We start from the raw sequence: 576,716 nt of genomic DNA, 5'->3' as shown, positions 1-576,716 counted from the left end.
AAACGGTGTAAATTGAACCGTTGTAAAACGAGGGCCACCTGTATTCATTTTTTTTTAAACTTTAACATTCATTTTCGTTAAAATGAAAGTAAATATTTCAAAGCTACAGGTGAAAATTTCACCCATAGCTACAATACTTACCTTAGTGTGCTCTGGAGAGAGCGCTAAACCTGATCCTCTTCTTGCCAGAGCCCGGCCGCGCTAACAGCGGCTTAATGTTCTCGGTTCTCAGGACCTGCACTTACTTTTAGCGCAGCTGGGGCTCTGGCAAAAACAGGATCGGGTTAGTGCATTTTCTAGAGCACATTAAGGTAAGTATTAACCCCTTATAAAACAACAAAGTAAACAAATGAATACTGACAGTTTAGTCAGTATTTTTAAATTTTGCAGATCTCTACTGCTTATCCACAAACATATAAACTTGTGTATGTGTATATACAGTATATGTATGTATGTGTATATATATATATATATATACCTGTGTATATATATATATTAGGGCTGCACGTTTAATCGCATATGCGATTTAAAACCGCGATTAATCACCGTGATTTAAAAACCGCAAGAGTATGCATGTTTTAGCCCCGCCCCCTTTGACATCACCTATGACGTACAGGAGGGCTGGCTGTAACTGTTCATTGTGCGCAGGCTTCTGTAGGGAAAGTAGGAGGAGGGGGTGGGGGGAGTAGAGAGGCTGTTCAGGAGTTGCACTATGGAGGAATTTGCCAGTTTGCCTCAGCTCTGATTCCAGCACTCACAGCTGCCTACACAGGTAAAATATAGCCTGTTTACATAGAAAAAATGAATCCTCTTCTTTTAAATAAAGTATTTATTGACGCAAACAGTTCAGAAAGTGCACCACGGAAAATAGCTCAGGCAATGAAGTACAAGTGCACATTTACTGCCTGATCTATTTTCTATGGTGCACTTTCTGAAATGGTTTTTAAACACTTCAATAAGACTTTCTTTTAAAGAAGAGGCTTTGTTTTTGAAAGATATAATTTTTTTCTGATGTTTGGGAAGTTGTGGGCTCTCTTTTAATCCTCTGTGCCACTTTGTGGGAGTATATGCATAAAATAAAGGCAGCCCAAGCACGTACAGAGATACTGTGCTCTGAGTGTCAAGTCTACTATGTAATTACAGCACTGGCAGCTAATTTTATTTAAACTATTTTGTGGTTTGAATTTTTATGCTCCCAGAGTGTATTGGACATTGAAAAACATGTACAGTAAGATTCTGTAGGGTTAAATACATTTTTTAATGAAAAATTAAGGTGTTATAGTCATTTATAAGAAAATCACGATTAAATCGCAATTGATTTTTTTTTTTGCCTATTATTGCCCAGCCCTAATATATATTTTGTAAAGTGCTTCTTTGAAGAGTTTAAATAAAGCTGTTTGTATTTTTTTCATACATTTGTTTCTTGTCATATTTACATTTCAAATGGTGTGCGGGATCAAATAATGTTATTATATTTTCTATAGATTGTGGTGTCTATGTTTCCCAGCACCCATGATTATTAATAAAATGTTTTCTTTATAATAACCATTTGGAGGTGCCACTCTCATATAAATATTTATATGTTGTTTTAGCAATGGTATAATGACCATATATAATTATTTCTCAGTCTCGTTATTAGAATACAACCAGAAAACACAGAATATTGATATACAGTATTAAAACCAGAAAAAAAAATCAGAAAAACAGCTTCTATAGGCTAAAGTGGTAGGTATTTAGTGTGACCTTTTCTTACACTTCAGTAATAGCAGGAACCTGGCTCTCGTAAACCTAAATGGAATGGAAGCCTAATAATAGTGGTCGACAAATCTGTTCAAAATTTAGGAGCCAGTTAGAATATTTCGGAGCCAGACAGTGGTATTTGTATATAAATATATAGAAAATCACACAAAAAGTTAGGAGCCAGGGGAAAAATGCTAGGAGCCAGTGGCTCCCTGGCTCCTAGGTTTGTCGACCTTAATTAATGTCATTGCTAACACCTGTATTTGTCCTACTATTTCATGTCAAAATGACTGCTGTGAAATGGTCTATTACACCAGTTTTGTGCAAGACATGCTTGAGCATTACATACACATTTAGTATGAGTTAAATTTATTGGAAGCTTGCTAATTAGACCAACTTTCAATTACATCATTCCTTTCAAAATGCCAAAGATCATAGAATCAGCAAGTCCACTCTTAAAGGGAAATCAGCAAACAAAATGGATACATACTCAAGATGTGGGATTCACATCTGATAAGAAGTTTCTCAGAGTTTCTTTTTTATGAGACCGGAAGAAGTCTAGCATTGGGATGCCAAGTTGACCCTTCTACAGTCCAAATAAGCTTGTTCAGGAATGGTCTTTGTGGAGGGGTAGCCGCCATTTTTCTGGAAGGGGAACAGAGTGAAAATTAGATATGCTAAAGCTCACAAAGTTTGGAATGAAGATCAGTGGAAAAGAGTATTATAGAGTGACAAATCCAAGTTTGACATTTTTGGGTCCAATCTTCGACAATATGTGAGAAGAAGAGTTGGAGATAGATGGAAGAATGAGTGCTTGCGACTTTCAGTGAAACATGGTGGAGGGTCTGTCCTGGTTTGGGGTGCATTTCTGCCAGTGTTGTTTGTGATATTGTCCAAATTGATGGGCTTATGAATGCTGAAAAGTACCGTCAGGTTTTAATTCAACATGCCATTCCTTCTGGAAAGCACCTGATTGGGAATGGATTTATTTTTCAGCATGATAACAATCCCAATCACACTGTTAATGCAGTGAAATCATATTTGGAGAGAAAAACAATTGATAAAACACTGACAGTTATCGAATGGCCACAACAGAGTGCAGACCTGCATATTATAAAGGCAGTATTTGATCACCTGGACAGAGAAATAAATAAAAAACAACCTAAATCTAAAGAACTCAGGGAAGTGCTGAAAGAAGCCTGTTATAATATACCAAGAAGATTACTTCAGAAAACTTCAGGACAGTCTCCCCAAGAGAGTTCAAGATTTGTTTACTGCCAAGTGAGGTCACACTAAATACTGACTTTTGCCTGAAGAAGCCATTTTGTTCTGAAAATTGTGTTGTTTTTTTATATTTTGTGTACATATTTCCTGTATTTTCTGTTTGTATCTTAATGAGACCGAAAAATAAATATGGATGTTTATTAAAACTTTGCTAAAACAACAAATCTAATGGTGGCCTAAGACTTTTGCACAGTACTGTATATATACAAATACATAAAGGACAAACTCTCTCTGGGTTTCTTCAATAAAGTGCTTACATTGCACATGTAGCACTTGTGAAGTTTGGGGAACTCACCCATTCTTCATCCACAGTGCAAATGGTATTGAAACACATATATAATGCACATGCCCATCCCCCAATTAGAAAAGTCCACCAATGATCATTGTAAAATTAACAATGAATATGTAAATATCATAATGACAATAATGGTTGCCATTTTCATAATTTAATAAATACTGTATGGCAGTGATTTTTAACCTTTTTTTGCCGTGGCACACTTTTTTACATTAAAAAATCCTGTGGCACACCACCATCCTAAAATTTTTAAAAAATCACACATTGTAGCCTAATACAGCATATATATATATATACATACACACAAACACACATATACTGTATGTATTGTGCTGTTATGCCATGCCTCCTACAAACTACCCCGGCACTGGGAGTAAAAAACAAGCAAAATTTAAAAAATGTCACACTGTTGTCAGTCTGCCATGGCACACCTGAGGACCTCTCATGGCACACTAGTGTGCCACGGCACACTGGTTGAAAAACACTGCTGTATGGCAACCTATATCATCCATACTGTAATAGATGAAAAGTGAATAATATAAATAAGGAAAGTTTATAATGGTGCTGTAATCCATGCAAAATTAATATTATGGGCCCAAACATAATCTTTATGCTAATCACATTTTTCACAAGGAATAACATGAGATTATTTTCTCCAAATACAAGGAATAGAAAGATCCAATCAGTACCTAGAACAGACAGCTGTCTCCTAGTACTGCTATGCTTAATGGTTCAGTAATGAAATATTAACTATTATCACACATAACTTCTGTTCTTCAGCTCAAATATCAAACTGTGTGTCATACACAATGTACTGTACATTAGCAGAATCCCATAGAACCTAAGATGTAGATTTTTTTTTTTAAAACAACTAAATAATCAATGAAGTAAGTCACCTGATATTAATATTTCAAAACTGAACCATTAAAGGGACACTGAACCCAAATCTTTTCTTTTGTGATTCAGATAGAGCATGCAATTTTAAGCAACTTTCTAATTTACTCCTATTATCAAATTTTATTCATTCTCTTGGTATGTTTATTTGAAAAGCAAGAATGTAAGTTTAGATGCCGGCCCATTTTTGGTGAACAAACTGGGTTGTCCTTGCTAATTGGACAGCACCAATAAAAAAGTGCTGTCCATGGTCCTGAACCAAAGGTTTGCTCGTTCCTTAGCTTAGATGCCTTCTTTTTAAAATAAAGATAGCAAGAGAATGAAGAAAAATTGATAATAGGAGTCAATTAGAAAGTTGCTTAAAACTGCATGTTCTATCTGAATCACGAAAGAAAAAATTTGGGTTCAGTGTCCCTTTAAGTGTAGCAGTATTAGAAGAGAGTTGTTTGTTCAATGTACTGATTGGATCTTTAAATATTTCAAAGACATTCTCAGTAGTGATTTTGCATCAGAGTTTTGTGGTAGTTGTAGTCCCAGATATCTATACTATAATTGCGTTTTTAATGTCCGTCGCCGTCGGCAGTTGCGCACGCATCCTCAAAGGAATGTTGGCAGCGAGAGGCAGCCAACAGAATGCTGGCTGTGCGTGCAGCCAAAATAATTCACTGCATCGCTGCATCCAGGTGGATTCCAAAAATGGCAAGGGTGGTGAAAGAATCCTCCGCGGATTCTTTCACCACCCTTGCCATTTTTGGAATCCACCGGGTTGCAGCAAAGGCAAAAGGAGCATTAAAAAAAAAAAAAACTGCCCGCAATAAGTATGAAAAAAACACAGAACCGTACGCAATAAGTATTAAAAAAAAAAATACCACCCGCAATAATTATTAAAAAAAAACCAACCTAACCGCCCATACGAAGTATTAAGAAAACCCCCCAACTACCTAATAAAATTATTAACCCCTAAATCTGCAAACCCCAACATTGCAAACTACCTAATACATCTATTAACCCCTAAACCGCCAACCCCCACAACGCATTAAACCTAATTTACCTATTAACTCCTACACCGCCCAACCTCCACAACGCAAAAAACTAATTTAATGACTAAGCCCCCTAACCTAACACCCCCTAAATTAACCCCTTAATTACAATAAAAATAAACTATATTACAATAAAAAAAATTTAAAAAATTACATTAAATTAATTTAATTACAAAAAATAAAAAAGGCTAACATTACAAAAAATAACAAACACATTATCCAAAATAAAAAATTAAAGTCCCCCCAAAATAAAAACACCCCACCCAATCTAATGCTAAACTACAAATAGCCCTTAAAGGGCTTTTTGTAGGGCATTCCCCTAAGTTAAACAGCTCTTTTACATTAAAAATAAACAAAGTCCCCCTAACAGTAAACCCCCCCAAAAAAACCTAACGCTAATAAACCTAATCTACCCATTGCCCTGAAAAGGGCATTTGTATGGGCATTGCCCTTAAAAGGGCATTTAGCTCTTTTTCACTGCCCTTAAAAGGGCATTCAGCTCTTTTTCCAAGTGCCCAAAAAAACCTGTTATAAATTAAAAAAAACAAACAAAAAACTAACACTAAAGCCCCAAATAGGTACTCACGGTTGCTGAAGAAGGTCTTCTTCCAGGCGGATCCATCATCTTCATCCACAGCGAAGGCGGCACGGAGCGGAGTTGTGGAGCGGTGTATCCAGAAGTGGCGATCCTCGTCGGCAGTCATCGGCTGTGGTGGCGCTCCTCAACGGCGGCAGTGGCACTCCTCGGCAAAGGCATGGATGTTCCTCTTCATGCAATCGTCCGCCGCACACTGAAGAAAGAATTCAAGGTACCCCATATTTATTGGGGTACCTTGAATACTATTGGCTGAAATTTTCAAAATCACCCAATAGGATGCGAGCTACTGAAATCTTATTGGCTGATTTGAACAGTCAATAGGATTTTAGTAGCTCTAATCCTATTGGCTGTTTTGAAAAATTCAGCCAGTAGGAATGCAAGGCACCCCAAATTGATTGCAGTACCTTGCATTCTTTCTTCAGTATACCACGGACGATCGGATGAAGAGGACCCTCCATGTCGCTGAGGACCGCTGCCGCCGAGGATCGCCACATCTGGGAAGACTGCTCCGGATCTCTGCTCCGCGCTTCCTTTGCTGTGGATGAAGATGATGGACCCGTCTGGAAGAAGACCTTCTCTGCCGTACTTCTGAAACCGTGAGTACTAATTTGGGGCTTTAGTGTTAGGCTTTTTTTTTTTTTTTAAATGTTTTAATTTTTTAACTTAGTGTTTTTTGGGCACTTTAAAAAAGAGCTGAATGTCCTTTTAAGGGCAGTAAAAAAAAAGAGCTAAATGCCCTCTTAAGGGCAATGCCAATACAAATGCACTTTTCAGGGCAATGGGTAGTTTATTTTCTTTTATTTTGGGGGGTTTGGTGGGTGGGGGTTTTACTGTTAGGGGGGGACTTTGTTTATTTTTAATGTAAAAGAGCTGTTTAACTTAGGGGAATGCCCTACAAAGAGCCCTTTTAAGGGCTATTGGTAGTTTAGCATTAGATTAGAGCGTGTTTTTATTTGGGGTGGGGGCTTTTTTATTTTCATTATTAGGTTGATTTTTTTTATTTTGGATAATGTGTTTATTTTTTTCTGTATTTCTATTTATTTTTTTTTGTAGCTTGGGGGGTTGTATTTACAACATATAGACTTCCCTCTGGGCAGGCTTACCAACTAATATATAAATAAAGTGAAATTTAGACACACACACAGACACTACACACTAGAGATGTGCATTCATTTCATCACACGTGTAAGTTCGGAACGAAAATCAGATATTTGTTTTGTTTTGTTTTAATGAAACGATAATTCTAATAAAAATAGAACACACAGGTGGCACACAAAATAGGGCAACAACACCTTTTATTGAGCAACGTTTCATGGCTCCTGCCTTTTATCAAGCTAACAAACAAAGAAACATATCAAACCTTTATAGATATATCCTGTACACGTAACTAATCACATAGGATCCCCCTAAGAGATATACCACACCTGTAACTAAAAGAAAGAATTTTGTCACTTCATATAATGTTATGAGTAAAAAAAAATATCAAGAAAAATTGGCCTTTATTGAAGTAAGCTTGCCCTGATATAGAAGAATTTCAAACCATCCCTAGAGCAGCTTACCGTAGGGATAACACCTTAGGTAGAAGACTGGTTAGGGCGAATGGTACTTTTCCCTGTTTGGGATATGGTCAGTGTAGCAATGTCATTAAAGGGGATAGCATTTCTCATCCTTATACTGGTGAAAATTTTTTGATTAAAGAATATTACGCATGCAATTCTACGCATGTTGTCTATGCGTTAAAGTGCCCATGTGGGCTATTATATGTAGGCGAGACGACCCAAAAGGTCAAAGACCACATATGCCAACATAAGTCCACTATTAGAAATGAGAAAACAGCTAACATCCCTGTGCCAGCACACTTTTTAGAGAAATGCCAACAAATTAACCAACTTAGATTTATGGTAATAGATCAAGCCCCCAGATGCACTAGAGGGGGTGATAGGGCCAAAGATTTACTTTGTAGAGAGGCCAGGTGGATTTGGAAACTAGATACCATGCACCCCAAAGGTCTTAACATGGAATATGATCTGCTTCCTTTTATTTGATGACTATGTTAGGCCCCAGTTACCCCCAGCTACATTAAACTAACTTTCAATAAGTATGATATACATAAGATGTGCTTAACATTTAATTGTTTAGTATATAAAGTGACTTGCTGCGCTTGTTTTTAATCAGGTGAGTTTTTGACATTAGGAGTGTAGGGGTTAATAATGTGTGGTAATTGTGCATATGAGGTCTTGTGTGACCCTTTTTTCTGTCTGACCCCTCCCATCATTATGTGATTGGTTACCTGTAAAGGAAATACCTATAAAGGTTTGATATGTTTCTTTGTTTGTTAGCTTAATAAAGGGGCAGGAACCCCCATACGTTGCTCAATAAAAGGTGCTGTTGCCCTATTTTGTGTGCCACCTGTGTGTTCTCTTTGCAGTTTATGTTAGGACCCTGGAAAGGGAGGTCCTCCAGGTGTGAACCTAGACTTACCTGTTACAATCTATATGGGACATTCTCCAAAGGAGTGTGCTGGTCCTGCTATCTTTCGAAAATTCTAAAGAATGCAACAATGAACTTTAAAGAAAAAAAAAATACTGACAAAATTCATCAGTATTCATTTGTTTCCTTAAAGGGATACTAAACACAATTTTTTCTTTAATGATTCTGATAGAGCGTGCAATTGTAAGCAACTTTCTAATTTACTCCTAGTATCAATTTTTCTTGGTTCTCTTGCTATCTTTATTTAAAAAGCAGGAATTTTAAGCTTAGGAATAAATTAGAAACCTGGGTTATGCTATCCAGGGTGCTGAACCTAAAATAGGCCGGCTCCTAAGCTTTACATTCCTGCTTTTTAAATAAAGATAGCAAGAGAACGAAGAAAATTTGTTAATAGGAGTAAAGTAGAAAGTTGCTTAAAATTGCTTGCACTATCTGAGTCATTAAAGAAAAAATTGGGTTTAGTATCTCTTTAAAAAATGTCTTATTTACCTTCAGCATGCTGGAGAGCCCCGCTAACCCGTTCCTCTTCTTCACAGAGCCCCAGCCATGCTAACAGGAGGCTTAGCGCAGCGGCTCGCAGGGTTTGCACTAATGGACCTGTAGCTTTTAAACATTTACATTTGTTTTATTGGAAACAAATAGAAATGTTTAACAAATATTCAGTATTCGTTTAGTTTAAATAACTAATAGTTGAGGAAACATATTTCCACAAATAATTTGTATGAAACAAATTTTTGGCGACTGCACAAGTCTACTACACACACCTCACTGTACACATTGTACTCTGGCAGTAAATCATAAGGGCTGTCAGTTTTGCACCTTGTCTCTAGAGGACATTAAATAGCATTACAAACACTTCACTGCAGACTCTGTTGTTTTGAGTTATAGCTTAAGCAGTTAAAAATAACACATCACTATAGAACAAATATTCTAGCCACAGGTGAGTATGCTCATATTAAAATTATTTTTCCCCCCAAAATGGATAGTATTAAACAATCCCCATGGGACACATTAGAAGTCTTTGGTACAGCTGCTGCATTTATATACCCTCTGATCACAGTTTCCTACCATTTTTTCCATTAATTATATTTTCCATAAAACCAAATCCTGATATATGATCTTGAAATCATGATGTAATTCTTTATTTAAGGTTGTTGAAAAACATGAAATTGTTACAAATAACATGTAGTTTATGTTAAATGTGACTTGTATATACTGTTTGTTGTTCATTATGTATACCACACGCACAAATAAATACTGCAGAATAATGGGATTAAAATGATAAATCATATATATAACAAAAACTCTGCAATATACTTGTATTATTTATTTGTCCCCTTTTCCTGTAATTCCATTCTGAAATTGCAAGCTTTTCAGTTCCTGTTAGAAATGGAAGTGCAGAACACTGTTATATTCCACACAGCCATTGACCACAGCAGAGAAGGTAACCTAAGTTACAACATGGCAGCTCCCAGTGTTTTATAGACACTAAAACTTAACACTTATTTTTTCAATATTTAAACAGCTAATGAAACTTTTAAAAATACATCTACATGTTTTTCTCAGACTAATCTTTTCTTTGAATGTATCATTCTATCTAGCATTTGTTTAGTGTTTAAAGGGACACTGAACCCATTTTTTTCTTTCGTGATTCAGATAGAGCATGCAATTTTTTTTATTTTTTTTTATTGCAAAAAGTTCAGGTAAACAACATGCAGTCAATGACATAAAGAAAATTCAGCGCTGTTCAAATTGCAGTTATAACAGAAAAAAACAAAAGAGCACTATTGCAAATGAGTGTGACTTTTTGTGACATAGTTATACCATGATAAGCACTTTTCTAAGACACACAATACCCTAGGTTACAAAAATAAATTATACTATAGGCTATAGAACATCCATAATGTGTCGATACTGCAACTTTCTCGTTATCTGTCCCCTGAACTTCCATATTTTTCCCCTTTTATATATATATTTTTTCCCCTTGATCCTTTTATTTGTATCCACTAAGCGGAACATGAAAAATAAAACAAGAAAAAACTTCAACGTTCAACCAACCTTCGACCAACTATATATTTTCTATCGTGCCTCACAACCTATTGAGAATCAAGGAATCCCACTAAGGAAGACAAAACAAAACAAAAAATATAATAATAATAAAAAAAAAGGGGGGGAGAGAAAAAAGAAAAGGAGTAGAGAAGCAATGGGCATAATAGCTTTGATTTTTACCACAGTCCCAGCAACACTAACTCTGAGTTCCTAAAAGGAAAAATCATTTAGTCAATTTCAGGAGGTGGAAGAATTTTGATAAAAACTGACCATTTTTTTTAAAAACTGCCGAATATCGGATTCATCATTGATATTTGTGTCTATCTGTTCTAGGATTTTTTCTTTCATGATTCAGATAGAGCATGCAATTTTAAGCAACTTTCTAATTTACTCCTATTAGCAAATGTTCTTCATTCTCTTGGTATCTTTATTTGAAAAGCAAGAATGTAAGTTTAGATGCCAGACCATTTTTGGTGAACAACCTGGGTTGTTCTCGCTGATTAGTGGATAAATTCACCCACCAATAAACAAGGGCTGTCCAGAGTTCTGAACCAAAAAATAGCTTAAATGCCTTCTTTTTCAAATAAAGATACCAAGAGAATGAAGAAAAATTGATAATAGGAGTAAATTAGAAAGTTGCTTAAAATTGCATGCTCTATCTGATTCACGAAAGAAAAAATTGGGTTCAGTGTCCCTTTAATATCCCTTTAGTAACTGTGTCCTTGTCAATGTAATCACCAGCACAGTGAGCATGCGCTGATGAGTGAGGGAAAAAAAGGCCTAGTCGTTTTTAGTTTATTTGAACCCTGATGTAATGGCTGTCATCAATATTATAAACATATTTAATGGTAAAAAGAAGATTGCTAATCATAGGTTCAGAATACTGCTGTACACTTGGTGGCTAGGGCTACATGCAGCCAATGATGGCTTTCCATACGGCATTCATCTCTTCCTTCAGAACAGGAAACCAATCTGTATAACAATCTAACGGCTAGATTTAGAGTTCTGCGGCCAAAGGGGTGCGTTAGCTATGCGTGCTTTTTTCCCCCCGCACCTTTTAAATACCGCTGGTATTTAGAGTTCTCAGAAGGGCTGCGTTAGGCTCCAAAAAGGGAGCGTAGAGCATAATTTACCACCACTGCAACTCTAAATACCAGCGGTGCTTACGGACGCGGCCAGCTTAAAAAACGTGCTCGTGCACGATTCCCCCATAGGAAACAATGGGGCCGTTTGAGCTGAAAAAACCTAACACCTGCAAAAAAGCAGCGTTCAGCTCCTAACGCAGACCCATTGTTTCCTATGGGGAAACACTTCCTAAGTCTGCACCTAACACCCTAACATGTACCCCGAGTCTAAACACCCCTAACCTTACACTTATTAACCCCTAATCTGCCGCCCCCGCTATCGCTGACCCCTGCATTATACTATTAACCCCTAATCTGCTGCTCCGTACACCGCCGCAACCTACATTATCCCTATGAACCCCTAATCTGCTGCCCCTAACCCCCGCCGACCCCTACATAATATTTATTAACCCCTAATCTGCCCCCCCCAACGTCGCCACTACCTACCTACAAGTATTAACCCCTAATCTGCCGACCGGACCTCACCGCTACTCTAATAAATATATTAACCCCTAAAGCTAAGTCTAACCCTAACCCTAACACCCCCCTAAGTTAAATATAATTTTTATCTAACAAAATAAAATAAATCTTATTAAATAAATTAATCCTATTTAAAGCTAAATACTTACCTGTAAAATAAACCCTAATATAGCTACAATATAAATAATAATTATATTGTAGCTATTTTAGGATTAATATTTATTTTACAGGCAACTTTGTATTTATTTTAACCAGGTACAATAGCTATTAAATAGTTATTTAATAGCTACCTAGTTAAAATAATTACAAAAGTACCTGTAAAATAAATCCTAACCTAAGTTACAATTAAACCTAACACTACACTATCAATAAATTAATTAAATAAACTACCTACAATTATCTACAATTAAACCTAACACTACACTATCAATAAATAAATTAAATACAAATACCTACAAATAAATACAAATAAATACACTAACTAAAGTACAAAAAATAAAAAAGAACTAAGTTACAAAAAATAAAAAAAGAACTAAGTTACAAAAAATAAAAAAATAGTTTACAAACATTATAAAAATATTACAACAATTTTAAGCTAATTACACCTACTCTAAGCCCCCTAATAAAATAACAAAGCCCCCCCAAAATAAAAAAATGCCCTACCCTATTCTAAAATAAAAATTGAAAAGCTCTTTTACCTTACCAGCCCTTAAAAGGGCCTTTTGCGGGGCATGCCCCAAAGAATTCTGCTCTTTTGCCTGTAAAAAAAACATACAATACCCCCCCCAACATTACAACCCACCACCCACATAGCCCTAATCTAACCCAAACCCCCCTTAAATAAACCTAACACTAAGCCCCTGAAGATCTTCCTACCTTGTCTTCACCACGCCGGGTATCACCGATCCGTCCAGAAGAGGGTCCGAAGTCTTCCTCCTATCTGGGGCTGAAGAGGTCCATCATCCGGCTGAAGTCTTCCTCCTATCCGGGGCTGAAGAGGTCCATCATCCGGCTGAAGTCTTTATCCAAGCGGGGGCTGAAGAGGTCCATCATCCGGCTGAAGTCTTTATCCAAGCGGGGGCTGAAGAGGTCCATCATCCGGCTGAAGTCTTCTATCAAGCGGCATCTTCAATCTTCTTTCTTCCGGATCCATCTTCATCCCGCCGACGCGGAACATCCATCCTGGCCGACGACTTCCCGACGAATGACGGTTCCTTTAAGGGACGTCATCCAAGATGGCGTCCCTCGAATTCCGATTGGCTGATAGGATTCTATCAGCCAATCGGAATTAAGGTAGGAAAATTCTGATTGGCTGATGGAATCAGCCAATCAGATTCAAGTTCAATCCGATTGGCTGATACAATCAGCCAATCAGATTGAGCTCGCATTCTATTGGCTGATCGGATTTAGGTTAGGATTTATTTTACAGGTACTTTTGTAATTATTTTAACTAGGTAGTTATTAAATAGTCATTAACTATTTAATAGCTATTGTACCTGGTTAAAATAAATACAAAGTTGCCTGTAAAATAAATATTAATCCTAAAATAGCTACAATATAATTATTATTTATATTGTAGCTATATTAGGGTTTATTTTACAGGTAAGTATTTAGCTTTAAATAGGATTAATTTATTTAATAAGATTTATTTTATTTCGTTAGATAAAGTTTATATTTAACTTAGGGGGGTGTTAGGGTTAGGGTTAGACTTAGCTTTAGGGGTTAATACATTTATTAGAGTAGCGGTGAGGTCCGGTCGGCAGACTAGGGGTTAATAATTGTAGGTAAGGTAGCGGCGACGTTGGGGGGGCAGATTAGGGGTTAATAAATATTATGTAGGGGTCGGCGGTGTTAGGGGCAGCAGATTAGGGGTACATAGGGATAATGTAGGTTGCGGCGGTGTGCGGTCGGCAGATTAGGGGTTAAAAAAAATTATTAGAGTGGGGGGGCCTCAGTTTAGGGGTACATAGGTAGTTTATGGGTGTTAGTGTACTTTAGAGCACAATAGTTAAGAACTTTATGAACCGACGTTAGCCCAGAAAGCTCTTAACTCCTGGCTTTTCTCTGCGGCTGGAGTCTTGTCGTTAGATTTCTAACGCTCACTTTAGCCAAGACTCTAAATACCAGCGTTAGAAAGATCCCGTTGAAAAGATAGGCTACGCAATTGGCGTAGGGGGATCTGCGGTATGGAAAAATCGCGTCTGGAAAGTGAGCGTTAGACCCTTTCCTGACTGACTCTAAATACCAGCGGGCGGCCAAAACCAGCGTTAGGAGCCCCTAAGGCTGGTTTTGATGGCTAACGCAGAACTCTAAATCTAGGCGTAAGATAAAGTTAAAAACTACAGATGGACCTTTTAAAGTTTTTGGGGTCAAATATATGTGGCCTTTTAAATGCTACTGCTTTACAAATAATGGTATTTATTCAATAAAGTATATACATAGGTTTTTATTATCATGTATAAAAGATATTACTGCACTGATAGCTAGGTCATAGTGATTAGAATCTCAATCAGTGTTTTCATGTCTAGTCCTTAGGGCACATCTGCTAATTATTTCACCTGTGCTCTGGTTACAATCTGGCCTGTTGGTGTGCCCTGGAGTTGGAAAACACTGATCTAGATCAACATAATATATGAATAATTGTATCTCTCACACACACCTAAAGTCTGTAATTTACGCACAAGCTCTGCATTATCTTCCTGCTGTTTTACAGCACAGTTTAAAGGATTTGTTTAAAGAATACATATAAAACATGTATCTGTCAATGCAATAATTTCCAAGCTTTAATTACCTCCATCATTCCCTATATATAATCTCTCCATAGTATAAAAGAACACAAAACCACACACATATATACGTTTCCCACCACACAGTGCCAGTGATATCAATCAGGAGACTGAATATAACAATTTGCAGAATTTGATGTTTTCTTACAGCAATTAGTGTTTGTAATAAGCCCTTTATCTGTGATCTGCATTCCCCTCTTTGTGACTGGGAATTCTTCTCAACATACAAGCAAATTTGCAGAAGAGATGTAAAAGTGATTACAATTACTGCTGTTTTTTTGTTTGTTTTTTGGCAAACTGCCACGTGTTCTATGTGCAGGATTACAAGTATAAGGAAACCTTATGCACCAGTCTTGTTATATATTCTTAGTCATTGTACTCATTGTCATAAAAATGCTGGTACTTAGTACATTGTAACAATAATTATATTAGTACAGGTGGCCCTCGGTTTACAACGGTTCAAATTGTGCCGTTTCAGAATAACAACCTTTTTTTCAGTCATGTGACTGCTATTAAAAAGCATTGAGAAGCCGTGTATTGATTAAAATAGCCAGTAGGTGGAGCTGTCCGCTTGTGTTCCAGCAAAGATATGCAAACCAAGCACACAAGCAGGCTGAAATTAATCAGTGTAGCTAGCTAGACCTGAGCTATCGAGCAGCTTTCAAAGGAACAAGATTTTCCTGTCTATAAATAAGTCCATATTGGAATGCTTAGAAAGAACTGTTTGCAAAAAAATACAAGTAAAGTCTGTGTTGTGTGATTTTTTTATTAAGTTTATCTTGCTGTTTTAGCAATGTTTTTGTTCATTTAACTTAGTTTAATTATATATTCTGTGTTGTGTGATTATTTAATTAGGATTATAATGCTGTTTAGCATTTAAAGTCTTCATTTCAAAGCTTTAAAAATAATGTATTAGGTGTAACTTATGACAATTTTGAGAGGGGCCTGGAACCTAACTCCCTTACTTCCCATTGACTTACATTATAAACTGGGTTTCAATTTACAACGGTTTCGATTTACAACCATTCCTTCTGGAACCTAACCCCGGCGTAAACTGAGGGCTACCTGTACCTACATATTTCTTACCATTTGTTACAGGCATTGAGCAATAGGATCTACCTGTAAGACTGTTTTTTTAGAATTCAGTAATAGTCGTCATTGAAGCACCACATAGAACATGCTGCTTAGATGTGGTAATATAAAAATGAGTAAAATTTGATATAAAATGTGTTTTTATGTCATGATAACCGCACATGCATAACGTTACTTTTAGGCCATCAAAGAGACATGTTAAATGTGTTTATGTTCAAACTCTATGTATATAATTTTTACTAACATCTGTTTTAAATTATGGACAGAATTAGAATTGAAGATCAGGTTAAGTAAAATAACGTAAAAATACAAACTGCCTTGAGAGGAACCTGTGATTTTCAGGTGCTGTAAGGCGCTCTGTACCTGCATTATTTGAACACAGTCATTATATATGCAATTTTCTATTTTATAATGACATCACTTTGAGAAGGATACTCTTAGTGCATCACAGAAGCAGGTAATAAGTAACAACTACAAATCTAAGATATTTGTTTATACACACAACTCATGCACAGGAATCAGTTTGTATTATCTAGTTCTAGTTGTTCCTTCTAATTATTGCACTTATCTGACACTTAAAAGGGCCTCTAGTGTCTGCATATGTGTCAGTACCCAAAAAGCATAACATTTTGAAATGAAAACATCTTCTTCAAGGTAAAAGTATGTTTTATGTAGTTAAGTCCATACCGCTTTTTTATTTTTAAATAGACATCTAGACTATAAGGTTGAAACATTGGCATTTGATAAATTAATTAACTTTTACTTTGTGTTTAAAGCTTTCAACAGAGTTAAACCCATTGGCAAAGTTGCACTCCTACAACACCCTCCATTCTGCTAGATACAGACAGTGATTGGAGGATACGCACATATGCTTCCTCATTTGCTCACTAATTGTATCCTCACATGGCACATGAGCACGATTTAATTATATATGTAACCCATTTGCAGGGAATTGTTTAAAATGTTCTATAGAAATCGAGTATTTCATTTTTACGCAGAAACATACCTTTAAGTATATATTGATATTTACAGTGAGATAGAGGTTGGAGACTTTCTGCAATTTTCTCATTGAGATTTGTCCTTTTTTTTTTTTTTCAGCATCTTCAAATCCTAATGTTATTCGGATAAAGTCTTTGCTTGACATTCCAAGTAAAGTAGAGGATTATTATGTGAGAGGATATGTTGCTACTGCAGTACATCCAGTTATTCTGTCTACTAGTCGCAGAAGGCACTTACCCATTAGTTACTTGTATCGAGTAGTTCTACATCGACTTAAATTAAGGTGAGTTATCAGTGCAAAACTTATTTTGTTAATGAGATAAAGATGTTTATTAGACCAGTAACAATTTTGTTTTGTTTATGTTACACTGTTTAAAGTCATATAATGTATACAATAAAGTTATTTATTTCCAAATGTTCTTACAGAAAATGACTACTAGGCTGCATTAGACATGATAACTGAGATATTATTATTATTATTATTATCAGGTATTTGTAGAGCGCCAACAGATTCCGCAGCTCTAATGTTGGTTAATGAAGCAAATTCATTATGTCAGAAGCTAACAGTATTATTTCAAAAGATTATTATTTTAAACTTTACGTGTTTTAAAATCAGGTCCAGAATCGAATCAATATTTTAGATGGACCTTAATGATCACTTCTAATGAAGATGCGCTGTAATTTACTTTTTAATCTAGCCGTGCCATTCTAATACCCCGCGCTCCGGGGCGCCCACTTAAACATATTTTTTGTCAGGTGACAGTTTGAACTGTTCTCCAATTGAAGCTGTAGCCATACAACACTTTTTTTTGTTGCTAGGGTGCCGATTGGAGAATAGTTCAAACCATTAGCTCACAAAAAAAAAGTTTTTTTCTAGTGGGTGGCTGAATGCACAGGGATTAGAATGGCACGGCTAGATTAAAAAGTAAGTTACAGCGCATCTTCATTAGAAGTGATCAATTAAAATTCATCTAAAATATCCCTTAGATTCAGGACCTGATTTTTAAGCATGCAAAATTTACCATCAATTTAATGGCTCGATTTATCATCCCGTGGCGGACAAGGGCAGACATATTTGCCCTTGTCCGTCTGACTTCTCCTCTGGCAGGCAGCAAGTGCTAGTGTGCAACCCCACGCCCTGCCCGTGCACAGCCAATAACATGCAGGCTGGAGCTGTCAATCTCTCTGGTCTGAAGAGATCGAATTGGTGGAGACCAGGGCAGGGAAGCAGCGGTCTGATGACTGCTGCTTGATAAATCCTGACTGTAGGTTCGCTTATGCAAACCTTCATTTAAAGGGGAGAGAAGGGCTTGATAAATCGAACCCTATGTGTAGATTATCTTTGAAATACAATTTGAAAAAGTGAACAGAGACAGTTGCCTTTGTAATTTAAATTATTCATGTTAAAAGTAAATTATTTTGTTCATGCATTCAGTTTTTCTGCCTCATCCTTTCCATTGAGATAAGTAATATTAATACCAATGGGAAACCCAATCTGATTACATACACTTTCATTTTGGGTAGAACTTCTTGTTAAATCTTTTTTTATTAAGCAGTAATTTATAACACATTGTTTTCCTCATTTATCCTAGAAATTTAAAATGGTATTTGCATGGGCAGAGATACAGTTTTTTAAATAGCACAAATGTATTGTAATGTAACTTACTGTAAATCACTGTAATATTTCCTTGTCATGTTCATTGTTTCAGATAGTTTTAGAATGTTATGTTCTTATACCATTTGCCAAAATAGGGTGGTTGAAATGTACTGCAGAATTAGATTTTTAAAAGTTGTGAATTATTTCATCATTACATTTGAAATATTACTGATCTTAATTGCAGTTTGGAGTTAAGATTAGACATTAGGGTTAAGGAATCAGATTAGGGTTAGAGGCTAAGGTTAAACCTGGCTCCAATTCACTTGTGACATTTTAAACACTGTGAGATGATTTTGTGGTATTTCAGACTCCCTTTGCTAGCATTTCACCCTTGCTATAAATAAAGCATAGTTGCTCTCAGATGGCCTACTAGACTCTACTGTAAATAGATCTGTCCCAAGAAAGAAAAAGTCTTTAAAATCTCTACATTATTTCCTGAAAATGAATTTTTATTGTTTTAATGTTTATTATAAATATAAATGTATAATGTTACGTAAATATATGTTTTACATAATAAATAAATTATTAGAGATCTCCAACTTATGCTCACTCTTTCACACTTAAAGGGACACTGAACCCAAATTTTTTTTCTTGTGTGATTCAGATAGAGCATGCAATTTTAAGCAACTTTCTAATTTACTCCTATTATCAAGTTTTCTTCGTTCTCTTTCTATCTTTATTTGAAAAAGAAGGAATCTAAGCTTTTTTATGGTTCAGACCTCTGGACAGCACATTTTTATTGGTGGATGAATTTATCCACCAATCAGCAAGGACAACCCAGATTGTTCACCAAAAATGGGCCGGCATCTAAACTTACATTCTTGCTTTTCAAATAAAGATACCAAGAGAATCAAGAAAATTTGATAATAGGAGTAAATTAGAAAGTTGCTAAAAATGTCATGCTCTATCTGAATCACGAAATAAATTTTTTAGGTTCAGTGTCCCTTTAAGTGAATAGATTCCCCAGAAATACATAATAACTGAAAATAAATTCCCTTTGTGAATAAAAAAAAATCTTTCTAACGAATATAAAGCACTATTTTAAATGTTAATTCTTTTGTTTAATAATTAATATTTGTAAAATAAATTCGATTTGATTAATGCTTGTTGCCATGGTACAATTATCTTTTGATTACTGTTTTAAAATATTGATGTAATTCATTTATAAGTTACATAGAAAATGGATTTTGACATTGGATAAGAGTCAGAAGACTGATTTAGTCTGTTCATATTTACATTTGAAATGTACTCTTAAAGGCGCAATGTTCTAATGCAAGTAACTGATAAGAAATCACTGTATTCAAAATAGTTACAGGAACACCCTTTCAAATTTGCTGGCATCTTTCTCTTTACAACAAACACTGAGAGGTTGATAACTCCAGCTGGCTATTGTTTACATAGCTTTTCTGTCACCAATACTGCAGTATTAAAATTTTTAGTATAGGCAGTGATTTCAACAGGCAAATATAGCAATTCCAAATAATAAAATAAACGTAAATAAGCTATTTAGAAACAATAAAGTGTCCCTGTTTTTAATTGAATTTTTAAAAACCAGGCACTTTATCTTTAAAATTTACATTCACTTTAATATACACAAATGCTTTTATCATATCAAGTCTATCATATTAAAATGTGTTAAGACTTATGTGTTTCCTGAATCATGGCAATGTCGGGGGCGTGTCTACCCAACTGTGCTATTATTTGCTTGCGTTTTATTGGGGAAGAAATTCCCCCGACATTCCATGACAGGATATTCAACTATGTACCCATTTAAAGATACTCTGTATACTTAAATGACACATAGAGAGATGGAGCAACAGAAAAAAAACAAACAAAAAAAACACTGCACATAACATAAAACAAGAACTCAAGTAACAAAAAAGTACAAATTTTATTAACCCTATTTTCCATAAGGGTGCACCTTGGTTCCTTAAAAAAAATGATTTAAATAGCGGCCAGCAATTCCTGCGCTTCTTGGACATTATTTAATATGTTAATTTTTCCCTTAACATCCACTCATAGTTTGGCTGGATATAACATTCTAACTTTACAGCCTTTTTCGGTGAATTGAGAAAAATAGTGGGACATACTTTTCCTTTTTTTTTTGAGTTTCGTTAGAGAAATCTTGGAACATCAGTATTTTATGATTATTTATAGTTAATGTACCAAGTTCCCTATAGAGTTTAAACATTTCTATCTTGTCTTGATAATTCAGGACTCTAAATATGAGTGTTCTGTTAAACCCTGTATCCTCCGGTTTAGATCAAATAGTGCTAACCCTATGAGCTCTCTCTATTTTTAATGGAAGATTTTCCTCAGGTATACCAAGAGCTTGTGGTAGTCATAGTGAGGTAAATTTCATATTTTCTGGAAGGCCTACAATACGTACATTCGAGTCTAGTATTGATTGACTGAATATATCTTCCCTGTTCCTGGATTAAATTTTTCTGGGTACTAACCTGATCCTCCAGTTCCAAAATTCTGCTCTCTGCTTCCGTCACCCTTATCGCAAAATTGCCTAATTTTGTTGGATAATATGGATACTTCAGAGGTGATAGAACCCAGCTCTTTCTTAATTGCATCCAATTTGGGAGTGAAAATAGCAGAGAGCTGAAACATAAGGTGGGAGGAATCCGTGATCTGAGGCTGAATTTCAGAGGAGGATTCAATACTAAGATTGGCACTCTTGGGTTTCCTATCCTTAACTTTAGCCGGCATTACGGGTGAATATGTTTTCACCTGTGACATAAATTTATCCATACGCTTATACTTGTGTGGTAGCTTCTGAGTATCAGCTACCAGTTAAATTTTTTAAAGTTTAATAAGTGATAAATCCACTAAATAAATTAAATTAGAGGCTTAATCGGCCGTGACCACACAAAATTGTGTACAAAAAAAGATGTGTTTGATCGTCATATAATTACCTTAACCCACAGTTTCAAATTTCTATACAGCTCAAGTTGTCATATCTGTAGTTTATACGAACAGTAATAGCTTTTTAGAAAGATAAACCAACATGCAGCATGACATTTTTCAGGGAACCATTATGACTTTTGTAATTTATGACACTGCTCACATCTTAATTCTTCACAGATTGCATCATAATATGCCCCATTCAGGGTATAACCGAAGATTTACACAAAATTCTGCAGACACTAAATATGTTACACAACCAGGATACAATTTTTACTCCCAAACGCTATTTGCGCTGTATTTCAGACTTTTAAGTCTGCTCACTACTGTTTCCTTGTAAGATTACTATTCAGCATATACCAAGATGTACCCAATACATGAGATTTCTCAATAGATGCTGTATTTGCTTATAAAAAAATAGAGATTCCAAATCCGTGGGAGTGATCTGTAATCCATTGATCCCAGCTGACCGGAGGGGATATCTCTTTAAGGGGAATCAATCCCCGTATATATGTCCTAGTCCCTTAGCCAGGATTCAGCTTATATTCCAACGCTCTTTTTGCCTTGTAGTTGAAGCTTTTAAATCTGCTCACTGCCACTTCTTTATAAAATTACTGCTCAACATATACCAAGATGTATCCGTTAAAGAAATCTCCAACTATAGCTATGTGCAGATATAGCGAACAAATATTCCATCTACCATACAGGTATGAGATTGGCCACATCAAATCCAATGAGATGAATCTTTTAGCCGGATTTACCCAGATATATGATAGCCAATCAGACAAAGTTCAGTTAATACTCCAAAGCAGCTCTATTTCAAATTGTTTAGGTCAGCTCATAGCCAATCTCTTATGATGTTACTACTCAGCATATACCAGGATGTACCCAAAACAGAGATTCCTAGCAAGTGCTATTTATGTAGATAGCAGACAGATACTGCAGATATAATGATGATTATGAATTATTTACAATTAACAATGGAGGAGCCACATATATAAATCATAGTAAATCAGCCAATATCCGATTTTTACTCCAGCTACTCACTGCAGCTTTATTATGGGGTTAATACCCAAGATATAAAGCCACTTGTAACCAAACAGAAAATTATAATTCACCAAGGGGAGAGGGGGGGGGGGGGGCTAGGCCTTAGGTACCGTACTCCTGCAACCAAGGGGACAGCGTGTTACCTCTGTAAGGGCCCTGGGTTGAGCTTTAGAGAAACAAATGACTGATCAGGGGGCACCTTTTAGTTGTAGTCAAAGCAGTCTTCAACTCCCTGAGCCCATCGTCGGCTTTGACTTATCCTCCCAGTATACACAGACAAATCAGCTCTTACCGTCCTCTGCCCCTCTAGGTATACAACAGTTTCTTCACCCCTCTCCTCTCCCCTACCTCTTCACTCTGGCGTGCACCACTACGCCTGGAAAGGCTTTCAGTCGACTTCCTCCAGTGAGCTACCATTAGCTCCGTGCCTCCAGCTCACGGGGGTCTCCCTGTGCCACAAGGCAGTCGGTTAGGGGAATGCTGGTATCCGTGCAGTATCCTCCCTGCACATGCAAGCAACAACACCTGCTACTTGCTCCACCCCAAACGGAAGATTGATTTTCAGCAAAAACTAAAACATTGCCATGATTCAGGAAACGCATCTTAAGGAGAGTGAATTAAGCAAGTTAAAGACTCAAAGGGTTGAGGAAGTATTGGCCACACCTTCCACTAAAAGGAGCTGTGGTGTTGCAATTTTAATACACAAAAAATTAGAATATCAAGTATTAAAAGTGGAGCGTGATCCGAATAGTAGGTATATATTTGTTCACTTAACAATTGGTGGTACACAATATATGATAGGTAATATATATGGGCCAAATGTGTTTTCTCCACAGTTCTGGGACACAATTAAAAGTAATTTATACTCAATTGCTAGTGAAAGATTAATTCTTGCTGGCGATTTCAACATGACACTACCTAAGTTAGACCGATCCTCAACTAAAGAGAAGGTTAAGAATGAAAAAATTGCCCAGTATTTTAAAAAAATTTGTACGGCCTTAAAACTTAACGATATCTGGAGAATTAAAAACCCAGAAAGCTATGAATACACATGTGTGTCCAAGACCCATCGTTCATTCTCCAGAATTGATTATATTCTTGTTTCAGAGCAGCTCATTTTATTAGATTCAGAACCCAAAAGTCATGATATATTGGTCTTGAATCACGCAATAATTTCCATCAAATTTCAATTGATAAAAGCTGAAAAGCATGTAAATAATTTTTTCACATTTCCACATTTTATGTTAGAGAATACTAAATTGAATACTTGGTTGTCCGGTCAATGGAAAGATTTCCATCATAATAACAGAGGGTATTATGATAAAATTGAAGTTTATTGGGAAACGGCAAAAGCAGTTTTGAGGGCAAAGATACGATATAGATTGGAGAACTCTAAGTTTAACTGGGATAAATACTGCCACGCTAGAACCGAAAGGGAGTTATTTTTAAAGCAAAAGTGTTTAGAGGAAGATAAGAAAAATCAACAATAGATATAAGGGGTATATATTGGTTGTTCAGCTAAATATTTAGCAAAAATAACTAAGAATAGGAAGAGTAAAAACTATATAGCAGAATGAAGCCTCCCGACTGTCACACGTTTTTGCATGGGCCGACAAGGGCGAACCACAGAGGTAGAAAGATGCAGAAGCGTCTGACCTCCCTGCGGGCATATGCCTGGCGGATCTTCCCTGCATTCCAGTATACCGTTTGGATCAATTGATGATCCACAACAGTATTGTCAGAGAGAACCTGAAAGCTTGGCATTCCCTTCGACATCTTTCGGAAATATCGCCGCACCCATCTCCATTACACTCTATTCCTAGCCTACTAGTTACACTTCCAGACATGCACACTACACATTGTGAAAAGTGGGGCCTACAACAAGTTTCGCAACTTTACCCTGCTGACACATTACTTCCTCCACGCGGAGTGGATTTGATAACACAGAACCCACCTCTGTGGCTTACATTTGAATATTCTAGACTACACAATTTTCTTATATCCTGGGACTTCCCTAAAGCAGACCTCCGACCTCTGACCACCTGGGAAAAAATGTGGAATCTTCAGACAAAGATCCCCAAAACCCTATCCCACCATTATACTATGAGCCAAACATCCACCAACAATGACAGGATATGGCAACTTAAGGCCTGGGAATTTGACTTAGCTAGACCCATTGCTGACAAAGACTTACATAGAGCTGTAACACTGATGAAAAAAACTCTTCATTGTGCAAACACCATTGAATCGTATATGAAAATACTCTTTTGGTGGTATTATATACCTGTTCGTCTATCTCAGATGTTTCAGATACTGTCTCCCCTTTGCTGGCGCAACTGTGGTGAAAGAGGTTCAGATTTCCATATTTGGTGGAGCTGCCCTGTATTGGGATCCTGCTGGGAAGAAGTTTTCCATATATGTGAAGAGGTGGGAATGACTATACCACGTAGGCCAGAGATAGCCCTGTTCCACTTCTTCCCAACTAAATTTCCCGTTATATACAATCTAAATTGGCCATTTTCTTTTTTGCTGCTATGAAACTTACCATAGCACTTGCATGGAAACAATCATTGCCCCCTGACATCTCTAATGTCATAGCAACCATACAGGTTTTTGCCACAATGGAAATAAGTTTTTACCCTAATCTGAACAAAGAGGATCTGTACTGGGCTATATGGGAACCCTGGTTTCACTACAATGAGACCTCCAAAACGAATCAGCCTTGCCACTCCTAATTTCATACTCTACAAATTAGATGTGGGGCTGGATATCTGGAAAAACCCACATGTCTAACTACCTGCTAAGCCCTACTCCCTCCCCTATCCAGATCTGATCCCCTCCTCCCCCTTCCCTTCCCGCTCCTTACCACGTCCTGCCCCGCCTGGATATGCCACATGAAGTTTGTACTTCTTATCAGCATCACAGTATACATTCATATATCAATTCAGCTCTGACTTAATACCTAAAATTGGTTCATACTAAAGGACTTAGAATAACTGTTTGATGTTTTGTTACAATATTTTATATTCTCTAGCTTGGAACAACAAACTGAACACTAATCTACTTTTCATGTTTACTTGAATTCTAGTACGTTGCTGTTAAAATATTGGAGACTACTATTCCATTTCTTAAAATGTTGTCAAATTTATACTATTTCAATAAAAGATATTAAAAAAAAAACAAAAAAATATATAGCAGCAATTAAGGAAGGGGGTTATAGATATACTGATAACGAAAATATCAGGGAGGTATTTTTTAAATTTTATCAGAATTTATATAAAAAAGTTGATGAAGATCTATCTAATAGAACTAACTTCTGGTCTAAAATTTTACCTCCCAAGGTTTCAGAAAATGATCTTGAATTGATCAATAAACCATTCTCATTAGATGAGATATGTGAGGCTATCGGTGAATCTAAACTGAATAAGGCGGCGGGCCCAGATTGGCTCCCGGCAGAGTTTTATAAAATTTTAGTAGAAGATATTAAGTATACACTTACTAAACTCTTTAATTTTTATTATAGTACTGATATGCCAATATCAAGCTACTTTTCCGCAGCTAATATTACTCTTATTCATAAAAAAGACAAGGATGCCGAAGAGCCAGCTTCCTATTGGCCGATCTCTGTTTTAAACACTGATTATAAAATCCTCACAGCTATTTTAGCGAACAGGTTAAACAAATTTCTGTATAAAATAATACATCCTGATCAAACGGGTTTCATACAGGGAAGGAATATGTCTTTAAACTTGCGTAAAGTGGAAGTCATTTTGGATTATTTTTGGAATACAATCCCTCAACAATTACCTAAAACATTGAATAAAAAGAAGATGTTTGACACAGATCTGGCTCTGCGGTTATTAGATGCAGAGAAAGCTTTTGACTCCATTTCTTGGATTCACCTGCTAGATTCTTTATCCCAGTTTGGATTCATTGGTAATTTTGTAGGTTTTATTCGGAAACTATATACAAATCCCTATTCCTATCTATTGATTAATGGTAACCCCTCAGCTAGAATTTTATTAGGTTGTGGGACTCGTCAAGGATGTTCCCTTTCCCTGTTATTGTTCAATATATCTATAGAATCCCTCGCTATATGGCTTCGGTCTGAATTAATAGGGCTGAAATTTGGTACTGAGAGGATTAAAATGTTATTGTATGCTGACGATTTACTGGTTTTCTTGGGAAACTCTAAAAAATCTATACCTTTATTATTAGACATGCTCACTATCTTCAGCTCGATTTCAGGCTATAAGATCAATCTGGGAAAAAGTGAATTGATGTGGATCATGAAGAAGCCAGATAGCTATTTACATCATCCTTTTAAAACAACAGATTACATAAAATATTTGGGGATACAACTTCATAAGAATCCGAAATTTTGGTATGAGATTAATTTTCTGCAGGTTTTTAGTAAATATATCTCAGATCTTAAAAACTGGATGGATCTTCCAATTTCTTTGTCAGCCAGAATCACCTTGATTAAAACAATTATATTTCCACAAATTCTGTATTTGTTACAGAATTTACCACTTTTTATTTTTAAACAGCAGATAAATAAATTCTACTCAATTTGTTCACAATTTTTATGAAAAAAGCAAAAAGCCTGCATATCAATAGCAAAACTTACTAAAAAAAAAAGAGAATGCTGGGCTGGTGTTTCCAGATATTAAACTGTACAATTCTGTAACGTTAGCCAGGACTGCCATGGACTGGCTAACGAATCTTAATAAATTCACCTTTTTTCAACTTGAAACAGAAATAATCTCACCATTTTCTCTCAAGGTGATTTTGCATTGTTCAATAGGGAATCTCCCTAGTATTCTAACAAATTTAATAACTTTTAAGAATGTTATCATTGCATGGCAGAGGATTTGCTTCGATCTGGGAATAGATTTTAAATGCTCTTCCCTTCTTCCAATATGTGGGAACCAAGAATTTATACCAGGAATCCAACAAGCAGTTTTTAAATCATGGTCCCAAAAGGGGTTGATATACCTGCATCAATTGTTCTCTTCTACTGGACATTTACTATCCTTTAATAACCTTATTCGCAGGTTCCAAATATCTAGGAATGACTTGTTCGCATATTTTCAGATACGTCATTTTATTAATTCTACAGGTTGGAAAATTGAGCTACTGTGTCGATGGTCCGAGATCAATCCATCCATTATGAAATTTTCTGTAGGCAAATGTTTTATATCATTAAAATTATTTACAAATAATGATTTTTACTGTTCTAAATGCCATTTAGATAAAGTAGATACTTCACCTAGTTTTACTAGTTTTATAAGTATCCTTCTACAACATATTACGTTTGAGATTCAGAATATTAATTTATTAAATGATAATAAGACTCAGGAATTTTTGGATAAATGGTTACCATTGATCAGAGCTCAAACATTGGTGATTCAAAAACAGTTATTATCTCCATTATTCAACACCAAACCATTTATATCAGCTGCCAAAACTGGGCTGTTTCCTCTTTCCTAGATACCAGCTTCATCAGTAACATAATAATTTGAAGACTGTGTTAAAGCGAGTAATGTTATAGAGGGATGGAGTGATTTATTTATTATTTATGGTTATGTTGTTTCTTTTTTGTTTGTTTGTTTGTTGTCTATTTTATGTTTCTGGGGAATAAAAGAAAAAATTGTATGGTTCACAGGCATGATAGTACCAAAAGATATTGGGATAATATATACAGGAATTGCCCTGTACTTGTGTTGGAAACTTTGAAATCAGGGTAACCTTTCAAATTGAGATTAATTCTTGGAAGACATGTGGGTTACTCTTATTTTTCGGTGGTTTATGTATTTACTTATTGTTTCTGTATTAACATATCATAATTTGTCATCTGTTTTATGGACATGAAATGTATGTAATTTTCACTCTTATGTCTTGTGAACTGGTTTAATAAAAGAATTAAAAAAAAAAAAAGACTTATGAGTGTACACACAAAACAAATGCAAAAATCAGTATATTAACCATTTAAGTAAAATATGCAAATATAAATTGCAGAGCCATATTGGCAACAATATTAAAGTTAGAATTTTCCTGATACTATATTATCTGATAAATACTTAACCTTATATTTTTAGTACGTTAGAATATCTATATTCACTTGATAAAATATGAAAAATATTTTGAATGTTATTTCTGTAAAATATTATGCTACATCTGTTGATAGACAAGTTTTCAGGAAATTATTGCTTTTTACAAATAGCTAATATATAATTATGGGTTTCATTTGAAATAAATGTTCACGTTTGACATACCATTAATAAATTAATGGTTTTGAAAGATGTCTTGTTTTTACTGGAGCCTTATACAATACTTATATTGTGTTTCTCTTTTTTTATTAAAGAAGGCATAAAAATTACTTTTTTAAATTGCTGATGCTTTCATCTGACGCATTCACAAAGACGTCTTTATTTTTTTCATCCACCAGTCAAAAGCATACAACATCCACAGGACAAAGACACTCTAGGCTCGTATTTGAGGACTGGACGTCAATGTGTGAAACACTGACAAGTGATGGAATGAAAACTTTGCTAGAAAAGGTATTGCCCCTTTTTTCACACAGTCCTTTTGCATATATTGTCTGCTTACAGAATATTAATTGTGTTTCAGATTTATTTTCAAATTGTTAGTGTTATCTCAGATTAATGCTGAGTGTTGAAGATATGTTATTAATTTATTAAACCTCCCAATATTTTCTGAATGATTAATACATTTTATATTTCTGTATTTTAAAGGAACATTTAACAATAAAAAACAAATAGCAAAATATACATAAAATAAACAAAACATTTTGTATATGAAAGAGCGATATTTTAACAAGATAAAATATGTTTTTTTTTGCGTGAAAGAAAGGGAATGATGGAAATCTCTCTTTGTATACAACTTTGCCATGAAATAGACTGCTTACTTGTTAATAAGAACAGCTACATTTAGGGGCGTCTCCTACAGTTTTATTGGTTAAAAGTGACATTTCTTTTAAGTATAAAAAAATATTTTTGTCACAGAGATTTATTTTTCAAAAAACAAAACCTGTAGTTTGAAATGTCCTCTTTCTCTTTAACAAATAATAATAATAGAAAGGAACCTTAAATGTCTCTTTAAATAAAAAAAATAGAACATGTCTGCTAACTGCACGGAAGTACAAAATGCATATGTGACACATGCTCAAAAAACACATTTGTTTATATTTTCTAAATACCCACTATGCAGCTGACTTTTTGAAGACAATTTAGTTGGGAACAGTTGGCTCAAACACCGAGTGTGTTTCAACTGGACTGTTTTCAAAATGGAAACTGACATTTGCAGAGTTTTTAAAGGCCAGAATTTGACCAACTTACAAAGAAGCTCCATAAAATTGCTTTCTGATTTGCTGGAAGTTTTTTCATGTTCGAAACCGACGACTTAGTTAAAAATGATTTCAGGCAGTACAAAGTTGTTTGAAAAAACCTTAATAGACTTTGTATTTATTTAAAAAAATCAAAACTAAAATCATTTTATAGAAAATAAATTCTAGAATAGAATTTTGTCATTTTAAAACTATAGTCAGTATACATTATTTAAATTAGTTATATATTTTAAAAAAAATGAGTGTGGTGTATTTGTATTTTAATACTTTTATTTATATATGTAAATTGTCTTATATATTCTTTATTGTGGTAGCTGATAACATTCCTGCTTCCTGCAGTTGCAGCCTCTAGGCATGTGCAGTTGCGCGCTGCCAAGATTTAAAGGGGCCATGTCCTAATTATAGGAACTCCCACCTGGAGGACTCAGGTGTAGGAGTTCCTATAAAAGCTCACCCAGCCCATCACTCTGGGCTGAGTTACTGCCTTATCCACCTTGCTCACCAAAGCATACTTACCTAATTATTGTGTATGCTCACCTTTCTCCTGAGACCTAAGCATACTTACCTGATACCTGTGTATGCTCATCTTGCTCCAGAGACTGAAGCATACTTACCTGATACCGGTGTATGCTCGCCTTGCTCCTGAGATTAAAGCGTACTTACCTGATACCTGTGTATGCTCATCTTGCTCCTGGGGCCAAAGCATACTAACCTAATACCTGTGTATGCTAACCTTGCTCCTGAGACCAAGCTGATGTCTGTGTATGCTCCAAGAGACTAAGCATACTTACCTTGCACCTTTGTATGCTCACCTTGCTCCAGAGACCATGCATACTTACCTTGTACCTGTGTATGCTCACCTTGCTCCAGACACCACGCATACTTGCCTTATACCTGTGTATGCTCACCTTGTTCCTGAAGCTGTACCTATCTGGTATCCCGTCTCACCAACAGTACCCACTAGGTATCCTGTGCCTCTTGAAAAATCTGCGTCTACGATACCAGTGACAGCTCTCCTCAAACCAGCTGTACCTGCTGTACCTATCTAGTATCTTATGACAATCTCAATCCTGTGCCTGATGAAAAACCTGTTTCTAATAACCACTCAAGAGGTTTGGAAAACAGCACACTTATCCTTAGGCTTGTGGGGCACGGAATAATGGACCTGCCACGTCCAAAGATACAATTCAAGCAACAAAGGGTATTTCAGCCTCCAAGATTTAAAAAGAACCTTTATTTTCTTACATGGGGTCCTCAGAAATAGAAATACAACATTTCAAGCCTGCTATAGGCTCTGAAATAGAAATACAACGTTTCAAGCCTGCTATAGGATCTTAATCATGTACATGATTAAGAGCCTATAGCAGGCTTGAAACGTTGTATTTCTATTTCTGAGGACCCCATGTAAGAAAATAAAGGTTCTTTTTAAATCTTGGAGGCTGGAATACCCTTTGTTACGAGAAACCTGTTTCTACCGTACCAGTGACAGCCTTCTCCAAATCAGCTGCACCTATCAGGTATTCTGTGTCAACCTCACCCTTTACTGTTCAATTCAAGAATTCGTGTCTATTGGACTCATTTACTGCAATCTACTTAACATATTCTGAACCTTTTATTGGACTTTCTTCTGTTATGTGTGATCAGTCCACGGGTCATCATTACTTCTGGGATATTATCTGCTCCCCTACAGGAAGTGCAAGAGGATTCACCCAGCAGAGTTGCTATATAGCTCCTCCCCTCTACGTCACCTCCAGTCATTCTCTTGCACCCAAAGACTAGATAGGAGGTGTGAGAGGACTATGGTGATTATACTTAGTTTTTATAACTTCAATCAAAAGTTTGTTATTTTACAATAGCACCGGAGCGTGTTATTACTTCTCTGGCAGAGTTTGAAGAAGAATCTACCAGAGTTTTTCTTATGATTTTAACCGGAGTAGTTAAGATCATATTGCTGTTTCTCGGCCATCTGAGGGAGGTAAAAGCTTCAGATCAGGGGACAGCGGGCAGTTGAATCTGCATTGAGGTATGTAGCAGTTTTTATTTTCTGAATGGAATTGATGAGAAAATCCTGCCATACCGTTATAATGACATGTATGTATACTCTACACTTCAGTATTCTGGGGATGGTATTTCACCGGAATTACTCTGTAAAAGTACATTAAACCTTTTAATAGGTATTTAATTCATGTTAAACGTTTTTGCTGGAATGTAGAATCGTTTGCATTTCTGAGGTACTGAGTGAATAAATATTTGGGCATTATTTTTCCACTTGGCAGTTTGCTTGTTTTGATTATGACAGTTTCGTTTCTCTCTCACTGCTGTGTGTGAGGGGGAGGGGCCGTTTTTGGCGCTCTTTGCTACGCATCAAAAATTTCCAGTCAGTTACTCTTGTATTTTCTGCATGATCCGGTTCATCTCTAACAGAACTCAGGGGTCTTCAAACTTCTTTGAAGGGAGGTAGATTCTCTCAGCAGAGCTGTGAGACTTATGTAGTGACTGTGTTTTAAAAATTGCTCTGTGATTTTTATGTTTAAAATTTAATTAGTGCTACTTTACTAATGGGAACAAACCTTTGCTAACAAGTTGTGTTGTTTTTAAAGAGTGATGCTATAACTGTTTTTCAGTTCATTATTTCAACTGTCATTTAATCGTTTAGTGCTTCTTTGAGGCACAGTACGTTTTTGTTAAATAAGATTGTAACCAAGTTGCATGTTTATTGCTAGTGTGTTAAACATGTCTGATTCAGAGGAAGATACCTGTGTCATTTGTTCCAATGCCAAGGTGGAGCCCAATAGAAATTTATGTACTAACTGTATTGATGCTACTTTAAATAAAAGCCAATCTGTACAAATTGAACAAATTTCACCAAACAGCGAGGGGAGAGTTATGCCGTCTAACTCGCCTCACGTGTCAGTACCGGCGTCTCCCGCCCGGGAGGTGCGTGATATTATGGCGCCTAGTACATCTGGGCAGCCATTACAAATAACATTACAAGATATGGCTACTGTTATGACTGAAGTTTTGGCTAAGTTACCAGAACTAAGAGGCAAGCGTGATCACTCTGGGGTGAGAACAGAGTGCGCTGATAATTCTAGGGCCATGTCTGATACTGCGTCACAGCTTGCAGAGCATGAGGACGGAGAGCTTCATTCTGTAGGTGACGGTTCTGATCCAAGCAGATTGGATTCAGATATTTCAAATTTTAAATTTAAATTGGAAAACCTCCGTGTATTACTAGGGGAGGTCTTAGCGGCTCTTAACGATTGTAACACTGTTGCAATACCAGAGAAAATGTGTAGGTTGGATAAATACTTTGCGGTACCGGCGAGTACTGACGTTTTTCCTATACCTAAGAGATTAACTGAAATTGTTACTAAGGAGTGGGATAGACCCGGTGTGCCGTTCTCACCCCCTCCAATATTTAGAAAGATGTTTCCAATAGACGTCACCACACGGGACTTATGGCAAACGGTCCCTAAGGTGGAGGGAGCAGTTTCTACTTTAGCTAAGCGCACCACTATCCCGGTGGAGGATAGCTGTGCTTTTTCAGATCCTATGGATAAAAAATTAGAGGGTTACCTTAAGAAAATGTTTGTTCAACAAGGTTTTATATTGCAACCCCTTGCATGCATCGCGCCGATTACGGCTGCGGCAGCATTTTGGATTGAGTCTCTGGAAGAGAACCTTAGTTCCGCTACGCTGGACGACATTACGGACAGGCTTAGAGTCCTTAAACTAGCTAATTCATTCATTTCGGAGGCCGTAGTACATTTAACCAAACTTACGGCTAAGAATTCAGGATTCGCCATTCAGGCACGTAGGGCGCTGTGGCTAAAATCCTGGTCGGCTGATGTAACTTCTAAGTCCAAATTACTTAATATACCTTTCAAGGGGCAAACTTTATTTGGGCCCGGTTTGAAAGAAATTATCGCTGACATTACAGGAGGTAAGGGCCACGCTCTACCTCAAGACAAAGCCAAAGCTAAGGCTAGACAGTCTAATTTTCGTCCCTTTCGGAATTTCAAAGCAGGTGCAGCATCAACTTCCACTGCACCAAAACAGGAAGGAGCTGTTGCTCGTTACAGACAAGGCTGGAAACCTAACCAGTCCTGGAATAAGGGCAAGCAGGCCAGAAAACCTGCTGCTGCCCCTAAGACAGCATGAACCGAGGGCCCCCGATCCGGGACCGGATCTAGTGGGGGGCAGACTCTCTCTCTTCGCCCAGGCTTGGGCAAGAGATGTCCAGGATCCCTGGGCGCTAGAGATCATATCTCAGGGATACCTTCTAGACTTCAAATTATCTCCCCCAAGAGGGAGATTTCATCTGTCAAGGTTGTCAACAAACCAAATAAAGAAAGACGCGTTTCTACGCTGTGTACAAGATCTATTATTAATGGGAGTGATCCATCCGGTTCCGCGGTCGGAACAAGGACTAGGGTTTTACTCAAACCTGTTTGTGGTTCCCAAAAAAGAGGGAACTTTCAGGCCAATCTTGGATTTAAAGATCCTAAACAAATTCCTAAGAGTTCCATCGTTCAAAATGGAAACTATTCGGACAATCTTACCCATGATCCAAAAGGGTCAGTACATGACCACAGTGGATTTAAAGGATGCTTACCTTCACATACCGATTCACAAAGATCATTACCGGTATCTAAGGTTTGCCTTCTTAGACAGGCATTACCAGTTTGTAGCCCTTCCATTCGGATTGGCTACGGCTCCAAGAATCTTCACAAAGGTTCTGGGTGCCCTTCTAGCGGTTCTGAGACCGCGAGGAATTTCGGTAGCTCCGTACCTAGACGACATTCTGATACAAGCTTCAAGCTTTCAAACTGTCAAGTCTCATACAGAGTTAGTTCTGGCATTTCTAAGGTCGCATGGATGGAAAGTGAACGAAAAGAAGAGTTCTCTCTTGCCTCTCACAAGAGTTCCATTCTTGGGGACTCTTATAGATTCTGTAGAAATGAAAATTTATCTGACAGAAGACAGATTAACAAAGCTTCTATATACATGCCGTGTCCTTCATTCCATTCAACTCCCGTCAGTAGCTCAATGCATGGAGGTGATCGGCTTAATGGTAGCAGCAATGGACATAGTACCCTTTGCACGCCTACATCTCAGACCGCTGCAATTGTGCATGCTGAGTCAGTGGAATGGGGATTACTCAGATTTGTCCCCCACTCTGAATCTGGATCAAGAGACCAGAAACTCTCTTCTATGGTGGCTTTCTCGGCCACATCTGTCCAGGGGGATGCCGTTCAGCAGGCCGGACTGGACAATTGTAACAACAGACGCCAGCCTTCTAGGTTGGGGCGCTGTCTGGAATTCTCTGAAGGCTCAGGGACAATGGAGTCAGGAGGAAAGTCTCCTGCCAATAAACATTCTGGAATTGAGAGCAGTTCTCAATGCCCTTCTAGCTTGGCCCCAGTTAAAGACTCGGGGGTTCATCAGGTTTCAGTAGGACAACATCACGACTGTAGCTTACATCAACCATCAGGGAGGGACAAGAAGCTCCCTAGCAATGATAGAAGTATCAAAGATAATTCGCTGGGCAGAGTCTCACTCTTGCCATCTGTCAGCAATCCACATCCCGGGAGTGGAGAACTGGGAGGCGGATTTCTTGAGTCGCCAGACTCTTCATCCAGGGGAGTGGGAACTTCATCCGGAGGTCTTTGCCCAAATACTTCGACGTTGGGGCAAACCAGAGATAGATCTCATGGCGTCTCGCCAGAACGCCAAACTTCCTCGCTACGGATCCAGATCCAGGGATCCGGGAGCGGTTCTGATAGATGCTTTGACAGCACCTTGGAACTTCAGGATGGCTTATGTGTTTCCACCCTTCCCGCTGCTTCCTCGATTGATTGCCAAAATCAAACAGGAGAGAGCATCAGTGATTCTAATAGCGCCTGCATGGCCGCGCAGGACTTGGTATGCAGATCTAGTGGACATGTCATCCTGTCCGCCTTGGTCTCTACCTCTAAGACAGGACCTTCTGATTCAGGGTCCATTCAAACATCAAAGTCTAACTTCTCTGAAGCTGACTGCTTGGAAATTGAACGCTTGATTTTATCAAAATGTGGTTTTTCTGAGTCGGTTATTGATACCCTGATACAGGCTAGGAAGCCTGTTACCAGAAAGATTTACCATAAAATATGGCGTAAATACCTATACTGGTGTGAATCCAAAGATTACTCCTGGAGTAAGGTTAGGATTCCTAGGATATTGTCTTTTCTACAAGAAGGTTTAGAAAAGGGTTTATCGGCTAGCTCATTAAAGGGACAGATCTCAGCTCTGTCCATCTTGTTACACAGGCGTCTGTCAGAAAATTCAGACATCCAGGCCTTTTGTCAGGCTTTAGCTAGGATCAAGCCTGTGTTTAAAACTGTTGCTCCGCCATGGAGTTTAAACTTAGTTCTTAACGTTTTACAGGGTGTTCCGTTTGAACCCCTTCATTCCATTGATATAAAATTGTTATCTTGGAAAGTTCTATTTTTAATGGCTATTTCCTCGGCTCGAAGAGTCTCTGAGTTATCAGCCCTACATTGTGATTCTCCTTATCTGATCTTTCACTCAGACAAGGTAGTTCTGCGTACTAAACCTGGGTTCTTACCTAAGGTTGTCTCTAACAGGAATATCAATCAAGAGATTGTTGTTCCATCCTTGTGTCCAAATCCTTCTTCAAAGAAGGAACGTCTTCTACACAATCTGGATGTAGTTCGTGCCCTCAAGTTCTACTTGCAGGCAACTAAAGATTTTCGCCAAACTTCTTCCCTGTTTGTCGTTTATTCTGGACAGAGGAGAGGTCAAAAAGCTTCTGCTATCTCTCTCTCTTTTTGGCTTCGTAGCATAATACGTTTAGCCTATGAGACTGCTGGACAGCAGCCTCCTGAAAGAATTACAGCTCATTCCACTAGAGCTGTGGCTTCCACTTGGGCCTTTAAGAATGAGGCCTCTGTTGAACAGATTTGCAAGGCTGCAACTTGGTCTTCGCTTCATACTTTTTCCAAATTTTACAAATTTGACACTTTTGCTTCTTCGGAGGCTATTTTTGGGAGAAAGGTTCTTCAGGCAGTGGTTCCTTCTGTATAATGAGCCTGCCTATCCCTCCCGTCATCCGTGTACTTTTGCTTTGGTATTGGTATCCCAGAAGTAATGATGACCCGTGGACTGATCACACATAACAGAAGAAAACATAATTTATGCTTACCTGATAAATTCATTTCTTCTGTTGTGTGATCAGTCCACGGCCCGCCCTGTTTTTTAAGGCAGGTACATATTTTTAAATTATAATTCAGTCACCACTACACCCTTGGCTTCTCCTTTCTCGTTGGTCTTTGGTCGAATGACTGGAGGTGACGTAGAGGGGAGGAGCTATATAGCAACTCTGCTGGGTGAATCCTCTTGCACTTCCTGTAGGGGAGCAGATAATATCCCAGAAGTAATGATGACCCGTGGACTGATCACACAACAGAAGAAATGAATTTATCAGGTAAGCATAAATTATGTTTTTTTGCATAAGGCCTACGTTCAAACTTGCTGTTTCTGTGATCTTCAAGTTGAACTACCAGCTGTTCTTTTTCTTATCAATCAGTAAAGCTTTCAAAAGTCTTTCATTGTTCTATGTATCTGTTCTTACATTCCGAGTTCTACACACCCTAACCTCCTCACAGACATTGATAAACTGTGAAAAACTGTAAAAATGCACTGAGATAAGAGGCGGCACATTTGATGATAAAAGTAAATTGGAAAGTTGTTTAAAATTGCATTCCCTTTCTCTTAACATGAATGATTAATTTTGACTAGACTGTTCCTTTGGTTTGACATGCAAATGCTTTAATTATAATGCAAATTATAGGAGCATTAAATCCAAAAATATTTAAACTAACAGGAAACATTATTCCCTTACTTTTTAATTGCCCAGTGTGGTCAATTTTAGTTTAACCTTAAACAGCCCCTGAAAAATGTGATATGTGCTTGATAATCCCTGTAAAGCAAGAATAGAGTGTATCGCAAGTACATTTATCTAAATTTCTATCTATATTTCTTTCTTTCTTGTATATAGCTAAATTTATTTAATGCTATTATTTTGCAATATTTTTGCATTATATATTGTTTTACAATTTAGATTAATGAAAGATCAAAAAGGGGAATGAAGTTTGTTGGATTAGTGACAAGGCCTTCCTATCAGTCTACAACTTGCAATGGCACAAATACTGCAACTGATACAAAAGGATTGGAACAAGAGAACAGTAAGTTCCCTGCTGCTTTGGCAAAGCAGTCAACAATGCTAACATTCCAGCACTGTCCACACAACAACATGCTTAGGAACAAAGGTGTTTGTTTATATTATGGCACTTTTAAAAATCCAATTATTTTGGCCACAATTTCAAGTTAAAGGGATACTAACCTCTCTTTTTTTCTTTCATGATTCAGATAGAGCATGCCATTTTAAGCAACTTTCTAATTTACTCCTATTATCAATTTTTCTTTGTTCTCATGTTATCTTGATTTGAAAAAGCAGTAATAAAAGGTTAGGAGCCGGCCCATTTTTTAGTTCAGCACCTTGGTAGAGCTGCTGATTGGTTTGCTACATTTAGCCACAAATCAGCAAGTGCTACCCATGTGCTGAACAAAAAAATGGTCTGGCTCTAAAGCTTACAGTACTGCTTTTTCAAATCAAGATAGCATGAGAACAAAGAAAAATTGACAATAGGAGTAAATTAGAAAGGTGCTTAAAATCTCATACTCTATCTGAATCATGAAAGAAAAAAAATTGGGTTTAGTATCCCTTTAAGGCTATAAATCAATACGTTTGTATGTTACTTGACCCCCTCCCACATCTCCTTATCTATTCTAAAGCTTACTATTACCCTCTCTCCTCACTAACTCATTTTCACCTCAACAATAATTTCTCATCTTCACACACAATCTTCATTTTAATTTCTGCACCATTAAATACTGTCTTCTCCTCCTCATTGTCTCTAATAACCTCCCCATATCCACAACATCACTGTGTCTGAAAAATCACAATCACCCACACATTAGCGTTACATTTTCTTACCTCACACACATTCAGCCTCACTTTCATTACACATCACATTGCCTCTCTTTCAGATGTTTGTATCTCATCATACTACTCAATCATCAGAACTTCACTTTGCCTCCAAACTCCCCTCAGCACCTGGTTTCACATCTCTGTTAGTATCTTGTCAATTCAATGATCATCTCAACACCATAATGTCACTCTGTCTTTGTTTGTACCACCTAGAAATGTAACACCTGAAAAGTGTAACTGTCTGTGTACACCAGTTGTGCCCAAAACGTAGACAAGGATCTACCAGTAGATCTCTATAGTTCTGACCAATATATTAATAGATTCTTGTGGGATTTTCCAGTGGGATTATGAGAAGTGTGTAAATATATTTTGCAGAAGTATATTCTGACCCAATAAAAACATGTGTTTTGCATGAGTAAGTTATGATTCAGCATATGAATATTATAAATGCAAAAGTTCAGATTTCTTTATGTTAAACACATACACATCTTAACGGAAGAGTAAATCCTACCTCATTATAATTTGTGTTTCCTATGCCCTTTGTATTATAACTCCTTCACACTTCCTAATATCCTTAACACCTGATATCCTCTACTAGTATAACATCACCTTAAGGGAAGTTAAACTCAAAACGTGGTTTTACATAAATTAACTTATTAATAATGGAAAGAAACTTTACTGCATTTATATTATATTATATTTGTTGTATAAAACACTTTTCTTTTGCTGTAGAAAGTAAAATTCCATAACCTTAGAATGCTACCTGAATCAGCTAAAACTACACAGTGATTGCTTAGAGCAGTGAACAAACTCATTTAGAGCTAGCATTAATTGGCCACAATCAAGGGATATTAGATAAACTTTCCACCAGGGTTTTCAAGTAGTTTGTTGGCACAACGTTATAATTACTGTCTGCTCTGAAATTCTGCAGATTATGAAAGAATTCCATTGCAGCAGATCCGTTTACCTAACATTAAATTCAACTGTTGCACTGGTTTTACATTGATTATGAATGTGCTTCTGAATATGAGGATAATCACTTCTGTCTTCTTGGTTATTCACGTATGTAAAAATGGGGGAAAGGTGACACATTCTCACAGTTGTTTACAGGTGACATACCCAGAAGATAGAGTTTGTGCTATTATATGGATTTTGACTTGCTTATTTTTATTTTTTCCTGCAGTTTCTACTGTTCATCCCTGCTCATGTCCAGCATCAGTTAACACATTGACTAGAAGTCGATTAAAGACGGATGATGTTGGTTCACAGCCAATGTGGGGTCCTTCTGCATTACATGGGTTGCCGGGAGGTGGGTTGAGGCCTTGTGCTGATGAATCTAAAAACTGTTCTGAAGGGACTCTGAGTGGTCATTCCTCTGAAAGTGGAATAGACGAAGAAATTCATTTGGACAGTGAACCCATTAGAGATCATGTTTTCCATTCAAGCAGAGAGAGCAGTTTGCGCAAATCAAGAAAAAACCAAGGTAAAATATAGCATCTGTTTTATTTAAATATTACTGTAGTCGACTGCACTCAGAAACTATACGTATGTTTGTATATCCACTGGAAAAGCTACAGTATATCAATATGAGGATGACTGTCTAGGGTTTGTGGAATTCGATACACCCAATTGTGGCCTAAACCCTCAGTGGGGGTGAGTGAGGATTCTTGTTAGTTGTTCTTTCCCCTGTTTCTTTTTAACTCAGGATCTCTTTTGCCCAGGTTATTTTTCATCTAAGTTTATAGTGCCTATAGGTTCAAAAGCCATAGAGGGTTTTTTGTTTTGTTTGTTTTGAGAGGAAAGAAGCATGATAATGAGCTAAGAAAGAGATGATGGGTAGACAAGCAAACAGGTGTGTGTACCAGAGTACCAATCGCAAAGCACAATATAGACTTAGTGTTAGAGGAGAATAAAAAACTCATAGGGAGCAAAGATGTCCACTGGAAAGATACATAAGGAAAGAGGAGATTTTAAATTGGGGGATTGGGAGAAAGATAAAAATTCAAATTCAGAAAAACTAGAGAAAAGGGGGTAAAGAGAAAGATAATGTGAGAGCAAGAGAAATGGTCACGGAAATAGTAGAGTTAGGTGTGGGAAACTGAAAGGTGGGAAGAAATAAGGAGCAATGAGAGACATAAGAACATAAGGTAGGTCTTTTTGTATTGAAAAATTCCTAAGTGAAAGACAAAGTACAGATGTCTAATGAAAGATCTAAGCAATAGAGATTGCAGGTTATTGACTATATGTTTCAGTTTATGGGGTAGATTTATTATATGGCGGGCGGACATAATTCTGACTCTGTTGTTCGCCCAATATCGCTAAATGCTTGGATAATGCCGCCCCCTGCTCATTTGCGTCCAATCGGCCGCTAGCAGAGGTGTCAATTATCCCGATCTTACGGCCGCTGCTTCTTAACTTAAAGGGACATAATACTCATATGCTAAATCACTTGAAACTGATGCAGTATAACTGTAAAAAGCTGACAGGAAAATATCACCTGAGCATCTCTATGTAAAAAAGGAAGACATTTTACCTCACAATTTCCTCAGCTCAACAGAGTAAGTTCTGTGTAAAAAGTTATACTTCACCTGCTCCCAGCTGCAGGTAAAAATAAAAAAAAAAATGAAGAAATGAAAAGCAGCCAATCAGCATCAGCAGTGCTGAGGTTATTAACTCTTACTGTGATCTCATGAGATTTGACTTAACTCTCATGAGATTTCATAGTAAGCTTCCTTTACCTGATTGGTGAAATAATATGAGAGTTCACGAGGCTCATCCTTTCAGCTGTCCCAGGACAGACACACTAAAATGCTGCTTAGAAATCCTTTACAATGGGAGGTGGCTACTGAGGAACTTTTGAGGTAAAATATCTTTCTTTTTTACATAGAGATGTTCAGGAGATATTTTCCAGTCAGCTTTTTACAGCTATGCTGCATAACTTTCAAGTGTTTAAACATTTGGGTATTATGGCCCTTTAAGTTTCTGGCGATCCGGAAACATCGGGGGTAGATTGCAGCATCCGCTGCTTGTTAGATCTACCCCTATGCCTTTATCAGAATGTTTTGTTTTAGTAAAAAATGTGCTGAACCAGTTTTATTGTACTATAGATAACTGGCCAGAGAAGGAAGGTTACTTTTCAGATGAATTTCTTTATTAGTCTGCTTAGTGTTATTAAAGGAAATAGATGCATTTCTTACTTGTCTGTTGTATGTTTTTAATCACAGACTAGTGGAAGTTATGTGTGGTCAGTGTTTAAAGGCCTCCCATCTTCATTTGCTAGGGACAGTCCGTCTTAATGGCAAATCCTCCTTACTATAACATTGGCCCATTTTAAGTGCAGTCAAATTTTAGTTTAAAGAAACAGTCTACTTCCGAATTTTTATTGTTTAAAAAGATCCCTTCATTACCCAGTTTTGTATATTCAACACAGTTATAGTAATATACTTTTTACCTCTGTGATTACGTTGCATCAAAGCCTCTGCAAACTGCCCCATTATCTCAGTTCTTTTGACAGACTTGCATTTTAGCCAATCAGTGCCCTCTTATGAGTAACTCCACAGGCGTGAGCACAATGTTATCTTTATGGAACATATCAACTAAGCTGTGAAACTGTAATGCTTTGAGATCAGAGGCTGGTTAGAAATTGGCATATGAGCCTACCTAGGATTTTTTTTTTTTTTTAAGTATTGTGATCAACCCCCATATAAACAACACTTGGGCTATTAAAAAGTCTGATGATTTTTTATTTTCTGAGAATTTACCCTTTAATATTAAAGGAGGAAAAAAATATTTTACAGTCAGTAAGGAGCAAAGTCTCTAAAAACTAAATACAAAAAAACTACTTAATATTTAAAATACAAAAGTATACAGTTCCAAAGGTTTAATTTTCTGCCTCATATAAAAAAGAGCCTCACAGGCCTATTTGTAATATGTATACAGAAATAATTTTATGACAGGCTGTCACTTTAATTAGTAATGCAAGTTTGAATTTAGATCATTTTTATTTTATATTGAGCTGTCTGCTTGTTTTAAAATTATTTTTATTTTATGGAATTACAAGGTCTTCTGAAGCCATATAATGCACCTGATGGTCAAATCTGACTCACAGGATTTACCTTCAATTCTATTCTCAACCAATTTATGTGAATCTCAGGAGACAGCCACGTTGAAGAGCCACCTGGACATTTAGTAGCCAGGCAAGGGTATTTGTATTCAGATGTAGGTAGAATAGTCAAAAAAAAGTTAGGCGGTATGAATAATAAAAAGATAAGCCCTAGGCAATTTTCTCACATTTTATTTTATATAAATGTATAGTAATGTAAATATAGAGAGCTGTGGCATCCTGATGAGAGACATGTATGACAAGTATCTTTGTCCTGTGTTAATGTGACTGAAGTGCTTCTGAAGTTTCTAATCTCTCCATTTGTCTAGTTAGAGACAGCACCCTGCTATTGTGATTTACCACAGTGTAGGATTCCAGGCATCTCACGCCCTTTCTCTTAGAGGCCTGAATAGAAATGAAAATATTATTAATTTCTGAAATATTCTTTGATCCTATCTTACAGCAGACTATGTTGCTCAATTATACTGTTGATCATTCACACTGCTTTTGTTATTTGAAATGTCAGTCTATTCTGTCTGAGGAGACCACTCTAATGTTCTATAAGCCATCTCACATGAGTTGACAATACAATGTTTTGCGATATTGACTTATCTTCTAGGTTCTTTTTATGCTTATGTCGCTAATGAGAGATCTTAAGGATGTATCTCTTGATTTCAATGTATTCTTTGTTGGTACATGGCTGTGTTTGTATGTGCATGAGGCTATAAAAGATTATAAATAGTTCATTAGTTTGGTACTTAAAGTGAATGTCAAGTTAAAGAGATTACCTAAAGTGAAACGATAGCAGTTAAAAAATGAATGAGAGTTTAATTCATGAAATCGTTAGTATATACTTATCTTCAGAGATATTTCACTATAAACTCTATACGGAAAATAGCTGAAGCTCCGGTCGCCATTTTCAGCATTTGATAAACAGATGACTCATCTGCAATCAACTAATCGTTGTTCCCCCCCCCCCCCCCCCCCCGGGGCATTCAGCAACAACGATTAGTTGATTGCAGATGAGTCATCTGTCAATCAAATGCTGAAAATGGCGACCGGAGCTTTAGCTATTATCTGTATAGCGTTTATAGTAAAATATCTTTGAAGATAAGTATATACTAGCAATTTCATGAATGAAACTCATTCATTTTTTAACTGCTATCATTTCACTTTAGGTAATCACTTTAAATTGACATTCACTTTAAAGTGATATTGTAGTCTTTCTAAAAGAGGGCATTTTGAAATTATTTCTCTTTTTTTTTTTTTTTTTTTTTATAAAGATTCATGTTACTGCTTAAATAAAAAAACTTTTAGTTGCGGCAGGTGCCCTTATCAGCCAAGTGAGGATTAGTTGGAAGTACACAAGCAATACTAGTTTCAACTTTAAATTTAAAGGAATAGTCTAGCGAAAAGTCAACTTTCATGATTCAGATAGAGCATGCAATTTTAAGCAACTTTCTAAATTACTCATGTTATCAATTTTTCTTCATTCTGTTGGTATCTTTATTTGAAAAAGCAAGAATGTAAGCATAGAAACCGGCCCATTTTTGGTTTAGCACCTGGGTAGCACTTTCTGATTGGTGTCTAAATGGAGCCACAAATCAGCAAGCACTACACAGGTGCTGAACCAAAAATGGGCCGGCTCCTAAGCTTATATTCAAATAAAGATACCAAGAGAATGAAGAAAATTTGATAATAGGAGTAAATTAGAAAGTTGCTGTTACGGTTGCCTCCAGGCTGGCTGGAAGTTGGACCGTAGAAAAGGATGCTCCTAGCGCTCCCCAAAAGAGCAGCAGCACCGTAGACACTCTAACTGCTGCGTAGCCACCATAAGTAACGCAGACACTACGAACCACCGCTGCTGGGCTGGTATCTCGCCGTCTGCTCTGCGCCCTGGACCTACGACCAGGCTCCAGTAGGTGAACCCAGGAACAAGAGCTCTTACAGGAGCTCAGTAGCTAAGGGAGTATATAGAGCATAGCAATCCCTGTAGTGATTATAGCTGGCCCCTACAAACATGAGTCAAAGCTGCAAGTTAGAGGGACAGAATAGGTCTGATGTGCTGGACACACAGCCTGCTTTTTTTGAGGTTACATGCAAACAGGACACTCTCAGGGGGAGGCATAAAATCCCCCATCACACATTTGATATTAGATAGAGAGACACTCCCTTTGACAGGCCACAACATTACTTCAGCAGATAACAAGTTACACACAATAAAACAATGCAGTCCACCTTATCACTAGCAGTCTGATTAGACAATGGTAAGGTTTATCACTAAACCTAATTAGAGCTGATCCCAGCAAACTTGTATTTAGAATTGAACAAAATTAACTCTTAATGGCACACAATGAAACTGAACCAAGTGGGAGAAAGCCAGGGACAAGTCATTTCACAGGTCTGGGGACATAGTCTTAAAGGGGCATTGTTCACCAAAGTCACAATATGTCCCCAGACGGTTCTTAAAGGGCCATACACACCCAATAAAAGTTAATATACTCTCAGGGGCACAATCTGCCAGGGGCCATAGTCATGAGGAAGGAGGCTGGCAAATAGGCTTCTCCAAAATCCAGGGAAGCAGGGCAATTTTCCATTTAAAGGGCCAGTTACAAATAGCAGTTTGTAACATATCTCCCCTTTTGGAGGGAGACTAACCAGGCACCTGACCTTCTGTCGGTCAGTGCCTAAGTTAGTCTCGTAACCCACCCACAAATAAACATTAGCAGCAAAGTAGCCACCCCACAATAAGTAGTACTGGCCTGTAGGTTCCAGGTTGTAGGATGAAAGTGTAGCATCCTCGGCCTTCCTGGCGCAGCTGGGCAAATAGCTGGTGGTACTTGGGGGGCAGAGGCCAGCGGCACTCTGCCCTGGTGCCAGCGCTTCTGCTGGGGTGAGGGGTTTGCAGGCCAGTCCTGTAACAAGGGGGTCTGTAGGGCAGAGGCCAGCAGCGCTCTGTCCTGATGCCAGCTCTTCTGCTGGGGTGAGGGGTTTGCAGGCCAGCCCTGTAACAAGGGGGTCTGTAGGGCAGAGGCCAGCTGCGCTCTGTCCTAATGCCAGCTCTTCTGCTGGGGGCATTTGGGCATAGTCCTGCCCGGTGGCAAAGGGAACGTGGGGGTCAGTGGGGGTTAACATCTCCACTGTTAACCCTGGGCCCAAGTTAGGAGTTAGCTGGAGAATGGAGACTGGGCTCCCAATCCACTGCATCTCACTCTGCTGATGGGGGACAGGAGCAACTGTCTCTGCCCCCTGTGCTGTAAGTGCAGAGACCACGGTCCCATCTGCACGGTTGTGGGGCTTACTGTCTCCCCCTGGTGCGTTAAGCTGCCGCTGGGGAGAGGGGGTAACAAGCTCCTCTCCCATACATACTTCCAGCCGCTGGGGAATGGAGTCTGGGCTCACAATTCCCTGCATATTCCTCTGCTGCTGGGGGACAGGACCAACTGTCTCTGCCCCCTGTAACTCAGCCTGCTGCTGGGGAATGGAGTCTGGGCTCCCAATTCCCTGCAATTCACTCTGCTGCTGGGGGACAGGACCAACTGTCTCTGCCCCCTGTAACTCAGCCTGCCGCTGGGTAATGGAGTCTGGGCTCCCAATTCCCTGCATATTCCTCTGCTGCTGGGGGACAGGACCATATCGGACTAGTCGCCTCTTTACCTCTGGAACGAAATCAGCGCCCTCATAGCGACGGATCAGGTTGAGGTGCTCTTCACAGGGTTCTGACCAGTGTCTTGTCAGCTCCATGCTGCTGTAGGTAGGGATGCTGCGCAGTGGCAAACGTTGCCCTCAATAACTCTCCTACGATACCAGTGCTGTTGGGGTGCTGCTCCTTGCGCTATCCCACCGCTGCCGCCAAATGTTACGGTTGCCTCCAGGCTGGCTGGAAGTTGGACCGTAGAAAAGGATGTTCCCAGCGCTCCCCAAAAGAGCAGCAGCACCGTAGACACTCTAACTGCTGTGTAGCCACCATAAGTAATGCAGACTCTACGAACCACCGCTGCTGGGCTGGTATCTCGCCGTCTGCTCTGCGCCCTGGACCTACGACCAGGCTCCAGTAGGTGAACCCAGGAACAAGAGCTCTTACAGGAGCTCAGTAGCTAAGGGAGTATATAGAGCATAGCAATCCCTGTAGTGATTATAGCTGGCCCCTACAAACATGAGTCAAAGCTGCAAGTTAGAGGGACAGAATAGGTCTGATGTGCTGGACACACAGCCTGCTTTTTTTGAGGTTACATGCAAACAGGACACTCTCAGGGGGAGGCATAAAATCCCCCATCACACATTTGATATTAGATAGAGAGACACTCCCTTTGACAGGCCACAACATTACTTCAGCAGATAACAAGTTACACACAATAAAACAATGCAGTCCACCTTATCACTAGCAGTCTGATTAGACAATGGTAAGGTTTATCACTAAACCTAATTAGAGCTGATCCCAGCAAACTTGTATTTAGAATTGAACAAAATTAACTCTTAATGGCACACAATGAAACTGAACCAAGTGGGAGAAAGCCAGGGACAAGTCATTTCACAGGTCTGGGGACATAGTCTTAAAGGGGCATTGTTCACCAAAGTCACAATATGTCCCCAGACGGTTCTTAAAGGGCCATACACACCCAATAAAAGTTAATATACTCTCAGGGGCACAATCTTCCAGGGGCCATAGTCATGAGGAAGGAGGCTGGCAAATAGGCTTCTCCAAAATCCAGGAAAGCAGGGCAATTTTCCATTTAAAGGGCCAGTTACAAATAGCAGTTTGTAACAGTTGCTTAAAATTGCATGCTCTATCTGAATCATGAAAGTTGAATTTTGACTATACTATTGCTTTAAACAGATTTTTCTTCATGGGATATATAGGTCAAATTTGAAATGTGCATGAAGGATTTTGATTTTGAATAGAAGCATTTTTTGCTGTATATTTTCATTAGCAAAAATGCTTCACGTTAACATTAATACAGTTTCAACAGCATATGCACATGTTATGTACAGTGGGGGAAAAAAGTATTTAGTCAGCCATCAGTTGTGCAAGTTCTCCCACTTAAGAAGATGAGAGAGGCCTGTAATTTTCATCATAGGTATACCTCAACTATGAGAGACAAAATGTGGAAACAAATTCATACAATCACATTGTCTGATTTGGAAAGAATTTATTTGCAAATTATGGTGTAAAATAAGTATTTGGTCAATATCAAAAGTTCAACTCAATACTTTGCTATATATCCTTTGTTGGCAATGACAGAGGTCAAACATTTTCTGTAAGTTTTCACAAGGTTGTCACACACTGTTGCTGGTATGTTGGCCCATTCCTGCATGCAGATCTCCTCTAGAGCAGTGATGTTTTGAGGCTGTCACTGGGCAACACGGACTTTCAACTTCCTCCAAAGGTTTTCTATAGGGTTGAGATCTGGAGACTGGCTAGGCCACTCCAGAACCTTGAAATGCTTCTTACGAAGCCACTCCTTCGTTGCCCGGGCGGTGTGTTTGGGATCATTGTCATGCTGAAAGACCAGCCACATTTCATCTTCAATGCCCTTGCTGATGGAAGGAGGTTTGCAATCAAAATCTCACGATACATGGCCCCATTCATTCTTTCATGTACATGGATCAGTCGTCCTGTTCCCTTTGCTGAGAAACAGCCCCAAAGCATGATGTTGCCACCCCCATGCTTCACAGTAGGTATGGTGTTCTCTCTCCTCCAAACACGACAAGTTGTGTTTCTACCAAACAGTTCTACTTTGGTTTCATCTGACCATATGATATTCTCCCAATCCACTTCTGGATCATCCAAATGCTCTCTATCATACTTCAGACGGGCCCGGACATGTACTGACTTAAGCAGGGGGACATGTCTGGCACTGCAGGATCTGAGTCCCTGGCAGCGTAGTGTGTTACTGATGGTAGCCTTTGTTATGTTGCTCCAGCTTTCTGCAGGTCATTCACTAGGTCCCCCCATGTGGTTCTGGGATGTTTGCTCACCGTTCTTGTGATCATTTTGACCCCACGGGGTGAGATCTTGCGTGGAGCCCCAGATCAAGGGAGATTATCAGTGGTCTTGTATGTCTTCCATTTTCTAATTATTGCTCCCACAGTTGATTTCTTCACACCAAGCTGCTTGCCTATTGCAGATTCAGTCTTCCCAGCCTGGTGCAGGTCTACAATTTTGTTTCTGGTGTCCTTCGAGTGGAGGACAGAGGAGCCTTTTAAAGAAGAAGATACAGGTCTGTGAGAGACAGAAATCTTGCTTGTTTGTAGGTGACCAAATACTTATTTTCCACCATAATTTGCAAATAAATTATTTCCAAATCAGACAATGTGATTGTCTGGATTTGTTTCCACATTTTGTCTCTCATAGTTGAGGTATACCTATGATGAAAATTACAGGCTTCTCTCATCTTCTTAAGTGGGAGAACTTGCACAATTGGTGGCTGACTAAATACTTTTTTCCCCACTGTATGTCTAGATGATCAGGAATAAAACACCATGCCTGCTCAGAGAGCTTGAGGTGTTGTGTATTGTGTCAGTGAAGACTTCACTTGTGTCATACAAGTCACTGCTGACTCTGAGAAGGTGTGGTGTATGAATGCTAGGGCACTGACAGAATATGTGCTTATGCTACTGAAAAATACTAGTAACTTCTTACTAGAAGCATTGTTTACTAAAGGAAGTCAATTGCAAAAATGCTTCTATTTAGAACTGAAATGAACCCATGTACATTACGTTTACAGGCCTCTGGTTAATTTTTAAAATGTCACCCAATTGCCCCCAAAATAAAATGTTAGGTCTCCTTTTTAAAATAAAAAAAATGTAGCATTTTAAACTGCACTAAGCAGTTTTTAGGGGTTAAATGAAATACATTTTTATTGAAATATTATTTGTACATAAAAAGAGACAAGAAATTATTTGAAACATTGCAGCATAATGACAGCCATTTCAACACGTCAACTAGTAACAAGCATTTTCTATATATTCTAAAGAGATTCTGAAACATAAGTATTTGTATAACCCTGTAACAGATTTATATTGTTCAAGAACTCTATTATTGACAATAACAGTGAAACTTATCTGACATCATGCCTTGGTGATCTGAAAGGGGTTGGGGCAGAGCCTCATCCCTTCACATTCAAATAAAGTGTGAAGGTCTTGGCTTAGAGAGGAATAAAGAAAGAAAATTAAAGAAACGGAAATAAAGAGGTAAGAAGAAGTGTAGGAGAAAAAAATGCCTTCTGACCAAGACACACCTTGCAAGGTTTCCTGTATCTTTTAAAATGTACTTGGTAGCTGATCGACGTCTGGATACATAGAATATCATTGTAGTGATGAATTAAGTGTCTGTTTGTTCTAAACTATATAGAATCATATGTGATCCAATAAAACCAGATCTTATAAAAAGCTTCCTGATTGTCTTATATTATTGCTGCTTGTGCTGACATGTTGTAAAAGTGCCTGATCTTACGTAGGATTTCGTCCCAGGAGGGAGCACCATCTTTCCAGTGTCGGGCTATACATATACGTGTAGCTGTGCATAAAATCTTGATAAATTGATTGATGAATTTGTTAAACTGCCGTAGGCATTCATTTAGTAGTGCTTGGCTCATGGTCAGTTGAATGGGGCTGTCTAGGAAAAAAAAGTGATAATTTATTCCAATTTAACGTAGAGTGAGAACAGTCCCGCCACATGTGACTGTATGTGCCCTCAAGTTCACAACCTCTGTAACATAGTTTGGACCCCTGTCTAGTGGTATGAGAAGTAATAATTGGGGTGAGATACCATCTAAAGTTTAGAAAAAATAAGTCCAGAAAGCTGCCACTTACTATAAATAAAAAGTCCTACTTTATTAAGGATCCAAATCCATTACACATATTAAAACTCAGTTCCACATCCAAGAAATGTATTGTATTGGGCTGCCACTCATATGTACATTGAATATCAGGAATGCAAGAATTAAGATTCCCCACAAAGCCTTTGGCTTCGTGTTCAGAATTTTTTTTTTTTTAATTTAAACTATTTCTGTATTTTCATTTGTGTCATTCATGATAGTCAAATACTTATGCAGCTTAAATGGTTAACTTTTGTTCTCTTGCAAGCGAGGGAAGGGGAAGGGTGTGTTATGTTTTAACCAATGGGGAACATTTTACCTTTGTAAATAAGTGTGACACCTGTATGAATTTATGTCTATGATTATGGCTATACCTTGCCGAAACATGTAAGACTTATTCGTCTCTCCCCCTACCTTTGATGTTACCTCCATACGTTTTTAATGGATTTGGATCCTTAATAAAGTTTGGACTTTTTATTTATATTAAGTGGCAGCTTTCTGGACTTATTTTTTCTATTTGTCGAGAAGGGTAAGGAGCCCTTCTGTCTAACAGTGCCCTGCAGCCGTGAGTTGTTGTATGCGCCCTGGGGGAAGTAACGATGTGGAGGATGGTAATGTAGCGAGGAGCACTGTTTACAGCTGACGTCGGACTACGTCATCAGGAAGTGCCGGTGCATTGAGTCGTGCAGCCTCGAGGAGTTAGAAGGCACAGAACGCCAAACTGGCTTACCAGTCGTATTGGAGTAATCCTGTTATAATTACTTGGGACAGGACCGGCTGGATGCTGCTGTTTCCCCGTCGACCGGGTGCGTCTACATTCTTGTAAGTAGTGAGTTCCATTTTTTGCCAGCGTTAAGATACAGCACCATTGTCGCTACGATACCCTCCACAATTTGAGATTTTACCCCCCAGGGTTTGTTTATCATATATGTATACAACTTTGTCTCTATACCCGGCACCATCATTTGTTTACTGGAGAACTCTGTACGCTTGTACTTTTTCATTGTGGAACCATCTAAAGTTTGTTTTAAGGCAATTCTTCATCATGTCAGCACTTAATAGGCCTCTGCATGCATTGTATAAAATGTTATTCCAGTTGGGAATATCAATTTCTATGTTTAAGTCAGCTTCCCATTTAAGACGTAGGCTTGTTTTAGTGCTTTGCATTGAGGACTGGATCATTTGGTATAGTTGTATGATAGTTTTTCTAGGTCTGGATGAGGAGCTGCAGATGTTTTCTAGGGTGGTAAAAGGGTAGCCTTTCGATGAAAGTAGGTAGTCACGTATGGTAGAGGATAGCTGTAAATATAAAAACCAGGGTTTTTTCCCTGTTTTGTTTGCCATGTGCTGCTGGCAGCCATTTTACTCACCTCTCTTGCTGACTCTGGTGCATACTGTGTAATGCTGCCCATTTCCTGTACTTCCTTTTATGGCCAGACTAGTGTACATCATTCGTGTGAGACAGGATGCAGTCTCAGAATTGTGATGTCATCACTTATTATTTAAAGGGCCTCTGTTCAGTATGCTTTGCCCTTGCGTTGTCTCAGACCTGTTTGTGAGAGCTCCTGTGTATTACCTGGCTGTCTGACGTTCCTCCTGGTTCCTGATCCCTGGCTTGTTCCTGACTCTGCTGTTCTCCTTGTTCCTGATTCCGGCTCGTCTGACTACTCGCTTTGGCTCCTGACTCGGCTCGTCTGACTACCAGCTCTGGTTTTGATTCCTGGCTTGTTATTTGACTTGTGGACTTTTTATTATTTTTTGCTATTAATAAAGGTGTGATTATTTTTGCACTTCTCGTCTCACTCTGATTCCTGGCACCCTGACACCAGTGCAATTTGATAGAAATTAATTTATCCTGTAGCTGTGTGTATGTCATTATTTTACCTTTATCTACTAAATCTGCAATCCTGTATAGGCCTCTATTTTCCCATTTCTTTATAGTTGGAATCTATTAATTTCAGAGGAGTCTTGAGCGATCTGCTAGGGAGTAGTTTGAGGGATGAGGTGAGTGTAGACCAAGATTTAAGCATATAGTCTGTAATTAGAAATGTATTGAGTTTTTTACCTTGAGCTCGCTTTGGATCCCACAAAGCTAACTCTTGGGGTTGTAAGTCATTTATATCTGACTCTAGTACGGTCCATCTAATCTCATCTTCCATTTTATTAAGACGGGTAGTTTGGGCTAGCCTAGCTGCTTGAAAGTAATGTCTAAGATTTGGTGCTCCCATACCTAATAATTTCCTATGCCTTGTGAATATAGATGTAGGGAGTCTGGCTTTTTTTGGTGCCTCTTATAAAGCTATTTATGCAAGTTTGGAGATTGTCAAAATCACAGTTTGAAATGCCTATTGGTAGGGTCTGAAATAAATATAAAATCCTTGGTAGCACTGTCATTTTAATCGCAGATAGACGTCAGTACTCTCTAGTGCTTTGTCTTAAACCATTTCTGAGTGCTTTTTGACTTGTGCTTTGGGTCATTGTCCTGCTGTAAGACCCATGACCTCTGAAGGAGACAGAACTTTCTAACACTGGGCCCTACATTGTACCACAGAATTATTTACAAGTCTTCAGATTTCATAATGCTATGCACACAGTCAAGACATCCAGTGCCTGAAGCAGCAAAGCAACCCCAAAACATCAGTGAACCTTCACCATGTTTGACTGTAGGGACTGTATTCTTTTCTTTAAAAGCCTCATTTCTTTTTCTGAAAGCAGTAGAATGATGGGATTTACCAAAAAGCTGTAATTTTGTTTCATCTGTCCACAGCACATCCTCCCCAAAAGGATTTTGGCTTCCTCAAGTAAGTTTTGGCAAACTCCAATCTGGCTTTTTTATGTTTCTGGGTCAGCAGTTTGGTCCTCCTGGGTCTCCTACCATAGCGTCCCTTTTCATTCAGATGGCGATGTATAGTGGGAGCTAACATGTTTGTACCCTGCGTCTGAAGGTTAACTTGAATTTGTCTGGAAGTTGATTGAGATTCATTATCCACCATTCAAACAATCCTTCGTTGCAATCTTTGATCAATTTTTCTCTTTCGTCCACGTCCAGGGAGATTAGCTTCAGTGCCATGGGCTGTAAACTTCTTGACAATGTTGTGCACAGTGGACACAGGAACATTAAGATCTCTGCAGATGGACTTGTAACCTTGAGATTGTCCATGCTTTTCCACAATTTTTGTTCTCAAATCATCAGACAATTCTTTGCTACTCTTTCTCTTCTCCATGCTCAGTTTGGGACACAGAGACACACAGCAGAAAGGTTGAGTGAATTTTTCTTAATTTTAACTGGTTGCCGGTGTGGTTTCTATATTGTCAGCACCTGTTAATTGATACAGGTGAGTTTAATTACAAATTACAGGAGCATCACAAACTTGGAATGCAATTATTTCTTACAATTTTTAGAAGGTGCCAATAATTTTGTCCAGTCCATTTATATTTTTGCGTGGAATGTGTCAGATTTGGCTTTTATTTCTCCACTTTTTTGTGTCATACCGATACAAAAAAAAATAAACATGAGAATGCCTAAACATTTGTAATTGTAACAATTTTCTGGGCGAAGTGGTGCATTATCTGACAGAAATGCAGGGTGCCAATATTTTTGGCCATGACTGTATATGTATATGCTTATATACATATATTTTTATGCGTTCATATGTTTATATACACATATAAACACATATATATGTATATATTCAAATACATATATATTTATATTTGCTGCCCATCGCTACATGGCTTACCCCTTTGCTGTACTAGGTTCTCATTCTGTGTCTCACAACATGAGAACGAGGCTCCCATTGGAGCCTATTGAAGCGCGATCTCATGAGCGCAAAGTTACACTTGTGCTGGTATTACTAAGTTGAGCGCAAATATCGCTTTCACTGAATCGATATTTTGTGCTCAATTATCTTAACTAGAGCTCACTCATCAGCTAAATATTTTACCTGTGCTCCAGTTAAGATATAATGAATATCTGGCTTGTTAAGGGTCCTGAGGAGTGGAGTTGATAAACATTGCTTAAAAGGGACAGTGAACTGTGATTTTTTTTTTCTCCCTTGTAGGGCCAGATTACAAGTGGGGCAGTAGCACTTGCATTACAAGCTGAAAGTAAACTATCTTCACTCGCCCAAGGCGCGTAAATAGTCAAACTTAGAATTTCACGTGTGCGATACCGTATTTAACCATAGAAGTCAATGGAGCAAATAAAAGTGAAAAAAAACTAACACTCTACTCGTGCGAAACACGATCGCATATTCTCAATTGCGCTAACCCGACATGAAAATATGAATATTTCACATTTCAATGTTCTTTACATAGAAGAATATGTTCTATGTATGCATAAATACATATTTCTATGTATTCTATGTGCAAAACATTGGAATTTCAAAACTTTACAGTAAATACACATAAAACTTTATATAAAATGAATATTGCATAACTATGCTTTTAAATGTTTTCATCTACTTAACTGCAAAGGGCTCCAATGCACAAATGTCTTTAAGGGTGTGCATATATATTTATGTGTTCATATGCATATATATGTCTGTAAATACACACATATAAACACCTATGTACACACACACACACACACACACACACACACACACACACATATATATATATATATATATATATATATATATATATATATATATATATATATATATATATATATATACTGTACATATATATATATAAATATATATATGTATATACTTACATACATACATATACATCTTTAGACATGTATATGTATGTATCTATATGTTAAAGCCTGCCTTTTTTCCCAACACCTGAGATCTCATATCTTTGAGCTCTTATAACTTTTTTGTGCAATATTTTAAAAAAATATTTTTTATTAGATGGTTTAAGTGTACTTTATAATGTATTTTAGATCCCTTTTGTAACACTTCTTTGTTTTCCGAAACAATTAACAGAATCACATATTTTATATCCAAAAACAAACCTAAAGGAGCAATTTCCTATACATTTAAAACTCTGCAGCTGGAATAACAAGTTATTGGAAACACAGTGGGCAAGATTACAAGTTTGAGCGCAAAATATTGTTTTCGCCAAAGCGATATTTGCGCTCCACTGAGTAATACCAGCACACGCTAATAAAAGCATGCTTCCATAGGCTCCAATAGGAGCCTCATTGTCATGCTGTGAGACACGGCATGAGATGCTAGCGCAGCGAAGGGGGTAATTCGCACAGCGATAGCAGCAAATTGTAAATATATATGTATATGACTATATATACAGTATCTCACAAAAGTAAGTACACCCCTCACATTTTTGTAAATATTTTATTATATCTTTTCATATGACAACACTGAAGAAATGACACTTTGCTACAATGTAAAGTAGTCCGTGTACAGCCTGTATAACAGTGTAAATTTGCTGTCCCCTCAAAATAACTCAACACACAGCCATTAATGTCTAAACCGTTGTCAACAAAAGTGAGTACATTCCTAAGTGGAAATGTCCAAATTGGGCCTAATTAGCCATTATGAGTTATTTTGAGGGGACAGCAAATCTACACTGTTATACAGACTGTACACTCACTACTTTACATTGTAGCAAAGTGTAATTTCTTCAGTGTTGTCACATGAAAAGCTATAATAAAATATTTACAAAAATATGAGGGGTGTACTTACTTTTGTGAGATACTGTATATATATATATATTCATGTGTTAATATATGTATATACACATATTAACACACAGTTCCCATAGACCGCAATGAAAACACCCCACACCCGCCAACTTTAGCCCCTCATAACTGCTTATTGTAGTTATTTTATTATAAAATAAAGATGCTACTATCAGTATTTCTCTTGCAAGGTGTATCCAGTCCACGGATTCATCCTTTATTTGTGGGATATTCTCATTCCCTACAGGAAGTAGCAAAGAGAGCACACAGCAAAGCTGTCCATATAGCTCCCCCTCTAGCTCCACCCCCCAGTCATTCTCTTTGCTGGCTCTAAGCACTAGGGTCTCTCTCGGGAGTGTAAAGTGAATGTGGTGTTAGAATTGTAGTTTTATTATCTTCAATCAAAAGTTTGTTATTTTAAATGGTACCAGTTTGTACTATTTACTCTCTAGCAGAAAAGTGATGAAGATTTCTGCTGAGAGGAAAAGGATTTTAGCATGTTGTAACTAAAATCCACTGCTGTTCCCACACAGGACTGAGGAGTACCAGAAAACTTCAGTTGGGGGGAACAGTTTGCATCGTGATCTGCAATAAGGTATGTTCAGTCAATTATTTCTAGACAAGACTGAGATAATGCTAGAAAACTGACAAGATCCCCATGTGGGGAGGGTAAGCTATGTTCACAGACTTAGTAAGGAATTGAATGCTTACATAATAGGGCTAATATACTGGTTGATACTTATTCAGGGCAATCAATTGTTTGGCTAAGGAAAAATCGTTTTGCAAGACACTTTGAAAGCCCTTTTGGGTTTTTTTCTGGGGTTATTACCACATGGCTGTTTTTTAGTCACTTAGGAGTGATTTACTAGGCCTCAGAAGCTATATTCCCCCAAATCTGATCCCTAAGGGAAGGTAGGGCCACAGCAAGGCTGTGGCAAGGTGCTGTAGTGATTTAACCAGGTGTTGGCTTTAGGCTGCTCCGGTTTGGGCATTAAGGGGTTAATCGTTTTGAAACTTGGGGTGCAATCTTATTAAGGCTTTAGCTACATACTGTGAAAATTTCAGAAAGATTGGTGCATTTTTCACCGTTTTGTAAAATTGTGTGCTCTTTTTATCTCTTAAAGGCACAGTAACGTTTTTTTCAAATTGTGTTTTTTATTTGATTAAAGTGATTCCAAGCCTGTTTGTGTACTCTACTAGTCTGTTAAACATGTTGACACTAAGGAAAATCCTTGTTCAATGTGTTTAGAAGCCATGGTGGAACCCCCTCTCAGAATGTGTCCCACTTATACTGATATGTCTATACACTTTAAAGATCATATTGTTGCACTTAAGAATGTGGCCCAAGATGATTCTCAGACTGAAGGTAACGAGGGTAGCCCGTCTGCCTCTCCCCAAGTGTCACAACCAGTTACGCCCGCGCAAGCAACGCCTAGTACCTCTAGTGCGTCTAACCCATTTACATTACAAGACTTAGCGGCAGTCATGGATAATTCTCTTACAGCCTTCTTATCTAAACTGCCCGTGTTACCTGCAAAGCGTGATAGCTCCGTTTTAAGAACAGATTATGAGCATTCTGACGCTTTGGTAGCCGTATCCGATATACCCTCACAACGCTCTGAAGTGGGAGCGAGGGATTTGATGTCTGAGGGAGAAATCTCTGATTCAGGAAGGGTTCCTCCCCAGACAGATTCAGATGCATTGACTTTTAAATTTAAACTAGAACACCTCCGTGTTTTACTTAGGGAGGTATTAGCTACTCTGGATGACTGTGACCCTTTGGTGATCCCAGAGAAATTGTGTAAAATGGACAAGTACCTAGAGGTCCCTGTTTACACGGATGCGTTTCAGGACCCTAAGAGGATTGCGGATATCGTTACTAGGGAGTGGGATAGGGCAGTGTCCCTTTTGTCCCCCCTCCTGTTTTTAAGAAAATGTTCCCCATATCTGACCCCATGCGGGACTCGTGGCAGACGGTCCCTTAAGGTGGAGGGGGCTGTTTCTACACTAGCTAAACGCACAACCATACCAATTGAAGACAGTTGTGCTTTTAAAGACCCTATGGATAAAAAATTAGAGGGTTTACTTAAGAAAATTTTTGTTCAACAAGGTTTTCTTCTCCAACCTATTGCCTGCATTATTCCTGTAACTACTGCAGTTGCTTTCTGGTTTGAGGCGCTGGAAGACTCGCTCCAGACGGAGACCTCATATGAGGAAATTATGGATAGAATTAAGGCTCTAAAGCTAGCTAATTCTTTTATCACTGACGCCGCTTTCCAAATAGCTAAGTTAGCTGCGAAAAATTCAGGTTTCGCCATTTTGGCGCGCAGGGCGCTATGGCTAAAGTCCTGGTCGGCCGATGTGTCGTCTAAATCCAAGCTTTTGAATATTTCTTTCAAAGGGAAGACCCTATTCGGTCCTGAATTGAAAGAGATTATTTCAGATATCACCGGGGGAAAAGGCCATGCTCTCCCTCAGGACAAAGCCTTTAAAACAAAGAACAAAGCTAATTTTCGTTCCTTTCGCAATTTCAGGAACGGCCCCACTTCATCCTCTCCGGCTGCAAAGCAAGAGGGTAACGCTTCACAGCCCAAGGCAAACTGGAAACCTTACCAGGGCTGGAATAAGGGTAAACAGGCCAAAAAGCCTGCAGCTGCCACCAAGACAGCATGAAGGGGTAGCCCCCGATCCGGGACCGGATCTAGTAAGGGGCAGACTCTCTCTCTTCGCTCAGGCCTGGGCAAGAGATGTACACAATCCTTGGGCATTAGAGATTGTAGCCCAGGGATACCTTCTAGAATTCAAGGACTCTCCTCCAAGGGGAAGGTTCCACATTTCTCGTCTGTCTACAGATCAGACAAAGAAAGAGGCGTTTTTACGCTGTGTAGAAGATCTACATACAATGGGAGTGATCCACCCAGTTCCAATTGCAGAACAAGGACTGGGGTTTTACTCAAACCTATTTGTGGTTCCCATAAAAGAAGGAACTTTCAGACCAATCCTGGATCTCAAAATTCTAAACAAATTCCTCAGAGTCCCATCATTCAAGATGGAGACCATTCGGACAATCTTACCAATGATCCAGGAGGGTCAATATATGACTACCGTGGATCTAAAGGATGCGTATCTGCACATTCCTATCCACAAAGATCATCACCAGTTTCTCAGGTTCGCCTTTCTGGACAAACATTTTCAGTTTGTGGCTCTTCCTTTCGGGTTGGCCATTGCTCCCAGAATTTTCTCAAAGGTGCTAGGGTCCCTCCTGGCGGTTCTAAGACCGCGGGGCATAGCAGTGGTGCCTTACCTAGACGACATCTTAATTCGGGTGTCAACTTTCCAAAGAACCAAGTCTCACACGGAGATTGTATTGGCCTTTCTGAGGTCTCACGGGTGGAAGGTGAACATCAAAAAGAGTTCTTTCTCCCCCCTCACAAGAGTTCCATTTCTAGGAACCCTGATAGACTTGGTAGAAATGAAAATATTTCTGACGGCGGTCAGAAAGCTAAAACTCTTAACTACTTGCCGAGCTCTTTATTCCATTCCTCAGCCATCTGTGGCTCAGTGCATGGAGACAATCTGACTAATGGTTGCGGCAATGGACATAGTCCCTTTTGCTCGGATACACCTCAGACCACTGCAACTATGCATGCTCAAACAGTGGAATGGGGATTATGCAGATTTTGTCTCCTCAAATTCAGTTGGACCAGGAGACCAGAGATCCTCTTCTCTGGTGGTTGTCTCAGGATCACCTGTCTCAAGGAATATGTTTCCGCAGGCCAGAGTGGATCATTGTAACGACCGACGCCAGTCTGTTAGGCTGGGGTGCGGTCTGGGACTCCCTGAAAGCTCAGGGCTTATAGTCTCGGGAAGAAACTCTTCTCCCGATAAACATTCTGGAACTGAGGGCGATATTCAATGCTCTTCAGGCATGGCCTCAACTAGCGGCGGCCAAATTCATCAGATTTCAGTCAGACAACATCACGACTGTAGCTTACGTCAATCATCAGGGGGGAACAAAGAGTTCCCTAGCGATGACGGAAGTAACCAAAATAATCAGGTGGGCGGAGGATCACTCCTGCCATCTCTCAGCAATTCACATCCCAGGAGTAGACAACTGGGATGCGGATTTTCTAAGTCATCAGACTTTTCACCCGGGGGAGTGGGAACCAGGACTTGGTATGCAGACCTAGTGGACATGTCATCTGTCCCACCATGGTCACTGCCAATGAGGCAGGATCTTCTAATACAGGGTCCGTTCAAGCATCCAAATTTAGTTTCTCTACGTCTGACTGCTTGGAGATTGAACGCTTAATTCTATCAAAGCGTGGGTTCTCTGAGTCAGTTATAGATACTCTGATTCAGGCTAGAAAGCCTGTCACCAGGAAAATCTACCATAAGATATGGCGGAAATATCTTTGTTGGTGTGAATCCAAGGGTTACTCATGGAGTAAGATTAGGATTCCCAGGATATTGTCCTTTCTCCAAGATGGACTGGAGAAAGGATTGTCAGCTAGTTCCTTAAAAGGACAAATATCTACTTTGTCTATCCTGTTACACAAGCGTCTGGCAGAGGTACCAGACGTTCAAGCGTTTGCTCAGGCTTTAGTCAGAATCAAGCCTGTCTATAAACCTGTGGCTCCGCCATGGAGTTTGAATCTAGTTCTTTCAGTTCTTCAAGGGGTTCCGTTTGAACCTTTACATTCCATAGACATTAAGTTGTTATTTTGGAAAGTTTGTTTTTGATAGATATCTCTTCTGCTCGAAGAGTTTCAGAATTATCTGCCTTACAGTGTGATTCACCTTACCTGGTGTTCCAAGCAGATAAGGTAGTTTTGCGTACCAAGCCTGGTTTTCTTCCTTAAGTTGTTTCTAACAAGAATATTAACCAGGAAATAGTTGTTCCTTCTCTGTATCCTAATCCATTTTCGAAGAAGGAACGTCTATTACACAATCTTGATGTAGTTCGTGCTTTAAAGTTCTATTTACAAGCAACTAAGGATTTCAGACAAACATCTTCCTTGTTTGGTATCTATTCTGGTAAGAGGAAAGGTCAGAAAGCGACTGCTACCTCTCTTTCCTTTTGGCTGAAAAGCTTCATCCGTTTGGCCTATGAGACTGCTGGCCAGCAGCCTCCTGAAAGAATTACTGCTCATTCTACCAGAGCAGTGGCTTCCACATGGGCTTTCAAAAATGAGGCTTCTGTTGAACAGATTTGTAAGGTAGCGACTTGGTCTTCACTGCATACTTTTGCCAAATTTTACAAATTCGATACTTTTCTTCTTCGGAGGCTATTTTTGGGAGAAAGGTTTTGCAAGCAGTGGTGCCTTCCGTTTAAGGTACCTGTCTTGTTCCCTCCCTTCATCCGTGTCCTAAAGCTTTGGTATTGGTATCCCACAAGTAAAGGATGAATCCGTGGACTGGATACACCTTGCAAGAGAAAACAGAATTTATGCTTACCTGATAAATTACTTTCTCTTGTGGTGTATCCAGTCCACGGCCGCCCTGGCATTTAAGTCAGGTAAAAAAATGTTTTGTTTAAACTACAGTCACCACTGCACCCTATGGTTTCTCCTTTTTCTTCCTAACCTTTGGCCGAATGACTGGGGGGTGGAGCTAGAGGGGGAGCTATATGGACAGCTTTGCTGTGTGCTCTCTTTGCTACTTCCTGTAGGGAATGAGAATATCCCACAAGTAAAGGATGAATCCGTGGACTGGATACACCGCAAGAGAAAGTAATTTATCAGGTAAGCATAAATTCTGTTTTTTTTTTTATTAAAAACATTATACTTTATTTTGGTGGCATCTAGTGGACACTTCTAAAATTAACCAGAGATCTGATCTCTGGTTAATTTTCTAAACGCTAATTACTACCTCGAGCTTGCGGTAGCAATAACCAGCCACTTGTAATGGCTGGTTATTTATCGTGCAATAATTTAGCACTCCACTTGAAATCTAGCCCAATAAGGGTAAACCAGTTTTACAGTAAATTTTCCCTTTCAGCGTACTGGATGGGTTATTTGTTTGAGCACAATGGCTATGTCACATATCTAAAATGCGATTTGTTCCTTTTACTGTGCTGTACGTGTAGCATGCTCATAAAGTGATATCCTTTTGTATAGCATTGTATAGAATTACATTTGTATTGTATATAATTACTCATGTAAAGCTATGTGTTTATATCTTTTTGTTTTTACATAGACAATCTTTATTTTTTATTTCATCTTCTACAGGTAGAGCGTTGTATGCAGCATTTAATGTTTCTGAGCATGATCCAGTTAGTTGCAAATATCATGATGACAGCTTGTCAATGAAAGTCACCAGAAAAGGAACAACTATATTTTCCCTGGAAGCAGACTGGCTTGAACTGACAACCATTCATTATAAACAAGGATTCAATTTAATTGATTCTTTTATATGTTGGGAAACATTTAAAGGTAAGAGCTTGGTACCAATTAGTAGCGTCCATTTCATATAGAATTTTGCCAATGACACAAATAAATTGCTTACAATCACTGAGTCAATTTGCTGTAATCTGGAAGATGTCTGTCATGGGAATCAAACTGTCCCTCAGCTGTATTATATTAACAAACCAATATTCTACAATGTGTAACACTTCTAAAACTTGCCTAAAAGGTGTAGGAACTGGAAAGCTGTTACAGAATATACTTCAGGTTTATGGAAAATGCTAAGGGAAGTTCTAGTGTGATGCATTTATTACTTACTTTGAGACATTTTATAGTGCAGTTAAAGGGACAGTAAGGTAAAAATTAAATGCGTATGACATTTTAAATTTTTTTTCAGTTTACTTCTACTGTCATATTTGCTTAGTTCTCTTCATATCCTTTGTGAAAGAGTATTCCTAGGTGAACTCAGGAGCTTGTACATGTCTAAAGCCATCTGGCAGCAGTGTTTGCAACATAGTTTATTGCAGTGTTATATAATGTTTCAAATACAGCTGCCATAGACATGTGCACGCTCACAAGCTCCTATCAGCCTACCTAGGTTTATGCTTCAACAAAAGATACAAAAGAACAAAGCAAATTTGATTATAACAGTAAATTGGAAGTTGTTTAAAATTACATGGCCTATCTAAATCATGAATTCTTTAATTTTAACTTTACTGTACCTTTAAATGAAAATGTATTTAAAGGGACACTGAACCCAAACATTTTCTTTCATGATTCAGATAGAGCATGACATTTTAAACAACTTTCAAATGTACTCCTATTATCAATTTTTCTTTGTTCTCTTACTATCTTTATTTTAAAAGCAGTAATGTAAATCTTAGCAGCCAGCCCATTTTAGGTTCAGCACCATGGATAGCGCTTGCTTAACACTTGCTTATTGGAGGCTGACATTTACCCACCAATAAGCAAGCATAACCCAGGTTCTCAAGCAAAAATGGGCCGGCTCCTATGTATCACATTCCTGCTTTTTAAATAAAGATAGCAAGAGAACAAATAAAAATTGATAATAGGAGTAAATAAGAAAGTTGCTTAAAATTGCTTGTTCTATCTGAATCATGCAAGAAAAAAAATTGGGTTTAGCGTCCCTTTAAGGGATGTTGTGCTGAAAAAATATTATCCATATGGATGAGCAGCATGTAAACTTGTTGAGGTTTTTGTTTACTTGTGTTAAATTTATACGTTAAATAATTCAGCATTGAATAAAAAGCATAACCAAACATTGTACAATTTAAAATGTCCTCTTTTACGAAAAAGAAAATCCCTCAAAATGTACTGGAATGTGCTTTTTTTTTAAAGGGATATGACAGTTCAAATTAAACTTTCATGGTTAAAACAGAACATGCAATTTTGGAAGATTTTTAGTTTACTCCTGTTATATTTACTTTGTTCTCTTGACACCCTGTGTTTAAAAGCATACCTTAATAGGTTCAGGAGCAGAAATGCACTACTAGGATTGGTGGCTACACACATATGCCCCTTATCATTGGCTTATCAGATGTGTTCAGCTAGCTCCCAGTAATGCATTGCTGCTCAGAAACTGATTTTAACTATATCTTTAATCCCTTTGCTGGGATTAAACACATACTCAATGCAACAAAAGTGAATATAGAAAACCTATGATCACTGAAACAAAATTGAGTACACCTGTAATTTCTGATTATCCTAATTGCATGAACATGGTTATAAAATGACCAGTGAACACCAGAACTTTCTAAATTTTGGACCTATGGACTGTATCTTGGCTCCTTGTGTTAAAGAATTGCCAGAGCAACTGAAAAATCTGATTCATGCTGCAACTCTGTAAAGTTTCACAATTAGGAGCTATAGAACGAGCCATAGTACCACTAATCAGAGCTGCATTGGTCGTCCGATAGTGCAAAGAACATTGAATAACATCAACCTCTATGGACAGAGACTAAGGCACAAACTGCAAGATTAAACTTTGCTACAGAACATGAAAAGAAGCCTGATGTATATAGGGAACACATTATTTGGTCAGATGAGACTTAGATAAAATGTCAGCTCAGATGGGGTTCAGCATGTTTGGTGTGAACCTGGTCTGGATTACCACAGTGAATGCCTAGTCCCAACAGTGAAGCACGGAGGTGGGAGTGTGATGATATGGGGCTGCATGAGGGCAAAATGTGTTGGGGAGATGACATTTATAGCTGGCACCATGACTGCCTGTGTATATACCAAAATACTGTCTGACAAGATGACTCCCAGTCTCCAGAAGCTTTGCAGAAGAGGAATATTCCAGCATAATAATGATCCAAAGCACAAAAGAGTTTCTAAAGAAGAAAAAAGTGAAAACTATGACCAGGCCAAGTAAGTCGCCGGACTTGAATCCAATAGAACACCTTTTGGGTTATTTTAAAGACAAAAAGGTAAAGCAACACAACCGCCCCAGCAAAAGAGAAGCTGAAAATGTCTCTGAACAATGTCAGAACATCTCTCCAGAAGTGTGTATAACACCGGTATCCTCCATGCCGAGGAGGATAGAGTCGGGCATTAAAAATAAAGGTGGGCAAACGAAGCATTGAAAAAATAAAAGATTCAAATCCCAGTAATGAAATGTGTACTGAGTTTTGTTGCATTTAGTAGTTATATGTGAACAATAATACAATAATAAAGTGCTTTAAAACATTAGAGAATGTTTGCACTTTTATGTCCCTTTAATATTTTTGCGTGATCTACTCGTGTTCTTGCAAACATTGTTTGACCCATCTTGTGTCTTACTGTGGCGTCTTGGATACCTCAACTATTAAGATCTGTAAACTGCTGTCCTGTGGTCTAACTAGTCATACTGCGTTGTAAAACTAAGAGAGTGAAACTGTAGACTGCTTGTGTTAAAAATGTATTGTTTGATTACTTGCGCTTTAACCTGAAATGTTTATCAAATATTATAATGCTTAAACTTGCTTTGTAACATTTATAAATGAAAAAAAATGCAAGATCAGGCTTGCTCTGCACAGTTTACATTTTGAAATCCAGTGCTTTGTCTCAAAGTAAAAAAATAAATAAAAGGGACATGAAACGCAAAATCTTTCTTTCATGGATGAGATAAAGCAAACAATTTTTTTTTTAATTTCTTTATTTACAATCAACAATGTATACAATATTCCAACATAATTTAGAGCCACACAAAGGGCATGATAATGAAATACATAACACATGTGATAAACTAATTCTTTTAACACAAAAATTAGATTTCTGTTCAGATTTAGGTGTACATTGTTGAGATTTTATATTTAACAATAAAAGAAAAAAGAAAGAAAAGGAAAAAGGAGAAAAAGAAAGAAAAAAAAATAGAGCGAGACAAGGCTATACAACACAAAACAAGACAAAACAAAACAGAACAAGACAGAAACAAAAAAAAAAAAAAGGGGGATAAAGGGAAAAGGGAGTTAATTTACCATATCCCCAGCAACACCAGGTCGGAATCCCGAAAAGGGTATATTAGATATTCAATTTCATTTGGCGGGAGTGCTTTTATAAACATTGACCATTTAAGAAAGAACCTGGTAACTTCATAGTTATTATCTGTATTAGTATCAATTTGCTCAAGAAGACATTGCTTCTTTAGGCAATTTTTAATTTCTGGTATGCTAGGAACTGTTCGTAATTTCCATTTTCTCCAACATAGGTGTGTCCGGTCCACGGTGTCATCCTTACTTGTGGGATATTCTCTTCCCCAACAGGAAATGGCAAAGAGCCCAGCAAAGCTGGTCACATGATCCCTCCTAGGCTCCGCCTACCCCAGTCATTCTCTTTGCCGTTGTATAGGCAACATCTCCACGGAGATGGCTTAGAGTTTTTTAGTGTTTAACTGTAGTTTTTTATTATTCAATCAAGAGTTTGTTATTTTGAAATAGTGCTGGTATGTACTATTTACTCAGAAACAGAAAAGAGATGAAGATTTCTGTTTGTATGAGGAAAATGATTTTAGCAACCGTAACTAAAATCCATGGCTGTTCCACACAGGACTGTTGAGAGCAATTAACTTCAGTTGGGGGAACAGTGTGCAGTCTCTTGCTGCTTGAGGTATGACACATTCTAACAAGACGATGTAATGCTGGAAGCTGTCATTTTCCCTATGGGATCCGGTAAGCCATATTTATTACGATCGTAAATAAGGGCTTTACAAGGGCTTATTTAGACTGTAGACTTTACTGGGCTAAATCGATTCATTATTAGCACATATTTAGCCTTGAGGAATCATTTTATCTGGGTATTTTGATATAATAATATCGGCAGGCACTGTATTAGACACCTTATTTCTTAGGGGCTTTCCCAAAGCATAAGCAGAGTCTCATTTTCGCGCCGGTGTGGCGCACTTGTTTTTGAGAGGCATGGCATGCAGTCGCATGTGAGAGGAGCTCTGATACTTAGAAAAGACTTTCTGAAGGCGTCATTTGGTATCGTATTCCCCTTTGGGCTTGGTTGGGTCTCAGCAAAGCAGATACCAGGGACTGTAAAGGGGTTAAAGCTTATAACGGCTCCGGTTCCGTTATTTTAAGGGTTAAAGCTTCCAAATTTGGTGTGCAATATTTTTAAAGCTTTAAGACACTGTGGTGAAAATTTTGTGATTTTTGAACAATTCCTTCATGTTTTTTCGCAATTGCAGTAACAAAGTGTGTTCAGTTTAAAATTTAAAGTGACAGTAACGGTTTTATTTTAAAACGTTTTTTGTACTTTCTTATCAAGTTTATGCCTGTTTAACATGTCTGAACTACCAGATAGACTGTGTTCTGAATGTGGGGAAGCCAGAATTCCTATTCATTTAAATAAATGTGATTTATGTGATAATGACAATGATGCCCAAGATGATTCCTCAAGTGAGGGGAGTAAGCATGGTACTGCATCATTCCCTCCTTCGTCTACACGAGTCTTGCCCACTCAGGAGGCCCCTAGTACATCTAGCGCGCCAATACTCCTTACTATGCAACAATTAACGGCTGTAATGGATAATTCTGTCAAAAACATTTTAGCCAAAATGAACCCTTGTCAGCGTAAGCGTGGCTGCTCTGTTTTAGTTACTGAAGAGCATGACGACGCTGATATTAATATCTCTGAAGGGCCCCTAATCCAGTTTGAGGGGGCCAGGGAGGTTTTGTCTGAGGGAGAAATTACTGATTCAGGGAACATTTCTCATCAGGCTGAATCTGATGTGATTACATTTAAATTTAAGTTGGAACATCTCCGCATTTTGCTTAAGGAGGTATTATCCACTCTGGATGATTGTGAAAAGTTGGTCATTCCAGAGAAACTATGTAAAATGGACAAGTTCCTAGAGGTGCCGGGGCTCCCAGAAGCTTTTCCTATACCCAAGCGGGTGGCGGACATTGTTAATAAAGAATGGGAAAGGCCCGGTATTCCTTTCGTCCCTCCCCCCATATTTAAAAAATTGTTTCCTATGGTCGACCCCAGAAAGGACTTATGGCAGTCAGTCCCCAAGGTCGAGGGAGCGGTTTCTACTTTAAACAAACGCACCACTATACCCATAGAGGATAGTTGTGCTTTCAAAGATCCTATGGATAAAAAATTAGAAGGTTTGCTTAAAAAGATGTTTGTTCAGCAGGGTTACCTTCTACAACCCATTTCATGCATTGTCCCTGTCACTACAGCTGCATATTTCTGGTTTGATGAACTGATTAAGGTGCTCGATAGTGATTCTCCTCCTTACGAGGAGATTATGGACAGAATCAATGCTCTCAAATTGGCTAATTCTTTCACTCTAGACGCCACTTTGCAAGTGGCTAGGTTAGCGGCTAAGAATTCTGGGTTTGCTATTGTGGCGCGCAGAGCGCTTTGGTTGAAATCTTGGTCGGCTGATGCGTCTTCCAAGAACAAGTTACTAAACATTCCTTTCAAGGGGAAAACGCTGTTTGGCCCTGACTTGAAAGAGATTATCTCTGATATCACTGGGGGTAAGGGCCACGCCCTTCCTCAGGATAGGCCTTTCAAGGCAAAAAATAGACCTAATTTTCGTCCCTTTCGTAAAAACGGACCAGCCCAAAGTGCTACGTCCTCTAAGCAAGAGGGTAATACTTCTCAAGCCAAGCCAGCTTGGAGACCAATGCAAGGCTGGAACAAGGGAAAGCAGGCCAAGAAACCTGTCACTGCTACCAAGACAGCATGAAATATTGGCCCCCGATCCGGGACCGGATCTGGTGGGGGGCAGACTCTCTCTCTTCGCTCAGGCTTGGGCAAGAGATGTTCTGGATCCTTGGGCGCTAGAAATAGTCTCCCAGGGTTATCTTCTGGAATTCAAGGGACTTCCCCCAAGGGGGAGGTTCCACAGGTCTCAGTTGTCTTCAGACCACATAAAAAGACAGGCGTTCTTACATTGTGTAGAAGACCTGTTAAAAATGGGAGTGATTCATCCTGTTCCATTAAGAGAACAAGGGATGGGGTTCTACTCCAATCTGTTCATAGTTCCCAAAAAAGAGGGAACGTTCAGACCAATCTTAGATCTCAAGATCTTAAACAAATTTCTCAAGGTCCCATCGTTCAAGATGGAAACCATTCGAACTATCCTTCCTTCCATCCAGGAAGGTCAATTCATGACCACGGTGGATTTAAAGGATGCGTATCTACATATTCCTATCCACAAGGAACATCATCGGTTCCTAAGGTTTGCATTCCTGGACAAACATTACCAGTTTGTGGCGCTTCCTTTCGGATTAGCCACTGCTCCAAGGATTTTCACAAAGGTACTAGGGTCCCTTCTAGCGGTACTAAGACCAAGGGGCATTGCAGTAGTACCTTACCTGGACGACATTCTGATTCAAGCGTCGTCCCTCCCTCGAGCAAAGGCTCACACGGACATCGTCCTGGCCTTTCTCAGATCTCACGGCTGGAAAGTGAACGTGGAAAAGAGTTCTCTATCCCCGTCAACAAGGGTTCCCTTCTTGGGAACAATTATAGACTCCTCAGAAATGAGGATTTTTCTAACAGAGGCCAGAAAGACAAAGCTTCAGGACTCTTGTCGGATACTTCATTCCGTTCCTCTTCCTTCCGTAGCTCAGTGCATGGAAGTGATCGGGTTGATGGTAGCGGCAATGGACATAGTTCCTTTTGCGCGCATTCATCTAAGACCATTACAACTGTGCATGCTCAGTCAGTGGAATGGGGACTATACAGACTTGTCTCCAAAGATACAAGTAAATCAGAGGACCAGAGACTCACTCCGTTGGTGGCTGTCCCTGGACAACCTGTCACGAGGGATGACATTCCGCAGACCAGAGTGGGTCATTGTCACGACCGACGCCAGTCTGATGGGCTGGGGCGCGGTCTGGGGATCCCTGAAAGCTCAGGGTCTTTGGTCTCGGGAAGAATCTCTTCTACCGATAAATATTCTGGAACTGAGAGCGATATTCAATGCTCTCAAGGCTTGGCCTCAGCTAGCGAGGACCAAGTTCATTCGGTTTCAATCAGACAACATGACGACTGTTGCGTACATCAACCATCAGGGGGGAACAAGGAGTTCCCTAGCGATGGAAGAAGTGACCAAGATTATTCTATGGGCGGAGTCTCACTCCTGCCACCTGTCTGCTATCCACATCCCGGGAGTGGAAAATTGGGAAGCGGATTTTCTGAGTCGTCAGACATTGCATCCGGGGGAGTGGGAACTCCATCCGGAAATCTTTGCCCAAGTCACTCAACTATGGGGCATTCCAGACATGGATCTGATGGCCTCTCGTCAGAACTTCAAAGTTCCTTGCTACGGGTCCAGATCCAGGGATCCCAAGGCGGCTCTAGTGGATGCACTAGTAGCACCTTGGACCTTCAAACTAGCTTATGTGTTCCCGCCGTTTCCTCTCATCCCCAGGCTGGTAGCCAGGATCAATCAGGAGAGGGCGTCGGTGATCTTGATAGCTCCTGCGTGGCCACGCAGGACTTGGTATGCAGATCTGGTGAATATGTCATCGGCTCCACCTTGGAAGCTACCTTTGAGACGAGACCTTCTAGTTCAGGGTCCGTTCGAACATCCGAATCTGGTTTCACTCCAGCTGACTGCTTGGAGATTGAACGCTTGATTTTATCGAAGCGAGGTTTCTCAGATTCTGTTATCGATACTCTTGTTCAGGCCAGAAAGCCTGTAACTAGAAAGATTTACCACAAAATTTGGAAAAAATATATCTGTTGGTGTGAATCTAAAGGATTCCCTTGGGACAAGGTTAAGATTCCTAGGATTCTATCCTTCCTTCAAGAAGGATTGGAAAAGGGATTATCGGCAAGTTCCCTGAAGGGACAGATTTCTGCCTTGTCGGTGTTACTTCACAAGAAACTGGCAGCTGTGCCAGATGTTCAAGCCTTTGTTCAGGCTCTGGTTAGAATCAAGCCTGTTTACAAACCTTTGACTCCTCCTTGGAGTCTCAATTTAGTTCTTTCAGTGCTTCAGGGGGTTCCGTTTGAACCCTTACATTCCGTTGATATTAAGTTATTATCTTGGAAAGTTTTGTTTTTAGTTGCAATTTCTTCTGCTAGAAGAGTTTCAGAATTATCTGCTCTGCAGTGTTCTCCTCCTTATCTGGTGTTCCATGCAGATAAGGTGGTTTTACGTACTAAACCTGGTTTTCTTCCAAAAGTTGTTTCTAACAAAAACATTAACCAGGAGATTATCGTACCTTCTCTGTGTCCGAAACCAGTTTCCAAGAAGGAACGCTTGTTGCACAATTTGGATGTTGTTCGCGCTCTAAAATTCTATTTAGATGCTACAAAGGATTTTAGACAAACATCTTCCTTGTTTGTTGTTTATTCAGGTAAAAGGAGAGGTCAAAAAGCAACCTCTACCTCTCTCTCTTTTTGGATTAAAAGCATCATCAGATTGGCTTACGAGACTGCCGGACGGCAGCCTCCCGAAAGAATCACAGCTCATTCCACTAGGGCTGTGGCTTCCACATGGGCCTTCAAGAACGAGGCTTCTGTTGATCAGATATGTAGGGCAGCGACTTGGTCTTCACTGCACACTTTTACCAAATTTTACAAGTTTGATACTTTTGCTTCTTCTGAGGCTATTTTTGGGAGAAAGGTTTTGCAAGCCGTGGTGCCTTCCATTTAGGTGACCTGATTTGCTCCCTCCCTTCATCCGTGTCCTAAAGCTTTGGTATTGGTTCCCACAAGTAAGGATGACGCCGTGGACCGGACACACCTATGTTGGAGAAAACAGAATTTATGTTTACCTGATAAATTTCTTTCTCCAACGGTGTGTCCGGTCCACGGCCCGCCCTGGTTTTTTAATCAGGTCTGATAATTTATTTTCTTTAACTACAGTCACCACGGTACCATATGGTTTCTCCTATGCTATTATTCCTCCTTAACGTCGGTCGAATGACTGGGGTAGGCGGAGCCTAGGAGGGATCATGTGACCAGCTTTGCTGGGCTCTTTGCCATTTCCTGTTGGGGAAGAGAATATCCCACAAGTAAGGATGACGCCGTGGACCGGACACACCGTTGGAGAAAGAAATTTATCAGGTAAACATAAATTCTGTTTTTTAAAAATGAGATATCTAGCGGCCAGTATAGTCAAATTAGTAATTTTATTGTTACTTTGCTTACTCTCCAAAAAAAGGAAAACCATATCTACTGCAGATATTGTCAGAGAGGGGTTATTCAGTATTTTGTGAAGCCAAAATTGGACTTTCAGCCAGATGTTTCTAACTTTTGGACAGGTCCATGTCATGTGCAGAAGGTTTGCGGAAGGAAAAGAACATTTAGGACAACTAGCAAAATTAACATTTCCACATTTAAACCCTTTTTCTGGAGTGAAATATGACATGTGAATTACTTTCAAATGGGACTCCCTCCAGGTTGAGGAAAGAGTTGTTTGCATAACAACTTGAATTGAAGAATATAATAATTTGGGATCTAGTTCTTGCATTAATAGTGCAGCCCACTTGATACACAGCTTATCCAGGTTCAATGTTCCCCGGTCTGAGACTAGGGCATTATACCCTGGAGTAATTGACATGCATCCATTTTTAACTAATACCAACCAGTTTTCGATATTTCCCAATGACCAATTCCAGTCGTCAGTTTTTGAGCGTAATGTCTCGCTTGAAGATAAGCAAAGAAATTTCTTTGCAGGAGATTAAATTTATGCCTAAGGGAATCAAATGTTTTAACACATTGTCTTTCCAAGTCTATTATTTGTATTACATTAGCAAGACCCTCATGCTTCCATTTTGAAAAGAGTACTGAATTTAGACCTGCTGGGAATTGAGGATTCCCCAGAAGTGGAAGATATCTTGAGACTCGGTATTCTATAACTAGCCTGTTACACATCTTTTTCCATGCCAAAATTGGATTATATATGGATCTCAGTTTCTTTAATGCAAGAGGTATAAAACCAACATTAGCGTGAATAAGTGCAACAAGAGAAACAGGATTTGTTATATTTTTTTCAAGATTGTTATTAGTAATGTAATCTTTTGAAAATATCCAATCTGTTACTATGCGAGCCAGAGAGACATAATTATAGGCCTTAAGATCAGGTAAAGCTAGACCCCCATATTTAATGGGGAGATAGAGCTTCTGCAGGGAAATTCTAGACCTCTTGTTTTGCCATATAAATGACCGCAAGGCTGAGTCAAAGGATGTCAGATCTTTTTTCCTAAGAATTACAGGAGTATTTTGAAGAATGTAGAGTATTTTTGGAAGTAAAATCATCTTGTAAGCAGCTATTCGTCCCGAAAGGGACAGCGGTAAATTATGCCAGTTTTTAAAAGTATCTTTAATTTTATTTATAATTGGTGTAATATTTAGGGAGTACCATTTATCAGGGTTCGGAGATATCATAATTCCTAGATATCTAAATGAATCCTGGACTATGGAAAAAGGTATATTTATGCATGATTCCTTAGTCTGTTTAATCCAGAGAAATTCTGATTTTGTGACATTCACCTTGTATCCGGAAAAAGATCCAAATTGTTGTAAAATTAGAAGAAGTCTGGGTATATTTGTTTTGGTGTTAGTCATATAGATCAGAATGTCATCTGCATAAAGTGCAATTTTTGATTCGTGGCTGCCTATTTTAATTCCCTCTAATTGCTGTCTTATTGATATGGCAAGCGGTTCGATAGCAATATCAAAAAGGAGGGGGGACAGGGGGCAACCTTGCCGAGTCCCTCGCCGCAGGAGAATATCCTGTGAGAGAGACCCGTTAACTATCATCCTTGTAGATGCTTTACGGCACAGATTTGTGACAAACGTAAAAAAAATTCCCTTTCAGCCCAAATTGCTCTAGTGAAGATAGAAGGTGGTCGTGCTGAACCGAGTCAAAAGCCTTCTCGGCATCTATGGCTAGAATTGCCTGATCCATGTTAGACCCCTCCCCTAGTGAATCTGAGCCATCATTTGTTCTAAGATAATCAATAATAAGCATGAGTTCTCTGATTTTAGCAGACGAATTCCTATTCTTTATAAACCCAGCTTGATCAGAGTTGATAATAAGAGGTAGAACTAATTGCAGCCGTTGGGCTAATATGGAAGTTAAAAGTTTGTAATCTGAATTCATGAGAGCAATAGGTCTATAAGATTCCTTTAATACTGGGTCTTTCCCTTTTTGTAGAAGCAACGTCGTGTAGGATGCTGAAATTTTTGCCGTAGGCTCATTTCCCTGCACATATATGTAATTAAATAGAGCAGTTACATAGGGTGTTATACTTTGTGAAGTTATTTTGTAAAATTCGTTGGGGAGTGCATCTGGACCAGGAGATTTATTAGAGGGTAAATTTTTAATTGTGTTGGCCACTTCTAAGTTAGTTATAGGAGAATACTGTTCTTGTGCATCCGAAGGTATTAAGGGATGCAAAATCTTTTTCCAAAAATCATCTCTTTGTGTGATATTCGGAGGTTCAGAGTTATATAAATCAGTATAATAGTTAAAAAAGGTTCTGGTAAGGTCTTCAGAAGACCTAACTTTTTGACCATTAACATTTAATGCGTCTATCATCTGAGAGCCCTTTTCCTGTTTAAGAAGTTTTGCCAGCAGTTTACCTGATTTATTCCCATGCCTATGTAATTTTGCAGAAAATCTGATATCCTTTTGTGTTGATTTAAACAACAGCAATGAGTCCCTTTCTCCTAACGCTGCGATATACTTAGCCCAGTTTAGCTGTGTGCTTTCGATTAAATAAGAATTATACGCATTTGTCACTGCACGTAAAAGCTCATTCTCCTTTTTTTTAAGTTTTTTGCTTCGTGTGATGGTGTATGCCAGAATTTCTCCCCTTAAGACCGCTTTTGCGGTTTCCCAAAATAAGTCAGGGCGATTCAGAGCTTCCGAGTTAAATGTCATGTATTCCCTGAATTTTATTTCCAACCAATTTTTGAACTTAACGTCTGATGCCAGGTATGTAGGAAAAAAAATATGATTATTCCTTAAATGGGAGGCGTCTATTTGAAACTCAAGGGAAATAGGAGCATGATCTGAAATGACTATAGGTGAAATTTGAGCAAAAACTTTCCGTTTACATAAACGTTCATCCAGTAAAAGTAAGTCAATTCATGAAAGCGATTTATGTGCTTTTGACATACATGTGTAATCATGTGTATCGGGGTGTTGTAATCTCCAAATGTCATGGATTTTGAGATTATTGAACATTCTTAAAAACAATTTTGCCTCTAGTTTGTCTCTTTTGGTCTTTTGAGTGGCTGAATTTTGCCGCATTCTATCTAGGGGATATTGTGGGGCCATATTGAAGTCACCACCCATTATTAAGAAACCCTCTGCACATTCCATGAGCCTGGCTTGTAATCTTTCCCAAAATAACAGATTAAAAATATTCGGAGCATATACATTACATATGGTGTAAAGGGTATTGGCAATTTTAACCTTTTTTTTTATTATTTTTTATTAAGTTTTTCAATACACACAACACAAAAATACCTAAATGACAAAAACCAAAACAAGAAAACCCCTATAACATACATTTCTCCAACATAGGTGTGTCCGGTCCACGGCGTCATCCTTACTTGTGGGATATTCTCTTCCCCAACAGGAAATGGCAAAGAGCCCAGCAAAGCTGGTCACATGATCCCTCCTAGGCTCCGCCTACCCCAGTCATTCTCTTTGCCGTTGTACAGGCAACATCTCCACGGAGATGGCTTAGAGTTTTTTAGTGTTTAACTGTAGTTTTTATTATTCAATCAAGAGTTTGTTATTTTGAAATAGTGCTGGTATGTACTATTTACTCAGAAACAGAAAAGAGATGAAGATTTCTGTTTGTATGAGGAAAATGATTTTAGCAACCGTCACTAAAATCCATGGCTGTTCCACACAGGACTGTTGAGAGCAATTAACTTCAGTTGGGGGAACAGTGAGCAGTCTCTTGCTGCTTGAGGTATGACACATTCTAACAAGACGATGTAATGCTGGAAGCTGTCATTTTCCCTCTGGGATCCGGTAAGCCATGTTTATTACGATTGTAAATAAGGGCTTCAAAAAGGGCTTATTAAGACTGTAGACTTTTTTTGGGCTAAATCGATTGATTATTAACACATATTTAGCCTTGAGGAATCATTTTATCTGGGTATTTTGATATAATAATATCGGCAGGCACTGTTTTAGACACCTTATTCTTTAGGGGCTTTCCCAAAGCATAGGCAGAGCCTCATTTTCGCGCCGGTGTTGCGCACTTGTTTTTGAGAGGCATGGCATGCAGTCGCATGTGAGAGGAGCTCTGATACTTAGAAAAGACTTTCTGAAGGCGTCATTTGGTATCGTATTCCCCTTGGGGCTTGGTTGGGTCTCAGCAAAGCAGATACCAGGGACTGTAAAGGGGTTAAAGTTCAAAACGGCTCCGGTTCCGTTATTTTAAGGGTTAAAGCTTCCAAATTTGGTGTGCAATACTTTTAAGGCTTTAAGACACTGTGGTGAAAATTTGGTGAATTTTGAACAATTCCTTCATGTTTTTTCGCATTTGCAGTAAAAAAGGGTGTTCAGTTTAAAATTTAAAGTGACAGTAACGGTTTTATTTTAAAACGTTTTTTGTACTTTGTTATCAAGTTTATGCCTGTTTAACATGTCTGAACTACCAGATAGACTGTGTTCTGAATGTGGGGAAGCCAGAATTCCTATTCATTTAAATAAATGTGATTTATGTGACAATGACAATGATGCCCAAGATGATTCCTCAAGTGAGGGGAGTAAGCATGGTACTGCATCATTCCCTCCTTCGTCTACACGAGTCTTGCCCACTCAGGAGGCCCCTAGTACATCTAGCGCGCCAATACTCCTTACTATGCAACAATTAACGGCTGTAATGGATAATTCTGTCAAAAACATTTTAGCCAAAATGAACACTTATCAGCGTAAGCGCGACTGCTCTGTTTTAGATACTGAAGAGCATGACGACGCTGATATTAATATTTCTGAAGGGCCTCTAACTCAGTCTGATGGGGCCAGGGAGGTTTTGTCTGAGGGAGAAATTACTGATTCAGGGAACATTTCTCAACAAGCTGAACCTGATGTGATTGCATTTAAATTTAAGTTGGAACATCTCCGCATTCTGCTTAAGGAGGTATTATCCACTCTGGATGATTGTGACAAGTTGGTCATCCCAGAGAAAATATGTAAAATGGACAAGTTCCTAGAGGTGCCGGGGCTCCCAGAAGCTTTTCCTATACCCAAGCGGGTGGCGGACATTGTTAATAAAGAATGGGAAAGGCCCGGTATTCCTTTCGTCCCTCCCCCCATATTTAAAAAATTGTTTCCTATGGTCGACCCCAGAAAGGACTTATGGCAGACAGTCCCCAAGGTCGAGGGAGCGGTTTCCACTTTAAACAAACGCACCACTATACCCATAGAGGATAGTTGTGCTTTCAAAGATCCTATGGATAAAAAATTAGAAGGTTTGCTTAAAAAGATGTTTGTTCAGCAGGGTTACCTTCTACAACCAATTTCATGCATTGTCCCTGTCGCTACAGCCGCATGTTTCTGGTTCGATGAGCTGATAAAGGCGGTCGACAGTGATTCTCCTCCTTATGAGGAGATTATGGACAGAATCAATGCTCTCAAATTGGCTAATTCTTTCACCCTAGACGCCACTTTGCAATTGGCTAGGTTAGCGGCTAAGAATTCTGGGTTTGCTATTGTGGCGCGCAGAGCGCTTTGGTTGAAATCTTGGTCGGCTGATGCGTCTTCCAAGAACAAGCTACTTAACATTCCTTTCAAGGGGAAAACGCTGTTTGGCCCTGACTTGAAAGAGATTATCTCGGATATCACTGGGGGTAAGGGCCACGCCCTTCCTCAGGATCGGCCTTTCAAGGCAAAAAATAAACCTAATTTTCGTCCCTTTCGTAGAAACGGACCAGCCCAAGGTGCTACGTCCTCTAAGCAAGAGGGTAATACTTCTCAAGCCAAGCCAGCTTGGAGACCAATGCAAGGCTGGAACAAGGGAAAGCAGGCCAAGAAACCTGCCACTGCTACCAAGACAGCATGAAATGTTGGCCCCCGATCCGGGACCGGATCTGGTGGGGGGCAGACTCTCTCTCTTCGCTCAGGCTTGGGCAAGAGATGTTCTGGATCCTTGGGCGCTAGAGATAGTCTCCCAAGGTTATCTTCTGGAATTCAAGGGACTTCCCCCAAGGGGGAGGTTCCACAGGTCTCAGTTGTCTTCAGACCACATAAAAAGACAGGCATTCTTACATTGTGTAGAAGACCTGTTAAAAATGGGAGTGATTCATCCCGTTCCATTAAGAGAACAAGGGATGGGGTTCTACTCCAATCTGTTTATAGTTCCCAAAAAAGAGGGAACGTTCAGACCAATCTTAGATCTCAAGATCCTAAACAAGTTTCTCAAGGTTCCATCGTTCAAGATGGAAACCATTCGAACTATTCTTCCTTCCATCCAGGAAGGTCAATTCATGACCACGGTGGATTTAAAGGATGCGTATCTACATATTCCTATCCACAAGGAACATCATCGGTTCCTGAGGTTCGCATTCCTGGACAAACATTACCAGTTCGTGGCGCTTCCTTTCGGATTAGCCACTGCTCCAAGGATTTTCACAAAGGTACTAGGGTCCCTTCTAGCTGTGCTAAGACCAAGGGGCATTGCTGTAGTACCTTACTTGGACGACATTCTGATTCAAGCGTCGTCCCTTCCTCAAGCAAAGGCTCACACGGACATTGTCCTGGCCTTTCTCAGATCTCACGGATGGAAAGTGAACGTGGAAAAGAGTTCTCTATCTCCGTCAACAAGGGTTCCCTTCTTGGGAACAATAATAGACTCCTTAGAAATGAGGATTTTTCTGACAGAGGCCAGAAAAACAAAACTTCTAGACTCTTGTCGGATACTTCATTCCGTTCCTCTTCCTTCCATAGCTCAGTGCATGGAAGTGATCGGGTTGATGGTAGCGGCAATGGACATAGTTCCTTTTGCACGCATTCATCTAAGACCATTACAACTGTGCATGCTCAGTCAGTGGAATGGGGACTATACAGACTTGTCTCCGAAGATACAAGTAAATCAGAAGACCAGAGACTCACTCCGTTGGTGGCTGTCCCTGGACAACCTGTCACGAGGGATGACATTCCGCAGACCAGAGTGGGTCATTGTCACGACCGACGCCAGTCTGATGGGCTGGGGCGCGGTCTGGGGATCCCTGAAAGCTCAGGGTCTTTGGTCTCGGGTAGAATCTCTTCTACCGATAAATATTCTGGAACTGAGAGCGATATTCAATGCTCTCAAGGCTTGGCCTCAGCTAGCGAGGGCCAAGTTCATACGGTTTCAATCAGACAACATGACAACTGTTGCGTACATCAACCATCAGGGGGGAACAAGGAGTTCCCTGGCGATGGAAGAAGTGACCAAAATCATTCTATGGGCGGAGTCTCACTCCTGCCACCTGTCTGCTATCCACATCCCAGGAGTGGAAAATTGGGAAGCGGATTTTCTGAGTCGTCAGACATTGCATCCGGGGGAGTGGGAACTCCATCCGGAAATCTTTGCCCAAGTCACTCAGCTGTGGGGCATTCCAGACATGGATCTGATGGCCTCTCGTCAGAACTTCAAAGTTCCTTGCTACGGGTCCAGATCCAGGGATCCCAAGGCGGCTCTAGTGAATGCACTAGTAGCACCTTGGACCTTCAAACTAGCTTATGTGTTCCCGCCGTTTCCTCTCATCCCCAGGCTGGTAGCCAGGATCAATCAGGAGAGGGCGTCAGTGATTTTGATAGCTCCTGCGTGGCCACGCAGGACTTGGTATGCAGATCTGGTGAATATGTCATCGGCTCCTCCTTGGAAGCTACCTTTGAGACGAGACCTTCTTGTTCAGGGTCCGTTCGAACATCCGAATCTGGTTTCACTCCAGCTGACTGCTTGGAGATTGAACGCTTGATCTTATCGAAGCGAGGGTTCTCAGATTCTGTTATCGATACTCTTGTTCAGGCCAGAAAGCCTGTAACTAGAAAGATTTACCACAAAATTTGGAAAAAATATATCTGTTGGTGTGAATCTAAAGGATTCCCTTGGGACAAGGTTAAGATTCCTAGGATTCTATCCTTCCTTCAAGAAGGATTGGAAAAAGGATTATCTGCAAGTTCCCTGAAGGGACAGATTTCTGCCTTGTCTGTGTTACTTCACAAAAAGCTGGCCGCTGTGCCAGATGTTCAAGCCTTTGTTCAGGCTCTGGTTAGAATTAAGCCTGTTTACAAACCTTTGACTCCTCCTTGGAGTCTCAATTTAGTTCTTTCAGTTCTTCAGGGGGTTCCGTTTGAACCCTTGCATTCCGTTGATATTAAGTTATTATCTTGGAAAGTTTTGTTTTTAGTTGCAATTTCTTCTGCTAGAAGAGTTTCAGAATTATCTGCTCTGCAGTGTTCTCCTCCTTATCTGGTGTTCCATGCAGATAAGGTGGTTTTACGTACTAAACCTGGTTTTCTTCCAAAAGTTGTTTCTAACAAAAACATTAACCAGGAGATTATCGTACCTTCTCTATGTCCGAAACCAGTTTCAAAGAAGGAACGTTTGTTGCACAATTTGGATGTTGTTCGCGCTCTAAAATTCTATTTAGATGCTACAAAGGATTTTAGACAAACATCTTCCTTGTTTGTTGTTTATTCCGGTAAACGGAGAGGTCAAAAAGCAACTTCTACCTCTCTCTCTTTTTGGATTAAAAGCATCATCAGATTGGCTTACGAGACTGCCGGACGGCAGCCTCCCGAAAGAATCACAGCTCATTCCACTAGGGCTGTGGCTTCCACATGGGCCTTCAAGAACGAGGCTTCTGTTGATCAGATATGTAGGGCAGCGACTTGGTCTTCACTGCACACTTTTACCAAATTTTACAAGTTTGATACTTTTGCTTCTTCTGAGGCTATTTTTGGGAGAAAGGTTTTGCAAGCCGTGGTGCCTTCCATTTAGGTGACCTGATTTGCTCCCTCCCTTCATCCGTGTCCTAAAGCTTTGGTATTGGTTCCCACAAGTAAGGATGACGCCGTGGACCGGACACACCTATGTTGGAGAAAACAGAATTTATGTTTACCTGATAAATTACTTTCTCCAACGGTGTGTCCGGTCCACGGCCCGCCCTGGTTTTTTTAATCAGGTCTGATAATTTATTTTCTTTAACTACAGTCACCACGGTACCATATGGTTTCTCCTATGCAAATATTCCTCCTTAACGTCGGTCGAATGACTGGGGAAGGCGGAGCCTAGGAGGGATCATGTGACCAGCTTTGCTGGGCTCTTTGCCATTTCCTGTTGGGGAATAGAATATCCCACAAGTAAGGATGACGCCGTGGACCGGACACACCGTTGGAGAAAGTAATTTATCAGGTAAACATAAATTCTGTTTTCCCAATAGTTGATAAGAAAACCGTATTTACTTAGAATTCTATCTCACTGTCTTTATTCGACTTTCTGTCGAAATTATCTATACTCTGATAATTCGTAGGGGAAAAAAAAAAAAAAAAGAGAAATTCCTACTCGCCTCCTCTCTCCCGCCCCTCAGCCACCGTCAAACCTCTAACATCGTCACGCCAAACGCTAGGAAAATTACCAGCCAATATTTGTAATTGGACATATACCGTATCCTTAAATGGTCTGACCAGCCTAATTTGAGTCTCTACAGGGAATGATAAGATAAATATTTTCCATTGCTTGAAAAATTCAGCTAATCGTGTGTCTGTCGGATTATGTAGGTTTATCTGCTCATGAATAAACTGAATAAACAGAGCATTCTTAAGTTCTTTCAGGTTAGGGGAAGTTTTAGCTTTCCATGCTCTCAATAACATGTTACGTCCCAGCAATATGATCCTATTAATTAATTTAATATTTTGGGGAATTATTATCTGGGATTGTACCAGGAAAAATACATCTATCGCTTGTATATGATACACTAATTTAAGAGTTGAGCGCATCCAATATGCTACTTTCAGCCAAAATTGTGAAATTTTAGGGCAAGCCCAAAAACAATGCAAAAGATCTGCCTTGGCAGAGGAACATTTAGGACATACGTTCCTTATCTTATACCACCTTGACAACCTCTCGGGGGTCAGATAAGACATAAAAACTATCTTGACCTGTGTTTCCTTCCATGAGATCAAAACCCAGCTTTTTTCCAAGATTTTAAATACATTTATTATAGTTTGACTATTTACTTCCGGCAAAACTTTGCTCCATTTAGCTACAATATAATCCCTCTGCTCATTAGAGGGTTTGTAATTAAGATGTGAATAAAACGGGGCTATTGAGTATATTCCCATTTTAAAGTTGTTAATTTGTGGTTGCCATAACAGGGTCCAATCACTTCCATGTTTTGGTTAAGCTCATGTATAAAGTGCCTTAACTGCAGATACGCATAAAATTCTTTATTCAAGAAGCCGAATTGCTGTCTTAACTCAGTGAACGATAAAAGTGTTGAATCTGGTTTTAATAATTGCTCCACATAAATCAGACCTCTAGAAAACCATTCTCTAAAGACTACTGAGGAAAGCCCTGGGGCAAAATTTGGATTTCCTGTAATAGGTAGATATTTAGAAACATATGGGGAATTATCTAAGGACCCGCAAAATTCTTGCCAAGCAGATATAATATTTCTGAATGTTAAAAGCGCAAAAAGTGAGGAGGGTAAATCGGTCATTGGACAGTGAAGAATAGCATCCAGCCGAAATGGTTTCACTAACGCAGATTCCCAGGAAACTGCAGAAACCTGATCTTGTTCAGTTAGCCAGTCGACTGCAACTTTTACCCTAGTTGCTAAACTATAATAATGCAAATTTGGCAAGGACAACCCGGCCGCATCTTTATTACATGTTAACCGCCTAACCGAAATGCGACTTCTAGCACCCTTCCAGAGTAGTTTTGCACAAGCTTTATTAAATTTCATTATATCTGACTTCTTAATCGGGATATTTTGCATAAGGTAAAATATTTTCGGAAAGAGAATGTTTTTAATAAGAGTCGCTCTAGCCGACAAGGAAATAGGTAAATTTTTCCACCCTTCTACCCTATGCAAACATTCCTGAAAAAGTTTACTGAAATTAAGTTTATACCAGTCCTCCGGATTTACACTTAGTTTAATACCGAGATACATAATTTGAGATGTTTCACAAAACGGATGCGTAATATCTTGTCTTTTCTTATTGATCCATAGTAGTTCTGATTTAGCCAGATTGATTTTATACCCTGAGATTGCACTAAAAAGTTCCGTGGACTCTAATAGCAGGGCGAGACTACGGGAAATATTACTCATACACAGCACTATATCATCTGCGTATAGTAATATTACAGTTTTTTGCTCTCCTATACAAATCCCATCTAATTGTTGACGGAGCAAAGTCGCAAATGGTTCTAAGGATAAATTGAATAACAGTGGCGATAACGGGCAGCCCTGTCGGGTGCCCCGCTGCAATAATATATGTTGAGAAATCTCACCGTTGATTAATAAAAACGAAGTTGGAGAGGTATATATTATTTGTGTAAATTCCAATTTCTTCTGTTAAGTGTGATCAGTCCACGGGTCATCATTACTTCTGGGATATTACTCCTCCCCAACAGGAAGTGCAAGAGGATTCACCCAGCAGAGCTGCATATAGCTCCTCCCCTCTACGTCACTCCCAGTCATTCTCTTGCACCCAACGACTAGATAGGATGTGTGAGAGGACTATGGTGATTATACTTAGTTTTATATCTTCAATCAAAAGTTTGTTATTTTAAAATAGCACCGGAGTGTGTTATTATCTCTCTGGCAGAGTTTGAAGAAGAATCTACCAGAGTTTTTGTTATGATTTTAGCCGGAGTAGTTAAGATCATATTGCTGTTTCTCGGCCATCTGAGGAGAGGTAAACTTCAGATCAGGGGACAGCGGGCAGATGAATCTACATAGAGGTATGTAGCAGTTTTTATTTTCTGACAATGGAATTGATGAGAAAATCCTGCCATACCGATATAATGTCATGTATGTATACTTTACACTTCAGTATTCTGGGGAATGGTACTTCACTAGAATTACACTGTAAGAAATACATAAAGCTGTTTAATAACTAGAGATTATGTTTAACGTTTTTGCTGGAATGTAAAATCGTTTTCATTTACTGAGGTACTGAGTGAATAAATGTTTGGGCACTATTTTTCCACTTGGCAGTTGCTTAATCTGTTTTCTGACAGTTTCTGTTCTCCCTCACTGCTGTGTGTGAGGGGGAGGGGCCGTTTTTTTGGCGCTTTTTCTACACATCAAATATTTCAGTCAGCAACTCATTGTATTCCCTGCATGATCCGGTTCATCTCTACAGAGCTCAGGGGTCTTCAAAACTTATTTTGAGGGAGGTAATTTCTCTCAGCAGAGCTGTGAGAATTATAGTTTGACTGAGATAAAAAACGTTTATTCTGTAATTTGTTTCCTGCTTTCAGAATTTGTTATCTTTGCTAATGGGATTAAACCTTTGCTAAAGTTGTGTTATTTACAAGGATTGAGGCTATAACTGTTTCAATTTATTAATTTTCAACTGTCATAGATCTTCTGTGCTTCTTAAAGGCACAGTACGTTTTAATATTATTCTAATTGAATTGTATTTCCAAGTTACAAGTTTATTTGCTAGTGTGTTAAACATGTCTGATTCAGAGGATGATACCTGTGTCATTTGTTGCAATGCCAAAGTGGAGCCCAATAGAAATTTATGTACTAACTGTATTGATGCTACTTTAAATAAAAGTCAATCTGTACAAATTGAACAAATTTCACCAAACAACGAGGGGAGAGTTATGCCGACTAACTCGCCTCACGTGTCAGTACCTACATCTCCCGCTCAGAGGGAGGTGCGTGATATTGTAGCGCCGAGTACATCTGGGCGGCCATTACAAATCACATTACAGGATATGGCTACTGTTATGACTGAGGTTTTGGCTAAATTACCAGAGCTAAGAGGTAAGCGTGATCACTCTGGGGTGAGAACAGAGTGCGCTGATAATATTAGGGCCATGTCAGACACTGCGTCACAGGTGGCAGAACATGAGGACGGAGAGCTTCATTCTGTGGGTGACGGTTCTGATCCAAACAGACTGGATTCAGATATTTCAAATTTTAAATTTAAACTGGAAAACCTCCGTGTATTACTAGGGGAGGTGTTAGCGGCTCTGAATGATTGTAACACAGTTGCAATACCAGAGAAAATGTGTAGGTTGGATAAATATTTTGCGGTACCGACGAGTACTGAGGTTTTTCCTATACCTAAGAGACTTACTGAAATTGTTACTAAGGAGTGGGATAGACCCGGTGTGCCGTTCTCACCCCCTCCGATATTTAGAAAAATGTTTCCAATAGACGCCACCACAAGGGACTTATGGCAAACGGTCCCTAAGGTGGAGGGAGCAGTTTCTACCTTAGCTAAGCGTACCACTATCCCGGTGGAGGATAGCTGTGCTTTTTCAGATCCAATGGATAAAAAATTAGAGGGTTACCTTAAGAAAATGTTTGTTCAACAAGGTTTTATATTGCAACCCCTTGCATGCATTGCGCCGATCACAGCTGCAGCGGCATTCTGGATTGAGTCTCTGGAAGAGAACATTGGTTCAGCTACTCTGGACGACATTACGGACAGGCTTAGAGTCCTTAAACTAGCTAATTCATTCATTTCGGAGGCCGTAGTACATCTTACTAAACTTACGGCGAAGAATTCAGGATTCGCCATTCAAGCACGCAGGGCGCTGTGGCTAAAATCCTGGTCAGCTGATGTTACTTCTAAGTCTAAATTGCTTAATATACCTTTCAAAGGGCAGACCTTATTCGGGCCCGGGTTGAAAGAGATTATCGCTGACATTACAGGAGGTAAAGGCCATGCCCTGCCTCAGGACAAAGCCAAAGCCAAGACTAGACAGTCTAATTTTCGTTCCTTTCGTAATTTCAAAGCAGGAGCAGCATCAACTTCCTCTGCACCAAAACAGGAAGGAGCTGTTGCTCGCTACAGACAAGGCTGGAAACCTAACCAGTCCTGGAACAAGGGCAAGCAGACTAGGAAACCTGCTGCTGCCCCTAAAACAGCATGAATTGAGGGCCCCCGATCCGGGATCGGATCTAGTGGGGGGCAGACTTTCTCTCTTCGCCCAGGCTTGGGCAAGAGATGTTCAGGATCCCTGGGCGCTAGAGATAATATCTCAGGGATACCTTCTGGACTTCAAATACTCTCCTCCAAGAGAGAGATTTCATCTGTCAAGATTGTCAACAATCCAGACAAAGAAAGAGGCGTTTCTACGCTGCGTACAAGAGCTCTTGTTAATGGGAGTAATCCATCCAGTTCCACGATCGGAACAGGGACAGGGGTTTTACTCAAATCTGTTTGTGGTTCCCAAAAAAGAGGGAACTTTCAGACCAATCCTGGACTTAAAGATCCTAAACAAATTCCTAAGAGTTCCATCGTTCAAGATGGAGACTATTCGGACAATTTTACCTATGATCCAAGAGGGTCAGTACATGACCACTGTAGATTTAAAAGATGCTTACCTTCACATACCGATTCACAAAGATCATTATCGGTACCTAAGGTTTGCCTTCCTAGACAGGCATTACCAGTTTGTGGCTCTTCCATTCGGATTGGCTACAGCTCCAAGAATCTTCACAAAGGTTCTGGGTGCTCTTCTGGCGGTACTAAGACCGCGGGGAATCTCGGTAGCTCCATACCTAGACGACATTCTGATACAAGCTTCAAGCTTTCAAACTGCCAAGTCTCATACAGAGTTAGTGCTGGCATTTCTAAGGTCACATGGATGGAAGGTGAACGAAAAGAAAAGTTCACTCGTTCCACTCACAAGAGTTCCCTTCCTGGGGACTCTTATAGATTCTGTAGAAATGAAGATTTACCTGACAGAGGACAGGCTAACAAGACTTCAAAGTGCTTGCCGCACCCTTCATTCCATTCAACACCCGTCAGTGGCTCAATGCATGGAGGTAATCGGCTTAATGGTAGCGGCAATGGACATAGTACCCTTTGCACGCTTACACCTCAGACCACTGCAACTGTGCATGCTAAGTCAGTGGAATGGGGATTACTCAGACTTATCCCCTTCTCTGAATCTGGATCAAGAGACCAGAAATTCTCTTCTATGGTGGCTTTCTCGGCCACATCTGTCCAGGGGGATGCCATTCAGCAGACCAGACTGGACAATTGTAACAACAGACGCCAGCCTTCTAGGTTGGGGTGCCGTCTGGAATTCTCTGAAGGCTCAGGGACAATGGAGTCAGGAGGAGAGTCTCCTGCCAATAAACATTCTGGAATTGAGAGCAGTTCTCAATGCCCTCCTGGCTTGGCCCCAGTTGACAACTCGGGGGTTCATCAGGTTTCAGTCGGACAACATCACGACTGTAGCTTACATCAACCATCAGGGAGGGACAATAAGCTCCCTAGCTATGATGGAAGTATCAAAGATAATTCGCTGGGCAGAGTCTCACTCTTGCCACCTGTCAGCAATCCACATCCCGGGAGTGGAGAACTGGGAGGCGGATTTCTTAAGTCGTCAGACTTTTCATCCGGGGGAGTGGGAACTTCATCCGGAGGTCTTTGCCCAAATACTTCGACGTTGGGGCAAACCAGAGATAGATCTCATGGCGTCTCGACAGAACGCCAAGCTTCCTCGTTACGGGTCCAGATCCAGGGATCCAGGAGCAGTCCTGATAGATGCTCTGACAGCACCTTGGGACTTCAGGATGGCTTACGTGTTTCCACCCTTCCCGTTACTTCCTCGATTGATTGCCAGAATCAAACAAGAGAGAGCATCAGTGATTCTAATAGCACCTGCGTGGCCACGCAGGACTTGGTATGCAGACCTGGTGGACTTGTCATCCTGTCCACCTTGGTCTCTACCTCTGAAACAGGACCTTCTGATACAGGGTCCCTTCAAACATCAAAATCTAACTTCTCTGAAGCTGACTGCTTGGAAATTGAACGCTTGATTTTATCAAGACGTGGGTTTTCTGAGTCAGTTATTGATACCTTAATACAGGCTAGGAAACCTGTTACCAGAAAGATTTACCATAAGATATGGCGTAAATACCTATATTGGTGTGAATCCAAAGGTTACTCTTGGAGTAAGGTTAGGATTCCTAGGATATTGTCTTTTCTACAAGAAGGTTTAGGAAAGGGTTTATCTGCTAGTTCATTAAAGGGACAGATCTCAGCTCTGTCCATTCTGTTACACAAACGTCTGTCAGAAGTTCCTGACGTCCAGGCTTTTTGTCAGGCTTTGGCCAGGATTAAGCCTGTGTTTAAAACTGTTGCTCCACCATGGAGTTTAAACCTTGTTCTTAATGTTTTACAGGGCGTTCTGTTTGAACCCCTTCATTCCATTGATATAAAGTTGTTATCTTGGAAAGTTCTATTTTTAATGGCTATTTCCTCGGCTCGAAGAGTCTCTGAATTATCAGCCTTACATTGTGATTCTCCTTATTTGATTTTTCATTCGGATAAGGTAGTCCTGCGTACTAAACCTGGGTTCTTACCTAAGGTAGTTACTAACAGGAATATCAATCAAGAGATTGTTGTTCCTTCTTTATGCCCAAATCCTTCTTCAAAGAAGGAACGTCTACTGCACAACCTGGATGTAGTCCGTGCTCTAAAATTTTACTTACAGGCAACTACGGAATTTCGACAAACGTCTTCTCTGTTTGTCATTTACTCTGGGCAGAGGAGAGGTCAAAAAGCTTCCGCTACCTCTCTTTCTTTTTGGCTTCGTAGCATAATTCGTTTAGCTTATGAGACTGCTGGACAGCAGCCTCCTGAAAGAATTACAGCTCATTCTACTAGAGCTGTGGCTTCCACTTGGGCCTTCAAGAATGAGGCCTCTGTTGAACAGATTTGCAAGGCTGCAACTTGGTCTTCGCTTCATACTTTTTCCAAATTTTACAAATTTGACACTTTTGCTTAATCGGAGGCTATTTTTGGGAGAAAGGTTCTTCAGGCAGTGGTTCCTTCTGTATAAAGAGCCTGCCTATCCCTCCCGTCATCCGTGTACTTTTGCTTTGGTATTGGTATCCCAGAAGTAATGATGACCCGTGGACTGATCACACTTAACAGAAGAAAACATAATTTATGCTTACCTGATAAATTCCTTTCTTCTGTAGTGTGATCAGTCCACGGCCCGCCCTGTTTTTAAGGCAGGTAAATATTTTTTAATTTATACTCCAGTCACCACTTCACCCTTGGCTTTTCCTTTCTCGTTGGTCCTTGGTCGAATGACTGGGAGTGACGTAGAGGGGAGGAGCTATATGCAGCTCTGCTGGGTGAATCCTCTTGCACTTCCTGTTGGGGAGGAGTAATATCCCAGAAGTAATGATGACCCGTGGACTGATCACACTACAGAAGAAAGGAATTTATCAGGTAAGCATAAATTATGTTATATGACCGGTCAGACCAAATTGTTCTAAAGAATAGAATAGATGTTTCCACGAAATGCGATCGAACGCTTTCTCCGCGTCGACTGTTAATAGCGCTAGGTCCGGTATATCTTCCTGTCTAGATGTTTTAAATTTGTTCCAGAAAAAGTCAAGCAGTGTCATAACCTTACGGATATTTTTTGTGGGATTTCTCCCTGTCATAAAACCCGCCTGATTTTCGTGAATTATCTTACCTAGGTGGGGCTTTAATCTATTAGCTATAATCGAGGTCAAAATCTTATAATCGGTATTTAAGACAGATATAGGCCTATAGGATTCTGGCAATTCTAAATCTTTATTTTTTTTGGAATCAACGAAATTACCGCAGCCGCGAAATATGGGGAACATTTATTATTTTTAACAAAATAATAATTAAATAGATTCATAAGTGTTGCAGAAACATGCGTCTGAAGTATCTTATAAAATTCCGCAGGAAGACAATCCGGCCCTGCTGCTTTAATTGATTTTGCTGCTTTAATTGCAGAATGAATCTCTTGTTCCGAGATGGGTTTGTTGATATCTGCCAAAGTTTCTAAAGAAATTTTAGGGATCTTAATCTGATCCCAGAATTGTCTCTGTTTTTCTATATCATATACTTCAGCTTTATACAAATCGCTAAAGAAACGATGGAAAGTTTTAATAATGTCTGCGTTTTTAGTGTATCTCCCTAACCTATCTTTTATGACCGTCACCGCATTGCGGTTAGTTGATTTAGTAAGTTTAGCCAAGAACTTGGCAGATCTCCCTGCGAAACCACCATAAAGCGCCTTTTGCTTTTGCATTTCTATCACTGTTTTTTGGTGAATAAGAATGTCTCGCGCTGTCTTAGCGTCCATATATTTACGCCATTTCTCATCAGAATGCTCTCTTAGATAGGCCGAGAATGCATTTTCCACCCTGTTATTTGCCTGTGTCTCTAGTTGTGTACTTTTCCTTTTGCGCTTACATAAATATGCCTTAATTTTACCTCTGATTACGTCTTTCGCCGCTTCCCAATAAACCTCCGGTTTATCTGTATACGATTTATTAAAGGACTCATATTCTTGCCATTGATTAATCAGCCAGTTCTGAAATTTATTATCATTCAGTAAATATTTAGGGAAGAAAATACCATTAGTTAAGTTTATTCGTTTACACGCTGTATTAAGTGATAATGTAATAACCGCATGATCTGAGATTATTATATTGCAAATGTCTGCTTCCCAGTCAAATCCAGACATACTATCAGAAACTAAAAAGAAATCTAACCTTGATAGAGAGTGATAACCTTTGGATAAACAAGTAAAAGCTCTTATATCTGGGTTTTGAGCACGCCAGATATCTGCCAGCCCCAGTTGGGAGCAAAATTTCTGCAGAATACGCGTCTTCCTATCGCGTGAAAAGATATATGCCTTATTGTCTCTATCCAGGATAGGATCTGCCACAAGATTAAAATCGCCCGCAACTATGAGATGTTGCCCGATAAATTTATGTAAGAGGACTAACATTTTATCCCAGAATATTTTATCTACTTTGTTGGGCCCATAAATGTTACATAGTATATACCGAATTTTATTGATAATGATTTCTACAATTAAATAGCGCCCTTCCTGATCTCTCATAATCGATTCTACCTTGTATTCTAAGTTCTTATTAAAGAGTATAGCAACACCTCTTTTACATGATTTAAATGGGGCCGCTATAACCTCTCCTACCCAATTGGTCTGGAGTTTCAAGGATTCTGAATCTTTTAAATGAGTCTCTTGAAGAAAGGCGATATTTGGTTTTACTTTTGCCAGATGTTTAATTATTGCTTTTCTTTTTATTGGAGAGTTTATGCCCCCGACATTCCACAATACTAAGTTAAGAGTATCTGACATATCCCCGAAGGAAAGATTCCATTAGTCGCCCTGCTTGTACTATATCTCCGAAGGAGAGAACATTTAAACACCCCGTCTCTAAAGAACCCTGAAGGAAAGATTCCCAAAGTCCCTGCTTCTAGTATATCTCAGAAAGCACGGTTCCATTGGATTCCCTATTTCTAGCTTAACCCCGGGGAGAAAAATTAATTTGGTCGCCCCCTGCAAGTACAACTCAAAAAAATAGAAAAAGACCTGGATACCAGGCGGACGGCCAAAAGAGAGGGCGGATGCATGCGTGGGGAGAGAGAAAGAGCGAGAAGAGGAAAAGAAATTTTTTTTTTTTTTATCCAAGATTTAAAAAAATACTTTGCACAAAAATAAAACATACAATTAAACCATTAAACATATAACTCCATTCTGTAAATTTTTACTAACAGTGCTGTACTGACTCTTTTTGATTCTTTTTTAATAGACCCTGTTCATTGAATATCCATTTTTTTACATAGAGCTACAGCTTCCGCACTATTATTCGCTATATACAAAGATCCCTCTTTATTAATTATAAGTTTAGCAGGATACACCAGTCTAACACTACAATCTGCTTTTGTAAATTTGTCAAAAAATTGAGCCATCTCCTTTCTCTTTGCCCTAGTTTCGGCAGAGAAATCCTGAAAAATCCAAATTCTATGTGTATTAATATTAAGGGAATTCAGTTTCCTGTAGTGAGCCAAAAATAAAAGCTTATCTTGATAATTCACAAATTTAAAGATTATAGGCCTTGGTTTGGAACTATCACTATTTTCTCTGAAGGGCCCAATTCTATGGGCTCTCTCGATCAAAAATGGCGTGGGAGGAGGGGGAAGCAAGAGTGCCTGAGGGAGGGTGACCGACACAAACTTTAATAAATCTTGATACTCATTTGATTCGGGTACGCCAATCACTCTCAAGTTATTACGCCTCGACCTATCCTCTAGGTCCTCTACCCGGCTCTGTAGTTGGGTGATGGTTTTCTCTTGGGTGTTAGATGTAGCAGAAATAACGTTCACTCTATCCTCCAAGTCCGACACCCTTGTCTCCACCTCCTCCATTCTAACTGTAAATTGTCTGATCTCCTCAGTAAGGTTGGTTATCTCTGTTTTAATTTCTTGCTTAACTGTCTCTAAATGGGGGGCCATTATTTTCGCCATTTCTGCTGCAAATTCTGACATATCGTTGCAGGAAAAATTCATCAAACCTCCTTCATGGGAAGTGTCCTGGGAGGTTTCTGTATGTTTAGTATTACCTCTCCTGTCTTTTTGTTTGGGCGGCATTATAGGTGAAGAACCCTTCTGGTGGGAGATTTATCTCTCCATTCACCCCAGTGCAGGTGTGATATCTTAGCTACTAAAAAAAAAAAAAGACTCTAGTGAGTATATGTGTGTGTTACTTTCTGATGGCCCAGCACGGGCGTTTAAAAGGTGAGAAAAAAAAAACAAAAAAACCCAGGGAAAAGTGAGATGTATGTGAGGGGGGGAGAAATTTTTTTTTTTTTATTATAAAGAAGTAGTGTAACAAAAAATTAATCAAGTGATAAGACACCTAAAAAATGCTGACCAATGGCCTTTTCCTTTTTCCTTCTGCTTCCTCCTCTTTCTACTTTTAAGCACTAGCAGCCAAACAGAGGCCCCTTGAAAAATCTTAGAATATCCCAAAACCTTTTAACTCACTGATCTTATGCATCTATCATGCAGTATCTGCATTGACCCTTAGGTATGAAATTACTCTAAAATGACTCTGGTTCCTGCCTGTAAATATATTGGTATTTCCCTTCTGTCTATATTTCAATATCCAGATCTTATTATAATTCAAATCTACTGCTGCGCTTACTGCGTGATTATCGTTTTTATCCCTGCACACCTATGATACATTCAATCTAATTCCCATATATGGTGTTTCAGGGGGAAAAAAAAAAATATCAAACTAGCTTTTATGCATAGAATAACATACACATCAGTCTAGTAAAGGTGTCTACTTTTGACCCTCTGCATTTATATATCGCTATGAGTGGCAGTCCATTTGCAGAAAGTCCTCAAATACCGTTATTCCTAATGCAAGGGTTTTGAAACAAATGTCTCTATTAGAATAGCAGCAATACACCAAAGCGCATCTAATACTCTGCAGAATAAATTAGCAGCGAGACATCGTCCTGGTTCTGGGATTCCTCAAACTAAATCTCTGATGAGATACCCTCTAGACCACATTCTTTTTTAACCATAGGGAATTTTAAATGAAATTGGCTGCTTATGAGAGTTTCCACACTGCCTTCCTCTTATCACGATAGACAGCAGCCACTCATATAGACGAACTGCTACAATACTCTCGGAAAGAGCTTTCTATTCTCCCAACAGTACCTACTGAACAGTGCTTCTGAGTCTCACAATGTAATATTCCCAGCGCTATTGGTGCTGTATCCAGTAGATTCTTCTTCTCGCCCTTTTCCTTACCTTCCCTTATATAGAGGGCTCCGTATTGGGACAGGTACTTAACCTATGTTTGTTACCCTTTGTTGTGATCCAATTCTATTATTGTTAGGGGTCAAATTAAGATTGAATATTATCAGGAACACTTCTCATTTCACCCAGGTCATGTATTACTGCACCCTCATAGGACCATCACTCATATTTCCTCTTTGGATCAGATTTTTAGGAGAAATTATTTCCTGAATATCTGCTGTAGTGCAGTAATTCCCCTGTGCTGGGTCGAGTGCCAATATATCTCAGGGGGAACTCTAATGTCTGTAGTGTTTGCAGATATCTGCGTGTACCCCTTTAAAATAATGTCCAGTAATATCTTCAAAGTAACATACAAGGTACCTATACGCTGTATCTATTCTTCAGCCACACTCACACCTCAATATCTCTACTCACGCTTTGCTGAGATTCCATAGGGCCGCAGAAGTTATCGGCGTCCTGTACTGCTTCCCCACGCTGCAGCTGTAAAGTCCGATGAATGGTCCAGCCACAGTGACGGTGACGTGCCCGGCTAATTGCCTCCCCTCCAGTGCGGGATTGGTTCAGACACCGTACCAGGACAGTGTTTCTACGGTCCGCTCACGGGGGGGGGGGTTTCTTTCTCAAGTGCTATGGGTAATCCAGCCGCACCTCTGACCCACCACTCTCCGCTGACTGATCAAAGTTGAGGACGCGGGGGCCGAAGGACTCACCTGTCCTATCCCCCGCCGACACTCTCAGCGTTCCTAAATGAATACCTCAGATAGCGGGGAGCCGGGCTACGTCAGGTATGTTCAAAACAGGGTCAGTTTTACTTGATTTTCCGTTTGTAGCAAACAGGACACCTTACTCCCAGCGGCCACAATACAGGTAAACCAGTCCGTTGTAATACTAGAGACTCTCAGGATTAGGTCAGTTGGAGAAATAGCGTGAGGATATAGTAGATAGGTATATCGCTTGTTTACAGGTGTGAGGTGAGCCGGTGTGGTATGGAGCGCTTCAGCGACTAAGCAAATGTCTTGCCTTTTTAGACTTCCCACCGGTGTCCGTGGAACATCTACCGGCCCAGAGCGAGTGGTATCTGGGCAAGGTAGTCTGCGGTGGGGTGGAGATTTTTCACTATCCCATAAACAGGGATCTCGAAGCACACGGCTGCTACCTGGCGCAACCTGTTGGCTCCGCCTCCAGACGGAAGTCCGGCAATTTTAACCTTTAGTATAAAATATCTCCCTTCCTGGTCTCATTCAGTGCCTATCGTTTCATATTTGAGTTTCTTTCCCATCAGAATGGCCACCCCACCCTTACGTTTCACACTAGGTGAAAAAAAAACTTCTTTTACCCAGGAAGACTTTAACTTGAGAACTTTTTCGGCTCTCAAATGCGTCTCTTGTAACAATGCAATAGACGTGTTCTCTTTCTTCAAATATGATATTATCGTTTTTCTTTTAATGGGGGATGTAAGGCCGCCAATGTTCCAAGATATAATTTTAAATCCAGTTGCCGTACTAATTATTTACACGTAGAGAAGGGAGAGGAGGAGAAGGAAAAAAAACACACAAAAAAAAAAAAAAACATAGAAGAAAGAGAAGAAAAGAAAAAAACATAATAAGAGGTTGAGAGTTTTGCCACACAAACTCTCAACCAACTCAGACTGCAGGGGTTCAGCCATCATTAAAACGAGAAAAGGGAATAAAGGGAATTTAATGCATAGAGAGGAAAAAACAAAAAGAAACATATGCATCTTTAGTTGATACCTATATCAGCATATCTCTACCTATTTTCTGACTGGTATTTGCATAAAATTTTCCTGCTGCTGTAGCTGTGTCAAAAAAATGAATATCATCATCGCATACCACTCTAAGCCTTGCTGGATGTAAAATAGTAGCCCTCAACCCATGCTGTATAAACTTTGTGCACCATGGGGCTAATTCCCTTCTTTTCGTTGCAGTATCTACTGCATAATCCTGAAATATAAAAATTTGTGTGCCCCCCAGAAAAACAGGTTGATGCTTTCGATAAAGTTGGAGGAAAGTTAGTTTATCCTGATTAGGGCTGCAACTAACGATTATTTTCATAATCGATTAATCGGCCGATTATTTTTTCGATTAATCGACTAATCGGATAAAAAGAGAATCAATAATAGTTTTCTGTGTTTTAAATTAAAATTCACATAATGAGTGTTACAAATATAAACTTCAGACTAAAACTTTACATTAACACAACTGTTTCTTCAATTTTTAAGAAGCAGAGCACAGTTTTATAATTATACAAAACAAAATCACAAACTGTTTGAAAAGTGGTAGAACTAGAAAGAGTTAGACTATCACTGTTAATAACATTCTGTTATTCACTCTTTCAGAAACTTTGCATTGAAAAGCAAAAATCTCAACATGTGCACATGCTTCTGGCTAAGGCTGGTTCTCTGTTTGCAGCTATATTTCCTGCAGCAGAGAAAAGGCTGTTGAGGTGTATAAGTAGGGTTTTGCCAATTTCACCAAAGTGGGATATTTATCTTTGTTAGCTCTTCACCAATGCTAAGTGTTTTCTACCTTGGCAAGGGACCTCTCAATAAAGTAACCCTTGACTTCATTCTAACATAAAAATATCTTGAATATCTATATGCAATGGTAAATCACTAGCTATAAGGTAGGGGGAAATATCTAGTCCGCTCTAAAAATAACGAATATATACTTATAAAGGTTGAATCTGGTACCTATCACAATTTATTAAAAATATAAAAAAACAATAAAAAACTAAATCAAAAGCGCTAAGGACTGTATATCAATAACAGGACAAAGCCTTACACATTTATTTATACAGTACATATAATCAGCAATAGCAAGCGATATGCTAATAATTGTGCAAACAGATAATAGTGCACATCAATTTAAATAACTCCCATCAATCTAGGGGCAAGGTGTAAACAACAAGCTTGGCACTATATCATAAAAAGCATAGTTCCAAATCACCAAATAACAATCCAAATGATGACTATTATATCTGGGTTGCACATAAGCCAGGGGTAGTTGTAAACCTATACTGTCTTGAAAAAGTGAAAAGTAGACGTCTGTAGACGTCCTTTAGGCTAAGGACATAACCATAAAACACAATACCAAGTGCAGGAGTTCATTGGAGTGAAGCAGCTGGTGTTGTGCACAGACCAACTAATTGCAAACCAACTAATCGATTAATCGATTATGAGATTCGTTGACAACTATTTTCATAATCGATTATTATCGATTATGACGATTAGTTGTTGCAGCTCTAATCCTGATAATTCAGGAATTTAACTATGATGGGTTTTGGTTTGGTTTTATTCAAAGCTACCGGGCCCAATCTATGGGCACGCTCTATAATTATATTTGGATAGTTTTCAGGAAACTGTAAAATTTGTGGTAATGTATTTTTAAAAAATTTAGTCAGGTTCTCAAACTGTGTTTCTTCTGGAATACCTATTATTCTTAGGTTATTCCTTCTAGCACGATTTTCTAGATCCTCAACTTTATTTTGCAGTTTAAGAATATTTGAGGTAGCTAACTCAAGCTTGCTATTCTGAGTGGTAGTGAAGTCCTCTAGATCAGAAACTCTCTGTTCTAATTCAGAGAGTCTATTAGCAAATTGTTTAATTTCTGATGCGAGAAGTGCAATGTCTTGTTTTATCTCATTTTTTAAGGCATCTAGTTTAGGTGCAAGAGCTTCTGAAATGTTGCTAACTAAGGTTTGCATGTCATTGTGATCCTGTGTGATTAATGTGTTACACAGGGGTGTCTGTACCTCTGCAAGTGCCTCATTAGAGATTTTGTTTTTTTTGTCCCTCTGCCTTGCTGCCATGACTGGAGGTGAAGATTTGTTGTGTGCGTGAAGAAATTTATCCATAAACTATAGTGAGAGTGAAAGAAGGAAAAAAGGAAAATATTGTGAGTGCAGCAAGGGAAGGAGTGCGTGAAGTGAAGGAAAAGTGAGAGGGAGGACAAAAAAAAAGGGGAAGGGGGGGAAGGGAGAAAAATCTCCTGGTGAAAAGGGGGAAAAAAAAAAAGTGAGTTTATTAATTTATTGATAGGCAGTCATGGAGTGAAGCAGAAAGGGACCTTTATCAGTGTAAACTATGGCCTTGTGCTGCTTTTAATATAGGAGGTTTTAGTGAAGACTTATTTTGTATGTTTTTTCCACTTATCAATTAAGCAGCTTAATTGAAGATTTATTCAGCAGATGCCCTAAGCACTACCAGTTCCACATTCTAACTCAAAACATTATTCATGTCAGTTTTTACATTTCCTTATATTAACAAAACTTTACTGGAGTTGTTATAATATATCTAGACAAACTTCTCCAGAGAAGGTAATTCTAAACTGGATTAGCTACCTTAAAGGGACACTCAATCAAAAATAAACTTTCATTATTCAGATAGAACATGCCATTTTAAACAACTTTCCAATTTACTTCCATTAACTAAATGTGCACAGTCTTTATATATTTAAACTGTTTGAGTCACCAGCTCCTACTGAGCATGTGCAAGAATAAGTGTGTATGCATTTGTGAATGGCTGATGGCTGTCACATGGTATGTGTATGCATTTGTGAATGGCTGATGGCTGTCACATGGTACACAGGGGGAGTGGAAAAAGACATAACTTTGAAAATTGTCAGAAAAAAATTCAACTACTCATTTGTAGTTTAGACTAAGTGCTATTGCATTGTCTAGTTATCTTGCATTTGTTGATTATGCAAATATACTGTGTTGACTGGTCCTTTAAATTACAATTAAGCCCTTACATGTTTTGTATTTGTTTAGGCAGTTTATTCAAGGAGCTGAAGGGCTGCATTCTCCAGACCTTGGTCAATAAGCACTTGTGATTTTATTTATTTGGTATCTATAATATTGGTGCTAAGAGACTAGCTTTTACCAAGTAAATCATTAAAGAAACCAGTTAATAATATTTTGCACTAACACATGATACTTTACATATTACTATCATGCGCACAGTAACATTTATAAGAAAATAAAAAGAGCAAGAAAAATAAACAGCAAGGACAAAAAAAAAACAAAAAACCCAGTGTCCAGCAATCTTTGCATTTAAGGATATGCAGTTCAATTTGCTTGCATTTTGTCCCAGTATAACAGCTTTTTACTCGCCTCCTTGATGAGACAAAATAGGAAAAAAGCAACAGCCAGGCAAAAATTCCCAGATATTTAATGTATCACTGTGTTAAATTTTATTTGTAGCAAGTTCACATTTGCTGGCGCGACAGAAACTGCAGCTAGTGTTTCAGTTAATTTGTTGCAGAACGACTCATATACTTTACCGTCCTTAGCTGCAGCTGTGACCTGTGAGAGACCTCCTGGGAGACAAGCCCCCCTCACGCAGCACCGGTGGGAGGGGGGACACTTGTGCACAAACAATACCCTGCTGCTCTGCAATTTTTGCAACTTTGGCCAAAGGCGGAGAAGCAGGAAAAGGCAACAGACCAGAGCCGGACAGATTACCCCGCAGCAATTTCTGACCCGGGTCCCTCACGCAGCACCGGTGGGAGGGAACTCCAGGACGAGGGAAACAACACTCCCAGATCTGCGCTACCTCTCGTATCTCCGCGATACCAAGATGGGCCACACAACCTGCGGCAGGAACCAGGAGAAGGGCGAACCAACCGGGGGAACAACGAGCAGGTCCCTGCTCCAGGGCAGGACCGCTTACAGGAAACAGCGCCGGTCCCTCTTCCGCCTCTCAGCCCAGCGTCGCGCAGGTTTAATGAATCTTTTCCCGTGGCTGTAATATGTCCGCTAAGCCTAGCGGTAGGGAAAGAGTTTCCGTCCTCCGTTAAGCCCCACACTCAGTATACCAGGACAATGAGCAGTGAAAGCGTCTTATGGGGAAATCTCTGGGAAAGGTATATACACAGCGTGTATACTGGTTGCAGTTTGAAGTTTGGGTGCTTTCCCCCTTGCTGCGAGTAATGTTGTAGAGGTAAAAAAAATGGTGACCCTGTAGTTGCTGCTATGCAGCTTAGTGCATTGGCAAGGCACTTTTGAATTCCGTTAGCGATGGTAAGGGCTATGCAGGCTACCCTAAGTCTGAGGGTTGAAGCGCTGTATCTCGCCAAACAAGCTTGCAGTGGAGCAAGGAATCAGAGCAGGTGTAACACCTGACCATACACCTGGGCTCCTCCTCCGGAAATCAGTTAAAGCAAACAATTTTAAACAACTTTCCAATTTACTCCTATTATCTAATTTGCTTTATTGTCTTGGTATCTTTTGTTGAAAAGCATATCTAGGTGGGCTCAGAAGAAGCAATGCACTACTGGGAGCTAGCTGCTCATTGATGACTGCACATATGTACCTTTTGTCATTGGCTCACCAGATGTGATCAGCTAGCTCCCAGTAGTGCATTGCTGCTCCTTCAACAGAACATGTTTTTTTTTGTTTCATATCCCTTTAAGTCAGAAATGTTTATCACCAGTTGCATATTATCTTATGTGTTTATAAACTGTTTTGCAGTAAAAAAAAAATCTTCCCTCCTAGTAACAGCTGTAGGTTTCCAAGCAAATGCTGTGTTGCTGAAGAGTCTTATGTAATAAGTTTTTGTGTCAAGTACATTTTTGTTAATATTTATTTAAGCTGCTTCAAAAAAGGAGATGCCAGAAGATTCTTTGTGTGTTTTTCTAACAAGCACACAATTATAAAAAATATAATCACACACTAAAAAGAAACAATGTAAACACAACACAATAGTGTTTTCTCAAGCTACCCTTTGAAATCAAGAACCCTTTGAAATCAAATTTCAGTAATCTATAACTTGTGCTTTTTAATCCTCAAAGTTAATGCTATGGGCCTGTTTTTCAAAAGGTCACTTCTAACAAATCTTGCAACTGTTGTATTCCTGAAAGAAAATATAATTTAACAAATGAAACAAAATATAGACCTAATACACAATAATGTCTTCCCTAGACAGGGGTGATAACTAAATCCACCGTATTATATGCAGTCATGTAAAAGGAAGAGAATTACACAAGGGAGTTCAAGGAAAGATTAGTGTATTGATCAATGAACTTGTGCAGTATGTTCTACAGTAAATATTATTACTTTTAGCCCATTCTGCTGTAGACGTTCCCTGTGATTTAAAGAAACATAATTTAATATTCAAAAGGAACTTTATCTTTGCTGATCTGTCCTAGTTGATTGTTTTCTAAATTTAGTTCAGACTTTTAAATCTTAACGGGACATAAAATCCCCATTTTTTTTATTTCATGATTCAGATAGAGTATATTCTCTATCAACGCATTACTGGTTGCTAGCTGAACACATTGGGGGAGCCAATGACAACAGACATATTTGTGCAGCCACTAATAAGAAGCTAGTTCCTAGTAGTGTATAGCTGCCCGGAGCCTAACAAGGTATTCTTTAAAACATAGGATACCAAAAGAACAAAGCAAGTTATATAATAGAAAGAAATTGGAACGTTGTTTAAAATGTCATGCTCTGTCTGAACGATAAAAATGTAGTTATGACTTTATTGTCCGTTTAAGGTGAAAAACTGATTGCTAATACCTGGCTTACACTTGCATATTTAACATTAACCACATAGGTTTACACAGTTCATTATAAAAAGTGAACACAAAATAAACTGCAGATTGAAAAATTGTGGTTCCACTGGTGCTTAACAGGAAGGCATATTTAAGTAGGTTTGAGTGATGTAATCTTAAAGGGGTTTTAATGATTCCATTAGAAGCACTTTCAGAAAAAATACTATGCAAATGTATTGCCATGTTAGTGATTGCTTTTCTTGTTCATGTTTCACTAACAGAAAAGTAATATCTACTAAAATATAGACACAAGCAAGTTAAATCGCAGTGAAAACATTTCAGTTTGATTTCTAATTGATGCAAATTGAGCCTTTATATTAGCCCCAGGTGTTCTCCAGTTACTTTCTCTCTCCTATGTGACAATTTGTATCCCAGAGAGCTTAATTATTTTCTATAAAAAGGCATCTCTCTGGGATTTCCAGGTTCTTCCCTTGTTCTTAGAAAATTTGGTGACTTCAGCCCTTGTGATGTCTGCTTGATAATCTCTCTCCAAACTAGAGAATGTTTGATTATCTGGCCCACAGAAAGTAATTAAGTTCTCTAGGAAACTGAAGCCGGCCTTTTTAAATTTGTAATTTGTAAAAGTTACACAAAAATATACAAAGTATGATCCTAATTTGTTAAAGTTGCACAGAATCTGTGACTGCATAATCAGAATTTGTAAAATCACAATCCTAAATACACTGCTGTATACAAAATAAAATATAAAATGGAAAGTGCAAATGTAATAAAATGTAATCTTAAGTGTAAAGTAATATAGAATACAAAGCACAAAGTGTAAATGCAGCAGAACTGTCTTGTCATGCAGTGCTATATTGCACTGAGCTTGTCTCTCTTTCACATACAGAAATGCAGGGAACACCCCTTGAAGAAATAAAGCGAAATCTGCCTTTTGATAATTTTACTAGGGATCTCGCAGTGCTGGAGGATCATTTTATATCATTTCACATGAGCAGAGAGCTTTCAATAATCAGGCCTTTAGAAATATGTAATACATCCAGCATTTTTTGTTTTAATGACATTAAATTAATACCTGCCTATCCCTATTATATATCTGTGATTTGAAATGCAAACAACTTCTTTAAAATTACCAGTGAGACAAGATTTAAATTTAAAAGATAATGAGATTGAAACCAAGTCTTAAGCATTATTTGCAATAATATAAATATTGTACATATGTATTTTGCACTCTTAGTAATACAAAACAGATCATTGTATATCACACCAATTGTTATTTTTTTAGTAAAGTTTTATTTTCTTCTTTTTTGTGAGAATTATTATAATCGCGTTCATTTACTGTAAATGTGTATAAGTCTATAAAGCACATACTAAAACATAATTAAAGAATACAGCACTCTCTTGTTTTCTGTATATGGAAAAAGAAATCCCAGTAGGTTTTATGACATTTGAAATTCTTACTTACTTTCCAGAGAACTGAGGTAAATTTATTTTGAGGTAAATATTTTTCCATGTAAAATAATTAAAGAGGTTTTCAATGCCTAATATTAACCTTAGAAACAAGGATAATGACAAAATAGCATCGCCCAAAACTTCCTTCCTGCTAAATATCCTCCCAAGGAAATCTTCATTAAGAAAATTTCCAATGATATATATATATAGTTTTAATACAAGTGAGAAACATTGTACTATGTATTTATTATGCATTTTGTCAATGACATTTCATTCTATATATATATATATAAAATAGTAGATATTTTATAATAAAAGGACGCGCACTTCTTTGTGTTCACAGGCGATCAGTCACCCAAGTCTTTGGAAGGATTATTCATTTATGAAGAAGAAGGATCTCGAGCACCAGGATCAAGGAGGAGAGGAAATGATTCAATAATAGTGGAACAATGGACTGTATTTGAGGTGAGATTGTATTTTGCTGTATCTTTAAAACAGTACTGACCATTATACATTATTTGTCCCTATAAGTTTTTTTTAGATATAAAAATATACTGTAACTTGTTTGATCAATTAAGTAAAGTGGTTTGATGAAAGCAATAATGTAAAAAAGTAACAAAAATAAATTGTGAAAATATCAGAGCTAGACATATTGTAAACAATACATATGTAATGCACACACATACAAACATGTTAAAACATATAACCTATTGTTATTATTATTATTATTATTAATACTATTATTATCATGCATGGATATAGCTAAAAAAATGTTATTTTAAAGTTTTGTTTTAAGCTAAAAAGAAATGCATGTTTGTGCACAATTCATCCATTGTGTCATAATGCTTATTGGCTGATAATGGCAACTCACACAACCACACTGGGGACAGTGACACATGCTACCTAAGTGAAAAGTGAAATAATTTTAATTGATCAGATCATTGATTTTACACCAAAAGTATTCATTCCTGAAGAAAAATATACAACTCATACTTAATTTCCCTTAGTTATCACTCCCCATACCAGAACATAATCCTTTTCTATCCCAGCATAATTCTATCATATTACATGTCCAATCAATATACTATATCTGATATCCACAAAGCAATTTCTTCCAGCTATCTTTGTACCAATGTCTTAAAACACCAAATTACACCATTCTCGTAATCTCCATATATCTCCCAATCTTTACCCCTAGAAAATGTTTTCATAACTTTAACCGTAACATAATATTTTTATTAGAGGAGAAGATACAAACAATACGTTAGTAGGTATACTTGTGACAGACCTATTACAAATACTTTTTCAGGCTACTGTGCATTTAATGTATAACAAAAACTTGCCAACAAGGAGAGAATCTGCACAAAATCTTTGGGGGCTTTTTCTGAGCAATATTTTAAAATGAAAGTCACTTTCCATTACATCCAAAACCCTGTATAGCGAGATAAACAGCTCTCAAACTAAAATTTGCATTTCTAAAATTCTTTGAGTTATCTCACAATACTCAAAAGACTCCTTAGATAATCTCTCTACACCAGAGAGCTTTGGATAATCAGGCCCTTAGTCATGTTTTTTGAGGTTATTGACTGCTTAGAGAATATCAGCTTCATGTGAGACCTGGCTGCACATGGTCGTATAGATGTTCACAAGTGTATAAGGTACATACGTTGCTCACCTCTCTCTCCTCCTCTCTATTTCTCTCTCTCTCTCTCTTTTTTATATATACAGTATAAATATATATATATATATATATATATATATATATATATATATATATATATATATAAAATGATAATGGTCCTCAGTTCTCTATAACATATGGGATATATTTCCCACCACTAGGAGGTGGTCAAGAACCTATACAAGAGCTTTAAAACCCTCCAACCTCGTAGGAGATGTTTGAGAATAGAGGTTGTTCCAGCTTCTTGCTTATGGATTATACAGACCTATCTGAGACCCACAGTCCCTAAGGAGTATCATTTACAAAGAAGACAGAAAATACTTTTCACTGCAGCTGAATGATACAGGGATACAGGAATACCCCGTTATGTGCACAGCATTTCCCTAACGGGACTTCAGCCATAACTACCCTCAGGCATCGTGGGGACTCATCCCTAGCTTTCCCCCTGTGGGACTCTGGTATTTCCTACTGCAATACTCTACGGTACACGATACCTGCACTGGATGGGCTCTCTACTGGATACTGCTGCAGCTGCATTGACATAGATGACATGCCTAGTAAGCCAGTGGAGGGGTGCTGCATAAGGTAAGTGCCTTTACACAGCACAGGCAGAGCCCAGAGGCTATTTGTAGATACTCGACACAGGTACAGCATAGCCAGGGGACTTAACCTGCACCCCTCATGACACTATTTCTTTCTCCATATCATGTCCCTAACAGTTCTACTAGCATAGGGAACATTGGTAAACCTCAGACCCTTTTTAACCCTCTGTCAGCTTTTAGATTCATTTTTTGAGCACTTTACAAAATTATGGGTATGGCCTTTTAAGAGAACCGGCAATAGCTTCATGCATGATACAGTTCTATAGTACAGACTCCGGTTAGGCTGGGAAACATATTTTACCAGGGCTTATAGGATTATTAAGCTTGGTAAACTTTATTTTACTTTTAAACATTCAAAAGTGTTTTTTTTTATTATTGCCAAATCGCTGGCTTTACTTCCGGCAGTAGCCCCGTCCCCTTTTTGGTCCCTGTTTTTTTTCTCAGCTATCTGGAGCCTCTGTGACTAGATTTCACCTGCAACAGTTGGGGCTTGATCTTTAACAGATTATAACCTGATTTTTAGTGCTTGCCAGCTCCAGGAAGGGGGCGAGTACCTTTAAAGGAGCTGCCAGGGGGGTGCTTTAGGGCTTCGCTTATTTCTTGGGGCTTGTTAAACATACTACATTGGGGGATAGTACAAGTGTCTGAAGGAGTATTATAGTGTAGAGTGCTTTCTACCAGGTTTTCTCTGTATTGTTTATTATATAATGTGTTTTAGAATACTGTTATATAAGTACAAATATGGAACAAACTGTTTCTGTCCCCCTTGATATTTATTTAGAGGAGTCAGTTTCTGATATCCCTCTGGCTACATATTTTTGTTTATATTGCAAATCTCCAGTATGACAGGTCACTCAAATCTGTAAGAATTGTATACCTCACATTTTGCATACACATCAACCGCAAAAGTCTAATGTTTAACATAGGCAGAACTCCTGTCTCTGTGGATGCAAGACATTACATGTCCTTTGCTATTAGTGTACACAATCTATAGTATATACCCCTCTAGGTATATACCTTTCATTCATGGTACTCTGCACATTTATTTCCTATTGGAGTTAGCAGGAACAGTGGAGAGCGTTTAGAGGTAAGATCTATTGGTATCTCTTTTATACCTATGTTATTTTGTAATTTGTATGCACAAACGTTCTTTCATGCAGATACTGAACATTGATCATGACTATTTTCGCTATATTTAGAGATCCTTTAGAGATAAGATCTATTGGTATCTCTTTCTACCTATGTTATGTGTAATTTATACACAATAAGGTTCTTTCATGAAGATACTGGATATTGGTCATGAATATTTTCACTATTTGTAGAGATCCATTAGAGATAAGATCCATTATTTCTTTTATTCCATTGTATGAGTGATTTATATCTATGCACATACATTTATCGTGCAATAACTGAGCATTAGACATGTGCAACGCTAAAAATTTAATTTAGTTTTCATTAGTTAAATAAATCATTTTGTTTTGGCAAATTAGTTTAGTTAAGTTTAAAAAAAAAAATTGTTTTGTTTATGTTAAGTTAAATCGTTTTTTCGGATCCATTCTTTATTCATATCATATGAATAAAGAATGGATCCGAAAAAACGATTTAACTTAACATAAACAAAACAATTTTTTTTTTAAACTTAATTAAACTAATTTGCCAAAACAAAATTTATCTGCACCATTAGGGGTGCTTCACCAAATGTGAGTGTGCTATATCACATATTCTTCTTCACCTATACATACAATACTAGGTAATGTGGTGCTTCTGTCTTCTTATATTGTTTACAGGTTTAGTTAGTGTCAGCGATGTTGGGGAACTGCGGTTTAGGGGTTAATAGGTTTAGTTAGTGTTGGTGATGTTTGGGAACAGTGGTTTAGGGGTTAATAGGTTTATTTAGTGTTTTAGTTAGTGTCGGCGATGTCGGGGAATTGCGGTTTAGGGGTTAATAGGTTTAGTTAGTGTCAGCGATGTTGGGGAACTGCAGTTTAGGGGTCAATAGGTTTAGTTAGTGTCGCCGATGTTGGGGAACGGCGGTTTAGGGGTTAATAGGTTTATTTAGTGTCGGCGATGTGGGGGCGGAAGTTTAGGGATTAATAGGTTTAGGTAGTGTTGGCGATGTTGGGGTTGACTGTTTAGGGGTTAACAGCTTTAGTGTCGGCAATGTGGGTGGCGCTGTGGTTTTAGATAATTTTGTTTCGGCAATCGCTGGCATATTAGTTATGTTAAGTTTAATCGTTTTTTCGGACCCTTTCGTTTTTTTGGATCCATTCTTTATTCATATGCATTATTCTATTCTAAACTTCAGACTAGAATAATGCATATGAATTCATGCATATGAATAAAGAATGGATCCAAAAAAACGAAAGGGTCTGAAAAAACGATTAAATTTAACATAACTAATATGCCAGCGATTGCCGAAACAAAATTATCTAAAACCACAGCGCCACCCACATTGCCGACACTAAAGCTGTTAACCCCTAAACAGTCAACCCCAACATCGCCAACACTACCTAAACCTATTAACCCCTAAACCTCCGCCCCCACATCGCCGACACTAAATAAACCTATTAACCCCTAAACCGCCGTTCCCCAACATCGGCGACACTAACTAAACCTATTGACCCCTAAACCACAGTTCCCCGACATCGCTGACACTAACTAAACCTATTAACCCCTAAACCGCAATTCCCCGACATCGCCGACACTAACTAAAACACTAAATAAACCTATTAACCCCTAAACCACTGTTCCCAAACATCACCAACACTAACTAAACCTATTAACCCCTAAACCGCAGTTCCCCAACATCGCCAACACTAACTAAACCTGTAAACAATATAAGAAGACAGAAGCACCACATTACCTAGTATTGTATGTATAGGTGAAGAAGAAGAATATGTGATATAGCACACTCACATTTGGTGAAGCACCCCTAATGGTGCAGATAAAGCAGGCTGGACTCAAACAGTCATCCAGCAGACTGACCTCCGGTGTTTATACAGCTGTCTGTAGAAAGTATAAAGAAGCAGACCAGACAAAAGCGCCAATATGGCCTAGTATTGCATAATAAGTAAGAGATGGTATCAAATAAGATTTCACTCACATTTGGTGGAGCACCTCTATTGGTGCATTGGGAGCAGGCTGGAATCAAACAGTCACCCAGCAGACTGACCTCCAGTAAGCAGGATACTCCAAAGGATCAGGATGCGAATAGTCCAGAGAATGGTGGTATATTAAATTAATAAATGAAAACCCCCACCCCCCAAACCCACAAAATAAAAATAAACCTAATCTACCCATTGCCCCGAAAAGGGCATTTGTATGGGCATTGCCCTTTAAAGGGCATTCAGCTCTTTTTCAGCCCATTAAAAATAAAAAAATGCCTAATCTAAAAAAAAAACAAAAAAACCCACAAAGAAAAAAAATCCCATTACAAAAAATAACAAACAAAATTATCCAAAATAATAAAAATGATTCATTTTCTAATACCCCGTTTAAAACAAAAAACAAAAAAAAAAAGCCTAATCTATAATAAACTACCAATAGCCCTTAAAAAGGCTTTTTGTAGGCCATTGCCCTAAAGTTAACATTTTTTTTGCTAAAAAATTTACAACAAACACCCCCTAACATTAAAACCCCTACCCCCTCAAACCCACAAAATAAAAAAAAAATAACCAAAAAAAACCTAATCTACCTATTGCCCTGAAAAGGGCATTTTTATGGGCATTGCCCTTAAAAGGGCATTCATCTCTTTTACTGCCCTTAAAAGGGCATTCAGCTCTTTTTCGGCCCATTAAAATAAAAAAGCCCTAATCTAAAAAAAAAAAAACACCCCAAAAAAAAAATCTAACACTAACCCCAAAATCGGTACTCACAGTTGCTGAAGTCCGGCAAAAGATCCTCATTTCAGTGGTGAAGCATTTTCATCCAGGCGGCTCCATCTTCATCCATCGCGGGACCGGCATATTCTTCATCCCTGCGGAGGCGGAGCGGTCGATGTGCAGTAGAGGCGGAGGTCTAGGCGGTGGTCCTTCTGTCCGATGTGGAGGTCCTCTTCATGCGATTGTCCACTGCCCATTGAGGATTCAATGCAAGGTACACCTTTTATATTGGGGTACCGTTGCATTCCTATTGGCTGAAAATTTTAAATCAGCCAATAGGAATTAGAGGTGCTTTAATCCTATTGGCTGATTTGAACAGCTAATAGGATTTAAGAAGCACTCATTCCTATTGGCTGAGAGCTGCTTAAATCTAATTAGCCAATGGATTTAAGCAACTCTCATTCATATTGGCTGATTTTAATTTTTCAGCCAGTAGGAATGCAACAATACCCCAATATAAAAGGGGTACCTTGCATTGAATCCTCAGTGTGCGCCTGGACCTCCGCCTCCACACATCCACCAACCGCTCCACCTCCGCTGGTATGAAGACAGAAGATGCCGGCACCGCGATGGATACAGATGGAGCTGCCTGGATGAAGATGCTTCGCCGCTAGGATGAAGATCTTTCACCGGACTTCAACCGTGAGTATTGATTTTGGGGTTAGTGTTAGGTATTTTTTTGGGGGTGTTTTTTTTTTTAGATTAGGGCTTTTTTTATTTTAATGGGCCGAAAAAGAGCTGAATGCCCATACAAATGCCATTTTCAGGGCAATGGGTAGATTAGGTATTTTTTAGTTAGTTTTTTATTTTTATTTTGTGGGTTTGGGGGGGTTTGTAATGTTAGGGGGTGTTTGTTTTTACTTGTTTGCAAAAGAGCTGTTAACTTTAGGGCAATGCCCTACAAAAGTCGCTTTTAAGGGCCCTTGATAGTTTATTGTAGATTAGTTTTGTAATGGTAGTTTTTTTATTTTTTGTAATTTTATTGTTTATTATTTTTTGTAATTGTAATTGTAGTTTTAATTTTTTAGTAATCTTAGGTTTTTTTATTTTTAGTAATGTTAGGTTTTGTTAGTTTAATATTTTATTTTTATTTCACAGGTAAGTTTGTATTTATTTTAACTAGGTAGTTAGTAAATAGTTATATTGTAGCTAGCTTAGGTTTTATTTTTATTTCACCAGTAAGTTTGTATTTATTTCAAATAGGTAGTTAGTTAATAATTGTAACTTTAATTTAGTTCTATTTTAATTATGTTAAAGTTAGGGGGTGTTAGGTTTAGGGGTTAATAGTTAAATTTAGGTTGTTGCGATGTGGGGGCTGGCGGTTTAAGAGCTTTCAGGTTTAGTTAGTGTTGGCATTGTTTGTGAACGGTGGTTTAGGGGTTAATAGGTTTAGTTAGTGTTGGCGATGTTTGGGAACGGTGGTTTAGGGGTAAATATGTTTATTTAGTGTTTTAGTTAGTGTCGGCGATGTCGGGGAACTGCGGTTTAGGGGTTAATAGGTTTAGTTAGTGTTGCCGATGTTTGGGAACGGCGGTTTAGGGGTTAATAGGTTTAGTTAGTGTTGCCGATGTTTGGGAATGGCGGTTTAGGGGTTAATAGGTTTAGTTAGTGTCGGTGATGTTGGGTAACTGCGGTTTAGGGGTTAATAGGTTTAGTTAGTGTCGGCTATGTTGGGGAACTGCAGTTTAGGGGTTAATAGATTTAGTTAGTGTTGGCGATGTCGGAGAACTGCGCTTTAGATTAGAACAATGAAAAATTCTGAATATGAATAAAGAATGGATCCGAAAATTTGGAAACGGAATTATTAATTTTAGGAATTTTTCGGGATTTTGTTTTGAATGTTTTCATTTACTATGCACTTTGTATATTTACTTTGTGAGTATGCACAGTCTCTGCTTACTCTGGACATGGATTTACAAGTATCTAATGTGTATCTGTTGCTCTGTGTGCTACTCCTAAGGGCTAGATTTATTAAGCCCCTACGGCAGCAAGTTCTCTCAAGAACTTGCTCGCCGTCATTGGCGAAATTCAATCTCCTCGGTCTAGTCAGACCGAGGAGATTGACAGCTCCTGCCAGCTCGTGATTGGCTGTGCGCGGGCAGGGGGGGGGATTGCACGCGAGCGCAAAATTACGCTCGTGTGCAATGCCGAATGCCTGCGGGTATTTTCGCCCCGCCACAGGCGAGCTGAGGCGTACAGGGGCACGTATACGCGCCCCTGTACTCCTCAGCTTTAATAAATCTAGCCCTTAGTCAGGAACACCACATAACAGTCTAACTATATAGCCAGGAACACCACATAACAGTCTACCAAATACTTAAGTAGGTACATCTGATGGTTATGTTATTTTTAAACTTTGTATAAACGTATGTATAAGTTTCTACATTTCAGGTTCTACCCTGAAAATAGTTCGGATACCTGGACTGATTTTCTTATCCTTCAAGAGATTGAGTGTTTTTTGTATTTTTTGAGGCAGAGTCTCTCTGACCAGAAGTCCTATATAAATGTTGTCTATGATCTTTAAGATCGCAACATTTAAAAAAGGATTTGGAGGATAGGGGCATATTTAATCCTAGTACCTAGGTAATCTCACGGTGAAGAGCTTTTCCCCCCCATCTGTTTATCCAAGGAATTTAAATTCCTACTCTGGATTTCATATCCCTAAACATATTGGGGACTGAGTGCCTGCACTATTTTTGCAGGTGGAATTAAGTTCCCCTTAGGCAGAAAACAGAAACGCTTCATTAAACACTGCAGCTGCTGGTTGGAGGAGCTGGAGGCGAGCACAGTCTGGTTAGAGGGATAGTGAGATCCTCTAGTAATGGGCAGTAACACTTCCTACAATACACTAAATTCAAGCCTATCAGTCCTGCTGTGTGGTCATACCGCACACATTTATGAGTGGCTTGCTCTGGGGTTATATAATTCCCCTCAGCAGAAATAGGACTATTGCACCTTAAGTGGGTGAGACTCTGTGTCAAAGGAGGAGTCTGGAGTTGCTGTCAGACATGGAAGTCTCAACAAGCCCTGGAAAGGAAGGAAAGGGGAGAAAGGAGGGAGTGAGAAACTGAAGCTAAGCTGGCTATGGACCATGTGAGTTAAAAACAAAGTATGGGCACCCTGGATCTTGACATTAAACAACAGGTGTTCATGTGTGTCTAGTTTAGTTATTTTAAAGTTGTTTTAAAAAAGGTGTTTAACAAAAGAAAAAAAAGTTATCATCAAGCAGGGAATAGTCATGTCCTTTCAGCTTCCTGCATTCTCTCTGATTGTAATTTACTTTAGTTCTTTCAGAGATAGCTGGGATAAGGTATACAAAGGAAATACAAGTGTTCACACAAAGAAAAATAGTTCTTGCAATTAAAGGTGTTTGTGAAACATATTGTAGGATAAGCCCAATTACTTTATTTTATGCACCAATAGTATGTGCTGTCTGATTATCTATGTTGGTGTTTGTATCTCTATCAATTTATGGTCAGCAGGACAGATTATCTGCAGAATGCTGACCTGTGCAAAAGAATGTATTTGCTGCAGATTCAACCTTACTAGTTTCATCCCGATGTGAAAGGTGAACTGTTTTGTTTTCAATGTTACTGTGCCCTCATGCCTCCTGCTTCCACTGCCAGTGTTCCTTGCTTCACATTTACTTGGTATACATGTTAATAGTAAAAGTAAATGGTGCTTGGGGCCATAATGTTACTTTAAATCACATTATCATTGTTTCTTAGTGCAGAGTGAGTGCACACACAAACCTTATCAAGATCATGATGACAGATGTTTACATTACAGAGCCTTACACAGTCAGGGAGTAAAATCTTCTAAAATTTTACCAAGGCTCTTAGCTTTTTGGATTATTCAACATCATCTATATACAAATGTCCCTTCATGTGTTCTAAAAAGTGTGTGTCTGCCTTCTCAGTATTCAGTATCTGTTGAATCCTAAATAAAAAAATAAAAATTTACCCCGCCAAGTAAACATGTTACCATGGGTGTCCATTCAGCTCTTCTTTGGTTTTAATTTGCTTTCATTAACCAGAGTGTATAGATTATATACATATAAATACAGTGTGTGTGTATCAGCATACCTCCCAACATTTCAAAATTCAAAAGAGGGACACCCCCCCCCCCCGCAAAAAAAAATGAAATGTGGTGGGCGGGGCTTAAAAAAATCATAAGACCAAAGTAATGAAAATAAAATTCTAAATAAAGTCATATATTTTAATACACTTAGGCAGCAAATCAAACACAAGCTCAAACCACTGGTATGGCTATGTGAGCTATGTATTTAATTAGCCTTTGCAAAGACATTGCTAAATATTTTTTATCTTAATTGGACATTTAATAATAAATTCTTTAAAACTGCTCTCGGCATTCCCCATTAATATTCTAGATTCTGGCCTTTAAAGTCAGCAAAAATGCACAGTAGCACACTACATAGTATACACTTATACATGCAGATACACACACACACACTACATAGCATACACTTATACATGCAGATACACACACACTACATAGCATACACTTATACATGCAGATACACACACACACTACATAGCATACACTTATACATGCAGATACACACACGCTACATAGCATAAACTTATACATGCAGATACACACACACTACATAGCATACACTTATACATGCAGATACACACACGCTACATAGCATACACTTACACATGCAGATACACACACACACACTACATAGCATACACTTATACATGCAGATACACACACACTACATAGCATAAACTTATACATGCAAATACATACACACTACATAGCATAAACTTACACATGCAGATACACTTATACATGCAGATACACAGACACTACATAGTATACACTTATACATGCAGACACACACACACTACATAGCATACACTTATACATGCAGATACACACTTATACATGCAGATACACATACACACACTACATAGCTTACATTTATACATGCAGACACACACACACTACATAGCATAAACTTATACATACAGATACACACACACAGTTATGGATACAGATAGACACACACACTACATCATATATGGGTATCTGTAATTCATTGTATGGGGTCCTGGGGTTGGCAAGCACATTAACTGGCAGTCTGCGGCTGCCACTGTTCGTTACACTGTTCGTTACCCTGGTATTAGCACTGCTCATTGTATAAAACTGAAGGCATGCTAGTATTATCACCAGGGGTTAGATATCATCATTACCAGAGGTAGGTTAGAGAGGTCACCATTACCCGTGGTCAGAGTGTATATAGCCTCCTTACTCCTGCTTAACCCACACACCATTCCTTTTCCACAGGGAATATAACAGGTTTCTAACCCTGTGAGAGCAAAGCCAGCTGCTTCTGAGTATGGGCCCAATAGAATTTAAAAAAAAAAAAATGTTTTTTTTTTTTTTTGTTTGTTTTTAAATGCCTGGGGCAAATCGGGACAGATGGCTAGCAACTCGGGACAGAGGGACAGACCCCTAAAATCTGGACTGTCCCGCGAAAATCGGGACAGTTGGGGGGTATGCATCAGGGATGGGTGAATGTTTTGCAACATTCGAAAAATGAAACGAATTTTAACACATTCGTTCGTTTCTTACTAATTTCAAATGTTTGTACAACATTCTAACATTCTTTTTAATGTAATAGTATTTATAATGCTTTATTTAAATGTAATATTTGTTTAATTTTTTTCTAATAATTTGATTCGAATTATGCAATATTCCAATTCGAAAAATTAGAATCTATATACTTGTAATAGTATTTATAATGCTCTCTTTAAATGTAATATTCAGATTATGCAATATTTGAAATAGAAGCATTCAAATTGATATATTTGTATTGATTATGTATCAATTTATCAAAATTATCTTCCATATGAACTACTGAACTTCTGAATAGTATTTGTTAAATCGAATGTTACATTTTAAATTTCGAATGTGAATATTCGATCCAATTATGAACATTCGAAAACAATAGTAACATTCGAAAACTAGAAATAACATTTGATCACTGAATTTTAATGGATTTTCACTCTTATCAACATTTGATTTTACAAAATGAATGTCCACAGGACTATTTGTTCTACCAGACAAATTACACTTTCAGCATATTCGCCCATCCCTAGTGTGTATGTATATAAGTGTGTGTGTATAAAACAATATTAATTTTGAATGGGGTGGAAGTCTTAGTGAGTTACAACACTTTTTTTTGTAGGACTTAACTCCTGATTGTGGGGTTTTGAAAGATTTCTTTGGAACAGATTTTCAAAGCTGCAACATGTCTTATCGGCGTACTTTTCCTTCAGGCCGCAGTGTCGGCTAAATAAGAACTGCCAGAAAAATTGTCCACCTCTTCCCCTCACATAGACCATTGGTTTGGGTATTAGTCCCATATGTTATGGAGGAATTTGGACCATCACTATTTTCATTTTATGAAAGAAAACAAAATTTATGCTTACCTGATAATTTATTTTCTTTCGGAATGATAATGGTTCACTGTCCCCACCTGTTTAGATTTGGGTGACAGTTCTAATGACCCCTCTACAGACCCTCATTTGCCTTTCCTTTCTATTCTCTACTCAGATATGGATGTGAAACTAGAGAGTCATGGGAGGTGGGAGGGTTTTAAAGCTCTTGTATGGTTTCTTGACCTTAGTGGCAGGAAATGTATCCCATATGTTATGGAGGACTGCTGTCCATCATCATCCTTTTATCAGGTAAGCATACATTGTGTTATATATATAGACAGCATATATGGTGCATTTAAAGGGTGCTTGACCTGGCTAAAATTTAAGCCAATATTGAAGGGACATGAAACCCAACATTGTTATTTCACGATTCAGACAGAGCATGCAGTTTTAAACAACCTTCTATCTTACTTCTATCCTCAAATTGTCTTCTTTATCTTTGTGTATTTTGTTTACAGGGAAGTAGCTCAGGAGCGTGCATGTATCTGGAGCATTATATGGCTGCAGTTCTGCTAGATTGTTATCCATATGTAAGAGCACTAGGTGGCAGCACTATTTCCTGCCATGTAGTGCTTCAGACACCTACCTAGGTATCTCTTCAACAAAGAATATCATGGGAATTAAGCAAACTTGATAATAGAAGTAAATTTGAAACTATTTTAATACTGTACTTTCTGTCTGAATTTGTCCAACACAAGTGTAATTTTGATTACATTTATAAATAACAGAAAATATATGCCTAGATTTATAGTTTTGTCGGTAAAGACCCGCGTAGCTAACGCTGCTTTTTTTTCCAGCGCACCCTTAAGACAAAGCTGGTATTTAGAGTTCTCTGAAGGGCTGCGTTAGGCTCCAAAAAGGGAGCGTAGAGCATAATTTACCGCCACTTCAACCCTCAATACCAGCGTTGCTTACGGTAGCGGCTAGTTGGAAAAACGTGCTCGTGCACGATTCCCCCATAGGAAACAATGGGGCAGTTTGGGCAGAAAAAAAACCTAACACCTGCAAAAAAGCAGCGTTAAGCTCCTAACGCAGCCCCATTGTTTCCTATGGGGAAACAGTTTCTAAGTCTGCATCTAACACCCTAACATGTCTAAACACCCCTAACCTTACACTTATTAACCCCTAATCTGCCGCCCCCGCTATCGCTGACACCTGCATTACACAATTAACCCCTAATCTGCCGCTCCGGACACCGCCGTAACCTACATTATACCTATGTACCCCTAATCTGCTGCTGCCAACATCGCCGACACCTACATAATATTTATTAACCCCTAATCTGCCCCCCCAACGTCGCCGCTACCTTACCTACACTTATTAACCCCTAATCTGCCGACCGGACCTCGCCGCTACTCTAATAAAATTATTAACCCCTAAACCGCCGCACTCCCGCCTCACAAACCCTATAATAAATAGTATTAACCTCTAATCTGCCCTCCCTAACATCGCCGCCACCTAACTAAAAGTATTAACCCCTAATCTGCCGACCGGATCTCGCCGCTACTATAATAAATGCATTAACCCCTAAAGCTAAGTCTAACCCTAACACCCCCCTAAATTAAATATAATTTTAATCTAACGAAATAAATTAAATATTACTAACTAAAGTATTCCTATTTAAAACTAAATACTTACCTGTAAAATAAACCCTAATATAGCTACAATATAATGAATAATTACATTGTAGCTATTTTAGGATTTATATTTATTTTACAGGCAACTTTGTATTTATTTTAACTAGGTACAATAGCTATTAAATAGTTATTTACTATTTAATAGCTACCTAGTTAAAATAATTACCAAATTATCTGTAAAATAAATCCTAACCTAAGTTACAATTAAACCTAACACTACACTATCAATAAATAAATTAACTACAAGTACCTACAATTACCTACAATTAAATAAACTAAACTAAATTACCAACAAAAAAAACACTAAATTACAAAAAATAAAAAAAGATTACAAGAATTTTAAGCTAATTACACCTACTCTAAGCCCCCTAATAAAATAACAAAGCCCCCCAAAATAAAAAAAATTCCCTACCCTAATCTAAATTAAAAAAGTTAGCACTATTACCTTACCAGCCCTTAAAAGGGCTTTTTGCGGGGCATGCCCCAAAGAAATCAGCACTTTTGCCTGTAAAAAAAAACAACACAATACCACCCCCCAACATTACAACCCACCACCCACATACCCCTACTCTAACCCAAACCCCCCTTAAATAAACCTAACACTACCCCCCTGAAGATCTCCCTACCTTGAGTCGTCCTCACCTAACCGGGCTGATGTCTTCATCCGATGGACCAGAAGAGGACATCCAGACCGGCAGAAGTCTTCATCCTATCCGGGCAGAAGAGGACATCCGGACCGGCAGACATCTTCATCCAAGCGGCATCTTCTATCTTCATCCATCCGACGAGGAGCAGCTCCATCTTCAAGACCTACGGCGCGGAACATCCTTCCTGCACGACGACTAGACGACGAATGAAGGTTCCTTTAAGTGACGTCATCCAAGATGGCGTCCCTCGAATTCCGATTGGCTGATAGGATTCTAATTGTAGGTACTTGTAGTTAATTTATTTAATTTATTTATTGATAGTGTAGTGTTAGGTTTAATTGTAACTTAGGTTAGGATTTATTTTACAGGTAATTTGGTAATTATTTTAACTAGGTAGCTATTAAATAGTAAATAACTATTTATTAGCTATTGTACCTAGTTAAAATAAATACAAAGTTGCCTGTAAAATAAATATAAATTCTAAAATAGCTACAATATAATTATTCGTTATATTGTAGCTATATTAAGGTTTATTTTACAGGTAAGTATTTAGCTTTAAATAGGAATACTTTAGTTAATTAGAGTTAAAATTTAAAATTATATTTAACTTAGGGTGGTGTTAGGGTTAGGGTTAGACTTAGCTTTAGGGGTTAATACATTTATTAGAGTAGCGGTGAGCTCCGGTTGGCAGAATAGGGGTTAATAAGTGTAGGTAGGTCGCGGCGACGTTGGGGGGGGGGCAGATTAAGGGTTAATAAATATTATGTAGGTGTCGGCGATGTTAGGGGCAGCATATTAGGGGTTCATAGGGATAATGTAGGTGGCGGCGATGTGCGGTCGGCAGATTAGGGGTTAACATTTTTTATTAGAGTGGCGGTGATGTGGGGGGGCCTCGGTTTAGGGGTATATAGGTAGTTTATCGGTGTTAGTGTACTTTAGAGCACAGTAGTTAAGAGCTTTATAAACCGGTGTTAGCCCATAAAGCTCTTAACTACTGACTTTTTTCTGCGGCTGGAGTCATGTCGGTAGAGGGTGTACTGCTCACTTCAGCCAAGACTCTAAATACCAGCGTTAGGAAGATCCCATTGAAAAGATAGGATACGCAATTGGTGTAAGGGGATCTGCGGTATGGAAAAGTCGCGGCTTGGAAGTGAGCGTTAGACCCTTTCCTGGCTGACTCTAAATACCAGCGGGCGGCCAAAAGCAGCGTTAGGAGCCCTTAACGCTGCTTTTGACGGCTAACGCCAAACTCTAAATCTAGGCGATAATAATGCCACCCACTTGGCAACATTTTCTGTGGAGAACACTGTAGATTACACTCTTGAGAACAACCAGGGTGCATAGCATGCAAGAATAAATAACAAAAGTGAAGTCTAGGGGGTCGATTTATGAAGCAGTGAATGCGACTTCGGACCCACTCCGCTTCAGTTCCGCCTGAAGCGGAAGTTAAGAAGCAGTGGCCCTAGCGGATAGCAATCAGCCCGTTCGAATACGATCGGGTTGATTGACACCCCCGCTAGTGGCCGATTGGCTGCAAATCTGCAGGGGGCGGTATTGCACCAGCAATTCACAAGAACTGCTGGTGCAATGATAAATGCCGACAGCATATGCTGTCGGCATTTATCGATGTGCAGTGGACATGATTCGCTATAGCAGATCATGTCTGTCCGCACCATGATAAATTTACCCCTAGCACTAAGTGGTTTGAAATAACAAATAAATGTTTTTATTTATAAAATTAGTGATGTGCAAAAATTTAACTTTCAATATTTGTTATGCAAATATAGATATTAGTGAGTTGCTAATTTTTTCTGGTGCAATAATTGGCTGAATGCCATTTCCAGCATTATTTTAACTAACAAATGCCACATTTTTGCACATCACTCATTTATTTATTTACACAGCACATAGAATAACCAGCCCTCTATAAATGCACACAGCTAGGCTAAAAACACAACATGAAGAGTTTGTTACAGCATTAGGCCAAATGGTGATGAGCCCAGAAACCACTCTAAGTTTATTGTTACCCAGATCCTAACCTACAGCCACACTCTAGCTCTTAACCAATCAAACGGAGATACAAACAAGGGTAACACAGACCATTTATAACTTTCCTAGACACTTAAGGCTGTGACACAGCAGTGTGTCACAGCCTTTACAAAACACAGAGATGAACTGCACTCTCAGAATAGACTGGGTACAGATACCACTTATAAAACGTGTAGCTCTGTTTGCTCACCTACACTCGCAGACAGCTGTGATTACCACCCGTGACCTGGATTTGCACAGATTGTGCTACACTTTCACAAGAGCCATATGCTGCTTGTGGTCGCCATCTTTTACATTCATTAGCTCACAAATGTGCATATCTATATATTATTTTACTACTATTATTTTATGTTTTGTGGAGTACATTTGAAGCTTATCTACATATGTATAATTAAGTAAGGTTCGTTTACTTTAGTCTTTCTTCTCTTTGTTGTCTTATTGTTGTTAGTGGTTTCAATTCAATTTGCTTGTTCCACTTTTATGTCTACATCAGAAACTGCCTGTGGCAAGAGGTCTGTAACAGAGTTATGTTACTTAACATCTGTGTCATTAAATTTTCAGATCAGAGACAAAGCCTAAAGGCCTTAGTTGTAATAAGTAACTGAGATCTTCCTACAAGATAGGGCAAAAGCAGATTGATTTGAGGTCTGTTTATCGGAGCAATCAGTTTTAAGAAGGAAAAAAACACTTCTGCACAAATTTAATTTAAAAACAATAAACAGTAATATTGTTGCTACCTAAACATATCAGTTCTATTGCCCTGCTGTAAAAAGCTTCTCACACACATGAAACTCTTTGTAAACTTTATCTTCTCAACTGGATTCACAATGACAAATTTGTATTGGACTTTGTATTTAGCCAGAAGTAATGTTAATTTTTGGGACTACAGGGAGTGCAGAATTATTAGGCAAGTTGTATTTTTGAGGATTAATTTTATTATTGAACAACAACCATGTTCTCGATGAACCCAAAAAACTCATTAATATCAAAGCTGAATAGTTTTGGAAGTAGTTTTTAGTTTGCTTTTAGTTAAAGCTATTTTAGGGGGATATCTGTGTGTGCAGGTGACTATTACTGTGCATAATTATTAGGCAACTTAACAAAAAACAAATATATACCCATTTCAATTATTTATTTTTACCAGTGAAACCAATATAACATCTCAACATTCACAAATATACATTTCTGACATTCAAAAACAAAACAAAAACAAATCAGTGACCAATATAGCCACCTTTCTTTGCAAGGACACTCAAAAGCCTGCCATCCATGGATTCTGTCAGTGTTTTGATCTGTTCACCATCAACATTGTATGCAGCAGCAACCACAGCCTCCCAGACACTGTTCAGAGAGGTGTACTGTTTTCCCTCCTTGTAAATCTCACATTTGATGATGGACCACAGGTTCTCAATGGGGTTCAGATCAGGTGAACAAGGAGGCCATGTCATTAGATTTTCTTCTTTTATACCCTTTCTTGCCAGCCACGCTGTGGAGTACTTGGACGCGTGTGATGGAGCATTGTCCTGCATGAAAATCATGTTTTTCTTGAAGGATGCAGACTTCTTCCTGTACCACTGCTTGAAGAAGGTGCCTTCCAGAAACTGGCAGTAGGACTGGGAGTTGAGCTTGACTCCATCCTCAACCCGAAAAGGCCCCACAAGCTCATCTTTGATGATACCAGCCCAAACCAGTACTCCACCTCCACCTTGCTGGCGTCTGAGTCGGACTGGAGCTCTCTGCCCTTTACCAATCCAGCCACGGGCCCATCCATCTGGCCCATCAAGACTCACTCTCATTTCATCAGTCCATAAAACCTTAGAAAAATCAGTCTTGAGATATTTCTTGGCCCAGTCTTGACGTTTCAGCTTGTGTGTCTTGTTCAGTGGTGGTCGTCTTTCAGCCTTTCTTACCTTGGCCATGTCTCTGAGTATTGCACACCTTGTGCTTTTGGGCACTCCAGTGATGTTGCAGCTCTGAAATATGGCCAAACTGGTGGCAAGTGGCATCTTGGCAGCTGCACGCTTGACTTTTCTCAGTTCATGGGCAGTTATTTTGCGCCTTGGTTTTTCCACACGCTTCTTGCGACCCTGTTGACTATTTTGAATGAAACGCTTGATTGTTCGATGATCACGCTTCAGAAGCTTTGCAATTTTAAGAGTGCTGCATCCCTCTGCAAGATATCTCACTATTTTTGACTTTTCTGAGCCTGTCAAGTCCTTCTTTTGACCCATTTTGCCAAAGGAAAGGAAGTTGCCTAATAATTATGCACACCTGATATAGGGTGTTGATGTCATTAGACCACACCCCTTCTCATTACAGAGATGCACATCACCTAATATGCTTAATTGGTAGTAGGCTTTCGAGCCTATACAGCTTGGAGTAAGACAACATGCATAAAGAGGATGATGTGGTCAAAATACTCATTTACCTAATAATTCTGCACTCCCTGTAAATCTGACTTAGCTATACAGTATATTTAAACATTTTCCTTTTTGCATTATGTCAGTGAGACAAACATTTTAGTCTATTTAAAGGAGCACAGTAGTTATATTTCTATTTGTTTCATCTGTTAGTTAAAGTTTAAATTGTATTATATATATTTTTTTAAATTCATGTCCTTGTCCCCAATTAAACAAAAGTTTTTTGTTTTGTGTGTGTGTAAAGCTTGTAGAGGTGTGTCCCCCTGCGCCTATATAATTGTGAGACTCCTCTTTATCAGCCAGTGAACAGAAGTAGGAAGTGAACAGCGGAAAGAGCTTTATTAATTTGAATTCACATTTACACTTACAATTTCTGCATGTTTAAATTCCGTCCTTTATAATGGATGATAGACAAAATGTTTTTGTATAATATCTCTGTCAGATAGACTAGTCCCATACATGTTCCAAAAATCCTGTGTTTCTTTCTCTTGTTATGTGATATAAGCCTATGTTTTAATAGTAGAGTACCGTCCTTACTTCTGTCTCAGATTGATTGCAAGGCAAAATGCATGTTTACTAAACCATAAATAAATGCTAGACATAATGATGTATTCAAAGCAAATAATAGCCTGAAAATAGTATGCAGCTATATTTTTTATATGTCTGGGATGGCCAACTGGCGGCATATGGGCCACATGTGGCCCTCTGCACTAGTTTTTGCAGCCTCAGTGGAAAAGTAGAACTGAGAATGTGTGCTATAGTTTTTTTTATGGTCCCATGTATAAGCAGAGCTAAGAATATGAGCTTTGGTGACTTATGATTGCTGATCAAACTCTACTGGGAGAACAACAGATACAGGGTACCCTGCAACTCTACCTAAATCTAATCCTGTGACACTGGACTTTTTTAGGAAATATATTATTTGTGTGTTTTATAGCCAGAAATATATATGCGTCCCTTAAGGTTTCTAAAATATTGATCTGACCCCGATGTGTTAGGAAGTTGGTCCTCACTGATGTATGTGAATTAACCAAGGTGAGGGGAGCTTATGGTGTGGGTTAAGAAAGTTGTGTCAGAGTGTTTTTCACTATGTGTATTATCACAGTAGAAAAGAAAATATAAGTAATGAAGCTTATATATAGATAGTATTTATTTAAAACACTTAAAACAAGTTAGAATTGTAAGTATAGAGCTCTAATACTTTAAAACATTAAAAACAATATACAATTAATATAAGGACAACATTGGAGAATTATGAACAGTCTTTTTGATTTGTTTTCAATTAGTTCATATAGTCTGATCAATTAATTTGATTGAATTCGTTTTTTGTTTAGAAAGTTTTTTATATGAATGTTTTACTTTTACTCACGTTTTTGTCTTGGATAAAAAACTTTTAAATGGCCTTTAATATATGTCCAGGATAGGCCGTTGCGGAGACAAAAAATAAATAGATGACAGTCTTATGTTTAAGACGCTCTTTATCTTAAAAGGTCAAAAATTGCAACTTATGAAAAGAAAAGAAAAATTGTAACGATGTTTCAAATTTTTGCAAGTCTTTTAAGAGGCAATTGGTGTTTCTATATTGGATATATCTGGAGAAATCGATGTGCTTAAGGTTTCTTTGCCAATTCCACTTGTAGATGTGGTGTTTGATATTTGATAAAAGGAAGGACTCGTTGGTCTCCGAGACTTTTTACCCTGTTTTTGGTAGATTTGATGTATAGGGTTTGCAGGAGTCTCTAGGAGGCTTGTAGTGTTTGTTGATATTTGGGTCTTTGGTTAAAATCGTGATCGTTGGTCTCTGAGACTGTTTACCCTATTGATATGGTGAATTTGATGTTCAGGGTTTGCTGGAGTCTCTAAGAGGCTTGTGGTATTTCTGGATGTTTTTATCTTGGATCTCAGTTTCAGATACAGGTAAATTTACTTTGAGGTTCTGAGAACCGGGACAATTTTATCTGTCCGTAGAGGTTCTCTGTAGTGAATTGCTTCTTTTTTGCGTTTGTCAGCGTTCAAACGTTAGTTATGATGAATCCGCTTGTAAGTTCAACATCCCACAGTGTGGGCATATAGCATCAAAAGAGGGTGCACACTCAGGAGGGCAAATCTACGCGTTTCGGCGGGTGCCTTTATCAAGAAAAACGCCTTTATCAAGAAAAACGCTGACAAACGCAAAAAAGAAGCAATTCACTACAGAGAACCTCTACGGACAGATAAAATTGTCCCGGTTCTCAGAACCTCAAAGTAAATTTACCTGTATCTGAAACTGAGATCCAAGATAAAAACATCCAGAAATACCACAAGCCTCTTAGAGACTCCAGCAAACCCTGAACATCAAATTCACCATATCAATAGGGTAAACAGTCTCAGAGACCAACGATCACGATTTTAACCAAAGACCCAAATATCAACAAACACTACAAGCCTCCTAGAGACTCCTGCAAACCCTATACATCAAATCTACCAAAAACAGGGTAAAAAGTCTCGGAGACCAACGAGTCCTTCCTTTTATCAAATATCAAACACCACATCTACAAGTGGAATTGGCAAAGAAACCTTAAGCACATCGATTTCTCCAGATATATCCAATATAGAAACACCAATTGCCTCTTAAAAGACTTGCAAAAATTTGAAACATCGTTACAATTTTTCTTTTCTTTTCATAAGTTGCAATTTTTGACCTTTTAAGATAAAGAGCGTCTTAAACATAAGACTGTCATCTATTTATTTTTTGTCTCCGCAACGGCCTATCCTGGACATATATTAAAGGCCATTTAAAAGTTTTTTATCCAAGACAAAAACGTGAGTAAAAGTAAAACATTCATATAAAAAACTTTCTAAACAAAAAACGAATTCAATCAAATTAATTGATCAGACTATATGAACTAATTGAAAACAAATCAAAAAGACTGTTCATAATTCTCCAATGTTGTCCTTATATTAATTGTATATTGTTTTTAATGTTTTAAAGTATTAGAGCTCTATACTTACAATTCTAACTTGTTTTAAGTGTTTTAAATAAATACTATCTATATATAAGCTTCATTACTTATATTTTCTTTTCTACTGTGATAATACACATAGTGAAAAACACTCTGACACAACTTTCTTAACCCACACCATAAGCTCCCCTCACCTTGGTTAATTCACTTTTCATTTATTAGACAGACGTTTGAAGGAACAACTGTCAATTATTGTAGGGTACAGAGCGAGGTTACAAAAACTATTTCTTTAGATAAAAATTATTTATCTCTAAATATATACACACTAGGTGCACTCACTCTATACTTGTTCCTCCAAAACCATCCTCACTGATGTATGAAATAAAGGGACATGAAACTCAAAATGAAGGGCCAGATTACAAATGGAGCGCAAAATTGTGCTTTTGCAAGCGCAATATTTTAGCTCCACTCGTAATACCAGCGCACGCATTTGTGCGCTAGTATTTGAAGTGGCCTGCAATAGAGCGTGCTTCCATAGGGAGCCTTATTCTCATGCTGTGTAAAGGCACTTTTCAGTGCCACCCCATACCCGCCAACTTTAGCCCCCCAAAATTGCCTGGTGCAGTTATTTTATTTAAAAAAATGCTACAATTTTTTAGTTTTTTAATAAAATACACACCACTGTATTTTGGGTGCATTTCGGGCACATTTATAAAATCTGAAAAAAAAAAAGATCTGATCTCTGGTTAATTTTATAAGCACTATTTGCTACAGCTAGCTCGTGGTAGCAATAACCAGCCACTTGTAATAGCTGATTATTTATTGCGCGCCTGCAAATGTGCAAATGGGAAGAATTGCCCATTTGCGGGCACACGATAAATTAGCGATCCACTTGTAATTTAGCCCTAAACATTTGCGATTCATGTAGAGTTGTTTTTAAGACCATTTTAAATTAATTCCTATTATCACAATTACTTTATTCTCTTGGTGTCCTTTGTTGAAAAGCATATCCTCAGCAGCGACAATGAACTACTGGTACCTAGCTGTTGATTAGTGGATACATACATTTGTTTCTTGTCATCAGCTCACCAGATATGTTTAGCTAGCTCTCAGTAGTGCATTGCGCCTCTAGCCCTAACTTCAATTATAAGTGTGATCTCTTTGCACGCATTATATAATATGCAATAGTACAATAATAACATGTTCTAACATATCAGATCATTTTCTTTTTGCACTTATGTTGAAGCTATAAGTGTAAAGGTTTACTTTCTATAAAGTAATGGGCTCCTGCCATGTTGAAACCATAGAAAAACCTTTATATGAGGTGTAACAATGTCAGAAAATAAACTTTGCAATTTCAACCAGTCATTACATGGAAGCAAAACTAACTGCCAATGCCTTACTCAGATTCAGCATTTTTTAAACTAGTCTTTTTATTGAAGTTTGAAATTAAAAAATTACAGATATTCTGAAAGTTGCAAAAATAACTCTGTTACATACTGTTAAAGATCAGTAAACAATTACAGTTGTCTTTCATGAAACTAAAACTTGACGTTGACAAACATAAATATTCATACAAAGTATATGTTATGGTCTATAAGATGGCAAAACCTTATACAGCTTATTAGGGGAAATAGGGGACCACTTTTGGATGCCATGGGCAAGATTACATATGCAGCGTCGCCTGCAAAAGCCGGTGACGCCGGTTTTTACACGGTTTTGGTATCACATATACAAGCGCCGCATATAAATTCGACGTGTATATTTCACCCGTCGCCCGCAATTTTTACTCCCATAAGCTAACATAGAACTGCGTTGCAAATTGGTATCACATTTTCAGCGCAAGGACTTATGCAGTGAAAATGGAGACATTTTACTCAATTTTTACCTCGCCACACATAGGCAGGCGCAGCAAGCCCCCCACAAAAAAACAACCCCTAATCTAATGCTAAACTACCAATAGTCCTTAAAAGGGCCTTTAGTAGGGCATTGCCCTAAGTTAAACAGCTCTTTTACCTTAAAAAAATACTATGTCCCCCTCTAACAGTAGAAACCCTCCCAAAATAAGAAAAACCTAACACTAAAAAAATCCTAAACTACCCATTGCCCCTTAAGGGGCATTTGTATGGACATTGCCCTTAAAAGGGCATTCAGCTCTTTTACTGCCCTTAAAAGGGCATTCAGCTCTTCTTCAAAGGCCCATTAAATCCCTAATCTAAAAAAAAAAAACCCAGATAGGTACTCATGGTTCCTGAAGTCTGGCGATTAAGTCTTCTTCCAAGCGGCGATATCTTCTACCTTCTTCCAGGAACAAACCGGCGCTGAGCGGAGCGCAGAACTGAAGACTGGTGACCGTGGAACTGAAGACCGGCGATGGCGGAACTGAAGACTGGCGACCGCAGAGCCATGGAGCGTGGAAATCCTCTTCGTATGATCACCGCCACACACTGAGGATTGAATTCAAGGTATGCATTTAAATATTGGGTACCTTGCATTCCTATTGGCTTATTTGAGTCTTCAAATTTAAATCAGCCAATAGGATGAGAGCTACTGATATCCTATTGGCTGATTTGAACAGTCAATAGGAATCTGCATACTGATTTTTCTCATTTTAGGAGATATTAGCATCTATGGTGACACAGCAATTAACAAGGACAGGTGTCCGTTATTAGGAGAGTCCACAGTCTTAGTTAGATGTTCTCACTCTGCATCCAAGTGCACACAAAGCTGCTCAAAGTGACCAGTTAAGAGATGCCGTACTGCCTCCAAAAAAGAAATCAACCTCAAAAGTCAGAACTCCCCTTGTTTATCAGAAGTTTATATTTTTATACAGTTCCAAATGTCTATTAATTGCCATGTCATAGTGTTGCTCTCTATCAAATTTAATGACAAATGTATACCTCTCAGTGAGAGGGAGAGTGAGGCTCAGGGTAAACTAGGATTTTCCACCTCACTGAGACCTGTGCCACTTTGGTAGAATATAAGTCCCTGCCTCAGACTCTTCTCTGTTATTAGGGCTCCCAACGTAGAAAGGATTATATCAATCTGTTCAGTTCACACTCTTGAAGACAATAGCTACCTTCAGTATCATAGATGATACTTTGGGACTTTAATTTGATTTCTGGAGCCCGTATAGGAGTCAGAAATGATGTGGCTGGTAAGATGCCTACCACCAGATAAACTTTTGAATTTCCAGCAAGCTAGTAGTTAAAGGAACATTACAATACAGTAGAATTGCATAATTAAATGGGCAGTCTACTTTTTTATATATATATATATATATATACAGGGAGTGCAGAATTATTAGGCAAGTTGTATTTTTGAGGATTAATTTTATTATTGAACAACAACCATGTTCTCAATGAACCCAAAAAACTAATATCAAAGCTGAATATTTTTGGAAGTAGTTTTTAGTTTGTTTTTAGTTTTAGCTATTTTAGGGGGATATCTGTGTGTGCAGGTTACTATTACTGTGCATAATTATTAGGCAACTTAACAAAAAACAAATATATACCCATTTCAATTATTTATTTTTACCAGTGAAACCAATATAACATCTCAACATTCACAAATATACATTTCTGACATTCAAAAACAGAACAAAAACAAATCAGTGACCAATATAGCCACCTTTCTTTGCAAGGACACTCAAAAGCATGCCATCCATGGATTCTGTCAGTGTTTTGATCTGTTCACCATCAACATTGCATGCAGCAGCAACCACAGCCTCCCAGACACTGTTCAGAGAGGTGTACTGTTTTCCCTCCTTGTAAATCTCACATTTGATGATGGACCACAGGTTCTCAATGGGGTTCAGATCAGGTGAACAAAGAGGCCATGTCATTAGATTTTCTTCTTTTATACCCTTTCTTGCCAGCCACGCTGTGGAGTACTTGGACGCGTGTGATGGAGCATTGTCCTGCATGAAAATTATGTTTTTCTTGAAGGATGCAGACTTCTTCCTGTACCACTGCTTGAAGAAGGTGTCTTCCAGAAACTGGCAGTAGGACTGGGAGTTGAGCTTGACTCCATCCTCAACCCGAAAAGGCCCCACAAGCTCATCTTTGATGATACCAGCCCAAACCAATACTCCACCTCCACCTTGCTGGCGTCTGAGTCGGACTGGAGCTCTCTGCCCTTTACCAATCCAGCCACGGGCCCATCCATCTGGCCCATCAAGACTCACTCTCATTTCATCAGTCCATAAAACCTTAGAAAAATCAGTCTTGAGATATTTCTTGGCCCAGTCTTGATGTTTCAGCTTGTGTGTCTTGTTCAGTGGTGGTCGTCTTTCAGCCTTTCTTACCTTGGCCATGTCTCTGAGTATTGCACACCTTGTGCTTTTGGGCACTCCAGTGATGTTGCAGCTCTGAAATATGGCCAAACTGGTGGCAAGTGGCATCTTGGCAGCTGCACGCTTGACTTTTCTCAGTTCATGGGCAGTTATTTTGTGCCTTGGTTTTTCCACACGCTTGAATGAAACGCTTGATTGTTCGATGATCACGCTTCAGAAGCTTTGCAATTTTAAGAGTGCTGCATCCCTCTGCAAGATATCTCACTATTTTTGACTTTTCTGAGCCTGTCAAGTCCTTCTTTTGACCCATTTTGCCAAAGGAAAGGAAGTTGCCTAATAATTATGCACACCTGATATAGGGTGTTGATGTCATTAGACCACACCCCTTCTCATTACAGAGATGCACATCACCTAATATGCTTAATTGGTAGTAGGCTTTCGAGCCTATACAGCTTGGAGTAAGACAACATGCATAAAGAGGATGATGTGGTCAAAATACTCATTTGCCTAATAATTCTGCACTCCCTGTATATATATATATATATATATATATATATATATATATATATATATATATATATATATATATATATATATATATATATGTTTAAATAGATAGATAACGCCTTTACTACCCATTCTCCAACTTTCCACAACCAACATTGTGTTATTTTGATATACTTTATAACATCTAAACCTCTACATTTCTGCTTTTTTTTCTAAGCCCCTGCGCCTCTTATCTAAGTGCATTTTATTAGCTTTTCACAGCCATTGCTAGTTCATGTGTGCCAGATAGATAACATCATTTATGTAAGAACTTACCTGATAAATTCATTTCTTTCATAGTGGCAATAGTCCATGAGCTAGTGACATATGGGATATACATTCCTACCTGGAGGGGACAGAGTTTCCCAAACCTCGAAATGCCTATAAATACACCTCCCAGCTCATTAATACTTCAGTTTAACGTATAGCCAAGAAGTGAGGTGTAAAAAAAAGAGTAAAAAGCATACAAAAAAGAGGAACTGGACAAAATAATGTACTTTATACAAAAAATCATAACCACAAAAAATAGGGAGGGTCTCATGGACTCTTGCCAATATGAAAGAAATTAATTTATCAGGTAACCTTGGTGCCAAGGTTAACAGGAAATGACACAATTCGCGTCATAACAGGCGTGACTTTGCAGCAAAAAAATGTGCGTCAACAAAGACGGAAGAAATGACGTGACCCGCGTCACAACAAATGCAACCTCCGCGGCAAAAAAAAATTGCTCCAAGAATGACGCAATAAATAGAAGTATTTTGCGCCATCGCGAGCCTAATTTGCCCACGAAAATTTGAAAAACAAAACCAAAGTTACAACTAGCTGAAACCTCAGGTAAGTAAAAAATATACTAAATTCCTCCCAAACATAATTTTGAAACTGTTAGACTGCAAAGGGAAATAAACATAGACCTGACTCATGGCAAATATATGCAATATATATTTAAAACTTTAAAAATATAAAGTGCCAAACATAGCTGAGAGTGTCTTAAAAAAGATATATACTTACTTGAAGACACCCATCCACATATAGCAGATAGCCAAACCAGTACTGAGACATATCAGCAGAGGTAATGGTAGATGAGTATAATGTCAATCTGTAAAGGAAGGTGGCAGATGAATCCCCACGACCGAATTTACAGAGAGCCTTAGAATAGATTTCCCATAGGTGAAAACATGGCATCATCAGGCAATACTCCCTTTACATCCCTCAGGCAAACACTGTACTTTGAGAGGAGCTGGGCTTCAAAATGCTTAGAAGCGCCTTTCACAGAAGAAATCAAGCATGACTTGCTTCACCATCCTCCAATGAAGGCAAAGTTTGTAAAACTGAAGTATGAGTGAGGTGGGAGGTGTATTTATAGGCATTTTTAGGTTTGGGAAACTTTGCCCCCTCCAGGTAGGAATGTATATCTCATACATCACTAGCTCATGGACTCTTACCACTTACATAAAAGAAAACATTGTGTTCATTCTCGTGGAGTTATGCAGGAGCCAGCACTAATTTGCTAAAATGCACGTTTGTAAAAAGCACTGAGATAAGGGGCCAGTCTGCAGAGGCTTAGATACAAGGCAATCACAGGGGTAAAAAGTGTATTAATATAACTGTGTTGGATATGCCAAACCGGGGAATGGATAATACATGGTTTATCTATCTTTTTAAACAATAAACATTTTCAAGTAGACTGTCCTTTTAACAAGTGCATAATAAAAAGACAATGCAATAAAACTTACTCAGAATTTCAAATAAGCAGTAGATTGTTTTCTGACAAATTAATTTTTCCTCATTTACTTGCCCCTGTATCATGTGACAGCCATCAGCCAATCACATGCTAGTATACACATGCACTGTGAACTTTTGTACATGCTCAGTAGAAGCTTGTGCCTCTGCACGTGTGAATATAAAAAGAATGTGCAAAGTTTGATAATGGAAGCAAATTGAAAAGTCTCTTAAAACTGCATACTCTATCTGAATCATGAAAGTTTAATTTTGACTTTAGTGTCCCTTTAATTTGGGTATTCCTTTGCCTTTAAATTTTTGAATAATTAGTTTTTAGTTATGTATGATAAACAAAAAATGTTTTTATCCTATAGAGCCAAATAAGTAAAGATTTTTGTAGCATGAATTTCTCTATACCTACGCCAATGCTTCTGCCATTAGAGCTGTGAAATCTTATGTAAGTTTACAGAAATTCATTATGAGCTCTATTAAATGTAGAAGAAAAATGTGACCATGTATGCACTGAGAATTTAACCTTTGCCAGTCAGTATTGAGGTCATTTAGTTAATAGTTTGTAACTTTTCATGCGGTATATTAATAGCAGTTTTGCTTTTCATAATAATGACGCATAATAAAATAGACACCTCATCAATCACAGACACAGCTGAAATATGTTCACAAAGATGCTCTTTATGCTGAAATTCTTCCAAAGAGATTTGGTTTACTCTTAAACCATGCATTTAAGGGACAGTCTACACCAGAATTTGTATTGTTTAAAAAGATTGATAATCCCTTTATTACCCATTCCCCAGTTTTGCGTAACCAAAACGGTTATATTAATACACAAATTACCTCTGTGGTTACCTTGTATCTAAGCCTCTTCAGACTGCCCCCCTATCTTGGTGCTTTTGACAGACATGCAGTTTAGCCAATCAGTGCAGACTCCCAAATAACTCCACGGGAGTAAGCACAATGTTATCTATATGACACACATGAACTAGTACTGTTTAACTGTGAAAAACTTTCAAAATGCTCTGAGCTAAAAGGCGGGTTTCAACAGTTTAGAAATCAGTTTGAGCCTAGCTAAGTTTAGTTTTTAAAAAACACCACCAAGGGAACAAAGCAAAATTGGAAAGTTGTTTAAAATTGCATGCCCTATCTGAATCATGAAAGTTTAATTTTGACTAGTCTGTCTAAAAAAACAATAATAATTTCACATTTATGAACCATATAAGATATCTGAGCCAGTCACCCAGTCAATGACACCTCAAAACTATAAATAATCCAGTACTATGGGGCATAAACAACCAATCCTATATAATAAAAGGCCAAGTGTGTTTGTCCGAAGCTGTCATGCACAGTAGAGACTGCGCGCGAGGACAAACACACCTGGCCTTAAAGTCTCTACCTGAAAAGCCGTGCGGGCGAATGTGGGCGTGGCCGGGCATGAACGGCGTGACAGGGGGCATGGCTGGGCGTGGTTGTGCGCAAGAGGGATAGAGGGGAGAGAAATAGAAAGAGAAGGGGAGAGAGATAGAAAGAGAGGGGGAGAGAACAAAATAGATGGGAAAGAGCAAGAGAGGGGGGAGAGAGAGCAAAATAGAGGGGAAAGAGCAAAAGAGATGGGAATGAGCAAAATAGAGGGAAGAGAGAGAGAGGGGGAGAGAGAAAATAAGAGGGGGAAAAAGAGAGAGCAAAAGAGAGGGGGAGAAAGAGCAAAAGAGAGGGATGGAGAGAGAGAGCAAAAGAGAGGTGGGAGAGAGTGCAAAGAGAGGGGAGAGAGAGAGCGCAAAAGAGAGGGGGGAGAGAGAGAGCGCAAAAGAGAGGGGGGAGAGAGAGCGCAAAAGAGAGGGGGGAGATAGAGCGCAAAAGAGAGGGGGAGAGAGGGCGCAAAAGAGAGGGGGAGAGAGAGAGTGCAAAAGAGAGGGGAGAGAGAGAGAGCAAAAGAGAGGGGGGAGAGAGAGAGCGCAAAAGAGAGGGGAGAGAGAGAGAGTGCAAAAGAAAGGGGGGAGAGAGCAAAAGAGAGGGGGAAAGAGCAAAAGAGAGGGGGGAGACAGGGAGCAAAAAGTGAGGGGAAAGAGCAAAAGAGAGGGGAGAGAAAGCAAAAGAGAGGTGGGAGAGAGTGCAAAAGAGAGGGGGAGAGAGAGCGCAAAAGAGAGGGGGAGAGAGAGCGCAAAAAAGGGGGGAGATTGAGAGCAAAAGAGAGGGGGAGAGAGAGAGCACAAAAGAGAGGGGGAGAGAGAGAGCGCAAAAGAGAGGGGGAGAGAGCGCAAAAGAGAGGGTGAGAGAGAGAGCGCAAAATAGAGGGGGGAGAGAGTGCGAGAGAGAGAGAGAGCAAAAGAGAGGGGGGAGAGAGAGCACAAAAGAAAGGGGGAGAGAGCAAAAGAGAGGGGGAGAGAAAGCAAAAGAGAGGGAGGAGAGAGGGTTCAAAAAGTGAGGGGAAAGAGCAAAAGAGAGGGGAGAGAGAGCAAAAGAGAGGCGGAGATTGCACAAAAGAGGGGGGGGAGAGAGAGCAAGGGGTGGGACCGCTGTACTGCAAAAATGGCCCGTGTGAACGGGCTTTAGGACTAGTATTTTATAATTCAGTTAAAATTTGATTTTCAAACCATATTACTGTAGTAAGCATAGTAACCCCACAGAGTATGTGCCAGGATAGGCTGTGCATGCATGCAGAGTTCTGCAGTATTATGGCAGGTTTAGGTACTTTCAAAGTTGTCACTGAAGCAGAACATTAACGTGTTATGATTCAGATAGAGCATGCAGTTTTAAGAGACTTTCCAATTTACTTCCATTATTTTGCAAAGTCTTTTTATATGCACAGTTTCTGAGGCACCTACTGAGCATGTGCACAAGTTTACGGTATATACCTATACTAGTCTGTGATTGGCTGATGGCTGGCACATGATACAGGTGCTGGCAAATGGGGAAAAAATAAACTTGTCAGGAAAAAAAATCTACTGCTCATTTGAAATTCAAAGTAAGCATTACTGTGTTGTCTTTTTATTATGCACTTGTTAATTATGCAATTTATATTGTATTTAATAGCCCTAAAAACATTTTTACATATGAAAGTAGATTCCAAAAATGCTTCTAATTGAATTTGACTACAAACTTTTGTGTCCCCTTAAATAAATATGATCTACATTATAAATCAATCAAATACATTTAAAAAAGGAAGCAGGTCGTATTGTCTGGGTCTTAAGAATAAATAATAGCTGTAATAGCAACATATTTATAGCAGATTGGTTCATTTTATAAGTTGTAATTAGCTTTGTGAACAATAGAAATGTGTGGCTTTGGTTTGCTTGTATCCTCTTTGCAGCTGAATAAACTTAAATTCATTCACATTAGCATACATTTTGTGGTTTGTACTTATTATTTCCCCTATTTACAAACTGTTATGTACAAGTATCAACAAAATATGAATCTGATGCTTTTGGGTTAAATGTTTCATGGTATTTGGGTTAAATTAATCCTAGGAGTGACTGTGCTTCTAGTGTTTGAGCAAATTATTTTAAAACAGCTGTCATGATGGATAGAAATAGTGATACTCCCTTCTGAGTATTGTATTAACAGCAGCTGTTAGTATTATTTTATTTTTATTTTTTTGGCCAGTGGTACTGAAGACATATGTCCCTGCTTACAGTTCATTGGTTTTGCTGAGCATATGCTGTTGTGAAACTATACTGACCAGATATTGAGATCTATAGTTACAGTAAGGAGGTTATTCTATTAAAATAGTAAATATTACACCACTGATTATCAATATTAATCACCTTTAATTATTATAACTAACTTCTAGAAAAACATTTTTTTATGTAGCGATCTTAAAAAATAAATAAAAAAATAATTTTTGTATACAATGGTTCTGAGATAGTTTCTTACTACCCGACCCAACATTGAACTAGATTACAAGTGGCACACTAATGTTAGCGTTCGCGTAATACAAGTTGAAAGTAAACGTGACCACACAAGCGCAAACTCATTTTGCACTCGTCTTGTTAGCACAACGGAAGTCATCACATAAAGGCTTAGGGGTAAAAAATGTTTTAAACCAAACAGAATATAAATACATTAAAATAAAGTATGACACTCAAATATACAGTATGTAATAAAAATATTCATAGAAGTATTACTTAAAAATAATTATAAGGGTTAAAAGGTATATGGTACATGACAATGTATTTGAATGGAAAAGGCTATATTGTATATATAGAAACATATACATGTCTAAATATGTGTATGTATGTGTATATATACATATGTATATATGTGTATAAAAACATATATACATATGTACTGTATATATACTTTGAAACCCTTTCCAATCAAATACCTTAAACATGAAAAATCATTTTTATTCAATATCAATATTTAATATTGTGTTTTACTGTTTATGTACTGTAAATATTTAACATTCCAATATTCTTCACATGGGGGAAATGTTCTTTATAATTTCTCCAACATAGGTGTGTCCGGTCCACGGCGTCATCCTTACTTGTGGGATATTCTCTTCCCCAACAGGAAATGGCAAAGAGCCCAGCAAAGCTGGTCACATGATCCCTCCTAGGCTCCGCCTACCCCAGTCATTCTCTTTGCCGTTGTACAGGCAACATCTCCACGGAGATGGCTTAGAGTTTTTTAGTGTTTAACTGTAGTTTTTATTATTCAATCAAGAGTTTGTTATTTTGAAATAGTGCTGGTATGTACTATTTACTCAGAAACAGAAAAGAGATGAAGATTTCTGTTTGTATGAGGAAAATGATTTTAGCAACCGTCACTAAAATCCATGGCTGTTCCACACAGGACTGTTGAGAGCAATTAACTTCAGTTGGGGGAACAGTGAGCAGTCTCTTGCTGCTTGAGGTATGACACATTCTAACAAGACGATGTAATGCTGGAAGCTGTCATTTTCCCTCTGGGATCCGGTAAGCCATGTTTATTACGATTGTAAATAAGGGCTTCAAAAAGGGCTTATTAAGACTGTAGACTTTTTTTGGGCTAAATCGATTGATTATTAACACATATTTAGCCTTGAGGAATCATTTTATCTGGGTATTTTGATATAATAATATCGGCAGGCACTGTTTTAGACATCTTATTCTTTAGGGGCTTTCCCAAAGCATAGGCAGAGCCTCATTTTCGCGCCGGTGTTGCGCACTTGTTTTTGAGAGGCATGGCATGCAGTCGCATGTGAGAGGAGCTCTGATACTTAGAAAAGACTTTCTGAAGGCGTCATTTGGTATCGTATTCCCCTTGGGGCTTGGTTGGGTCTCAGCAAAGCAGATACCAGGGACTGTAAAGGGGTTAAAGTTCAAAACGGCTCCGGTTCCGTTATTTTAAGGGTTAAAGCTTCCAAATTTGGTGTGCAATACTTTTAAGGCTTTAAGACACTGTGGTGAAAATTTGGTAAATTTTGAACAATTCCTTCATGTTTTTTCGCATTTGCAGTAATAAAGTGTGTTCAGTTTAAAATTTAAAGTGACAGTAACGGTTTTATTTTAAAACGTTTTTTGTACTTGTTATCAAGTTTATGCCTGTTTAACATGTCTGAACTACCAGATAGACTGTGTTCTGAATGTGGGGAAGCCAGAATTCCTATTCATTTAAATAAATGTGATTTATGTGACAATGACAATGATGCCCAAGATGATTCCTCAAGTGAGGGGAGTAAGCATGGTACTGCATCATTCCCTCCTTCGTCTACACGAGTCTTGCCCACTCAGGAGGCCCCTAGTACATCTAGCGCGCCAATACTCCTTACTATGCAACAATTAACGGCTGTAATGGATAATTCTGTCAAAAACATTTTAGCCAAAATGAACACTTATCAGCGTAAGCGCGACTGCTCTGTTTTAGATACTGAAGAGCATGACGACGCTGATATTAATATTTCTGAAGGGCCCCTAACTCAGTCTGATGGGGCCAGGGAGGTTTTGTCTGAGGGAGAAATTACTGATTCAGGGAACATTTCTCAACAAGCTGAACCTGATGTGATTGCATTTAAATTTAAGTTGGAACATCTCCGCATTCTGCTTAAGGAGGTATTATCCACTCTGGATGATTGTGACAAGTTGGTCATCCCAGAGAAACTATGTAAAATGGACAAGTTCCTAGAGGTGCCGGGGCTCCCAGAAGCTTTTCCTATACCCAAGCGGGTGGCGGACATTGTTAATAAAGAATGGGAAAGGCCCGGTATTCCTTTCGTCCCTCCCCCCATATTTAAAAAATTGTTTCCTATGGTCGACCCCAGAAAGGACTTATGGCAGTCAGTCCCCAAGGTCGAGGGAGCGGTTTCCACTTTAAACAAACGCACCACTATACCCATAGAGGATAGTTGTGCTTTCAAAGATCCTATGGATAAAAAATTAGAAGGTTTGCTTAAAAAGATGTTTGTTCAGCAGGGTTACCTTCTACAACCAATTTCATGCATTGTCCCTGTCGCTACAGCCGCATGTTTCTGGTTCGATGAGCTGATAAAGGCGGTCGACAGTGATTCTCCTCCTTATGAGGAGATTAAGGACAGAATCAATGCTCTCAAATTGGCTAATTCTTTCACCCTAGACGCCACTTTGCAATTGGCTAGGTTAGCGGCTAAGAATTCTGGGTTTGCTATTGTGGCGCGCAGAGCGCTTTGGTTGAAATCTTGGTCGGCTGATGCGTCTTCCAAGAACAAGCTACTTAACATTCCTTTCAAGGGGAAAACGCTGTTTGGCCCTGACTTGAAAGAGATTATCTCGGATATCACTGGGGGTAAGGGCCACGCCCTTCCTCAGGATCGGCCTTTCAAGGCAAAAAATAAACCTAATTTTCGTCCCTTTCGTAGAAACGGACCAGCCCAAAGTGCTACGTCCTCTAAGCAAGAGGGTAATACTTCTCAAGCCAAGCCAGCTTGGAGACCAATGCAAGGCTGGAACAAGGGAAAGCAGGCCAAGAAACCTGCCACTGCTACCAAGACAGCATGAAATGTTGGCCCCCGATCCGGGACCGGATCTGGTGGGGGGCAGACTCTCTCTCTTCGCTCAGGCTTGGGCAAGAGATGTTCTGGATCCTTGGGCGCTAGAAATAGTCTCCCAAGGTTATCTTCTGGAATTCAAGGGGCTTCCCCCAAGGGGGAGGTTCCACAGGTCTCAGTTGTCTTCAGACCACATAAAAAGACAGGCATTCTTACATTGTGTAGAAGACCTGTTAAAAATGGGAGTGATTCATCCTGTTCCATTAAGAGAACAAGGGATGGGGTTCTACTCCAATCTGTTCATAGTTCCCAAAAAAGAGGGAACGTTCAGACCAATCTTAGATCTCAAGATCTTAAACAAGTTTCTCAAGGTTCCATCGTTCAAGATGGAAACCATTCGAACTATTCTTCCTTCCATCCAGGAAGGTCAATTCATGACCACGGTGGATTTAAAGGATGCGTATCTACATATTCCTATCCACAAGGAACATCATCGGTTCCTAAGGTTCGCATTCCTGGACAAGCATTACCAGTTCGTGGCGCTTCCTTTCGGATTAGCCACTGCTCCAAGGATTTTCACAAAGGTACTAGGGTCCCTTCTAGCTGTGCTAAGACCAAGGGGCATTGCTGTAGTACCTTATTTGGACGACATTCTGATTCAAGCGTCGTCCCTTCCTCAAGCAAAGGCTCACACGGACATAGTCCTGGCCTTTCTCAGATCTCACGGATGGAAAGTGAACGTGGAAAAGAGTTCTCTATCTCCGTCAACAAGGGTTCCCTTCTTGGGAACAATAATAGACTCCTTAGAAATGAGGATATTTCTGACAGAGGCCAGAAAAACAAAGCTTCTAGACTCTTGTCGGATACTTCATTCCGTTCCTCTTCCTTCCATAGCTCAGTGCATGGAAGTGATCGGGTTGATGGTAGCGGCAATGGACATAGTTCCTTTTGCGCGCATTCATCTAAGACCATTACAACTGTGCATGCTCAGTCAGTGGAATGGGGATTATACAGACTTGTCTCCGAAGATACAAGTAAATCAGAGGACCAGAGACTCACTCCGTTGGTGGCTGTCCCTGGACAACCTGTCACAAGGGATGACATTCCGCAGACCAGAGTGGGTCATTGTCACGACCGACGCCAGTCTGATGGGCTGGGGCGCGGTCTGGGGATCCCTGAAAGCTCAGGGTCTTTGGTCTCGGGAAGAATCTCTTCTACCGATAAATATTCTGGAACTGAGAGCGATATTCAATGCTCTCAAGGCTTGGCCTCAGCTAGCGAGGGCCAAGTTCATACGGTTTCAATCAGACAACATGACAACTGTTGCGTACATCAACCATCAGGGGGGAACAAGGAGTTCCCTAGCGATGGAAGAAGTGACCAAAATCATTCTATGGGCGGAGTCTCACTCCTGCCACCTGTCCGCTATCCACATCCCAGGAGTGGAAAATTGGGAAGCGGATTTTCTGAGTCGTCAGACATTGCATCCGGGGGAGTGGGAACTCCATCCGGAAATCTTTGCCCAAGTCACTCAGCTGTGGGGCATTCCAGACATGGATCTGATGGCCTCTCGTCAGAACTTCAAAGTTCCTTGCTACGGGTCCAGATCCAGGGATCCCAAGGCGGCTCTAGTGGATGCACTAGTAGCACCTTGGACCTTCAAACTAGCTTATGTGTTCCCGCCGTTTCCTCTCATCCCCAGGCTGGTAGCCAGGATCAATCAGGAGAGGGCGTCGGTGATCTTGATAGCTCCTGCGTGGCCACGCAGGACTTGGTATGCAGATCTGGTGAATATGTCATCGGCTCCACCTTGGAAGCTACCTTTGAGACGAGACCTTCTTGTTCAGGGTCCGTTCGAACATCCGAACCTGGTTTCACTCCAGCTGACTGCTTGGAGATTGAACGCTTGATCTTATCGAAGCGAGGGTTCTCAGATTCTGTTATCGATACTCTTGTTCAGGCCAGAAAGCCTGTAACTAGAAAGATTTACCACAAAATTTGGAAAAAATATATCTGTTGGTGTGAATCTAAAGGATTCCCTTGGGACAAGGTTAAGATTCCTAAGATTCTATCCTTCCTTCAAGAAGGATTGGAAAAAGGATTATCTGCAAGTTCCCTGAAGGGACAGATTTCTGCCTTGTCTGTGTTACTTCACAAAAAGCTGGCAGCTGTGCCAGATGTTCAAGCCTTTGTTCAGGCTCTGGTTAGAATTAAGCCTGTTTACAAACCTTTGACTCCTCCTTGGAGTCTCAATTTAGTTCTTTCAGTTCTTCAGGGGGTTCCGTTTGAACCCTTACATTCCGTTGATATTAAGTTATTATCTTGGAAAGTTTTGTTTTTAGTTGCAATTTCTTCTGCTAGAAGAGTTTCAGAATTATCTGCTCTGCAGTGTTCTCCTCCTTATCTGGTGTTCCATGCAGATAAGGTGGTTTTACGTACTAAACCTGGTTTTCTTCCAAAAGTTGTTTCTAACAAAAACATTAACCAGGAGATTATCGTACCTTCTCTGTGTCCGAAACCAGTTTCAAAGAAGGAACGTTTGTTGCACAATTTGGATGTTGTTCGCGCTCTAAAATTCTATTTAGAAGCTACAAAGGATTTTAGACAAACATCTTCCTTGTTTGTTGTTTATTCCGGTAAAAGGAGAGGTCAAAAAGCAACTTCTACCCCTCTCTCTTTTTGGATTAAAAGCATCATCAGATTGGCTTACGAGACTGCCGGACGGCAGCCTCCCGAAAGAATCACAGCTCATTCCACTAGGGCTGTGGCTTCCACATGGGCCTTCAAGAACGAGGCTTCTGTTGATCAGATATGTAGGGCAGCGACTTGGTCTTCACTGCACACTTTTACCAAATTTTACAAGTTTGATACTTTTGCTTCTTCTGAGGCTATTTTTGGGAGAAAGGTTTTGCAAACCGTGGTGCCTTCCATTTAGGTGACCTGATTTGCTCCCTCCCTTCATCCGTGTCCTAAAGCTTTGGTATTGGTTCCCACAAGTAAGGATGACGCCGTGGACCGGACACACCTATGTTGGAGAAAACATAATTTATGTTTACCTGATAAATTACTTTCTCCAACGGTGTGTCCGGTCCACGGCCCGCCCTGGTTTTTTTAATCAGGTCTGATAATTTATTTTCTTTAACTACAGTCACCATGGTACCATATGGTTTCTCCTATGCAAATATTCCTCCTTAACGTCGGTCGAATGACTGGGGTAGGCGGAGCCTAGGAGGGATCATGTGACCAGCTTTGCTGGGCTCTTTGCCATTTCCTGTTGGGGAAGAGAATATCCCACAAGTAAGGATGACGCCGTGGACCGGACACACCGTTGGAGAAAGTAATTTATCAGGTAAACATAAATTCTGTTTTTTTTATATGTATTCCTATATATATATATATATATATATATATATCTGTATACAGGGAGTGCAGAATTATTAGGCAAGTTGTATTTTTGAGGATTAATTTTATTATTGAACAACAACCATGTTCTCAATGAACCCAAAAAACTCATTAATATCAAAACTGAATAGTTTTGGAAGTAGTTTTTAGTTTGTTTTTAGTTATAGCTATTTTAGGGGGATATCTGTGTGTGCAGGTGACTATTACTGTGCATAATTATTAGGCAACTTAACAAAAAACAAATATATACCCATTTCAATTATTTATTTTTACCAGTGAAACCAATATAACATCTCAACATTCACAAATATACATTTCTGACATTCAAAAACAAAACAAAAACAAATCAGTGACCAATATAGCCACCTTTCTTTGCAAGGACACTCAAAAGCCTGCCATCCATGGATTCTGTCAGTGTTTTGATCTGTTCACCATCAACATTGCGTGCAGCAGCAACCACAGCCTCCCAGACACTGTTCAGAGAGGTGTACTGTTTTCCCTCCTTGTAAATCTCACATTTGATGATGGACCACAGGTTCTCAATGGGGTTCAGATCAGGTGAACAAGGAGGCCATGTCATTAGATTTTCTTCTTTTATACCCTTTCTTGCCAGCCACGCTGTGGAGTACTTGGACGCGTGTGATGGAGCATTGTCCTGCATGAAAATCATGTTTTTCTTGAAGGATGCAGACTTCTTCCTGTACCACTGCTTGAAGAAGGTGTCTTCCAGAAAATGGCAGTAGGACTGGGAGTTGAGCGTGACTCCATCCTCAACCCGAAAAGGCCCCACAAGCTCATCTTTGATGATACCAGCCCAAACCAGTACTCCACCTCCACCTTGCTGGCGTCTGAGTCGGACTGGAGCTCTCTGCCCTTTACCAATCCAGCCACGGGCCCATCCATCTGGCCCATCAAGACTCACTAATTGGTAGTAGGCTTTCGAGCCTATACAGCTTGGAGTAAGACAACATGCATAAAGAGGATGATGTGGTCAAAATACTCATTTGCCTAATAATTTTGCACTCCTGTATACCTATACCTATATATATTAACACACTCAAAAGCCTGCCATCCATGGATTCTGTCAGTGTTTTGATCTGTTCACCATCAACATTGCGTGCAGCAGCAACCACAGCCTCCCAGACACTGTTCAGAGAGGTGTACTGTTTTCCCTCCTTGTAAATCTCACATTTGATGATGGACCACAGGTTCTCAATGGGGTTCAGATCAGGTGAACAAGGAGGCCATGTCATTAGATTTTCTTCTTTTATACCCTTTCTTGCCAGCCACGCTGTGGAGTACTTGGACGCGTGTGATGGAGCATTGTCCTGCATGAAAATCATGTTTTTCTTGAAGGATGCAGACTTTTTCCTGTACCACTGCTTGAAGAAGGTGTCTTCCAGAAACTGGCAGTAGGACTGGGAGTTGAGCTTGACTCCATCCTCAACCCGAAAAGGCCCCAAAAGCTCATCTTTGATGATACCAGCCCAAACCAGTACTCCACCTCCACTTTGCTGGCGTCTGAGTCGGACTGGAGCTCTCTGCCCTTTACCAATCCAGCCACGGGCCCATCCATCTGGCCCATCAAGACTCACTCTCATTTCATCAGTCCATAAAACCTTAGAAAAATCAGTCTTGAGATATTTCTTGGCCCAGTCTTGACGTTTCAGCTTGTGTGTCTTGTTCAGTGGTGGTCGTCTTTCAGCCTTTCTTACCTTGGCCATGTCTCTGAGTATTGCAAACCTTGTGCTTTTGGGCACTCCAGTGATGTTGCAGCTCTGAAATATGGCCAAACTGGTGGCAAGTGGCATCTTGGCAGCTGCACGCTTGACTTTTCTCAGTTCATGGGCAGTTATTTTGCGCCTTGGTTTTTCCACACGCTTCTTGCGACCCTGTTGACTATTTTGAATGAAACGCTTGATTGTTCGATGATCACGCTTCAGAAGCTTTGCAATTTTAAGAGTGCTGCATCCCTCTGCAAGATATCTCACTATTTTTTACTTTTCTGAGCCTGTCAAGTCCTTCTTTTGACCCATTTTGCCAAAGGAAAGGAAGTTGTCTAATAATTATGCACACCTGATATAGGGTGTTGATGTCATTAGACCACACCCCTTCTCATTACAGAGATGCACATCACCTAATATGCTTAATTGGTAGTAGGCTTTCAAGCCTATACAGCTTGGAGTAAGACAACATGCATAAAGAGGATGATGTGGTCAAAATACTCATTTGCCTAATAATTTTGCACTCCCTGTATACCTATACCTATATATATTAACACACACACATAGAGATATAGAGTATATATATATATATATATATATATATATATTTATTTATTTATTTATTTACAACGTTTGTACGAGCTGATAATGGATATAGTGGCTATAGTCAAGGACCCACAGTACTCCAATGCTGACATGGGTACCAAGGTGCACATAGATTTAGAGAATAATATATATAAAAAAAAGAAAAGCATTTAGTAAACCTTATCCAGCAACCCCATATTAAGCCTTAATAAAAAAGATAAAAAGAACTACTAGAATCTCAAAAACACACACAACCACGGATGCTTGATGAGCAATAATAAACATAAATTTATTAAAATTGTGAACAATGTGCAAAAAGAAAAATAGCTAAAAAAAGAAAAATGATACAATTAATGGTCTGAGGTATATAGCATATGCAAATCATTCATTACCCAAAAGCATATACAGGGATCCCCGTTAGTATAGTCATACAGCAAGGACACTAAAAAATATATATAGCTATAGGGTATTCCCAAAATTTAGTCCTTGAATCTGGACAGTTGCTGCTATTTGTGAATGCAAAAACCAAACTGTCTGGGCCCTCCTGATTATCACCTTCACCACCTATGTGGTAAAACAGATATTGTTCAAGCGGGCTCCGGTCCAAACACAATTAGGGGCATAAAGATTATCACTCAACCCTGCGCTTCATACCAGACCACTCACTCCGGCAGTTTAGCAGGCCGTAAGTACACCAATGGGATAACTTATACAGTCCAACAGGGTAATGACACTAACACTCCTCATACAGCGTCCTCCTCTGTGTCAGACAGGCAAAAAAAACACACTCCGCTTCTCACTCAGCCTCTCCTTAGTGTTATCTGTATACAGGCATACGGCTTATACGGCAGTACCAGGAGTATTTATTTACATCACTTTTTTTGGAGTGGGACATTCCTCATATATTATAGGCATAGATATATATTTTACAAAAAATATAAAGATCCTATAAAAATACAAAATTGATTAGAGTCTTATTATTATTATTATTAGTACATATGAATCCCCAAAAAAGAGCTGAAAAGCATGGCAAGGAAGGAACATGTTCAGTAAGTCTTATGCATTTCTGAGATATTGAAAACCAACACAGTTATATTAATATACTTTTTACCTCTGTGATTTCCTTGTTTTTAAGCATCTTCTGGCAGCCCCCTGATCACATGACTATTTTTTATCTATTGACTTGCATTTAGTAATGTGTTGTGCTAAATCTTAAATAACTCCCCGGGCGTGGTCACAGTGTTATCTATACGGCCCACATGAACTATCGGGGGCCTATCTATCAAGCTCCGGATGGAGCTTGAGGGTTGTGTTTCTGGTGAGCCTGCAGGCTCGCCAGAAACAGCAGTTATGGAGCAGTGGTCTAAAGACTGCTGCTCCATAACCCTGTCCGCATGCTCTGAGCAGGCGGGCACACATCGCCGAAAATCAACCTGATCGAGTATGATCAGGTTGATTGACATCTCCCTGCTGGCGGCCGCAAATCTGCAGGGGGCGGCTTTGCACCAGCAGCTCACAAGAGCTGCTGGTGCAATGCTGAATACGGAGAGCGTATTGCTCTCCGCATTCAGCGAGGTCTGGCGAACCTGATCTGCACTGTCGGATCAGGTCCGCCAGAACTTTGATAAATATCCCCCTTAGTCTCTTGTTGTGAAAAGCAATTAAAAAAACATGTGACAAGAGGCGGCCTTCAAGGGCTTAGAAATTAGCATATAAGTCTACCTAGGTTTAGTTCAACTAAGAATGCCAAGATAACAAAGCAAATTTGATGATAAAAGTAAATTGAAAAGTTTATTAAAATGACAAGTCCTATCTGAATAATGAAAGTTTAATTTTGACTAGACTGTCCCTTTAAGGTAGTTTAGCACTGATTCAACTTAATTACTATTGTAAAGAATGCTTCTCCTATCATGAGTGTTGATGCAAACCTGATAATCCACCTTTTACAAACATGTGACTTCTAAGAATCTTAGGGGGGAGGGTGAAGTAAACAAAAGTTTACATAAATTGCCTAAAAGTATTAATCAAAACCTCCCTGGGAGGAAGTGAAACAAGCACAATTTTTAAATGTATTTTACAGAAAAAGGCAGCAAAATAAATGAATGTACTGTATATGGCAATAATGTTTCACTTGCAATAATGAAACATTATATACGTTGTTGAAATGTCTACTTAAAACGTCCTTTAAATTATAAAAAAAAAGAATACTAAATGTAAATTGCTAAGTTGTTTTACAGCTCCTGATTAAAGTGAAGGTCAATTTGGATTAATTAGTGCCTGCTTTTTAGTAAACCTATTAAAAAAAGGGCACTTTAATTCATCAAAATTGACATTTCACTTCTTTTCTTCAAAAACGTACCTTTTACTCCTGAATGCCGCTCCAGCGATTCCCCCGGCCATCAGAAGTCTCTTCTTACGTCAGAAATGATGAATCTGGCTTCCTCCAATCACGGCTTTCCCCCCGGGAGGATCATGGCTTGATGCAACACCATGATTGGAGGAAGCCGGATTCATCATTTTGGACCTGCGAAGAGGACTTGCAACGGGCGGAGGAAGCGCTGTAGTGGCTGACAGGATTAAAAGGTAAGTTTTTGAAGAAAAGGAGTGAAATTTCAATTTTGATGCATTAAAGTGCCCTTGTTTTGAATAGGTTTATTAAAAACCGGGCACTAATTCATCCAAATTGACCTTCACTTTAAACATTTTATATAAAAATGTCAAAGTGTTTATGTCCCATTGACTAAACCAGACACAGAGGAGCATTTTGACAAGTGCACTATTTTAAAAGTAAGTCGATGAACTCAAAACTAGAAATGAATTCCAGAAACATTCAGATCAATGAGACATTATTTTCTGACATATTATTAGTGGCTTATGAACAACTGTCACTATATAACTAAAAACAGCGCAGTCCATTCAGTAGCCACCCCCTTCAAAAATCCCACAAATCCTTCTATGTCAGTGGATGCAATATCCATAACCGCAGTTCTTTTTATTTTTAATATTTTCTCAAACAAATAACACGGGTATTTTTTATATCTAGACTGGATTGCCTGCTACTGTATTTTTAGTCCTGGTGTTTGTGTTTTTCCACTTTGTCTTTTATTCTGAAGGAAATAATAAAGAAAATGTATTTTATATATAATCCAGCAGTAGCCTCCAGTTGTTCCTGCTACACCACTTAAGTCTGTAATTTCCACAGGAAGCAGCTGTCTCTGCAATGTGATACCCGATACAAAATCCAAGCATGAAGCCCAAGTTCCTTTTACTCTTATGAAGCCAACTATTCTTTGTTAGCCTTTTATTTAACCTGTTTTACTATCAATATGGGAGCTTTTAAATTATTATATATAGACTTTTTTCTTAAGTTTATCAACTTAATTAAAACTGTTGATGTTCGAAAAATAGGTAATGTAGCCTGATTTGAGACCATAAAGACCATAAACATGTCATGATGAATATAAAGTAATATTAAAAATATATTCTAATCATGTTGTCATATCACAGTAGGCAATAGAAGCTAACTAGTTAAACCTTCAATCCAAATTTACCAGTCTGTAAAACAGAGCTACCATCTGAAAATAATAAAAAAAAAATGTATCCCCCCACCAAACAATGTTTATTTAGCTGCCCAAGTGGTAAGACACATCCCCTAGGTCTGTCCAAATTAGCAATATTAGTATGATGTTGGCCTGTACAGTTATCAGTTAATATAGATTTATATAACTAAGTTAACTCTTAGGTATCTTAAATTGCCCTGAATTGCTTTAAAATATAGTTAGTAATTTTTATTCCTGCAAAAACAAAAGTTTGGTGGAAATGTGGTCCCGGATTATCCAGAGAATGTAGAATGTGTAAAAACCATTTACACCAGACTCTCTGCAGTTTTTGGGAGGGGTCTTCCCTTGCTTCTGCCTTAGAGGCGCAGTAAACATAAATAATTTCACACTGTTATTAAAGGGTCGTAATAATAAAAAATGACATGCATGTAATTTTAAGACTTTCGGGCCCCTCACTTGTGTGCTTAACCCCCAAGCAGCATGGGAACCGCGGGCATAACTCAAATGTTCAACTAGCTCTGCTGATTGGATCAGCAGTGCTCTGTGGATCCCAAGCAGCACTTCGACTGTGTGTTTAACCCCTTTGCAGGGGTTAAACACAAAGTAGTGTAGGGTTGATACTTAAATAAAATAGAATATGTCATTTTTTCGACTATTATGGCCCTTTAAGTTACAAGTTCATGTGCTGCATAACCCATCTCCTCTCACTGACCAATCAGGTTTTCTTTCACTGGAGTGGGCACAAATTTTGGCTAATGGAACAATCAGTATGGCCACTGCTGGTATAAAGAGTTTGTGGTTTCAGGGGTCTCATTGAAATATGGCACACTTGGTGGTCATGTAAACATGTAACATATACGGCACCTATAAACTGATTACAGTGTGAAATAATTTGTGTTTAATGTCTTTTTAAATCCAGAACCTAGGTCGGTATAATCCAGTGATCTTTCTCTTGTAGACTACATCGTTACTACACTTCACAACAATGTACTTTTACTAACAATTGCTAATCTAGTTGTACAGTATTCCACTATAGATTAAACACGTTTGCTATAATTCCAAGAAAAAGAGGACTTCCTCTGTGGCTGTCATTACATCAAATCAAACACCACTGCATTTCTTTACCACTTTGCTATAGAGAGGGATGAGCAGGGGCGAAACTACAGGTGGTGCAGAGGTCGCAATTGCGACTGGGCCCCCAAGGGTGGGGGCCCAGCTTTAAAAATAAATAAAAATACAGGGGTTAGTGTTTCTGTTTTACCCATTGGTGTTTATGTGTGTATTTGTGTGTGCGTATGTGTGTATGTATGTGACTGTGTGTGTATTTATACATGTATGTGTGTATGTTTGTGGAACCAGCAAATTACAGACCTTGTTACTACAGCATGGGGGGGGGGGCGGGGGGTGAACAGTGTCAGTCTATACAGTACAACTATATACAGTACGGGGGGGGGTCTGGACCATGTCACAGACTACTGTGGTCACTGTATAAAGTACTGGGGCGGGTAGGGTCAGGCCAGCCATCTCACCGGCAGATTACAGACTGTGTCACTGACTCACTATATACAGTACTGGTGGGTTAAACAGTGTCTCTATATACAGTAATAGGGGTCAGACCATCTCACAGACTGTGGGCACAGGGTACCTCCTTTTGCATACATGTAATCTGATTCACATTTTTTTTCTGTCTTTTAATTATATATATAAAAAATGATATATATCAAATTCACTTTTTTTGAGGGGGGGGTGGCGGGGTGGGGGGGGGGTGGCGGGGTGGGGGGGACCCTTCTTAAATTCTTGCACCTGGGCCCTGTAGTTTCTAGTTACGCCTCTGGGGATGAGCACACATTGCTTTATAGTGAAGAGGATAACACTGCCTGGGTCCTAGTGCCCATCACTAACTCCATCAGCATCAGTTTGTTTGCGAGGAAAAATTACTTTAATGTATAATTATGTGTCTTATTGTGTGCTGTAATTCACAGGAGATGTTAGTCATTGCAAAAGAGTTTGTAAAAAAAACAAACAACATAAACACATATAAAAAAAAAAAAGTTATATTAATAATAAACTGTTGCAACCTATTTTTGTATTACAATGCCATATGTTGGTGCTGTTTTATATTTTTTGAGTTGATGGTTATATACATTGATAAGTTAGATAGAGCATGCAGTTTATTATGAAGTTGTGGCCAGTGTTTTTATATGCACTTTTTCTTAGGGAACCAGCTACTACTGAACATGTCCAAGGGTTCACAGTGTATATGTATCTGTGTCTGTGATTGGCTTATGGCTGTCACATGATACATGGTATTTTATATAGCTTACATGGCATGAATATTAGGCTGATGAAACAAAAATCAGGTGGGATTTAATTATAATTAGCAAATGATTACCACAACTACCTTTAGCAGGAGTACTGTGGAGTAATGTGTTAATAAAACTGATTAATTTATAGCCTGTCATTACAATATGTTATTTTTATCTGCATCCAGCAAATTGGCCCAGCATATTTCACAAACCAAAGACATTTCCTTGGAAACCTCAGATCCTTCATTTTCCCATACATGTTTTAAGCCAGGATACTTTAAATACATCTCAGTGCAAGTGGATAGCAGGCAGCTGTAATTTTAGAACAGTAAATACACATTATGATTTTGTGACGGATTTGTAGCTCTGTTTTCTTCATTTTAACCAGAAAACACAAATTGTTTATTTTTTTTAGACTTTACTATTTATAAAGTTGAAACAATAAGTATCAAAAGTAATTTTTGAATGAAATCTGAATAGTTTATGTGTTTGTATTTTACATACTGTTGTGCATTTTTTTATTTCTCTATCTGATTATTGTTATTTTTTTAATTATTAAGGGAACGGAAATAAAAACTGATTATGGCCCGCTGCTGCATACCCTGGCTGAATTTGGATGGCTTCTTACGTGTGTCATACCTACTCCGATAATTAGACAAAACAGGTTAAACCACTTTTTTCTACCTGGCTTTATGTAACTGTATTACAGAGAAATTAAAAATGAATATGTATTAGTGGTCTATCTTTTGTATTAGAGTAACAGCCACACAACAAAGTATGTATTTAAATTGACAAAAAAACAAACACTATATTGCTGATTTTTTTTTATTTTTAAATAAATGTGAAATTACATAATTGACAAGTTTTAGAAACATGATATTGAGTACATGTTAATTTCAGTATTTCCTAAAGAACATTTTATAAGCTGTGTGTAAAATACTCCAGGGATTTCAATTCAGTTGCAATTATTTTTCACAGGGCCAGTAACTAACTGTCTAATGCAAATGTAACTAAACCCCTATAATCACAGCTTGCCATTCTGCAGTGGTATTACAACCACAATTTCTTGCAGCCTGTTGTTATGCCTTTGGAAATGCCATTTGTATTTAGGTTTTTGTAAAGGCACCACATTAGCTGGAGCCTGGAGGACATGTATAAAGTCAGTGGAGGACATGTATAAAGTCAGTGGTGGACATGTATAAAGTCAGTGGTGGACATGTATAAAGTCAGCGCAGAACTGTTGGAGGAAGTTATCATCTCTCCAGGAACACCTGATTTAACCAGAAGAAGCTGAAGGGGACCTCACTGAAAACTGGAGTAAAATTAATTAAATTCTTTGATGGGGACCCTTGGGTTTCTGCTTGGTCTTTGGTTGCTAAGGCGACCCTACATGATAGTGGAACCTTTTATTTTGCAAGAGGAGGTGCAGTGGTGTTAGGTCAATTGTGATGTGTTGTTTAGAGGTTTAGTTAATAGTTACAGTTTTTTAGGGACGAATTGCATGGTGTGGGGCACAGGAACAGTTACTGTTAGCCCAGAGGTTAATCTAGAACACTGGTTTTCAAACCTGTCCTCAGGCCTCCCCAACAGGTCAGGTTCAGATATCTTCAAAATGTGGCCTGGTAGGGTTTGAAAACCAGTGGTCTAGAAGATTAGAGGATCCCACAATATAAATGATTATATGAAGGAAGGAAAAAAACAGACCACTTTGCCCAGCACACAGACTATATTAGAGTAATTTAAAGGGATATGAAACATAAACATTTTCTTTTGTGATTCAGACAGATCACATACTTTTAAACAATCTTCCCAGTTTACTTCTATTATAAAAATTGCTTTGTTCCAAGGTATTCTTTGTTAAAGAGATACCTAGGTAAGTCTGGAGCACTACATGCCAGTAAATAGTGCTGAAATCTAGTGCTCTTGCAGATGGATAACATTTTTGCAAAACTGCTGCAATATTAATATAGTGCTCCAGACTCCTGAGCTTTTGTCCCTACTTTTCAACAAAAGATACCAAGAGAACAAAGAAAATTTGACAATAGAAGTAAATTAGAAAGTTGATTAAAACTGTATGCTCTATCTGAATCATGAAAGAAAATGTTTGGGTCTCATGTCCCTTTAAATAGTCAACAGACACATTATCTCACAATTGTACATAGCACCACAATCCTCGACAAGTGTAGAAAAATCGTCAATCATGCTCAAATGGGAGGCTGATACAGGTGTTGTATTGGATCTACAGGAGTGGCATGACCTATTTTACTCATCCTGCAGGGGTTTCATTAATGCAAATTTAAGGGAAAATAGCTTTAAAACCATATTCCGGTGGTACCTAACCCCAATAAAAGCGTCCCACTTTACAGAAGCAAAAAACAGAAATTGCTATAGAGGATGCAATACATTAGGAACACACATGTGGTGGGAGTGCCACGAAGTCGCTCAGATTTGGTCGACCCTATCCATCTACCTTAGTACACTATTAAACGAGCAAATCACACTGACTATATCCCATGGACTTTTAAACACACCCATCTCGAACTTCCATAACCACATCAATACTTTTATTAGAATACTCTGCACAGACACAAGAATATGCATTGCCAGACATTGGAAGGAAGGGACACCATCATGGCAAGAGATATTAGATAGGTTCAGATTAACTCATAAACTCCACGAAACCGCAGCATTAATCCTAGGGACAAGAGAGACATATCATAAGATTTGGTTTTACTGGTTAATGCGGAATGATCAACGATCACTATCATGGTCTAACACAGAAAGATACAGAGTCAAACTTTCCAAACAGGTAGAAATTTACAGTGAATAAACATGGATATGCCTTAGGAAATGTCAGCTATACTCCTCCTCCTTACCGATATTGTTAATAAAAGCTATACTCATTAACAGTGACACGCATAATCAGCTCTCAAAGTGACCGACAATTGTTCTTTCTTTTTTTTTTTTTCTTTTTTTTTTTTCAATTGTTAATACTGTTTAATTTGTTGACACGTTAATTGTTTAGTGAGTTATATAAAACAAAAAGAGGATTAAATAAACTAGCGCTTAAGAGTTAATATCCCTTGCCTTATTCTCCTACTATCTACTTCCCAGATAGAAAGGTGTATAAAGTAAAAAAGTTATGGAGATTAGGCGCTGCAAAAGGGATAAAGGTGTGTATGGAAGTCGTTAGCTAAATATGTAGAAAAAAAACTAGACCTTTGACAGGATAAGTGGAAAATTCTTCTACAATTTATTTTCAAAATAAAAACATGATAATACTAAGATAAAATAAATCACAATCCCTAAGTGTTGCAACACTATATCGATCAATTCATAAAATTTCTAAAATTCAGATATACATTTGTTTCATACACCAATAAAAAGGTTTATCTGCTCTCTAGTTTTCTATACTTTGTTCAAAGATAGAATGTATTCTTTTACTTCAACACAATTAATAATATTTGTCACTATTCGATATTTTATATCTATATTTCATCAACTTTAAAATTACAAATATGTAGCAAAAACTAACAAATAGTTAAAACAATTTAAATGCAAGACTGATTATAAATTATGGTTTCACAGTTACCCCTTCGTATCCTCAGTGAGCTTAATTTGTGAAAATGGAATGTTCCAAACAGTGTTTAGGGGTGATTTTCTTACCCTCCCTTGTGAGCTGTTATTACTCACGGCTTCCCGGCGGTTCCTATGTGTCCTCAGTTTGACTCTCAGGCAAGGGGTTCCGGTAGGTGATTTCCCTTTGTGTTACCTTGTCACTGGTCCTTGTAGAAGTGCTCTGAATACAGCACCAAACTTTACACAATCCCTTTGTTTCTGTAACTTGCGAAAGATAGCTTTTCTGTTTGTAGTTTCTCATTCTCCTGCACTTAAGTACTTCTGTACGCAGGAAAAAAGCAGGCTTTTCTTTCTTGGTGTTCACAGAGATATCAACATGTTTCGCCAGCAACACTGGCTTTATCGAGATCTTGATAAAGCCCTCAGTGATTTACCTTCAATTACACTTACAAGTGCTTTGATTAACTTTTTATTTAAAATAGTTTTTATTGAAAGAATTTTTACAAAATACATAAAAAAGAAAAGAAAAGTTATCTTTATCATTACGTACTCATCCTTTCTGAGATACAGGTATTCAAATCATATAAAAAATCAGTGCTCCTATGTGCATACCTAATTGTAGATCCAAAGCCCGTAGTTGGGAAATGAGTAATAATTTGATCTTAACAGAAAAAAGTGAAACTTCAAAAGAGTAACGATAAATAAACCAACTGCTCTCCCCTTCTCATGCAGAGCAGTGTCTCAATTTGTAAATAGTACAATACCTGAAAAGTAGAGATGCCTCTTCTTACGGCGCACCCCCGACAACCCAACATCGGCTCATGTTAAATTTGGACTGTAGATGTTTGTTCCTGCTTACCTATCCAGTAGAACCATACCTTTTGTAATGTTTCCCTATTGTTTAGAATTCCTGCTGCTTCTTCATACATAGTGTATGTGAAATGTATTTTATTATATATCTCCAGCCATGTTGGAGCTCCTATCTTCCAGTATTTCGCTATACAGATTCTGGTAACTGTGCAGAGAATTCTAATGAAAGTATTTAGGTGCCTATGGTAACTTTCTATGGGTTCATGCAGTAATGCCTGCTGTATGTTGAGAGTAAACTCCTCGTCTATCAGCTGACCTATAAATGCCGATAGCCTCCTCCACACCTCCTGCAACCACCCCACAATCCCACCACATGTGTTTATATGTGCCTCTCTGTCCACAGCCCCTGTAACACAGGCTGCTTCCCTGGGGACTAATGTGTGCGGACCTAACTGGGGTTAGGTACCATCTAAAGGCTGTTTTCAGTGTGTTTTCCTTTAAGTCGACGCTTAGTAGGCCCTTGTCTCCCGATTGGAATATCAGTTCCCACTCCTGTTTATCTTTTACTAGGTCCAATTCTCGTTCCCATGCTAGCATTATGTGTGTTTTTGACGCGGTTCGGGGGGATTGAATTGCTCTATATAGTCTGGATATTTAGTGTTTGGGTCTATGTGGGCTCATGCTGGAGACTTCTAATGTTGTGGCCACCTTACCTGGTGCCTTTTTGAGAAATTCTTGAAGAGAGGATTGTAATTGTAAATATATAAACCAGTGTAGCTTCGAAGGTGCAATCTTCTCTTGTAGTTGAGAAAAGGGTAACATCATACCCTTCTCTAAGAAGTCTGCCACTCTATAAAGGCCTTTGTTTTCCCATTTCTTAAGATGTTTATGTGTGTCCCCCTGTAAGAGGTATCTAATTGGCATCAGCAAGGAGTTTTTAGGAATTATGTCCTCTCTTTTCCTTATTTTTGACCATAGGCTTAGGTCTTTTGTGTGCGTTTCTGAGCAGTGGTCCTCAGTCTTACTCTGTTGTATGTTCCACAAAATGGAATCTGGGTATCCCCTCCCCTCTAAATGGCTTCACCCTCCCTCTTCAGTATCATAGCGTCTTGTGTTGTCCTAGCTGCTCTATAATAGTCCATCAAATTGGGGCCTCCGATCCCTCCTATTGATCTATGTCTATGTACTAAGTACTTAGAAATCCTTGCTAATTTTGTCCCTCTAATGAAGGCTGAGATATCTGTCTGAAGCTTTTCTATATCTGCAGTGACAATCTTTATTGGTAGTGCCCTAAATAAATACAGTTATCGGGGTAAAATGGTCATTTTAATTGCCGCCAGTCTTCCCAGCCAAGAGAAGTTGTAGTTTTGCCATTTTGCGATATCTTGTCTGATTCTTTAGAATAAAGGTGGGTAATTGTATTTGTATAGGTGTTGTATCTGTTGTGGAAGATTAATCCCCAAGTATTTAAGTGTATGCTTGACCCATCTAAAGTCAAAGTTTAGCTCTAATAATTTCTGAGTCTGATGGGGGATGGCAATGGGGAGAACCTCACATTTATCTGAGTTAATTTTGTAGCCTGAGATGCTCGAGAAAGATGCCAACACCTCATATAGATTGGGTAATGATATGAGAGGTTTTGTGATTGTTAATAAAATATCATCTGCGAATAGGGCCAATTTGTATTCTGACTGTGCTATCTTAACTCCCTCTATGTCTGGGTGTGTTCTTATTCTCGCTGCCAATGGTTCAATGCAGAGTGCAAATAATAAGGGTGACAGTGGGCACCCCTGCCTCGTGCCATTAAGTATGGGGAAGGTTGCCGACCTATAGCCCCCCGCCGTCACCTGAGCTTGGGGCCGCAAGTAGATTGCTCGAATAGCTGTCATAAAGGCACCCTCAAACCCCATCCTCTGTAAAACCTTGGTCATGTACTCCCAGTCAATTCTGTCGAACGCCTTCTCCGCATCTAGTGATAATAGCAGAGAAGGCGTCCCCTGTCTTTCTAAGTGGTAAATAATATTAGTAATTCGGCGTATGTTATCTGGGGCTTCCCTATCCTTGATAAATCCCACCTGGTCCAGGTGAACCAAACCAGGGAGGATCTCCTTCAGTCGATTTGCTAATACTTTAGTAAAAAGTTTCAAGTCTTGATTTATCAATGAGATTGGGCGGTAGTTTTTACATCGTTTATGGTCTCTATCGGGTTTAGGGATCACCACTATTTTGGCTAGCTGCAGCTCACACGGAATAGAATTCCCCTCTAGGATGTGGTTGCAGAATTTGGTCATATGTGGGATTAAGGTGTCACGAAACAATTTATAGTATTCACCCGAAAAACTGTCTGGGCTTGCTGCCTTACCAGGTTTAAGGCCTTTTACTGCTTTCACCACCTCCAGGGTAGTGATTGGGGCATTAAGACTATCAATTTGATCTTTAGTAAGTACTTTCAGTGGGCAACTATCAAGGAATTCCTCCGTACGTTTTTCTGTCTCTAAACTATGGGAAACTTTTTGGCCGTCATACAGTTTGCTGTAGAAAGTAGCGAATGTGTCCACTATGGTTTGTGGGTCAGATGTCAGGGTCCCTTGTTCTGTTTCTATCTGAGGGATAAAGGAGGCCTTGCCTCTCTCCCTAATTTTGTGTGCCATATATTTATCAGGCTTGTTAGCATAGATGAAATAGTGAGCTTTCAATTTTTGAATTGCTCTTGCAGCATGAGAGTTTAATATTTTTGCTAACATGGTTTTCTTAGTTTGAAGAGTCTGTAATATCGATCCCCTCCCTGTTAGTTTGTGTTGTCTCTCTAATTTTTCTATCTCTCCCTGCAACTGGTCTAATAAGTGTCTATTTTGACGATTTAACTTGGCTTTCTCTTGTAAAAGCTGACCTCTGATTACCACTTTATGTGCTGCCCATGTGTTTATAGGGTTGGTTGTAGTATGCACATTTATCCCCCAGTACTCCCTCAGTGACTCCTATTGTGTCTTTGTGGGTCTTTCATAAGGAATGGATCGAAAGTCCATGACCTTTGTCTTTTAATATCTTGTATCCCACTCAACTCTAGTGATAGAATCGAGTGGTCTGACCACACACATGCGTGTATGGATGAACTCTGCAGCAACGGGTTGAGAGCTTGACTAACGTAAATGTAATCCAGCCGCGTGTAGGTTTTATGTGCCGTGGAATAAAACGTGGTGTCGTTCGTCACCCCATATAGCGTGTGCCATGAGTCAATCATGGAATGTGATGCTAGAGACTCTTGTATCGATTTCCTCCTGCTAGTATAATTTTAGTTTGGGACCATTGAGTTAGGAGAAGGGAAATGCCTCTAAAAAAATCATGCTTATTTTCATTGGGGGCATAAATATTACATAAGATAACTTCAGTGTCCAGCATCCGCCCTCTAACTATTAGGTATCGACCCTCCGGATCCGCTAAAGTGCTTTCCATCATGAATTTAATGGCGGAATGTATAAGGATTGAAACTCCCCTTTTTTCGTATCTGCTGTAGCATGATAGTGTGTGCTGAAATGTTTTGCCCAATATTTTGGAACGTTAGTTTTAAGGAAATGTGTCTCCTGAAGGAACAGGATATTGGCATTTGGACGTGTGTATTGGGACATAGCTACCCTCCTTTTGGTAACAGTGTTGAGTCCTCTGACATTATGTGAGACTACGTGTATGCTAGTAGGCATAATTATGTTCTCTATCTCCTATCCTCGCTCTGAGCGTGTGATGTGTGTCAGTTGTTACCTTCAGATGAAAGGTCGTATCTGATGTATTGCCATCCTTTGAAGCCTGGGTTCTACAGGGGTGTGCCACCGAGACATCTCTGAAAAGAAAAAAAAGAACAACATTTGGGGGGGGGAGAACATGTCCCACTAGTGGGAACCAAACCAAAACTTGATCCCCATCTTTGGGGGTGAACCTTTGAAAAAAATAACTGGTTAACTTTTGCATTGTCCCTGTTAATCCCTTTATTAGAGGGAGGGCTGGGAGGGCCCATCTAGACATATCAACATTATCCTAGTATAAGAAAAGGAAAACACTAGAAAGTATTAGACATATATCAATCATGTAAACAAGACAGTAATGTAAACTTAAGCCTTGCCTATGATATTCAGGCTACATGTTTGAGTGACAATCAACCTATTACTCTAAACTGTCACTAATGGAGTATACAAAGCCTGAGTCACTCTGTTTCATCATTTTCTTCCTCAAAGATGCCTCAGCTTTGAAGACCAGTACACACGGATTATAACCTCAGCTTTCCAGAGGTTTAAAAAGAATGTTGTAATTAAAGTTCTTTATCTCTGGGTTCCCTTGTCTTCATCCTCTTGTGTTTTGCTTTGTGCCACTTTGATTGGTCCACTGTACGTGTGGATGTCGGCCTAGGTGCCAAAGTTGTTTCTCTCTCAGGTAGTGGAGGGGTCTCTAAACCCAATGCCTCACATACTTCGGGGATATCTTCTGGTTCCTTAATAGTTATAACTTGAGTGTCTTTTGTTATAATTAATGCGAAGGGAAAACCCCATCTATATTGTATCTGATTTTTCCTCAGCAGAGAGGTAAGGGGACGCAGAGCACCACGCCTCTGCAGGGTCCTAAGGCTCAGGTCCTGATAAAATTGGATCACATTGCCTTGGAACTTGAAGGTGGGTTGTTTCCTAGCCGCCTGGAGGATCTTTTCTTTGTCTGGAAACAAAGTCATTTTAATCACAATATCTATTGGTGGGAGGCCCGCTTTTCTCCAACATAGGTGTGTCCGGTCCACGGCGTCATCCTTACTTGTGGGATATTCTCTTCCCCAACAGGAAATGGCAAAGAGTCCCAGCAAAGCTGGTCACATGATCCCTCCTAGGCTCCGCCTACCCCAGTCATTCTCTTTGCTGTTGCACAGGCAACATCTCCACGGAGATGGTTAAGAGTTTTTTGGTGTTTAAATGTAGTTTTTATTCTTCAATCAAGTGTTTGTTATTTTAAAATAGTGCTGGTATGTACTATTTACTCTGAAACAGAAAAGAGATGAAGATTTCTGTTTGTAAGAGGAAGATGATTTTAGCAGACGTTACTAAAATCGATTGCTGTTTCCACACAGGACTGTTGAGATGAAGTAACTTCAGTTGGGGGAAACAGTTGGCAGACTTTTCTGCTTGAGGTATGACTGGCCATATTTCTAACAAGACTATGTAATGCTGGAAGGCTGTCATTTCCCCTTATGGGGACCGGTAAGCCATTTTCTTAGATTAAGTAAAAGAATAAAGGGCTTCATAAGGGCTTAAAAAACTGGTAGACATTTTTCTGGGCTAAAACGATTACTTTGCTAAGCATAATTTGCAGATTCTAACTCTTAATAGTTATTATAATCTTGGGGATTGTTTAGAAAAACGGCAGGCACTGTATTGGACACCTTTTTCAGATGGGGGCCTTTTCTAGTTATAGACAGAGCCTCATTTTCGCGCCACTAATGCGCAGTTGTTTTTGGAGAGCAAGGCATGCAGATGCATGTGTGAGGATCTAAGAACCACTGAAAAAGCTTATAGAAGGCGTCATTTGGTATCGTATTCCCCTCTGGGCTTGGTTGGGTCTCAGCAAAGCAGATAGCTGGGACTGTATAGGGGTTAAATGTAAAAACGGCTCCGGTTCCGTTAATTTAAGGGTTAAAGCTTTGAAATTTGGTGTGCAATACTTTTAAGACTTTAAGACACTGTGGTGAAATTTTGGTGAATTTTGAACAATTCCTTCATACTTTTTCACATATTCAGTAATAAAGTGTGTTCAGTTTGAAATTTAAAGTGACAGTAACGGTTTTATTTTAAAACGTTTTTGTGCTTTGTTGACAAGTTTAAGCCTGTTTAACATGTCTGTACCATCAGATAAGCTATGTTCTATATGTATGAAAACCAAGGTTTCTCCCCATTTAAATTTATGTGATAATTGTGCCATAGTGTCCAAACAAAGTAGGGACAATGATGCCACAGATAATGATATTGCCCAAGATGATTCCTCAAATGAGGGGAGTAAGCATGATACTACATCATCCCCTTCTGTGTCTACACCAGTTTTGCCCACACAAGAGGCCCCTAGTACATCTAGTGCGCCAATTCTTATTACCATGCAACAATTAACGGCTGTAATGGATAACTCTATAGCAAACATTTTATCCAAAATGCCTACTTATCAGAGAAAGCGCGATTGCTCTGTTTTAAACACTGAAGAGCAAGAGGACGCTGATGATAACTGTTCTGACATACCCTCACACCAATCTGAAGGGGCCAGGAGGGAGGTTTTGTCTGAGGGAGAAATTTCAGATTCAGGAAAAATTTCTCAACAGGCTGAACACGATGTTGTAACATTTAAATTTAAATTAGAACATCTCCGCGCACTGCTTAAGGAGGTATTATCTACTCTGGATGATTGTGACAATTTGGTCATTCCAGAGAAATTATGTAAGATGGACAAGTTCCTAGAGGTTCCGGTGCCCCCCGACGCCTTTCCTATACCCAAGCGGGTGGCGGACATAGTAAATAAGGAGTGGGAAAGGCCCGGCATACCTTTTGTTCCCCCCCCTATATTTAAGAAATTATTTCCTATAGTCGACCCCAGAAAGGACTTATGGCAGACAGTCCCCAAGGTCGAGGGGGCGGTTTCTACTCTAAACAAACGCACTACTATTCCTATCGAAGATAGTTGTGCTTTCAAAGATCCTATGGATAAAAAATTAGAGGGTTTGCTAAAAAAGATGTTTGTTCAGCAAGGTTACCTTCTACAACCAATTTCATGCATTGTTCCTGTCACTACGGCAGCGTGTTTCTGGTTCGAGGAACTAGAAAAGTCGCTCAATAAAGATTAGCGGCGAAAAATTCAGGGTTTGCTATCGTGGCGCGCAGAGCGCTTTGGCTAAAGTCTTGGTCAGCAGATGTGTCTTCCAAGACAAAATTGCTTAACATCCCTTTCAAGGGTAAAACACTATTTGGGCCTGATTTGAAAGAGATTATTTCAGACATCACCGGGGGAAGGGGCCACGCCCTCCCTCAGGATAGGTCTTTTAAGGCTAAAAATAAGCCTAATTTTCGTCCCTTTCGCAGAAACGGACCAGCCTCTAACTCTACATCCTCTAAGCAAGAGGGTAATACTTCACAACCCAAACCAGCCTGGAGACCGATGCAAGGCTGGAACAAGGGTAAGCAGGCCAAGAAGCCTACCACTGCTACCAAAACAGCATGAAGGGATGGCCCCCGATCCGGGACCGGATCTGGTGGGGGGTAGACTTTCTCTCTTTGCTCAGGCTTGGGCAAGAGATGTTCAGGATCCTTGGGCGCTAGAAATAGTTTCTCAAGGTTATCTCCTGGAATTCAAGGAACTACCCCCAAGGGGAAGGTTCCACAGGTCTCAATTATCTTCAAACCAAATAAAAAGACAGGCATTCTTACATTGTGTAGAAGACCTGTTAAAGATGGGAGTGATTCATCCAGTTCCAATAAGAGAACAAGGGATGGGTTTTTATTCCAACCTGTTCATAGTTCCCAAAAAAGAGGAAACATTCAGACCAATTTTAGATCTCAAGATCCTAAACAAATTTCTCAGGGTTCCATCGTTCAAAATGGAAACCATTCGAACGATTCTTCCCACCATCCAGGAAGGTCAATTTATGACCACCGTGGATTTAAAGGATGCGTACCTACATATTCCTATCCACAAGGAACATCATCAGTTCCTAAGGTTCGCTTTTCTGGACAAGCATTACCAGTTTGTGGCACTTCCATTCAGATTAGCCACTGCTCCGAGAATTTTCACAAAGGTACTAGGGTCCCTTCTAGCGGTTCTAAGACCAAGGGGCATTGCAGTAGTACCTTACTTGGACGACATCCTGATTCAAGCGTCGTCTCTGTCAAAAGCAAAGGCTCATACGGACATCGTCCTAGCCTTTCTCAGATCTCACGGATGGAAGGTGAACAAAGAAAAGAGTTCTCTGTCCCCGTCAACAAGAGTTCCCTTCTTGGGAACGATAATAGATTCCTTAGAAATGAGGATTTTTCTGACAGAGGTCAGAAAATCAAAGATTCTAAGCTCTTGTCAAGTACTTCATTCTGTTCTTCGTCCTTCCATAGCGCAGTGCATGGAAGTAATAGGATTGATGGTTGCTGCAATGGACATAGTTCCTTTTGCACGAATTCATCTAAGACCATTACAACTGTGCATGCTCAGTCAGTGGAATGGGGATTATACAGACTTGTCTCTGACGATTCAAGTAGATCAAAAGACCAGAGATTCACTCCGTTGGGGGCTGACCCTGGACAATCTGTCACAGGGAATGAGCTTCCGCAGACCAGAGTGGGTCATTGTCACGACCGACGCCAGCCTGGTGGGCTGGGGCGCGGTCTGGGAACCCCTGAAAGCTCAGGGTCTATGGTCTCGGGAAGAATCTCTTCTCCCGATAAACATTCTGGAATTGAGAGCGATATTCAATGCTCTCAAAGCTTGGCCTCAACTAGCAAAGGCCAAATTCATAAGGTTTCAATCAGACAACATGACGACTGTTGCATATATCAATCATCAGGGGGGAACAAGGAGTTCCCTGGCGATGGAAGAAGTGACCAAAATAATTCATTGGGCGGAGGATCACTCCTGCCACTTGTCTGCAATCCACATCCCAGGAGTGGAAAATTGGGAAGCGGATTTTCTGAGTCGTCAGACATTCCATCCGGGGGAGTGGGAACTCCATCCGGAAATCTTTGCCCAAATAACTCAATTATGGGGCATTCCAGACATGGATCTGATGGCGTCTCGTCAGAACTTCAAGGTTCCTTGCTACGGGTCCAGATCCAGGGATCCCAAGGCGACTCTAGTGGATGCACTAGTAGCGCCTTGGACCTTCAACCTAGCTTATGTGTTCCCACCATTTCCTCTCATTCCCAGGCTGGTAGCCAGGATCAATCAGGAGAGGGCTTCGGTAATCTTGATAGCTCCTGCGTGGCCACGCAGGACTTGGTATGCAGACCTGGTGAATATGTCATCGGCTCCACCATGGAAGCTACCTTTGAGACAGGACCTTCTTGTTCAAGGTCCATTCGAACATCCGAATCTGGCTTCCCTCCAACTGACGGCTTGGAGATTGAACGCTTAATTTTATCAAAGCATGGGTTTTCAGATTCTGTAATAGATACTCTGATTCAGGCTAGAAAGCCTGTAACTAGAAAAATTTACCATAAAATATGGAAAAAATATATCTATTGGTGTGAATCTAAAGGATTCCCTTGGAACAAGATAAAAATTCCTAAGATTCTTTCCTTTCTACAAGAAGGTTTGGAGAAAGGATTATCTGCAAGTTCTCTGAAGGGACAGATCTCTGCTTTATCTGTTTTACTTCACAAAAGACTGGCAGCTGTGCCAGATGTTCAAGCATTTGTTCAGGCTCTGGTTAGGATCAAGCCTGTTTACAGACCTTTGACTCCTCCCTGGAGTCTAAATTTAGTTCTTTCAGTTCTTCAAGGGGTTCCGTTTGAACCCTTACATTCCGTAGATATTAAGTTATTATCTTGGAAAGTTTTGTTTTTGGTTGCAATTTCTTCTGCTAGAAGAGTTTCAGAGTTATCTGCTCTGCAGTGTTCTCCGCCCTATCTGGTGTTCCATGCAGATAAGGTGGTTTTGCGTACTAAGCCTGGTTTTCTTCCGAAAGTTGTTTCCAACAAAAATATTAACCAGGAGATAGTTGTACCTTCTTTGTGTCCGAATCCAGTTTCAAAAAAGGAACGTTTGTTACACAATTTGGACGTAGTCCGTGCTCTAAAATTCTATTTAGAGGCTACTAAAGATTTCAGACAAACATCTTCCTTGTTTGTGGTTTATTCTGGTAAAAGGAGAGGTCAAAAAGCGACTTCTACCTCTCTTTCCTTTTGGCTTAAAAGCATTATCCGATTGGCTTATGAGACTGCCGGACGGCAGCCTCCTGAAAGAATCACAGCTCACTCTACTAGGGCTGTGGCTTCCACATGGGCCTTCAAGAACGAGGCTTCTGTTGATCAGATATGTAAGGCAGCAACTTGGTCTTCACTGCACACTTTTGCCAAATTTTACAAATTTGATACTTTTGCTTCTTCGGAGGCTATTTTTGGGAGAAAGGTTTTGCAAACTGTGGTGCCTTCCGTTTAGGTGACCTGATTTGCTCCCTCCCTTCATCCGTGTCCTAAAGCTTTGGTATTGGTTCCCACAAGTAAGGATGACGCCGTGGACCGGACACACCTATGTTGGAGAAAACAGAATTTATGCTTACCTGATAAATTACTTTCTCCAACGGTGTGTCCGGTCCACGGCCCGCCCTGGTTTTTTTAATCAGGTCTGATGAATTATTTTTTCTAACTACAGTCACCACGGTATCATATGGTTTCTCCTATGCATATTTCCTCCTGTCCGTCGGTCGAATGACTGGGGTAGGCGGAGCCTAGGAGGGATCATGTGACCAGCTTTGCTGGGACTCTTTGCCATTTCCTGTTGGGGAAGAGAATATCCCACAAGTAAGGATGACGCCGTGGACCGGACACACCGTTGGAGAAAGTAATTTATCAGGTAAGCATAAATTCTGTTTTTGTTTGGCTTTTAGCACTCTATGTGCCCTCTCTATATGGAAGATATAATCTGAGGGTGAGCTTGTGATCTGAGTGAAAAGCTGTGTTAGGTAAGCTGGTAGCTCCCCACCTGTGATCTCCTCTGGAACTCCCTTCAGCCTGAGATTGTTCCTCCTGCTCCTGTTCTCCAGGTCGTCTAATTTGTCCTGAAAATCTAGAAATTGTTGTTGTTGAGTTGAGACCACTTGTGACATTTCATCCACATTCTCCACCATGGCATCCTTCTGGTCCTCGAGTGTGTCTATCCTGTTCCCCATATCTGTAAGATCAGATTTAATCTCTGCTAAGCTATTGGTAACCGATGAATGAATGGAATCAATTTTCTCCCAAAGCTTCTCAAAGTTGTCAGCAATGTCTTTCTTGGAGACCAAAGTCTGCAGGTCAGCCTTAGTTAGTGGGGTATTATTCTCTATTTGTGGGATGGAGTCAAGGTCCGAATCCTCTTCCGCCTCCATGTCTTTATTGGATTTGGTAGGTTGGGAGGACTTAAAGAAGGAGGACACCGTGGGAGGTTTAGTGATTGACTCATCTCCCTTCATTACTCTCCTAGAAGACATTTTGTTGTGAAAGGGCGTGTATTGTACCTTTGTATTGTATGGTTAAGCCCCACCTGTGAGAGATCTTAGTATGTTAGTCTTTTGGACCTTTACATGTGGCGTTGATGTAGTATTTCGGAAGGCAAGTGGATACTATTATCCCATAGACCCGGCGGGTTTAACCTTTGCCGTGTTTTATTTTGCTAGACGGACTCCTCCCTGAAGCCCTGTCATGCAGACTACATGTCAGTACTTATAGGTCGGAGGTGTGAATTAAATGTTGCTTTACAGTTGCTTTTATTTGCGAGACTGAGGTGTCAAGTGAGCAAAGTCTTTAAACAATATTACTCCCGGTATCCCTCCTTCTGCTGCAAAAAGGCCTAGCTCTCTACAGATACCCTTCTCCCCAGGGCAGTTGTCCTCACAGGACGATCACGGGAAATGGTATAGGGGATATGACCTGTCACCCCTAGGGGTTGGCAGGAAAAGGAAGGGGAGAAGGTATTGAATATATTCTCTTCTGTGGGGTTTGGGCAATATTTAGCCTTACCGCCGATCCCAACTGTATGTTTGGTTCGCTAGACTCTATATCCCTGCTATGCGGAGGAGGAACCAGATGTAGTTCTTATTCAGATCTCTCTTCCTTAGCTGCTCAAACCTTATGTGAGGGAGATATACTCTTTAATTCACTTTCAGTTAGGTGTGTGGGGCATTAGGAGCTTGGGTTGGAAGCAGGAAAAAACTTTATTAAGCAAGAGGCTCCCCCAAAATATTCTTATTGGTAGATCCTATGTCAGTAGAACAAGGGGTACTGCCCGCGACACCAGGCCTGCAAGAATTGTGAGAAACTTGGCTGCAGTTAATCCTCCGTCCCAGTAATCCCCCTGTCCTTAACTCTGTGCTATTATTATATCCAGAGGGGGTATGTGGAAGATCAGTGTCTGGGAGGCAAGCAGGGGTCGCCTCTGATCTCTATTGCAGTGTTATTAGTCAGCTGGCAAGGCTCTGAGTGAGGTCTGTGATGCTGCTGTGTTAGTCTCCTCTAGGTTCTCCTCGTACCCTCACCCAGTTTCCCTGCACCAGGAATCCACCAAAACCCCTCAACTTGCACCCAGGGGGCCCTCTTCTGATATTGGGTTTGAGGAGTCCAGAATTTACAGCCCAAAACTGCCCAGCTACTTATCCGTTTCGTTAACTGTGCCCTCTGAGATTTATAGATTGCCCCCTCCTCTCTCCCATTCAACAGGCTTTGCGGTGTGAGATGCAGAGGCCTGTCTCTTTCAATCCCCTCTCTCCCCCACAGAGTCTCTGAGAGTCTTTATTGCAGTATGGCCTAGTCGGGAGGTAGATTAACAGTTGTTAAGGCCCTTACTGTATAAGGGATGCGCCCAGATGTGCGTGAGACCAGGGAGTCTAGTTACATGTAGGAGGGCAATAGGGGCGTGTGAGCTGGAGTAGCGCTTTACCTGTGAGCAACTGAGAAGCGGGTGTGTTGGGATTGTCCTTCCGTGTCCACCTCTCATGTACTCCTTTGGCCCTGCAGAAATACAGTCTGGGGTATGGCGGCTAAGATGGCGGATGTTCATGCCAATACTGAGCCGGTGGAGATAGGCTCGGCTGTTGGTCCCCCTCAAGTACCACTGCTCCGCCAGGCTCTCGGCACCTATATCTCTTGCAGGCTGTGAGTATCCAGGTGCCCGTATCCCTCTGCTGTATACACTGATTCCCCAAAGGTCAGCCGTCCCACTGCTTGCTGTATATACTTCTTCTGGGGTGTGTTTGTGGGCTAGGAGTCCCCGAGGATCAGTTCTTTAGGCTACCGGAATGGATCTCCGACCCTCTGGGGGGCAACAGGCTAGCACCCCCCGCGAGGAGGTTTACCGGTCGGTCACCGTCAGATGCGGTCCCAGATCAGCAGGCCCGGTACTTGTCAGCTCCGTGCAGGGGTAATTAAATGTTCCAATCCACAGAATTATTAGATCTGCTGTGTGAGCTGGACCCAAGGCTAGGGTATTTCAGTGTTCTGGCAACCAGAAATTAGAATTTTTAAAGTAGTCTATGGAATTAGCCAGGAGCTCTCTCAAAACACAACTTTGGCGGTTAACTCCGCCCCCCTTGATTAACTTTTTAGATACGCAAAATTACAACCAATATAAGTAAACAGCCATTGTGGGGACATCATTTATAATCAGTCTTGCATTTAAATTGTTTTACCTATTTGTTAGTTTTTGCTACATATTTGTAATTTTAAAGTTGATGAAATATAGATATAAAATATCGAATAGTGACAAATATTATTAATTGTGTTGAAGTAAAAGAATACATTCTATCTTTGAACAAAGTATAGAAAACTAAAGAGCAGATAAACCTTTTTATTGGTGTATGAAACAAATGTATATCTGAATTTTAGAAATTTTATGAATTGATCGATATAGTGTTGCAACACTTAGGGATTGTGATTTATTTTATCTTGGTATTATCATGTTTTTATTTTGAAAATAAATTGAAGAAGAATTTTCCACCTATCCTGTCAAAGGTCTAGTTTTTTCTATATATTTAGCTAACAACTTCCATACACACCTTTATTCCTTTTGCAGTTTAAGCGCCTAATCTCCATAACTTTTTCACACCATCCTATATTATAAAAGGCCAAGTGTGTTTGTCTGAAGCCGTCATGCGCAGTAGAGACAAACACACTTGGCCTTAGATTGACCTTGCACACGCCGTAGTTTAAGCAGCCAGCGCACAGTAGAGAATAGAGCTTTGCACGCGCTTAAGCAGCCAGCGCACAGCAGAGAATAGAGCTTCGCACGCGCACCCACCCAACCTCGCACGCGCACCTCTGCAAATGAAACAGCAGCGCAAGGAACACATACCGGAATGTGTATGTTCATTATTATATTATGTGATGTTATTTTAATAAAACTATTTTAACATAAATAGTCAACAGATATATGAGGAATTGAGCTAAGTATGTTAATACAAAAACACCCCTCATAAAGCTGTATACAAAGATCTGCATAAAGGGCTTCATCAAGCTCATGTTGCTACACCAGGTTTCACCTTGCAATTTAAAGTTCCTTGTGATGCCTCTGGGTAAAATAATAACTCTCCTTATGTCACATATATTTAAAGACAGCATTATGTAATAATCTTTATACTGTATAAAATTCTTATACTTCTCAAATTTATTATTGCTATGGATGGCAGGGTTTAATATTACATTTTTTAATCCTATTAGACCCAATATGATTTTACAAAGAATGCAAGCAGCATATACACATATGCAATGTCCCCAACATCGTTCATTTACTCTAACAAAACCGTGATTTGATTATACACTATTGTTTGCATATGTAGTAACAAAATGTATGTAATTCAAAAACAGACAGAGCTACAAATAAGTATCCAATAGTGTATTTATTTATGTTAAAAAAATCACAATAAAAAAATAAAAAAAGAGATAAAATATTGTACATGGGATAACAAATATACAAAACATAAATAGTGTTAATTTCACAAAACATCTATAACTAATACATATGCCCACTCTAGATACTTAGAAGTAATCTCTTCACACTCCTGTTTAATCTTGCCAGTCTAAAGGGTTTTGGAGAGATTATGTCTGTGCCCGATGTTGTTAGCATTGTCACAATAGCGCTGTGTTATAAAGGGATCCATATCGGGATCAGGATTACCGGTTAAAAGGTTATAAAGGGATGAAATCAGTGTTAGAAGGCAGTCTAGTCTCACCAAGAGGCGTTTTCTTGAACTTCACTGTTGGAGGTTGTGGTCCTCTGACATAGGCGGAATGTTAAAGGCATAAATGATACCTTTAGATTGTATTGAATGACAATACAATTTATGTATCAGAACTGAAACTTAACCTCTTTGTTACAATACAATAGTGAAACTAGTATATGAATAATAAACCTATATAAGCTGGGGGATGGTGTGTATAATGTACATGTGTATATCGTTTGTTATATGTTTTATACTGTAAACTACTAAATTATGTATTTAAAGTAAGTTTATTATTTAAATAAAATGTTTTTAACTTTTAGTGTGTTCTTTCATTCTTCTTCTATGGGCTACTAATATCCTATACATAAAATCTTCTTCCTAAAAATAAAAGAACACGCCCAAAGTTAAAAACACATTTATTAAAATAAGATCTTACTTTAAATACATAATATAGTATTGTATAGTAAGATACAGACATATAACACCCTACATACATATGCACAATATACCTACACCCCCAGCTCCTATAGGTATAATATTAAGGTTTGTATGTGTTCTTTATTAACAATGGTTATCGCGTACATAGCGATTATATAGGAGTTCCAATGGAGTTACCTGTATTTTAATGGGGAAACATCACTGGGAGTATCTAATGTTGTAAAGAATATTACCATCTTAGGTGCACCTTTTCACACATAACTGTCTCATGACCTTTTCAATATCGAGATTAGCAATTGACAGAAATCCACTGCCTGCAGAATGAAACTTAATTTACATATCTATTAATTGAACTTTTACAAAACAGAAAACATTTTTATATTCAGTGAACGCACATTCTATACTGCATAAACGCGTTTTGAAAACATTCCCCTTCACACTGTGAGTTCCACATTCACTGGCGATGTTGGAAAATTGTTGAACAGACATTGATCCCTATTGTTTTCTATGGAAGGCAAATCACCACTTGTCCAAACAGCAAAAGTCAGCCCACTTTTTTTTTATAACATTTCACTTGGCGGGTACTTAGTGAGACTGACGATACTGACATGAGCATTTCTTGCAGATCTGAGAATCCTTTGAACTTTAGACCCAAAGTCTTTAGACAGAGCAATTATTCTTATTTTAGATTGTGTTGTGAAACTAATAATCATTTTGCTTTGTATATTTAATAGCCCACATACAATAGTCATTGTATATGTTTTATTGTATTATTAAACCTGAATAAATACATTATCAGTTACTAATTTGTAGCGCTGTCTGTTTTTAATTAACTTTTTATACTTACCTAGATTAATTTCTTCAGTCACTACTTTGGTTTTAAAGATGGCAAATTAAAACTCCAGTTACACTCTTTTTGTAATAACATCTTAAATGATTGTATATTATTTAATAGTTTGCCAGACTGTCTGCTTTTATTGAAACATAACAATGGGATGGGGATAAAGTCATAATTGTGACTGAGATCCGTGCCTCAGTCAGGTGCTTTTATATGGTATATAAATAATAGGTTACGTAAAACCTTGTATCCATCAAGTCAATATTCTGTATGAATTGTTATTAATGTGAAGATTAAAATTAATTAAATTTAGAATACCATGTTTTAGTAAAAAAAAATAATTTTTACACGGACCTGCATTAATTGTGTTAATCTAATCAAATTATAATAAAATTATTTTAAACCAAATAATATCACCTATAATATCACCATTTTTCTTTTATTATATATAGTGAAGGAAATTTGACTACAAAACAAATTATATTTCTTCAAAGACCAGCAATTTCATATTCAACTCTACCAGTATCTGAGGTAAGTGATCATAATTTTTCACTCTCACTTGAAGGCCAAATATGGAGTCTTTCCTTCTGCAGTGTTCCACATCCCTTTTTATTTACACATGGTTTTCTTACTTGCAGTGTTTTAACCGCTTCAATGCTAAGCCATATTGCATTCCTATGCTAGAGCTGTTTTTTTTAGATGTTTGGCACTCATAAACCATGCCTTTTCTTTCAGTAGACCAAGGATTTTTTATAAAATAACTGTAGCTTGCATAAATACCAAAACATGGGAAAGAACCGCCGTATGAAATACATAAAAAAAATATTTTTTAAATTGTACCTAATAAATAGTGGCACAAGAGTAATTATTTCCTACAGTTTTTAAACACATTTTATGGTGTAACATTTAGTATCAGTTTACCTTGCTAAATCAGCAAAATGTAGGATTCTATACATACAGGTAGAAAACCCTATAGCCAAACTGCTTGGGACTGGAAAAGGTTTGGATTTTGAAATAGTTTGGATTTTATTTGCATCTGTAAAAGGGGACAGTTTCGAGAGGGGATGGGACCAAATGTAAACAACAATATCTTATGTTATTTAGGTAATATTTACATGTCATAATACAGCTCATTTATGTAACCTAAAGATAGTTTTATATCATTTTAAGTAGTTTTGTATAGTAGTTTTTTTTGTGTTAAGAATTTTTTGTGTTAAGAATCTTTTTTGCAATCAGAAGCAATATTTTGCTAGTATTATGCCCCATAGTTATTGTATTTTATTGTTCACAAATATCTGTGATTAATATATACACATTCACAGGCTGCTACAATCTTATTCATATATATTCTCTCCAGACCGTCCTATACAGTTGAACAATTATTCTAGGATTTTTTTGGATCTATCTGTTTTTATCATTACTAATGTTTTTATGTTGTTTAACTCCCAATACCACCTTTTCCTTTGAGGGGTGATGTCGATCAGTTAACCGGATCTGGTGCCTGATTGGCTGTTCCCTCCTTAAAGGTAAGAGCTAGATTGTGAGTGAATCATCCTATGATTAAGCGCCGATAGGGGTCAGGATTGCCATTATCCTAGACCCCTTTATGTACTTTGCATATCCAATGCGACTTTTAACTTTGTTTCATTAAAGATTTCATTTTTTACCCCATCGAGTGCTCAGGTTTCCTGTTTTTCTATTGTATAGATAGTACCTGAGAAAGATAGTGCAGAACTGTAATCAGAAAGGCAATAAATATTTAAATAAATATAGACCATTATTTGCATTTTAGATCACAAAAAAACAAACTAAAGGCAGAGAAGATTGTGACTTACTAGCCGGGAAAAGTAGAAATTTTTAATCATTTTACTTTTTAAAAAAAATATTAATTATAAAGATTAGATTTCAGAATAAGTTTGGATTTTGGAATTCCAGATTTGTGGATTTATACCTGTATATTGTTTAATAATATTAGTATAGAATCCTACATTTTGGTGTTTTAGCAAAGTAATCTGATGCTAAATGTGGCAGCATAACGTGTGTTTGAACACTTTAGGAAATAATTACTGTGGTGCTGCTATTTATCATGTTAATTAAAAATCAGACGATAGAATTATTATTATGTCACTATGCACCATCTTGTAATTTACTAAGAAAAGGAGTAGATGTAAAATGTTTAACCATCCAAATATTTGTTACATTTTGCTCCTGTGCTGTCCAAACTCTGACAAATTAGCACAAATATTAAACAAAAACCACCAAAAATAAATTAGTTGTACCACAAATGTTCCCAAAATATCTTTTTTTTTTCCTTTTCTTTTTTACATTCACCCAGTTCCCCATTTATTTTGATTCCTGTAATTTTTTTATTAGTTCAGAATAATATAGATGAGCCCTAACATCAACACAACAAAATGAGGCTAGCTGCTGCTAACAGGTGACGATCACTTGATAGCTATGAAACTGCTTATGTGAACTGTGGGACATCACAGGAGGTTGATAGACTCATTTCAGAGTTGCAAGTGACCCATCATTTAAATTGTAATTAAATCAAAGTGAGAGAGGCTTTATAATAGCCCTCATCACTAGAAATTACTTGTTTTTCAGTGGGGCAGGTTCATTTTAGGGGGAAAGTGACCCTTCATTTAAAAGGTCAGTGTCAGTTTCTGCTCTGGGCCAGCAGTGTTCTGCAGCTTCCTAGCAGCACTTCTGCTATGTGTTTAACCCCTTTAAACACATAAAGGTGCAGGGTCGCTAGTCTTAAAATGAACAAATCATGTAATTTTTTGAACATAATATATTCCTGGCGACTAAAATAAGCTTACCCTGTACTTCTGAGAAAATGTACTTTGCCCAGGGAGTTTAGAGATTTGCAGCACAAAAAAACTGGATTCCAAAATATTTTCTGTATGAATGGCTTTCCAATTAGACTTTCTAGGGTTGTTTTAGGAGGTTTTTGAAAGTGATATAAATTCAAAGTAAATGTTATTGTATTGTCTTATTATTATGCATTTGTTAATTATGAGATTCTAATGGCCCTTTAACGTTGTACTGACAACTGCTGGCACTCAAAGAGTTCCTGCAAAAGGTGGATAACTTGCTATGAAAGAGTTTTTTTTCCATTTGAAACTAACGGTTTTTAAAGTCTTATCCATTTAAATAATCAAGAAACGACTTTTTTCTAATTGTTTTCAAAGACTACATACTGCGTTAATTTGTCAGATAATTAGCAATAAGACCCTTACCAGTCATTTCACATTATTGTTCTCTTTAATTATTTTTCAAAACCTTTTATCTCTTGAAAAACAATATCCACATTTTTTTTTTACTTTTTAAAGGGACATTAAACACTTTTTGATGGTAATATAATATGATAAATCTTATATATCTAACTTTGCAATATACTTTTATTATTTATTTTATCCTCTTTTCCTGTAATTCCATTCTGAAATTATGAGATTTTCAGCTCCTGTTAGAAATGAAAGTGCAGACCACTGTTATATTCTACACAGCCATTAGCTGCACACTCTAGTGACCTATTTATAACTGTCCATAATTGGCAACAGCAAAGAAGAAAACCTAAGTTACAACATGGCAGCTCCCATTTTGTCAATATTTAAACAGCTAATGAAGCTTTAAAAAATACATCTACATGTTATCCTCATGCTAATATTTTCTTTGAATGCATCATATCTAGTATTTATTTAGTGTTTAATGTCCGTTTAACAAATGCATTCATTTCCATATTAGCATCAATATGATAAAACTGTGAACCAGTTACACATTAAAACTAACAAACATATTTACAAATCTAATATTTACATTTGAATGTTTTTGTGATGACAATTAACTGTTAACTTGATCTTATAATATTTTTATTATATTTTGGCACAAAATGATAGGAAATGGTTAAAGGAACACTGAACCCAAATTTTTTCTTTCGCGATTCAGATAGAGCATGCAATTTTAAGCAACTCTCTCATTTACTCCTATTATCAATTTTTCTTCGTTCTCTTGCTATCTTTATTTAAAAAAAAAGGCTTCTAAGCTTCTTTTTTTGGTTCAGATCTCTGGGCAGCACTTTTTTATTAGTGGATGAATTTATCCACCAATCAGCAAGAACAACCCAGGTTGTTCACCAAAAATGGGCGGGCATCTAAACTTACATTCTTGCATTTCAAATAAAGATACCAAGAGAATGAAGAAAATTTGATAATAGGAGTAAAGTAGAAAGTTGCTTAAAATGTCATGCTCTATCTGAATCATGAAAGAAAAATTTGGGTTCAGTGTCCCTTTAACTCCATATGTGTCATGAATTCAGCTTGTTAGGAGACTCCTAACAGCCACACATAAGGCAATCATCAGCAATAATGAATCCGTTTTTGAATGAAGTTCTCCCTTCTTATTTTGTTGCTTATTTTTGGCTTTTGTGCTAATCTAGGAAAATGCTTATTATACATAGGCTTTTGTGTGTTTACCTAATCTAAGTGAAGGAAATCCAGATGTTTCAGATTTCTCCATGACATAAGTCAGGCAGGCTAACAAATTAAAAAAATAGTGATTTGCATGGATTGAAGCGTCGTCATTGATAAAGCTGAAAATTGCTGACTGGGGGCGCGATCCGATATCGATCGCAGTTTGCGGCGCAAGCGAGGGAATCGGCGTCGCCCGCAGTTTCAGCTCGCAACTCGAGCCATCCCATATAGGTCGCCGTCAGATGCTAACGTGCCGTAAGTCTCACAAACCAGCGATGTCCAGAAATCTGCGTAAGTACAAATTTCTGGCGTCGCCAGTGACTTGCGCCACGTTAGAATCTGCCGGCGCCTATAAAACCTGACTAAAGTTTAAAACACCCGCACTGTCTAACACGCCTCCCTAACATAGCCCGCACTGTCTAACACGCCTCCCTAACATAGCCCGCACTGTCTAACACGCCTCCCTAACATAGCCCGCACTGTCTAACCCTCTATCCGCTATCCCCCCTCACTAGCCTAACAATAAAAATGCTATTAACCCCTAAACCGCCGCTCCCGTACCCCGCCGCAACCTAATAAAGTTATTAACCCCTAAACCGCCGCTCCCGTACCCCGCCGCCAGCTATATTATATCTATAACCCCCTAAAGTGAGCTCCTAACACCGCCGCCATCTATATTAAAATGATTAACCTCTAATGTAAGCCCCTTACACCGCCGCCATCTCTATTAAAATGATTAACCCCTAATTTAATCTACCTACCCCGCCGCCAGCTATATTATCTATATTAACCCTAAGTATATTATAGTTAATATAGTTATTACATTATATATATTAACTATATTAACCCTAATTATATTAGGGTTAATATAGTTAATATAGTTACTATAGTATTTATATTAACTATATTAACTCTATCTAACCCTAACTAAATTTATATTTAAATCTAAATACTTACCTATAAAATAAACCCTAAGATAGCTACAATATAATTAATAATTACATTGTAGCTATGTTAGGGTTAATATTTATTTTACAGGTAAATTGTTAATTATTTTAACTAGGTATAATAGATATTAAATAGTTATTAACTATTTAATATCTACCTATTTAAAATAATTACCCAATTACCTGTAAAATAAATCCTAACCTAAGTTACAAATACACCTACACTATCAATAAATTTAATAAACTACTAACATCTATCTAAAAATACAATTAAATTAACTAAACTAAATTACAAAAAAAAAACCACTAAATTACAAAAAATAAAAAAAAGATTACAAGATATTTAAGCTAATTACACCTATTCTAAGCCCCCTAATAAAATAATAAACCCCCAAAATAAAAAAAATTCCCTGCCCTATTCTAAATTCAACAAATTTCAAAGCTCTTTACCTTACCAGCCCTTAAAAGGGCCTTTTGTGGGGCATGCCCCAAAGAATTCAGCTCTTTTGTATACAAGAAATACAATACCCCCCCCCCCCATTACAACCCACCACCCACATACCCCTATTCTAAACCCACCCAAACCCCCCTTAAAAAAGCCTAACACTACCCCCCTGAAGATCTCCCTACCTTGTCTTCACCACACCGGGCCGAACTCCTGATCCGATCCGGGCGATGTCATCCTCCAAGCGGCAAAGAAGAATTCTTCCTCCGGCGACGTCTTCCTCCAAGCGGCAGCTGTTCCGATCAGCCAATAGAATGCGAGCTCAATCTGATTGGCTGATTGGATCAGCCAATCGGATTGAACTTGAATCTGATTGGCTGATTCAATCAGCCAATCAGATTTTTTTAACTTAATTCCGATTGGCTGATAGAATCCTATCAGCCAATCGGAATTCGGCGGACGCCATCTTGGATGACGTCATTTAAAGGTACCTCATTCCAAGTTTAGCAGTCGGCCGGGATGGATGCTCCGCGGCGGCGGAGCGAAGAAAGAAGATTGAAGATGCCGCCGGAAGAATGAAGACTTTGCTGCCGCTTGGAGGAAGACGTCGCCGGAGGAAGAATTCTTCTTTGCCGCTTGGAGGATGACATCGCCGGAGGAAGAATTCTTCTTTGCCGCTTGGAGGACGACATCGCCCGGATCGGATCAGGAGTTCGGCCCGGTGTGGTGAAGACAAGGTAGGGAGATCTTCAGGGGGGTAGTTTTAGGCTTTTTTAAGGGGGGTTTGGGTGGGTTTAGAATAGGGGTATGTGGGTGGTGGGTTGTAATGGGGGGGGGGGATTGTATTTGTTGAATGCAAAAGAGCTGAATTCTTTGGGGCATGCCCCACAAAAGGCCCTTTTAAGGGCTGGTAAGGTAAAGAGCTTTGAAATTTGTTTAATTTAGAATAGGGCAGGGAATTTTTTTTATTTTGGGGGTTTATTATTTTATTAGGGGGCTTAGAATAGGTGTAATTAGCTTAAAAATCTTGTAATCTTTTTTTTATTTTTTGTAATTTAGTGTTTGTTTTTTTTTGTAATTTAGTTTAGTTAATTTAATTGTATTTTTAGATAGATGTTTGTAGTTTATTTAATTTATTGATAGTGTAGGTGTATTTATAACTTAGGTTAGGATTTATTTTACAGGTAATTGGGTAATTATTTTAACTAGGTAGATATTAAATAGTTAATAACTATTTAATATCTATTATACCTAGTTAAAATAATTAACTATTTACCTGTAAAATAAATATTAACCCTAACATAGCTACAATGTAATTATTAATTATATTGTAGCTATCTTAGGGTTTATTTTATAGGTAAGTATTTAGATTTAAATAGGAATATTTTAGTTTATAAATTAATTAGATTAATTTAATATAAATATAGTTAGGGGTGTTAGTGTTAGATAGAGTTAATATAGTTAATATAAATACTATAGTAACTATATTAACCCTAATATAATTAGGGTTAATATAGTTAATATATATAATGTAATAACTATATTAACTATAATATACTTAGGGTTAATATAGATAATATAGCTGGCGGCGGGGTAGGTAGATTAAATTAGGGGTTAATCATTTTAATAGAGATGGCGGCGGTGTAAGGGGCTTACATTAGGGGTTAATAATATTAATATAGCTGGCGGCGGTATAGGGGGATTAGATTAGGGGTTAATAATTTTTATATAGGTGGCGGCGGTGTAAGGGGTCAGATTAGGGGATAGATAAGGTAGATGGCGGCGGTTTTAGAGGCTCACAGTAGGGGGTTAGTTTATGTAGATGGCGGCGGGGTCCGGGAGCGGCGGTTTAGGGGGTAATAACTTTATTAGGGATTTCGGGGGGGGGGGGGGATCGCGGTTGACAGGGAGATAGACATTGCGCATGCGTTAGGTGTTAGGTTTATTTTAGCAGATCGCGGTTGACAGGGAGATAGACATTGCGCATGCGTTAGGTGTTAGGTTTATTTTCTAGTTAGTTTAGGGAGTTACGGGGCTCCAATAGTCAGCGTAAGGCTTCTTACGGCTGCTTTTTGTGGCGAGGTGAAAATGGAGTAAGTTTTCTCCATTTTCGCCACGTAAGTCCTTACGCTGCATATTGGATACCAAACTGCGCGGGTTTGGTATACCTGCCTATGGCCCAAAAAACTGCGGGCGACGGCAGAAATATACGCGCGTAACTTCTAGCTTACGCCGTATATAGGATACCAAATCCGCGCAATTATTGGCGTCGCCGGCTTTTGCGGGCGACGATTTTTATCGGATCGACCCCTTGATTGGAATTGAAACCTTAGCGTGGGCTTGTTTGTGTTTATCCTGAGCGAGAAAAAAACTCTTTCCTCCTGATAGCTTTTAATAATAGATTCCTAATTACAGCCAAAAAGTATCCTGAAATATAATATACATATGGTTAAATCCTACAGTCTCTGAGAGTAGGGAATAGCAGTTACAGTCAAAATGTTGGTGCATGGGCCTGGAATTTGAGTTAGCTATTTATTTATTTATTTTTTAAGACATTTTGCACTCTTCATTTTAATATCTATTTAATATTCTTTACTTTAAGTTACCCAAATAAAATTATACTCTTAAATAGGTATAAGAAAAACATATTTTTTTGCTTGCAGAAATACCTAAAAATGGAAGAAAACCATCACAAAGTTATTTGTGTCATTTTCAGTAGTATAGATAGTAAATTGTGCACAACTCCTTGTTATTGGAGAAGGATCTGGCTGCAGACTGGAGCTCCACTCTAGACAGGAAACATGTGACCTCCACACAAAGGTTTTTTTCTTTGCTTTTTTTTTTTTTTAAATCAACTTTAATTTAACAAACAACCTATAGGCAATCATTCTGAAAACTAAACATTTTGCAGCTTTCTTGCTCTTAATGTTCACTCACAGTGGTTTATGCTGCTTGTCATTTATAAGGTAACCGCTGTGAGTGAACATTAAAGTGAAGGTAAAGTTCGCTCTATTCCATTATCTAATTAAACTTGTTCCCCTAAATGATAATAAAATCAGTTCCTGTTTCACCTGAATGCTAGTATGTCTAGTTATTTGGGTGGGCTCCTGCTAAAATCACTTTCCTGGGCTACATAGCAGCCTGTTCCAGGCAGAGGAAAGACACTCTGGCAGAGCTACCTAGTCTGGGTAGACGGAGTCTGCCACAGGGTGGGACCCTGAGTACTGGTGCTGTCGGGCATCAGGGGTGGCTACAGGCTGTGGTCACTTGCCAGCTATATAGCTGCAGTCAGCAGGGAGGAAGCAGGACCCCTTTGGCAGAGCTACCCAGGCAGGGTAGCCGGGGTATCTGTCACATAGGCTGGCAGCGGTGGATCTGCTTCTTCCACATAATTCCTGCTGACAGAGGAGAAGGGCCTGGTAACTATGGAAGTCGAATTTCTAAGGAGAGTACAAGAGGCGCTGGCACAGCTGGATGGTCCTATTTACCAACAGAACGTGCTGGAACAGAGTGATCTGATCCGCCGGGACCTCTGGTGGGAAACTCTTCAACAGGAGTGGGACAATGGGAAGGTCCTCCCCACGAATGACACAAGGTTCTGGGTTTGGCGGACCAAATGAGTGCCTTTCCTGGGAAAACAGCAAAGGAAGGAATAGCTATCTGTCCTACACAGACTGGTCCAGCAAGAGATGTGGGTGGAGGATGGCTATCGGGCCCTCCAGTGGCTCGCTATGCTAGTGCAGCCATGGCTGGAGGATAACTCCCCCACAGAGAGCTTTGGCGGCCCTGGATTACTGTTTGCAAAAAGGACAGAGGACCCACAGTTTGGGAGCGAGATGGACCAGGGTCTGGAGGATATCTCTGGGCTCCAAGAGGAACTGCTGGATCTGTTGGAGGAAACCTGTCTGCTAGACGATCTGGATTTTATAATTGACCAGGAAGAGGCACTGGTCAAAGAATACAAGAGGCTGCTAGATCTCGTTGAGCAGCGTGCCAAGGGTATACAGATCTGGGGTGCAGCCCTCTGGGATTCATGGAACTCGACCATGGAGGAGGGGCAACCAAGAAAAAGGAAACCAGGGCTGCTGGATCTTGATCAGCAGTCTGGCTTCGAGCTTATGGTCTTGGACCAGGGGGCCACCCTAGCAGAAGCGATGGCAACAGGGCAGAGAGCCACCAGGCCTCTGCCCAGCCCCTGCAGCAGCTCTGGTAAACCAGGGAGAGGAGGTAGTCGTCCTTCCTCCCCTTACACAAAACCCCTAGAAGGGAGAAACGGATGCTGATAACTCTCCCCAGCAGCAGAACCCCTTCCCGGGAGAGGAGACAGTTGTTCTCTCTCCCCAGCGGCAGAGCCAGGAGCTGGGAGAGGAGACAGTCGGTCTCTCTCCCCAGCTGTAGAGCCATCTCCTGGGAGCGGAGGTAGTCGTCCTCCCTCCCCTTACACAGAACCCCTTCCTGGGAGAGGAGACAGTCGGTCTCTCTCCCCAGTGGCAGAGCCGGGAGAGGAGACAGTCGTTCTCTCTCCCCAACGGCAGAGCCATCCCCTGTGAGCGGAGGTAGTCGTCCTACCTCCCCTTACACAGAACCCCTTACAGGGAGAAACGGATACCGATAACTATCTCCAGCAGCAGAACCCGTTCCCGGGAGAGAAGACAGTCACTCTCTCTCCCCAGCGGCAGAGCCAAGTACAAGGAGAGGAGACAACCAGTCTCTCTCCACAGCGGCAGAGCCACCCCAGGGAGGTAGTTGTCCTCCCACCCCTTACACAGAACCCTTTCCTGGGAGAGGAGACAGTCGTTCTCTCTCCACAGCGGCAGAGCCAGGAGAGGAAACAGTCGGTCTCTCCCCCCCAGCGGCAGAGCCATCCCCTGTGAGAGGAGACAGTCGGTCTCTCTCCCTAGCGGCAGAGCCAGGTACAGGGAGAGGAGACAATCGGTCTCTCTCCCCAGCGGTAGAGCCATTCCCTGGGAGTGGAGGTAGTCGTCCTCCCTCCCCTTACACAGAAGCCCTTGCAGGGAGAGACGGATGTCGATTACTCTCCCCAGCAGCAGAACCCCTTCCCGGGGGAGGAGACAGTCGGTCTCCCTCCCCAGCAGCAGAGCAGTTTCCCATGGAGCGGAGGTTGCAGACCTCCCTCCCCAGCGATAGATCTTCTTCTCGGGAGAAGAGACAGATGGTCTCTCCCCTCAGTAGCTTGGCAGAGTCTCTACCCTTTTCTCGTTCCGGAGTATTTCTCACAGGGAGGTACCCGCTCATGCAGTTGGTGCCACAAGTTTGGGCACCCGAGTTTTGCCTGCCCCACCAAGGAGCAACTTCCACCTACAGCCGGAAAACCGGCAATGACTTTGTTGAATACCCCCCCTGAATTTGGTGCCACCAGTTTGGGCACCCAAGTCTTGCCTGCCCCACCAAGGAGCAACCTCAACCCACAGTCTGGGGTGGGGATACAGCCGGGAAACCAGCACTGGCTTTGTTTGTGGGTGGGTCAGCCGGTACTAAACAGAGTGTCACAGAGAGAGGCGGTGCGGCCATGGAACTTAAGGACACTGGAACTTGTGGGACAGCAATTGTTTGGGAGCCGGCCTTAGCAAACTTGTTTCGGACATTGCATTATGTGACTATCCCTATGCCCAGGGCGCAGGGTATAAACGCCAGCAGGAACCCCCCAGGATGCCCCAAGCTCAGGAGAGATGGGATAACCTCTCCCAGCAACCGAGAAGTGGAGGGCCACCGTCGAACAGCCCTAGGCCAACCCGTTAAGGGTCTAGCCGGGTCTGCCGAACTGGAGGGGGGAGATGTCATGGATACCGGGCTGCAAGGGTTAAACCCCTACCACCTACAACCTCACCCCTGTATTTATTAGTGGTTTTGGGCTCCTCAGAGCAACCACAATCTCTGGGAGCTTTTTGCTTGTTTTTGTTAAAAGAAGAGCTGGTCTATGACCGGGAAAACCCTCCTAGGCTGGCCGGGCTCCTGGAACTCACGGTCGGCCACAGGACAGCAGGACACCTGCTAACTTTACCCCTGGTCACTCCAGCTCCCCTCTTTTGGGGATTGGTAGCCCCTAGGGAGGACAAGAGCTGGGGGAATTATCAGAGGGGAGCTCCTTTGGGAACCAGGGGTTTTGGACACCCCTAACCCCATAACTTTAACGGACTGTAACTCCGGTCCCCAGTAACGAATCATGCTGATTTTTGGACTGTGGCATCTGGGGACCGAGGGCAGCTCCACCGGGATCACCCCAAAACCGCCACTCTGTGTCCTGGGATTGTGGCCGCTATGGAGGTGCCGGTCCGTCTGGAGGGGCGGGAATGGTGGGAAAATTGTGGGATTGTCCTTTGTCTTATCAAGATGAGATGTGTGTATAAAAGGAGTGTGTGTTTTCAATAAAATCAGTTCCTGATTCACCCTGAATGCTAGTATGTCTAGTTATTTGGGTGGGCTAAAATCAGTTTCCTGGGCTACATAGCAGCCTGTTCCAAGTAGAGAAAGGACCCTCTGGAAGAGCTACCTAGTCTGGGTAGCCGGAGTCTGCCACAGGGTGGGACCCTGAGTACTGGTGCTGTCGGGCATCAGGGGTGGCTACAGGCTGTGGTCACTTGCCAGCTACATAGCTGCAGTCAGCAATGAGGAAGCAGGACCCCATTGGCAGAGCTACACAGTCGGAGTAGCCGGGGTATCCGTCACAATCACCACATATGCATTGCTGAGAGTAGTCGACGCTATGCGCATGCACAGTTCATTGGATCCTTGTGAACGCGCTTTGGAGACACTGTGAGTAATCTGGACATGGTTATACTTTATTTGTGCACTCTCTGTGATTAATATGCAGGTAATTCTGGTCATTTCTTAGTCACTGCAAGCCGTACCTTTTTCACAATAATTGTAAGCAGCTGCCTACCAAGAGATAGTCTGATAAGCCCCACCCTTCACCCAACTTTGTGGGTAGCACCAAATCATAGTCAGTAGTTTATTAGGGATCTTTTTCTATCTCGGGGGACATCTTACAATGGGTCTCTGACAGTGTTGGAATCTGCTTAATTTGCTTAATTTTGCAAATTTAAAGCCTCAACGATTATTGTCTTATTTTGAAATAGACAATTGTAGTGTGTTTAATCCAGATGCTCCAATATTTTAATATTTGACAGTAAAAGTTGCTTTACTTTTTTGGCTCCCTTTCTGCGGATCTACCTATGTGTTTAAGTGTGTGCCAAATAGTGGTTTTCTTTTTCTTTGTGATTACACTGTATACCAACCACTAGGGCACCCCCGCACTCCCCTTAGGAATATGAGTGTATACGTTATAGATGGAACCATAATTTGATGAAAAAGGCAGTTCTATACCTATCTTATTGACAGCACTTCATATATTTTACCTTTTCTGAATAAGTATCTGGTATTTTAAAAGGGTTAAAATCATTTGGGCCATTAATTTCTGCGTGGATACATACATACCGTAATGCACTACATAGGATAAACATGTTTTCAACCTGGCCCAATGGTTTCTATGGCAAAAAAAAACTATTGCCAACCTTGCCACTTCGTATATTTGACCTTTTCTACATAAATAACTGGTATTTCAAATGGCTTCAAATCCTTTGGGCCACTCTTTACTGTGTGGATATATCCCGGGAGTGAGCCCCTTCATAGGATAAATATGTTCTCAGCCTGGCCCAACGCTTTTTGTAGCAAACAAACTGGTGCTTTGGACCACTCACTTCTTTGTGGATATATACAGGCCTTGAACCTCTCCATAGAATAAACATGTTCTCACCCTGGCCCAACGCTTTTTGATTCAAACAAACTGGTGACAAACTTGCCACCTCATATATTTTACCTTTTTCTAAAAAGGAATCAGATATTTTAAAGGGTTAAAATCCTTTGGACCCTCATTATTGTGTGGATATATACAAGGAGTGAGCCCCTTCATTTACAAGGAGTGAGCCCCTTCATAGGATAAACATGTTTTCAGCCTGGCCCAAAGCTTTTTGTAGTAAACAAACTTGTGCCAACGTTGTCATCTCATACATTTTACCTTTTCTGGTATTTTGAAAGGGTAAAAATACTTTGGGCCACTCATTTCTGTGTGGATATATACAGAACGTGAGCCCCATCATAGGAGAGACATGTTCTCAGCCTGGCCCAACGCTTAAGGTTGCCACCCTCTATTTATGGCAAATAAACTGGTGCCAGCCTTGCCACTTTATATATTTTAAAATGGTTAAAATCCTTTGGGCCACTGATTTCTGTGTGGTTATATATGGGGCGTGAGCCCCTTTGTACAATCCATGTGTTTTTAGACTGTCCCAAAGATTTATATGGCAAAGAAACCCTTTCAAAATAGCAGTAACTTATTTAGAAAAGGTAAAATATGTGATTTGACAAGGTCGGCACCAGTTTGTTTTTCATAAAAAGTGTTGGGCCAGGCTGAGAACACGTCTGTGCTATAAAGGGGCTCATGCCCTGTATATATCCACACAGAAATGAGTGGCCCACATGATTTTAACCCTTTTAAAATACCACTTATTCAGAAAGGGTAAAATATATGAAATGGCAAGGCTGTCACTAATTTGTTTGCCATAAAGAACGTTGGGGCAGGCTGACATAGGGTTGCCACCTCAGCCATGTTTTCTGGACACTTATGAGTTACACATGCTGCAGGACGTGCAAGGAGGAACATGAATAGTGCTGCCCAGGATTATTATTTGTGTGCTGATCAGCAGCACAATGCATGTTTCCCTCTGCACACCCTGCAGCATGTGTAACTCTTAAGTGTCCAGGAAAACATGGCCGAGGTGGCAAACCTAGGCTGACAACATGTCTGTCCTATAAAGGGTTCATGCCGTGTATATTACGCACATAAATGAGTGGCCCAAAGGATTTTAACCCTTTCAAATGACAGTTACTTATTTAGAAAAGGTAAAATATATGAGATGGCAAGTTTGGCACAAGTTTGTTTGCTATGAAAATCATTGGGCCAGGCTGGCTAAAGACATCCTATGAAGGGCTTCACGCTGTGTATGTATCCACACAAAAATGAGTGGCCCAAAGGATTTTAACCCTTTTAAAATACCAGTTACTTATTCAGAAAAGGTAAAATGTATGAAGTGGCAAGGATGGCACCAGATTGTTTGCCTTAAAAAGCATTGGGTCAGACTTAAAATATGTCTATTCTATAAATGGGGTTAAAGCCCTGTATATATCTACACAGAAATGAGTGACCCAAATCATTTTAACCCTTTTAAAATACCAATTACTTATTCAGAAAAGGTAAAATATATGAAGTGACAAGGTTGGCACCAATTTGTTTGCCATAAAGAGCGTTGGACAAGGCTGATAACATGTCTGTCCCATGAAGTGGCTCACGCCCTGTATATATCCACACGTAAATGAGTGGTGCAAAGGATTTTAACCCTTTTATAATATCAGTTACTTATTAAAAACAATCAAAATTATGCCCTGTTTGCCATCTGTTTATTGCAATATAAGATTTTTTATTTTTTTTGCAGAATAAGACGCTGACTGAATAAGAATCCAACTTCAGCCTTGTACATTTTGCAGCTTTCTTGTTCTTAATGTTCACTCACAGTGGTTACCTTATAAATGACAAGCGGCATAAACCACTGTGAGTGAACATTAAGTACAAGAAAGCTGCAAAATGTTTAGTTTTCAGTATGATTGTCTATAGGTTGTTTGTTAGATTAAAGTTGATTAAAAAAAAAAACTTTTAGTGGAGGTCACATGTTTCCTGTCTGCAGCTAGACTCCTTTGTATTATTGTAAGGGACGGTGTTCTAAAATAAGTTGTATACCATAGGAATGTGTGCACCACGTCACTTCTGGTGACGTGTAATCAGCTGTTGGAGCGGTGTGGCGCTCACTGCGCATGCGCAAGAGGCCCAACCGCCTCCAAACAGCTGTTTAAGGCGACTTATTTGAGAACAACGGGTCGAGGAATTTGCTCACCTCCATTAAATTTCCAAATACAAAAGCCCCATCAGCACCCCCTGTAACCCCCATAAGCACCCCTTGTGTAACTTACATAAGCCCCATCAGCACCCCCTGTAAACCCCATTAGCACAACCCCCCCCCCCCCCCCCGGGCATGGCAAGTCGGCGGTATGGGCTGGAACAATTTGAAAAATGAATGGAGGTGGGAAAATCAAATAGACTACGGAATGATCAGATAATCCATAGTAATAAAATGTTACTGCAATATCTGATTGGTCCGTGTGTCAGTGAAGTCAGTGGCTGTACAACCAATAGGGTCCAGTGTGCCGCTAGTGCCTTGTTTGATGAGTGAAGTGTAGGGCCGTGTGCGCATGCGCAGCATGGCCCATAGAATTCCTCGACCCATTGTTCTCAAAGAAGTCGTCTTAAACAGCTGTTTGGAGGAGGTTGGGCCTCTTGCGCATGCACATTGAGCGCCACACACCTCCAGCAGCTGATTCACGTTACCGGAAGTGACCTAGGTTGCACATTCCTATGCGGTATACAACTTCGTTTAGAGCACCGGTGTCCTGTCAGAATAAGCTACCCATCATAAAAAGTTACCCTTTTGACGTCAGCGCATTCCAAATCTGTAACATAAATATGTTTGGAATGCTGTGGCCTCAGACAGCTCATGCAGAGTTATAGGGTATTTTTTTCAGACGGTGGACAAATTCCACAAGCTGTGACTGTTTTCTTACCCGCATGCGCAGCTGCAGAGCAAGCTTTTTCTAAAGGATATTATTTGGTACACGATGAGTGCGCATGCGAAGGGAGCTAAACTGGGGTTTAATTAAATAATACCCAATGTGGATTATAATTGTTGACATGCCAATACTTATATATCAATACATACTCAGATTGTATATGTATTGATATATACATATTGGTATGTCAAAAATTAAAATTGACAAAAGCTGAATCCTTTTGTTTCAGTGGGGAGAAAAGGAGACGCTATTTTGTGGGACTTTGTATGTAATTCTCTAAGAGTGACTATAGTGTTAAAGAACATTTGTTATTAAAACAAATAGTAAATTAAAGCGATGTTCATGGCAATTTAACTTACAATCTTGCGGCATAGCTTGTGTCCTTGTGAGCCCACACAAACATTTTACTCTTTTCATTTGTAACTGATATTTCATGGAGATTCTTTAACTCTAAAGCAAACGTGTTGAGCCATTTTAAACGGGTAGATTGTGCAACTAAAAAACAAAACAATATATATATAGAAAATAATCTTTTTTTACTTCTGTTATGAAATGTATTTTGTTTTCTTGGTATCCTTTGTTAGAACTTTCTTTTTATGAGAGCATACCTTGTTTGACTCAGGAGCAGTATATGGCAGCAATGTTTACAAGAATATATAATATTGTTACAAACTTTGCTGCCATATAGTGCTTAAAGTAAAGGTAAAGTTTTCATGCTTTGAATAGCTAAATGCATTCATTAATAGCACATTAAGATGGTCGCTAAGTTTATCTTTATTTCATTTATGAATTTCGATATTTATAATATATAGTAATCTTCCTACCGTTTCCATCCAAACACCTCCCCACCTCTACTCATGTGTTATCTCAAATGTTACGTATAGAGCAGTCCCACCCGCTCTATACACTTCTCCCAAGCGCGTGCACGACCATCCAAACTATTGCGCATGTGCGAAATGCCGATGTCAACAATTCCTGCGCATGCGATACTATTCAATCTAAATCATCAATGCGCTTGCGATAGTGTTTGTCCCATGTAGAGCGTTGTTATTCTCAGTTTCGGCAAAGGTCCGTATGGAAATAAGTGACGTAATTTGTTGAGTCAAAACAATACCTCTTACGCCTGCGCGAAACGGGAGCGCATCTTGTAGTCCTAAACGGAGGTTAAGACAGCAGCGCATGCGCATTTAAAATATGAGGCCGGTGACGTAGATCGACGGCCACCTAATGGACAGATTTTCAATTGGTCCTTTTGAGAATGTGATCAAGTAATAAAAAAAATTGGCAAATAGAATTGAATTTGAGTTTGTGAGACAGGTAACTTAAGCTTCACTTTAAGACACATACACGTTCCTGATCCTACCTAGGTCTGCACTAATGGAAAGTTAAAAAAAATATACCAAGAAAGCAAAGTCAATTTGGCAGTAGATGTAAGATTTTACTTTTTTTTTCTAAATTGTATGTTCTATCTGAATAACAAAATGTAAATACTGACTTTCATGTCCTTTTAAGCCTTCTACTTAATGCAATATAATATAAATGATTCAGATTTGATTTGTATATATTCAGTGTAAAGCATGTAAAGGGGCATGAAAAATGTATCTTGGGATTCAGACAGAGCATAGAATATAAAAAAAATCCAATTTACATCTATTATCAAATTTGCTTTGTTCCTATAGTATTCTTTGTTGAAGAGATACCTAGGTAGGTGCATGGAACACTACATGGCAGAATAACATTCTTGCAAAACGGGGGCCATATAGTGCTCCAAATACGTGCACGCTCCTGAGCTTATGTGTCTGCTTTTCAATAAAAGATACCAAGAGAACGAAAAAGATTTAATAATGGAAGTAAATTAGATAGTTGTTTAAAAATGAATGCTGTGTAAATCATGAAATAATTGGTCTTCATGTCCCTTTAATTCCCCATATAAGTAGAAGGTAAACAAAACTAGGGATTTTTTGTAAATTTTGAATGTAATGTTTTGTGTTTCAGAAAAAAATGATGAAGCAAGTAGACTATGACGAGAAAAAGAAAGGCTCTATTAGAAGCAGTGGACAACACACAGCGCCTGTTCCCAAGACATCTGATATGGGCCAGTCCTCAGATGAATTCTACTCGTCAGCCTCCAAACCAAGCTGGGCTAAAGATGGCCACCAGCAGTTTGGTAGTTTCTCTGGTTTCAGCAGTGGGGATCACATGCTAAGGGAATTAGACGACAGTCAGTTTGATCAGGAAGATGGAGTCACTCAGGTTACTTGTATGTGATCTAAATGGTGCTGCGCTCCCTGCTAACCATTCTGAACTGCATTTATTGTATAGGATTATGAAATTCCTTTACTAATGACTTAAAATAATGTTTTTATATATTAATTTATGTGAGCTGTACACTAGATAGAAGGACATTGTAAAACTTGTAGATTTGACCATTTAAACAATGAAATGACCTATTTTGGGTGGTATAAATTAATTTGCATTTCCCCACGTACTCTGCAAATAATTTGCACAACAGATTGCCTTTTTTTTTTACACTAATGTCAGGTCTTAATATTTGTTTGTGATAATGGTTTAATAGGTGGTTCTATTATAGTGTCATGATCTTGTTATTTCAATGCCAAAATTTCGATTGCCTAGCCATTAATGCCTTATTTTATACAGACCCTGTTGCTCTTCTATGTAGATACTACCTTGTGCGTGTATATATTCCTGTGCATATAGCCACCGCACTTACTATACATCATTGTTTTATAGGTCACAAAATCAAATATAGCTAATGCAAATATGAAAAACTGTCACCTTAAATAGGTTGCAGCAGAAGATGCATAAGGAGCTACTATCAAATTCTAGATTTAGACTTGAATTATTGTTCTTTACATTTATTTTAATCAAATAATTACCCTTAAAATATTAATTCATTAGTGTAGCCAGTCTTTTATTTAAAAAATAAGCACCGTAACTTTTTTCAAAACTCTATTTCAGTATTAATGTAAAATGTACTAGAATTCCTTTTTTTAAGTTAAGCATCCTTTACAATCCGGCTTTTCTTCTGTTATGTGTGATCAGTCCACGGGTCATCATTACTTCTGGGATATTATCTGCTCCCCTACAGGAAGTGCAAGAGGATTCACCCAGCAGAGTTGCTATATAGCTCCTCCCCTCTACGTCACCTCCAGTCATTCTCTTGCACCCAAAGACTAGATAGGAGGTGTGAGAGGACTATGGTGATTATACTTAGTTTTTAGAACTTCAATCAAAAGTTTGTTATTTTACAATAGCACCGGAGCGTGTTATTACCTCTCTGGCAGAGTTTGAAGAAGAATCTACCAGAGTTTTTCTTATGATTTTAACCGGAGTAGTTAAGATCATATTGCTGTTTCTCGGCCATCTGAGGGAGGTAAAAGGCTTCAGATCAGGGGACAGTGGGCAGTTGAATCTGCATTGAGGTATGTCGCAGTTGTTATTTTCTGAATGGAATTGATGAAAAAATCCTGCCATACCGTTATAATGAACATGTATGTATACTCTACACTTTAGTATTCTGGGGATGGTATTTCACCGGAATTACTCTGTAAAAGTACATTAAACCTTTTATTAGGTATTTTTCATGTTAAACGTTTTTGCTGGAATGTAGAATCGTTTGCATTAATGAGGTACTGAGTGAATAAGTATTTGGGCATTATTTTCCACTTGGCAGTTTGCTTGTGTTAATTATGACAGTTTCGTTTCCCTCTCACTGCTGTGTGTGAGAGGGAGGGGCCGTTTTTGGCGCTCTTTGCTACGCATCAAAAATTTCCAGTCAGTTTTTCTGCATGATCCGGTTCATCTCTAACAGAACTCAGGGGTCTTCAAACTTCTTTGAAGGGAGGTAGATTCTCTCAGCAGAGCTGTGAGACTTATATAGTGACTGTGATTTAAAACGTTGTTTAAAATTTAATTTACTAATGGGAACAAACCTTTGCTAAAAAGTTGTGTTGTTTGTTAAGAGTGATGCTATAACTGTTTTTCAGTTCATTATTTCAACTGTCATTTAATCGTTTAGTGCTTCTTGAGGCACAGTACGTTTTTATTAAATAAAATTGTAACCGAGTTGCATGTTTATTGCTAGTGTGTTAAACATGTCTGATTCAGAGGAAGATACCTGTGTCATTTGTTCCAATGCCAAGGTGGAGCCCAATAGAAATTTATGTACTAACTGTATTGATGCTACTTTAAATAAAAGCCAATCTGTACAAATTGAACAAATTTCACCAAACAGCGAGGGGAGAGTTATGCCGACTAACTCGCCTCACGTGTCAGTACCTGCATCTCCCGCCCGGGAGGTGCGTGATATTATGGCGCCTAGTACATCTGGGCAGCCATTACAGATAACATTACAAGATATGGCTACTGTTATGACTGAAGTTTTGGCTAAATTACCAGAACTAAGAGGCAAGCGTGATCACTCTGGGGTGAGAACAGAGTGCGCTGATAATTCTAGGGCCATGTCTGATACTGCGTCACAGCTTGCAGAGCATGAGGACGGAGAGCTTCATTCTGTAGGTGACGGTTCTGATCCAAACAGATTGGATTCAGATATTTCAAATTTTAAATTTAAATTGGAAAACCTCCGTGTATTACTAGGGGAGGTCTTAGCAGCTCTCAACGATTGTAACGCTGTTGCAATACCAGAGAAAATGTGTAGGTTGGATAAATACTTTGCGGTACCGGCGAGTACTGACGTTTTTCCTATACCTAAGAGATTAACTGAAATTGTTACTAAGGAGTGGGATAGACCCGGTGTGCCGTTCTCACCCCCTCCAATATTTAGAAAGATGTTTCCAATAGACGCCACCACACGGGACTTATGGCAAACGGTCCCTAAGGTGGAGGGAGCAGTTTCTACTTTAGCTAAGCGTACCACTATCCCGGTGGAGGATAGCTGTGCTTTTTCAGATCCTATGGATAAAAAATTAGAGGGTTACCTTAAGAAAATGTTTATTCAACAAGGTTTTATATTACAACCCCTTGCATGCATCGCGCCGATCACGGCTGCGGCAGCATTTTGGATTGAGTCTCTGGAAGAGAACCTTAGTTCAGCTACGCTGGACGACATTACGGACAGGCTTAGAGTCCTTAAACTAGCTAATTCATTCATTTCGGAGGCCGTAGTACATTTAACCAAACTTACGGCTAAGAATTCAGGATTCGCCATTCAGGCACGCAGAGCGCTGTGGCTAAAATCCTGGTCGGCTGATGTAACTTCTAAGTCCAAATTACTTAGTATACCTTTCAAGGGGCAAACTTTATTTGGGCCCGGTTTGAAAGAAATTATTGCTGACATTACAGGAGGTAAGGGCCACGCTCTACCTCAAGACAAAGCCAAAGCTAAGGCTAGACAGTCTAATTTTCGTCCCTTTCGGAATTTCAAAGCAGGAGCAGCGCCAACTTCCACTGCACCAAAACAGGGAGGAGCTGTTGCTCGTTACAGACAAGGCTGGAAGCCTAATCAGTCCTGGAACAAGGGCAAGCAGGCCAGTAAACCTGCTGCTGTCCCAAAGACAGCATGAACCGAGGGCCCCCGATCCGGGACCGGATCTAGTGGGGGGCAGACTCTCTCTCTTCGCCCAGGCTTGGGCAAGAGATGTCCAGGATCCCTGGGCGCTAGAGATCATATCTCAGGGATACCTTCTAGACTTCAAATCCTCTCCCCCAAGAGGGAGATTTCATCTGTCAAGGTTGTCAACAAACCAAATAAAGAAAGACGCGTTTCTACGCTGTGTACAAGATCTATTATTAATGGGAGTGATCCATCCGGTTCCGCGGTCGGAACAAGGACAAGGGTTTTACTCAAACCTGTTTGTGGTTCCCAAAAAAGAGGGAACTTTCAGGCCAATCTTGGATTTAAAGATCCTAAACAAATTCCTAAGAGTTCCATCGTTCAAAATGGAAACTATTCGGACAATCTTACCCATGATCCAAGAGGGTCAGTACATGACCACAGTGGATTTAAAGGATGCTTACCTTCACATACCGATTCACAAAGATCATTACCGGTATCTAAGGTTTGCCTTCTTAAACAGGCATTACCAGTTTGTAGCCCTTCCATTCGGATTGGCTACGGCTCCAAGAATCTTTACAAAGGTTCTGGGTGCCTTTCTGGCGGTACTAAGACCGCGAGGAATTTCGGTAGCTCCGTACCTAGACGACATTCTGATACAAGCTTCAAGCTTTCAAACTGCCAAGTCTCATACAGAGTTAGTTCTGGCATTTCTAAGGTCGCACGGATGGAAAGTGAACGAAAAGAAGAGTTCTCTCTTTCCTCTCACAAGAGTTCCATTCTTGGGGACTCTTATAGATTCTGTAGAAATGAAGATTTATCTGACAGAAGACAGATTAACAAAGCTTCTAAATGCATGCCGTGTCCTTCATTCCATTCAACTCCCGTCAGTAGCTCAATGCATGGAGGTGATCGGCTTAATGGTAGCAGCAATGGACATAGTTCCCTTTGCACGCCTACATCTCAGACCGCTGCAATTGTGCATGCTGAGTCAGTGGAATGGGGATTACTCAGATTTGTCCCCCACTCTGAATCTGGATCAAGAGACCAGAAACTCTCTTCTATGGTGGCTTTCTCGGCCACATCTGTCCAGGGGGATACCGTTCAGCAGGCCGGACTGGACAATTGTAACAACAGACGCCAGCCTTCTAGGTTGGGGCGCTGTCTGGAATTCTCTGAAGGCTCAGGGACAATGGAGTCAGGAGGAAAGTCTCCTGCCAATAAACATTCTGGAATTGAGAGCAGTTCTCAATGCCCTTCTAGCTTGGCCCCAGTTAAAGACTCGGGGGTTCATCAGGTTTCAGTCGGACAACATCACGACTGTAGCTTACATCAACCATCAAGGAGGGACAAGAAGCTCCCTAGCAATGATAGAAGTATCAAAGATAATTCGCTGGGCAGAGTCTCACTCTTGCCATCTGTCAGCAATCCACATCCCGGGAGTGGAGAACTGGGAGGCGGATTTCTTGAGTCGCCAGACTCTTCATCCGGGGGAGTGGGAACTTCATCCGGAGGTCTTTGCCCAAATACTTCAACGTTGGGGCAAACCAGAGATAGATCTCATGGCGTCTCGCCAGAACGCCAAACTTCCTCGCTACGGATCCAGATCCAGGGATCCGGGAGCGGTTCTGATAGATGCTTTGACAGCACCTTGGAACTTCAGGATGGCTTATGTGTTTCCACCCTTCCCGCTGCTTCCTCGATTGATTGCCAAAATCAAACAGGAGAAAGCATCAGTGATTCTAATAGCGCCTGCATGGCCGCGCAGGACTTGGTATGCAGATCTAGTGGACATGTCATCCTGTCCGCCTTGGTCTCTACCTCTAAGACAGGACCTTCTGATTCAGGGTCCATTCAAACATCAAAGTCTAACTTCTCTGAAGCTGACTGCTTGGAAATTGAACGCTTGATTTTATCAAAACGTGGTTTTTCTGAGTCGGTTATTGATACCCTGATACAGGCTAGGAAGCCTGTTACCAGAAAGATTTACCATAAAATATGGCGTAAATACCTATACTGGTGTGAATCCAAAGATTACTCCTGGAGTAAGGTTAGGATTCCTAGGATATTGTCTTTTCTACAAGAAGGTTTAGAAAAGGGTTTATCGGCTAGCTCATTAAAGGGACAGATTTCAGCTCTGTCCATCTTGTTTCACAGGCGTCTGTCAGAAAATTCAGACATCCAAGCCTTTTGTCAGGCTTTAACTAGGATCAAGCCTGTGTTTAAAACTGTTGCTCCGCCATGGAGTTTAAACTTAGTTCTTAACGTTTTACAGGGTGTTCCGTTTGAACCCCTTCATTCCATTGATATAAAATTGTTATCTTGGAAAGTTCTATTTTTAATGGCTATTTCCTCGGCTCGAAGAGTCTCTGAGTTATCAGCCCTACATTGTGATTCTCCTTATCTGATCTTTCACTCAGACAAGGTAGTTCTGCGTACTAAACCTGGGTTCTTACCTAAGGTAGTCACTAACAGGAATATCAATCAAGAGATTGTTGTTCCATCCTTGTGTCCAAATCCTTCTTCAAAGAAGGAACGTCTTCTACACAATCTGGATGTAGTTCGTGCCCTCAAGTTCTACTTGCAGGCAACTAAAGATTTTCGCCAAACTTCTTCCCTGTTTGTCGTTTATTCTGGACAGAGGAGAGGTCAAAAAGCTTCTGCTACCTCTCTCTCTTTTTGGCTTCGTAGCTTAATACGTTTAGCCTATGAGACTGCTGGACAGCAGCCTCCTGAAAGAATTACAGCTCATTCCACTAGAGCTGTGGCTTCCACTTGGGCCTTTAAGAATGAGGCCTCTGTTGAACAGATTTGCAAGGCTGCAACTTGGTCTTCGCTTCATACTTTTTCCAAATTTTACAAATTTGACACTTTTGCTTCTTCGGAGGCTATTTTTGGGAGAAAGGTTCTTCAGGCAGTGGTTCCTTCTGTATAATGAGCCTGCCTATCCCTCCCGTCATCCGTGTACTTTTGCTTTGGTATTGGTATCCCAGAAGTAATGATGACCCGTGGACTGATCACACATAACAGAAGAAAACATAATTTATGCTTACCTGATAAATTCCTTTCTTCTGTTGTGTGATCAGTCCACGGCCCGCCCTGTTTTTAAGGCAGGTGCATATTTTTTAAATTATAATTCAGTCACCACTACACCCTTGGTTTCTCCTTTCTCGTTGGTCTTTGGTCGAATGACTGGAGGTGACGTAGAGGGGAGGAGCTATATAGCAACTCTGCTGGGTGAATCCTCTTGCACTTCCTGTAGGGGAGCAGATAATATCCCAGAAGTAATGATGACCCGTGGACTGATCACACAACAGAAGAAAGGAATTTATCAGGTAAGCATAAATTATGTTTTTTTTTATATATAAACTGCACCACCTGTTTTCTTCAGTATATAAGATTATCATCTTAAAACAGTTGTTGACTTTATAGATCCGCTTTAAGTATTATAATAATGTGTGGTTTATTAAAAGACATTGTAGGCTTGGAAAATGTATATGTTTTGTTCTTAAAGGAGCAGTAAAGTCAAAATTAAACAACTTTACAATTTACTTCTATTATGAAATTTGTGTTGTTCTCTTAGTATCCTTTGTTGAAGAAGCAGCAATGCAATACTGGGGGCTAGAAGGTGATTTGTCACTGCACATATATGACATGGGCATAGTACCAGATGTGTTCAGCTAGATCCCAGTAGTGCATTGCTGCTCTTGCTTGCCAATAAAGAATACCAAGAGAATGAAGCAAATTTGATAATAGGATTAAATTGGAAAATTGTTTAAAATTACAGGCCCTATCTGAACCATGGAAATTTAATTTTTAATCTACTGTGCCTTTAATTATATAATAATTTTGCTTATATTTTGTGTATTACTTTTTTCATAAAACAGTGTTTTTAAAAGAGCTATCCATACTTTGTAAATGTATTTTCATACTTAGTGCCTGAACAGTATTCTTATAATATTCTTATGTTTTGTTTTTTTGTATAAAATATTATGGGAAGAAAGCTGCACATTTTCATATCTAAAATAACAGCATTGTTTACTTAGCAAATGATGCTGAAATAAACAGAAACATGAAAAATATTGACTGTCTTTAAATTCAGTGTTTTGGGTCCTCTCTTTTCATTTGCTTGGCAGTCCAGTGATTTATTTTGGAATCCTTATATACAGTGGCATAATTGTTAATAATTTGGAGGGGTTGTTTTCCTTTAGCAGTTTTTTTTTTTAGCAGATTACAGGGAACCAGTATTTATAAACAGGCATCTTATCCTCACATTTACAGAATTCTGCTATCATACCTAGTTATTTTCTTCACCAATATTAGACTATTTAAGGATACATTAACCAAGCAAATGAATTCTGTAGGAAGCATGCTCTTGAAGCTGTTTATTATCTTAAAGGGACATACATGTGCAGAAAGATAATGCTGTAATGTGTTAGTGCATTTTATAATTGCACTATTGCTGTATGTAACTATGTGATTGACTCCTGCAAAGGACTTCAGAACAGCAATGTATTACTAGGAGCTAACTAAAAACATCTGGTGAGGCAAAACAAAGAGGAAAAAGTATGTAGCCACCAATCACCAGCTAGCTCACAGTAGTCTACTGCTGCCTGGATATGCTTTTCTACAAAAGATACCAAATGAACAAAGTACATTTGATAATGGAAATAAATTAAAAAGTGTCTCAAAATTGCATGCACTGTCTGACTTGTGAAATCTTAAAATTAAAATGCATATCCCGTTAAGGAGTGTGAATAGCTTACACATGCAAAATAACATAATTTATGTAAGAACTTACCTGATAAATTCATTTCTTTCATATTAGCAAGAGTCCATGAGCTAGTGACGTATGGGATATACATTCCTACCAGGAGGGGCAAAGTTTCCCAAACCTCAAAATGCCTATAAATACACCCCTCACCACACCCACAATTCAGTTTAACGAATAGCCAAGAAGTGGGGTGATAAGAAAAAAGTGCGAAAGCATATAAAATAAGGAATTTGAATAATTGTGCTTTATACAAAAAAATCATAACCACCACAAAAAAGGGCGGGCCTCATGGACTCTTGCTAATATGAAAGAAATGAATTTATCAGGTAAGTTCTTACATAAATTATGTTTTCTTTCATGTAATTAGCAAGAGTCCATGAGCTAGTGACGTATGGGATAATGATTACCCAAGATGTGGATCTTTCCACGCAAGAGTCACTAGAGAGGGAGGGATAAAATAAAGACAGCCAATTCCTGCTGAAAATAATCCACACCCAAAATAAAGTTTAATGAAAAACATAAACAGAAGATTCAAACTGAAACTGCTGCCTGAAGTACTTTTCTACCAAAAACTGCTTCAGAAGAAGAAAATACATCAAAATGGTAGAATTTAGTAAAAGTATGCAAAGTGGACCAAGTTGCTGCTTTGCAAATCTGATCAATCGAAGCTTCATTCCTAAACGCCCAGGAAGTAGAAACTGACCTAGTAGAATGAGCTGTAATCCTTTGAGGCGGAGTTTTACCCGACTCGACATAGGCATGATGAATTAAAGATTTCAACCAAGATGCCAAAGAAATGGCAGAAGCTTTCTGGCCTTTTCTAGAACCGGAAAAGATAACAAATAGACTAGAAGTCTTTCGGAAAGACTTAGTAGCTTCAACATAATATTTCAAAGCTCTAACAACATCCAAAGAATGCAACGATTTCTCCTTAGAATTCTTAGGATTAGGACATAATGAAGGAACCACAATTTCTCTACTAATGTTGTTGGAATTCACAACTTTAGGTAAAAATTCAAAAGAAGTTTGCAACACCGCCTTATCCTGATGAAAAATCAGAAAAGGAGACTCACAAGAAAGAGCAGATAATTCAGAGACTCTTCTGGCAGAAGAGATCGCCAAAAGGAACAAAACTTTCCAAAAAAGTAATTTAATGTCCAATGAATGCATAGGTTCAAACGGAGGAGCTTGAAGAGCCCCCAGAACCAAATTCAAACTCCAAGGAGGAGAAATTGACTTAATGACAGGTTTTATACGAACCAAAGCTTGTACAAAACAATGAATATCAGGAAGATTAGCAATCTTTCTGTGAAAAAGAACAGAAAGAGCAGAGATTTGTCCTTTCAAAGAACTTGCGGATAAACCTTTATCTAAACCATCCTGAAGAAACTGTAAAATTCTCGGAATTCTAAAAGAATGCCAAGAAAAATTATGAGAAAGACACCAAGAAATATAAGTCTTCCAGACTCTATAATATATCTCTCTGGATACAGATTTACGAGCCTGTAACATAGTATTAATCACAGAGTCAGAGAAACCTCTTTGACCAAGAATCAAGCGTTCAATCTCCATACCTTTAAATTTAAGGATTTGAGATCCTGATGGAAAAAAGGACCTTGCGACAGAAGGTCTGGTCTTAGCGGAAGAGTCCACGGATGGCAAGAGGCCATCCGGACAAGATCCGCATACCAAAACCTGTGAGGCCATGCCGGAGCTACCAGCAGAACAAACGAGCATTCCTTCAGAATCTTGGAGATTACTCTTGGAAGAAGAACTAGAGGTGGAAAGATATAGGCAGGATGATACTTCCAAGGAAGTGATAATGCATCCACTGCTTCCGCTTGAGGATCCCGGGATCTGGACAGATACCTGGGAAGTTTCTTGTTTAGATGAGACGCCATCAGATCTATTTCTGGAAGCTCCCACATTTGAACAATCTGAAGAAATACCTCTGGGTGAAGAGACCATTCGCCCGGATGCAACGTTTGGCGACTGAGATAATCCGCTTCCCAATTGTCTATACCTGGGATATGAACCGCAGAGATTAGACAGGAGCTGGATTCCGCCCAAACCAAAATTCAAGATACTTCTTTCATAGCCAGAGGACTGTGAGTCCCTCCTTGATGATTGATGTATGCCACAGTTGTGACATTGTCTGTCTGAAAACAAATGAACGATTCTCTCTTCAGAAGAGGCCAAGACTGAAGAGCTCTGAAAATTGCACGGAGTTCCAAAATATTGATCGGTAATCTCACTTCCTGAGATTCCCAAACTCCTTGTGCCGTCAGAGATCCCCACACAGCTCCCCAACCTGTGAGACTTGCATCTGTTGAAATTACAGTCCAGGTCGGAAGCACAAAAGAAGCCCCCTGAATTAAACGATGGTGATCTGTCCACCACGTTAGAGAGTGTCATACAATCGGTTTTAAAGATATTAATTGAGATATCTTTGTGTAATCCCTGCACCATTGATTCAGCATACAGAGCTGAAGAGGTCGCATGTGAAAACGAGCAAAGGGGATCGCGTCCGATGCAGCAGTCATAAGACCTAGAATTTCCATGCATAAGGCTACCGAAGGGAATGATTGTGACTGAAGGTTTCGACAAGCTGAAATCAATTTTAGACGTCTCTTGTCTGTCAAAGACAGAGTCATGGACACTGAATCTATCTGGAAACCCAGAAAGGTTACCCTTGTCTGAGGAATCAATGAACTTTTTGGTGAATTGATCCTCCAACCATGATCTTGAAGAAACAACACAAGTCGATTCGTATGAGATTCTGCTAAATGTAAAGACTGAGCAAGTACCAAGATATCGTCCAAATAAGGAAATACCACAATACCCTGTTCTCTGATTACAGACAGAAGGGCACCGAGAACCTTTGTAAAAATTCTTGGAGCTGTAGCTAGGCCAAACGGCAGAGCCACAAACTGATAATGCTTGTCCAGAAAAGAGAATCTCAGGAACTGATAATGATCTGGATGAATCGGAATATGCAGATATGCATCCTGTAAATCTATTGTGGACATATAATGCCCTTGCTGAACAAAAGGCAAGATAGTCCTTACAGTTACCATTTTGAACGTTGGTATCCTTACATAATGATTCAATATTTTTAGATCCAGAACTGGTCTGAAGGAATTCTCCTTCTTTGGTACAATGAAGAGATTTGAATAAAACCCCATCCCCTGTTCCAGAACTGGAACTGGCATAATTACTCCAGCCAACTCTAGATCTGAAACACAATTCAGAAATGCTTGAGCTTTCACTGGATTTACTGGGACACGGGAAAGAAAAAATCTCTTTGCAGGAGGTCTCATCTTGAAACCAATTCTGTACCCTTCTGAAACAATGTTCTGAATCCAAAGATTGTGAACAGAATTGATCCAAATTTCTTTGAAAAAACGTAACCTGCCCCCTACCAGCTGAGCTGGAATGAGGGCCGCACCTTCATGTGGACTTAGAAGCTGGCTTTGCTTTTCTAGAAGGCTTGGATTTATTCCAGACTGGAGATGGTTTCCAAACTGAAACTGCTCCTGAGGATGAAGGATCAGGCTTTTGTTCTTTGTTAAAACGAAAGGAACGAAAACGATTATTAGCCCTGTTTTCACCCTTAGATTTTTTATCCTGTGGTAAAAAAGTTCCTTTCCCACCAGTAACAGTTGAGATAATAGAATCCAACTGAGAACCAAATAATTTGTTACCCTGGAAAGAAATGGAAAGTAGAGTTGATTTAGAAGCCATATCAGCATTCCAAGTTTTAAGCCATAAAGCTATTCTAGCTAAAATAGCTAGAGACATAAACCTGACATCAACTCTGATAATATCAAAAATGGCATCACAGATAAAATTATTAGCATGTTGAAGAAGAATAATAATATTATGAGAATCATGATCTGTTACTTGTTGCGCTAAAGTTTCCAACCAAAAAGTTGAAGCTGCAGCAACATCAGCCAATGATATAGCAGGTCTAAGAAGATTACCTGAACACAGATAAGCTTTTCTTAGAAAGGATTCAATTTTCCTATCTAAAGGATCCTTAAACGACGTACCATCTGACGTAGGAATAGTAGTACGTTTAGCAAGGGTAGAAATAGCCCCATCAACTCTAGGGATTTTGTCCCAAAATTCTAATCTGTCAGACGGCACAGGATATAATTGCTTAAAACGTTTAGAAGGAGTAAATGAATTACCCAATTTATCCCATTCTCTGGAAATTACTTCAGAAATAGCACTAGGAACAGGAAAAACTTCTGGAATAACCACAGGAGATTTAAAGACCTTATCTAAACGTTTAGAATTAGTATCAAGAGGACCAGAATCCTCAATTTCTAAAGCAATTAGTACTTCTTTAAGTAAAGAACGAATAAATTCCATTTTAAATAAATATGAAGATTTATCAGCATCAATCTCTGAGACAGAATCCTCTGAACCAGAAGAGTCATCAGAATCAGAATGATGATGTTCATTTAAAAATTCATCTGTATAAAGAGAAGTTTTAAAAGATTTTTTATGTTTACTAGAAGGAGGAATAACAGACATAGCCTTCTTGATGGATTCAAAAACAAAATCTCTTATGTTATCAGGAACATTCTGAACCTTAGATGTTGATGGAACTGCAACAGGTAATGGTACATTACTAAAGGAAATATTATCTGCATTAACAAGTTTGTCATGACAATTAATACAAACAACAGCTGGAGGAATAGCTACCAAAAGTTTACAGCAGATACACTTAGCTTTGGTAGTTCCAGCACCAGGCAGCGATTTTCCTGAAGTATCTTCTGACTCAGATGCAACGTGAGACATCTTGCAATATGTAAGAGAAAAAACAACATATAAAGCAAAATTGATCAAATTCCTTAAATTACAGTTTCAGGAATGGGAAAAAATGCCAATGAACAAGCTTCTAGCAACCAGAAGCAAAGAAAAAATGAGACTTAAATAATGTGGAGACAAAAGCGACGCCCATATTTTTTAACGCCAAATAAGACGCCCACATTATTTGGCGCCTAAATGCTTTTTGGCGCCAAAAATGATGCCACATCCGGAACGCCGACATCTTTGGCGCAAAAGAAAGTCAAAAATGACGCAACTTCCGGCGACACGTATGACGCCGGAAACAGAAAAGATTTTTTGCGCCAAAAAAGTCCGCGCCAAGAATGACGCAATAAAATGAAGCATTTTCAGCCCCCGCGAGCCTAACAGCCCACAGGGAAAAAAAGTCAAATTTTTAAGGTAAGAAAAAATAATTGATTCAAGTGCATTATCCCAAATATGAAACTGACTGTCTGAAAATAAGGAATGTTGAACATTCTGAGTCAAGGCAAATAAATGTTTGAATACATATATTTAGAACTTTATAAACAAAGTGCCCAACCATAGCTTAGAGTGTCACAGAAAATAAGACTTACTTACCCCAGGACACTCATCTACATGTTTGTAGAAAGCCAAACCAGTACTGAAACGAAAATCAGCAGAGGTAATGGTATATATATAAGAGTATATCGTCGATCTGAAAAGGGAGGTAAGAGATGAATCTCTACGACCGATAACAGAGAACCTATGAAATAGACCCCGTAGAAGGAGATCACTGCATTCAAAATAGGCAATACTCTCCTCACATCCCTCTGACATTCACTGCACGCTGAGAGGAAAACCGGGCTCCAACCTGCTGCGGAGCGCATATCAACGTAGAATCTAGCACAAACTTACTTCACCACCTCCATAGGAGGCAAAGTTTGTAAAACTGATTTGTGGGTGTGGTGAGGGGTGTATTTATAGGCATTTTGAGGTTTGGGAAACTTTGCCCCTCCTAGTAGGAATGTATATCCCATACGTCACTAGCTCATGGACTCTTGCTAATTACATGAAAGAAAATTTATATTATCCCAAGATCTCAGCGTGGAAAACATTTTAACAAAGAATACCAGGGACAACAGTTCTGCAATTGTAGGCTAAATTTAAAAAAAAAAATATATATATAATAGGAATGCAGGTGTAAAAATATCAAACAGCGAAAGTTAGCTACTTGCATGCCTCTCTAATAATATAGAGTACCTTAATGATCTGATGTGTTAAATCTGTTTGTTTTTTTTCATGCAGAAACCCTAATCAATTGTCTTCAGTCCCTAAAACTAGTGCCTGAGGGACACACTAGCCATTGGCGGTCCCTGGGGGAGTGGGGATTTATATGAGAAAAACAAAACTAAAGAGAAAATTATGAGCAGCACTAACCAACACCCTTGACATATTGCTTGTGGAAAAATATGTTATCATCTTCATTTTATTAGAACCACTTGTGCAGGCAGATTAAATAGCAAATGTTAGATACAGTTTATGTTTATAGTTATTGCCTATTTGGTTATCTCACATACATTGTATTCGATTTTTTAGTTTAAAGAATAGTTTAAGGATCCAGGGGCGCGATACGATATACGGCGCAGGTTTCGGCGCAAGCGTGGAAACCTGGGCCGCCTGTAATTTCACCTTGCACATCGGGCTATCACATATATGGTGCCGACAGTTGCTAAAGTGCCGTAAGTCGGACAAACTAGCGATGTCCAGAAATAAGCGTAAGTACAAATTTCTGGAGTCGCCAGTGACTTACGGCACTTTAGAAACTGCCGCCGCCTAAAAAAAGTAACTAAAATATTAAATCTCCCGTTACTGTCTAACACGCCTCCCAAAAATAGCCCGACACGTATACCCCTCTATCCGCAATCCCCCCTCTCACTCCTAACAATAAATGTATTAACCCCTAGACTGACAACCCCCCACAACGCAATAAGCCTAATTATTAACCCCTAAACCGCCATAGCCCACACCGCAATAAACCTATCCTAGCCGCCGCCACCTATATTAACTATATTAACCCCTAATCTGAGCCCCCTACACTGCCGCCACCTATATTAACTATATGAACCCCTAATCTGAGCCCCCTACACCGCCGCCACCTATATTAACTATATTATCCCCTAAACCTAAGTCTAACCCTAACACCCCCTAACTTAATTATTATTTAAATAAATCTAAATAATATTAATATTATTAACTAAATTATTCCTATTTAAAACTAAATACATACCTATAAAATAAACCCTAAGATAGCTACAATATAATTAATAATTACATTGTAGCTATTTTAGGGTTTATATTTATTTTACAGAATTTTTTTAAAAAAAGCCCCCCAAAATAATAAAATTTCCCTACCCTAAACTAAATTACAAGTAGCCCTTAAAAGGGCCTTTTGCGTGGCATTGCCCCAAAGTAATAAGCTCTATTACCAGCCCTTAAAAGGGCCTTTTGCAGGGCATTGCCCCAAAGTAATCAGCTCTTTTACCTGTAAAAAAAAGAACAACCCCCCATTACAACCCACCACCCACACACCCCTACTCTAAAACTCACCCGATCCCCCCTTAAAAAAACCTAAGTCTAACACCCAAGTGCTCCTTACCTGTCCTGAAGACCGGCGGAGAAGGTCCTGTTCCAGGCGGTGAAGTCTTCTTCCAAGCGGCGACCTCTTCTTCTTCCAGGAACCAGCCGGCGCGGAGCGGAGGAGTTGAAGACCGTCCACTCTGGAACTGAAGATGGGCGACGCTGGAACTGAAGACCGCGGAGCCATGGAGCGTGGAGAATCCTCTTCATACGATCTCCGCCATACACTGAATAGGAATTCAAGGTACGCGATTATAAATGGCGTCCCTTGAATTCCTATTGGCTGATTTGAGCCTTCAAATTCAAATCAGCCAATCGGATGAGAGCTACTGCAATTCTATTGGCTGATTTGAATAGCCAATAGAATAAGAGCTACTGACATTCTATTGGCCGGTCTTCAGGACAGGTAAGGAGCACTTGGATGTTAGACTTAGGTTTTTTAAGGGGGGATCGAGTGGGTTTTAGAGTAGGGGTGTGTGGGTGGTGGGTTGTAATGGGGGGTTTGTTCTTTTTTTTACAGGTAAAAGAGCTAATTACTTTGGGGCAATGCCCTGCAAAAGGCCCTTTTAAGGGCTGTTAATAGAGCTGATTACTTTTGGGCAATGCCCCGCTAAAGGCCCTTTTAAGGGCTATTTGTAATTTAGTTTAGGGTAGGGAAATTTTATTATTTTGGGGGGCTTTTTTATTTTATTAGGGGGCTTAGATTAGGTGTAATTAGATTAAAATTCTTGTAATATTTTTTTATTTTTTGTAATTTAGTGTTTGTTTTTTGTAATATAGTTTAGTTTATTTAATTGTATTTTAGTTTAGATAATTGTAATTTATTTAATTAATTTATTGATAGTGTAGTGTTAGGTGTAATGGTAACTTAGGTTAGGATTTATTTTACAGGTAATTTTGTAATTATTTTAACTAGGTAGCTATTAAATAGTTATTAACTATTTAATAGCTATTGTACCTAGTTAAAATAAATACAAAGTTACCTGTAAAATAAATATAAACCCTAAAATAGCTACAATGTAATTATTAATTATATTGTAGCTATCTTAGGGTTTATTTTATAGCTAAGTATTTAGTTTTAAATAGGAATAATTTAATTAATCATATTAATATTATTTAGATTTATTTAAATAATAATTAAGTTAGGGGGTGTTAGGGTTAGACTTAGGTTTAGGGGTAATATAGTTAATATAGGTGGCGGTGGTGTAGGGGGCTCAGATTAGAGGTTCATATAGTTATTATAGGTGGCGGCGGTGTAGGGGGCTCAGATTAGGGGTTAATATAGTTAATATAGGTGGCGGCAGTGTAGGGGGCTCAGATTAGGGGTTCAAATAGTTAATATAGGTGGCGGCGGTGTAGGGGGCTCAGATTAGGAGTTAATATAGTTAATATAGGTGGCGGTGGTGTAGGGGGCTCAGATTAGGGGGTAATACATTTAATGTAGGTGACGACGGGGTCCGGGAGCGGCGGTTTAGGGGTTAAACACTTTATTAGGTATTGCGGTGGGGGATTGCGGTTGACAGGTAGATAGACATTGCGCATGCGTTAGTTGTTAGGTTTTATTGTGCAGGCATTTTAGGGAGTTACGGGGCTCCAATACTCAGCGTAAGGCTTGCTACGCCTGCATTTTGTGGCAAGGTGAAAATGGAGTAAGATTTCTCCATTTTCGCCACGAAAGTCCTTAAGCTGTATATTGGATACCAAACTGCGTTGGTTTTGTATGTTAGCCTATGGGTAGAAAAACTACGGGCGAAGGCAGAAATATACGAGCATAACTTCTATGTTACGCCGTATATGTGATACCAAACCCGCACAAATTTTGGCATCGCCGGCTTCTGCGGGCGACGCTGCATATCGGATGGGGCCCCAGGTTTCTTACTTATATAGAATATACTGCATTATTTTTTATTGTAAAATTTGTTCAGCTTGTATCCTTTTATATTGTTTAGCTTTGGGGGCACTGGAAGATAGCACATTTCCTGAAGAATTAATAAAGAACTAAACCAAATATATAAATGAAATAAAATATTACTGAATAAACCAGTACAGGCTAGCAAGATAAAATATAAACTGTGGTCACTAGATGGCGCTGTATCATGTTTACATATTCTCTATACAGTAACGGCTTTTATTCAGATTTAAAGGGATACTGAACCTATTTTTTTCTCTCTCATGATTCAGATAAAGCGTGCAATTTTAAGTAACTTTCTAATTTACTTCTATTATCAATTGTTCTTCATTCTCTTGCTATCTTTCTTTGAAAAAGAAGGCATCTAAGCTAAGGAGCCAGCAAATGTTTGGTTCAGGACAATGGACAGCACTTGTTTATTGGTGCTGTCCAATCAGCAAGGACAACCCAGGTTGTTCACCAAAAATGGGCCCGGCATTTAAACTTACATTCTTGCTTTTCAAATAAACATACCAAGAGAATGAAGAAAATTTGATAATAGGAGTAAATTAGAAAGTTGCTTAAAATTGCATGCTCTATCTGAATCACTAAAGAAAAAATTTGGGTTCAGTGTCCCTTTAATTTTAACCCTAAATCTATGAGACCTCATGGATGAGAGAAACCGGTGCAGGCCTTTATCTGCTTTGGTGTCTGGAGCAGAGCACCAGCTAAACTTACTTCACTCCTATCAGGTAGAAACTGAACTAACAATCAGGGATTCAGACTTTCTGGAGGGGTGTCTATGAACATGCTCATTGCTTATATACATAATGCACTAATGAAATTTGTACTACCATTTAGGTGCAGAAATGTTTTTCTTTATTGAATTCTTCATGTATCTACATGAAACCTTATCCTTTCAAGTATGATTAGCATACTGGGGCCTATCTATCACGCTCTGTATGGAGCTTGAGGACCCATGTTTCTGGCGTGCCTTCAGGCTCGCCAGAAACACCCGTTATGAAGCAGCGGTCTAAAGACAGCAGCGGCGTTGCACCAGCAGTTCACAAGAGCTGCTGGTGCAATGCTGAATGCGGAGAGCGTATCATGTCCGACAGGCCTTTCATAAATAGGCCCCACTGCCTTAAATAGGCAGTAAACACCCTGAGATATTTATATAAACTGTTTATTTATGCCTAATGAAATAACTTTGAAGTATATTTTCATTATTTATTTTGCCCCCTTTTAATGTAATTTAGCTCATTTAAGCAATTTCGAATTCCCAGAACTTAAAGGGACATAATACTCATATGTTGAATCACTTGAAAGTGATGCAGCATAACTGTAAAAAACTGACAAGGAAATATCACCTGACCATCTCTATGTAAAAAAGGAAGATATTTTACCTCAAATTTGCTGTGTAAACAGTTATACTGCATCTAGTGTCCAGCTGCAAGTTGGAAAACAAAACACAAAACAATAGACAATCAGCATCAACAGTGCTGAGGTTATGCTTTGCCTTTGCTGTGATCTCATGATATTTCACTGAAATCTTAGGAGATTTCATAGTACTTACTTAAACTGAATATGAAAATAACATGACTGTGCCTGCACACGACAGATGCACACTCCCTAGCTTGACCTGGGACAAGCATCCTGACTGGCTGCTTAAAGTCTCTTTACAGTGGGGTGTGAATACTTAGGAAATTTGAGGTAAAATATCTTTCTTTTTTACATAGAGATGTCAGCTTTTTACAGCTATGCTGCATCAATTTTTAAGTGCTTCAACATTTGGGTATCATGTCCCTTTAAACTGCACCCTGGTGTCTTTTCAAGGCTAACTCTGGGGGAATAAAAAAGAAAAAGTTTGGACTGCGCTGTCAAGTATTTGCAAGAGTGGGGGGTATGGGTTGCTGCTGCTTCCTTGCTTTGATTATGACCGAGTAGGAGGGGTCCCAAGTAGGGTTGCCACCCATCCCTTAAAATACAGAACACTTATAAGTTACACATGCTGCAGGGTGTGCAGGGATGAATATGAATAGTGCTGTCCAAAACACAATACATGTTTATCCCTGCACACCCTGCAGCATGTGTAACTCATAAGTGTCCAGGAAAACATGGCTGAGGTGGCAACCCTAATTGTGTCTCTGGACATCACATGACTAGTGTTGATGAACAGGACAATACATGTTCCTCCCTACAAAACCTACAGCATGTGTAACTCATAAGTGTCCAGGAAAACATGGCCGAGGTGGCAACCCTAGTCCCAAGTGAGCTGGACCTGAGGAAGCAGCAGTCACAAAAGTATAAATAAGGCTGCATGTCCCTTCATGTGTGTTTGTGTGTGTGAGTCTGTGTCTCCCCCTTGTATGAATCTCTGTGTGTGTGTGTGTGCCTCCTGCGTGTGTGTCCCCATGTATGCTTCCCTGTGTGTGTGCCTTGTGTGTGTGTGTGTGCTTGTCTATGTCTCCCCCCTTGTATGTGTGTGCGTGTGTTTCTGTGTATGTGTGTGTGTACTTGTGTGTGTGTGTGCCCCCTGCATGTTTGTCCCCCCCCTTGTATGCATCCCTGTTTGTGTGTCCCTGTTTGTGTGTGAGTCTAAGTATGTGTCCTTGTGTTCACTCGTATGTGTTTCTCTGTGTGTATCTCTGTGTGTCCTTGTATGCATCCCTGTGTTTCAATGTCCCTATTTGTGTGTGTATCCCAGTGTGTGTGTCCTTGTGTGCCAAAAAGCACAAAACATACATTTTGCAATGTAGACTAAGTCCTAAACATTTCGGGAGGCAAAATCTGGAGAGCGCTTCAATGCAGTCTCTACATAGAGTATATCAAATATTCAGCAGCAGAGTGTATGCAATCTCCTTGCCCGTGTGTGTATTGCTACTGAGTTGTCTGTGTGTGTGTGTGTCTATAAATTGCGTATGTCTGAACTGTGTGTCCAGCCTCTGCTGCCATATGAAGTGTATGTACAGCCTCTTCAAAGTTATAGAAGATCTCAGCTTGCTGCCAACTGAAGAATAAACTTCTCTTATTAGGTAAGAGAATACATTTATAGTATTTAAGTGTACAAGTATATACAAGTGGTGTTTTATTCTTAATGTAAATGTATAATAGAACCATATAATGGCATATTACTACAATATTATGTTTGCACTGCCCCCTAACTCCCCCTGAACTCCTATAACTATGTCAAACCTAAGCTACACTCCTCCTGCTCCACCTCGCTACCTCCCGCCGACCACCTACACCTATGTCACAGCTAACCTACAATCCCCCTGCACAGCCCAGCTAACTCCCCCTGACCCCCAACACCTACGTCATGCCTAACCTACACTCCCCTGGGAACACCCAGCTTAGTCCCTAATACTGCCTACACTTGCATCGTGTCTAACCTACACTCCCCTGGAACGCCCAGCTAACTGCCTACTGTCAAAAAAATAACTCACTATAAAAAACTATAATATAAATAATAAACGTCCTTATTATAACTATGAAGCTATGTCGCTAAAGTTATCATCAATGTTTAAATAATGTGTCACAGAGCAGCGACTAAAATGCCGGTGGCCGACCGCCAGAGGACCAGCAAAGCCTCTCCGGCCTTTCCGGGCTCCTGGAACTCAGCACTGGACTGGAATTGAGCCCTGGTCTGCCGCTTCTTAAAAGGGGTGTCGAACGAGTTGGGTGCAAGGGATCAAGTCGGTCTTTTAGTATGTTGTCGGTAATTTGATGAAGCACCTAGGGATACTACTTGTTTGGGGGAGCTACCTTCTGGAAGAATGGGGGACACTTCAAATCCAGTCCCCCATTCCTCCAAGAAGGTAGTACCCCCAAAAAAGTGGACACAGCTGAAAACAGGGTGTCTTGCTAAGTGGGGAGTATAATGCGTTTTCGTATGGGAAGGAGATGCATACAGTTAAATTTGTAATTTAAAAATCATAAAAAACTAATAATTGAACCATTCACGTAAAAATGTGCAGGAAAAAATTGTATTGTTAAGGTGTATCAAAAATTGTAACAAAATTGTTTACCAAAAATAGCATTTGATCAAAAAATTTTAAATTTGTATGTAAATAACACAGGAATAAATCGTATTAGATATGCGTAAATCGTAATTTAAGTACACTGAATGTGCATAAAACACATAGAAGATCATACTTATAAGTACAGAATGCAAAGCGTAATTGTTTTTGTGAAAAATTGGTTAAATATGGGAGTTCCAGGTTCGTAGATGAAATTGTCTCACAAAACCCAGCGTAATTCTGTAAAGATTTTTGCATTGAAGATCTCACAGTTTTGTTTTGCGAATAAGAAGGTGACAAGCTTTATTCAATATACTCACCCTAATAGAAAACACAAGCATACAAAAATAGAAGCGATTGTCAGATGCAGAAAGCAGTGTAAGCTGATTTATATTTGCTGCAGGATTCAATTTTTAAAGCGCCCCCCCTCCCTTCTTACTGCAGTTGTTTTGTTTTGTTTGCAACCAAGTGGGGCACATCACCTCTACTTGCTCAGAAAAAAATGAAATGGGCACAATCAGCTGGAGAAAGTCATCTCTCAGAAATACCAGCTTCTGTGTTTGTCACATGGTCAGATGCAAACAACAATGAGAATCTACAACCAGTCACTGTGGGACACAAGGTAACACTGGGACTCAGGGCTGGTGAACTCTAAGGATATTATCCCTTGCAGGACTGTAGCAGTTAAGGGATTTGTAGGAGTGCAACTTGCAGTGCCTATAGCACTTATATCCCTTTATTGGGGAGCAGGAAGAGGACTGAGAAATGTGGGGGTATTTGACAATTATTCCTAATGATGTATTACTGGGTACTGATTTGAGCAGGTTGTTATCACTGTATGTGTCTGACAATGATACTTGTGACCTGGTGACATTAGATATGGGCCCTGATGTGCGAAGGGCTGTGTGTAGAAAAGCTCAGAGACATGCTGACCAAGAGGGAGGACAGAGTGCATGCGTGCAAGTGCTATGCCTGTTTTGGGGGTCTCTGTGCTGCAATGCGAGATTGTGAGAGGACTGTCTGGCTGGTAGAGAAGACCAAATGACAGTAAGAATCAGTTGGTGCCAGGACCAGCGGGGTCTGTAGAGCAGAGTCAATATGTACAGAGTGAGACTGACTGGGAGGAGAAGCAGATGGATGGTGTCTGTCTGTGCTTGAACCAGTGGATCTGCAGAACAGAGCAAAAATATAAGGGGAGAGAATGACTGGGAAAAAGGGCAGCTGGACGATGTGTGCCAGAACAAGTGGAGTCTCCTGTAGAAGGTGTAAACAGACAGGATAACTGGGAGAAATGGTAGAAGGAAGATATTTGCCTGTCTGAACCAGAGCCAGAAGGATGTGAAGTGGCAGATTGACTGTGAGAGAGGGCAGAGGGAAAGTGCAGACCAATCTGTGCCAGAAGCAGCAGTGCCCCAGTGCCGAGCATGTATGGGGGAGTAGGGTACAAGATACTCCTTTTGGGACCCCCAGAGGGATTTTGAAAGATTATGGGTGATAGAGACTCCAGTAACCTCAGCTGTAACCTATAAGCATACTGCACAGAATGGGGGGACAGGGACTGACTCAGATAGAAAATTTAAAGGGGAGAAAAACAGAGAAGTGTATTCACACAGCACCACAGTCCCATCCAGCACATAAACTGATGTTAGTGCAGGGTCAGAGTTCTCAGCAGATAGAGCTCACATTAGAGGAGGGGATGTTGCTAGGCAATCCTCTACCAACTACAAGAAGAAGCAAGTGTGCAGGGAATCTATTCAGGTGGAGGGACAAGATTCCTATCTAGGTGATCTACAGCTAGTAGCACACAAAAGGTTTAAAGATTGTAAAAGAAAACTGTACATCCCAGAAGCACCTGTACATTTCAGAGACAAGATGCAGGACTTATTAGGGGAGGTACCTGCAAAACTTAGAGCTGCCAACAAAAGCAGTTGCAAGATTCTACTGCCAGAGAGAGGGGTATGAGACAGGGCAGAGAGTCCTGACACTAACGCCCATGAGACAGAACGAGCTACAGGCTCCATGGGAGGGACCCTTCAACATCTTAAAACAACTGGGCCAAGCGGATTTGGTGTCATTTTTAAATGGAGGTTATCATTATGGCAAAACCTAATGCCTAGGGCCTAGAGACTTCCTTATTAGAGAAAAATATGTATTTTTATTTTTTAAATTTTGCTTGTTCTTTCCCCCCTAAGACACCCACCGTTTGAAAAAGCAGGCCATTTCAAATAGTGGAATCTGTGAAAGAAATCACAAAGAGAGAGGGCGCCTCCTAGTGCAACTCTGTGGGAATAGTTGTAATCACAGATCAGGTAGATAGTATAATACTCACAAAATGAGCAGCACCCATGTGCTAATTGATGCAGGCTGGGGAATTACAGTGACCCAGCTACACTGATCCTGCGACAGGATCCTGCGACAGGATCCAGGTAATCCAGGGAACAAGAAAGGCTCAAGCTTCCACAGCGTAGTTAAAAAAGTGATTTATTAAAAGTTTTTAAACATTTGTTGTTATTATTTTGGTTTGGATGTATTGTATACATCCTTACTTTTAATAAATCACTTTTTTAACTACATGGGTGCTGCTCATTTTGTGAGTATTATACTATCTACCTGATCTGTGATTACAACTATTCCCACAGAATTGCACTAGGAGACGCCCTCTCTGTGATTTCTTTAACAGATTCCAGTTTCTTCACCCTTCTTCACGAGAGGAGCTGCCCATCATATAGGAGGACATATTCAGACGAACCTCCACAACAGATGTACTTTTTTTGGAATTCATTCACACTGGACTTATACTTATTAGACCTCCATATTTGGACTCAGCTAAGTTTACCAATATAATGTAATGTTTAATTAATATATAACTACTGTATGCTTATTGTATATCATAAATCAATATATTATATTGCTTTACCAACTAACTTTTGACTGGGGTATTGTACACTGGTCCATATACTTTTTACTTCATATACTAATCCTAATTCATATTAGGAATTTGATTTGATTTCCATCTAACTACTGGTTTATTTATTTGTTAGTTGGGATCATACCAGTTTTGATATGTCTTATTAGTTGACTAAAGGCCTTTTTTGATACACTTAGACATTGGCAGTCTTATAGCGCCCCCTAGGGTTGCACACTCAGGTGTTAGCAACAGTTTGGATTCATTTCAAATAGTGGGTCTTATGCATTTCTAGGGCTTAATTGAGGATTGAGGGATTTGAATACTTAACCCCCATCCAGCTCCCTTCAGACGATTCACTTTAAGTGCCCAATAAGGGGGTGCTGCAATTAGGTCTAAAAGCACCCCTCAAAGTGATGACATGTGGCCATTTTGAGACCATTACATCTGTCACAGGTTTTCCATAGCACTAGTACATGATTCAGATAGATCATGTTATTTTAAACATCTTTCCAATTAACTTCTATAACATTTTCTTATCCTTTGCTGAAAAGCATACCTAGGTAGGCTCAAGAGCAGCAATGCACTACTGGTAACTAGATGCTGATTCATGGCTGTGCATATATGCACCTCTTGGCATTGGCATTATGTGTTCAGCTAGTTCCCTGTAGTGCATTCTGCTTGGTGATTGCTGGCTAATGGATGACAAAAAGATGTGTTTCTGCAAATTGCTGATTTTCCTGTCTTCTTCCATCAGTGACAGGTATTAAACATAAAAAACAGCAGCCTGCTTCTCTGAAAGAACTTGCTGTATTCTGTATATGAGCTATAAAAGTCCAAAACCTTTATTGTCAACAGCGACTTATCTGCTAAGTAAAGGCCTTGTAAGAATTAGTTATCTAAGCGATATGAAACGCATTTTTTGTATTCAATCATTCCTCAAGCCAATGTAAACATATAGGATGCTTAAATACCTTCTAATTTTTGTATTCAGTTGTTTTGCCGCAATCTGCTTTATAAAGCCTTGCGATTTCCAAACCCATTTGTATGGTCCAATCATGTTTTGCAACCTGGGTTCTATGTTTTAATTCATTCCTTGGGAGGGCGCACAAACCAACAAATGTGCTATTCAATTGCAATTTTTTTAGTCCTAATCCATAGATCACGGTCAAAACGCTTATAGGTACAGAGTGAAATCGCAGCCTCTGCAGCGACATAGAAGACAGAGCAGAATTGACAATTTGTAAGTATTTTATGAACTCCCCTAGATTATTATTATTATACTTTATTTATGAAGCGCCAACATATTCCACAGCGCTGTCCCTGGATACAATTCATTTAAATAAAACAATATAAGACTTGTAAGAGACAGGACACAATTTACAAACACATACAGGAGGAATTGAGGGCCCTATTCCCGTGGGAACTTACAATCTAGAAGTGTGGGAGGTGAGGACTGCAAGATTGAGAAATATGTTAATGCAGAGTTAGATGAGGAAAATGCTAGATAAGTTAAATTAATTTATTATTGAGTTGGGTGGTAGGCTTTCCTGAACAGAAAAGTCTTCAGAGAGCATTTAAAGGAAGAAAGATTAGGGCAAAGCCTGACAGCGCGAGGGAGAGTGTTCCAGAGGGTAGGTGCTGCATGACAGAAGTCCTGCAGTCTAGCATGAGAGGAGGTGATAAGTCGCGGATGCAAGGAGCAGGTCATTGTTGGATCTTAGTGGGCGGGCTGGAGTATACTTGTTTAATAGAGAGGATAGGTAGAGGGAAGTGGCGTTGGTGAGAGCTTTGTATGTAAGGGTGATAAGTTTTAATTTAATTCTGTTGTAAATGGGGAGCCAATGAAGGGACTCGCAGAGAGGTGCAGCCAATGAAGGGACTCGCAGAGAGGCGCAGCCAATGAAGGGACTCGCAGAGAGGCGCAGCAGATAAATGAGCTTTATTAAATGAATTATACTACCACTAAATATACATTAGTTTAAATGTGCATGCGAGTGGGAGCGTAAAGAGCACTCAATACGTACATTTTGAGCATTTTGAGTTTGGCTAATATTAAACGAACAAACACAACCACTTTATGAGCTGTGTCAAGGCTGAAAATAAAATATATGTTTTTATGATTAAAGCAGCTTTCTTTGCAAGGTTAAGTAAGCATAAAGTACAGAATATTAGTTAAACTTTAAAATTATATATTAAATATGTGGTCATTTTTTATAATCCTTTAATGTTTTAGACTTTGTTCCATGTTCTTTTACATTATTTCTCTAAACACCAGAATTGGTTGTAGGGAAAAAACATTTTCTTGGAAAGAATAACAGCATAATCCATAAAGCTGAAATGAACTTCTACATTTTGGTAGAGGGGAAAATTCAAATATTTTGTCAAGAACATATCACTGACTTTCAGACATTAAATTCCATTTTATAAATTTCTTAATTAGCAACTGAAATGTTAATTCTGTCAGCTCTTCAAAATTATTAAGTAATTTGGAAAGTCTGTAAATATATACAATGCACACAGGAAGAGTTTATCATCAGCCACAGGATCATGACAGAGGGCACAAAAATTAAAAAGGTACATTAAGTTAGAGAATGAACTAAGTAACATATTAGTAACAAGATCAAGGCTTGAGAAATTCGAAATCAAGAAACCAACACTTTTTATTAGCATGCTTGAATATATTAAGAGCATTTTATTATTTCACTATAGTGTTCACAGAACTGTGTTTTACTCCCACAAAGGGGTTGAACGCAGGTTAAAGTCAACTCCAGACAGGGCATGCGCTACTGGTTCCAGTTGAACATGGGGCTGGTGAGCCAGCCAATCAATGACCGCATACTGTATGTGAATAGCCACCGATCACTGATTGTGTTTAATTCTTTTTTCTTTAAATTTTCTTAGGTTTTTCAATCATATACATACAAACATTTGGTTGTATCATCAACCTTCCACTTGGTTACAAATCTTAGTGTAAACACATCGTTTACATACATGAATGGCATTAATTCATCCGATTGTCTACCATTTGTAAGGAGTCCTTGCGAAGCAAGATGAGGTCCATACAGGAATTCTTTCTGCTCTCTTTTGTCCACACACAGTATCCGTACTCCAAGGTCCGGTGTCCAGGCGTGCAAGTGCAAAATAAGAAATCAAAGACGCCAACTGATTGTGCCTGTGATGTTAATCTGGATGGTGCACTTGTAGTAGCATCAGGAGAAACTGTGGGAACCCAGCCTGAACAGCTCCAGTGTAAGTAAGACGAAACACCTTGTTGTCTGGGCTTTTTCTCTTTTGTCATTTGGACTCTCTTTGTATTCCAGCGATCCCTGGCATCTGTTACCTGTGGAAGTCAGATAACGAAATTATCCCTTCTCTTCAGCCACATTTCCAGATCATTTGTGGTTTTTGTTCACGCTCTAGGATACTACACTTTGCAGTGTTTTATGTTTGTTCACTCTGTGTGACAAACTATGTGCTAATATATTTTTTAATTTTGTGATACTATTTTTAGTTACAAATTGTAACTGTTACACAAATTACACTGTATGAGATTGTTTTTATTTATGTTTTATTAAATGTTATCTTATACCTTCATTTATTTTCTGATCTGTCTAGCAGTCACTGATTAGGCTACTTCGGCTAGCGCAAACAATATGTTTCTCTCTGTTCTCAGAGAGTATCTGTATTGATTTGTCTTTTTGGGGAGTTTGGGGAATCTCCCCTTTTTACTTGCTTTGCCTTCTGGTGACTATTTACAGCACAAGTGTCTATTCCCTGTAGTGTTCTTTTTTATAGTCAATATTATACCTTATTGACCTATAATAGTTTGTATGATATCAAACCAAGGATATTGTGGTGTAATAGAGGCCTCTTTTCTTGGACAATTAGAGGTGATAGTTGAAGGTTGGTATATCATAAACAGAAACATTTAACCAAACAATAAGAAAATGTATGCTTACCTGATAAATGTATTTCTTTTTTGACACAATGAGTCCACGGATCATCTAATTACTATTGGGGAATATCACTCCTGCCCAGCAGGAGGCGGCAAAGAGCACCACAGCAAAGCTGTTAAATATCACCTCCCTTCCCTCCCAACCCAGTCATACCAAACCAGACCAAAGTAAAGGAGAGAAAGGAAGTAACAAGGTGCAGAGGTGTCTGAAGTTTATAATAACCAACAACCTGTCTATTAAAAACAGGGCGGCCGTGGACTCATCATGTCAAAAAAGAAATAAATTTATCAGGTAAGCATAAATTTTCTTTTCTTTTTAATGACACGATGAGTCCACGGATCATCTAATTACTATTGGGAATCAATACCCAAGCTAGAGTACACAGATGATACGGGAGGGACAAGACAGGGAACCTAAACTGAAGGCAGCACTGCTTAAAGAACCTTTCTCCCAAAAGCGGCCTCAGCCGAGGCAAAATTTGTAGAACTTTGAAAAAGTGTGAAGAGAGGACCAAGTAGCAGCCTTGCAAATCTGTTCCACAGAAGCTTCATTCTTGAATGCCCATGAGGAAGCAACACCCCTCGTGGAATGAGCCGTAACTCTCTCTGGAGGCTGCTGTCCAGCAGTCTCATATGCAAAATGTATGATACTCTTCAGCCAAAAAGAGAAGTAGCTGTAGCTTTCTATCCCTTACATTTTCCTGAGAAAACCATAAACAAGGCAGATGACTGACGAAAATCCTTAGTCACCTGCAGGTAAAACTTTAAGGCATGAACCACGTCCAAATTGTGTAGAAGCCGTTCCTTCTGAGAGGAAGGATTAGGACACAAGGAAGGAACAACAATCTCCTGATTAATGTTCTGATCAGAAACTACTTTAGGAAGAAATCCTAATTTAGTACGTAAAACTACCTTATCTGAATGAAAAATAAGGTAAGGGGACTCATACTGCAATGCCGAGAGCTCTGACACTCTGCGAGCAGAAGAAATAGCAACAAGAAATAAAACTTTCCAAGATAACAACTTAATACCTAAGGAATGCATAGGCTCAAACGGAAGAACTAAATTAAGACTCCATGGAGGAGTAACTGGCTTGAACACAGGCCTGATCCTGACCAAGGCCTGACAAAATGATTGTACATCTGGAACATCTGCCAGACGTTTGTGTAACAAAATATATAAGGCAGAAATTTGACCCTTTAGGGAACTTGTCGATAATCCTTTCTCCAAACCCTCTTGGAGAAAAGACAAAATTCAAGGAATCCTAACTCTACTCCAGGAGTAGTCCTTGGATTAACACCAATAGAGATATTTATGCCATATCTTATGGTAAATCTTTCTAGTTACAGGTTTACGAGCCTGAATCATGGTCTCTATGACCGAGTCTGAAAAGCCCCGCTTGGATAAAATTAAGCGTTCAATCTCCAAGCAGTCAGCTTCAGAGAAACTAAATTTGGGTGAAGGAAGGGCCCTTGAATTAGAAGGTCCTTCCTCAACGGAAGTCTCCACGGTGGCAGAGATGACATGTCCACCAGATCTGCATACCAAATCCTGCGAGGCCAAGCCGGTGCAATGAGGATCACCGAGGCCCTCTCCTGCTTGACTCAAGCAATGGACCAGAGGAAGAAGAGCAAATGGAGGAAATAGGTATGCTAGACTGAAGGTCCAAGGTACCGCTAGGGTGTCTATCAGTACCGCCTGAGGGTCCCTGGACCTCGACCCGTACCTCGGAAGCTTGGCATTCTGCCGAAATGCCATGAGATCTAATTCCAGCTGACCCCACTTGAGAATCAGGCTGGAAAACACTTCCGGATGGAGTTCCCACTCCCCCGGATGAAAAGTCTGCCTGCTCAGGAAGTCAGCCTCCCAGTTGTCCACCCCTGGGATGTGGATCGCCGACAGACAGCAAGAGTGGGCCTCCGCCCACTGAATTATTTTGGTTACCTCTGTAATCGCTAAGGAACTCCTTGTTCCTCTCTGATGATTGATGTAAGTCACTGAAGTTAAGTTGTCTGACTGGAACCTGATAAACTGGACCGAGGCTAATTGAGGCCAGGCCAGAAGAGCATTGAAGATCGCTCTCAGCTCCAAAATGTTTATAGGTAGAACAGACTCTGACTGAGTCCAAACTCCCTGAGCCTTTAGGGAACCCCAGAATGCTCCCCATCCTAGAAGGCTGGCGTCTGTTGTCACAATCACCCAAGATGGTCTGTGAAAGCAGGTCCCCTGGGAGAGATGATCCAGAGACGACCACCATTGCAGAGAATCTCTTGTCTCCTGCTCCAGTAGTATTCGAGAAGACAAGTCCGCATAATCTTCGTTCTATTGCCTGAGCATGTTTAACTGCAGAGGTCTGAGGTGGAACCGAGCAAAAGGGATGATGTCCATTGCTGCCACCATCAGCCCGATTACCTCCATGCACTGAGCCACTGATGGCCGAGGAGTGGACTGTAGAACTAGACAAGAATTGAAAATCTTTGATTTCCTGACTTCTGTCAGAAAAATCTTAATTGATAGGGAATCTATTATGGTTCCTAAGAAAGTTACCCTTGTATTTGGAACTAAGGAGCTCTTTTCCAAATTTACCTTTCAACCGTGAGATCGCAGGAAGGATAACAACATTTCCGTGTGGGATCTTGCTTGTTGTAAGGATGGCACCTGGACCAGGATGTCGTCCAGATAGGGCGCCACTGCAATGCCCCGTAACCAAAGCACCGCCAACAGCGATCCCAGAACCATTGAGAAAATTCTGGGAGCTGTGGCAAGACCGAAAGGGAAGAGCCACAAATTGGAAGTGTTTGTCTAGAAAGGCAAACCTCAGAAACTTGTGAATGGGAACATGCAGGTCCTTTAAATCCACTGTTGTCATAAATTGACCCTCTTGGACCAAAGGAAGAATGGAACGAATAGTTTCCATGTTGAAGGACGGTACTCTGAGGAATTTGTTTAGACTCTTGAGATCTAAAATTGGTCTGAAGGTTCCCTCTTTTTTGGGAACCACAAACAGATTGGAATAAAATCCCAGACCCTGTTCCTGTATTGGAACAGGAACTATCATTCCCAGGTCGGAGAGGTCTCTTACACAGTGTAAGAACGCCTCTCTTTTTGTCTGGTCTACAGATAATCTTGAAAGCAGAAACCTGCCTCTGGGAGGAAAGCTCTTGAACTCTAGTTTGTATCCCTGGGACACTATGTCTACTGCCCAGGGATCCGGAACATCTCAAACCCAAGCCTGAGAGAAGAAGGAAAGTCTGCCCCCTACAAGATCCGGTCCCGGATCAGGGGCATTCCCTTCATGCTGTCTTTGATTCAATAGCAGGCTTCTTGGATTGTTTCCCCTTATTCCAAGACTGATTGGCTCTCCATGACGGTATAGACTGTTCCTGCTTGGAAGCAGAAGAGAAAGAATTTCCCTTGAAATTTCGAAAGGAACGATAATTACTCTGACGTCCCTTTTGTTTGTTTCTCTTATTCTGCGGTAGAAGATGACCCTTACCTCCCGTAATATCAGAGATTATTTCTATCAAGCCCGGTTCAAACAAGGTCTTCCCTTTGTAAGGAATCGCTAAAAGCTTAGACTTAGAGGATACATCCGCAGACCAAGGTTTTAACCATAAGGCTCTGCGAGTTAGAACAGAGAAACCTGAAATCTTTGCTCCCAGTTTGATAACTTGAAAGGAAGCATCTGTAATAAAGGAATTAGCCAATTTAAGAGCTTTTATCCTATCCTTGATCGCATCCAGGGGAGTGTCTGTCCTAATAGCATCAGACAACGCAACAAACCAATATGCTGCCGCACTTGTGACCCCTCTAATTTTTGTCCATAGGATCTTTTAAAAGCACAACTATCCTCTATGGGTATAGTAGTTCTCTTAGCCAGAGTGGAAACTGCTCCTTCCACCTTTGGGACTGTTTGCCAAGCCTCCTTGAAAGAGTCGGCTATGGGGAACATCTTTTTAAATATAGGAGATGGAGAAAAAGGGATACCCGGTCTCTCCCACTCCTTAGTAATGATCTCAGAAGCTCGGTCTGGTACCGGAAAAACATCTATCGAGGAAGGGACCTCAAAATTTTTGTTAAGCTTATTGGATTTCTTAGGATTAATAACGAACGTGGAGTTGTTGTCATCCAATGTAGCTAAAACATCCTTAAGTAGCAGACAGAGGTGTTCTAGTTTAAACCTGAAGGATACCACTTCAGTATCAGTAAGAGGAATTACACTGTCAGAATCTGAAATTTCACCTTCAGATGCTACTACGGTATCCCCCTCCTCAGGCTTCTGGGAGGGGGCATCTGCAATAGCAATAACTGCGTCAGAAACCTCGCTTACTGAATGTCTGGTTTTCCTCTTACGCTTTTTCTGCAACATAGGGAAAGCAGACAACGCATCTGAAACTGCAGAAGACATGAGAGAAAGTAACCCCAGCTGGAGCTATAGAGGACGCTGCGGCATATATTAAGCATTGTCATTGGATTCCTGAACAGCATCCTCTTTGGAAAATTTTGGCTCAGAAAAAAGTCTATCCCTATAGTTTAAAGTTCTCTCAATGCATGAGGAACAGAAAGGAATTGGTGGTTCCACATTGGCATCAAAACATAAAGAACAAGTGACACTTTGTAAGGCCTCTTGGTCCATACTGACTCACAATGAAACAATTTTTTATAAAAGGTAAAAAATATTTTAATAAAATAAGCATACAAAAAAAGTTACCTCCCTTTAAATTTTAAACGGTAACTTTTTTCCTTTAAATTATTTATTAAAGCTAGACAGGATAGAAGGCTTAACTAACACTGCAGAGCACCTCAACACCTCAGCAATACTTTGCTGAGGTGCCTACCTGTCCGCTGAACCCTCTGAGCAGGAGCCGTTCCCACACTGTCAGATCCGGAACTCGCAGCAGCAGAAGTCTCTGTCTAAACGCGCATATGAATAATGAGATGCGTATTAGAAAGAGACCAGCAGAAGAACTTCACCCTCCGTTGTCGGAAGTGAAGGGAAAAAAGGCGCGCAACACAATTGACGCCTCCTCTTGTCCCACCCATCGTGGGCGTAGCCAATGCAAAGATCTCCCGGTCTGCATACTTAAGTAAATGCCGGGAGATATAATCACCGCCAAAAGAATTACCTGCCCCAGTGCCTGCGACTCTGCTGTCCCCAAAGTGTATCCTGATAACAAGGAGAATTTATGTGTTACAATATAAAGTGTCCATTTTTTTAATAAAGGCTTCCTTATATGTCCCTCCTATAAAGTAATGTGCCCAACTTTTTTTGAGCTTCGTTGTCCCAGAAAATCAAAGTCAGCACTTACCTCATATACTGCCTGACAGCAAGGCAGATCCCAGGTTTTAGAGGTCCTCTCCCTCACATGGACCTGTGACAAAAAGAAAGGACTGAGTAAGATTTCTCAGTTTTTCAGAGTTAGGGCAGCATCAGTATGGGAGGCACAGTGAGAAATATGTCCCACCAGTTCCCATTGCTCTAAAGCCACCAGTGCTCTACTGAAGAGACTGATATGGACTACGGCTACACCCCAGGACAAAGCAGCACAATCTTGTACTACCTTAAAAATAATAAACTCTTGATTGAAGAATCTTTTCTAACACCTAATTTACCACCTCCTTGCTCTTAACGTAGGCAAAGAGAATGACTGGATTGGGAGGGAAGGGAGGTGATATTTAACAGCTTTGCTGTGGTGCTCTTTGCCGCCTCCTGCTGGGCAGGAGTGATATTCCCCAATAGAAATTAGATGATCCGTGGACTCATTGTGTCATTAAAAAGAAAACTGTATAACAAAACGGTTTAAAACCAGTAACTTGCTCAATGTTTATCATTATTTTTTTACATAATAGTTGATATGGTCGAAATATTATAGCAAACTTATGTCATGGGTTCTCTCAGTATGTAAATAAACCAGTTCTCTTAACAAGTTTGGATTTTTGGGCTATATTATTCAAGGTAAAGTTGTGAGGTATTTTCTTAATCTTATAAATGTTTACCCTCATCTACCCTTGTATGCTTCCCAATAGAATATAAGATCATAATATAAAAGCAGTCGGTTGGTTTTGAGAAAATAATATCTTTCTAACATTATGATAGTTTGGACCCTTTCCCTCCAAGAAGTTAATGAAGGGGGCTCAGTTGATTTCCAGTGCAAAGCTATTAATTGTTTAGCAACATTAAATAAAATCTGGGCTAGACTTTTCCTTATTGCACATTTCAAATCATTAAATACATAAAATAGACACATTTTTGGTGTCAAGGAAAGATTGCTAGATAGTATGGTATTTATTTCTTTTAGTATCATCTTTCAAAATTCTTATATTTTGTAACATGACCACCATATATGACCCATATTCCCTTTTTCCAAATTACACCTCCAACATCTGTCAGAAGACCTCGGGAACATGTGTTTTAGCCTTTGTGGTGTGAGATACGATCGTAGCATAATTTTATATTAATTATTATTAATTATTAATTGTGTAGAGTGAGCTGAATGAGCTATGTTATGGAAAATAATTGACCAGTCTTTTGATGAGTATTGTTCCCCCAATTCTCTTTCCCAAGCCTTGACATAACCATGAGGTTTAGGGGATGTGGCATCCAGTAATATTTTGTATAATAAGGAAATGATTCCCTTTTGTGGGAGTTCAGTGCTACACATTTTTCCAAGTTGGTAAGAGGTCTGATTAGATTTGATCTTTCTTTATGGGTGTTAATATAGTGGTTAACCTGATGATATTTTAACCAGGGTTCCATGAACCCTTGCCCCAGATGTTCTATCTTTGCTTTAGGTTTCATTTTATTTGAATTCAATAAGGAGTATACCGGTATGACTCTATCGATATTACTTTCTTTATCATGTACGTATGACAAGCCTATTTGAAAATCTGGATTTGATAATATGGGAGTCAGTGGAGAGAACCTACTGGATATCCCCTTGGTGTTGTTATTAATTTCCAGTCTGTAAATGTGTTTGTTAGAGTATGTAACCCTGCACATGATGTTGTGTGCAATATGTTAGGAGTTGAACATGTACCCCCTAGTTGTTGATGCCCTGAAATGTCATGTTCTATTTGTATCCATTGCTTTCGATTGATATTATTATATCTACACCATTTTATTATTCTTTGTAAAGAGATTGCTTTCTTATAAAGCATGAGATTTGGGACTCCTAAATCTTAGATGCATACATAGTTGGTCTGCTTATTCTTGGAGGTTTATCTTTACATATAAAATTATTTATAACTTTTTGTAGTTTGTGTATATACGTTTCAATATGGGGAGAGGGAGTGTTTAAAGCACATTTAATATTTTAGGAAATACTATCATTTTAGTGGTATGTATCCTGCCTACCCACAATGTATTTTCGGAATACCACGATGATGTTAGCTTTGTGATGTCTGCTGTGAGCTTTGCATAATTTACTGTTCGAGTGGTTTCAACTTTAGTGGTTATGTTTATTCCTAAATATTTGATAAAGTTAATTTGAGTAGTAAAGTCACATTGAATCCTAATATCATTAGTCTCTTTGAGTGAAACGTTAATAGGGAGTAGATCGGATTTATTCATATTTACTAGGAAATTTGAGACCCTACCATAATCCTGAAGCTCAGTATGTACCGCCGAAAGAGAATCTAGAGGGGATGTTATAGTCATAAGGATATCATCTGCAAACATGGATAACTTATATACGTTATTATTGATCATTATTCCTTTAATAGAGTTATGACGTCTTATCTTGGCAGCGAATACTTTGAGTGACAAGATAAACAATAAGGGGGATAGGGGACAGCCTTGTCTAGTGCCTTTTTCACATTTCAAATTATTCTGATAAGGTGCCATTGATGCGTATTTGTGCTGTGGGAAATGAGTATAGTGCCATCACTCGTTTATAAATGAAGGTGGGAAATTAAATGTGTTCAATATGGATTCTAGGAAGGGCTAATCTAGTCTATCAAATGCTTTTTCTGCGTCTGTGGATATTAAAATTGTTGGGATATTATTTTTGATATGTAATCTAAAAAGTTTAAAATGTTTACTGTGTTGTCCCTATCTCTTCTTGGAAAAAAACCTACTTGATCAGGGGAAATTAGTTATGGTAGCAACTTGTTAAGACTGGTGGCAAAAATTTTAGCAAAAAATTTTAGGTCTAGATTTAAAAAGGAAATAGGTCTGAAATTTGCAGGTTGGTTGCCCTTTTTCCCTGGTTTAGGTAAAACTGTGATAAAAGCTTGAAGCATGGTGTCTGGGAAGCAACCTGTGTTGTCGATCTGATGAAAAGCTTTCAACATATGTGGTACTAGATGATGTTGGTGGGACTTATAATAAAGATCTGAAAACCCATCTGGGCCTGGTGCTTTATCCATTTTGAATGTTTTAATAGCTTCTATAATCTCAGATTCTCTAATTAGTGAGTTTAGTATCTCGCTATCCTCTTCTGACATTTGTGGTAGATGCACTTCTTCTAGGTAGAGCCTAAACTCTGTTAGATTATAAGTTATATAGAGAATGGTAGTAGTTTTTAAAAGTTTCAGCTATCTGTTTTGTGTCCTTTGCTTTTTTGTCGTCTGGTTTATATAGATATGTGGGTATATTCTTCCCTTTGAGCCTTGTTTAATTGCTTTAGCTTTTATCAATGTCCCCCTAATCTAGCTTTTGTGACCCTTCCAAACTGTGGTAGGTGAGATGTCATCTTGAGTGTTATTTCCAAAGTATTACCTCAAGTCTTTTTCTACTGTTTTCTTAACCTATGGGTCTCGCAGAAGGGTGTCATCTAATCTCCAACTGAATTCTTTAAAGAGAGCGGATGGCCATTGAATTCTACTTTTCATCATTGAGTGATCTGACCAGGCTGTGTGCAAAATGGTTTCGTCTACTACATGGGATAAAGTAATGTGATCTACTAAAATATGGTCTAGTCTGGAATATGTTTTATTTGGAGCAGAAAAGAAAGTATAATCTCTTTTATCCAGGTTAGATATTCTCCATGGATCGTGCAGTCCAAATGTTCTAATAAAATTCCAAATTACTTTTAGAGTGTTTTTAGATACATAAACATTTGCGTTAGAGCTATCTAATTTGGGATTTATCGGTATGTTAAAGTCACTGATGACCATTAACTGGCCTAATTGAATGTCTTGGATTAGAGGAATGATTGATTTAAAGAAAGTAGCTTGTCTCTGGTTTGTAACGTATATATTCACTATTGTGGTTGGTTTGTTATATAAAAGGACACTTATTGCTAAAAATCTACCCTCTCTGTCTCTTATTTGGTTTGTCAGAGTGAAAGGGATTGATTTATGAACTAAAATACTTACACCATACATTTTGAAAATGTTGTGCATAGGAACTGTGTATATATCTAAGAATAGAGCCTATTTGGGTTTCCTGGAGACACACTATATCTCCTTGTTTTTGTATAATGTCTATAAAAGATAGATATTTTATTAGGGCTGTTAAATCCTTCAACATTTTGAGAAATTAAATGTAGCAACGTTTCTGTCATCTTGGTATTTTATCTTGAGATAATATATATAGAAATTTGATTATGAGAAACCTAAACCTTTTGTATGAAGGACTGAGAGTAACCCTTGTATTTAACCATCTTAAAGTTACTGTTGATACTAACATAAAATAAACGAAAATAACAATGAAAACATAAATTAACTGTATGAGAATTAACAAGGGGAAAATGGCTAATAGGAATTCCAAGTGGAACTCTACCAGCCCAAGAAATAGCTGTTCAAATAAACATATGCCTTATACATTTCAATTAACAGATAGCAATAAGGTAAGGGTATTACATTCGCTGCATATTTAAAAGTTTAACTCAAGTATTTAGGTTAACAAACATGAAAGGATACAAGAGAAAGTCAACTCTGATATTTGACCTGTCATCCTGTCGGTGTCTGAGAGTTTTCAGAAGAATGAAGCTGTCTTTTGCGTTGAACCATTTGCCATTCTTTACGTTGAGGTGGTGCAGGTTGACTTGTACCTGGAACATGTCCAATGCTCTTTACTGTTTCTGAACTGAGGAGAGGGATTTGCAGTTTTCAGCAGCAATCTGCCATTTCCGCTGTGGTTGTACATGTTGCTCTTCTGTTCTTCCTTATCACAATCAGTTGAAAAGGGTGATTCCATCAATACTTGATGTTCATGGATCTGAGGTGTGATGTTAAGGTGTGATGTTAAGGGTGACAATTCCTTTCTCCTCTGTAGTGTTGTGGCCGATAAATCAGCATACAGTTGAAGGCTGATACCATCTTTATGAATAGGGTTCTTCTCTCTTGCTCCCTTCATTATTTGCTCTTTCACCTGGTAGTTAGGGATTTTGACAATTACATCTCTTGGAGGTGCTCCCTCTGGTGATGTGTCTGCTTGGTTTCGTAGGTTTGAAAAAATAGATTGTAAATACATAGGTAAATTTGCAGCTTGCACTGCTTCTGGGATACCTCTTATTCTGATATGTCTTCTAGACCTGTTTTCAAGGTCTTCTATTTTATCTTCCAATTGTTGAATAGCTCTGTCTTGTTACTCCATGTGGTATTTTAATGTAGCAGTATCAGTATTGTATAAGCTCCACTCCTCTTCTAGCTTTTCAACTCTGTTTCCAATCTCTGATGGGTTGTTTTTTTTAAATCTGAAATTTTGTTCTTTATGCATTGTTTCACTTGCGTGATAAGTGAGGTAAAGTCCTGTTTTGAGGGTATAGATGATAATATAGATTTTGGCACACAAATCATTAATTGTTCCCCATCTAAATTTAAAGAAGTGTGTTTCAATCTAGGAGAAGTTGAAGGGGTACCAGCTAGGGTTTGTGGATTCATCGCTTTAAAATAGTTATCCACTGATGGAGTTGAAGATCCTCCATTTTTATTTTGTTTCTCCCTCTGAGGAAGTTTTCTTGAAGACATGCTTTACCTGGAAAAAGAACCAGTGTGTGCTGGGTGTTGATGATACCTTATTTTTTATCTTGTGTGCTATTATAGCTTTTCCTTCTGTGTTAAATAGTAAATGTGATATTTCAAGATTTAATAATGCTCAATTGAGGAGCTTATAAAATATTGCTGCTGTTTGATGCTTTGTTGGTCGTTGTTTCTGAGTGTGCTAGTTACCTCATTGTTTTATATAGTCTTGTTGTAGTGTTTAATAGCCTACAGACATTAGGGCTCTATATGAGATGAGCTCTTATTTATGATATTGGAATGAAACTTTTCTGTTTCTCCTTTTACTGCATTTCTTGTCAACGTATATTTTTGTAGTTGCTGTGTCAAAGCGGTCCACATACTTTTCTCTCGCTGACAGATGCGATCATAAAGGTAAAATGTCAACAACCACATGTGAAGCTGCTGCAGACGGATCGCAACTTGCAATCACTGCATTTTCAGAGCGATAATGGTGATCTTCTCTGACCGGGTTTACAAACTACACCAAGGAGCTGAGCGGTCAATCCCACTGTTATGCTCTGTATAGAAGATTGCTTGCCTCCATGTTTTATCTGATCTGGAAAGATAAGCCACGGTCTCCTGGTGCGTAGAGGGCTTTGTTGCGGCAGTGAAAGCGGATTGTTTATGTCCCTGGATCTTTGCGTGTACTAGTTTACCTTTTGTCCGTTTGAGATTTATGGCAATCGGAACTTAAGGAGCTATTTTGAAGGCTGTAGCTACGGAGATCACTTAAAGTGCGGACATCTCTCCTGAGTGCCAGCTCCTCCCCCTCCACTCGTTATGTTTAATTCTAGAGTGGAAGTACCATGCTGCTCCAGATCTGATTTTTGTGAAAGAAAAAGTGAAATTATAAAATACTATAGCACATTATTTTAAAGGGACATGATACTCAAATGTTGAAGCACTTGAAAATGATGCTGTAAAAAGCTGACTAAAAATATCGCCTGAACATCTCTATGTAAAAAATAAGTATTCAGACCCCACTGTAAAGATGATAGTCCCAGGACTTGCAAGGGAGTGTACATCTGGAATGTGCAGTCAGTCATGCTATTTTACTATTCAGTTTAAGGAAATATACTATGAAATTTCACAAGATTTTAGTGAAATCTAATGAGATCAAAACAAAGCATGACCTCAGCATTGCTGATTGGCTATTTTTTCTCTTATCAAGTTGCAGCTGGATAGCAACTGAAGTATAGCTGTTCACAGAGCACTTACTTTGGTGAGCTGAAGAAATTTTAATGTAAAATATCTTCCCTTTTTACATAGAGAGCTCAGGTGATATTTTCATGTCAGCTTTTTACAGTTATATGCTAAATCACCTAAAAGTGATGCAGCATGAGTATTATGTCACTTTAAGCCTATTGTAGACCTATATATTCTATATGCTTATCCCCAAAACTCTGGGAGTTGTAGATTGATTTTAAAATCAGACATAAATGTATTTTGTTGAACTCCATAGAGTTAGTATAGCCGTTTTGAACATATTAAATGGAGGATTACATAGCCATTGACGTTTAAAAACGAACCGATTATCAATTCTATACCAATATAACAAGATTATCCTACTAATAATTCTGCATGATGTTTTATTTCTAACTGTCTGATTCACCCTATAGACAGAGCTATAAATATAAAACATTTTCCAATATACTTCCATTATCAAAAACATGTAAATGCTTTTTATATGCACACTTTATGAGGCTGAGACGTGCAAAGGTGCATAGAATATTAGTATATGCATTTTATGATTGGCTTATGGCTGTCGTATGATACAGGGGGTGGGAAAATTGTCCCAACTTTAAAATTTAACAGAAAACATTGCTCATTTCAAATTCAAAGTAAGTGCTATTGCATTGTCTTTTTATTGTGTATCGGTCAATTATTCAATTCAACTGTATTAAGTGGTCCTATAATTGTCAGTGACACACAAGACTGTATTGCCTAGAATTAGTAATGATTCCAAATTGACCCATGTATATTATTTTAATAGCATCAGCAAACTGATAACATAAAATATGCTTACCTGATAATTTCATTTCCATTGTGGGGAGGAGAGTCCACTGCTTCATTCATCACTTGTGGTAATTAAGAACCTGGCCACCAGGAGGAGGCAAAGACACCCCAGCCAAAGGCTTCAATACCTCCCCCACTTCCCTCATCCCCCAGTCATTCTGCCAAGGGAACAAGGAACAGTAGTAGAAATATCAGGGTATAAATAGTGCCAGAAGAACAAAAATAAATTTAGGTCCGCCCACCGAACGGGCGGGTGCAGTGGATTCTCCTCTCCACGATGGAACTGAAATTATCAGGTAAGCATAAAAACATAATTTATGCTTACCTGATAAATTTATTTCTCTTGTAGTGTGTTCAGTCCACGGGTCATCCATTACTTATGGGATATATTCTCCTTCCCAACAGGAAGTTGCAAGAGGATCACCCAAGCAGAGCTGCTATAGAGCTCCTCCCCTCACATGTCATATCCAGTCATTCGACCGAAACAAGACGAGAAAGGAGAAACTATAAGGTGCAGTGGTGACTGGAGTTATAATTTTAAAATTTAGAACCTGCCTGAAAAAGACAGGGCGGGCCGTGGACTGAACACACTACAAGAGAAATAAATTTATCAGGTAAGCATAAATTATGTTTTCTCTTGTTAAGTGTGTTCAGTCCACGGGTCATCCATTACTTATGGGATACCAATACCAAAGCTAAGTACACGGATGATGGGAGGGACAAGGCAGGAACATTAAACAGAAGGAACCACTGCCTGTAGAACCTTTCTCCCAAAACCAGCCTCCGAAGAAGCGAAAGTGTCAAATTTGTAAAATTTGGAAAAAGTATGAAGTGAAGACCAAGTTGCAGCCTTGCAAATCTGTTCAACAGAGGCCTCATTCTTAAAGGCCCAGGTGGAAGCCACAGCTCTGGTGGAATGAGCTGTAATTCTTTCAGGAGGCTGCTGTCCAGCATAGGCTAAACGTATTATGCTACGAAGCCAAAAAGAGAGAGAGGTAGCCGAAGCCTTTTGACCTCTCCTCTGTCCAGAGTAAACGACAAACAGAGAAGAAGTTTGTCTAAAATCTTTAGTTGCCTGTAAGTAGAACTTCAGAGCACGGACCACGTCTAGATTATGCAAAAGACGTTCCTTCTTTGAAGAAGGATTAGGACATAATGATGGAACAACAATCTCTTGATTGATATTCCTGTTAGAAACAACCTTAGGTAAGAACCCAGGTTTAGTACGCAGAACTACCTTGTCTGAATGAAAGATCAGATAAGGAGAATCACAATGTAAGGCAGATAACTCAGAGACTCTTCGAGCCGAGGAAATAGCCATCAAAAACAAAACTTTCCAAGATAAAAGCTTAATATCAATGGAATGAAGGGGTTCAAACGGAACACCCTGAAGAACTTTAAGAACCAAGTTTAAGCTCCACGGAGGAGCAACAGCTTTAAACACAGGCTTAATTCTAGCCAAAGCCTGACAAAAGGCCTGGACGTCTGGATGCTCTGCCAGACGTTTGTGTAAAAGAATAGACAGAGCTGAAATCTGTCCCTTTAGCGAACTAGCGGATAAACCCTTTTCTAAACCCTCTTGTAGAAAAGCTAATATCCTAGGAATCCTAACCTTACTCCATGAGTAACTCTTGGATTCGCACCAATATAAATATTTACGCCATATCTTATGGTAAATTTTTCTTATCACAGGTTTCCGAGCCTGTATTAATGTATCAATAACCGAATCCGAAAACCCACGCTTTGATAGAATCAAGCGTTCAATTTCCAGGCAGTCAGCCTCAGAGAAATTAGGTTTGGATGGTTGAAAGGACCCTGAATTAGAAGGTCCTGCCTCAGAGGAAGAGACCATGGTGGACAGGACGACATGTCCACTAGGTCTGCATACCAGGTCCTGCGTGGCCACGCAGGCGCTATCAAAATTACCGATGCCCTCTCCTGTTTGATCCTGGCAATCAGTCGAGGTAGCAATGGAAATGGTGGAAACACATAAGCTATGTTGAAAACCCAAGGGGCTGCTAATGCATCTACCAGCACCGCTCCCGGGTCCCTGGACCTGGATCCGTAACAAGGAAGCTTCGCGTTCTGGCGAGATGCCATGAGATCCAGATCCGGTTTGCCCCAACGACGAATCAGTTGAGCAAATACCTCCGGATGAAGTTCCCACTCTCCCGGATGAAAAGTCTGGCGACTTAGGAAATCCGCCTCCCAGTTCTCTACGCCTGGGATGTGAATCGCTGACAGGTGGCAAGAGTGAGACTCTGCCCAGCGAATTATCTTCGAGACTTCCAGCATCGCTAGGGAACTCCTGGTTCCCCCTTGATGATTGATGTAAGCCACAGTCGTGATATTGTCAGACTGAAATCTGATGAACCTCAGCTTTGCTAACTGAGGCCAAGCTAGAAAAGCATTGAATATTGCTCTTAATTCTAGAATGTTTATTGGGAGGAGTTTCTCCTCCTGAGTCCACGATCCCTGAGCCTTCAGGGAATTCCAGACTGCTCCCCAGCCTAGAAGGCTGGCATCCGTTGTTACAATCGTCCAATCTGGCCTGCGAAAGGTCATTCCTTTGGACAGATGAACCGGTGACAACCACCAGAGAAGCGAATCTCTGGTCTCCTGGTCCAGATTTAGCAAAGGGGACAGATCTGAGTAATCCCCGTTCCATTGACTGAGCATGCATAGTTGCAGCGGTCTGAGATGCAGAATCTTTGATAACCTGGACTCCGTCAGGTAAATCTTCATCCCTACAGAATCTATAAGAGTCCCTAGAAAAGGAACCCTTGTGAGTGGTAACAGAGAACTCTTTTCCACGTTCACTTTCCACCCATGCGACCTCAGAAATGCTAGAACTATCTCTGTATGAGACTTTGCATTCTGTACACTTGACGCTTGTATCAGAATGTCGTCTAGGTACGGAGCCACCGATATGCCTCGTGGTCTTAGTACCGCCAGAAGGGAGCCCAGAACCTTCGTAAAATTTCTCGGGGCCGTGGCTAACCCGAAGGGAAGAGCCACAAACTGGTAATGCCTGTCTAGAAAGGCAAATCTCAGGTACCGATAATGATCTTTGTGAATCGGTATATGAAGGTAAGCATCCTTTAAGTCCACCGTGGTCATATATTGACCCTCTTGGATCATGGGTAGGATGGTTCGAATGGTTTCCATCTTGAACGATGGAACCCTTAGGAATTTGTTTAAGATTTTTAAGTCTAAGATTGGTCTGAAGGTTCCCTCTTTCTTGGGAACCACAAACAGATTTGAATAAAACCCTTGCCCCTGTTCCGTTCGCGGAACTGGGTGGATCACTCCCATCACTAAGAGGTCTTGTACACATTGTAGAAATGCCTCTTTCTTTACTAGGTTTGTTGATAACCTTGACAGATGAAACCTCCCTTGTGGAGGAGAAGTTTTGAAATCCAGAAGGTATCCCTGAGATATAATCTCCAACGTCCAGGGATCCTGTACATCTCTTGCCCAGGCCTGGGCGAAGAGAGAAAGTCTGCCCCCCACTAGATCCGTCTCCGGAGAGGGGGCCCTGTCTTCATGCTGTCTTAGGGGCGGAAGTAGGCTTTCTGGCCTGCTTGCCCTTGTTCCATGACTGGTTGCCTTCCCAACCTTGTCTGTAACGAGCAGTAGTTCCTTCCTGTTTTGGAGCGGAGGAAGTCGATGCTGCTCCTGCCTTGAAGTTACGAAAGGCACGAAAATTAGACTGTTTGGCCTTTGGTTTGGCCCTGTCCTGAGGAAGGGCGTGGCCCTTACCTCCCGTAATGTCAGCAATAATTTCCTTCAAGCCGGGCCCGAATAAGGCCTGCCCTTTGAAAGGAATGTTAAGTAGTTTAGACTTGGAAGTTACATCCGCTGACCAGGATTTAAGCCAGAGCGCTCTGCGCGCCTGTATGGCGAATCCGGAATTTTTAGCCATAAGTTTGGTTAGATGTACTACGGCATCTGAAACAAACACATTAGCTTGCTTAAGGGTTCTAACTTTGCTCAAGGCCTCATCTAACGGCTCTGTGCGAATCGCCTCTTCCAGAGACTCAAACCAGAATGCCGCTGCAGCCGTGACAGGCGCAATGCATGCAAGAGGCTGCAATATAAAACCTTGTTGAACAAACATTTTCTTAAGATAACCCTCTAATTTCTTATCCATTGGATCTGAGAAAGCACAGCTATCCTCCACCAGGATAGTGGTACGCTTGGCTAACGTAGAAACTGCTCCCTCCACCTTAGGGACCGTCTGCCATAAGTCTCGTGTGGTGGCGTCTATAGGGAACATTTTTCTAAATATCGGGGGAGGGGAAAAAGGCACACCGGGTCTATCCCACTCCTTACTTATAATTTCTGTAAGTCTTTTTGGTATAGGAAAAACGTCAGTACACACCGGTACCGCATAGTATCTATCCAATCTACACAATTTCTCTGGAATTGCCACCGTGTCGCAATCATTCAGAGCCGCTAATACCTCCCCTAGTAACACACGGAGGTTCTCAAGCTTAAATTTAAAATTCGAAATTTCTGAATCCGGTCTCCCCGGATCAGAACCGTCACCGACAGAATGAAGTTCACCGTCCTCATGTTCTGCAAATTGTGACGCAGTATCAGACATGGCTCTCGTGTCATCAGCGCGCTCTGTCCTTAACCCAGAGCTATCGCGTTTGCCCCTTAATTCGGGCATATTATATAATACTTCTTTCATAACAGTAGCCATATCATGTAAAGTGATTTGTAAGGGCCTAGATGTACTAGGTGTTTCAATCCTACGCATCTCCCGAGCGGGAGACGCAGGTACTGACACGTGAGGAGAGCTAGGCGGCATAACTTCCCCCTCGTTGTCTGGTGATAGCTTCTATATCGGTACAAATTGACTTTTATTCAAAGCAATATCAATACAATTGGTACACATCGTTCTATCGGGCTCCACATTGGCTTTTGAACATGATGAACAAACAGTTTCCTCTGAATCAGACATGTTTAAAACAGACTTAGTAATGAAACTAACAAGCTTGGAAATCACTTCAATAAGTTTACAAGCAATATAAAAAACGCTGCATCGCTTCAAAAAACATAATTTATGTAAGAACTTACCTGATAAATTCATTTCTTTCATATTAACAAGAGTCCATGAGCTAGTGACGTATGGGATATACATTCCTACCAGGAGGGGCAAAGTTTCCCAAACCTTAAAATGCCTATAAATACACCCCTCACCACACCCACAAATCAGTTTAACGAATAGCCAAGAAGTGGGGTGATAAGAAAAAAAGTGCGAAGCATATAAAATAAGGAATTGGAATAATTGTGCTTTATACAAAAAAATCATAACCACCACAAAAAAGGGTGGGCCTCATGGACTCTTGTTAATATGAAAGAAATGAATTTATCAGGTAAGTTCTTACATAAATTATGTTTTCTTTCATGTAATTAACAAGAGTCCATGAGCTAGTGACGTATGGGATAATGACTACCCAAGATGTGGATCTTTCCACACAAGAGTCACTAGAGAGGGAGGGATAAAATAAAGACAGCCAATTCCTGCTGAAAATAATCCACACCCAAAATAAAGTTTAACAAAAAACATAAGCAGAAGATTCAAACTGAAACCGCTGCCTGAAGAACTTTTCTACCAAAAACTGCTTCAGAAGAAGAAAATACATCAAAATGGTAGAATTTAGTAAAAGTATGCAAAGAGGACCAAGTTGCTGCTTTGCAGATCTGGTCAACCGAAGCTTCATTCCTAAACGCCCAGGAAGTAGAAACTGACCTAGTAGAATGAGCTGTAATTCTTTGAGGCGGAATTTTACCCGACTCAACATAGGCAAGATGAATTAAAGATTTCAACCAAGATGCCAAAGAAATGGCAGAAGCTTTCTGGCCTTTCCTAGAACCGGAAAAGATAACAAATAGACTAGAAGTCTTACGGAAAGATTTCGTAGCTTCAACATAATATTTCAAAGCTCTAACAACATCCAAAGAATGCAATGATTTCTCCTTAGAATTCTTAGGATTAGGACATAATGAAGGAACCACAATTTCTCTACTAATGTTGTTGGAATTCACAACTTTAGGTAAAAATTCAAAAGAAGTTCGCAACACCGCCTTATCCTGATGAAAAATCAGAAAAGGAGACTCACACGAAAGAGCAGATAATTCAGAAACTCTTCTAGCAGAAGAGATGGCCAAAAGGAACAAAACTTTCCAAGAAAGTAATTTAATGTCCAATGAATGCATAGGTTCAAACGGAGGAGCTTGAAGAGCTCCCAAAACCAAATTCAAACTCCATGGAGGAGAAATTGACTTAATGACAGGTTTTATACGAACCAAAGCTTGTACAAAACAATGAATATCAGGAAGAATAGCAATCTTTCTGTGAAAAAGAACAGAAAGAGCGGAGATTTGTCCTTTCAAAGAACTCGCGGACAAACCCTTATCTAAACCATCCTGAAGAAACTGTAAAATTCTCGGTATTCTAAAAGAATGCCAAGAAAAATGATGAGAAAGACACCAAGAAATATAAGTCTTCCAGACTCTATAATATATCTCTCGAGATACAGATTTACGAGCCTGTAACATAGTATTAATCACGGAGTCAGAGAAACCTCTATGACCAAGAATCAAGCGTTCAATCTCCATACCTTTAAATTTAAGGATTTCAGATCCGGATGGAAAAAAGGACCTTGAGACAGAAGGTCTGGTCTTAACGGAAGAGTCCATGGTTGGCAAGATGCCATCCGGACAAGATCCGCATACCAAAACCTGTGAGGCCATGCCGGAGCTATTAGCAGAACAAACGAGCATTCCCTCAGAATCTTGGAGATTACTCTTGGAAGAAGAACTAGAGGCGGAAAGATATAGGCAGGATGATACTTCCAAGGAAGTGATAATGCATCCACTGCCTCCGCCTGAGGATCCCGGGATCTGGACAGATACCTGGGAAGTTTCTTGTTTAGATGAGAGGCCATCAGATCTATCTCTGGGAGCCCCCACATTTGAACAATCTGAAGAAATACCTCTGGGTGAAGAGACCATTCGCCCGGATGCAACGTTTGGCGACTGAGATAATCCGCTTCCCAATTGTCTACACCTGGGATATGAACCGCAGAGATTAGACAGGAGCTGGATTCCGCCCAAACCAAAATTCGAGATACTTCTTTCATAGCCAGAGGACTGTGAGTCCCTCCTTGATGATTGATGTATGCCACAGTTGTGACATTGTCTGTCTGAAAACAAATGAACGATTCTCTCTTCAGAAGAGGCCAAAACTGAAGAGCTCTGAAAACTGCACGGAGTTCCAAGATATTGATCGGTAATCTCACCTCCTGAGATTCCCAAACTCCTTGTGCCGTCAGAGATCCCCACACAGCTCCCCAACCTGTGAGACTTGCATCTGTTGAAATTACAGTCCAGGTCGGAAGAACAAAAGAAGCCCCCTGAATTAAACGATGGTGATCTGTCCACCACGTCAGAGAGTGCCGAACAATCGGTTTTAAAGATATTAATTGATATATCTTCGTGTAACCCCTGCACCATTGGTTCAGCATACAGAGCTGAAAAGGTCGCATGTGAAAACGAGCAAAGGGGATCGCGTCCGATGCAGCAGTCATAAGACCTAGAATTTCCATGCATAAGGCTACCGAAGGGAATGATTGAGACTGAAGGTTTCGACAGGCTGTAATCAATTTTAGACGTCTCTTGTCTGTTAAAGACAAAGTCATGGACACTGAATCTATCTGGAAACCCAGAAAGGTTACCCTTGTTTGAGGAATCAAAGAACTTTTTGGTAAATTGATCCTCCAACCATGATCTTGAAGAAACAACACAAGTCGATTCGTATGAGACTCTGCTAAATGTAAAGACGGAGCAAGTACCAAGATATCGTCCAAATAAGGAAATACCACAATACCCTGTTCTCTGATTACAGACAGAAGGGCACCGAGAATCTTTGTGAAAATTCTTGGAGCTGTAGCAAGGCCAAACGGTAGAGCCACAAATTGGTAATGCTTGTCTAGAAAAGAGAATCTCAGGAACTGATAATGATCTGGATGAATCGGAATATGCAGATATGCATCCTGTAAATCTATTGTGGACATATAATTCCCTTGCTGAACAAAAGGCAATATAGTCCTTACAGTTACCATCTTGAACGTTGGTATCCTTACATAACGATTCAATAATTTTAGATCCAGAACTGGTCTGAAGGAATTCTCCTTCTTTGGTACAATGAAGAGATTTGAATAAAACCCCATCCCCTGTTCCGGAACTGGAACTGGCATAATTACTCCAGCCAACTCTAGATCTGAAACACAATTCAGAAATGCTTGAGCTTTCACTGGATTTACTGGGACATGGGAAAGAAAAAATCTCTTTGCAGGAGGTCTCATCTTGAAACCAATTCTGTACCCTTCTGAAACAATGTTCTGAATCCAAAGATTGTGAACAGAACTGATCCAAATTTCTTTGAAAAAACGTAACCTGCCCCCTACCAGCTGAACTGGAATGAGGGCCGTACCTTCATGTGAACTTAGAAGCAGGCTTTGCCTTTCTAGCAGGCTTGGATTTATTCCAGACTGGGGATGGTTTCCAAACTGAAACTGCTCCTGAGGACGAAGGATCAGGCTTTTGTTCTTTGTTGAAACGAAAGGAACGAAAACGATTGTTAGCCCTGTTTTTACCTTTAGACTTTTTATCCTGTGGTAAAAAAGTTCCTTTCCCACCAGTAACAGTTGAAATAATAGAATCCAACTGAGAACCAAATAATTTGTTTCCCTGGAAAGAAATGGAAAGTAGAGTTGATTTAGAAGCCATATCAGCATTCCAAGTCTTAAGCCATAAAGCTCTTCTGGCTAAGATAGCCAGAGACATAAATCTAACATCAACTCTAATAATATCAAAAATGGCATCACAGATGAAATTATTAGCATGCTGGAGAAGAATAATAATATCATGAGAATCACGATTTGTTACTTGTTGCGCTAGAGTTTCCAACCAAAAAGTTGAAGCTGCAGCAACATCAGCCAATGATATAGCAGGTCTAAGAAGATTACCTGAACATAGATAAGCTTTTCTTAGAAAAGATTCAATTTTTCTATCTAAAGGATCCTTAAACGAGGTACCATCTGATGTAGGAATGGTAGTACGTTTAGCAAGGGTAGAAATAGCCCCATCAACTTTAGGGATTTTGTCCCAAAATTCTAATCTGTCAGGCGGAACAGGATATAATTGCTTAAAACGTTTAGAAGGAGTAAATGAATTACCCAATCTATCCCATTCCTTAGCAATTACTGCAGAAATAGCATTAGGAACAGGAAAGACTTCTGGAATAACCGCAGGAGCTTTAAAAACCTTATCCAAACGTATAGAATTAGTATCAAGAGGACTAGAATCCTCTATTTCTAAAGCAATTAGTACTTCTTTAAGTAAAGAGCGAATAAATTCCATCTTAAATAAATATGAAGATTTATCAGCATCAATCTCTGAGACAGAATCCTCTGAACCAGAAGAGTCCAAAGAATCAGAATGATGGTGTTCATTTAAAAATTCATCTGTAGAGAGAGAAGATTTAAAAGACTTTTTACGTTTACTAGAAGGAGAAATAACAGACAAAGCCTTCTTTATGGATTCAGAAACAAAATCTCTTATGTTATCAGGAACATTCTGCACCTTAGATGTTGAGGGAACTGCAACAGGCAATGGTACATCACTAAAGGAAATATTATCTGCATTAACAAGTTTGTCATGACATTTAATACAAACAACAGCTGGAGGAATAGCTACCAAAAGTTTACAGCAGATACACTTAGCTTTGGTAGATCCAGCAGGCAGAGGTTTTCCTGTAGTATCTTCTGGCTCAGATGCAACGTGAGACATCTTGCAATATGTAAGAGAAAAAACAACATATAAAGCAAAATAGATCAAATTCCTTATAAGACAGTTTCAGGAATGGGAAAAAAATGCCAAACATCAAGCTTCTAGCAACCAGAAGCAAATGAAAAATGAGACTGAAATAATGTGGAGACAAAAGCGACGCCCATATTTTTTGGCGCCAAATAAGACGCCCACATTATTTGGCGCCTAAATGCTTTTGGCGCCAAAAATGACGCCACATCCGGAACGCCGACATTTTTGGCGCAAAATAACGTCAAAAAAATGACGCAACTTCCGGCGACACGTATGACGCCGGAAACGGAAATTAATTTTTGCGCCAAAAAAGTCCGCGCCAAGAATGACGCAATAAAATGAAGCATTTTCAGCCCCCGCGAGCCTAACAGCCCACAGGGAAAAAAGTCAAATTTTTGAGGTAAGAAAAATATGATAATTAAAGCATAATCCCAAATATGAAACTGACTGTCTGGAAATAAGGAAAGTTGAACATTCTGAGTCAAGGCAAATAAATGTTTGAATACATATATTTAGAACTTTATAAATAAAGTGCCCAACCATAGCTTAGAGTGTCACAGAAAATAAGACTTACTTACCCCAGGACACTCATCTACATGTTTGTAGAAAGCCAAACCAGTACTGAAACGAGAATCAGTAGAGGAAATGGTAAATATAAGAGTATATCGTCGATCTGAAAAGGGAGGTAAGAGATGAATCTCTACGACCGATAACAGAGAACCTTATGAAATAGACCCCGTAGAAGGAGATCACTGCATTCAATAGGCAATACTCTCCTCACATCCCTCTGACATTCACTGCACGCTGAGAGGAAAACCGGGCTCCAACTTGCTGCGGAGCGCATATCAACGTAGAATCTAGCACAAACTTACTTCACCACCTCCCTTGGAGGCAAAGTTTGTAAAACTGATTTGTGGGTGTGGTGAGGGGTGTATTTATAGGCATTTTAAGGTTTGGGAAACTTTGCCCCTCCTGGTAGGAATGTATATCCCATACGTCACTAGCTCATGGACTCTTGTTAATTACATGAAAGAAATACAGATATAATTAAACAATTCTTAACAAGAAGTGTATTATTAGCAAAGGATCGCACCCATTAGCAAAAGGATGATTAACCCCTCAATACCCAAAACGTATAAAACAGATATCAATTAAGATTTAACGCTTTTAATCACAGTCAGCACACTGTCACAGATCTGCTGTGACTGATTACCTCCCTCACAAATGAAATTTGCAGACCCCTGAGCTCTCTAGAGACGTCCTGGATCAAGGAGGAAGAAGCAGAAAGACTGTGCAATAATTTTAACTGCGCAACAAGGCGCTAAAACAAGGGCCCTCCCACTCCAATCACAACAGTGGGAGCCCTGATATAACGGTTTCCATGCAGAAAAATATGTTAGCCATGTGGAATAAAATCATGCCCAAAGCGATTTATCACCAAAGTACCTCACAAAAACGAATAACATGCCAGTAAACGTTTTATTAAAAACAACATTTGTCAATGTCATGCAAAGCTATCACTAAGCCTGCTACCAGTCGCTACCACTGCAGAGAAGGCTTAAGTATTATTTCAGTGTTAACAGTATTTTCTCAGTCAAATTCTAGTCCCTAGAATATAACTCGACTGCGCATATATTTATCAGCCTGATACCAGTTGCTACTACTGCATTTAAGGCTGTACTTACATCATACGGTAACAGCAGTATTTTCTTAGTCAATTCCATTCCCAGAAAATAAAGTACTGCACATACCTCATTTGCGGAGGACCCCGCATGCTATTCTCAGTTTCTGAAGTTACCCCACTCCTCAGAATGTCGAGAACAGCCAGTGGGTCTTAGTTACGCCTGCTAAGATCATAGATAAAGAACGCAGGCAGTTTCTTCTTCCAAATACTGCCTGCGATAGAAAAACAGCACACTCCGGTGCCATTTAAAATAACAAACTTTTGATTGAAGGTTAAGTAAAAACTCCAGCTCCTCTCGCGACCTCCTTCATTGTTGAGGGTTGCAAGAGAATGACTGGATATGACATGTGAGGGGAGGAGCTATATAGCAGCTCTGCTTGGGTGATCCTCTTGCAACTTCCTGTTGGGAAGGAGAATATATCCCATAAGTAATGGATGACCCGTGGACTGAACACACTTAACAAGAGAAATTATGTTTTCCATCTAAAGGGGAGTCCACTGCTTCATTCATCACTTGTAGGAACAAATACCCAAGCTCTAGAGGACACCAAATGAAGTAAACAGGAGGGTAAAGGAGGCGGACCCTATACTGAGGGCACCACAGCCTGCAGAACCTGTCTCCCAAAAGCTGTTTCCGCCGAAGCAAAAACGTCAAATTTATAAAATTTTGCAAAAGTATTTAAGGATGACCAGGTGGCTGCCTTACAAATCTGCTCCATAGAAGCATCATTCTTAAAGGCCCAAGAAGAGACCACAGCTCTAGTCGAGTGAGCCATAATCCTCTGTGGAGGATTGTGTCCCGCTGTCTCATAAGCCAGACGGATGATACTCCTCAACCAAAAAGATAGAGAAGTTGCCGAGGCCCTCTGCCCCCTACGCCTTCCAGAGTACACAACAAATAAAGACGTCTGTCTGAACTCCGTGGCTTGAAGATAAAATTTCAGAGCCCGAACCACATCCAGATAATGAAGTAAGCTTACCTTTGAAGAGGAAGGGTTAGGACACAAGGAAGGAACGACTATTTCCTGGTTAATGTTACGACTCAACACTAACTTGGGAAGGAAACCCAAACCGGTTCACAGAACGGCTTTGTCAGAATGAAAAACTCAGAGATTCTACGCGCCGATGCAATAGCCAATAACAACAGGCCCTTCCATGAGAGAATCTTAATGTCCAGTGAATGCATAGGGTCAAACTGAGCCCTCTGCAAAACCTTAAGCACCAAATTTAAGCTCCAGAGAGGAGCCGGATTCCTGAAGAAAGGTCTAATCCTAACCAGAGCCTGAACAAAGGACTGAATGTCAGGAATCTCTGCAAGCTTCTTATGCAACAGTACCGATAAAGCCGAGATCTGTCCCCTTAGGGAACTGGCGGCAAGACCCTTATCCAGACCATCCTGGAGAAAGGCCAAAATCCTGGATACCTTGACCTTGTGCCATGGGTATCCTCGTTCCTCACACCAGGACAAGTAGGTCCTCCACACCTTGTGGTGTGCGTCTAGTGAACGGCTTCCTGGCCTGGACGAGAGTGTTAATCACTTTCCAAAAAAACTCTTTTGGCCAAGACTAGACGTTCAATCTCCACGCAGTCAGCTTCAGAGAATCAAGGTTTTGATGTAGAAAAGGACCTTGAACTAGCAGAGCCTTGCGACAAGGTAACTTCCATAGCGTATATGACGACATTGCCACAAGATCCGCAAACCACGTCCTCCGTGGCCACGACGGAGCAATCAGAATAGCCGAAGCTTGCTCCTGCTTGATGCGGGCCACTACTCGAGGTAGAAGAGGCAACAGTGGAAATATGTAGATTAGGTTGAAGTCCCAGGGTACAGCCAAGGCGTCTATCAGTTCCTCCTGGGGATCCCTGGATCGCAACCCATATCTGGGCAGCTTGCAATTGAGTCTGGACGCCATGAGATCTATTTCCGGCGTCCCCCATCTGCTGCAGATCTCTGCAAACATCTCGGGGTGGAGAGACCATTCCCCTGGATGAAATGTCTGTCTGCTCAGTAAATCTGCTTCCCAGTTGTCCACACCCGGAATGTGGATCGCTGAGAGAGAAAAATTTTGAGTTTCTGACCAATCCAGAATCCGAAATACTTCCCTCATTGCTAGGGAGATTCTTGTCCCCCCCTGGTGGCTTATGTAAGCCACCAAGGTAATGTTGTCCGATTGGAATCTGATGAATTGGGACAACCCCAGAGGGGGCCAAGCCTTCAGAGCGTTGAATATCGCTCGAAGTTCCAGAATATTTATAGGTAGACTCAATTCCATCTGCCTTGTGCCTTTCTGGCACCCCAACCGGCTCCCATCCTGATAGACTCGCATCCATGGTTACAATCTCCCAGGATTGTCTCAGGAAGTAGGTCCCCTGAGACAACTGGCCCGGTCGGGTCCACCAAGACAGGGACTCCCTCCCCGGTCTGTCCAGAGATATCTGTTGGTACAAATCTGAATGATCGCCGTTCCATTGTCTCAACATGCACAGCTGAAGAGGTCTGAGATGGAACCTGGCGAAAGGGATGACATCTATGCTGGATACCATGAGCCCGATTACCTCCATACACTTGGCCACAGATGCCCTGGAGGATGTCTGCAGGGCTAGACAGTTGGACGCAAGCTTGCAACGTATCTGGTCTGTCAGAAATATCTTCATTGCAGAAGAATCTAGTATCGTACCCAGGAACTCCACCCTGTTGCTGGGGACCAATGAACTCTTTCCTTCATTATTTTCCACCCGTGGGACCGAAGTAGGAGAGCTCTCGAATGATGCTCTGCCAGACTGTAGGATGGAGCCACTGCAATCCCTCTGGCTCTCGCTACTGCGAGAAGAGCTCCCAGAATCTCTCTAAAGACTCTTGGGGCCGTCGCCAGACCAAACGGAAGGGCCACAAACTGGAAGTGCCGGTCCAGGAAGGCGAACCTTAGAAACTTGAAGTGCTCCTTGTGGATTGGAACATGAAGGAAAGCATCCTTTAGGTCTATGGTCGTCATGAATTGTCCCTCATGAACCAGGGGCAAAATTGACCTGACCATCTTCATCTTGAACGATGGAACTGACAGAAACCTGTTTAGAGCCTTTAAGTCCAGTATTGGACGAAACGTGCCCTCCTTCTTTGGGACCACAAAAAGGTTTGAATAATACTCCAGACCTCTCTCTGCCGGAGGGACTGAGACAATTACTCAGAGAGATCCTTCACACACCCCAGGAAAGCATCTCTCTTTTCTGGTCTTGAAGAGATATTTGACAGAAGGAACCTGCCTCTGGGCAGACACTATTTGAAACCTATCCTGTACCCCTGGGCGACGACCTCCAGGACCCAAGGGTCTCTAACGTCCCCCCTCCAGGCCTTCGCAAAAACAGATAGTCTACCCCCTACCTGGTCCAAGGACGGGTCGGGGGCCGCCCCTTCATGCCGACTGACTCGGCAGGCTTCTTGTTCTGCTTGGACTTATTCCAAGAGTTTGCTGGCTTCCAAGATCTCTTGGACTGCTCGGATTTTGCGGAAGACTGTGTTGGCGCTGACTTGTCCGCACGAAAGGGGCGAAAAGTAGATCCCTTAGGTTTGGCTTTCTTATCCTGTGGTAAGAAGGCACCCTTACCACCCATGACTGTAGATTTAATAGAATCCTATGACCCGGACTACAAGAAACAACTTTCATCGCCTCCGAACACAGGTTGAGAAAGAGGAAGTTACTGAGGCCACATCCGGTCACATGGAGTGCCATGCAGGACTGCCACTGCACTGAGCAAGAGACGCGCCAAAAAAGCACGCCTCAATCTCTCTCTAATTGTTCCACACTGACAGAGCCTCATCTCACACAAGTGCAGCAAAAAATAAACATTCTATATATTAAAAAAAACCTGTTCCATAATCCCCTTCCGAGGGTATTACCCTAGATTCTATACAGAAAAAAGTCATACTGTGGTCCTGTCTTCTTGCGTTATCACATATATATATATATTTTGAAACAATCTTACCAGAATCAACGCTGTGGAACAGGAACATGGAAGGTTAGTAGCGTTGCTCCTGACATGGACTTGAGAGAATAAAAGCAGGCAGCGAAACTTGTCAACGCTGATAGCTTAAGGAGCTGTTAATATGAGTCGGGATGGTTTCGCAGAAGAACTCCCCCTGCATCTCCGGACTCTTAACTTTCACCCATGCTCTCACTGAGAGGCTGACAGGACTACTTAAAACTCCAGTCCCATTGCGAAGAGTACTACCCTCCATAAGAGACTACTCCGAATCTTCTGACACTTCTCTGCCAACCGCCTGTGACGAAAGGCAAAGAATGACTGGGGGATGAGGGAAGTGGGGGAGGTATTTAAAACCCTATTTTTTTTTCATTCATGGCTTAGATAGAACATAACATTTTAAACAACTTTATAATTTACTTCTTTTATCATATTTTCTTTGTTTTCTTGTTATCTTTATTTGAAAAGCAGAAATGTAAGCTCAAGAGTGTGCACGTGTCTGCATCACTATATAGCAGCAGTTTTGCATCAATGTTATACATTAGAAGGAGCACTAGATGGCAGCACTATTTCCTGTCCTGTAGTGCTTCAGGCACAAGCATGCTACCTACCTAGGTATCTCTTTAACAAAGAATAACATGAGAATTAAAAAATTTTGATAATAGAAGTAAATTGGAAACTTTTTAAAAATTGTATTCTCTATCTGAATAATGAGAGAATTTTTTTGGGTTTAATGTCCTTTAAGCCTTTGGCTGGGGTGTGTCTGCCTCCTCCTGGTGGCCAGGTTCTTAATTCCCACAAGTGATGAATGAAGCAGTGGACTCTTCTCCCCTTTAGATGGAAATTTAGTTTAGTATCACACCAATTTGATGAGGTTCATCCTTAACCTTCTTGATGCAGATTCTCTTAAATTTTTCTAATTAAAGTGAAGGTAAACTGATATATGAAAGCTGTTTTTTAAAAAACAAAATTTATGCTTACCTGATAAATTCCTTTCTCCTGTAGTGTGGTCAGTCCACGGGTCATCATTACTTCTGGGATATTATCTCCTCCCCTACAGGAAGTGCAAGAGGATTCACCCAGCAGAGCTGCTATATAGCTCCTCCCCTCTACGTCACCTCCAGTCATTCGACCAAAGGACCAACGAGAAAGGAGAAGCCCAAGGGTGTAGTGGTGACTGGAGTATAATCCAAAAAAATCTTTAGCCTGCCATAAAAAACAGGGCGGGCCGTGGACTGACCACACTACAGGAGAAAGGAATTTATCAGGTAAGCATAAATTTTGTTTTCTCCTGTTAAGTGTGGTCAGTCCACGGGTCATCATTACTTCTGGGATACCAATACCAAAGCAAAAGTACACGGATGACGGGAGGGACAGGCAGGCTCTTTATACGGAGGGAACCACTGCCTGAAGAACCTTTCTCCCAAAAACAGCCTCCGAAGAAGCAAAAGTGTCAAATTTGGAAAATTTGGAAAAAGTATGAAGAGAAGACCAAGTTGCAGCCTTGCAAATCTGTTCAACAGAAGCCTCATTCTTAAAGGCCCAAGTGGAAGCCACAGCTCTAGTAGAATGAGCTGTAATTCTTTCAGGAGGCTGCTGTCCAGCAGTCTCATAGGCTAATCGTATTATGCTACGAAGCCAAAACGAGAGAGAGGTAGCCGAAGCTTTTTGACCTCTCCTCTGGCCAGAATAAACGACAAACAGGGAAGACGTTTGCCGAAACTCCTTAGTTGCCTGTAGATAAAATTTCAGGGCACGGACTACATCTAGATTGTGTAGCAGACGTTCCTTCTTCGAGGAAGGATTAGGACACAAGGATGGAACAACAATCTCTTGATTGATATTCCTGTTAGTGCCCACCTTAGGTAGGAACCCAGGTTTAGTACGCAGAACTACCTTGTCTGAATGAAAAATCAGATAAGGAGAATAACAGTGTAAGGCAGATAACTCAGAGACTCTTCGAGCTGAGGAAATAGCCATTAAAAACAGAACTTTCCAAGATAACAACTTGATATCAATGGAATGAAGGGGTTCAAACGGAACACCCTGTAAAACATTAAGAACTAAGTTCAAACTCCATGGTGGAGCAACAGTTTTAAACACAGGCTTGATCCTAGCTAAAGCCTGACAAAAAGCTTGAACGTCCGGAACTTCTGACAGACGTTTGTGCAAAAGAATGGACAGAGCTGAAATCTGTCCCTTTAAAGAACTAGCGGATAACCCCTTTTCTAAACCTTCTTGTAGAAAAGACAATATCCTTGGAATCCTAACCTTACTCCATGAGTAACTCTTGGATTCGCACCAATATAAGTATTTACGCCATATTTTATGGTAAATCCTTCTGGTAACAGGCTTCCTAGCCTGTATTAAGGTATCAATAACTGGCTCAGAAAACCCACGTTTTGATAAAAACATAATTTATGCTTACCTGATAAATTCCTTTCTTCTGTAGTGTGATCAGTCCACGGGTCATCATTACTTCTGGGATATTACTCCTCCCCAACAGGAAGTGCAAGAGGATTCACCCAGCAGAGCTGCATATAGCTCCTCCCCTCTACGTCACTCCCAGTCATTCGACCAAGGACCAATGAGAAAGGAAAAGCCAAGGGTGAAGTGGTGACTGGAGTATAAATTAAAAAATATTTACCTGCCTTAAAAACAGGGCGGGCCGTGGACTGATCACACTACAGAAGAAAGGAATTTATCAGGTAAGCATAAATTATGTTTTCTTCTGTTAAGTGTGATCAGTCCACGGGTCATCATTACTTCTGGGATACCAATACCAAAGCAAAAGTACACGGATGACGGGAGGGATAGGCAGGCTCTTTATACAGAAGGAACCACTGCCTGAAGAACCTTTCTCCCAAAAATAGCCTCCGATGAAGCAAAAGTGTCAAATTTGTAAAATTTGGAAAAAGTATGAAGCGAAGACCAAGTTGCAGCCTTGCAAATCTGTTCAACAGAGGCCTCATTCTTGAAGGCCCAAGTGGAAGCCACAGCTCTAGTAGAATGAGCTGTAATTCTTTCAGGAGGCTGCTGTCCAGCAGTCTCATAAGCTAAACGAATTATGCTACGAAGCCAAAAAGAAAGAGAGGTAGCGGAAGCTTTTTGACCTCTCCTCTGCCCAGAGTAAATGACAAACAGAGAAGACGTTTGTCGAAATTCCTTAGTTGCCTGTAAGTAAAATTTTAGAGCACGGACTACATCCAGGTTGTGCAGTAGACGTTCCTTCTTTGAAGAAGGATTTGGGCATAAAGAAGGAACAACAATCTCTTGATTGATATTCCTGTTAGTAACTACCTTAGGTAAGAACCCAGGTTTAGTACGCAGGACTACCTTATCCGAATGAAAAATCAAATAAGGAGAATCACAATGTAAGGCTGATAATTCAGAGACTCTTCGAGCCGAGGAAATAGCCATTAAAAATAGAACTTTCCAAGATAACAACTTTATATCAATGGAATGAAGGGGTTCAAACGGAACGCCCTGTAAAACATTAAGAACAAGGTTTAAACTCCATGGTGGAGCAACAGTTTTAAACACAGGCTTAATCCTGGCCAAAGCCTGACAAAAAGCCTGGACGTCAGGAACTTCTGACAGACGTTTGTGTAACAGAATGGACAGAGCTGAGATCTGTCCCTTTAAAGAACTAGCAGATAAACCCTTTTCTAAACCTTCTTGTAGAAAAGACAATATCCTAGGAATCCTAACCTTACTCCAAGAGTAACCTTTGGATTCACACCAATATAGGTATTTACGCCATATCTTATGGTAAATCTTTCTGGTAACAGGTTTCCTAGCCTGTATTAAGGTATCAATAACTGACTCAGAAAACCCACGTCTTGATAAAATCAAGCGTTCAATTTCCAAGCAGTCAGCTTCAGAGAAGTTAGATTTTGATGTTTGAAGGGACCCTGTATCAGAAGGTCCTGTTTCAGAGGTAGAGACCAAGGTGGACAGGATGACATGTCCACCAGGTCTGCATACCAAGTCCTGCGTGGCCACGCAGGTGCTATTAGAATCACTGATGCTTTCTATTGTTTGATTCTGGCAATCAATCGAGGAAGCAACGGGAAGGGTGGAAACACGTAAGCCATCCTGAAGTCCCAAGGTGCTGTCAGAGCATCTATCAGGACTGCTCCTGGATCCCTGGATCTGGACCCGTAACGAGGAAGCTTGGCGTTCTGTCGAGACGCCATGAGATCTATCTCTGGTTTGCCCCAACGTCGAAGTATTTGGGCAAAGACCTCCGGATGAAGTTCCCACTCCCCCGGATGAAAAGTCTGACGACTTAAGAAATCCGCCTCCCAGTTCTCCACTCCCGGGATGTGGATTGCTGACAGGTGGCAAGAGTGAGACTCTGCCCAGCGAATTATCTTTGATACTTCCATCATAGCTAGGGAGCTTCTTGTCCCTCCCTGATGGTTGATGTAAGCTACAGTCGTGATGTTGTCCGACTGAAACCTGATGAACCCCCGAGTTGTCAACTGGGGCCAAGCCAGGAGGGCATTGAGAACTGCTCTCAATTCCAGAATGTTTATTGGCAGGAGACTCTCCTCCTGACTCCATTGTCCCTGAGCCTTCAGAGAATTCCAGACGGCACCCCAACCTAGAAGGCTGGCGTCTGTTGTTACAATTGTCCAGTCTGGTCTGCTGAATGGCATCCCCCTGGACAGATGTGGCCGAGAAAGCCACCATAGAAGAGAATTTCTGGTCTCTTGATCCAGATTCAGAGAAGGGGATAAGTCTGAGTAATCCTCATTCCACTGACTTAGCATGCACAGTTGCAGTGGTCTGAGGTGTAAGCGTGCAAAGGGTACTATGTCCATTGCCGCTACCATTAAGTCGATTACCTCCATGCATTGAGCCACTGACGGGTGTTGAATGGAATGAAGGGTGCGGCAAGCACTTTGAAGTCTTGTTAGCCTGTCCTCTGTCAGGTAAATCTTCATTTCTACAGAATCTATAAGAGTCCCCAGGAAGGGAACTCTTGTGAGTGGAACGAGTGAACTTTTCTTTTCGTTCACCTTCCATCCATGTGACCTTAGAAATGCCAGCACTAACTCTGTATGAGACTTGGCAGTTTGAAAACTTGAAGCTTGTATCAGAATGTCGTCTAGGTATGGAGCTACCGAGATTCCCCGCGGTCTTAGTACCGCCAGAAGAGCACCCAGAACCTTTGTGAAGATTCTTGGAGCTGTAGCCAATCCGAATGAAAGAGCCACAAACTGGTAATGCCTGTCTAGGAAGGCAAACCTTAGGTACCGATAATGATCTTTGTGAATCGGTATGTGAAGGTGATCTACAGTGGTCATGTACTGACCTTCTTGGATCATAGGTAAAATTGTCCGAATAGTCTCCATCTTGAACGATGGAACTCTTAGGAATTTGTTTAGGATCTTTAAGTCCAGGATTGGTCTGAAAGTTCCCTCTTTTTTGGGAACCACAAACAGATTTGAGTAAAACCCCTGTCCCTGTTCTGATCGTGGAACTGGATGGATTACTCCCATTAACAAGAGCTCTTGTACGCAGCGTAGAAACGCCTCTTTCTTTGTCTGGATTGTTGACAATCTTGACAGATGAAATCTCTCTCTTGGAGGAGAGTATTTGAAGTCCAGAAGGTATCCCTGAGATATTATCTCTAGCGCCCAGGGATCCTGAACATCTCTTGCCCAAGCCTGGGCGAAGAGAGAAAGTCTGCCCCCCACTAGATCCGATCCCGGATCGGGGGCCCTCAATTCATGCTGTTTTAGGGGCAGCAGCAGGTTTCCTAGTCTGCTTGCCCTTGTTCCAGGACTGGTTAGGTTTCCAGCCTTGTCTGTAGCGAGCAACAGCTCCTTCCTGTTTTGGTGCAGAGGAAGTTGATGCTGCTCCTGCTTTGAAATTACGAAAGGAACGAAAATTAGACTGTCTAGTCTTGGCTTTGGCTTTGTCCTGAGGCAGGGCATGGCCTTTACCTCCTGTAATGTCAGCGATAATCTCTTTCAACCCGGGCCCGAATAAGGTCTGCCCTTTGAAAGGTATATTAAGCAATTTAGACTTAGAAGTAACATCAGCTGACCAGGATTTTAGCCACAGCGCCCTGCGTGCCTGAATGGCGAATCCTGAATTCTTCGCCGTAAGTTTAGTAAGATGTACTACGGCCTCCGAAATGAATGAATTAGCTAGTTTAAGGACTCTAAGCCTGTCCGTAATGTCGTCCAGAGTAGCTGAACCAATGTTCTCTTCCAGAGACTCAATCCAGAATGCCGCTGCAGCCGTGATCGGCGCAATGCATGCAAGGGGTTGCAATATAAAACCTTGTTGAACAAACATTTTCTTAAGGTAACCCTCTAACTTTTTATCCATTGGATCTGAAAAAGCACAGCTATCCTCCACCGGGATAGTGGTACGCTTAGCTAAGGTAGAAACTGCTCCCTCCACCTTAGGGACCGTTTGCCATAAGTCCCTTGTGGTGGCGTCTATTGGAAACATTTTTCTAAATATCGGAGGGGGTGAGAACGGCACACCGGGTCTATCCCACTCCTTAGTAACAATTTCAGTAAGTCTCTTAGGTATAGGAAAAACCTCAGTACTCGTCGGTACCGCAAAATATTTATCCAACCTACACATTTTCTCTGGTATTGCAACTGTGTTACAATCATTCAGAGTCGCTAACACCTCCCCTAGTAATACACGGAGGTTTTCCAGTTTAAATTTAAAATTTGAAATATCTGAATCCAGTCTGTTTGGATCAGAACCGTCACCCACAGAATGAAGTTCTCCGTCCTCATGTTCTGCCACCTGTGACGCAGTGTCTGACATGGCCCTAATATTATCAGCGCACTCTGTTCTCACCCCAGAGTGATCACGCTTACCTCTTAGTTCTGGTAATTTAGCCAAAACCTCAGTCATAACAGTAGCCATATCCTGTAATGTGATTTGTAATGGCCGCCCAGATGTACTCGGCGCTACAATATCACGCACCTCCCTCTGAGCGGGAGATGTAGGTACTGACACGTGAGGCGAGTTAGTCGGCATAACTCTCCCCTCGTTGTTTGGTGAAATTTGTTCAATTTGTACAGATTGATTTTTATTTAAAGTAGCATCAATACAGTTAGTACATAAATTTCTATTGGGCTCCACTTTGGCATTGCAACAAATGACACAGGTATCATCCTCTGAATCAGACATGTTTAACACACTAGCAAATAAACTTGCAACTTGGAAATACAATTCAATTAGAATAATATTAAAACGTACTGTGCCTTTAAGAAGCACAGCAGATCTATGACAGTTGAAAATTAATAAATTGAAACAGTTATAGCCTCAATCCTTGTAAACAACACAACTTTAGCAAAGGTTTAATCCCATTAGCAAAGATAACAAATTCTGAAAGCAGGAAACAAATTACAGAATAAACGTTTTTTATCTCAGTCAAACTATAATTCTCACAGCTCTGCTGAGAGAAATTACCTCCCTCAAAATAAGTTTTGAAGACCCCTGAGCTCTGTAGAGATGAACCGGATCATGCAGGGAATACAATGAGTTGCTGACTGAAATATTTGATGCAGTAAAAGCGCCAAAAAAACGGCCCCTCCCCCTCACACACAGCAGTGAGGGAGAACAGAAACTGTCAGAAAACAGACTAAGCAACTGCCAAGTGGAAAAATAGTGCCCAAACATTTATTCACTCAGTACCTCAGCAAATGAAAACGATTTTACATTCCAGCAAAAACGTTAAACATAATCTCTAGTTATTAAACAGCTTTATGTATTTCTTACAGTGTAATTCTAGTGAAGAACCATTCCCCAGAATACTGAAGTGAAAAGTATACATACATGACATTATATCGGTATGGCAGGATTTTCTCATCAATTCCATTGTCAGAAAATAAAAACTGCTACATACCTCTATGCAGATTCATCTGCCCGCTGTCCCCTGATCTGAAGTTTACCTCTCCTCAGATGGCCGAGAAACAGCAATATGATCTTAACTACTCCGGCTAAAATCATAACAAAAACTCTGGTAGATTCTTCTTCAAACTCTGCCAGAGAGATAATAACACACTCCGGTGCTATTTTAAAATAACAAACTTTTGATTGAAGATATAAAACTAAGTATAATCACCATAGTCCTCTCACACATCCTATCTAGTCGTTGGGTGCAAGAGAATGACTGGAAGTGACGTAGAGGGGAGGAGCTATATGCAGCTCTGCTGGGTGAATCCTCTTGCACTTCCTGTTGGGGAGGAGTAATATCCCAGAAGTAATGATGACCCGTGGACTGATCACACTTAACAGAAGAAATCAAGCGTTCAATTTCCAAGCAGTCAGCTTCAGAGAAGTTAGATTTTGATGTTTGAATGGACCCTGAATCAGAAGGTCCTGTTTCAGAGGTAGAGACCAAGGCGGACAGGATGACATGTCCACTAGATCTGCATACCAAGTCCTGCGTGGCCATGCAGGTGCTATTAGAATCACTGATGCTCTCTCCTGCTTGATTCTGGCAATCAATCGAGGAAGCATCGGGAAGGGTGGAAACACATAAGCCATCCCGAAGGTCCAAGGTGCTGTCAAAGCATCTATCATAACCGCTCCCGGATCCCTGGATCTGGACCCGTAGCGAGGAAGCTTGGCGTTCTGACGAGACGCCATGAGATCTATCTCTGGTTTGCCCCAACGTCGAAGTATCTGGGCAAAGACCTCCAGATGAAGTTCCCACTCCCCCGGATGAAAAGTCTGACGACTTAAGAAATCCGCCTCCCAGTTCTCCACTCCCGGGATGTGGATTGCAGACAGATGGCAAGAGTGAGACTCTGCCCAGCGAATTATCTTCGATACTTCCATCATTGCTAGGGAGCTTCTTGTCCCTCCCTGATGGTTGATGTAAGCTACAGTCGTGATGTTGTCCGACTGAAACCTGATGAACCCCCGAGTTGTTAACTGGGGCCAAGCCAGAAGGGCATTGAGAACTGCTCTCAATTCCAGAATGTTTATTGGAAGGAGACTCTCCTCCTGATTCCATAGTCCCTGAGCCTTCAGAGAATTCCAGACAGCGCCCCAACCTAGTAGGCTGGCGTCTGTTGTTACAATTGACCAGTCTGGCCTGCTGAATGGCATCCCCCTGGACAGGTGTGGCCGATAAAGCCACCATAGAAGAGAGTTTCTGGTCTCTTGATTCAGATTCAGAGTGGGGGACAAATCTGAGTAATCCCCATTCCACTGACTTAGCATGCACAATTGCAGCGGTCTGAGATGTAGGCGTGCAAAAGGTACTACGTCCATTGCCGCTACCATTAAGCCGATCACCTCCATGCATTGAGCTACTGACGGGTGTTGAATGGAATGAAGGACCCGGCATGCATTTTGAAGCTTTGTTAACCTGTCTTCTGTCAGGTAAATCTTCATTTCTACAGAATCTATCAGAGTCCCCAAGAAGGGAACTCTTGTGAGTGGAAAGAGAGAACTCTTCTTTTCGTTCACCTTCCATCCATGCGACCTTAGAAATGACAGTACTAACTCTGTATGAGACTTGGCAGTTTGAAAGCTTGAAGCTTGTATCAGAATGTCGTCTAGGTACGGAGCTACCGAAATTCCTCGCGGTCTTAGTACCGCCAGAAGAGTACCCAGAACCTTTGTGAAGATTCTTGGAGCCGTAGCCAGTCCGAATGGAAGAGCTACAAACTGGTAATGCCTGTCTAGAAAGGCAAACCTTAGATACCGGTAATGATCTCTGTGAATCGGTATGTGAAGGTAAGCATCCTTTAAATCCACTGTGGTCATGTACTGACCCTCTTGGATCATGGGCAGAATTGTTCGAATCGTTTCCATCTTGAACGATGGAACTCTTAGGAATTTGTTTAGGATCTTTAAATCCAAGATTGGCCTGAAAGTTCCCTCTTTTTTGGGAACTACAAACAGATTTGAGTAAAACCCTTGTCCTTGTTCCGACCGCGGAACTGGATGGATCACTCCCATTAATAAAAGATCTTGTACGCAGCGTAGGAACGCTGCTTTCTTTATTTGGTTTGTTGATAACCTTGACAGATGAAATCTCCCTCTTGGGGGAGAGGATTTGAAGTCCAGAAGGTATCCCTGAGATATGATCTCTAACGCCCAGGGATCCTGAACATCTCTTGCCCAAGCCTGGGCGAAGAGAGAAAGTCTGCCCCCTACTAGATCCGGTCCCGGATCGGGGGCCCTCGATTCATGCTGTCTTAGGGGCAGCAGCAGGTTTCCTGGCCTGCTTGCCCTTATTCCAGGACTGGTTAGGTTTCCAGCCTTGTCTGTAGCGAGCAACAGCTCCTTCCTGTTTTGGTGCAGAGGAGGTTGATGCTGTTCCTGCTTTGAAATTACGAAAGGAACGAAAATTAGACTGTCTAGCCCTAGGTTTGGCTTTGTCCTGAGGCAGAGCATGGCCTTTACCTCCTGTAATGTCAGCGATAATCTCCTTCAACCCGGGCCCGAACAAGGTTTGCCCTTTGAAGGGTATATTAAGCAATTTAGATTTGGAAGTAACATCAGCTGACCAGGATTTTAGCCACAGTGCTCTGCGTGCCTGAATGGCAAATCCGGAATTCTTAGCCGTAAGTTTAGTTAAATGTACTACGGCATCTGAAATAAATGAGTTAGCTAACTTAAGGGTTCTAAGTTTGTCTGTAATCTCATCTAGTGTAGATGATTGAAGTGTCTCTTCCAGAGACTCAAACCAAAATGCTGCTGCAGCCGTGACAGGCGCAATACATGCAAGAGGTTGCAATATAAAACCTTGTTGAACAAACATTTTCTTAAGGTAACCCTCTAATTTTTTATCCATTGGATCAGAAAAGGCACAGCTATCCTCCACCGGGATAGTGGTACGCTTAGCTAAAGTAGAAACTGCTCCCTCCACCTTAGGGACCGTTTGCCATAAGTCCCGTGTGGTGGCGTCTATTGGAAACATTTTTCTAAATATCGGAGGGGGTGAGAACGGTACACCGGGCCTATCCCACTCCTTAGTAACAATTTCAGTAAGTCTCTTAGGTATAGGAAAAACATCAGTACTCGCCGGTACCGCAAAATATTTATCCAACCTACACATTTTCTCTGGTATTGCAACTGTGTTACAATCATTCAGAGCCGCTAACACCTCCCCTAGTAATACACGGAGGTTTTCCAGCTTAAATTTAAAGTTTGAAATATCTGAATCCAATCTATTTGGATCAGAACCGTCACCCACAGAATGAAGTTCTCCGTCCTCATGTTCTGCCGCCTGTGACGCAGTGTCTGACATGGCCCTAATATTATCAGCGCACTCTGTTCTCACCCCAGAGTGATCACGCTTGCCTCTAAGTTCAGTCATAACAGTAGCCATATCCTGTAATGTGATTTGAAATGGCCGCCCAGATGTACTCGGCGCTACAATATCACGCACCTCCCGAGCGGGAGATGTAGGTACTGACACGTGAGGCGAGTTAGTCGGCATAACTCTCCCCTCGTTGTCTGGTGAAATATGTTCAATTTGTACAGATTGACTCTTATTTAAAGTAGCATCAATACAGTTAGTACATAAATTTCTATTGGGCTCCACTTTGGCATTAGCACATATAGCACATGTATCTTCCTCTGAATCAGACATGTTTAACACACTAGCAATTAACTAGCAACTTGGAAATGCTTTTTAAGTAATTTACAATAATATGAAAACGAACTGTGCTTATAAGAAGCACAGAAAAAATTATGACAGTTGAAAATAACTAAGTTATAGCATCAAATCTTTGTAAGAAATAAACAATTTTAGCAAAGGATTGTTCCCATTAGCAAGGATAACTAACCCTGGCAGCAGAAAAAATACACAAAAAAACGTTTTTTATCACAGTAAACTACACTCTTCACAGCTCTGCTGTGATGATTACCTCCCTCAAACAAGGCTTTGGAGATCCCTGAGTTCTGTAAGATGAACCGGATCATGCAGGAAGAAAATGAACCTCTGACTGAGATTTTTTGATGCGTAGTAAAAGCGCCAAAAATGGCCCCTCCCCCTCACACATAACAGTGAGAGAGATCAGGGAACTGCTTTAAATTAAACAAAACTATTGCCAAGTGGAGAAAATAGTGCCCAAAACATTTTTTCACCCAGTACCTCAGAGAAATAAACGTTTTTACATGCCAGCAAAAAAACGTTTAACCTCAATAAATTAATTGTTATTTAAAACCTATTGCAAGTCCCTGCAAATTAGGTTAAGTCTATGCATACAGTATAATCCAGTGAAGTACCATCCCCCAGAATACTGAAGTGTAAAATATATATACATGACAGCCTGATACCAGCTACATCTACTGCATTTAAGGCTGAGTTTACATTATAACGGTATGGCAGGATTTTCTCATCAATTCCATGTCAGAAAATAACAAACTGCTACATACCTCTTTGCAGATTAATCTGCCCGCTGTCCCCTGATCTGAAGTTTACCTCTCCTCAGATGGCCGAGAAACAGCAATATGATCTTAACTACTCCGGCTAAAATCATAGAAAAAAACTCAGGTAGATTCTTCTTCAAATTCTACCAGAGAATGAATAACACACTCCGGTGCTATTATAAAATAACAAACTTTTGATTGAAGGTAATAAACTAATTAAATCACCACAGTCCTCTCACACATCCTATCTATTCGTTGGGTGCAAGAGAATGACTGGAGGTGACGTAGAGGGGAGGAGCTATATAGCAGCTCTGCTGGGTGAATCCTCTTGCACTTCCTGTAGGGGAGGAGATAATATCCCAGAAGTAATGATGACCCGTGGACTGACCACACTTAACAGGAGAAAATACTATTAAAAACAGGGGCACTTTCATTCATCAAAGTTTACAAAGCAGCAGTTTTGATCCTTTCTTTTTTGCACAGCCAGAGCAGCTTCCCCCACACAGAGATCCTCTATTCACACGTCATCAATGACTAATCCAGCTTCCTCCAATCACGGCTTTCCCCCCAGGGTAGTCATTGCCTGAGGCCATGCCGTGATAGGAGGAAGCAAAATTAGTCATTGATGACGTGTGAAGAGAGGATCTCCGGGTGTGGGAAGCTGCTCTGGCTGTGAAAAGAACAAAGGTAAGTTTTTAATCAAAACAGCTGCCTTTTAAACTTTAATGAAGTGCCCCTGTTTTTAATAGTATTTTTAAAAAACGGGCTTTCATTCATCAAAGTTTACCTTCACTTTAAATTAGAAACTGGTATATCAGTATCCAAAATTTCACTTTCAGAATCAGAAGGGACATGAAACCCAAAATGTTCTTTTGAGAATTCAGAAAGAACTTGCAACTTTAAACAGCTTTCCAATTTACTTCTATTATCTAATTTGCTTTATTAAAAAAAATACCTAAGTAGGATCATTAGCAGCATGATTGATTCATTGAATAAACTTCCACAATAGGTGGCAATGAAAAACACTGTGGGGAACTTTAAGAAGGCCTGGGATAATCATAAGGCTATGTTACGAACTAGATACATTTATACTTTTAGGAAATATTAAGAAGATTTGTTGTTTTCATGAAGATTTGTTGTTTTCATGTAGATTTGTGCTTCTTATCATTGGCTCTCCTGATGTTTTCTGATAACTCCCAGTAGTGCATTGATGGTCCTTCAACAAAGCATACTAAGAGAATGAAGCAAATTTGATAATAGAAGTAAATTGGAAAGTTGTTTAAATGCTCTACATGAATCATGTGTTTCATGTCCCTTTAAGCATGTCAAATAATAGAGGTTATTTAGCCAAATCATGCAATAACAGGCTGTGGAATCTGCAAAATGTATTCCAAAGATCTGTCCTATATATCAAATAAAGAGATTTATATTGTCCCAAGTAACACACAACTCTTGGTTTTTTTTTTTTTAACTGTTTACACATTCTTGGTTCAGGACTACAAAACATAGGAATAAGGACAATACTATCAGTTTTTAAGGCTCAGACATCATGGGTACCCAGTGCTTGGGATGGCATATCCACCTAGTCATGGTGAACAGTAGTTCTTGGGCTTACAAAGGAAATATGAAAACAGAGCCAATCAGAAGCCCTATATATTTTGTCAAGTATGGGAAAAGGGCACCATCTTGTTTTTAAGAAGAATAGGATTTTGTTTTGTCAATGCTATGATTGATAGAAAACTGAATGACTAGGAATGTTGTAAACTCTAAGGGGAGACACCTTTAAAGTATATCACCCTAGAAGTATTAGCTAGGTGAGCCAAAATTATATATTTAAATTTAGAGTAAGAGCATGTGTGTGTAAAAAAAGTATATAAAATAATTGTGCTGTAATGCATCTGTACAATCAAACTATGTGACTCAAATCTTCATCAAGCAGTGGAAAACGAAAGGTGACATCTCTTTAGACTCACAAGCTATGTTCCATTATCTTTCACAGAAGAGAGATAATTCTATAATAAAATCCAGCTAAGGGTTAAAAAGGTTAAATAAAAGCAATAAAAACCTTAAAGGTAGTGGTAAAGTAGGTAATATGCTTTATTAAATGGCATGACAGTAGGTTCATAGCTAATTCAGGTTGGTAACTTTTAAATAGTTAAAAGAAAAATAATGCTCAGAATACGAATGTATTTACAGACTGGAGCTACTTGAGGTGAGGTAAATTGTCTTCCAGTTGGAAGGGGTCTAATAGCAGGATTTCCCAAACTCCAATTTTCAAGAAGCCCTAACAGTTGGCATTTTAAAATGTTCCCTTCTTGAGCTGTTAAGCAGCTCAGTCATTGCGATTGTCTCACCAGTGCTCACTTAGGGAAAGCCTTAAAATAACGTCTGTTGGTGGGACTTGAATAATGGAGTTGAAAAGCCCTGACTTGTAGCATATCACAATGTTTCTGACATGACCCACACACTCATCCACCCGAGTGGTAAGTAACTATTCTAGATTTAAAAATACTTTTGCATATACCAACATTTCACCGCTTAATTTACTGACAAGCCTATAACAGCAAAATTCAGTTTTATATATTTTCACAGCAAAAAAATAATCTTGAAAATGCTTTACAGTGAGACGTCCTGCATTCTCTTAGGATATCAATGCATTTTTATTAATAAACTGTCTATGAAAGTTTGTGATGTGTTTCCTGAAGTTTTGTTTTTCTTCTTCTTAAAGTAAGCACTACTGCTTCAAGATTGTGTAGCATAAAACATACATAACTGGAACCAATTTTATTAACAGGCATTATAAACAAATGATACTAAATATCCAAAATATCTTAAAAACCATGAGAGCCACATTGATGAATATACAGCACATGAATAACTTAAAAAGTATTCCCCAATTTAAAAGGCAATGCATGTAGTATACAAAAATTATACTAAACAAAAGAAGCTATAATAAGGATACATGATTGAAGTGTCTAAAATGATATATACAGTACTTAATTGTTAATAGGTTCCTCAATATAGCTGAGTTTCTCTGTCACTATTGTGAATCATGCTTCACTCTCTCCGGCAACTGAATTCTGAACCTCTTCTTCCAAAATTGGTACAATTAAATTATCCTTGGACATCAAGTTATACTTCATCACAAATTTAGTAAACCGATGACACAAGAAGGTTTCATTCTGCAAGATGAAAAGAAAACACAATGATTTGACAATATAAAAAAAACTAAGACCAGTTTTTCAAAAGAATTCATATAACACTATCAAACTATTATCAAACAGATTCTCCAGTGTCTTACAGATTTTTCTTAAAAATTATTTTTTTAATCCAATCTTTATTGCGGTCACCTCAGTACACAGGGCAAAGCAACCATGATTAAACAGACAATGTAAGAACACAATTCATAAGACTGTTTGCTCAAAACTGACAGCCATATTCGGCACTAGTATATATACTTTACTGTCACATTCCTGAAATAGATAGAAACCAGAAAGTCTTCTTCAGGTTGTTTCCCTTCTAATATACATAAACTGCTTCCTCCGTTGTTAGTTCATGTATAACAAAACAAGAACATATTTGTGAGATTCTGAGACACAAATCAAGCAATATGAGGACACACAGTGTGTGGAGTGTAGGGGTTATGTCCCATGTTGCTTTAGAAAATTATTAATTTTTTTTTAATTGCTCCACTTTGTTATTTTTATTATAAAGTATAAAGTTCCAAAAGCAGATAAAGGGTTCCCTAGTCAACTGGGACGTGAAACAATCATATTTGTATGTTGTAATATTCACTTAGGAATATTTCATTATACAGAGAACTATAAATTACCACTGCTACCTAGAGGAGAAAGACTGCCTTTTCAAGTATGTGTGGTAAAACATTATGCATCAGAGCTGGTACCGGAAAGGGAGGAGCTACGCCGGGTGCGCAGGCTCAGCGTTTGCAGCAGGGAGAACGCTACATCCCACGTGTGTTTGAGGCTTTAGGCTGGAATTTCAGCTATACTGCCAGGCAGAGCCCAGTGAGATCGGGCGTACACTCCAGTCACAAAGACGCATAGCTGCTGGACCAAGTCGTCAGGGTCCTAGCTGAGAGACATCAGGCATGTAAGTAGGAAGGCACAACACACGCAGTTGAGACACAGGTAGTGCCGGGACGTTCACCAGCCGCTCCCAAAAACCCTGTCAGAGGTAGCTAAGGAGTGAAGTATAGCTCGTATACAGGCTCAGTACTGCAAGCTGACAGGGTAGGAGCGCTTACGGCAACAGCATCAAAGCAGAGACCAGGTGGGTGATACAATACACATAGCTGAGGCACATCTCTCATCAGGACATACATCAGCTGCTCCCATAATCCTTGTCACAGCCAGCTAAATAGGGAGTACAGCACGTTCGCAGGTTTAGTACAGCAACCTGACAGGGTAGGAGCGCCTACAGCAACACCATTGCAGTAAATGAGGCTTTGAGGACACCCGGCAGAGGTCAGAAAAAGAGCAAAAAGACCATATAAGATAAGTAGCATTATTGAAGTGCCATTGATCCGACTTAATTCTCCTGAAGGGCAACCGGCCTCTAGATACACAGTGCCCTTAGTTGGTAGAGTGGGTCGGATAGCTGAGGTTACTGTTGGACAAAACTCAGCACACTGGGATTTGGAGCCATAAGTTTTATGGTGTGCTGCTCCTATCCTGAGTTACTTAAATGGACAGTAGCTGCATATATTCAACAAATGATACCAAGAGAATAAAACAGAATAGATAATAGAAGTAAATTAGAAAGTTGTTTAAAATTGTATTCTCTTTCTGAATCATGAGGGGTTTCATGTCCCTTTAAGGAAAAGGAAAGTTCTACAGACTTTACCTGTTATACCAATTGATCTATGCTGGCAGCCAGTGTTGACTATTGTCCAAAGAGGCACTTGATAAATGACTGGGACTAGTTTTTGGATACATCCTAAAGTTAGTTTTTTTAGAAATACTGCTGAGTTCTAATAACGTGGTAAGATTGCCGTACAAGAATATTTTCTCTCTGCTTTTGTTCTGCCTTTTTAAAGGGGGTAACTGAAGAAAAGAGATTAACAAGCAGAGTTTTGGGACTGTCCCTCAGTAGTCTCTAATTGGTTATCGCCCACAGGTGGCATTACACAAAGTCAGAGAAAAGGGAGATGCAACATCTGGGTGAATATCAAGCCATTTGATACGACACCCCTGTGTCTTTTGTGGTGGAATTTAGTAAATCTTGCTAGATATAATAGTATTCAGCAAACTATTATCTTTGGCATCCATTTGGGAGAGCAGAAAGTTGGAAAAGGAAAGTGTTTAGAAAGGGGCTTGCACCTAACAGGGACTGGCTGCTTACGCCGGGAGATAACCTGGCTGAACTACAATATGCACTTATAAAGCTAGGCGCAAAAACTGCTAATTGTATTGATTTTCTGCTTGGTGAGCTACTAGAATTACTGGTTATCCTAATATTGAAATTTGATAAATTGATGCAACTGATATTTGATAATGTGATATATGTGCAATATTACATTCTGTGAAGGGTTGGTGGATCAGGTATAATAGGCCACCGCAAAGTTTAGGGGATATCTGAGATATATCCAATCAGACAGGACCCTGCTGGTATATAGACAGGATAAGCAAGTTTTTGATGATTTAAAATGCGCGAGTTTGCCTATTATACATGCGACATATCATAAGGTTATTGCTGGGAGATTTGTGTATACGTAAAAATTATGATGATGATTAAGTAACAATGCTTGACTGATCGTTATATCTCCTACCAATTCTGCTGTGGGGGCAGGGGAGCGATAGGGATCACTAGATTGTGGTTTTCACAGATATTCACTTTTTTTTTTTTGTTCACTTGATAATTAAGTTTGCTCCCAGTTATGGAAACCAGAAGTATTTTCAGAAATCTGAGAAGGTTAATCACAATTTGTTTTTATTTGACTAATTAGGGCCTTAGTCATGATAAGGGGGGGGGGGGGAGTCCACTATAAGTTTGAGTTGTTATTTTGTTAATAAAAAATAAAAGAATAAGGAATAGAGGGGAAAAAGAAGAAAGTTTAAGTCACTTAGAAAATCCCTTAAGAGGTCTGCAAGTATAGGAAGTTACATATAAAGTAACAAAATTCTAATTTTTTCATTTGTTGCTTTTTCTCCTTATGGAGAAATACACTTTTAGCACAAAAAACAAATCTCCAGGGATGGCCCCCAAACAGAGGGGGGAAAAAAAAGTAAAGCCAACGCAGAACTCTCATCAGATAACATCTCTGAAACAGAGCAAACAATATCAATGGTAGATAAGTGCTGGTGAAACAGATAACAGAGATGATGGCACCACAGTTTGATAAGATTTCTCTCAACTCTCTGCAGAAGTAAGACAGTTCGCTGCAAGGCTGGTAGAAGTAGAAGATAGAGTATCTGAGAGTATCTGACTTAGAGGAGAGAACCAATGCTCAAGAGCAAGCAGTGCAAAATCATGACCAAGATTAAAACACTACAGAATAGAATAGATGGAAGACAGAGCTAGAAGGAACAACATCAGAGTAGTAGGCCTTCCTGAATAAGTGGAATACCAGGATCTATTACATTTTGCTGCCAGTAAATTACCTGAGATCCTAGGGATGCAAGTGAACAATATCCCAGTTGAAAGAGGTCATAGAATTGGTCAGAGCAGGGAACAGGGCCCGGGTAATAATAGGAAAAGAACGGTGATAATAAAAAACCTGAATTTTCATGATAAAGTTAATTTACTCTGACACTATAGGAAAAAAAGTAAATTTATGCTTACCTGATAAATTGATTTCTTCTATGATACGACGAGTCCACGGATTCATCCTTTACTTGTGGGATATTATCCTCCTGCTAACAGGAAGTGGCAAAGAGCACCACAGCAGAGCTAGCTCCTCCCTTGACTTCACCCCCCAGTCATTCGACCGAAGGTACAGGAAGAAAAAGAAGAAACTAAAAGGTGCAGAGGTGACTGAAGTTTTAAATCAAAAAAATATAATCTGTCTTAAATTGACAGGGCGGGCCGTGGACTCGTCGTATCATAGAAGAAATCAATTTATCAGGTAAGCATAAATTTACTTTTCTTCTCTAAGATACGACGAGTCCACGGATTCATCCTTTACTTGTGGGATACAATACCAAAGCTACAGGACACGGATGAACAGGAGGGACAAGACAGATGCCTAAACAGAAGGCACCACTGCTTGAAGAACTTTTCTCCCAAAAATAGCCTCCGAAGAAGCAAAACTATCAAATTTGTAAAATTTGTAAAAGGTATGAAGTGAAGACCAAGTCGCAGCCTTACAAATCTGTTCAACAGAAGCGTCATTTTTAAAAGCCCATGTGGAGGCCACCGGACTAGTAGAGTGAGCTGTAATTCTTTCAGGAGGCTGCTGTCCAGCAGTCTCGTATGCCAAACGGATGATGCTTTTCAGCCAAAAAGAAAGAGAGGTAGCCGTAGCTTTTTGACCTCTACGTTTTCCAGAATAGACAACAAACAGAGAAGATGTTTGACGGAAATCTTTGGTCGCTTGCAAGTAAAACTTCAAAGCACGAACCACGTCCAAGTTGTGCAACAAACACTCCTTCTTAGAGGAAGGATTAGGGCACAGGGAAGGAACAATTTCCTGATTAATATTCTTATTAGTAACAACCTTAGGAAGGAATCCAGGTTTGGTACGCAAAACCACCTTATGAGAATGGAAAACAAGATAAGGCGAGTCGCATTGCAATGCAGATAGTTCAGAAACTCTTCGAGCTGAAGAGATAGCAACTAAAAACAGAACTTTCCAAGATAGAAGCTTAATATCTATGGAATGCATAGGTTCAAACAGAACCCCTTGAAGAACTTTAAGAACTAAATTCAAACTCCATGGCGGAGCAACAGGTTTAAACACAGGCTTAATTCTAACCAAAGCCTGACAAAACGACTGAACGTCTTGAACATCTGACAGACGCTTGTGCAGTAGAATTGACAAAGCAGATATCTGTCCCTTTAAGGAACTAGCTGATAACCCTTTCTCCAATCCTTCTTGGAGAAAGGACAAAATCATAGGAATCCTGATCTTACTCCGTGAGTAGTCTTTGGATTCACACCAATAAAGATATTTACGCCATATCTCATGGTAAATTTTCCTAGTGACAGGCTTTCGAGCCTGAATCAAGGTATCTATGACTGACTCAGAGAATCCCCGCTTAGATAAAATCAAGCGTTCAATCCCCAGGCAGTCAGCCACAGAGAAACTAGATTTGGATGCTGGAACGGACCTTGAATGAGAAGGTCATGTCTCAGTGGCAGTGTCCAAGGTGGTAGAGATGACATTTCCACCAGGTCTGCATACCAAGTCCTGCGTGGCCATGCAGGTGCTATCAAAATCACTGAAGCCCTCTCCTGTTTGATTCTGGCAAGGAAGGAGAGGAAATGGTGGGAACACATAAGCCAGGTTGAACGACCAAGGTACTGCTAGAGCATCTATCAGTACTGCTTGGGGATCCCTTGATCTGGACCGGTAACAAGGAAGTTTGGCATTCTGACGAGATGCCATCAGATCCAATTCTGGTGTGCCCCATTGATGAATCAATTGTGCAAACACCTCCGGATGGAGCTCCCACTCCCCCGGATGAAAAGTCTGCCGACTTAGAAAATCCGCTTCCCAGTTCTCCACTCCTGGGATTTAGATTGCTGATAGATGGCAAGAGTGAGTCTCTGCCCATCGAATTATTTTGGAAACCTCTATCATCGCTAGAGAACTCTTTATTCCCCCCGATGATTGATATATGCTACAGTCGTGATATTGTCCGACTGGAATCTTATGAATCTGGCCGAAGCCAGCTGAGGCCACGCCTGAAGCACGTTGAATATCACTCTCAGTTCTAGAATATTTATTGGAAGGAGAGCCTCCTCCTGAGTCCACACACCCTGTGCTTTCAGGGAATTCAAGACTGCACCCCAGCCCAATAGGCTGGCGTCCGTCGTCACTATGACCCATGCTAGCCTGCGGAAACACATTCCCTGGGACGGATGATCCTGTGACAACCACCAAAGAAGAGAGTCTCTGGTCTCTTGATCCAGATTTATCTGAGGAGATAAATTTGCATAATCCCTATTCCACTGTCTGAGCATGCATAGTTGCAGTGGTCTGAGATGCAAGCGAGCAAAACGGAACTATGCCCATTGCCGCTACCATTAGTCCAATTACCTCCATACACTGAGCCACTGACGGCCGAGGAATGGAATGAAGTCCTCGGCAGGTGGTTAAGATCTTTGATTTTCTGACCTCCGTCAGAAAATTTTTCATGTTTACCGAATCTATCAGAGTTCCCAGGAATGGAACTCTAGTGAGAGGGATAAGTGAACTCTTCTTTACGTTCATCTCCCACCCGTGAGATCTTAGAAAAGCCAACACGATGTCCGTGTGAGATTTGGCTAGTTGGTAAGTTGACGCCTGAATTAAGATATCGTCCAGATAAGGCGCCACTGCTATGCCCCGCGGCCTTAGAACCGCCAAAAGGGACCCTAGCACTTTTGTGAAAATTCTGGGAGCTGTGGCCAACCCGAAGGGAAGTCACAAACTGGTAATGCTTGTCCAGGAAGGCAAACCTGAGGAACTGGTGATTATTTTTGTGGATAGGAATGTGAAGATAAGCATCCTTCAAATCCACGGTGGTCATATTTTGACCCTCCTGGATCATTGGTAAAATAGTCTGAATGGTCTCCATCTTGAAGGATGGGACTCTGAGAAATTTGTTTAGGATCTTGAGATCTAAAATCGGTCTGAAGGTTCCCTCTTTTTTGGGAACCACAAACAGATTGGAGTAAAACCCCTGACCCTGTTCTGCTTTTGGAACTGGGCAGATTACCCCCCTAGTATATAGGTCTTCTACACAGCGTAAGAATGCCTCTTTTTTTTGTCTGGTTTACAGACAACCGTGAAAGATGAAATCTAGCCCCTTTGGAGGAGAATCTTTGAAGTCTAGAAGATACCCCTGGGTCACGATTTCTAAAGCCCAGGAGTCCTGAACGTCTCTTGCCCAAGCCTGAGCAAAGAGAGAAAGTCCCCTACTAGATCCGGTCCCGCATCGGGGGCTGCCCCTTCATGCTGTCTTGGTGGCAGCAGCGGGCTTCTTGGCCTGTTTACCCTTATTCCAGGTCTGGTTAGGTCTCCAGACTGACTTGGATTGAGCAAAATTCCCCTCCTGCTTTGCGGCAGGGGAGGAGGTAGGGGGACCACCTTTGAAGTTTCGAAAGAACGAAACTTATTTTGTTTGGTTCTCATCTTATTTGTCTTATCCTGAGGAAGGGCATGGCCTTTTCCTCCAGTGATGTCGGAAATGATCTCTTTCAGTTCAGGCCCGAATAGGGTCTTACCCTTGAAAGGAATAGCTAAAAGTTTAGATTTTGATGACACATCAGCAGACCAGGAGTTAAGCCATAACGCTCTACGTGCTAAAATGGCAAAACCTGAATTCTTTGCCGCTAATTTAGCCAGTTGAAAAGCTGCATCTGTAATGAAAGAATTAGCTAGCTTGAGAGCCCTAATTCTATCCAGAATATCATCTAATGGGGTCTCAACCTTAAGAGCCTCCTCTAGAGCCTCGAACCACAAAGCAGCTGCAGTAGTTACAGGAACAATGCACGCTATAGGTTGCAGAAGAAAACCCAGATGAATAAATATTTTCTTTAGAAGACTCTCTAATTTTTTATCCATAGGATCTTTGAAAGCACAACTGTCCTCAATAGGTATAGTTGTACGCTTAGCCAGGGTAGAAATCGCTCCCTCCAACTTAGGGACCGTCTGCCACGAATCCCGAATGGTGTCAGATATGGGAAACATTTTCTTAAAAGTAGGAGGGGGAGAGAACAGAATACCTGGTCTATCCCACTCCTTAGTAACAATGTCCGAAATCCTCTTAGGGACCGGAAAAACATTAGTGTAAGCAGGAACCTCTAGATATCTATCCATTTTACACAATTTCTCTGGTGGAATTACAATATGGTCACAATCATCCAGAGTCGCTAAAACCTCCCTGAGCAACAAGCGGAGGTGTTCTAGCTTAAACTTAAAAGCCGTCATATCTGAGTCTGTTTGAGGGAACATCTTTCCTGAATCAGAAAGCTCTCACTCAGACAGCAATTCCCTCACCCCCAACTCAGAACATTGTGAGGGTACATCGGAGATGGCTAATAAAGCGTCAGAGGGCTCAGCATTTACTCTCACACCGGACCTACTGCGTTTCCCCTGCAACCCAGGCAGTTTAGATAAAACCTCTGTGAGGGTAGTAGACATAACTGCGGCAATATCTTGCAGGGTGAAAGAATTAGACGCACTAGTACTTGGCGTCGCTTGTGCGGGCGTTAAAGGTTGTGACACTTGGGGAGAATTAGATGGCATAACCTGATTCTCTTCTGACTGAGAATCATCCTGCGACATACTTTTATCAGCTAAATTATGTTCTTTGCAATTTAAGGCCCTTTCAGTGCATGAGGGACACATTTTAAGTGGGGGTTCCACAATGGCTTCTAAACACATGGAACATTGGCTTTCCTCAATGTCAGACATGTTAAACAGGCTAGTAATGACCACAAACAGGCTTGAAAACACTTTATTTAGTGAAAAAATAACAATCTGGTACAGCGCCTTTAAGAGAAAAAAAAAAGCATACAATTTTTCCAAAACTGCTTTAAAACAATCAAATCGTTCCAATTTTATGATAGAAGCATCCCAACTATGCAAGGAAAGGCACACTTAACCCTTACTAGAAAAAACGGATAATTAGAAAATGTTTTTATATCAATAAAAAACACCCCCTGCACCGCTCCTACCTGCCCTCAGGGGTCTGTAAAACCGGGTTAAACCTTCGATTTGGCCCAATACAGCTCACAAAGGCCCACCGGAGTTGGAACTTGCCCGATAAAAACAACTGCGCAACTGAGGCGGGAAAAAAGGCCCCGCCTATCTCACTCAATGTCTCTCAGCCCTAATGAACCGCACCAGAGCGGTCTAAAAACTAGCCATGTGGGTTCATAAACCCAAAAAGAAAGCCATGTGTACTAACAATAAGCATGAAAAACTTCTCACATAAAAACGTTATCAGCACTCCCAGTTGTGTAAACGTTTGCCCACAAACATTCAAACCTCAGTGTCAACCATTTTTTCTTAGCCCATATATGCAAGCTCAGTAATACCCCTCTATATATTTGAGGATTACTGCTTACCCTTTCCCTCATGGGGATATTGTCAGCCAATTCTGAAATACCACAGTCTCTCCAGAAAAAAGATGACTGAACATACCTCACTGCTTATAGCATGAAAAACGTTCCTCACACTGAAGTTTCTTAAGTACTCCTCAGCCATTCTGTGGGAACTGCTCTGGATCTTAGAGACAACTTCTAAGATCATCAGCCTCCAGGCAGAAGTCTTCATCCATCTGCTGCCTGAGGGAAAATAGTACACACCGGTACCATTTAAAATGAAAAAAACTCTTGCTTGAAGAAAATAAAAACTAACATTATATCACCTCTCACTTTACCCTTCCTAGTACTTAGAGTAGGCAAAGAGAATGACTGGAGGGTGGAGTCAAGGGAGGAGCTATATAGACAGCTCTGCTGTGGTGCTCTTTGCCACTTCTTGTTAGCAGGAGGATAATATCCCACAAGAAAAAGGATGAATCCGTGGACTCGTCGTATCTTATAGAAGAAAAAAAGATTTCTCCATAGATAACTCAAATAAAAGGCGAGAAATGGCATAATTTTGCACACAACTAATTCAGAGGTGTATACAGGCAACTCTTTTGTATCCAGCCAGATTGAGAATATATCATAATTCTGAAGTTATCCTATTGGATACAACTCAGGAAGCAGAGCAATTTATAGACCGCTTAAAACTAGGAAGTGCAGTCTGGTAAGGCTAGAAAGATGGTCGGTTTCTATTAAGAGGAAAGCCTCTTTAACTTTATTTGTTTTAAATAATAAATATCTATCTTTCTCTTTTGGAGCGGATATTGCTGTTGATGGAATTTGTTTTAAAATATTAGAAAATTTGGCAACGGACAAACGCAGATTTTTATGTGTTTTTCTACTGTGCTAATGGTGACGCTCTGGTCAATACCATCTACTATATTTTTTAAAACATGGGTTAAGTTGAAAATGGAAAACTTTCACCTCCCCCATTAAAAGAAAAAGTTATTAATTATCTGCAAAATTATCAACCAGATATTGTTTTTATCCTGGAGACTCATTTATATTGCCAAGAAATAAATAAATTAAAAAATAAATGGGTTGGGGAAGTGGTAGCAACACCATGTAACAGCAGAAATAAAGGGAGTTGCTTGTTTAACAAAAAGTTAGATTATAAAAACTTAAATTATGCTTACCAGATTATTTTCTTTCCTTCTGTACAGGAAGAGTCGACAGCTACATTCATTACTTTTGGGAATACAGAACCTAACCACCAGGAGGCAAATACACCCCAGCCAAAGGCTTAAATACCTCCCCCCACTTCCCTCATCCCCCAGTCATTCTGCTGAGGGAACAAGGAACAATAGGAGAAATATCAGGGTGAAAAAGAAGCCAGAAAAAAAAAAACACATTAAAATTTAGGGCCGCCCATGGGAGAACACGTCACTGCTCTCGAACTGAGCCACAAACCTCTGAGGGGGCTAGTGTCCTGCTGTCTCCGAGGTCAAGCGAAGAACACTCCTCAACGAACAATAAGGAAGTCAACCAAGTCTCCCAAAACCTTGCACTTCCCAGATATGAATATACACAGATAAAACTGTCTATTCCATGTAGTCTGAAAGGAACATCAAGGCAAAATTCGTAGAAAAAGGAAGAACCCTTCCCAATATGACAATAAAAGTAACAATCTTAGAGAGAAGCACCTAACAAACTTGAAGAGAGCCTGCTTATAAAAGGAACCCCATACGGAGTACGGATTGTCATGTTGCAATAGAGACTATGTCACGTAGATAATATTCTACAGACGTTACAGATCAATGAAGAGAATTTTTAAAGACCACCTCCTGCACAGGTACAAAAGGATACCCAATGCAACCCCCTAAAAATAAATCTAAACTCCAAGAGGAAACAGTAGACTGAACTCAACTGCCTGACCGCAGTCAGCGCCTTAGCAAAAGGAACTGAATGCCTGAAAGTTCAATGAACCTCTGGGACAGGAGAACAACAACATATCTAAAATCTGCTTGCGAGCCCACATGCCAGGGCAAGGAACTACAGCTGATTGCAACCTGAAACCTTACGCCTTATAGGCAGCTAAGCTAACCATCAGGCTATTACAGCTGGCCGCCCCTTCGTGAACTAGCTAGGAAAACCCTTGTCCCGGACAACCTGGAGTAGATCAAAGAAGAACCCCTGGAAATCAAACAGAGTCCAGATGAACTAGCTCCTCCCGACAAAAACATGGGGGGGTCCACCACCCTAGGATAGATGACGAGACTAGCTACTGAAGGAAAGGACTGAAACCTTTCAGAACACACCTACTCACGGCGAAGACCAAGCGATGTCTCGCAATCTGGCCGAGCAGAAAAAAACGATCTCATGACGCCAAAGGGTCCTTGACCCTGCAGATCTCTGCAACAAGTAACACCCATAGTGACGAAAACCCCTAAACAGAGATACTAAATCGCGGGCACAACCAGAGCAATCAGACTTACTGACGCCTGCTCCAGAAGGATCGAGGCATCCTCAAAAAAGAGGGATATGGCCGAAAAAGAAGGTTAAAATAAACCTCCCAAGCACAAAGATCCAATAGTTCTGCCTAAGGATCCCAGACCACGAGCCCCTAAGGGGAAAACTTGGGACAGGTACGGACGCCCTGAGAAATTCGATCAGCTACCTCATTCAGATACACATTCGAAACCCTTCAGGTATCCAGATCAAAGGAATGAGTGTAGTGGTAACATCCATTACTGAAAAGCACACCCAAAAAGCGGATAGCTGACAATGAATCGTAGTGGGCCTAAAGTCGAGACCCTCCCATCTACGCCAGATGAACTCTGTCTCAGAAAGAGATCCACGCACTGAGAAGACCCAACTGGTACGAACCCAGAAGACCAGATCCTCAAAGCAGAATGTCCATCTGAAGAACCCCAGGAATAATCGGGAGGAAACTCCTGAGCCACAGACCTCCAGAAGACACCGTCTCCCCACTGACAGGAAAGTGACAAAGTCAAAACCACCCGGGAGAGCTTAAAAAAAAAATTCCTCAGGACAGGGAGATCTGGACCGAATACTAGAGATCAATGCCCCCAACTGGAAGCCCATGAAAGTCTGTTAAGACAGATTCAACAACAATGCCATGCCGAAGTCTTGGTCTGGGCTAAACAAATCACCCTCCCACAGCGCCAATGAAGGCCTAAAGGAAAACTGCAGGGCATAAACCGATAAACTCAAGCTTCGAAAAGGTCTCAAGGAAAAGTCTTCCTGTCTGAAAGATCAAACAGAATCCAAGGATCCACTCTGGAGCCTACACGAGAAACTCAGATCTAAATCCAACTCCAAGGATGAAAAAGACAAGAGAAATTCCCTAAAATCACCTAGCAGATGATAGTAAGAAAACCAGAATCGCCAGACTCGGGAACAACTGTAAACTCTGGAAGCAGGATACTATACAATAAACCCCAGATCGCAATAAAAAAAAACATAGGATCAGCAACGAGGTATACTGAAAGATAAGGTCCCCAAGTACCGGATTTACTCAAAAGGATGAGACAGGAAAGATATCCTTCTTCCTGAACAAAGATAGAGAGAACCGTATATTCTCCCTCAAAAGGGAAATCTAAGAAGCTCTGCTTAATGGACATCTAACCCAAGTAGGACGAGAAAACCCTTTATTGGACCAAGCACCAACAGTGGGTAAAAACTTGGGTTCGGTGTCCCTTTAAGGAGCTGTTAATGAGTCTGGATGGTTTTTCATTAAGACTCTCCCTGCATCTACAGAATCTAACTCCAGTCCCATCTCGAAGGGCCGATACCCTTCCTAAGGAACTACTCACTAATCTTCTGACACTTCTCCTGCAACCTCTTGTGACGAAAGGCAAAGAATGACTGGGGGATGAGGGAAGTGGGGGAGGTATTTAAGCCTTTAAAGGAACTATATTAGATTTAGTACATACAAACAGTGATATAGTATCTTTAATATTTAGGCAAAGGTACTGTGCAACCATAGTAAAACAAAAGTCTTAGACTTTAGAACAACTTATTTTTCTTACATGGGCAGATACCTAGATGAATCTCTAAAAGAGATGGCACATATTACAGGAGTTCAAGAACAGTGGGAATATTTTAAAAATGCTATTCTAGATGCAACTAAACACTGTATTAGGCTTGTTTGCAAAAGTAAAAGAAAACCAATATGGTTTTCAAGAGAAGTAGCACATGCAGTAAAGACAAAAAAAAAGACAGTCTATAAATAAATTCAAACTCACTGGCTCAGAAGAGGATAAGAAAAATGGAGAACCCAGCAAAAAATGACAAAGCAGTTAATCAGGAAGGCTAAAGCTGATGCAGAAGAGAAAATAGCACAATCTGTAAAAAACAGAATTTATGTTTACCTGATAAATTACTTTCTCCAACGGTGTGTCCGGTCCACGGCGTCATCCTTACTTGTGGGATATTCTCTTCCCCAACAGGAAATGGCAAAGAGCCCAGCAAAGCTGGTCACATGATCCCTCCTAGGCTCCGCCTACCCCAGTCATTCGACCGACGTTAAGGAGGAATATTTGCATAGGAGAAACCATATGGTACCGTGGTGACTGTAGTTAAAGAAAATAAATTATCAGACCTGATTAAAAAAACCAGGGCGGGCCGTGGACCGGACACACCGTTGGAGAAAGTAATTTATCAGGTAAACATAAATTCTGTTTTCTCCAACATAGGTGTGTCCGGTCCACAGCGTCATCCTTACTTGTGGGAACCAATACCAAAGCTTTAGGACACGGATGAAGGGATGGGAGCAAATCAGGTCACCTAAATGGAAGGCACCACGGTTTGCAAAACCTTTCTCCCAAAAATAGCCTCAGAAGAAGCAAAAGTATCAAACTTGTAAAATTTGGTAAAAGTGTGCAGTGAAGACCAAGTCGCTGCCCTACATATCTGATCAACAGAAGCCTCGTTCTTGAAGGCCCATGTGGAAGCCACAGCCCTAGTGGAATGAGCTGTGATTCTTTCGGGAGGCTGCCGTCCGGCAGTCTCGTAAGCCAATCTGATGATGCTTTTAATCCAAAAAGAGAGAGAGGTAGAAGTTGCTTTTTGACCTCTCCTTTTACCGGAATAAACAACAAACAAGGAAGATGTTTGTCTAAAATCCTTTGTAGCATCTAAATAGAATTTTAGAGCGCGAACAACATCCAAATTGTGCAACAAACGTTCCTTCTTTGAAACTGGTTTCGGACACAGAGAAGGTACGATAATCTCCTGGTTAATGTTTTTGTTAGAAACAACTTTTGGAAGAAACCCAGGTTTAGTACGTAAAACCACCTTATCTGCATGGAACACCAGATAAGGAGGAGAACACTGCAGAGCAGATAATTCTGAAACTCTTCTAGCAGAAGAAATTGCAACTAAAAACAAAACTTTCCAAGATAATAACTTAATATCAACGGAATGTAAGGGTTCAAACGGAACCCCCTGAAGAACTGAAAGAACTAAATTGAGACTCCAAGGAGGAGTCAAAGGTTTGTAAACAGGCTTAATTCTAACCAGAGCCTGAACAAAGGCTTGAACATCTGGCACAGCTGCCAGCTTTTTGTGAAGTAACACAGACAAGGCAGAAATCTGTCCCTTCAGGGAACTTGCAGATAATCCTTTTTCCAATCCTTCTTGAAGGAAGGATAGAATCTTAGGAATCTTAACCTTGTCCCAAGGGAATCCTTTAGATTCACACCAACAGATATATTTTTTCCAAATTTTGTGGTAAATCTTTCTAGTTACAGGCTTTCTGGCCTGAACAAGAGTATCGATAACAGAATCTGAGAACCCTCGCTTCGATAAGATCAAGCGTTCAATCTCCAAGCAGTCAGCTGGAGTGAAACCAGGTTCGGATGTTCGAACGGACCCTGAACAAGAAGGTCTCGTCTCAAAGGTAGCTTCCAAGGTGGAGCCGATGACATATTCACCAGATCTGCATACCAAGTCCTGCGTGGCCACGCAGGAGCTATCAAGATCACCGACGCCCTCTCCTGATTGATCCTGGCTACCAGCCTGGGGGATGAGAGGAAACGGCGGGAACACATAAGCTAGTTTGAAGGTCCAAGGTGCTACTAGTGCATCCACTAGAGCCGCCTTGGGATCCCTGGATCTGGACCCGTAGCAAGGAACTTTGAAGTTCTGACGAGAGGCCATCAGATCCATGTCTGGAATGCCCCACAGCTGAGTGACTTGGGCAAAGATTTCCGGATGGAGTTCCCACTCCCCCGGATGCAATGTCTGACGACTCAGAAAATCCGCTTCCCAATTTTCCACTCCTGGGATGTGGATAGCGGACAGGTGGCAGGAGTGAGACTCCGCCCATAGAATGATTTTGGTCACTTCTTCCATCGCTAGGGAACTCCTTGTTCCCCCCTGATGGTTGATGTACGCAACAGTTGTCATGTTGTCTGATTGAAACCGTATGAACTTGGCCCTCGCTAGCTGAGGCCAAGCCTTGAGAGCATTGAATATCGCTCTCAGTTCCAGAATATTTATCGGTAGAAGAGATTCTTCCCGAGACCAAAGACCCTGAGCTTTCAGGGATCCCCAGACCGCGCCCCAGCCCATCAGAATGGCGTCGGTCGTGACAATGACCCACTCTGGTCTGCGGAATGTCATCCCTTGTGACAGGTTGTCCAGGGACAGCCACCAACGGAGTGAGTCTCTGGTCCTCTGATTTACTTGTATCTTCGGAGACAAGTCTGTATAATCCCCATTCCACTGACTGAGCATGCACAGTTGTAATGGTCTTAGATGAATGCGCGCAAAAGGAACTATGTCCATTGCCGCTACCATCAACCCGATCACTTCCATGCACTGAGCTATGGAAGGAAGAGGAACGGAATGAAGTATCCGACAAGAGTCTAGAAGCTTTGTTTTTCTGGCCTCTGTCAGAAATATCCTCATTTCTAAGGAGTCTATTATTGTTCCCAAGAAGGGAACCCTTGTTGACGGAGATAGAGAACTCTTTTCCACGTTCACTTTCCATCCGTGAGATCTGAGAAAGGCCAGGACTATGTCCGTGTGAGCCTTTGCTAGAGGAAGGGACGACGCTTGAATCAGAATGTCGTCCAAGTAAGGTACTACAGCAATGCCCCTTGGTCTTAGCACAGCTAGAAGGGACCCTAGTACCTTTGTGAAAATCCTTGGAGCAGTGGCTAATCCGAAAGGAAGCGCCACAAACTGGTAATGCTTGTCCAGGAATGCGAACCTTAGGAACCGATGATGTTCCTTGTGGATAGGAATATGTAGATACGCATCCTTTAAATCCACCGTGGTCATGAATTGACCTTCCTGGATGGAAGGAAGAATAGTTCGAATGGTTTCCATCTTGAACGATGGAACCTTGAGAAACTTGTTTAAGATCTTGAGATCTAAGATTGGTCTGAACGTTCCCTCTTTTTTGGGAACTATGAACAGATTGGAGTAGAACCCCATCCCTTGTTCTCTTAATGGAACAGGATGAATCACTCCCATTTTTAACAGGTCTTCTACACAATGTAAGAATGCCTGTCTTTTTATGTGGTCTGACGACAACTGAGACCTGTGGAACCTCCCCCTTGGGGGAAGCCCCTTGAATTCCAGAAGATAACCTTGGGAGACTATTTCTAGCGCCCAAGGATCCAGAACATCTCTTGCCCAAGCCTGAGCGAAGAGAGAGAGTCTGCCCCCCACCAGATCCGGTCCCGGATCGGGGGCCAACATTTCATGCTGTCTTGGTAGCAGTGGCAGGTTTCTTGGCCTGCTTTCCCTTGTTCCAGCCTTGCATTGGTCTCCAAGCTGGCTTGGCTTGAGAAGTATTACCCTCTTGCTTAGAGGACGTAGCACTTTGGGCTGGTCCGTTTCTACGAAAGGGACGAAAATTAGGTTTATTTTTTGCCTTGAAAGGCCGATCCTGAGGAAGGGCGTGGCCCTTACCCCCAGTGATATCAGAGATAATCTCTTTCAAGTCAGGGCCAAACAGCGTTTTCCCCTTGAAAGGAATGTTAAGTAGCTTGTTCTTGGAAGACGCATCAGCCGACCAAGATTTCAACCAAAGCGCTCTGCGCGCCACAATAGCAAACCCAGAATTCTTAGCCGCTAACCTAGCCAATTGCAAAGTGGCGTCTAGGGTAAAAGAATTAGCCAATTTGAGAGCATTGATTCTGTCCATAATCTCCTCATAAGGAGGAGAATCACTATCGACCGCCTTTATCAGCTCATCGAACCAGAAACATGCGGCTGTAGCGACAGGGACAACGCATGAAATTGGTTGTAGAAGGTAACCCTGCTGAACAAACATCTTTTTAAGCAAACCTTCTAATTTTTTATCCATAGGATCTTTGAAAGCACAACTATCCTCTATGGGTATAGTGGTGCGTTTGTTTAAAGTGGAAACCGCTCCCTCGACCTTGGGGACTGTCTGCCATAAGTCCTTTCTGGGGTCGACCATAGGAAACAATTTTTTAAATATGGGGGGAGGGACGAAAGGAATACCAGGCCTTTCCCATTCTTTATTAACAATGTCCGCCACCCGCTTGGGTATAGGAAAAGCTTCTGGGAGCCCCGGCACCTCTAGGAACTTGTCCATTTTACATAGTTTCTCTGGGATGACCAACTTGTCACAATCATCCAGAGCGGATAATACCTCCTTAAGCAGAATGCGGAGATGTTCCAACTTAAATTTAAATGTAATCACATCAGGTTCAGCTTGTTGAGAAATGTTCCCTGAATCAGTAATTTCTCCCTCAGACAAAACCTCCCTGGCCCCATCAGACTGGGTTAGGGGCCCTTCAGAAACATTATTATCAGCGTCGTCATGCTCTTCAGTATCTAAAACAGAGCAGTCGCGCTTACGCTGATAAGTGTTCATTTTGGCTAAAATGTTTTTGACAGAATTATCCATTACAGCCGTTAATTGTTGCATAGTAAGGAGTATTGGCGCGCTAGATGTACTAGGGGCCTCCTGAGTGGGCAAGACTCGTGTAGACGAAGGAGGGAATGATGCAGTACCATGCTTACTCCCCTCACTTGAGGAATCATCTTGGGCATCATTGTCATTGTCACATAAATCACATTTATTTAAATGAATAGGAATTCTGGCTTCCCCACATTCAGAACACAGTCTATCTGGTAGTTCAGACATGTTAAACAGGCATAAACTTGATAACAAAGTACAAAAAACGTTTTAAAATAAAACCGTTACTGTCACTTTAAATTTTAAACTGAACACACTTTATTACTGCAATTGCGAAAAAACATGAAGGAATTGTTCAAAATTCACCAAATTTTCACCACAGTGTCTTAAAGCCTTAAAAGTATTGCACACCAAATTTGGAAGCTTTAACCCTTAAAATAACGGAACCGGAGCCGTTTTGAACTTTAACCCCTTTACAGTCCCTGGTATCTGCTTTGCTGAGACCCAACCAAGCCCAAAGGGGAATACGATACCAAATGACGCCTTCAGAAAGTCTTTTCTAAGTATCAGAGCTCCTCTCACATGCGACTGCATGCCATGCCTCTCAAAAACAAGTGCGCAACACCGGCGCGAAAATGAGCTCTGCCTATGCTTTGGGAAAGCCCCTAAAGAATAAGGTGTCTAAAACAGTGCCTGCCGATATTATTATATCAAAATACCCAAATAAAATGATTCCTCAAGGCTAAATATGTGTTAATAATGAAACGATTTAGCCCAGAAAAAGTCTACAGTCTTAATAAGCCCTTGTGAAGCCCTTATTTACGATCGTAATAAACATGGCTTACCGGATCCCATAGGGAAAATGACAGCTTCCAGCATTACATCGTCTTGTTAGAATGTGTCATACCTCAAGCAGCAAGAGACTGCTCACTGTTCCCCCAACTGAAGTTAATTGCTCTCAACAGTCCTGTGTGGAACAGCCATGGATTTTAGTGACGGTTGCTAAAATCATTTTCCTCATACAAACAGAAATCTTCATCTCTTTTCTGTTTCTGAGTAAATAGTACATACCAGCACTATTTCAAAATAACAAACTCTTGATTGAATAATAAAAACTACAGTTAAACACTAAAAAACTCTAAGCCATCTCCGTGGAGATGTTGCCTGTACAACGGCAAAGAGAATGACTGGGGTAGGCGGAGCCTAGGAGGGATCATGTGACCAGCTTTGCTGGGCTCTTTGCCATTTCCTGTTGGGGAAGAGAATATCCCACAAGTAAGGATGACGCCGTGGACCGGACACACCTATGTTGGAGAAAACGGTGACAAAACCTTCTTTAGATATATCAGTGAAAAGACAAAAACTAACAGAGGGATAGTTAGACTCAAAAATGATGATAGAGTAGTGGAAGAAGATAAATAGCGAACTGTTTAAATTATTACTTTTGTTCAGTCTTTACAACAGATGGTAAAGATAGTGAGATTCTATTAAAGGGACAGTCAACCCAAAAATTACTTTAACTTATTTAGATTAGTTAAATAAAGATCTTTACAGTAAACTGTAGCCAAAATTTTCATCTAAATAAACTTTGGCAGAAAATACACTTACTGATCTCATCTGGCCTTTTTGAAATGGCCGCCTGACCCCTCCTCCTCTGACGTCTCCCAAAAGCTTGCACTAACAGGATCCTTTCCTTCTCGTCCCTGCGTGCTCCTGCAATTTCAGCTCTCTAGCAGCTGTTCATACCCGGTACTCACTGCCTCTCATCCATGCTGTGCGCTGTGTGTTACAGAGAATGAGAGGCATTGAGTGCCGGGCAGGCGGCGATGTGATGGTCTGTGCCCCTGTTTTACACTTGTAACTATAATCTTCCTCTTGGGGGAGGATATTAAATTCAATGTCCAAAATGTAATAGAAGAATCTCAACTGCTGAATATATGACCTTTTAATACTATCTATGACACTTAATCCTTGTCTGAATATTCTTATATTTCAATGTTATAGTGAGTCTTTTAATTTACTAATATCTTCAGCTGCATACGAATAGCATTAGAATATTCACACTGGACATTAGAGTGCACTTGAGTATGTGTAGCTGTATTACTCAAGAGGTAAAGCTGTTACATTTAGGAAGAACTTACCCGGCCTCTGAGAATAGAAGTATAAAGGATATACAAATAATAGATACATTTAGTAATCAGCACTTTGTATCCCGGTCTGCTTTTAAGACATACTACCACTGTTTAAGCTTTTAGATGGCAGAGACCAGTAGTATGCTAAGACAGCCTTACGGTTCTTAATAACTGAATTAGAAAGCTTACTCGCAAGATGGCGCTTCTAAAGTAGCGGCTCTCCAGATAGTATGGAAGGTTGAATCCGGTGCGGCGTGCCTGCCGTAAATGCTATAAAAAGGTAACATCTGCATTATGCTCCCCGTCACACAAGTACACTGTTAGTCTTCACCTTCGATACCAGGAAAGAAAGAAGATTTAGCTCAGTCAGATTTTGTGTATAATATAACTTTAATTAAACAAATATGATACATATCTTAATACACTGAGGAAGCAGGTTATGGATTATAGAAGCACTGATACTGCCGGTGTGACAATAGGACTAAGCAGTGTGTGGTACATGCAAGAAACAGTCACATTACAGGTGTATTACTTTAACATTTCACAACCTATGTTTCTACTCTGAATTTGGTGCACATTATTCTCACCATGTCCCCGTCACTACAGCTTTTGTCACTAAATCCAGAGTAGAAACATAAGTTGTGAAATGTTAAAGTAACTCAAGGCTCTTTATTTACTCTAAGACGTTACTCACTTCTCTTCACCAGGACTTTTTCTTACTTTTGTGGAGCTTCCCCCGCATTTCTCAATGACTTTATTGTTACCCTCTATTTAGTGAGTTCTCTCCTTTTTGAAACAGGGTGTTCCCCCTTTATAGGGTACTCCCCATACCAATGAAGCATTGTAATTCTTGTGGAAGCATTATTTGCTTTTGCGGCAGACTCTTTTGTAATCTTTCAGAGTTACCTAAATCCTTGATCCTGTTTATGTATTTCCTTATTACAGATTTATGCTTTTTATTTTTTTATTATTCTTTTGCTGTATTCTTATTTTTAAGGAATATCTCCTCTTTATTTCACATTATGGGGGCTCACTTCTTTATGTTAGAGCCTCTCTCCTCATTTCAGGAAGTCTCTTCTCATTCTGGGGGGCTCTCTCCTCCCCTGTAACATGCAGGACGTGTTTTCATTGCTGTCTGTGCTGCCTCAGTATCAGCGAGCGGGGGCTGAGGGGGGGCAGACCCATTAACAAGTAATACAGAACCACATAAAAATGTGATTAGAGCTTGGAAAAGGAGCGCAGTGGGTTCCTGGCTAACACAATGAGATTCCTGGCAAGTGAGGCATGGACTCTCCTCGATGGCATCCACTATCTTGCACATTTACTTCCAATTAACTTACTGAGGCAGCACAGACAGCAATGAAAACACGTCCTGCATGTTACAGGGGAGGAGAGAGCCCCCAGAATGAGAAGAGACTTCTTGAAATGAGGAGAGAGGCTCTAACAAAGAAGTGAGCCCCCATAATGTGAAATAAAGAGGAGATATTCCTTAAAAATAAGAATACAGCAAAAGAATAATAAAAAAATAAAAAACATAAATCTGTAATAAGGAAATACATAGACAGGATCAAGGATTTAGGTAACTCTGAAAGATTACAAGTCTGCCGCAAAAGCAAATAATGCTTCCACAAAAATTACAATGCTTCATTGGTATGGGGAGTACCCTATAAAGGGGAACACCCTGTTTCAAACAGGAGAGAACTCACTAAATAAAGAGGGTAACAATAAAGTCATTGAGGAATGCGGGGGAAGCTCCACAAAAGTAAGAAAAATTCCTGGTGAAGAGAAGTGAGTAACGTCTTAGAGTAAATAAAGAGCCTCGAGTTACTTTAACATTTCACAACCTATGTTTCTACTCTTGATTTAGTGACAAAAGCTGTAGTGACGGGAACATGGTGAGAATAATGTGCACCAAATCCAAAGTAGAAACATAGGTTGTGAAATGTTAAAGTAATACACCTGTAATGTGACTGTTTCTTGCACGTACCACACACTGCTTAGTCCTATTGTCACACCGGCAGTATCAGTGCTTCTATAATCCATAACCTGCTTCCTCAGTGTATTAAGATATGTATCATATTTGTTTAATTAAAGTTATATTATACACAAAATCTGACTGAGCTAAATCCTCTTTCTTTCCTGGTATCGGAGGTGAAGACTAACAGTGTCTTTGTGTGACGGGGAACATAATGCAGATGTTACATTTTATAGCCCATAGCATTTACGGCAGGCACGCCGCACCGAATTCAACCTTCCATACTATCTGGAGAGCCGCTACTTTAGAAGTTCCATCTTGCGAGTAAGCTTTCTAATTCAGTTATTAAGAACCGTAAGGCTGTCTTAGCATACTACTGGTCTCTGCCATCTAAAAGCTTAAACAGTGGTAGTATGTCTTAAAAGCAGACTGGGATACAAAGTGCTGATTACTAAATGTATCTATTATTTGTATATCCTTTATACTTATGTTCTCAGAGGCCGGTAAGTTCTTCCTAAATGTAACAACTTTACCTCTTTAGTAATACAGCTACACATACTCAAGTGCACTCTAATGTCCAGTGTGAATATTCTAATGCTATTCGTATGCAGCTGAAGATATTAGTAAATTAAAAGACTCACTATAACATTGAAATATAAGAATATTCAGACAAGGATTAAGTGTCATAGATAGTATTAAAAGGTCATATATTAAGCAGTTGAGATTCTTCTATTACATTTTGGACATTGAATTTAATATCCTCCCCAAGAGGAAGATTATAGTTACAAGTGTAAAACAGGGGCACAGACCATCACATCGCCGCCTGCCCGGCACTCACTGCCTCTCATTCTCTGTAACACACAGCGAACAGCATGGATGAGAGGCAGTGAGTGCCTGGTATGAACAGCTGCTAGAGAGCTGAAATTGCAGGAGGCGCGCAGGGACGAGAAGGAAAGGATCCTGTTAGTGCAAGCTTTTGGGAGACGTCAGAGGAGGAGGGGTCAGGCGGCCATTTCAAAAGGCCAGGATGAGATCAGTAAGTGTATTTTCTGCCAAAGTTTATTTAGATGAAAATTTGGCTACAGTTTACTGTAAAGATCTTTATTTAACTAATCTAAATAAGTTAAAGTAATTTTTGGGTTGACTGTCCCTTTAAGGGATGTTACTGTAAATAATAATGTGTGTAGTACTTTTCTTTTTACAGAGGAAGAGGTTTCAAGGGCTTTATCAAAAATAAAAGTAAATAAGTCAGTGGGTCCAGATAATATTCATCCAAAGGTTCTAAGAGAACTTCGATCCGTAATAGCTACTCCATTAACTGATTTATTTAATCAGTCACTTCTAATAGGAGTTGTTCCAAAAGACTGGAAAATTACCAATGTAGTCCCTCTTCATAAAAAGGGTAGTAGGGAAGATTCTGCTAACTATAGGCCAGTCAGTTTGACCTCAATTGCAGGGATATTAATAGAAACTCTTTTTAAGGAAAGATTAGTATCTTTCCTTCAGACAAACAACTTAGAAGACAAAGGACAGCATGGTTTCACTGCTGGAAGATCATGTCAGACTAATCTGATTTCTTTTGACCATGTAATTAAATAATAGACCAGGGAGGAGCCATAGATGTTGCATATCTAGACTTTAGCAAAGCATTTGACACCGTCCCACACAAACTTATTCACAAAATGTATTGCCTTGGAATAGATGCTAAAATTGTTAAGTGGGTAGAATGCTGGCTTAAAGATAGACAGAGACTTTTGATTAATGGAGTACATTCAAATGAGGCATCAGTTACTAGTGGTGTTCCCCAAGGGTCAGTTCTTGGGCCTGTTCTTTTTAACATGTTCATAAGTGATGTTGGAAGTGGGCTAAAGGGGAAGGTTTGCTTGTTTGCTGCTGATATAAAATTTTTTAACAGGATATATGACCCAGGAGGGGTTGATCAAATGAACTGTGATATTAAAAAAAAAAAACTAGAGGACTGGTTAAATAAATGGGATCTGAAATATTATTTAATATTATTACCAAGAGCAAAATTATGCATATAGGATCCAAAAACCCAAAGGCCAATTATAGTCTCAATGGTACATTACTGACTGTAACTAAAGAAGAAAGGGACTTGGGAATTATTATTTCAGAATTTGGTACACAATGCAGCAGTGCAGCCAGTAAGTCCAGTTGAATACTTGGTTGCATTGGTAGAACTATTAGTAGCAGAAATTGCAAAGTTCTTATACCCACTTTACAGATCATTAGTTTAGACCAAATCTGGAATACTGTGTACAGTTCTGGAGCCATATCTTCAGAAAGATATAAATAAACTAGAAGCTGTCCAAAGGAGGGCTACTAAAATGGTACATGGTCTGAGAGCTTCCGGAGGAGGAGCACAGGTGTGTGTTCAGGTGCTGCACCTGTCCTGATCTCTCCTACCTACAAGCTGTTGGTGTGGAACCACGCCTAAAACCCTCTAGTTTAGGGTGGCTTGTATTGCTGAATATCACCGCTGCTGGAAACTCCATAGTGCCCTGACATTGCACTAAATAGCTGCAGGTAGCAGCCCTGAAAAAGGACCTCTCATTACAGCAAAACTAACACCCGTTAAAAAAAAAAAAAATGCTTGCTGTCACACAACCCCCTTATTAACCCGGGGTAACCCAAGAAGAAGTGCTCAGTTAAACCAACAGGCAAGCCAAATCCCCGATCACTGCCGAATAAATTGAAACGGAGGACGGAGCTGAGAGGCGCTGCACTTATCATAAGCTGTGTGGTCTCTGAGAACTTACCGCTCTCCTGAGTGCAGCTTTACTGAATACCTAGGAGTTGGAGCTGGAGTTACCTGTGCATCGTACCGGCACTGTGGCTAGTCCAGTGGGTGTGGATGGTGTAGCCCGCTGTTTTTCTTTTCTGCATTTCTGCGCTGAAGTGGCATTCCCCCTCCCACCGGTGCTGCGTGAGGGGGGGCCACTGCTGGAGGAGACGGGTCGATCCCTGGTGCAGGGCTGGTTCCGGGAAGGATAACGTGGAGCTGTTGGAGCGGTAATTGTGGATGCCTTCCCTCCCGCCTCTGCCTTCTTTCTTCTGCCTCTTGCCAAGGTGTTGAGACTCAGGAGTATTGTTGATGTCGGCCGATAGAGTGATTGTGGCAGCATATGAGTCACACCCTTGAGAGTAGCTGACCGGCTTTTCTGAAAAAGTCGCAGGAGACGAGGATATTGGTTTCTGTGTAGCACAGCCTGCTGATTTGTTTCCCGGCAATTGTTGTCCCCTTGACCTGGAAGACGCTCCCCTTCCCACCGATGCTGCGTGAGGGGGGGCTGAGGCTGATGACCGCTGGTTATCCCCTGCTCAAATCTTGGGCTAATGGTTCTGGGTAACGTAGAACTCCTGGGATAAAACTTGCAGTTTTGTTTTCCTTTTCAGCCGCCTCTACCCTGGAATGACTTGGCTCAGTATTGGACCCTTATTATTTATTCTTTTTTTCCCTTTGCTGGGGTTTGCACATAATCTATAAGCGATGACAGCCGGCCTGACCTTGTTAGAAATAACGGCTATTTGTTTGCAAGCACTGTATAACATCTAAACTTGTTAGATCTGTTCTCTTTAGCTGCTACTTACGATAAGTTAAAACTTAGAACATCTTAGTTTCTAAATGGCATATATTTTTTCTTGAAAGTACATGTTGTTAACTTATAGCAGCAAAATGTAAAATATTGTATTATCTTATTTCCTGAACCATTTAGTTTGTTACTAATCGACTGGGGGTGTTCGCTTGTTTCTCTCTCAGACCCACAGCAAGTGTATTTTGACACCGGACTACTCTATGTAGCTCTGTTTAAGTTTTGAAGTCACATCCAGCGGTGTTAAAATATACTATGAGTATTGGCCTCAAAGAAGTAAATTATATTTAGCTTAGAGGTGTGTTTGACCCTGATATAAATAACGGCCATTGGCCTATAAGTGCATTATAATACCTAATTTGCTAGGTTTCTCTTCCTTAAATTTGTATTTTTGATAACTTAAAATTTAGAACCCCCTAGTTTCTAACTGGAATATATTTCTCCTGGAAATGGTATGTTGTTAATTTGCAGCAGCAAAATGTGAACACTGTATTATCATATTTCTTGAACCATTCAGAATGTTACTAATTGACTGGGGGGTTTCTTTTGTTTTTTTCTCAGACCCACAGCAAACGAATTATAATATTGGATTACCTTATATAGTTTTGCTCAACTTTTAAAGTTACATCAAGTTCTGTTAAAACATATCACGAGTACTGGTCTCATAGCAGTGAATTATACTTAGTTTAAAGGTGTGCTAATAGCCTACAAGTAATCTGGTGTGCCAGATACACACAGGCGAAATAATCTGAGTACCAATTAGTTTAAAAGTACCTTAAAAGCTGATTTCTTCCTAAAAATTACAAAACATTGATCTGATGGCCCTAGGACTGGAGACTTGAGTTGTTAAACACTGTTTTTTCTGTTCTCAATTGAAAATTTAAAACGGTTATATTAATTACTATTGAGGGCTTTCTTAAAGTTTGTGGGCTCCACAGCAGGACCCCTTCTCTGTGATATGATATATCTTATCTTGTCACCAGCATGACTGAACCTGACTCCCTTAGTTCACGGTTAATTTTTCTTTTTTCTCTCTCCTTTTAGAGGAGAAGATAACATTAAACATACACAAAAGTCTGCACTTTTTTTTTTTCCACATATCCCCTCACACCTCTCTCCCTTCCTCAGTAGATTAGTTTGTCTTTTTTTCTGCTCCCTATCACAATCCACTCCCATTATTTTATGGATAAATTTCTACACACACAATCTCGCACATCACCTTCAGCTCATGTCGGCCAGACAGAGGGATAAAAAACATAAAACCTAATATAGAGCCTGTGGGTGAGCCACAAATGGTAACCCAAGAATCGTCAAATTTACCTGATTCTGCTGATACACAGTCCCTAGTCTTAAATATCTCTGCTGCTCTTTGCACCCCAAGTTTGATTCACTTAGAATAGAAATCAAACAAGATATTGCGCAGCTAGCTGCAGAAGTCAAACAATTCTCGGAAACATTCTCTGAAGTTGAACAGAGAGTCTCTGATTTAGAAGATCTCACTCTAGCTCAAAATAGTAAACTAGAAGCCACTTCCTCAGCCCTTGCTAAATTGCAAAATAAAGTAGAAGACTTGGAAAATCGCGCTAGGCGCAATAACTTGAAAGTAGTGGGGGTACCTGAGGGGAAGCAGTTTGAGGATTTAAATAAATTCATAACACAAATATTACCAGCATTGTTGAACATACCTCAAACGCAGCCAGTTATAGAAAGGGTGCATAGGATAGGGCCATCACCTTTATCTAAAGAAAATATGAGGCCAAGACCAATCATAGTTAAATTCCTGAATTACCAGGATAAGATTACCATTTTTACAAGCCCTTTCGTAAAAATCAACCTATATTACTAGAAGGTACAAAAATCCTTTTATTTCAAGACTATGCAGCTGAAACTGCCTCAAAAGAAGGCAGTTGGCTCCGGTATGCACTAAGTTTATACAGCAGGGGCTGCGAGCGACAATCTTACATCCTGCCAGGTTACGACTTGTGTGTAACAACACTTTGCATTTTTTTGATTCTGCCCATACGGCAGAATCTTTTTTCACCAAAAACTGAACACCTGAGCAGTTGAGGTGACATACTATTTAGTTTTTTTTTTTTCCCCTTGGTAAAATTAGGAATAGATCTGTTATTTCTCATTTTATTCTCTAAGATGGGCCCTTTTCAGCAAATGGGCAACATACGGCTCAGGTGGATTAGTCGTATGTTTTGGGGTTCTCCTTTTCTCCTTTTTTTTTTTTTTTTTTTTTTTCTCTCTCCTCACCCATCTTCCCTTCTGGAGCATAGATTCCAATTATAATAACTGGGATTAAGTTTACCTCATGGAATATAGGAGGGCTAACTTCTCCTATTAAGAGAAAAACGATAATTTCCTATTTGAAGAAAATAGGTACTGCTATTGCTTTTTCTACAAGAAACCCACTAAAGACTCAAGAAATTCTTAAACTAAAATCTTCTTGGGTTAAGGAGGTCTTATTTTCACCTAGTTCTAGCCGAAAAGGTGGAGTTGCTATTCTTCTGGGTAAAAAACTTAAATATGAGATAATACAAAGTGAATCAGATGAGGAGGGGAGATATATCATACTGAAAATTAAGATTGCTAATGTTTTGTATACTTTATGCAATGTATATGCTCCAAATGTTTTTAGTCTCTATTTTGGGATACACTTCAGGCCAGGCTCATGACATTGTGCAGAGGGTTTCTTAATTTTAGCTGGTGACTTTAACATGGCTCCTCAGTACCCCAATTGATAGAATGAGGCAGCAGCCATTAGTCAAAAAAACTAAAGAGATAATCTTGAGGCAAAGTTGGTTCTCCAGGATCTTTTCTAACTTTGAGAGTTAAGGATATTTGGAGGATATTGAATCCGGATACACGTGATTTTACATGTCTCTCAAAAGCACATAAATCACGGTCACGGATTGATTTATTTTTGGTTGACGAAAGACTTTGTAAACACAAAGTATCAGCTCAAATCTTGCCTATTGTGGTATCTGATCATGCTCCAATCTGCTTTGAGATTTATACGACTGGCCTTTCACATATAAATAATCGGTTTTTCTTTCCCAAATATTTGTCTGCTGATTCTGGATTCAGAGGCTTCCTCGAAACTAAGTTTCAGGACTTTGCCTTGTTTAATGCGGAGGCTAGAGCCCGTCCTTCTTTGTTCTGGGAAACTGCTAAAGCAGTGCTGAGGGGGGAAATTCTGGCATACACCATTAGGCGTACCAAGAAATTTAAAAAACGCGAAAATGAACTTCTTCGCCGCAGTTACAAATGCTTATAACTCATATTATTAGAAAAGACGCCCCAGAAATGGGTTAAATATATTGCTGCATTAGAAGAGAGAGATTCATTCCTACTATATAAATCTACTCAGCAGGAAGTTCGGTTTTCTGCGAAATTCTACAAATATGGGGAACAAGACGGGAAAACTTTTGGCTAGAATGTTAAGGCAGGACTTAGGTTCACAGTTAATAGATTCCCTAGAAAAAGAGGGACGGTTGTTTAGTTCCTCTCAGGATCTTGTTCAAATTTTTTATGATTACTATAAGGGAATATATTCCCCAGGACTTCTGACTTCACAGAACGTCGGAAATTCTGGGGAGAAATCTCTTTTCCAACATTAACACCACCTAGTCTAATTAAGGAACTTGAATCCCCCATTACGGAAATAGAAGTTGCAAAGGCAATTAAAAATTTGGCATATAAAAAGCACCCGGCACCGGACGGAATACCATAATGAGTTCTATAAAATGATACCCTCCACTGTAATACCTGATTTAACCTTATTATTCAAATATATATATATATATATATAATATATTATTATATATATATATATATATATATATATATATATATATATATATATATAATATATATATATATATATATATATATATATATATATATATATATATATATATATAGAGGGAAATGAACCCTCATCTAATTTTACAGCTTCATACACGTCTTTAATTTTAAAAAAAGGGTAAAGATGCAAGAATGGTTGAGTCATATAGACCCATAGCTTTGATGAACACCGATTATAAATTGTTGACTACGATTCTCGCCAGAGACTCCAGTCCCTTCTTCCCTTGATTATTAGCCCAGATCAGGCTGGTTTTATGAAGAATAGGAACTCTGCGGCTAAAATAAGGGAACTCCTGCTTACCTTGGATTACTTTTCGAATGGTACGGATGCTGATCATTCAGAGGAGGGAAGTATTCCAGACTTGGCAATTTTGGCTATCGACGCCGAAAAGGCCTTTGACTCAGTTTACCATGATCATCTTCTATTTTCATTAGAACAATTTGGGCTAAAAGGTAAATTTGCTAAGTTTATTGAAAAACTTTATCGTACAGCCCTCCACAAGAACGATAGTAAATGGCCAGTTATCCCCAGACAATAATTCTGCATAGGGGGACTAGGCTAAGGGTGTCCCCTTTCCCCGCTTCTTTTTAATATTGCCATAGAACCTTTTGCTATAATGATAAGACAAAGACTGGAGGGGATTGGGTGGCTGGGCGGGAGTTGAAAATAGCATTATATGCTGATGATATTCTCATTTATCTTTTCTAATTTACGTAGAAATTTACCTATTCTCTTATCAACTATACAACAGTTTGGTTCCTTTTCAGGATATAAGGTAAATATAAAGAAATCTGAACTTCTTTGATAAGGCACACAGACTTGCTCTCCTATAAATGTACCCTTCTCTATAGTGAATGACTCATTTAGATATTTAGGTATAAATGTCTCAAGTAATCCTGATTCCTGGTATTCTCTGAACATTCTCCCGTGTTGAATAAGGTTAAATCAGTTTTTTAAGAACTGGCAGACTTTACCCTTGTCCTTGTCTGGACGAATAGCAGCTTATAAGATGATCTTATTACCAAAAATTCTATATGTCCTTCAAAATATTCCTTTGATTTTGAGGAAAGAACGATTTAAGTTTATTCAACTCACAACTCTGGTTTTTCCTGTGGCAAGGTAGGAAATCCAGAATATCACTTGCAAAACTCTCCCTTCCAATAGGATCCGGAGGCCTGGCTTTACCTGATTTACGAGTATATAATTATGTATTCTTGGTCCGTATTCTAGCAGATTGGCTTTTAGCTCATAATTATGTTACAAATAATGACTTAGAGACCAGTATTTTGTTACCCTTTTTCACCTATTGCGTTGATTCATCTCGACACTACTCATATCCCACCCCAAGTTAAACGCTATAGATCTATTTATAATATAATTTTAGCTTGGAAGAAAGATATGTACTTTGCTAGGAATAGAACATCGGGTGTCGAGTTTCCTAGGTTTTTTGGGGAACCCACAATTTCAGTTAGGAACACCATCCTCAATCTTTTTAGAGTGGAAGACCCAAGGGCTTGTGAATGTTCTTCAGATACTTGATATAAAAAAAAGATGTGTGAAATCATTTGATGCTATTAGGGTGGAATTCAATATCTCCCAGAAAAAACTTTTTTGCCTATCTCCAGGCTAGACACTATGCTATGAAGTTAGGTGAATGAGTATGGCTGAATTGGTCATTGGGGCGCATAGAAAACTGGTTCATTCTGGCAAAAAATAGACTCATGTCAATTTCTCCATGCTATTTGATTATTGTCTCCGACAAGGGCACAATTAATCTTGATAAAATTGCTATTAATTGGGCCACATTGATATCTCAGGAAGTAGAATCTAAAATACCTTCTCTCTCAATTCGAAAGGTTAACTCAAACAACCCCTTTCTGCCACATGGAGAGAATCTCATTTGAAGTTGTTACACATGACATATTTTACACCAGAAAAAGGAACGAAATGCGGCAGCACGAAATTTATTACATGTCCCAAATGCTCGTTTCCCTCCGCAAACCTCCTGCACATGTTATGGACCTGCCCTAAAATTAAAAACGTATGGTCCAAAGTCCAATTTTGGCTTTGCAAGATACTAAAGCTCTCATCATTAAATTTGATAGGCAGACACATAATTTTTCTCTTTCCTGACCCAGAAGATAGACAACTCAATGTGAAGTTTATTAATATAACTATATTGGCTGTTAGATATCTTATCTTCTAAAAAATGGGAAAACGCTTACGGTCCCTAGTATATCAGAAATTAAAAACTGTTTAAAAAAACAATGCATTCTTGAACAATATAATATTAGTGCTGATAATGATGTCCATGTTGTTAAATTCTTTCTCAATGGTCAGCATTTATAAAAGTTTTTTCTCCCACGGAAATTGAATATTTGATACATCCTTTACGTAATTCTGACTAGTTCTGCTGGGGAGATGGTGAAGGGGTGTTTCCTTTTTCTTTTTTTTTTTCTTTTTTTTTTGTTTGTTGTGCTTATTATGTTTATTTTGTTTGTTCGGGGGTATTGTGCTGTTTTTCTATGTAAAAAAAAAAACCCAACAAGGCATAGAGTATCACGAAGCATAATATTATTATCTGGGTTATTCTTTTTCTTTGTATAAGACACATCCAAAGAGTTGATGGGTACCTATAACATAGTATTGAATGTGGATAATTTATATACTATATGTACACTTGTTATACCCAAGCTATGGTTGGAAAAAGTTCTACTTTTGTTCTTATTTAATGGCTATGTTTCTTTTACTACTTTTTGATTGTTATGGGTCCTTGTTGGATATAAATAAATATTTGAAAAAAAAAAAAAAAATGGTACATGGTCTAAAATATAAAAACGTACAAAGAAAGACTATGATCTAAATATGTATAGTTTAGAGGATAGAAGGGAAAGAGGCGACATGATAGAAACCTTCAAATATATGAAGGGACTTAATAAAATAGAAGCTGAAAGCATTTTTCACAAAAAAATAATGTCAAAATCTAAAAGTTAGAGGATAGCAGATTCAGGAGAAATTTGAGGAAGCATTTTTTTTTTTACAGAAAGGGTGGTGGATTCATGGAATAAAATTTCCATTTGAGGTGGTAAACACAAAGACCGTAAAGGAATTAAAAAATTCCTGGGACATGCATAAGGCTATCCTAAGGAAAAAGTAACATGTAATATGGGTAGACTTGATGGGCCTTTTTGGTTCTATCTACCGGTCAAATTCTAGGTTTCTATATACAGTGAGTCTAAGTCTCACACGACTTTTTCTAGAATAGATTTATTTTTGGTAGGGGTTAAATATATGTTGGGACTGGACCTTGAGACAGACATAAAGGACATGTATTTATCAGACCTCTCAGCAATTACATTAAAAATTAGACATAATCCACAAACTAGATCAAATTACTTTTTCTTCCCCCCCCCCGATATTTATTACATAATATAAAATTTCAAAATTGGATGTTGGAAAAATGGAATGAATTTGTTTACTGTAATAAATCTTATACAGAGAAAGTAGAGATTTCTGGGAGTCCGCAAAGGATTCTTCTATTGAGATATCAAGGCTTGCTTATTAAACAAAAGAAGGCGGCGAAAGCTAGAGAAAATACCACAACTTTCAAATGCTTTGAGGAATAGTTATGGGAAGTATCTGGAAAACCAACAAAAAGAGAGAGCTTCTTAAATCAAAAGTATTGTTTAAACGATATAAAAAAAAAAGCTCTTTATTTCTGAATTTTTAATGGGAATACATTAGAATGGCTCTCTTGTTTAGTTAATTCACGTAAAAAGAAAAACTATATAGATGCAATTAAAGCTAAAACAAAAGATATACTAAACACATCTTAAATTAAAAGATGCTTTTTATAGATATTTTCAAAAACTATATTCTGCAGAAAACATGATAATTTAAGTAAACAGACTTTCTGGAGAGTATACGAGTACCTAAATTAGACGGAGAAAAGTTAGAAGATCTGAATGCACCTATACCAATGAAGAAATCTTAAGAGCTTATCAAATTAGCTGCAGCAAATAAAGCTCCGGGCCCAGGATCAAGTCCCATTGAATTTTAGAAGATCTTAAAAGATCAGATAGTCGGCACTCTACAGGGTCTATTCAACAAATATTTCATAAAAAGCAACATGGCTTTTGCCATACTTTACTACTTCTAAGATTAATCTTATTCTAAAAAAAAAAAAAAAAAGACAAAGACCCGGAGTCAGTTGATTGATATAGAACGATCTCAATGTTAAATATCGGACTAAAACTTTTAACAGCAATCGTAGAAAGATCGTCAAGATGACCCTGCTTCCAAAAATCTTGTTCCTCTGTCAAAATTTACCTCTATTTAATAAAGATACAGATATAAAGAAATTATATTCTTGCTGTTCTCAGTTCCTATGGAACAAAAAGAAAGCAAGGTTAGCTCTAAGGAAAATTTATCACAGAAAAAGGAGTGGGGAGGGCTGGGTTTCCAGATCTCAAACTATATAATCTTTCATGCATGATGAAAGTGGCCAGTGATTGGATTACGGGGGAAAAAAATTCTGTGTCTTACACCAATATAGAAAATGGATTTAGTCGAGATAGCTTCAGTTACAGAGCTACTTCATTTTAAAAGGAAAGATATTCCAAAAGCGATAAAAAAAGATAGGAAAAATGACTATACAACATTGTATTAGCTTGGCTAAAAATAAAAAAAAGATATTAGCTGTAAATAACCACCTATCCAAATACCCTACTGATTTGGGCAAATGCGGAATTTGCTCCTAGTCTGGTCACAAACATTTTTAAAAAATGGAAACAGAAAGCTTTGAAGTGTATAGTATTAACTAGAATATCTGTCTTTAGTACATGTTTAAAGCTTTTGAAACTTCTTAGACAAGATTTTGGATTACCGGCAGAAGATTTTATGCTTACTTACAGGTCAGGCACCATTACAATTCCCTAATCAGTAAGTATGGTAGAAATTTGTCACTTGGAGAGCTGATTAAGGTACAGTTATATAAATGAAAACAACATAGAAAAAGGAAGTGGGGATTTCACAATAAGAAATTCCCAAAAGTCTAGGTAAATCCCGCACAACTGTAAAATTGAATAAAAGCGCTACAAAAAGCTTGTATGTCAAAAAACAATATAAATATTTATTAAACAAATGCACAAATACACACATCACATTCATACAGTGGATCCCACACAAAGCAGTATTATAAAGTACTGGCCAAAAAGGTATTATCTGGTGCACCAGGGGAAATAGACCAAACCAGTCCGTTTAAAACTTGCAGGTATTTGTAATCCAATAAGTGCAGCGTTAATGCAAGAAAGGATGCAGTTATACAGTCCCCGGTGTATAAAGACCAGTTACTTCAGACTTGAACCCCCAGAGTTACTGAGTCGGTTGGTGCTTAAAAGGCATAGCATAGGAGGAGCAATAGAAACACGCGTCTTTATTCACAGGTGCTGTATTCTTTTAAGACAGTAATATTCGGTGTACAGATGCGTATAACATTCTACCTGTATTTGTTCACGGCGGTCGCTCCTCCTAGCTGCCTTGTTCAGGAGTGTCCAGACATCAGGGGTAAGTCACGATGAGCAGGGGATCTGCTGTAAGGGATGCCAAGCACGACGAGTCCAAACGCTCGTTTCGCTCTTCAGTAAGTGCAGCATGGAGCTTCTTCCAGGTGCTAACGACACCCTTGATTACCAGCCTTTTTATTGGATACCGGTTTCCAGAATATTTTCGATTTGATGAAATTTATGTCAATCACAATTAGCCGCTGTTGCAATGTCTTTGCAATTGTTACTTTTATATACGGCTAAATTCAGGGCTTCTCAAGTAACCAAGGTGAGGTATTCAATAGCAGAAGTTGTATTATATACAATTAAATGATTCAGATACTCACTACACACACACATCCGCAACAAATCATATAAACAAAATATGCTAAAAACAGTTTTATTTCAATACACCATTGTGCAATATTTAAAAGACAATACTTAATTATAATGTTATGTGTGTCAAATTATTCTAACAGCAAATATGTGCATTTTAGCTCATCATAGTAGTATATATTTACAATTTTGATTTATTTTGTTACTTTTGAGATCCCATTGTCTATACATATATGGAAATAAATGGAGATGTGCAGACAAAGTAAGGTATAAGGAATTAGCCTAAAAAGGAAGCAAATTCCAATTTTTCATTTAAGCCATTGGGAGATAGGGTGTTTAGTTTGTACATCCATCTTGTTTCTTTTTGTAAAAGAATTTTATCAATGTCCCCCCCGCGCATGCTCAGTTTGACTGATTCTATTCCAATGAAGTGGAGTTCATCAATTTTTGATTTGTGAAATTGAGCAAAATGTCTCGCCACTGGGCTGTCAATATTGAAGTCCTTTATATCGTCTCTATGTTCTGTAATGCGGGAGCGTAATTCTCTAAAAGTTTTACCCACATAAAAGCATTTACACGAGCAATCCCCTAATGACAGCAAGGAGACCTAACAATTTGAAAGATCTCCTTGTTAAGAGCGAATTTAACAAAGTGCCTACATCTAACTGGTTAGAACGCAATGCCCAAAAAATAGTCGGCAGTTCCCCCTGTAATCACTGTGTCTGCTGTCAATTCGTGCAGAAAACTAAGACTTTTAGCACGAATACAGGTGTCACATATAAAATTAATTCTTTCATTAATTGTTCCACAAAAGGAGTCATATCTTCTCTATTGCTCGTGTAAATGCTTTTATGTGGGTAAAACTTTTAGAGAATTACGCTCCCGCATTACAGAACATAGAGACGATATAAAGGACTTCAATATTGACAGCCCAGTGGCGAGACATTTTGCTCAATTTCACAAATCAAAAATTGATGAACTCCACTTCATTGGAATAGAATCAGTCAAACTGAGCATGCGCGGGGGGGACATTGATAAAATTCTTTTACAAAAAGAAACAAGATTGATGTACAAACTAAACACCCTATCTCCCAATGGCTTAAATGAAAAATTGGAATTTGCTTCCTTTTTAGGCTAATTCCTTATACCTTACTTTGTCTGCACATCTCCATTTATTTCCATATATGTATAGACAATGGGATCTCAAAAGTAACAAAATAAATCAAAATTGTAAATATATACTACTATGATGAGCTAAAATGCACATATTTGCTGTTAGAATAATTTGACACACATAACATTATAATTAAGTATTGTCTTTTAAATATTGCACAATGGTGTATTGAAATAAAACTGTTTTTAGCATATTTTGTATATATGATTTGTTGCGGATGTGTGTGTGAGTGAGTATCTGAATCATTTAATTGTATATAATCAACTTCTGCTATTGAATACCTCACCTTGGTTACTTGAGAAGCCCTGAATTTAGCCGTATTTAAAAGTAACAATTGCAAAGACATTGCAACAGCGGCTAATTGTGATTGACATAAATTTCATCAAATCGAAAAGATTCTGGAAACCGGTATCCAATAAAAAGGCTGGTAATCAAGGTGTCGTTAGCACCTGGAAGAAGCTCCATGCTGCACTTACTGAAGGAGCGAAACGAGCGTTTGGACTCGTCGTGCTTGGCAGCCCTTACAGCAGATCCCCTGCTCATCGTGACTTACCCCTGATGTCTGGACACTCCATGAACAAGGCAGCTAGGAGGAGCGACCGCGTGAACAAATACAGGTAGAATATGTTATACGCATCTGTACACCGAATATTACTGTCTTAAAAGAATACAGCACCTGTGAATAAAGACGCGTGTTTCTATTGCTCCTCCTATGCTATGCCTTTTAAGCACCAACCGACTCAGTAACTCTGGGGGTTCAAGTCTGAAGTAACTGGTCTTTATACACCGGCGACTGTATAACTGCATCCATTTCTTGCATTAACGCTGCACTTATTGGATTACAAATACCTGCAAGTTTTAAACGGACTGGTTTTGGTCTATTTCCCCTGGTGCACCAGATAATAACTTTTTGGCCAGTACTTTATAATACTGCTTTGTGTGGGATCCACTGTATGAATGTGAATGTGTGTATTGTGCATTTGTTTAATAAATATTTATATTGTTTTTGACATACAAGCTTTTTGTAGCGCTTTTATTCAATTTTACAGTTGTGCTGGATTTACCTAGACTTTTGGGAATTTCTTATTGTGAAATCCCCACTTCCTTTTCTATGTTGTTTTCATATGTATCTTTCTAGGAAGCACCTGTTCTCTAGTTAATTACTTATTAGTGTGCAACTCTCACTTTTTGTGTTTTTTTTGTTTACTATATCCATTAGCTCCGAATAAGAGTATTTTTTACCTTGGAGTTTCTGAGTTTGCACCTTCTAAAAATATTGAAATATTAATTACAAGGCATTGTTTCATTGTTATAAAAATTATCTTAATGATTAAAAGCTTTGTTGCCAAATCACAATTTTGAGACCCTATATTTATATATATCTCTCTTAAATATGGCATTTAAATTATCGGATGAACGTTGGTCTACTGATATTAATGAAGCCTTTACAATGACTGGAGATGTGCAGATAGAGGGGGAAGATGAGGCCATACATGATGTTGTTTCTGCATTCAAATTGTACAAGAAAAAATTGACAAAACAAATAAAAATTAAATGGGAACATCAAAGTCTTACTAACTATTTAAAGATGGAGATAATTCCTAGAGGTCTGAGAATCCGCCTAGACCCCGGCATTAATTTGCGAGGTGTAGATGCGGATAATGAATTTATAGCTAAATGGAATGAAATATTAACAAAATGCTCACTTGATCTGATTGCATTAATAATAGAGGAAGATGGTAAAAAACTGGAAAAATGTAAAAAAGATGTGGATGATGTGTACGAATGTTTGCACAAATTTGAAAATGACACATCATTTGAGAAATTAAATAAAGAGACACAAAAACTTATAGAAAAATTACAAGGGGAATTAAAAACACGTAAGAGGAGGAAATTAATAAGAGATCAGGAAGACTATAGGAGAAATAAAATCTATATATATAGGAATAGAATTAACACAAGAAATTACTATGATTCAGGTACAGATAATTCTGATATGGATTCTGATGGTGAAAATAAAAATAATGATTCAAATAACCAACGTATGCACCCTTTAGGGGTAGGACTAGACGAGGTGGGAGGAGGAGGCACGGGAGGGCAATCCCAAGAGAGGAGAGAAGGAAGAGGGAGGGGGAACAGACGACATCAGGGACAATATATGATGACCAGAAATCGTATGAGATACAACTAGAAGAGGAAAGTGACTCACTTCTAGGCCCACCCCCCCCCTCTCATAAAATGGGTATTGTCAACCTTTCCTCATTCCCCCTAAATCGCGAACATATAAAAGTACTGGAAAAGGGACTTAGTTTTTGCCCTTCTAATAGTCTAGATTTATTTGAGGTCACCAAGGACTTACATCTTTTTGCGAGAAAACTCGCCTTAAAAAAAGATAATGACGCCAAAAATACAAGTAGATCTGGCCTGTAGAAAAGAGAGAGATACTCTGGATTGTCTGGAGACTCTTCTCTACGAACAGAGTAATGAAATTACAGATATCCTTCCAAAACAGATTTAAAGAAAAAATCTACTTACATGCCTCTTTTTCTTCATTCCAAATATTTCGGTTTTTGTTCAAAATGTTCTCCCAGGAGTTGGACACAAATTCAAACTACAAGATTGTCAATGATAATCTTACTAAATCTGAACCGTAGAGCCCTTAAAGAACTGATTAATCAACAGGAATTGGTCATAAAACCGGCCGACAAGGGGGGTGGGGTAATGTTGTCATTCTTACTCAAGAATACTACATTAAAGAGGCAATGCTGCAATTACTTGATGAAACACAATATGCCAATCTTCTTTTGAGGAATTTCATAGATCTCACAATGAACTTCTTTTTCTACTAAATGAAGCACGTAGAAATAATTTGATTACAAGCAAAGGTTTGGCTTTCCTGTATAGTCATAAACCAAAAACACCAGTTTTCTACTGGATACCAAAGTTTACATAAATCCATTAAAAATCCACCTGGACGCCCCATCATCTCTGGGATGGGGGGCCCCACTGAAGGAATAAGTAACTATGTTGATAGGTTTTTACAGCCGTTTGTAAATGACTTACGTACCTTTGTCCAAGATTCAACAGATGTGGATTAAAAAACTCGATGGAATCAATGTCTCTGACAAGACCATTTTGGTTCTCGTTGGGATGTTGAATCCTTATATCTTCAATTCCCCACTCTATGGGAATTGCAACTTGTGAAAAATTTCTCAATACAAGAGGAGTGGGCTATAGCAAACATTCTAAATTTGTAAGTAAACTTTTGAAATTTGTTCTGGAAAACAATATTGTTTATTTTTGATGGATAATACTATAAACAGAAACAAGGGACAGCAATGGGGGGCTTACATGCGCCCCCAACCTATGCCTGTTTACACCTTGGTGGATGGGAAGATCAAATTGTTTTTGGTGGAGCATTCTGGACATAGTTGAGGCGTATGTAGCCCTCTGGATCGAGATATGTGGATGATATCCTCCTGCTATGGATGGCTAGTGAGGAGGATCTACTTAAAATTTGTTTCCCTCCTGAATAAGAATAATTTAAATATCTTCTTAACTTGTAGTTATGATTCTACTACCATCAAACTTTTTGGACTTAAAAATTAGTAAGAACGAAGGTAAAAATTGAAACAGAAGTGTTTCGAAAGCCGACTGCAAACTAATAGCCTTCTTTTGGGAACGAGTCATCATCCTGAAATCTTAGAGAGGGGTATTCCCTATGGGCAATTTCTGCGGCTTCGCAAAATTTGCTCTAGAGATCAAACCTTTTAAACACAGGCCAAAGATATGGCGACTACGTTTCCTTGAGAGAGGCTATTCAAAAAGATGTGTAAAAAGAGCACTCTATAGAGCATCTCAGCATCAAAGAAAAAGATCTCCTGTACAGAAAGAATACAAAAGTGAGAATGTGGAAGACACTAAAATCCGATTTATTACTAAATATAATGCCCATTGGAGTAAAGTTAAAAGTATTCTTAACAATAACTGGCATTTGCTGACTAATGATTCTACATTACACCAACATGTGGGGGATTATCCCCTAATGACAGCAAGGAGACCTAACAATTTTAAGATCTCCTTGTTAAGCAGCGAATTTAACAAAGTGCCTACATCTAACTGGTTAGAACGCATGCCCAAAAAATAGTCGGCAGTTCCCCCTGTAATCACTGTGTCTGCTGTCAATTCGTGCAGAAAACTAAGACTTTTAGCACGAATACAGTGTCACATATAAAATTAATTCTTTCATTAATTGTTCCACAAAAGGAGTCATATATCTCTCTATTGCTCGTGTAAATGCTTTTATGTGGGGTAAAAAACTTTTAGAGAATTACGCTCCCGCATTACAGAACATAGAGACGATATAAAGGACTTCAATATTGACAGCCCAGTGGCGAGACATTTTGCTCAATTTCACAAATCAAAAATTGATGAACTCCACTTCATTGGGATAGAATCAGTCAAACTGAGCATGCGGCGGGGGGACATTGAGTAAAATTCTTTACAAAAAGAAACAAGATTGATGTACAAACTAAACACCCTATCTCCCAATGGCTTAAATTAAAAATTGGAATTTGCTTCCTTTTTAGGCTAATTCCTATACCTTACTTTGTCTGCACATCTCCATTTATTTCCATATATGTATAGACAATGGGATCTCAAAAGTACAAAATAAATCAAAATTGTAAATATATACTACTATGATGAGCTAAAATGCACATATTTGCTGTTAGAATAATTTTGACACACATAACATTATAATTAAGTATTGTCTTTTTAAATATTGCACAATGGTGTATTGAAATAAAACTGTTTTTAAGCATATTTGTGTATATATGATTTGTTGCGGATGTGTGTGTGAGTGAGTATCTGAATCATTAATTGTATATATAATCAACTTCTGCTATTGAATACCTTCACCTTGGTTACTTGAGAAGCCCTGGAATTTAGCCGTATTTAAAAGTAACAATTGCAAAGACATTGCAACAGCGGCTAATTGTGATTGACATAAATTTCATCAAATCGAAAAGATTCTGGAAACCGGTATCCAATAAAAAGGCTGGTAATCAAAGGGGTCGTTAGCACCTGGAAGAAGCTCCATGCTGCACTTACTGAAGGAGCGAAACGAGCGTTTGGACTCCGTCGTGGCTTGGCAGGCCCTTAGCAGCAGATCCCCTGCTCATCGTGACTTACCCCTGATGTCTGGACTCTCCATGAACAAGGCAGCTAGGAGGAGCGACCCGCAGTGAACAAATACAGGTAGAATATGTATATCGCATCTGTACACCGAATATTACTGTCTTAAAAGAATACAGCACCTGTAATAAAGACGCGTGTTTCTATTGCTCCTCCTATGCTATGCCTTTTAAGCACCACCGAGCTCAGTAACTCTGGGGGTTCAAGTCTGAAGTAACTGGTCTTTATACACCGGGGACTGTATAACTGCATCCATTTCTGTGCATTAACGCTGCACTTATTGATTACAAATACCTGCAAGTTTTAACGGACTGGTTGTGGTCTATTTCCCCTGGTGCACCAGATAATAACTTTTTGGCCAGTACTTTATAATACTGCTTTGTGTGGGATCCACTGTATGAATGTGAATGTGTGTAATTGTGCCATTTGTTTAATAAATATTTATATTGTTTTTGACATACAAGCTTTTTGTAGCGCTTTTATTAAATTTTACAGTTGTGCTGGATTTACCTAGACTTTTGGGAATTTCTTATTGTGAAATCCCACTTCCTTTTCTATGTGTTTTCATATGATCTTTCTAGGAAGCACCTGTTCTCTAGTTAATTTACTTATTAGTGTGCAACTCTCACTTTTTTGTGTTTTTTTTGTTTACAGTTATATAAAGCAGGGGATTTACCGCAATTTCAGTCTGGTACGATCTACTAATGCAAAAATTAGGGTTTAGAAAATTTAGAGAGACTACAAAATAAAATGGCAGGAAGAGTTCAGCTGAAATTTCAGCAGAGGATAATAGAGATAGGTTATCGGGTAGTACATAACTGTACCAATGTGCAAGCTTGGAGAGAGGCCATATGGAAAGTTATAAATAAAGGATATTTGACCCCAGAAAAATTATCCAAATGGTCTCCATGGAAGATTTCCGCTTGCTCTAGATGCTCTTTCCCAAGGGCTGATTTAACACACTGTTTTGTTTGTGAATACATTTTGGCATAAGAGTACATTTTCGGTTGAACAAGTTTTTTGATAAGGAAGAAGACCCCTAAAATGTCCGATTTTTTCTATATAACAGACCGGTAGCTGGTTAAAATCAGGGATTTGATAAATACTTGTATCCTTATGGGCAGGGAATATAATTTCACGCTCTAGAAATCCAGAGCCAGTCCTAGTATGAAGGAATTTATTAATAGAATATCAAATTACTCTAGAACAGTAGGAGTCCAAAAATTCTTTGCTAAACGGTGTAAGGGTTATTCTTTTCATAACCCGAAAGAACACAAAGACAAATAGTTAGGTCATTTTCATAAATCTGATTTTTTTCTGTATAAATTGGTCCTACATGGACGATTCCCTGATTACTGGCTAGAATAACATGATTTGACACCCTGGTATTTTGCTACAACCCTGCCCGATCAGGGGCTAATTATTTATTATTTCTACTATCACATCCATTATTCGGAGTTGAAAGTGTTACTTCCCCTTTTTTTTCTCTCGTCTCCTCCCTTCCCTTTTAAATGGGTAACAGGCAGTAAGCACAGTATTACATAAGATGCTTCAGATACGGTGTACAAAGGTCACCCTTTATGGTTAGATAATATGGGGTAAACAATGATTGAATTGTGTTTGACATGTTGCTTTTGTTCTTTTTCTGACTAGAGTGTGAAATTTATAGTAATTTTTTTTTTTTACACACACACACACACACAGACATACATATACACACATACATACATACAATATACACACATTATATATAATATATATATATATATATATATATATATATATATATATATATATATATATATACACACACAACACACATACATACATATACATATATACACACACACACACACACACACGTATATGTATAAACCACATACATACAATTAACTAATTAAAAATCAAAAACAGATTAAGCCTTTTTTTCTGAAAAACAAAAACATACCTCATATTCATCAAATATTTGGCGATGATGAAAGTATGCATGAGAAAATATTCTGTAAATTCTACGACACACCGATCCTAGTTTGGCTACAGAAGATTCTTTAATGCTAACCCTGCAAAACAACAGTATTATATATATTTTAAAAACATTCATATATATTCATTATTCCATACATTTTAAAAATATAAATATATACAATTTGCAAAAGTGAAAAAAATTTATTTAGGTCATCTAATAGGAAAAACAGACTTTTCTAGTGTTTTTTCAGTTATTCTTCTATTGCTATCATAATGTACAGTTGTGGAGCAGAGAAAGCTGAAGGGAACTCCGCATGTTTATGCCATCTGAACATATGACTCAAGATAAAGCTCTTTATTGTTTGGCAAGAAACAAATAACTTGTGATGTACGTTCATGCATCACTGGAAACTGGAAGAAGTCTAACATACAAAAGAAATGTACTCGCTAGAATACTAAGGACAACAAATTGTCACAATCCACATTAGACCTAAATCATGTCATCCTATACATACCTCCAAAATGTTTGCAACTATTAGTGAAAGAATGAGGAGTGACTGGAAGCCACGCTTCCTTTTTTTTTTTTTTTTACATACCCAGTGATAATCTAACATATGACATCACAACATACATTAAAGGACCAGTAAACACAGCAGATTTGCATAATCAACAAATGCAAGATAACAAGACAATACAATAGCATTTACTCTGAATTTCAAATGAGTAGTAGATTCTTTTCTAACACATTTTAAAGTTATGTATATTTCCACTCCCCCTGTACCATGTGATAGCAATCAGCCAATCACAAATGCATATACGTATAGTCTGAGTTCTTGCACATGCTCAGTAGGAGCTGGTGACTCAAAAAAGTGTAAATATAAAAGACTGTGCACATTTTTTTTTAATAGAAGTAAATTGGAAAGTTGTTTAAAATTGCTATGCTCTATCGGGGTTCCGGTGGAGGAGGAGCTCAACAGGTTGTTGCTGAGCCCACACCTCCAGCCACACACATACTGGCGGTGGATTGTTTTGCGCGCCTGCTCCAAGTCTTGGGGCTCTTTGTAAGGACCAGCTTGGTAAAAGCAGCTCTGGAAACCCTTTTACCAGTGGCCCACCATCCCACTGGTTCATACTAACTCTTTTTCATTTGCCTGGACTCAACTTGTCTCTATTTTGACTTACCCAGCCTAAAAACTATCTCTCATCACGTTACCTACCTTCTTTGCTTTAGACTGTATCTCCCTCCTCCTTCAAACTAAACCCTGCCACTCCGCTCAAACTTCAAACCTTATCTCCCCCACTCCGCCTGTAGCCCTCGCCAGGAAAAATTTCAGCATCTTTGACCGCTCTGTTATTACCTGAATCTCACCTGCGGTACCGCTGGAAGTGCCCCCCCTGCAGCGCTGCAGCTTGGTGTCCGCCCTCTCCCTCCCCCACCGGTGCTGCGCGGGAGGGAGCTGGGCTCGATCTTGGATTGGGGTTCTGACGCTGGAGCCGTCCCTCTCCGGCTGACGCCGGTGTTTGATGCAGCCCTCTTGCTCTCCTCCCACCGGTGCTGCGTGAGGAGAGCCTGAGCGCGATCTTCGATAGGGGCGGAGGGGAAACGGCTACTGGAAGCGCCCCGTGTCGGCTTGCGGGGACCTGGACGTCGCTGGCGAACACGGCGAGTGGACAGGCGGAGGCAAGGGGTGAGTTTACCTGAATTTTTTTCTTACTCCATTGTGGGTCAGACACTGCACCCGGATATCTGAAGAGGCTCCTAAAAGGCTCCTAAAAGTCTCAGGCTAGACCCGCTAAAAGTCAATTTCCTAAAGGCAGAGGTGAATGGGAGGAGGACAGGGGGGAGAAAGAGAAAGAATCAGCCTGATGGCGAATGGCCTGGAAGCTTACCAAGGGGGATAAACCTGAGACGCTAAAATCGTCTAGAGCACTTACTCATATTCAACAAGCTCTCCTGCTCCCTATCTTGATATCCTAACTGTGGACTAAAAACATATAAAGGGGCAATTTGAACTTAAGAAGAGACCGAGAATAAAAAGACTTCTTCTATGAGAATATTTGCTTAATCCTTAACAACTTGAATATGCTCTCTCACTTTCCCCCTACCTGTTACAAAAGTTTCAAAACCTGATATTATTAACTGATTAGCTTGCACTTCTCTTTTTATTTGGGATATAACACTATCTAGCTTTATTAGATTGCGTATATACTGATATTATTTATGCAAAAAGGAATTGTCTTTGTTTGATGGCTTTTTAAAAAAGCGTTACTACGCTACACATATCTTCCTAAAGATGGGTCATTAAGGTTTAAACTGAATCAATCACTAACCAACATTCTTACTGACCCTTTTGAAAGGTTTACATGATAGTTAGTGTAGCTGCAAAAAGCAAAAATTAACTGTATTACCCGAGTTTTTTCCCTGCTCTCTGTCTACGAAAAAGATACAATAGGGATACAGGCAGCAATCTCCTGACCTAACTGTGGTATTTAATACTTTACTACAACATTAATAAACAGGGGTAATTTCCCCTAGTTTCTTCCCTTAAAAATAAAATATTTCTAATCAAGTTTTTGGATTTTAAAGAACTCCCTGAATCAATATTACCTGCTTTCTCATATCACCTAATACTAATAAGAGCATGGTAACTCCTGATATTTAGCATACTGAAAATTGCTGTGCCACATGAAATAAGCATATATCTAGCACTGCGCAATATCTGATAGCCTCAGCCTTTAACAAATTTGAATAAGCTCCTTCAATTTGTTTTTTTTTTTTTTTCTTTTTTTTCTTTGATACAAAAGGTTTTAAAACCTGATACTACCAATTGATGATGTTGCACTTCTCTTCCTGTTTTGTATATAACACTGTCTAGCTTGCCAGATTGCGTACATACTTATACTGCATATGCAAAAAGGAATTGTTTTTTGTTTGATGGCTTTTTAAAGGTGTTACTACGCTATATATACAGGTATCTTACTAAAGCTGGGTCACTAAGGCTCAAACTGAATCTTCTTATTAATCAACACTCTCGCTGACCCCTTGAAAGGTCTACACGATAACTAGTATAGCTGGAAAAACCAAAATTTATCTGTACTACCTGAGTTCCCTCCCTGCCTTGTGTCTGGGAGGAAGAGAGAAAAAAAAAAAAAAAAACATACAATAGGGATACAGGCAGCAATCCCCTGACCCTATCTGTAGTATTCAATACCCTATCACAATAATAGTAAACAGGGGTAATCTCCCTAGCTCCTTCTCTTAGAATAAAATACCTCAAATCAATCTCTTAGATACTAAAGAACTTCCTGAATCAATATTATATGCTTATTCATATCACTAATTGACTTCTTATTGCTAAAGAGGCTTCCCATTAACTTACTGTCGTTACTATTCTGTCAAATATCCTAATCCAGTGATTAAAAATACTAAAGCCCTCATACTTTAGAAAAAGCGAGTAGATAAATAACATATAGGGTAAACGCGAATACACAACGCTTCTCTAAACGTCTTTTTCTTTTTTTTTTTTTTTCCCCTCCCTCCCCCCCTTCATTTTCCCTCTTTCTCTTCTTTTTCCACTTATTTACACAATCACTCAAATAGCACGTAATTTAAAATAGGGCATCACAAGTCACAGCCCGACACTGAATTGGCGCATTCCTCTACGCCCACACCCACTGATTCCCTTTTAGGGATCTTGAGATATATTCTTCCTTAGCTCACTTTTCTTTTTTTTTTTTTTTTTTTTTTTTTTTTTTCATCACATCAACAACACAATTGGAAAATTCCACACGAAGGCAGTACCCATAGTCTGGCGTACTCACAACTTCATACCCGGCCTCAATCACCTCCCATAGTCTACGTACCATCTCCCCACATTCCCCCACCTCCCTTGCACTTCTACGTTCCTTCTTTCCCCATTTTTTTTTTCCCTTTTTTTTTTTTTTTTTTCTCCACTCCCCCTCTCCCCCCTTCTTTCCTTCTCTCTGCCTCTCTCTTTTCTATAGAGAAGTACATGGATAAATTTCTTGGGTATCTCTTCTAAAGCATCCTCACCAGGAAATGGCAGGTAGACTAAGAGATAAGAAATCCAAAAACACACAGGGACTCAACAGTTGAGATTCAATCAACTTATTAAATGCAGCCACACCCGAAGTACTAAAATGTCCAAAAATCTAGTTGCCAGCATTTTCTGATGCCCTCTCTCACCAAATTCGATGCTACATTAGGATGGAAATTAAGCAGGATATTTCCTCTCTATCTCAGGAAATCAGACAATTCTCCTCAAGAATGCAGGAGGTCGAGCAGAGAGTATCGGATCTGGAAGATACGGGTAAGCAGTACAAGGCACTAAGCTGGACAGCATCAGTTGCAGTAATCAAAAAACTCTTATGAGACTAGAAGACCTTGAAAACCGTAGCAGAAGAAACAACATCAGAATAATAGGTCTTCCAGAGGAGAAACAATATGAGGACCTTGCCTCTTTGTTTCCGACACACTAAAGACAGCTCTCAAACTCTCGCCCTTATACAACAACATCTTGGTAGAGAGGGCCCATAGATTGGGCCCACCACAACTAGCTCAAAAATCTAATAGGCCATAGACCTGTTATTGCAAAGCTACTCAATTACCAGGACAAAATCTCTATTCTCCAGCACTATCATTAAACACAACCTCTCATTATTAATGGAGCTAAGATCCTTATTTTTCAGGATTTCTCGGCTGAGACAGCTTCCAAAAGGAGAGATCTGGCACCTATATGCCACTAATTCATAAATTCCGGAATAAATGCAACCATACTTTACCCAGCTAAATTAAAAGTTACTGTGAACGGAATGGCACATTCTTTTCCTGGAGGCACACGCAGCCGAGAAATTCTTCATGTCCTTAGACTCCCTAGCAACAGACGATGCAGCCCCCACCTAAACAGTGTAGGTTCGATAACTGGGAAGACCTCTCATATAGGGCTAAATAGGTCAAGTTTCCATATGTGTCAGGTGGTTTTTTCTCTTTTTTTTTTTTTTTTTTTTTTTTTTTCCTCTCTCCATTCCCTTTTCCCTACCTCTCTCCCTCATCTTACTTTCATGCTATAAAGATACAGAAAAATAGAAAACTTAGAATAGGTTTCGTGGAATGTGGGAGGGATCTCCACCCCCCATTAACGGAAAACCATATTAACACAATTAAGGAAATATCAGACGGATATAGGATTAATCCAGGAAACCCATCTCAATTCAGATGAATCTTAACAAACTTAAGTCCTCATGGGTTAAGAGACGTATACTTCTCGCCAAGCATAGGCAAAAAAGGGGGAGTGGCAATTTTTAATTGGCAAAAGAGCTCAGCTTGAGGTGATCCACTGCGAGCCTGATCGGCAGGGGAGATATGTCCTAATTAAAGTAAAAATCGCACAGGAAATTTATACAATTTGTAACTTATATGGCCCTAATACCTTTGATCCAGAATTCTGGAATAGAATCCAAAACTAAATTTCCTCCTGTACAATCAGGGGCTATCAATTATAGGTGGCAATTTCAACATGGCACCCCGCACTCCCCCATTAGATAGACTTAGAGAACCTATGAAGCAAAAAAAACAGAAAAAGGATAATTTAGAATCTAAAATGTTTAAGAACTTAAAACAAAATCTAGCATTATACGATATCTGGAGAAGTCAGAATCCAAGATGTTCAGGGAATTCACCGTGCCTCTCAAAAGCGCATAAAAACTATGTCCTCGCATAGATCTCTTTCTCGTAGATGAGCGCTTGGGCCCCTTGAGAGCCCAAGCAGGAATTACCTCTATATTGCTATCAGATCACGCCCCTATTACTTTAGACATTAAGCCTGAACAATCAAGATTCAAATCTTCACGCTTCTTCTTCCCATATTATTTAGCGACAGATATGAAATTCAAAACCCACATTAGATCTAAATTTGAGGAATATCTCCGTTTAATTCAGAATATACCGAACGTCCAGAGTTGTTCTGGGAAGCCGCCAAGGCGGTCCCTTAGAGGAGAAATTCTAACCTATAAGATAGCCCTGACCAAGAAATTGAAGGTAAGGAGAGAGAGATACAAAAAGCACTAACTAATGCATATAATAAATTCATATTACAGAAGAACGCCTTAAACTGGTCTAAGTATGTACAGGCTAAGGAAGCCCGGGATACATTCTCTTTGACTCAACAAACACAAAAGGAATTAAAAACCCAGGCTAAACTTTACAGATTCGGGAACAAGTCCGGAAAGATGCTTGCCAGAATGGTCAATAACGAAAAAAAGCAACCCTATATCGAAGGACTCCTAGAGAAGGGTGTGCAAATCCTAAATCCGGACAAAATCGCATCCACATTGGTGAACTATTATCAGGAACTATATTCCTGTAAAGGCTACGATCATGACAAGGCCACGGAGTTCTGGAATATGATTAAAAGCCCTTCACTAATGGACGAAGATATCAGTATCCTTAACTCCCCCATATCAGCGCAAGAACTAACTGAGGCAATCTCTGGTCTTCCCCACTGGTAAGGCAGCAGGTCCGGATGGATTACCTGGTGAATTTTACAAAATTCTTTCTTCAGAAATCTCTCCATACTTAATAAATTTATATAAATGACCTCTATATGAAAGGTAAACCAATCCCTCCTTCATTTTCGGCATCACATACAACTCTGATCCTCAAGGAAGGGAAGGACCCAAGGCTCAAAGAATCTTATAGGCCCAATAGCCTTACTTAATTCAGATTATAAGATTCTCACCTCTATCTTAGCAGCTCGATTACAGCAAATACTCCCACAGGTAATCCATCCGGACCAAGCGGGTTTCATGAATGGACGGAACTCCTCGGCAAAAATAAGGGAATTATTACTTACACTTGAATATTTGGAAAAGGCCCGGCAGGCGGGAGGGGGGAGAGAGGAAATGCCCGGAGCACCGGACATGGCTATTCTGTCCATTGACGCAGAAAAAGCGTTTGACTCTGTCACTTTCAAGCATCTTAACACCTCCCTGACAAAATTCGGAATTAAGGGTAAATTTCCTGAATTTGTTAAGAACCCTTTATAAAAGGCTCAGCTACACGTCTAATTATTAATGGCATGGTATCCCCATCAATAACTCTGGAAAGAGGAACCCGCCAGGGGTGTCCTCTCTCCCCTCTCCTGTTCAATGTGGCCATTGAACCTTTGGCAATCATGGTAAGACAAAACTTGGAAGGAATTAAGATTTCAAAATCATGAAATGAAAATCGGCCTATATGCAGACGATGTACTATTATATATATCTAACACTAAAATTAACATCCCAAAACTTATGCAAATATATAGACCATTTTGCTACCTTCTCAGGATATAAAATAAATACAGCTAAGTCAGAAATTCTCTGGATCCGTAGGGATAAAGGCTCTTGTACAGAAAATCCTTTCAAGAGAATAACAGATTCATTTAAATACTTGGGAATAATGTTCCGGTGAATGCCGACAAACTATATGAACTTAACATACCCCCCATTATTAGGCAAATTAAAGAAAAGCTGAGAACTTGGCACACACTTCCACTCTCGGTCTCGGGTCGAGCGGCAATATTTAAGATGGTTCTTCTCCCGAAAACTCCTTTATATACTTTTGAATGTCCCAGTAATCTTGTACGAAAAGGATGTTAAGATTAATCAATAGCTTGATTAGCCAATTTCTCTGGCAAGGGAAAAAGGCACGAATTTCCCTTAAAAAACTCTCTCTCCCATGCGATTCTGGAGGCATGGCACTCCCAGATATCAGAGCATACAACCTTAGCTCCTTGGCACGAATAGCTACTAGCTGGATCTTATCTAAGGATTACATCCTAAATAACCATCTTGAAAGTAATGTCTGCGATCCTTATCTCCCCCTAGCACTCCTACAACTCCCCTCCTAAAGAGCTACCCCCCTAGAAATTAAAAGACTGAAATCTATATCCAACCTATCAGGGCTTGGTGGAAAATATCAAAGCTTTTATCTTTCAACCCTAAAATTTCAAAACACCTCACCTTGATAGGAAACCCAAAGTTTCAACCCGGGTCTACAGTCTGAGGTCTTCAATAGATGGCACAATAATGGACTAAATAAACTAAATCTTACTGATAGATGGGGACGGAAAAACCATTAAAACATTTGAAAAACTAAAAGGGGAATATAACTTACCCAACAAAGACTTCTTTGCTTATTTACAGATAAGGCATTATTTCCTGGAAACAACTAGAGAGGTAGGATGGTCTTGGAAATTAGGTAAACTTGAAAATTGGCTTACACTTATGGACTGTGGATCGGATCTCTATCTCTGTATGCTATCATCTTTTGGCTATTAGCAGGGGCAACCAGAATTTAGCAAGACTTGCTCTAACATGACTTCACTGTCAGAACAAAATAGGGTAGACTCAAAAATAGTGCAACATTCCATAAGCAAAGTGAAAAAAACAACTCTTTCAGCTACTTGGCGGGAAGCACATATCAAAATTCTTCATAGGGCATATTTTACTCCGGAAACGGGTCGCAGGGGTTCACAACTCAGGCTTTGATAAATGCCCCAAATGCTCATTCCCGGCAGCCAACTTAGAACACATGCTTTGGTTCTGTCCAAAAGTAAGAAATACTTGGTGCAAGCTTGAATATTGGTTGAACAAGGTGCTGAAAATTCCCCCTATAACTCTTACCCTATATCAAATTATATTATGTAACGATAATCTAACTGAACGCCACCCTAATGATAACCTGATCTCCGTCTCGATATTAGCCACTAGATACTTAATCTGTAAAAAATGGAAAACGCGCTCAGCGCCCAGCGTATGCGAAATCCAAAACTGTCTAAAAAAACAATGCATATTAGAACAAAAAGACACAGACATAGACAATGAAGAGGACATAAGGAATTTTTTCAATAAATGGGCAGTATATATTAAAATCACTCCCTGAAAATGAAAAAGAATATATGATCTTCCCATTTCAAAATTCTGAACTAATCTTACTAGGCATCTGGTAGCTGGGCGAGATGAATGAGAGATGGCCACCTTCCCTTTCCCCTCCCTCTTTTTTTTTTTTTTTTTTTTTCCCTCTTGGATTGTTTTTGTTTTTTGTTTTGTTTTAATTTAAATAAAATAAAAAAAAAAAAATTCCAACAATGAGTAACGACTAAACAGATGGATAATTCAGGATAATCTATTGCATATATGAATTATAATATATATTTCATGTTTGGTTGATATTATTTTTTGTTTCCTTTTCTTCCTCTATTATCATAACATGTATGACAAATCTGAAATATCTCTTGTTTTTTTTTTTTGTGCCGATATGGATATTGTATTCATTGTTGGTTATAAATAAATATTTAAAAAAAAAAAAAAATTGCATGCTCTATCTGAATCATGAAAATGTAATAAAGCCTGAGTGTCCCTTTAAAGTTACACTGCAGGGATCCAAATAAAAAGATTACCTTTTGGGACATTCTATATATAGGACAATTTATGGCGCAAGCATTTTATATTCAGAGTTTTTTCGGCCTCAATCTCATTATTTGGTACAAGGAATGTGCACTTGAATCCCTTGTTAGAATCCAAAATGAGGAATAAAGCGGCCCCTCGTGGCATTCGGCTCTTTTCAGAGCCTTATTTATTCTTGTGAAAGTTCAATACAATAAGGTCTGCGCAAATCCAGATCTTTGTGTTGCAGTTACAAGAAGAAATCTGTCTCATAACGAACTATAAATACACATCCCCATTTGGTACGGTTTCAAGTAAGTTTGGACAGGGGTAGGAGCCTGCATGCACTGTGGAAATTGATTCTCTCCAATTTGCAAAATCAAAAATTTTGGGCAGATTTAAAACAGAATTTATGTTTACCTGATAAATTTCTTTCTCCAACGGTGTGTCCGGTCCACGGCGTCATCCTTACTTGTGGGATATTCTCTTCCCCAACAGGAAATGGCAAAGAGCCCAGCAAAGCTGGTCACATGATCCCTCCTAGGCTCCGCCTACCCCAGTCATTCGACGACGTTAAGGAGGAATAATAGCATAGGAGAAACCATATGGTACCGTGGTGACTGTAGTTAAAGAAAATAAATTATCAGACCTGATTAAAAACCAGGGCGGGGCCGTGGACCGGACACACCGTTGGAGAAAGAAATTTATCAGGTAAACATAAATTCTGTTTTCTCCAACATAGGTGTGTCCGGTCCACGGCGTCATCCTTACTTGTGGGAACCAATACCAAAGCTTTAGGACACGGATGAAGGGAGGGAGCAAATCAGGTCACCTAAATGGAAAGGCACCACGGCTTGCAAAACCTTTCTCCCAAAAATAGCCTCAGAAGAAGCAAAAGTATCAAACTTGTAAAATTTGGTAAAAGTGTGCAGTGAAGACCAAGTCGCTGCCCTACATATCTGATCAACAGAAGCCTCGTTCTTGAAGGCCCATGTGGAAGCCACAGCCCTAGTGGAATGAGCTGTGATTCTTTCGGGAGGCTGCCGTCCGGCAGTCTCGTAAGCCAATCTGATGATGCTTTTAATCCAAAAAGAGAGAGAGGTAGAAGTTGCTTTTTGACCTCTCCTTTTACCTGAATAAACAACAAACAAGGAAGGATGTTTGTCTAAAATCCTTTGTAGCATCTAAATAGAATTTTAGAGCGCGAACAACATCCAAATTGTGCAACAAGCGTTCCTTCTTTGAAACTGGTTTCGGACACAGAGAAGGTACGATAATCTCCTGGTTAATGTTTTTGTTAGAAACAACTTTTGGAAGAAACCAGGTTTAGTACGTAAAACCACCCTTATCTGCATGGAACACCAGATAAGGAGGAGAAACACTGCAGAGCAGATAATTCTGAAACTCTTCTAGCAGAAGAAATTGCAACCTAAAAACAAAACTTTCCAAGATAATAACTTAATATCAACGGAATGTAAGGGTTCAAACGGAACCCCCTGAAGAACTGAAAGAAACTAAATTGAGACTCCAAGGAGGAGTCAAAGGCTTGTAAACAGGCTTGATTCTAACCAGAGCCTGAACAAAGGCTTGAACATCTGGCACAGCTGCCAGTTTTTTGTGAAGTAACCACCGACAAGGCAGAAATCTGTCCCTTCAGGGAACTTGCCGATAATCCTTTTTCCAATCCTTCTTGAAGGAAGGATAGAATCCTAGGAATCTTAACCTTGTCCCAAGGAATCCTTTAGATTCACACCAACAGATATATTTTTTCAAATTTTGTGGTAAATCTTTCTAGTTACAGGCTTTCTGGCCTGAACAAGAGTATCGATAACAGAATCTGAGAAACCTCGCTTCGATAAAATCAAGCGTTCAATCTCCAAGCAGTCAGCTGGAGTGAAACCAGATTCGGATGTTCGAACGGACCCTGAACAAGAAGGTCTTCGTCTCAAAGGTAGCTTCCAAGGTGGAGCCGATGACATATTCACCAGATCTGCATACCAAGTCCTGCGTGGCCACGCAGGAGCTATCAAGATCCACCGACGCCCTCTCCTGATTGATCCTGGCTACCAGCCTGGGATGGAGAGGAAACGGCGGGAACACATAAGCTAGTTTGAAGGTCCAAGGTGCTACTAGTGCATCCACTAGAGCCGCCTTGGGATCCCTGGATCTGGACCCGTAGCAAGGGAACTTTGAAGTTCTGACGAGAGGCCATCAGATCCATGTCTGGAATGCCCCATAGTTGAGTGACTTGGGCAAAGATTTCCGGATGGAGTTCCCACTCCCCCGGATGCAATGTCTGACGACTCAGAAAATCCGCTTCCCAATTTTCCACTCCCGGGATGTGGATAGCAGACAGGTGGCAGGAGTGAGACTCCGCCCCATAGAATAATCTTGGTCACTTCTTCCATCGCTAGGGAACTCCTGTTCCCCCCTGATGGTTGATGTACGCAACAGTCGTCATGTTGTCTGATTGAAACCGTATGAACTTGGTCCTCGCTAGGTGAGGCCAAGCCTTGAGAGCATTGAATATCGCTCTCAGTTCCAGAATATTTATCGGTAGAAGAGATTCTTCCCGAGACCAAAGACCCTGAGCTTTCAGGGATCCCCAGACCGCGCCCCAGCCCATCAGACTGGCGTCGGTCGTGACAATGACCCACTCTGGTCTGCGGAATGTCATCCTCGTGACAGGTTGTCCAGGGACAGCCACCAACGGAGTGAGTCTCTGGTCCTCTGATTTACTTGTATCTTTGGAGACACAAGTCTGTATAGTCCCCATTCCACTGACTGAGCATGCACAGTTGTAATGGTCTTAGATGAATGCGCGCAAAAGGAACTATGTCCATTGCGCTACCATCAACCCGATCACTTCCATGCACTGAGCTACGGAAGGAAGAGGAACGGAATGAAGAATTCGACAAGAGTCCAGAAGTTTTGTCTTTCTGGCCTCTGTTAGAAAAATCCTCATTTCTGAGGAGTCTATAATTGTTCCCAAGAAGGGAACCCTTGTTGACGGGGATAGAGAACTCTTTTCCACGTTCACTTTCCAGCCGTGAGATCTGAGAAAGGCCAGGACAATGTCCGTGTGAGCCTTTGCTCGAGGGAGGGACGACGCTTGAATCAGAATGTCGTCCAGGTAAGGTACTACTGCAATGCCCCTTGGTCTTAGCACCGCTAGAAGGGACCCTAGTACCTTTGTGAAAATCCTTGGAGCAGTGGCTAATCCGAAAGGAAGCGCCACGAACTGGTAATGTTTGTCCAGGAATGCAAACCTTAGGAACCGATGATGTTCCTTGTGGATAGGAATATGTAGATACGCATCCTTTAAATCCACCGTGGTCATGAATTGACCTTCCTGGATGGAAGGAAGGATAGTTCGAATGGTTTCCATCTTGAACGATGGGACCTTGAGAAATTGTTTAAGATCTTGAGATCTAGGATTGGTCTGAACGTTCCCTCTTTTTTGGGAACTATGAACAGATTGGAGTAGAACCCCATCCCTTGTTCTCTCAATGGAACAGGATGAATCACTCCCATTTTTAACAGGTCTTCTACACAATGTAAGAACGCCTGTCTTTTTATGTGGTCTGAAGAACAACTGAGACCTGTGGAACCTCCCCCTTGGGGGAAGTCCCTTGAATTCCAGAAGATAACCCTGGGAGACTATTTCTAGCGCCCAAGGATCCAGAACATCTCTTGCCCAAGCCTGAGCGAAAGAGAGAGAGTCTGCCCCCCACCAGATCCGGTCCCGGATCGGGGGCCAATATTTCATGCTGTCTTGGTAGCAGTGGCAGGTTTCTTGGCCTGCTTTCCCTTGTTCCAGCCTTGCATTGTCCTCCAAGCTGGCTTGGCCTGAGAAGTATTACCCTCTTGCTTAGAGGACGTAGCACCTTGGGCTGGTCCGTTTTTACGAAAGGGACGAAAATTAGGTCTATTTTTTGCCTTGAAAGGCCGATCCTGAGGAAGGGCATGGCCCTTACCCCCAGTGATATCAGAGATAATCTCTTTCAAGTCAGGACCAAACAGCGTTTTCCCCTTGAAAGGAATGTTTAGTAGCTTGTTCTTGGAAGACGCATCAGCCGACCAAGATTTCAACCAAAGCGCTCTGCGCGCCACAATAGCAAACCCAGAATTCTTAGCCGCTAACTTAGCCAATTGCAAAGAGGCGTCTAGAGTGAAAGAATTAGCCAATTTGAGAGCATTGACTCTGTCCATAATCTCCTCATAAGGAGGAGAGTCACTATCGAGCACCTTAATCAGTTCATCAAACCAGAAATATGCGGCTGTAGTGACAGGGACAATGCATGAAATGGGTTGTAGAAGGTAACCCTGCTGAACAAACATCTTTTTAAGCAAACCTTCTAATTTTTTATCCATAGGATCTTTGAAAGCACAACTATCCTCTATGGGAATAGTGGTGCGTTTGTTTAAAGTAGAAACCGCTCCCTCGACCTTGGGGACTGACTGCCATAAGTCCTTTCTGGGGTCGACCATAGGAAACAATTTTTTAAATATGGGGGGAGGGACGAAAGGAATACCGGGCCTTTCCCATTCTTTATTAACAATGTCCGCCACCCCGCTTGGGTATAGGAAAAGCTTCTGGGAGCCCCGGCACCTCTAGGAACTTGTCCATTTTACATAGTTTCTCTGGGATGACCAAATTTTCACAATCATCCAGAGTGGATAATACCTCCTTAAGCAAAATGCGGAGATGTTCCAATTTAAATTAAAAAGTAATCACATCAGATTCAGCCTGCTGAGAAATGTTCCCTAAATCAGTAATTTCTCCCTCAGACAAAACCTCCCTGGCCCCCTCAGATTGGGTTAGGGGCCCTTCAGAGATATTAATATCAGCGTCGTCATGCTCTTCAGTAACTAAAACAGAGCATCCACGCTTACGCTGACAAGTGTTCATTTTGGCTAAAATGTTTTTGACAGAATTATCCATTACAGCCGTTAATTGTTGCATAGTAAGGAGTATTGGCGCGCTAGATGTACTAGGGGCCTCCTGAGTGGGCAAGACTCGTGTAGACGAAGGAGGGAATGATGCAGTACCATGCTTACTCCCCTCACTTGAGGAATCATCTTGGGCATCATTGTCATTATCACATAAATCACATTTATTTAAATGAATAGGAATTCTGGCTTCCCCACATTCAGAACACAGTCTATCTGGTAGTTCAGACATGTTAAACAGGCATAAACTTGATAAGAAAGTACAAAAAACGTTTTGAAATAAAACCGTTACTGTCACTTTAAATTTTAAACTGAACACACTTTATTACTGCAATTGCGAAAAAACATGAAGGAATTGTTCAAAATTCACCAAACTTTCACCACAGTGTCTTAAAGCCTTGAAAATATTGCACACCAATTTTGGAAGCTTTAACCCTTAAAATAACGGAACCGGAGCCGTTTTAAGCTTTAACCCCTTTACAGTCCCTGGTATCTGCTTTGCTGAGACCCAACCAAACCCAAAGGGGAATACGATACCAAATGACGCCTTCAGAAGTCTTTTATAAGTATCAGAGCTCCTCTCACATGCGACTGCATGCCATGCCTCTCAAAAACAAGTGCGCAACACCGGCGCGAAAATGAGACTCTGCCTATGCTTTGGGAAAGCCCCTAAAGAATAAGGTGTCTAAAACAGTGCCTGCCGATATTATTATATCAAAATACCCAGAATAAATGATTCCTCAAGGCTAAATAAGTGTTAATATCAATCGATTTAGCCCAAAAAAAGGTCTACAGTCTAAATAAGCCCTTGTGAAGCCCTTATTTACAATCGTAATAAACATGGCTTACCGGATCCCATAGGGAAAATGACAGCTTCCAGCATTACATCGTCTTGTTAGAATGTGTCATACCTCAAGCAGCAAGGGACTGCAAACTGTTCCCCCAACTGAAGTTAATTGCTCTCAACAGTCCTGTGTGGAACAGCCATGGATTTTAGTTACGGTTGCTAAAATCATTTTCCTCATACAAACAGAATTCTTCATCTCTTTTCTGTTTCTGAGTAAATAGTACGTACCAGCACTATTTGAAAATAACAAACTCTTGATTGAATAATGAAAAACTACAGTTAAACACTAAAAAACTCTAAGCCATCTCCGTGGAGATGTTGCCTGTACAACGGCAAAGAGAATGACTGGGGTAGGCGGAGCCTAGGAGGGATCATGTGACCAGCTTTGCTGGGCTCTTTGCCATTTCCTGTTGGGGAAGAGATATCCCACAAGTAAGGATGACGCCGTGGACCGGACACACCTATGTTGGAGAAAAGTGTATCTAATATTTTTATAGTTAATGGGACAATAAACTTCAATGATACCCAATGTTTAGTTCTCTTGGTATTCTTTGTTATTGAGTAATAGTAGTTGAGCTCAGGAGCGTGAATGTGTCTTTAGCCACCTGGCAGCAGTGTTTATAGCAATGTCATACATAGTTGCAAATACTGTTGAACCTATCAGCCTACCTAGGTTTACTCTAAACAAAGGGATATCAAGAGAACAAAAATTCACAATAGAAGTAAATTGGAAAGTTGCATGCTCTATCTGAATAATTAAGTTTAATTTTGACTTTACTGTCCCTTTAAGTATTTTACTTATACTTATTTTTTGCATACATTGCAAGATGGTGGCAAGTGACAAAAAACAAACAAAAACATAATTTATGCTTACCTGATAAATTCCTTTCTCCTGTAGTGTAGTCAGTCCACGGGTCATCCATTACTTATGGGATTATAACTCCTCCCTAACAGGAAGTGCAAGAGGATCACCCAAGCAGAGCTGCTATATAGCTCCTCCCCTCTACGTCATACCCAGTCATTCGACCAAAACCAAACGAGAAAGGAGAAACTATAGGGTGCAGTGGTGACTGGAGTTTAATTTAAAATTTAGACCTGCCGAAAAAACAGGGCGGGCCGTGGACTGACTACACTACAGGAGAAAGGAATTTATCAGGTAAGCATAAATTATGTTTTCTCCTGTTAAGTGTAGTCAGTCCACGGGTCATCCATTACTTATGGGATACCAATACCAAAGCTAAAAGTACACGGATGACGGGAGGGACAGGCAGGACCTTTACACGGAAGGAACCACTGCCTGAAGAACCTTTCTCCCAAAAAACAGCCTCCGAAGAAGCAAAAGTGTCAAATTTGTAAACTTTTGAAAAGGTGTGAAGTGAAGACCAAGTCGCAGCCTTGCAAATCTGTTCAACAGAGGCCTCATTCTTAAAGGCCCAGGTGGAAGCCACAGCTCTAGTGGAATGAGCTGTAATTCTTTCAGGAGGCTGCTGTCCAGCAGTCTCATAGGCTAAACGTATTATGCTACGAAGCCAGAAAGAGAGAGAGGTAGCCGAAGCCTTTTGACCTCTCCTTTATCCAGAATAAGCGACAAACAGGGAAGAAGTTTGTCGAAAATCTTTAGTTGCCTGCAAATAAAATTTCAGGGCACGGACGACGTCCAGATTGTGCAGAAGTCGTTCCTTCTTTGAGGAAGGGTTAGGGCACAATGAAGGAACAACAATCTCTTGATTGATATTCCTGTTGGTGACTACCTTAGGTAAGAACCCAGGTTTAGTACGCAGAACTACCTTGTCTGAATGAAAAATCAGATAAGGAGAATCACAATGTAAGGCTGATAACTCAGAGACTCTTCGAGCCGAGGAAATAGCCATTAGGAATAGAACTTTCCAAGATAACAGCTTGATATCAATGGAATGAAGGGGTTCAAACGGAACACCCTGTAAAACATTAAGAACTAAGTTTAAGCTCCATGGTGGAGCAACCGTTTTAAACACAGGCTTAATCCTGGCCAAAGCCTGACAAAAAGCCTGAACGTCTGGAACTTCAGACAAACGCTTGTGCAAAAGAATGGACAGAGATGAGATCTGTCCCTTTAACAAACTAGCAGATAAACCCTTTTCTAAGCCTTCTTGTAGAAAGGACAATATCCTAGGAATCCTAACCTTACTCCATGAGTAACTCTTGGATTCGCACCAATGTAAGTATTTACGCCATATTTTATGGTAAATTTTCCTGGTAACAGGTTTCCTAGCCTGTATTAAGGTATCAATCACTGACTCCGAGAATCCACGCTTTGATAGAATCAGGCGTTCAATCTCCATGCAGTCAGCCTCAGAGAAATTAGATTTGGATGTTTGAAAGGACCCTGAACCAGAAGGTCCTGTCTCAGAGGCAGAGACCATGGTGGACAGGACGACATGTCCACTAGATCTGCATACCAGGTCCTGCGTGGCCACGCAGGCGCTATTAGAATCACCAATGCTCTCTCCTGCTTGATCCTGGCAATCAGACGAGGAAGTATTGGGAAGGGTGGAAACACATAAGCCATGTTGAAGACCCAAGGTGCTGTCAGAGCATCTATCAGAAACGCTTCCGGGTCCCTGGATCTTGATCCGTAACAAGGAAGCTTGGCGTTCTGGCGAGACGCCATGAGATCCAGATCTGGTTTGCCCCAACGCCGAAGCAGTTGTGCAAATACCTCCGGGTGAAGTTCCCATTCCCCCGGATGAAAAGTCTGGCGACTTAGGAAATCCGCCTCCCAGTTCTCCACGCCTGGGATGTGGATCGCTGACAGGTGGCAAGAGTGAGAGACTGCCCAGCAAATTATCTTTGAGACTTCCATCATCGCTAGGGAACTCCTTGTCCCTCCCTGATGGTTGATGTAAGCCACAGTCGTGATGTTGTCCGACTGGAACCTGATGAACCTCAGAGTTGCTAGCTGAGGCCAAGCCAGAAGAGCATTGAGAACTGCTCTCAATTCCAGAATGTTTATTGGAAGGAGACTCTCCTCCTGAGTCCATGATCCCTGAGCCTTCAGGGAATTCCAGACAGCGCCCCAACCTAGTAGGCTGGCGTCTGTTGTTACAATTGTCCAGTCTGGCCTGCTGAAGGGCATTCCCCTGGACAGATGTGGCCGAGAAAGCCATCATAGAAGAGAATCTCTGGTCTCTTGATCCAGATTCAGCATAGGGGACAAATCTGAGTAATCCCCATTCCACTGACTTAGCATGCACAATTGTAGTGGTCTGAGATGCAGGCGTGCAAAAGGTACTATGTCCATTGCCGCTACCATTAAGCCGATTACCTCCATGCATTGAGCCACTGACGGGTGTTGAATGGAATGAAGGACACGGCAAGTATTTAGAAGTTTTGTTAACCTGTCTTCTGTCAGGTAAATTTTCATTTCTACAGAATCTATAAGAGTCCCCAAGAAAGGAACTCTTGTGAGTGGCCTTAGAGAACTCTTTTCTACGTTCACCTTCCACCCATGCGACCTTAGAAATGCCAGAACCAACTCTGTATGAGACTTGGCAGTCTGGAAACTTGACGCTTGTATCAGAATGTCGTCTAGGTACGGAGCTACCGAAATTCCTCGCGGTCTTAGTACCGCCAGAAGAGAGCCCAGAACCTTTGTAAAGATTCTTGGAGCCGTGGCTAACCCGAAGGGAAGAGCTACAAACTGGTAATGCCTGTCTAGGAAGGCAAACCTTAGGTACCGATAATGATCCTTGTGAATCGGTATGTGGAGGTAGGCATCCTTTAAATCCACTGTGGTCATGTATTGACCCCTTTGGATCATAGGCAAGATTGTCCGAATAGTCTCCATTTTGAACGATGGAACTCTTAGGAATTTGTTTAGGATCTTTAAGTCCAAAATTGGTCTGAAGGTTCCCTCTTTCTTGGGAACCACAAACAGATTTGAGTAAAACCCTTGTCCGTGTTCCAACCGCGGAACTGGATGGATCACTCCCATTAGTAAAAGGTCTTGTACACAGCGTAGAAACGCTTTTCTCTTTAGCTGGTTTGTTGACAGCCTTGAAAGATGAAATCTCCCTTTTGGAGGAGAAGCTTTGAAGTCCAGAAGATATCCCTGAGATATGATCTCTAAAGCCCAGGGATCCTGGACATCTCTTGCCCAAGCCTGGGCGAAGAGAGAAAGTCTGCCCCCCACTAGATCCGTTTCCGGATCGGGGGCCCTCACTTCATGCTGTCTTAGGGGCAGCAGCAGGTTTTCTGGCCTGCTTGCCCTTGTTCCAGGACTGGTTAGGTTTCCAGCCCTGTCTGTAGCGAGCAACAGTTCCTTCCTGCTTTGGGGCTGAGGAAGTTGATGCTGTTCCTGCCTTGAAGTTACGAAAGGCACGAAAATTAGACTGTCTAGCCCTTGGTTTGGCTCTGTCTTGAGGCAGGGCATGACCCTTACCCCCAGTAATGTCAGCGATAATTTCTTTCAAACCGGGCCCGAATAATGTCTGCCCTTTGAAAGGTATGTTAAGCAATTTAGATTTAGAGGTTACATCGGCTGACCAAGATTTAAGCCACAGTGCTCTTCGCGCTTGAATGGCGAATCCTGAATTCTTAGCCGTAAGCTTAATTAAGTGTACTACGGCATCAGAAATAAATGAATTGGCTAGCTTAAGTACTCTAAGCTTGTCTGTAATTTCATCCAATGTAACTGAGTTAATGTTCTCTTCCAGAGACTCAAACCAGAATGCCGCCGCAGCAGTGACAGGCGCAATGCATGCAAGGGGTTGTAATATAAAACCTTGTTGAACAAACATTTTCTTAAGGTAACCCTCTAACTTTTTATCCATTGGATCTGAAAAAGCACAGCTATCCTCCACCGGGATAGTGGTACGCTTAGCCAGAGTAGAAACTGCTCCCTCCACCTTAGGGACCGTCTGCCATAAGTCCCGTGTGGTGGCGTCTATTGGAAACATTTTTCTAAAGATAGGAGGGGGTGAAAAAGGCACACCGGGTCTACCCCACTCCTTGTTAATAATTTCTGTAAGCCTCTTAGGTATAGGAAAAACATCAGTACACACCGGTACCGCATAGTATCTATCCAGCCTACACATTTTCTCTGGAATTGCAACCGTGTTACAATCATTCAGAGCCGCTAATACCTCCCCTAGCAATACACGGAGGTTTTCAAGCTTAAATTTAAAATTTGAAATGTTTGAGTCCAGTTTACTTGGATCAGATCCGTCACCCACAGAATGAAGCTCTCCGTCCTCATGTTCTGCATATTGTGACGCAGTATCAGACATGGCTCTTATATTATCAGCGCACTCTGTTCTCACCCCAGAGTGGTCGCGTTTACCCCTAATTTCTGGCAATTTAGATAATACTTCAGTCATAACATTAGCCATGTCTTGCAAAGTGATTTGTATGGGCCGCCCTGATGTACTTGGCGCCACAATATCACGCACCTCCCGAGCGGGAGACGCAGGTACTGACACGTGAGGAGAGTTAGTCGGCATAACTTCCCCCTCGTTGTCTGGTGAAATTTTCTTTACATGTACACTTTTATTTAAAGTAGCATCAATGCAATTAGTACACAAATTTCTATTGGGCTCCACATTGGCCTTTAAACATATTGCACAAAGAGTTTCCTCTGTGTCAGACATGTTTAACAGACTAGCAATGAAACTAGCAAGCTTGGAAAAAAACTTTTGAAATAAATTTTCAAGCAAAATAAAAAAAAATGTTACTGTGCCTTTAAGAAACACTAATAAACTGTCACAGTAGAATTACAATGAACCAAATTTGTTATAGCAACCAAATTTTTACAATAAATGCAATAAGTTAGCAAAGGATTGCACCCACCAGCAAATGGATGATTAACCCCTTAATACCCAAAAACGGATAACAGATATAAAAAACGTTTTATCACAGTCAAAAAGCACAGTCTCACAGGTCTGCTGTGAGTGATTACCTCCCTCAAAACTAGTTTTGGAGACCCCTGGGCTCTGTAGAGACGTCCTGGATCATGGAGGAAGGAATAGGAAGACTGTGAGTGAATTCTTACTGCGCAAGAAAGCGCCAAAATAGGCCCCTCCCACTCATATTATAGCAGTGGGGAAGCTCAGCAAACTGAAAGTATTCATAAATAACGACAGCCATGTGGAAAAATAATGCCCAAAAATTTTTATCACCAAGTACCTCAGATAAAAACGATTAACATGCCAGTAAAAACGTTTTAAAATAAAATTATGAAATTATACTAATAAGCCTGCTGCTAGTCGCTTACACTGCAGAGGGGGCTCAAGTATAAGTTAAATGTACACAGTATTTTCTTAGTGAAGTTCCATTCCCCAGAAATACCTCAGTGTAACATACATACATATCAGCCTGATACCAGTCGCTATTACTGCATTTAAGGCTGCACTTACATTATATGGGTATTAGCAGTATTTTCTCAGTCAATTCCATTCCTTAGAAAATAATATACTGCAACATACCTCCTTGCAGGTGAACCCTGCCCGCTGTCCCCTGATCTGAAGTTACCTCTCTCCTCAGAATGGCCGAGAACAGCAAATAGATCTTAGTTACGACCGCTAAGATCATACATAAACTCAGGTAGATTCTTCTTCAAATGCTGCCCGAGAAAAAACAACACACTCCGGTGCTGTTTAAAATAACAAACTTTTGATTGAAGATATAAAACTAATTTTAATAACCACAGTCCTCTCACACGTCCTATCTATTAGTTAGGTGCAAGAGAATGACTGGGTATGACGTAGAGGGGAGGAGCTATATAGCAGCTCTGCTTGCGTGATCCTCTTGCACTTCCTGTTAGGGAGGAGATATAATCCCATAAGTAATGGATGACCCGTGGACTGACTACACTTAACAGGAGAAATCATTGTCTTACAATTTTCATTTAATAATTGTTTTTGTATAATATAGGTATATAACCCTATTTTTTTCCATTGGGAAGGTGAATTGATGCAAACTGAACCATGACATATATTTGAATCATTTATTAAATGATAGCTTTCAAGCTTGGTGATTACTGTATACTTTTTGCATTTAACAGTAATTTTTTCCCCATATTTGGAAAATTCTGTATTCTAAAAATTTCAAAGTGCATGGCCTGTGAAAAGAAAACAAGGTATGACATGTGTGAGTACATTACAGCAAAGCATTGAAATGAACCCATGCAGAGTGCAAAAGACTAAAAAAAGAACATTTATGCTTACCTGATAAATTTATTTCTTTTTTGACACGATGAGTCCACAGATCATCTAATTACTATTGGGAATATCACTCCTGCCCAGCAGGAGGCAGCAAAGAACACCACAGCAAAGCTGTTAAATATCACCTCCCTTGCCTCCCAACCCAGTCATTCGACCGAAGTATATGAGAGAAAGGAAGTAACAAGGTGCAGAGGTGTCTGAAGTTTAGAACAAACCAACAACCTGTCGATAAAACAGGGCGGGCCGTGGACTCCGTGTCAAAAAATAAATAAATTTATCATCAGGTAAACAAATTTTATTTTATTTTTAATGACACGATGAGTACACAGATCATCTAATTACTATTGGGAATCAATACCCAAGCTAGAGTACACATACGATACGGGAGGGACAAGACAGGGAACCTAAACAGAAGGCACCACTGCTTGAAGAACCTTTCTCCCAAAAGCGGCCTCAGCCGAGGCAAAAGTGTCAAATTTATAGAACTTTAAAAAAGTGTGAAGAGAGGACCAAGTTGCAGCCTTGCAAATCTGTTCCACAGAAGCTTCATTTTTGGATGCCCATGAGGAGGCAATAGCCCTTGTGGAATGAGCCGTAACTCTCTCTGGTAGATTGCTGTCCAGCAGTTTCATAGGCAAAACGTATGACACTCTTCAGCAAAAAAAAAAAAAGAGAAGTAGCCGTGGCTTTCGAACCCTTATGTTTTCCAGAGAAAACCACAAACAAGGCAGAAGACTGACGAAAATCCTTAGTCACCTGTAGGTAAAATTTTAAAGCACGTAAAACGTCTAAATTGTGCAGAAGAAACGGTATCCCTAGCTTTTTAACAAAATTAAGGTAACGCACTCTATGTATGAATCTGCATCCTGGATCCTAAATAATAAAGAAGCAGTAGACAGAATATGGTTTTATTGGGTACTAAAAGGGGGGCCTAACACCACTCATACTTCTACATAGACAAATGACTTCTTGCTCATTACCAACGCTCCATATCCTCAACTTCCAGGGAACTAAAATATATGCATTCTCAGTTGAACTGTTATAATATAAATAACTACTAACTCAAATTTTTGCATTTTTAAAAAAAAAAAAAAATTCCCCTCTTGTTTCTGTTAGGTCTTTCTTCTTATGATGAGTATTATTCCAATGTACGACTATTAAAGTACAATAAATACTGTTCAATAAAAACATTTCAACATAAATTGTGCAGAAGCCATTCCTTCTGAGAGGAAGGATTAGGACACAAGGAAGGAACAACAATCTCCTGATTAATGTTCCGGTCAGAAACAACTTTAGGAAGAAATCCTAATTTAGTACGTAAAACTACCTTATCCAAATGAAGAATAAGGTAAGGAGACTCATACTGCAATGCTGAGAGCTCTGACACTCTATGAGCAGAAGAAATAGCAACAAGAAACAAAACTTTCCAAGATAACTTAATATCTAAGGAATGCATAGGCTCAAACGGAGCCCTTTGGAGAACCTTAAGAACCAAGTTAAGACTCCATGGAGGAGTAACTGGCTTGAACACAGGCCTCATCCTGACCAAGACCTGACAAAAATATTGCACGTCTGGTACGTCCGCCAGACGCTTATGTAACAAAATAGACAAGGCAGATATTTGACCCTTTAGGGAACTTGCCGATAAGCCTCTCTCCAAACCTTCTTGGAGAAATGGCAAAATTCTAGGAATTCTAACTCTACTCAAAGAGTAGCCCTTGGATTCACACAAATAGAGATATTTACGCCATATCTTGTGGTAAATCTTTCTAGTCACAGGTTTACGAGCCTGAATCATGGTCTCTACGACCGATTCAGAAAAGCCCTGCTTGGATAAATTAAGCGTTCAATCTCCAAGCAGTCAGCTTCAGAGAAACTAGATTTGGATGAAGGAAGGGACCTTTAAGTAGAAGGTCCTTCCTCAACGAAAGTCTCCAAGGTGGAAGAGACGACATGTCTACCAGGTCTGCATACCAAATCCTGCTAGGCCAAGCCGATGCAATAAGGATCACCAATGCTCTCTCCTGCTTGATTCAAGCAATGACCCGAGGAAGAAGAGCGAACGGAGGAAATAGGTATGCTAGACTGAAGGTCCAAGGTACCGCCAGGGCGTCTATCAGTACAGCCTGAGGGTTCCTGGACCTCGATCTGTACCTCGGAAGCTTGGCATTCTGTCGAGATGCCATGAGATCCAATTCCGGCTGACCCCATTTGAGAATCAGGTAGAAAACACTCCCGGATGGAGTTCCCACTACCCCGGGTGAAAAGTTTGCCTACTCAGGAAGTCCGCCTCCCAGTTGTCCACCCCTGGGATGTGGATCGCCGACAGACAGCAAGAGTGGGTTTCCGTCCACCAAATTATTTTGGCTACCTCTGTCATTGCTAAGGAACTCCGCGTTCCTTCCTGATGATTGATGTAAGCCACTGAAATTATGTTGTCCGACTGGAACCTGATAAACTGGGCTGAGGCTAACTGGGGACAGGCTAGAAGAGCATTGAAGATCACTCTCAGCTCCAGAATGTTTATAGGCAGAACAGACTCTGACTGAGTCCAAACTCCCTGAGCCTTTAGGTAACCCAGACTGCTCCCCATCCTAGAAGGCTGGCATCTGTTGTCACAATCACCCAAGGAGGGTCTGCGCAAGCAGGTTCCCTGGGAGAGATGATCCTGAGACAACCACCATCGAAGAGAATCCCTTGTCTCCTGTTCCAGTAGTATTCGTGGAGACAAATCCACATAATCTCCGTTCCATTGAGCAAACGGGATCATGTACATTGCTGCCACCATCAGCCTGATTACCTCCATGCACTGAGTCATAGATGGTCGAGGAGCGGACTGAAATGCTAGGCAAGAAAAAAAAATCTTTGATTTCCTGACTTCTGTCGGAAAAATCTTCATTGATAGGGAATCTATTATGGTTCCCAAGAAGGTCACCCTTGTATTTGGAACTAAGGAGCTCTTTTCCAAATGTATCTTCCATCCGCGAGATCGCAGGAAAGATAAAATTTCCATATGGGACCTTGCTTGTTGAAAAGATGGCGCCTGGACCAGGATGTCGTCCAGATAAGGCGCCACTGCAATGCTTTGTAATTGGAGCACCGCTAGTAGGGATCCCAGAACCCTTGAGAAAATTCTGGGAGCTGTGGCAAGATCGAAAGGAAGAGCCACAAATTGGAAGGGTTTGTCTAGAAAGGCAAACCTTAGAAACTTGTGATGATCCACGTGAATGGGAACATGCAGGTACACATCCTTTAAATCCAGTCTTAAATTGACCCTCTTGGACCAAAGGGAGAATGGAACGAATAGTTTCCATCTTGAAGGACGACGCTCTGAGAAATTTGTTTAGACTCTTGAGATCGAAAATTGGCCTGAAGGTTCCCTCTTTTTTGGGAACCACGAACAGATTGGAATAAAATCCCAGACCCTGTTCCTGCATCAGAACAGGAACTATCACTCCCAGGTCGAAGAGGTCTCTTATACAGTGTAAGAATGCCTCTCTTTTTGTCTGGTCTACAGATAATCTTGAAAGCAGAAACCTGCCTCTGGGAGGAAAACTCTTGAACTCTAGTTTGTATCCCTGGGACACTATATCTACTGCCCAGGGATCCTGAACATCTCGAACCCAAGCCTGAGCGAAGAAGGAAAGCCTGCCCCTTACAAGATCCGGTCCTGGATAGGGGGCAGGCCCTTCATGCTGTCTTTGATTTAATAGCAGGCTTTTTTGATTGTTTTCCCTTAATCCAAGACTGATTGGGTCTCCAGGAAGGTTTAGACTGATCTTGCTTTGAAGAAGAAGCGGCAGAATTTCCCTTGAAATTTTGAAAGGAACGAAAATTACTCTGACATCCCTTTTGCTTGTTTCTCTTATCCTGAGGGAGAAGATTACCCTTTCCTCCCGTAATATCAGAGATTATTTTCGTTAAACCTGGTCCAAACAAGGTCTTTCCCTTGTAAAGAATCACCAAAAGTTTAGATTTAGAGGACACATCCGCAGACCAAGGTTTTAACCATAAGGTTCTGCGGACTAGAACAGCAAAAGCTGATATTTTTGCTCCTAGTTTGATAACCTGTAGGGAAGCATCAGTAATCAAGGAATTAGCTAACTTAAGAGCTTTTATCCTATCCTGAATCTCATCAAGAGGAGTGTCTGTCCTGCATCAGACAACGCATCAAACCAATATGCTGCAGCGCTAGTGACGGTAGCAATACACACTGCAGGTTGCCATTGTAAACCGTGGTGTACATACAACTATCCTCTATGGGTATAGTAGTTCTCTTGGCCAGAGTGGAAATTGCCCCTTCCACCTTGGGTACTGTTTGCCAAGACTCCTTATCCGCTATGGGAAACATCTTTTTAAATATAGGAGAATGAGAAAAAGGGATACTCTGTCTCTCCCATTCCTTAGCAATGATCTCAGTAGCTCGATCTGGTACAGGAAAAACCTCCACCAAGGAAGGTACATCAAAATATTTGTTTAGCTTACTAGATTTTTTTAGGATGAACTGTGACCGTGGTGTCGCAGTCGTCCAATGTAGCTAAAACCTCCTTGAGTAACAGACTGAGGTGTTCTAGTTTAAATCTGAAAGATACAACATGCTACTAAGGTATCCTCCTCTTCAGGCTTCTGGGAGTGTGCATTTGAAATAGCAACAACTGCTTAAGAAACCTTGCTTACTGAATGTCTGTTTTTCTTTTACGCTTTCCCTGCAACATTAGAAAAGCAGACAACGCATCAGAAACTGCAGAAGACATGAGAGAAGGGATGTCTTGTAAAGTAACTCCAGAAGGAGTTAGAGAGGAAGCGCAGGGCACTGCATGTGAGGGCGGTAAAATTTGGGACACCTGAGGAGAAAGCTGCGTCATATATTGAACATTGTCATTAGATTTCTGAACAGCATCCTCTTTGGAAAATGTTGGCTCAGAAAAAAGTCTATCCCTATGGTTTAAAGTCCTCTCAATACATGAGGAACAGAAAGGGATTGGTGGTTCCACATTGGCATCAAAACACAAAGAACAAGTGACACTTTGCATGGCCTCTTGGTCCATTCTGTCTCACAATGAATCAATTTATCAATAAAAAGTTAAAAAAATTGAATAAAATTAAAAACTTACAAAAACGTTACGGTCACTTTAAATTTTAAAACGGTAACTTTTTTCCTTTTATTTTTTTAAGTGTATAGAGGACAGAAACGTTTAAATAACACTGCAGATCACCTCTACACCTCAGCAGTACTTTGCTGAGGTGCCTACCTGACCGTTATAAACAACTCCCTCTGAGCAGAAGTCGTTCCCACGCTATTTTTCAGATCCGCAACTCAGCAGCAGCTGCATTAGTCGGTCGCCGGCCCTAAATACGCATATTAAATTAAAGAATGCATAATAGGAAATGCAGCTGTACAACTTCCCTACGATTATCAGGAAGTGAAGGAGAAAAGGTGCGCAACGCAATTGCTGCCTCCTCTAGTACCGCCCATCGTGGGCATCGCTAATACAGTCATCTCCCGGTTGGCATATTTGTTATGAAACCGCCGGGAGATGTGAACCACCACAAAACATTTTCCTTGCCCCAGTGCCTGCGTCTAAGCTGTCACATAAATATAAATTGCCCAATTTCAATGAAGGCTTCCTTATATGCCCCATCCTATGAAATAAAGTGCCCAACCTTTTCTGAGTTTTTTCTTCCATTAACCCCAGAAAGTCAGCACTTACCTCATATACTGCCCGACAGCAAGGCAGCTTCCAGGTTTGAGAGGTCCTTTCCCTCACATGGACCTGTGAAACAAGAGAAAGGACTGAGTAATATCCCTCAGTTTTTCAGAGATAGGGCAGCATCAGTATGGGAGGCGCAGTGAGAATTATGACCCAACAAGTTCCCATTGCTCTAAAGCCACCACTGCTCTACTGAAGAGACTGATATGGACTACGGCTACACCCCAGGACAAACCAGCACAATCTTATACTACTTTAAAAATAATAAACTCTTGATTGAAGAATCTTTTCTAACACCTAACATTAGCACTTCGTTGCTCTAACGTAGGCAAAGAGAATGACTGGGGAGGGAGGGAAGGGAGATGATATTTAACAACTTTGCTGTGGTGCTCTTTGCCGCCTCCTGCTGGGCAGGAGTGATATTCCCAATAGTAATTAGATGATCCGTGGACTCATTGTGTCATTAAAAAGAAATGTATTTAGAAGCAAAAGCTGAAACATTGGCACAATATAATCACACTTACCTGCTAGGAAAATATTTATTGCTATTCAGAAGACATGCAGCTCCATCAAGCGTGTGCCTTGTATAGTCTATAGCAGGGCACTAGAATAAAAACAGAACAATAGATATGAACGAATCTTCAGTAAAGGTTATTTTTAGAGCCGATTCCTAGGTATTTCTATTGATGAAGACATTTTCTAAATTTTATTTTGCTTAAAAGGGATGGTCAACACAAAAATTGTTATCGTTTAAAAAGATAGATAACACCTTTACTACCCATTCCCCAGCTTTGCAATTCCAACATATGTATATTAATATACTTTATAACATTTTAACCTCTAAATGTCTGCTTGTTTCTAAGCCGCTAAAGACAGCTACTAATCACATGCTTTTTTAGTAGCTTTTCACAACAGGGGAGTACTAGTTCATGTGAGCCATATAGATAACAGTGTGCTCATGCCCGTGGGTTGTGCACAACACAGCACTAACTGGCTTAAATGCAAGACAATATATAATAAATAAAAAGTCATGTGATCAGGGGGCTGTCAGAAGAGGCTTATACACAAGGTAATCACAGAGGTAAAATTGTATTAATATAACCATGTTTTCTGTGCAAAACTGGGGAATGGGTAATAAAAAGGGATTATTCTATCTTTTTAAAAAAAAAGAGTTGACTGTCCCTTTAAGGTTTACAGACAATTATATTTTTATGGGGTTACAAATAAATTCTGTGGAGTAGTCTGGTCTTGTAAACCAGGAAATTGTGTTTTTACGTTTCTTAAATAGGGAAAATCACTTTACTAAATCTCTCTTATAATTTTAGCGCCAATATTAATACAAAATTGCTAAGTGCCTATATATAATTGGTACTTCGATATGCAGAGGTACTACAACTGAGAGAAAAAAAAAAAAAACAACATCTCTAGGGCTAGTGTAAATAAAGTAGCCTTGTAAGTTATATGTACTGTCTTTGTCCTGATAATATACATTTAGCAGCAACAGTCCTCGGAATCAATTAAATGCAGTATTTACAGCCACAACTGTGAAATAATAAATTGCCAATGATCTACAATAGTAGCTCTTACACCTATAACAATTTGACTTTTATAAGCCACTAGAACATAGGTGGTAATAACACAGTTCATTCAATATGGGATGAAAATATGAATGTCAGTTTTCAAAGAAAAAAGGAAAACTGGACAATTATTTTAGCAATTCACTTAAATCAGTTATATATTCTGTGTTGATATATTGTGATGGATTTAGAAATTCACTTAAATCAGTTATATATTCTGTGTTGATATATTGTGATGGATTTAGAAATTCAAGCTATAAACTACACAAATATTGTGCAGTCTCAATTAAGTACTTTGTAATAACAATTTGCTTCTATTTTCTTACTGCAATTTAGAGATCTATTTGTAGTAATGTAAATTGTTGTTTTCATAAACATGCCTAACAATTCATTGTACATTTTTCTTATTTTAAAAATATTTCCCACCACTGAGTGGCTGAGTCCATCATTCTTGTATAATAAGTGTGAGGCCCAAGCTTTTTCTAAAGTTATAATGTATTTTATTAATTACAAGATTCTCTCTAAAAATTGTATGGCAAGTGCTATATCATTTTCAGTGGTTAAAGCCAATGAATACAATAATATGCACAAAAAACTGTCATTTCTAACTTGGTTTCCACTAGCATTAATATCACCCCTGACTGCCAGAAATAAAAGCAACTCTGTCAGGAACATGTGCAAAATTGATTTAACCCATTGACCGACACAAACCTTTAAAGGTTCAGAGGCAGGGTCAAGCAGTTAAAGAAATAGAAACGATAGAAGAAAGCAAGGAATGAGCCTGGCTCTGGCTACCTTAAAGGGACAGTCAAGTCCAAAAAAAACTTTCATGATTTAAATAGGGCATGCAATTTTAAACTTCCCAATTTACTTTTATCACCAATTTTGCTTTGTTCTCTTGGTATTCTTAGTTGAAAGCTAAAACTAGGAGGTTCATATGCTAATTTCTTAGACCTTGAAGACTGCCTCTAATCTGAATACATTTTGACCACTAGAGGGCATTAGATCACATGTTTCATATAGATAACATTGAGCTCATGCACGTAAAGTGACCTAGGACTGGGCACTGATTGGCTAAACTGCATGTCTGTCAAAAGAACTGAAATAAGGGTCAGTCAGCAGAAGCTTAGGTACAAGATAATTACAGAGGTAAAAAGTATATTAATATAACTGTGTTGGTTGTGCAAAACTGGGGAATGGGTAATAAAGGGATTATCTTTCTTTTTAAACAACAAAAATTCTGGTGTTGACTGTCCCTTTAAGGGGGAGCAGTAAAAGTGTAAAATGTGACCACCCACACCAAATACATGGGCCAGAAGGATATTTGTCAGGCATCATGGAGCCCAGAATTTGTCAATAATCATTAGTGTGATCAATAATGAATTTCCTCCTAGGCAGCAATTCAGAGGCAATGGTTGTGGCACCATGGCTATGTTTATTTCTATATAAAAAAATAAATATTATATATATATATATTTATTTTTTGATTGGTATTTGTCTCTTCAAGAACAGGTTATGGTTGTTTAACAGTTTTTAAAATGCATGCAACAGTGGATTATGAAGTGCACTTTTGCGCAGGAAAGTGTGCACTTCAGTAACGCATATCAATAGATCATTACAATACATTAAACACATTCTCTAATGGGCTATCATTTTATTAGAATTACAGTTGCAAGAAAAAGTATGTGAACCCTTTGGAATGATATGGATTTCTGCACAAATTGGTCATAAAATGTGATCTGATCATCATCTAAGTCACAACAATAGACAATCACAGTCTGCTTAAACTAATAACACACAAAGAATGAAATGTTGCCATGTTTTTATTGAACACACCATGTAAACATTCACAGTGCAGGTGGAAAAAGTATGTGAACCCTTGGATTTAATAACTGGTTAAACCTCCTTTGGCAGCAATAACTTCAACCAAACGTTTCCTGTAGTTGCAGATCAGACGTGCACAACGGTCAGGAGTAATTCTTGACCATTCCTCTTTAAAGAACTGTTTCAGTTCAGCAATATTCTTGGGATGTCTAGTGTGAATCGCTTTCTTGAAGTCATGCCACAGCATCTCAATCGGGTTGAGGTCAGGACTCTGACAGGGCCACTTCAGAAGGCGTATTTTCTTCTGTTTAAGCCATTCTGTTGTTGATTTACTTCTATGCTTTGGGTCATTGTCCTGTTGCAACACCCATCTTCTGTTGAGCTTCAGCTGGTAGACAGATGGCCTTAAGTTCTCCTGCAAAATGTCTTGATAAACTTGGGAATTCATTTTTACTTCGATGATAGCAATCTGTCCAGGCACTGACGCAGCAAAGCAGCCCCAAACCATGATGCCCCCACCACCATACTTCACAGTTGGGATAAGGTTTTGATGTTGGTGTGCTGTGCCTCTTTTTCGCCACACAGTGTTGTGTGTTTCTTCCAAACAACTCAACTTTGGTTTCATCTGTCCACAGAATATTTTGCCAGGACTGCTGTGGAACATCCAGGTGCTCTTGTGCAAACTGTAAACGTGCAGCAATGTTTTGTTTGGCCAGCAGTGGCTTCCTCTGTGGTATCCTCCCATGAAATCCATTCTTGTTTAGTTTTTTACGTATTGTAGATTCGCTAACAAGGATGTTAGCATTTGCCAGTGACTTTTGTAAGTCTTTAGCTGACACGCTAGGATTCTTCTTCACCTCATTGAGCAGTCTTGCAGTCATCTATACAGGACGGCCACTTCTAGGGAGAGTAGCAGCAGTGCTGAACTTTCTCCATTTATAGACAATGTCTTACCATGGACTGATGAACAGCAAGGCTTTTGGAGATACTTTTATAACCCTTTCCAGCTTTATGCAAGTCAACAATTCTTAATCGTAGGTCTTCTGAGAGCTCTTTTGTGCGAGGCAATCATCAGGCAATGCTTCTTGTGAAAAAAAAAAAAACAGAACTGGTGTGTGTTTTTTATAGGGCAGGGCAGCTGTAACCAACACCTCCAATCTCATCTCATTGATTGGACTCCAGTTGGCCGACCTCTCACTCCAATTAGCTCTTGGAGATGTCAATAGTCTAGGGGTTCACATACTTTTTCCACCTGCACTGTGAATGTTTACATGGTGTGTTCAATAAAAACATGGCAACATTTCATTCTTTGTGTGTTATTAGTTTAAGCAGACTGTGATTGTCTATTGTTGTGACTTAGATGATGATCAGATCACATTTTATGACCAATTTGTGCAGAAATCCATATCATTCCAAAAGGGTTCACATACTTTTTCTTGCAACTGTATAACTTTGACCAAAGTCAAGGAAATGCTGCTAGATGTACACATTTCACTCTTAGAAGCTGTCTTGCCATACTTAAATTTAAATGTATAGGCTACTAGGGCTGTAATTGTCTAACATTTAATAAACCACTTTATATTTACAGGAGGCATTTTACCTCTTTTGGAGTTTTGTGAGCTGCACAAAGAAATATCCATTGTTCAGTAGCCGTCATCTGAGTACAAGTGTCTGGGTGGCACTCAGTCTGCAACATAAAAATCATACTTTTAGTTACCATCTATTAAAAAAAAAAAAAAAAAACACACTGGAGAAACTAAAATTGCACTTGACAAAGTGTAGCAATATTTCCCATTGTAAAGCAGTGATGCTTCAAAAATAGCAAGAACGTTAATCTTTTAAATATAAATTGTGCCTATTCCCCCTCTGTCCTATAAAAAACATTCTGGAAAACACTTGAGATTATTCTCTCTGCTGTAATAAGTCTGAAAAAAAAAAGACTTATCCTTATATCCTAGAACTCTCGTTATTCAGACAAACTAAATACACTAAAAACGTGTACTCCCATCATCTAAAAAACTTAAGTCATTAACCATTTAAAAGAGGGCAAACTATTTTTTATTTAATCATGTGGTTGTGGAGCATTAGTAATCAGAACTATGGTGTATTTAGGATTTCAGGAGGGACTTGCATGGGGGTTTCATGGGGCTGGAGGTCATGTGGGACTGGGGTAGGTTAGCGAGGAAGAATACAAGTTGTGGTTGGGCTCCAAGTTTTAAGGGGTTAACTGCTGATAGGGCTTAAGGGTTGTAGGTGAGGCGCTCACAGTTGGGCTTTATTGTGGTAGGGAGCTATGGGTATAATTTGCTCAATCTTCTGCCATTTAAAGCACTAGTATCTATGTAACAGGGCTTAAAGGGACAATAAACAATATTTTGTATTCATTATTCAGATAGATCATACAATTTTAAATAACTATTTGCTTCTGTTATCTAATTTGCTTCATTTTGTTGATAGATTTTATTGAAAAGCATACCTAGGTAGGCTCAGCAGCAACAATGCACTACTGGGAGTTAGCTGCCGATTGGTGGCTGCCCATATATCCCTTTTGTCATTTGCTCTGTTAGCTCCCAATAGTGCAATGTTGCTCCTTCAACAAAGGATACAAAAAGCATGAAGCAAATTAAATTTGAAAGTTGTTTAAAATTGTGTGCTCTATCTGAATCATGACAAAAACATATTTAGTTTTCATGTTCCTTTAAGAAGATCAAAAATAAATTGAGTTAAAGGAAAACCCAAAATTGTATTTCATGATTTGGACAGAACATACCATTTTAAACAACGTTCCGAATTACTTCTATAATCAAATTTGCTTCATTATCTTGTTATCCATTGCTGAAAGAACAGCATTGCACTCCTGGCAGCTAGCTGATACATCCAATTAGCCAATCACAAGAGACAAATGTGTGCAGGCACCAATTAGCAACTTCGTTCTCACTAGTGTAGGATACATTTAAAGGGCCACTGTAAGTAAATATTTTCTATGCCTGTTACTAACTAACTACCCCAAATACGCTTTTTTTCAATAGCATTTCATTAACATATCTCTACCGTATATCAGAAATCTTGTCTGCAAATTTAATTGTTTTCCAAACCCACTCAGTGGGTATCCTTTGCTCTGTACCAATCCGTTTACAATACCTAGGTTTCAAAATGGTGCTTTAAACACAATTTCATTGGTTTAAGTATTTTGAACATGCAGTGCTGAAAATAGTGGGCAGGATAACGTGACATCATCGGCGAATAAAAGATATAACTTTTAGAACGTTATGAAACTTCGTTTTGGAGAAAATATAGGTCAGTAGGTTTTAATTAATGTTTATTAACTTTAATATGCTAGTTGTTTAGCTTAAAAATTATAACAGAAAGTAATCCTTTAAGTGTCTGAAAATTACATGCTTTATCTTAATCATGCAAGTTTAATTTTGACTTTCCTATCCCTTTAAAGGCTGCCTTGTGTCTGTAGTAAGTTTTGTATCATATAACAAAAAAGGTATTCATACGGGTATTGTGACAGCTGGCACAGAGGCTCCAACAGAAAGCTGAAACCCGGGTGTCATTTCTTGAGACTAATAGAGTTGTTACTAGCATCTTAAATTTATTTTTGCCTTTAAAAGAATTCAAATTTACATAAAGTGTGGGGAAAATTCCCTTAATTCTGCTCAAATGAAAAAGAACGTAAGAAACAAAAGCTTATTTGGCTAGCTATTAATCATGAGCTTTCCTTTATTAGCTGCCTTGCCAAAGCTGCACTCAAACAGGCTGTAAAGGCTTTTCCAATTGTATTCCTCTTATAAATTAATAATTAGCCTTTTCTGGCTGCAGCCTGACACCAAGAACTGTTACTAAAGCAGTTGGTCAATGAGGTAAATCATCGTCAACTGAAAATCTTACACAGATTCTTTTAATACCAAGTGTACTGCTATGCAAACAAGTATTATAAAAAAAATTATATAGTTACCTGAAGTTTGACAGCAAGTCCATTAAGTTCAAGACAAAACTGCCTGTAACATAAACATAACAAAATAAAATCACAAAACAGTAGAGAAATTCTTGACATAAGTGGCGCAGTGAAACAACTTGCCAATGCACATTTATTAGTTATTTTACCTGCCTGTCATTTGTAGTTTTCCTCTCTGCCCCCAGAAAATCTGGAGTGCATTCTGTGGTAGGAAAAGCTTTCACCCTCCTACATACAGCACAGTGTCTGCTTGGTATGTGCAGGAATTTTTATTTTGTCTGTAATTGTCAGCAGGAAAATAGATACAAAAATGTACTTAAAAGGGAAAGTCTACACCAGAATGTTTATTGTTTTAAAAGATAGATAATCCCTTTATTACCCATTCCCCAGTTTGGCACAACCAACATGGTTATATTAATATACTTATTACCATTACCTTGTATCTAAGCCTCTTCTGACAGCCCCCTGATCACACGACTTTTGATTATTATTATTATTATGTGCTGACTCTTCAATAACTCCCGGGCGTGGGCACACATTTTATCTATATGTGATAAGAGGCTGTCTGTAGTAACTTAGAAACAAGCAGAATTTTAGGTGTTTAAATATTATAAAGTATATTATATACATATAACATATAACAATGTTGGCTGTGCAAAGCTGGGGAATGGGTAGTAAAGGCGTTGTCTATCTTTTTAAACAATAACAATTTTGGTGTAGACTGTCCCTGTAAGAGGCTATTCAATGGTTGTGCCCTAGACTTCAAAATGATTCAAATTTTGTACCATTGTACTTAAAGTGAATGTAAATTTTGATGCTAAAGTGCCCGGTTTTTAAAACATTTGATTAAAAACAGGGCCACTTTAATTCATCAAAATTTACATTTCACTCCTGTTGTGAAAAAATACTCACCTTTTAAACTTGACAGCAGCTCCAGCTTCCTCCGGTTGTCGCAAGCCATTTCTGATGTCAGAAATGATGGATAGGTCATCCTCCAATCACGGCTCCCCCCCCCGGGGGAATCAGTGTCTGATTCAACGCCGTGATTGGAGGAAGCTGGATTCCTCATTTTAGACCCAGGAAGAGGCTTTGCGACGGGTGAAGGAAGCTGGATCGGCTGTCAAGTTTAAAAGGTAAGTTTTTTTTCACAACAGGAGTGAAATGTAAATTTTGATGAAATAAAGTGCCCCTGTCTTTAATCGAATTTTTAGAAACCGGGCACTTTAGCATCAAAATTTTACATTCACTTTAATTCCAAGTCATTGCAAAAAGCGAATGTAAAGTTTAATGAATTAAAGGCCAGTATCAAATAATACTCTTAAAAATAGGGGCACTTTAATTCATTAAAGTTTACAAAGATGCTTATTTTTTTTTTTTAAATACTTACCTTTGCGTTATGATAAACATAACACGGATCCTCCGCCCGCAGCTTCTGCTTTCTTCATCAGATCGATGACGTATCTGTCTTCCTCCAATTGCTGCGTGCCCCTTTGGTGTCCAGCTCGTGGGGCAACGCAATGATTGGAGAAAGCCGGATCATCGTCCATATGCTACTGAAAGCAGCAGATGCGGGCGGAGGATCCGTGTTATGTTTACCATAACTCAAAGGTAAGTATTTTAAAAAATAAGCATCTTTGCAAACTTTAATAAATTAAAGTGCCCGTTTTTAAGAGTATTATTTGATACTGGCCTTTATTTAATTAAAATTTACAATCACTTTAAAGGGACAGTCAACACCAGAATTTTTTGTTGTTTTAAAAGATAATCCCTTTATTACCCATTCCCAGTTTTGCATAACCAACACTGTTATATTAATATACTTTTACCTCTGTGATTAACTTGTATCTAAGCTTCTGAAAACTGCCCCCTGATCACATGACATTTTATTTATTATCTATTGACTTTCATTTTAGCCAATTAGTGCAGTGTCTGTCACAATCCACGGGCGTGATCACAATGTTATCTATATGGCTTACATGAACTAAGCTCTCCCCTGTTGTGAAAAGCAAATTAAAAAGCATGTGATAAGAGGCGGCCTTCAAGGGCTTAGAAATTATCATATGAGCCTTCCTAGGTTTAGCTTTACACTAAGAATACAAAGGAAAATTGGTGATAAAAGTAAATTGGAAAGTTTAAAATTACAAGCCCTATTTGAAACATGAAAGTTTTTTTGGACTTGACTGTCCCTTTAATGGAAAATTAACAAACTGTGTGCTCCCTTCTGAGCCACTACCTACAGTTTTGATCTCTGAGGGAGTGGATCAGATCTGCGTCAGCATGATGTTGGATATGATTCAATTATTTACAAAAGAAAACTATGGAAATTATAACAGCTATGGCTATATTACTAAAAGAGTTGTGTTCAACTGGAGGCCAGGGGACTTCTATTCCAGTCCCCAGCAAAGAATGTTATCGTTTTACCTCTAGGAAACTAAAATCCTCTACTTTACCCCTATAAATACCTAAACACCCTCTCCACTTATTTCCCTATTTAATGAACTCTCACAGTAGCACACAAAACTAAATACATTTTACTGTGAGCAAAAACCTTTATCAAAAATGCTTGGGGTCAGAAAAGGTTTGTATTTTAGAGTAGTTTGTATTTTAGAATATTTACAATTTGGAGAGGAAATGGGACCGAGTGTAAACAAGAATAGCATCCCATTTAAGCAACATTTACATATAATACAGCTTATATAGTTATATATTTGTATTTAATACGATAGAAGAGATTTGCACTCTCTCATCAGAAGTCAACTGCCAGGGTGTCTAGGAACAGTCGCTATTCACCAAAAAGCATATGATCCGCACTCACTGGACTTGTATGTAGAATTGAACTTTATTATACGGTAACGTTACCATATAATACATTTTGATTCTACATACAAGTCCAGTGGGTGCAAATCATACACTTTTTGAGATATAGATTAGTATATGCTGTTCTCCAAATTAGAGAACTGGCATAATAAGTGGATAAAGGCGATATTTACTCCTGACATCTTTGTTTAAGAATAGGTTAAAAGTTCTGGCTTTAAAATTATGGGGGCTGTGTGTATATTAAAAGGTACAATTAAAGGAACAGTAAACACTTCCAAGACATTTATTTTGCCTTTCAACAGAGCATATCAGCCAAATTCAAACTTAAAACATCTAATTTGCTGCAGTTGTTTTCCCCATAGCTAAACTCTCCCCAGAACTTGATCTATTTGTAGGACCAATCTGGACTTGAGCTGACAAGGCTGGCACCAATCATTATGTTATTATAAGATCAATTGTTTAGCAGTTATCTGTTAAAGTCAATTTGGGAATTATATGTAGCAGGGTTAGCTTTGAGACTTCTGCAGTGTGCTTTTTAGAAAAGCTACTATTTTCAGAGATAAATTACATGAAAATGGGGCAGAACAAACAGTGAACATGTAGTGCTTTAAAGGGACAGTATAAGCCAATTTTCATATAACTGCATGTAACAGTCACTACTATGAAGAAGAATATGCATAGATACCGATATAAAAATCCAGCAACGTTTTACAAAACTTCCTAAGAAGCTCCCAGTTTAGCAGTGTTGATGAGGTTAGGCTGGGGCACCCAGTGAAAGGGGCTGGAAAATCGGGATTAGCAGACATATGAAAAGCCCTTTAAATTTGCATTTTCATAAGGACAGCTATTATTTTTGTTTAAATATTATTATTATTATTATTAACAGGTATTTGTAGAGCGCCAACAGATTCTGCAGCGCTAAATACCATACTTTCTACTCTCTTCTGGCTAAAAACAAATATTTTGCCAAAGTTTGCCAATGGCATGCTGCCCCAAGGACATGGTCCTCAAGGTTTTTCTTTATTTAACCACTTCATGCTGGGTGGCACGTGCTTAGATCAGAACAAAGTTCCGATGTAAGAACTTGCTGGAAAATGAAATAACACAATCCAATCACGTCATTTCAAGGCAGGGATCGCATCATGTGGGACTTCCTTTGCTGCTAGGCACGCCCCTCCCCCGCCTAATTTTTTATTCGCAAAAAGAAGGAGGCTACAGTATTCCATTTAAGGTAGGACGTTAAATGCCTTCCTAACAGCCTTAAAGCCCAGCATACTTAGGACGGGACAAAGTGTTTTCTTTATTTGCTGCATCTGGAAGAGAGTATATGCTTATTGGCCACTGAGCAATCAGTCTCTAGGTATATTACAAAAAGGTTTCTATTTAAAACTGAAATACATCCATATGAATTACAATTTTGGCTGGAATGTCCCTTTGCGCTCATAGAAAAATACAATTGTCCATTTTTTTTTACCACTCTCCTGCAATTCATTGCTGTACAATGCAAACAAACAATCCAACATTGAAAGTGCCCTTTATTTGTTTCAATAGTAAATCCTAGCGTTTGTAAAATGCTAGGATTGACTTTCACTTTAAAAGGGACAGTTCACAAAAAAAAAATTCTCCCCTTTAATTTGTTCCCAATGATCCACTTTACCTGCTGAAGTGTATTAATTTGTTTACAAGTATTTCCATTACCCTTATATTGGCATTTGAAATAGTTTATGTAGCCTGTGGTATCCCCATCCATTCTGAAAGTTTTTGGCCTCAAGGTCAAACTGTGTAAACACAGCCAGCAGAAGAAATTACACTCCCAGTGGGTTATATAAGAAATAAGGTAATAAAATGTTAATTTTCTATTGTTCTCTCCAAGTATTGGGGATTGGTTTATGGACAGATATAGAAGATAAAGAAGCAGGTATATGTACACAATGTGATAAAGTAATGAGATCTGATTATACCTACAAGCTCAACCCATTTTATTAGGTTGTGGCTTCAAAAAACAAAATCAGCTAATTCATTTACACAAATAAACCTTAAAAAGCAAATCTCACACATTTTATACTCTGCAGCTAGTGAAAAAAGTAATTGGAAACACATTAAGGGAAAACAACTTTATGATATACTGTCCCTTTAAGTAAGTACTGTATACAATGTTGCAGTGTTAAACTTTCATGATTCAGAAAGGGCATGCAATTTTTAACAACTTTCTAATTTACTTTTATCATCACAATTGCTTTGTTCTCTTGGTATTCTTTGTTGAAAGCTAAACCTAGGTAGGCTCATATGCTAATTTCTAAGCCCATCAGTGAATTTTCACAGCTAGAAAGCGCTAGTTCAGGTGGGCTATATAGACAAAATTGTGCTCACTCCCGTTGATTTATTTACGAGTCAGCACTGATTGACTAAAAATGCATGTCTGTCAAAAAAACTGAGATAAGGGGGCAGTCTGCAGAGGCTTAGATACAGTGGTAAAAATTGTATTAATATAACAATGTTGGTTATGGAGAACTAGGGGATAGTTAATAAAAGTTATCTATCTTTTTAAACAATAACAATTCTGGGAGTAGACTGTCCCTTTAAAGCTCTGCATCCCGCAGAATGTCCTTCAGTCTCTCTGAGGGCAGAGAGAAATAAAAAAAAAAAAAAAAAAAAAAAGCTATTTCCTGTATATTTTATACTCTGCATCAAGCATAAGTCCCTGGGAACTCATTAAACGGATAGTCTAGTCAAAATTAAAACTTTCATGATTCGGTTAGAGCATGCAATTTTAAGCAACTTTCTAATGTACTCCTATTATCACATTTTCTTTGTTCTCTTGCTATCTTTATTTGAATGTAAGCTTAGGAGCCGGACCATTTTTTGTTCAGCACCTGGGTAGTGCTTGCTTATTGGTGGTTACATTTAGACACCAATCAGCAAGCGCTACCCAGGTGCTAAACCAAAAATGGCCTGGTTCTTATGCTTAGATTTCTGCTTTTTCAAATAAAGATAGCAAGAAAATGAAGAAAATTTGATAATAGGAGTAAAATAGAAAGTTGCTTAAAATTGCATGCTCCATCTGAATCATGAAAGTTGAATTTTTAAATAGACTATCCCTTTAAGGGGAAACCAATTTTACAGTACACTGTCCCTTTACAGTTAAAGTAATCAAAATAAACAAACGTATGATAAAGTGTTGTTTTTTTCTTACCATGCATAAGTAAACCCCAAATGTATCTCTCCAGAAAATGTGTAATGTCCCTTTCAAAATATTGTTCAGCCACAAACAGTCGTTACCCTGAACAGTAAGTATTTACCGAAGATGTTCATATTTCCATACGCCTTCATCTTGGCCTTCAGGGGGTTCCAGAATTTTGTCAATGTTTGAACAGTCTGCTCTTATATTTTGCTGTATATACTGCAGGAACAAAATTAAAACAAATATATTACAAATGAAAATGATGTGCAAACAGTTCTTATCAATGTTACATTTATATGACCCAGCAAATATTTAATAAATTACAGATTTTATTAAAGGACCATTATATATTGGAACAATGACACGCTCTAATTAGCTAGAGCATGCAATATTAGTACTAGCGAGTCTGCAAGGTTAAACTCAGATTAAGTACCACAGAAAAACAGCAGTGGTAGTGACAAAAGCTAGGTCATGAGACTACCACTGCTGATTGGGTTAGTGGCAGCTTCCACTTGGGACCAGCAGTTCTCTGGAGTTTCAAAATGGAACTTTAAAGGGCCACTAAACCCAAAATCTTTCTTTCATGATTCAGATAGAGAACAGAAATTTAAACATTACAATTTACTTCCATAATTTATTTTGCTTCATTTTTTTTTTAAATATCCTTATTTGAATAAAAAGCAATGTACATAGTGAGCCAATCACATGATGCTTCTATGTGCAGCAACCAATCATCAGCTAGTGAGCATATCTAGATATGCTTTTCATCAAAGAATATCAAGAGAATCAAACAAATTAGATAATATAAGTAAATTAGAAATATGTTTAACATTGCAGTCTCTTTCTAAATCATAAAAGAAAATGTGGGTGGCATGTCCCTTTAACCCCTTTGCGGGGGTTAAACACATAAGTTCTCATTCTGTGAAGCCCTCTGGTCTGGCAAGATTCTATAAGATGCCATAACTATGTATCTCATTAAGGAGAGTTCAAATATTGAGACAGTTACATTACAATATAGTGCTCAGCAAAAATAAGCTAATTATTTCTATCCAGGCTGTTGAGTATTTGAGAATCAGGTTGCAGGGTCACAAATGCAAAAGTTACATGTTCTTATTTGTCAGAGCATGACATTTTTCCAGTACAAGGGCCATTTCTGTAATTCTTACAAACAAAGTAGTACATTTACAGTGGCATCAAATTATTATATTTTACGGTAAATAAACATGCATGAAAATTAAAATCAAAATCTTTAAAAGCTCATTAGAGAATCCATAACTGCCCAAAACTGTTCAGCTGGATAGTAATTTTAAACATTTTGATTGTGTTTTGAACGTCTGTATCTTTTACAAATTGTGCTGTCCTTCATTTTTATATGTGAAATAAGCCTGTCAATTATAAAAAGGAGGAGGGATATGAGAGTTCCATGGGTGTGTCTGAATCTCTCTCAAAATTCTCATTGCATTCTCTAAGCATTTTACACCTGCAGCTTTTAATTATTTATCTTGCCAGCTTTATACAGGTGACGTTTGCTCAAAATTCAAAATACACTTATTTAAATGGACTGAAAAGTAATGTGTACTAAACTAGAAGCAAATGCAAGTTAAATACAGGTTCCGTCCCTTTTCAGCAAGTTCTGTCCATGTGAAGTACTGTATAGCCCCTTAACGACAGCGATGTACTCTATAGGTTGCTGGTCGTTAACGAATTGTCTGGGTATAAAAGCGCTATTAAACCCACCCTCCAGCAAGCTTGCTAAAATAGCTATTGAAAAAGTCACCCCTATAGAAAGGCCAGCAACATACAGGGGATAGTTTTTGAGAATTGGGCTAATGAACCTCTACCCCACACTGGGATGAGAAATAGACAGATCTAGATATTTATATTCGACCACAAAAAAGGCATATAGGCTGACCACTCTAGTATGCATTGTCATGCACAATGCGCGCGCATGCGTGCGTGTATTAAGGCTTTAGCAATAATAGAAAAATAATCAACTAAATAAAATGAAATTAGCTAAGGATATTTGCAAACCTCTTGCAAATCCCAAAACTTCACAGCTTTCTATCCCAGCTTTACATCACAGGCATGTACTTACACACTATTTTACTCTAATACAAAATACATGGAAGTATGAAAAGATCAAAATAATCATTCAACATAGCAAAGAATGCCTTAAACATACAGAAGTTGGGGTTTTCAACCAGACTCCTAGAACTCGGTTTAGATTTTAGAATCAATTCAGCTTTGTTTGCATAGACTTGGAACATACTCCAGTCAAACAAAAAGTAAATTATGTGATTTTACTAGGGCTGCAACCAACGATTATTTCATAATCGATTAATCTGACGATTATATTTTCGATTAATCAGATTAAAAAAAACAATAAATATTTTCCTGCATACTGAGCGTTACAAAATGTAAAACTTTAGACTAAAACTTTACATTAACACAACTGTTTGTCCAATTTTTAAGCAGCACAACAAATTTTTATGATTAAGCTAAACCACAAACTGGAAAGAGGTAAACTATCACTTATTCACTCTTTCAGAAACTTTGCATTGAAATGCAAAAATGTGAATATATCCACGTGCTCCTGACTGAGGCTGGCTCTCTTTTTGCAGCTATTTTGCCTGCAGCAGAGAAGAGGCGCTCAGGTGGCGTTTAGGTGCCTGAGATGCATAAGTAGGGTTTTGCCAATTTCGCCAAGGTGGTTTATTATTAGCTTTTTACCAATGCAAAGTATTTTCCTCCTTGGCAAGGGGCCTCTCAATAAAGCAAGCCTGGGCTTCATTCTAACATAAAAATATCTTAAATATCTATGTGTAATGATAAATAACCAGCTGTATGTAGGGTTGCCACCTCGGCCATGTTTTCCTAGACACTTATGAGTTACGCATGCTGCAGGGTAAGCAGGACGGAACATGCATTGTGCCTCTGGACATCACATGAATAGTGCTGATGAACAGCACAATACATGTTCTGCCTTGCACACCCTGTAACTCATAAGCGTCCAGGAAAACATGGCCGAGGTGGCAACCCTAGGTGTAAGGTTATCGAAAAAAATATCTAGTTCGCTCTTAAATTAACAAATATATACTTTTTAGATGTTGAATTTGGTAAATATCGCAATTTATTTAAATAAATAAAAAAAATATTTAAAAATCAATTTAAAAAAGTCAAAAGCACTAAGGACTATGGGGTAGATTTATTAATAGTTGAGCGGACATGATTCGCTGTAGCAAATCATGTCCGCTCGATCTTGCATACTCTATCGGCATTTAACATTGCACTAGCATTTCTAGTGAAATGCTTGTGCAATGCCGCCCCCTGCTTACTGGCAGCCAATCGGCCGCTAGCACGGGCTGTTAATCATCCCGATGCCGTGCACAGACCAACTAATCGATTATGAGATTCGTTGACAACTATTTTCATAATCGATTATTATAGATCGATTAGTTGTTGCAGCTCTAGATTTTAGAATCAATTCAATATTAGGGACAATGCCCAATAGCTTGCCATGAGCAACAGAATGTTTACATACTACAAGAACTCATGTATTACATCTACAAGTAAAGCCTTTGTGATCGATAACTAGCTGAGACTTCAAACTTAAATATCCAAATAGTAAGTAATAGGATGCCTACTTCTACTGGGCAAGAGTGGCCTGATGACTACCATAACATCACTAGCACTATCTAGATCAAACACTAACAATACCATATTATATTTCAAGGAACACTGTGTTGTAATTTTTTTCTTTGTTAAATTGTTCCCAATTATTTGTTTTACATGCTGGAAGGCATCAAATTGTTTATAAATAGCTTCTGCACCTTCATTTTGACATTTAAAACTGCAGTTTTGCATGTTAAAAACCACCACCTATACTGAAAATATGAATACTTTAGTATTCACTATAAAAAAAAAAGTTATGTAAACAAGAGGCAGCAAGCTAGTTCACAGTGGAGGGTGAAATAACATAATTTATGTAAGAACTTACCTGATAAATTCATTTCTTTCATATTAACAAGAGTCCATGAGCTAGTGACGTATGGGATATACATTCCTACCAGGAGGGGCAAAGTTTCCCAAACCTTAAAATGCCTATAAATACACCCCTCACCACACCCACAAATCAGTTTAACGAATAGCCAAGAAGTGGGGTGATAAGAAAAAAAGTGCGAAGCATATAAAATAAGGAATTGGAATAATTGTGCTTTATACAAAAAAATCATAACCACCACAAAAAAGGGTGGGCCTCATGGACTCTTGTTAATATGAAAGAAATGAATTTATCAGGTAAGTTCTTACATAAATTATGTTTTCTTTCATGTAATTAACAAGAGTCCATGAGCTAGTGACGTATGGGATAATGAATACCCAAGATGTGGATCTTTCCACACAAGAGTCACTAGAGAGGGAGGGATAAAATAAAGACAGCCAATTCCTGCTGAAAATAATCCACACCCAAAATAAAGTTTAATGAAAAACATAAGCAGAAGATTCAAACCGAAACCACTGCCTGAAGTACCTTTCTACCAAAAACTGCTTCAGAAGAAGAGAATACATCAAAATGGTAGAATTTAGTAAAAGTATGCAAAGAGGACCAAGTCGCTGCTTTGCAAATCTGATCAACTGAAGCTTCATTCCTAAACGCCCAGGAAGTAGAAACTGACCTAGTAGAATGAGCTGTAATCCTCTGAGGCGGAGTCTTACCCGATTTAACATAGGCAAGATGAATTAAAGATTTCAACCAGGATGCCAAAGAAATGGCAGAAGCTTTCTGGCCTTTTCTAGAACCAGAAAAGATGACAAATAGACTAGAAGTCTTTCGGAAAGATTTAGTAGCTTCAACATAATATTTCAAAGCTCTAACAACATCCAAAGAATGTAACGATTTCTCCTTAGAATTCTTAGGATTAGGACATAATGAAGGAACCACGATTTCTCTACTAATGTTGTTGGAATTCACAACCTTAGGTAAAAATTCAAAAGAAGTTCGCAACACCGCCTTATCCTGATGAAAAATCAGAAAAGGAGACTCACAAGAAAGAGCAGATAATTCAGAAACTCTTCTGGCAGAAGAGATGGCCAAAAGGAACAAAACTTTCCAAGAAAGCAATTTAATGTCCAATGAATGCATAGGTTCAAACGGAGGAGCTTGAAGAGCTCCCAGAACCAAATTCAAACTCCATGGAGGAGAAATTGACTTAATGACAGGTTTTATACGAACCAAAGCTTGTACAAAACAATGAATATCAGGAAGAATAGCAATCTTTCTGTGAAAAAGAACAGAAAGAGCAGAGATTTGTCCTTTCAAGGAACTTGCGGACAAACCCTTATCTAAACCATCCTGAAGAAATTGTAATATTCTCGGAATTCTAAAAGAATACCAAGAAAAATGATGAGTAAGACACCAAGAAAACATAATTTATGCTTACCTGATAAATTCCTTTCTTCTGTTGTGTGATCAGTCCACGGGTCATCATTACTTCTGGGATATTATCTGCTCCCCTACAGGAAGTGCAAGAGGATTCACCCAGCAGAGTTGCTATATAGCTCCTCCCCTCTACGTCACCTCCAGTCATTCGACCAAAGACCAACGAGAAAGGAGAAGCCAAGGGTGTAGTGGTGACTGAATTATAATTTAAAAAATATGTACCTGCCGTAAAAAACAGGGCGGGCCGTGGACTGATCACACAACAGAAGAAATGAATTTATCAGGTAAGCATAAATTATGTTTTCTTCTGTTATGTGTGATCAGTCCACGGGTCATCATTACTTCTGGGATACCAATACCAAAGCAAAAGTACACGGATGACGGGAGGGATAGGCAGGCTCATTATACAGAAGGAACCACTGCCTGAAGAACCTTTCTCCCAAAAATAGCCTCCGAAGAAGCAAAAGTGTCAAATTTGTAAAATTTGGAAAAAGTATGAAGCGAAGACCAAGTTGCAGCCTTGCAAATCTGTTCAACAGAGGCCTCATTCTTAAAAGCCCAAGTGGAAGCCACAGCTCTAGTGGAATGAGCTGTAATTCTTTCAGGAGGCTGCTGTCCAGCAGTCTCATAGGCTAAACGTATTATGCTACGAAGCCAAAAAGAGAGAGAGGTAGCAGAAGCTTTTTGACCTCTCCTCTGTCCAGAATAAACGACAAACAGGGAAGAAGTTTGGCGAAAATCTTTAGTTGCCTGCAAGTAGAACTTGAGGGCACGAACTACATCCAGATTGTGTAGAAGACGTTCCTTCTTTGAAGAAGGATTTGGACACAAGGATGGAACAACAATCTCTTGATTGATATTCCTATTAGAGACAACCTTAGGTAAGAACCCAGGTTTAGTACGCAGAACTACCTTGTCTGAGTGAAAGATCAGATAAGGAGAATCACAATGTAGGGCTGATAACTCAGAGACTCTTCGAGCCGAGGAAATAGCCATTAAAAATAGAACTTTCCAAGATAACAATTTTATATCAATGGAATGAAGGGGTTCAAACGGAACACCCTGTAAAACGTTAAGAACTAAGTTTAAACTCCATGGCGGAGCAACAGTTTTAAACACAGGCTTGATCCTAGCTAAAGCCTGACAAAAGGCCTGGATGTCTGAATTTTCTGACAGACGCCTGTGCAACAAGATGGACAGAGCTGAGATCTGTCCCCTTAATGAGCTAGCCGATAAACCCTTTTCTAAACCTTCTTGTAGAAAAGACAATATCCTAGGAATCCTAACCTTACTCCAGGAGTAATCTTTGGATTCACACCAGTATAGGTATTTACGCCATATTTTATGGTAAATCTTTCTGGTAACAGGCTTCCTAGCCTGTATCAGGGTATCAATAACCGACTCAGAAAAACCACGTTTTGATAAAATCAAGCGTTCAATTTCCAAGCAGTCAGCTTCAGAGAAGTTAGACTTTGATGTTTGAATGGACCCTGAATCAGAAGGTCCTGTCTTAGAGGTAGAGACCAAGGCTGACAGGATGACATGTCCACTAGATCTGCATACCAAGTCCTGCGCGGCCATGCAGGCGCTATTAGAATCACTGATGCTCTCTCCTGTTTGATTTTGGCAATCAATCGAGGAAGCAGCGGGAAGGGTGGAAACACATAAGCCATCCTGAAGTTCCAAGGTGCTGTCAAAGCATCTATCAGAACCGCTCCCGGATCCCTGGATCTGGATCCGTAGCGAGGAAGTTTGGCGTTCTGGCGAGACGCCATGAGATCTATCTCTGGTTTGCCCCAACGTCGAAGTATTTGGGCAAAGACCTCCGGATGAAGTTCCCACTCCCCCGGATGAAGAGTCTGGCGACTCAAGAAATCCGCCTCCCAGTTCTCCACTCCCGGGATGTGGATTGCTGATAGGTGGCAAGAGTGAGACTCTGCCCAGCGAATTATCTTTGATACTTCTATCATTGCTAGGGAGCTTCTTGTCCCTCCCTGATGGTTGATGTAAGCTACAGTCGTGATGTTGTCCGACTGAAACCTGATGAACCCCCGAGTCTTTAACTGGGGCCAAGCTAGAAGGGCATTGAGAACTGCTCTCAATTCCAGAATGTTTATTGGCAGGAGACTTTCCTCCTGACTCCATTGTCCCTGAGCCTTCAGAGAATTCCAGACAGCGCCCCAACCTAGAAGGCTGGCGTCTGTTGTTACAATTGTCCAGTCCGGCCTGCTGAACGGCATCCCCCTGGACAGATGTGGCCGAGAAAGCCACCATAGAAGAGAGTTTCTGGTCTCTTGATCCAGATTCAGAGTGGGGGACAAATCTGAGTAATCCCCATTCCACTGACTCAGCATGCACAATTGCAGCGGTCTGAGATGTAGGCGTGCAAAGGGTACTATGTCCATTGCTGCTACCATTAAGCCGATCACCTCCATGCATTGAGCTACTGACGGGAGTTGAATGGAATGAAGGACACGGCATGTATTTAGAAGCTTTGTTAATCTGTCTTCTGTCAGATAAATCTTCATTTCTACAGAATCTATAAGAGTCCCCAAGAATGGAACTCTTGTGAGAGGCAAGAGAGAACTCTTCTTTTCGTTCACTTTCCATCCATGCGACCTTAGAAATGCCAGAACTAACTCTGTATGAGACTTGGCAGTTTGAAAGCTTGAAGCTTGTATCAGAATGTCGTCTAGGTACGGAGCTACCGAAATTCCTCGCGGTCTCAGAACCGCTAGAAGGGCACCCAGAACCTTTGTGAAGATTCTTGGAGCCGTAGCCAATCCGAATGGAAGGGCTACAAACTGGTAATGCCTGTCTAAGAAGGCAAACCTTAGATACCGGTAATGATCTTTGTGGATCGGTATGTGAAGGTAAGCATCCTTTAAATCCACTGTGGTCATGTACTGACCCTTTTGGATCATGGGTAAGATTGTCCGAATAGTTTCCATTTTGAACGATGGAACTCTTAGGAATTTGTTTAGTATCTTTAAATCCAAGATTGGCCTGAAAGTTCCCTGTTTTTTGGGGACCACAAACAGGTTTGAGTAAAACCCTTGTCCTTGTTCCGACCGCGGAACCGGATGGATCACTCCCATTAATAATAGATCTTGTACACAGCGTAGAAACGCGTCTTTCTTTATTTGGCTTGTTGACAACCTTGACAGATGAAATCTCCCTCTTGGGGGAGATAATTTGAAGTCTAGAAGGTATCCCTGAGATATGATCTCTAGCGCCCAGGGATCCTGGACATCTCTTGCCCAAGCCTGGGCGAAGAGAGAGAGAGTCTGCCCCCCACTAGATCCGGTCCCGGATCGGGGGCCCTCGGTTCATGCTGTCTTAGGGGCAGCAGCAGGTTTTCTGGCCTGCTTGCCCTTATTCCAGGACTGGTTAGGTTTCCAGCCTTGTCTGTAACGAGCAACAGCTCCTTCCTGTTTTGGTGCAGTGGAAGTTGATGCTGCACCTGCTTTGAAATTCCGAAAGGGACGAAAATTAGACTGTCTAGCCTTAGCTTTGGCTTTGTCTTGAGGTAGAGCGTGGCCCTTACCTCCTGTAATGTCAGCGATAATTTCTTTCAAACCGGGCCCAAATAAAGTTTGCCCCTTGAAAGGTATATTAAGTAATTTGGACTTAGAAGTTACATCAGCCGACCAGGATTTTAGCCACAGCGCCCTACGTGCCTGAATGGCGAATCCTGAATTCTTAGCCGTAAGTTTGGTTAAATGTACTACGGCCTCCGAAATGAATGAATTAGCTAGTTTAAGGACTCTAAGCCTGTCCGTAATGTCGTCCAGCGTAGCGGAACTAAGGTTCTCTTCCAGAGACTCAATCCAAAATGCTGCCGCAGCCGTAATCGGCGCGATGCATGCAAGGGGTTGCAATATAAAACCTTGTTGAACAAACATTTTCTTAAGGTAACCCTCTAATTTTTTATCCATAGGATCTGAAAAAGCACAGCTATCCTCCACCGGGATAGTGGTGCGCTTAGCTAAAGTAGAGACTGCTCCCTCCACCTTAGGGACCGTTTGCCATAAGTCCCGTGTGGTGGCGTCTATTGGAAACATCTTTCTAAATATTGGAGGGGGTGAGAACGGCACACCGGGTCTATCCCACTCCTTAGTAACAATTTCAGTTAATCTCTTAGGTATAGGAAAAACGTCAGTACTCGCCGGTACCGCAAAGTATTTATCCAACCTACACATTTTCTCTGGTATTGCAACAGTGTTACAATCGTTAAGAGCCGCTAAGACCTCCCCTAGTAATACACGGAGGTTTTCCAATTTAAATTTAAAATTTGAAATATCTGAATCCAATCTGCTTGGATCAGAACCGTCACCTACAGAATGAAGCTCTCCGTCCTCATGCTCTGCAAGCTGTGACGCAGTATCAGACATGGCCCTAGAATTATCAGCGCACTCTGTTCTCACCCCAGAGTGATCACGCTTGCCTCTTAGTTCTGGTAACTTAACATTACAAGATATGGCTACTGTTATGACTGAAGTTTTGGCTATCTGTAATGGCTGCCCAGATGTACTAGGCGCCATAATATCACGCACCTCCCGGGCGGGAGACGCAGGTACTGACACGTGAGGCGAGTTAGACGGCATAACTCTCCCCTCGCTGTTTGGTGAAATTTGTTCAATTTGTACAGATTGGCTTTTATTTAAAGTAGCATCAATACAGTTAGTACATAAATTTCTATTGGGCTCCACCTTGGCATTGGAACAAATGACACAGGTATCTTCCTCTGAATCAGACATGTTTAACACACTAGCAATAAACATGCAACTTGGTTACAATCTTATTTAACAAAAACGTACTGTGCCTCAAAGAAGCACTAAACGATTAAATGACAGTTGAAATAATGAACTGAAAAACAGTTATAGCATCACTCTTTAAAAACAACACAACTTGTTAGCAAAGGTTTGTTCCCATTAGTAAAGTAACACTAATTAAATTTTAAACATAAAAATCACAGAGCAACGTTTTAAAACACAGTCACTACATAAGTCTCACAGCTCTGCTGAGAGAATCTACCTCCCTTCAAAGAAGTTTGAAGACCCCTGAGTTCTGTTAGAGATGAACCGGATCATGCAGAAAATACAAGAGTAACTGACTGGAAATTTTTGATGCGTAGCAAAGAGCGCCAAAAACGGCCCCTCCCCCTCACACACAGCAGTGAGAGAGAAACGAAACTGTCATAATCAAAACAAGCAAACTGCCAAGTGGAAAAATAATGCCCAAATATTTATTCACTCAGTACCTCAGAAATGCAAACGATTCTACATTCCAGCAAAAACGTTTAACATGAATTAAATACCTATTAAAAGGTTTAATGTACTTTTACAGAGTAATTCCGGTGAAATACCATCCCCAGAATACTGAAGTGTAGAGTATACATACATGTCATTATAACGGTATGGCAGGATTTTCTCATCAATTCCATTCAGAAAATAAAAACTGCTACATACCTCAATGCAGATTCAACTGCCCGCTGTCCCCTGATCTGAAGCTTTTACCTCCCTCAGATGGCCGAGAAACAGCAATATGATCTTAACTACTCCGGTTAAAATCATAAGAAAAACTCTGGTAGATTCTTCTTCAAACTCTGCCAGAGAAGTAATAACACGCTCCGGTGCTATTGTAAAATAACAAACTTTTGATTGAAGTTATAAAAACTAAGTATAATCACCATAGTCCTCTCACACCTCCTATCTAGTCTTTGGGTGCAAGAGAATGACTGGAGGTGACGTAGAGGGGAGGAGCTATATAGCAACTCTGCTGGGTGAATCCTCTTGCACTTCCTGTAGGGGAGCAGATAATATCCCAGAAGTAATGATGACCCGTGGACTGATCACACATAACAGAAGAAATATAAGTCTTCCAGACTCTATAATATATCTCTCTAGATACAGATTTACGAGCCTGTAACATAGTATCAATCACAGAGTCAGAGAAACCTCTTTGACTAAGAATCAAGCGTTCAATCTCCATACCTTTAAATTTAAGGATTTCAGATCCGGATGGAAAAAAGGACCTTGCGACAGAAGGTCTGGTCTTAACGGAAGAGTCCATGGTTGGCAAGATGCCATCCGGACAAGATCCGCATACCAAAACCTGTGAGGCCATGCCGGAGCTATTAGCAGAACAAACGAGCATTCCCTCAGAATCTTGGAGATTACTCTTGGAAGAAGAACTAGAGGCGGAAAGATATAGGCAGGATGATACTTCCAAGGAAGTGATAATGCATCCACTGCCTCCGCCTGAGGATCCCGGGATCTGGACAGATACCTGGGAAGTTTCTTGTTTAGATGAGAGGCCATCAGATCTATCTCTGGAAGCCCCCACATTTGAACAATCTGAAGAAATACCTCTGGGTGAAGAGACCATTCGCCCGGATGCAACGTTTGGCGACTGAGATAATCCGCTTCCCAATTGTCTACACCTGGGATATGAACCGCAGAGATTAGACAGGAGCTGGATTCCGCCCAAACCAAAATTCGAGATACTTCTTTCATAGCCAGAGGACTGTGAGTCCCTCCTTGATGATTGATGTATGCCACAGTTGTGACATTGTCTGTCTGAAAACAAATGAACGATTCTCTCTTCAGAAGAGGCCAAAAATGAAGAGCTCTGAAAATTGCACGGAGTTCCAAAATATTGATCGGTAATCTCACCTCCTGAGATTCCCAAACTCCCTGTGCTGTCAGAGATCCCCACACAGCTCCCCAACCTGTGAGACTTGCATCTGTTGAAATTACAGTCCAGGTCGGAAGAACAAAAGAAGCCCCCTGAATTAAACGATGGTGATCTGTCCACCACGTTAGAGAGTGTCGAACAATCGGTTTTAAAGATATTAATTGATATATCTTCGTGTAATCCCTGCACCATTGGTTCAGCATACAGAGCTGAAGAGGTCGCATGTGAAAACGAGCAAAGGGGATCGCGTCCGATGCAGCAGTCATAAGACCTAGAATTTCCATGCATAAGGCTACCGAAGGGAATGATTGAGACTGAAGGTTTCGACAAGCTGTAATCAATTTTAGACGTCTCTTGTCTGTTAAAGACAGAGTCATGGACACTGAATCTATCTGGAAACCCAGAAAGGTTACCCTTGTTTGAGGAATCAAAGAACTTTTTGGTAAATTGATCCTCCAACCATGATCTTGAAGAAACAACACAAGTCGATTCGTATGAGACTCTGCTAAATGTAAAGACTGAGCAAGTACCAAGATATCGTCCAAATAAGGAAATACCACAATACCCTGTTCTCTGATTACAGACAGAAGGGCACCGAGAATCTTTGTGAAAATTCTTGGAGCTGTAGCAAGGCCAAACGGTAGAGCCACAAATTGGTAATGCTTGTCTAGAAAAGAGAATCTCAGGAACTGAAAATGATCTGGATGAATCGGAATATGCAGATATGCATCCTGTAAATCTATTGTGGACATATAATTCCCTTGCTGAACAAAAGGCAATATAGTCCTTACAGTTACCATCTTGAACGTTGGTATCCTTACATAACGATTCAATAATTTTAGATCCAGAACTGGTCTGAAGGAATTCTCCTTCTTTGGTACAATGAAGAGATTTGAATAAAACCCCATCCCCTGTTCCGGAACTGGAACTGGCATAATTACTCCAGCCAACTCTAGATCTGAAACACAATTCAGAAATGCTTGAGCTTTCACTGGATTTACTGGGACACGGGAAAGAAAAAATCTCTTTGCAGGAGGTCTCATCTTGAAACCAATTCTGTACCCTTCTGAAACAATGCTCTGAATCCAAAGATTGTGAACAGAATTGATCCAAATTTCTTTGAAAAAACGTAACCTGCCCCCTACCAGCTGAACTGGAATGAGGGCCGTACCTTCATGTGAACTTAGAAGCAGGCTTTGCCTTTCTAGCAGGCTTGGATTTATTCCAGACTGGAGATGGTTTCCAAACTGAAACTGCTCCTGAGGACGAAGGATCAGGCTTTTGTTCTTTGTTGAAACGAAAGGAACGAAAACGATTGTTAGCCCTGTTTTTACCTTTAGATTTTTTATCCTGTGGTAAAAAAGTTCCTTTCCCACCAGTAACAGTTGAAATAATAGAATCCAACTGAGAACCAAATAATTTGTTTCCCTGGAAAGAAATGGAAAGTAGAGTTGATTTAGAAGCCATATCAGCATTCCAAGTCTTAAGCCATAAAGCTCTTCTGGCTAAGATAGCTAGAGACATAAACCTAACATCAACTCTAATAATATCAAAAATGGCATCACAGATAAAATTATTAGCATGCTGAAGAAGAATAATAATATCATGAGAATCACGATTTGCTACTTGTTGCGCTAGGGTTTCCAACCAAAAAGTTGAAGCTGCAGCAACATCAGCCAATGATATAGCAGGTCTAAGAAGATTACCTGAACACAGATAAGCTTTTCTTAGAAAGGATTCAATTTTTCTATCTAAAGGATCCTTAAACGAGGTACCATCTGACGTAGGAATGGTAGTACGTTTAGCAAGGGTAGAAATAGCCCCATCAACTTTAGGGATTTTGTCCCAAAATTCTAACCTGTCAGGCGGAACAGGATATAATTGCTTAAAACGTTTAGAAGGAGTAAATGAATTACCCAATTTATCCCATTCTTTGGAAATCACTGCAGAAATAGCATTAGGAACAGGAAAAACTTCTGGAATAACCGCAGGAGCTTTAAAAACCTTATCCAAACGTATAGAATTAGTATCAAGAGGACTAGAATCCTCTATTTCTAAAGCAATTAGCACTTCTTTAAGTAAAGAGCGAATAAATTCCATCTTAAATAAATATGAAGATTTATCAGCATCAATCTCTGAGATAGAATCCTCTGAACCAGAAGAGTCCAAAGAATCAGAATGATGGTGTTCATTTAAAAATTCATCTGTAGAGAGAGAAGATTTAAAAGACTTTTTACGTTTACTAGAAGGAGAAATAACAGACAAAGCCTTCTTTATGGATTCAGAAACAAAATCTCTTATGTTATCAGGAACATTCTGCACCTTAGATGTTGAGGGAACTGCAACAGGCAATGGTACATTACTAAAGGAAATATTATCTGCTTTAACAAGTTTGTCATGACAATTATTACAAACAACAGCTGGAGGAATAGCTACCAAAAATTTACAGCAGATACACTTAGCTTTGGTAGATCCAGCAGGCAGTGATTTTCCTGTAGTATCTTCTGGCTCAGATGCAACGTGAGACATCTTGCAATATGTAAGAGAAAAAACAACATATAAAGCAAAATAGATCAAATTCCTTATAAGACAGTTTCAGGAATGGGAAAGAATGCCAAATATCAAGCTTCTAGCAACCAGAAGCAAATGAAAAATGAGACTGAAATAATGTGGAGACAAAAGCGACGCCCATTTTTTTAGCGCCAAATAAGACGCCCACATTATTTGGCGCCTAAATGCTTTTGGCGCCAAAAATGACGCCACATCCGGAACGCCGACATTTTTGGCGCAAAATAACGTCAAAAAATGACGTAACTTCCGGCGACACGTATGACGCCGGAAACGGAAAAGAATTTTTGCGCCAAAAAAGTCCGCGCCAAGAATGACGCAATAAAATGAAGCATTTTCAGCCCCCGCGAGCCTAACAGCCCACAGGGAAAAAAGTCAAATTTTTGAGGTAAGAAAAATATGATAATTCAATGCATAATCCCAAATATGAAACTGACTGATTGAAAATAAGGAAAGTTGAACATTCTGAGTCAAGGCAAATAAATGTTTGAATACATATATTTAGAACTTTATAAACAAAGTGCCCAACCATAGCTTAGAGTGTCACAGAAAATAAGACTTACTTACCCCAGGACACTCATCTACATGTTTGTAGAAAGCCAAACCAGTACTGAAACGAGAATCAGTAGAGGTAATGGTAAATATAAGAGTATATCGTCGATCTGAAAAGGGAGGTAAGAGATGAATCTCTACGACCGAAAACAGAGAACCTTATGAAATAGACCCCGTAGAAGGAGATCACTGCATTCAATAGGCAATACTCTCTTCACATCCCTCTGACATTCACTGCACGCTGAGAGGAAAACCGGGCTCCAACTTGCTGCGGAGCGCATATCAACGTAGAATCTAGCACAAACTTACTTCACCACCTCCCTTGGAGGCAAAGTTTGTAAAACTGATTTGTGGGTGTGGTGAGGGGTGTATTTATAGGCATTTTAAGGTTTGGGAAACTTTGCCCCTCCTGGTAGGAATGTATATCCCATACGTCACTAGCTCATGGACTCTTGCTAATTACATGAAAGAAATAGGCAATACATTTTTCCTTTTCAATTGCTATTTCTAAGTATTGGCCATTTTGCATAGACAAAGTTAAAGATAAGGAAGCCGTGAGATAGATAAGATTAGGTGGTCTACATGTGCATGTTCTTAAAGTGAATGTAAATTTTGATGCTAAAGTGCCCAGTTTTTAAAAATTCAATTAAAAACAGGGGCACTTTAATTCATCAAAATTTACATTTCACTCGTGTTGTGAAAAAATACTTACCTTTTAATCTTGACAGCCGCTCCAGCTTCCTCCGCCCGTCACAAAGCCTCTTCCTGGGTCTAAAATGAGGAATCCGGCTTCCTCCAATCACGGCATTGAATCAGACACCGATTCCCCCGGGGGGGGGGGAGTCGTGATTGGAGGATGACCGATCCATCATTTCTGAAGTCAGAAATGGCTTGCGACGACCGGGGGAAGCTAGAGCGGCTGTCAAGTTTAGAAGGTATTTTTTCACAACACAAGTGAAACGTAAATTTTGATGAATTGATGCCCCTGTTTTTAATCAAATTTTTAAAAACTGGGCACTTTATCATCGAAATTTACATTCACTTTAACATTCCTTTAATTAAATTCATTCCTCATTACTTCCTACAGGGAACAACAGTACAAATGGGCAGAAAGGTAGCGGTGCAGCTGGACATGGTGGAATAAAACAACAAAATCATAGCATGATGTGGATACCGTTATCTACATTTTGTAAGTAGGAGCAGCAGTAAAAATGTACAGGGCAGGGCATGGACTAAAATACATAGATCAACTAAATCACTGCAAAGTGTAGTCCTCATACCATAGATACAGAGCCAGAGTATTCTCACAAGTTGCAGTACAAGCACATGTACAAATGGGCAGGTGTAATAAAATATAAGTCAAGAAAGTCACAGCAATGTATGGGCCTCATACTGTGGATGGAAGCAGCATCAGTGTTATCTAAATTGTCACAAATCAGATGAGCAGTAGCAGGACAAGAGGGTATGTGGGCCCCAAGGGCAGCATATGAGAAGCAGGTGGTTGGTGCCAGTGGTATACAACAATAAACACAGGGATGTTTCAAGGCCCTGTGATTGGATGACAAGTAAACTTGAAATCCTTTAACCAGTATCTTATTGGGAAAGTCTCATGCTGCATTACCTGTATGTATGATCCTACAACAAGCATGGATGTCTCTCCTCTCAATTGCAAAAGAAATTCCCATGCCAGCCCCTTTCTAGTTGTACTAAAAACCTGGCTACTATAGCTACCACCACTTAGGGCTAGAATTATCAAGCCCTTTTCTCCATTTTGACTTGCGAACCTGCAGTCACGATCCCTACCCTGTTCTCCACCTCTTGAGTGGAGAATTTCAATCAGCTCCTGACCACGCGTGATTGGCTGAGCGCGGGCAGGGTTGCACGTGAGCGCTCGTGTGCAATGTTAAATGTGTGCAGCAGATTGCAGCCCGTCAGAGGAGAGGTCGGGTGGACAAGGGAAAATATGTATGCCAGTGACTGATAAATGCAGCCCTTAGTGCACTCTCACGACTGTCCTAGTACTACTAGTAATCTACCTGACTTGCAGCCACAAAATGTGTTATGTAACTAGGCAAGGGGCTTTCTGATTAATCTGTCTTAACACTTGATAATACTACTATTGCTGAACTGAATTCTACTGCATGATGCAAGTGCTTATGAATTGCCACTCTATCCAAGAATATGGCAGGAGGATGCTGATGAGGCGAAGACATGTCATCATGAAAATAGGACAACAAATATTGCAGCTCCAATTTTACTAACCATTGTATTCTGAAATATACATCACATCACATAGAATATCCAGAAACAGAAAGAAATAAAAAAAACATATATATGCAAAATTTGTATAGATGTGTAACAGGTATTTTTTTTAAGAATTTAAACCAACAACATTAATATATAGTGAGAGTATTCTATTGTTAAATGCTTCTAGTAAGAGTTTTTTTTTAGTGGAATATGCACATATGCTGTGAGGGCCCAGTGCATTCTAACAACACACCTTCTCAGAGAGCCACCAGTGGCTTCACAGACAATACACGCCACCACCAGCGAGCTTAAATACTGGTGCACTGGCCCTCACAGCATATGTGCGTATGCCACTGAAAAACAGTAATACCCTTTACTAGAAGCATTTTTGCTAATGGAAGTACATTGCAAAAATTCTTGTATTCTGGCAAAGCTCTAAACAGACGTTAGAACAAGTGTTCCTCTTAGCAAATTAAAATCAAATGGTTTTTCAGTTTCAAATCCCACCTGCTGAACAGCCAGTGTACTATCCATTTCCTCAAAGGATTCATCAGGCCAGTTATAGAAATCCTACAATAAAAAAAAGGAGATTATTAGAATGTCTGCAATCAATTTTGGAAATACACTGTTCTACATGACCTCAATGATAGCTTTTTCTCCAGCAAAACTATTCCCTACAATTTCTAGATAATTCAACTCATTGTTTTTTTTCCAGAGATGCTAGTATAGAGGGTCTACAAGTAACTTTCTTTGGCAGAGTTGCAATCATCTTATATTTACACAATATACAGTATAAGATGTATAATATTATGCACTCTTCTCTTTTGTCGATTTAAACCACCTAAATAACATTTTAAACTATACTGTTTTCTCGCACATCAAGAAGTTAAAATGAAAGAACTTTCTTAAGCACTTTGTCACTGCCTCAGAAAGGTAAAAGCTGCAAAAATATAGTAGTACAGGGGCTTAATAGTACTGGCTAGATATTTTATAGAATGAGGCCCAGAGAGAGCAATAGACAAGGATCCTTTTTTTTACCTATATCTTCCAACCCTAATGGAAATTTACTGTTTGGTGTATCATGTTTACATAGTTTTTCTATAGAGAATACTAAAGTATTCATATTATCAGTATAGCTGGTAGTTTCAACAGGTAAAATCTGATTTTAAATAGCAAAATAAAAGTGAACAAGCTATTTGTAAACAATTGTATACACTCCAGCGTCTAAAACAGATAATTGGAAAACGTTAAAGTGGAAACAATTTTACACAGTACAGTGCCCCTTTAATTATGAAAGGAGAACATTATTTTAGCACAACTCTACTGTTGTAAATAAAATAAATTCCAATAAAAGCAGGTTCCCACATACTGTCAGCTGTCTCTATGGCTGAATCACACATTCATTTTGTACAGGGTGGCGATAGATCAACAGGAAATCAGGAAGTCTTGTATTCCCAAAACTGAACTGATCAGTAATATCGCTGTAACTTATCGGCCAAAGTGGCTTCAATATGTCATTTAAATTGTATGGGGGGAAAAATAGAGACGCTGCCTTGTAAGGAATTTTAGATTTAACAACCGTGCGCTGTTGTATAACCGATAAAAAATATGACGTTTGCCCAGACTTCGGACAACTTATTATTTGTGGAGATCTTAGTTTTATGGTTATTTCTAACATAGAAAAGAGGAGAAATAAAGCCATGACAGCTACTACATTATACTGACTGTAGCTACAGCGGAGGGATACACAGGAAATCACACAATACCTTGCTATATATAGGACCACAAACCTCCTTCCCTAGCAAAACGTATACAGTCTGACTCGTCTAATCATCTAAATATTGGTATAAAAGCACAAATGTTCGTGGTGTGACCTATATTACCTGAGCCTTGGTGCCCGGCCTATTCCTCCTCAGCACTGCAGTTCCCTCCGCCATGACCATAGTGACAGAGTACAGCGCTTTCAGTAAGGACCCGGATGCAGCTGCTGTGTGCAGGAGGAGGGAACATTGGGGAGCTACCGCCTCTCTCTCGTCTCCATTCACACTGTAGGCAGAAGAGTAACCAATAATTATCTGTCCAAATTAAAATCTCAGTAATATATGTAAAGATCTTTTGCTAATTGATTATTTTTTCAGTGCTTACTGAGCTATTTTACACCCCGGTTGCTAAATCTGTTTTTATCCTAATGCACTCTTATGCGAAAAGAATAAAAACAATTATGTTGGTAAACAACTTTGTAGTAGTAAGTCATTACATTAGTTTTGTCAATTTTCATGGTAGACGGTAGTAGATGTAGTCCACAATAGACATATACACAGTGCATATCTATCTTGTGAGTGCCAAGTGAAGTGATCAATCTGGAACTGAATAAAAAGTGATATTTATGCGTAATGGGAATCTACACTGGACAGTGCATGCTTGTCTTTATATTTATCATGTGAGTTCCTATAGAACATCAACTCAGACATCCCAACCTGCAAAAACTCATTTCAGGGAGGTGGCTTCACCCGCTGCTGCGCCGCCACCCCCCCTCGCAGTTATATATTGGACACCTTGAAACCCTAAATAAGATAGAGACTTATCATTAAAGTAGCTTCCCGCTAAAGTCACATAAAAAAAAGTAGCTTTATTGTACAACCACATACAACAAACCTATTTTCCAGTGATCGTACGCTTGTTAAATGCTTAAATATTTTAGAATATGAAGTTTAATTATGTGCGTTAAATAAGGTAGTATTTGTGTTTTTATTTTATTAACATCAGTGGGGGGCTTTTTGGTTACTGATGCATGATTTGAGGGTTCTATAACGTCCCAGCAACTAAAGGCAATCCTTAAAGAAACACTTTTCCGGATTTGGGCCACATTGGATCATGGTACTTGGAGTTTCAGGGAGATTGCATTCCATTTGCTGGCATCAGGGAGCCGCTATTACAATCAGGGAGACTCCCTGAACTTCAGGGAGAGTTGGAATGTTTGTCAACTTGTTACATCTCTTAGAACCATAAAAAAATTGATGGGGCCAAATTAATAATTTACCTAATAAACAATGGAGGGCCAGAATTAACTATCGTGATGGCTGCATATGGCCCCAGAGCCGGTACTTTGAGACCACTGATTTACAGCATCTTATTATCTATGCAAACGAGCAAGAAACATCTGGATATATTTGAAACTTAAAAATTCTGATTTTTATTTGCTCTGAGAAAGAAGTATCAGTAAAAGCTGAGTCTAGCATTCTTAATTGATTTCTTGGCTATAGAGCAATATTTTTCTTGAAAAAAATGTTATTGGGTTCAAATGAGAGCTACCAACAATACTACAAACGTATGGCTAGATTACGAGTTGTGCGTTAGGGTAAAAAAGCAGCGTTAACAGGTCCTAACGCTGCTTTTTCCCTACCGCTGCTATTACAAGTCTTGAAGGTTTAGGGTGACCGCACACTTCTTTGGCCTTACCGCAAAACGACTTACGTAAACTTCGTAAAGTCTTTTTTCTATGGGACTTCCATAGTGCCGGTATTACGAGTCTGTCCTGGGAAGCCAAAAAGGGAGCGGTACACCCTACCCTGTCAAGAGTCCTAACGCATTTAAAAGTCAGTAGTTATGAGTTTTATGGTACAATGCCGTAACATAAAACTCATAACTAAAGTGCTAAAAAGTACACTAACACCCATAAACTACCTGTTAACCCCTAAACCGAGGCCCTCCCGCATCGCAAAAACTAAAATAAAATTATTAACCCCTAATCTGTCGCTCCGGACACCGCCGCCACCTACATTATATTTATGAACCCCTAATCTGCTGCTCCCAACATCGCCGCCACCTACATTATATTTATGAACCCCTAATCTGCTGCCCCCAACATCGCCGACTCCTACATTATATTTATTAACCCCTAATCTGCCACCCCGACATCGCCGACACCTACATTAAAATTGTGAACCCCTAATCTGCTGCTCCCAACATTGCCGCCACCTACATTATATGTATTAACCCCTAATCTGCTGCCCCCAACATCGCCGACACCTACATACTATTTATTAACCCCTAATCTGCCGCCCCCAATGTCGCCGCCACTATATTAAAGTTATTAACCCCTAAACCTAGGTCTAACCCGAAACCCCATAATTTAAATATAATTACAATAAATCTAAATAAATATTACTATCATTAACTAAATTATTCCTTTTTAAAACTAAATACCTATAAAATAAACCCTAAGCTAGCTACAATATAACTAATAGTTACATTGTAGCTATCTTAGGGTTTATTTTTATTTTACAGGCAAGTTTGTATTTATTTTAAATAGGTAGAATAGTTATTAAATAGTTATTAACTATTTAATAACTACCTAGCTAAAATAAATACAAAAGTACCTGTAAAATAAAACCTAACCTAAGTTACAATAACACCTAACACTACACTATAAGTAAATAAATGTACTAAATTAAATACAATTACCTAAATTAAATTAAATTAGCTAGTACAAGTAAAAAACCCCCCACTAAATTACAGAAAATAATAAACAAATTACAGATATTTAAACTAATTACACCTAATCTAATAGCCCTATTAAAATAAAAAAAGTCCTAGCCTAAACTAAACTACCAATAGACCTTAAAAGGGCCTTTTGCGGGGCATTGCCCCAAAGTAATCAGCTCTTTTACCTGTAAAAAAAAATACAAACAACCCCCCCAACAGTAAAACCCACCACCCACACAACCAACCCCCCAAATAAAATACTATCTAAAAAAACCTAAGCTCCCCATTGCCCTGAAAAGGGCATTTGGATGGGCATTGCCCTTAAAAGGGCAGTTAGCTCTTCTGCAGCCCAAAGTCTCTAACCTAAAAATAAAACCCACCCAATAAACCTTTAAAAAAAACCTAACACTAACCCCCTGAAGATCGACTTACCAGGAGAAGTCTTCATCCAAGCCGGGCCGAAGTTCTCAACGAAGCCGGGAGAAGTCTTCATCCAAGCCGGGCGAAGTGGTCCTCCAGACGGGCAGAAGTCTTCATCCAGACGGCATCTTCTATCTTCATCCATCCGGCGCAGAGCGGGTCCATCTTCAAGACATCCGACGCGGAGCATCCTCTTCATCCGACGACTAAAACTGAATGAAGGTACCTTTAAGTGACGTCATCCAAGATGGCGTCCCTTAGATTTCGATTGGCTGATAGAATTCTATCAGCCAATCGGAATTAAGGTAGAAAAAATCCTTTTGGCTGATGCAATCAGCCAATAGGATTTAAGTTCAATCCTATTGGCTGATCCAATCAGCCAATAGGATTGAGCTCGCATTATATTGGCTGATTGGATCAGTACCTAAACTGCTTTCTAGTGTACGTTTCAGCATCTAAACTGCTTTACACAGAGACTTAGAATAGACATGAAGCTGTTTTTTTTTCCCTTTCTTTCATGATTCAGATAGAGTATACAATTGTAAACAACTTTCCAATTTCTGTTATCTAATGTGCTTTATTTTCTTGGTATCCTTTGTTAAAGGAGCAGCAATGGGAGCTAGCTGAACTCATCAAGTTAGTCAACATGCATATATGTGCAGCCACCAGTCAGCAGCTATCACCCAGTAGTACATTGCTGCCCCTGAGCCCAAGTATGCTTGTCAACAAAGGATACCAAGAGAATGAAGCAAATTCCTCTCCTTCATTGCTATCCCCTTGAACCCCGTTAGCATGTAAGCCTAAGGGGGGTAGTTATCAACGCGTCTACTTTCCTGCCTTCGCCGGCCCAATACGCCCGCCTAAGCTCGCCTACCTTCGCCGCCGCGGACCTAAAAAAAATACGCCTAAGTTATCAAATAAAGCTGTCAAAAAGCCGCGGGGCGATGAGCAGCGGACTGTGAGAGTTATCACTCATCCGATCTCGCTGCTCTTCGGCAGTTTGACAGCTTTCTTGCTAGCCTGTCACTAAGCACTCACACTAAACTACACTGTTATACCCCCTATACCTGCCGCAAGTCTTATAAATGTATTAACCCCTAAACCGCCGCTCCCGGACACCGCTGCCACCTACATTATACCTAGTAACCCCTATCCTGCCCCCCCTATACCGCCGCCCTCTATAATAAATGTATTAACCCCTATCCTGCTGATCCCGCACCTCGCCGCAACTAAATAAATAGTTTAACCCCTAAACCACCGCTCCCAGACCCCCGCAACCTATAATACATTTATTAACCCCTATCCTTCCCCCCACTACACCGTCGCCACTGTAATAAAATTATTAACCCCTAAACCTAAGTCTAACACTAACCCTAACACCCCCTAACTAAAATATTAATTAAATAAATCTAAATAATATTTCTATTATTAACTAAGTTAATCCTATTTAAAACTAAATACTTACCTTTAAAATAAACCCTAATTTAGCTGCAATATAAATAATAATTATATTGTAGCTATTTTAGGATTTATTTTTATTTTACAGGCACCTTTCAATTTATTTTAACTAGGTACAATAGCTATTAAATAGTTATTAACTATTTAATAGCTTACCTAGCTAAAATAAAGAGAAATTAACCTGTAAAATAAAAACTAACCTAAGTTACAATTACACCTAACACTACACTATACTTTAATAAATTATTCCTATTTAAAACTAAATACTTACCTGTAAAATAAACCCTAATATAGCTACAATATAAATAATAATTATATTGGAGCTATCTTAGGATTTATATTTATTTTACAGGTAACTTTGTATTTATTTTAGCTAGTTAGAATAGTTATTAAATAGTTATTAACTATTTAATAACTACCTAGCTAAAAGAAATACAAAATGACCTGTAAAATAAATCCTAACCTAAGTTACAATTAAAGGGACACTGAACCCAAATTTTTTCTTTTGTAATTCAGAAAGAGCATGCAATTTTAAGCAACTTTCTAATTTACTCCTATTATCAATTTTTCTTCGTTCTCTTGCTATCATTATTTGAAAAAGAAGGCATCTAAGCTTTCAGTACTCTGGACAGCACTTTTTTATTGGTGGATGAATGTATCCACCAATCAGCAAGGACAACCCAGGTTGTTCACCAAAAATGGGCCGGCATCTAAACTTACATTCTTGCATTTCAAATAAAGATACCAAGAGAATGAAGAAAATTTGATAATAGGAGTACATTAGAAAGTTGCTCAAAATTTCATGCTCAATCTGAATCACGAAAGAAAAAATTTGGGTACAGTGTCCCTTTAACCCCTTAATGACCGAGGACGTGCAGGGTACGTCCTCAAAAAAAAGGCAGTTAATGCCTGAGAACGTACCCTGCACGTCCTCGGTTTGGAAAGCAGTTGGAAGCGATCCTGCTCGCTTCCAGCTGCTTTCCGGTTATTGCAGTGATGCCTCGATATCGAGGCATCCTGCAATAACCATTTGTAGCCATCCGGTGCAGAGAGAGCCACTCTGTGGCCCTCTCTGCACCGGACATTAACGGCTACGTTCGTTGGTGGGTGGGAGCCGGTATGGGAGGTGGGTGGCGGCCATCGATGGCCTTTGTGATGCGGAGGGGGGCGGGATCGGGGGCGGGGACGACCGGGGGGACGCGCACGGACGCGCGCGTGCACGGGGAGGCCGGGCGGGCGCGTGCACGGGGAGGGAGCGGGTGGGAACCACTACCTACAGAAAATGTTTTTGTTAGAAGTGGGGATCAAAGGGGTTAATATGTTTATTTTGGTGATCGGTTTGGCTGGTGGGGTATTGGACTGTGGGGGGGAAGCTACACTACAGAAACAAATAGTAAAACATTAAAAAAAAACATTTTTATTTGCAAACTGGGTACTGGCAGACAGCTGCCAGTACCCAAGATGGCCCCAATAAGGCAGAGGGGGAGGGTTAGGGAGCTATTTTGGGGGGATCAGGGAGGTTGGGGGCTAAGGGGGGACCCTACATAGCAGCATATGTAAATATGCTTAAAAAAAAAATTTTTTTTTTTTTTATACCTTTTATTTTAGTACTGGCAGACTTTCTGCCAGTACTTAAGATGGCGGGGACAATTGTGGGGTGGGGGAGGGAAGAGTGCTGTTTGGGAGGGATCAGGGGGTGGGATGTGTCAGGTGGGAGTCTGATCTCTACACTAAAGCTAAAATTAACCCTGCAAGCTCCCTACAAACTACCTAATTAACCCCTTCACTGCTGGCCATAATACACATGTGATGCGCAGCAGCATTTAGCGGCCTTATAATTACCAAAAAGCAACGCCAAAGCCATATATGTCTGCTATTTATGAACAAAGGGGATCCCAGAGAAGCATTTAAAACCATTTGTGCCATAATTGCACAAGCTGTTTGTAAATAATTTTAGTGAAAAACCTAAAGTTTGAAAAAGTGAACAATTTTTTTTTATTTGATTGCTTTTGGCGGTGAAATGGTGGCATGAAATATACCAAAATGGGCCTAGATCAATACTTGGGGTAGTCTACTACACTACACTAGAGCTAAAATTAACCCTAGAAGCTCCCTACATGCTCCCTAATTAACCCATTCACTGCTGGGCATAATACACGGTTGGTGCGCAGTGGCATTTAGCAGCCTTCTAATTACCAAAAAGCAAAGCCAAAGCCATATATGTCTGCTATTTATGAACAAAGGGGATCCCAGAGAAGCATTTACAACCATTTATTCCATAATTTCATGAGTTGTTTGTAAATAATTTCAGTGAGAAACCTAAAGTTTGTGAAAAAATTTGTGAAAAAGTAAAATAATTTTTTTATTTGATCGCATTCGGCGGTGAAATGGTGCCATGAAATATACCAAAATGGGCCTAGATCAATACTTTGGGATGTCTTCTAAAAAAAAATATATACATGTCAATGGATATTCAGAGATTCCTGAAAGATATTAGTGTCCCAATGTAACTAGCGCTAATTTTGAAAAAAAGTGGTTTGGAAATGGCAAAGTGCTACTTGTACTTATAGCCCTATAACTTGCAAAAAAAGTAAAGAACATGTAAACATTGGGTATTTCTAAACTCAGGACAAAATTTAGAAACTATTTAGCATGGGTGTTTTTTGGTGGTTGTAGATGTGTAACAGATTTTGGGGGTCAAAGTTAGAAAAAGTGTGTTTGTTTCCATTTTTTCCTCATATTTTATAATATTTTTTATAGTAAATTATAAGATATGATGAAAATAATGGTATATTTTGAAAGTCCATTTAATGGCGAGAAAAACGGTATATAATATGTGTGGGTACAGTAAATGAGTAAGAGGAAAATTACAGCTAAACACAAACACCACAAAAATGTAAAAATAGCCTTGGTCCCAAACGGACAGAAAATGGAAAAGTGCTGTGGTCATTAAGGGGTTAAACCTAACACTACACTATCATTAAATAAATTAAATAAACTACCTACAAATAACTACAATTAAATACAATGATATAAACTAACTAAAGTACAAAAAATAAAAAAAGCTAAGTTACAAAAAATAAAAAAAATAAGTTACAAACATTTAAAAACATATTACAACAATTTTAAGCTACTTACACCTAATCTAAGCCCCCTAATAAAATAACAAACCCCCCCAAAATAAAAAAATGCCCTACCCTATTCTACATTAAAAAAGTTCAAAGCTCTTTTACCTTACCAGCCCTTAAAAGGGCCATTTGTGGGGGCATGCCCCAAAGTTCAGCTCTTTTGCATGTAAAAGAAAAATACAACCCCCCCCAACATTAAAACCCACCACCCACATACCCCTAATCTAACCCAAACCCCCCTTTAAATAACCTAACACTAATCCCCTGAAGATCATCCTACCTTTAGTTGTCTTCACTCAGCCGAGCCACCGATGGAACTGAAGAGGACATCCGGACCGGCAGAAGTTATCCTCCAAGGGGCGCTGAAGAAATCTTCCATCCGATGAAGTGATCCTCCAAGCGGCGCTGAAGAAATCTTCCATCCGGGCGAGGTCATCTTCCAAGAGGCGCTGAAGAAGTCTTCTATCCGGGCGAGGTCATCGTCGAAGCCGGGTCTTGAATCTTCATCCCGCCAACGCGGAACATCCTCCTTTCCCGACGAACTACCGACGAATGAAGGCTCCTTTAAGGGACGTCATCCAAGATGGCGTCCCTTCAATTCCGATTGGCTGATAGGATTCTATCAGCCAATCGGAATTAAGGTAGGAAAAATCTGATTGGCTGATGAAATCAGCCAATCAGATTCAAGTTCAATCCGATTGGCTGATCCAATCAGCCAATCAGATTGAGCTCACATTCTATTGGCTGTTCCGATCATTTTTTTTTTTTTGTAACTTAGCTTTTTTTATTTTTTGTACTTTAGTTAGTTTATATCATTGTATTTAATTGTAGTTATTTGTAGATAGTTTATTTAATTTATTTAATGATAGTGTAGTGTTAGGTTTAATTGTAACTTAGGTTAGGATTTATTTTACAGGTCATTTTGTATTTCTTTTAGCTAGGTAGTTATTAAATAGTTAATAACTATTTAATAACTATTCTAACTAGCTAAAATAAATACAAAGTTACCTGTAAAATAAATATAAATCCTAAGATAGCTCCAATATAATTATAATTTATATTGTAGCTATATTAGGGTTTATTTTACAGGTAAGTATTTAGTTTTAAATAGGAATAATTTATTAAAGTATAGTGTAGTGTTAGGTGTAATTGTAACTTAGGTTAGTTTTTATTTTACAGGTTAATTTCTCTTTATTTTAGCTAGGTAAGCTATTAAATAGTTAATAACTATTTAATAGCTATTGCACCTAGCTAAAATAAATTGAAAGGTGCCTGTAAAATAAAAATAAATCCTAAGATAGCTACAATATAATTATTATTTATATTGCAGCTAGATTAGGGTTTATTTTAAAGGTAAGTATTTAGTTTTAAATAGGATTAACTTAGTTAATAATAGAAATATTATTTAGATTTATTTAATTAATATTTTAGTTAGGGGGGTGTTAGGGTTGGTGTTAGACTTAGGTTTAGGGGTTAATAATTTTATTACAGTGGCGACGGTGAAGTGGGGGGCAGGATAGGGGTTAATAAATTTATTATAGGTTGCGGGGGTCCGGGAGCGGCGGTTTAGGGGTTAAACTATTTATTTAGTTGCGGCGAGGTGCGGGATCAGCAGGATAGGGGTTAATACATTTATTATAGAGGGCGGCGGTATAGGGGGGGCAGGATAGGGGTTACTAGGTATAATGTAGGTGGCGGTGGGCTCCGGGAGCGGCGGTTTAGGGGTTAATATGTATAGAGTAGCTTGCGGTGGGCTCCGTGAGCGGCGGTTTAGGGGTTAATCGTTTTATTTAGTTGCGGCGGTGTAGGGGGGGCAGATTAGTGGTGTTTAGACTCGGGGTACATGTTAGGGTGTTAGGTGTAGACAGCTCCCATAGAAATCAATGGGATGTCTGTCAGCAGCGAACTTGTACTTTCGCTATGGTCAGACTCCCATTGATTCCTATGGGATCCGCCGCCTCCAGGGTGGCGGTTTGAAAACCAGGTACGCTGGGCCATAAAAGTGCCGAGCGTACCTGCTAGTTTTTTGATAACTAGCAAAAGTAGTCAGATTGTGCCGCACTTGTGTGCGGAACATCTGGAGTGACGTAAGAATCGATCTGTGTCGGACGGAGTCCGGCGGATCGAAGCTTACGTCACAAAATTCTACTTTTGCCGGTCTCTAGCCTTTGATAACTAAGGCGTATCAGCCTCGCCACAAATACGCTGCGGAATTCCAGCGTATTTGAGGTTGACGGCTTGATAACTACCCCCCTAAGAGTCCAGCTGTTTGTAGATCACCTTCTTAAGAGCTGACTACAACAGTGTGACTCTTGGCAGGGCCTTCTACCCGTTTGATCCCTATAAATATTTTGCTGTACTCCGCCTATTTTTATAGTGCTGTGGAATCTGTTGGCGCTCTACAAATAACCGATAATAATAATAATTAGATAATAGAATGGAAAGCTGTTTAAAATTATATGCTTTATCTGAATCATGAAAGAAAAAAATGGTTTCAAATTAGCAACCCTGCTTCAAGATACTGTGTTGTTTTTACCAATGTGGTTTCTATTCATATATTCACAAATATTTTCTGGATGTTCGTTGTGACTTGTCTTCTATGTTCAAATCATGGGAAGTTGATACAGCTATGCCTGAGAGCAGCTATCATTCCTAATAGGCAAAACTATCTTGCTGGGTTAGGTAGTAAGCCCCCAGTGTCGGTAATAGGCAGCTGGTAATGGTGCAGTGCAGGCTGAGGAGTGTACATGATGTAGGTGGGAGGAAAGGCCAGTGGCCCTTATGGGTGAACCTGTTACTTGTGCCAGAAATTAGGCACCTGTACATAATAATACAGTACATGGGAGACACAGATCAGTTAATTAAACACACAAATCAATCTACAAAATATCTTATTTATTTTGTCCCCTTTTCCTGTAATTCCATTCTGAAATTGTGAGCATTTCAGTTCCTGTTAGAAATGAAAGTGCAGAACACAGCAGAGAAGGTAACCTAAGTTACAACATGGCAGCTCCCATTTCTTTATAGACACTAAAACTTTACACTTATTTTGTAAAGGTTGAAACTTTATAAAAATATATTTACATGTTAATCTTTTCTTTGAATGCATCATCCTATTTAGCATTTATTTAGTGTTTAAAGGGACATAATACTCATATGCTAAATCACTTGAAACTGATGCAGTATAACTGTAAAAAGCTGACAGGAAAATATCACCTGAGCATCTCTATGTAAAAAAGGAAGATATTTTACCTCACAATCTCCTCAGCTCAGCAGAGTAAGTTCTGTGTAAAAAGTTATACTTCACCTGCTCCCAGCTGCAGGTAAAAATTAAAAAAAAAATGAAGAAATGAACAGCAGCCAATCAGCATCAACAGTGCTGAGGTCATGAACTCTTACTGTGATCTCATGAGATATGACTTAACTCTCATGAGATTTCATAGTAAGCTTCCTTTACCTGATTGGTGAAATAATATGAGAGTTCACAAGGCTCATCCCCTAAGCTGTCCCAGGACAGACATACTAAAATGCTGCTTAGAAATCCTTTACAATGGGAGGTGGCTACTGAGGAACTTTTGAGGTAAAATATCTTTCTTTTTTACATAGAGATGTTCAGGAGATATTTTCTAGTCAGCGTTTTACAGCTATGCTGCATCACTTTCAAGTGCTTAAACATTTGGGTATTATGGCCCTTTAATGTCCCTTTATTACACAATGCTGCAGTTTATCAGAGTTTCTCAAGATCTAATATACAATTACTGATAAATGAGGTCAGCTCATATACGATTAAAAAATATGCATATTCTCCCACTCCACTTTCTCTTAATTTGAAAAATGTTTACTGTAACACGGTCGCATTTCACATCACATTTCCTTAGATGGATACGTATGGCTATAGATTCCCTAAGTTTATAATGTTTAGACCCACCCATAAAATAGTATTGGAGGGGGGGTGAGCAAAACTGGATTACGATAAGAAATATTGAAAGGCCATAAAAATACTAGGCATGGGCATTTGGATGCTTTGTTAGCATCCAAATGTGGAAGAAGGCAGTCTTTCATGGTGTTCAGCTTTTTTCAGAGCTGGATTCCTTTTTGTGAAAGTGCAACACACTAATATCTGAAAAAGAGCCAAATGGCAAAAGCAACCACGTTCTTTCGCATTTGAATGCTAACGAAGCATCGGAATGCCAATGCCTAAAAAACACCCTAGCCAATCTTTGGCTTATGTTTAATTTTACAATAAAAAAAGCCAGCTAGATGTCAACAAGCATTCTGGTGGGCATTTCTCAAATGAATTAATTAGTTAACCAATCGATCTATTAAATATAGAATTCCTGCTTGGGAGCAACAGAAAACTGCTGGTCTCGAACAGATACAGACTTTTAGCCAATCACCAGTGGTAGCTAACCCCTTTGCAGGGGTTAAACAGTTATATGCAAGCTAAGCTACAGAGCAATAAAACAATGCTATAACACTTTACAACATTTTCATTTTTTTCATTTTTAATTCTCTTTAAAGTATTTGTTTTATATATTTATAACAGCAATATAGCACTGTATTGCAAACTAAAGGCATCAACAATTCATTATTCAAAAGTGTCACTTTGTTAGCAAAATTTGCATTGTTTTGTATTCCAGGGACACACCTTTTGAGTATGTTTATCTTATATCACTTCTGGTGAACAATTAAGGATAGATATACACAAGTTCTTGCAATGTTCAAACAATAACTGTGTAGGGTACTGCAAGGTATGGTTCTTTAAGGTCTACACTATGTATTCCAGCCTGTCCTTGGCAGTGAAAAGAAGACAATTTTTACAGGAAAATAAAAATATGAAAAAAATATATCATAAATTATTTCTACTACACTTAATTAAAAATTTGAGTTTATACTCATAACATAGTAACATAGTAGATAAGGTTGAAAAAAGACTGAAGTCCATCGAGTTCAACCTATACAAATCTAAAATACTTACAAAAAGTTCCAGTTAAGCTTAAAGGGACACTGAACCCAAATTTTTTCTTTTGTAATTCAGAAAGAGCATGCAATTTTAAGCAACTTTCTAATTTACTCCTATTAGCCATTTTTCTTCGTTCTCTTGCTATCATTATTTGAAAAAGAAGGCATCTAAGCTTTTTTTTTGGTTTTAGTACTCTGGACAGCACTTTTTTATTGGTGGATGAATTTATCCACCAATCAGCAAGGACAACCCAAGTTGTTCACCAAAAATGGGCCGGCATCTAAACTTACATTCTTGCTTTTCATATAAAGATACCAAGAGAATGAAGAAAATTTGATAATAGGAGTAAATTAGAAAGTTGCTTAAAATTCCATGCTCAATCTGAATCACGAAAGAAAATATTTGGGTACAGTGTCCCTTTAAATAACCCCACTAAAAGGTGACTCATTTAATACTAGCAATCATATCTATGAATTTTGTTTATATACAGAAATGTATCCAGACTATTTTTAAATGTATCTAGGGTATTGGCATTCACTACCTCCTTTTGTAATGAGTTCCACAATTTTATTGCTCTTACAGTGAAAAAACGTTTCCGTTGCAGGAAATTAAATCTCCTTTCCTCCAACCTTAAATTGTGACCTCTTGTCAGAAACAATTTTCTTGGAATAAACAGAGCTTCTGCCATCTCTGAATATGGGCCTTGAATATATTTATATTATTATATATTTAAAGTAATCATGTCACCTCTCAAGCACCTTTTTTTCTAAAGAAAACAGACCTAGTTTGGCTAGCCTCTCCTCATAGGTTAATTTTTAAAATCCCCTTATTAGCTTTGTGGCCCTTCTCTGAACTTTTTCTAGTTATGCAATATCTTTTTTTGCGATCAGTCCCCAGAACTGCACTCCATACTCAAGGTGAGGTCTTACCAGGGCTTTGTATAGTGACAGAATTATGCTTTCCTCCCTTGAATCAATGCCTCTTTTAATACATGCTAGTATCTTATTAGCCTTTGAACCCGCTGCCCTGCATTGTGCACACATCTTTAGCTTGTTATCTATTACTACTCCCAAATCCCTTTCCTCCTCTGTTTGGCTAAGTCTTGTCCCATTTAAAAAATATGTTGCCTACCCTAACAAATTGTATGCTAATAACCTGACGCCCATTTGCGCGAAATTACAAGCCCAGATGAACAGCTGGAAATCTTTACCTCTCTCACTATCGGGCAGGATTAACTTGCTAAAAATGATAGTCCTACCCCGTCTTCTTTACCCTCTACTAATGTTGCCCTTGCTCTTACACAAATCAGACATTAAAATGTTAAACTCAGCAGCGACCCGCTTCATATGGCGGGGGGGGGGAAACCGCGTATCTCGAGAGAGAAGTTAAGTATGAACTTCCTCAACGGGGGTCTGGTTTTGCCAGACTTCAGGCTGTATAACTGGGCTGCCCTGATCCGTCTGGTGCTGGACTGGCAGGTGGGCACACACCACTTCTGTCAACCTTCTCTGGAGCAGGCAGTTCTGGGGAATATTTCGCTGGCATACCTGCCGCACATTACTAACATGAAGTCAGTAAAAACCCTGGGTCTCAACACGCTATTTACAGACCCCTTAAGAGCCTGGCATCAGGCTCACAAATTCCTGAAGAAATCATGCCATGCTTCCAGTTATTTACCTATCGTTAAAAATCTGGACTTTCCAGCGGGCTCAGATACACAGCCATTCCGGATATGGGAAAAGAGAGGGTTTAGATCACTTAAGCAGTTGCTGGATCCACTTTCTAAAGAGATAAAAACCTTTGGGGCCTTACAAAGGAAGTTTGACCTGGCAAGAACTCACTTCTTCGCCTTCTTGCAGGTGAGGCACTATGCCTCCACCTTAATAAGAAGTACGACGGAATTCTGGGAGAGTTTACCCTTCAAGATCACCCAAGCCCTTTATCAGATGGGGAGATTTTCCCTGTCTGAAATTTACCAGTCGCTCACACATCAACACTCGGAAAGTGTACTTGAGAAGATACAGAGGGGCTGGGCTAAAGAGGGAATTAGCGGAATTACATGGAAGGACATACGTATAGGACTGGAAAGAACTAAGTCAACCACCTTGTCTGCCATGTTCAGGGAAACCCAGGTGCGCTTCCTGCATAAAGCATACCTCACTCCAAGACATCTGGCCAAGTGGGTACTTACGCGCCCTAACTACGTGTGAGAGTGCCCTTCAGTTAGGCAATACTGGGGTAAAATACAATACTGGATTAACCAAGTCTTGCAGATAAGACTCACACTTCAACCTGAAATGGTCATTTTCCTACACTGGGCACAGCAACATAAGCAACATGATGCAGTGCTGAGCTTGGTATTATTATTAGCCAGAAAATGTATTCTAAAAAATTGGACGGTGAGGAGGGGTCCCTCTTTTCAAGGCTTTAGAAACCTACTCAGAACGCAGATATTCATTGAACAAATGGATGCCAGGATGGATGTCTAAAATAGACTAGGCCTCTTCTTACGCAAGTGGCGCAGGCTTATACTCACTTTTGAACTAGAGATCCAGAGACTGATCCTGATACCATTTAAAGACTCAGCTGCTTTTGTGGAGGGAGAGTTGAGGGGTGAATGGGAACACTTATTTACAGAAACAATAAACCTAGGATGAGACTTCCTTTCTCCTCCCCTCCCCTTCATCGCCCCCCTCCCTTTCATCGCCCCCCTCCCCCTCATTTTCCCCTCTCCCCCTTTTTTTTTTTCCTTTTTTTTTTTTTTTCTTTCCCCGTACCACCGCCGGGCCTTAAGTGGGCGCAAGTTGGATAATTCCATAGGAATTTCCTAAGCTAACTGTTAAGTTTTGTTGTTTAAATTAATGTAGTTAAACGTTAGGCAGAAATGTTAAGTTATTGGAAAATAAGGAGACTGGGGTTGAGTGAACACATAGCAATGTCAGAAATTATGCTTAATAGAACCGCATTGCAGACTTAAACAGCCAAGAATGGACCACCAATCACTTCTTTGCATTCTGTTTTTTTTTTTTTTTCTTTTTACCAATCCGCTGTACTGAATGTAGAAGATTTGTGCATTATTTATATCATTACTATGTAATGTTTATTTTTCACTTGTACTTGCACTACTGAGATCTGACTGTATGTGTATTGCTCTACCCAATTTCAATAAAAATTATATGTGAAAAAAAAAATATGTTGCCTGCTTATTTTTACTTCCAAAATGTAGAACCTTGCATTTTTCCGTATTAAATCTCATTTTCCATTTACTTGCCCATACTTCTAATTTTTGCAGATCCCTTTGTAATGAAAATTCATCCTGCTCTGACCTAATGACCTTACTTAACTTAGTATCATCTGCAAAAATAGAGATGTCGCTATTTAATCCTTGCTCCAAGTCATTTATAAAAATATTTAAAAGAACGGGGCACAGTACTGATCCCTGGGGGACTCCACTGATTACCTTTGTCCAATCTGAGTATGACCCATTTACTACTACTCGTTGCTCCCTATCTTTAATCCAGTTATTTATCATTGAGCTAACATTTTCAGCTATTCCCAGTCCCTTAATTTTGTGCATTAATCTCTCATGTGACACTGTATCAAATGCCTTTGCAAAACCTAAGTATATCACATCAACTGATTCCCCTTTATCTATATTTTTACTTCCTCGTAGAATCTAATTAGATTAGTTTGACATGATCTATTTATCCTAAAACCATGCTGATTAGAACTCATAATCTTGTTTACACAAATATGCTCATCAATATAATCCCTTATAATCCCTTCAAATATCTTCCCCACTATTGATGTCAGACTAACTGGTCTATAGTTTCCTGGATCATCCCTGCTTCCCTTTTTGAAGAGTGGCACCACATCAGCTTTACGCCAATCCTGGGGTACCATGCCTGAGGATAACGAGTTTTGAAAAATTAAGAGTAGAGGGTTGTCTATAACAGTGCTAAATTCCCTCAACACCCTTGGGTGTATTCCATCTGGGCCTGGAGTTTTATTTACCTTAATATTATCCAGTTTTTTTCCTGATATCCTCTAAACATAACCCAGTTAATGGTATGGACTGGCATGTTCCAAAGTATCATCCAATGGTTCCTCTCTTGTGTATACTGAAGAAAAAAACTGGTTTAGTACCTCAGCCTTCTCCCTGTCATTATTTATCATGCTACCCTCCACGCATTTTAATGTACCTATATTATCCTTCTTAGATTTTTTGCTATTTATGTACTTAAAGAACCTTTTAGGGTTATACTTAGAATCCTTTGCAATTCATTTTTCATTTTTGGCTAATTAGATTGCTTTTTTTGCATGCATTGTTACATTCCTTATAAATATTGTATGTTGAGTCTGTACTATTTTCTTTGAATAATTTAAATGCTCCTGTTAGTAATTGAGAATTGATATAGTAAAGGGGTGGGTAAGGCAAATTGCTTCAGAGTGTGGCTTGGGTACTTGAAGATGGTGTGTGGTGATAGGGCAAAATTTTGGAAGGAGGCTAGGGTAAAAAGAGTACAGGAACCTGGTGCAAATGAGAATAATATTGAAAATTCTTGGACTATAGAAGCCAAGCGAAGAGTCAGGTTCGAGTAGTGAACTAGAAAGGAGAAAGAAAACTGATGAGAAAGAGGTAGTAGTGGGTTAGACTATACATGCAAGGGCAGGAGTTGAGGATAATAAAGGGGTGGGCCAAGGAAATTGCTTCAGGGAGTCTTGCTAAAGCCAGTAGCTGGGTGTGGCTTAGACAACTGGAGATGATGTCTCCCAATGAGTAGGGCCATGGTTGGGTGGTGTAATAAAGGATGAAATTGGGTAGATCAGAGTTGAATGCAGGGTGTGGTCACCGCTAAACACATTCTTGCATGGTTTAATTTTGAAGGGGATGGAACCTTAGTAGTATCTCAAGTAAGGTGGAAGATTGTGTAACCTTGAAAAAGGGAAGGCATTGGGAGACTGTATATTCTTTTTAATTGGTTTGCAATGGAGGGGAGACATCTGATTAGAAAAGAAACAGTGACCATGCAAGGACCTCAAAAGCTGTATTTTGCAAAGTGGACCCTAAAGAGGATTTTGCACAGGTCTCATTTTCCCAGAGGTAGAGCATATGTATCACTTTTCAAGGCACAGAGACTCGACTAAATGGTTTTGAAGATTGTGCTATCATTGAATTGGCTTTCTTTTGGCTAGATGTTGTCTTCAAAGGCATTAGACATAAGCAGATGGTGTTATTTTTTGAATGGGTGAGCCAATGCTTTGTGCAGAGGGAAAATGGTCATTGCAAAGAGGTGACGGCTTGGGCTGGAACGTTCAAGAGGTGCAGTATAATGATAGGGTGGGATTTTAATTTTTTTATTCATTGCATGTAAGGCTTAGATTGTATAGACCACCACCATTAGTCTGGTGCACATATGATGGTCCGCTCTCAGCGCAATGTTTGTAAATACCATATGCAAAATCTTTCAAATTAATATAGCTGAAAAGCCACCATGAAAGTAAGAAGCTATATGTATAAGCTAAGTAAATCACTTACAGTCTCAGTCTTGTTCCATTTTTGTGTATATCCAGTATGCACTCACTGTTCGTGAGGGATTAACAGCATCCGGAAATTATTTCTTGCGTCTGTGTTGAATCAGCTCCAGGCTTTCTTCTCTCCATTACTGATGCTATATGATGCTACATATACATAAACTTTATCTGTGCTTCAATAGTTCTGTGCTGAAACCTTGTAAAGACAGGTAGACTATATCCCACCCTGCAACACAACTGTTTGTCCTTAGTTCAAATGATTTTTATTGTAAAATAAAATAAACAAAGAATATAAGATACATCACATATTGCATAATTTTTCCTATTTGTATTTCTCCAACTCTTTCCTCTATTTCTCTGGTGAGGGTCCATTAGGTAAAGGTCCATAGTAGATTGCCACAGATTGGTTTGCTGAACCAGAAAAACTGTGGAATGTCCAATCGCTTTTGTCTGAGCATGGAGAGATTTATCAAACAGTGTGATTAATCATACAGTCGGTAAGAACTACAAAGACTAAAGGGTGAGGCACATCATCAGTTTCTGTGGACATTGAAAATATACATGGCAACCCTTCAGTCCCCGCTCCACTCAATTGCATTCTATTATAACATTTCCCAATATCTATTACCCTCTTATTGTATAACAATAAACTATAAACTAACATCCCCCCCACTCAATAAAGTGTTAAACATCAACTTGCCTGCCTCAGCCTTGCTTCAGACGCCGATCCGGGAAGAGAGAGCCCCGTCTACAGTCGGCCTGCACAAATCCCTACCCTCCACTATCGCCTCTTGATTCTCTAAACGTATCCAGTCCTGTCTTGAACTCAAGGTTATGCCTCAGTCAAATTCCCTAGTTGTGTCTAGTCAGTGCCCCCCCAATATCCAATAATTCCACACTTTTAAGAATTGGTCATGATTGGCTTGTATCAGTGATGCTGATTCAGAGAGTGAGTATGTTATCTTAATTTTCTCCAGTACCTCCCCCCAGGAGGGCACCCCCACTTTCCAGTATCGGGCCACACAAATCCTAGTGGCTGTGCATAAAGTGTGTATGAATAACTGTTTGTCCTTAAAGGGACATGAAACCCAAATTCTTTCTTTCATTATTCAGACAGAGCATGTAATTTTACTATTTCTATTATCTAATTTGTTTTATTCTCTTTGTATCCTATGTTGAAATGTTTACCTAGGAAGGCTCAGACGCTGCTGATTGGTGGCTGCACATATATGCTTTCTTGTCTTTGGTTTTCAGTTTACTCCCAGTACTGTATCACTGCTCCTTTAACAAAGGATACCAAGAGAATGAAGCAAATTAGAAAACGGTAGTACACTGGAAAGTTGGGTTTCATGTCTTTTTAATTGCCAGATCTAGAACAAGAGCACATGCAGGTTTCTCACCCAAAGGCACTACTAATATTGATTGCCCTAACGGTTTCGTGTTGGAAATCAAAGGGACATTGAGATATTTAATCTGAGAAATTTAAAAATGCATTGTAAACCTCAAGCCTACACTGTTATTATTCAGCCCATTGAAAAATGAAATGGCCTCCTACTCACTGCTTGACCAGATGAAAAGGAGGTAATCAATTAACCTTTTATAAAAAGCAATGTGTGTATGCGAGGGGATCTTATTTCCCACAGGCGGAACCTTTGACTAAAGAACATATAGGAAACCTATAACCAGGAATGCCCTGCTACATGCAACCACCCCAAACGTACTATTGGCCATAGCTAAGGGACAATTTCTACACATGAAAATAAATTGCACAAATGAGAATTATTACAAGCAATAATGTGAGAGCTTGAGGCAGAAATTCATGGAGTGAGGTTTTACAAAAGTAACTATTAACCTAGTTAGAGAGCAAGCTAACCAGGTCTTGCAATCTGATCTTCTACAGAGCAATAGTGAAGGTAAGGACAACATGGTTGAGCCACAGATTACATTCATTACCAGATACAGTAACCAATATCCACAGATTTGTCACATTATCAAGAAACATTATACATACTGTTGGAATATGAGAAATTAAAAGATGTTGTGGATAGAGGTTGCCGTTTTTTATATCGATGTAAAAAAAATATTGGTAATATAGTGACACCTACAAAACTGCCAGTTTATACAATATCAAATTCTTGGTTAATGATCAGACACACCTACAGGTGTGGGAGCACCATATGTTAGGCATGTAAATTCATAAAAACAGGTCCCTCTTTAAATCTTTTGTTACCGGCATGTGCTTTGAGATAACCCAGTGTATTAATTGTTCTATGGGCCATGTAATTTACTTAGCCTCATGTGAAGACTGTAATATGCAGTACGTGGGCCTTATTACCAGAGAGGTGTAGTCCCGCATAAAAGAACATTTAAGTAGAATCAAATGCGGAAGTGAAAGCTCAGCTTTGGCAAAACATTTCATATACAGTATGTACAAAAGAAGAAAGAAGCCACTTATAGATGGCAAGCCATAGAACTGGTTAAAACTCCAGGTAGATGTGGCGATAGATTGAATATCTTAAACCAACAAGAAATGTTTCGGACCTTCAAGCTCAGCACCAGGCTACTGAGTGGTTTTAACTCACAGTTTGATATCTTGCATTTTTGGGAGTAGCTCCTTCCTGGGGCTTGAAGATCCAAGAGAGAGATTGTTATTAATAACATTTAGAGAAAATATGGGATTGTATAGGAGGAGTGATACGGCAGCATGTTTTATAGTATCATCCGCATTGTTAAAATAGTCTAATTGTAAGTTGCTATTATAGGGTCACACTGATTAAAGTGAGATTTGGAAGGTGTACCGCTCAATTACTGAAACTGAATTTGGCATATGTATTTGCTTACATGATATGGAGCTTACTAATAGTATCTGCTGTCATCTAACTTATTAGACAGAGGTAACTGGTTATATTGATATATCCAATATGTATATTTAGTAACAATATCAATTATACTATTCAGTATATTTAATATTAATGAAAAGCAAACCACTGCACAAACATTCAATAATATTGCAATATAGTGTATGTACTGCGATCAATATAACTAGCGCTTTTGCATGTGCTCTTGTTCTAGATCTTGCAATTAAGAACAAACTGTTGTGTTGCAAGGAAGGAGATATTATACATGTCTTAATAAGCTTTCAGCACAGAACTATTGAACCACAGATATAGTTTATGTATATGAAGCACCATCAGTTTGTCGTGACTGTAAGGTTAACGGAAGAAGCGTTTATTGCTGTATTTCATTCTTTAATGATACTATATGAGAAGATTGCACAATGTAATGCCCTTCCAGGCTTTTTAATTTGCAGTGAGAATTTTACTCTAAATCAGGCCAAGCTGGATAAGTGGGACTGAATTTGCAGGCTATAGATACATAACTGTCTAACACTTGTCTTTCTGACTATTTATAAATTCATAGCACCACGAAAGCTAAATATGGCCATGTAGAAAAAAATTCTATGTTTGTATCAATTAAAAATCATAAGATTTTTCAGTGCTCTTCCTCCAATAGATGGAAAGAGAGGCTCTGACAATCACTAGGCGCTAGTGACAAACCCTATCCATTATCCGATTGGATGTGCATCCGGTGACCTCACGGAGACACGGGCCAAAAAGATCATGCATTAACGGCTAAGAGCAGATACACTCCAGAGAGTTCTGTTCTAATCAGAGCCTCGGACGCAGCAACCACCTCTGGGACCCTAACCATGGGTCCCCGTCCCCCCATGATGTGCTTTTAAAGGTCCTCGGACAGATCGCACTGTTATCCAATGGACATTTGTCTGTCAGATTATTATCCGTCGCACACGCATTCTGTCTGAGAACTTTTAAAAGCACATTGTGGGGGAGGAACCCATTACTAGGTTTTCAGAGGTCACTGGATGCACATCCAACCTGATAATGGATAGGGTTTGTAGCTAGCGCCTCGTTGACAATCTACCGTTAATAAAACCTTTTCCAGCATGTTTGTGTCTATGTCTATTTGTACAAATATGCCTCTCTAACACTTTAAGGAAACTAACTTAATGAGGGGGGGGGGCTGGCAGTTCATGAAAGTGGCTGCATAGTTTGGGGCTCCGAGGTCTGCTTCTTAAAGGGACATTGTACACCAGATTTTTTGCATAAATGTTTTGTAGATGATCCATTTTTATAACCCACCTGGGAGTGTTTCTGTAACAATGTTTAGTTTTGCTTATTTTTTAATTATATTGTGTTGATTTTCAGACTCCTTACCAAGCCCCAAAGTGTCAGATATATACACTCGTTTACAGACTACTGCAGGCTTCCGTTTGTCTAATCTGTATTTTCATATGCAGGGAAAAAAATTGGGGTTTCATGTCCCTTTAAGAAAATTGGTGAGTTGTGGCCATTCTACTCTCATTGTGAGTGAGGCCCTCTTCAGTATACTCTTATTGGAGCATCCAGTCCTCCAAAAATAATGACTGAACTGAAGCCTTATTATTGAATCTTATTGTATCTCTCTAATACCTTGAATTATATAACTAATTATACATATGTTAAGTGCCACAGCAGCTTAATGGTTTTCGAGGGCATTCTTGTCTATCATTAAAATGTGTTTTTATAGGACTTGGCACTAAAATGTCTTTTTACTATCATTTAAATCTAATGCTCTGATATACCTAACCTCTGCCCACCCTTTCTTTTCTACTGAGACATCAGAACATCGCCTGAATATTCTCTTTTAAATTGCTGGGATCTGAAGTTTAGAAGTCCTACACATTTTGCAGTTTACTGAAGCTCACTTATGATCTTTTTCAATTGCATTTGTCAACTATACTTAAAGGAACACTAAACCCAAAAAAATTCTTTCATGATTAAAGTAGAGAATACAATTTTAAACATCATTCAAATTTACTTCTATTTTCTAATTTGCTTCATATTTTAGATATCTTTAGTTTAAGAAATAGCAATGCACATGGGAGAGCCAATCACACAAGGCATCTATGTGCAGTTACCAATCAGCAGCTTCTGAGCCTATCTAGATATGCTTTTCAGCAAAATATATCAAAAGAATGAAGCAAAATAGATAATTGAAGTAAATTAGAAAGTTGTTTAAAATTGCATGCTCTTTCTAAATCATGAGAGAAAAAAAATCGGGTTTCATGTCCCTTTAATAGAAATCTCTGGAGTCAGATACTTAGAACTCCCTTCTCTATACCTACCACTAGGGGTCCTCATGTGATGACAATATTAGTCTGTACCACCTAGCTATGTGCATTATTCAATTATTAACTTTTTTCTTAAACTGGATTATGTCCTCGCTTGATTAACCTAGGATCCTCTTTAACAGTGAATATTTTCGTTCAAGATAAAATTACATTCTTTAGGAGTGATTTATAGCTTTGTATCAATCAGCTGACTTTAACTTTGTATTGCTGAAGACTGAACCCTCTCTAAGGCCCTGATGTTAAATTGTTTTTAAATAAGGGGCTTGTCCGAATGAGGCAATGTCTCTTCCATAGAAGTCAATGGGAGCGTGATGTCACCGCCCACATCGCCGCTCATAGTTAAAAGAATATGCATAATACATAAGAATGCATAATATTTTAAATATTGTAGATAAAAGCACTATTAACCCCTAAGACGCCCTAACCTAATCACCTAATCAACCCCCATACAGGTATGAGGGGTGTTTGGCAATTAAGACCTAGTAAATGGTAACCATCAATAATCACCTAATCATCCCCATACAAGTATGAGGGGTGGTTAGGCAATTAAGACCTAGTAAATAGTAACCATCAATAATCACCTAATCAACCCCATACAGTTATGAGAGGTGGTTAGGCAATTAAGGCCTAGTAAATGGTAACCATCAATAATCACCTAATCAACCCCCATACAGGTATGAGAGGTGGTTAGGCAATTAAGGCCTAGTAAATGGTAATCATGAATAATCACCTAATCAACCCCCATACAGGTATGAGGGGTGGTTAGGCAATTAAGGCCAAATAAAATATTAACCATCAATAATCACCTAATCAACCCCCATACAGGTATGAGAGGTGGTTAGGTAATTAGGGCCTAGGAAATGGTAACCATCAATAATTATCAATCAACTCCCAACAAGTATGGAGGGAGGTTAAGAGATTAAAGCCTAATCCGCCGCCACCAAATGCAAAATAGAACTAGAATAACATTTAACCCCACCTCTAAACTAAACCCCCCTCTAAACTTACCCCACTGTTACAAAAAAAGCTAAATTACAAAAAATAATAAACTACATAATCAAAAAACAAAAAAACAAAAAAACCCTAAGCCCTAAAAATGACAATAGCCCTTAATCACCCTCAGCTCTTTTGCATAAAAAATAAATAAATTACAAAAACCCCACTTACATTAAAGATTATATAGATTATTATAGATTGGGGTTCTGCGCTTCTGGTATTTCAGTGTGCGGCGGAGATTGCATGAAGAGGAGGGTTCCCGAAGAGGGCTGAAGAAAAGAAGATGCAGAGCGGAGGGGCGGAAGCAGCCAGCCATTGAAGAAGACTGCAGAGCTGAGACAGCGGAAGAGGTACCTATGAAGTTTATATGACAGTTGTTTAGAGTGATCACTTTGTACACCATGGAAGGATAATAAATAAAGTAATAAATAAAAAACTAAATCTGTGCTTACCTGATAAATTAATTTTTTCACAATGGTGAGAGTCCGCGAGTCATCACTTGTGGGGAATATTCTCCTCCTGACCACTAGGAGGAGGCAAAGGACACCCCAACACATCAGAGCTTTAAATCCCTTCCACTTCCCATGATCCTCAGTCATACATATAGCCAAGTAGAGGGGGGGAAACCCAGCACCAAGGATTGATGAATCGGTGTAGCATCTGCAATTGGAGGGCCCAAAGATGAAATCTGACATATGAGGCACCCACCATGAGACCCACAATTTCCATGCCCTGAACAACAGAAGGGAAAGGACTCAGTTGCAGAAGGGCAAAGTCTAAGGTAGACATATACTGACCCTCTGCACTAAAGGAAATAAAGTGTGAATTGTGTCCATCTAGAAAGTAGGAACTTTCAGTAATGTGTTCAATATTTTGAGATCTAAAACAGACTTCTAAGCACCCTCTTACTTTGGTACTATAAAAAGATTTGAATAAAACCCCTAGTTTAATACTGAAGTTGTAAAAGAAACCTTTATAAGATCTTGAGGTACTCGATACAGAAATAATCTTCCCCCAGGAGGCCTTGATTTGCAATACCAAGGAATCTTGAACAGTTCTCTCCCAAGCCTCCTGAAAGACACTCAATCTGCCCCCCACAAGAAACTTCTCTGGTATAGGGGCGCCCCTTCATGTGGTCTTGGGAGCTGAGGTAGACTTCTTCGACACTTTGTTTTTGGATCAAGGAGAGTTGGACTTCCAGGAGGGTTCAAGCAGGCAGAACTCTGGCCAGAGGGGGAATCTTTCTGAGACTTTGATGAAAAATGCAAAAATGTCCTGCATATTTAAGATTACCCTTAGATTTCTTATCCTAGGGCAGAAAAGCCCCCTCACCCAAGTTACTGTGGTAATAATAGCATCCAGACCTGGCCCAAACATAGATTTGCCCTAGAAAGGGAGAGAAAGCAGTCTGCTTTGAGATAACATATTAGCAGACCAAGGCTTAAGCCACCAAGCTTGAGTAGCTAAAACAGCAAAGGCATAATTCTTAGCATTAATACAAATTATTTCACTGATGTATAAAAAATGGAATTTGCTGTTTTCATGAGTTTATATGATCCTGAATCTCATCCAGAGTCATTTCACTAAAAACAAGATTATTGCACCAAACAGCAGTGTCAGCAGCAACACTGACTGCAGGTCTAAACATAAAACCTGCAAGCTGAAAGGATTACCTCTGAAAACAGTCAAGTTGTCTATCAAAAGCATACTTAAAAGAGGAACTATCCTCCAAAAGAATAGTGGTCCACCTGGCCAGAGTTGAAATAGCTGCATCTTTTTAAGGAAAAGTTGCCCAAATCTCTGTATTAACAGAAGCTAAAGGAAATATAGATTTGAACTTTGACAATGGAACAAAAGGAATACCTGGCTTCTGCCATTCCTTAGAAATACGTTCAGAAACTGAATTAGGTACGGGAAAAGAGGAAGGCTGCTTGGGAGCTGCCTTAAAAAAAGTATGAATTCTCTTAACAGGTTGCTTGATTGTAGGAGGACAGTCCTCTACCTTTAAAGCAATCAAAACCTCCTGCAATAAAGCATAAATATGCTCAATGCAGGGTCTTGAAACTTAGAGAGACTATACTCAGAATAAGAGTCAGAGACACCCCTATAATCAATGGGTAAATGATAGGAGCCACTCCTTAGGGAAGTCCCTGATGAGGCAAAGGCTAAAGGAAGGACCACCTTCAAATCCTTGTAAACATCTGTGCTAGAGTCAAGCAAGCTAGAACATCAGTAAAAGAAAAGTAATGGAGGAGTGAATATAATTCTTAAATTCTGGAGAAAGTTCAGATAAACTCTCCTTTGTTAGGGTAAACACCCTTGCACACTCTGATGTGCAGTAAACCCCTCTTTCGGGTTAGCAATAGTGAGCACATGAGGTAGACAAACCTTCAAATCATTATAAAGCAAACACAAACTGAAAGGAGTTAAATTATATCAGAGGGTCTCTCTTCTAGGTGATCAGCTGATGGACCAGAAGCCTGAACTGCACCAGTTTGCTCCATAGTCCCAGTAAGGAAATTGATTAGTATCAGAGAGACAGAAGTAAATAAGAAGTATAAAGCACACAAATAGTTAACCCCAACGGAAGAAAAGGCACAGTGTAAAACTGATTAATTCTCAAGAAGGAAACAGTAAGGTACTGTCAATTAAGTGCTGAAAAACTGTTAGAGGGACAGTCTAGACCCCCCAAAAAACTTTCATGATTCAGATAGGGCATGTAATTTTAAACTACTTTCCAATTTACTTTTATCACCAATTTTGCTTTGTTCTCTTGCTAAACCTAGGGGGTTCATATGCTAATTTCTTAAACCTTGAAGGCCGTCTCTTATCTGAATGCATCTTGACAGTTTTTCACCATTTGAGGGTGTTAGTTCATGTGTGTCATATAGATAACATTGTGCTCACGCATGTAGAGTTGCCTAGGAGTCAGCACTGATTGGCTAAAATGCAAGTCTGTCAAAAGAACTGAAATAAGGGGCAGTTTGCAGAGGCTTAGATACAAGGTAACCACAGAGGTAAAAGTGCATTAATATAACTGTGTTGGTTATGAAAAAATGGGGAATGGGTAATAAAGGGATTATCTGTCTATTAAAACAATAAAAGTTCTGGTGTAGACTGTCCCTTTAAAGGCTTACAAAGCATATAACACAGCAAATAAAGGTTTAAAAAAATTACCCCAAATTTGAAGCCAAGCTCTGATGATCAGAGTGGCTTTCCACCTCAACTGGTCCTGAGAGCCTTCCTACCCACTGAGAATGTTACAGCAACACAAGAATTGGAAAGAATTAAAACACAGAAAATGCACGCTAAAAAACACAGAAAAAGCCAAAAACTTAATAAAGGAACATTTATTTTGACAGTGCATTTTTATAATGGGGATTTATATAATATGAATTATCAAACACAGACACACGCAAAAGCAAAAAAGTTTAAAAAATAAAATAAAAAGGAAAAATATAACAGAACCTATAACTTTACTAGAATAGCCTTTGTTCCAGGGAGATGGCAGATATATGTAGAATGACAATCTTATTTTGCTGAAATCACCATTTAATACATTTTTACTGAGATCAGATTTCTGACCAGGCGACTTCCTGAGTGCACAAGGAAGGTAGCTTTCCCTTTTTATGGCAGGCCATAAACCCAAATTACAAACCCTGGCTGAAATTATAGGACAACTTATAATTTTAGTTATGTATATACTGTATAATACACATAACCTTATAAGCAATCCCATTTTGACATCATGATGATTTTTTTTATACCAAACATGACATGTCATATTTGGTCACCCTATAACATAAAAGTGATTAAAACATGCCTTAAGATAACACCTCTAGTTGACCTAAGGTTTGTGTCTTGAGAAGAGGACACAGTCTTCTGTCACTCTGTGTTGACAGGTGGCCCCTAAAAATCAACTTACGCAATTTGCGTATAGTCTATTTTCAATGGGACTTCCATAGCACCGATATTACAAGCTTGTCCTGGGAGACCAAAAAGTGAGTGGTACAGCCTATCCCGTCAAGTTTCGTAACGCATTCTAAAGTCAGTAGTTATGAGTTTTACACTACAACGCTGTAGCATAAAACTTATAACTAAAGTGCTAAAAAGTACACTAACACCCATAAACTACCTATTAACCCCTAAACCGAGGCCCTCCCGCATCACAAACACTAAAATAAAATGATTAAACCCTAATCTGCCGCTCCCGACATCGCCGCCACTATAATAAACATATTAACCCCTAAACCGCCGCATCTCCCGCATCGCAAACACTAGTTAAATATTATTAACCCCTAATCTGCCGCCCCTAACATCGCCGCCACCTACCTACATTTATTAACCCCTAATCTGCCACCCCCAACGTCGGCACCACTGTACTAAGCTTATTAACCCCTAAACCTAAGTCTAACCCTAACACCCCCTAACTTAAATATAATTAAAATAAATCTAAATAAAAATTACTATTAATAACTAAATAATTCCTATTTAAAACTACTTACCTGTAAAATAAACCATAAGCTTGCTACAATAGAACTAATAGTTACATTGTGTCTATCTTAGGGTTTATTTTTATTTTACAGGCAAGTTTGTATTTATTTTAACTAGGTAGAATAGTTACTAAATAGTTATTAACTATTTACTAACTACCTAGCTAAAATAAATACAAATTGACCTCTAAAATAAAACCTAACCTGTCTTACACTAACACCTAACCTAACCCTACAATTAAATAAATTCCCTAAATTAAATACAGTTAACTAAATTTAATACAATTAGCTAAATTACAAAACAAAAAAAACACTAAATTACAGAAAATAAAAAACAAATTACAAGATCTTTAAACTAATTACACCTAATCTAATAGCCCTATCGAAATAAGAAAGCCCCCCCCCCAAATAAAAAAAAACCTAGCCTAAACTAAACTACCAATAGCCCTTAAAAGGGCCTTTTGCGGGGCATTGTCCCAAAGAAATCAGCTCTTTTACCTGAAAAAAAATACAAACAACCCCCCCAACAGTAAAACCCACCACCCACACAACAAACCCCCCAAATAAAACCCTAACTAAAAAAAACTAAACTTCCCATTGCCCTGAAAATATTATCAGCCAATCGGAATTAAGATCGAAAAAAATCCTATTGGCTGATGCAATCAGCCAATAGGATTGAACTTCAATCCTATTGGCTGATCCAATCAGCCAATAGGATTGAGCTTGCATTCTATTGGCTGATTGGCACATTCTATGTTGTGTAAACATGCTTTGAAATCATGCCCCCTCCACACTGGCGATGTGGGCAGATTACTGGACAGAGAGGGTCAGCCCACTCCAGGTCAAAATACTAGGCTCCTCTAGTAGTCTGATAAAAAGAAAGAACATTGTTTTATAAATATGATAACTTCATAACAGAACAATCCAGACTAAGGGCCAGATAACAAGTGGCGCGTTAACAGTTGCGTGCGAACGATAAGGGATTTATCGTGGCAGTTTGCACAAAGTCAGGTTTTTCTCTCGTATTACAAGTGGAAAGTAAACGCGATCACTTTTGAAGTTAACACACGTCAGGTTAGCGCAACCTCAGAGCTCTGTTTATGTCAGGGTTTTTTCCCTGTTTTGTTTGCCATGTGCTGCTGGCAGCCATTTTACTCACCTATCTTGCTGACTATGGTGCATTGTGGGGGATGCTGCTCATTTCCTGCACTTCCTTTTATGGCCAGACTGGTGTGCATCATCTGTGTGAGACAGGATGCAGTCTCAGAATTGTGATGTCATCACTTATTATTTAAAGGGCCTCTGTTCAGTATGCTTTGCCTTTGTGTTGTCTCAGACCTGTTTGTGAGAGTTCCTGTGTATTACCTGGCTGTCTGATGTCCTTCCTGGTTCCTGATCCCTGGCTTATTCCTGACTGTTTTCCTTGTTCCCGATTCTGGCTCATCTGACTATTCGCTTTGGCTCCTGACTCGGCTCATCTGACTACCAGCTCTGGTTTTGACTCCTGGCTTGTTATTTGACTTGTGGACTTTTTATTATTTTTTTGTTATTAATAAAGGTGTGATTATTTTGTACTTCTCATCTCAGTCAGATTCCTGGCACCCTGACATTACGCAAAGGCCATGAATCCTGATGGTGCTAATAATCCACCTTTACCTGCCATCATTTCCAGGATGGATGAACAGGATCACCGCTTGGATCAATTTGCACTAGCCCTGCAAACCCTGCTGACTCCGCACTGCACATTTGGACCAAAGTGTCTCACAAGTTATGGCTGCTCCTGTATCCGCTGCTGCACCTAATCCTACCAGGAGCATGTCCGGTTCTGCACCTCTACCTCAGCGATATGGAGGCAATCCTATTCAGTGCAGAGGGTTTTTGAACCAGGTGGGCATTTACTTTGAGATGTTTTACCTCAGGCGTTTCCCTCTGACAGAGCTAAGGTGGGATTTCTCATCTCGTTACTCTCTGACACAGCTCTTGCCTGGGCTAATCCCTCGTGGGAGACTAATAAACCTGTGATTTCAAATTACCCTGAATTTGTGGCCTCCTTTCGAAGGGTATTTGATGTTCCGGCTGGCTCCTCCTCTGCTACTAAACGACTCATGTCCATTCAGCAAGGTACAAGATCTGTTGCTCAGTATGCTATTGAGTTCCATACGCTTGCCGCAGAGGTTGGTTGGAACAATGAAGCCCTTGTTGCCGCCTTCTTTCATGGGCTCTCTGATGCGATTAAAGACGAAGTTGCTGCCAGAGATTTACCAGAGGATCTCAAGGCATTGGTGTCTTTTTTGATCCTAATTGACATCAGACTCAGAGAGAGGCACTCTTTCAAGGAGTGCTTGCGGAAGCCTCCTGTTCCGTTGTCTCCTACGTGTTCATTCCCACCCTTGCCTCCCTCTCCTCCCATGCCTCCTGGTCCTGAGTCACCAGGTACTGCTGAGCCGATGCAGTTGGGATTCACGCGTCTCTCCGCGGCGGAGAGGGCCTTTAGGAGGAGGGAGGGGCTCTGCCTCTTGTGTGGTTTACAGGGCCACCTTTTGAAGTCTTGTCCTACACGGCCGGGAAACGCTCACACCTAAGGTCCTGTCGGGGGCAGACCTTGGGTGGTTTATCCTTGTCCCCGGAACCGCTTAAGGAGAAACCTTTGGGCACAGTTGTCCTTTCCTGGGTGGACTCCTCCATAGTCACCCAGGCTCTTGTTGACTCCGGTGCTGCGGGCTATTTCATTGACAGTGCTTTTGTATCAAAGAACTCCATTCTTGTTTTGCCTCGGTCCGTTCCACTTGCTATTGAGGCCATTGATGGCAGGCCCCTTCAGCCTGCACTCGTTACTCACGAATCTGCTCTGTTGTACATGGCTGTTGGGGCTCTCCATTTTGAAACCCTCAGTTCCAGGTGATAAACTCTCCACATTTTCCGGTTGTTCTGGGTTATCCCTGGCTCCAAAAAGCACAATCCCAGTCTCGGACACCAGTTAAAGTCTTGTGCACTTCTTCGGTATCTCAATTGCCAGAGGAGTACCGAAAGTTCCTAGATGTTTTTGACAAGGTGCGTGCCGGTACGTTGCCTCCTTACCGGTCTTACGATTGTGCCATAGACCTGCAACCCAGAGCCATTCCTCCTCGGGGCCGGGTTTACCCTTTGTCTGTTGCAGAGAATTGTGCTATGGAGGATTATGTTGACGATGCTCTGTCGCGGGGGATCATCCGCAAATCCTGCTCTCCTGCAGGGGCTGGCTTCTTCTTTGTGAAGAAAAAGGGTGGCGAGTTAAGACCATGCATCGATTATAGGGGTCTTAATCGTCTTACCATTAAGAATGCTTACCCTATTCCGCTCATTACGGAACTCTTTGACCACCTCAAGGGAGCTACGGTCTTTACTAAACTTGATTTGAGAGTAGCGTACAATCTCATTAGGATTAAGGAGGGCCACAAATGGAAAACAGCGTTTACCACCAGGAGCGGGCATTATGAGTATCTTGTAATGCCTTTTGGCCTATGTAATGCTCCTGCTGTTTTCCAGGAATTTATTAATGATGTCCTACGAGATATGTTGCAACAGTGTGTTGTGGTGTACTAAGACAACATCCTCATACACTCACCCACACTTGAGGCTCAGAACGGCCTGTTTTGTAAACTCGAGAAATGTGAGTTCCATCAGACTCAAGTAACCTTCCTAGGTTATGTTATCTCTGTTGCAGGGTTCTCCATGGATCCTGACAAGTTATCTGCAGTTCGCCCAGTTGGTCTTCAGTCTATTCAATGTTTTTTGGGGTTCGCCAATTACTATAGAAAGTTTATTAAAAACTTTTCTTCCTTGGTCAAACCTATCACAGACATGACCCGTAAAGAGAATGATCCACTCCATTGGTCACCTACTGCCATTAAGGCCTTTGATAGTCTTAAGACTGCCTTTGCTGCCACTCCACTTCTGGCTCATCCTAACCCTGTCCTGCCTTTCGTTCTTGAGGTCGATGCGTCTGAGACTGGAGTAGGTGCCCTCTTGTCTCAACGTCCTACGCCTGACAGTTCCTTGCACCTGTGTGGTTTCTTCTCTAAGAAATTGTATCCAGCGGAGTGCAATTATTAAATTGGCGACAGGGAATTACTGGCCATAATTTTGGCACTCAAGGAATGGAGGCATCTTCTCGAGGGCACTAGCGTGCCAGTGCTCATTCTTACTGACCACAAGAATTTAACTTATCTATCTGAAGCAAAACGTTTGTCGCCCCAACAGGCCAGATGGGCGCTATTTTTGTCTCGGTTTAATTATGTGGTCTCCTACCTGCCTGGTAGTAAGAATGGTAGGGCTGATGCCCTCTCTCGACAATTTTCGCCTCTGTCCAAGGAGGAGTCTGTACCTACTCCTGTTATACCTCCTGACCATATTTTAGCTACCATACATACTCATTTGACTTCTCCCTTGGGGGAGGAGATCCAGGCTGCACAAACCAATGCACCTCCTGAGAAACCTAGTGGTAAGTGTTTTGTTCCTGAGAATCTTCGAACTAAACTTTTGCACACTTACCACTATCCTAAAGCCGCAGGTCACCCAGGCAAGAACCAAATGATTTGGTCTGTCACTCGACAATTCTGGTGGCCAGGTTTTCGTTCTGATGTTGCTGCGTATGTTGCCTCCTGCTCAGTTTGTGCACAGAATAAGACTCCTCAACGTCTTCCTGTGGGTCTTCTTCAACCTATTGCTAATGGTGAGTGTCCTTGGACACATCTTACCATGGACTTCATTGTCGAGCTCCCTGTTTCCAATTGCAATACTGTTATCCTTATGGTGGTTGACCGATTTTCTAAAATGTCACATTGCATTCCCTTGATGAAGTTGCCTACCCTTCAGGAGCTTGCTCCAATTTTTGCCCGGGAGGTATTCAGTTTACATGGGTTACCCAAGGAGATAGTGTCGGACCGGGGTAGCCAGTTTGTCTCCAGATTTTGGCGTTCCTTTTGTGCTCAAATGGGGATCCAGCTTTCCTTCTCCTCGGCATATCACCCTCAATCCAATGGGGCTGCGGAACGGTCTAATCAAGCTCTGGAACAGTTCCTCCGTTGCTACAATAATTGGTCTGAACTGTTACCTTGGGCAGAGTTTGCTCGTAATAGTGCTATTAATGCTTCCTCCAAGTTATCCCCATTCATGGCGAATTATGGGTTTCAACCATCCTTTTTGCCCGATTCATTCATGTCTCACGGTATTCCGGCTTTGGAGGAGCATCTCCGGCAACTCCGTTCCACGTGGGTGCAGATTCAGGATTGCATTCATGGTTCTATGCAGCGCCAAAAGTTCCAGGCTGATCGTAGGCGTCAACCCGTGCCTTCCTACCAGGTTGGTGAGAGAGTTTGGCTGTCCTCCCGCAACTTGAACCTTTGTGTGCCTTCCAATAAACTGGCTCCCCATTATGTTGGTCCTTTTAAAATACTCCGACAGGTCAATCCTGTCGCCTACGCTCTTGACCTTCCTCCTGCAATGCGCATCTTCAATGTTTTTCATGTCTCCCTCTTGAAACCATTGGTTTGTAATCAGTTTACCACTGTGTTGCCTCGTCCCCGTCCTATCTTTGTTGACAACCATGAGGAGTATGAGGTCAGCAGCATTATTGACTCTCGTATGTCCAGGGGCCGTGTACAGTATTTGGTTCACTGGAGGGGCTACGGTCCGGAGGAGCGTTCTTGGGTTGCCTCCTCTGATGTTCATGCTTCCGCCCTCCTCCGTGCCTTCCATGCCCGTTTCCCCAATAAGTCTTTTGTCCTCCCGCGGGGGAGAGGTCGTTGAGGGGAGGGTACTGTCAGGGTTTTTTCCCTGTTTTGTTTACCATGTGCTGTTGGCAGCCATTTTACTCACCTCTCTTGCTGACTATGGTGCATTGTTGGGGATGCTGCTCATTTCCTGCACTTCCTTTTATGGCCAGACTGGTGTGCATCATCTGTGTGAGACAGGATGCAGTCTCAGAATTGCGATGTCATCACTTATTATTTAAAAGGGCCTCTGTTCAGTATGCTTTGCCTTTGCGTTGTCTCAGACCTGTTTGTTAGAGTTCCTGTGTATTACCTGTCTGTCTGACATCCTTCCTGGTTCCTGATCCCTGGCTTGTTCCTGACTCTGCTGTTTTCCTTGTTCCTGATTCCGGCTCGTCTGACTATTCGCTTTGGCTCCTGACTTAGCTCGTCTGACTACCAGCTCTGGTTTTGACTCCTGGCTTGTTATTTGACTTGTGGACTTTTTATTATTTTTTTGTTATTAATAACAGTCTGATTCCTGGCACCCTGACAGTTTAACTGTTTCATGAAACAAAAAAGTCTCACAAAACACATCAAAAATAGATGTAAAAGTACAGTTATACTCATAATACTTCCAACTCATATTACAAGCGCAACCTGATGCACGCAAAAAGATTAATTCTAGTGCAGCTAACTCTAGACAGGGAGCATTAAATAGTGCTCAACCAGTAATCTAGTAGTCTATCCGCTAAGACATTTGCGAAAATTTTCACAGCTGTGTTTAAAAGGGATATGGGAACTAAAGTTTTCAAGTATAATATGTGGTTTACTCGGCTTTGGAAGTACCACTATATGGGCTTCTAACCTCTCACATCAAGTGGGTTTAACAATTGTGTTAACTGGGGTATCAGAGTTTGTGAATTTTTTTTATAATATTTGGTGCCAAAGCCATCCGGACCAAGGCTTCTCTCAGAGGGAGAAAGTTTTATAGCTTTAGCTATAAAAATGTAGTAATAGTTATGACGCAGTAAAGTAACACACAATAGAATTAGAGGAATATAGTTCCTATAAATCAGGAAACAGCACTTTTTTAGAACTACAACTCACTTGGGAGCAGTACTTGAAAACTATTTCATCTACTCTCCCCCTTGACTAAATAAGTCAACTGTTTACTTAGCAATCTTCAATACCAAACATAAAATTACCAAAGCACATCAAAAGTTTATTGCATATAAAGACTGTTTTATTAACATTAGAGCAAGCATTTAGACATTGATGACATAGTTATTTTTGTTTATGTTTTTATTTATTTTTATTTTTATTCCTGAGGAATGCCTGAGCTAGTCAAGCTGAGAAACGCGTTGTAATCTGTTATTTGCTTTTATGTACGTTGGGTGAACATAATACCCACTGTTTTTGTATCAAATTTTAAAAAATATAAGTCTTTCTATATGGAAGCCTGAGCCTGACTCGCTTTTTTTTGGTTACCTGGAATCTCCTGTACCTTGATATGCGGTGGCCGGATCAGTGTTGCTGGGCCACTGTGAGTCCCCAGCCTGTACCCTTTAGCACATCTGGTGCTGCTCTCCTTATGAGTATTATTATAACACAGGAATTGTTATTATCATTATCACCATCGCAGTACTGCACTAGGAGGCTCCCTTTTCTTTGTGATCATTTTTACAGATATCTTATTGCTGTTGTTATATACGAGAGGAGCTGCCTTTACTCATCAAGCCTGCATCGTTTGGCATCACCAATACAGATGAATAATGGGACTATTTGAATATCTGGACTTGTGATATCAATCTCTTATAAAGACACAGATAAGATTTTTACTCTATATTTTATATCTCTATTGTGCACATATTGTTGATCATTTCTGATGTGTATATATATATATATATATATATATATATATATATATATATATATATATATAGAGTGGGTATCTATTATACTAGTCACATCATAGTGGCTCACTGGAAATAGGCAGTTTGTACCATTATTCTTAGTTTCTGTTATAGCGCCCCGTAGAGTTGGACATTTAAGTGTCTCAGAAGTTTTTTTGATCTTTGTATTATTATTGCTGTTGTATCGATGCATTCTATTGGATTCTTAATAAAAACATTTTGAAAAAAAAAAATGTAGTAATAGGAGATTAGTAATTTAGTAATAGGAGAGTCTAGCAATTTAGAATCTTCTAAATAACGTGTTCTATATTGATAATACATTGCTGTCGCAATATTATAAGTATAACATGTTCAGAACAGTAAGAACTTATATCGGCAATAAATAAATAAAACAAGAAAGTTAAGGCAACTGTCTTCTATGAAATATTTATATAACAAACACGAAACCTTCCTAAAAAAAACATGTCAGAAGCAAAATACACGATTTGTAAAATCACAAGACTTTTACATTTAGGCACCAATCAACAAGCGCTACCCAAGTGGTGAACCAAAAATGGGCCGGCTTTTAAAGTGAAAGTCAATCCTAGCGTTTTAAGATACTTCATGTAGAAAGCTCCTTTATTTGATTCAATCGATCGCCGTTTTTACCTGGTACAGCAGCCCACGGCTAAAAATTTTTTTGCTAATAGGTGACGTTTTCACCTCTTAGCCGGATTTACCGCACGGCTATTGGCTAAGAGGTGAAAACGTCAAACGGCGATCAATTGAATCAAATAAAGGAGCTTTCTACATAAAGTATCTTATACTTCATAAGTGAAAGTCCCCTTTATTTGTTTCAATAGTCAATCCTAGCGTTTGTAAAACGCTAGGATTGACTCACTTTAAGCTTACATTCCTGCTTTTCAAATGAAGATACCAAGAGAACAAAGAAAAATTGATAATAGGAGTAAATAAGAAAGTTGCTTAAAGTGAATGTCAATTTTGATGCTAAAGTGCCTGGTTTTTAAAAATTTGATTAAAAACAGGGGCACTTTAATTCATCAAAATTTACATTTCACTCCTGTTGAGAAAAAAAACTTACCTTTTAATCTTCACAGCAGCTCCAGCTTCCTCCGGCCGTTGCAAGAAATTTCTGATGTCAGAAATGATGGCTAGGTCATCCTCCAATCACAGCTTCCCCCCCCGGGGGAATTAGTGTCTGATTCAACACTGTGATTGGAGGAAGCCGGATTCCTCATTTTAGACCCAGGAAGAGGCTTTGCGACGGGCGGAGGAAGCTGGAGCTGCTGTGAAGATTAAAAGGTAAGTTTTTTTTTTCTCAACAGGAGTGAAATGTAAATTTTGATGAATTAAAGTGCCCCTGTTTTTAATCAAATTTTTAAAAAACGGGCACTTTAGCATCAAAATTGACATTCACTTTAAAATTGCATGTTCTATCTGAATCATGAAAGAAAAAAATTGGGTTTCATATCCCTTTAAAAAAAACACGACAAAGGCAAAATACACAAATTTTAAAATCACAAAAAAAATTAACATAAATATTATAGCATCACACAACAATAAAACATATAAATAAAACAGTGTATATACATGTATAATATACCCACAATCCACCAGCACCTATAGTCTATTATTGATGTCTTAATTTCACTATTGTAGCAAAAGAGGTTTAGTTTCTGTTGACACATGTAAATTGTATTGCCATACAATAATGTCTAAAGGGATCATTTACATTACAGCTTCAATGTAGAGATATATAGTATAACGCCTCTTGCCAAGACTCTGTTCAAACACTGATTTCTGACCTTTTTTTTAATATAATTTTTATTGATTTAGTTTAATTTCACAATAAGTAAAATCAAATAATAAAAAAGAAATGGGAAAACGAAGTTAAACATGTTATCTACACAATGAAGACATCTATATCCAGCGACAAGATTAATCTTACTGACTTATACAGAAACAGACATATCCACTGGATATGGAGGGGGAAAAAAAGCTTCCCCTGCCATCCAAAGTCCCCCTTCCTACAAGTAATGGGGTCTACTCATTTCACCTAAAATCCTCACTTATTTGTGCATCAAAACAGCAATTATGCCTGTGCCTACCTCTCTATTCCTGATTTCCTAAGTTTTTTTTATTTTTTTATTATATTTTTTATTGAGATTCAGAATAGATAGACATAGTAGATACATCGGAACAAATTATATATGGACATTATGACACTTCAAATAACCAAGAGAACATATCTTGGTAAACATAGTATAAAACATTCTGTAATCGCACATAGGGCTCGATGATTGAAAGCTCTCTGGGCTGGCGATGGCGAGATTATTAATGATAATGAATGCTCACCAGTCCTTCTATTTCCCTGGTGGGATGATCTAAATCAGGGTTTTTCGCTAAGGGGCGTATACTGCAATTTTATATGAAATGTGGACAACAAAATTAGTATTTTAAACATTATACAAAACAAATATTTGAACCATTCACACAAAAACAAGCAGGGAAAAATTGAATTGTTAAGGTGCATCAAAAATCGTAACAAAATTCTTCACCAAAAACCATATGTTAACAAAAAAGTAAAATTAGTGTGTAATATACACAGGAATTAATCAAATTAAATATGCACAGCGTAAATCGTAATTGTAGTACACTGGATGTGCAAAAATCACACAGAAATTTGAATTTATAAATACAAAATGCACAGCGTAATTGTTGTTTTTTCGTAAAATGGGCTGAACATGGGCGTTCCATGGGCGTATATGACAATGTCTCATTAATACCAGCGTAATTCTAAAAAGATTTTCGCACTGCAGATATCACAGTTCTTTCTCGCCAACTAAAAGGTGGCGAGCTTTTCTCAAAACAATACGAACACTTATAACCCCAATAGAAAAAAAGTGCATACTAAAATATAGACGAATGTAAGATGCTATAAGCAGAAAGTAGCGTAATGTTAGTTATATTGGCTGCAGGATTTTAATTTTAAAGTGCTCCCCCTGCTCCCTGATAACTTCGCACTAAGGAGTGAAGTTTCCCTAACCAGCGAGCTCAAATACTTTTAATAGGAGCCATCTCGCAACTCGCAGGGACTGCCCCTTTTTTACGATCATTGCACCGGGGCAGCCCTGCGAGGGTCAACGAGAAAAAGAAGGTTTGAACTGGCGAATAATATATCATCAAGCCCATAGTGAGGTCTCAAAATGTTCAGATTTTTTTTCATAATATCCAAGATATTCATTCCTTACAGTAAAGTATGATAACCATCTAGTACATATATATGGAATGACTGAATGCACAAAAATGTTAAATTTTAAGGGGGGGGACTATTAGAAGAAAGAAGCCTTATGTAATGTCTAATTGGGGGTAGCAAATGGTGTATAGCTAAATAGAGGAATATGTACCTCTTATTGATGGCAAGTAGTAAACAAAACTAGTAGTGAGCGTGTCTGTTAGAAGGCCTATGTTAAGGTGGTTGGGTGCAGCGGAATACAAATATTGCTATATTATAATATAAATACTCAGCCTCTAGAATAGAATATCATTAAGGGTCATTGCACTATATGCCCATCACAACATATTTTATCACCATAGGATACTAATATAAATATTTGCTTCTTATTAATAAAACACATATTTTATCAATGTGGGAAAATGGATCTTAGGATATTTTTTCCTTTGTTTATTAGATAAATAGTGGCTGGGGGGGGGGGGGGATTAATAATAGGAGGTTAATCTTTGTATATGTATATATATATATATATATATATATATATATATATATATATATATATATATATATATATATATATATATATATATATCAGGCACCTGGAGTAATATATAATAATAATATATAATATGAGTTATAGGTTATCTAGCCTAGAAGAGAAGCATTATCTGGTCCATTGTGTCTGTATAGATAATAATGTACATAGTGTTTGAGCTTAGTAGATACAGACATTAAGTAGTCTATCTATTTTGATCTATCAACTTTACATCTATAATGAGCAATACTCACGTTAAAGGGACATGAAACCCCCAAAAATTCAGATTGCGAATACAATTTTAAAAAACTTTCCAAATTACTTCTATTATTTAATTTGCTTCCTTCTCTTGTTATCCTTTACTGAAAGGTTTATCTAGGCACGTTAAGGGGCAGCAGAGAACCTAGGTTCTTGCTGCTGATTGGTGGCTGCATATATGTACCGATTGTCATTGGCTCACCCATGTGTTCAGTTACAAAACCATTTAAGGTGTGAACTATAATATGGATATGATAATAAGTACATACATATTAAAGGGCAACAGTGATCAATGAGGTACGATAATATTATAAATAAGTACGAAGAACTTGTGAATTTAAATATTCCACTAGCGTATTAGGCTAACTTCAGTGCGGTAACTAACTGTGAAGAAGGCAAAAGTCTTGTATACAAACAAAATCTCAGGCTTCATATATACCTGTCTTCAATATTAGTTTCATGTGTTAAGAGGGTATTTATATTATGTGGATAGCCTGCTAAGGTGTCAGACTAGGGGAAGAATATCCTCTCTGTCTGGTAGTGAAAAGTGTCCTACACAACTCCAGTAGTCTCAAGATCTTGTCTCTTAAAAAAAACATAGGGCGCGCTTGGATCCTGTAGCGCTGAGCTATTTATCTCTCAGGAATACAAAGCTGTGAGGATGACCGAGGTGTTGGGCCTCGTTGGGTTATGCATAGGCAAAATGATCTCCTCATTAGAAACCATCTAGTCATAAATGGCCAAGCAGCTAGGGCCCATGGCTGCCGGCCTCTTCCCAGTAAATTTGTTTATTGGGTTGTCCTGTAGATCTCTCTGGAAGACTACCGCGATGTCTGCTCGTGGAATTGAGCGGAAAGTGTTCTGATCCAAATATCAAAGAAAAAATGTATAAAAAACTCCTCTATTATTTGTTTATTATTATAAAACAGGAGGTGAAATGTCTTACTGTGTATTAAATAAAAAATTCTAAAAGTCATAACATATTAGTCGTCTGTTTTAATCAATATAAGTTCCATATCTCAGAACATATTGTTAGAATTATATTAGGTATATCAGAGGGGAATATTTTGTCTATTTTTGATTTACTAGAAACTTTTGATTATTGCTACCATCTGTAGGATCACTTATTCTATTAAAACTAAGGAGCACCTCACATTTTTTTGTTTTTTATATTTTTATATATTTTTTCTATTTATGAATTTTTGATTTTTTGATATTTTTGAGTTTTTTGAGAACACAAGGAATTTTTTCACTCACCAACAAAATTGGATTTTTTGGAGTTTTTTATACATTTTTTCGTTGATATTTGGATTTGGTCACTACACAGGGTTTTGGATCACTACCTTCGACACACCACTGCACCATTAAGCAGAACTTCTACTCTATTTGTGAGGATTCACACACTTAATTCTACAAACACTTTGGACTGAGACTTATTGGTTTGAGAGATAACATAACAATTTTTTTTTTGCATAAAATAGGATAAGCTGTATTTAGCCAATACCTTTATTTGTGTTTTTACATCTGTTTTTAACTTTGTACTTTTAATATATCACATGGATCCATGAATGATTATATGTATAGTGACTAATATCATTTAGCACTGAGACTGGTCAATTGATATTGTTTTAATTGTATCGTACAATAAATGTTTTAATATATTTATATCGTAGTCCCAACACACTCATATATTTCAATTGAAAACCTATAATTGGACCCTTTGCCCACTTTGAGGCACTTCTTAGATCATACACTTTATAAATATTTTCTCATTCAGGATATACTAGGTATCCTGACTCTAAGAAGCTATAAGGATCACTTTGGGGAGGGCGCTGTGAGACATCAATTTCCCACTGTTAAAATCCAGATACAACAGGGGTGTGTCCAGGTGGCGGCCATGTAACTAAGAAAGCAAAATTAGGAGCTCTTCAAACTATCTGTATAATCCGCCGATTAGCAGGAAACATCTGTGCCATCGTTTGCATCACTATCAGGAAACAGCCTTACCAGAAGCTGCTGTACCAACTGATAGTGCTAATGTGTTGAATATCTAGTTCTAGAGCCCTAATCTGGACCATTAGAGAGACTCTAGGTCCGGATAGAGCAGTCATTATCAAAACTGCCACAACTTACAACAAGAATATACATTTCCTTCATATCTATACCTACCAACACCAAAGGTATTTAAATTACCATGACCAACATGCATCTGTCTGTTTCTGATGTCCATGATGTGCTTAGTGAACTACTTGAGGCATTCTGGCGGGAGATAAGGGAGACTATGACCCACTTGGAGAATTTTACTGAAGACAGTGCAGCTCCCACCCACTCTATTTGCTGGCACCATTATCTATTTCTACTCTAGAGCCTGTATGTGGTCCCTTGTGCATCCCACTGGCGATCTCTGCTTCAGCTAATCTGCAGGAGCCACCAGAGCCGCATAAACTGTGGTACGCAACCACTTTCAACCACTCTAACATGCAAGAGTCCTTTCCAGCAAAGAGCGTAGAGGAGGGTTCCCTGATTGTTACATTATCTTTTCTACATCAATGCCATGAGGCGATTTTACTACCAGGCTCGCTACCATTCTTACATACCTGGACTCCGATATCTGCAATCCTCATAGCCGACAAACTAGAGACCTCTAGACTTTACAAGATGTTTCTGCAGAAATCTGTTGTGCTGTATGCAAAGTTGAATGCTCTTTAATATAACTATGGTTTTGTTTACTGTTTTTGACTATTTGATTTGCTATGCTAATACTTCATTTAAAGTATTGTCCATTGATGCCGTCAGTCTTAGACCCTACCATATTCTTATCTTCTTTTAACCCTCTATAGGTTGGCAAGTGTATGTTTTTACATGCTAAGTGAGGAAGATATCAACCATATCATACTGCACTAGTACAAATGGTGAATTTAAATAAGCTAAAATATACTAAGCCTATCTCCTTCTTCCATCCCAAACCTAAATACATTTGGCAATGCACATCATAATGTCCAGGATTGGCAATCCATAAAATTTATATTGCTGGATTATCATACCCTATAGTCAGTGCTTCATGAGTGAATGTCTTTCATTGTGCAGATACTTTCCTGAGGATGCCTTTTAAATTATAACCCTGTTGCATTATTTACATAAATGCTTATAGATGCCTCTACTTAGTCATATGTCTCACTGACGAGGCCCAATGAAGGCCGAAACGATCGTCTGGGGTTGCTTTGTTCCTTGTTCAGAGAGGAATTGCCTGGTATTTTGGTGCTGGACTGACCGTGATAGGCGGGATCAGACTGATATACTACAGGAAAGTTCTACTCTGTGAAAAGCATTGCTGGGCTAAAAGAAGTTGCACCCAGGTGGTAAATCGCCATAGAACAGGCTAACAATGGTATTGAGCTGGTTGTTCGTTCCTGTGAGTGCATTTCTCTCTGTGTGTATTTAGTCTCCCTATGGGAAAAAGGGGAAACCAGACGTGGACTCCTTGCTCAGTGTGCTTAGAGGAATACTGCTACACCTCACTGACGAGGCCCAATGAAGGCCGAAACGATCGTCTGGGGTTGCTTTGTTCCTTGTTCAGAGAGGAATTGCCTGGTATTTCGGTGCTGGACTGACCGTGACCTACCACTTAAAGTGAAAGTCAATCCTAGTATTTTACAAACTCTAGGATTGACTATTGAAACAAATAAAGGGGACTTTCATTCATGAAGTATAAGATACTTCATGTAGAAAGCTCTTTTATTTGTTTCAATCGATTGGCTCCCAAGGGTGCCAAGCCAGATTTATCGCACGGCTATTGGCTAAGAGGTGAAAACGTCATCTCTTAGCAAAACAATTTTTTAGCCGTGGGCTGCTGTAGCAGCTAAGAACAGCGATCAATTGAAACAAATAAATGAACTATCTTATACTTCATGAATGAAAGTCCCCTTTATTTGTTTCAGTAGTCAATCCTAGCGTTTGTAAAACACTAGGATTGACTTTCACTTTAAGATTTATTTACTTACATTTGCCCTTGACCCCCCTTTATGTTAGATAATATTCTCAATTTGGCAATCAAAAAAAGTTTATCTACTGACCCTTAGTGTGCATTAATTATGTGGGACTATATAAAAGTCTGTTGCTATACCATAGAGGTTTATTATATCTTCATAGTCATTCTTCAAGAGCTTTCATTTTATAAGTAAAGCTGGGTGCAGACTATAATTTTTTTGCAAACATATAAGCATCCAAAAGTGGCCCCTAGTCCTGCCCACACCACTCCCTCTCTTTTGACTAAATGCTATTGAAGTTTCAAAAGTAAACATTTATTTCACTGGAGGACTTTACTTTCTATGACTACTCTCTATATATTTTCATTCCCCTAGCGTGTTTGGTTTCTGAGCTTTACATATTGTGTGTGCATATTGGCACTCATACAAGTCTTTTTTTTTACCAAGAAACCTTTAGCGGACTATAAATATATTAAATAATGAGGTAGTTTACATAATGCACAAATATAACATATTTTCTTGGATTATTGTTTTGTTCTATATGCTTTACTGTTACCTGTCATATTTGTTATGCTTTGCTGACTCCTTTCTTTAAACATGTTATGTAAGAGAGAAGTGATCGTTTACATAAGCCTGTCAGGTACTCAATGATTACTCTGCATGTTTTATAACAGGTCATCATATATACTGTATTGTATTTCAAAATGATATTTACTTATGTATTTTAAGTGGGTATTTCCCATACTTGTGTACTACGTGCATTCTAAACTTGTAATCTTGATTATATGACCTCAATAAACAAATTTAAAAGAAAAAAAAATACAGATACAACTTTACATACACATAAAAGTTTTATTTGCCCTCAACGCGTTTCAATGCACTGTGCTGTCTTTTTCCAAAAGCTTTAAAATCAATGGTATTTGGTAAAAAAATGCTAATTCATTTCCACTATGCAGGCGGTTTAAATACAATCATTTTTGCCCCATCCGTTACGTCACAACATATTTAGAATTAAAAATGACCATTGATATTAATAGAGAGTTCACCAATCTTGTATTGTCTATCATCAAGTTCCCAATCGAGTACTGTATGGCTCGTAGTTCCCAAATAAGTCTGCTTAGAACCTTTCAGTGACATGTTCAAAAGGTGTCCAATCAGAGGTTTCGGAAAAGGAAAGTCTTTTATTCCAATATAATGATGATAATAGTTCCCAAACAGGATCACTTGGAGCATTTCGGTCACATGTAAAAAATGTCCAATAGGAGGTTCCGGAAAGCATTCCTCTGAAACACCTCTAACCCTGATGTTATTCTGTCGAGGTCTTGTCTTCAAGGTCAGCCAGCTTAAGCTCAAGATCTAATATACTTTTTGCTAGTGACTGTGAGTAAGATACTAAGTTGGAGTGATCAACTGCTAGGTCTTCGTGTTTCCTTTACAATGTGTCCGTCCTCTCTCCTAGTGATGCTATGTCCCACCTCAGGTCAGCTACAGAGGTCTTTATTTCTTGTTTTAGAGAAGTAAAGAGAGAGTCCATTTTTTAACATAGCTGGTAAATAAAGTCTAGTAGTGATGTATCTCTGCTACCCATTTTCGAGGAATCCCCATGGTCAGGCCCTAAAGCAGATTTGATGGAAGCAGTTCAGTCTCTAGAATCCTTATCTGAAAGGTCCTTGCTATTAAAGTAGTTTGCAACCATGTATAGGAACATCAAACTGTTAGGTTGTAGTGTTATGTAGACGGTGTCTTTCACCAGGGAATTTGTCACTACAGGAAAAGCACAAAATTACACACGGTTACCCACTGAATGCAGAAACATGTAAAACACTTTCTGAAGCTTTCAATTAAGTCTCAAACATTATGGCATGCTCAACAAGGTGTAAGAGGAAAAATAAGTTTTTTGAGGCCTAGTTCTCATTTTGCAAATAATGGAAGTGTTTTACTTTATAAATGTATTGTTGTATGTAATATTTGTTGCTGGCCCAGGTATAGTACTAGTTGGAGCTTTGTTCCTATTTAAATATAAATATTTATTTACATATAAAAATATAATCAAGCACATATCTCTAAAATTCCAGCTAGGCTTACACCCAGGGCAGCATTAAATATAACATATACAGTAAACTCCCAGTTAACTCCCAGTTAACCGGCACCCATGGGGATTAGTAGATTCAGGATAAGTGTAGTTTCTGGTTGTTTGATGAGAGTTACTATTAAAAATAGGACTGACTAGTTAAATAACCCATACTATACTATAAACACTGTATTTACTTGATATTCATATTTAAATACAGTAAATAAAAGCAAATGATTAATTAATATTAATGCCGCCTCCGTTCAGTCCCAGGCACCCAGTGGCAGAGTGATGAGCCTTGTGCTCACAACTTTCAAGAGCAGTTATGTTGGGTCTGGTGGCATGAAAAGGGCTTGCTTTCATCTTTGATAGCCTACAATAGAGAAAGGAAGCTGCAGAGAAAAGTCAGTGTTAATTTAAATGTACAGTATCTTCGTTATTTTTTCTTCTGGTTGCTTGAGAGTGCCGGTGGCTTGGGTTCCGGTTAACTGAGAGTTTACTGTATCAATACATTTAAAAATGTAATAAAAAAAAAAAAAAGCTTTTCCATAAATATTAGTGCTGCAGAATCTGTTGGCGCTCTACAAATAACCGATAATAATAATAAATAATTTTTTTCAGAAATTCAAAGTATTTTTGTTTTGTGAGCTATATAACTCCTGTGTCTTTCTCTCTAGAGGCGATCACAGGTAAGGAATGCAGGTGATAAACATAACTTGCATGTTTGTTATGTTAAGGTATGATTTTTGTAAGTTAACTTACGTGTACATGAAAAGACAGACAGCATGCACTGTGCAAAATATTTAAATAGAAACCTAGAGCGATATTCCATATCTATCTATCTATTGGCTACTTATAGAGCGTGAACTAATCACCCATGAGGGTCTCAAGGCGCTAAGGGAAAGTGGATAGGAGGAGGGGGGAGGGGATGGGCGTTCAGTCGAAGAGACAGGTTTTAAGGTCCTTTCTAAACTTTGTAAGGGAGGTGGATTGTCTGAGGTGAAGCGGGAGGGAGTTCCATGTCTTTGCTGCCATGTGGGAGAAGGATCTTCCCCCCGCTGTGGATTTGCTGATGCGGGGGATGACTGCGAGTGCATGGTCGGCCGATCAGGGTTGTCTGGCGGGGGTGTAGAAATTTACTTGGTGGTTGTGTAGGGCCTTAAACGCGTGGGTAAGGAGCTTGAAGGTGATTCTCTTGTTGATGGGGAGCCAGTGAAGGTGCCTTAGGTGTTCGGTGAAGTGGCATTGGAGAGGTATGTCGAGGATGTGTCTGGCTGAGGCAGTCTGGATACGTTGGATGGATACGTTTGATGGTGGAGCCAGTGTAGAGTGCATTGTCGTAGTCTAACCGGCTGCTGACGAGGGTGTGGGTGACTGTTTTCTTGGTTTCGGTAGGGATCCACTTGAAGATTTTTCATAGCAGGTGGATAATATGGAAGAATGTTGAGGTGATGGCATTAATTTGTCGGTCCATGGAGAGTGAGGAGTCAAGGATGAAGATTTTGTGCATGGTCGGTTGGGGTTGGAGGGTGACCGAGTGCTGTGGGCCACCAGGGGTCATCCCATGCAGATTTATTGGGTCAGAGGAGGAGGAATTCGGTTTTGTCTGTGTTTAGTTTGAGGCGGTTGTCAGTCATCCAGGCGGTGACTGCTGTCAGGCCTTCGTGGACGTTCTTTTTGGCGGTGGTGGGATCTTGGATGAGTGAGATGATTAACTGGGTGTCGTCGGCGTAGGAGATGATGTTGAGGTCGTGGTGTCGGACGATGGCGGCGAGATGCTCCATGTAGATGTTGAAGAGGGTGGGGCTCAGCAAAGAGCCTTGCGGTACACCGCAGTTGACTGGTGTGGGTTTGGAGGAGAAGGGCGGGAGTCTTACTTTCTGGGTCCTGCCCGTGAGGAAGGAGGTGATCCATTCCAGGGCTTTGCTGCAGATGCCGGCGTCTTGTAGGTGGGTGCGGAGGGTGTTGTGGTCGACAGTGTCAAAAGCTGAGAGGTCTAGGAGGATGAGGGTAGCAGTTTCTCCTCGGTCGAGCATGGCGCGGATGTCGTCTGTGGCGGCGAGGAGGGTGGTCTCGGTGCTGTGGTTGCTTCTGAAACCGGATTGGGAGTGGTCCAGGGTATGGTTGGCCTCAATGTGGTCAATAAATTGCAAGTTGATGGACTTCTCTATGACTTTGGCCGGGAAGGGGAGTAGAGAGATGGGGCAGTAGTTATTCCGTAGTTAGTCCGTAGGGTCTGCCGAGGGTTTCTTCAGCAGGAGTTTCAGTCCCGCGTGCTTCCAGTCATCTGGGAAGGTGCCGGTTTTGATGGAGCAGTTGATGGTGCAGCGGAGCTCAGGGGCGATGGTGTCGCTTGCTTTATTGAATATGTGATGGGGGCATGGGTCCGAGGGTGCGCCGGAGTGGATGGATTTCATGATTCTGAGGGTGTCTTCTGTGGTGAGGGGGCTCCAGATAGTCCGTGTGTGGTGTGGGGGGCGAATTTGGGAGGGGTGTCGTTGGGTGTAGGCGAGTGGGTGGTGGAGGTTGAGTTATGAGGCATTAAACTGTCATAGATGTCGAGGATCTTGCGGTGGAAGTGTGCAGTGAGGGTATTAGATATATGTTGTACTCACAGCGCTAGAAGGACCTATAGCTCCTATCTGGAGTGGGCCCCCACTGCCCACAAAAGAAATACTGTTAGGAGGGTTTTGTAGAGAGGAGCGCCAATTAAGTCAAGGTCTAGTGTGTGTGTGAGTGGTGTGTTCACACTGGAGCAAAGGAAATCCCTTATGGTGGGGGTTATTTCTAATGTTAATTGTAGATGCTGATGTAATAATAAAATGGATATGAAATGTATAGTTTTACACAATTTATTACAGATACAATGTATTACAGATATAATGTATGATTTATAGACATGGATCCATGGTACAAAAAGATGTATGTTAAAAATATGAAAAATGTAAAAGGTGATAAAATTAGTAAAAATTAAATAGTCAATGACTGATTAGTGGATTGGTGTCCACTAAATTTAAGACTGATTTGGGGCGAGAGGAGTCTCGAAAAAAATGATGTCCTATATGGACATAATCTTATATATATAAATGCAGAACTTAACTCTAAATAATATGTCGACGAGAGTCATATGTGAAAAAATAGTATGCAGTGAAATATATAAAAAATAAAAATTTAAACAAAAATACAAAAAATACAAAAAATGAAAAATAGTGTTTAAAAGCAAACTAGTGTGTACACATCTAGAGAACTGTGATATCCAAAACAATGTGATATCAAAAATGGTTAAAGTGATTTAATCTCAAAAAATGATTAAAGTGATTTAATCTCAAAAAAATATATATATGAATAAAAAATTGAAAATCCAAGTGAGTGAAAATATGTGTCAGCAAAAATGTGAAAAAATGTGAAAAAATGCACACTTAATCGACAGTAGTAGCTAAATCAAATAAGGCAATTAACAAATGTTTTAGCATAGATAATGAACAGATACATAGATAAACAGATACATAGATAAACAGATAAATATACAATCAAAAAATTATTATACAGAATGTTCTACAAAATCATAGCAGTGCGGTTTATGTCCTAATGACTGTATGTCCTAAAAAAAAGTCCATGTGAAATGTCTCTTGTCTTCCAATGTGTCCTATTTATCTAATATTAGGATGTGAAAAATAGTTCAGATGCCTCAATTCCCAGGCATTAGAGATAAAAAAATGGCATTTGGAAATAGAGAGGTATAAAAATGTAAAAATGTAACGATAAAAGGTAGCAATAAAAGGGCTGGGATATCCTCAAAGCCTAAAAATAAAGAAAAATAACATAGTATAATACCGTTAAAATGTAAATAGATCAAGAAATATAGCTCACCATATAGATGTCAACGCGTTTCGGCCCACTGCTTGGGCCTTTCTCAAGACTAGTATATGGTATGGTATGGGTGAGCATGGTCTTTTATAGTAATGTGTGGCCAATTGGAACTCTCTTGGAATTGCGCCAAAAAAATTGCGCCAAAAAATTGCGCCAAAATTAATTGCCTCACTGACACTGGAAGTGGTTAACCGGAAGTGACTGATTATTGGCAAATCTGTGTTCGTTATATGTTATGTTAGCCTATAACTTATTTGTATCTTCTAATATGGCCAACATATTATTGGTCTTAGTTAGACTTCTCTAATACCCTTTTCTCAAAACCGGTTAGTCTGTTTGCTACTGATCGAAATTTTGCTAAACCGGGTGTTCGTTTCAAAACCGGAAGTCGATTGGTTTGAAACCGGAAGTTCTAGTTTTACTGCTTCCGGTTCCGGTTTTGTACGTCGGACCGGAAGTTGGGAAGTATTAGAGCGAAAGTCTAAATTTTGTTAAGTCCTTACTTCAGGATCTCATCTTTTTAGTTGAATTGGCATATGTGAATGATTCTTACTCTGAAATGTCCAATACGATCGTACCATAAAAAATTTTTTTTAGATAATATCTAAACAAAGAAATCATGTATGTTAAAACAAATGTATTAAAAAATATTTGTTTGTATCATAGATTGGTTATTTCTATGTTATGTATCAGGTGTTAGAGTGAACTTGTCACTCTCATGTATGTGTAGTTTCAAAAACTTGTTCTGTTGAATGTACGTGGATGATACATGTTCTATTTGCACATATATGACTCTTTCTTGGGATTTGGGGAAATGGGTTAGACATGTCCAATATGGGAAGTTTATAAACCTGGTAATTTGGGGTGAGGTATTCGTATGACTAACTTAGTCGATATTGGATTTTTTTGGATTTTTCTTATGATCCCTTTGCTTAGGTGTATGAGAGGGAGTTCTATCGTTCTGACTGTACATTCCTAGATCTTCTAAGAGAGGTCAGGTATCCTTTTGTATGATGTGTATCTTCTAATTAGTTGTTTGTAGTAATGGGTATTCCATGTGTAATAAAGTTAATTTGCTCTCATTCAGTGGACTGCGTTGTTTCTTGGGTTATGGTTGTCCTCACTTGTACTCACATTGGGCCCTCAACTTCTTGTTTAGGTGGAGTGTCCAGAACGTTATAGTGTCTTATCCTTTTGCCCTTAGGGTTTGAGGGATCGTGCAAAGTAGTTATTTCAGAGTTAATAAGTGAGAGAGATCCTCCTTGTTATTTAAACCTCTAGGGAACAGGCAGTCTAATTCAAAGATCCATCTTGACTCTGATATCAGTAATTGTCTTTCGTAGTCTCCTCCTCTCCAGTTGGGTTTCACTTTTTGGATCCCATAGAAACTAAGATCTTTCATGTTGCCTTTATGTTGTACCGTAAAGTGCCTGTATAGTGCAGTTTCTGTGCTTCCGTGCTCGATTTGTAGTAGGTGCTCCCGAATTCTGTCTTTAAGGCATCTTGAAGTCTGGCCGACATACTGGAGACCGCAGCTGCACTGCACTATGTAGATAACTCCTTTATTGCTACACCTGATCAGATCTTTGATGGTGTGTTTCTTTGTCGAATAATGGGGGTGAAAGTGTTTTGTCTTCAAGCCTCTTTTGCACGCCTTGCAACTGGGGCAAGGAAAAAAACCTTGTATATGTTTGCCTGATATATCTCTTTCTTTTGTTGTTCCTAGGCGAGGAATACTTGGGGCCAAGATGGTCTTTAGGTTGTTGGATTTCTTATAGATAAATCTTGGTTTATCCATAAGAGTTTCTCCTATTATGTCGTCATTTTTGAGTATGTGCCAATGGTTCTTTATAATTCTTTCTATGGTTCTCCTATTTTCACTATACTGAGTGATGAAAGCGACATCTATTGAATTCGAGTTGTTTTCGGTCTTATTATCCTTGTTCTTGTACTGAAGTAGTTCACGGCGGTCTCGTCTTCTCACTTCTTCTATGTCTTTATTCAGTTTATCTTCTCCATATCCCCTTTCCATGAATCTTGACTTGAGTTTTTCTGCTTGTATTTCCCATAGGTCTTGGTCGGAACATTTCTTCTTTAGTCTCAGTAGTTGTCCTTTTGGTATATTTTCTTTCCAACTTGCGTGATGGCAGCTTTCACTGTGGATGTAATTATTACAATCCACAGGTTTAAAGTACGTAGATGTCTTCAGTTTCCCATCTTCTATTGTTATTTTGAGATCCAGAAAGGTAATTTCAGTACTGCTGATCTCATAGGTGAATTTTAGGTTGCAAATATTGCTATTCATAACATTGATGGTATGTTCCAGATCTTCCCTGGGGCCCTTCCATATCATAAGTATATCATCTATATACCTATGATAGGATACCAGGTCCGCGCCGGCTGGGCAGGACTCCCAAAAGATGTTCTCCCATCTGCCCATATATAGATTGGCGTAGCTCGGCGCGAACCTGGTCCCCATAGCTGTACCACACAGCTGTCTGTAGAACTTTCCGTCGTGGTTGAAATAGTTGTGAGTCAATATGTAGCTTATTCCCTCTAGAATGAATTTCTTCTGAGGTTCTGGCACCGTGTTATCTTTATTCAAGAAATGTTCTACTGCCTCCCGACCTCCTTCATGTGGTATACTAGTGTACAAGGAGGTGACATCACATGTTACCAGTAGATAGTTTTCCATCCATTTTATGTTCTCCAGGATGTTTAATACCTGTGTGGAATCTCTTATGTAGGATGGTAGTTGTAATACATATTTCTGTAGTTTCATGTCCAGATACTCAGATAGATTACTGGATAGGGACCCAATCCCTGATATTATTGGTCGTCCCGGGGGGTTGATGAGTGTCTTATGTATTTTGGGGAGGTAGTAGAAGACAGGGGTTATAGGGTGCTTGATGTTGATGTACCTATATTCCTTGGTGTTGAGGATTCCATTATCATGTGCCTCCCCTAGTAAGCCTTCTAATTCTTCCTTGTATCCTCCTACTGGATTCATTCTCAAGACTTCATATGTCTCCTTATCTGATAGTATTCTTTTACATTCGTTGCTGTAGTCCTCTTTATTCAGGATCACGATCCCGCCACCTTTGTCTGCGGGTTTAATCACCAAGTTCTTGTTCTTCTCTAGTGATCTTATCGTCTGCATTTGGCTCTTCGTGAGGTTATGTCGATGTTTATTCAATTTGTTCTGGCTGATGTTCTTTAAATCACTGCATACCACGGTGTCAAAGGCTTCTATAGCGCTGCCTTTGCTGTGAATTGGGTAAAAAGATGACTTAGGTCTAAGGTCAGAATGCTGATATGGGTCTGGGACTTCCTGAGTTGATCCTGTGTGCAATGGTCTACTGTTGTTTTCAATAGGAGATTTCATAAAGTGTCGTTTTAATGTCAGTTTTCTTACAAACTGTTTCACATTAACAAACGTGTCGAATTTGTTAAGACTATTGGAGGGGGCAAAAGAGAGTCCATAACTTAAAATCGAATTCTCTTTATCTGTTAGGGCAGTAGTACTCAGATTGAAGATTCCCTTGGTCATATCCTTCTTCTCTGGACTTATATGCTCAGGTTTTCTCTGGTTGGTATTTACTCGCCTGCCGCCCCTCTTTCCTCTGTGACTTTTCTTTTTTCCATAGGATGTTGGAAGTCGTCTACATTTGGATTTTTTCTTTTTGTAGACGTCCTTTCTAATTCTTTTGTTGTGGTCTGGTGTTCTTCTAAAAAATGATGTCCCGGAGTGGGGTTTGTTAGAGTTGTGCTTGGTTTTCCGTTCTTTATTGTGTTGTTTGGTGTACCAATCATGGATCTAGTGTCCTGTTGTATAGTTGTTCTTTTCTGTGCGTCCACAGATCTTGGTTGGTTGCCATTTGGTGTGTTCCAGTGGCCTTGGTAATCTTTCTTATGGTTGTGGTGGTTGGAGTACTGGATAGGACTGTGCTGATAATGTTGGTAGTTAAATCCATTTGGAGTGTATGGTGTTCCATCAGGCCTGACATTGAAGTGTCTTCTTTCATTTGGTCTGAAATGGTTACTCCCATATCTTGGTCTGTCATTGTTCCTCCATCTGGGGTATTGGTTATATCCATATGTGAAACTCTCCTCTGGATTCCAGCGTGGTGAATATATATTTTCCCTGTGATATTGTGGTCTATGTGACAGATAGTTGTTCGAATCCCTATTCCTATGGGGATCTTCATTGTGATAATTATTGTAATAATTGTTGGTATGCCTCTGTCCCCCAAGAGTCCGTTGGTAGCCCCACTGGTTTCTGGGATTGGACATATGTCGTTGTCCTTCCCTTTCCCACCTTAAATGGTTTTGATGTTGTCTGTATTCAAATTGGTGGTATCTCTCTCTTGGGGTACTGGGTGCTTGTTCGTAAGCTTGGTCGCCTCTGTGCTGGAATCTTGTTCTGGGTCTATTCCTTCTATGGGTGACTTGTGTCCATTCCTCCTCAGGTGGTGGTCTTCCCTCCAAGTCGTTGGGAGGTGAGGTTTCTGTCTCTGTGTTTTCCGTGACCTGACTCATATCACTATTCTTACTGTTATTGAGTTCTCTGTTTAGTTTCTTGCTTTTCTTGCTGATAATGTCTTCTCTAATCTTGGACACCTTCCTTTCCAGACTCTCTTTCTTCTCAGTGATTTCTTTGGTGTCTAATGGATGGCCTTCTGGTCCAATCAGTTCATCTTCGTTGGTCTTAATCTCCATGTCAACTTGCTTAAGAATGGATTCCCTGTGTTCAATGATTGCTTCCATGAGTGATCTTGATGCTGTTATAAGTATGTTGCACCATTTTGTGGTGAAATCTAGGTTTTCCGATTGGAATGCACACTCTTTTTTAATTAGCCCCTTTGGGATAATATTCAACTCCAGACATTTCCTTAGGAAACTGATTTCCGCCTTGTATTTTACTTCTTGTATTAATAGTCTTTCTAAATTTTTAAATAGAGAACTGAAATCTGTAGGACCCATTCCAGACCTCTCAGTGGAACTAAATGTTCCATTGATCTCTAAGGTAATGTCTTGTCTGATCGATTTTGTGAACTCCATCCCTGTGTATGAGTGTTAGGAGTTTTGGAGTCTAGATTAAAAGACACACTTACTAAAAGCAGCTAGTGAGAAATGGGGAGTGTATAGAATATCAGATATATGTTGTACTCACAGCGCTAGAAGGACCTATAGCTCCTATCTGGAGTGGGCCCCCACTGCCCACAAAAGAAATACTGTTAGGAGGGTTTTGTAGAGAGGAGCGCCAATTAAGTCAAGGTCTAGTGTGTGTGTGAGTGGTGTGTTCACACTGGAGCAAAGGAAATCCCTTATGGTGGGGGTTATTTCTAATGTTAATTGTAGATGCTGATGTAATAATAAAATGGATATGAAATGTATAGTTTTACACAATTTATTACAGATACAATGTATTACAGATATAATGTATGATTTATAGACATGGATCCATGGTACAAAAAGATGTATGTTAAAAATATGAAAAAAGTAAAAGGTGATAAAATTAGTAAAAATTAAATAGTCAATGACTGATTAGTGGATTGGTGTCCACTAAATTTAAGACTGATTTGGGGCGAGAGGAGTCTCGAAAAAAATGATGTCCTATATGGACATAATCTTATATATATAAATGCAGAACTTAACTCTAAATAATATGTCGACGAGAGTCATATGTGAAAAAATAGTATGCAGTGAAATATATAAAAAATAAAAATTTAAACAAAAATACAAAAAATACAAAAAATGAAAAATAGTGTTTAAAAGCAAACTAGTGTGTACACATCTAGAGAACTGTGATATCCAAAACAATGTGATATCAAAAATGGTTAAAGTGATTTAATCTCAAAAAATGATTAAAGTGATTTAATCTCAAAAAAATATATATATGAATAAAAAATTGAAAATCCAAGTGAGTGAAAATATGTGTCAGCAAAAATGTGAAAAAATGTGAAAAAATGCACACTTAATCGACAGTAGTAGCTAAATCAAATAAGGCAATTAACAAATGTTTTAGCATAGATAATGAACAGATACATAGATAAACAGATACATAGATAAACAGATAAATATACAATCAAAAAATTATTATACAGAATGTTCTACAAAATCATAGCAGTGCGGTTTATGTCCTAATGACTGTATGTCCTAAAAAAAAGTCCATGTGAAATGTCTCTTGTCTTCCAATGTGTCCTATTTATCTAATATTAGGATGTGAAAAATAGTTCAGATGCCTCAATTCCCAGGCATTAGAGATAAAAAAATGGCATTTGGAAATAGAGAGGTATAAAAATGTAAAAATGTAACGATAAAAGGTAGCAATAAAAGGGCTGGGATATCCTCAAAGCCTAAAAATAAAGAAAAATAACATAGTATAATACCGTTAAAATGTAAATAGATCAAGAAATATAGCTCACCATATAGATGTCAACGCGTTTCGGCCCACTGCTTGGGCCTTTCTCAAGACTAGTATATGGTATGGTATGGGTGAGCATGGTCTTTTATAGTAATGTGTGGCCAATTGGAACTCTCTTGGAATTGCGCCAAAAAAAATGCGCCAAAAAATTGCCCCAAAATTAATTGCCTCACTGACACCGGAAGTGGTTAACCGGAAGTGACGGATTATTGGCAAATCTGTGTTCGTTATATGTTATGTTAGCCTATAACTTATTTGTATCTTCTAATATGGCCAACATATTATTGGTCTTAGTTAGACTTCTCTAATACCCTTTTCTCAAAACCGGTTAGTCTGTTTGCTACTGATCGAAATTTTGCTAAACCGGGTGTTCGTTTCAAAACCGGAAGTCGATTGGTTTGAAACCGGAAGTTCTAGTTTTACTGCTTCCGGTTTTGTACGTCAGACCGGAAGTTGGGAAGCATTAGAGCGAAAGTCTAAATTTTGTTAAGTCCTTACTTCAGGATCTCATCTTTTTAGTTGAATTGGCATATGTGAATGATTCTTACTCTGAAATGTCCAATACGATCGTACCATAATAAAAATTTTTTAGATAATATCTAAACAAAGAAATCATGTATGTTAAAACAAATGTATTAAAAAATATTTGTTTGTATCATAGATTGGTTATTTCTATGTTATGTATCAGGTGTTAGAGTGAACTTGTCACTCTCATGTATGTGTAGTTTCAAAAACTTGTTCTGTTGAATGTACGTGGATGATACATGTTCTATTTGCACATATATGACTCTTTCTTGGGATTTGGGGAAATGGGTTAGACATGTCCAATATGGGAAGTTTATAAACCTGGTAATTTGGGGTGAGGTATTCGTATGACTAACTTAGTCGATATTGGATTTTTTTGGATTTTTCTTATGATCCCTTTGCTTAGGTGTATGAGAGGGAGTTCTATCGTTCTGATTGTACATTCCTAGATCTTCTAAGAGAGGTCAGGTATCCTTTTGTATGATGTGTATCTTCTAATTAGTTGTTTGTAGTAATGGGTATTCCATGTGTAATAAAGTTAATTTGCTCTCATTCAGTGGACTGCGTTGTTTCTTGGGTTATGGTTGTCCTCACTTGTACTCACATTGGGCCCTCAACTTCTTGTTTAGGTGGAGTGTCCAGAACGTTATAGTGTCTTATCCTTTTGCCCTTAGGGTTTGAGGGATCGTGCAAAGTAGTTATTTCAGAGTTAATAAGTGAGAGAGATCCTCCTTGTTATTTAAACCTCTAGGGAACAGGCAGTCTAATTCAAAGATCCATCTTGACTCTGATATCAGTAATTGTCTTTCGTAGTCTCCTCCTCTCCAGTTGGGTTTCACTTTTTGGATCCCATAGAAACTAAGATCTTTCATGTTGCCTTTATGTTGTACCGTAAAGTGCCTGTATAGTGCAGTTTCTGTGCTTCCGTGCTCGATTTGTAGTAGGTGCTCCCGAATTCTGTCTTTAAGGCATCTTGAAGTCTGGCCGACATACTGGAGACCGCAGCTGCACTGCACTATGTAGATAACTCCTTTATTGCTACACCTGATCAGATCTTTGATGGTGTGTTTCTTTGTCGAATAATGGGAATGAAAGTGTTTTGTCTTCAAGCCTCTTTTGCACGCCTTGCAACTGGGGCAAGGAAAAAAACCTTGTATATGTTTGCCTGATATATCTCTTTCTTTTGTTGTTCCTAGGCGAGGAATACTTGGGGCCAAGATGGTCTTTAGGTTGTTGGATTTCTTATAGATAAATCTTGGTTTATCCATAAGAGTTTCTCCTATTATGTCGTAATTTTTGAGTATGTGCCAATGGTTCTTTATAATTCTTTCTATGGTTCTCCTATTTTCACTATACTGAGTGATGAAAGCGACATCTATTGAATTCGAGTTGTTTTCGGTCTTATTATCCTTGTTCTTGTACTGAAGTAGTTCACGGCGGTCTCGTCTTCTCACTTCTTCTATGTCTTTATTCAGTTTATCTTCTCCATATCCCCTTTCCATGAATCTTGACTTGAGTTTTTCTGCTTGTATTTCCCATAGGTCTTGGTCGGAACAGTTCTTCTTTAGTCTCAGTAGTTGTCCTTTTGGTATATTTTCTTTCCAACTTGCGTGATGGCAGCTTTCACTGTGGATGTAATTATTACAATCCACAGGTTTAAAGTACGTAGATGTCTTCAGTTTCCCATCTTCTATTGTTATTTTGAGATCCAGAAAGGTAATTTCAGTACTGCTGATCTCATAGGTGAATTTTAGGTTGCAAATATTGCTATTCATAACATTGATGGTATGTTCCAGATCTTCCCTGGGGCCCTTCCATATCATAAGTATATCATCTATATACCTATGATAGGATACCAGGTCCGCGCCGGCTGGGCAGGACTCCCAAAAGATGTTCTCCCATCTGCCCATATATAGATTGGCGTAGCTCGGCGCGAACCTGGTCCCCATAGCTGTACCACACAGCTGTCTGTAGAACTTTCCGTCGTGGTTGAAATAGTTGTGAGTCAATATGTAGCTTATTCCCTCTAGAATGAATTTCTTCTGAGGTTCTGGCACCGTGTTATCTTTATTCAAGAAATGTTCTACTGCCTCCCGACCTCCTTCATGTGGTATACTAGTGTACAAGGAGGTGACATCACATGTTACCAGTAGATAGTTTTCCATCCATTTTATGTTCTCCAGGATGTTTAATACCTGTGTGGAATCTCTTATGTAGGATGGTAGTTGTAATACATATTTCTGTAGTTTCCTGTCCAGATACTCAGATAGATTACTGGATAGGGACCCAATCCCTGATATTATTGGTCGTCCCGGGGGGTTGATGAGTGTCTTATGTATTTTGGGGAGGTAGTAGAAGACAGGGGTTATAGGGTGCTTGATGTTGATGTACCTATATTCCTTGGTGTTGAGGATTCCATTATCATGTGCCTCCCCTAGTAAGCCTTCTAATTCTTCCTTGTATCCTCCTACTGGATTCATTCTCAAGACTTCATATGTCTCCTTATCTGATAGTATTCTTTTACATTCGTTGCTGTAGTCCTCTTTATTCAGGATCACGATCCCGCCACCTTTGTCTGCGGGTTTAATCACCAAGTTCTTGTTCTTCTCTAGTGATCTTATCGTCTGCATTTGGAGGGAAGACCACCACCTGAGGAGGAATGGACACAAGTCACCCATAGAAGGAATAGACCCAGAACAAGATTCCAGCACAGAGGCGACCAAGCTTACGAACAAGCACCCAGTACCCCAAGAGAGAGATACCACCAATTTGAATACAGACAACATCAAAACGATTTAAGGTGGGAAAGGGAAGGACAACGACATATGTCCAATCCCAGAAACCAGTGGGGCTACCAACGGACTCTTGGGGGACAGAGGCATACCAACAATTATTACAATAATTATCACAATGAAGATCCCCATAGGAATAGGGATTCGAACAACTATCTGTCACATAGACCACAATATCACAGGGAAAATATATATTCACCACGCTGGAATCCAGAGGAGAGTTTCACATATGGATATAACCAATACCCCAGATGGAGGAACAATGACAGACCAAGATATGGGAGTAACCATTTCAGACCAAATGAAAGAAGACACTTCAATGTCAGGCCTGATGGAACACCATACACTCCAAATGGATTTAACTACCAACATTATCAGCACAGTCCTATCCAGTACTCCAACCACCACAACCATAAGAAAGATTACCAAGGCCACTGGAACACACCAAATGGCAACCAACCAAGATCTGTGGACGCACAGAAAAGAACAACTATACAACAGGACACTAGATCCATGATTGGTACACCAAACAACACAATAAAGAACGGAAAACCAAGCACAACTCTAACAAACCCCACTCCGGGACATCATTTTTTAGAAGAACACCAGACCACAACAAAAGAATTAGAAAGGACGTCTACAAAAAGAAAAAATCCAAATGTAGACGACTTCCAACATCCTATGGAAAAAAGAAAAGTCACAGAGGAAAGAGGGGCGGCAGGCGAGTAAATACCAACCAGAGAAAACCTGAGCATATAAGTCCAGAGAAGAAGGATATGACCAAGGGAATCTTCAATCTGAGTACTACTGCCCTAACAGATAAAGAGAATTCGGTTTTAAGTTATGGACTCTCTTTTGCCCCCTCCAATAGTCTTAACAAATTCGACACGTTTGTTAATGTGAAACAGTTTGTAAGAAAACTGACATTAAAACGACACTTTATGAAATCTCCTATTGAAAACAACAGTAGACCATTGCACACAGGATCAACTCAGGAAGTCCCAGACCCATATCAGCATTCTGACCTTAGACCTAAGTCATCTTTTTACCCAATTCACAGCAAAGGCAGCGCTATAGAAGCCTTTGACACCGTGGTATGCAGTGATTTAAAGAACATCAGCCAGAACAAATTGAATAAACATCGACATAACCTCACGAAGAGCCAAATGCAGACGATAAGATCACTAGAGAAGAACAAGAACTTGGTGATTAAACCCGCAGACAAAGGTGGCGGGATCGTGATCCTGAATAAAGAGGACTACAGCAACGAATGTAAAAGAATACTATCAGATAAGGAGACATATGAAGTCTTGAGAATGAATCCAGTAGGAGGATACAAGGAAGAATTAGAAGGCTTACTAGGGGAGGCACATGATAATGGAATCCTCAACACCAAGGAATATAGGTACATCAACATCAAGCACCCTATAACCCCTGTCTTCTACTACCTCCCCAAAATACATAAGACACTCATCAACCCCCCGGGACGACCAATAATATCAGGGATTGGGTCCCTATCCAGTAATCTATCTGAGTATCTGGACAGGAAACTACAGAAATATGTATTACAACTACCATCCTACATAAGAGATTCCACACAGGTATTAAACATCCTGGAGAACATAAAATGGATGGAAAACTATCTACTGGTAACATGTGATGTCACCTCCTTGTACACTAGTATACCACATGAAGGAGGTCGGGAGGCAGTAGAACATTTCTTGAATAAAGATAACACGGTGCCAGAACCTCAGAAGAAATTCATTCTAGAGGGAATAAGCTACATATTGACTCACAACTATTTCAACCACGACGGAAAGTTCTACAGACAGCTGTGTGGTACAGCTATGGGGACCAGGTTCGCGCCGAGCTACGCCAATCTATATATGGGCAGATGGGAGAACATCTTTTGGGAGTCCTGCCCAGCCAGCGCGGACCTGGTATCCTATCATAGGTATATAGATGATATACTTATGATATGGAAGGGCCCCAGGGAAGATCTGGAACATACCATCAATGTTATGAATAGCAATATTTGCAACCTAAAATTCACCTATGAGATCAGCAGTACTGAAATTACCTTTCTGGATCTCAAAATAACAATAGAAGATGGGAAACTGAAGACATCTACGTACTTTAAACCTGTGGATTGTAATAATTACATCCACAGTGAAAGCTGCCATCACGCAAGTTGGAAAGAAAATATACCAAAAGGACAACTACTGAGACTAAAGAAGAACTGTTCCGACCAAGACCTATGGGAAATACAAGCAGAAAAACTCAAGTCAAGATTCATGGAAAGGGGATATGGAGAAGATAAACTGAATAAAGACATAGAAGAAGTGAGAAGACGAGATCGACGTGAACTACTTCAGTACAAGAACAAGGATAATAAGACCGAAAACAACTCGAATTCAATAGATGTCGCTTTCATCACTCAGTATAGTGAAAATAGGAGAACCATAGAAAGAATTATAAAGAACCATTGGCACATACTCAAAAATGACGACATAATAGGAGAAACTCTTATGGATAAACCAAGATTTATCTATAAGAAATCCAACAACCTAAAGACCATCTTGGCCCCAAGTATTCCTCGCCTAGGAACAACAAAAGAAAGAGATATATCAGGCAAACATATACAAGGTTTTTTTCCTTGCCCCAGTTGCAAGGCGTGCAAAAGAGGCTTGAAGACAAAACACTTTCATTCCCATTATTCGACAAAGAAACACACCATCAAAGATCTGATCAGGTGTAGCAATAAAGGAGTTATCTACATAGTGCAGTGCAGCTGCGGTCTCCAGTATGTCGGCCAGACTTCAAGATGCCTTAAAGACAGAATTCGGGAGCACCTACTACAAATCGAGCACGGAAGCACAGAAACTGCATTATACAGGCACTTTACGGTACAACATAAAGGCAACATGAAAGATCTTAGTTTCTATGGGATCCAAAAAGTGAAACCCAACTGGAGAGGAGGAGACTACGAAAGACAATTACTGATATCAGAGTCAAGATGGATCTTTGAATTAGACTGCCTGTTCCCTAGAGGTTTAAATAACAAGGAGGATCTGGGAAAAAGAAAAAGATGCAGGCACTTCTGTGGGTAACTTAAAAGCAATAAGTCTTTATTTGAAAAGCCATAAAAAGTAAACAGCTACAACCGCTGTATAGGCAAAAGGTACAAAAAACGACAGAGGCAAGGCAGGGTAGAAAAATAGACAGAAAATTGTCTGACTAGTTTCGAGTGCAGACTGCACTCTTATTCATAGACATTCAGAGAGAGGGCCAGGCCTGCCTTTTAAAGGGAAAACAGTTAACTGAAAATTCAGCTGATGTCCATTACTAAAAATTAGGACATATACTTCAGTTAACCCCTCAAAGACAAGTCACGCCTAATCTCTGTGTGAAAAATTAAAAACAATAAACAAAATTCTCAAATTGTTGTTATTATATTAAACAGTATTACACGCTATATCAGTTAGAGTTTTAACGGGGTAGAAATATATTAGAGGTGATAGGGATTTTATGTACTATATCCTAAATGCCATTTAGAAATTGTTATTATTATTCTTCTATTCCTGTAAAATAACAAAACTATGTAAACTGAACAGTAGTTTTATGTGCCTAATGTCATATATATTAAAATTTAAGGCAAAATTGTTATTATACAGGATAGAGAGACATAAAGTAACTATTCTACTCTAGATTGACAAGTAATGAAGAAAACCCAAAATAACAATAATACTTAACAAATGGTTACTTAAATGTCAAATACACAATGTTTGATATCTGATCTAAGTAAAAATCCTGTTGTCAATTTTAGGATTATGTTTAATTGTCAACATAAACTTGAAAATATGTGCTAAACTGGTAATGACCTATATGTTAGATATATTAAATTTGGTAACATATACAATTCATATATAGCCTAAAGAATTATAAAATAATTCTAAGAAGGGAAGGGAAAGAAGAGAAAATATAATTTTGGAAAGAATTGAATATTAAGAAAGTCAATAGACTGTACTTAATAATTCTTATTTTTTATTTTTTATTTTTTATTATTATTTGTTGCTTTAATTATCGATGAAAAAATTAATATCGCATTCACGATTCATTCCTTTGGGAAAGCGTGTTTGTAATTTAAGCATCCAGAAGAGTTCCTTTCTTTCTAGGGACTTAAATTTATTTCCTCCTCTGATGGATAGATTTACAATGTCAATTATTTTAATAGTAATATTCGCCTCATTAGAAAAGTGTAAGCTATTAAAGTGGTTAGCTACAGCAGAGTCTTTGTTATAATTTTTAATATCTCTGGCATGTTCATTGTAGCGTTTTCTAACTTCTCTAGAAGTCTGACCTGTATACTGTAATTTACAGATATTGCATGTTAGAAGATATACCACAAAGGTGGTGCTGCAATTGGCATAAAAGTCTATATTATATTCAGTCCCTGTACTGGTGCTAGTGTAAGTGTTCCCTTCTTGAATATGTGAACACATGTTGCAGTTACGACTGCCACATTTATAATTTCCTTTTTGTGTCAGCCAATTATATTCCTTTCTTTTATTTCTAGTGACTAAGCTAGGTGATATAGCCTGTCCTAGGGTTTTTGATCTTTTGGGGACATATTTGATATTGTTAATAAGGGGTCTGAGAATATCATCACCTGAGAGTATATGTGCATGTTTTTGCATAATTTTTACAATATCATTGTACTGTTTGGAGTATGCTGTGGTGAACACAATTGCTTCTTTAAAGTTGGATTCTTTCTTTTTTACCTTATGTTTTTGTATGTCAGTATCTGTGTTGTATTTTCTAATTTCCTTTCTACATTTTTCTAGACTATTTCTTTTTTCTTTTTCCTTCATCTACAAAGTGGCTGGGTTTCGCCACTGCTACGGCACTCCGTTGGCTCTCCATGGAAGAACTATACTGATACCGGCGTCACTTCCGGTTGTCTCGCTGAGTCTACAGACGCTGCTAGGAACGCCGCACCTAAATGTCTTTCATCTTACAACAAGGAGGATCTCTCTCACTTATTAACTCTGAAATAACTACTTTGCACGATCCCTCAAACCCTAAGGGCAAAAGGATAAGACACTATAACGTTCTGGACACTCCACCTAAACAAGAAGTTGAGGGCCCAATGTGAGTACAAGTGAGGACAACCATAACCCAAGAAACAACGCAGTCCACTGAATGAGAGCAAATTAACTTTATTACACATGGAATACCCATTACTACAAACAACTAATTAGAAGATACACATCATACAAAAGGATACCTGACCTCTCTTAGAAGATCTAGGAATGTACAGTCAGAACGATAGAACTCCCTCTCATACACCTAAGCAAAGGGATCATAAGAAAAATCCAAAAAAATCCAATATCGACTAAGTTAGTCATACGAATACCTCACCCCAAATTACCAGGTTTATAAACTTCCCATATTGGACATGTCTAACCCATTTCCCCAAATCCCAAGAAAGAGTCATATATGTGCAAATAGAACATGTATCATCCACGTACATTCAACAGAACAAGTTTTTGAAACTACACATACATGAGAGTGACAAGTTCACTCTAACACCTGATACATAACATAGAAATAACCAATCTATGATACAAACAAATATTTTTTAATACATTTGTTTTAACATACATGATTTCTTTGTTTAGATATTATCTAAAAAATTTTTATTATGGTACGATCGTATTGGACATTTCAGAGTAAGAATCATTCACATATGCCAATTCAACTAAAAAGATGAGATCCTGAAGTAAGGACTTAACAAAATTTAGACTTTCGCTCTAATACTTCCCAACTTCCGGTCCGACGTACAAAACCGGAACCGGAAGCAGTAAAACTAGAACTTCCGGTTTCAAACCAATCGACTTCCGGTTTTGAAACGAACACCCGGTTTAGCAAAATTTCAATCAGTAGCAAACAGACTAACCGGTTTTGAGAAAAGGGTATTAGAGAAGTCTAACTAAGACCAATAATATGTTGGCCATATTAGAAGATACAAATAAGTTATAGGCTAACATAACATATAACGAACACAGATTTGCCAATAATCAGTCACTTCCGGTTAACCGGAGGCAATTAATTTTGGCGCAATTTTTTGGCGCAATTTTTTTGGCGCAATTCCAAGAGAGTTCCAATTGGCCACACATTACTATAAAAGACCATGCTCACCCATACCATACCATATACTAGTCTTGAGAAAGGCCCAAGCAGTGGGCCGAAACGCGTTGACATCTATATGGTGAGCTATATTTCTTGATCTATTTACATTTTAACGGTATTATACTATGTTATTTTTCTTTATTTTTAGGCTTTGAGGATATCCCAGCCCTTTTATTGCTACCTTTTATCGTTACATTTTTACATTTTTATACCTCTCTATTTCCAAATGCCATTTTTTTATCTCTAATGCCTGGGAATTGAGGCATCTGAACTATTTTTCACATTCTAATATTAGATAAATAGGACACATTGGAAGACAAGAGACATTTCACATGGACTTTTTTTTAGGACATACAGTCATTAGGACATAAACCGCACTGCTATGATTTTGTAGAACATTCTGTATAATAATTTTTTGATTGTATATTTATCTGTTTATCTATGTATCTGTTTATCTATGTATCTGTTCATTATCTATGCTAAAACATTTGTTAATTGCCTTATTTGATTTAGCTACTACTGTCGATTAAGTGTGCATTTTTTCACATTTTTTCACATTTTTGCTGACACATATTTTCACTCGCTTGGATTTTCAATTTTTTATTCATATATATATTTTTTTGAGATTAAATCACTTTAATCATTTTTTGAGATTAAATCACTTTAACCATTTTTGATATCACATTGTTTTGGATATCACAGTTCTCTAGATGTGTACACACTAGTTTGCTTTTAAACACTATTTTTCATTTTTTGTATTTTTTGTATTTTTGTTTAAATTTTTATTTTTTATATATTTCACTGCATACTATTTTTTCACATATGACTCTCGTCGACATATTATTTAGAGTTAAGTTCTGCATTTATATATATAAGATTATGTCCATATAGGACATCATTTTTTTCGAGACTCCTCTCGCCCCAAATCAGTCTTAAATTTAGTGGACACCAATCCACTAATCAGTCATTGACTATTTAATTTTTACTAATTTTATCACCTTTTACATTTTTCATATTTTTAACATACATCTTTTTGTACCATGGATCCATGTCTATAAATCATACATTATATCTGTAATACATTGTATCTGTAATAAATTGTGTAAAACTATACATTTCATATCCATTTTATTATTACATCAGCATCTACAATTAACATTAGAAATAACCCCCACCATAAGGGATTTCCTTTGCTCCAGTGTGAACACACCACTCACACACACACTAGACCTTGACTTAATTGGCGCTCCTCTCTACAAAACCCTCCTTGCAGTGAGGGTATTGCAGAGGTCCTGGGAGGGTGGGATGTTGGTGATGTCGCTGTTGAATTTAGAGAATTCCTTCATGACTGAGAACAACTCCTTGCACTTGATTCTGTCTTGGATGGGAGTTTTTTTTGGCTGTTTATATGAGGTGGTGGTGGGTGGTGATTGCTTCCTTAAAGGGAGCTTTCTCCAGAAGGGTCTTGCTGGATCTCCAGGTTCTTTCCAATTGTCTGCAGTGGCGTTTGGAGTCCTGGAGTGCCAGGGTGAACAAGCTGGCCTTATTGATCGTTTGGCGGCTGGACATTTTTTTAAGGGAGGCGAGGCTGTTGGAGCAGTCTGTAATCCAGCGATGGAGGTTGTAGGCTGAAGAGTTGGCGTCTATGGAGGTAGGTGAGGAGGATGTGAGAGGTCATCAAAGCTGGTTGTGACTTGGCTGGTGTGTTTGTGGATGTTGGCGATGCCTCCTCCAGGTCGGTTGCTGCGGTCTCTGTGGCAGATCTTGTAGCCATCGGGTATTGCAGTGGCGATGTCCGGCGCTGATGCAGGGTTCAGCCAGGTTTCGGTGTGGAAGGTGACGTCCGGGGAGGTTGAGTCTAGCAGGTTCCAGATTTCGAGGGCGTGCTTGTGGATGGAGCGGGTGTTGAGGAGGATGCATTTGAGGTAATTGCGGCTGTTTTTGGGTGGGTTAGTTGTAATTGCGGCTGTTTTTGGGTGGGTTAGTTGGTTGGGTTGTGGTCCGGTGGGAGGGGAAGGAGCAGTTGCAGCAGGTGAAAGGTCCGAAGGTGTTGGTCGGGGATGCGTGGTGGCAGGCGGACGATCTGCCGGTGTTGAGTGCGTGGAGGGTGCTGACGTCGTAGTGGCGGCAGTTTCTAGAGCCAAGGTTCGTGGCGTTGGGTGTGGTCGGGCACGGAATGAGCACCATTAAATACAGCAGGAAAGGTGGGCGGGCTGGTTAGCTGGATAGGTGGTAGGTGTTAAAAAAAACAGAGCAAACACAATACAGCAAAATACAGCAAAAATACATAGGGAGAGCGTAAGTTTCAGCGCAACTGCTGAAACCCACACCATCCGTAAGTTCACCTCGCACATCAGGTGATTCACATATACGGCGCTGGCAGATCATATACTGCCATAAGTCGGATAAACTAGCGAGGTTCAGAAGTGTGCGGAGTCATCAGTGACTTACGTCAGTTTAACTGTCAGCACCTAAGTAATTAAACAGACACGTCAAAACCCCTATATCCGCCATCCCACCCACATCGCAACTACTAATAAAAGTATTAACCCCTAAACCGCCAATCACCCAAATCGCAATCCACCTAATAAAGTTATTAACACCTTATCCGCAAACCCCCAACATTGCAATCTACCTAATAGCGCTATTAACCTCTAAACCGCCAACCCCCCACAGCGTAAACTACCTAATTACCCTATTAACCCCTAAACCGCCAACCCCCCACAACGCAAAGTATCAATCTAATAAGCCCCCTAACCTAACACCCCCTAAGTTAACCCCAATTAAACTACAATTACATAAAATACAAAAAGACTAACTACATTTAAAAATAATAAACATTTACCAAAATGATAAAAAAAATAAATTACCCTATAATTACTGAAAATAAAAAAAAACCTACCCTTACGCAAAATAAAAAAATTACATTAAAAAAATTAATAAGATTAGAAGAGATAAAAAAATCTAAGATTACAGAAAATAATAAATGAAATTATCTAAAATAAAACAAAATTAAACCTAATCTAATACCCCTATAAAAAAAAAAAAAAAAAACTAAGCTAACACTTAAAGGGACACTGAACCCACATTTTTTCTTTCGTGATTCAGATAGAGCATGCAATTTTAAGCAACTTTCTAATTCACTCCTATTATTTTTCTTCGTTCTCTTGCTATCTTTATTTGAAAAAGAAGGCATCTAAGCTTTTTGTGTTCAGAACTCTGGACAGCACTTTTTTATTGGTGGATGAATTTATCCTCCAATCAACAAGAACAACCCAGATTGTTCACCAAAAATGGGCCGGCATCTAAACTTACATTCTTGCATTTCAAATAAACATTTGGGTTCAGTGTCCCTTTAACTACAAATAGTCCTTAAAAGCTTATGGCTCCATTTTTACCAATTCAATGGAAACCAGCCCTTAGTTGGGGAATAAACCAATAACACACAATTTATTTAAACTGATTTAAAAAATTGTAAAAAAAGAGAAAATTGCCTTTCCCTATTAACAGTTATTAGTGTTGCATATTATTTCAATATTACTAATTCATTACTTATTTAAAGGGATACTGAACCCAAATTGTTTCTTTCATGATTCAGATAGAGCATTTAATTTTAAGCAACCCAGGTTGTTCACCAAAAATGGGCCAGCTTCTAAATTTACATTCTTGCTTTTCAAATAAAGATACAAAGAGAATGACGAAAATGTGATAATAGGAGTAAATGACAAAGTTGCTTAAAATTGCATGCTCTATTTGAATCACGAAAGAAAAAATTGGGTTCAGTGTCCATTTAAGTCTGTATGCCTGTGAGAATGGATTAGTAATATTGAAATAATCTTCACCACTAATAATTGTTAATAGGAAAAGGCAATTTTCTCTTTTTTTATAATTTTTTGCAATCAGTATAAATAAAACACTAATTTATAGACTTTGACGTTTCGGGGCCGTAGCCCGAAACGTTGCTGTTCACTTCAATAAAAGTCCTTTCACTTCATTGAGTGCATCATCATTTGCTTTTGGATATTGATTTGGAGTCTATGGGATTGGACTCTGTATGATTGCACCTACCATGAACTCTATGGATCATTGATGAATTCAGGTGTGCTGGTCCTACCTTTGTGCTACTAATTTATAGACTCTTTAATGTAATTTACTCTCCAACACAGTATTAATCTTCACAGACATTCTTAAAATAATATGACAGACAAATCAATAGATTTTCGACACCCTGAAAAATATAAAAATTCCCTTCATTGAAGAGTTGCGGACAGTATGTTATTATTATTTTTGTGTGTATGTGTGTATGTGTGTATGTGTGTGTGTGTGTGTGTGTTACAGTTTAAAACATGTATTTGGGCATTAATTATACATTTTATTTTGCCTTTTCTTTATGAGAGATTAGCTATGCAGACAGCTAAATTAAATATTGACTTTCTACATACAGACAGAATTCCTCTTCTCATGTGATTTAGTAAACAAACATCTGATCAAAGACCTGAAACCTTCATTCATGGTGAAGTTAAGCAAGTTAAAATGAAATGTTATTGCAAAATTTCCTGAGCGAAAATAAAGCTATCAGCACATGGCTAAAACCTTGGCCTCATAAGCTCAAGGATAACTCTCTGACTGCACACAATACATGTAAAGTGAGCTGTCTATAGATAAGCTTTTCAGACGTCCCAGTTTTACTGGGATTGTCCCTGTTTGGAGGAGCTGTCTCAGTGTCCCACCGATTGTTCATTCTGTTCTAGCAAGTGCAGGCATTACAAATACCGGCAATGCAAAAGCCGTTTTTTTACATTCTGATTGCAGTTGGCTAGAATAGCATTCGGTATTATCACAAATTGCTATAATGTATAGGTCCCCGAATGCCCCCTTTAAACTCAAAATGAATTGCAAGTACAACACAACCCTCCAATTGGAAGCCACACTCAGTGACACGCCCAAATAGATTTATTCATCCAATACAAAAATGCGCTGCAGTGAGAGGAATTTAATGTGTCATCTGACAAAACACTAACAGCAGCAGTAACAGTGCAGGGCAGAACCGGGACTATAAGGAACTGGTAATAATCGTGGAAGAAAAAAGAAAAAAAGACTGAACCAGGACAAGAAGAGAGTCAGTAATGGAAGCAAAGCAGGACCAGGAAAGAGTTAATCATAACCGTGGCACCAACGCAGACAGGGCAGAACAGGAGCGAATAAGACCAGGAATATCCAAGCTACGTCCCGTATACACTACCATGCCTCGCCTCAGAATGAGCATAATCGGTTCGGGAATTTGGTGAGTCAGAATTAACAGTCATCACTGTGCCACAAGCACTGAATATCACTCATTTGGGTCATAGGTGCCGATTTATTAAGGGCCGAATGGCCCTGAATGCCCCTTTAGGCTCGCTAGAAACAGGAGTTAAGAAGCAGCGATCTTAAGACTGAGGCTGCGGACATCAATCCACCCAATCTCATACGATCGGGTTGATTGGATTGTCCACAAATCTGCAGGGGGCGGCATTGCACATTGTTTGGGTCAGTGCTTACCATGAATAGTACATGAATAGTTATAATTCACTACTGACTACTTCTACTCTATCCTCCCATCACTAGACTAGCGCTGACCTCTCAACCACAACCATTAACCACTAATGACTTCTAGTTACTATAGGCTTATTGATTAGGATGCGAGGAATGTAGTTGTTATCCCTCTGAAAGCTCTAGAAAGCAGCATTAGACATCTTTTTCTGTCTCTTCTCTCTCTATACAGCAGACGCAGAGAGGTTAAATAGAGATTTAAACATTTGCCTCTGTTGTCCCCCTAAATGAAGCTTTCAAGTGCAACAGATCAAATTACTACTCTTTGATATGGGTGAAAAATAAAAGGGATGGGTGTAAAGGAGGAGCGCAGTTTTTTACATTTTGCTATGGGGCCTAGGGTTTCATTAGTTATGCGCCAGAATGGTCAAGCAGTAGCCTCCCATCAATGAGCATTCTGCCCCTGCTCTTCAACTACTGACTGTTCATTCAGTTTTATTACTAAAATCTGGTCATGAACACAGACCAGCAGTTTAATGCTTCCATATCACAGTACCTACCTCCATAAGCCCTTTATGTGTCCCCATATGTGCACCATGCTGTTGTACTGGTCATACTAATGATAACACTGTGAACACAGATGCCAACATGTATATTGTTCAATATAATAGAATTCCTCTATATATGTAGCAATACAAATTTGCATATCCATATCCTCACCATCTCTGAGTAGTTTCTGCTTTAACTTCTGACTTTTCCAACTCTAACTACTTTCATATAACTAAATGATCTAGTGCCCCTTATTGATACCTTCTATTCCAGTCAGAGCCTAATTTTAAGAAGTTAAATTATGCATTTGTGAGTTTTATTTTTTTTTTGTTCCGGTCGACAATCACCACGCACCCTTGACCACGTCCCTTGACCATGCCCCTGACCACCTGGTGGTCCCAGTTTCATCTTTAAAAATTATGGTAAGCTTATCTATAGAGCTTCAGCGTTATTTGTGCTCAGGATTTAATAGCTGCATCAAACTGATTACTTTACATGCAGCAAAAGCGCTGTCACCAATGACAATTATATAAGACTATTAACTTGCAGAATAGAGAAGGATGTGATCCCTCATTCAAAAGAGAGAATTACCCTCTCTCAAATGAGGGATCTCGAGGCCCTCTAAATAAGCAGAGCAGGAGAAACCAGATCCACAATAGACCTTCTCTATGGAAATCTCCCTGGCATCCAGTGGAGCATGTGATCACTGTTTTGCACTGAGATAACCTGCAATCTAGCTGAGCTCCTTCTTTTTCATATGAGGGGATTTATTTTACATTACGAAACATTTACTCAAATACCATCATCAAAATGTACATTTATTATGACAAGTAGATGTTTGTATGTTAAAAAATATCACTTAAAGGATTACTTTCTGTTATAATTTTTAAGCTAAACAACTAACATATTAAAGTTAATAAACATTAATTAAAACCTACTGACCTATATTTTCTCCAAAACGAAGTTTCATAACGTTCTAAAAGTTATATCTTTTATTCGCCGATGATGTCACGTTATCCTGCCCACTATTTTCAGCACTGCATGTTCAAAATACTTAAACCAATAACTTTGTGTTTAAAGCGCCATTTTGAAACCTAGGTATTGTAAACGGATTGGTACAGAGCAAAGGATACCCACGGAGTTGGTTTGGAAAACAATTAAATTTGCAGACAAGATTTCTGATATACGGTAGAGATATGTTAATGAAATGCTATTGATAAAAAGCGTATTTGGGGTAGTTAGTTAGTAACAGGCATAGAAAATATTTACTTACAGTGGCCCTTTAAGAAAGTTCTTGCTTATGTTATTTTTTCTGCTTTAGTTTTTTTGTTTTGTTACGTTAATTGTGTGTAAAACTGAAATATCATCTATATATGGAATAATGTAAAGGCACATTTAAATAAAATGATTGATTAGTAGAGGAAGTTAAGGTATCCATACATATCATTTTGTTTATCAAGTCTTTGAAATCATTTAAGCTTTTGAACCTTATATCAACCCTGCCACTATTCCTTATGTCAGATTATACCTGAAGGAACCATTTGTCCAAGATTGCATCTTCAGAGACCAATAGACAGCCAGGGCAAGATTTAATCCTCTACAACACCCTGCAGAGTAGGAATGTTTTGGCTGGAACTTATATTGCAAGAGACTGTTGACACTAGGTGTAAACCTAAAGGGATAGTCTAGTCAAAATTAAAGTTTCATGATTCAGATAGAGCATGACATTTTAAGCAACTTTGTAATTTACTCCCATGATCAATTTTCCTTCTTTCTCTTGGTATCTTTATTTGAAAACGAAAGACTGTAATCTTTGGAGCAGTCCCATTTTTGGTTCAGAACCTGGGTAGCATTTTCTGATTGCTGTCTAAATGTAGCCACCAATCAGCAAGCACAACCCAGGTGCTGAACGAAAAAAGGGCCGGCTCCTAAGCTTACATTCTATCTTTTTCAAATAAAGATACCAAGAAAACGGAAAAAAGGATAATAAGAGTAAATTACAAAGTTGCTTAAAATCGCATGCTCTATCTGAATAATGAAAATTTTATTTTGACTAGACTATACCTTTAACCCAGGAAAAACTCCTGTTGTGTTACATTCCCAACAGAGCTATTGACAAATGTATCTGTTGCATCTCATTAACCAATACTCAAATCTGTCTAGAAATAAAATACTTACGTGGTAACCCTGTGGCTCAAATATAAAAAATGTGGAATTGTATAACATAACATTGTATAACATAACTAGTGAGTTTAATAAGTCACATGTTTTTAATATATGCTCAATGCATGATATATCATCTGTGAGATAGAAAATTATAAGGGTTAACATGTTACACAATGTATTGCCAAGACACATAGATTTGGGAAATATTGAACCGTTATACTGAATATAAAGAAATGTATTCTAAAACACTAAAGCCAGATTAAGAAACACGTCTCACACATTCAGATATAAATGTAATATATAACCATTGATGATTATACAAATATTTATGGCTAGATTACAAGTGGAGCGCAAACATTAGCACTCGAGCGATAAGGGGTATATTGCGAGGGTTTGCGCTCATCGGGCTTACCGCTCGTATTACGAGTTAAAAGTAAACATGAGTGCAATTGCAATTTACACTAGAATAATTACCGCAGCTTCAGAGCTCTGTTTAACTGTTTCGCAAAACTAAAAAGTTGCACAAAACACATTAAAAATACATTACAAAGTATAGTTAAACTCATAACAACACTATCTAATCAACATTATTAAAAAATATTGCACACAAAAGTTATAAGGCTTCAAACCTATGAGATCTCAGGTGTTAGAAGAAAATGGAAGGCAAGGGGATTTAACATAGACATACATAGATATACATCTATAAAAATGAATATGTATGTATGTATGTATATATATATATATATGACTATATATGTGTACATAGGTATTTATATGTGTATATATAGATTTACAGACATATATACACATATAAACACATAAATAAATATGTACACATATATAGACATATATATAGAAGTGCATTGGAGCCCTTTGTCTTTAAGTAGATGAAAACATGTTAAAGCATATTTATGCAATATTCATATTTAATTAAGATTTTAACTATATATTTACTGTAAATATTTCACACACTATAGCAGAATATGTTCTATGCATTTTTAAATAGATATTCTTATATTTTTATATATATATATATATATATATATATATATATATATATATATATATACTGTATATGTATATATTAATACCTATATATAATCATGTATATATAGGTATATATATATATATTGTACTAAAATACCATCATATTCTGAAATATTAAAATATTCATATTAAAAAATACCAACATGGGGGGCGGAGCCAGCACTCGAGAGAGATGGCTGCACTCGGGTGAGCTCCGGTGAATCAGTTGGGCTATTACTATCAAATATCCCTCGGATCTTCTTATTCTCGGCAATTAACATAACCGATCGTTTACAGAGGCTGACCGCAACTTAATGTGATGGTGAGGTAACACGGATGGCGACCGGAATGCCTTAACTGCAGCTTTTTCCTTATCATCTGACCGTAAGTCACAAAAAGGGGCCTATATTCCCCTCTCTGTACAGTCAACCAGGGCTGATATCGTAGCTTTCCCTCGACTATGTAAGAGACAAAATCTGAACATACTAGAAGGGATCAGGGACATTTATATTAAAAACAGTAAAGAAGGAAAGAGAATGAAGGGACTGTGACGCACCTTTTAGGTTCTGGCCTACCCGCACCATGCGGTAGTTATTTTTGTTCTTCTCTCTCTCACACATCCCTGGACTTATCCCTTCGGAGGTAGCACTCCTTTAAATATAGACTGTATCAAAATATCCTCATTGGGGACCCACAATACTTTATTTAGTTACTGAAACCGTATTTATTACACAGCGCTGCAGAAACTCTTACTGCAACCGCTACAATACACAATAAAGCATCCACGATGTCTCCAAAGAAGAATAATAAAATAGAGAGCACAGCAAAGAAAAAGGCTAATGGTAAACCTTCACTGAACAATTTTTTTAAATGCCTTGAACCAGTTCCAACCCCTACCACTTCAGAAACACCCTCCAGAGAAAGAGAAAACTCAGCATCTTCAGAGTCAGATTCTGATTGCCCCAACCCGGCAGTAACTATCCCCAAAGCCCTCCTGGACTCCCTACCCTCAAAAAAGGAATTCTCATTACTGATCCAAGAGGTCAGAGAATGTATTAGAGAAGAAATCTCAGAAATAAAAAGAGACCTCACTGAGGTAGGACAGAGGGTGGAAAAACTGGAAGAGGAAATGTCACACCACAATACATCCATGCCTGGCATGGGCCGCCACCTGACACAGCAGGATGATATTATCCTCCATTTAGAAAACAAGGTTGATGATTTAGAAAATCGAAGCAGGAGGCACAATGTTCGAATATGTGGCATCCCAGAAGCTGTGATCTCACAAGATCTGGAAAATTATATTCAAAGCCTGTTCGCCTTTATAAATAATGAAGGCGATGATGCAACAATTGCCATGGATAGAGTTTATCGAGCTCTGAGGAGCAAACCTCCTGAAAACCAACCACCTAGAGACACGATTGCTAAAATTACTAACTTCCAACTTAAAGAAAGTTTAATGAAAAGAGCAAAGCAGCCAATAAAGTTCAGAGGAACAGACCTACAACTCTTTGAAGATCTGTCAATTAGAACTTTGCAGAAACGGAGAGACCTAAAACCTCTAACGCAAAAATTGCGCCAACAGAACATCCCATATCATTGGGGTCACCCTTTCAGTCTTCAAATCCAGTGGAGAGGCAAGAGGGTCCTATGCCACTCTCCAGATGACATCCAAGGTGTATGTAAAGAGCTACGCATTGACCGCCTAATACAGAAGAGGGTACACCTGATGTACATCATCATCACATAAATAAATCAGGTCCACTTCCTCAAAGGCCAGAATGGCAGACGGTGTCTTCAAGAAGAAATGCTAGAGCCATGCCTAGAAAAGACACCCAATCTGAAAAAGGACAAGATGTCACATGAACTAAATATAAGTATCATGATATGTCTCTTTTTGAATTTTTTGACTCTCTGTGATGTATATCGTTTAATTCTTGAACACTTACAATTTTCCTTAAATTGAAAATTTGTAGATGGCCGTGCTATACACTTCATGAATATAATTTTGTTTGTGGTTGTGGTGTGTGTACCAAGTTACTTTAGCCCAACTGATAATGTTGCCCCCTTATGTTTGAAGCTTTATGCTTTTCAATTGTTGTTATGTAATTGTTTTGTTTATTAATGTTTTTCTTTTTTTGTTTAGCCCAGGAATTATGGGTGTGCCTGCTAGTGTCCACCTGCTGCTGCCATCTATCCATAACAAGCACCTATATCTGAAACAGAATGTCTACAAAAGGTGATACACCACACATACATATAATCACCCAAAATGTAAAAGAACTTTAACTGTCTCCATAAGAGGGCTATGGCTTTACAAGACCTATATAGAACGGGTGGGAGGATTTTACTATTACAAGAAACCCACTTTAAAGGTAATACTATCCCTAAATATTTAACTTCACATTTTCCACAACATTTCCATAGCACTAACTCGCATAAAAAAGTAAACAGTGTCAGCATACTAATTCACAAATCCATCCCATTTCAAATGTTGTCCCTAGACAAAGATAAGGACGGGAGATATTTGTGCATCTCTGACCTGTTATATGGCCGACCTGTCACATTAGTTAATCTCTACACACCCAATACACATCAAGACTTATTTATAGATAACGTTACCTCAAAGATTTTGACAAAAATTAAGGGCCCACTGATTCTAGGAGGTGACCTCAATACACCCCTGGACCCATCAATTGATTGCTCTAATGGCAAATCTCAACTCCCCTGTAAGGCTCTTCAATCTATATGGAAAAATCTTAAAACCTTAACCCTGCACAACATCTGGCGATACATAAACCAAGAGAAAAAAGACTATAACTTTTTTCCCACCCCCACAAAAATTATTCAAGATTAGATTACATACTTGTAGACCACTATGCACTATCTTACATTAAAAATTCTAATATAAAGCACACAACATGGTCTGACCACTCGTTGACGGAGTGTTTTTTACACTGGCCCTCATAGTTAGCTAGGCGATTTAACTGGAAATTGGATGATACCCTTTTAACCAACCTAGAGGATTTAGAGATATTTATGAAACACCTAGACACTTACTTTGCAGTGAATACCACCCAAGACTCAAACCCATGCATGATATGGGAAGCACATAAAGCCTACATGAGAGGGGAGTTTATAAAGTCGAGGGCTACCAAGCGAAGAGCAGCCAGAGCAATATACGAACAGTTAGCTCGAGAAGTAACAGATTTAGATTTCACATGTAAACTCAATACAAATGATGTCACACTCCGGAAACAACTGGAGAGCACAAGATGTAAACTAAACGCACAGTTACAAATTGATACGCATAGAAAACAACTATTTATACAACAAAAATTTTATGGGGAAAGTAATAAAACCGGTAGACAGTTAGCCAGGGCATTAAAAAAGCAACAGCGAAGATCATATATTCACTCACTTAAAACAAATAAGGGGACACTCATAGAAGACACAAAAAACATAGCAACACTTTTCAAACAATTTTACCATAAACTATACAACATACATACTGAAAGACCCTCGCCATCTCATAAAGATGCTTGCGATAGTTACTCGCGTGATATCAACCTTCCTACTCTCTCTAAGGAAGATGCCACAGCACTAGAAGCCCCAAAATCTAGGGAGGAAATTTCTGTAGCTATTTCAAACATGAAACCGCACAAAGCCCCAGGACCAGATGGATATACCAACCTCTACTATAAGACATTTAAGTCTCAATTGATCCCACACCTAGAAACTTTATTTAACTACATATCCGACCAATATCCATTCCCAGATACTATGCTCCAAGCCCATATAACAGTATTACCAAATCCTGGTAAAACTCCCGATACCCCTGCAATTTTCAGACCTATTTCATTATTAAATACTAATCTTAAATTGTACGCTAAAATCCTAGCCGTCAGACTGAACAAATTCTTACCCTCGTTAATTAATGAAGACCAAGTGGGTTTTGTCCCAAAACGTGAATCTAAAGATAACACTAGCAAAGTCATTACTCTTATGGATTACATTAGATATACTAAACTCCCAGCATTGCTCCTATCAACAGATGCGGAAAAAGCATTTGATAGGCTTGATTGGACTTTTTTAAATTCCACATTATTAAAATTCGGACTCCCCCCTAAATTTATAGCACAAATGTTCTCCTTATACTCTAACCCCTCGGCACAGGTGCGAATAAACGGAATTCTATCAGATGCTTTTGAGATACGAAATGGGACAAGACAGGGGTGTCCATTGTCTCCCCTCTTATTTGTTTTATCTTTAGAACCCTTGTCAACTAGAATAAGACATAATCCCAACATAATAGGCATTCAAACAGGGGAACAAACACATAAACTTGCAATGTTTGCAGACGACATTCTGTTTACACTGGCATCCCCCATACAATCTCTCTATGCAGTCCGTAAAGAGCTTAATGAATATAGCAATGTATCCAACTTCCTAGTCAACCCACACAAATCAGAATTATATCCAATTAATATCACAACAGATACTCTGGCAGCAATAAAAGCTGATATTCCTTTTATGATAAATCTCAAAGCCCTGAAATATCTAGGCATTCAATTAACCTCTAATCTGGAAGAAATGCGTGCATTAAATTATGGTAAATTACTTTCTGAATTCCAAAACCTAACCACATGATGGTTACCTAAAAATAATATTTCTTGGTTAGGAAGAATAGCAGCAGCAAAGATGACATTGTTACCTAAAGCACTATATGTAATGCAGACTCTCCCTATTGCAGGGACCTCCAAAGAGATTTTGAAACTACAAAAGGTGATTAATACATACATATGGCAGAAAAAAACAACCCAGATTATCCAAACACACTATATACACTCCTAAAGACAGAGGGGGGTTGGGAGCGCCGAACCTAAATTGGTATAAATTAGCAATATCTTTGGGTAGGGTGGTAGACTGGTGTAGACAGGGCAAAATAATAAATAAAAAAGTAACTCAATTGGAATCCCAATTACTAGATATCCCACATCTGGGAGCTATATGTTGGTCACCAATACCCGCAGTATCTACTAATAGTAAACCATACTCCATTTTTAACGCTACGTAGACTGACTGGGTTACCCTCCGAATCAAATTCCCAAAAATTTCATTACCACATTCGCCTCTCACAACCCTAGTCTGGAACACAGAATTTAACATAGGCAAGTCTTGGGACACTAAATTAGGGAGGGACCTTTGTGATTTTCAAGACTTAATCCCTGTACACGAGGGAAGAGCTAATAGAAGCAGGGTATTAATGTTTTCACTCATGGCTACATTATCAACAAATGCGCCACTACATATTATCACATAGGAACAGGGGAGATTTTCTTAGACCTCTCACAACATTTGAAACAAGATGAATTGACACTCACATGTCGGGGAAGGGGACTATATCCTCCATGTATCAACTTATTGCTGACCAATATCTTCCCCCTTGACCCGCCTATGTACGCAGTTGGGAGCTAGAACTTAACAAACAAATACTACCAGGACAATGGAAACGCTGGACTCAGGCCACAGCGAAATCAGCACACTCAGCCTCATACATGGAAACAAATCTAAAAGTTATCACGAGATGGTATTTAACACCCCACAAACTCACACACGTTTCGAAATGCAAGCAACAAGTGCTGGAGGGGTTGTAGACAAGAAGGCACAATGCTCCATGTGTGGTGGAACTGTCCCACCCTACAGATATTCTGGAGAGAGATCCGCTTAGCAATTGGAGAGGTCATAGGCTATTCCCCGAACTTTTCCCCAGAATTCTTCCTTTTTAATGATACCTTCGATATCACCTGTAAAATTAGACGTAGCATTGCGCAGTTAATGATTAACGCAGCCAAAAAATTAGTGCCCAGGTTTTGGAAGAATGTACGGGTACCCACCCTTAAAAGTTGGATAGACCAAGTAGACTTAATTATGACAATGGAAAGGTATTACTTTTTTACTCAGGGGAAGATGGATCTATTTTGGGACATTAAATTTCTCTGGGAACAGTACAAATATAAATCAGACGGCACCCATAAGCATAAAGATACACTCACAGATACAAGACAAAAGCAATAATAATTTTATCATCAGAGCAATCTCAATATTTTACAATGTTGACGGCAGCGGCGGAACAGATATACTCAGGTATGAGATTTGTATTCACACCTCAGGGCATTGCAGGTCTTGAATTTTTCTTTCTTTTTTCTTCTTCTTTTCCCTCCCCTACCCCTGCTCCCCATATTTACCTATTTTACCCATTCCTCCCCTCTCTTTCCCTATTATTATGTTATGTTTACAAGTATGACTTGTTAATGGAATATGTTGAAACTAATGGAAAATCCTAGACCAATGTTAGTATGACACCTCCCATGTCACCAACCTGAAAATTCGACACCTTCTGTTGATGACCTGCTATGATCTTTGGATAAAGGTACTTTAATTTTCAAAATACCAGAAAAGACTTTAAAAGAGTAAATCTTGTCACGCTAACATTTTTCTTGGTCTAATAGTCAGGACTAAATGTTAAGTTTACGGAACTATCGAAATGCCTAAACCATATTTTAATGTGCCTGTATTTCTACTGAATTTTCTGTTAATAAAAATATTAATAAAAAAATAAAAAATAAATAAAAATACCAACATATTCTGTTATGTAAAGAACATTGGAATATTCATATTCATATTTGTATGTTGGTTTAGCACAAATGAGAATATGTGATTGTGTTTGCACAAGAGTGAGGTGTTAGTTGTTTTTCCCACATTTTTTCTATAGCAGAATATGTGAACGTGCTGCGTGCAACCGATATTTAAAGTTCAGATTTTTGCGCTAGTAGGGTTAGCATAAAATATAACCTTACCATGATTAGGTCCCTAAATACCAACCAGTAGTGTAATGAACCCCATATGCATTATAATGCTGGGTACACTCATAATGACACACATCAAGACTGGTTTCCATATTACCAAAATTAGGATTGGTAACGTATAATACGGCTTAATATTGTAATAATTGCAATAGTTTAAATTACTTTAAAACAGTACTGATATAAAAACTGGGAAATCTCTGAAGTTATTATTATTGTGATTAGAAGTGTGTTTTATACTTATAATTTAATATCTCTAAATAACAATAATTTTTGATTGAGAAAATTTAATTTTGAAGAAAAGGGATTCTGTAATAAGTATTTCTAAATTAATTTTTTTTTTTTTTTTTTAAATTTATTTTTTATTGAAGAACTGTCAAATGAAATGGTACATACAGACTTATCATGCAGTAATTATACATATAATTTGTAAATTGAGTCTTTAAAGAAGATATTACATAGGAGTCAAGACAGACTTCATTTTTATACCCCTAAGACATGTTAGGTCGCTCTTGGACCCCTTAGAAATTTAAAATCTGTTTGGTGTGGAGTAGTATTAGTCCAATGCTGTGGATAAACTAACAGAAAGAAAAACTAAAAAGGGAAGGTTTTACATAATGTGATATAAAAAACAATAAAGAAAGAAAAAAGTCCCAACTGGGTTAATAGTTAAGAACATAACTAGCTGTCTAACGTTCTATATGCAATAGGGAGGATAAATTATACTACCCCTACACAAAGTGAGGGTATAAATAAATGTGATATTTGACAAAGGATCCTCTTGATATCTGTCTTAATGATGAGATCTTATGTATAGCAATCTTTTTGGAGCGGAGTGGGCATTATCAATGTTGTAGCAATGAATATTAGTGAGAGATTAGTAACTGCAGCAACAATAGTAACAAGACTTAAAAAAAAACTACTAATACTATATGATATGAATTACTGAGGTATTCATGTTACATACTTGAAAGTGAATTAGTGACCCAACATATTTCTGCTGTTTCATAAAGTATACCGCCAATACCATCACTATAATGTTGGGATACATAGCTGTTCTCTGTACATGTCATCTAATGCAATATAATACTGCCCTCCCTGTGGCCTCGGCCGCCAGCCGCCAGGGAAAGACTGCGTTCCACAAACATGTAGGCTATTTATTATTTATTTTCCCATAGATAGCCTTCCTTCAGTACAATAGTATGAGGAAGAATATGCTATTTTATAAAAATTAAAATTAAGCATCTTAGAGTAGCAGGCTGTGTAGGGTAGAGTGAGGTATGTGGCATATCCAAGCTATCGCATCCTATACTTAATTAACTGAAACTAAACAGCATGTGAAACACTAAACATCTCTGCCAACGGGCCACCTTTCAAAATGAGTCCCTTATGGTTTTCTCTGTTCAACCTCCTAGATGAATTGAGCAAAGTCACATCTGGTCAGCACAACAGGATAGTTGTTTAACCCCTGCTAGCTGACATTACAATAATCTAGCCTTTATCTGATATAAAAACCTGTGAATTTTTGCGATGACAGGACTTGAGTTCTCTTAATGCTTGTTGTTGTGAAGGAGAACGAGATGTCTGCTCAGCGTACCTCCAGTGCAGAACAGCAGGTGGCTGAGTCCATTTTTGTGTCCCTTGGGTTAGCGTCCCTGCTGTGTCTTGCACCGTTAGCCTCCGATTCACACGCCGGGGTATAGATCCAGTAATTTTTTGAGGGCGCCCGCTCATACGAGGTGTGCTGGTCGAGGTGATGTTCTGTGTCCCCTGATCTTGCAGGTCTGTAATGCAAGCGATCTGCTGCTTCTCCTGCGCTACGGACAATCTTGGCAGCGGTGTAGTGTTCTGCGCAGCATGGGCTTCCATAGGAGACTCCTGTGGTTGTGGCAAGTCAGCCAGCTCTCCCGGCTGTGAGAAGTCTTCGAGTAGCTCTGTGTCAAGGGACCCTTTCACAGTAGAAGACCTGGTTAGGTGTGTGGCATGTATTTCTTTATTATGCAATATTTGCATCAAACGGTCATATGGAGCTTTATCAATCATCCTGTGAAACAGCTTTTCAATTCTCTCCAACCTCTCATCCGATCGCTGCAAGTAGGATTCTCCCGCCATTGGCGCCATTTTAAGTATCGCCATGTAAGGTAGTTTGTTTGTTGTTCTCTTTGAAAAGTGTGTTAATTCACTTTACTGTAGGTATCTGATTTCTTCTCGCTAGTGCAGAAATGCTGTAATTCCCAGTTAGGAACAAGTACCTCGGATTTACCGAGGGGGAAGCGCCGCCATTAAGGAGCCGCCGCTCCAGGCCCCTATTGTCCTTTCCAGAGATCCGATGTCAAAAATACAGCCCAAATATTAGAGATGAGCCCTCAGAGGGACTAACAGACGTTGCAACCATATACTATTATATTTTAGCTGTGTAGTAGCGCCTATAATCGGCGGATTTTAAGCTTCTCAATCAGAGCTCTTGGAAGTTGCGACCGGTCAGGATCGCTATTAGGACACGCCCCCATTTCTAAATTAATTTTAAATTATTATAAGGCATTTTAGAAATTGTATTAAAATGTTGGCAATATTGTATTAATTGCTGTTGCATTGATTGATTGATTGATTAAAGTGATGGTAAATCTGAGCGTTTAAAAAAAACTCTAGGATTTACCATCACTAAAAATAAACTGTAGTTTCAGTTAACATTTAGTAAAAAAAAAAAAAAAAGGTGCTAAACTTACTCTATCTGTGCCACAGTAGATCTCTAAACAGCGCCTCCAGCCGCCCATGACACAGCGCTCTTCTTCAATGAGGTGACATTTCCACCTTTAAACCAATCATTTCCACCTTTAAACCAATAGCACTTAGAACTTCAAATAAGTAATAGGTTTTTTTTCTGACAATTTTAAAAGTTGTCTTTTTCCACTCCCCCTGTACCATGTGACAGCCATCAGCCATTCACAAATGCATACATGTACCATGTGACAGCAATCAGCCATTCACAAATGCATACATGTACCATGTGACAGCAATCAGCCATTCACAAATGCATACACGCTTAATATAAAAAGACTGTGCACATTTTGTTAATGGAAGTAAATTGGAAAGTTGTTTAAAATTGGATGCTCTATCTCAATAATGAAAGGTTAATTTTGATTGAGTGTCCCTTTAATGGTTTGCAAAATAGCTTTCAGAAAAGCTTTTCTGCTATAGAGTAACAATTCTGCCTGATTGGAAGAAAAATTGCAGGGCAGTTTTGTTACATTTCACCAAATTTGTTCACTGCAATGACCTATTGCAGTGGTCACATGACAAAGAACCACTATTGCTGGTTGCTTGTGTTGCCATATACACCCCCTGTCCAGAAATATAACATTTTATATATATTTTGTATTTTTCTGTAATGATCCACTTCGCCCTCCCCACCCCCCCACTCTATATATTTAAATTGTGGGGGCCCCATCCCTCCCTCTCCCTTCAAAACGAATGTTTCATAGTATAGGGTCTCCCTCCCTTATATTTTTATTATACAACATAGGCTTGATCCATCCCTCACCCTTTAACATCATGTTCTGTAGTGTAGGGTTCCGCCCCATCCCTCCCAAATATTTTTTCTGTAGGTAGTTTTCTGAGTCACCAGCTCCTGCTAAGTATGTTCAAGAGTTAAGAGTGTACAGGTATATGAGTCTGTGAATGGTTGATGGCTGTCAAATGATACAGGAGGCTGGTAAATTTAACAACATTTTTTAATCCCTTAACATCCAAGGACGTACCAGGTATGTCCTACAAAAAACGGTCGTTAACGACCAAGGACATGCCTGGTACGTGCCTCAGGGGTTTCAAGCTTTGGAAGCGATCATGCTCGCTTTCAGATGCTTTCAGGGTATTGCAGTAATGCCTTGATATTGAGGCATTGTGCAACACTCTTTGCTAAGAAACCGATGCACTCTGTGGCCCTCTCTGCATTGGCCAGCAATGGTGCCGATCGTTGGTGGCGTGTGAGGGCTTGAAGGGAGGTGCATGGGCGGTCTATTGTGGGAGGAGGGCGGGAGAGGGGCGGGAAGGGGGACGGGAGCCGATGGTACCGCTACACCATGCTACATCACGGCACTGAGTGGGAAGGAGGAGAGGGGGATCCTATGTTGGATCCATGTCTGGAAAGGGATCTGGGAAGGGGGTTTGCAAATGAGGGGGGGTAGCTACACTACGATTTCTTTTTTTTTTTTTAAAATACAATAATTTAGAGCAAACAGCTGCCAATACCTAAGATGGCTGCAAATAGGTAGAGGGGGGAAGGTTAAAGAGCTGTTTTGGGGGGGGGGGCTCAGGTGGTAAGGAGGATCCTACACTGCAGAAAATATATAATAAAAATAAAAAAACGTATTTTTATACTGGGTGTGGGGGAGGGAAGAGAGCTGAAGAGAGGGGGTCAGGGAGAGATCAAGGGGTGGGATGTGTCAGTTGGGAGGCTGATCTCTACACTAAAGCTAAAATTAACCCTACAACCTACCTAATAAACCCCTTCACTGCTGGGCATAATACAAGTGAGGTGCGCAGCGGCATTTAGCGGCCTTCTAATTATCAAAAAGCAATGCCAAAGTCATATATGTCTGCTATTTCTGAACAACAGGGATCCCAGATAAGCATTTACAACCATTTGTGCCATGATTGCACAAGCTGTTTGTAAATAATTTCAGTGAGAAACCTAAAGTGTGTGAAAAAGTTAACGATTTTTTTTATTTGATCGCATTTGGCGGTGAAATGGTGGCATGAAATATACCAAAATGGGCCTAGATCAATACTTTGGGTTGTCTAGTAAAAAAAATTTACACATGTGAAGGGTTATTCAGGGATTCCTGACAGATATCAGTGTTACAATGTAAATTTTTGGGGAAAAAAAGGTTTGGAAATAGCAAAGTGCTACTTGTACTTATTTCCCTATAACTTGCAAAAAAGTAAAGAATATGTAAACATTGGGTATTTCTAAACTCAGGACAAAATTTAGAAACTATTTGGCATGGGTGTTTTTTGTGGTTGTAGATGTGTAACAGATTTTGGGGGTCAAAGTTTGAAAAAGTTTGTTTTTTTCAATTTTTTATCATATTTTATAATTTTTTTATAGTAAATTATAAGATATGATGAAAATAATGGTATCTTTAGAAAGTCCATTTAATGATGAGAAAAGTATATAATATGTGTGGGTACAGTAAATGAGTAAGAGTAAAATTACAGCTAAACACAAACACAGCAGAAATGTAAAAACAGCTCTGGTCCTTAACAGTAAGAAAATTGAAAAATGTTCTGGTCACTAAGGGGTTAAATTTGTTAAAAAAGAGAAAAATCTACTGCTCATTTAAAACTAAGAGTAAGGGCTAGTGCATTGTCTATTTATTATACTTTTTTGATCATGCAATTCTACTGTATTTAATGATCCTTTAAAGGGGCATGAAACAAAAAATTTCTTTCATGATTCAGACAGATAATTCAATTCTTAACAACTTTCAAATTTACTTCAAATATCTAATTTGCTTCATTTTCTTAGTATCCTTTGTTGAAAAAGCAACAATGCACAAATGGGAGCTAGCTGAACACATCTGGTGAGCCAATAACATGAGGCATATATGTGCAGCCACCAATAAGCAGCTCCTGAGCCTATCTAGCTATCTTTTTCAACAAAGGATACAAAGAGAACAAAACAAACTAGATAACAAGTAAATTGGAAAGTTGTTTAAAACCACAATCTTTCTCAAAGTGCCACGAGGCGGCGAGGTATTCAAAAGGGATCTGTGCCGTTGTTAAGAAAGCCGGTGAAATATTACAAAGGCCGATAGTACTATTTAAAGGCAGCATTGTGATATATTCAAAGCAGCAAAACCACCCACATTGAAGGTATAATGTAAATCATCCCTTACAACAGTACTGTATGACAATACAATTTACATGTGTCAATAATAAATTAATAATAGATGTATATACAGTCTTTAGTTAGAATATGAATGTAAACTGTAAAAGTGATAGTACTAACCTTCTATTATGTGTTTTTTTTAATCTATTTTAAGATTAAGATTGTGCATTATCAATATTCGTTAGGTAGTAGTAAGTTAGATGGTAGTTGTATTGAAGCAATATTGAAACACAATGTTGCAACTTGAATGGTGAAAGTTCCAAATGCTAAGTAAGAGCCACAACGATTAAATGTATGATCACTCGTCTTTTTCACACAAAGAGACCAATACACCTGTCCTGCTTAGCGCATCCCAAAACACCTTGGTGATATAATCCAAATCTATGTGTTTCAGCCGTATCACCGGCCTTTATCAAGATCTTACTACCTAACGAATCGGACTACGGCCCAGACTCACAGTCTCTGGATTGGAGTGTCAGTCACGTGACCTTGAGAATCCCCGAGCGTGCTTGGATGCCCAGAGGGTTTGTTTGGAAATAAGCCGTTTTTCACGCTGTTTTGGCTAACTAAATAAGCCGATAAACTAAGCTTTATTTTGCACAGACATTCAGGCTTATATGTAGTGCTGCTTGTTTTAGACCCGAAGTGAAGTTATGTTGATAAACTGCCTTTTTTTTTTTTGACATTGTAATGGGCTGTTTTTTTTTTTTTTTTTTACATTTTCAAAAGAGCTTTATTTTGGTATTTTATACATACACAACATAGGTTAAATGTGCACAACATGCATCAAAGCTGTTACAGTAAAATGCTTCGTCACAATAAACCATTATAAAAACTGTAAAAAGGTGTGGGACATGCTTATGAACATTCGCTTCATCACTTGAGCACACCTTCTAGATCAGTGTATGTTTTAATTGTTCCCCCATGTTTAGTTATGTAGACCACTCTTGGGTCCGAGACAGATACTTATATGAACAGTATTGGGAGTATATCAAGATGTGTGGAGAAGCTGAGGGGTAAAGGAAGCCAACAATTATAATATAACCAAAACAGTATAATGGGTAACATAGGATCTATGTATTGTGAGTCTATATCAGGCTTGTATATTTTAAAACTAGTTCCCAAATTTGCAGGAACTTAATATGGAGTAAGAATAGGTTATGGGTAGTAAGTGAGTTATTAAGAATTAATCATGGGAATATTATATAAGAACCGAGGTCAGGGGGCTAAGATGATATATCCTGTTCATAAGTTAGTTCTTATTGTGCAGCATTCTATTATGAAATAAAGACTTTATCTCGCAGGCTGAGTTATGCTTAGATGAGTGAATGTGAAGTTAGGGAGCATTAGTAATTGAATACCAAGGTAGCATAGGGTTTATAGTTCAGGTTAGCTCCTCTCTCTATATATTCTAGGATATGTCTAGGTCACTCAAATACTAGCCCTTTGATTGCATAGCACACAGCCCTCTGCATAGCGACTTAATATAAATGGGATGTTATATCTATGCCTGTAAGTCATTAATCCTTTGCCCATGGTTCAACTCAGATTTTAAAGCTCATACAACTAAACAAACAAACCTTGTTAAATATATGAACAAAAATAATCTCAATACATTTCTGAAACTAACATCATAAAATTGAACGCCTCCGTCTTGGTTTTATTAAGTGTGTCTTTAGATAGAGGCGTTCACCCTCATTCCCCAGGGCTTTGCTAGCTTACTCTATTCATTCAATAAACTGACAAGCTTCTTAATGATGATACTGATGCTAACGCGTCCCCAGACAAGAGAAGGGGAGAATGAGGGTAAATAAGGAGCGTGTCTTTAACTAAGGTATAAACGTCAATCATTTCAACAACTTATTTAATAAAGTTAGACATAACTGTTATGAAGTTACCCGGACCCATTTTATGTGGCTTTAGCTGATGGCATTTGTTGCAACGAAGGGCAAAACCGGTCACATGCTGTCTGAGAGGGGCATCTGCAGGCTACCCCTCTCCTTTCTTCAGGGTATGACCGCTTTTGTGTGAGCAGAAGATGTTTTTTTCGTCTGGCAGCTGCGTTGCGGATGTTAAGAAGTTGTAATGTTCTGCTTTCCCGTCTGTCGAAATGTGTAACATCCTCCCCTCATCTGCCCGAGGACACGGGACCCCCGCTGAAGGCATCTCCTCAGGCAAGGCAGTGTGAACATTATGCTTCCTTGTAATGCTGGCAGGAGGAGGCGGGAGCTGTGTGAAAGGTTTCGCATTCAGTTCTCTGTGAGTGTTGTTGCTGTTCTCCATGCGGCCTTTCTGTAATGGCGGATGACCATGCTGGGTATGCGGTGTGCATGTTTGAATCGGTGGTACTGTATCAAGCAGGTTCCCTTTTTCTGGAGGCTTGTGCGGGCTTATGTGCATGCGCTGTATCAGGTAGTCATATGGCGCCCTGTCTATTAATTTTTGCATGAGTAGCTCAAGTTTCCTTAGGTGTTTGTCAGGTTGCTGAGTATTACTCACTTCTGTCATGTCCATTATATCAGATGTCTTCCGAGCGTAACAGGAGAAGAAAGAGAGAAGACAAAAAGGCGCTGATACTGCTGTCCCCCAATACAACTTGCTTTCCCGTGTGTGATATGTTGTGAAGAAATTTCAGCAAGTCGGGTTCTACCGACAGCGCTGATACCCCGTTTCTTCTGGGGGGGGGTGTAAGCCTGATAGTGGGCCGCCGCCCTAGGCCTTCTTTTTCCGATCTGATTCTCCGAGGTCATAAAAGCAGACAAGAAGTCAAATGCCGGGTCACATTCAGTGACAGTGTGATACCCTAATGTAGTGTGGTATTAATATTGCTGCTGTTAACAATAATCGGCGGATTATCAGTTTTTCTGCCGGAGCATTCAGAAGATGCGTCCTCACTAGAACGCTGCACGGACACGCCCCCGATAAACTGCATTTTTTATGTGTTGATAAAGGGACATCAACATTTTTATACATTGTGGGGTGTTAAACAAAACGGCACTGAAAAGTGCCTTTACATTGCGGTCTATGGGGAACTGTGTGTTCCCTGTAAATATATATGTATATGCTTATACACATGAATATACACATATAAACACATAAATATATATGTATATATTCGTATACACATATATACGTATATTTTATTTTGCAGCCCATCATTGTGCGACGTACTCACTTTGCTGCGCTAAGTTCTCATGCCGTGTCTGGGAACAAGGCTCCCATTGGGGCCTATGGAAGTGCACTGTTGTGAGCGCAAAGCTTCCGTGCAATGCGAACACAAGGTCACGTTCGCATTGCACCTAACTTGTACACAATTTCCTCAGCTCAGCAGAGTTAAGGCTGTGACACACTGCAAGCGATGCCGCGCAAGGCGAAGCGGCTGCTTCGCTTCGCGTCGCATCGCTTCTGAAGTTCAGATATTTAATCTCTGACCAGTTAGCTACGCAACCTGATGCAGCAGAGTGCTCAGAGATGAAAAGGCAGGACACACTGCATCTACACGCTGCGCGTCAGCTTTTTACAGCTATGCTGCATCACTTTCAAGTGTTTCATCATTTGGGTTTCATGGCCCTTTAATTTACATTATTTTTTAAGCTCTGTATATTATGTATTATTAAACATATCTGTACATTGTAGAATCATGGACGTTTTACACATAACAAGAGCTCTTTCTAATATTTGCTAAGCCTTTAAAGTATATTTCCTTATGGCTTTCAGATTTACTTGCTTGATTGATCAAGGTTGATAATATTTTTCTTTTCTTACATAACACATCAATAATTCTCTTTTCTTCTCTATTCTCGCATTCCTTTTGTAACAATGTCTGCTTAAATGTGCATATATGTGATTATAATTTAATTTACTAAATACATTTATTTTTTGTCTTTTTTTTATTTATTTTTTAATCATCAAGGCTGAAATGTAATGGAGGATGAACAGTGTCAAGGTCTGTCCAAGCATTTCAACTACATAAATAGTAGTCTATCATAATTATTATCTCAAGGTTGTTTGTTTATTTCAAGAATGTTATTTAGCAGCTTAAAAACTTGGTTTGCACTGATTAAAGCTGAGTAAAAGAAAATTCAACAGAATTCAGTCAAACTGTGGTAGACATTTTTCCCAAAACAAAATAATATTAGATATACTTAATTTTCTATGCGGGTCACACAGGAGCTTGATAAGTAATTACTATTTATTTATAAGGAATATTACAGCATTAGTAGACCTACAGGGATGGTACTCCAGGGATTTTAATATTAAGACCACATAGGGGAACTATGTGATTCCCAGGGACCACACTAGACTCTCAAGGTATCTCATCCATGTCCCCCCCACTAGGCACCTTGGCATTATAATAAAATATGTGGCATACCAGAAGCCCAAGGTATATGTGGCTCACTGGGACATAGAGGAACAATATGTCCCAATTACACTAACAGGAATTGCAGTAGGCCCAGAAGAAACATAAAAAAATCAGTGGAATAATGTAATATCCATCTCCAAGAAATATCATAAGGGGGTACAGTATACGGAACAATTTGAACCCACCAGACCACCAAGTAGCATATTAGAAACCCATGGATTCTTCTGAAAAAGTAGAGGACCCATGAAGGCACCTGCATGGGAATATGTGCAAGGAGTAACATATGCCTTCCAAAAGACCCCAGAGAAACTGATTAACCAAGAGGGGGAAAAAAATGGCTATCCCAGTCCAAAATACACCCAAGATATAAGTTTAAAATGGGCGGGCCTACATTTAGATAAACAATTGAAACACTTAGAGCCTGATCAAAGGCAAATTTAAACTTATTTGAAGAAGAGGAACATACTTCAATGGCCTCTCCATCTTAGGCTGCAACATAGGTCCTACCTCAACCATACCAACAAGACAGTTAGCACCGGCACTCCATTTGATGAGTTAAAAACATAAACTTTATTCCTACATGTTAAAAATGGTCTTAAGCTACACATCTGTCGTGTTTTGGCCCTAAGCCTCAGTGCTAGATGTTTCATACATATTAAAATAAATGCCTTATAAAACCAAAACCGTCATTAGCCAACATGGATTACATCACACATCAGAACTTTGAATATTTAAGGTGGACTATCTGAAAAGTATCTATTTTCCACACCTTCATGGGCATCCACAAGGGGGGGGGGGTAAGAAGAGGCATCTCTCCCCCCACCCCCTGGATATTCCTCCCCACCTGGAGTAAAACTGCAGAAAAAAGAAAAGAAAATGTAATGTTCGTTTCTATGCCTTTTAATCAGTTCAGTTTTAGAGGAAAAAGCACAGTATTCTGGGAGTTACAAAGCATTATTATTATTATTATTATTATTATCGGTTATTTGTAGAGCGCCAACAGATTCTGTAGCGCTATAAACAAAGGCGAAGTACAACAAAACATTTATAGGGATCAAACATGTAGTGGGCCCTGCCAAGAGTTGCACTGTTGTAGTCAGCTCTTAAGAAGGTGATCTTCAAACAGCTCGACTCTTAGGCTTAAATGCTAAGGGGGTCCAGGGGATAGCAATGGAGAGGAACTGGTATAAAGAAAGGTTAGTGTAGGTTGTATGCATCCTTGAACAGTAGAGTCTTTAGGGAGCACTTGAAGCTTTCAAAACTAGGGGAGAGTCCTGTGGAGCGAGGCAGAGAGTTCTACAAGATGGGAGCCAGTCTGGAGAAGTCCTGTAAACGGGAGTGTGAGGAGGTAACAAGAGAGGAGGAGAGTAGGAGGCCATGAGCAGAGCGAAGGAGACGGAAGGAGAGTATCTGGAGACAAGGTCTGAGATATAGGGGGGAGCAGTGCAGTTGAGGGCTTTGAATGTCAGAATGAGAATTTTGTGTTTAATCCTAGAGGCAAGAGGAAACCAGTGAAGGGATTGGCAGAGAGGTGCAGCAGATGAAGAGCGACATGTAAGGAAGATGAGCCTAGCAGAGGCATTCATTGTGGATTGTAAAGGAGTTATGCGGCAGCTGGGGAGACCAGAGAGGACAGAATTGCAGTAATCAAGGCAGGAAAGGATGAAAGAGTGGATTGAAATCTTGGTTGTTTCTTGTGTAAGGAAATATCTAATTTAAGAGATGTTTTGAAGGTGGAAGCGGCAGGCTTTAGCCAGGGACTGAATGTGAAGAGTGAAAGAAAGGTCTGAGTCAAATGTAACCCCAAGACATCGGGCATGCGGGGTAGGCATAATGATGGAGTTCTCAACAGTTATAGAGAGATTGGGGTGGAGATTTTAGAAGAAGGGGGGAAAATAAGAAGCTCAGTTTTGGAGAGATTTAGCTTGAGGTAGTGAGAGGACATCCAGGAAGAGATGTGAGAAAGACAGTTAGTGACACGGGTTAGCAATGAAGGAGATAGGTCTGGTGCAGAGAAGTAGATTTGGGTGTCGTCGGCATACAAATGATATTGGAACGCATGGGACTTTATTAGGGAACCTAATGATGATATGTAGATTGAGAAGAGAAGGGGACCAAGGACAGAGCCTTGCGGTACCCCAACAGAAAGTGGTGACGGGGCAGAGGAGGACCCAGAGAACACTACACTAAAGGTATCGTTTGACAGGTAGGAAGAGAACCACGAGAGGGCTGTGTCACAAATGCCGAAGGATTGGAAGGTTTGGAGCAAAAGAGGGTGCGGACAGATCAAGGAGGATAAGCAGAGAGAAGTGGCCTTTAGATTTTGCTGTAAGTAGGTCATTGGTAACCTTAACGATTGCGGTCTCTGTGGAGTGATGGGGACGAAATCCAGATTGCAGTGGGTCAAGGAGGGAGTTTAATGTAAGGAAATGGGATAGGCGTGCATATACTAGCTTTTTGAGAAGCTTTGAGGCAAGAGGGAGGAGGGAAATAGGGCGGTAGTTGGATGGGGAAGTTGGATCAAGGGAAGGTTTTTTGAGGATAGGTGTGACCAGTGCATGTTTCAGAGCTGAGGGAAATATACCGGTGCTGAGGGAGAGGTTGAAAATATGTTTGAGTATAGGGGTAAGGGTAGAAGAGAGGGAGGGGAGTAGCTGTGACGGGATTGGGTCAAGGGGACAGGTAGTGAGGTGAGAGCGCAGTATAAGTATAAGTGCCGAAACTTCTTCCTCAGTAACAGGGGAGAAAGAGCTTAGTTTATGGCTATGTGGGTTGTGGATGATTGCGAGCGTTTGTGGGGGTGAGAGAATGGAAGTGTGTTGAGAGCTGATTTCGTTTCTGGTGGAGTTGATTTTGTTATTGTAGTGGCTGGCAAAGTCTTGAGCTGACAGAGAAGTTGTATTAGGAGGTGGGGGTGGGCGGAGAAGAGTATTGAAAGTGGAGAACAGACGTTTTGGGTTTTAAGAAAGAGTAGAGATAAGAGTAGAGAAGTAATGTTGCTTATAGAAATTAAGGACAGAATAGTAGGAGTTCAAGATGAATTTGTAATGAAGAAAATCAGCTGAACTCTGATTATTTCTCCAGTGCCGCTCAGCAGTAAGGGAACATATACGTAGGTACCGTGTCAGAGGAGTATGCCAGGGCTGAGGATGAGTATGTGATTTCCGAGCTATGGTAAGATTGTCAGGGATGGATGTAAAGGTGGAATTATAGTGACAGATAGATTGGTCAGGGCAGAAAAAGGAAGAGAAGGATGAGAGGAAAGGTTTGAGGGAATTAGCAAGCTGTTGCTGATCTAATGACATAATGCTTCTGTGAAGTTTGGTGTGAGGAGTAGAAGGTCGGGAGAGTTGTAGGGAGGGATGATATGTTGCAAGTGAGGAGATGGTGGTCAGAAAGAGGAAAAGGGGCGTTTGTGAAGTTTGAAATACTGCATCAATAGCTAAAGATCAGGTCAAGGGAGTGACTGTCTTTGTGAGTGGAAGAATCAGTCCATTATGACAAACCGAAAGAGGAAGTGAGTTGCAGAAGTTGTTTTGCAGAGGAGGCAGTGGGATTGTCAAGAGGGATGTTGAAGTCGCCAAGAATGAGGGCAGGGATGTCTGAGGAAAGGAAATAAGGTAGCCAGGCAGCCAAGTGATCTAGAAATTGAGTTGAGGAGCCGGGGGGTCAGTATATGACTGCAACACGTATAGAGAGAGGAGAGAATAAGCGAATCATGTGGGTTTCGAATGAGGAAAATGTGAGGGAAGAGATGGGTTGTATTTGTTGAAAGGTGCAACAAGAGGAAAGTAAAATACTTACACCACCTCCTTGTCTATTGCCAGACCTAGGAGTGTGGCTGAAGTGGAGACCCCCATGTGACAGAGCAGCAGTGGATGCTGTGTCTAGGGGAGAGAGCCAGGTGTCTGTTAGGGTCAGAAGGTTGAGGGAGCGGGAGATAAAAAAGGCCATGTATAGAAGTGAGCTTGTTGCAAAAAGAGCGAGAGTTCCAGAGTGCACAAGTGAAAGGGGTAGTGGCTTTAGATGCAAGAGGAATGTGAGTAAGGTTGCCAGAGTTTTGTTTTCTGAGTCTATGGAAAGGTACACATGGATGTGCATGGCTAGGAAGTTGGGGACCAGGATTAGGGGAGATGTCACCAGCTGTTAGTAAAAGCAAGAGGAAGAGTGACGAGATGAGACACAGATTTGCAGTAATGAGACTGTTTTTGAGACGAGGTGCAGGGGGGAGAGAGAGTATTTAGGAATAGGTAAAGTTCATGAGTACAAAAGTAAGGTGAGTTTTAGAGAAATGGGCTAATGAACAGTGCAGGTGGAGAGGGAGGAGTAATTAAATAATGTAGTTTGTTATAGAGACAAGAGGTAGCAAAAAGTTGTATGAAGATATTGAGCATTTTTACAAAAGTGGAAACCAATTAAACACATAAGACACAGTATTACAGCAGCAATTGCATAAGGAAACAATGAGATACATAAAACATAATATTACATAAGTACTTGCCTTGTGTCTTGCCCCTTGCCCAATCCTTGTTCAATTCTTGTATAATTATTTTCTTAATGCCTCACTTATAAAATGTTCACTTCAAAAATGTGAACATATGTTGTTGTAACAATGCACACTGCCCAGGCAATGCACAGCCTAGTTCCATCTGCCGCGGTCCCTACTCACCCTGGTGGCCTGGCCTCTCAGTGACAGTGATAGAGTTTGAGCAGATAATAGGGACTGTGGTAGAGGGAACAGGAAGAGTGCCATTCACAGTCAGTCTGAGTGTCTGGAATTTATAGTTTACTACAGGGGCGGAACTACTAGAGGTCCAGGTGGTGCCACTGCACCGGGGCCCAAGGCTGGGAGGGGGCCCAGAATCATAGCAGATAAATGGAGTCTTGGAGGAAAAAATAAAATTAACGATTGTGCTGCTTTTTTTTAGCTGCTGTGCCCATTTATTAAATTTGAAGTATCAGGGGCTGTCTGCCAGACTGGCAGGAACTGTCTCTCTCTGCCCCCCGTCTCTCTCTGCCCCTCCTGTCTCTCTCTGCCTGTCTCTCTATGGCCCTCCCGTCTCTCTCTGCCCCCTGTCTATCTCTGTCCCCCTGTCTATCTCTGTCCCCCCGTCTCTCTCTGCCCTCCCTCTGTCGCTCTTTATGCCCCCCGTCTCTCTGCCCTCCCCCTGTCTATCTCTGCTCCCCGTCTCTCTCTGCCTCCCCGTCTCTCTCTGCCCCCTGTCTATCTCTGCCTCCCCCCGTCTATCTCTGCCCTCCCCCGTCTATCTCTGCCCTCCCACTCATGCTATAAATTACATTAGATTTACACTAAAAGGTATGGCTTTCAAAATCCCTCTATCGATGGGCTGCTTTAGCCACAGTGGGGCAGTAATGTGTTCCTCATGGGATGGTTTGTTTTATTACTCTTCAATTCCGCACAAGGGCAAATTTCTAATTTGGGGAAAAAATAGTCTGCTCTACTCCTTACAGTAATAAAATTGTCAAGGCAAAAAGAACAGTTACTGCTGCCTTATTTTACTTTCCACATAATGTATGTATGCATGTGTGTGTTTGTTTGTGTGTATGTATGTTTGTGCTGCACTTGGCTTGTTAACTGCTTCACACCTCTGCACATAAGCAGCCAGCACTGGGGAAAGTCAGATCCTTTCACAGTTACAGCTACACAATTTGTAGTTTTATTTCTCTTCCTGCACCCTTGCTGTATCTGTATATTTTTAATTGTTACACAATTAGAAGCAGCAGTATTCAGCAATGCTGATTTACCCCAATGAACAAGCAAAGTATTGCTTATGTATATATATATATATATATATATATATATACAGGGAGTGCAGAATTATTAGGCAAATGAGTATTTTAACCACATCATCCTCTTTATGCATGTTGTCTTACTCCAAGCTGTATAGGCTCGAAAGCCTACTACCAATTAAGCATATTAGGTGATGTGCATCTCTGTAATGAGAAGGGGTGTGGTCTAATGACATCAACACCCTATATCAGGTGTGCATAATTATTAGGCAACTTCCTTTCCTTTGGCAAAATGGGTCAAAAGAAGGACTTGACAGGCTCAGAAAAGTCAAAAATAGTAAGATATCTTGCAGAGGGATGCAGCACTCTTAAAATTGCAAAGCTTCTGAAGCGTGATCATCGAACAATCAAGCGTTTCATTCAAAATAGTCAACAGGGTCGCAAGAAGCGTGTGGAAAAACCAAGGCGCAAAATAACTGCCCATGAACTGAGAAAAGTCAAGCGTGCAGCTGCCAAGATGCCACTTGCCACCAGTTTGGCCATATTTCAGAGCTGCAACATCACTGGAGTGCCCAAAAGCACAAGGTGTGCAATACTCAGAGACATGGCCAAGGTAAGAAAGGCTGAAAGACGACCACCACTGAACAAGACACACAAGCTGAAACGTCAAGACTGGGCCAAGAAATATCTCAAGACTGATTTTTCTAAGGTTTTATGGACTGATCAAATGAGAGTGAGTCTTGATGGGCCAGATGGATGGGCCCGTGGCTGGATTGGTAAAGGGCAGAGAGCTCCAGTCCGACTCAGACGCCAGCAAGGTGGAGGTGGAGTACTGGTTTGGGCTGGTATCATCAAAGATGAGCTTGTGGGGTCTTTTCGGGTTGAGGATGGAGTCAAGCTCAACTCCCAGTCCTACTGCCAGTTTCTGGAAGACACCTTCTTCAAGCAGTGGTACAGGAAGAAGTCTGCATCCTTCAAGAAAAACATGATTTTCATGCAGGACAATGCTCCATCACACGCGTCCAAGTACTCCACAGCGTGGCTGGCAAGAAAGGGTATAAAAGAAGAAAATCTAATGACATGGCCTCCTTGTTCACCTGATCTGAACCCCATTGAGAACCTGTGGTCCATCATCAAATGTGAGATTTACAAGGAGGGAAAACAGTACACCTCTCTGAACAGTGTCTGGGAGGCTGTGGTTGCTGCTGCACGCAATGTTGATGGTTAACAGATCAAAACACTGACATAATCCATGGATGGCAGGCTTTTGAGTGTCCTTGCAAAGAAAGGTGGCTATATTGGTCACTGATTTGTTTTTGTTTTGTTTTTGAATGTCAGAAATGTATATTTGTGAATGTTGAGATGTTATATTGGTTTCACTGGTAAAAATAAATAATTGAAATGGGTATATATTTGTTTTTTGTTAAGTTGCCTAATAATTATGCACAGTAATAGACACCTGCACACACAGATATCCCCCTAAAATAGCTATAACTAAAAACAAACTAAAAACTACTTCCAAAACTATTCAGCTTTGATATTAATGAGTTTTTTGGGTTCATTGAGAACATGGTTGTTGTTCAATAATAAAATTAATCCTCAAAAATACAACTTGCCTAATAATTCTGCACTCCCTGTATATATATATATATATATATATATATATATATACATACATACTACCGGGCCCTGGACATGTCCAGCTAACATTTACTCTGCCTCAATTCTGGGAATTATTGCTTTCAGCAACAGCCTGAGAAAATGCTACTTACAGTTAAATAAAAACAGGCTGTATGCAACAAGTGTCAGGCAGTATGGTGGTTTTGATGGGACTAGGATCCAAATCTATTCTCCAGGATGTTTTTTTTAAAGCATCACCCTGGTTCAAATGCTGCTGAGTATAAAGTGAATGAAAAACAGGTTAAAGGGAAATAAAACCCAAACATTTTCTTTCATGATTTAGGTAGAACATACAATTTCAAACAATCTTCCAGTTTACTTCTATTATTAAATTTGCTTAATTCTCTTGGTATCCTTTCTTGAAGAAGCAGCAATGCACTACTGGTTTCTAACTGAACACATGGGTAAGCAAATGACAATCAGTATATATATGCAACCACCAATCAGCAGCTAGAACCTAGGTTCTTTGCCGATTTATCTAGGTAAGCTCAGGAGCAGTAAAGGATAACAAGAGACGGAAGCAAATTAAATAATAGAAGTAAATTGGAAAGTTGTTTAAAATTGTATGTTATATCTAAATCATGAATGTCTAATTATGACTTTACTGTACCTTTAATGTGGCTCATTTTGGCAGATTACATTTTTTTAAGACCTATGAGGTCTATACTATACTTTTATTTATGTGTAATACATAAACAATTGTAAGTATGGATATGTGCTTATGCTCACGATTGTTTAATAATAATGATAAAATAATATATATATATATATATATATATATATATATATATATATATATATATAGTAGGTAAATCATTCAAATATTGTCAAAACTTAGCTCCAAGTCAACCTCCCGATATTTCTTGCTGCACCAATACAAACTCACCTAGTGTGTGTCAGTATGTGTGAGTGTATGTGTGTCAGTATGTGTGAGTAACAGTGTATGTAAGTCTGATTGTGTCTGTGTATGTGATAGTGTATTTAAAGGGACAGGAAACCCCATTTTCTTTTATGATACGGATAGAACATACAATTTTAAACAACTTTCCAATTTATTCCTATTATTTATTCCTATTATCAAATTTGCTTCATTCTGTTGTAATTATTTGCTGAAGAAACAGCATTGCACTACTGGCAGCTAGCTGAACACATCTAGTTAGCCAATCACAAGAGACAAGTGTGTGCAGGCACCAATCAGCAGCTAGCTTCCACTTGTTAAGGATATGTGCGTATTCTTTTTCAACAAAGTAAATGAAGAGAATGAAACACATTCTGCTTATCTGCTGAGTGCTGGTGGTGAGTTATAAAAAATAGCCCTCCTACCCCCACCTCACAAAATAATAAAGTATGTCATTCACTATATAGCCAAACAAAAACTATGTCCAAATTCCTATTCCTTATGCTACTTGCCCTTGCAAATGATGTAGAGTCTAACCCTGGTCCCCCAGCAAATTCCATTCCTAGCCTTCCAGCTAAAAAAGGCCTCTCCTTTGTGCACTGTAATATACGCAGCTTATTTCCAAAAATCGATGCACTGCAAGCTTGGTGTTTACAATACAAGCCAAAAATAATTGTTATCTCTGAATCATGGCTAACTGCAAAAATACCTGACTCTGCCATTGCAATTCCTGGGTATTCATGCCATAGAATTGACAGAGCAAAGAGAGGAGGCGGCATTGTAATCTATGTTGACAACTCCACAAAGTTCACCCCCATACAAAAATCTAGCTCTCCTGCCACCTTTGATTTCCTTTCTGGCAAAATTGAGATCCCGTGCAGTAAATCAATCATTGTTGCAGGAATCTACCGCCCACCAAGCTCCCCTGTGCATTCCATTTCAGACATAGCACAGCTCCTTAGTGAATCCATAACTCAAAACCCAAAAAGTGAAATTTTGGTTTTTGGAGATTTTAACATCGATTGGCTGAATCCAAAAAATAACAGTTGTCGCTCGCTGTTTAAATCTTTGCAGCTAACGCAATTAATCTCCTCCCCAACTCGCATAAACATCAAAAGCCATAATCATACCCTGCTTGACTGGATTCTCTCCTCTTCTCCCGACCGAATCCAGGAGGCAGATGTTCTCCCTAACAATTTCAGTGACCACTGCTTAGTGTACTGTGTGCGCAAAATAAAGGCTACTAAATCCTCTCCCAAGGTTAAAATCACCAGGTCCTTCAAAAAATTTAATCTTCAATCATTTCTAAATGACATCAAGAACCTCCCCTGGCACAGATTAAACCTAATCCCAGATCTAGACTCTGCAGTTGAATTCTTTCAGTCTGAACTCCTACAAGTTTGGAATTTACATGCACCGCTGCGTAAGGTGAGAGTAAAAGGAGCACACTTGAATTGGATCACAGCTGACCTCATTCAAATGTACCAATTTCGGGATTCATTGTGGTCAAAATTCAAGCATACTGGCTCTATGAATGATCACTGTGTATATAGACAATGGCGAAATATATGTACTAAACAAACAAAATTGGCTAAGGCGCAATATTTCTGTGAAAATCTGAACAATAATATATGTAACCCTAGAAAGTTTTGGAAACTCATAAATAACCTACAAAATCCACCAATCCACTCCCAACCCTCCACTGTCAATGTGGATAACCAAAACCTGCAACTCCCCTTAGAAGTAGCAAATGCCTTTAACAATTATTTTGTAGGATGCTCCACCACCCTGATTGACAAACTAATAAATGACACGCATCCTAAAACTACAAATGTGGATCAGGCCCCACTAAATCAGCAAAGACCCAATATAGAGAAGTTCAATTTTAGACCTGTACCCCTCAATGTCATTAAGAAACACCTCAATAATCTAAAAATGAAAAACCAGTCAGGACCTGATCAAATCCCAGCAATGCTGTTGAAGCTCAGTGCGCCAGCAATTGCTAAGCCTGTCGCAACCCTAATTAACGAATCCTTGGTGTCTGGATACATACCAAAACTCTGGAAAACTGCAAGAGTAGTGCCTATTCATAAAAGTGGGGAGTTAACCTTGGTTTCTAACTATCGTCCTATATCATTGCTCCCTGTATTGTCAAAAATCTTAGAAAAATGCGTCCATACGCAATTATGCAAATATTATCAACTTTCAAACTATCTGACCCCTGATCAATCAGGTTTCAGACCGAATCACTCCACTACAACTGCCCTCCTAAAAGTTTGCAACGACATCCAAACTGGCATGGAACAAGGAGACCAAACTGGAGCTATTTTCCTTGATTTTGCAAAGGCTTTTGACACAGTGGACCATGACCTACTACTTCTCAAACTAAAAAACTCTGGTATTGCTGATCACCCGTTAACCTGGTTTAAATCATATGTATCGGATCGTTCACAATATGTCTCTGTCTCTAACAGTGACTCCCTCCCTCTCCCAGTCACGTGTGGTGTTCCCCAAGGTTCCATTCTCGGCCCCCTACTATTCACATTATTTATAAATGATTTGCCTAATGTCTGCAAATCCTCAACTGTACACATGTACGCAGACGACACGGTAATCTATACAAACAAATCTGATCTGCCGCAGCTTGAAGCAGTGCTCCAAGACCAGTTCACAGAGGTAGAAAAGTGGATCTCGAAAAACAAACTCTTCCTAAACATTGACAAAACGGTCACAATGATCTTTGGAACGGGACCTAAAATACAAAAATTACAAAATTCCTATCTTCGCATCAAAACAAAATCCAATTGCACGCTGACCGCAGTTCACTCTTTTAAATACTTAGGTATGTTGTTAGACCCCAATATATCTTTTGGACTCCACATAGAAAAACTTGCCTCTAAACTTTATCCAAAACTAGGTGCCCTGTACAGAAACAAATCTTGCCTCAGCCCTACAGTAAAGGAAAAGATTGTACAGCAAATGCTGATGCCTATCTTGGATTATGGGGACATAGTATATGCACCTGCTCCGCAAACTCACCTTAATAAACTAAATACGTTATATAACTCGTTCTGCCGCTTTGTGCTACAATGTAACTACAGGACCCACCACTGTGACATGCTAAAAGAACTAAACTGGCTGTCGCTGGAATCCAGACGCACCCTCCATCTTTCCTGCCTTGTCTTTAAGAGCCTTTCTGGGAAGCTCCCACCCTACCTGAGCAGAATGCTCTCCCCTGCTATTCCCACCTCCTATAACCTCCGATCCAATAACAGCACATTATTTAGCTTGCCTCAATACAAAAAGAAAGCAGCTCGATCCTCCTTTTCCTACAGAGCGCCACAATTATGGAATGACCTCCCTCACACTTTAAAAACTTCCCCAAGCCTAAAATCCCTTAAGAGATCCCTCTATACATATCTCAAAACAGAATGCTCCTGTCATGGTTGATTAAATATTTCGTACCTGCTCTATGTTAAATGTTTGCATATATTGTGTATTATTATTATTGTTTTTGTATTTTATTGTACCCTATTGTATCAATGCAATGTTTTGTGATCCCAGGACATACTTGAAAACGAGAGAAATCTCAATGTATCCTTCCTGGTAAAATATTTTATAAATAAATAAATAAATAAATTTGGAAAAGGAAGTTAATTTAAAAGTGACTTAAAATCACATGCTCTATCTGAATCTTCTTATAACTTTAAAGTTTAGTATATAGTGTCTACAAAATGTATAGAGCACTCGTATTTTGGGATACTTTTCAACCCCTGATATATATATATATATTAGAACACAGGAGAGCACTCTCACTTAAAAGCTGAACTTCCAGGGTGCTAGTGCAGCATAAACAGAAGTAACAAAAACTTGCACTCGCTGGTCTTTTTAAACACACTTTTTACTGTGCAAATATAGTGACGTTTCGGGAACAGAATATCCCATTCCTCTGCCTGAGGAAAGGTGATATTCTGTCCCCGAAACGTCACTATATTTGCAAAGTAAAAAGTGTGTTTAAAAAGACCAGCGAGTGCAAGTTTTTGTGAGAGAGAGAAATTGAAAGAGAGAGAGAAAGAGAGAGAGAAAGAAAGAAAGAGAGAGAGAAAGAGAGAAAGAGAAAGAGAGAGAGAGAGATATTTTGGGGTATGGAGCTGCACTCTGTTTTTTGCTTTTGTTATGACATTGACAAAGGCACAATGCAGTGCCGAAACGTTTGTCTTTTAACTTATTGAAATAAAAGAAGAAAAGAAAAGTCCAGTGAGTGCCTGCTTTTTGGAAGCAATTATGTCAGCGGTGCACCTTGGCACTACTTATGGTTTGATTGTGCAATCCTATCTAAGACAGTATATATATATTTGTCTGGGTATATTTCAATTCCCCCCCCCAAAAAAAAAATTCTGCGGACGTCCATGCATACCAATTGCCATTTATTTCCTAAGTTATATAACACTCATAGCATATCTATTATAATGTAAATCATATTGTTCATCATTTCTGTTGATGTCACATCCTATATCTAGGTATTGCTTCTAGATAAATTAAATATTGCATAGTTTATCAAATCCTGAACAATGGAGAATCACTACAATTATGGGGCTTTATTTGGGCAGAAATATTACATTAACTCAATCTCATTATTACTTTTTTCAATGCTTCAGATTTAGTGGTTATACTGCAAACTTGCCACACAGATAGAAAATGTTAACAATAATATTGTTATTATTTTTACTCATTTGGAAGACTATTTTCAAGAAATGTAAAGTTTATATTGTTAGAGAGGCGCCGTAAACCCAAAACTGATGGCAATCATTCATGCTATACAATAAATATTTGATATAATAATTGAGAACAGAAAATTATTCCCAAAATGTTATTAAAACAAAACCTGAATTGAATCCAAAACATTTTAGAAGCAACTGTAATTTGTTATCACCACTCATGGGTGTATGTATCCTTATACACCATTTAAAAGTGTCTACAAGATTCTGGTGCTCCTTTATAAAATGTTTGGCTAATTTTGAATATCTCTTAATATCTAACAGGTTTTCTCTGATTCATCCTCTTGCCTCTCCGTTTGAACATCTTACATACTGATGTCTGCATCTTATGCACTAAATTAAGTATATCACAAAGGATGTTCTACAGTTTACACAAGACTTTATCTGATAATTGCGACCTGTGACTATTGATTGAAAGCTGTCAACCCTTTCACCATAGCTGCAAGCTTTACAGACTGTGGCACCACATCTATACATACCATGGACCTCAAGCCAAGAGCTCCCCCTCATAACAGGATGTCTGATTTCACTAGGTGACAACATATTACATAAGTTCACCCTTTTCCTATACAAGAAGCGATAACCTTGCTCTACTACATGGTGGAACCCCTACTCAGATGTAAGAATTGGAAAATGTTTCTTAATTATTCCACATATTTGATGATACTTTGCAGAGTGTCGGGTAACAAGTGTAACTGATGAGGCCTGTGGCATTTTACGCTGAAAAGGGTTACATTCATCTCTATCAAAAGCAAAGAAGCAACTGAGATTCATGAGCTGGAACTCAAAGATAGGTTTGATAAGTGTGAGAGAATTCCAGGTACAAGAAAATATCACCATTTTGAGGCAGTATTAGAGAGTACTCCCAGATGCTTCTTTACTTCTGCATTGCAGATGAAATTTCTCCCACTGATACTATGAAATAATGACTATATTGCTTGTCTATATGATGACCAGTGGTTGTTAGGGTTGATTGAGGACATCAGTGAGGAAAAACTGTGATGTTTTTGTAAAACCTGGACATCATTCAAGAAATCTACTAAGGCCAAAGCATAGGTTCTCACGAGCAATGTTCTCAGAAACATTATACCTGGCAAGTTGACGACTGCCATTGGACGCTCCCACAACATTTAGCTTGAAATTGTGATGTGTCAATCAAAAACATAAGTAGGCTAAAATACAGTTCATTTTTATTATTTGTTATGCTTATATTACAACTTGTCATTTCTCAAAACAGAAAATAAGTAGGCTTTTCTCCAGATTTCTACTAGCCCTAGCTCAGTAACCAGTGGAAACTCAAACGTTTTATAGCAGAATGCTACCATAGAGGACTATAAGGGGAAATGCTAAATAACTGCACTTTCTCGCCCCATAAAAAAAATAATAATAATAAGAGAAGCCTCAAACCTGAAATGCTCTGAATGCACACTTACCTAGTACCCCCTTAAAAAACAACTTAGGACTATGACTCAAACCCTTCCCATTATAAATTTACCCTAAATGTGGAACTTTCAGTGATTTTCATTATTACATTAGGACTTAAGTTCTAAGTCTAAGGTTCAAGAATGTGCAAAATATATATATGCACATGTACATTGTAATGTGATCAACTGATCCGTTTTAGTTCCAAGGAGCTAGAATCATCCTGAGCTGAAATACTGTGGTTTCTGTAATCATCTGTATGACCCAAATTTGTTGAGCGCCATGACACAAAGATGGCTGCTGTCGTTTAACCAAGTAAAATAAAAATAATTTAAAAAAACTGATGGTTTTACAATACTAATACATACAAAAAACATTAGGAAAATGAAAAATGGTCCAGCAATCAACTTTACAATTATTGAACCACTTGAGATGGACTGACCCATACACTGTTGCCTTGGGTTCTTCTTATGTTGAGGGGGGTAAACATATTTATGATGATATACATTATTGTTTGGAATTATTAAATAATTTAGAACTCTCATATTTGTGGTGTTTTCTTTTTCACTCATCCCTTATTGTTTTACTTTCTATAATATTTTTTATAATAGCCTTGGAACACACTTTGTTGTGTCTCAATTTGTCTTTATTGCTGTCCTAGACCAATACAATTCTGCAACTAACAAACACACTTCTTGCACCATATCTAGCTGTATAAAGGATGAGGTTAATTAGTGCTGTGTGCGTTTGGAAGGAAGAGGTTAATCATTTCTCTGTGATTGGGTGATGTTTAATTATTGCTCTGGATGATATTAAACAGGATGACAATTATTAACAGAATTGTAGTTACCTTCCTCTGTGAAATAATTGTGCTGCTGCAGTTTAAACATGCAAATATGCATCCTTTTTTTCTGCTTATTCCTAACCATGTTTCTTCATTCTCTTGGTATCTTTATTTGAAAATGCAAGAATGTAAGCTTTGGAGTCTGTCCATTTTTGGTTCAGCACATGGGTAGCGCTTGCTGATTGGTTGCTAAATTTAATCCACCAATCAGCAAGTGCTACCCTGGCTGCTGAACCAAAAATGGTCTGGCTTCTAAGCGTACATTCTTGCTTTTTCAAATAAAGAAACCAAGAGAATGAAGAAAAATTTATAATAGGAGTAAATTAGAAAGTTTCTTAAAACTGCATTCTCTCTGAATCATGAAAGTTTAATTTTGACTAGACTATCCCTTTAACTTTTTCACAAACTTTGGTTTTCTCATTGAAATTATGTACATACCGCTTTATGCAGTCATAACACAAATGGTTGTAAAAGCTTCTTTGGGATCCTTTGTTCAGAAACAGCAGATATGAATGGCTTTGCCGTTGCTTTTTAGTTATTAGAAGGCTGCTAATTGCAGCTGTGCACCACACTTCTGAAATTCCCATCAGTGGAGAGATTAATCAGTTAGCTTGTAAGGTTAATATTTGCTCTAGTGTTGGGATTACTCTGCCACCTCCCTGATCCCTCCCAAACAGCTCTGCCTATATGCAGTTTAGGGCTTTTTTTAAACTATTTTTTTTTTCCCTGCAGTGTAGGGATCCCTCCCAAAAAGCTAAGCCTCCCCCCTCAGTAGAAGCAGAGTTTTTTAAAATATTATTTATGAATCAATATTTTTTTTCTGTAGTGTTGGGGTACCCCTCACCCACTCATATTGGGACACCCTCTGATTTCCTCCTTCTCCCTTCAAAACTTTTTTGTTGTAGTAAGGTATCACCCTCCCCAATCAACGGATGATTGTTACAGTGTCACTCTCTGTAACGATCTGGCTTCATATGGTAACTGAGCACTGATCGGACACTGTTACCATATCATGGCAGATGCAAGAAAATAAGTCTCAGTTGTCACTTAAGACTGGGCTTCATACCGCATGACATACATGTATGTCAGATTGGGGGAGGGAGTTGCCTTTCTATAAAAATATAATTTATGCTTATCTGATAAATCTATTTATTCCACGATCCATTACTTCTAGGAATTCTAATTCTGGCCACTAGTAAGTTACAAAGATCATAAAACTCCAAAAAGCCCTCCCACCTTACTGGAAACTAGTCTGATGTATAGCCGAGCCAGAAGAGAAGAAGGTAGGAAAAGAACATAAGATCAATACAAAAAAAGAGCAAGGAAACTGGAACTGTCGCCAGAAAAAAAAAACCAACCAATGATATAAAACACTGGGCATGGGCTCTCACCACCATGAAATAAATTAGTTTATCAAGTAAGCATAACATATTTTCTTTCATAAACGTGGTGAGAGTCCACAATCCATTAATCCTGGGAATACCTAAACTGCAGAGTCCGAGAGTAACCTGGGTAGGACTAGACTCGTACTATTCCAAACACATTGGATGATTAGGTTTGGGGGGGGGGGGGGTTAATGCAGAAAAAGAAACCAATACAAAATTATTTTATAATATTAGCTTTCCTGTAAATCAGATTTCTTTTTTGGGGTTGGTAATCCCTGCTGTGGCTTGCTTCAATTGTCTATTTATTATCCTGCCCATGGGAATCACCTTGCAGGTGAAGTTTTGCAGACCTAATAAAGACTGGGTTTCCTTGAACAACTGGTGACTCATACCCTTTTGCTAGTCGGCCCCTCAGTTTTTCTAGTTTATCTTGTGTAAGTGAGCATTTCTGTTTTACGGTGTATATTTGTATTCCCAAAGATGACAGTGATTTTACCAGGGTCTCTGGGTTTGTTTTTTGTGGACTATGGGAACCCCTATCTGTTTTAGCAGAGCCTGTAACTGTTTTGCCAGGTAACTGCACTGGCCTATGGCCCCTATTCCTGCTAGCAAGAAGAAATCAATCATCTAGCTAGTGAGCTACACTATGCAGCCCCACAGCTGATATACAAACTCTCCTGTTTACCAGAAAGGATCCTTGAAAATGCTGCAACCAGCTGTAACACATACATTGGATAGTTTGTGGACTTTGTCACCAGGAAGGGTGCTTATTGGCTGATGTAAGCAGACACAATAGTTAATAGCCATATGACAAGAGAGACTTGATTGGCTCAAAATTGTTTGTGGGCTATAAACTACCTCTATTGTATAAGTAAAGCTGTAAAATCCCCAAGTGTACAATACAAACTCCTTTAATAATTATACATTGTAATGTAAATTTAATAAATTGTATGAAGATTTGAGCTTCTGGTATCTGGACCTGATTGCCAATATTGCACTATACTGAGAGCTATAGTAGCTCTAAGAAACGCCAGTATCGCTCTAAAAGTTATAAAGGCTATTGAAGTTGTAACAGTGTTGCACTACAACATTTTTCTCCTGTTTTTAAGAAACAGATTAAAGTGAATGTAAATTTTAATGAATTAATGCCTGGTTTTTAACCCCTTAACGACCAGCGCTGTACCCTGTACAAAGCTGGTCGTTATGCCCTTATGGACCCGTACGTCACTGCAGTCCTAGGGTTTTCTCTGCCGTGATCTAGCGAGATTGCACTATTTCTGCATGCCCCACAAGTGGGGCACTGCAGAAATAGATTTGCAGAGTTGTCGATGCAAAGAGGGCCACTCTGAGGCCCTCCCTGTATTGCACAGCGGTGGTGCCGATCGTTGGCAGTGTAATGAGAGAGGCGGTGGGCGGCCCATCGCTGGAGGAGGCGGGAGCACTATGCCACACAACACGTTAGAGGGGGAAAAAAAAGTGCCAGTTACACCGGGAAGTGAGGGGGAAGGAGAGAGGAAGGTCAATGAGGGGAATCCTATGTGGGTTCAATTTAGAGAGAGGAAAAAAAAGGGTATTTAAATTTTTTTTAAATTACTAATTTGCTCCAAACTAGGTACTGGCAGAAAGCTGTTAGTATCTAAGATGGCGGCAAATAGGTGGGGGGGGGAGGCTTAGAGAGCTGTTTTGGGGGGAGGGGGATCAGGGAGGATAATACAAAGGCCTTCTAATAACCAAAAAGCAATGCCAAAGTCATATATGTCTGCTATTTGTGTCATAATTGCACAAGCTGTTTGTAAATAATTTCAGTGAGAAATCTAAAATTGTAAAAAAAAAAAAAAAAAAAAAAAAAAAAAAATATTTTTTATTTGATCGCTTTTGGCAGTGAAATGGTGGCATGAAACATACCAAATGGGCATAGATCAATACTTTGGGTTGTCTACAAAAAAAAATATATAGAGTTTTGAAAAAAGGCTCTATATCCGTTTAAATGTAGTGATGGCAAAAATGCTAAAAATGCACTGGTCTTTTGGGGAAGTTTGTCTTAAGGGGTTAAAAAGAAATACTATTAAAAACTGGGGTACTTTCATTAATTAAAAAAAAAATAAAAAAAAAAATACTTGCCTTTTTCTTTAGGAAACCCAGACCGGCGAACCTCCGCCAGCTTCTTATGCTGTGCTTAACATATCTATGACGAAACCAGCTTCCTCCAATCGTTGCGTGGCCTCAGGAGCTGTTCACTTCGGATTGCACGCCACGATTGTAGGAAGCTGGTTTCGACATTGCTGTGCCAAGTACAGAGGAGCTGCGAACAAAGGATTGTCGGTCTGAGTTTTCTAAAGAAAAAGGTAAGCATTAAAAAAAATAAAAGACACTTCAATGTAAAAGTGCCACATTTTAATAGTATTTTTAAAAACCGGGCACCGATTCATTCAACTTTCCATCACTTTAAGTGAACGTTTCTTCAATAAAAGATTTTTCGGTGTTGAAAACAAGCCATATTTTGGTGATTGTATTGTGGTGGGTGCACTGTGGATATTTCACTTGTGGTTTTATTATTTCACAGATATTTGTGACAATCTTTTAATTTATAAAAATAGTGGATATACAATGTTACATCACTACTATATAATTAAAAGTAACAGTCAAGTCAAAATTAAACTGGATTCAGATAGAGGCTGCAATTTTTAAACAACTTTCCAATGTACTTTAATTATCAAATTTGCTTTGTTCTCTTTGTATTCTTTGATGAAAGCTAAACCTAGGTAGTCTCATATGCTTATTTCTAAGACCTAGAAGGCCGCTTCTTATCCCAGTGCATTTTGAGTTTTTTGCAGATAGAGAGTGCTAGTTCATGGGTGCCACAGATACCATTTTGCTCACTTCTATGGAGTTATTTATGAGTCAACACTGAAACAAGTCTGTCAAAGGAACTGAAATAAGGGTGCTTATACACAAGGTAATCAGAGGTAAAAAAGTATATTAATATAACTGTGTTGGTTATGCAAAACTGGGGACTGGGTAATAAAAAGGGATTATCTATATTTTTGAACAATACAAATTCTGGTGTAAACTGTCCCTTTAAACCTTTATTCAGATTGAAATGGTATACAACTTTACAATATACTTCTATTTGTTCTCCTGGTATGCTGTGTTGGAGAGAAAACCTAGATGGGCTCAGAAGCAGCACAGATTTCAGCATGTTTCACTTTGAAAAGAATGAATGTGGTTCCGAAAAGAGCCGAATGTTGCAAGTGGCTGCATTGTTCCGCATTCAGATCATAACGAATGCCAAAGCCTACTACTGCTGTTCAAATTAATGTCTGGACTAAATATAGTGCTAAATAATGACACTTAAATTGGTGCATCACCAAAAAGTTAAGCCAGTATTGAAACAAAATTAGCTAATAAAAATCTACAATGTTTATTGCACACATTTTCATTAACTGAATTTAAGCTAAATTATGTAATTAATTTGTGCTTTAAATAGAAGAACGTTATATTAAAAATTACATTGCCCCTTTATGTTTTGGGAAGAATTAAAAAAAATAAATCATGACCAAGATTTATATACTCCCCTGTATTGACATATTTTTGTATGCTATATGAAGATCGTATTAAGAGATTTAAAAGTTTTATTTGGTCAATAATAAAATTAAAAAATATGACACTGCAAAAATTACATTACAACCCGGTAGGCAAAATTATCTCTGAACAGCATTATATTTTAAGTAGCTCAAGTTAGTGATTCACACATCCCAATACACTTTAGTTTGGTTACTATGCTAAAGAATGTGTTAAAGAGTAAAATTGATAACTTTTTTTAAACCCCTTAACGACCAGTGTTGTACCTTATATAACGCTGCTGTACTGGGCCTCTCTCTGCTGTCATCTTGCGCTATTTCTGCATGCCCCACGAGTGGGGCAGTGCAGAAATAGACGGGCAGAGTACCGAGGCAGATAGGGATCAGGGAGGAATGGCTGATCTCTACACTAAAGCTAAAATTAACCCTACAAGCTACCTAATTAACCACTGCACTGCTGGAAATAAAATGTGGTACGCAGCTGCAATTAGCAGCCTTCAAATTACCAAAAAGCAATGGCAAAGCCACAAATGTCTACTATTTTTGAACAAAGGGGATCCCAGAGAAGCTTTTACAATCATTTGTGCCATGATTGCACAAGCAGTATGTAAATAATTTTAGCGAGAAACCTAAAGTTAGTAAAAAAAAAGTTAACTTATTGTTTTCTTTAAAATTTGATCACATTTGGTGGTGAAATGGTGGCATGAAATATACCAAAATGAGCCAGGATCAATACTTTGGGTTGAAAAACATAGTTAGAGAAAGGCTCTATTTCTGTTTAAATGTAGTGATGGCAAAAATGCTCTTGTCTTTTGGGAAAGTCTTAGTCTGAACTGCCCGGTCTTTAAAGTGAAAGTTAATCCTAGCGTTTTTGAAACAAAGGGGACTTTCATTCATGAAATCGATCGCCGTTTTTAGCTGCTACAGCAGCTCAAGGCTAAAAATGTTTTTGCTAAGGAGGTGACGTTTTCACCTCTTAGCCAATAGCCGTGGGGTAAATCTGGCTCCCATGGGCGCCAAGCCGGATTTACCACACGGCTATTGGCTAAGGAGGTGAAAACATCACCTCTTAGCAAAACAATTGTTTAGCCGTGGGCTACTGTAGCAGCTAAGAACGGCAATCGATTGAAACAAATAAAGAGGCTTTCTACATGAAGTATCTTATACTTCATGAATGAAAGTCCCCTTTATTTGTTTCAATAGTCAATCCTAGCATTTGTAAAACGCTAGGATTGACTTTTACTTAAAGGGGTTAAACAGGCAGACTGCATAAGTGCTTTTTATCTAAAATTAAATAAAAAAAATTAAATGTTATTGATATCTAAGCAATGTACCACTTCTACTAAACCTACTGTTTGAGAAAGATGCATCTACTAATTGTAGCAATCTGACTAATTTTAGCCATTTTTTATTTAAGAATACCAGGTAGATTAAAAAAAATGTATTTTAGTAATGTGACAAATATGCAAGAACAGTTATAGGAAATCATGAATTTGGCAAATACAAGCAAGGTATAAAATGTTATGATCCGCGACTCTCCCAAGTTGTCAAGCCTTGTCATGTACAAAAGGTTACAGACCACTCACACAGCATATACTAATAGACAATGTTCTGTTTATTTAGGATCTCACAAGTTATACATTTATTGGTTCACAGATGTCTGTATGGGGAACTTTATTATTCTTCACTGGCTGTTAGCATTATCATATTAGGTTACAGTTGTGTTTGTAGAAAAGAAAAGAAAAAAAAAAAAAAACTGTTACAAAGACAAACAAACAAACAAACAAAAAAAAAAAAAAAAAATGTTATTTACATAAGCCAGACTCAGGCTTTTGTTACTTTCTGGAATGAACATACATGACACCAAGTATTTTAATCTAAATATTTTCCTAAGATATCACCATCCCGGAATAAAAAGTATTCCTGCAAAAGAAAAGAAATATATATTTAGTCAATATGTACTTTGCTCAATACATGTCAACAATGGTTTCTCCTCTGCCCCCACAATAAATAAAATGAAACTTACCTTATCCTCTAGTACAACCTTGGTACCTCCATATTCAGGCAGTAAGATTTTTTCACCAACTTTTACACTAACAGGATGAAGTTCTCCATGCTAAATGATTACAAGAATAAAAGAGTACAGCACAGATTATTCGTTCTGATTGTAGGTAGATTTTACAGTATATACAGACTAATGAAATGGAAATGCAGGAAGAAGAAAGTGGCATAGAGGGGGTGACCTAAAATAAAGAGTATGCAAAAACAAAAGATAAAGCTCAGAGATCACCAATTCAAACATAATCCTTATCTTGAGTTAAATCAGATTTTAAGAGAGGTTCTAACAAAATAAAGACTACCTTTTGTTAATGAAAAAATAAAACCAGTTTTATATGTCTACAGCAGCCGATTGGTGATAGCATCCTTTTGCCGGTCACACAGGGAGACCATAAATTGCTGTACTTTTATGGTTTTATTTACAAGCCAATAACCAAAGAGGCAGGGGTTATTAATCAGGCTAAATAATACATTTTCACTGACCACTTTTATTCACAATATAGACATGGCTGGTAAATACATAAAGAAAGACGGTTTAGAAGATAGCATGCTCATTGCTTCTAGTTAGGTTACCTTTCCTTTGGATCCACCTCCAATTGCCACCACTGTTGCTTGAAGCACTTTCCCTTGTGATTTTTCCGGTAGCATGATTCCTCCTTTAGTTACAGTTTCTGCAGCTAATCGTTCCACAAGAACCCGATCAAACAAAGGGAGGAATTTTCTGAAAGCCTGACCTGCCTAAATGAAAGGAAAAAAGAAAAAGGTTATACGGATTAAAGTGATGAAATGCGACAGGCACTGTGTCCTAACAAATTTAGTGACTAAACAGACAAGTATAATATACAAAAACATTGCTGTAAAAAGTGCCATTGTTAACTATAGTGTAACAAACAATTCATAAATAGTTACAATATTACTAGCAGATTTGATGGAGAGAGATAGATTATAGATATATATATATATATAGATATATATATATATATATATATATATATATATATATATATATACACACACATACATATACATACATATACATATATACATATACACACACACGTGACCAAACTGATAGTTGTTTCCAGCACTGAATAGACATATTTAACTAATGGATTTGAAAGAATTAATGACCTTGACTTGAACAAGGTCACTACAACAGTGATGGGCTGGGAAAAAATACCCACCACTGGCTTCACGACATTAGGATTTTACAAGATGCCAAAAACAGTTATAACAATAGCTAGGCCAAAATAAAAGGATGCTGTACGATTTGTTTTTTTAAGTTATACATAATTAACTGTAATAAGATTATAGTGGTGTTGCACTGCACAAACAATTTGCACCTTGATGTCTAAATATATTCAACAAGTTGCTAACCCCTTTAATGGACCGGAATGTACCATGTACTTTGCCGGACATTAAGGGTTTTCTTGTTAATTTTAGCATGTGTCCCTCTGAAATCGGCGGGATCACAGTATTAAACCCTTCCCTTCTGGTCACTGGAAATAGCGGGGTCTCGCCACCAGCAGCGAGACCAAGCTATTAATCACACAATCCCATAGAAAGGCCAGCCACAAAATGTGTTAACATAGAGTGACATTCCAGCCAAAATTTGAATCAACATGGATGCATTTCAGTTTTGAACAGAAACATTTTTGTAATATACATGTATTTGCAAAAATGCTTCTAATAAACATAGCGGTTTCAAAAATGTATTTAAGCATGCACCAGAATTTTAAACACAGCACTTCATATAAAAGTACCTTAGGGTCTCTGAGCATCTGGTAATGATTCGATTTGTTAATTGCTCAAATGTGCCAAGCCCCACTGGCACTCTGAGCAGCTATTGCCTTTAAAATGCTGGTGTACTACCTGAGAATATCTAGCTATGTATCACATGCACAGAAAAATATTTACACTAAAACAGTGGTAACATTTATTAAAATAACTTCTCCAATATATTTATTGTAATCCATCTATGTGCATTTACATTATGACCAGAATGTCCCTTTAAAGTAATTTAAAGGGCCACTAAACCCAAAATCTTTCTTTCATGATTCAGATAGAGAATACAAATTTAAACAACATTACAATTTACTTCTATTATTTATTTTGCTTAATTTTTTAGATATTCTTAGTTGAAGAAAAAGCAATGCACATGGGTGAGCCAATCACACGAGGCTTCTATGTGCAGCAACCAATCAGCAGCTACTGAGCATATCTAGATATGCTTTTCAGCAAAGAATATCAAGAGAATAAAACAAATGAGATAATAGAAGTAAAGTAGAAAGATGTTTAAAATTGCATTCTCTTTCTAAACCATGAAAGAAAAAATGTGGGTTTCATAGCCCTTTAACTTCAGAGGGGTTACAACACAGTAATTTCACTTTTAAGCAATTCAGAGTAAATATAGTGTAATACCAATATAATCAAATACCATTTACCGAAAAATTAAGATCAGAACAGATACTGTTCAATCCTTTATAGGCATATTTACACACACACACATATATATATATATATATATATATATATATATATATACACACACACACACAATACTGTTAATAAACTAAATAAAACAAATGGGCAGATACAGTAGTTGAATCCCAAAACACAGAAAGCTGTTATAATTATATCGCTCACCATGCTGTCCGTGTTCCCGGTATATCACAAAGTAACCTCCGCTTCCTAGCTCACCCAGCGCAGACTGACGGCTATGTCCTTCACACACGTGAATACAAATACTAGTTTGCGCATGCGTGACCTCACTCCCCAATGGAGGGGGGCTAAACTTAATGCCTTCCATGAGGGGAATTTAATTACAGTGATGTAACTTTTCGTAAATCTAAATATTGAAAATAACACAGAATGTATTTTTAATGAAGTATTTAAATATTATCGATATAAAACTCAACATATTCCCACGCACGCGACTCGGAGGTTAGGACTATAACATCCGGGGCGCCAGCCAATGTCACCTTCGACCTTGGCAATGGGATGTTCCAGAACGTTCTGGAAAACGAACACTGGAACCAGTATGAGGAATAATACGAGACTCCCACACCTTACAGTTCCAATTGGCAAGGGAGGCGTGGTCTTACTCATTATTTGCTGGAAACTAGTGTTATGCTGTCATGCTCGTGTCGGGGTGGTGTCAAAGCGCCGGATGGAAAGAATCACGTGATACAAAAAAAGGTTGAAGGTTGGTGTTCTTGCGCTGCTTTTCGTTAGTCGCTCTTAGGCACGTGTGTGTTAACATCTAGTGGATCAGTTCCTGCATACCATTATTGGGTACGGTGAGGTGCTCTGGAAGCGAAGCTAATATGTAGCGCATGTTTTCTCGTTCGTAGTATATGCTAGTTATCAGTGATAGATATGTCAGAATTCTGTATTTTGTAAATTAGAAGTATCCGCTAGGCGACAGCATTGACTTTGAAATGTCTTAGCTTTTCTCTGTATTCCATCGCTTAAAGATGCAGCGTGACCTTGTGTGCTGCCTTTGAGTAGAATATTCGTTTGTGCCGTTGTGTGAATAGTTCATTTTTTTATTTGCATTTTATTTTTTGAAGAGTTAGCTTTACTTTGCTACATTTGTTAATATCACAGTGTATGAAGAAAACTCGTTCTGTGTAGCTTTGTAAAATTAGATATGAACTTTAAGATGAAGCATTAAAGGGATGCTTAAAGTGAATGTAAATTTTGATGCTAAAGTGCCCGGTTTTTAAAACTTTGATTAAAAACAGGGGCACTTTAATTCATCAATATTTTCATTTCACTCCTGTTGTAAAAAAAAACTTACCTTTTAATCTTCACAGCAGCTCCAGCTTCCTCCACCTGTTTCAAAGCCTCTTCCTGGGTCTAAAATGAGGTATCTGGCTTCCTCCAATCACAGCAGTGAATCAGACACTGAATCCCCCGGGGGGGAATCTGTGATTGGAGGATGACCTATCAATCATTTCTGACATCAGAAATGGCTTGTGAGACCGGAGAAAGCTGCAGCTGCTGTGAAGTTTAAAAGGTAAGTTTTTTGTCACAACAGGAGTGAAATGTAAATTTTGATGAATTAAAGTGCCCCTGTTTTTAATCAAAGTTTTAAAAACCGGGCACTTAAACATCAAAATTTACATTCACTTTAACACAATTCTTTTCTTTGTTTCAGAACTTGCAACTTTCTAGTTTACTCCTATTAACTTCTTTGTTCTCTGGGTATCTTTATTTAAAAAAAAAAAAAAAAAAAAAGCAGGAATGTAAGCTAATGAGCTGGCCCATATTCTGTTCAGCACCTGGGAAGCACTTGCTGATTGTTTGCTAAATGTAGCTACTAAACTGCAAGCGCTACCCAGGGTGCTGAATCATGAAAGAAAAAAAATTTGTTCAGTATCTCTTTAAACTGAATGTCCATTTTGATGCTAAAGTGCCCGGTTTTTAAACATTCGATTAAAAATGGGAGCACTTTAATTCATCATAATTTACATTTCACTCCTGTTGAGAAAAAAACTTACCTTTTTAATCTTCACAGCAGCTCCAGCTTCCTCCGGTTGTTGCAAGCCATTTCTGACATCAGAAATGATGGATAGGTCATCCTCCAATCACGGCTTCCCCCCCCTGGGGGAATCAGTGTCTGATTAAACGCCGTAATTGGCGGAAGCCGGATTCCTCATTTTTGAGCTAGGAAGAGGCTTTGCAACGGGTGGAGGAAGCTGGAGCTGCTGTCAATGTAAATTTTGATGAATTAAAGTGCCCCTGTTTTTAATCAAATTTTTAAAAACCGGGCACTTTAGCATCAAAATTTACATTCACTTTAATGTGTCTAAAATTGTAAGCTTTTTGATTTGTTTTCTATGTTCTCATTGAGTGCTAATACATTTATTCAGTTATGAGTCCTGATCTTATGCTGAGTTTTGATGATATTGGAAGCCAGGCTTCTGCTTACTTGCACCTTAGGTTACTATTCATGAAAGTGTCAGTTTATTGCCATTAAATTTGTTTCTCAACTCTTATTTATTTATTTAGTAATTTATTTAGTCATTCATTCATCCATTATTACTGATAATGCAGCTCAGTTTTTTCTAAAGTGTTATATGAAAGCAAATCACCATAGTTTTAAACATTTTAAAATCATACAACATCTTTCTTATAAGTCTCTCTTTTTTTGTAGAAATGTTTCGGTTACCAACAGTTCTTCGCCAGGTGAGACCTGTATCTAGAGCTTTAGCGCCTCATCTGACCCGGGCCTATGCTAAAGATGTTAAATTTGGGGCTGAGGCAAGAGCTCTTATGCTTCAAGGAGTTGATCTTCTGGCAGATGCAGTAGCTGTAACAATGGGACCCAAGGTTAGCATTCTACAAATCATGCTGTGCTATGTTTCTGTATCTCTATATGTGTTAAAGGGACAGTCAACACCAGAATTTTTGTTGTTTAAAAAGATAGATAATCCATTTATTACTCATTCCCCAGTTTTGCAAAACCAACACTGTTATATTAATACACTTTTTACTTCTGTGACTAACTTGTATCCAAACATCTTCTGACCGCCCCTTATCACATGACTTTTAGTTATTATCTATTGACTTGCATTTTAGCCAATTAGTGCAGTGTCTACCACTAGCCATGAGCGTGATCACAATGCTATCTATATGGCCTACATGAGCTAGCTCTCCCCTGCTGTTAAAAGTAAATAAAATAGAGGCGGCCTTCAAGGGCTTAGAAAGTATCATATGAGCCTTCCTAGGTTTGCTTTCAACTAGAATACCAAGAGAACAAAGCAAAATTGTTGATAAAAGTAAATTGGAAAGTTGTTTAAAATTACATGCCCTATTTGAAATATTTAAGGTTTTTTTTTTTTTTTTTTTCTGGACTTGACTGTCCCTTTAACAGAAACAAATTCCCATTGTAAATTACTTTTATAACACCTTTTGTGTTTCATGTAAACATTCTTGATCACATTTTCAAAAGAAAAAATTGCTATCTACCCATTTTTAGCAAACAATATTTCTAGTTAGTCATAGCTAGTTCTTTTGGTACCCCTTTAAATTATGTTGTCCTTGACCTTGCATGACCTTTTCAAAATTGTTTTCACTAACAGTAATTCAGTGAAGGCCACTGACCTGCTTATATTTTGCATCTGAAACTTAAAGGAATAGTCTAGTCAAAATAAAACTTATGATTCAGAGCATGCAATATTAAGCAACTTACTAATTTACTCCTGTTATCAATTTTTCTTCCTTCTCTTGGTATCTTTTTATTTCAATGTAATCTTAGGAGCCGACCCATTTTTGGTTCAGAAACTGGGTAGCGCTTGCTGATTGGTAGCTACATTTAGATACCAATCAGGAAGCGCTACCCAGGTGCTGAACGAAAAATGGTCGAGCTCCTATGCTTACATTCCTGCTTTTTCAAATAGATACCAAAAGAACAAAGACAAAATAATAGGAGTAAATTAGAAAGTTGACAAATTACATGCTCCATCTGAATCATGAAGTTTAATTTTGACTAGACTATTCCTTTTTAAGTCTTAACATTGCAACAATATTCTTAAAATACAGTTAAATGACCCCAAGCTACTGTGTGTTAAACACCCGCAAAGGGTTTAAACACTCAATAGAAATACTTCTTGTGACTCACAAAGCACTGCTGGTCCTGAGCAGAATACACTGATCCATCCCGCAGCACTAGTTCAGTGTTCATCTAATGCTGTGGTTTGGATCAGCTGTGTTTTCCACTCCGGACTAGCTGTGCTCTGCAAGTCCCTAGTGGTATTTCTACTGTTAAATCTCGTTGTGGCGTTGGACACGGTAGTCTAGGCTTGATTGGTTTTAGAATTACATGCTCTAATAGATTACGTTGTGTAACTTGATCATAATGGCTCTTTAATACATCCCTTTCTTTTGGGGTGAAAGCCCTTCAGAGTTTAACAAGTGAACAGTTTATGTAACTGCACTTTTCAATATGTTCAGTTTTTTTTTTTTTCTTATGCTTTGTCAAGTGCATATTAGACACATAATCGCATTAGGTAGCCATATCCAATGTGAGTAGTATTAGATTAATTAAGGCTCTAGTACAGTTGAGAGACTAAATAAATCAGTATCTAGAAACCATCTAATCTACTTTAACGCTAGAAAATAATGCACCACATCAGATGTTCTCTAATTTTAAATAACAAGCTTAGCATCTGGTAAGTTTAGAATGTTCTAAATAAGTGTACAGTAGTACTGTTGTCATTGCTGTCTGACTCTTCTATTGGCTCTGGTGATCATACGTTAACGCTGCAAGTGATGTGTAATATCGCTTGTAATCTACTATCGTCAGCTGTCTATGCACATCATTTCTCTTTCAAAAGACATGAAATCCCAGAACTCAATTTGAATGATTCAGATGGAGGTTTTACTTTCTCTTGGTGTCCTTTGTATCCTAGGTAAGCGCAGGCATTTTAGTAATAAAAAGCAGCAGTGTTTGTAAACCTTAGTAAGTAAATGTATTTGGTTCGAAAAACAGCTATTCAGGAGCAAAAAACAAACATCACTGTGATCCAAACACAACTGCTATCATATTTTTTCTTTTATCAGAAACAGTTATATTAAGAAAGTATAATTTTAGAGACACAACTTACTCTTGTGTCAGTTTAATTTTTTTGTTTGGTCTCCTGGGGACTTTAATTCTATTAATGTAATGTGAGGTCAGATACATGTGGGGATTTGCATATAAAGGGACAGTATACACAAATGTTCATATAACTGCATGTAATAGACACTAATATAAAGAAAATGTGCACAGCTACTGATATAAAAATACATTATAAAACCTTTTAACAACTTAGAAGCTCCAAATAGGCTGAGAAAGCAGGAAGAGCAGACACTACCCCTCCCCTGCATATGAAAAGACCCATTAAACAAATATGGGCGCAAGCAGGAATCTGTAGACATCAGTATACATTTAAAACATTGGGGCTTGGTTGGGAGTCTGAAAATCAGCACAACGTGCTTTAAAAATAAGCAGAACTATACATTTTTTCAAAAAACTCTCCCAAATGGGCTATGTAAATAGATAATGTACAAAACATTTATGCAAAGAAAAATCTAGTGAACAGCTTCCCTTTAAGTTAATTAAGAGAAGGCATTTATGGCACCTTTTGGAAGTGAACCCATATTATTCTTTTTCTTTCATGATTCAAATAGAGCATGTAATTCTAAGCAACTTTATCATGTACTTCTATGATCAAATTTTCTTAGTTCTTTTGGTATCTATTTGAAAAAGTAGGAATGTAAACATATGAGCCTGCCTATTTTTGGTTAAGGACCCTGGATAGCGCTTGCTTGATTAGTGGGTACATTTAGCCACCAATCAGCAAGCGATGCCCAGTTTCTGAACCAAAGATGTAAGCTTAAATTCCTGCTTTTTTGAATAAAGATAGCAAGAGAATGAAGAATTGATAATAGGAGTAAATTAGAAAGTTGCTTAAAATTGCATGTTCTATCTGGATCATAGGAAAAAAAAATTTGGTTCAGTATCCCTTTAAGCTTCAGGAGATGGTTTGAATGTCAGTCATTTTGTTGACTTTCATCTTGATTCTGATACTCTATCTACATGCCCTTTGGAAGGCTTATGGACAGCAGTATGATTTTTATTTCATAAACGAACAATTTATGTTGTGCACTGCCTGCACCAGTAAATGAGCCTCAACATTGTTGTCTGCTAAAATATATAAATGAGCTCAATAGCATTGTAAACAGTGTCACATTGTGTAAGATTTGTGCCAACAAGCTTTAATGGAACATTAAACTATATAATGGTGTAGACTATCACCAATTTCTTTCTAATGACACAGTGAGTCCATGGATCATCAATTACTTTTGGGATTATCACTCCTGGCCAGCAGGATAAGGCAAAGAGCACCACAGCAGAGCTGTTGAGCATCACTTCCCTACCCACAACCCCCAGTCATTCTCTTTGCTTCTACTGTAAGGAGGAGGTGAAGTAATTAGGTGTCTAATAAATATTCTTCTATCGAAGATATATATATATATATATATATATATATATATATATATATATATATATATATATATATATATATATATATATATATATATATATATATATATATATATATATATATATATATATATATATATATATATATATATATATATATATATATATATATATATATATATATATATATATATATATATATATATATATATATATATTTTTTTTTTTTTTTTAAGTCAGAGCAGACTTGCTCTTCCATCAGTCTGGGTATAGCCGTACTCAATGTTAGTCTCTTCAGGAGGGCAGTGGTGGCTTTAAAGCAGCTAGGAACTTGTGAGGTGGGCCTTGCTGACCTGATATTGTGCTGCCCTGGTACAGAAAGCCTGAGTAAGTTTACTCTGTCTTTCTTTGTTTCACAGGTCTCTGTTAGGCAGGATATCTTAGGCAGGACGCAGGCACTTAATGTGACTTAAAGACTATGGAGGTCATTGATGCTGTTTATTTCAGTACTTGTGAAATATATGGATATCTGAGATTGATTGTTATCAAATAACACAGTTGGCAAGGACGTTTAATTTTTTTTTTTCCCCTTTATGAAGTCTGGCTCCTAGCTTAGGCATCGGATCTGTAAGGGTGGGGAGTAATTGCTTGTGCCTTTGTGTGTTGTAGGCGGCACTTTGTCATATTTTTTTCGGTCCTAGAGGTTCCGACAGTAATTTTAGAGATGCTTAGGGTTATTGTGTGTCGCGTAGCTGTTTAGTTGCGCGCTATTACTACGGGTTGTTTTTTTCCCCGCCCTCTTCTCTACTGTATGACGGGTAAGTGCAATTTTCTTCCGTTCGGCATGTGTCTGAACAGGGACACGCCTTCCTTGTGGTTCTCCGTCAGAATGGAGCTATTTGCCGCAAACGTGATGCGCTTTTTTTTTTTTTTTTTTTTTTATATACTAGGAACTGTGCACTCTTATTTATCTACTGTGTTTCTGGGGGGGACAGCCAGGGGGACACGGTCCTGGGTATTCTGCTATAATCTGGTAGCTTTGAGATCGCTACAGATTGACTTTTTATATTTAACGTCCTTCAACCCTTATATTTGTGCAATAAAATTGTTGTCCTCTAATGTTGGGGGTAAGATTGTATTCTCAGCCCAATAAGGTTGGTGAGGCTGCTCTTAGTTTTTAAGTGTTTTTTCAACGGTTATGCATCAGTACATACCCTCCCTGAGGTATATATGTTTTTATAATCTTAAAGGGACAGTATCATTTTAGAAGTTTTTAAATAATTTTAATTCCTAAAATTATTTTTAGCCCCATATTCTGTAGGATAGTTGTTGTCCACTAAGGTTAGTGAGGCTGCTCTTTTTTTTTTTTTTTTTTTTTTTCCCCAACTTTTATGCATCAGGACATATCTCCCTGAGGTTTATATGTGTCTATAATCTTAAAGTGACAGTTTCACTTTAGATGTGGTGGTTTTTTTTTTTTTTTTTTTTTTTTTTAAATTTAATTTTAGCCTCATGTCTCGCTGGATGATGCTGTCTAGGCTGTGCCACAGCTTTCTCCTCAAGTCCCAAGCCTTTGTATGGCGACGCATGCAGTGCCTTGCGGCTCCTGTCAAACTCCTGGAGGAGTTATTTGCTTGCAGATTGTCTGCCCAGGTATCTTCGGGTATCTGTGGCATTTTCTGTTTTTCCTATTTTATAGGGAAATCGCAAGAGAAAATGTAACACATCGGTAAGATTTCTGCTCCGCTTGCTGCTACGCATATTAGCCCTTCTTATAGCCGGATAAGGAGGATAGTTGGTAGCATCAGAGGGTTTAAACTCTGATTAGGACAGTATATAATTCCTTCATCTGATACTGAAGTAGTTCTCTTCAGTTTCAAGCCTAAAAGCCTTTGTGTATTGTTTGTCAGGGGTTGGCTACTGGATAGACCTCGGCTCCATGTCGTTGTCGATCCTCAGAATCTAGCAAATTTAATGCTAGGATTCAATTGTAAAAATTTGTTCTGTCTTTGACAGTGCGAGGAGAAAATTTCTTGGGTGTCAAGGATTCCTTTTCCCTATCTCCTGTCAGCTTTAAAAGGACATTATACACTTTTTTTTTTTTTTTTTTAAATCTTTGCATAAATGTTTTGTAGATCTATTTTTTTTAGAGCCCATAAAGTGGGGGATTTTTTTTGTTTTTTGCTTATTTTTAAATAACATTGCTCTGATTTTCAGACTCCTAACCAATCCCCAAAGTTTTGAGAATACTGTCAGCTACCTACTCCAGCTTGCTCCTGTTTGTGTATAGGGTCTTTTCCTATGCAAAAGAGGGGGGGGAGTGTCTTATTTCTCACTTGCAGTGGGCTTTCCAATTACATTTTCAACAGAGCTAAACCGAGAGCTTCTAAATAAGGTGGTTTTTTTTTTTTTTTTTTTTTTTTTTTTTTTTTTTTTTTTTACAACCGTTTTCTACTGGATTTTTATATCGGTATCTGCATCTTATTCTTTATAATAGTGTCTATTACATTCAGTTTATATGAAAATGAGTGTATACTGTCCCTTTATGCTCTGTCTTTTTTTTTAAATTTCGTTGGCTGCATAAAATAGGGATCATGGCGATCCTGTTTAAGAGATCTTAAATCCATATAAAGGATATATGCTCTTTTATGGTTAGACACCCATTTGTCTTCCAAACAAGTGCAGTTCAAGTCATCTTGGATACCCAGTTAGTTTGGGATCAGGGGGAAGTAGTTCTAGAAAGCCGCAGCTAACTCATTCAGCATGTAGAGTTTGTCCCCAAGCCAGGATCGTATACTGTGGGGAGCAGTCTGTTTACTCATGCCTGGATAATGAGATGTCCTTGAGGGCTGTAGATATGCATTCCAGGGTTACAAATTTGGAATCAACTCCTTTCCCCTGGAGCTGGTTCCACCTTTTATGATTATCTGTGGATCAGTTAAGAAGAGAGGCGTTCCTGATATATGTTCAGGATCTTTCTCCCTGGGTGTATTTGTTCCTGTTCCAGTGGGAACAAGGTTTAGTTTATTTGCCATACTGTTGGTTTAAAGAGAGACAAAAAGTTTCTTCTTGACAAAGTATGGGTCGCAGTAAATGTCTAGCGAAGTTTCTCAGACGGTTCTCTGGTGGATAGCTAAGCCACCTAGTAACCAGAGGGTTGGGAGTTTGAATGCAGCTGTTTTTTTCCCTCTCTTTGCACTATAAATTGCAATAGAGTACTGCTCTTTTAGATGGAGACTAATCGCTTTATTCTTTCCTGGTGCTAGAGGGTCAGTTTATATCGACCTTAGGTTCTCATTCAATTTTCTCAGTTTTTCTGAGTTGTTGGGGTTTTTTTGTGGTTTTTTTTTTTTTTTTGCTTTTTTTAGTTATGGGTCAGCATTGGCCTGTAATCGTCCGGGATTGCAGGGGCTCCCTCCTGGATGTCCTTTTGGTTCGGGCGTGATCTGTTTATAGGCATGATCTCATTTGGAGGTTTTTGTTGTCTTTCATTAGTTCCACGATGGAAGTGGAGCTGGGAAGGAGCTCCTTTTTTTTTTTTTTTTTTTTTTTTTTTTTTTTTCTCTCTAGCTACAAGGGTAGTGTGCTTAGGGATGTTTCCCTGTCTATGTAATTCTGTCTGATGGAGGTCAGAAAAGCCGAAAGCCTTCCTATGTATAGAGGTGATTGGTTTAAGGGTGGTTCTAGGCACAGCATTCCTTTGCTTGAATCTGTTTGAGAATGCTGCTGCAGTTGTGCAGGCTCAGACATTGGAATGAGGATTGTCTGAATTGTTTCAGATAATCTGGTTCAGTTGTCAGAGGTCTCTTCCTGTTTGTTGTTTTTTTTTTTTTTTTTTTTTTTTGTTTTTTTGTGGATCATTGGTCTCAGGACTCTTGCTTAGGAGTCATTCCTGGGCACTTGGATCCGCGGCACTATCCAGTTTTCTCGGGTTCCAGTCGGTAATATAGCCTCTGTGGTTTAAATCTTCCTCCATGGAGGATTTCTGAGTTTTCCTAGTCTAGGGAGTGTTTCTAATTTTTTCGGTGGACAAGGTTACTGTCTATCTGCCTCACTCATTTCTGGGGGAAGTTAATTCTGAGCATCCAGAATTAGTTCTGATGGGGTCTCAAGTCACCAAATCCCCAAGTATGGGTTCAGGTCTAGAGATTCTCAAGCCTTTCTAATAGATGCTCTGGCAGTTCCTTGGAACTTCAGGTTGTTGTATTTTCTCAGTTCTCCTTTCGTGAATCATCGTTCGGATCAGTGGCTGGGAGCTTTGGTTTTCTCCTATCTCCTGTGTGGCCTCGCAGTGTCTGGTCGACGAACCAAATATCGTTTTTTTTCTGTTAAGCTCTCCAGTGGCTCAGAGGGCCAGGCCCCACAGAGCAGATCTAGGAGTCCCAGGATCAATCCCGGGTATGACGGAAATTAAATTTTTAACAGCTGACTGCCTGGAGATTGAGAGCTTGGTTTAGCTCAATGACTCAAGCATGTAAGCCTATCTCTGAAGGATTTCTATAAGAAAGGACAGGATCCAAGGAGCATTTTTTTTTTTTTTTTTTTTTTTTTTCTTCTTCTCTCCTACAGGTAAACCTTGAGAAGGGGTTATCTGTTAGTACCCGCATGGGTCAGATTGCTGATCCTTTCATTCGGTTGCTCGAGATTTTCAATCCTTTTATCAGGTCCTGGTTCGATTCCGGACTGGTTTTAGGTTAGTTGCTCCCTTGGAGCCTTATCCTTGTTCTCAAAGCTTGTCTTCAAGGCTCCGTTTGAACATAGACATTCCATAGATATTTTAAAGTTTTGTTTTTTTTGTTCTGCTTGGAGGGTTTCTGAATTCTCAGCTTGGAAGTGTTCCCCCCCCCCCCACCCTTATCTCGTATGTCAGACAGATATGGCAGTTCTTCGTACCAGGTTTTGTTTTTTTTCATAAGGTTGTTTGACAGATGTTAATCAAAAACTTGTGGTTCTTTCTCTCTGTACTAATGCTTCTCATAAGAATGTCTGTTACACAACTTGGTTGTTGTGCAGACTATTAGATTTTATCTACAGGTTGGACTTTGTCAGTATTCTTGAATAGTTATAACGGCTAGAAAGCTTATGCCACTTCTTTTGCTCTGGTTGAGAAGTGTTCTTCGTAGGGCTTCTGAGAGTATTGGACAGCTGCTTCCTTAGAGATTTAAAGCTCTCTGCTAGGCAGTAATTTTTCTTTTTGGGCCTTCAAGGAGGCCTCTGTGAGCAGATTTGATTTGTAAGGCGGCAACTTGGCTTTTTTTTTTTTTTTTTCCTCACTTTTTTTTTCTGAATTCTATAGATTATTTTGCATCGATTGAGGTTTCTTCTGGGAGAAAGGGTCTTCAAGCTGGTGCCTTCTGCTTAGCTTACCTGTCTTGTCCCTCCCGTATCATCTGTGTCCTCTAGCTTGGGTATTGATTCCCAACAGTAATTGATGATGATCTGTGGACTCGGTGTCATTAGAAAGAAAACAAAATTTGTTTACCTGATAAATTTATTTCTTGACACGGCCCTCTCTGTTTTTTAGACAGGATTGTTTTATATAAACCTTCTGCACCTTGTGTATTTCCTTTCCTTTTTCCTTCGGTTGAATGACTGGGGTTTGTGGCTAGGAAAGTGATTAACAGCTCTGCTGTGGTGCCCTTTGCCTCCTCCTGCTGGCCAGGAGTGATATTCCCAACAGTAATTGATGATGATCCCTGGACTCACTGTGTCAAGAAAAAGAAATCGATCAGTTTAAACATAAATTTTGTTTTTATTAACTCTGCGTCCCTCTTAGATGTTGTATTTTAGTTAATGAACTCCAAATGCAATCTGTAGTTGTGGACACACCTCACCAAGCCCTCCTCTGTATGAAGTATTGTTTCTTATCGTTAATGCATTTATTTCCTTGGTATGTATGTGTGTTTATTTTTTTATCATCCCTCCTTTTTAGGGAAGAAATGTAGTTATTGAACAAAGTTGGGGGAGTCCTAAAGTAACCAAAGATGGTGTAACTGTTGCAAAAGCAATTGACCTTAAAGACAAATACAAAAATATTGGCGCCAGGCTAGTTCAAGATGTAGCCAACAATACAAATGAAGAAGCTGGAGATGGTACTACCACAGCGACTGTTCTTGCACGATCTATTGCTAAAGAGGGTTTTGACAAAATCAGTAAAGGTGCAAACCCAATAGAAATTAGAAGAGGTAAGTGTTTTACTTTTTGTTTAGCAACAGCGTTCACGGTTTTGTTTCCTAAACCATAATGTGTCATGCCAACTTGTTTTTATTTTACCTCTCAATAGGTGTTATGCTGGCTGTAGATACAGTTATTGCTGAATTAAAGAAGCAGTCAAAACCTGTTACCACGCCAGAAGAGATTGCTCAGGTAATATTAATTAAGAACTGGTTGTTTGTGGGTGTTAATACTTCATACTCAGTCATTTTAGATGAATACTGCTTTTTTGTTTAATTTTCTTTAAAGCCCCTTGAGACGCCATACAGGACAAGCAATGTACCCTGTATGGCAGCTGTGTTCTGGGATGTTACAACACAGGTTTTGCAAACAGCTGTGAGACCGCTCTTTCCCAAAATAGAATACGGTGTGCCACTGCTAAGTGGGTTAATTTAGTCCCAAGGAAACACCTTGACTTATACTACATAGGCTAATTCCTTGGAGAGCTGTGGGCAGTTAAAATACTCAACCAAATAGCGAACTACAAAATAAATGGCCAATATAAATTGCTTTAAAGCACAACCAAATAAAATCCAAATGACCTGGTCAAACTTATGTATGCTAATAAAATGTAACTTTTAAAATGTATACTACTAAAAAATGAATCTGCAAAAACGATAAACTAAAAGTACAGAGCCCTATGGCTTGTCTATTAAAAACACTGCACTCTTCTTAATAGTATATGTAAAGATCTTGGAATATATACTAAAGGAGCTAGCATGTATATTCATAGAATATTTTTTTTTTTTTTTTTTTTTTTTTTTGGTATAGTATCCCCTTTTATGGGATTTCCACAATAGTATGTAAATGGAAAGATTAATAATTCACCTCCCACTTATCCTCATTACATTGTTACAGGATTCCAACAGAATGTTTTCTTTCCATATAATTGCCTAAAATATAGTGAGCGTATTTAAAGTGAATGTCAATTTTGATGCTAAAGTGCCCGGTTTTTAAAAATTCAATTAAAACAGGGGCACTTTAATTCATCAAAATTTACATTTCACTCCTGTTGTGAAAAAAAAAAAAAAAAATTATACAAAAAACCACCTTACCTTTTAAACTTAACAGCAGCTCCAGCTTCCTCCAGTCGTCGCAAGCCATTTCTGATGTCCGAAATGATGGATAGGTCATCCTCAGATGACAGCTTCCCCCAGGGGGAATCAGTGTCTGATTCAACGCCGTGATTGGAGGAAGCCAGATTCCTCATTTTAGACCCAGTTAGAGGCTTTGCTACTGGTGGAGTAAGCTGGAGTTGCTGTCAAGATTGTTTTTTTTTTTTTTTTCACAACAGGAGTGAAATGTAAATTTTGATGAATTAAAGTGCCCCTGTTTTTAATCGAATTTTTAAAAAACGGACACTTTAGCATCAAAATTTACATTCACTTTTTAAATATTTTTTTTTTTTTTTTAAATTACTCTGGGAGACCTGTTAAACAGGGGAATTGGTTAAGTGGGAGGTGGATTACATTGAGTTCTGTATTGTGTGAACCTCTTTTTAGGGGAATACTATAGAATTTTATAACAAAAAAATTAGCTTACATATGACCAGGTCATTAAGATTTTAATGTTGTGTTGAAGGGCGGTCTACATTGGCTATTTCTTTTTGTGGCTCAGTATTTGGCTGACCGCTCTTTCTGCCCGCCTTATTAATTAGACATTGCAGAAATGGCATTATGGAAGCCACCCATGGCTTGATCCCATGCCATTCAGTGGGGTGCTTTTATTACATAAAATACATGCTAATCACAGCGTGTATCTCATGCTGTTGCTGATTGGCTGCATGTGAGGCTATCCTGTAACACTGCAGTAGCAGTCAAATGACGGTTACTGTGTACAATCACTGATATCTAGCCAGTGGTTGTGTATTTAAAGTAGATCCCTGATACTTGCATCTGGTATCAGGCTCACTGGGCTATCCCTGGATGCATAGGGAGTGAGGCAATCCAGCAATGCTTTTGTTTACCCCCTTCCTTCTCTATTTTTAACAGAGGGGAAAATTGGTGTGTGAGCAGGTAATTGTGGTAAAATCAATACTGAGCAAAAAGGCTGAATGGAAATTGAAATCTGTGTTTTGTTCTGTTCTTTTGAGAGCCTCTAAATAGCCTGAAGCATAAATGTTCTAATTCCCAGCATTTGTTTGTCTTTTGTGTGTAATCTTCTCTTTGTTTTGTTTTTATGAACTTATTTCAGGTAGCTACAATATCTGCAAATGGAGATCAGGAAATTGGCAAAATTATTTCTGATGCCATGAAAAAAGTTGGTCGTAAAGGTGTTATTACAGTTAAGGTAAGTTCAAGTATCTCAGTTAAATATAAATAAAGGGTGAATATTGGGGGAAGTATCAACAGGGCCACTCTTGGACCCATTCTAAATAGAATTACACTTAATACATTTCAACAGTAAATAAAAAAACAAAACAAATAGGGCCACACTTAGATCCCAAGTATTTCAATATAAAACATATACAGCAATACTCACAATGACTTAAACTGTAAAACAGCATCCCAAAATCATATAACCATACTATGACTTTAGACATAAGTTGCAAGCATCGTAATTAACATGCAACTGTGGAAAGAAATATTATCACTGTCCTTTAGCAGGATGAAGTTTCATTATATAAAGCTTTATATGCAGTAAAACTGACACAAACCAGTTGCACATTGTTTCCCAGCAATAAAGTTGCAAAATAGCATATACTATATATACTCGTGGGTGGGTGGTTGAATATGTGAAGACCATCTCTAACAAGATGAATGGAGCGATAATATATACACCATGCGATTTTTAAAACCATCTCCATGCTCAATATATCATTATGTGGAGGCTTCCAGGCATACGGAACCTATAGAGATTGTGATCGGGCACATGAGAGCTCTAAACTTATATTACTAGCCGGTACTAAATAAGCAGAAAAAAATGTGAGCCGGCTACACTTGGACAAAATAACTGTCTTTTTAAATGCTGACACTAAAACAAATAAATAAAAATAGGAACATTTTGTCGACCATCAGGAGGTAGCTTCCCTAGTTAACACTGTTCTAAAGAGAGAACAATACGTTAGATTTACCATTGATCACAGGGAAAAAGACACTAAAGGATACCCCAGCGTACATATATTAGACATCAGCGTATATGTGCACATGTATTCAATTTTTAAATAAGCAATTAAATAAAAAATGGAATCTACATTAAAATAAAGAGCTGTCTAATGAGTTAGTGCAGAAAAGTATTCACAATATTACTGGCTAATATATGTATGTATTAGGGCTGCGCTGCATGTTTTAAAATCGCAGCGATTGATAGCGGTTTTAAATCGCATATGCGATTAATTGTATATATCCATCTCTGCAAATCTCCCTTTTAACCTCTTAAGGACATATGACGGAATTTTTCCTTCATAAAACAATTGAGCAAACTGAAAGCTGTGTCCTTAAAGGGTTAAAACAGAACAAGAATGTTGGTACATAGCAGTATTTCTAATAAAGCTCTATAAAGCCCACTAACAGATCAAATCTTAAAAACTACAGAAGGAGCAGTTTTGCCATAAAAAGATATATTTGACAAAATGCCCTATCTACACCAGCTCTGTCTAGAAACTCTATATGACCTAATGCGGTAACATAGTATGGAAGTCTGCCAGTCTCCCAACATCTGTTGATGTAAAGTAATTCACAATGAACGCTAAGTCTCAGATCTGTAGATCCTCGTATTAGAATTAGTCCAGGAGAAAATATAGGTAGTGATTCTCTCACCACAGTCTATCCTACACCGGTCCTATTGTGTCCACAACATCTTGCTCCCCAGAGAGTTGTAGCACATTGCTGCCCCCAAAGAATCGTAAAGCATTAAAGCTGCCAATTCAATTATCTTAGACCGTTCTAAATATGAAACAAGTTCAGTGTGTTTGTCAGATTAGTGTTTTTATTTTGAACCTCATAGCTTGCGGTGTCGCCAGTGTCCATATCTGGTCTGTCGAGTCAAGCTGGTCTGGTAGCTCCTCAGCAGGCTCTGGTATTTGCGGGGGAGGGGCAGTATAGCTGTCTGATCTTTAAGCCTAAATATCTGTTGGAGTAAGGCCCACTAAAAAAGTTTATTCTTTATTTAGGCCAAGGCTGATGCCCCTCTCTTGAAGGTCGACTGCATCCTCCTGGGCAGGGTCAGAGAGCCCATGGGGGATTAAGTAAGAATTCAGCAGACGGTATCTACCCTTATAGTAAATTGCCCTTTTTTTTTTCAGTAGCTTGAGCTGCAGCAGCTCTGCAGTATCTGCATCCTTCTCCAGTATAGTTTCAGGAACGACTATCCATGTTCATGGTCTCCATAAGAGATTGAAGACAGTTTCTTTCAGAAGGACTTGTAAAACTGTATAAACTTCCATGTTCATGATTTAAAGCAGCATATATTAGTGGTGGAGGGAAACTTATTGCTGGCCACTCTTATCCCGGTTTCTCGACTTGGAGTCTTTTCCTCTCTAGCAACCAAAGACTACAGCGGTTCTGCCTGGAGAGTTCCAAATAGTAAAAATATTAAAAGCAGCCAAACAAGCAGTAGATACACTGCGGCATATAAGCTGTACCAGAGCTCCCAGTTTGCGGCCATCTTTGGCCATAGCCGGACACACTCCCTCTAATTTCTTCTGTTAAGTGTGATCAGTCCACGGGTCATCATTACTTCTGGGATATTACTCCTCCCCAACAGGAAGTGCAAGAGGATTCACCCAGCAGAGCTGCATATAGCTCCTCCCCTCTACGTCACCCCCAGTCATTCTCTTGCACCCAACGACTAGATAGGATGTGTGAGAGGACTATGGTGATTTTATTTAGTTTTATTTCTTCAATCAAAAGTTTGTTATTTTTTAATAGCACCGGAGTGTGTTATTCCTTCTCTGGTGGAGTTTGAAGAAGAATCTACCAGAGTTTTTACTATGATTTTAGCCGGAGTTGTTAAGATCATATTGCTGTTTCTCGGCCATCTGAGGAGAGGTAAACTTCAGATCAGGGGACAGCGGGCAGTTTAATCTGCAAAGAGGTATGTAGCAGTTTTTATTTTCTGACAATGGAATTGATGAGAAAATCCTGCCATACCGACATAATATCATGTATGTATATTTAACATTTGAGTATTCTGGGGAATGGTACTTCACTGGAATTACACTGTGTATATAAGACTTTAGCCTAATTGCAAAGCAACAGGTTTTTTAATAACTCTTAATTTATGTTAAACGTTTTTGCTGGAATGTAAAATCGTTTTCATTTTCTGAGGTACTGGGTGAATAAAATGTTTGGGCACTATTTTTCCACTTGGCAGTTGCTTGATCTAATTATGACAGTTTACTGATCTCTCTCACTGTTGTGTGTGAGGGGGAGGGACCTTTTTTTGGCGCTTTTGCTACGCATCAAAAATTTCAGTCAGAAGCTCATTGTTTTTTCCTGCATGTTCCGGTTTATCTCTACAGAACTCAGGGGTCTTCAAAGCTTGTTTGAGGGAAGTAATCTAACAGAGCTGTGAGATTATAGTTGACTGTAATAAAAAACGTTTATTCTTTAACTTTTTTTATGCCATCAGGGTTAGTTTTTCTTTGCTAATGGGAACAAACCTTTGCTAAATTGTGTTTTGTTTTTCAAAGTTTATTGATTTCAACCGTTATATATCTTTCAGTGCTTCTTAAAGCACAGTACGTTTTTTCATTGTGTTTTACTTGAATAATATTTCCAAGTTGCAAGTTTATTTGCTAGTGTGTTAAACATGTCTGATTCAGAGGATGAGACCTGTACTATTTGTGCCAACGCCAAAGTGGAGCCCAATAGAAATTTATGTACTAACTGTATTGATGCTACTTTAAATAAAAGTCAATCTGTACAAATTGAACATATTTCACCAAACAACGAGGGGAGAGTTATGCCGACTAACTCGCCTCACGTGTCAGTACCTGCATCTCCCACTTGGGAGGTGCGTGATATTGTAGCGCCGAGTACATCTGGGCGGCCATTACAAATAACATTACAAGATATGGCTACTGTTATGACTGAGGTTTTGGCTAAATTACCAGAACTAAGAGGCAAGCGTGATCACTCTGGGGTGAGAACAGAGTGCGCTGATAATGCTAGGGCCATGTCAGATACTGCGTCACAACTTGCAGAACATGAGGACGGAGAGCTTCATTCTGCGGCTGACGGTTCTGATCCAAACAGATTGGATTCAGATATTTCAAATTTTAAATTTAAGCTGGAAAACCTCAGTGTATTACTAGGGGAGGTGTTAGCGGCCCTGAATGATTGTAACACAGTTGCAATACCAGAGAAAATGTGTAGGTTGGATAAATATTTTGCTGTACCAACAAGTACTGACGTTTTTCCTATACCTAAGAGACTAACTGAAATTATTACTAAGGAGTGGGATAGACCCGGTGTGCCGTTCTCACCCCCTCCGATATTTAGAAAGATGTTTCCAATAGACACCGCCACACGGGACTTATGGCAAACGGTCCCTAAGGTGGAGGGAGCAGTTTCTACTTTAGCTAAGCGTACCACTATCCCGGTAGAGGATAGCTGTGCCTTTTCAGATCCAATGGATAAAAAGTTAGAGGGTTACCTTAAGAAAATGTTTGTTCAACAAGGTTTTATATTGCAACCCCTTGCATGCATTGCGCCGGTCACGGCTGCAGCGGCATTCTGGATTGAGTCTCTAGAAGAGAACCTTAGTTCAGCTACGCTGGACGACATTTCGGACAGGCTTAGATTACTTAAGCTAGCTAATTCATTCATTTCGGAAGCCGTAGTACATTTAACTAAACTTACGGCTAAGAATTCCGGATTCGCCATTCAGGCGCGTAGAGCACTGTGGCTAAAATCCTGGTCAGCTGATGTAACTTCTAAGTCCAAATTACTTAATATACCTTTCAAGGGACAGACCTTATTTGGGCCCGGTTTGAAAGAAATTATCGCTGACATTACAGGAGGTAAGGGCCACGCCCTGCCTCAAGACAAAGCCAAACCTAAGGCTAGACAGTCTAATTTTCGTTCCTTTCGGAATTTCGAAGCAGGAGCAGCATCAACTTCCACTGCTCCAAAACAAGAAGGATCTGGTACTCGCTACAGACAAGGCTGGAGACCTAACCAGTCCTGGAACAAGGGCAAGCAGGCCAGGAAACCTGCTGCTGCCCCTAAAACAGCATGAATTGAGGGCCCCCGATCCGGGATCGGATCTAGTGGGGGGCAGACTTTCTCTCTTCACCCAGGCTTGGGCAAGAGATGTCCAGGATCCCTGGGCGCTAGAGATAATATCTCAGGGATACCTTCTGGACTTCAAATACTCTCCTCCAAGAGAGATTTCATCTGTCAAGATTGTCAACAATCCAGACAAAGAAAGAAGCGTTTCTACGCTGCATACAAGAACTATTGTTAATGGGAGTAATCCATCCAGTTCCACGGTCGGAACAGGGACAGGGGTTTTACTCAAATCTGTTTGTGGTTCCCAAAAAAGAGGGAACTTTCAGACCAATCCTGGATTTAAAGATCCTAAACAAATTCCTAAGAGTTCCATCATTCAAAATGGAGATTATTCGGACAATTTTACCCATGATCCAAGAAGGTCAGTACATGACCACAGTGGATTTAAAGGATGCTTACCTTCACATACCGATTCACAAAGATCATTACCGGTATCTAAGGTTTGCCTTTCTAGACAGGCATTACCAGTTTGTAGCTCTTCCATTCGGATTGGCTACAGCTCCAAGAATCTTCACAAAGGTTCTAGGTGCTCTTCTGGCGGTACTAAGACCGCGGGGAATTTCGGTAGCTCCGTACTTAGACATTCTGATACAAGCTTCAAGCTTTCAAACTGCCAAGTCTCATACAGAGTTAGTACTGGCTTTTCTAAGGTCGCATGGATGTAAGGTGAACGAAAAGAAAAGTTCACTCGTTCCACTCACAAGAGTTCCCTTCCTGGGGACTCTTATAGATTCTGTAGAAATTAAGATTTACCTGGCAGAGGACAGGTTAACAAGACTTCAAAGTGCTTGCCGCACCCTTCATTCCATTTAACACCCGTCAGTGGCTCAATGCATGGAGGTAATCGGCTTAATGGTAGCGGCAATGGACATAGTGCCATTTGCTCGCTTACACCTCAGACCACTGCAACTATGCATGCTAAGTCAGTGGAATGGGGATTACTCAGACTTGTCCCCTTCTCTGAATCTGGATCAAGAGACCAGAAATTCTCTTCTATGGTGGCTTTCTCGGCCACATCTGTCCAGGGGGATGCCATTCAGCAGGCCGGACTGGACAATTGTAACAACAGACGCCAGCCTTCTAGGTTGGGGTGCCGTCTGGAATTCTCTGAAGGCTCAGGGACAATGGAGTCAGGAGGAGAGTCTCCTGCCAATAAACATTCTGGAATTGAGAGCAGTTCTCAATGCCCTCCTGGCTTGGCCCCAGTTGACAACTCGGGGGTTCATCAGGTTTCAGTCGGACAACATCACGACTGTAGCTTACATCAACCATCAGGGAGGGACAAGGAGCTCCCTAGCAATGATGGAAGTATCAAAGATAATTCGCTGGGCAGAGTCTCACTCTTGCCACCTGTCAGCAATCCACATCCCGGGAGTGGAGAACTGGGAGGCGGATTTCTTAAGTCGTCAGACTTTTCATCCGGGGGAGTGGGAACTTCATCCGGAGGTCTTTGCCCAAATACTTCGACGTTGGGGCAAACCAGAGATAGATCTCATGGCGTCTCGACAGAATGCCAAGCTTCCTCGTTACGGGTCCAGATCCAGGGATCCAGGAGCAGTCCTAATAGATGCCCTGACAGCACCTTGGGACTTCACGATGGCTTATGTGTTTCCACCCTTCCCGATGCTTCCTCGATTGATTGCCAGAATCAAACAGGAGAGAGCATCAGTGATTCTAATAGCACCTGCATGGCCACGCAGGACTTGGTATGCAGACCTGGTGGACATGTCATCCTGTCCACCTTGGTCTCTACCTCTGAAACAGGATCTCCTGATACAGGATCCTTTCAAACATCAAAATCTAACTTCTCTGAAGCTGACTGCTTGGAAATTGAACGTTTGATTTTATCAAGACGTGGGTTTTCTGAGTCAGTTATTGACACCTTAATACAGGCTAGGAAACCTGTTACCAGAAAGATTTACCATAAGATATGGCGTAAATACCTATATTGGTGTGAATCCAAAGGTTACTCTTGGAGTAAGGTTAGGATTCCTAGGATATTGTCTTTTCTACAAGAAGGTTTAGAAAAGGGTTTATCCGCTAGTTAATTAAAGGGACAGATCTCAGCTCTGTCTATTCTGTTACACAAACGTCTGTCAGAAGTGCCCGACGTTCAGGCTTTTTGTCAGGCTTTGGCGAGGATTAAGCCTGTGTTTAAAACTGTTGCTCCGCCATGGAGTTTAAACCTTGTTCTTAACGTTTTACAGGGCGTTCCGTTTGAACCCCTCCATTCCATTGATATAAAGTTGTTATCTTGGAAAGTTCTATTTTTAATGGCTATTTCCTCGGCTCGAAGAGTCTCTGAGTTATCAGCCTTACATTGTGATTCTCCTTATTTGATTTTTCATTCAGATAAGGTAGTTCTGCGTACTAAACCTGGGTTCTTACCTAAAGTAGTCACTAACAGGAATATCAATCAAGAGATTGTTGTTCCTTCTTTGTGCCCAAATCCTTCTTCGAAGAAGGAACGTCTACTACACAATCTGGACGTAGTTCGTGCCCTAAAATTTTACTTACAGGCAACTAAGGAATTTCGACAAACATCTTCTCTGTTTGTCGTGTACTCTGGTCAGAGGAGAGGTCAAAAGGCTTCTGCTACCTCTCTTTCCTTTTGGCTTCGTAGTATAATACGTTTAGCTTATGAGACTGCTGGACAGCAGCCTCCTGAAAGGATTACAGCTCATTCTACTAGAGCTGTGGCTTCCACTTGGGCCTTCAAGAATGAGGCCTCTGTTGAACAGATTTGCAAGGCTGCAACTTGGTCTTCGCTTCATACTTTTTCCAAATTTTACAAATTTGACACTTTTGCTTCAGCGGAGGCTATTTTTGGGAGAAAGGTTCTTCAGGCAGTGGTTCCTTCTGTATAAAGAGCCTGCCTATCCCTCCCGTCATCCGTGTACTTTTGCTTTGGTATTGGTATCCCAGAAGTAATGATGACCCGTGGACTGATCACACTTAACAGAAGAAAACATAATTTATGCTTACCTGATAAATTCCTTTCTTCTGTAGTGTGATCAGTCCACGGCCCGCCCTGTTTTTAAGGCAGGCAGTTATTTTTTAAATTATACTCCAGTCACCACTACACCCTTGGTTTCTCCTTTCTCGTTGGTCCTTGGTCGAATGACTGGGGGTGACGTAGAGGGGAGGAGCTATATGCAGCTCTGCTGGGTGAATCCTCTTGCACTTCCTGTTGGGGAGGAGTAATATCCCAGAAGTAATGATGACCCGTGGACTGATCACACTACAGAAGAAAGGAATTTATCAGGTAAGCATAAATTGTGTTTTTTCTTTGTTCTCTTGGTATTCTTTGGTGAAAGCTAAACCTAGGTGGGCTTATATGCTGATTTCTAAGCCTTTGAATGCTGCATTGACAGTTTGACGCTGCTAGTTCTCGTCTGCCATATAGATAACATTGTGCTCACTAGAGTTAATTATGATTTGGCACTGATTGGCTAAAATGCAAATCTGTCAAACTGAGATAAGGGGACAGTCTGCAGAAGTTTAAATAAATACATGGTAACCACAGAGGTAAAAAGTATATTAATATAACCGTGTTGGTTATGCAAAACTGGGGAATGAGTAATAAAGAGTTTATCTCGTTAACACTTTCCTGACGTTTGGACATTCCGTGCCGTCCAAACTGGGCTTTAGCGTCATGAGTGCATGGAACGTTCTAGCAGTTTAACTGTACTGATGTAAGACGCGTCCAGAATGGGATCGTGGGCTGGGGGGGAGCCTAGTGTCATAGGGACGCCCCCCTGACCCGATCCTTTCATTGAAAGCTCACGATCGTATGCATGATTTCTATTAGACCCGCCATGAAACTGTTAAACAATAAAAATGTTGAGAAGACTGTCCCTTTTAAGCTGAATATAGAGAGATATTTCAATGTATCTAAAGCGGAGATATATAGATATATAGAAACTGTTAAACAATAAAAATGTTGAGAAGACTGTCCCTTTAAGCTGAATATAGAGAGATATTTCGATGTATCATGTACATCGCAATACTTTGTTATATATGCTTTGTTGGCAATGACAGAGGTCAAACGTTTTCACAAGGTTATCACACACTGTTGCTGGTATGTTGGCCCATTCCTGCATGCAGATCTCCTCTAGAGCAGTGATGTTTTGGGGCTGTCGCTGGGCAACACGGACTTTCAACTCCCAAAGGTTTTCTATGGGGTTGAGATCTGGAGACTGGCTAGGCCACTCCAGGACCTTGAAAAGCTTCTTACGAAGCCACTCCTTCGTCGTTTGGGTGGTGTGTTTGGGATCATTGTCATGCTGAAAGACCCAGCCACGTTTCATCTTCAATGCCCTTGCTGATGGAAGGAGGTTTGCACTCAAAATCTAACGATACATGGCCCCATTAATTGTACAACGGATCAGTCTTCCTGTTCCCTTTGCAGAGAAACAGCCCCAAAGCATGATGTTGCCACCCCCATGCTTCACAGTAGGTATGGTGTTCTTTGGTTGCAACTCGGCATTCTCTCTCCTCCAAACACGACGAGTTGTGTTTCTACCAAACCGTTCTACTTTGGTTTCATCTGACCATATGATATTCTCCCAATCTGCTTCTGGATCATCCAAATGCTCTCTAGCATACTTCAGACGGGCCCGGACATGTACTGGCTTAAGCAGGGGGACATGTCTGGCACTGCAGGATCTGAGTCCCTGGCGGCGCAGTGTGTTGCTGATGGTAGCCTTTGTTACGTTGGTCCCAGCTCTCTGCAGGTCATTCACTAGGTCCCCACGTGTGGTTCTGGGATGTTTGCTCACTGTTCTTGTGATCATTTTGACCCCACGGGGTGAGATCTTGCATGGAGCCCCAGATTGAGGGAGATTATCAGTGGTCTTGTATGTCTTCCATTTTCTAATTATTGCTCCCACAGTTGATTTCTTCACACCAAGCTGCTTGCCTATTGCAGATTCAGTCTTCCCAGCCTGGTGCAGGTCTACAATTTTGTTTCTGGTGTCCTTCAACAGCTCTTTAGTCTTCACCATAGTGGAGTTTGGAGTGTGACTGTTTGAGGTTGTGGACAGGTGTCTTTTATACTGATAACAATTTCAAACAGGTGCCATTAATACAGATAATGAGTGGAGGACAGAGGAGCCTCTTCAAGAAGATGATACAGGTCTGTGAGAGCTAGAAATCTTGCTTGTTTGTAAGTGACCAAATAATTAATTTTCACAATAATATGCAAATAAATTCTTTCCAAATCGGACAATGTGATTGTCTGGATTTGTTTCCACATTTTGTCTCTCATAGTTGAGGTATACCTATGATGAAAATTACAGGCCTCTCTCATCTTCTTAAGTGGGGAAAACTTGCATAATTGGTAGCTGACTAAATACTTTTTTTGCCCCACTGTGTGTGTATGTATGATAAATTTATTTCTTTTTACGATATGACGAGTCCACAGATTTCATCCTTACTTATGGAATTACGCCTCCTGGTCAGCAGGAGGAGGCAAAGAGCACCACAGCAGAGCTGTAAAATAAAGATATGACGAGTCCACAAATTTCATCCTTATTTGTGGGATACAATACCAAAGCTATAGGACACAGATGAAAGGGAGGGACAAGACTGGAACCTAAATCGGAAGGCACCACTGCTTGAAGAACCTTTCTCCCAAAAACAGCCTCGGACGAGGCAAAAGTATCAAATTTGGAAAAAGTGTGAAGACGACCAAGTTGCAGCCTTGCAAATCTGATCAACAGAAGCATAATTTTTAAATGCCCATGAGGAAGCCACAGCCCTAGTAGAATGAGCTGTAATTCTTTCAGGAGGCTGCTGTCCAGCAGTCTCATATGCAAAACGGATGATACTCTTCAGCCAAAAAGAAAGCAAGGTAGCTGTAGCTTTCTGACCCCTACGTTTTCCAGAAAAAACAAATAATAATGAAGATGATTGACGGAATTCCTTAGTTGCCTGCAAGTAAAACTTCAGGGCATGGACCACGTCCAAGTTATGTAGCAGACGCTCCTTCTTAGAAGAAGGATTAGGACACAATGAAGGAACAACAATTTCCTGATTAATATTCTTATTAGAAACAACCTTAGGACGGAAACCAGATTTGGTACGTAACACCACCTTATCAGAATGGAAAATAAGATAAGGAGAATCACATTGTAAAGCTGAAAGCTCAAACTCTGCGAGCAGAAGAAATGGCAACCAAAAATAAAAATTTCCAAGATAACAACTTAATATCTATGGAATGCATGGGTTCCAACGAACCCCTTGAAGAACAATAAGAACTAAAGGTGGAGCAATTGGTCTAACACAGGCTTGATTCTAGTCGGAGCCTGACAAAGTGATTGAACGTCTGGAACATCTGCCAGACATTTGTGTAGCAAAATAGACGAAGCAGAAATCTGTCCCTTTAAGGAACTTGCTGACAACCCTTTCTCCAATCCTTCTTGGAGAAAAGATAAAATCCTAGGAATCCTAACCCTACTCCATGAATAGCCCTTGGATTCTCACCAATAAAGATATTTACGCCATCTTATGGTAAATTTTTCTAGTAACAGGCTTATGTGCCTGAATCAAGGTATCAATGACCGAATCAGAGAACCCACGCTTAGATAAAATCAAGCGTTCAATCTTCAAGCAGACAGCTGAAGAGAAATTAGATTCGGATGATGGAAGGGTCCCTGAATGAGAAGGTCCTGCCTCAATGGAAGCTTCCACGGCGGCAAAGAGGACATGTCCACCAGATCGGCATACAAATTCCTGCGAGGCCACGCAGGGGCGATGAGAATCAAAGGCCCTCTCCTGTTTGACCCCGAGCAATCATCCGAGGAAGGAGAGGAAACGCATAAGCTAGGTTGAACGACCAAGGCATCTATCAGTTCGGCCTGAGGATCCCTGGACCTAGATTCGTATCTTGGAAGCTTGGCATTCTGACGAGATGCCATCAGATCCAACTCCGGTCTGCCCCACCTGAGAATCAGTGTGGCAAAGACCTCCGGATGAAGTTCCCATTCCCCCGGATGAAACGTCTGCTCAAAAAATCCGCCTCCCAGTTGTCCACTCCTGGGATGTAGATTGCTGACAGATAACAAGAGTGAGCCTCCGCCCACCGAATTATCTTGGATACTTCTGTCATCGCTAAGGAACTCCTTGTTCCTCCCTGATGATTGATGTAAGCCACAGTCGTGATGTCCGACTGAAACCGGATGAATTTGGCCGAAGCCAACAGAGGCCAAGCCTGAAGCGCGTTGCTCTCAATTCCAGAATATTGATTGGAAGTAGACGCCGACCGACTCCACTCACCCTGAGCCTTCAGGGAATTCCAGACTGCACCCCATCCTAGTAGACTGGCGTCCGTTGTCACTATCACCCATGAAGGTCTGCGGAAGCATGTCCCTTAGGACAGATGATCCGGCGGCAACCACCAAAGAAGATAGTCCCTTGTCTCTTGATCCAGGTCTATCTGAGGAGACAAATCTGCATAATCTCCATTCCACTGTCTGAGCATGCTCAGATGTAGAGGACTGAGATGAAAGCGAGCAAACGGAATGATGTCAATTGCCGCCACCATCAATCCAATTACCTCCATGCACTGAGCCACTGATGGCCGAGGATTGGACTGAGGGGTTCGGCATGTATTCAGAATCTTTAAAATTCTGACTTCCGTCAATTTTCATGGATACAGAATCTGTTAGTTCCCAGGAAAGGAACCCTTGTCTGTGGAATTGGTGAACTCTTTTCTAGATTCACCTTCCACCCATGAGTCCTTGGAAAGGACAGAACCATGTCGGTATGAGACTTTGTCAGTTGGTAAGACGCCTGGATTAGACTATCGTCCAGATAAGGCGCCACTGCAATGCTCCGCGGTCTGAGAACCGCTAGCAAAGACCCAAGAACCTTCGTGAAGATCCTGGGTGCCGTGGCCAGCCCGAAAGGAAGAGCCACAAACTGAGAATGTTTGTCCAGGAAGGCAAACCTTAGAAACTGGTGATCTCTGTGGATAGGAATGTGTAGATATGCATCCTTCAAGTCCACGGTAGTCGTATATTGACCCTCCTGGATCAATGGAAGAATTGTCCGAATAGTCTCCATCTTGAAGGATGGAACTCTGAGAAACTTGTTCAGACCCATTTTAGATCTCAAGAGTCTAAACGTTCCCTCTTTTTTGGGAACCACGAAAAGATTTGAGTAAAACCCCTGCCCCTGTTCCTGTATTGGAAAGAAACGAATTACTCCCATAGTAGAGGTCTTTTACACGTCATAAGAACGCCTCTATCTGGTCTACAGACAATCGTGAAAGAAGAAACCTTCCCCTTGGAAGGGAATTTTTGAACTCCAGTTGATACCCCTGGGACACGATTTCTAGTGTCCAGGGATCCTGAATGTCTCTTATCCAAGCCTGGACATCATCCTGACTTGGGAGCAGCAGCGGGCTTCTTGGGTTGTTTCCCCTTGTTCCATGCCTGGTTGGGTCTCCAGGCGGACTCCCTTAAAATTTCGAAAGGAACGAAAATTACTCTCTCTACCCCTCTGCTTAGATGCTATATCCTGAGGTAGGAGATGACCCTTACCTCCCGTAATGTCAGAAATGATCTCTTTCAAGTCATGCCTGAATAGAGTCTTCCCCCCCCTTGAAAGGAATAGCCAAAAGCTTGGACTTAGAGGACATATCTGCAGACCAAGACTTTAACCATAAGGCTCTGCTTGCTAGAATGGAAAATCCTGCATTCTTAGCCGCCAATTTGGCGATCTGAAAGGCGGCATCCGTAACAAAAGAATTAGCCAGTCTAAGGGCCTTAATTCTATCAATTTCCTCTAAAGAAGTCTGTCTTAAGAGACTCTTCTAAGGCGTCTGACCAAAAGGCAGCCGCAGTTGTTACTGGTACAATGCATGCCGTTGGTTGTAATAGAAACCCTTGATGAATAAATGGCTTTTTTAGAAGACCCTCCAACTTTTTGTCCATAGGGTCCTTGACTGCACAACTGTCCTCAATAGGGATAGTCATACACTTAGCCAGGGTAGAGAGAGCTCCCTCCACCTTCGGGACCGTCTGCCAGGAGTCAGCGGTGTCTGCTATAGGGTACATTTTCTTAAAATTAGGGGAAGGTGAGAACGGGATACCTGGTCTTTCCCATTCCCGAGAAACAATGTCTGTCTGAAATTCTCTTAGGAACCGGAAAGACATCAGTATTTGTCCATCTTACACAATTTCTCTGGCGGTACCACGATAGTCAGTCGTCCAGAGTCATCAAAACCTCCCGCAGCAACAGACGGAGGTGTTCAAGTTTAAATCTGAAGGATATGACATCCAAATCTGTCTGGGGCAAAGCACTCCCTGAGTCAGTTTCCCCCTTGGACAGGATCTCCCTACCCCCCACCTCAGAGCTCTGAGAGGGTACATCGGAGATCGGCATCAGAAGTCGCAGGGACCACATAGGTTTCTGCCCTGCTACGCTTGCCTTGTAACACTGGCAACTTGGATAACACTTCTGTAAGGGTGGATGACATAACTGCAGCCATGTCCTGCATGGTGAATGAAGTGGACGCCCTTGAAGAACTCTGCGTTGCTTGGGCGGGTGTTAGGGGTTGTGATGCTTGGGGTGAAAGTTGCGGCATACCCTGAGTCTCATCAGTCTGAGAAATATCTTTAGATAATTTTGAATTAAAAAATATCTGGTCTTTAAACTGTAAAGCCCTCTCAGTACATGAGGGACAAATAGTAAGTGGGGGGGTTCCACAGTGGTATCTGAACACATAGAGCATGTGACCTCCAATAGATCTGCCATGACAAGGCAAATTGGTCGTGGTATTCAATTTTAAAAAATAAACTTTGAAAAATAATTTTGCAAACGAGTGTACGGTGTCTAACTTTTAAGACTCTTAGAATTTTATGGTCTATTAACCAACTTATGCAATACTAGCAATCACTATAGGGACTTTCCTCCCCTTTATAAAAGTACACTCTAACTTTCTTTTGCCTTTACACCTATGACAAAATAAAACAAAAAAATTACTGCACCACAGCTCTGCTGTGGTGCCTACCTGCCTCCACAAGCCAACCAAGGATACCCAGTGACTGCGTACCTAGGGACACCAGAGCCTTGAACATTGCCGGGACCTGGATACCAACTGCGCGATGAAGTGTGCAATTAGTCTATCTCCCAACAAGGAGAACCACATGGCCTGCACCTGTCGTAGTAAAAACGACTCAGTCAAAACGGTACACAAAAAATGACCCCCTTGTCTTTTTGTTACGGTATAAACCAATAAGCCACAACTGACCCCAGCGCACAACACAACAATGTACCCCGCAATGTGACCGGGCTAGTGATTAAAAGCCTGCAACGTCTCACAGCTGAATACAGCGTATATAACAGAGGGAAAAACGATCATGCACACCATCACACTTGCAGGTCGATTACCCCTTCCTGTTGCAGCACAGTATGGCCAGTCTGTTCTGAGCTTGCATCGCATCCCCAGAAAACAGTAAAAAACTGCACATACCTCAATGCTGGTGCAGTCTGCACTGGTCCCACACGAATAAGAGGTCCTTTCATCGCCTCTTGCACATCTGTGGGGACAAATAGGGTCTCAGATAAGTCGCTAAGACCATCAGTAGGGCAGCAACAGAATGGGAGACACAGAACACAGCAGCCTCTATTTCTGTGGAAAGGTCTCAATTTCCATCGTTGAAAAGCTTGTAGCTTTGCCCCTGAGTAAAATAGTACTCACTGGCACCATTGTAAAATAATAAACTCTTGATTGAAGAATCGAAATATCTATCTTATATCTATCTCTCGTAATCCCCATAAGTAAGGATGAAATCCGTGGACTCGTCATATCTTTTAAAAAAAAAAAAAAATAAAAAAAAATATATATATATATATATATATATATATATATATATATATATATATATATATATATATATATATATATATATATATATATATATATATATATATATATATATATATATATATATATATATACACACACACCCCCCCCCCACCCCCAATTTGGATAAGTTGAATAGTATGTTTAAAAAAAATAATTCTAGGTCATTATCTCTACATTTTGATTTTTATTAAAGGAAGTATTGCTTTTTTTTTATTTATTATTATTTAAAAAGAAAAAATTCTCTCTCCAGGATGGTAAAACTCTTAACGATGAGTTGGAGATTATTGAAGGCATGAAATTTGACAGAGGCTACATATCTCCATATTTTATCAATACTGCTAAAGGTAAGAGTGTGGTCAGTCCTACATTTTAGCATTTCATTCTGCTAAATTTATTCTAAAGTTCTTTATATCTTTCCTCCCCCCAGGCCAGAAATGTGAATTCCAGGATGCTTATCTTTTACTTAGTGAAAAAAAGATTTCAAGTGTTCAGTCAATTGTACCCGCTCTAGAAATTGCCAACTCTCACCGTAAACCCTTGGTTATAATAGCTGAAGATGTTGATGGGGAAGCTTTAAGCACATTGGTTTTAAATCGGTAAGGGAAAAGTAAAAAGTGATTTAAGAAATCTTTCACTGTTAAAGTAGTTTGTTTTGAGTACTTTTAAATCATGCATTTTAACACCATTAAGTTAAGCATGTGCTGGTTTCATTATAGGAAACTCATTTAGGGTTATATTCACTATCCATGCAGTTGGACAGGTTAGTAAGTAGTGATCCTGTCCGCCTACAATCGCCACTTGTGATGTTGCATCCTGAAATGTATTATTTCACAAGAATCCAACCAATTGCGTCAGAGCTGGGAATGGTAACTTCCCTGGACAAACAAGTATTGGGGTGATTGCTCTTGCCATTTGCAGAGAGGAAAACTAAATGGTTTCTGCTTCTAAAATGTGGCACAGGCTTGTTTTTGTGAACCTGCTCCACATAGCATAAAAAGCTGTGTATGCATCTTAATAAATTCATTGCTTAGAGCGAGTGTGTGTGGTGTAGAAAAAAAACAAAGTGCAAAATCTTGGCCGATTCATAGCCCACACTCAAATTTACCTCAGAACAGCACTTTGCTTTATGTCACACAAGTCTGTCAGTCATTCAAAACAGTTTTTTTCTTGGTTTTGAATCTTCAGACTGCCCATTCACTGAATTGATCTTGCGGTATAGGGAGCTGTATGGGGGAGGTTCTTCAAAACCCCTCAACCTCAGCTCCCTTAAAAGCCACAAACCACCTGAACCCCTCATTTGAAAAAGAATAGTCTGTTCTTTCAAATAAATTAATTGTTGCACCCTTCTGCTTTTCCCCAAGATGAAGACGCTTCTCTAATGCATTATCAAACACCAGAGTCATAGGTGGGCATTACCACTGCTGAACAGCAGTAATAACCCATTCATTTAGAATACACCTGATCCAGATAGGCAGTCTGAATATTAAACTAAGTAAAATGATGTATTTTTAAGATTGATAGCGGATTTAAATTACTTGTAGGCAAGTAACAAAGTGCTGTTCTGAGGTTAATGTAAAAAGGAGTTTCTTTATAAACTCAGTGCGGTGTTTGCCCATTTTAACCCACAACCAATACTACAGTCATTTGAGGGCAAGCACCACAGCTAAATGTACATGCGTGTTAAACCATATCACATAAGGCAGAGATTTCCAAACTTTTCATGTTGGTGACACACTTTTTAGACTTACATCATTTAGTGACACAGTAATAAATTCAGTTATACTAGCAAAAAGGAGGTTAAACTAACTTGTTTTAAAAGATACGGACACATACATAAAATATATAATAACAAAATATATTTACAAGTAACAGTAAGTATGTGCAAGAATTAAAAAAGTTTAATAACACCAATAGCTACTTACTATTTTTGGGATGTATGAGGTTGATGGGATGAACACAGTTTCGGAATATTTGGTGAAATATTAGATAAATACTTCCAATCCATATATCAGGAGCAGCAAAAAAAAAAAACACTGACTTCTGACTTCAGCTCAGCGTTTAAGCTGCTGCCCTCAGAGCTCTGTGAGTCCAACTGACTACTGCCCACGCTGCAAACACACTGCTGTTCCATCTCCCTGACTACACATGCAGTCACGAGCCAATTAAGGAGACTACACGTGCAGTCAGGAGCCAATGTGCCGCCAATGGGAATAGTTTCAGTTCCCACTGAGCTGCGCCAATTGGTTAAGATGATCTGTGACCCACTAGGTATCAATCACGTGTCAACCATGTGATATGCGTAGCAGGCAGGTGGAAAGTCAGAAACCAAAAAAAAAAAGTTTTTTTAAATTAAATTTAAAATAATTTGTGCTGAAGCTGGGACACACCTACACACTGCTGCCGACACACTAGTGTGTCCCGACACACAGTTTGGAAAGCACTGACATAAGGGCTAGTAGTTGTGTTAAAAAATGCTAATGTAAATCGGTAGTCATCTTGACAATGTGGGGTGGTGGTGTTTTTTGTTTGTGTTTGTTTGTTTGTTTTTTGTTTTTTGTGTGTGTGTAATAATATAGTTGTGCGTTTTTTGTTTTTTTAACACAGCTTAAAAGTTGGCCTTCAGGTGGTTGCAGTTAAGGCTCCAGGTTTTGGTGACAATAGGAAGAACCAACTCAAGGACATGGCCATTGCCTCTGGAGGAGCTGTGAGTAAATGGTCTTTTGGAGTACATTTTCTGTGTAGGATATTTGGGACGTGTGTAATATTTATAACATTTTAAAAAAAAATCCAATCTATCAATTTATACAATTTCTTGTGTAAACATTTATTCTTTTTTGCTTGCAAGCTTTCTTTCTTGTTCAAGAATCTTATTCTGCTGTAGAGATTAGTGAAAACAGACATTTGATTTATTATAACTTCAGGTGTTTGGAGAGGACGGACTCAGCTTAAATATTGAAGACATTCAGCCTCATGATTTTGGGAAAGTTGGAGAAGTTATTGTAACAAAGGACGATACCATGCTGTTGAAAGGAAAAGGCGACAAAGCAAATATTGAAAAACGCATACAAGAAATTCACGAGCAGTTGGAAAGTACAAACAGTGAATATGAAAAAGAGAAATTAAATGAGAGGCTAGCCAAGCTTTCTGATGGTGTAGCAGTAATAAAGGTACAAGGTCATTTTGCTTTTTTGAACACTATTAAGACAAAAAGGTTAATTTTTTTTTTTTTTAAAGTGGTTAAAGCTTAATGTTTATAGGTGAGCCTTTTAAGTAATCTGGAAAAGCTTTATACTATGGATAACTATTTAATAGGTTGGTGGAACCAGTGATGTTGAAGTAAATGAAAAGAAAGACAGAGTAACTGATGCGTTAAATGCAACTCGTGCTGCAGTAGAAGAAGGAATAGTTTTAGGAGGGGGTTGTGCCTTGCTTCGCTGTATCCCATCACTAGATGCTCTGACTCCATCCAATGAAGACCAGAAAGTTGGTAAGTGGATTCCTGAGTTCATTATAGGATGTCACAACTATGGAAGCTCTGCATACAATAGATACATTGCATCTTATAGTGCATTCAGTTCGTGCTAAGCTCAAAGCTTTGGAGTTGAGGCATTGCTTATTGCTGTCAGAACTTGCATAGGTTTTCTCGAATTCTGTATAGTATAAAACAATCCCCATTTTTATATCTTTTTATATCTTTTTATTGGTGTTTGTAACTTATAACAAGACGAGCGATCGTGAGCATATAGTAAGCAAAATGTGCAGGAGACAATGGAAATCCCCCAACTTTGAAATAGGTTTAAAAAAAAAAAAGTCCTGCACATCCAATGGGAAAAAAAAATCTTTATTGTGCAAATTAATATAAAAACATTTAACCTTCACAGAATACAGACAGATCTTATGTATTTCGGCAGGTAGCCCCCTCTGGGAGCTATATTTAAAGGGACACTCAGGTCAAAATTAAAGGGACACTCAATCAAAAATTAAACTTTCATTATTCAAATAGAGCATGCAATTTTAAATAACTTTCCAATTTACTTCTATAACAAAATGTGCACATTCTTTTTTTTTATTTAAACTTTTTGAGTCACCAGCTCCTACTGAGCAGGTGCAAGAATAAGTGTGTATGCATTTGTGAATGGCTGATTGCTGTCACATGGTACGTGTATGCATTTGTGATTGGCTGATGGCTGTCACATGGTACAGGGGGAGTGAAAAAATACATAACTTTTAAAATTGTCAGAAAAAAAATCTGCTACTTATTTGAAGTTCAGACTAAGTGCTATTGCATTGTCTTGTTATCTTGCATTTGCTGATTATGCAAATCTACAGTGTTGACTGGTCCTTTAAGCTTTCATGATTCAGAGCATGCAATTTTGAAACCACTTTGTTTACCAAAATGTGCACATTCGTTTTACACTTTTTGAATTACCAGTTCCCACTGAGCATGTGCAAGGATTCAGAGGATACAGATGTGCATTTGTGATTGGCTGATGGCTGTCACATGCTACAGTAGTAGTTGAAATAGATGTAACTTTAAATATTGTCAGAAAATCTACTACTCCATTTGAACTTTAGACTAAGTGCTATTGCATTGTCTTTATCTTGCATTTGTTGATTATAAAAATCTGGTGCTAAATTAACGTATGGCACTTTCAGTATCTATCTTGATTTCTTTATCTTAGGCAAATGGATACAATGATTTCTAGTACTGTAAGCTAATATTGCGGTTTTATTTAATTTTACGTTTTTATGCTTTTAGGCATTGAAATCATAAGGAGGACCTTAAAAATACCCGCAATGACCATTGCCAAAAATGCTGGGGTTGAAGGATCGTTGATTGTTGAGAAAATTCTACAGAGTCCTGTTGAGATTGGATATGATGCTATGCATGATGAATTTGTAAATATGGTAGAGAAAGGAATCATTGACCCCACAAAGGTAATGTAGTTTAAAAATTCAGTATTGTAAATTATTGTCCAATTGACCGCGTGACATTTTAAATGTTGCATTACAACTGCAATATTAAACTTTTTTTTTCTTGCCATAAACTTAATGTACTAAGATCTTAAAGGAACAGTAAACACCTTGAGATTTTTATATTAAAGGGATAGTCTTGTCAAAATTTTACTTTCATGATTCAGAGCATGCAATTTTTAAGAAACTTTCTAATTTACTCCATTTTTCTTTGTTCTCTTGGTATCTTTATTTGAAAAAGAAAAATGTGAGCTAAGGAGCTGGCCCATTTATGGTTCAGAACCTGGGTAGCAATTGCTGATTGGTGGCTACATTTTAGACACCAATCAGCAAGCCCTACCCAGGTTCTGAACAACAAATGGGCTGGCTCCTAAACTTACATTTCTGCTTTTTCAAATAAAGAGAGAACAAATAAATATTTGATAATAGGATTAAATTAGAAAGTTGCTTAAATTGTAAGTTTAATTTTGACTAGCCATTTAAATGTTACGCATATTGATATTTTACCCTTTTCATGTAATTTAGCTCTGACAAATTGAGCAATTTCCTGTTGTAAGAAACTATAATGAATCTTAACTGTGGTACATGTTTGTCTCATTAGCTGTTATCAGATAACTGCAAAACAATTTTACATTATGACCAAAGCTAGCCTCTTTTTGGGCTAAAGCCCAGATTGGCTCCTCCAAATAAGTCGGTGTGTGGAGTTTAGCTATAAACAAAAACAAAAATCCTTTTTTATTTTTAAAACGTTAAGGCTAAGCTGATGTTTACAAGGGGTTTTATGTCCCTTTTTAATGCTACTGTTCTTGTAAAGGTGACCTTTTTAAAATCAGGTCTGTCATCTAAGCAATATTTTAGATCAGACTTTGATGACTTCTAAAGATGCCTGGTATCATTTTTTTATTTTATTTTAAATATAGCATCCTAATCCCCCGCACTCCAACCATATATTTTTTTTTTGGGAACTTCAGTTTGAACTGTTCTCCATTCGACACTGGCTACAAAAAAGTGCTTCATGGCTAGCATGCTGAATGGAGAACAACCGGTTTTATCACAAAGTGAGTTTGAGGTGGCTGGCTGCAGCGTGGAGTATTAGAATGGCACAGCTAGATTAAAAAAAATATTACAGCACATCTTCATTAGAAGTGATTATAGTCCATTTAAACTATCTTAGATTCCAGGCATAATTTTAAAACTTCAAGTTTATCACTTTGAGAATATAGATTGTATTTAGGAACAGACTATATATTTTAGTTTAACAGATTTCTATTAGGTACTGGCAACTAATCTATTGTGCTTAATTTCCACTTTCTTTTCTTTCCAGGTTGTAAGGACGGCGTTGATGGATGCTGCTGGTGTTGCTTCACTTTTAACGACTGCAGAAGCTGTTGTGACAGAAATTCCAAAGGAGGAGAAGGATGCTGGCATGGGAGGCATGGGTGGAATGGGAGGCATGGGTGGAATGGGAGGCATGGGAGGAGGAATGTTCTAAATTAGGACATCTGAACTGAGAACTGTTATACTGCCGTATTCTCATCATGCTTATGAGCGCTAACGTTTTCTGTAGAGGAGACCTGACTAAGTCCAAGTGCTCTGTGACACATGGCTGCAAAAGTTATTGGAAGACTTGTTGAGATTATGTAATTGTTTACCGCTGTCATCGTCCATGCCTTTACATAATTTATTTTGTATTTTTGGAGAACCTTTGTACATTCCTTTTAATTAGGTGCCTATACCAACATTCAGCACTTGATTAAATTAGAATTAATTTTTACTAAAGCTTCATTAGTTTTATTGATGCTTCTCTTGAAATGCCATCACAAATGTGTCAAGTCCTATTTCTGCATATGTATTAGTGGGCTGTTCTAAGCTATTTGGAGATGTAAATAAAATGGGGTTTGGGGGGAAAATCTACAGTGGGATATTGAAAATTAAGAAGTGAAAAAAATAAAATACAGGATACTAAGTTAAGTAGAAACTTTAACATTTATGCAGATCTATTAGGTCAAAATAAAAACTTTGAAAGAGCCTCAGGTCTTCTGTATCATTATTAAAGTAATGTCTAAAATGATTCCTGATATATGAATTTGAAAAAAAGTCCTTTGAATTTTTTTTCTTTCTAATGACACGGTGAGTCCACGGATCATCTTAGTTACTATTGGGAACATCACTCCTGGCCAGCAGGAGGAGGCAAAGAGCACCACAGCAAAGCTCTGTTAAAGGGACAGTCTACACCAGAATTGTTTTATATGATAGTTAATCCCTTTATTACCCATTCCCCAGTTTTGCATAACCAACACATTTATATTAATATACTTTTAACCTCTGTGATTACCTTGTATCTAAGTCTCTGCAAACCGCCCCTTTATTTCAGTTCTTTTGACAGACTTGCAGTTTAGCCAATCAGTGCCTGCTCCCAGATAACTTCACAAGCACAGTGTTATCTATATGAAATGCATGAACTAACACCCGCTAGTGGTGAAAAACTGTTAAAATTAATTCTGAAGAGGTGGCCTTCAAGGTCTAAGAAATTAGCATATGAACCTCCTAGGTTAAGCTTTCAGCTAAGAATACCAAGAGAACAAATCAAAATTGGTGATAAAAGTAAATTGGAAAATTGTTTAAAATTACATGCTCTATCTGAATCATGAAAGTTTATTTTGGCCTAGACTGTCCCTTTAAGTATCGCCTCCCTTCCCTCCAACCCCAGTCATTCTCTTTATGTTAAAAGCAAGGAAGTGTTAAAATTTGGTGTTAGTAAAAGATTCTTCAATCAAGAGTTTATTATTTAAGTAGTACAAGATTGTGCTGCTTTGTTCTGGGGTGTAGCCGTAGTCCATATCAGTCTCTTCAGTAGAGCAGTGGTGGCTTTAGAGCAATGGGAACTTGTGGGACATAATTCTCACTGCGCCTCCCATATATTTATGCTGCCCTAATCCTGAAAGCCTGAGTACGATTACTCAGTCTTTCTCTTTTCCTCAGGCCCATGTGAGGGAGAGGACCTCTCAAACCTCGTGAGTTGCCTTGCTGCCTGGCAGATTTATGAGGTAAGTGCTGACTTTATTTTTTCTGGGACTAGTTGAAGAAAAACTGACTTTATTCATTAAAGGGACACTGTACCCAAAATTTTTCTTTCGTGATTCAGATTGAGCATGAAATTTTAAGCAACTTTCTAATTTACTCCTATTATCAAATTTTCTTCATTCTCTTGGTATCTTTATTTGAAATGCAAGAATGTAAGTTTAGATGCCGGACCATTTTTGGTGAACAACCTGGGTTGAAACCAAAAAAAAGCTTAGATGCCTTTCTTTCATGTAATTAGCAAGAGTCCATGAGCTAGTGACGTATGGGATATACATTCCTACCAGGAGGGGCAAAGTTTCCCAAACCTCAAAATGCCTATAAATACACCACTCCCACAATTCAGTTTTACAAACTTTGCCTCCGATGGAGGTGGTGAAGTAAGTTTGTGCTAGATTCTACGTTGATATGCGCTCCGCAGCAAGTTGGAGCCCGGTTTTCCTCTAAGCGTTCAGTGAATGTCAGAGGGATGTGAGGAGAGTATTGCCTATTTGAATGCAGTGATCTCCTTCTACGGGGTCTATTTCATAGGTTCTCTGTTATCGGTCGTAGAGATTCATCTCTTACCTCCCTTTTCAGATCGACGATATACTCTTATATATACCATTACCTCTGCTGATTCTCGTTTCAGTACTGGTTTGGCTTTCTACAAACATGTAGATGAGTGTCCTGGGGTAAGTAAATCTTATTTTCTGTGACACTCTAAGCTATGGTTGGGCACTTTGTTTATAAAGTTCTAAATATATGTATTCAAACATTTATTTGCCTTGACTCAGAATGTTCAACTTTCCTTATTTTTCAGACAGTCGGTTTCATATTTGGGATTATGCATTTAAATTCATTTTTTCTTACCTTCAAAAATTTGACTTTTTCCCTGTGGGCTGTTAGGCTCGCGGGGGCTGAAAATGCTTCATTTTATTGCGTCATTCTTGGCGCTGACTTTTTTGGCGCAAAAATTCTTTTCCGTTTCCGGCGTCATACGTGTCGCCGGAAGTTGCGTCATTTTTTGACATTATTTTGCGCCAATGATGTCGGCGTTCCGGATGTGGCGTCATTTTTGGCGCCAAAAGCATTTAGGCGCCAAATAATGTGGGCGTCTTATTTGGCGCTAAAAAATATGGGTGTCGCTTTTGTCTCCACATTATTTAAGTCTCATTTTTTATTGCTTCTGGTTGCTAGAAGCTTGTTCTTTGGCATTTTTTCCCATTCCTGAAACTGTCATTTAAGGAATTTGATCAATTTTTGCTTTATATGTTGTTTTTTCTCTTACATATTGCAAGGTGTCTCACGTTGCATCTGAGTCAGAAGATACTACAGGAAAATCGCTGTCTAGTGCTGGATCTACCAAAGCTAAGTGTATCTGCTGTAAACTTTTGGTAGCTATTTCTCTGGCTGTTGTTTGTATTAATTGTCATGACAAACTTGTTAATGCAGATAATATTTCCTTTAGTAAAGTACCATTGTCTGTTGCAGTTCCTTCAACATCTAAGGTGCAGAATGTTCCTGATAACATAAGAGATTTTGTTTCTGAATCCATAAAGAAGGCTATGTCTGTTATTTCTCCTTCTAGTAAACGTAAAAAATCTTTTAAAACTTCTCTCCTTACAGATGAATTTTTAAATGAACATCATCATTCTGATGACTCTTCTGGTTCAGAGGATTCTGTTTCAGAGATTGATGCTGATAAATCTTCATATTTATTTAAAATGGAATTTATTCGTTCTTTACTTAAAGAAGTATTAATTGCTTTAGAAATAGAGGATTCTGGTCCTCTTGATACTAATTCGAAACGTTTAGATAAGGTATTTAAATCTCCTGTGGTTATTCCAGAAGTTTTTCCTGTTCCTAATGCTATTTCTGCAGTAATTTCCAAAGAATGGGATAAATTGGGTAATTCATTTACTCCTTCTAAACGTTTTAAGCAATTATATCCTGTACCGTCTGACATATTAGAATTTTGGGACAAAATCCCTAAAGTTGATGGGGCTATTTCTACCCTTGCTAAACGTACTACCATTCCTACGTCAGATGGTACTTCGTTTAAAGATCCTTTAGATAGGAAAATTGAATCCTTTCTAAGAAAAGCTTATCTGTGTTCAGGTAATCTTCTTAGACCTGCTATATCATTGGCTGATGTTGCTGCAGCTTCAACTTTTTGGTTGGAAACTTTAGCGCAACAAGTAACAGATCATGATTCTCATAATATTATTATTCTTCAGCATGCTAATAATTTTATCTGTGATGCCATTTTTGATATTATCAGAGTTGATGTCAGGTTTATGTCTCTAGCTATTTTAGCTAGAAGAGCTTTATGGCTTAAGACTTGGAATGCTGATATGGCTTCTAAATCAACTCTACTTTCCATTTCTTTCCAGGGTAACAAATTATTTGGTTCTCAGTTGGATTCTATTATCTCAACTGTTACTGGTGGGAAAGGAACTTTTTTACCACAGGATAAAAAATCTAAAGGTAAAAACAGGGCTAATAATCGTTTTCGTTCGTTTCAACAAAGAACAAAAGCCTGATCCTTCATCCTCAGGAGCAGTTTCAGTTTGGAAACCATCTCCAGTCTGGAATAAATCCAAGCCTGCTAGAAAGGCAAAGCCTGCTTCTAAGTCCACATGAAGGTGCGGCCCTCATTCCAGCTCAGCTGGTAGGGGGCAGGTTACGTTTTTTTCAAAGAAATTTGGATCAATTCTGTTCACAATCTTTGGATTCAGAACATTGTTTCAGAAGGGTACAGAATTGGTTTCAAGATGAGACCTCCTGCAAAGAGATTTTTTCTTTCCCGTGTCCCAGTAAATCCAGTGAAAGCTCAAGCATTTCTGAATTGTGTTTCAGATCTAGAGTTGGCTGGAGTAATTATGCCAGTTCCAGTTCCGGAACAGGGGATGGGGTTTTATTCAAATCTCTTCATTGTACCAAAGAAGGAGAATTCCTTCAGACCAGTTCTGGATCTAAAATTATTGAATCGTTATGTAAGGATACCAACGTTCAAGATGGTAACTGTAAGGACTATCTTGCCTTTTGTTCAGCAAGGGAATTATATGTCCACAATAGATTTACAGGATGCATATCTGCATATTCCGATTCATCCAGATCATTATCAGTTCCTGAGAATCTCTTTTCTGGACAAGCATTACCAGTTTGTGGCTCTGCCGTTTGGCCTAGCTACAGCTCCAAGAATTTTTTCAAAGTTTCTCGGTGCCCTTCTGTCTGTAATCAGAGAACAGGGTATTGTGGTATTTCCTTATTTGGACGATATCTTGGTACTTGCTCAGTCTTTACATTTAGCAGAATCTCATACGAATCGACTTGTGTTGTTTCTTCAAGATCATGGTTGGAGGATCAATTTACCAAAAAGTTCTTTGATTCCTCAGACAAGGGTAACCTTTCTGGGTTTCCAGATAGATTCAGTGTCCATGACTCTGTCTTTAACAGACAAGAGACGTCTAAAATTGATTGCAGCTTGTCAAAACCTTCAGTCACAATCATTCCCTTCGGTAGCCTTATGCATGGAAATTCTAGGTCTTATGACTGCTGCATCGGACGCGATCCCCTTTGCTCGTTTTCACATGCGACCTCTTCAGCTCTGTATGCTGAATCAATGGTGCAAGGATTACACAAAGATATCTCAATTAATATCTTTAAAATCGATTGTACGACACTCTCTAACGTGGTGGACAGATCACCATTGTTTAATTCAGGGGGCTTCTTTTGTGCTTCCGACCTGGACTGTAATTTCAACAGATGCAAGTCTCACAGGTTGGGGAGCTGTGTGGGGGTCTCTGACGGCACAAGGAGTTTGGGAATCTCAGGAGGTGAGATTACCGATCAATATTTTGGAACTCCGTGCAATTTTCAGAGCTCTTCAGTCTTGGCCTCTTCTGAAGAGAGAATCGTTCATTTGTTTTCAGACAGACAATGTCACAACTGTGGCATACATCAATCATCAAGGAGGGACTCACAGTCCTCTGGCTATGAAAGAAGTATCTCGAATTTTGGTTTGGGCGGAATCCAGCTCCTGTCTAATCTCTGCGGTTCATATCCCAGGTATAGACAATTGGGAAGCGGATTATCTCAGTCGCCAAACGTTGCATCCGGACGAATGGTCTCTTCACCCAGAGGTATTTCTTCAGATTGTTCAAATGTGGGAACTTCCAGAAATAGATTTGATGGCGTCTCATCTAAACAAGAAACTTCCCAGGTATCTGTCCAGATCCCGGGATCCTCAGGCGGAGGCAGTGGATGCATTATCACTTCCTTGGAAGTATCATCCTGCCTATATCTTTCCGCCTCTAGTTCTTCTTCCAAGAGTAATCTCCAAGATTCTGAAGGAATGCTAGTTTGTTCTGCTGGTAGGTCCGGCATGGCCTCACAGGTTTTGGTATGCGGATCTTGTCCGGATGGCCTCTTGCCAACCGTGGACTCTTCCGTTAAGACCAGACCTTCTGTCTCAAGGTCCTTTTTTCCATCAGGATCTGAAATCCTTAAATTTAAAGGTATGGAGATTGAACGCTTGATTCTTGGTCAAAGAGGTTTCTCTGACTCTGTGATTAATACTATGTTACAGGCTCGTAAATCTGTATCTAGAGAGATATATTATAGAGTCTGGAAGACTTATATTTCTTGGTGTCTTTCTCATCATTTTTCTTGGCATTCTTTTAGAATACCGAGAATATTAGTTTCTTCAGGATGGTTTAGATAAGGGTTTGTCTGCAAGTTCCTTGAAAGGACAAATCTCTGCTCTTTCTGTTCTTTTTCACAGAAAGATTGCTATTCTTCCTGATATTCATTGTTTTGTACAAGCTTTGGTTCGTATAAAGCCTGTCATTAAGTCAATTTCTCCTCCTTGGAGTTTGAATTTGGTTCTGGGGGCTCTTCAAGCTCCTCCATTTGAACCTATGCATTCATTGGACATTAAATTACTTTCTTGGAAAGTTTTGTTCCTTTTGGCCATCTCTTCTGCCAGAAGAGTTTCTGAATTATCTGCTCTTTCTTGTGAGTCTCCTTTTCTGATTTTTCATCAGGATAAGGCGGTGTTGCGAACTTCTTTTGAATTTTTACCTAAAGTTGTGAATTCCAACAACATTAGTAGAGAAATTGTGGTTCCTCCATTATGTCCTAATCCTAAGAATTCTAAGGAGAAATCGTTGCATTCTTTGGATGTTGTTAGAGCTTTGAAATCTTATGTTGAAGCTACTAAATCTTTCCGAAAGACTTCTAGTCTATTTGTTTTCTTTTCCGGTTCTAGAAAAGGCCAGAAAGCTTCTGCCATTTCTTTGGCATCTTGGTTGAAATCTTTAATTCATCTTGCCTATGTTGAGTCGGGTAAAACTCCGCCTCAGAGGATTACAGCTCATTCTACTAGGTCAGTTTCTACTTCCTGGGCGTTTAGGAATGAAGCTTCGGTTGATCAGATTTGCAAAGCAGCAACTTGGTCCTCTTTGCATACTTTTACTAAATTCTACCATTTTGATGTATTTTCTTCTTCTGAAGCAGTTTTTGGTAGAAAAGTACTTCAGGCAGCGGTTTCAGTTTGAATCTTCTGCTTATGTTTTTCATTAAACTTTATTTTGGGTGTGGATTATTTTCAGCAGGAATTGGCTGTCTTTATTTTATCCCTCCCTCTCTAGTGACTCTTGTGTGGAAAGAGCCACATCTTGGGTAATCATTATCCCATACGTCACTAGCTCATGGACTCTTGCTAATTACATGAAAGAAAACATAATTTATGTAAGAACTTACCTGATAAATTCATTTCTTTCATATTAGCAAGAGTCCATGAGGCCCGCCCTTTTTTTGTGGTGGTTATGATTTTGCATAAAGCACAATTATTCCAATTCCTTATTTTATATGCTTTCGCACTTTTTTATCACCCCACTTCTTGGCTATTCGTTAAACTGAATTGTGGGTGTGGTCAGGGGTGTATTTATAGGCATTTTGAGGTTTGGGAAACTTTGCCCCTCCTGGTAGGAATGTATATCCCATACGTCACTAGCTCATGGACTCTTGCTAATATGAAAGAAATGAATTTATCAGGTAAGTTCTTACATAAATTATGTTTTTTCAAATAATGATAGCAAGAGAACGAAGAAAGATTGATAATAGTAAATTAGAAAGTTGCTTAAAATTGCATGCTCTTTCTGAATTACAAAAGAAAAAAATTGGGTTCAGTGTCCCTTTAAGGAAAAATGTGGCATTTACTATTTTTTGGATCTATACAGTAATCCTAATGTTCTTAAGGGGATTATATAGGGCAGCATTTACAGGTACTGGGTACTTGAGTATAGGCTCAATGTTGGTGATACTGTTTGTTATTCATTAGGGAGTTTCACATAAGATGGTGACTGACACGTTAATTTTGACACGCCCCGATGGGTGGTGCTTGTGTGGCGGTAGAATTGTCTGTTGCGCACATTTTCATTCAATTCCGATATATGAATGAGAGAAGTCTGGCTACTTGCTGTTTTTAGTTTAAACGGATTACAGATAGTCTAACCTGATTTACAACAGCTCTTTTGGTTCAGGTTTCAATACAGTTATCTCCGGTAATCCAACAAGGTTGACATCTCAGCAGAGCTTTAGCTGAGGTTTAGAAGCTGTTTGAAGTGTGTTGCATCTTTATTTTGGAGTAAAAAATCAATTACGTTTTTTCATTTAAAAAAAAATAAAATAGTTACGTTTTAAAATTTAAAGAAACGGTAACGTTTTTTTTCTGTATAAAATTTTAGTTAAATTTTATGTTCTGTCAAGAGGGATCAAGACTAATAGTTTACAGATGTCCTTTTTATTTAAATGATTATATAGTCAGCCAATTCCTCATGTGTTGAGAGAACAAAAAATATTTGATCCAATATTGTTTAGGTTCAAAACAATATTTGATCCAATATTGTTTAGGTTCAAAACATGCTGCAGGTTTTCTCCTCGGGTGTCACAAGATTTTGTATTAACACAGTGACATGCTTCCTCCCAATTCCCTTGCTACAGGGAAAGCGCATGAGGAAATGTAAAAATTCAGTGTGTAAGGGTTCTGTGATGACTTTATCTATTCTGAACTTTTCCTCATAAGTTTGAAGAGAAGGATATTTCGGTATCACCGGAGGGTAAGATTTCAGATTCAGACAGTGTAATTCCTTCCTCTGATGCTGAAGTTGTATCCTTCAGATTTAAGCTAGAGCACCTCCATTTACTACTTAAAGGATTACTTTCTGTTATAATTTTTAAGCTAAACAACTAACATATTAAAGTTAATAAACATTAATTAAAACCTACTGACCTATATTTTCTCCAAAACAAAGTTTCATAACGTTCTAAAAGTTATATCTTTTATTCGCCGATGATGTCACGTTATCCTGCCCACTATTTTCAGCACTGCATGTTCAAAATACTTAAACCAATAACTTTGTGTTTTAAAGCGCCATTTTGAAACCTAGGTACTGTAAACGGATTGGTACAGAGCAAAGGATACCCACGGAGTGGGTTTGGAAAACAATTAAATTTGCAGACAAGATTTCTGATATACGGTAGAGATATGTTAATGAAATGCTATTAATAAAAAGCGTATTTGGGGTAGTTAGTAACAGGCATAGAAAATATTTACTTACAGTGGCCCTTTAAGGGAGGTTTTAGCCACTGTCATGGTCAATCCTAAACAGGTATTTTGACGTGCCCTCCATGTTGGAAGTATTTCCTGTACCTGATAGGGCTACAGAGTTTAGGTATCCATCTCCTACATTTAAAAGATGTTTCCTATAGCAGACTCTATTGGGGAGTCTAGACAGTACCCAAGGTGGAAGGGGCAATTTCCACGTTAGCAAAGAAAACTACTATTCCCATAGAGGATAGTTGTTCCTTTACGGATCCTATGGATAAGAAGTTAGAGGGGTTGCTCAGGGTTTACAATGACTCGATGCGATTGGTATTGCTACACTAGTGCGGCAGCATACTAATTTGATGCGTTGTCTGATTTTATTCAGACAGACTCCCCTCAAAGAAATGCAGAATAGGATAAGGGCCCTTAATCCTTTATCACGGATACTTCCCTTCAGGTTATTAAGCTGGGAGCTAAGATTTCTGGTTTTGCTGTACTGGTTGCAGAGCTTTAAAATCTTGGTCTGCGTATTGTCAAGGTATTTGAAATATTAAGTAATATATAAAAGTATATTTGTCTTTATTTAATAAGTCTGTGGATGTGCACATCAAATAATTCATTTAGAGATCTCCCACACTCAATATGCTAAATTATGCAATTGTATAACCACAAGGAACTGAAAATTAACACAGGTAAAATTGTGAATACACATCTCCAGGATGTCTCCAAAGGCTTGACACTAAGGCATTTTGTTTAAGTAAAATGTAACCACAGTTTCAGAAACCATATGTGTGATTGCTTGGGAATGTGAGATAAAATCTATTTACCCCTCCCAATGTACCTAAGAATCTAGCTCAGGTGACAAATCTTGTGAGAGTTTCAGCATTGCACCCCATGTGGTGAGTAAGAGACAAAGAGTCTGGGAACTGAGTACTGAAAGGGCAGTGAAGACCTTAGGATAACACAGAGAAAGCAAATGGCTCACAATGAAATTTTAAAACTACTATGTTATAGGCAAGTAAAATACATTTCAGCATTATAAGAATACATATATTTTTAATGGATATGTGACGGTCTTTTATAATGATAATAAATATAAACGCATTGTATTAATAGATAATTGCTGCATGGGACATTTATATAGGAAATAAATTCAGAATTATTATAGATTAAATAAAAATTTTAATACCATATTTGAATTAAATGTATATATAACATGCTTTCCTATTTTCCAGATGGAACTAAGATGATGACAAATACAAGATACTGCATGGAAGTGACAATGTATCTGCATAGAAAGGATTCATGCTTCCAAGATCCATTAGAAACATGAAATAGGGCATATTCTTGTTGGAATACAATACTGAATTCAAAATAGGCTATTATTTATATATAAATGCCAGGATACTGATAAAATTGTAATGCATTTTAAGCTAATAATTAACAGTATTAAATTGCCTTAATATAGTATATGCTAAAGGGATATTGATGTTTGATATCAAAATGATCAGAGAGGTGACGTGATCCTGCCCCATATAAAATTAATATTGTGAGAGATTAATACAAGAAATTATGGCAGTTATTACATATTTTAAAGAAATAATAATTTCACTGTCTAAAAATGCTGAATGTATTGCTGTGTCTGTCCATCACGCTGCCCCCGGTGTTATGTTGCGAGAACTATAGCCAGAAGGCTTTTTGGATGTTAAAAATGAAATTTCCAAGAGCCAATCCGATTAGACTTCCCAGGTGACCAATGGGAAGGTCAGCTCCCGTAGTGCCACCCACATGATTTCATCAATGAGTGAAAATATATATAAGTAAGCAAGAGAGAGAGAGAGAAAAAAAAGGCTGTTTAACTTTGAATGATATCTGCTGCTGGGCATTTTGAAACCATTCTGAACAAGCTGACTACCTGTTTCTCATTGATTGCAAAAGTTACTTATCTGTCTTCTGAGATGAAACAAGAAATTTCTGGTAACTGAATTATCGATTTCGATCATTTTGGTAAAGTATAAGAAAAGGGCTGCTAATTACATATGATATTTTAAATTCACTGCAGTTTAAATTACAGTTGATAGATTAAGAGAGCAGTTTGTATTTTAATTAATGTCTCATAGTCCTATATGGTGTTAAGTTTGTTTTTGTAGGCTAAGTGATTTATCTATGAAAGTTCTGGTGTTTTAAATCAATATTGTATTAGGATAAATAGCATACTATATATATTATCCTATTGTTTATAAGCACTGTTTAAAATTGTATCGCTTGGATGTTAAAAGATAAAGATTTTAGTCTCGTTGTGTTAACTAAATAGAAGGCTATTTATAAAAAAGGTTGGTTTTAAGGATACATTTTTCTGGGTTTTATAAGAAGGGTAGCATATCTTAATAGTTGGTTTTAACGTATATAATATTGTGTCATATTCTAATATTGCAAATATATTTAAAAAATGTTCATGGATATTAACTAAATAAAAGAATTCAGATATTTATATTAATTGTATGATTTCTAGTAGATGCATGTTGATTAAGGGTTTCTATTTTTAAGGATAATTATTATTTGTATTGTGTTATAACCCTGCCATAAGCTGATATATTATTTGGAGAGCAACTAATAAGATTTTCATAAATATACTGACATAATATATTGGAGGCACCGTTTGAGGTTTATTAAATCCATCATATTTGATATAATATATTTGTAGTAAATAGAAATTATTATAAAAGATTTTTTTTTTCATATTTCGATATTAATATTTTGAAGATATAATTTTTGAAAAGTTGAAATATTGATATTATTAAAGATTAATTTTTGAAAAATTAATAAAAATATTGATTTTTCATATTTAAAAATTAATCAAAAATATAAATTTTTCATATTTTCAAAGTTAATCAAAATATTAATTTTTCATATTTCGAAATATTAATTTTTCATATTTCAAAATTAATACTGTTTTTTTTTTTTTTAAATATAATTTTTTTTCTCTCTTTTTATTGGCAAAAATTGTATTAGCGATTTAATTTAACTGAATACTAAACCAATATAATAATGTCTGTAGCCAGAAGTGACTCATTTAATTCTATACATAGCGATGAAAATGGTCCCATTACCATACCCATTACTAAAGGTCAGGTCCTTAAGAAAGATATCTTAAGTTACATTAAAGGGAAGTTAAATATTGCGGGTGAATTAAATAATTTTGTGGATATGCTTGAAACTAGAGCTAAAAATATTACCGTTAATAATATGTGGAATGAAGAGAATGAATTCTTCCAGGAATTATTAATGATTAATCAATGCAAGACTCTCAAAAAGTGAGACGAACTTATACTAAAATCTTGGCCCCTTTTAATATGCATTATTGACGAAATGTCGTTTTGTGTCATAGACAAACGATTGCAAATACAGGAGCTAGAAAATAGTATTCGTTCCTCACGCAGATGCACAGAGGATTTAAAAATAGCCAAAAATAAGATGGATGAATTTGCCCAAAACCTAACCGCCTTAGATAAGCGTAACATGGACTTACTCGCACAGATACAAGATTTAAATAAACAGCTTGCGCAAAGCCAGAGAGAATTAAGCGATTTAAAAAGGTCATATCGCCATAATGAAAACCCTTATATTAACAGTGAGAATAATGCAGATAATGCTAACTCCTTTAGCGAACGCGTCAGGGACGAGGTACAGAAATATATGGAACAGTATAGACAAATGACCCCTAATGGGTCAGAAATAGATTTCCCAAATAAGCAGTCACCTCATGAAATAAATCCAGAGGACTGCTGTAACGCAGCTGGTGCGGTGGAGGGAAACTCTAACAGAGAATCCCAAAGTAAGGCTGATAAAGTATATGATTCCCATAAAATAATCACCTTCGTACAACGTGCAGTACCTATATTCTCCAATAAGGGAACAACATCTGTAACTGATCATTTAGAGGCTTTTGAAAATGCGTTAGCTATAATGAATGTTACAAGTGAGAAATTGAAAATTGAATTTCTGCCTTGGGTATTTGACAGTAAACATCACAAATTCTTTGCTTCACTAAAGGATATGAATATTCATTCCTGGAGTGGGATAAAACGACAATGCAGAAAAGAATTCGGGCAATATCGCACTAAAACTGACGCGAAAATAGCGGTATATGGTTTAAAGTGTCGTGCAAATCAGAGTCCAATCAAATTCCTTTCTGTATTGAAAAATACGTACAGTATGGCTGAAGATAATCCCAGATTTGATGGCTCAGAATTTGTAAATTTATTTTTTGAAGCATTGCCTACACCCATCAAAATTAACTTAGCTAGAGATTTTGATGAGGACTGCTCATTGGAATGGCTGATCAAAGAGAGTACAAAATTATACTCTATTCAGCAATCCAGTGAACAGGGGGTGAAAAAGGAGTCAAAACCCAAAATTGTAGCAGAAACTAAGATGTCACCTAGCCCCCTCAATTTGGAGTCTAAAAAGAAGACCTATGCGGAGGTGGCCAGTCAAAACAGGCCATCTACACAGAGGTTTAACTCTGCCCCCTCCCCTACACAGGTTGAGGCACAGGGAGACTATAACCAAAGTGGGAGACATAATCGGGTGAATAATTACTCACAAAGAGAATACTCACCAAATAATTGCTATCCGCGCAAGGGTAGATACAATAGATGGCGAAGATATTCTCAGGGTAACCACACACCCCAGGTATATAATGCTCCCCAAAGTACTAATACTGAACAAGCTGAACCCCAGGGGCAACCACACCAGAATAGAAATAGCGGCCCTGATTCTGAGGGAACCCAATGGTCCAGGAATCATTATTATGGGGCACCAAGAGATAGGCCCAGGGGTAGAGGTAACTTGTATAATCAGGTAGATATGCTGTTTACCCAGTTAAATCGGTTGAGCGAACAATTCGCTAATATGAGTCAACCTTCTACGGCTCAGCAACCGAACAATACTTTTTTAGAGGAACAGCCAGTGGTCAGCAGTGGACCACAGGCACAGTCATAAATACTGCAGTATCACCTGAAGGGGAGGGGAGAGATACAAAATGCAATAATAAATATCAATGATACTAATCATGTTCTCTCCCCACAGACCGGAAACTGACAATTTAGCTGTGGTGACAAGCAACCTCATCCTGGAAAAATTAACAAATCCCTTCCTTTGCAGCACTCTCTTAACCTTATCTCCACAGATGCAGTACACAAGAATCCAGCCGAACCTGTCATAGAGGAAACAGGTAGGTATGAAGTTTCCTCTGCATCGAATGACAAGGCGAATTCAGGTAACACGTGGCGAAGCCCACATATGTATGATAACGCCAACTTTATGTGTGAAATGGTAGAAAATGCAGGAAGGTATTATGTATTAGTTGAACTGCAAGATTCAGTCTCCAACCCTATAATGGGATTATTTGACACCGGATCTCCGGCAACTATCTTATCCCACAGGTACTACACACAGCTAAATGAGCTAACACCCCACAAACCTAAAATAAGAGAATTTGATGGTTCTCTAATAGGAGTTGGGGGTGACTCCCTAAAAGTTTACGGTACTACCTGGTTAAAATTTAAATTGGGGAACAGGGTCATAAGACACCCTGTCATTATAGTGGATCTGCCAACTGATCGTTTAATTATTGGTAGTGATCTCCTGAAGCGATTAAGCACCATAATTGATTGCATAAATAATGTAATTTGGTCACAAGTTAAACGGCCTATCAATTATGAAAAATCTGGTATATCTCGCACCCGACATAGCTGTCACGTAGTGGAAGAGAAACCAGATGCTGTGGAAATTCATTTCAGGAATAACTCTGCACCTGAAATCACTATTCTACAAATAGATGATCAGACTCCTTTTAGTGGTTCTGATGGTAATACTTTTAAAATTTCGCCTGGAAAGATAGCGAATATTTCCCTAGATGGCGATGTATTAACCATATCACTCCACAAGGGGGATCATAAAATCCCTAAGGGGGAGGCCACGCTCAATACCTCACAGGGATTGAGAGAGTTAAAGAGGATCTATTTATCCCTTTACAAGTGCATGACCTTGGTAAAACCAAGTATGCTAAATTAAACTTAAAACAGGAAGCTAGCTACATAAGCAAAGGTTTATTAGCGCAGATAGCTGAACCTAAAGTGATTAAATATCTTTCTCCCCAAGACCACTGTGTCCACAACCTGGATGACAGGTCTGAAAGCTATAACATCACAGCTAAGTGCTTATTATCTATCTCTATAGGTAATAAGTCAGTGAAGCACCTGTTTTTAGTTTTAAATACTCCCCATAACCAAATATACATTGGCAATGATATCTTACATAGATATGCCATACAAATAGATTTGATTAACTCTTGCCTCTGGAGCAGGTTAAAGGGGGACCCTAAAGTATTTCAGGATGAAAATGCAGCCCTGAAATCAAACCAGCAATTGCCATATGCTGTGAATATGCAGGTATCTAGCGATGTTATAATTCCTACTGGGGCTGATAAATTTCTTTTACCCTTACAGGTAAAGACAGGTCAGAAATTAAAAACTTCTGAAACACTAATTTGCCTCTCCCATAGAATACAAAATCTGGGTGTCACAGTAACCTACACTCCTATGGTCAATATTGGAACTGTTCCAATACATATTATTGTGCATAACATGACCCCACAGGATATAACATTATCCAAGGGAACTACCATACGATATGCACTGGAATCAAGTTATTACACTTTTGGATTCCAGAATAATGTAATTGGGCTAATACCTGAAGGATACTTAACTGAAGAACAATTAATAGAACAATCCTTTGCATCTATGCCAGAGGGTCTATTTAATATTCAGTGTATTTATCCCTTCAGCTCAGAGGAAGGCATCTGTAAAATTGAAGAAGCCTCTCTAGTGTTTGATCAGCCAATCAAACAGCAAGATTACCCCAATTCCCAGAGTCATGGGAGCAATGTAAACTATAATCAAGGGGATCTCACCTCTAGATTGGAAGAAGCCTATGAAAGAGGACAGCCTGAAATCTTTCCAGGATTTCAGCAAATAGTCGAAGAGCAAATATCCTTAGCTAATGGCTGTTCTAGCGATGATGAACGCCAACAGCTGGGAGAACTCCTGATGGAGTACAAGGATATTTTTGCTAAGGATTCTTATGACTGTGGTACTACAGACTTGCACATTGCAAGAATACAAACAGATCCCGATGCACCACCTGTATTTGTCAAACAACACAGACTTCCCCTAGCCTCATATGATTCTCTTGCAGAGATCATAAGGAATTTGGAAGAAAGAGGTATTATCAGACAGGTGCACAGCTCTTATAATAATCCTATTCTAGGTGTCCTTAAGCCCAATGGACAATGGTGTTTGTGTGCTGACTTAAGACAGCTAAACAAACGAGTGTACATGTCTGGCTGGCCTGTACCATACATTGACCAGTGCCTAGCACAAATGCAGGGATCCAAAATATTCACTGCCATTGATTGTGCACAAGGATATTGGACCATAAAGGTACATGAAGAGGACCAATATAAGCTAGCATTCTCCTTCCACTGGAAAGGGGGACCTTATCTTATGTTGATGATGTTTTAATCAAAAGCACAGACTTTGAAAAACATGTCGCAGAGCTTAAACACGTCCTCAGCCAACTTAAAAGGGCAGGTTTCAAATTATCCCTACAAAAAGCTCAATGGTGCCGCACTCGTGTAAACTTCTTGGGACATGAAGTTACTTCTGAAGGATTAAATCCCCACAAGAAAAAGGTGGAAGCTATAGTGAATTCTAAAAACCCAACTAACTTAAAGGAATTGAGATCATTCCTGGGTATGACAAATTATTCTCGCAAATTCATTGATAATTATGCGGAATTAGCTAAACCACTACTACTTCTTCTAAAGAAAGATGTGAAATGGCACTGGAGTGAGTCTCAAGAGACAGCCATCAGAGAGCTGAAGAGAAAACTCACTCAAGCACCTTGCTTAGCGTACCCTGAAGGTGGTAAACCTTTCTTCTTAGAGACAGGTTACACAGATATAAGCATGAGTACTGTTTTATTCCAAAAGCATGATAATTTGAACAAAGCCATTGCTTATGCGAGTAAAAATCTATCCCCAGTAGAAATAAAGTTTAACGATTGCGAAAAAGCCCTCTTATCTATTGTATGGGCTCTACAAAATTTCCGCAGCTATATACAGGGCGAGAAAATTATTGTAGAAACGGCCCACCAGCCTTTGCTATATTTGCAAAGTGAGAGAATAAGAGATGGGAATTTGTCTAATAGCCGCATAACAGCGTGGACTCTTTCCTTACAAGGCTGGCCCTTAGAAATTTGCTACAAGCAGAATAAAAATAATCCAGTCGCACAAGGGCTTGCTGAGCTCCACGACTGTACTGCTAGAGATCCTGGGGAAGAATTATCAGAAGATGATTTTCTGGAGGAACAATTGCTTTCCCCATATAAAATGTACAATGAGGACCATTGTCAAACATTACCTTGGGTGTATGTGTATGGTTGTTCTTACCATGCCACTATTGATAATGAGCGCAGATTAGTCGCTGGCATTGGTATAACTGGGACAAATGGATTCCCAAATATATCTATAGGTTTCAACATTGGACCAAGATCCAGTCAAGTTGCAGAACTAACTGCTGTTTTCAAAACCATTGAAATGGCTATTGAACATGGTATTCATGAATTTGTGATCATAACTGACTCAAATTATGTGCGTGACAGTTTTGTTGAATACCTGCCAACTTGGAAAAGAAATGGCATGCAGAAAAGCAATAACAAACCAGTCAAACATGGCAAGTTGTTCTGCGAGATTGATAATCTGGTGGTATCCAATGAAAAAGACCAAGGGTCATTCCAGAATTCTAGGTCCGGATAAGGAAGGCAATGACCTTGCGGATTCATTAGCCAAACAAGGAGCCATAACTGGAGAACTCCTTAATATTGACCACTTAATGGGTGCAATTCAGGTAGAAGCCATTACCAGAAACCAGGCAAAACAACAGAGTGAGCCTAACCTGGTACAATGGAGTCAGGATTCTCCTAGTAAGGACCTGATCACTAGTCAAAAAGAAGACCCCCATTGTAGGCATCTTCTATAAACACATAGAAGATCCTGAAGGCAACCCCATCTCAAAAGATGATTGTATTGGCAAAGAAGATCTTAGAATCTTAATAAAATCTAGATCACAATTTAAGTTACAGGATGGTTTATTAATTAGAACCTCCAAAACTGGCATCCAGCAGTGGGTAGTACTCACCAAGTTCAGAGGTCTAATGCTTCAACATGCCCATGATGCTCCCACATCTGGTCATCGTGGTGCCAAACTCACGTATGAAATATTACCTGATTACACTTTTTGGCCACACATGTTGAAAGATGTTCAAACCTACTGTCAAGGGTGTTTTCTATTATGATCTCAAAACATCCAAAAAGCAATATGAAATAAATGATAAAGTTTATCTTTATAACTTTGGAAGAGATCAGGTTAGGGAGAAGAAATTTCTACCCTCATGGAAAGGTCCTTTTGTCATTACTGACAAAATATCTCCAGGGGCCTATAAAATACGTATCCCCAAAAATGAAAGTTTCATAGATAAATGGGTATAACAACAAGATAAAATTACAATAAATATACCAAATATCACAAAGAAAAAAAAAAGTGAAATAAATGTGATAACAAAAATCATAAAAGGAAAACCAAATTAAGTTCTGAATAAAGGATATGTCTGTGTCCTCTGGATGAGTTTTTCAGCTTGTTAGCATTCCTCAGTGAGATCCCATAAAAAAGGAAACAGAAAATTGCAACATAGTGTGAATCTGTAATGGCAATTTGAGGAAGTAGTTGTTTTGTAACAAATGACTACTCACATTTGTTGGAGCTTTCCACTAAGCTCAAGGATATGCGCACTCCCACTTTATACTGATGGGAAAACAGTACACTAGGCAAAACTTGGATACAAATTTATTTTAAAATATATAAAAGCGTCACATAAGCCTTGATAACACCACAATGTAAGGGTACAAAAGCAGATATGCTGTAATAAATGCTTCAAATCGCCAAACTTGCAAAGAGGTAAATGGATCAGCAGGAGTGTGACCGCCGAAACCAAAACCTCTTTAGTAGCAAGACAGTAGCGCTAAGCCCCCAGGTGTCCTGGCTAGTGTAGAGACGTGATAAAACTCAATATAGAACAGTTCAGTTCCGACGTACGTTTCGCAGGTATGCTTTGTCAAGGAATGTTTGTGCGCATGTCCAAGAGTCCTTTTAAACGACTCTTGGACATGCGCACAAACATTCCTTGACAAAGCATACCTGCGAAACGTACGTCGGAACTGAACTGTTCTATATTGAGTTTTATCACGTCTCTACACTAGCCAGGACACCTGGGGGCTTAGCGCTACTGTCTTGCTACTAAAGAGGTTTTGGTTTCGGCGGTCACACTCCTGCTGATCCATTTACCTCTTTGCAAGTTTGGCGATTTGAAGCATTTATTACAGCATATCTGCTTTTGTACCCTTACATTGTGGTGTTATCAAGGCTTATGTGACGCTTTTATATATTTTAAAATAAATTTGTATCCAAGTTTTGCCTAGTGTACTGTTTTCCCATCAGTATAAAGTGGGAGTGCGCATATCCTTGAGCTTAGTGGAAAGCTCCAACAAATGTGAGTAGTCATTTGTTACAAAACAACTACTTCCTCAAATTGCCATTACAGATTCACACTATGTTGCAATTTTCTGTTTCCTTTTTTATGGGATCTCACTGAGGAATGCTAACAAGCTGAAAAACTCATCCAGAGGACACAGACATATCCTTTATTCAGAACTTTATTTGGTTTTCCTTTTATGATTTTTGTTATCACATTTATTTCACACTTCATAGATAAATGGGTTCATATCAATCAATTGCGAGCATGTCATCCAAGATCCCAACTACAAGTTATAGAAGGAGAATGAAGTGTCATATCCCCAAATGAAATAAAGACATACTGTAGTTAAAGATGCCTAGCTGATAAACATGAAGGCTCAAAAATGACAGACTATCTACTAGAGCTGCGCATCTTCACCTGTCTCACGATTCGATTCGATTACGATTATCATCGTAACGATTCGATACGATTCGATTCTACGATGCATCGCGATGCATCACGATTACTGCACTATTTCTGCCCAATTTTTAAATTTTTCAGAAAAAAAAATTCAAGAAGTCAAAGTATTGAAATAAACTCTTTTTTTATTTTATTAGCTCAAAAAAGGACACTCTTCCTGTGGCAAAGTCTGAACACAGCAGACAACAACAGTTTATAGAACAGTAAATACTAAATGGCAATTGTTGTATTGGTTTGGAAACAATATTATGGCATCAAACTGTAGTTACAGAGTACGTAGTGTAAAAAGTGCAGTGCTCACAGTGTACTTCTTCAGTAAAAGAAAATATTTAAATGTATATATTATATATTAGTAAGTAGTACACTATACACTTGTAAAGAAACATGAACAACAAATAAATGTCTAACCTATCTATGTTGGTTTTAATTTAATTTCTTTACTTACTTAGTAATAATAATATAATAGACATTAAATTAAAACCCAAATAGATAGGTTAAGCTTAAGTTACCACCATAATACCTTATTTGTGTGAAAATTGTCCTCAGAAAACAAAACATAAATCCCTTATAGGTACAAAATTACAGGTGCAGTCCACTGTGCCTTCATGACTGTCAATTTGTGGCAAACAAACATCACGTGAAGAATCTGGAACACAACACACAGCACAGAGTGTGCACACAACACACATGTGATTGTGACATATACAATTAGTTTACACAGTTACAGACTTACAATAGTACTAGAGAGAGAGACATTTAAAACAAGTAGCATTGAACTGAACTACTATAACTACAGTTTCTTCTTGATGATTATATTATCTTTATGGGATCACAAATATAATTAGTTAGTTATTAGTTACTGTTAAAGCAGTACTACACACAACTGAATAGTGACTGAGTCTGTCACTGAACAGTACACAGCAGTCACACACAAACAAACAATACATAAAAAAGGACACAGACATCAAGGAGTAAATCATGGTGAAGAAAGGGTGGCACGCCACTCACCTGAGGTGTGTGTGCTTTATTTTTGTATTGTGCTGTTGTGTGTGGCACTGTGTGTGTGCTGTACTGTCTGTAGTGTACAGTATATTTGTGATCCAATAAAGATTTACTCAAGGTTTACTCAAGGCTTTTCCTTCCCCTATAGTGGGGTTTGGCTTCAGTCTCACTCTCTGCATAGTGCACTCATAGACAGTTAGACAGTCACACTCACTAGACACTCAGACACTAGAGACACAGTGGGACACACACACAAACAAAAACATTCAATGGCACCACAGTCAGCCACAGTCACACTCACACTCATAGACACTTAGACAGTGACACTGGGACAGACACACAATCACATACAAACAAAAAAATTCAAAGGCAGTTAATACACTCATCTCACACACACTCATAGAGAATGAGATACATACAAACTTTTCAAACTGGCACTCACTCACTCACAGACACACTCACACACTCATAAAGAGACAGTTAGACACTGCAGTACACACATTGTTATTGTTAACTGGTTGGTTATATTCGGTTAACCCCTACAGATCTGCCTGGGAGTGGGTGGGATGGCATTTGGGATTGGGATCATAAACAAAAACATATGATATCTTTCTTAAAGGGTCTATTTAAAATAGACAATTTTTTAGTGTGAATGAATAATATTAATAATCCCTTATGCAGTGTGCACTATGCACTCACTGCATTGCAAACAATACAGGGGTGTGCTGTAACAATAGCACAACATCTACAAAACAGAGCACTTCCTGATTGGCAAACATCACAGTAACACTAGAAGTAGTAATAGACATTATACAAGAAGTAGCATTGAACTACTAGATTTACTAACTTTGATTATCAATATCTTTATGGGATCACAAATATATTGTTACACAACACACACACAGTCACAGTCACACACAGTCAAACAATACCAAAAAAAACACACATCATAAAAAGAGTGAATCATGGTGAAGGGTGACACTGACTGACACGCACACATGAGGTGTGTGCAGTTGTGTGTTGTTTCTTTTGTATTGTGTGTGTGTGTGTGTGACTGTGACAGAGTGACGTGGTCGGTCGTGTCGTGTAGTGTACTAGTATATTTTGTGATCCAACAAAGATTTACTCAAGGTTTTAAGCTTCATTTTTCAAAAAGCTATAAGCTATATAACAGTAACAAATATAAAATAACTTAACAGTAGTCTGCACTGGGCAGTGGGGCACACAGCACTTTCTTCTGGATGTGCCAAAAAACATTAAATATTAATATTATAAACCTGAATCACTACTCAGAATTATGGAATATGTAGGTTTTTCTGTAAGAACACTAGTTGATCCACATGCTCTGGTTTGAGGGTGCTTCTTTTAGCCGTTACCACATCTCCTGCAGTGGAGAAAACCCGCTCTGCAGACACGCTTGTACCTGGGATACACAAGTATCGCTTTGACAAATGAGAGAGGAGGGGAAATATGACCTCATGTACATGCCACCATTTCAAAGGGTCTTCAGTGAGAGGCAGAGATGGGGCTTTACAATATTTCTCTATTTCCTCTTCAGCCTTGGCATAGGGGGTCTTGGGTTCTATTGTACCTTCAGTGTCAGTGAAAGACTGTCCCAGCAAAGTCATGAGAAGCGATGTGGACTTTCTTTTGGGAGGAGAAGGGTTATCCTCCTCGATGGCTGATTCTTCTTCCAGAGTTTCTTTTCCCTCAGGCAGTGGCACTTCATCCACGTTTGTCCTCCTAGATGTAACTGTACTAGTACACTCAATCTGTGTTTGAACAAAAGAATAGAAAAAATAGCATTCATTATTACCTCGAGCAGCCAGCCAGCTAATGCTATGTGTGTGCTCAGAGAGACAGTAATGCATAAATAAATGCATACAACAGCTCACATCTATTCAAGAAACATGATGCAATTAAAATTACCTCCAAGGATGCAGCCTCCTCAGTCACTCCTCTGTATATCTCCAATCTCTCCTCCTCTGTGAGAATAAAAGGCAGTCCCTTAAAACGAGGATCCAGGGCAGAGGCTGTATAAAGTATCTTCTTCTCTGCCTCACTGCTGTACCTCTTCAGGAGATCTGTTTTGATGGCATTCTTGATCTCATGGATCATGGGTGTGTCTCCCATGGTGTCTGTCATGTTCTGGAGCAGTTGTGCATTTAGAGGGGCAATGAGAGAAACAGTTGGATTGCGCTCTTCTGACATCAGTGTGGTTGCATCTTTCATTGGCTTTAATGCACTCACAGCATCCTCTGCATTTGACACATCTGTTTCGTTGAGAGTGCAGAGATCTGACTCACTTTTTCTGACTTCTGGAGACAACAATGTGGCACAGATTGCAGGTTGCTGTTCTAGGAACCTCTCGACCATGTCATATGAGCTGTTCCACCTTGTTGTCACATCAGTTATTAGCTTATGATTCTTCAGGCCAAGACATTTCTGTTTTTCTTTCAGACAGTGGTTTGCTGTAGTGCTGCGGTGAAAAAATGTTGATATTCGTCGCACTCTGCCTAAAAGCCTGGAGAGCGTGGCCACTTTCAGCGCCCGCTGGGATGCGAGATTCAGTGTATGGGCGAAGCATTTTACATGAGGGAATTTTCCAACTTGAGCAGCAACAATCATGTTCGAAGCATTGTCGGTCACAAGCACTACAGATTTATCGGACAGCTGCCATTCTTCCACGACACGAGACAGTAGCTCCGCCAGATGAGAACCCGTGTGAGACTCATAAACTGCTCTCGTTTGCAGCACATGCGACAAGATCTTCCAGTCCTTGCTAATGTAATGTGCAGTTACTGTTACATAAGACTCCGTCGTGACTGAAGTCCATGAATCACACGTTAGTGCGACTCGACTGGCTTGGCTCATTGATGCAATTACCTGAGCTTTTGTTTCTTGGTAGAGTGCAGGTATAACGTTTTCTGTTAAGTGATTGCGTGACGGGATCTTATAACGTGGCTCTAGTGTCTTCAACAGGTTGCGAAACCCAAGGTTTTCCACAACAGAGTAAGGCCGTAGGTCCTTCGCTATGAAAGTTGCCACAGCTTTGGTTATTCTCTTCCCTTTTTCAGAGTTGGGTGGCAAAGTTGACAGCATTGCATCAATTCTTGGCTGATGAGCTTCAGCTAGTCTTGTTATTTCCTTGGCAGTGGCACTGGCGACAGCGGCAGGGGTTAGCATCTCAGAGTGAAAACGTCTAACGTGATTTCTCAAGTTAGTAGTATTCCCTAGGTATTTAATTTTTGTGTGACAGGCTTTACAAACCGCGTGTGTCTTGTCCAATTCGTGCTTTCCAGTATGTTCATAAAATCCAAAATGTGCCCAGATGCTTGCTTTTAAAATGCTAGGTGCATTTTTTATCTCTCTATCTTTTTTGTCTCCCTCTGTCATTTTAGCATGACATGTACATATGTGACGGATGATGTTGTTGTCAACGTCAAACTCTGTCAGTGTTAAAAAAAAAAGAAAATACACTAAGTTCCAGTTGTCAAAATGTCAAGCCGCAAATGTAAAATCAACAAGTACTAGTAACTTCAACTACTTTGCCAATGCCATACATTTTGCGAACATAAATTTTAAAACAAATTGCATTGTGATAATTGCAGGGGACATCACTCACTCACTGACACAGTTACTGTAGTATACTATATTTATTTATAATACATTTTTTATATATGCAATATTATTCAATAATGCAGCAATTAATTATGCAGCAGCCTGAGCCTCAGTCAGCTCAGCATACTACGTTAAGTAAATAAGGCAAGTATTTAATTGTTACCCCTTATTGTGTAATAAATGTGATTGTGTACCCCTTATTGATTTGCTCTTTAAGTAAGTTAATAATTAGTTTACCTATTGGCAAATGGCAGGTAGTAGGCAGTTGAGGCAATAGGCAGGCATGGCAATGGCAATTATGGCATGGCATTGGCAAAATGTACAACGTTTTGGTAACTATTAACTAAACAAACAGTTAGTTAGTCTAATTCTCACCATAGGTCTCCTCCTCTGTCTCCCACAAAATAAAAATGAGCCCGCCGTGTAGCTGTAGTATACCGCCGTGTACCATCATCAATCTCAGGCAACAAACTCCTGCTTTGCTGCTTTGCTCCTACTGCGTAACTTCGGCACTTCAAGAGACCGCCCATGAGCGCCCATGTTGCTTTATTGGGTGACGTGACGTCAGTGACGTCAAAACGATGTACCGCGCACTTTCGCGCACTTTCTTTTACGTTTCCTGGAGGCTGGTCACGTGGGTAACGTTAATCGATTATCGCGTCTCAGCGCATCGATGCAGAATCGTTTCATGCCGCATCGCGATGCATCGTCAAAACGATTATTTTTGACAGGCCTACTATCTACATAGAAGACTGTCTATGATGTGTACGGTCAACATCCTCACCAAATACCACTAACTTTGATCCAATTCAAATACATGTGTTCCTACATGTTTTTGAATTGGAAAGGGGGATTTATGTCAAGGTATTTGAAATATTATTAAATAATATATACAAGTATATTTGTCTTTTTTTAATAAGTCTGTGGATGTGCAAATAATTCATTTAGAGATCTCCCACACTCAATATGCTAAATTATGCAATTGTATAACCACAAGGAACTGAAAATTAACACAGGTAAAATTCTGAATACACATCTCCAGGATGTCTCCAAAGGCTTGACACTAAGGCATTTTGTTTAAGTAAAATGTAACCACAGTTTCAGAAACCATATGTGTGATTGCTTGGGAATGTGAGATAAAATCTATTTACCCCTCCCAATGTACCTAAGAATCTAGCTCAGGTGACAAATCTTGTGAGAGTTTCAGCCTTGCACTTAGGTGCAGGGGACCCCATGTGGTGAATAAGAGACAAAGAGTCTGGGAACTGAGTACTGAAAGGGCAGTGAAGACCTTAGGATAACACAGAGAAAGCAAATGGCTCACAATGAAATTTTAAAACTATTATGTTATAGGCAAGTAAAATACATTTCAGCATTATAAGAAAATATATATATTTTTAATGGATATGTGACGGTCTTTTATATGATAATAAATATAAATGCATTGTATTAATAGATAATTGCTGCATGGGACATTTATATAGGAAATAAATTCAGAATTATTATAGATTAAATAAAAATTTTAATAATACCATATTTGAATTACATGTATATATAACATGCTTTCCTATTTTCCAGATGGAACTAAGATGATGACAAATACAAGATACTGCATGGATGTGAAAATGTATCTGCATAGAAAGGATTCATGCTACCAAGATCCATTAGAAACATGAAATATGGCATATTCTTGTTGGAATACAATACAATACTGAATTCAAAATAGGCTATTATTTATATATAAATGCCAGGATACTGATAAAATTGTAATGCATTTTAAGCTAATAATTAACAGTATTAAATTGCCTTAATATAGTATATGCTAAAGGCATATTGATGTTTGATATCAAAATGATCAGAGAGGTGACGTGATCCTGCCCCATATAAAATTAATATTGTGAGAGATTAATACAAGAAATTATGGCAGTTATTACATATTTTAAAGAAATAATAATTTCACTGTCTAAAAATGCTGTATGTATTGCTGTGTCTGTCCATCACGCTGCCCCCGGTGTTATGTTGCGAGAACTACAGCCAGAAGGCTTTTTGGCTGTTAAAAATGAAATTTCCGGGGAGGAGCTAGCCAGCAGCCTAGACAGTCACAATTTAACAGAGCTCTAGTTAAAATCTGTCATTTATTAGCCCTAAAAGGCACTATTTAGGAGCTGATTCCCAGAATAAAACTTTGGAGCAGTATTTACTCACTACAAGGGACCATTGGCTGAAATTTGGCTGAGTTTGAGGCAAATTTCGATCTACCCAGAAAGGAGTTCCAGAGGATTTTCAGGAAAATCCCAGGCTTCGGCCTACCTCGGAAATATCTGGCTCATTAAAGTGCCTGAAATCTTCATGACAGAATAAGATTAAAGCAGGCAGAACTACCATCCCTGATAAATAACTGCACATCAGGATCTAAGCAGGTATTAAATATAGGCAGATCACACATTAAAGACTGAAAGGAGGAGAAAATAAGGAACCTTCACAGTGTGAGTAACAAACAAGCAGCAAACCACTGTGTGTAATATACATCACTGTCATATAGATATTTCAGACACTTACACTAGCAAAAATCAGACTATCAAGGAATTACTTTCATTGTATTTTCATTAGAGGCTACAAGGCCTAATGTTGAGACTACATTTTATGGGAGTATTGGACATTGTAAGGGCTATAAAGCTAATATAATTAACTAAAACAATGACAACAAGAACATAAGCAACTAATAAACTCTTCATTTACCTGAAGATTGCAAATGTAAAGGGAAATAAATAGGAAGTTTGGTTCAGTATCTCTTCTATAAAGGTTTTCACAGATAACAACTAAAAGACTCTTTAACCTGAAGGTGCAACTTCAGTGGTGTTTTCGGGATACGATTAGAGAACTTTTCAGGGCCCTAAAAGTCAGGAGATGGAGATACTGCAATTTCCTATGTAAAAACCAATAATAATGCTCTGCACCATTATATATAAAGTTCAAAAGCAATGTTAAAGCATTAAATATCAACCTGGAACAAATAAAGCCAGTCATGATCTTTAAATAAATGTAATATGAGAGAATAAATCCATACTTTTGCCCTTCATTCATAATAATTAAATTGCACGCTAAGAAGCCTAGTGACATAGAGGGGAATATACACTCTGAACTGATTAAGGGAAGACATAAATAATTTTTTCAAGATGAAGAGCAGAAACCAATCTGTGAAAGAGTGCCTCACTAAGACACAGCTAAAATTGAAAGCAGCAGACAAAGCTAATAGTCCTCCAAAACAACATACTCAAGCAGAAACATCAGATGACGAGGTGGGACAACCTGGAGATATACCAAATAATGAGCTTCTGTCTCAAATCAAAACTTTCTTCCATGAGGAACTAAAAACAGCTTTATATGACCTTAAACAAGACATCAAAGAGATTGGAGGAAGAACAACGGAGATTGAAAATAGGCTGGAAGATATCTCAGAAGACATCCCTCAGATTAAAACTACTCTAATGGATCATTCTATATACATAAAGAAGCTGGAGGATCAAGTAGAAGATTTGGAAAATAGATCGAGGCGCTCCAATCTCAGAATAAGGAATCTTCCAGAAGAGTACAAAAATTTGCAAGCAGATGTAACTGAGATTTTTCATCAACTTGTCCCAGATACAGAACCCTCCATGCTTTTGATGGACAGGGTGCATAGAGCCTTAACCAAACCCTCTCAATCCAAGACAAGAGATGTAGTAGTCAAACTACATTATTTCCATGTTAAAGAACTAATACTTCAAGCTGCAAGACAAGCACGCACAATTACATATGAAGGGCATAATATCCAGATATTTACAGATCTATCACCAGTGACACTAAGAAGGCGAAGAGAATTGAAACCAGTAGTGACAGCCCTCATAAGAGAAAAATTGAGCTATAGATGGAACTTTCCGTTCAAATTAATCTTCACATGTAAGAACTCCACCTATTCATGCACCACGGTTGAAGAGGGACGGTTGCTGCTTGCCAAGCTTGAGATTCCAATAGAGGAAGATGTTTCGCCGGACCCCCCACAAACCACTAGGAGACTACCACAGAAAGAATGGACTGAGGTAAATAGGAATGGGAGACCTAAAAAACCCAAATCTAATGTCACAAGAGAAGATGGTGGAAGCAACAATAGCACAGAGGCATACCCAGTGCCGTGATTCTCTCAACAGAGACAGCTTCGAGGTTTGATAAAGAGAAAAAGAAAACCGAAGTGTGATCTATGGATCATACAATGATAATAATATTTAAGATGAAAAGGGGGTAATCTCATTGTTTGCTTGCTCTCCTCTACCCTAATTATTAATTCTTCTTTACCCCCAGTTTTTTCCCACTCATTCCCTTCTAACCTTCCCTTAATACTAATACTTGATATTCACTGATGCTAATACCAAGGATATGATTGGTTCTCTAAAATCTGCCTTATGTGATAGGATGAGATCATAGATCAATATATGTTAGTTCCAGAGTTGATTATATTGTTTATTTTTATTTAAAACAAGAAAAACATTCAAATGTTATTCAGTTGTTCAAACACACTAAGTTTTATGTTAGTTATGTTTTTATATATGTTTATATGCAGTCTCAAGTGTCATCAAAATAGAAGTTCACAAGACAATTAATATAAAGGGTAATATTCGAGGTATTAAGAATGTTGCTTTCCTAAGATGTTCAGGTATAAAGGTAAGAGTTATAGATAGGCGACTTATAAAGAGGACCTATATAAGCAGTGCTCGTGGTAAGAAGTCATATTCATTAGATTAATTTCACACAATGTTAGGGGGCTTAACTCCAACACAAAAAGGAAAAAAGCTATTATAGATTACAAGGCCCAGAAAGCCCAAATAATAATGCTCCAAGAAACGCACTTCACCTCAGATGTAACACCTAAATATTGGGATAAGAGCTTTCCATTGCAATATCATGCATTCACTGACAAGAAAAAATGCGGAGTTTCCATCCTCATACATACCTCTCTGAACTTTAAGGAGGAAGAGATAGTTAAAGATAAGGGAGGGAGATTTCTAATAGTCAAGGGGACAATCCATAACGTCCCAGTGGTATTAATGAATGTATATGCACCCAATGAGAATCAGGGCCCCTTCATCACTAAAATAGGCAGACTACTCCTGTCATGGAAGAGAAGTAAAATCATAATAGGAGGAGATTTTAATTTAACGTTAAATGACGATCTAGATAGAGCTTCACAAACACCCCATAAAAAGAGGAGAACAACACCAGCCCAACAGCTTCTAGCTGACTTATTACTAGACTTCAATCTAATAGACAGTTGGAGGGCACTTAACAAGGGAGCTAAAGATTTCACTTATTACTCCACAGTTCATGGTACCCATTCAAGAATAGACTTGATCCTAATCAGTCAGGTCCTATTGCCACTGGTAAAGCTAGCGTTTATTCATAACTGTTCATGGTCTGATCACAATATGATGATAATTGATCTAGAGGGAATGATCAACCCCAATAGAGTTAGATCCTGGTCACTCCACCCTAGCCTACTTCAGAATACCATTGTTCTTCAGAAAGTACAGCAGCACATTAAAGATTTTGTAGATATTAATGCAGGATCAACGTCCAATCCAAATTTTGTATGGAGTGCACTTAAGGCCTCGGTGAGGCTAATTGCCGAATCTAACAAAATAAAGAAGAATTATAATGCCAAACTAGATAGCTTGAGGGTAGAAATTGCTGCACTCAGAGAACAAATAAAAAAAAGCCCCCCAAAAAAGGTCTTAAAATTACTTAAAATTAAAAACGAAGAAATAAACCAACTATTAGATAGAGAAGTGATCCAGTCGATAAAATCGGTAGACACCAGATATTATATTTACGCAAACAAACCAGATAGGATGCTGGCAAATAAACTAAAAGACCTGACAAGGGCGACTACAATCCTACAAATACAAACTACCTCAGGACAAGTCACAAATGATCCCCAACAAATAGCCAATGAGTTTGCCAACTTTTATAACAATCTTTATAATTTACCTAGTAGTAATACAAATAATAACAAGAGAGAAGAATTGATTAGATTCCTAGAAGATAGCAAATTAAAAACTATCACAGAAGAAGAACTAGAGAATTTGAACTCCCCCATAACAATACAATTATGCTGGCCATCAAAGAACCTAAAATAAACAAAGCACCAGGCCCTGATGGGTTTCCAGGCTCATTTTATAAAGACCTGCAGTTATCACTGGCTCCCCAATTGAGGATACTGTTTAATAACATCTTGCAAGGAGTAGATATTCCCCCAGATTTGTTGACTGCAAGGGTGACGGTCATTCCAAAACCTGGCAAGAGCAAACAATACTGCCAAAATTACCAGCCAATTTCCTTAATCAACCAGGACCTAAAATTATTCACAAAAATTTTGGCTAACCGATTGACCCTACCCGTTAGAAATTTGATAGACAATGACCAAGTGGGTTTCATCTCGCAAAGAGAGGCACCAGATAACACTAGGAAAGTGATTGACCTGATTAATTATGCAACAGTTGGGAAGATGCCTTCTCTGTTTCTAGCATTGGACGCAGAGAAGGCATTTGATAGAGTTAACTGGGAATACATGTTTGCAGTGCTTAGCAAAATGGGATTTAAAGGCCCCTTCACTACTGCCTTAAAAAATATATATTCAAGCCCAGATGCATACATAAGACTCTCAGGGTATCAATCAGACAGAATAAAAATCCGTAATGGCACAAGACAAGGTTGCCCCCTGTCACCCCTACTTTTTGCTCTATGTATTGAGCCATTGGCGGTTAGGATAAGAGATAATCCAAATATTGCAGGTATACGGGTGGGGGATAAGGAATATAAAATTTCATTATTTGCTGATGACGTTATCCTTGCAGTCACAAAACCTTTACTTTCGCTCCCGATGGTATATTCCATAATAAATAAATTTGGACAGTTGTCTGGATATAAAATTAATGAAGGCAAGTGTGAGGCCCTTAGCCAACAAAGAAATTATTAGAAATTAACTTTACATTTAAATGGGCCAAATCATCTCTCAAATATCTAGGAATCAACCTCACAAAAGATGTGCACTTACTTTATAGGGAAAATTATGTCCCCATGTTCACACACATTAGAGAGCTATTAGTGAAATGGACTAAATGTAACATCTCCCTGTATGGAAGAGTAATATCTGTCAAAATGACAATATTGCCCAAACTCCTATACCTATTCAGAACACTCCCAATTTCAATACCGTTGTCAGAATTATATGTAATGCAGAAGGCAATTTTAAAATTCATTTGGGGAGGGAAAAGGGCTAGAATAAACAAACACAATATGATGAGACATAGGGGAGAGGGAGGCATCGGATTACCTAACCTAATATCATATTATTATGCAGCTAGATTGGCCCAGACCACACAATGGTTTAAATTAGGACTTACACCACAATGGGTCCAACTAGAAAAAGACATGCTTAATGTAAGAAGATTGGATAATATTCTTTGGGCAACACAACAAAACAGACCCGGTCCCATCAAACAGTTCATTGCGATCACACACACTGCTTTTATTTGGGACACAACGACTAGGAAGTATCATTTACTCAACGAGAGGTCCAGACTGAACCCGCTCTCCCCTCTTGAATCTTTAGTTGACATACATACTCAAAGGAAATGGGAGAATAAAGGCCTCTACCGAATAGCAGATGTTTATGTTAATAGCGACCTACTATCCTTCTCTCAATATGCAGAGCTAGGCACACCCGGGCAAAATGAGTGGTTCCACTACTTACAACTTAAATCCAGAGTTCAAGAGATAATGGGATTAGATAAGCCTCCAAACAATACTATATTAGAATCACTATGTTTATCGAAGGAGGTTAGGAGGGGACTGATAGCATTGCTCTATCCGGCTATTAATGGTGGCTCAAATAGGCACAAGAGTGTAATAATGACTAAATGGGAACAGGATTTGGGCAGGACATGGACAATAGATAACTGGGTATCAAACATTAATAGAGGTCTATCGTTTTCTCCAAATGCCATGTTGAAGGAAAACTATATTAAAGTACTCTATAAATGGTACATATATCCCACAAGATTTGCCAATACACAGGACAGCAGGCCCCATTTGTGCTACAGGGGTTGTGGGGAGGAAGGGACATACTTACACATGTGGTGGCATTGTGGAAAGGTTACAGAGATTTGGAATCAGACTTCAAGGTATCTAAGCCTAATTCTAGAAACTAATATCACACTTACCCGTGAACAGGCTTTGCTTCATTTTCCTCCAGATAATAAAGTGAAAAGACATCACAAGCTAATAGCCTTCATCTGCACGGTTGTGAGAGTAAGCATAGCTAGATTTTGGAAGGTGGATCCACCCTCATTTGAATATATTAAAAGGAGAATAGATTATCACTTTACAATGAGTAGCGCCTCGGCAGAGCTTCTTAATACCAGGGATAAGTTTATACAACAGTGGGAACCATATATTATGTATACTGAAAAAGAAAATAGAGCTAGAATCCTAGCAAACCAACAAGATCAGTAGGAAACAATCCGGTTAGAGTGCCTCAATGAGTGAGATAATTGAGTCTTCAGGAGCAAGATGAACGGGTAGAGATGAGGGGGGGAGGAAATAGGGATTTGATCATGATTGAGATTGAGTCAGGCTAGATGGAAAGCGGAATTAACACACCATTATATTTTGAAATGTTACTGAAAGGTCGATAAACCAAAATTACTCTTGTCTTGTGTGGAAAACTCACATATTCAATCACTTGAAGGCTGCAATGTTATTGTATTTGTATTTTTTGTTTTTATGTTTCTAACTGTTATTTAAGATGCTGTATGTAATAAAATTCAAAAGTCAATAAAAAAAACTTTCATATAAAAATGAAATTTCCAAGAGCCAATCCGATTAGACTTCCCAGGTGACCAATGGGAAGGTCAGCTCCCATAGTGCCACCCACATGATTTCATAAATGAGTGAAAACATATATAAGTAAGCAAGAGAGAGAGAGAAATAATTGGATGATATCTGCTGCTGGGCATTTTGAAACCATTCTGAACAAGCTGACTACCTCTTTCTCATTGATTGCAAAAGTTACTTATCTGTCTTCTGAGATGAAACAAGAAATTTCTGGTAACTGAATTATCGATTTCGATCATTTTGGTAAAGTATAAGAAAAGGGCTGCTAATTACATATGATATTTTAAAGTCACTGCAGTTTAAATTACAGTTGATAGATTAAGAGAGCAGTTTGTATTTTAATTAATGTCTCATAGTCCTATATGGTGTTAAGTTTGTTTTTGTAGGCTAAGTGATTTATCTATGAAAGTTCTGGTGTTTTAAATCAATATTGTATTAGGATAAATTGCAGTTCAATAGCATACTATATATATTATCCTATTGTTTATAAGCACTGTTTAAAATTGTATCGCTTGGATGTTGAAAGATAAAGATTTTAGTCTTGTTGTGTTAACTATAAATAGAAGGCTATTTATAAAAAAGGTTGGTTTTAAGGATACATTTTTCTGGGTTTTATAAGAAGAGTAGCATATCTTAATAGTTGGTTTTAACGTAAATAATATTGTGTCATATTCTAATATTGCAAATATATTTCAAAAATGTTCATGGATATTAACTAAATAAAAGAATTCAGATATTTATATTAATTGTATGATTTCTAGTAGATGCATGTTGATTAAGGGTTTCTATTTTTAAGGATAATTATTATTTGTATTGTGTTATAACCCTGCCATAAGCTGATATATTATTTGGAGAGCAACTACTAAGATTTTCATAAATATACTGACAGTATGTGTAAAGTTTTTGGTGATTCCTTACAAGGGAAATACCTTGTTTGGGCCGGGTTTGACAGAAATAATTTCTGACATTACAGGAGGTAAAGACTATTTCCTCCTTCAAGATAAGAGAAATAAATATAAGGGACGTCAAAGTAATTTTCGTTCCTTTTGAAATTTCAAGAGACTCCCTTTTACAAGCAAGGATAGTCCAAGCCTTCCTGGAAGTCCAGTCAGTCTTGGAACAAGGGAAAACAATCCAAAAAGCCTGTTATTGAATCAGAAACAGCATGAACAGCCTGCCCCCAATCCGGGACCAGATCTTGTGGGGGAGCTTGGGTTCGAGATGTTCAGGATCCCTGGGCGATGGACATAGTTTCCCAGGGATACAAACTAGATTTCAAGAATTTTCCTCACAGGGGCAGGTTTCTGCTTTCAAGATTATTTGTAGGCCAAACTAATAGAGGCGTTCTTACACTGTGATCGGGACCTCTCTGACCTGGGAGTGATGGTTCCTGTTCTGATGCAGGAACAGGGTCTGGGGTTCTATTCCAATCGGTTTGTGGTTCCCAAAAAGGAGGGAACTTTCATACCACTTTTAGATCTCAAGAGTCTAAACAAATTCCTCAGATTACTGTCCTTCAAGATGGAAACTATTTGTTCCATTCTTCCTTTGGTCCACGGTGGATTTAAAGGACGCATACTTGCATGTCCCTATCACAGGGACCATCACAAGTTTTTAAGTTTTGCTTTTCTAGACAAACTCTTCCAGTTTGTGGCTCTTCCATTTGGTCTTGCCACAGCTCCCAGAAATTTCTCAAAGGTTTTGGGATCCCTACTGGTGGTGCTCCTTTTCGGGGCATTGCAATGGCACCTTATCTGGACGACATTCTGGTTCAGGCATCTTCCTTTCAAGCAAAATCACTCACAGAAACATTATCTTTCCTGCGGTCTTACTGATGGAAGATGAATTTGGAAAAGAGTCCCTTAGTTCCAACTAAAAGGGTAGTTTTTTTGGGAACCGTAATAGTTACCTCATCAAGAAAAAATTTTCTGACAGAAGTCAGGAAATCAAAGATTTTCGATTTTGCATAGCATTTCAGTCCTCTCCTCGGCCTTCAGTGGCTCAGTGCATGGAGGTAATGGGCTGATGGTAGCATTTTTTTGTCTGTTCCCACCTCAGACCTCTGCAGTTAAGCATGCTCAGGCAGGGAAACTGAGATTATGCGGATCTGTCTCCGCGATTACAGCTGGAGCAGGGGACAAGGGATGCTCTATTTTGGTATTTGTCTCCCAGTTTCTCTGAAGCTGACTGCTTGGAGATTGAATGCTAAATTTTATCCAAGCGTGGATTTTTTGAATCAGTCATTGTGACCGTGATTCAGGTTCATAAACCTGTGACTAGAAAGATTTACCATAGATATTGTGTAAAGATCTATATGGGTGTGAATCAAAGGGCTACTCTTGGAGTAGAGTTAGGATTCCTAGAATACTGTAATTTCTCCAAGAAGGTTTGGAGAAGGAATTATCGGCGAGTTCCCTAAAGGGTCAAATATCTGCCTTGTCTATTTTGTTACATAAACGTCTGGTAGACGTACCAGAAGTGCAATAGTTTTGTCAGGCGTTGGTTAATCAAAATAGCTACGCCTCTAGCCTTCTTAGAGTAAGAGGCAGTCTTTACAGAGGGTAGTCACGGAGTGATGGGCCCGGGGAAGAGTCTCCTATCAGGTGTGTTTCCTGAAGGAAGGCCATATCGGCCTTATGAGAATGTAACGTTCTAGATAGTAGGCTCCGTTTACCAAAGGTGTTAAGGCCTCTTACATTCAAAGTCAGGAATCTGAGGGGTGCCATTTACAAGCTACAGTCACGCAGGGGTAAAGGGTAAGGTCAGTAGGGAGAGTGAAGGGTGTAGAATGGAATCAAGGAAGGGGGGGGATTGGTGGAAGTAGTCCACCTAAGTGGGACCCAAGCGTGGGATCCAAAGTCTGGGGGGGAGTTAAACCAAACCAACAGGGTAGGGCTAATAAACACATAGCCCCGCTCTCTACAGAAATACAGGGTGGCTAGCAAACCGCGCGGCCACTGCACCAACCGTGAAAAACATTCGGGTAGTTATAGGCTTACTTCAACTATAGAAGACCGATCAGGGGCCAGCCACCCTGCACTTCTTTTTAACCAATAATCGCAAACATTTGCTTACAAATAAAGAACATTAATAAAAACCAATTAACACAGAAATAAGCATAACAGTAAATTATCAGGTAGGTGAGGCTTGAGGCCTCGGGATGTGGTCAGGTGGATTGGGTTTTTGACGTTTGGGCCTCTGCTCTTTGACAGACCATGCTGGGGCCGAGGCACGTAGCTTAGACTGAACAACTGTCTGAGATTCCACTGCAGGCCCCAATTTGCCAGGAGAGTACTGCCCACCGAAGGAGAAGAAACAACATGAGATTGATTGTCCTTTGTCACTATTAATTTAGTGGGGAATCCCCATCTATACTTAATGTTGGCCTTCCTAAGTTGTGCAGTGATAGGGGCGTACAGTTTACGTTGTTGCAACGTATGCGATGAGAGATCTGGAAGGAGCTGAATATCCTTGAGGTTGTCAGGCAGATTGGAACTTGAAATTATGGAAGCAAACCACCACATCTCGTGGTCTGTCGGATGACATTGACCTCGGCCTAAGAGCCCTGTGCGCTTGCTCCATATTGTGACTATCACCCTCAAGGGGGCCAAGCAGAGCAGTGAAGAGGGATGTGAGAAATTCTTGTAAATCCCCTGGCAGAACTGACTCAGGTATGCCTCTAAATCATATATTATTTCTTCTGGCCCTATCTTCCACATCTGCCAGCTTTAATTCAAGCTGAGAGATCTGTTCAGCCAAGTTTTCAGCGTATGCTAGAATGTTAGAGTTATCTGTGGCGAGGTCGTCATGATGTCTCTCCAGGCTATTTATCCTATCACCCATCTCACCTATGTCTTTCCTGAGCTCCGCTGGATCTCGACTGTGATGGATTTAGTTTGAGCCGCAAGCATCTTTTGTAGTGTGCTCTCAGTGATCTAGTGGTTTAAGTGGGCTCCTGAATGAGAGCTCGATTGGGAGTCCGCATCCAGCGACTCAGGGTCACTTCCTTCCGCATAGGGAGAGGGTCCTTTAGGGGTTGAAAGAAATGATCGAGCACAGTTTTCTTGATTGCTGCAGGAGTTCTAGGGTTCCTTCTAGATGCATGTGGCATGGCTGGTACCTCTATAGAGCAGCTGCTGACTTGAATAATTAACCACCCTGACCACTCTGGGACCTGTGAGAAAAACTATGAATGCAAAAGGATTGGCTAGTAAAAGTTATAACATCCAAGGTTGAGTACTGCAATACAGTAATGTAGAAGAAATAGAGAGAGCGGGCAAGGCATAACCCACAAACAGTATTAACACTTGATGACTTTTTACTGAGCCAACGGCTCAGGGGAGGTCAGCTTTGTAATCCTCCTAGGGAAGATGGGGGGGTCCTCAGGAACCCCCTCGCACCTCAGGGGGGGGATACGACCAGAAGGAAGGGTAAAGGGTAGGGGACGTGACCAACCCAGACAAGCTGGGTCGGAAAGGGGGAGGTGCGAAGGAGGAGCCAGGTAAATCGGCCGGTAGCTCCAGACACTCAGATAACCGGTGTCCCCAGTGCTGCAGGAATGAGCTTAACCAATTAGCAACGATACAATATTAACACCGCGTTTTGTACAAAGAAACAGGAATTGGCAAACTGATTGGATAATTCAGGAACAGTGTAATCTGAGTCTGCTGAGTGGGTCCACCCTACGCCTAGTAGCGGCAGTGACCAAACGTCAGGCCGTCAAAGGGTTGCAAGCACAGCTGAGGAGCCACCCAACAAACCTCAGAGTGCCCCCTCTGGACTCAGGGAATAGGGGATGCGACACAAAGGAAGGGAAAAGGTAGATGGAAGTGACCAGCCCACCACTTGAGTGGGCCAGAAAGGGAGAGTCCCGAGGGGGTCACTACAGTATTGCCACACAAATCATATCCTCAGCAATTATAAAATTGGGGAAAGAAAACATGTGAGCTGCAAAGGAAAATCAAGCAGTTAAATGCACAAAATATAGAATATAGGTTCTAGGACTACAGGGAGTGCAGAATTATTAGGCAAGTTGTATTTTTGAGGATTAATTTTATTATTGAACAACAACCATGTTCTCAATGAACCCAAAAAACTCATTAATATCAAAGCTGAATAGTTTTGGAAGTAGTTTTTAGTTTGTTTTTAGTTATAGCTATTTTAGGGGGATATCTGTGTGTGCAGGTGACTATTACTGTGCATAATTATTAGGCAACTTAACAAAAAACAAATATATACCCATTTCAATTATTTATTTTTACCAGTGAAACCAATATAACATCTCAACATTCACAAATATACATTTCTGACATTCAAAAACAAAACAAAAACAAATCAGTGACAATATAGCCACCTTTCTTTGCAAGGACACTCAAAAGCCTGCCATCCATGGATTCTGTCAGTGTTTTGATCTGTTCACCATCAACATTGCGTGCAGCAGCAACCACAGCCTCTCAGACACTGTTCAGAGAGGTGTACTGTTTTCCCTCCTTGTAAATCTCACATTTGATGATGGACCACAGGTTCTCAATGGGGTTCAGATCAGGTGAACAAGGAGGCCATGTCATTAGATTTTCTTCTTTTATACCCTTTCTTGCCAGCCACGCTGTGGAGTACTTGGACGCGTGTGATGGAGCATTGTCCTGCATGAAAATCATGTTTTTCTTGAAGGATGCAGACTTCTTCCTGTACCACTGCTTGAAGAAGGTGTCTTCCAGAAACTGGCAGTAGGACTGGGAGTTGAGCTTGACTCCATCCTCAACCCGAAAAGGCCCCACAAGCTCATCTTTGATGATACCAGCCCAAACCAGTACTCCACCTCCACCTTGCTGGCGTCTGAGTCAGACTGGAGCTCTCTGCCCTTTACCAATCCAGCCACAGGCCCATCCATCTGGCCCATCAAGACTCACTCACATTTCATCAGTCCATAAAACCTTAGAAAAATCAGTCTTGAGATATTTCTTGGCCCAGTCTTGACGTTTCAGCTTGTGTGTCTTGTTCAGTGGTGGTCGTCTTTCAGCCTTTCTTACCTTGGTCATGTCTCTGAGTATTGCACACCTTGTGCTTTTGGGCACTCCAGTGATGTTGCAGCCCTGAAATATGGCCAAACTGGTGGCAAGTGGCATCTTGGCAGCTGCACGCTTGACTTTTCTCAGTTCATGGGCAGTTATTTTGCGCCTTGGTTTTTCCACACGCTTCTTGCGACCCTGTTGACTATTTTGAATGAAACGATTGATTGTTCGATGATCACCTTCAGAAGCTTTGCAATTTTAAGAGTACTGCATCCCTCTGCAAGATATCTCACTATTTTTGACTTTTCTGAGCCTGTCAAGTCCTTCTTTTGACCCATTTTGCCAAAGGAAAGGAAGTTGCCTAATAATTATGAACACCTGATATAGGGTGTTAATGTCATTAGACCACACCCCTTCTCATTACAGAGATGCACATCACCTAATATGCTTAATTGGTAGTAGGCTTTCGAGCCTATACAGCTTGGAGTAAGACAACATGCATAAAGAGGATGATGTGGTCAAAATACTCATTTGCCTAATAATTCTGCACTCCCTGTAGTGCTGTATGGTGAGACCTGTAGGTAGAGGAAATTATTAGTTAGATATTCAGATTAAAAAAAAAAAACACTCCACTTTGGGCTGAGAGCCCAAAGGCACATATGCTGGCGCAGCAGCAATAATTTCACAAAACAATGGGACAAGCTGTTGTGTCAAAATAGGCTCTGCAGCCGGCAATACTGAGCTATTTGCATAGACTATTTGAGAAAACAGAGTCAACAGGGATTTAAAGTCCTGCTGAGGCCTGCGTGGGGTGTTCTGAAATAAATGAATCAGAGGCAAATCAAAACAGGGTTAATCCAGATGTACAGTTCACAGCAGGGAACTAGGTTCTGCTTTGTTATTCCCCTCTGAAGGTACCAAACTAGCACACAAAGAGATCTGCTCCCAAAATGTAGATAAATATTAGTTGTCTATGTACAGGTGTTATGTTTACCAGTTCTGTATGTCTGCAATAATAAATGGCTTCTTTAGCTCCAGAGATCCAGTGAAACTAGTTCAGAGAGGGTCTTACTTAGATAATAGACACAGTTCAAAGTGTAGAGCTTTCTTATGCTCTCATAGGTATATGCAACAACACTGTCTGTAGTATGTCCTGGCTTACACCGGTAGGGCTACTGTAGGATAGCAAAAAGAGGGGCTCTAGCCCTATGGGCCTTGTGGTGCTGCAGATGGGCCTATGAAAATTAAAATGTGTAGGGCACTTCAGGCAAAATAACAATATGCAGCCCGTTTTATAAGTAGCCTCAGGAGAGGCGGGAGGAGGGCAAGAGGGGTGGATGTCCGTCCAGGGTGACCCCCAGGCTGTGAGTGCTTAGGATGGGATTGACTCACCTCCCCTTGTACTGCTCTGAAGCGGATCAGGTCCAGAGGCTTCCACCGCAACTGCGTATTCTATAGCTGCAGAGACTCTTATGCCCCGGCAGTCCAGGGACGCAGCAGGGGCGTCCTCTGTAGGACCGGAGAGTTGTAGTTAGATGAGGCCGCAAGTAGCTGGGTGAGTGAGACTCTGAAAGCCCTCCAGGGCAGGCCGCGCCACTTCAGAGAAGGAAGGCCGCAACTAAGATGGCGGATCTTCGCGCCCAAAATAGTTCAGGCGAGCGGGGTCCCGGTGTGTCCGGGCAGCAAGTGGGAGCCCGTAGGACCTGGGCCAAGATGTGCCACTCCCAGGATGACGGTCAGCGAGGCTGGGCAGGTGGTCCACAGAAAGGACTGTCCTCCGGCGGGGCGGCGAGAAGGGTAATGCGGCTCAGACTCCGGTCACAAGTGTAGCCGTCAAACTAGTCCCTTGGCTGGTAAGTAAGTAGCAGTCTTCTGCTCCGGAGCGGATCCCTGACCCTCCGGAGCTAGCAGGGAGCACTACGTTAAGGTAGAGCGGCAGCAGAGACACAATTGGGGCACCAGCTGTCCAAAAGTTTTACAAAGGCCCCCAAATTTTATATGAGGGGAGAAAGGCTGTTATTGTGGGCTAGAATATGTCCAAAATACCCCCAAGTATAGGCAGAAATACGTTGAAATGTACACTTTTAGGGTTCTAGCTGCAGGAGCTCTCCTCAAGCACGTCTGTCCCTGTTGGCAGTTAACTCCGCCCCCGGATAAGGTAGTTTTATGTACCATGTTAGGGTTTTTCCCTAATGTAGGTTCTGTCTGGAACATTAATCAGGAGATTGTTGTTCTTTCCTTGTATCCTAATCCTTCTTGGAAGGAACGGTTTTTGCTCAATTTGACCATGGTATGTGCCCTAAAATTTTACTTACAGGAGACTAAGGATTTTCCTAAGTCATCTTCCTTATTTGTGGTTTTCTCCGAAAAACGTAAGGGACAGAAAGCTACGGCTACTTTTCTTTCTTTATGGCTGAAGAATATCATACGTTTTGCCTATCAAACTGCTGGACAGCAACCTCCAGAGTTACGGCTCATTCCACAAGGGCTGTTGCTTTCTCATGGACATTCAAAAATGAAGCTTCTATGTAACAGATTTGCAAGGCTGCAACTTGGTCCTCTTCACTCATAAATTTGACATTTTGGCCTCAGCTGAGGCCGCTTTTGGGAAAAAGGTTCTTCAAGAAGTGGTGCCTTCCATTTAGGTTCCCTGTCTTGTCCCTCCCTTATCTGTGTACTCTAGCTTGGGTATTGATTCCCAACAGTAATTAATGATGATCCGTGGACTCATCGTGTCATTAGAAAGAAAACAAAATTTATGCTTACCTGAAAAATTTCTTTCTTTCTTGACACGATGAGTCCACGGCCGGCCCTGTTTTTAAGACAGGTTGTTAATGTTATAAGCTTTAGACACCTCTGCACCTCCAAGCATTGCTCTTTTAAACATGATACAGACCTCACCGTTAAGTGGCAAGGTATTTTAACTGAGTGCTCTTTAAAACTCATAGACTTATTGATTGAATTTAGGGAAACCTTATTAAATAAAACCGAATCAGAGATCTAGGAGATACAGAATACTTTAGTCAAGTTTGAATCTAATACTGAATATGCTAAATATACAAAAGAGGTACAAGATAGATAGCGTACTAATAATGCATCAACATCTGATACCCCAAGAGAGAAAACATGGGTCAAGGTAGATTACAAAAACCTAAAGATAAAAAGAAAAATTTGAACTATAGAAATACTAATAAAAATATATCTAGTAATTTTCCCCCTAAACAACAAAGACAACCGTCTACCTCGACTTGGGAGAAGGATAATTATAATTCAAATAAAGACACATACCATCAATATGATCAGCCTTATTATAGGCCTCAACAATATAATAGAGAACAAGACAACTTTCCAAGAAGTCCTATAATTCAGGGTCAAAATTAATATAGGAATATGCATCAAGTAGACGAGAAGAGGCAAACTAATAAATCACAGGTTTTTCAGTACAACCAGAAACAAGTGTACAATCCACCACACCTCAGACATGCCCCAATACTCTTGAAACAGCTAGAAAGGGGACCAGGGAAGGAAAATTGTATGACTACCCCAAAAAAAAAAGATCATACGCCAACGTGGCAGCAGAGGGAGAGCTAAGTCATCCAAAAAGGAGAAATTTAAATGCATGAGAAAGAATATATTTAATTTATCCGATCATACCCTGACAAATGAAGAAGTCTGTGTCCTAGAGGTCTTTCATTCTGTCCCTCAAATAACCATAATTTGTTTGAATTTTTTGTTGACCTTAACAAATTTGTTTTTAAACTGTCTATTCAACGTTAGTTTTGTGAAAAGAAATTCAAAGGTTTAGGTCACAAACCAATTCTCACAAATTATATGGTGGAACGACCTCTAACAGATATCATATATTTTGATCCGGACACCCTCTGTGATGAATTATTGGAAAACTATATACATTCAGATTTAACTTCCAAATCAAATTTTAATCCACCAAGTACGGGGTTAAGTATAGAATTATTCCAGAATTTAGTTCTGGAAGAATTTGGTAAACTACCAGAGGGTGATATCAGAAATTCCAATTTAAATATCTATGAAATGAAAGCACTTTCTAGATTCGCTTCCAATAAAAACTTAGTAATCAGACAAGCAGACAAGGGAGGAGCAATAGTGCTGCAAAATTTGAAGGATTAGATAAAAGAAGCAGATAGGATATTGTTGGATACTGATTATTATAAAGTGCTTACATTTAATCCTACAAAAAAAGTTTCTTGCAAATTTGGTTAAGATGGTAGATTCAGGTTGGTTAGAGGGAATATTAACCAAGAAAGAAAGGAACTTTTTAATTCCATTAACACCTAATTTGGCTTATTATTATCATCTCCCAAAGATCCACAAAAATATTGTGGATCCACCAGGGAGACCGATAATTTCAGGAATTGGCAACCTTACATGTAATTTATCTGAGTATGTTGACCAGTTCATGAAAAAATCGGTAGTAACATTACCATCCTACATTAAAGATACTCCGGATCTCATATACAAAGTTTCAAAGATTCATAAGACAGATAAAAATCTTCTATGGTTAACTTCTATGGTGATGTCTCGGCCTTATATTCAAATATAGCCCATGACCTGGGAGTTAAGGCCATTGAGCATTATCTTAAAAAAGGCATCTACTTGCCAGACAGAGGGAGTTTTTGTTGGAATGTATCACATTTGTACTTAAGAATAATTATTTCGTCTATCAAGAAAAATTCTATTTGCAAATAAAGGGGACGGCCATGGGGACCAGGCTCGCCCCAAGTTTTGCTAATTTATTTATGGGATATTTTGAAGAGAAATATATATACTCTTCCCACTTGGCGGGAACCTGGTCTTCTATGGCCATTTTATTGATGACCTCTTGTTTGTCTGGAAAGGGAACATATTAGAAGCCCAGAATTTTGTTAATAGCCTGAATGAGAATGAAATAGGTCTTAGGTTTACATAAAAAATTGAGGAAAACAGTGTTGAATTTATTGATTTAATACTAGAATGGGACAATTTAGGGAATGTGATTACCGAAACATTTTTCAAGTCAGTGGATGCAAATAGTTATTTGAAGTTTAAAAGCAATCATCATCTTCCGTGGAAAAAGAATATCCCTTATAACCAGTTTTGTAGGATACGTAGGAATTGCCCTGATTTGGAAACATTTGACAATCAGGCATTACTTTTGAAAAATAGGTTTCTTGAAAAACATTACCTTAAGGATCTCATAGAGAAGAGTTATTGGAGAGCAAGAAATAAATGTAGAAAAGACTTCTTCACTAATTACATCAATAAAGATTTAATGACTGTCACAGAAGAGAAGGTATAATTGAGTATTGATGAAGCCAAGACCAAGGGTGTTAGATTTATAACACAATATAACAACAATCATAATAAAATTAAAAAATATTCTGGGTAAATACTGGCATATTTTGGCAGGTGACCCATTATTAATAGATTGTATAGGACATTATCCAATATGTACTTTTAGAAGAGCACCGACTTTAAAAAGTAAATTAGCCCCCCCAGTAAAGTGGTAATGAAGACCCACAATTCGAAAACTAAAGTTCAACAATTTAAAACTTGGACTATTGAGAATAAATTCCTGGGAAATCCAGGATTTTATAAATGTAATCGCCCAAACTGTGGTCTCTGTGCCTACACTAACAATAAAAGGACAGATTTTACATCATTTGTTAGCGAAGAGAAATTTAGTATTAAAACACACTTCACATGTGATTCATCATATGTAGTCTATATGTTGGAATGCAGCTGTGGGGTCCAATATGTAAGTAGAACCTCTAGACCCCTCAAAAAGAGGTGGGGCGAAAATAAAAGGAATATAGCCAAAAATATTCAAAATCATAGTGTCCCCAGACATGCGAACCAATGCCATTTAGGTTCATCTGACTCCTTTTCCATCTTTCCATTGGAAATGGTTACCCCCAAGTGGGGCAGAAATAGGTTTTTGCATTTAAGACAGAGGGAGACCTTTTGGATCTGGAAGCTCCGATCCTTGTCTCCCTATGGCTTAAATGCAAATATTGATATGGCAGCATTCAATTAAATTCTGGCCACCGATCCGACTTCCGGTGGGCGGCTCTACAAGATGGCTGCAAGCTCCATCAGCTCTGCAGAAGACTACTCTTGAAGCTAATATTGCTGCCACTTTCAAAGCCATCTGCATCTCCCTTGACAGGCAAGCTGTCCGGGAATATCTAGCAGACAGAAGAAACTACAGCTCTTCTACCCCGGAACGTCATTTTACAGATTATAGCCGTCGGGCACTGTGGCGGGAATCTGCCGCCACATTGAATTGTATATATATTTCATAAAGTTGCTCTCTCTGCACAATGAAGATCTGCGTCGCCAAAGAATGCTCTGCCGGCTCCTACATCTCAGCAGAACTACAAGCTATATTCTTGCCCAAACTAGAGAGACTCTTGTGTTCCTGCGCTGACTTATGTGCAATATTAGCAATAGAGAGACAATCTGGTCAGCAGGAGAAACTTACCGCCGAGCCCGCCACAAGAATTGTCACATTCATGCCTCCCAATGACAGCCCCAAGGCCCCACACCAACCGGTAAGCGGAACAGTCTCTCATGACTCTCACCTAGTGGGGTCCGTTATGGAACTGAAAACCGGACCAGAGGAGAGCCTGCTGACACGTCTGTTTACTCACCCACTGTCGCTCTCTGCTCCAGAGCTAGATATCCAAGCGATCTGGTTGAGATGCGCTATAGAGCCGACTGTTCACCCACAGTATAACTTACATCTCTCCCACGTGGCTCGTCTGACTACTTCCCCGTCCCCAATCAAGGATCCTGGCTCGGGCATTGGAAAGGAGGCTGCTTGTAATCCTGCCTACTCTGCTGTTCCTGCAGTTGAGTTTTCTGTTGTTCCGGGTACCCTCCTAGTTCCATCTGAGGCACGACAGGATGGCTGCAACTCCGGGTTAAAAATCATGCTTGCCATATATCTGATCACCAGCCCGGGAGATAAAATGCAGGGCATTGTGGATGACAGTTCTGCAGGATGGTGGAGACAGTGTAAGAACTGCTTGGCTACAGGGGTTGGTTGACTTTTACCCTTTTTTCTTCACTCATGCGACAGGGATCTCTGGACACATTGAGACTGGCTTATTTTTTACACTTTGAATACATCATTAAATACATCTGAAAGCCGCTCATAAATTAGCAACTCACTCTTTATGGCCCCCCTGCACTTTGTTTTGTTATGTGTGTGTATCGTTGTTTATTTTTATTGTGTGTTGTGGTATCCATGGAATTTATCTGTGCTGTGGGTCACATCATGGCGGGCTATTTTTATTTTTATTTTTATTTATATTTATATTCACAGTTACATCTTTCTGATACAAATTAATGCATCTCTCAGTTAACTACCGGCTATTTATGCACAGACCTTATACAGGACAACGGCATGTGCTTAATAACTTCTGCACCCTTACACCTTCAAGTCTGTAGTGGTGACACTTTGCAATATCCCACCTTGCTAACGTTTGTGCAGATTTAGCGGCTGTGCTACACAGGCCGCTAAATCCACACATAGACTTTATGGCGATAATTTTTGCTAGGGTAATGATCGTGCGGGGTGTCCCCCCCCTTAGCTGGTTAAGTTGTCGTCACCCTACTTTGAGCATATTTATATATTTCAGTTGCCCATACAGTATCTATATGGTTTAGTTTCTAGTCATAACAAAATCCCCTTTTGATCTGGCACAAAGTTCCTGGGTAGGGGAGGGTCCTCACTGCTTCCACCCCCAAATTTGCATTACAACTTGGAGTGCATATATCTAGCTAATTCCTTCATAGATTCCATTTTCTATCTCCTCTACACTGTAACTATTACCACCTGTCTTGATTTTAAGACCTACCCAATAAGAACTGGTTCTCGGTCAATATCTTGGCACAATATTCATGTATACAAGTATTTCTGGGGATTGTGGGATTAACCCATTTAGATGTCTTTTCTAGATATGAATGTGTGGGCTGCAGAGCATCTCAAGCTGACTATACAGCCCGCAAGGTTATCATTCTTCACAGCACTGAAACTCTAACTATAATATTCATTCGCCCCACAGGGTACTATATATATACATATGTTTTTCTTTTGTGTTTTTTTTTTTTTTTTTTTTTTTGGGGGGGGGGGGGGGGGGGGGGGGTTTGTGGGAGAAGGTAGGGGACTATGTTTTGGTTTTAGTTTAGGTTAGCTTGTTTTTTCTTCACTCATGCGACAGGGATCTCTGGACACATTGAGACTGGCTTATTTTTTACACTTTGAATACATCATTAAATACATCTGAAAGCCGCTCATAAATTAGCAACTCACTCTTTATGGCCCCCCTGCACTTTGTTTTGTTATGTGTGTGTATCGTTGTTTATTTTTATTGTGTGTTGTGGTATCCATGGAATTTATCTGTGCTGTGGGTCACATCATGGCGGGCTATTTTTATTTTTATTTATATTTATATTCACAGTTACATCTTTCTGATACAAATTAATGCATCTCTCAGTTAACTACCGGCTATTTATGCACAGACCTTATACAGGAAAACGGCATGTGCTTAATAACTTCTGCACCCTTACACCTTCAAGTCTGTAGTGGTGACACTTTGCAATATCCCACCTTGCTAACGTTTGTGCAGATTTAGCGGCTGTGCTACACAGGCCGCTAAATCCACACATAGACTTTATGGCGATAATTTTTGCTAGGGTAATGATCGTGCGGGGTGTCCCCCCCCTTAGCTGGTTAAGTTGTCGTCACCCTACTTTGAGCATATTTATATATTTCAGTTGCCCATACAGTATCTATATGGTTTAGTTTCTAGTCATAACAAAATCCCCTTTTGATCTGGCACAAAGTTCCTGGGTAGGGGAGGGTCCTCACTGCTTCCACCCCCAAATTTGCATTACAACTTGGAGTGCATATATCTAGCTAATTCCTTCATAGATTCCATTTTCTATCTCCTCTACACTGTAACTATTACCACCTGTCTTGATTTTAAGACCTACCCAATAAGAACTGGTTCTCGGTCAATATCTTGGCACAATATTCATGTATACAAGTATTTCTGGGGATTGTGGGATTAACCCATTTAGATGTCTTTTCTAGATATGAATGTGTGGGCTGCAGAGCATCTCAAGCTGACTATACAGCCCGCAAGGTTATCATTCTTCACAGCACTGAAACTCTAACTATAATATTCATTCGCCCCACAGGGTACTATATATATACATATGTTTTTCTTTTGTGTTTTTTTTTTTTTTTGGGGGGGGGGGAGGGGGGTTTGTGGGAGAAGGTAGGGGACTATGTTTTGGTTTTAGTTTAGGTTAGCTTGTTGCTGTTTTAGTTTAGTTTTGTTATGTTTTGAAGTAAAAAAAAAACCCCAACGTTGTATACAGTTATCTTGCAAAAGGCTAATACTGAATCTGCAATTGAAAGTTGAAAATTCTGTAATAATATACCGCTCAGAATGTTAACATTGACCTGTTGGGGTCAGATCCACCCTTTTGCACATTATACAGTACTTCGCCCTGTGTGGCGAGCAGATGTGACATATGTATGACTATATGCGCTGTTGGATATAAATAAAATGTAAAAAAAAAAAAAAAATTCTGGCCACCAATGGTTTATTTATATCTTGCGACCTCCATATTAATTTTAATATTGATAACCATATGATCCATCCCACCTTCAATACAACTATGTGGATGGTTGTATCTGTTGAAGTTAAGTATTATGTTAGAATTGGTTAGTATTATCAATTTCAAACATTTACACCACCCTTTAATTTATAGACATCCTTTTTTAGACATTGGTATCATCACTGACTAATGATAACCCATTACATTGTACAATATTCTCATTACATTGTAGTCTGTAACAGTGGTGATACAAGAATTCTTTATTGTCAATACACACTTACATATATATTTGACACATATTCATTTGATATAGGATATAATCCAGTTAAATGTCTTTTTATGTATCCTTATATTGGTTATTATGACCTCAATAACCCAGTTTGGGATAGTAGATGGTAAAAGATAGTCATTTCGTTTTATTTTGATTAGCTGTCTTTTATCCATGGAAATATCTAGATTAATTTATATATATATATATATATATATATATATATATATATATATATATATATATATATATATATTTATCTTAAAAAATATATTTTTATTTTTTTTACAGTATGTAATGTATATGCTTTTTAGTTTTTAGTCTTTTTAGTTGTCAGTACATATCTATATATCTCAATTATAATGTATGTATTATTGAGAAGTGGTTGCATTATATACAGTAAGTGCTTTTTACAAACATTTTAAATACATCGATTCATGATGTCAGATTGTGATACTGACATATTATCTGTGTTTATCCATTTTGAGGGATTAACGATGTTGAGTATCATCCCAGTTGACTGTTATTATACACTGACATCAGGGCTACGCTGCGAGTGGAGATGTACAAACAGGGAGTTCGCTGGAAATTAAATAAATGTTTCAGTAGCTACATTGAAATCACAGCGGATGTTCGCTTACATGTTGAGTTGTATAAATTGAATACACTTATTATTAGTTAAACGGCAATACATAAATGTATACAACGGCTCTCTCCACTGTGTATAACTATGAGAGGCTTGACCGCTTAACACATCTGTGATTGGTTTAACTTACACCAATAGTGACTCCGTCTGTCTGTTACACCCGCACGCATGCGCAGTCCTTATTAGAAGACGCCGAACACGGCAATATAAGTTTGTGGTAATTATGTTGTGTATTATGCACCTGAGGAAACGGTCAGGGAAGACCGAGAAACGTTGTGCTACTAATAAAGTCTTTTTATTCTTTTAACTAAGACTTTTGTTGCCACAAACTTTTATTTCTGTTCACTCGCACTGTGATTCTTGGTCGAAAGTTAGTGCCGGTTACATCGCGTACTTGAGCTCCTTGAAGTGTGCTGCAGTGAAAGTGCTGTACACCAGACGTTGGTTATCTTCCAGCCTAGAGGATTACCGGTCATATACAGACATTTGACCCAGAAAGTGCATGAGTTGGAGTCAGCTGGACGAGTCTTAAGAGTCCAGGATGCGCTTGTGACACTTCTCAAGTGTCTGAAATCTTGTAAGTACAGTAATACTTGCATAAATGGCGTGTTTTTAACTACTGATTGTGCACTATGGTGGCGCCTTCTTTGTTTATATAATTTACCCCTGCACCTTGTTGCTTCCTTTCTCTCCTTTACTTCGGTCGAATGACTGGGGTGGGAAGGAAGGGAGGTGATATTTAACAGCTTTGCTGTGGTGCTCTTTGCTGCCTCCTGCTGGGCAGGAGTGATATTCCCAACAGTAATTAATGATGATGCGTGGACTCATCGTGTCAAAGAAATTTATCAGGTAAGCATAAATTTTGTTTTTCTTATGGAGAATATGGCACTTTATCAGTTAAGTCTGTTTTTGGGATGTTAAGCACTGATAATCCTATTTGGGGTTAATAGGATTTTAGAAAAAATATAGGAGACAAGCGAACAGAAAATAGAGCACTCGCAAAAAGAATGGCATAGGTGGCTATTCAGTTTAGGTATACAACATTAAAACTTAACATTTATTGTGCAAAAAGATAAAAACTACTATATGAGTAGTAATTAATACTTAGATTAAAAGACATACAAATAATGGATGGCTGTCTATCCACAGTGGCCCCAAGAGGTATACCATTAGAACTCAAAATTCCGGTTCACGGATTGCACAATGTCTATCTAAAAAAGAGGAATGACCTCAAACGTAATTATACTATCTAGTGCAATACTGGACCGGTGTGAGTCTGTCCAAAATGATCCCAGTGACAAAATTAGTAATAATGACAGTTAGGGGAAGTGTAGGTAGCGTAGGTCCACACAAGTAAATATACTACACAATACACAGACCCAATTAATAAGAGGGTACAGGCAAAAGTTAGAGTGTTCACAAATAAACCAATAGCACAGGATAAACCTCAGATAAGTTAAATGTAAGGTAATGTAAACCCTAATAAATCACTCTGGTATAGTAAATACAATGACTAATAGAGTGTGACCAGCATAATTACACTTGGTGGATAGTACTGCCGTAAGAAGAGTGTATTAATTACTACTCATATAGTAGTTTTTATCTTTTTGCACAATAAATGTTAAGTTTTAATGTTGTATACCTAAACTGAATAGCCACCTATGCCATTCTTTTTGCGAGTGCTCTATTTTCTGTTCGCTTGTCTCCTATATTTTTTCTATATTTATTTGAACAGTAAGCACCCTCCCCAGGTCTTATTAGTTTATACTACACTATATCATATATGAGTATTATTGTCCCCAATTCGGGAGACTATATTTCTATTGTTTAAATTGTAGTTTCCTAGTACCTGACGGGGAATCATTAACAATAACTTATATTATCATTATCCCTATTTTTATCTTATTAATAGGATTTTAGTAGGCAGTGTGTGCAGGCACTGGGGAAGTACAATCTTTTGGAGAGGCTCAGATTTAGTTATTTGTTCCGGATTTTGTGGGACAGAGGCTGTGTGTTTTTGTTTTTTTTACACTGTGTGCAATGTCTCTGGAGGCTCAGATTTAGTTAATTGTTCCGTACTTTGTGGGACAGTTGCAGTGTGGGTTTTACTGTGTGCAACGGCTCTAGCATTTGATAGTAATGGCGGCCGGGTTGTTTTCTTTTTAGAAACGCCCATGAATAGTGATGTCGCAAACAGTTCTGCCGCGAATAGTTCGCAGCGAACATAGCATGTTCGCGTTCGCAGCGGACGGCGAACATATGCAATGTTCGATCCGCCCCCTATTCATCATCATTGAGTAAACTTTGACCCTGTAGCTCACAGTCACAAGACACATTCCAGCCAATCAGCAGCAGACACTCCCTCCCAGACCCTCCCACCTCCTGGACAGCATCCATTTTAGATTCATTCGGAGCCTGCATTCTTAGTGAGAGGAGGGACAGTGTAGCTGCTGCTGATTTAATAGGGAAATTGATAGCTAGGCTAGTGTATTCAGTGTCCACTACAGTCCTGAAGGACTCATCTGATCTCTGCTGTAAGGACAGCACCCCAAAAAGCCCTTTTTAGGGCTAGAACATCAGTCTGCTTTTTTTTTTTTTTTTTTTCCCTGTGTAATCTAATTGCAGCCTGCCTGCCAGCTCAGGCTCACAGCGTATACTGTGCCCATTTGCCCAGTGCCACCACTCATATCTGGTGTAACAGTAGTGTACATTTAAAAAAAAAAAAACAACCTTTTTTTAATTTGAAATAATAGCAGTCAGTTTCCCTCACACGTGTGCGTTTCAGGTCCTGCCAGGGCACAGTGTCACACCAGTGCAAGTCATATCTGCTAAAACAGTAGTGTACATTAAAAAAACCCAAAAAACATAATTTATGCTTACCTGATAAATTTATTTCTCTTGTGGTGTATCCAGTCCACGGATCATCCATTACTTATGGGATATTAACTCCTCCCCAACAGGAAGTGCAAGAGGATTCACCCAGCAGAGCTGCTATATAGCTCCTCCCCTAACTGCCATTACCAGTCATTCGACCGAAAACATGCAGAGAAAGGAAAACCATAGGGTGCAGTGGTGACTGTAGTTTAATGGAAAAATTACCTGCCTTAAAGTGACAGGGCGGGCCGTGGACTGGATACACCACAAGAGAAATAAATTTATCAGGTAAGCATAAATTATGTTTTCTCTTGTTAAGTGTATCCAGTCCACGGATCATCCATTACTTATGGGATACCAATACCAAAGCTAAAGTACACGGATGACGGGAGGGACAGGCAGGCTCTTTATACGGAAGGAACCACTGCCTGAAGAACCTTTCTCCCAAAAACAGCCTCCGAAGAAGCAAAAGTGTCAAATTTGTAAAATTTGGAAAAAGTATGAAGAGAAGACCAAGTTGCAGCCTTGCAAATCTGTTCAACAGAAGCCTCATTCTTAAAGGCCCAAGTGGAAGCCACAGCTCTAGTAGAATGTGCTGAAATTCTTTCAGGAGGCTGCTGTCCAGCAGTCTCATAGGCTAACCGTATTATGCTACGAAGCCAAAAGGAGAGAGAGGTAGCCGAAGCTTTTTGACCTCTCCTCTGACCAGAATAAACGACAAACAGGGAAGACGTTTGTCGAAAATCCTTAGTTGCCTGTAGATAAAATTTCAGGGCACGGACTACATCTAGATTGTGTAGCAGACGTTCCTTTTTCGAAGAAGGATTAGGACACAAAGATGGAACCACAATCTCTTGATTGATATTCCTGTTAGTGACCACCTTAGGTAGGAACCCAGGTTTAGTACGCAGAACTACCTTGTCTGAATGAAAAATCAGATAAGGAGAATCACAATGTAAGGCAGATAACTCAGAGACTCTTCGAGCCGAGGAAATCGCCATTAAAAACAGAACTTTCCAAGATAACAACTTGATATCAATGGAATGAAGGGGTTCAAACGGAACCCCCTGTAAAACATTAAGAACTAAGTTCAAACTCCATGGTGGAGCAACAGTTTTAAACACAGGCTTGATCCTAGCTAAAGCCTGACAAAAAGCTTGAACGTCCGGAACTTCTAACAGACGTTTGTGTAAAAGAATGGACAGAGCTGAAATCTGTCCCTTTAAGGAACTAGCGGATAAACCCTTTTCTAAACCTTCTTGTAGAAAAGACAATATCCTCGGAATCCTAACCTTACTCCATGAGTAACTCTTGGATTCGCACCAATATAAGTATTTGCGCCATATCTTATGGTAAATCTTTCTGGTAACAGGCTTCCTAGCCTGTATTAAGGTATCAATAACTGACTCAGAAAAACCACGTTTTGATAAAATCAAGCGTTCAATTTCCAAGCAGTCAGCTTCAGAGAAATTAGATTTTGATGTTTGAAGGGACCCTGGATCAGAAGGTCCTGTTTCAGAGGTAGCGACCAAGGTGGACAGGATGACATGTCCACTAGATCT

The 576,716-nt window shown here is 39.3% G+C and overlaps 3 protein-coding genes across 5 annotated transcripts in view; 2 read left to right on the top strand and 1 right to left on the bottom strand.

Moving 5' to 3' along the window:
* RFTN2 (raftlin family member 2) overlaps window positions 1-191,982 on the top strand; it is a 198,903-nt gene extending 6,921 nt beyond the window's left edge. Inside the window, exons 2-10 of the mRNA XM_053698565.1 lie at window positions 16,971-17,154; window positions 28,940-29,051; window positions 37,983-38,106; window positions 40,096-40,395; window positions 62,718-62,921; window positions 103,489-103,610; window positions 151,132-151,235; window positions 171,597-171,675; window positions 189,702-191,982. Of these exons, the coding sequence (XP_053554540.1) occupies window positions 16,971-17,154; window positions 28,940-29,051; window positions 37,983-38,106; window positions 40,096-40,395; window positions 62,718-62,921; window positions 103,489-103,610; window positions 151,132-151,235; window positions 171,597-171,675; window positions 189,702-189,974 (1,502 nt within the window). The 3' untranslated portion in view covers window positions 189,975-191,982. The remainder of the gene's footprint in view (window positions 1-16,970; window positions 17,155-28,939; window positions 29,052-37,982; window positions 38,107-40,095; window positions 40,396-62,717; window positions 62,922-103,488; window positions 103,611-151,131; window positions 151,236-171,596; window positions 171,676-189,701) is intronic.
* Window positions 191,983-261,199: 69,217 nt separating this feature from the next.
* On the bottom strand, window positions 261,200-484,973 carry LOC128645527 (MOB-like protein phocein). 3 transcript variants are annotated; one of them, XM_053698564.1, is made up of 9 exons: window positions 484,717-484,973; window positions 482,644-482,808; window positions 365,587-365,649; window positions 347,695-347,795; window positions 341,579-341,621; window positions 339,218-339,304; window positions 334,741-334,820; window positions 306,043-306,154; window positions 261,200-262,308 (listed from the first exon to the last, which is right to left on the bottom strand). In XM_053698564.1, exons 1-9 carry the CDS (start codon window positions 484,717-484,719, stop codon window positions 262,177-262,179), a joined length of 786 nt encoding a protein of 261 aa, XP_053554539.1. In that variant the 5' UTR covers window positions 484,720-484,973; the 3' UTR covers window positions 261,200-262,176. The 3 variants fall into 3 exon arrangements, with proteins under 3 accessions (XP_053554539.1, XP_053554537.1, XP_053554538.1); XM_053698562.1 differs by lacking the exons at window positions 482,644-482,808; window positions 484,717-484,973 and adding an exon at window positions 366,963-367,065; XM_053698563.1 differs by lacking the exons at window positions 261,200-262,308; window positions 306,043-306,154; window positions 334,741-334,820; ... (2 more) ...; window positions 347,695-347,795; window positions 365,587-365,649 and adding exons at window positions 481,610-481,935; window positions 482,039-482,128 and having other exon boundaries at window positions 484,717-484,859.
* A 269-nt stretch (window positions 484,974-485,242) lies between these two features.
* On the top strand, window positions 485,243-522,392 carry HSPD1 (heat shock protein family D (Hsp60) member 1). The gene is made up of 12 exons (XM_053698561.1): window positions 485,243-485,364; window positions 487,232-487,407; window positions 496,998-497,250; window positions 497,349-497,431; window positions 499,472-499,567; window positions 515,640-515,733; window positions 515,817-515,985; window positions 517,994-518,093; window positions 518,311-518,556; window positions 518,702-518,876; window positions 520,149-520,327; window positions 521,688-522,392. Exons 2-12 carry the CDS (start codon window positions 487,234-487,236, stop codon window positions 521,853-521,855), a joined length of 1,737 nt encoding a protein of 578 aa, XP_053554536.1. The 5' UTR covers window positions 485,243-485,364; window positions 487,232-487,233; the 3' UTR covers window positions 521,856-522,392.
* Window positions 522,393-576,716: the final 54,324 nt, after the last annotated feature.

Source organism: Bombina bombina, chromosome 1 (assembly GCF_027579735.1).
Source record: "Bombina bombina isolate aBomBom1 chromosome 1, aBomBom1.pri, whole genome shotgun sequence".
NCBI classification, from domain to species: Eukaryota; Metazoa; Chordata; class Amphibia; order Anura; family Bombinatoridae; genus Bombina; species Bombina bombina.
This window is presented reverse-complemented; position numbering and strand designations above follow the sequence as displayed.

Coding starts and splice junctions, on each gene's coding strand:
- LOC128645527 (XM_053698564.1), bottom strand. Junction 306,155..334,740: donor AATAAATATTTTCCTAGCAG/GTAAGTGTGATT, acceptor GTTGTTTTGCAG/GGTTAGCATTAAAGAATCTT. Junction 262,309..306,042: donor AAATATTTGATGAATATGAG/GTATGTTTTTGT, acceptor TTCATCTTGCAG/AATGAAACCTTCTTGTGTCA.
- HSPD1 (XM_053698561.1), top strand. CDS start 487,234: ATGTTTCGGTTACCAACAGTTCTTCGCCAGGTGAGACCTGTATCTAGA. Junction 497,251..497,348: donor CCCAATAGAAATTAGAAGAG/GTAAGTGTTTTA, acceptor ACCTCTCAATAG/GTGTTATGCTGGCTGTAGAT. Junction 497,432..499,471: donor CGCCAGAAGAGATTGCTCAG/GTAATATTAATT, acceptor AACTTATTTCAG/GTAGCTACAATATCTGCAAA.